This window comes from Thalassophryne amazonica, chromosome 2 (genome assembly GCF_902500255.1).
Source record: "Thalassophryne amazonica chromosome 2, fThaAma1.1, whole genome shotgun sequence".
In the NCBI taxonomy this organism is placed as follows: domain Eukaryota; kingdom Metazoa; phylum Chordata; class Actinopteri; order Batrachoidiformes; family Batrachoididae; genus Thalassophryne; species Thalassophryne amazonica.
In genome coordinates this window covers 155,209,309-155,786,024 of record NC_047104.1, presented here as the reverse complement: position 1 = coordinate 155,786,024, position 576,716 = coordinate 155,209,309, and the positions used below count along the sequence as shown (strand labels likewise).

At 42.0% G+C, this 576,716-nt stretch overlaps 3 protein-coding genes and 2 long non-coding RNA genes across 7 annotated transcripts; all 5 read right to left on the bottom strand.

Moving 5' to 3' along the window:
- Positions 1-33,989: 33,989 nt before the first annotated feature.
- LOC117501049 lies at positions 33,990-56,657 on the bottom strand. The gene is made up of 4 exons (XR_004557921.1): positions 56,435-56,657; positions 51,697-51,706; positions 50,996-51,001; positions 33,990-34,003 (listed from the first exon to the last, which is right to left on the bottom strand). It is a non-coding gene; the product is annotated as an uncharacterized LOC117501049 (long non-coding RNA).
- Positions 56,658-69,330: 12,673 nt separating this feature from the next.
- senp8 (SUMO peptidase family member, NEDD8 specific) lies at positions 69,331-75,128 on the bottom strand. Of its 3 annotated transcripts, none has more exons than XM_034159829.1 (2): positions 75,034-75,128; positions 69,331-70,314 (listed from the first exon to the last, which is right to left on the bottom strand). In XM_034159829.1, the coding sequence occupies exon 2, from the start codon at positions 70,292-70,294 to the stop codon at positions 69,629-69,631; it is 666 nt and encodes a 221-aa protein (XP_034015720.1). In that variant the 5' UTR covers positions 70,295-70,314; positions 75,034-75,128; the 3' UTR covers positions 69,331-69,628. The 3 variants fall into 3 exon arrangements, with proteins under 3 accessions (XP_034015720.1, XP_034015735.1, XP_034015728.1); XM_034159844.1 differs by lacking the exon at positions 75,034-75,128 and adding an exon at positions 72,531-72,542; XM_034159837.1 differs by lacking the exon at positions 75,034-75,128 and adding an exon at positions 70,467-70,478.
- A 30,501-nt stretch (positions 75,129-105,629) lies between these two features.
- gramd2aa (GRAM domain containing 2Aa) lies at positions 105,630-202,665 on the bottom strand. Its single transcript, XM_034159811.1, has 12 exons — positions 202,398-202,665; positions 187,830-187,898; positions 169,738-169,795; positions 155,441-155,513; positions 153,553-153,656; positions 142,866-142,964; positions 130,030-130,101; positions 125,866-125,922; positions 121,295-121,472; positions 110,126-110,219; positions 105,922-106,024; positions 105,630-105,835 (listed from the first exon to the last, which is right to left on the bottom strand). Exons 1-12 carry the CDS (start codon positions 202,595-202,597, stop codon positions 105,797-105,799), a joined length of 1,146 nt encoding a protein of 381 aa, XP_034015702.1. The 5' UTR covers positions 202,598-202,665; the 3' UTR covers positions 105,630-105,796.
- Positions 167,297-168,778, bottom strand: LOC117501016. Its single transcript, XR_004557917.1, has 3 exons — positions 168,728-168,778; positions 167,542-167,554; positions 167,297-167,375 (listed from the first exon to the last, which is right to left on the bottom strand). It is a non-coding gene; the product is annotated as an uncharacterized LOC117501016 (long non-coding RNA).
- Positions 202,666-206,842: 4,177 nt separating the features above from the next.
- Positions 206,843-543,637, bottom strand: LOC117500999 (zinc finger protein 609-like). The gene is made up of 9 exons (XM_034159801.1): positions 543,291-543,637; positions 442,832-443,715; positions 340,054-340,279; positions 284,048-284,135; positions 227,235-229,539; positions 223,656-224,022; positions 219,829-220,185; positions 207,835-207,913; positions 206,843-207,557 (listed from the first exon to the last, which is right to left on the bottom strand). The coding sequence occupies exons 2-8, from the start codon at positions 443,588-443,590 to the stop codon at positions 207,840-207,842; spliced, it is 4,176 nt and encodes a 1,391-aa protein (XP_034015692.1). The 5' UTR covers positions 443,591-443,715; positions 543,291-543,637; the 3' UTR covers positions 206,843-207,557; positions 207,835-207,839.
- Between the last annotated feature and the right edge of the window lie 33,079 nt (positions 543,638-576,716).

The window sequence follows — 576,716 nt, the reverse complement described above, 5'->3', positions numbered from 1 at the left end:
TGTGAACAACCAACAACATCTTTTGCAACATTGCGTGATGATTTACCCGCTTTTAAGAGTTTGATAATCCTCTCCTTTGTTTCAATTGACATCTCTCGTGTTGGAGCCATGATTCATGTCAGTCCACTTGGTGCAACAGCTCTCCAAGGTGTGATCACTCCTTTTCAGATGCAGACTAACAAGCAGATCTGATTTGATGCAGGTGTTAGTTTTGGGCATGAAAATTTACAGGGTGATTCCATAATTTTTTCCTCAGAATTGAGTGAGTCCATATTTTTTTCCCTCTGCTTGGTCTAAGAAAGTAACTGTTACTGACTGCCACAATTTTTTTTCCTGATTTCTTATAGTGTTTCTTAAAGCCAGAAAGTTGCCATTTGAAAGGACTTTAGTTTTGTGTCAAGTCTGTGATCTGCTTTTTTTCTACAAAATTAAACAACTGAATGAACATCCTCAGAGGCCGGTGATTCCATAATTTTTGCCAGGGTTTATATATATATATATATATGTATCACTTTTAAATTTAACAATATTAGGCCTAGATTTAGAACCTTTTTGGGTTTTTTTACACAAAGACATTTTTTAAGAGCTTCAAACCACTTGGACAAACGGACCTTCTGCGCTGTGTGAAGGCTGGAACCCACAGCCATCACCAAACTTTGGTGACACACCTCCAGGCCCTTAGTGCAGCCACCTTCAATTCTTGGTCATTACTGAGGCAGGATCGATTTTTCCTGAGCACGCACCTTATCCAAAACTGACACACATGTTCAGTTGGGGACAAATTGATGGCAAACAATAAGACAAGTAGTTGGGATGAAACCAGAAGAATCACATTTCAGTCATGGCTAGTTGGACACCAGATGATTTAGAACATGTTCACCTGATAGCCTGTTCATGTTTGTGAAAACATGTGGAATAACAAATATTGATATTTTTAAAATAACTACATACATAATCAAAAGCATGACATACTAGAGCACCACAAACCGCCAACACTAGTTTCTAAATCCACAAATGTTTGCCTTAGAAAAAAATTTGAAGGTCAAAGTCCTGTTAGAAGTGAATTTTCATAAGCTAAAATTGATCAAAAGGGCTTTTCAATGTTCAAATCAAATATCCGCTAAAACAGCAATACAGATCAGATGCAGCTCAAACTTAGTTTGTTCACTGAGAGTGTCAGTTCGCACCTCATTGTCACAAATGAGAGTGAGGCCCTTTTGACTGAGATATAATGCAAAAAGTACAAAAAGATGCACATAAAATGTTCACAAAAGCCACAATCTGGATCAGATCCAGATCAAACTTTGTCAGGTGATAGTGGGTGCCAGTCTGCACCTCACTTTCAAATATGAGAGTGATTGAGGCACATTTGTTTGAGATATAATGTAAAATATACATTAAATGGGGTTTTCAATGTTTGATCTGGATCTGATCCAGATTACAGATTTTGTGGCCATTTAAACGTGCCCAAATCAGTCTCATATTTGAAAGTGCGGTGCAGACTGGCACGCATGATCGCCTGACAAAGTTTGATCCGGATGAGACCCTGATTGTGGATTTTGTGGACATTTGAATTTAATATTAAAAGCCCATTTGGTGTACATTTTGCATTATATCTCGATCAAAAGTGCCTCAATCACACTCATTTGTGACAACGAGGTGCAAACTGACACTGAATAAATAGACTAAGTTTGATCCTCATCATGTATTTAGTGGATTTTTTTTTAACACTGAAAAGCCCTTTTTTTCTATATTTTCTATTAGATTTTAGCTTATGAAAAGCCACTTCTAACAGGACTTTGACACTAAAAATTTTTTCCAACATAAAAAAAAATAAATAAATAAAAAAACTTGTGGAATTGGTAACTAGTGTTGGTGGAGGTTCGTACTCTACGAGAAAGATTAATGTCAATGATGTACATTTAGTTCATTCAGCGTGCAAAACGATATATAAGCAGGGTAGAAGCAAAATTTAATCTTATTTATTGTCAGAGTCCCCCCTCGTCATCACTGACAGACTTCAGGGTGCACGTGCACCCTGAAGTCTCTCCAGAGTTTAAGTAGACACCCTGCTAAAGCACGTCCATACAAAATGTGGCCAATGGGCTGAAAATCAGCAGCACTTGTTCGTGCACTGCTCAGCAGCTAATTTAATAAGCTGCTGTCCGACAAACCATCACACAACAGACAATTACAAAGTTTTATAAGGTTTTTTGAAAGACACTTTGCCTTTAACAGAGCAGATGTTTGGTGTGAAACAAGAGTCCCTGAAAAGGACTTAACAGCACCAAGTGATTGTGAAAATGTTGAGAGGGTTTCAGAAAAAAAAATGGGCAGTGTAAAAATATATTCAGAGGTGCTGGGGGGGGGGGGGGGGGGGTAATGTCTGAGTTTTGTTATGTTGATTAAAGTCGAAATCGGTCGTGTAGATGTTCAACATGTGATGTCTTCTACTTAAAGCTTTGACTGTTAACTTTAATTCAAGCTGACAGCCTCAGGAGTTTTTAACATCACACTGCTGTCCACCAGGTAGATTAAAACAACAGTAATAAATTAAGGGTGTAATGGTACATGTATTTGTAGTAAACCGTTTCGGTACGGGACATTCGGTTCAGTACAGGGCTGTACACGGGTTTGTGTTGTGTGTTTACATTCAGTGTTGCCAACTTGGCAAATTTCTCGCTAAATCTGGTGACTTTCCAAACCCTCTTGACGACTTAATTTCTCAAAAGCGACTAACGACAAATCTAACTGCTTTTTCTGGCACTACTGGAGACTTTTTTGTTGTCACCGAGCAGCAGCGGGTCTCCCCCTCCTCCGCTGCCTGCAGCAGCCTGTAAAGCACTGAGCGGAGGGATATCTACAATCCTCCTCACTCGAACTCACTCAGCCTACTGACCTCGTTTGCTGCGCTGTGATTAAATAGTCCCCAGACTTTGAGAAGCCCTGGCCTTGAGAAGTTATTTTATTTTAATAAGTGATGGCCAATTTTAATGGCAAATAATAAACAAACCAAGAATCAAGTTTATTTGTGGTTCTAAACATTTTTAAGGTGGTTTTACTCACTTTTTTGCCTCTCCCACAATGTTTTTGTTTTCAAAACTTTATTTAAAAAGATTTATTAAACATTAAATGAACAGTTAATAGAAAGAGATAAAAAATAAAATAAATTGTACAAAAGTAAAAGGATTCTTTAAAATAATAATCCCTTATTAAAGTGTGACAGTTTTGGACAAGTTCATTTTTCTGGCAAAAAATATGAAGGTTGAATAAAATTGAACAGGGCTTCATGCTGGAACCGTTGTGCTGCTTTTTACTTATGGAAAGGTTTTGTTAAAAGCTGTTTACTATGAATGTATTTTTTATAATATTTCATACATTTGTCGTTTATTTGATAACATTTTATTTAACTTATTACCAGGCAGCACTTTGCAATTTTATTGTCCTGTTTGTATAATGTTTTTTTTTCTCTGTTTATTTGATAGGGACAGAACAAAAAGCATTGCTAAAATAACCAATGCCATGTTCATAGGTCATATAGCTAATAGCTAATTCGCAGACCTGGTCCCTAGAACATAAAAAGGACATTTACACAATCATAAACAACACATGATAGTAGCAATATCACAATACAATAAAACACTATAAAATATGGCTAATGTTTACAGATCTGATTTAAGTTAAGCCATTGTCATGTTACAATAAATTGTTGGTTTAACAAGCAAATTTAGGTTTTGCATTTTGTTGCCATACTGTACCGAACCGTGACCTCAGAACCGAGTTACATAGTGAACCGTGATTTTTGTGTATCGTTAAACTGAATAGTGCACTGCCAAATCACTACAAAAATAACAGTTAATAAATGATTTTTTTGTGTGAGAGAATACCAGAATCAAAGAGTTGCAGATGCACTGAAATGATCTTTGGTGTGTGCAGATTATAATCTGTGTATAATCTGTGTGTAGGATAGCATTAAAGGTATGGTGGGAGATCCAGGAGGAGCAAGATTTGGAAAATACACCATCAAAAAGTCCACATGCCTTCCTTCAGACCTCCGTTAAAGAAACAGTTCCAGCCACAAAAACACAGTCTGCTCTCAGGTACAGAGAACTGGATATCTCTGTTCATTTATTTTTGATACCCGCTTATTCCGATTAAGAGTCACGGGTGGCTGCAACCTATTCCAGCAGCCACTGGGCCAGAGGTGGGGCTACAACCTGGAGTGGCCACCAGTCCACAGCAAGAGCGAAACAAAAAGAGAGAAACACATTCACACCCATCCTGCATGTCTTCGGCATCTGGAGGGCAGCCACACAAACACAGGAATAACACGCAAACGGCACACAAAAAAGACCCAGAACCTTCTCGCTGTGAGGAAACAGCACTAACAATTACTCTACTGTGATGCCCAGAACTGGATACATTATTTTCATAAATACTAAACACCGAAACGCCGTCCCATTCAAAGCTAAAATACCAACATGATTAACTGACGTGTCCAGCTGAAATAAGGACACCATTATGTCACTTTTCAGGTCAATCTGGTCGACGGCCTTGGGACATGCTGAAGGTGGGGCGCTGCAGAGCTGGCAGCTCCAGGTCCTTCGAAGCCAAGTTGCGGTGCACCAGAGGAAATGCATTCTCACCGCCATTGAAAAGCAACACAGATGTTTACTCTGGTTTTAGATCTTTCCACATCTGCCCTTTTTTTCTGGTTGTTGCTTTCTCAAAAACTATTTTTCTTATGCAACTAGATAATAGTCCCGCTGTCTCAAGCAGCACACAGGAAATCTCACCTAATTTTGGCCACATTAAATAATCAACACCCTTTTGCTGGACTTTCTATAATGAAAAGAACTCAGACATAAAATATATATATATATATACATACATACATACATACACACACAACCATTTCAGTAACTGAATAAAAATCATGGGACTGCTGTTTGGTTACAACCAAACTCATGAGGAGCTTGTGACCCACAGGAGCTGATTATAAAAATTTTCTAACAAAAGAAATGCTGATGGTGAGTCTTTGTATTTATACATTTTTTAAGTTCATATTTTAGAAAACTGTGTCACCTAAATGAGCCAGTAAAAGTAAATAAATAAATAAATACATTTAAAAAAAGGATGCACGCGCGCATACACACAAAAAAAGCCCAAACTTGCACAGAGCTGTGCAAAGTAGCCTGCCAGCACTCAGCTCTGGTCATGTGCAAGAGTTACATGAAATTCTCTGGAATGCTCAGGGCAAGAAGAGACTCAGACAGTCCAACTAGGGATGCACCAATCCACAATTTTTCACTTCCGATCCAATCCCGATACCTGAATTTGGATATCTGCTGATACCGACACTTTTCCGATCTAATACCAGAACTCTGTTTGCTTTAATATTATTATCATAATTGCTGATTTTATATGAGGATTTTCTTAAAAAGGAGACCTGAAAGTTGGGCTACAATTTGCCAGAAGGTGTATCTAAGATGAAAACCGAGCTTTGATGTTTTGATGAAAGAATTAAGTACTTTTATAGCCTTATTTTTATAGACTTAAAGAGAAAAGATCTCTCTCTCTCACACACACACACACACACGAAAACAGCAGTTTTCGTGCTGCACAAACTTTGAACTTTTTGGAACCATGAAGCCTTTCAACTGTAAAATAAATGTATCGTCACCGATGCTCATGCACAGGATTTTAATGGCGACTTTTTCCCTTTTCAGTGTTCCGCTCCTCCTCCTCGGCTGCACGCTGAGCTGGTGTTTTACAGCTTCGGGACAGTGAAGCGGCTAACTTTTTAGCACACATTTTCAGAAACCAGTTAATTTTTCAGAAAATCCGTGCTCGACAAAGACAATTTGAACTAGACAGCCGAGCAGAAATTTTCCGCTAACTGCAGCTACAACACTGCTGAAGAGAGCTCTCTCAAACAGCCTGGCTTCAGAAAACCTCTCCTCCTCCCACTCGGCAGTAAACAAGCAGAGAGCAAACAACAGTACTTAAGAGGATTCACAGTGGCTCTTCTCCGGTATCGGAAAACGTCGCGGGTTGGATCAGTGTTTTCCGATACATGAATTATGTCGGTATTGTAACCTGATACCGATCTGGGATCGGATCGGCCCCACCCCTAAATCCAACAGGTCAATGATTTGGCGCAGCTCTGTGCAAGATGATTGGTGGAGCTTTTTACAGCCCTGCAACTTATACAGATGAACTTTTTATTAAATTTTTATCTCAAAGTATTTAATTAATTGGTTGTTTTTGGGGTGTAAAGAGGGTTTCAATTAATACAGCAAAAAATGATTGTGAAATTATCTCCTACCATACGTTTGAAGAGTGGAGTTGTGATCCTTGAACTGATGTCAGGAAACAACAGTTCAAGATATTCAACATTCTTCAGGCAGCAAGCACGAGGTTCAGCATACAATGGAGTGAAAAATAAAACCGTGTATTTTAATGGCAGCAGTGTTCACGCCAGCTCCAGCGCCGCATCACAGGCTTTAGCAAGTACGGAACTGCATGAGAGCAGATTATTATGAAGTGTGATTAATTGTGCAGCTCAAACACGCTTTTGTTCGTTTATTATCCGTTTTAAATTGTTTTACATTCTGAAAAAGTGTTATCAAAACTCCTCAGTGAGTGAGGCGGGACGAGATCAGGTCCTTAATGGAATCACCGTCCACACAGTAATTAAGAAGAGCTGAGGCCTCTGAGCAGAGGACGAGTGCAGCTGGTGGCTCTGAATGAGGTGCTGTGGCCTCCAGTTACTCTCAAACAGGTGACACAACTGACTCAAAAATACCACACTGCCTCTCCCAGAATGCAACCAGCTTCTTTTGGAAGAACAGAACACCACGTCTGTCTGTTTGCTAAATTAAGATCCTAACTTCACTAAGCACAACTTGTTGTCTGAATTGGAGTGACCTTTGAGCAGGCTGCTGAGAAGTCCTTACTAGAAAAACCCCCCAGAAAAGAGTGGGTATAAACAAATCATACTACTCCACTGATGTTGGCATGGAGAACTCCGCTTCCTGTGTCCACAACAATGACGGCAACACTGGGCGCGACAGGAAGTTCAACACAGGCAGCTTCAACATAACATCACACTCGTGCATTCTGTTCGAGCACCTATAAAACAAGGAAACGGGCCTGAAGCCAATGTGAAGCTTCTGTCAAAGTGTTTTGTTGTGAAGAAAATAATAAAAATAAAACCAACACTGTAAAATAACAGAGAAAATCTGCACATTAGTGCCATAAGTTCATGCATGATGAAAATGGAAGCACAGTCAATTCGCGTGAGGCTTATTCGAGCACCACATACAAACACTGCAGCGTTTAAATGCACGTCATTGCAGTGACGAAATGATGTGCAACTGCAGCGTGAAGCACATTTCAAAGCGACGATCACTGGATAAAGCAAAAAAAAAAAAAAGCAGACCAAACTAAGCTACAAACTAAATACCTAGTTATTGACTGATAACACTAGATATCAAAGTAAGGTGAGGTCAGAGGTCAGGTGTCTGCCAACACTTTGTAAATGCATGTATATATTCTTATATTTACTTTTTTATACCCTTGCACTATGGGAGTTGTCTTTTAATTTCGTTGTACCTTGTGTATAATGACAATAAAAAGCATTCTATGCTATTCTATTCTATTCTAAACTGTGCTGCTGACCAGCGGGTCACCTTTATCAAACAGTTTTAAAACATTTCCATGGGTCAACTACATTAGCCTAAGAGAGAAATAAGAATTAGTAATGGTCTCTGAAAATGGAAGAACTATGCATACAAATGGTCTGTAATTCTTAAGTGGTTACTTGGATATTTTTATTAAACCCCTCGAACTACAGCTCAAAGTCACAAAAACCACAACCTTCATAGTTTCATTTGAACTCCCTAGTGGTGGAGTACAGAGGCAATGGAAACCGACTGTCCACATACTTATGGACTTTGCTTTCACAGTACTTTCCAAACAAATCTGATTAACAAAGTGAGATTCTGACATTTTTTCCTTCTATTCTCCAACTCAAAATGCACAAATGAGAATTTGCATAGCTGTATTTCAATGTTTAGAGATAAATGTTGAACACAAATCTCGCTCTTATGTCTAAACCAGACCTGTTTTATTGATTTAAGAGGTGGACAAAAAAAAAAAAAAACATATCCCCTCCCTGTTTCCACATTGTTCTGTCTACATTTGGCACGCAGGACAGGAAAAGAACACAACACCGGCGTAAAACAGACGAGGCATCAACACGTTCTTTCCACAGTAAGCTGCGGTTCAAGGATTTTTTTGTAATTTAATCCACTGAATGACATTTTGACATGTTAAAAAAAGTATTTTGATTGGCTGAATATTTATAGTCAAAAGTAGAGTTAGTCAAATAGCAAAGTGATCTTGGAAAATAAGTAAATTTGCAATGTAATAGGAATCTGACCATTAACACTAATCAAGGGGTCACGTATGAGAGCACGAGCTGCTGCCACATGGTGCCGCATCCCCTACATTACAGAACCATCTTGAGCCCTGGATGACAACCATGAAGCAGGCAGTTGCTCCGTCCTCACCTTTTGAAAACCACCACATATCTGTGGGCGTGTCCTTGGCCTTCTGCAGCCACCAGGTTCTCAACATTGGTACACCTGCGTGCTGGTTCACGCCTGGAGAGATGCGCCATGTGGTTAAAATGTACTTGAACTGTTGTCACGATGCAGAATATGACGTTTGGGATGGTCCTGGACACCACTCAGCCCAGACCACCTTCCTCCATGTGCAAAAAATCTGACCACAACCCTGGACACCTAACAACTGGGAATAACAACCTGACACAGCCACAACCCATGATGCAACTCACCTAGTTACTACAATGGAAAAGGAAGTGGAAAAACACGTCATTGGATTTAAAGGGGGGTAACAAATCTCAGTGGTCTACAGTAAATGTAGAGTTAATAACCAAAAATCCATATGAATGTATGTTTTAAGTATCTGGCAGTGTATACATATATACACATATATACATATATACACATACATATATACACATATACACATATATATACACACACACACACGAGGTCTATTAGAAAAGTATCTGACCTTATTATTTTTTTCAAAAACCATATGGATTTGAATCACATGTGATTGCATCAGACATGCTTGAACCCTCGTGGGCAGTCGGTTACGTCATTCGCCTGTGGGCAGTCTTTGAGTGAGGAGTGTCCCACCCTCTCGTCGATTTTTCATTGTTTAGGAATGGCTCAGAGACTGCTGCTTTGTTTGATCAAAATTTTTTTCAAAACTGTAAGGCACAACTGAGTGGACACCATTCGATAAATTCAGCTGGTTTTCGGTAAAAAATTTTAACGGCTGATGAGAGATTTTGGTCTGGTAGTGTCGCTGTAAGGACGGCCCACGGCGCCTGACGGCGATCTGCGCTTCGAGGCAGCAGCGTCTCACCGTTTCAAGTTGAAAACTTCCACATTTCAGGCTCTGTTGATCCAGGAAGTCGTCAGAGAACAGAGAACTTTCAGAAGAAGTCGGCATGAGGAGTTTATTCGGACATTCCATTATTAACGGACATTTTGTAATGAAAGAACGTGCGGGCAGAGTCGCATGTCGGGCCGGGGTCGCGACAGGAAAAACACCTCCGTTGGAAGCCTTAACGGGCAAGTTGGAACATGCCCAAGCTGTTAAACAATTTCTCACTCACTTGTTGAAAGCCATCAAAAGCCGCCTGAATTTTACAAATGGTTTTCAACACGGAGGTGTTTTTCCTGTCGCGGCGCACACAGATTTGCCGAGTCGTCACGGAAACGACTCAGCAAATTTGCGCACACGTCTTTTATTAAAAAATGTCCTTAAACAGTGGAATGTCCGCATAAAGTCCTCATGCCGGCCTCTTCTGAATCTTCTCTGATCTCTCACGACGTCCTGGGTGAATTAAGCCTTAAATTAGGATGTTTTCAGGTCGAAACAGGCCGACGACGGCGCCTGGAAGCGCTGCACGACGTCCCGCTCCGTGGGAAGTCCTTACAGCGACAGAAACACCCCATAATCTCTCATCAGCCGTTAAACTTTTCACCGAAAACCAGCTTAATTTCTCGAATAGTGTCCACTCGGATATTCCTCACAGGTCCAGAAAAAAATGTTGATAAAGCAACGCGAGCCGTCTCGCGCAGCGTGTGAAACAAAGGAATTCAGCCGAGAGGGCAGGACCACATCTCACTCAAGGCCTGCCCACAGGGAAATGACGTCACCGACACGCATGAAAAAACTCACGCATGCGCACAAGGGTTCAAGCATGATTGGTGTAATTGCACGTCATTCAAATCCATATAGTTAAAAAAAAAAAAAAGGGTCGGTTTATTATCTAATAGACCTCATACACACACACACACACACACACACACACACACACACACACACACACACACACAAGGTTTCTTTTGCTGTAAAGTAATCCAGAAGAACTGTTGTCAAATGCATCAAGGGGTCAGAACACAGGAAACCATTTCACCTGAAGGCCGGACACTCTACTGCAGTAATTAGGGTGCATTTGGCAAGGCGTAAATACACATCTGAAGTCTAGTGTGGCACAAGCATGGTCCACAATAAAAGATGGGGCTCCAAAGCCTCATTTCCACTGAGCGGTCTGAGTCCTTACAGTACGGTACAGAATGGTTAAACACAGCTTGGCTTGCTTTTCCACTGCCAACCGTACACTTTGTTTGGTAGGTGCAGCATGGTAGACCTCGACATGCATGTCACTGAGAGCGCGTAAGCTGTCGAGCGGCCCCGCTCACAAAGAAACGGGTTTATACAGTCTACGGTGAAGGCGTATCAGTGTACGTTTTGTGCTTGAGGTTTCTTCTTCAAATCATCAGAGGGAGTTTTTCCTTACCACTGTCGCCTGTCTTCTTGCTCTAGGGGTTAGTAAGGTTAGACCTTACTTGCGTGAAGCGCCTTGAGGCAGCTTCGTTGGTGCTATATAAATGAAATAAACTGAATTCATTTGAATTGTATTGGCGTTTCATGCATACAGAGTCCACACAGTGTAATTTAACATACTTTTTTGTCTTGGTAGATCATTAATGGGATTTACTGTCATTGTGAGCAGAACGTTGAACAGATGACAGACACTGACTACGTTTACATGCAGCTTATAACCCTTTCATAACCGGGATATTAGCAATAACCCAGTTGCGCACGGCCATGTAAACACCTGCAAAACCCCAAATATGGGGTCTCGTATTTGGGTTTTTAAAAACCCGAATATGACTGCTGGGTTACTCCTTTCCTAACCCGAATATCAGGTCATATAATCGCGCATCAGAATATCCCCATAGAAAGGAACATTATTTTGTGTTCTGCGCATGTCCTATCCGCAAGGAATCTTTTGAGAAGAGTCTTTTGAGTACGGCAACTACTTGTATGCGGCGCATGCAACCCACCGGAAACCACAGAAGCAGAGGTAAACAAGTATGGCGAAATCCAGACGTGGCAGCACAGCACCACACTTTTGGAGCGAGGAGGAAACCGAATACTTCCTTAGTATCGTGAAAGACATGAATATAGTGTCTTTTATTGACGGAAATGATGCATACTTGCGTCTGGACGTTGTCCATGCGTCGCTGTTTAGAAGGGGATACTTCAAATGATACCAGTGACCATGCATACAGGAGTAACTGTCTGCTGAAGCATGTAAACAGGTTATTCCTAATGATTCAAAAACCAGAATACTGACCTTAACCCGAATATTAACGGTATGCAAACGTAGTCACTGTGATGAACACTGGTGTGACTAAATGGAGCGCTGTGACTTTCAGCTTTTAAAACAAATGAAAATTTTTTTTCTTCTTGTTGGTGGGACAAAGACACCACGAGATGTCTTTAAAATGCTGTGTTTATTCAGTCATTTCCATGAAAAGGAATTAAAGCATTTCCAGATGTCATCTTCCAAAACAAGGGTGTCTTATGTGGATAACAATTTTCGTCAGGCTGTGATGATGAATCCAGCTGAAATAAAGCAAGAAGTCAGACTGTATATTTACACAGTGTTTGAATGGTTTTAATATTTACAGTACAAGTTTAATAAACAGTACAAGTCAGAACTGTACGAACGGTCACGTGAGGACTTCACTGAAAAGAAACAAGGTCTGTAGATGTTATACTGCACCTCAGTATTCTTGTGGAAGAAAGATATATTTTGTTATTATTAGTATGCCACCTGGTAGTGTAGCTTTAGCTTTTCACTGCTAAGCCAAGCAATGAGCAGCAGTGGGTTAGCGCCACCTTTTTTGTTACCGTTCCATTATTTTGGCATCCCAAAGGAAGGGTGCCAAAAAAAAAAGTGGTATGGTATGGGTTGGTTATTTTGGTACCGTTCAGGGGAAACAAGGCTTATCCGGTTGTAAGCGGCTCATTTTATGGTTCAGTTGTGGTGAGAACACAAACTGTTCTGAACCAGTGGTTCAATTCTCTCAAGCAAACATGAATAGTTTGTCTTGCTATGAAAAGACTCTGCAGAATGAGTCACGTGGTGACGGGAGCACAGACCTCACTGCCTCACTGAAATTTTTTATTACAGACAACCACAACTCTGCATAACTCGTAAAAACCACAAAAATTCAAAGTGACGTGTGAAGTTTTGAGTGTTCTATTCACAGAGAAGAGTTTTCACCGGTCTGCAGCACAGTCCAAAATAAAAAGATGTCGTGTCAAAGCCAGCTAAGGCTCGTGATTCTGCCACTATGCATCAGAATGTTAGGTTGGGGTGTGCATAGGGGACTTTCACACCTACCTCGAGTCGTCTGGACCTTCGGACTTTTCAGTTTGGTCTGAACAGAAATGGCATGAGTGAAATCTGGCTTGCTCCAAGGTCAGGACCAAAAGACGTGGTCTTGGTTTGGATCAAAGAGAGGCACGTGTGTGTATACAGACACATCATTGTTGGGTACGGGGAGACACAGCCTACACAGATGATGTGATGAAAAGTTCTTTAGTCTGCAACACTTCAAAGTGAAACCAAGCTAACTGGAACAAACTTATACAAATATGGCCCATTGTTCAAAACCTGTTCCACATTTATAGGCTGTTGCCCTGTGAAAGGAAACAACTGTGTGGACTGGGGCAATGCAGAGGAGGTCTCCCATCAAAGGACACAGACACCTGGAACTCAACCTCAGTCAATAGGTTGGTAGTCCAAGTCCCATTCCACAGAGCCACCTGCTCTGAATACAGGGCTGGAATATTATTAAGTAAGACCTTTAATAAATGTTGAAAAAAGGACAACAGACCTCTTAGGAGCTACTGCTAAGCCAAGAGTGGTCCGACAGCACGGCAGCCAGCGGGGGGTGAGGTGTCATCCAACAGGAGAAATGTCAGATGAAAGAGAAAGAGGGAGGAGAAAAGGAGAACAGTAACAATGAGGGACGAGGCGGTATCACTGACCCGGATTACGCACACTCCATTTCCCCCTCGGAAAAGGGAGGTTGTTGGGACAAATGGACCCATTCAACCACCTCAAGCCTGGGGGGAGGAGGAGCCAGGTCACCGGCATGATTCCTCTGGACACGTTCACGGGGCAAAACAAGGACAAGACACCCCTGGCTAGGCCCTCTACAAATGTGCAGAGCCAACACATGAATGGGGACAGTGTTCAGTTTCTAAATATGAAGAGGGGTTACAATGGTCTCTGCAGCCACGCACAGGAGAAGGCAGCGCCAAAAGGACTCGGCTCATCTTTCACAGGCGAGCGGAGACGAGCTGTAATGACTGTAGCTGCTGAAACGGCAGCGTGCCAAAACGTCTTCAAGATCAACACCGACGTGCACCAAGAGAAACACCGCTACCTGTTCCAAATACCTGTGACCAGGTCAACCGTACAGAGCGACTTTTAAACGTTAGTACACATCATCTTCACGGTCCATTGACTAAGGTCGAGTTAATCACATTAAGGGTTCCTTTGAGACGCCAGCTTAATGGAAAAGCTCTGCTAATATTTAAATACGGTGAGACATCAAGCCTTTGCTCCTTTTTAAAACGTTCATGTAGGAATGACACGGTGAAAACGGGGAGTTACAAAAACCTACTGTATGCTCAAACAGTAACAAAAGAATGTTAGCAACCTCTAGGAAACCAACAATATGTTAGCGGTTCAAAAGTTTTAAATAGGTTGTAAAAAATAAATAAATCTTGAACTTTGAATTTAGTGCCTGAAGTGACAATCAAAGCTTTTTTAACAATTTTCATGAATCCTATTTTTGAGGACAACAATAAAAATTAATAAACTAAAACAAAGCATTTAAAAAAAAAAGGCATGAATTTATACCTAAATGGTTCCAGTGCTGGCGGGTAACAAAAGCAACAGAATATGCAAGAAATGGCATTAAATCAGTGTAAATTATACCATTACTGTGTATAAATATGACAGCAGCTCAATTTTACACCAGTCTAATTTTGATTCATTTGTTTTTAATCTGATGTAAAGAATCTTTAAAGTTATGGACACTTGTCCACCTTTTTACTGTGGTATGCATTTGTAACTTGATAAACCACACTGAAAACACGGAGTCTAGGTCACACCAAAGATGACACATACCACATGGAGTTGAGACCTACCCGTCCAGCTGGACTACTCTCATGTCCTCAGTAGACATAAATGGACACATCACTCATAATAACAAAGTCAACACAGTTCTTTCTCAAAGGCATCTTTGGTTTTTCTTTGTCACAGATATTCTCAGAAAAAATGTGCTTAAAGACATTTAGTGACTACGGCCTCTCAACACATGAAGTTGGACTGTAGGAAAATATGACATCGCAGCTAAATATTGTACTTTCCTTGTCATTTCATGTCACATGAGATGGATTATTCATCCCCATTTGTGTTATATTGCATTTAGAGTGCAGTTTGGTTCCATTTAGAGTGCAAATTTGGTTCCATACTTTTGGTACCATTGCACTCACACACACACACACACACACACACACTGCTCTGTCTGGAGGTTGTTAGCAAGAAGTTAGAATGAAAAGCTGGTCTAATTTCGGGACGACAAGCGAGACAACTATTTGATTGAGCTAACTGACTGTGCTAATTGTTGTAACACACACACACACACACACACACACACACACACACACACACACACAATCCACTCCGCTGTAAGTCGTCTGGATGCATGAAGAGCTGTTCAGATGAAAAGCTGACATAATTTTTGCCTGGACTGAGGAACTACACAAAGTCTTTTTTATTATGGAAGTCTGAAGTCAGTGCACAGCATCACCGGACTACACGTCACAATTTGGACTTTAGCAGCAGTGGAACGCCAAAATGTAAGTCCCTTTTCTGTTTATAAATTAATAAAATATCAAATGACAAGGATCTATTTTAGCCATTATATAAAACAAATAATTAATGTTTTTACATTCTTTCAATGGAACAAATATTTAATTCAGTGAAAGCTGGAACAAACCATCCATTTGCCTCGTTGAATGGTTTGTTCTAGCTTTCACCTCATGAAATATTCAGACAATTGAAGTCATAAACATTCATCATTTGTGTGTGTGTGTATACACACACACACACACACACAATATATATATATATATATATATATATATATATATATATATGAATTGACATTTCTGATCTCCAGTATGCTATAATTCAAATAAGTCATACTACTGAAGGCCACAGTGTGATTGCTGTATGCGTGACATGAGCAGTTTATAGCTACAGTCATTGGTCAGCTGGGCTCCTGTTTAAAATAAATAAATTATGCAGCTGCAGCAGAGACCATCTTGGTTGTGAAAGAGGCTTGTGGTTTTCAAAGTTTTTAAAGACCAAAGGCATCAAAAGTATGAGATTACTTCAAATTAGCTTAGAACAAAAAAAAAGAAAAAAAAAAAAGTGGTTGCATACTGTGCAAGTTTTCACTGGAAACCCACAGTGTACGTAAAACAGCAACAAAAGACAAGTGGTCACTATGTAAACATAGACAAGAAGTCTACTTTATGTAAATGAGGAATGTAAATGGTGTCACAAGACAACTGCCAATCCGAGTGAAGGCCGCTGGACGTATGCATGTTGGTCGCTTAAATAAAATAATTGACTATGTGGGAATATATTCTCAGACAACTGCATTTCTGCATGAATTTAATATTTTTTAAAATATATTTTGTAAACATTAATGATGAATAAACACTTGACTCTTAAAACCCTATTTTTGTAACCAGACAATAGCACCGAGATGATTTAAAAGACATCTTTTCGCTATCCAGACAATAAGAGACAAGTAGCATGAAACAAACACATCAAGCCTGATTCAGTCAAGCATGGAGATAAAGCTCACAGTGACACTGCTTCCTTGTTCTATATAACCCATCATTAAACACTATAGACAGTAACCACCAGCTGAGCACGCCCACCGAGTGACAAACAGCAAGTTCTTGTCGCCCCCATTTGTAGCTAATCTTTCTGTATTGTCTATTCAAGTTTAATAATATTAAGTGGTGCCAATCGCTACTGAAGACTGTTTCCCAAAATGTGACTTTCTTGGTCTTCCTGCAGCACATTTGCAGATCAAGAGGAAACTAGCAGATATCAAAGATTTTTAGGGTGAAGTGCAGCTCAGCTCAACTCTACTCTGGTTCCAGGTGCATTTTTTTCCACTACAAACAGAACCTCCTCAATGTGGGCGGGGTCAGCAGAGCAAACTGCAGTGACGTCGTTTTATACGCAACATAAACATAAACAATGGTGGACTCCGTGTGTTTACTGCTCTGAGTTTTTAAGAGAAAGCTGCTGGTGGCGAGAAGAAACACGCTTAAAAAGGTACAGAAGACTGAGAATTCATACAACAATATGAAGACAAGAAGATGCGAGCTGCTACAGACGAAGAGACAAAGCATGACGGTAAGCTAATAGTTAGCTTCCTAAGTAGCTCATAAATAAGTAACTGCAGGCTGTCGCTATTAAGTATTAAAATTGTGTCTAAAAAAAAAAGCATTAATTTAGATTAATTAATTACAGCACCTCTCACACTGCTCAGTTTTGTTTTGATGTCAGTGACTTGGTCTGGAAATAAAGATGCGTTTCTGAGAGCAATAAATGTGTTAGATGTCAGTACTTTAAATATCAAAGCAGCTTGCTTTGATAACTTATTGTTAAATCTCAAATGTGGGAGTTTGTGCGTTTACTGGCATTCATGCACAAAATGTTGATTTGGTTTTAATGACCATCACTGAACACGAACAGTCTTAAAACATTAAAAACGTTTGATTTGTTTTTCATCCAGATTTTAGTGTTCAATGGACAAAATTAAAATATGAAATCTAAGATAATTACAGTATTAAAGGAGTCATATTGTGCAGAAAGAATCAGCCTCCAAACTCCCACAATTCTGTTTTTATAGACATTCTATAAAATATAGCCTTTTATATATAACCCAGTAGTAAAATAAGTTTTACATTTAATGGGGTCATAAATGTAAATGGAAGTAAACACAGTAAAACTGGTTGTTTGAAATATCTGAATAAATTACTTCTGGTTTGGTATAAGTCATCCAGCAGAATTATACACCACAGTACAATAGTTTGTGGTAAAATGTTACATCTCATTAAACTCTAACCCTCGTATAGCCAGAATTCCTTGATGTAATGGTGCCATCACTAAAGTGACTAAACCTTTTGTTAATGTTAAATACCATTTGCTATAATGTCAGTTTAGACATGATTATTCCAGCATCTGTGTAAAGATTCAGCCAGTTGTAGTGTGCAGTGTCTTCTGGAGTGGAAAATCCCAAATTAAAAATTCTTAGAAATGAACCACATTGCACCAAAACATCAATGACAAAATGTTTTTTACTGTTGACTCAGCCTGAAATGACAAATTATGATATAATCACATAAGTCAAATTGTTTACTGCAACTAAAAGAAGAGCAAAAAAAAAAATCTGTGCAACACAAACTACACAAAAGTTCTATGTGTCTATAGTCCTGGGGTGGAGGCACAGGTCACAAGCCCCGGTCACGCATCGTGTGCACAAGCTCCCCCAGCACGCTAGGATATGCCTTATTAAACACAGCTTCCACCTCCATTGCTTCCTCGAGGATCAGTCGCATGTGTCGATCACACTGAACCCAGTTCAGCTTCAACCTCAACATCACTCAGGATGGACAGATTCTCCTGCAGGAACAGGCTCCTGTTTCTCTTGCCTGGACAGAATTGTAATGAAAGCCTACAAAAAAAAAAAAAAAACACCTTCAGTCTCTGTATGATCATTCCCCAGAGTTTCAGTTATCTTGGTCACTTTGCATTAAAGTCATGTTCTTTCAAAATTATCCTCCAACAAATCAGACCATTTGGAGCATCATTTTGAAAGAACAAGACTTTTGTGCAAAGCGACAAAGATAACTGAAACTTTGGGGAAGGTCTAGAAAAATTTGCTGGACCTTTGTGGGATTTATTACAATATTCATGGGTTCTGGGTGGGGTTTTTTTTTTTGTTGGGGGGGGGGGGTCACCCTGTATATATATATATATATTATATATATATATATATATATATATCATATTTGGGAAAGCTACGTGATGTGAGACATTTATTCTTCCTCCAGTGATGACACGCTGCTGTGTGGTGCTGGACGCTGATACAGATGTTGAAGCTAGTGGTCGAACCCTCCTCGCTTATGGAACTGGATTCTTCAACAAAAACAACATAAAATGGCGACGTCAAAAAAAAAAAAAAAAAAAAAACACATCACCGTAATGGCACTAAATTAGTCAAATGTACACGTTTGTTGTCTTGCTGACTTTAGGTATTTTTCTGTCAGCAGTTAGCTAGCTCGCTAGTTAGCAATCAGCTAGCTCACTTTGTCCGCATATGAGACAACTATGTTACTTTAACGTTTTAAAGTTTAGACTCAAAATCTTCATTTGTTAATGTGCGCTTCCCACCAATGGGATAAGTAACATTAAACGGTGCTTTCAAGCAGACTACAGACAAAGTCACAAAAACACTTACCATCCGTCACGTCCAACAAAGCTGTGGCCGAGTCGCGGTCATCCTGCCTCCCGTTGCTCGTCGGTCGGTGTCCGTAAACAGCGTTCCTGCGGTCAAACCAATTCCAGCCCTTACAGTCTGACCTACTCCGGTCGTTTTGGTCCTGTAATCACTTTTAAACTTTTTCAGCTGTTCTCTGTGTTGCTATAATGTCCGGTAGTTGTGAGCGGCTAAAGACTGGGAGATTTTCCTCATTTTGGATCGCTTCATCCACCTCTCTGTATTCTCTCCTCTGCCACCAAACACAGAAACGTCCGCAACTCATCCACGGAGCAGTGCGAGTAAAAAAAAAACCTCACCGTGAAACGAAAGAAAAGGACGGTCGCTGTAACACCACTGCGAGTATTTAAAAATGGTGGGTTTGATTCTCGTCTCAGACGGCGTGCTCATGACTCATCCAGTGACGACATTCTCTGACCAATCAGTGTCCGGCAGCCTGTTGATGTCACATTTTAGTCTCCGGCTCACTTGGAACCGCTCCTGAGTAGGTACCAAAAAAAAAAAGAAGCACCAGGTACCAGGTACTAACCCGAATGGAAAAGCAAAAAAAACAAAACAAAAAAAAAAAAGAGTAGAGTTGAGGCGAGCCGTGCTACTTTTGTGTAGTAGAAAACGGTTTTTAATGCGCTCCATTTGAACACAGCTATTCAAACCACTGCTTTGAAGGAAAACTGCTTAAATTAATCAACTATTCTGTAAAACAGTTGCCAGTTGCTTTTTTTTTTATAATGTTGAAGCAACATATGAACTACCACACCACAATACACACTTACAAGTAAGTATCTCATCTTTAACCCTCAAGCGACCGAGTGGGGGTCATTTATGACCCTGGCCATATATTTTGTGCACCATTTTTTTTTTTTTTTTTTTTTAAGTTGGAAAAAAGTTTCATCCCATGAATTTATCAATTTGTCCTGCATTTGCTTCTAGAATTTTGCAAGGATCAGCCGATCCGCGTGGCAACTATAACAACTATGGCCAACAGACCTAAAATAACAAGATTTACAGCTGCAGAAGCACAGAGACCGATTCTTGATGCCCAGAATGAGGATGAAAACAGCTCCACTGATGGAGACGAGTCAGTATCAGACAGTGAAGATGTCAGACCATCCTGATATAGATTCGTTATGGAATACTGTGTGATGCTATAACTATCCTACCACGTTGTAATACATATTGTACTCAGTGAAACTTTTATGATGCCTTGTTTTCATTTTTGATGCAAAGAAATAAAGGTAACGTGCATTTTACATGATGTAACAGACAAGGCAATCGTCAATCTATGTTTTGGTGACATAAATATCAAATTCCATACCTTACAACATTAAATGATGGACAACTATATTAGGAGTGTACTACATATGAAGAACCCTTAATCATTTATATAGAGATATTCTAATATAAAGTCGTGGGGGTCATATTAGTCGTGAAAATATCTCGGTCGCTTGAGGGTTAACATCCATCCATGGTCAAGGGAACCTCAATGAGCACTGTGGGAGTTCTTCACTTGTACTTTTGGAGTTATGTTAGAGTCCAGTGTTCCCCTCAGGGACAGTTCAGCGTGCAAACAAGTAGCAAAGATCAAACCACCGCCCTCTGGTTCAGCTGCTTACCAGCAGAGGCGTAAAAGGCCTGCTGATGCTGCGTTCTACTGAGAGAAGTACCAAACAGAAGCAGAAAATTAAATGTCAAGTCTTTAGGTAACAGAGGTGGTGCAGGCTTTCACCAGCTGATAATGACGGGATGTCACATCAAACATGGGGCCTGAGCCTGAAGCGTACTTTTAAGCAACATCTGTTTAGCATATTAGGAAAAAACATGACCTGTAATTACAGAGCAGTGCTTCAGAGGCTGGCCTGAGGATGGGGGCTGACTGCTGTCTTTTCAGCAAACCACAAGCTTTTTGAAATCTGAGCCTTCTGCTGCAGAGCCGCAGAGACAGAAAAACACTGCGGCAGTGATAACGCCGCTCGCACACGTCGGTCAGACGACTGCAAATGTTGGCGAAAATCTGTGAAGAGCCAATGAGCTAATAATGCTGTGCTTTGTTTCAGAAGCCTACAGTGAGACTGGACAGGCATTCAGACAACTGCGATCAAACCAGATTCCTGACAAGAAACACTCGGATACATTTTCACAGCCGTGTGTTACCAAACAGTGAGCTACTTGATATGCAGGAGTGAAGAAACGCTGCACCTTCTATCTACACTGTGTCCACTGTCCCAACAGTGTTTATTGTTCTGTTATTCAGATGATCACTGAGCATCAGAATTTTGTCCAATAACACCAAAACACTAATTTTTAGTTTTGTTGCAGGATGAAAGTACCGATTTCGCTGATCTATTTTGAAGCTACTTAAATATGCTCAGCCCTGCGTCATCAGCTCTGTGGTTCCCCAGAGGCCCCACGCTCGCCCGGCCACACCCATTCTCCAACAAATCTCTCAACATGAAGTCATGTGCCGATATAAATTCACTTCAAAAAATACATGAGAGTCTAACAAGAAAGGTTTCATTTCAACATCTCCTTAAAAGTTTCTGCTGCTGAAGCCAATTGTAGTTGAGCTGTAAATCTCTCACCAGGATGCCTCACTGGCCACATCTGACCAATTACCTCAAAGAAAAATACCACCTTCTGCAGAAAGTGAGCGTGCAACATTAAGAGCAGATCACCCGCAACACTCTGAAGAACTACATATTTTTAAATATAACGCAATGCTAAAATGCCCTCGGACGTATGAGTGTATAAACGGGAAACCGAATGTGACCAAGGTCTGTGTCCCAAAAATGTTCTCTGTGAATTTGAAGACCCTGGCAGTAATAGGACTGGACTTATGCTGAGCACAGACAGACAGACAGAAGGCCTTTGCAATACCTCAATAAAAATAAAATTTAAGAAAAAAAAAAAAACTAGACCCAAGTCCCCAAAACTTCTTTGTCCCTCAGGCCATCAGACTGTACAACTCCTCACTCAGGGGAGTAACAGGAGACAGAGGTTGCCAGTAAACCAGTATGTCTGGTATTTATATTATAAACTGTTTTTTTATATTTGCAAACTGTTTTTCTTTAATAATACTCCATCCTGGTTCGAAGGACACTGCGCTCTGCCAAACGAGGACGTCAGAACAGCCAAACTCTTCTTCTGAATCCTGCAACCTGGTTAAAAGGACTACATGCAAAAAGTTCATTCCAGCCGACATGCGAGTCTGCTTCCAGAACACAGCGGCGCAGCAGCAAACAAAAACCCGTTGGCACGCTGAGAGGGAGATTCACTGCTCAGTGGGCCCTTTGACAAGGAGTTGGTCTCCATGGACAGAATGGGGAACCTCTAATCATCTCCAGGTTTGACCGTAATCATTCAGCTGGACTGCCAAGTCAGTGCAGCGCACAGCCGACATGCCTCATGGGTAATCAGAATGAATGCAGACGGACGACTGGGACAAACAATGAGGCCACAATGAGGTCTGAGAGTTTTCCTGGGGTAGCAAACATCATTAAAATCCTACATGCTGAAATCTGGATGGTCAAAAAGTATCTGTCAAGATCCATCAACTGAAAGGCATTGAACTGTTGTTTCCATGGCTCTTGATCCACAGGTTATTTTCTTACACTGGTTATCATAAAACGACAGATCAGCACCAAAAAAGAAAAATATTTGAAGTGTGTGTGGGGGGGGGGGGGGGGGGGGGGTTCCCTCTCTGTCCAAGATGCAGCTGGATCCACGTACTGGATCAGATGATTACTGTAACAGACGTGGAACAGACTCCACTGAGTGTCTCGATGACCCCCTGCCCCCATCACCTCATAAGTAAGTAGTTTTGGTTATTCTTGTCACTTTGTCCGTGACATTTGGTCGATAAACAGGTGTATGTTGCCTGCCGTGTCCGTGTCATCCGACGACACGGATGTCTAGTTGATATTTTCCCCTGCTAGACCGATATCTAGTTAAAATACTTGTCATTAGTGATTAAAATTGTTCGACGAGAGACGATTTTTTTTATTTTGTGCCTTAAATAACTGAGCCGCTGCTCACAGGTTATAATGACCTGCGCTGTGCCGCTCACAGTCACACCATCACACAGAGATGTATACACACACACACACACAGCCACTGACTTCATGAATGAAACTCAGTCAATAAAGGATAATTGTATAAAAATATATATATATGTATTGTAATGGACTGATGAGTCATGCAGCGCTGAACGTCTCAGCTGCTGATTTATCACACCTGGAACAGATCAGATCTGTGTAACTTCAACACTAATATTTTGGAATGTGTGGGGTCAGAGTAAGTTTAATACTTTCCTGACATAATTTAATGTAAATTAATTTTACTGGCTTGATATCCAGGTAAGAACAGCATTTTAAGACGTAATTTGCGAGCTTTTTCCATGTGTGTGTGTTTACTCAGGTATCCACATTGAAAATGCATTAACATCCAGGAACTTTGTCAATATTTGCCCGGTAGGAGGCGTCATGTCGCTGTCCATGAAGGGACGTTCACATTAGTAGGCAGCGTTGGGACTGTGGACTCTAGTAACCCATTATTAACCTGTCTGGGATTTACCTATAACACCAAAACTTGATGGAGGTTCCAATTTATGACAAATTGTCTTCCAGTTGTCAGTCGGAAACCAAGTACCAAAAAGCAATGACACACATTGTGCATGGCAGAGATAACCAATGTTCTGTGAAAAAGATCTGGAAAAAGAACTCAAACTCAAGAAGATGAAAAAAAAAACAACAAAAAAAACCTGACAATACACACACACACACACAAAAAAAACTTTGATTCTCAGTGCATGAACTAACTACATCCTCCTGACATTTGATCACATCTAATTTAGCTTCTAACAGGACTTTGACCTTGAACATTTTTTCCAAAGTAAAATTTTGTGGAATTGGAAACTAATGTTGGCGGAGGTTTGCGCTCTATGACCGCGGCGCTCTAGTTATTTTTTGACAGCCACTGCGTTCACAGTATGCGGGTGCCATGCTTACAGTCGCAGTGGTGGAAACTTTTCGTCCTGTGGCTGAAAACACACGGTTACCCATCTGTCACTTACTGCCAACATGTGATTGCAGCCTAACATCTAAAGTCCCATCAACATCTGGACAAACCTGTTATGAAAAACTCCTCTGCAGACTCCAACGTACACAGTCATGTTGTTGCTTGTTTATGGCAAGAAGCTCCATCTTTCTGCATCAGCTGAGCGGCTGCTCTCAAGAGAAGTGAGTAAGCATCTTCTCATCCCTGCCGAAGCTGGTGTGTGTCGTCAGTTTTAGAAGATACGGCCTTTACATCCAATTCCAGTCAGACTCAATCCAACCACTAGGGGCAGTCCAGGACCTGGCAAACACCTGCAGATTTTATTGACGCAGCCCTGGTCAGGGCAGAGAAGCAGCAGACCCTAACGAGGAGGTTTTTGATAGTGAGAGGAAACCCACACAAACACGGGAAGAACATGGAAACATCACAGAAAGCAACTGGCATGGCTGGAATCCAATCAATCAATTTTTTTTTATATAGCGCCAAATCACAACAAACAGTTGCCCCAAGGCGCTTTATATTGTAAGGCAAGGCCATACAATAATTATGTAAAACCCCACGGTCAAAACGACCCCCTGTGAGCAAGCACTTGGCTACAGTGGGAAGGAAAAAACTCCCTTTTAACAGGAAGAAACCTCCAGCAGAACCAGGCTCAGGGAGGGGCAGTCTTCTGCTGGGACTGGTTGGGGGCTGAGTGAGAGAAACCAGGAAAAAGACATGCTGTGGAGGGGAGCAGAGATCGATCACTAATGATTAAATGCAGAGTGGTTGCATAGAGAGCAAAAAGAAGAAAGAAACAGTGCATCATGGGAACCCCCCAGCAGTCTATGTCTATAGCAGCATAACTAAGGGATGGTTCAGGGTCACCTGATCCAGCCCTAACTATAAGCTTTAGCAAAAGGAAAGTTTTAAGCCTAATCTTAAAAGTAGAGAGGGTGTCCTGTCTCCCTGATCTGAATTGGAGCTGTTCCACAGGAGAGGAGCCTGAAAGCTGAAGGCTCTGCCTCCCATTCTACTCTTACAAACCCTAGGAACTACAAGTAAGCCTGCAGTCAGAGCGAAGTGCTCTATTGGGGGATATGGTACTACGAGGTCCCTAAGATAAGATGGGACCTGATTATTCAAAACCTTATAATAAGAAGAAGAATTTTAAATTCTATTCTAGGATTAACAGGAAGCCAATGAAGAGAGGCCAATATGGGTGAGATATGCTCTCTCCTAGTCCCGTCAGTACTCTAGCTGCAGCATTTTGATTAACTGAAGGCTTTTAGGGAACTTTAGGACAACCTGATAATAATGAATTACAATAGTCCAGCCTAGAGGAAATAAATGCATGAATTAGTTTTTCAGCATCACTCGAGACAAGACCTTTCTGATTTTAGAGATATTGCATAAATGCAAAAAAGCAGTCCTACATATTTGTTTAATATGCGCTTTGAATGACATATCCTGATCAAAAATGACTCCAAGATTTCTCACAGTATTACTAGAGGTCAGGGTAATGCCATCCAGAGTAAGGATCTGGTTAGACACCATGTTTCTAAGATTTGGTGGGGCAAGTACATAACTTCAGTTTTATCTGAGTTTAAAAGCAGGAAATTAGAGGTCATCCATGTCTTTATGTCTGTAAGACAATCCTGCAGTTTAGCTATGTGTGTGTAGTGTCCTCTGGCTTCATGGATAGAGTTAAAGCTGGGTATATCTGCGTAACAATGAAAATTTAAGCAATACCGTCTAATAATACTGCCTAAGGGAAGCATGTATAAGTGAATAAAATTGGTCCTAGCCAGAACCTTGAGGAACTCCATAATTAACTTTATCTGTGAGAAGATTCCCCATTTACATGAACAAATTGTAAGTCTATTAGACAGATATGATTTAAACCCCCGCAGCGCAGTGCCTTTAATACCTTGGCATGCTCTAATCTCTGTAATAAATTTTATGGTCAACAGTATCAAAAGCAGCACTGAGGTCTAACAGAACAAGCACAGAGATGAGTCCCCTGTCCGAGGCCATAGGAAGATCATTTGTAACCTTCACTAATGCTGTTTCTGTACTATGATGAATTCTAAAACCTGACTGAAACTCTTCAAATAGACCATTCCTCTGCAGATGAATCAGTTAGCGTTTTACAACTACCCTTTCAAGAATTTTGAGAGAAAAGGAAGGTTGGAGATTGGCCTATAATTAGCTAAGATAGCTGGGTCAGTGATGGCTTTTTAAGTAATGGTTTAATTAAATAAACCATTAATTATTAAGCCATGTGCGCATGTAATTAAATAATTACTTAAATGTGTCATTAAGTATTAAATGTCATTAGTTAATTACCTTAAAAGCCTGTGTACATAGCCAACTAACAAAGATTAGATTGATCATATTTAAGATCAAAGCATTTAAATAATGGTAGGGCTTCCTTAAGCAGCCTGGTAGGAATGGGGTCTAATAAACATGTTGATGGTTTGGATGAAGTAACTAATGAAATAACTCAGATAGAACAATCGGAGAGAAAGAGTCTAACCAAATACCGGCATCACTGAAAGCAGCCAAAGATAACGCTACGTCTTTGGGATGGTTATGAGTAATTTTTTCCCTAATAGTTAAAATTTTGTTAGCAAAGAAGTCATGAAGTCATTACTAGTTAAAGTTAATGGACTACTCAGCTCAATAGAGCTCTGACTCTTTGTCAGCTTGGCTACAGTGCTGAAAAGAAACCTGGGGTTGTTCTTATTTTCTTCAATTAGTGATGAGTAGAAAGATGTCCTAGCTTTACGGAGGGCTTTTTTATAGAGCAACAGACTCTTTTTCCAGGCTAAGTGAAGATCTTCTAAATTAGTGAGACGCCATTTCCTCTCCAACTTACGGGTTATCTGCTTAAGCTACGAGTTTGTGAGTTATACCACGGAGTCAGGCACTCTGATTTAAAGCTCTCTTTTTTAGAGGAGCTACAGCATCCAAAGTTGTCTTCAATGAGGATGTAAAACTATGACGAGATACTCTATCTCACTTACAGAGTTTAGGTAGCTACTCTGCACTGTGTTGGTATATGGCATTAGAGAACCTAAAGAAGGAATCATATCCTTAAACCTAGTTACAGCGCTTTCTGAAAGACTTTCTAGTGTAATGAAACTTATCCCCACTGCTGGGTAGTCCATCAGAGTAAATGTAAACGTTATTAAGAAATGATCAGACAGAAGGGAGTTTTCAGGAATACTGTTAAGTCTTCTATTTCCATACCATAAGTCAGAACAAGATCTAAGATATGATTAAAGTGGTGGGTGGACTCATTTACTTTTTGAGCAAAGCCAATAGAGTCTAATAATAGATTAAATGCAGTGTTGAGGCTGTCATTCTCAGCATCTGTGTGGATGTTAAAATCGCCCACTATAATATCTTATCTGAGCTAAGCACTAAGTCAGACAAAGGTCGTGAAAATTCACAGAGAAACTCACAGTAACGACCAGGTGGACGATAGATAATAACAAATAAAACTGGTTTTTGGGACTTCCAATTTGGATGGACAAGACTAAGTCAAGCTTTCAAATGAATTAAAGCTCTGTCTGGGTTTTTGATTAATTAATAAGCTGAATGGAAGATTGCTGCTAATCCTCCGCCCCGGCCCGTGCTACGAGCATTCTGACAGTTAGTGTGACTCGGGGGTGTTGGACTCATTTAAACCTAACATATTAATCCTGCTGTAACCAGGTTTCTGTAAGGCAGAATAAATCATATGTTGATCAATTATTATATCATTTACCAACAGGGACTTAGAAGAGAGAGACCTAATGTTTAATAGACCCACATTTAACTGTTTTAGTCTGTGGTGCAGTTGAAGGTGCTATATTATTTTTTTCTTTTTGAATTTTTTATGCTTAAATAGATTTTTGCTGGTTATGGTAGTCTGGGAGCAGGCACCGTCTCTACGGGGATGGGGTAATGAGGGGACGGCAGGGGGAGAGAAGCTGCAGAGAGGTGTGTAAGACTACAACTCTGCTTCCTGGTCCCAACCTGGATAGTTACGGTTTGGAGGATTTAAGAAAATTGGCCAGATTTCTAGAAATGAGAGCTGCTCCATCCAAAGTGGGATGGATTGCCGTCTCTCCTAACAAGACCAGGTTTTCCCCAGAAACTTTGCCATTATCTATGAAGCCCACCTCATTTTTTGGACACCACCTCAGACAGCAGCAATTCAAGGAGAACATGCGGCTAAACATGTCACTCCCCGGTTCTGATTAGGGAGGGGCCCAGAGAAAACTACAGAGTCCGACATGTTTTTGCAAAGTTACACACCGATTAATGTTACTTTTAGTGACCTCCGATTGGCGTAAAACCGGGTGTCATTACTGCCGACGTGAATTACATCTCTTACCAAATTTACGCTTAGCCTTAGCCAGCAGCTTTCAAATTTCCTTCAATGTCGCCTGCTCTGGCCCCCGGAAGACAATTGACTATGTTGCTGGTGTCGCTAATTCACAATTTCTCAAACAGAGTCGCCAATAACCAGAGTTGATCCTCGTGCGGGGTGTCGCTCGAGTGGGGAAAACCGGTTAGAATGGAACGGGTTGGCGGTGTACACGGGGGCTTCTGTTTAGGGCTACGCTTCCTCCTCACAGTCACCCAGTCGGCCCTGCTTTCCCGGCTGCTCGGGATCTGCCAGGGGGTAACTAACGGCGGCTAAGCTACCTTGGTCCGCACCGACTACAGGGGCCTGGCTAGCTGTAGAATTTTCCACGGTGCGGAGCCGAGTCTCCAATTGCCCAGCCTGGCCTCCAAAGCTACGAATAAGCTACACTTATTACAAGTACCGTTACTGCTAAAGGAGGCCGAGGAATAACTAAACATTTCACACCCAGAGCAGAAAAGTGCGGGAGAGACAGGAGAAGCCGCCATGCTAAATTGGCTAAGAGCTAGTAGCTACGCTAAGCTAGCGGATTCCTAAAACACGCAAAGTGAATAATGTGTAAATAATTTAGAGGTGATTCAGCAGAAGGATTGCTTTAGTTAAGGCACGTAAAGATACACTGGGAAACAAATCGATCTAGATAACTAGATCAATCTAACTGCGCAGATTAAACAGCTAACAGATACAGAAAAACACCGCTGTGCTCCGGAACAGGAAGTGATACAATACCGCAGTGAGGAGCAACACTAGTAGAGGCAATCCAACCCCAGACCTTCTTCCTGTGAAGCAAACGTGCCAACCACTGATTGACCGTGCTGCCCAAATGTGTCACACGACAGCTTGGCATGAAATTGGTGCAGAATCAGTGTCACTGTTCATCACATCTGGCAATGTCTGAGCATTACAGCCCAAACATCTGTTAACCCTGAGGGATGTTTGGAATTGCTGTCCTGCTGAAAGACCCAGTTATATTCAAGCTGGAGTTTTGTGGCTGATGCCTTGATGTGTTAAGAAATTCTAGAACGTGCTCCTTCCTCATGTTGCACCAGTCTTTTATCTTGCAGTGCAACAATTTTTCAGATGTGTTTTTGCATTTCTTCTAATAATACTACTGCATTTTGTTTCTGCACAAGGATGGGAATTGATAAGATTGTAATCCATATCAAAATCATTACTGATTCCCTTATCAATGCCAGATCCATTTTTTTCCTGTGGGAAAATGTGGGAATGCACACGTTTTCAGGATCATTACAGCCGTTTAACTTGTTAGATGCAGAATTTGGCATCATGACATCAGACCTGATGTCAAACATGAATCTTTACCAGACGGAACTTTCACAAAGCATGCAGGCATTAATAAGAGGAGCTGATCATATGACTGATGATAAAATAAATAAATAAAAATTGGAATCTGCTCTTAACGGGAACCATCCCAAACATTCAATGTAAAGCTTTTACCAAATGATATATGCAGATCACAAATATAGGAGTTCCAGATGTGTTCCACACCAGACTGGAAGAGATGGAGAGAGATAATCTGCTGTCCCCCTACCCCCACATAAAAGCAAACTAACAAAAACAGGAGCAGCCAACAGAAGAAGAGAGAAAATTCCAGGCACACACAAGGACCAAAAAGTCCAATCTTAAGGCCCTGTCACACCTTGATAATTTAGCCAGCGTATGCCTCCCGTATGCAAAGCACACGCTGTCATACGTCTAATAAATTAATGCAGCTGTCACACCTTGATGATTATCCAACGTCTGCCAGCAGTCCCGTTTACACCCAGTGGTTCTGGTCGGTACTGCACCATGTGGTGCACATCTGAAACAGAGTAATTTAACATTATTTTATTTTATTTATTTTCATTTGTTAATCAGGAGGTTTATGTGGATTCATGTCCATCTGTGATGGTGAATTGGACTGAAATGAACAGGTCAGACTTTATATTTTTTCTGTGTGTGACTGAAACAGTCGATCTGCATACGGCCAATCAGTGGCCAGCATTAATGGACGGATTTAGATTTATGAGTAAATTACAAGAAACGTCTGCCAACAATCACATTACCTACAACTTATGTCCAGGATGTGTGAGTCACACGCTGGCACTCGTTGAAAATTTTTAGCATGCCCAAAATTTTTTGAGGAGCTCAGCTTATCAGGACGTACATCAGCGAGCTTCAGCGTGTTTCAATGTGCTCTTAACTTATAAAAATTTCCCCTTAATTTATTGAACTTATGCCAGTGTTTTTTAATATAGTTGGCATACGCTGGCTAAATCGTCAAGGTGTGACAGGGCCTTTACGTTTATGTTGACAGAAGACAAAAATATGAGAGCACCACCGCTCATAGAAAACCTCCGCCAACAGTAGTTACAAATTCCACAAATTTTACCTTGGAGAAAGTTTTCAAGGTCAACGTCCTGTTAGAAAGTGACTTTTCACAAGCTAAAATAGAGTGTGATCAAACATCAGGAGGATGTATCTGGTCATGGGTTTTTTTTTTTTTTTTTCCTTCAAGTTCTTCAGTTTCTGAATTCTTTTCAGAAAATTGGTTTCTCTCTGCTGTGCACAATTTGTCATTGCTTTTTGACACTTGGTTTCCGACTGATACTAGAAGACAAACAGGCATAAAATTGGAACCTCCATCTGATTTTGGTGGTGTAGGTAAATCCAGAACAGAAAAATGGAGAGTGACTGAGTCACTTTGATTGAGATATAATGCAAAATGTGCACCAAAATGGACTACGAGGTCTGTCCAAAAAGTATTGGACCTTTTTATTTTGCAAAAACCATATGGATTTGAATCACGTGTGATGCATCAGCCAAGCTGAACCTTCATGCGCATGAGTGAGTTTTATCACAGGCCTGTCGGGTTGCGTACATTTTGGTGGCTCCCTGTGAGCAGGCCTTTGTGGTCGAGCCACTGGGCCACCCCTCTCATCGGATTTTTATTGCGATAAAGTGTACCTGAACGATTTGGAAGCTTTGCCTGGCATCAATTTTTTCCAGAAGAAACTGTGAGAGTGACCTCCAGGTGGCACCTTCTACGGAAAATTCTGTTGGCTTTCAGGGACGCTTTTGTGGGATTACACAGATTAAGGAGGGCTGCCCACCCGGGTTAAAGACCGCCATAACTGCTGAGAGCGCACCGCGCTCCAAGCGCCGATCGACAGGCTGAATCAACCAGATCATTTCAACGTGAAGGCTTTGTGATCCGGGACGTCGTCTGATGCCTTGATGAAGCCTCACAGGACATGTTCTGGCATGTCCAGCTCATCCACAATTTCTTGGTTACTCACACGACTGAAAACCCACCGACATCCGTCTGAAATCCATCTCAAAGCTGTCCTGTGAAACCAACACGGAGGGTGGTTTGTCCCGCGCCATGAACGGCACGGTGGCGCATCCGTCCGCTTTCTTTCCATGAAAAAAAACTCCTTTAACAGTGGAATGTGCCGAAAAAGTGCTGACGTCCACACCTTCTTCCTTTTTTTGTTGAACTCAGACGACGTCCCTGATCAACAAAGCCTTCACGTTGGATATGATCTGGTTGATTCAGCCTGTCGATCGGCGCTTGGAGCACGGCGTGCTCTCAGCAGCTGTGGGCGGTCTTTAAACCAGCTGGAGCACTCCTTAATCTGTGTAATCCCCATAAAATCATCACTGAAAGCCAACAGAATTTCCGAAAAGGTGTCCACCTGGAGGTCTCTCACAGTTTCTGGAAAAAAATGATGCAGCAAAGCTCCAAATCGTTCAGACATTTATTCGCAATAAAAATCCGACGAGAGGGGTGGACCACTGCTCACACAAAGCCTGCTCACAGGCGAATGACGCAACCGACAGGCGTGAAAAAACTCACGCATGCGCACGAAGGTTCAAGCTTGGCTGATGCAATCACACGTGATTCAAATCCATATGGTTTTTGAAGAAAATAAAAAAGGTCAGATACTTTTTGGACAGACCTCGCATTCAATATTAATTTCAAATGTCCACCAAATCCATAATCTGGATCAGATCTGGTTCAGACTTTGTCAGGTGATACTGAGTGCCAGTCTGCACCTCACATCCAAACATGAGAGTGATTGGGGCACGTTTGATTAAGATATAATGTTAAATATACATTAAATGGGGGTTCCAACGTTCAATTAAAATGGACACAAAATCTGTAATCTGGATCAGCTCCAGATCAAATTTTGATCAAATCTTATGAATTTTCAAATATTCGTTCAACGTTAACGGATGGGGATTTTTTTTCCCATTTTTGCAAGATTTTTCCTGACTTGAAAATTGAATCAGTTCTTCCATTCAGGTTATGAATCCTCTGTATATAAAAAAAAGAAAAAACATAATGACATATGAAAAACTGTGGGTTACAGGTTGCTCGCTCACAAACAAACAAACAAAAACAAACGGGGGTGAAAATAAAATCTCCACCCAGCTTTGCCGGTGGAGGTAATAATTAGACGATCACTTAAAAAAAAAAAAAAAAAAAAGAGGAGTTACTCCAGAAGAGACTGTGTGGGGGAAAGTCAGAGTCATAGAACAGTGGATGCATAGAAACAACTGGCATCCAATTAAATTTATATGACATTCAGGGTCTATACCGGATCATGGTATTATTAAAGCACCAGTATAAAATGTTCAGTATGTGTACCAGTGTCGCTGACTGAACGGTTCCCTAAAAATCTGTCCCCCCCGATGACGCAGTTCACGGATTATCACCTCGTTTCTGCTTCAAACTGCCTCCAGTCATCATCTGTCTCAGCGACAGATATCTGAAGCTTTAGTACAACAATCATTTCCATATAAATTCAGCATTATTTCATAATAAAAGACGGAGGAAGCGATCAGAGTGCCGCGGTTAAATGAGCTGCTAGCTGATGTGTCCACTGCGCATTGGTTATTTCAAAGCATCATGGAATTTCGTTGAGTTTCGGCTTAAAACTGACTTTAGAATGATTTAAGAGGTTTTACCTTTATCATCTGATGGTTAATAATCAATCAACTCAATCAACTTTTTTCTTATATAGCGCCAAATCACAACAAACAGTTGCCCCAAGGCGCTCCATATTGTAAGGCAAGGCCATACAATAATTATGAAAAACCCCAACGGTCAAAACGACCCCCTATGAGCAAGCACCTGGCAACAGTGGGAAGGAAAAACTCCCTTTTAACAGGAAGAAACCTCCAGCAGAACCAGGCTCAGGGAGGGGCAGTCTTCTGCTGAGACTGGTTGGGGCTGAGGGAAAAAAACATGCCGTGAAGGGGGGCAGAGATCGATCACTAATGATTAAATGCAGAGTGATGCATACGGAGCAAAAAGAGAAAGAAACAGTGCATCATGGGAACCCCCCCACAATCTACGTCTAAAGCAGCATAACCAAGGGATGGTCCAGGGTCACCCGATCCAGCCCTAACTATAAGCCTTAGCGAAAAGGAAAGTTTTAAGCCTAATCTTAAAAGTAGAGAGGGTGTCTGTCTCCCTGATCTGAATTGGGAGCTGGTTCCACAGGAGAGGAGCCTGAAAGCTGAAGGCTCTGCCTCCCATTCTACTCTTACAAACCCTAGGAACTACAAGTAAGCCTGTAGTCTGAGAGCGAAGCGCTCTAATGGGGTAATATGGTACTACGAGGTCCCTAAGATAAGATGGGACCTGATTATTCAAAACCTTATAAGTAAGAATAAGAATTTTAAATTCTATTCTAGAATTAACAGGAAGCCAATGAAGAGAGGCCAACACGGGTGAGATATGCTCTCTCCTGCTAGTCCCCGTCAGTACTCTAGCTGCAGCATTCTGAACCAACTGAAGGCTTTTTATGGAGCTTTTAGGACAACCTGATAATAATGAATTACAATAGTCCAGCCTAGAGGAAATAAATGCATGAATTAGTTTTTCAGCATCACTCTGAGACAAGACCTTTCTGATTTTAGAGATATTGCGTAAATGCAAAAAGGCAGTCCTACATATTTGTTTAATATGCGCTTTGAATGACATATCCTGATCAAAAATAACTCCAAGATTTCTCACAGTATTACTAGAGATCAGGGAAATGCCATCCAGAGTAACGATCTGGTTAGACACCATGCTTCTAAGATTTGTGGGGCCAAGTACAATAACTTCAGTTTTATCTGAGTTTAAAAGCAGGAATCCCATTAATCCATTTGATTGTTTTGCATGAACAGACTCCGTCTCAGTCGTGCTGCTGTGGTCCAAAATGACGCATGCGCAGATGCAAAAGGTGGACCAATTTTTAGGGGCGGACCGTTCGGTCTGGGACACCGGTAATCCCCTTCCTTTATTTTTGATGTATCAGAGCTGGATATTGGGAGCCTTGAGTCCACTGTTTCTGCAGCAGCACAGAGTTGGAAAAAACAGTTTGTGTCATTTCTCTTTGTCACACAGTGAGGTGGAGATGCAACGAACAAGAGCAGCACAGCCACAGTGAGTTTTATAAAGATATTTAAGCTTTGTTTTCTGTCAGTCTGTGTGCATCAGCAGCACCAGCGGTGAGTGAAAATATACATTCATTTATTGATTTCTGCAGGTTTTAATAGCTGTATCCTGGGCATCCACTGTGCAAACCGCCACCCAGTCCTCCAAAAATGTGTTCACCAAACACACAAACCAAGATACATAGCCTGTTAGCCTTAGCTAGCCGAGCACCTACGAGATAGGTGGGCGTGTTTAGACTTCATTTGCCTTGCTGGTCTTTGCTGCACTCCACCTGTTTAACCATTTATGGTTGGTCCAGGAATTAGGCAAAAACTACATTTGGACCTGCCCTTTGTGACCCTCAGACTCACTCTTCAGCGTATGTGTGGGTGACCTCACAGAGGGTCTGTCCCACCCATGACCCCAAAGCAACCTCAGGGTTAACCTAAAAATAAGTAAAATTAATAAAAAAAAAATAAAAAAAAACACACTGAAAGCACACAACAGAATACAAAAGTAATCCAACAGCGTGCACATTTACAATTAATCTTATCACTGCTCGTCTTTTTGACTCTCTGTAGGTTTCCTCCCCTTTCGCCTCATTCTGTGACGCTGCAGAGACGACCGTAAACGGACAGAATTCCCCACAGATAACGGCTCTATCTTTGTGTCTCCTGCAAAGCCTCTTAAAAACACGAAAGACTAAAAGGCATCACATCCATCACCCTTTACAGTCCACGTTCCTCTAAATGGGTTTTAAGAATGCATGAAAAGAAATAAAAGCCAACAAAAAAGCACTTTGTCAAGTATCCAAACCAATGCTTTATATCAGGCTGATGAAGAGCAGTGTGTCTAACCCTAACCCAACTGTCTGACCCATTGACTGTGTTCCACTACACCAGAGCGCATGCCAAGGGATTAGCTCCGGACGGTGTCCCGTCTGCACTGTAAGGCCACTGGGGGCCAGCAGTTATTGTCACAGCTGTGTCGACACACACAGATAATTCAGGAAATCACAATCAAGTTTACAGTGCTCGTCAGCTAAAATCCTGACAGGGCCGGAAGGTTTTTTTTGGGGGGGAGGGGGTCCTTTTTTTACCACTTGGGTAAGAAAACCTTAAAGAAAATATGATAAGATTATTCAATTTTACCATGTTTATCCAGACATTTAATGAAGTGTAGAATCATGTTGCTGGTGATCACATGAACACTGCTTCTGTTATTTTGCTGTTCTGCGATGGTGTTGTCGTTGCTGTGAGTTGTGAATGACTGGTTTCTGCTTGTTCTCTGTCCGAGTTCATGCTGAGGATGACAAACTACTGGAATCTGGCATATAGGGGTATGGAATGTGCAAACTGGCGTTACTGAATATTTCAGTCTCTGGTTGCCACAGAGCAATGTTGCCAGATTGGGTGACTTAATTTTATTTTGCAGGCTGAAGGCAGTTTTTGAACAGACTGGAAATCATCAGCAGTATCTGGCAACAGAGATTTACATGATCTCTCACAGGCAGCGTCACCACAGCACAGGGTGGCTCTTAACATGACTGAGGTTAAGAGTCAGTATTTATAAGAGTCAGGCAGGTGGTGATTTATGACCCCTTCAGATTTGTCCCAAATTTTTTTTATGGGTAGATATGTTAGAAACAAACAAAAATCACATTTTTAAAATCCTTGATAGGGTCAGCTTTTTTAGGGGGTCCTGGAAATTTGGGCTAAAAAATGAGCCAAAATGGCAAAAATCACAAAATTTAGGTTTTGAAATGCTCATGTTCCCATGTGCCCTAAGTGAGCCAAATTTATTTTCATTTGTGTTAGTCTATAAGGTAGACATACTGTGTGTGCAAGAGACAAAGTGGAAGGGAAGTAAGAGCAGGAGCATCGGCGGTGGGTACAAGTTGTTGTACCATGGTGAGGACAGGAAGAGAAATGGTGTTGGGGTCATTTTAAAGGAAGAGTATTTTAAAAGTGTGTTGGAGGTTAAGCGAGTGTCTGACAGGGTGATGAGTGTGAAGTTGGAAATTGAAGGGGTGATGATGAATATCATCAGTGCATATGCCCCACAGGTAGGTTGTGAGATGATGGAGAAAGAAGATTTCTGGAGTGTGTTAGATGAGGTGGTGGAGAGTGTGCCCAAGCATGAAAGAGTGGTGATAGGAGCAGACGTCAATGGGCATGTTGGTGAAGGGAACAGAGGTGATGAGGAAGTAATGGGTAGATATGGTATCAAGGATAGGAATGGGGAAGGACAGATGGTAGTTGATCTTGTAAAAAGGAAGGAAATGGCTGTGGTGAATACCTACTTTAAGAAAAGGGAGGAGCACAGGGTAACATATGAGTGGAGGAAGGTGCACACAGGTGGAATACATTCTTTATAGGAGATGCAAGCTAAAAGAAATCACAGACTGTAAGGTGGTAGCAGGAGAGTGTGTCACTAGACAGCATAGGATGGTTGTTTGTAGGATGACTTTAGAGGTAAAGAAGAAGAAGAGAGTGAGAGCTCAACAAGGATCAGATGGTGGAGCTGAAGGAGGAAGACTGTTGTGTGAAATTTATCGAGCAGGTGAGAGAAGCACTAGTTGGAGGGAAGCAATTTTGGACAACTGGAAAAGTACTGCAGATGTGGTGAGGGAGACAGCTAGGGCAGTACTGGGTATGACATCTGGACAGTGGAAGGAAGACAAGGAGACTTGGTGGTGGAATGAAGAGGTCCAGGAAAGCATAAGGAGAAAGAGGTTAGCGAAAACGTTTTGGGATAGTCGGAGAGATGAAGAAAGTAGACAGGAGTACAAGGAGATGCGGCGTAAGGCGAGAAGAGAAGTGGCAAAAGCAAAGGAAAAGGCATACTGCGAGCTGTACAAGAAGTTGAATAGTAAGGAAGGAGAAAAGGACTTGACCGATTGGCCAGACAAAGGGACAGAGCTGGAAAGGATGTGTAGCAGGTTAGGGTGGTAAAAGATGCACATGGTAATGTGCTGACAAGTGAGGAGTGTGTGCTGAGAAGGTGGCGGGAATCTTTTGAAGAGTTGATGAATAAAGAAAATGAGCGAGAGAAAAGGCTGGATGATGTGGTGAGAGTAAATCAGGAAGTAAAAGAGATTAGCAAGGACGAAGTGAGGGCTGCTATGAAGAGGATGAAGAGTGGAAAGGCAGTTGGTCCAGATGACATTCCAATGGAGGCATGGAAATGTCTAGGACAGATGGCAGTAGAGTTTCTAACTAGATTGTTTAATAAGATCTGTGAGCAGCAATATGGTTTCATGCCGAGAAAGAGCACTACAGATGCAATGTTTGCTCTGAGAATACTGTTGGAAAAGTACAGAGAAGGACAGAAAGAGTTACATTGTGTGTTTATGGACTTAGAAAAAGCTTATGATAGGGTGCCAAGAGAAGAGTTGTGGCATTGTATGAGGAAGTCTGGCGTGGCAGAGAAGTACGTTAGGGTAGTGCAGGACATGTACAAGAATAGTGTGACAGCGGTGAGATGCGCAGTCGGAATGACAGACTCATTCAAGGTGGAGGTGGGATTACACCAAGGATCAGCTCTGAGTCCTTTCTTGTTTGCAGTGGTGATGGACAGGTTGACAGATGAGATCAGACAGGAGTCCCCATGGACTATGATGTTTGCAGATGACATTGTGATCTGTAGTGAGAGTAGAGAGCAAGTTGAGTCTAGTCTGGAGAAGTGGAGATATGCTTTGGAGAGAAGGGGAATGAAAGTCAGTAGAAGCAAGACTGAGTACATGTGTGTGAATGAGAGGGAGCCCAGTGGAATAGTGCAGTTACAAGGAGTAGAAGTGGTGAAAGTAGATGAGTTTAAATATTTGGGGTCAACTGTTCAAAGTAATGGAGAGTATGGTAGAGAGGTGAAGAAGAGAGTGCAGGCAGGGTGGAGTGGGTGGAGAAAGGTGGCAGGAGTGATTTGTGACCGAAGAATATCAGCAAGAGTGAAGGGGAAGTTTACAAAACAGTAGTGAGACCAGTAGTGTTGTATGGTTTAGAGACAGTGGCACTAACAAAAAGACAGGAGGCAGAGCTGGAAGTGGCAGAGCTGAAGATGTTGAGATTCTCTTTGGGAGTGACAAGAATGGACAAGATTAGGAATGAACATATCAGAGGGACAGCTCTGGTGGGACGGTTTGGAGACAAAGTCAGAGAGGCTAGATTGAGATGGTTTGGACATGTGCAGAGGAGGGACCCAGGGTATATAGGGAGAAGGATGCTGAGGATGGAGCCACCAGGCAGGAGGAGAAGAGGGAGACCAAAGAGGAGGTTCATGGATGTGCTGAGAGAGGACATGCAGGTGGTTGGTGTGACAGAGGAAGATACAGAGGACAGAGTGAGATGGAAACGATTGATCTGCTGTGGCGACCCCTAACGGGAACAGCCGAAAGACAAAGAAGAAGTTAGTCTATCAGGTATGGACTCTCCAAAAACATGAAAATTCTGTTAGCTGACTGAGGACACAGCCCACAGGTGGCACTGCAATTTGCTATTTTTTGTAATTGTGCACATTTTCACAGGGGTGGTGTGGCCTGCGCCCTTAGTCAGCCAAGGTCTTTTATGTATATGATGATAGATTAGGATCTCTTACTTTGATTTTTATGAAAATTTTGGTGGCTGACTTTTGGCGCACAAATATAGGGGGTGCTTTCTGACACCAAAATGAAAAATTAACACTTTTTCACAAAGTGATTTCTCCATCGGCCCCAAGTCAAAAGTGATTAAATATGGCTCATATTTTCACTCGGTATCTAGTTTCAGTGGTAAAAAGAGTTTTGTGGCTGGTTTGGTATTGCCCCTTTTTGCACAAGTTTTGTTGGACCACTTCACAAAGAGGCCTAATATGGTAAGTCCATACCCCACAGATTAAAACTTCAACCCCTGGCAAAAATTATGGAATCACCGGCCTCTGAGGATGTTCATTCAGTTTTTTAATTTTGTAGAAAAAAAGCAGATCACAGACATGACACAAACTAAAGTCATTTCAAATGGCAACTTTCTGGCTTTGAGAAACACTATAAGAAATCAAGAAAAAAGATTGTGGCAGTCAGTAACGGTTACTTTTTTAGACCAAGCAGAGGAAAAAAATATGGACTCACTCAATTCTGAGGAATAAATTATGGACTCACCCTGTAAATTTTCATCCCCAAAACTAACACCTGCATCAAATCACATCTGCTTGTTAGTCTGCATCTAAAAAGGAGCAATCACACCTTGGAGAGCTGTTGCACCAAGTGGACTGACATGAGTCATGGCTCCAACACGAGAGATGTCAGTTGAAACAAAGGAGAGGATTATCAAACTCTTAAAAGAGGGTAAATCATCACGCAATGTTGCAAAGATGTTGGTTGTTCACAGTCAGCTGTGTCTAAACTCTGGACCAAATACAAACAACATGGGAAGGTTGTTAAAGGCAAACATTACTGGTAGACCAAGGAAGACATCAAAGCGTCAAGACAGAAACTTAAAGCAATATGTCTCAAAAATCGAAATGCACAACAAAACAAATGAGGAACGAATGGGAGGAAACTGGAGTCAATGTCTGTGACCGAACTGTAAGAAACCGCCTAAAGGAAATGGGATTTACATACAGAAAAGCTAAACGAAAGCCATCATTAACACCTAAACAGAAAAAACACAGGTTACAATGGGCTAAAGAAAGCAATCGTGGACTGTGGATGACTGGATTGAAAGTCATATTCAGTGATGAATCTCGAATCTGCATTGGGCAAGGTGATGATGCTGGAACTTTTGTTTGGTGCCGTTCCAATGAGATTTATAAAGATGACTGCCTGAAGACAACATGTAAATTTCCACAGTCATTGATGATATGGGGCTGCATGTCAGGTAAAGGCACTGGGGAGATGGCTGTCATTACATCATCAATAATGCACAAGTTTACGTTGATATTTTGGACACTTTTCTGATGTTTAAGGATGATGAAATCATTTTTCAAGAAAATAATGCATCTTGCCATAAAGCAAAAACTGTGAAAACATTCCTTGCAAAAAGACACATAGGGTCAATTTCATGACATAGGGTTAATGTCAATGAGCAGAGCTGATTTGATGCAGGTGTTAGTTTTGGGGATGGAAATTTACAGGGTGATTCCATAATTTATTCCTCAGAATTGAGTGAGTCCATATTTTTTTTTCTCTGCTTGGTCTAAAAAAGTAACTGTTACTGACTGCCACAATCTTTTTTTCTTGATTTCTTATAGTGTTTCTTAAAGCCAGAAAGTTGCCATTTGAAATGACTTTAGTTTTGTGTCATGTCTGTGATCTGCTTTTTTCTACAAAATTAAACAACAGAATGAACATCCTCCGAGGCCGGTGATTCCAGAATTTTTGCCAGGGGTTGTAATTGAAATAAATTTGGCTCACTCAGGGCGCACAGAAATATGAGCATTCGAATACCTAAATTTTGTGATTTTGCCATTTTGACCCCCAAAAAACAGACCCTGTCAAGGACACAAGGTGTGATTTCTGTTCCTTTCTAACGCATATATCTAGCCATAAAAATTTGGGGGGACACATCTGAAGGGGTCATGAATCGCTATCTAAAAAGAAACCTGCTTGATTCTTATAAAAACTGGCTCTTAAAAAAAAGAGGGGGAAAGGTGAAAAAGAGCAGACACCTCCAGCCTCACAGTCCACCTCTGAAGATTTAGTTGCTACACGTAGATCAACCTCAACAGTGAGGTGGTTTGGATCCGAGAACATGGACGTTTCTCAAAAGACTAGAACATCCAAAGTATGTTGGACAGCTGTTCCTGTTAAGAACAGCTCCACAGTGAACGTGTTTCACCACCTGTGAAACGCTTTGAGACTCAGCTGCCCAAGAAAAGCCTAAATCAGGCCCATGGTGTCTGCACAGCAAACAATGAACAAACTTTATTTGAGCCAAGCAATATTTGCACTGGTAGTTGTTTTTCTATTGTTTCTACTTTAATTCTTAAGTTTTATAGAAATAAATAAGAGTTGTTCTCCTTAAACATTGTATCCTTGGCCTTGCTTGCCTCTACTGGTGGTTGGCTCTCACTGCGGTATTGTATCACTTCCTGTTCCGGAGCACAGCGGTGTTTTTCTGTATCTGTTAGCTGTTTAATCTGCGCAGTTAGATTGATCTAGTTATCTAGATTACGATTTGTTTCCCAGTGTAATCTTTACGTGCCTTAACTAAAGCACTCATTCTGCTGAATCACCTCTAAATTATTTACACATTATTCACTTTGCGTGTTTTTAGGAATCCGCTAGCTTAGCGTAGCTACTAGCTCTTAGCGGATTTAGCATGGCGGCTTCTCCTGTCTCTCCCGCACTTTTCTGCTCTGGGTGTGAAATGTTTAGTTATTCCTCGGCCTCCTTTAGCAGTAATGGTACTTGTAATAAGTGTAGCTTATTCGTAGCTTTGGAGGCCAGGCTGGGCGAATTGGAGACTCGGCTCCGCACCGTGGAAAATTCTACAGCTAGCCAGGCCCCTGTAGTCGGTGCGGACCAAGGTAGCTTAGCCGCCGTTAGTTCCCCCCTGGCAGATCCCGAGCAGCCGGGAAAGCAGGCTGACTGGGTGACTGTGAGGAGGAAGCGTAGCCCTAAACAGAAGCCCCGTGTACACCGCCAACCCGTTCACATTTCTAACCGTTTTTCCCCACTCGACGACACACCCGCCGAGGATCAAACTCTGGTTATTGGCGACTCTGTTTTGAGAAATGTGAAGTTAGCGACACCAGCAACCATAGTCAGTTGTCTTCCGGGGGCCAGAGCAGGCGACATTGAAGGAAATTTGAAACTGCTGGCTAAGGCTAAGCGTAAATTTGGTAAGATTGTAATTCACGTCGGCAGTAATGACACCCGGTTACGCCAATCGGAGGTCACTAAAATTAACATTAAATCGGTGTGTAACTTTGCAAAAACAATGTCGGACTCTGTAGTTTTCTCTGGGCCCCTCCCCAATCAGACCGGGAGTGACATGTTTAGCCGCATGTTCTCCTTGAATTGCTGGCTGTCTGAGTGGTGTCCAAAAAATGAGGTGGGCTTCATAGATAATTGGCAAAGCTTCTGGGGAAAACCTGGTCTTGTTAGGAGAGACGGCATCCATCCCACTTTGGATGGAGCAGCTCTCATTTCTAGAAATCTGGCTAATTTTCTTAAATCCTCCAAACCGTGACTATCCAGGGTTGGGACCAGGAAGCAGAGTTGTAGTCTTACACACCTCTCTGCAGCTTCTCTCCCCCTGCCATCCCCTCATTACCCCATCCCCGTAGAGACGGTGCCTGCTCCCAGACTACCAATAACCAGCAAAAATCTATTTAAGCATAAAAATTCAAAAAGAAAAATAATATAGCACCTTCTACTGCACCACAGACTAAAACAGTTAAATGTGGTCTATTAAACATTAGGTCTCTCTCTTCTAAGTCCCTGTTGGTAAATGATATAATAATTGATCAACATATTGATTTATTCTGCCTTACAGAAACCTGGTTACAGCAGGATGAATATGTTAGTTTAAATGAGTCAACACCCCCGAGTCACACTAACTGTCAGAATGCTCGTAGCACGGGCCGGGGCGGTGGATTAGCAGCAATCTTCCATTCCAGCTTATTAATTAATCAAAAACCCAGACAGAGCTTTAATTCATTTGAAAGCTTGTCTCTTAGTCTTGTCCATCCAAATTGGAAGTCCCAAAAAACTGTTTTATTTGTTATTATCTATCGTCCACCTGGTCGTTACTGTGAGTTTCTCTGTGAATTTTCAGACCTTTTGTCTGACTTAGTGCTTAGCTCAGATAAGATAATTATAGTGGGCGATTTTAACATCCACACAGATGCTGAGAATGACAGCCTCAACACTGCATTTAATCTATTATTAGACTCTATTGGCTTTGCTCAAAAGTAAATGAGTCCACCCACCACTTTAATCATATCTTAGATCTTGTTCTGACTTATGGTATGGAAATAGAAGACTTAACAGTATTCCCTGAAAACTCCCTTCTGTCTGATCATTTTTTAATAACATTTACATTTACTCTGATGGACTACCCAGCAGTAGGGAATAAGTTTCATCACACTAGAAGTCTTTCAGAAAGCGCTGTAACTAGGTTTAAGGATATGATTCCTTCTTTATGTTCTCTAATGCCATATAACAACACAGTGCAGAGTAGCTACCTAAACTCTGTAAGGGAGTTAGAGTATCTCGTCAATAGTTTTACATCCTCATTGAAGACAACTTTGGATGCTGTAGCTCCTCTGAAAAAGAGAGCTTTAAATCAGAAGTGTCTGACTCCATGGTATAACTCTCAAACTCGTAGCTTAAAGCAGATAACCCGTAAGTTGGAGAGGAAATGGCGTCTCACTAATTTAGAAGATCTTCACTTAGCCTGGAAAAAGAGTCTGTTGCTCTATAAAAAAGCCCTCCGTAAAGCTAGGACATCTTTCTACTCATCACTAATTGAAGAAAATAAGAACAACCCCAGGTTTCTTTTCAGCACTGTAGCCAGGCTGACAAAGAGTCAGAGCTCTATTGAGCTGAGTATTCCATTATCTTTAACTAGTAATGAGTTCATGACTTTCTTTTGCTAACAAAATTTTAACTATTAGAGAAAAATTACTCATAACCATCCCAAAGACGTATCGTTATCTTTGGCTGCTTTCAGTGATGCCGGTATTTGGTTACACTCTTTCTCTCCGATTGTTCTGTCTGAGTTATTTTCATTAGTTACTTCATCCAAACCATCAACATGTTTATTAGACCCCATTCCTACCAGGCTGCTCAAGGAAGCCCTACCATTATTTAATGCTTCGATCTTAAATATGATCAATCTATCTTTGTTAGTTGGCTATGTACCACAGGCTTTTAAGGTGGCAGTAATTAAACCATTACTTAAAAAGCCATCACTTGACCCAGCTATCTTAGCTAATTATAGGCCAATCTCCAACCTTCCTTTTCTCTCAAAAATTCTTGAAAGGGTAGTTGTAAAACAGCTAACTGATCATCTGCAGAGGAATGGTCTATTTGAAGAGTTTCAGTCAGGTTTTAGAATTCATCATAGTACAGAAACAGCATTAGCGAAGGTTACAAATGATCTTCTTATGGCCTCGGACAGTGGACTCATCTCTGTGCTTGTTCTGTTAGACCTCAGTGCTGCTTTTGATACTGTTGACCATAAAATTTTATTACAGAGATTAGAGCATGCCATAGGTATTAAAGGCACTGCGCTGCGGTGGTTTGAATCATATTTGTCTAATAGATTACAATTTGTTCATGTAAATGGGGAATCTTCTTCACAGACTAAAGTTAATTATGGAGTTCCACAAGGTTCTGTGCTAGGACCAATTTTATTCACTTTATATATGCTTCCCTTAGGCAGTATTATTAGACGGTATTGCTTAAATTTTCATTGTTACGCAGATGATACCCAGCTTTATCTATCCATGAAGCCAGAGGACACACACCAATTAGCTAAACTGCAGGATTGTCTTACAGACATAAAGACATGGATGACCTCTAATTTCCTGCTTTTAAACTCAGATAAAACTGAAGTTATTGTTCTTGGCCCCACAAATCTTAGAAACATGGTGTCTAACCAGATCCTTACTCTGGATGGCATTACCCTGACCTCTAGTAATACTGTGAGAAATCTTGGAGTCATTTTTGATCAGGATATGTCATTCAAAGCGCATATTAAACAAATATGTAGGACTGCTTTTTTGCATTTACGCAATATCTCTAAAATCAGAAAGGTCTTGTCTCAGAGTGATGCTGAAAAACTAATTCATGCATTTATTTCCTCTAGGCTGGACTATTGTAATTCATTATTATCAGGTTGTCCTAAAAGTTCCCTAAAAAGCCTTCAGTTAATTCAAAATGCTGCAGCTAGAGTGCTGACGGGGACTAGAAGGAGAGAGCATATCTCACCCATATTGGCCTCTCTTCATTGGCTTCCTGTTAATTCTAGAATAGAATTTAAAATTCTTCTTCTTACTTATAAGGTTTTGAATAATCAGGTCCCATCTTATCTTAGGGACCTCGTAGTACCATATCACCCCAATAGAGCGCTTCGCTCTCAGACTGCAGGCTTACTTGTAGTTCCTAGGGTTTGTAAGAGTAGAATGGGAGGCAGAGCCTTCAGCTTTCAGGCTCCTCTCCTGTGGAACCAGCTCCCAATTCAGATCAGGGAGACAGACACCCTCTCTACTTTTAAGATTAGGCTTAAAACTTTCCTTTTTGCTAAAGCTTATAGTTAGGGCTGGATCAGGTGACCCTGAACCATCCCTTAGTTATGCTGCTATAGACGTAGACTGCTGGGGGGTTCCCATGATGCACTGTTTCTTTCTCTTTTTGCTCTGTATGCACCACTCTGCATTTAATCATTAGTGATCGATCTCTGCTCCCCTCCACAGCATGTCTTTTTCCTGGTTCTCTCCCTCAGCCCCAACCAGTCCCAGCAGAAGACTGCCCCTCCCTGAGCCTGGTTCTGCTGGAGGTTTCTTCCTGTTAAAAGGGAGTTTTTCCTTCCCACTGTAGCCAAGTGCTTGCTCACAGGGGGTCGTTTGACCGTTGGGGTTTTACATCATTATTGTATGGCCTTGCCTTACAATATAAAGCGCCTTGGGGCAACTGTTTGTTGTGATTTGGCGCTATATAAAAAAAAAAATTGATTGAAATTGAATTGATCCTTTAATGTTAATTAGTACACAACAATTACCTTATTTTCCAAAGTAACCTTGTTTTTTTTAATACTAGTTTGGGAGATCCTGTGACATACGAGATCTATTAGATAATAAACCGACTTTTTTTTTTTAACTATATGGATTTGAATGACGTGCGATTACACCAATCATGCTTGAACCCTTGTGCGCATGCGTGAGTTTTTTCACGCGTGTCGGTGACGTCATTTCCCTGTGGGCAGGCCTTGAGTGAGATGTGGTCCCACCCTCTCGGCTGAATTCCTTTGTTTCACACGCTGCGCGAGACGGCACGCGTTGCTTTATCAACATTTTTTCTGGACCTGTGAGGAATATCCGAGTGGACACTATTCGAGAAATTAAGCTGGTTTTCGGTGAAAAGTTTAACGGCTGATGAGAGATTATGGGGTGTTTCTGTCGGTGTAAGGACTTCCCACGGAGCAGGACGTCGTGCAGCGCTTCCAGGCGCCGTCGTCGGCCTGTTTCGACCTGAAAACATCCTAATTTAAGGCTTAATTCACCCAGGACGTCGTGAGAGAACAGAGAAGATTCAGAACAGGCCGGCATGAGGACTTTATGCGGACATTCCACTGTTTAAGGACATTTTTTAATGAAAGACATGCGCGCAAATTCGCTGAGTCGTTTCCGTGACGACTCGGCAAATCTGTGTGCGCCGCGACAGGAGAAACACCTCCGTGTTGAAAACCATTTGTAAAATTCAGGCGGCTTTTGATGGCTTTCAACAAGTGAGTAACTGAGAAATTGTTTAACAGCTTGGGCATGTTCCAACTTGCCCGTTAAGGTTTCCAACGGAGGTGTTTTTCTTTTCGCGACCCCCCGCGGTCGGGTCCGGCCCGACATGCGACTCTGCCCGCACGTTCTTTCATTACAAAATGTCCGTTAATAAACTCCTCATGCCGACTTCTTCTGAAAGTTCTCTGACGACTTCCTGGATCAACAGAGCCTGAAATGTGGAAGTTTTCAACTTGAAACGGTGAGACGCTGCCGCCTTGAAGCGCAGATTGCCGTCAGGCGCCGTGGGCCGTCCTTACGGCGACACTACCAGACCAAAATCTCTCATCAACCGTTAAAATTTTTAATGAAAACCAGCTGAATTTATCGAATGGTGTCCACTCAGTTGTGCCTTACAGTTTTGAAAAAATTTTGATCAAACAAAGCAGCAGTCTCTGAGCCATTCCTAAACAATGAAAAAACGACGAGAGGGTGGGCGACTCCTCACTCAAAGACTGCCCACAGGCGAATGACGTAACCGACAGGCGTGAAAAAACTCTTGCATGCCCACGAGGGTTCAAGCATGTCTGATCATGGATTTTTCTGTTCGTTGGCCGTCAGTCTGGTCCTGCAGGGTCTTTCTGTGTGGGATCCTCGGGGAGCTGTGAAGACCTGAGATGTGCTGGTGACTGTTCATACTAAAGCTGTACCACATTGGAAAGCCGGAGTGTATTGAGGACTCTGCAGACAAATTATTTGTTGCAATATTTGTTGAAAAACGTTGTAATAAAGTTCTTTTTAAAATGTTTCTGTCAAAGTCTAAGTTAATAAAATAAATTAATGTTGAAAAGGTTAAAACATTAATATTTGTTGGGCATATACCATTCTTCTTTCATCCAGTGAAGCAGGCAGAGTTTTTTCTGTCATGACAGTTTTTTTTCCAACATATTTGAGTGGGGTAGCATTACAGCATTACAACAATATAACCACCAATTGTCTTGTTTGAACAAGAAATGAATAACGACGGTGTATACGACGGCGTCCGCCCCAGAGGGTTAAACTGTAAAATAAGCCTTAAACTTCCAAATGTGTCAACATCGACTGACACTGCCACTCTGGATTATTTTAATGGAGTTTTTTCCTTTAAATGAGAGCAGATTGAGATGCACAGCATCTCCGCTCTGATCTGTTTTAAGTGCTGAAAGCCGCTGACTTCTGCTTTCAGTAAACTCTGCGTTCAAGTCCGAGATATGAAGAAAATGGGAAATATATTTGACATTTTCTTTATTTGGTTGAAACTGCAAAATAAAACAAACATACGACATTATAAGATTGAAATACGATCAAATTAGTACATTTTTCAGCAACATTTCAGTTAATTTTTTGGGGAAAATCCGTGCCGGCCAGGAGAGAAAATTTTAACTCAAGTGCCGGGCAGAAATTTGCAGTACTGGGCGGTACCACCCGGCGCCACTCACCGTAGCTAGAACACTGCATCAGACTACTGCAAACACTGGACTAACGTGTTTAGTTGCTTAACTGAAACACTTGTGTCATTGCATGCTCAATATTTCTTGGTTTGGTTATTGGAAGTATGGCCAAAGCAGAGGGTCACCCGACTTAATCTAGTCTGCTTGAGGTATTTTCCTGGAATCAACAAAAGGGAGTATTTCCCTATAAAGGTGCTTGCTCAGGGGGTGGATAAAGTTAGACTATACTCTTGTAAAGCCCCTTGGAGTGATGTTGTGATTTGGTGTAGTAAATGTATGTTGACTTGAAGTTATTTCACGTTTGTCTTCCTGATCATGTGAATTTGAATCAGAGTCTGAGACTGGGCCTTATGCTCTCAGTCTCCAACTCAGACACAAATTCAAAGTCAGAATGACCATCTCTTATATATATTTTTTTTAAAAAGCATCAGAACAACACAATCTTATCAAACTGCTGACGGAATGTACTATCCTGATTTGCTGTCCATCTCTATGCTTAGTATGAAAATAAAAAGATAATTCAGGCTCTAGATAAAGGCACTACCCCCTTAGATTGGGAGCCAACATTAACAATAAGCAAGATAGCAAACTTCAACGACAGAGACAGAAGCGGGAAGAAGCAGCAGATCCTATATGTGCGCTGCTTTCCATAAGGTCAGTTATTATTTTTACTACAGTGCAAGTTTGCACAGGATTATGTTGAAATACTACTGACAGAATAGAGGTTTGAAAACATACCGTCTTTTACAGTGGATAGTGAAGATGTTTGAGATTTGGTCTTTACCTGCAATATGTGCCAAAATGAAGACAAATCTGAAAATAAAAAATATCTAAGTACACCATAACTGAATGCTACTCAAAAATCAAAATACGCTTTGCAGTCCACCTTTGGATTGTGAATTTCAAACTATGGAGATTCTCAACAAATGAGAAAATGATAAGCACTGGATTTAACCCAAAACAAACATCTGAAGGACAGGAAGTAACGGGCTGCTTCCCAATAAAGCAGTAATATTGGTTAAACCCATTTGATTTGGTGTTTTGTTTTTTGGTAAGTTAAAAAAAAAAAAACAGAATATTACACTTATTTTAGATTAACAAAATTCAAGCAGACCACCATAAAGCAGGTTCTTTTTTCCAGCTCTGCTTAGCTAGTGTTGCACCACTGAGTTAATGAGGGAAAATGCAAAATGCATTGAAGCCGAGCCTTTGAGGCTAAAACGTGCTTCCTATAATGGCCTCCTGAAGAAAAGGCAGCGCTGTTCAGTGCAACACAAGCAGGTTCAGTTTGAGCATGCCAATCATTACACCACGCTCCCATCATTCATCCAAACACATCTCCATCATCTGTGTACTCAACAAAATCCAAAGGTCCTACACTGAGCAGGTAACACCTCAGGGACCAACTACGGGGCCACTCCCATTTACTGTATATCACAGTAAGGAACCTGGTGGATGTGCACAGATCACAAGAAAACTGCTGTGATGGACTCAAAAGCACAAAACTACTTAACCGAAGAGCCGTTTAGGGAATGTTTCATTACTCAAGTGTTTCTGAGGAACAGTGACGGGAACTCTTTGATACGGCCCATTGTAACAGTTGCTGCCTTTCCCAAAAAATGCTGCAATTCTTCTTCAGAAACTGCAGCTACAAAATACAAGACAATTTCAGCATATTATGCAGAGTACCTCAGCACTTGGTAAATACTTTAACAACAGGAAAGTAGCAAAATGTAAAACGCTGGTGAGCATGTGTGACAGAATAAATGCTTTCCTCTATTTCACAATTTAGCCATCAGTATGGAAAAAAAAAAATCGCATCGGCACGCAAAAACTGTGGAAATCTCAGGTGACAACACTATGTTCATATAATTAATCACAACATTCAGTCATTTTCCGTACCCACTTACTACATGCTGGGGGGGTGAGGCACTGGAGCCTATTTTCATAACAGAAATTTGCAGCATGGAATCAGGTCTGCACATAAAATCGGATGTTTTTTTAATCAGCAGTCTGAATAAGTTCTTAAGCTGCCTCGTCTCAGTCCACCCAGCTGTAAACGGGTACCAGCACTGGCTGTGGAAGTAATCTGCCACCGGCATCGAGTACAGGGGAGCCGCAGACTCTCATCCACTTCATGCTACGGAATTCAGAAATAAGCAGTGGCATCAAAGGGCCAACATGCGGCTTAGTCCTTCACATCGAGAATTGTCAGTCTAATGCAGTGATTCTCAACCGGGGTGCCGTGATCGATCGTCAGGGGTGCCGTGGGCAATTATCAAATATCACCATTATCAGGTGTATGTGCTGTAATAGTGTGGCAGATGGTGTAATGTTCTTTTATTCCAGTAGATGGCAGCAAAGCACGCAGTAGCGCTGAGCCGTGTGCCGACAAGGAGGCGTGATCGCCATTTTAATTCCGGGCAAGTTAGTGATTTGTGTACATAGAAGTTCACTTAGTCTCGTCAAGAAACAGGTGGAATATGCCGGAAAGCTGCGCATGTTGGCAAAGTCACAAACGGAGGAACAAGGGAGACAATATTTCCTTCCATAAGTAAGTAGTTTTGGTTATTGCTGTCACTTTGTCCGTGATATTTGGATGATAAACAGCTGTATGTCTCCTGCCGTACCTGTGTCACCCGATGACACGGATCATTATTTTCACTTATGTCTAGTTGATATTTTCCACTGCTAGACCAATGTCTAGTTAAAATTCTTGTCGTTAGTGACTAAAAATTGTTCGAGAAGACTGCAGAGTTTTTTTGGTTTTTTTTTGCACCTTAAAATAATGAGATTAATGACCCGCGCTGTGCTGCCACACACAGAGATGTGCACACATACACCACTGACTTCATGAATGAAACTCGGTCAATAAAGGATAATTGTGTAAAAATATAATATATATAAATGTATTGTAATGGTTTTAGGAGCCGCGCTGCGTTGAACACAGCAGCAGCTCAGCCGAGCAGCGCAGCTTAACAGCACAGATCCGTGTAACTTTCAACACTAATATTTGAGAATGTGTGTGTGTGTGTCAGAGTAAGTTTAACGCTTTCCTGACATAATTTAATGTAATTTAATTTTACTGGCTCGATATCCAGGACAAAATGGAATTTTAACACGTATTTTGCGAGCATTTTTCTGAGTGTGTTCAGTCGCGAATCTCCATTGAAAATGCATTAACATCCGGGTACTTCGTCAATATTTTGCCCGGTTAGGAGATGTCATGTCGCTGTCCATGAAGGGATGTTTTTGTTTAGTGTGCAGCAATGGGACTGCGCTCTCTAGTTCTTATATACAGCTCCATGACTATAGTATACTATGTTACGTCATATCTGTACCGCATGTCTTGCTAACGTGCTAACGCACCGTGTAGAGACAGTCGAGTTAGTGGTGCGTGACACGTGACACATGACAGTGGTGTGCCGCAGGATTTTATAAATATAAAAAGGGTGCCGCGGCTCAAAAAAGGTTGAAAATCACTGGTCTAATGACGCAGAGCATTCACAAATCGATAAGCTTTGCAAAATTTATTATCCTTGGTGATATATATTACTCTGTACGGATGCGGCCCTGTGGTACAGCGTGGTGCCAGCACTGCAGAAATAGCAGACAGATTGTCTGCAGGGTGTCGGATGTCGACAGGAACCAGTTGCTGGAGCTGCAGCCGGGCGGGGGGGGGGGGGGGGGGGGGGGGGGGCTCTCGCTCTGCAGCAGCTGTGTCTGCTCAGGCCTCACATTCCAGCAGGACAGGCTTCACTCTCATCACCTGTACAAATCTGACGCTGGCAATGCGTTTCACGTCATTAGACTAAAGCCATTCTGTTTAACGTCCGCAGACGTACAGGATACAGAGGAATTAAGATCAAACTCCCTGAGGTCCACTGAAACAGTGACTTGAGGCGCTGTGACTTTAGAAATGTGGATTCTGTCCAGTAAGAAATCCTCCCGGACACAGCAGCTTCTTCACTCCAGTAAGACCGCCATGTACACATGAAGCAGTACTGCCTGACCACAACTAAATAATACATGGAAACACTTACTACACCCTGGCCGGCTGCACCCTCTCACTCACACACACACCTCCACAGAAGTCCTGATGAAAATCGATACAAAACACTAAACTGATATGAAGTGAGGGAAGAGTTTTCCCTGCACTGCTAACTGCATGCGGCTTTGACAGCGTGCATATGGATGAGCAGGTGCATCTGTCCCAGCCAGCTCATGCAGACAATAACTGAAAAACAAACAAATGCTGTCATCTTGTAGCTCACTAAATTAAAGCAGTACATCCTGAGGATGAAGTCATTCTAGTTTTTGGTGAATTCTGATGCAACAGATCAATAACAAAAGCAACTTTTAATATTTTAAAATTTAATATCCCATATCTGTGTCTGCCAGATGCTGGATGGTTCGTGGCTGATGAATGGGCTACATTAAATGAAGAACATGCACGTAGTTTGATGTGCACAATCTCAACTAGCAACCACAGGTAGAAAACTTTCAACCCAGTCCTTTAGATACTCCTCACACTTTTGGCAGTACCCATTTTGTTGTTTGGAGAAGCACCACTACTTGAGATTACTTTGTCTATCGGGTATCAATCAAAAGCATCTGACCAGCATGACTGATCTGTATGTAGCATTCGCACACCGATGTGTCCAGGGAGCTGTGTTGGATTCACACTTGGGCTGACATTATTTTTACATCAATCAACTGCTCATTTTATAAAATTTGTCCATAAATCTAAAGGATTAATTTTCCTCAAAAACAGTGGTTTAAGTTGCAAGTCAGTCAGTAAGTGTTTCAGGACTTAGACACAATCTCACCAGTGTCTGATGGACAGGCCAACATCATGTGACAGAGCTTCTCCTAGAATGTTATTCAATAACTGCATAAGTGCAAATGATATATTCCTTCATTAATTAGTCAAAGTGTATTTGATTTGGTTCTAACTGGTTCAGGAACAATAACTTTAAGATGGATGCAGAGGAACCCAAAACCAGAAGTGTTAAATATTCTGTTTGGAACTAACCAAGTGTGTGTGTGTGTGTGTGTGGTGGGGGGGGGGGAGACCTGGTTTAAAGTCCTGTTTAAAAAAAATGTACAAATAGTTACAAGATAGATATAGTTCAGTTTTATTCACTATGCCAGATGTTCAGTTGGTCAGATGTTTGCATACACCCAGATGAATGCCTCTTTAAACAGCATGGAAGATTCTAGGAGATTCAACAAATTGGTGGAATTACTTTTAAAAGCTTCTTAATGACTAATTGGCATAATTTGTGGTTAACTGGGGCAAGCTGAGGCTGTATTTAAAGAACTACATGAGGAACCAGAGCCTTCTTGTGTTTAGGAGCAGGGGAGGGGCAAAGAAAAAAAAAAATCAGAACAGCATAAATCAAGGTTTGGTGAGCACAAGTTTGGATCTACAAAAGTGCAGTTCCTCCTTTGGAACCATCGTTAAAAGATTAATGGTACTGCAAGCAAATGTACGTCTATACAACAATATAAGAAACGCAGGGACCCAGTCCATCAACCCTTATAATTAAAAAAAAAAAAAAAAAAAACTTTAAAATGGTTAGATTTTACAAGTTGGAGAAAACAAAAAGCCATATCCCATCGCCATTTCAGCAAAATTTCAACACTTTGGGGCAGTGACATTGTGCCATTGCTTAGGGAGAGCCCTGGACTATTGATGTTGTTTAAAAACGCAAAAGTACTTTTTATCCAATTACTCGATTAATCGCCAGAATAATCGATAGAATACTCGATTACTAAAATAATCGATAGCTGCAGCCCTATATTTAAAGACTCTCTCAAAAAAATGGATTCACTTGAATCTTGTGTGGCTATAAGACTTAAAACATGTCCATTTTATGGCCCAAAACATCATGCAGAGCAGTTACATCTCAGCAAAATTCTATTTTTTTATTCTTTATTTAGACAAAAGAGGGGATTCACAAAGACAACGGGGAAAAACTGACTGGTTCTTCTCTCATCCATCTTCATCTCTCTTCTTACAACCACCGTCTTTCCCCAAACACCAAACTGTAACCTTTCAGCTGTTACTGTGCAACATTTGAGGGCTGTGTGATGTGAATCAAATTCAGAAAAATCCAGACATGTGACATGCGTCAAATTATTTTTGAGACTGCGTGCAGCCAATGACAGGGCTTGCTACCTGCCTAATCAATGCGATTAACTAGAGATTTCTCAGGTGCAACTCGCCTCCCTTTTGGTTGACAAAACAAGGGCTTTGGCGTCTTTACAACAGTCTCAAGTTTGTTCCAGAATGGGCCCGTTGGAGTGGCCCGCCGCTAACAATGCACCTGTCTCACTTCCAAGCAGAACAATAAGAGAACAAGGTTAGGATTGATTATCGTAATATAGTTAAGAGAGTTTGGAAACACATCCTCATACTTCAGCAAAACGAGAAGTCAGCACACAGAGTGCTCAATTACAGAGAGGAATAAGTATGCAGCGGAGCTAACGCTGCTCTCACTGAACTTCGGAAGTCGGAACTCAAAATTAAATCATTTAAACCTCCATGCATTCAACACAGGCAGCACGGTGGCTTAGTGGTTAGTACTGTTGCCTCTGAGCAGGAAGGTCACAGGATCGTTTCCACCTGGGGCCTTTCTGTGTGGAGTTTGCGGGTTCCCTCCCACATCCAAAGACATGCAGGTTAGATGGACTGTAAACTTTAAGTTGTTCGTAGGTGTGATTGTGTTTGCATATATGTGGCCCTGTGACAGACTGGCGTCCTATCCAGGGTGAACCCACCTCACACCCTGACTGCTGGGATAGGTTCGCGCCCCCCGTGACCCTTACTTAGAGTAAGCAGTTGAAGATGTGTGTGTTTTCAATGCACAAAATAGCAGTAGGTAAATAAGCATTTTCAGAATCTTGGGTGCGCGGGGGGTGATGGGAAGGCATCGGAACAAACAAATGCATGTGCTTGATGGTGGACGCATAATCCACGTAATATCGCTCACTACTGCAGGCAGTAAATGGCATTTCTCATCAAACGTAAGCAGAATAAATGTTTCCCAGTACTGGCTCAAGCACTGACAGCTGCGCACATGGCTCCGTTTGTCCTGGTAGCCGCTGACCGGAAGCATGCACTGCGCATGTGTACTGATGATGCTGAGCTCCCTTATACGGCTGCCACCAGGTTTGGTGTGAAGCTTTTTACAAATCAAACACTTGTCAAGACGAACTTCATGTAACTGAAGAAACAGAAAAGCAAAAAAAAAAAATGCCTTTCCTGACATACCACGTAGGAATTCTGACCTCAGGTTGTATTTTCTCCTTCTTTTGCTCTCAAAGTGTACAACTTTCATACTTCATGCATAAAACGTAGTCCTCCCCCCCCATACTGTGCGGAGCCACCCCGTGGCTGCGGCCCTGCTCTGTAGGTTCAACAGCTTCACACACACACACACACACACACACACACACACACCTCTTACTATGACTGAAGAAAAGCACTCCGCCGGTAACACACCTGAAGCAGCGCTACCGGTCAAACAGTGTGACAGAATAAGACCCGGAGAGAAAACAAACTCACCTCCAGACGCTCCGCCGCCTCCAGCTCCTCTCTGACGGAGTCACGGCGCCGACAAACGCTCCGAGTCTCCGCTAAATTCCGCTGAGTTTCCCCACAACTCCTCCAAAGTCCAGCAGCTCCTCACCAGCCCGCGTGTTCTCATAAAACCGAAAACCCACCACAGGAGCGCTCACAGACCGAAAACTAAAAACAGGAAACTCTTCTTCTGCCGAATCACCGCGACCGGAGGACACTCAGGAGCGCGCAACGCACGTTCACGACGATGAAGGGCGGGGACAAAACACCGCGCGAGGAGGCTTCTCTCTCTTTCTCTCTATTTTTAAATTAATGTGAAATCCATTCATTTAATGTCCTCTGTAGTGGACAGAACAGTTAAACTGAAAGATACTTACGCACACACACATATGTTATTATTAATTATTATAGTAATTATTAATTAAAATTAATTAATTTAAATGGGAGAATAACTACTTAAATGTGTCATTAATTAATAAAAAATATTTAATGACGTATTTATTTATTTAATTTTGACACTCTTACTCCTCCATAAACACAAGAACCACAAAATAATTAATTAATTAATGAAATAATTATATATGTTTTTGACGATTGCTCCCGGTGTGTAGTGAGCGCCTTGTATGGCAGCACCCTGACATCGGGGGTGAATGTGAGGCATTATTGTAAAGTGCTTTGAGCGTCTGATACAGATGGAAAAGCGCTATATAAATGCAGTCCATTTACCATTTACGATGCAATAATTAAATGCTGAAACAATTATTTATGTATTTAACTCCAATTGAAATTAATTAATGGCACATTTAAGTAATTAATGACACATTTAAGTAATTATTTAATGATGTATTTATTTATTTATTTAAGTTTAGAAGAATTTAAGTTTGGCACTATTGCTCATCCAATTTAAATTGATTAATGACACATTTAATTAATTAATGACACATTTAAGTAATTATTTAATGATGCATTTATTTATTTAAGTTTGGCACTATTACTCCTCCAATTTAAAATAATTAATGACACATTTAAGTAATTATTTAATGACGTATTTATGTATTTAAGTTTGGCACTATTACTCCTCCAATTAAATTAATTAATGACACATTTAATTAATTATATGACACATTTAAGTAATTATTCTCGATTTAAAATAATTAATGACACATTTAAGTAATTATTTAATGATGCATTTATTTATTCAAGTTTGGCACTATTACTCCTCCAATTTAAAATAATTAATGACACATTTAAGTAATTATTTAATGACGTATTTATGTATTTAAGTTTGGCACTATTACTCCTCCAATTAAATTAATTAATGACACATTTAATTAATTAATGACACATTTAAGTAATTATTCTCGATTTAAAATAATTAATGACACATTTAAGTAATTATTTAATTACATATTTATTTAATTAATAACACATTTAATTAAATAATGACACATTTAAGTAATTATTTAATGACATTTAATTTTGGCACTGTTACTTCTCCAATTTAAATTAATTAATGACACATTTAATTCATTAATGACACATTTAAGTAATTATTCTCAAATTTTAATTAATTAATGACCATTTAATTAATTAATACACGTTTAAGTAATTATTTAATGACGTATTTATTTAAATAATAACACATTTAATTAATTAATGACACATTTAAGTAATTATTTAATGACGTATTATTTATTTAATTTTGGCACTATTACTCCTCCAATTTAAATTAATTAATGATACATTTAATTCATTAATGACACATTTAAGTAATTATTCTCAAATTTTAATTAACTAATGACATTTAATTACTTAATGACACATTTAAGTAATTATTTAATTAATGCGCACATGGCTTAATAATTAATGGTTTATTTAATTAAACCATTACTTAAAAAGCCATCACTTGACCCAGCTATCTTAGCTAATTATAGGCCAATCTCCAACCTTCCTTTTCTCTCAAAAATTCTTGAAAGGGTAGTTGTAAAACAGTTAACTGATCATCTGCAGAGGAATGGTCTATTTGAAGAGTTTCAGTCAGGTTTTAGAATTCATCATAGTACAGAAACAGCATTAGTGAAGGTTACAAATGATCTTCTTATGGCCTCGGACAGTGGACTCATCTCTGTGCTTGTTCTGTTGGACCTCAGTGCTGCTTTTGATACTGTTGACCATAAAATTTTATTACAGAGATTAGAGCATGTCATAGGTATTAAAGGCACTGCGCTGCGGTGGTTTGAATCATATTTATCTAATAGATTACAATTTGTTCATGTAAATGGGGAATCTTCTTCACAGACTAAGGTTAATTATGGAGTTCCACAAGGTTCTGTGCTAGGACCAATTTTATTCCCTATATACGTTTCCCTTAGGCAGTATTATTAGACAGCATTGCTTAAATTTTCATTGTTACGCAGATGATACCCAGCTTTATCTATCCATGAAGCCAGAGGACACACACCAATTAGCTAAACTGCAGGATTGTCTTACAGACATAAAGACATGGATGACCTCTAATTTCCTGCTTTTAAACTCAGATAAAACTGAAGTTATTGTACTTGGCCCCACAAATCTTAGAAACACGGTGTCTAACCAGATCCTTACTCTGGATGGCATTTCCCTGACCTCTAGTAATACTGTGAGAAATCTTGGAGTCATTTTTGATCAGGATATGTCATTCAAAGCGTATATTAAACAAATATGTAGGACTGCTTTTTTGCATTTACGCAATATCTCTAAAATCAGAAAGGTCTTGTCTCAGAGTGATGCTGAAAAACTTATTCATGCATTTATTTCCTCTAGGCTGGAAAATTGTAATTCATTATTATCAGGTTGTCCTAAAAGTTCCCTGAAAAGCCTTCAGTTAATTCAAAATGCTGCAGCTAGAGTGCCAACAGGGACTAAAAGGAGAGAGCATATCTCACCCATATTGGCCTCTCTTCATTGGCTTCCTGTTAATTCTAGAATATAATTTAAAATTCTTCTTCTTACTTATAAGGTTTTGAATAATCAGGTCCCATCTTATCTTAGGGCCCTGTCCCACTGGCGTTTAGGAGGATTTGCGGATGGAATGCGCACAAAAGTGGCCCACATCCGCCAAACAACCGCAATAACCGTGTAACATTCCTGTATGAGTCGGCCACCATCCGAACACGTCCGTGATCATCAGCAGAGGCACGCATTTCCGCGGCCAGGATTTTTGAGCGGCTCAAAAATCCTGCTGCGGATGAGATCCGCATCACTGCCTGAACACATATGCAGGACATACACAACCAACGCACTGCATATCCCCTGTCATCCGCTGATATCCGCAACCGACGGGTTGGCGCGGCTTGGTGGCGGACTGGGACAGTGTGCAAAACAGATATGACGCATGCCCAGCACAGCCACATCATGGTCGCAAATGGTATGTCGTGCATGCAGACAGAGTGGGCATGGATGAAGCGAGTGCATCACGGCCGCTGTGCCCCTCATGGGGGCGCCTCCGCAGTCGCCTTCGCTTCTGTTCCCTGTTATATCCGCCTTTCTTCGTCATGTATTCGCTGATCCACCCCGGGACATTTGTCATTTCCGCCCACCTTTGTTGCGGACGCTCAGCTTTTGTCTCCTCATTTCATGCGCAAATCCTCCTAAATGCCAGTGGGACAGGGCCCTTAGGGACCTCGTAGTACCATATCACCCCAATAGAGTGCTTCACTCTCAGACTGCAGGCTTACTTGTAGTTCCTAGGGTTTGTAAGAGTAGAATGGGAGGCAGAGCCTTCAGCTTTCAGGCTCCTCTCCTGTGGAACCAGCTCCCAATTCAGATCAGGGAGACAGACACCCTCTCTACTTTTAAGATTAGGCTTAAAACTTTCCTTTTTGCTAAAGCTTATAGTTAGGGCTGGATCAGGTGACCCTGAACCATCCCTTAGTTATGCTGCTATAGACTTAGACTGCTGGGGGGTTCCCATGATGCACTGAGTGTTTCTTTCTCTTTTTGCTCTGTATGCACCACTCTGCATTTAATCATCAGTGATTGATCTCTGCTCCCCTCCACAGCATGTCTTTTTCCTGGTTCTCTCCCTCAGCCCCAACCAGTCCCAGCAGAAGACTGCCCCTCCCTGAGCCTGGTTCTGCTGGAGGTTTCTTCCTGTTAAAAGGGAGTTTTTCCTTCCCACTGTTGCCAAGTGCTTGCTCACAGGGGGTCGTTTTGACCGTTGGGGTTTTTCCGTAATTATTGTATGGCCTTGTCTTACAATATAAAGCGCCTTGGGGCAACTGTTTGTTGTGATTTGGCGCTATATAAATAAAATTGATTTGATTTGTAAAGTGCTTTGAGCGTCTGATGCAGATGGAAAAGCGCTATATAAATGCAGTCCATTTACCATTTTATACCGTGTGTGTGTATATCTATCTATCTATCTATCTATCTATATATATATATATATATATATATATATACACACACACACACACACTGTATGTAGAATAATTAGGAAAGTTGTTATTCTGACTATTTCTATGGATATTCTCTGAGTCCAAGCTGCATAAACCTGACACTTATTGGATTCAAACATTTTCAGGTGAAATGTGTTTGTGTAATGAGGGAGGGTGTGACCTAAAGTAATTAACACTATATACATTTTGGAAAAATCTATCCAGAATGCATCATCAAAATCTGTTTGTTTTTTTTTTTGTTTGTTTGTTTGTTTTTAATAGCAGCAATATGGCGCCCCTCAGGGTGTGTGCTCTCCCCACTGCTCTTTTCTGTCTACATAAATTATTGCACCTCTATTTGTTTGTTTGCCTACACACTTAATAATGTAAATAAAGTGTTAAATTATTCAGCATTATGTCATCATATGTTATGTATTATGCTGTACTGTGCGTCTAATGGTATGAGTGGGTTAGGGGGTGATGGTGGTGGGCAGGGGGGCCGGGGGGGGGGTGTGGTATTGTCCCTACCAAAGCTGAGACCAAACCTACGCCCTTGACTGTGGAGATGATAGTAGACTTCAGGAGAAATCCGCCACTATCCCCGCCCCCACCCCCACCCTCAACAACACTGTGCCTACTGTGGACACTTTCTGGCTCCTGGGATCCACCATCTCCCAAGATCTGAAGTGGACCTCCCACATGGACACCATCAGGAAAAAGGCACAGTAGAGGATGTACTTCCTCAGACAGCTCAGGAAATTCAACCTGCCACAGGAACTGCTCATCATCTTCTACACATCCATCATCCAGTCTGTCCTCTGCATCTCCATCGGTTTGGTTTCCCTCTGCCTCCAAACATGACAGGCATAGACTTCTATGAACCCTCAGGTCTGCAGAAAGAAAAAAAAAAATCACCGGAGCCAGCCTGCCGTCCATCCAGGATTTATACCGGTTCAGGACCAGGAAGCCAGCTGGTAACATCTCTGCTGATCCCTCACACCCTGGACACACACTGTTTAAACTCGTTCCCTCTGGTCCACACTACAGAGCTCTGTACGTCAGAACAACCAGACACAGGAACAGTTTCTTTCCACAGGCCATCACACTAAAAAAACTCACTCATTCATATACCTCATGTACAATGTCAAACTGTCTGTTTCTCCTTTGCACACATTTTTTTTACTGCACATTAATTTGCAAATTTTTATTTGCACATTTTTTATTGTGAATTATTTAGTGTTTAGTGTATATTTCTGCATGCCTGTAGAGAGAGAGTACACGTCAAACCGGAGTCAAATTCCTTGTATTCTTTGAAGATACTTGACAAATACATCCTATTCTGATTCTGAAATGGTGCTATGTACATGAAATTTACTTACTTTGGCAACGGGGTTATCTGACAGAGTAAAACACCTTCAGTTTCTTCTAAATAAAGCACATCTTATTGCTTACTCCGAGTAGGGAATGAGGTCTTGCCCCAACTGAAGAAGTTCAAGTACCTCGGGGTCTTGTTCACCAGTGAGGGGACAATGGAGCGTGAGATTGGCCAGAGAACCGGTGTCACAGACATCAGTTTCAAGCAGAAACAAGTCGATAGTCTGTGACTCTTTGAAATGACGGAGGTGCAATGAACGCAGCAGCTAGCAGCTTGTGTAGCTGTGGTGATCTGATCACTTTCTCCATCTTTTATGATGAAATAATGCTGAATTTATGTGGAAATGATTGTTGTACAAAAGCTTCATATATCTGTCACTGAGACAGATGATGACTGGAGGCAGTTTGAAACAGAAACAAGGTGATAATCCGTGAACCGCAGCTAATGATGTATGTGCAGTGAAGGCAGGGCAGACTGATTTTTAGGGGGGGACCATTCGGTCAGCGACACCGGCGCAGCAGGGGCGGTATTGAATTCGCTCTGGTGTACTGTTGAGATGAAAAGGGAGAAGAACCAAAAGGTGAAGCTCTCAACCTACTGGTCAGTCTTCATTCCTATTCTCACATATGGTCATGAGGGTTGCGTCACGACTGAAAAAACTAGGTAGCAGATACAAGCGACCAAAATGGGCTTCTTTAGGTGGGTGACTGGTGTCTCTCTTAGAGATAGGGTAAGAAGCTTGGTCAGAAACTTGGTCGGAGTAGAGTCACTGCTCCTTCGTGTTGAAAGGAGCCAGCTGAGGTGGTTCAGGCATCTGGTAAGGATGCACTCTGGGCGCCTCTCTAGGGAGGTGTTCCACGTACATCCATCTGGGAGGAGACTCCGGGGAAGACTCAGGACTAGAGAGATTATATCTCCACACTGGCCTGGGAACGCCTCGCGATTCCCAGTCAGAGGTGACTATTGCGGCCCAGGGAAGGGAAGTCTGGGGTCCCCTACTGGAGCTGTTGCCCCACGACCCGATCCCGAAGAAGCGGCCAGAGATAAGTCAGAGTGAGTAAAGCACATTTCAGTCATTATATCGCAAAATCTGTCTCCATGTTTTTGTGTGTTGTGTGAAATTATCAAAAATAATACAAAACAAGTCTGCACACCATCAAGGTGATGTGGTTTAGTCTTGACTCTTTATTGATATTGTTAAGGGATGGATAATTTGTTGATCCCCAAGTGCCAAATGAACACAGACAAGAAAAGGCAAACAAGCTAGAACTGCCCCTGTGCATAAAAGTACTCCACTAATATCCACGCATCAGGGATGCCCCCTCTCACCTACTCCTTTTGCAATTTATATAGACGCTACCAACAATAGAGAACATAAAGTAGCATTGTGTGCTGATGACATCTTGATGTATATCAGATACCCAGATAAATGCCTCCCCACTCATTTGGACTTCCTTGAGATATTTGGCGCATATTCAGGTTACAAACTCAATATACAAAAGCACAAGTTTTACCATTTAACTACAATCCATCTCCAGAACCTAAACTAAGTGCAAGCACCTGGAAAGTGTGACACCACATCCGCCGCTGCTGTGGGGAAAACACACACACACACCCCAAAGAAAAACACCGCAATTTCTAATATTTAATCCCTCATATTGAGCAGACAATACAAGTATGATCCTTCTGTTCCTCTGTATAGGACCCATAGTCATAAAGTCATGAATTCAAATGAATTAAGCCTTATGGACTCTTATCATATCTGCTGGCACCCCGTGTCCAACCAGCCCTGCGTGTCCAGCGACCGGCGTGTCAAAGGACACAGTGTCATGTGGACCACAGCTGATGTGATGGACATGACAGATCATCAGCTGACTGTACACATGATCAGACGGTCCTTTTCACATGGGACAGCCTGCCGATGTGCACGCTGACTCGGTCACTCCTGCTCGTTGCAAAGGCGATATGTGTTTTTATTTATTTCCACTTGAGGACAGCATGCCCATGCAAGTGTTGTCAGATCAGATCCTTCATAGCACGGTATGTGTTGTCCAGCTGTGACTTGCGAGTCCATAGATCTCAACAGCAGCGGCTGGCATGGACACACCCACCTGTTCGGTGCAAGTCACAGCAGCAAAACGCATATCTTTCATCAATTCATAGCATTCCACAGCAATCCACATGTGCAAGGGCGTAGGTTTGGTCTCAGCTTTGGTAGGGACAATACCACCACCCCCCCGGCCCCCCTGCCCACCACCACCCCCTAACCCACTCATACCATTAGACGTACAAGTACAGCATAATACATAACATATGATGACATAATGCTGAATAATTTAACACTTTATTTACAATATTAAGTGTGTAGGCAAACAAACAAATAGTTTAAATAACAAAATTGCACCCAATATCACGAATCTATTCTATAGGCCTACACCTGAGAAAACAAGACAACAACAAAAAAAAAAATACTTGTGGAGCTAACAAAAAAAAAAAAAGTTTTTGCAACCAAGATGTATAATCTATTCTCTTCATCAATAATGCAGTTGTAGGTATCGGGCAACCTAATTTGCCAAAAAAAAAGAGAGATTTCCAATGATATATGGTGTATTACGGTAAACGTAAGCCTGTGATGTCATAACGCAGAGGAAAAACACGGAAGTTTCACACTAGTGCGCCGCTGATTCTCATTACCGTAAGTTCTCATGTAAGCCCTCACTCTGAAAAATTTCAACACTGACAGCAAGCCAAGAACCCGTGCTCTCCAACAGTGTGCTATATGTTGCATATATTACGGTAAAGTGCGTTCGGTGACTTTTGAAACGAGGGAAAAGTATGAAAAAGAGCGCAAAAGTGACAGAAAAGTACAGACAGCAAACATAAATGTAGTATTTTTGAGGAAAAGGCAGAGTGTTAGTGTCATTTGTGAAGTTGTGTGTGTGGGTGTGGTTTATTTTAAGTGTGGCGCACAGCATTGTTCGCAACCCCTCTCCCTCCCCCCGCCCTTCTTGTTTTTCTGCACCGGAGCAGTGTTGCCAGATATGAAATATGAAACTATCGTACCAAAACCTCAAAATTATCGTATTTTGGGAGAAATTATCGTACACAAACAAAACGCATACAACGTAGCTATTTTAGCGGGGTTTTTTTTTAATTTACAAAGAATTTTATGTCACATTTTTAAACAGTAATTATAGTAATGGGGAAACTATGGCACAAAAAGAACGCAAATGCACAAGCAAATGCACTACCAGACTAGAAACTTTTTTTTTCTATGAAGGGATACAAACGTGTTAATTACCAGACTAGAAAGAGTCGAATTCAACCTCGAGGTCGCTGTCGTCATCCGATGCCGTGGACACTTGTGCAGATTTTGTTGAACACAGAAAAAATGTTGACACCTCCATAAGGAACTTGAACCTTTTTTTATTTTTCTTGTATATCTCTTTGCTCTTGTGTTTTGTTCGTTTGTTATTGCATTTGTTGAAATACAGTTTAGAAAAAAAAAAAGATGTTGGTTGGGGAATCTTCCTGTCCTGCAGAGATTGGATGGAACTCATTACTTTGTATAGAGGCGGCGGGCTTTCAAATGACTGTCCCGGCAGCCCAAAGCCTGCAGCAGCCCTGTGTGTGGTGTGTCTTTGATGCCGCCTGAGTGCAACACCTGCAAAATGATTCTTGGGTGTCAGAGAGAGATGCGTGTTTGGGCAACCAACTGAAATTATCGTACATATTGGGTTTTTTCCCATTATTGATCGTACATCGTACAGTGGGCAAGACTATCGTACAATACGATAATTATCGTACATCTGGCAACACTGCACCGGAGCCACCCATCCTCTGCGCTCCGGGGCCTCCACTTTACAAATTTTTTTTTTTTTTTTTACTTTACAAATGAAGCACTGCCTGCCACGAGATGCGCTTTGTTTACGTCCATGTGAGAAGAACGTGAGCTAATGAAACTGCAACATGGGTAACCCTGTCACTCTGGCACGTCGAAAACACAAAACGTGACGACTAAAATTATAGTATCGAGTTCGCAAAAAAATAGTGAATGATTTTGTTATATAAAAAAAATGCTAAATATCGGTAGGGACTATTTTGCCATCCCAAAATATTGGTTGTGACTTGTCCCTATGGTCCATATGCAAACCTATGCCCCTGCACGTGTGGGCAGGCTCTCATGACATGCTGATCATTGTTTTATTATAATTATTTATTGTTCTTTGTTTTAATTTAACATGTTGTGTTCAACCTGTCAGTGTCAACTGCAAGAGTGAGTCTGAGCTGGACACGCCCCCGTATCTGCAGAGCCAAGCCATCACACATGAATGAGCTCAGGCTGTTGTCCTCATTGTTTGTATTTTTTAATTTACCACTTTTTCATTTAATTGAGCACCTCACTGTCGCTGTCACTCACACTCTCCCCTGACAACGTGCGTGTCATCTGACAGTGTCGGTGAGCCTTCGCTAACATGATCTGAGCAACATGCCCCCTTGGCCTCACGGTCACTCAAAGCTCCATCTTGTGACCACGTCTCGTGGCTGTCCGCTTGATGGCCACAGACGAGCGTTTTTATTTGTAACTCTGTTGCGCGGTCCACAGCGCCTACATGCCAGTCAGCTGTGAGGGCAAGCCTGTCACATGCATCAACTCACGTGGACACGTAGCTGTGCACAGCTGAAATGATCATAATGTCCTATTTTGTGCAATGGGAGGGAATGTGATACAGGACATCCAATCATGGACATGACAGGCTGTCCAGATGTCCACACTGCGCTGGACAGCGATCGCACTGCGCTCTGGCCGCTGTTGGTGCATTTTCCACCTCAGCTGTACCTCCACTGGCAGTGTTACTGGGGGGGGGGGGGGGGAACTGCACACTCGCACACCATTTCATATGTGAGGTGGGGGGGAGATACTGTGTTCATTTTAATTGTTGCTTGTGGGGGGGGGGGCACAGCACACTTGTGGGCACTTAGGAAATGTGGGGCCATTCACACATCCAGCTCGAAAGTGGTCACCTGCTCTCTACTCTCGTGCTGGCAGCGCAAATAACCCCGCCTTTTCTAAGTGGTGTTGGATATTCGTGGGTGGCACCTGAACTCCAGCCGATTGTGGCCAAGAGTGGGTTGAACGTCCACTCGTACAGCATTTGACGACTTTCGCCTGATGTTGTGAAGGCTGCCTCAATGGTGTCATTCAGCCACGTTTCGACATGACTGATGATTTCGTGCAGCTGCTCAGCCACGGCATGATATGTCCGACCTGCATACGAAATGCCATTCAAATGCTTCAAACACGATCAGATGGCAGTGTGAACTCATCTTGCCCGCCATTCGAATGGGTTCCCGGCGCAAGCAGCATGTGAATATAGAGTGCCTGTGCAGTGCCTGAATGAATGTGGTGAGTGCTGTACGAGGCGTCCAAGTGGGGCTCCAATTTCCCACGTGAGCCATTCTGCCTCAATTGTGTTATGTGTGAAGGGGCCCTGACGTGTCCTAATGACCTGTATAAGAAAAAAAATTTAAATCGTAAACATGAAAATCAAAGATATCACTAACTGGTCAACATCCCTTCTGAATTTTAATGCAAGAATCAAGACTGTTAAGATATCAATACTTCCAAGACTGTTTTATCTTTTCTTGTCATTACCAGTTAAAATCCCGACCAGCCAATTTCATGAATGGGACAAACAAATTTCACACTTTATTTTGAACGGTTAAAAAAATGAGGATTAAATATAGTACACTTCTCATTAGTAAAAATGCTGGTGGTATGTCCCTCCCTAATCTTAAGGATTATTACTATGCTATCCAAATCAGAACTGTGATTTCTTGGTGTGACAGCGGATATGAGGCTTGGTGGAAGGAAATGGAAGGAGAGTGTATGGGGATTGATCCCATTACAAGCTGTGATTGGTGAGGACCACCTGAGCCCCATCACATTATTCACCTTACACATGTGGTTTGATATTTTGAAGCAATTAAACTTACAGATCAAGTAAAGAAAAAAAAAAAAACTTTGATGGATTGCATAAAACAGAATTTAAATTTACATTAGACAGTTAACAAGCGACAGTGTTTGTGTTCTAAATCAATAAGACACCAATTAATTTAGTGTTAATCCCAAGTGAATAGACATCCTATAAAACGTCTAAAAATAGATCCTATGTAGGGAAATCCCAGAGTTACCATGTAACAGTATAATGAGTGGGATTTAAGGGACTTACTAAAGGCAGCGGATGAGAATAAATAAGTCCTTTTCATGGCGTTTTGTTTCACCTGATAGGATTGGACTTGTTCAGTGATATAAAAAAATAATCTTAAATAAGCAATTTGGGTTGACGTAAATGGATGAGAACAATTCTCACCACAGCAAAGTGGCCGAAGACGGCTGTGGGACCACGGAAAGTAAGCTCCTGTCATGAAGATGAACAAAAGAAAACATCATAAGTGGTCTTGTGGAGTGACATGTTCATATTAACGCGCCATCCAGCACTGGACGGATCAGACTACAGCCAGACTGCCCTCGTGTCCCTTGCCCCAGTCTCACCCGCCACCCATTGTTGTGTCCCTTGACAATGAGGGCTTACAAACAAACCACTGGCATGAATTCTGTGATTCTTGCATTTCCTCGTTATGATAGAAATATCATATCTTAAATTTATGATATTAGGCACTGTGAATCAATTCAGAATATTATAACTGAAAATGCAGAGTTAAACTGGATAACGGCGGATTAATTATGACATGTAATCTATGTTGACTTTCCAAACTACAGCTGCTTGAAATATTTACTAAATTATTCCAAACGCAGGATTGGATGACAGCAGACCGATTGCAGGACTCAGATTTCAAGTCTGAATTGCTCATAAATATTGTCTGCACCTACGAATAAACTCAAAATACAATAAAACAGGTAGTTTTCTGTAGACGCACATTTACAAACAAGGTTCTTGCATGAGGCCCAGTGAATGCTGCACACATGCCTGTGCATGCAACTGAATAAAGTTATGCAAAAGACATTTGTGCATAACTGTACAACTCCACCCCCCCCCCCCCCCCCTTAAAAAAAGATTAGCATACAATATGGCTAGTGGCTAGCTCCTTTTGGCCTGTTGTCACTCTGGGGTTTAAGCAAAAGCATGCAGGTCTTCAAAGAAGCCAAATTTAACCAAGCCCAGGCATTTAATGAAAAAAAAAAAATATTGACTTCAATGTGGAAACAGATCAAAATTGTGTACAGATGACAGGTTGTGTCCCTGGGACAAGTGGACAATGGGAAAACTGAGCACTGCGTATGAAACCTTTGCACCATAGTTGATCAAAGATTTAAGTACATACTTGGGGGACCGACAGCTGTTCTGCATATCAAAGTACATGCTATGGGAAAGTGAGCACACGGCAGAGATCATTCTGAGCTAGACTCTGGATCAGTCTGTACCACTCAGCCCTCTTCTGTGTGATGTAGGCTGGGGTGATGATTTGCACAGGAAGTCGTGGCGAGCCCTCCACCCTGGCCTTCTCACACAAGGCCTCAGCGATACAAATAACATACATGCCACAGTCATAGCTGTTCTGCTGAGACGGGCAGGGCTCCTCCACAAACAGCACCTTCCTTCCTGCACCCAAGAAAGGCTCCAACTTGTTAGCGATGCGTCGTGCGTGCAATGAGTTGCTTCCATGCTGAGAGTCATAGTGGCAAAATTGAGTGGAGTCCTGATGGAAGACCAAGAGGCTCCAGTGGGAACCCCCAGCAGTCTGATTGGAGTTGTCGTTGACAGCCAGGAAGACCCAGCGCCGGGAAGCTAGATCCAGCGGCTCGAGAAAAATGGCTAACTCGTCTGGACAAGAGGCACACTTGATGAACTGGGTAACCTCAGGGCTGATATAGATTATGGTCTCACCCAGCACTCTGAACCGCTCGGTTCCAAAATATTCAAAGGCAAAGCCAATGACACGGTCGTTGAGCCAGAAAGGCCCATCCAGTAAGGACACATCAGAGCGCCGCAGAAGGCTGTCCTGGTAGCTCAGCACGACAGGGTCCATTCTCCAATCACAGCGTCACTCTGAAACATGATACACACCACACGTGCTACAGTCAATTCATCATCAATTTAGTACAGCCAGTGGTTAGAGTTTCTAACATCTGATGATTTGGTTGTATATATGTTGTGCGGGGGTGGTGGCGTGTCCCAGACATACACATCCACATAGCCACCCAAACACAGCTGACTCTTATGTTCTTATATAAAAGGTTTTGTACTGTGATTATCTTGTTCATGTGTCCTTGTGTTGTTTTACAGACTGCAATTTCAACCAAAGACACACACACACACATATTATATATATATATATATATATATATATATATACAGTGGTCCCTGGTTTATCGCGGGAGTTATGTTCTAAAAATAGCCCGCGATAGGTGAATTCTGCGAAGTAGCAGCGTTATTTTTTTACAATTATTATAGATGTTTTAAGGCTGTAAAACCCCTCACTACACACATTTTCTCACTTTTCTCTCCTGTGTAAACACTCTCAAAGTTCAAACCTTAATAGAACCTGTTTTCAGGCCCAAACATTTGTTTGAGAAATAAAAATACAACGTTTTCCTATAAATAATTATGATGGCTTTTAGAATTAACAAATTTAATTTTAACGATCAACCTACGAGGTTGGACACATAAGAAATTATTAATAGTAACTGACCAGTATTCCTCTGATCGCGCCTTCATCGTGGTGCTGCTCCGCAGCGTGTTTTTCCACCTCGGGGCAGGTGTCTTTTTCCAAGTGATATGGGTAGGTGTTGGCGCTCTTTTTTTCTTCTGAGTGAGAAGATTCTTATAAACAGACACACGCAGAACACAATGCGTGTGCTTTTTTGTTCGCTGCTGGAGCGCTCTGCATCAAAACAGCGAGTGTAGTCTCTGGACCTGTTACCAGATTTTGGCTGCAACTAAGCACAGCAGACAGTTAAAAAAAAAAGAAGCAGCATGCAAAATTGCACTAAAAAAATCCGCGAAACAGCGAGACCGCGAAAGGTGAACCGCGATATAGCGAGGGACCACTGTGTGTGTGTATATATATATATATATATATATATATATATATATATATATATATATATATCTAAGTTTTAATATCACTATTTTCTTACAATACATTCATGTATTTGAACATCTAAGGTTTTGTTTTGTTTTAGGTTGTTCTCCATTGTAAAAGAATAAGAACTGTTAAAAAATAAATAAATCCTGGTTTGATTTTAATCCGCCTTTAAAACCAGTTTGGGAACCTGATCTGGATTTTATCCCCAAAATATTAAATTTTTTCACATAAAAAAATAAATGAAATGGTTGGTAAGGTTAGCCCTTACTAGTGTGAAGTGCCTTGAGGCAACTTTGTTGTGATTTGGTGCTATATAAATAAAAATAAATTGAAATTGAAACCTCCGCCAACACTAGTTTCCAATTTCACAAATTTTTACCTTTGAAAAAAATTTCAAGGTCAAACTCCTGTTAGAAGTGGCTTTTGATAGGATAAAATATAACAATATATAGATCAAAAGGGCTTTTCAATGTTAAGGTCAGCAACCCTTAATTGAAGTAAAGTGGTTGAAGCTGTTAAAATCAAATATCCTCTAAATCCACAATATGGATCGGATGCAGATCAAACTTAGTCTATTCATTGAGAGTGCCAGTTTGCACCTCATTGTCATAAATGAGAGTGACCTAGGCACTCTGGATTGAGATATAATGCAAAATGTACGTATACCCAAAGGGCTTTTCAATATTAAAGTCAAGCGTCCACAAAATCCGCAATCCGGATCAGATCCAGAGCAAACTTTGTCAGGTGATAGTAAGTGCCAGTCTGCACCTCACTTTCAAATATGAGAGTGATTGGGGCGCATTTGATTAAGATATAATGTAAAATATACATTAAATGGGGGTTTCAATGTTAAATTTAAATGGACACAAAATCTGTCATCTGGATCAGATCCGGATCAAACCTTGTCAGTCAATAAAGGATACCATCCTACATAATGCTCTCAAATATGAAATATATTTATATTACAAATTTGATACAAATATGAAAGAACCAAAAAGTCCAATCTTACTTTTATGTCGATAGGAGACAAAAATGTCAAAGATTGTGAGATTGTGGCATTATTTTTAAAGTTCTGACTGTTAACTTGATACGCACAACATGGCACTGCTGTCAGCTGTCCTCCCGATAAGTAAATTAATTAAAAAAAACTAGAGCGTCGTACTCATAGAGTGCAAACCTCAAACAACAGTAGTTTCAAATTCCACAAATTTTTACACTGGAAAAAAGGTCAAAGTCCTGTTACAAGTGACTTTTCATAAGCTAAATTAAATGTCAGGAGGACGTGTTTAGTTCATGCACTTAAATTTAATTTTTTTGTGTAAGTTTTTTGCTTTCATTTTTTCAGTTTCTTAATTCTTTTCCAGATATTTTTCACAGTACATTGGTTTTCTCTGCTGTGCACAATTTGTCACTGCTTTTTGGCACTTGGTTTCTGACTGATAACTGGAAGACAAACAGGCATAAAATTGGAACCTCCATCCAATTTTGGTGGTGTAGGTAAATCCATAACAGAAAAATGAGAGTGACTGAGGCACTTTTGAGTGAGATATAATGCAAAATGTACACCAAATGGGCTTTTCAATATTAATTTCAAATGTCCACAAAATCCACAATCCAGATCAGATCAAGATCAAACTGTGTCGGGTGATAGTGGGTGCCAGTCTGCACCTCACTGTCAAATATGAGAGTGATTGGGGCATGTTTGATTGATACAGTGTAAATATACATTAAATGAGGTTTTCAATGTTAAGTGTAAATGACCACAAAATCTGTAATCTGGATCAGATCTGGATCAAACTTTGTCCGTTGATAAAGGATACCATCCCACATAATACTATCAAATATGAAGGAAAGTCTATCTTTTTTTTGACAGAAATATGACTTTTCGAACATTCATTCAGTGTTAAAGATAGGGATTTTTCCAACCTTCCAAGATTTTTCCTGACTTTGACCTTTGACCTATGTCCTTGAAAACTGAATCAGTTCTTGCCTATCAGGATATGAATCTTCAGCAAAAATTTCATAATCAGGCCCGGATCCAGACCAGTTTGGACCGATGCGGTAAAAAAACAAAAAAATCTTGAATAATCCCGAATAGTGCCGAACGTGTCCCCGCGGTGAACACAGCTTTGGTTTTCATGTCAACCTATAGTCTGTAAATTAGACAGATTTTTCCGAGTTTCAGAGTCATATGGACATACAAATAAAGTCGGATATTCAGGGTTTGGTCTGCAGCGGCTCTGTAATCAACCATTTCTGCAGCACAGCTCCACTTTGAAGCTGTGAAACAATGCTTTGATTCAACAGCTCGTGGCTCTTTGATTCGCTGCTCTTCGGAAGCGGTAAGTCCTCTTCTTAACCCCTCTCAAAGCCATTAAAATATCATGAGTCACTTTTCTGTGTATTAAAGTCACTAACTGGGACTCTTGTTGCATTCAAGAAACGAGAATCGTCCTCCGTTCTGTTCACACAGCTCGAAACACTGCGCGGCTCTCTGTCGAAACAGAGTCCGGTCAGAATTAATAACTTCAAAATAAATTGCCGCTTTAAATAAAATGACACCTCTTTCCAAACGGTGTAATACAGAAAGAAACTACAATCGACTAAAATGTTTTTTTTTCCTCCCAAAATGAGACGCCCTGCGTTCTTTATAAATTACATCCTGAAGTGAAGCACAGCAGCTGTAAGAGCTCAGCTCAGATATATGGAAAGACATTCATGCCAATAATGTCTGAAAGAAAATGCTTTTGACAAAAACTACAGATTTTGTTTATTCCTATTTATGTCCAGATATCAAGGATCTACCATGTAGAGTTTATTATGTCCAAAGTTTAAGGATCCAGCGACCAATATATTTATTTACTTTAAGACTCAATAAAATGTTCAATTTCAATTCAATCGGCTTATAAAGTGCCACATCACAGCAAAATCTAAATATACTAAAACAAATACATCACAACTGTACACATATCACAACTGTGACGTGTACAATTGTGATGTATTTGTTTTAGTATATTTAGTCATGGACATGATGAATATTGTTACCTGCTGGACTGTTCCTAATTTTGATTGGTATCAATGGAAAATATCTTCTGTGAACTGTCTGTATCTCAATATATTATTATTAAGAATATATGCAGTCATATTTTTATTGATTTTATCAACTGCATCTGTCAGATTTTCACTCTGGATCCAGCCCTGATAATGATATATGAAAAATTGTGGGTTACAGGCTATCCACAAACAAACGGACAAAAAAAACAAGTAGGAGCGAAAACATAACCTCCAACTTCATCGGCGGAGGTAATAAACCACATAATTTTATAAAATAAATTAATTCCATAAAATACCAGCGTGGCCGCTGCATCGCTGCCACTTTGGGGAACTCAGCGTCCCGAGCAGCCCCTCTGACTGCACTCCTGGATGTACAGACCTTGGTTTGGTTCAGAACTGCTGCCACACTCAGGTCCAGTTCGGGTTCAGGGTTCATTCTGGGGGTTTGTGGGTTTTTGTTGAGATTCACAAATATAAACATACGTGACGTCACCATCGCCGCAATGCGTTCAGTCAGCAACTACCACCAGCTAACAAGCTCTGTCGTCATGAGTTTAAACAGGCGAAACCCAAACAGCCATTGTCTATAAAATAAAAATCCACACGGTTCTTGAGATAACTCTCACCTGAAACAACAACTTCACAGAAAAAGAATCCAGCGAACCACTGCGACGACCCGGTACCTCATCTCAACAGCGACCGTAAAGCGACACAAACACTGTAAACACTTTACGACAGTGGAGCAGGAGGAGCCAAATAGCGTCTCTGATTGGCTGAATACGCGTGAGGAGTTCAGTTCTGGGTAACGCCCACTGTAACTGGTAATATAAAAATATATACAGTTTATGAAAAATATGTACAGTCTATGGTAAAATATAAATTATACACTTTTGTTGTAAATATAGATGTGGATTTAAAATGGACAGCCACGCATGTAATTAAAAAAAAATCCTTCTAAATGAAAGATTTTCCTGCTGAATGTCCCTTTTTTCAGATTAATTAATGGTCATAAAGTTGTGGGGCCATGCAGTCTGATCTTTGATAATAATAATAATACATTTTATTTGGAGGCTCCTTTCAAGTCCTTGGGTCACCCAAGGTGATCCTGACCACGACCTTGAGCTCAACTTTAAAGGAGGACCATCTGAGGAACAGTTGTGTGCAAGTCTGGAGAGGTGATGGTGTAGTGGTGGGCTTGAGACCAAAGAATGTTTGGTTTAAATCCCATAGAATATAATGCAATGGTAAAATTCCCCCAGCTGTATGAGCATAAAAATAGGAAGCAGAATGTGACCTTTTTACCTCTTAAAATAGGTCAAGGTTAGCCTTCTTTAAACTTGTCCAAGGTTTGTGTCCCAAGAATGTTTCCTGTGAATTTGAAGACCCTGGCAGTAACAGAACTGGACCTGTTATGTGTCGGACGCAGCCCGGAGAACCGACCAGCGTTTGAAGGACCCAGTATAAAATAAGCAGAGCACGGTACAAAGGCTAACAGGGTTTAATAAACATAACAGTGAGGTGAAAAAATACAAACAAATAAGTGCGCGGTCTGGCGTGGTGGATTTGCAGTGTGCTCCCAGCAGCACAAAACGGTCCGGAGCCAGAACCAGTTCGGACCCAAGGACCCCGCTGACACCCCCCAGGTGGCCGCGACAAACCGAGTCTGTGAAAGAAGGAATCATTATGTGAGTCCACACTCTACACACAGAGAGACCACTCAAAGGTGTACAAACAGCAAACACTTCCTGGCTTAATTACTAATCAGCTTCCCAACCTGCAGGCATGGAACATCCAGTTCATAAAACTCCACTGCAGTGGAAGCTGATTTAAACGACCAACATACAGCTCAATATAAAAAGGTGTGAGGGACACCACATTTACTGACTGTATAAATGTTAGTCACAAAATCTAACGTACCTCAGGAAGTGTGCTGACGAGCGTGAAACCTCACCCCCTCCTCTTTCACAGACCGTGCATCAAACCTGGATGTTCTCTGCATCCACTGATGATGAGATGGCTCTTGAGACGACGATCTCACCCGTCTGGTCACAAGGTCGAGTCTCTGGCAAATACACACTGTATACTCCAGTCTTAAATGCCACCATGTTCCAATCCATATAGATGCACCACAGCTGTGAGTCCTGACGAGCCGCAGGTGATCAGGGTGAGGTCCTGATAACCTCAGCAACACAGCCACTCAGTCCCAAATGCGCACCACCTGGAAGGAAAACCAAAAGACAGAAACAAAAGACACACAAAAGCCAGCCAGGCACGCCAGCCACAACATGGACCTATGCTGAGTACGGACAGACGGACGTAAGGCCTTTGCAATACCTGCTGGCCATATTGTGGCCTCAGGTAAAAATCACTGAGGGCCCTTGGACAAGATCCTTAATCCCAAAGTTGCATGTGTGGGTGCATGTGAGGCATCATTGTAAAGCACTTTGAGTTTCTGATTCAGATAGGAAATCAGTGTATAAATGTAGTACATTTACCACTAGATCATTAGTTTTAGAACAAAATATTCTGAACAAACCCTCACATAAGCTAGAGGGAGGTGATGGTCTAGTCGTTAAGCATTGGGCTTGAGACCAGAGGGTCCTTGGTTCAAATCCCAGCCTGACCGGAAAATCATGAAGGGTCCTTGGGCAGGTCCTTAATCCCCTAGTTGTTCCCGGTGTGCAGTGAGTACCTTGTATGGCAGCACCCTGACGTCGTGCATATGAGGCATTATTGTAAAACGCTTTGAATGTCTGATGCAGATGGAAAAGCGGTATATAAATGCAGTCCATTTAAGATACAAAAACTTTATTTTTTTTTAAATCTGGCAATAACAATAAATGTACATAAATAAATCAGATTTTTTTTTCAAGTAAAGCAAAAATACTTATTTTCATTGTGATTCTTGAAATTTCTGCATTGCACATGGACAGGCATGATTATTTGTATCTTCAACTGAACTGTATTTTGTTGGTTTGCAAGTCTAATTAGATGTAGTATTACCAATAATACATAACATACCATATATATTACAACCCGGAACAAAAAAAGATGGTATGCAAACAAATGCAGCGATCTTTACATTTACTGTGACTTTATTTCATTGCAGACATGTTTTGTGTGTTCAGCTTTCTTTCATTTGTGATTATCCAGCTGTGGTTGGATGTTTACATACACTGATCATGGACATGAATGTCACGGCAGGTTTGGGCTTCAGATTATAGATACAGGCTCAAATATAGACATACATTCACTTAAATCTAAAAGTGGTGCTCAAGGTTCTCCAAGTGTTGAATGAAAAGTAATGCCTCCAAGAAGATTACTTATGACTGGATGGGAATATTTTAAAATACAAAAAATTTCCTTAGAATTTGCACTTTAAATACATACGGTACCTTCAATGTTCAGCAAACAACTGAAGGTATTTCTACCAATAAAAAACAAGTTTATTGAAGCTGACTGAAGATCTCCATCTTCTGTTTCCACAAAAAGTTCCTGACTGCTGTCTGGATTTGATTATCAGAGTCCTTGTAATTTCTTTTTAAAGTTCAGAGGGTCTCTGTGAGTTGAGTTAGTTGTTGTCCCATGTTACGAATTCAATATGGACAAGACCATCTGCATCCCAAAAACTGCTGACATAACTGTTCCAGCCAAAGGTTGTGACTTGAATTATTTATTTATTTATTTATTTATTTATTTAGTCTTTTTGTCGATATTCCATAGATGTTTTGTTTGGGTTCATAATAGTGCACCCAAGTTTTATCTGCAGTAACAATATTGTGGAGAAAACTTTCAGTTTCAGCTTTCGTTTCAGGCATGAGCATCCATCAACACATCCATGACCATAAACAGCTGAATTTCCTCAGTGAATTTCCACTGGAGCAACACCTTCTGCTGTCAAGAACTCAACCACAGCTTGTCGCTTAAAATGCAGTGATGAGCTTCATCGACAGGGTTCAGTTCCTGCTACAATAACAAACCAACCCTTTCACAGTGATGATGACTTGCCACTAACTGAGATTATGTGGAGGTCAAGCTACAGAACATATTATAACCTGTTTTGCACCAGTGCTGCCACCTGTTGACAAAACGAGGAAATTGAGGCATGACTTTTCATTCAACTCTTACTTGTAGAATGTCTTAACGTGACAAGGCAGCTCCATCTGCAACTGAGCAGCTCTGTTTAGGATCCATTCTGCTCACATTGAACAGGAAGGGGGCTAGAAAAGGTGACCTAAACCTATAGTCTCCTTCACCTTAACCTGTGTGGATTACCTGGACCAGAGGGTCACCAGCTCTGTGGTAGAAAAACAAAAACACAAGCAATGACATTTGGTACATGGAATGTACAAACCTTGATAGACAACAAAAAGCCGGGCCAACCAGAAAGAAGAACAGGTCTCATCTCTCACGAACTCCAGAAGCTTGACCTTGACATTGTCACTTTGAGTGAAACAAGAGAGGCATTAGAAGGCCAGTTACAGGAGGAACAAGGGAGCTAAACTTTCTTCTGGAAAAGGCTTCATGAGGAGAAACATCAAATCCATGGTGTGGGTTTTGCCATTAAGAACTCTGTCCTTCTAAAACTGACTGAACCCCCAGTGGGTGTCAGTAAAGGACCGATGACACTCCGTCTCCAACTTGCAAGAGAATGTCATGACACCATCATCTGTGCTTATGTCCCAACACTTGACTCAGACCATGAAGAGTGGGAAACGTTCTACTCCAAGCTGGACACCATTCTGTCTGCAATCCCAGCATCTGACAAGATCATTCTCCTCAACGACTTCAATTCCTGGGATGGGAAGGACCACCAGTTGTAGAATAGGACCTTAAACAGAGCGGGCAAGTGCTACATCAATGGCACTCTGTTTCAGCTTGAGCAGAACCCTCAAACTCCCAGGCCTCTGGTAGAGAACCTGAGCTTTAGGAACACACATACCACCACCCCTGGAAGTTAGGCTTAGAGAGGGATATATAGGGAAGGATGGGGAAGTGTGGGATGAGGTACCTCCCTATGCTCCCTCTATAGGGAGGTAATGGTCAAGTAGTTAAAGCAGTGGGCTTGTAACCAGAGGATCCTTGTAGTGCAGCAGATAACTGAAACAATCGTGCAAATGGTGATACAAGCACTAAAGTTGGTACAAATACTCCTTAGACATTGCTCTTTTGAACAAACCGACTGGCTACTTGAATTTTCAATAAGCGGCCAGGTAGGGGTCAATTGAAGAATTACATGGAATGGAATTAAATGGAATAGTTTTGATTGTGTTGAATGTTTGGTCTCCAAAGTAAAGGTCAAACAAGGTCAACGTCCACTGGATTCTTTGACATGTGACATATGTTACCCCGTAACATAACTAAGCATGACACATGGTCCAAACTATTCCTTTTTAAAACCCTATTAACTCAACTAATAATTTGCATCATGTTTTACCAAAATTGGAGCAACTTTAACTTTTGACCCCTGTACAAACTGAAAGTGACCTTTGTCACCATTTTTGCTGTTTTTACCCCATAACTCCAGAACATTCAGTCATAGATAGTCCAAACGATACCTTTTTGGAATCTTTACGATCAGACAAATAATGTGGTGTAGTTTTCAAAATGATTTGAGCATTTTTAATTTTGACCCCTGTGTAATTCTTCAATTGACCCCTACCTGGCCGCCTATTGAAAATTCAAGTGGCCAGTCGGTTTGTTCAAATGAGTAATATCTAAGGAGTATTTGTGCCAATTCTGGTGCTTGTATCACCATTTGCATGATTTTGCTCTAAATATTCTCTTAGCTGCTGCACTATTGGTTCAAATCACCTTCAGACCAGGTGGGAATCACTTGGGGAAGGTCTTTAATCCCATGTCAGGCTTAATACCTTGACATCGGTGTGTGTGTGTCTGAATGGGTAAATAAGAGACATCACTTTAAAGGACTTTGACAATGAACGTGCCATATAAATGTGGTCCATTTAGTTTTCTGATAATCTGATCTGGATAAGTGAAAAAATACTGTACATACAGTAGTGTTCAGAATAATAGTAGTGCTATGTGACTAAAAAGATTAATTCAGGTTTTGAGTATATTTCTTATTGTCAAACTGCTTTTTTAGCAATAGTGTGAATCATTAAACTAGTATTTAGTTGTATAACCACAGTTTTTCATGATATCTTCACATCTGTGTGGCATTAATTTTGTTGGTTTGGAACCAAGATTTTGCTGGTTTACTAGTGTGCTTGGGGTCATCGTCTTGTTGAAACACCCATTTCAAGGGCATGTCCTCTTCAGCATAAGGCAACATGACCTCTTCAAGTATTTTGACATATCCAAACTGATCCATGATACCTGGTATGCGATATATAGGCCCAACACCATAGTAGGAGAAACATGCCCATATCATGATGCTTGCACCACCATGCTTCACTGTCTTCACTGTGAACTGTGGCTTGAATTCAGAGTTTGGGGGTCGTCTCACAAACTGTCTGCGGTCCTTGGACCCAAAAAGAACAATTTTACTCTCATCAGTCCACAAAATATTCCTCCATTTCTCTTTAGGCCAGTTGATGTGATCTTTGGCAAATTGTAACCTCTTCTGCACGTCTTTTATTTAACAGAGGGACTTTGCGGGGGATTCTTGCAAATAAATTAGCTTCACACAGGCGTCTTCTAACTGTCACAGCACTTACAGGTAACTCCAGACTGTCTTTGATCATCCTGGAGCTGATCAATGGGTGAGCCTTTGCCATTCTGGTTATTCTTCTATCCATTTTGATGGTTGTTTTCAGTTTTCTTCCACGCGTCTCTGTTTTCTTTGTCCATTTTAAAGCATTGCAGATGAACAGCCTATAATTTTTTGCACCTGCGTATAAGTTTTCCCCTCTCCAATCAACTTTTTAATCAAACTACGCTGTTCTTCTGAACAATGTCTTGAACGTCCCATTTTCCTCAGGCTTTCAAAGAGAAAAGCAGGTTCAACAGGTGCTGGCTTCATCCTTAAATAGGGGACACCTGATTCACACCTGTTTGTTCCACAAAATTGACAAACTCACTGACTGAATGCCACACTACTATTATTGTGAACACCCCCTTTTCTACTTTTTTTACTAATAGCCCAATTTCATAGCCTTAAGAGTGTGCATATCATGAATGCTTGGTCTTGTTGGATTTGTGAGAATCTACTGGTACCTTGTTTCCCATGTAACAATAAGAAATATACTCAAAACCTGGATTAATCTTTTTAGTCACATAGCACTAGTATTATTCTGAACACTACTGTATATAGTCTCCTGGGGGGCTGGAGCCTATCCCAGCAGTCACAGAGCTCGAGGTGGGGTCCACCCTGGACAGGACCCCAGTCTATCGCAGGGCCATATGTAGACCGACAAACACATCACACACACACACGCACGGCCAATTTAGAGTAATCAATTAACACAATTAAAGTCTCCGGTCCATCTAACCTGAATGTCTTTGGAAGTGGGAGGAAGCCAGAACACCCAGAAGGAACCCACACAAACACGGGGAGAACATGCAAACTCCACACAGAAGGTCCACAGGGGGGAAGCGAACCCATGACCTTGTTGTTGTGAGGCAAAAGTGCTAACCAGTAAGCCACTGTGCTGCCCCTCGCTTATTTTTTATTCTCCTTCATTCCAGTTAAGGATCATGGGATGGCTGGAAGCTATATCTGCAGTCACAAGAAAATGTGGTTTGCATGTTCCCCTGTGACCCTTAATTTATATTCACAGGTATAGCAAATGAATGAATGAATGAATATAGTGATCCTTCTCAAAACCTGCCATGTGGTCTGTCAGTTTCAGTAGATCAAGATCAACCTGATCAACCAGTAGATCAACCTGAGCATGGACAGCCCGCTTAAAATCACACCACAGATTTTCAATAATATTCGTTGTCTTGTAGAAAGCTCCAGCCCCGGTGCAACTTCAACTTTGTCACAGATTAATGAACATTGTTCTCAAGAATCTGCTGATATTGACTGGAATCCATGTGACCCTCAACTTTAACAAGATTCCCAGTACCTGCACTGGCCACACAGCCACACAGTAAAATCACCAATGTAAAACTAACACTGACAGTGTTAAATTAACACTGCCAGTGTACATATGGTCCTACTCTGATCAGAGTATGTGTTGATGTTTGTACATACTCTGGTCAGAGTATGTACCATATGTTCACTGTCAGTGTTAACACTGGTGATTTTACTGTGCACACAGCATGATGGAACCACCTTCAAATTTTACTGTAGGTAGCAAGTGTTTTTCTTGGAATGCTGTGTTCTTTTTCAGCCATACATACCGCCCCTTGTTATGTCCAAATAACTCAATTTTAGTTTCATCACTCCACAGCACCTTATTCCAAAATGAAGCTGGCTTGTCCAAATGTGCTTTAGCATACCTCAAGTGACTGTTTGTAGCGTGTACGCAGAAAAGGCTTCCTCTGCATTACAGCATCATATAACATCTCTTTGTGCAAAGTGCACTGTATAGTTGAACAATGCAGAGGGACACTATCTGCAGCAAGATCATATTGTAGGTCTTTGAAGCAGGTCTGTGGGTTGACTATGACTGTTCTCAACATCCTTCACTTCATCTTATCTAAGATTTTTCTTGGCCTGCCACTTCGGACCTTAACTAGTACTGTGCCTGTGGTCTTCCATTTCCTCACTATGTTCTTCACAGTGGAAACTGACAGCTGAAATCTCTGAGATAGCTTTTTGTATCCTTCCCCTAAACCATGATGTTGAACAATCTTTGTTTTCAGGTCATTTGAGAGTTGTTTAGAGGCTCCCATGTTGCCACTCATTAGAAGAGATGCAATTTGCAAATGGCCACGTTAAGTACCCTTTCTCATAATTGGATTCACCTGTGTAAGGAGGTCAAGGGTCAATGAGCTTTCCAAACCAATTTTGTGTTACAATAATTAGTGCTAAATGTATTCAAATCAATAAAATGACAAGGGTGCCCAAATTTATGCAGCTGCCTAATTTTGTTTAAAGAATTATTGCACACTTTCTGTAAATACTAGAAACTTCATTTCACTTCTCAAATATCAGTGTATTTGTCTGCTATATGATATATTTAACTGAAATTTCTGATCCTGACAATCAATGATTTATAAAGAAAAATCATGAAAATTATCAGGGGTGCCCAAACCTTTACATACAACTGTAAATAATCTATTCTTGTGTGTCTCCACGTCATATCCAGCCATCTCTAGTTCACACTCTGTATAATTTCTTTTGTGGGTTCATGTTGACTGATCTGACAGAGTGGGGCTTCCCAGCTCCCGAGGCGTACTAACATTAATCTGCATATTTAAATAGAGGTTTGGAAAGGGAGGAGCCTGCATGTGCTCTCAATTCCACGTTCCACGTTCAGTGGGATGTAGAAACGGAACATGCTTGGATCCTTGCGTATGCACACTTTGATACATCTGAATATTTTTGTGCTCACACCAGTTTCTGGGTTTTTTAGCGTATGCCATGTTTCAGTAGGAAATCCAAGCAAGTCTTTATACATGAGGCCCCTGGTTCTTTTGTCGGTGAGTAACGGTTTACTGACCTAGAGTTCACGGGTGATGCCCTGATCAGTGGATACCTTGACAGCAGCACCTGAGAAGCTGAGAGTGTCTCTGGAGTGGAGATAGTCCTGGATCAAGACAAAGCTCCATGCAGGCTTTTAATGACTTCCTAGAAAGTGCTGAACTTGTAGAGACATTTATTTACATCTCGGCAATAACATTCATGTCTTGTCTCTAGGTCCTTGGCCTCTGAGTTTGGGAGACACATGGGGAGAGTTTATGGAGTCATGAGGTGTTTGGTGATGATGACGATATCTTTGCAGGAGGACGAAGGTCCAATTCTTTAGCATCTGAAGGGTCACGTCTTTTGATAACCAGTGAACTAAGACGACGACTAAAAGACTGGTCACTTCAGAGGACCCTTGGGTACTGCTTGAATGAATTTGTATCAAACAAATGGTCACTTTGGGAGACTCCAATGAGAACTGTCAGTCACATTTTCAGGGAACTTCAGCTATGACATTTTGGCCATGTGGCACATTTCATTATCAAGCACACAGGTGGCTGAGTGTTGAGGAGTCTAGTGGCTGGAGAAGGCCAATAGGATGCCCACACTTCACCTGGCTGCAGCTGATAGATGGTTACCTGGAGAGGTGGGATGGGCCGGTTGTCTGCCTGGATTATTGTCATCCAGAACCCCAGGTCCTGTAGTGTGATGAATGCTGCGGCACCAGAGCACGCTCCCAGACCTGAGTTAATAATAAAAAATAAGTTTTTAATTTTAGCTGAAGAGGACTTCAGGGCTTGTTTTAGTACAGAAGCACTCTGTGGTTGCACTTAGGCGTCGCTTTTCATCTGGCGTCCTGAGCTCAGCTCTGTCCCACAGGAACCTGGAGGAACCAGTCAGACGAGACATCGAGGACTCATACTGTGCTCATGTAACCACAAAGCTCAGGCATGATGTGCTGTGACGGCACGCAGCGTTTGTCAGACGAAACGCTGGGAAACTTTATTAAGACACATTTGTTTCTGAAAGGCAGCTTCACCATATGCAGTCCATGAACACCGCCTGGATCTTACACATTGATACTTTAGTTGTCTTCCTGTTGGAAATGTGAACTATATACTATAAAGGAACTATAATGCTCCATGTTGGAACTCTGTCCCCCTCGAAGACAAATAAAGGCGTGCTCGTCTCTCAGTGAGCAAACAGTGACCTTTGGTTTGTTCTGATTGTGTCAAGCAACTTCTGCAGTCTAAGGAATGGTCATTTATACCCATTAATTTCTGCAGTAATTACAAAAAAAAAGAGGAAAATGAGAGGAGAAAAGTTTTGAATGGAGCTATTAGAGTGTGATTGCAGTGTGTATTTCCAAGTCACTGCTTTGAAATGAATAACAGGGATGTGCAGAACATTTAAGTATCACTACTGCAATGCATTTTTAAAAGCCACCATGAGAAATCTATGTTTTTGTGGTGTCATATGTTGGACTTTTAGAAAGTATTCTTAACCTCATCCAAAGGTCAAGAATGTATGTAATTATTGTTAGACAGTTCATTCATTCATTCATTTTCTCAACACATTTACCCCAATTGAGGGTCATGGGGGGGCTGGAGCCTATCCCAGCAGTCATAGAGTGAAAGAGAGGGTACTGTTATGTGTCGACGCGAGTTGAGGAGCGGACCTGCGTCAGACAGAACCCAGCGCTAAAAATAACCAGAAAGCGGTTCCAACAACAGAAACAATTTATTTTTCACCTGTGCATAATAATGTGTACAAAACTAAAAGAACGTCCTTCTGGTGGAGTGACTGTTGGCACGCTCTTTAGCGCCCAAAAGGATAGAAGCCCGGCGCTCCTGGACCCACTACCACCAGACAAACACCCCCCAGGTGGACACGACAAACTGACTCTCTGTGAAGCAAAGAAGAGGTGAGGTAAGTCAACAGTTACAACAATATCTTTCAAAAGACACACGCTATCAGCAACACATTCAGGTCTGTATTTTTTAACTTTATGCAAATGAGCAGCTTCTCACAACAAGTGGAGGATCACTTATCCGCACGCCACAGCAGTGAGAAGCAAACTGCACAATTCTCATCACAATTCCAGTATACTGCGTAACAAAACACCAAGTTACTATCAACAATTAGTCGAACACTTAATCACCTTTAATGTGTGCTGACAGCATGTGTCCTCACCCTTCCTTGCTTCACGGGCTCGATGTGTCAAACCCAGGCGCGGTCCTCAGCGTCTCACAAACGGACATCACAAGGTCGAGTTCCCGGCAGTTCTGCTTGAATCACACATGCCTTAAATGCAGAACGCCATCTCATTATCTGCTTCAGCTGAAAGTCTTTAAGGTTGCATGTGAGCACCAGTCACAGGTGCTACACATGATGTTGATGAGGGTGAGGATTCTTCAGCCAGCACCTTCTCCACAGACAAATCAGTTCTCATGCCACCTGAAGAGCAAAGAAAAGAAAAGAACACCAAAACATCCAGCCACACCCCCCAACACACAACAGGTACACCCACCCTGGACAGGAGGCCAGTGTGTCGCAGGGCCACAGACAGACAGACACACATATTCCCAGAGTCACTGGTTCACCCACTTCACCTAAACCAGCTTGTCTTTGAAGGTGGGAGGAAGCCAGAGCACCTAGCAGGAACCCACACCTACATGCAAACTCCACACAGAAAGGACTAGGTGGGAAGCAATACCACAACCTTCTTGGTGTAAGGTTACAGTGTTAACCACTAATCCACCATGCCGCCCTATGTTAGACAGTTATGTATATAAATACCCACCTTGTACCCGGGCGATATCCGAGTGTGAGATTTCAAAGACATTCCACAGTGTAATGGCTTCAGAATAATTCAAGAAAACACTGAACTGATGTGGGTTGCCGCGGAGCCACATCACTTCCGGTGAAGTGGTCAATCCGAAGGTGAGAATTCGTACCTCTGCAACTGGCCGCCTGATGAAAACAAGCTCGGGCTGCATTAACTGTCTATTAAATCAGCTGGATTTGTTTAGTCTCTAACTTGCTTCTAACAGCCAGCTGACAGCTCTCACTGCCTGGAAGAACGGAATTCATACACCAAGGTGAGCTGAAATGAACCATTGTAGATTATATTGACTTTATTGACGAGTCTGATCCCTTTGAAAAGTGGCCAAATTACATGTATTTGTAGATGATGATCTGTAGTTTTGTCATACTCTCACGAGGTTGAGGTTCTCAGGTAACTAACGAAAGTCTCAACGAAGGACTTATTTCCAGAAGGGCCCATGGCACATGTCTCTCACTCCTTCCCAGCACTGTTGTTAAGAGCGCCAGTTGTGAGTATGGCTGCAATGAGGAAGCGAACCCGGCGTCCCAGCACAACGTGCAAGCTGTTACACCACCACCTCCCTATGAGCACCACTAGCTTACCTTATGGCAAGCTAAAAGTGGGCATGTGGTGTAATCCATAGCATTACCACTAGAGGGCAGACTACGTCCATGTATTAGTTGAGGCTCTGTGAAAACTTAAAGCGGCAGGCTCTATTGGTAAAAGAACCCAACGCAACATGGTGTCAGAAGTTGGTGTGCTGTGAGGTGAGGCAAGTCAGCTTTGCAACCGACAAGTGACTATGGAGGACCAAGCACATGCAGCGGCGGCTCCGGCAGTGGGGACAGCGGCAGCAGGAGGCCAAGCAGCCACGCCTACAGGTGCAGTCATGGTGGTGGCTAGCCCAGCAGCAACCTTCACCATCAAACCACCGAAGCCTAACGACTTTACAAAACCCCAAGAGTGGGAAAGTGGATCAGACGTTTTGAGCGTTTTAGACCAGCAAGTAACCTGAACAACTCCTCAGATGAAAACCAAGTTAATACACTGGTTTATTGCATGGGAGATGAGGCCGACGACGTGCTAAGAGGGCTAACGCTAACAGATGTGCAGCGTCAGCAATACGATGCAGTTAAAACAGCGTTTGATAGACATTTTGTCCCGAGGAAGAACGTCATTTATGAACGGGCAAAATTTAACAAGGGAGTGCAACAGCCTTCAGAACCAGTGGACTCGCTCATAACAGCACTTTATCACTGGCAGAAAACTGTGAGTACGGTGAACTTCATGATGACGTCCTGAGAGATAGACTTGTTGTGCGCCTTAAAGATTCTTCGCTGTCAGAACGAATGCAGATCTTACCCCGGAGAAGAACCATGGCTGGCAGACATAAATGTGAGAGGAAATAAAGTGACGTTCAAGTTGGATTCCTGTGCGGACGTTACAGCTGTCTCTGAACAGACATTTGAAAATCTCAAAACATGAGCGGCTGGAAAAAGCACAAAAGCCACTCTATGGACCGGGTGGAACTGCTCTTACCGTGTCGGGATCTACCACTGAGACTATCACGTATGGCGACAGGAGCACTACTGAGAAGATTTATGTTGTCAGGAACCTGCGTGTGACATTGCTGAGTAGAACAGCTTCAGTGAGACTGAAACTAATCGCTCCAGTTGACACTATGGACCAGGACACAGTGAGAAAAGTGTACCCTAAGTTGTGTGATGGACTTGGACTTGTTCAGAAACCATACACAATAAAACTGAAGCCTGATGCAAAGCCTTTTTCACTGAAAGTGCCAAGGCGCGTGCCCCCCCTCCCCCCGCTCTAAAATATGTCCCACACATAACAACATCTAAACAAACATGAATACACAAATAATTGGAGATTACATGAAAATTCAGTAAGGTATATCTTATATATTTTATTCCAATTCTAAGGTGGAACTATGCCAGTATACAATATCCAAATATCTAAAAAGGAAGAGTAAAATAGGAGAGTAGAAAAGAGTAGAGTAGAGCCACTTAGGTGCCTGGTCTTGAGAACCAGGGATGGTAGGTTAAAAAGCTTTTTTATCCCATGGGAACTCTCCCTACACACCCAAGCAGCTCAAGAAAAAGGTATATATAATATAATAAGTAATAAGACATAAGAAGGATAAGACATCACAGGAGAAGATTGTAGTATAGGTAATTAGTATGTAGACTAGTAGTAAAATCAAATATAATTAGTAGTCTAAAACCTCAGTCACAACCCATCTTAGGAGTTTTAATCCTGCAATCACCTGGTTCCTGTAGGTCCTACATCTCGCATAAGATTTATTTATTATCTTTGCAGTCTTACTACGATGGTACAGACATTGTAAGGCCTTTGTACAAGTGGCAAGATGATTGTGCATTTGTCTTGAGATAAACGGGTGGACTTGATGCTACCTGTTGTACAGACATTATACTATCAATCAATCAATTTTTTTATATAGCGCCAAATCACAACAAACAGTTGCCCCAAGGCGCTTTATATTGTAAGGCAAGGCCATACAATAATTATGTAAAACCCCAACGGTCAAAACGACCCCCTGTGAGCAAGCACTTGGCTACAGTGGGAAGGAAAAACTCCCTTTTAACAGGAAGAAACCTCCAGCAGAACCAGGCTCAGGGAGGGGCAGTCTTCTGCTGGGACTGGTTGGGGCTGAGGGAGAGAACCAGGAAAAAGACATGCTGTGGAGGGGAGCAGAGATCGATCACTAATGATTAAATGCAGAGTGGTGCATACAGAGCAAAAAGAGAAAGAAACAGTGCATCATGGGAACCCCCCAGCAGTCTACGTCTATAGCAGCATAACTAAGGGATGGTTCAGCGTCACCTGATCCAGCCCTAACTATAAGCTTTAGCAAAAAGGAAAGTTTTAAGCCTAATCTTAAAAGTAGAGAGGGTGTCTGTCTCCCTGATCTGAATTGGGAGCTGGTTCCACAGGAGAGGAGCCTGAAAGCTGAAGGCTCTGCCTCCCATTCTACTCTTACAAACCCTAGGAACTACAAGTAAGCCTGCAGTCTGAGAGCGAAGCGCTCTATTGGAGTGATATGGTACTACGAGGTCCCTAAGATAAGATGGGACCTGATTATTCAAAACCTTATAAGTAAGAAGAAGAATTTTAAATTCTATTCTAGAATTAACAGGAAGCCAATGAAGAGAGGCCAATATGGGTGAGATATGCTCTCTCCTTCTAGTCCCCGTCAGTACTCTAGCTGCAGCATTTTGAATTAACTGAAGGCTTTTTAGGGAACTTTTAGGACAACCTGATAATAATGAATTACAATAGTCCAGCCTAGAGGAAATAAATGCATGAATTAGTTTTTCAGCATCACTCTGAGACAAGACCTTTCTGATTTTAGAGATATTGCGTAAATGCAAAAAAGCAGTCCTACATATTTGTTTAATATGCGCTTTGAATGACATATCCTGATCAAAAATGACTCCAAGATTTCTCACAGTATTACTAGAGATCAGGGAAATGCCATCCAGAGTAAGGATCTGGTTAGACACCATGTTTCTAAGATTTGTGGGGCCAAGTACAATAACTTCAGTTTTATCTGAGTTTAAAAGCAGGAAATTAGAGGTCATCCATGTCTTTATGTCTGTAAGACAATCCTGCAGTTTAGCTAATTGGTGTGTGTCCTCTGGCTTCATGGATAGATAAAGCTGGGTATCATCTGCGTAACAATGAAAATTTAAGCAATATCGTCTAATAATACTGCCTAAGGGAAGCATGTATAAAGTGAATAAAATTGGTCCTAGCACAGAACCTTGTGGAACTCCATAATTAACTTTAGTCTGTGAAGAAGATTCCCCATTTACATGAACAAATTGTAATCTATTAGACAAATATGATTCAAACCACCGCAGCGCAGTGCCTTTAATACCTATGGCATGCTCTAATCTCTGTAATAAAATTTTATGGTCAACAGTATCAAAAGCAGCACTGAGGTCTAACAGAACAAGCACAGAGATGAGTCCACTGTCCGAGGCCATAAGAAGATCATTTGTAACCTTCACTAATGCTGTTTCTGTACTATGATGAATTCTAAAACCTGACTGAAACTCTTCAAATAGACCATTCCTCTGCAGATGATCAGTTAGCTGTTTTACAACTACCCTTTCAAGAATTTTTGAGAGAAAAGGAAGGTTGGAGATTGGCCTATAATTAGCTAAGATAGCTGGGTCAAGTGATGGCTTTTTAAGTAATGGTTTAATTACTGCCACCTTAAAAGCCTGTGGTACATAGCCAACTAACAAAGATAGATTGATCATATTTAACATCGAAGCATTAAATAATGGTAGGGCTTCCTTGAGCAGCCTGGTAGGAATGGGGTCTAATAAACATGTTGATGGTTTGGATGAAGTAACTAATGAAAATAACTCAGACAGAACAATCGGAGAGAAAGAGTCTAACCAAATACCGGAATCACTGAAAGCAGCCAAAGATAACGATACGTCTTTGGGATGGTTATGAGTAATTTTTTCTCTAATAGTTAAAATTTTGTTAACAAAGAAAGTTATGAAGTCATTACTAGTTAAAGTTAATGGAATACTCAGCTCAATAGAGCTCTGACTCTTTGTCAGCCTGGCTACAGTGCTGAAAAGAAACCTGGGGTTGTTCTTATTTTCTTCAATTAGTGATGAGTAGAAAGATGTCCTAGCTTTACGGAGGGCTTTTTTATAGAGCAACAGACTCTTTTTCCAGGCTAAGTGAAGATCTTCTAAATAAGTGAGACGCCATTTCCTCTCCAACGTACGGGTTATCTGCTTTAAGCTACGAGTTTGTGAGTTATACCACGGAGTCAGGCACTTCTGATTTAAAGCTCTCTTTTTTAGAGGAGCTACAGCATCCAAAGTTGTCTTCAATGAGGATGTAAAACTATTGACGAGATACTCTATCTCACTTACAGAGTTTAGGTAGCTACTCTGCACTGTGTTGGTATATGGCATTAGAGAACATAAAGAAGGAATCATATCCTTAAACCTAGTTACAGCGCTTTCTGAAAGACTTCTAGTGTAATGAAACTTATTCCCCACTGCTGGGTAGTCCATCAGAGTAAATGTAAATGTTATTAAGACATGATCAGACAGAAGGGAGTTTTCAGGGAATACTGTTAAGTCTTCTATTTCCATACCATAAGTCAGAACAAGATCTAAGATATGATTAAAGTGGTGGGTGGACTCATTTACTTTTTGAGCAAAGCCAATAGAGTCTAATAATAGATTAAATGCAGTGTTGAGGCTGTCATTCTCAGCATCTGTGTGGATGTTAAAATCGTCCACTATAATTATCTTATCTGAGCTAAGCACAGTAACGACCAGGTGGACGATAGATAATAACAAATAAAACTGGTTTTTGGGACTTCCAATTTGGATGGACAAGACTAAGAGTCAAGCTTTCAAATGAATTAAAGCTCTGTCTGGGTTTTTGATTAATTAATAAGCTGGAATGGAAGATTGCTGCTAATCCTCCCCCTCGGCCCGTGCTACGAGCATTCTGACAGTTAGTGTGACTCCGGGGTGTTGACTCATTTAAACTAACATATTCATCCTGCTGTAACCAGGTTTCTGTAAGGCAGAATAAATCAATATGTTGATCAATTATTATATCATTTACCAACAGGGACTTAGAAGAGAGAGACCTAATGTTTAATAGACCACATTTAACTGTTTTAGTCTGTGGTGCAGTTGAAGCTGCTATATTATTTTTTCTTTTTGAATTTTTATGCTTAAATAGATTTTTGCTGGTTATTGGTGGTCTGGGAGCAGGCACCGTCTCTACGGGGATGGGGTAATGAGGGGATGGCAGGGGGAGAGAAGCTGCAGAGAGGTGTGTAAGACTACAACTCTGCTTCCTGGTCCCAACCCTGGATAGTCACGGTTTGGAGGATTTAAGAAAATTGGCCAGATTTCTAGAAATGAGAGCTGCTCCATCCAAAGTGGGATGGATGCCGTCTCTCCTAACAAGACCAGACTATGATCTTGAGATTGTAGTAGGACTGTTGTAGGAACTGCCCAATTGCCTTTTATGTCTTACATTTATTGTAGCTATCTCAAGTTGCCTGTACTTACATAGTACAAAGACCATACATGCCTTACAACCTTTGTACTGCTATCCTGCAATAAGACTGACATATTGTCGACGGTATATACGAGGTCTCTTAGATAATAAACCGACCCTTTTATTATTTTTTTTAACTATATGGATTTGAATGACATGCGATTACACCAATCATGCTTGAACCCTCGTGCGCATGCGTGAGTTTTTTCACGCGTGTCGGTGACGTCATTTCCCTGTGGGCAGGCCTTGAGTGAGATGTGGTCCCGCCCTCTCGGCTGAATTCCTTTGTCTCACACGCTGCTCGAGACGGCGCGCATTGCTTTATCAAAATTTTTTCTGGACCTGTGAGGAATATCCGAGTGGACACTATTCGAGAAATTAAGCTGGTTTTCTGTGAAAAGTTTAACAGCTGATGAGAGATTATGGGGTGTTTCTGTCGGTGTAAGGACTTCCCACGGAGCGGGACGTCCTGCAGCGCTTCCAGGCGCTGTCGTTGGCCTGTTTCGAGCTGAAAACATCCTAATTTAAGGCTTAATTCACCCAGGACATCGTGAGAGAACAGAGAAGATTCAGAAGAGGCCGGCATGAGGAATTTATGCGGACATCCCACTGTTTAAGGACATTTTTTTAATGAAAGACGTACGCGCAAATTCGCTGAGTCGTTTCCGTGACGACTCGGCGAATCTGTGTGCGCCGCGACAGGAAAAACACCTCCGTGTTGAAAACCATTTGTAGAATTCAGGCGGCTTTTAATGGCTTTCAACAAGTGAGTAACTGAGAAATTGTTTAACAGCTTGGGCATGTTCCAACTTGCCCGTTAAGATTTCCAACGGAGGTGTTTTTCCTGTCGCGACCCCCCGCGGTCGGGTCCGGCCCGACATGCGACTCTGCCCGCACGTTCTTTCATTACAAAATGACCGTTAACAATGGAATGTCCGAATAAACTCCTCATGCCGACTTCTTCTGAAAGTTCTCTGTTCTCTGACGACTTACTGCGTCAACAGAGCCTGAAATGTGGAAGTTTTCAACTTGAAACGGCGAGACGCTGCCGCCTCGAAGCGCAGATCGCCATCAGGCGCCGTGGGACCGTCCTTAAAGCGACACTACCAGACCAAAATCTCTCATCAGCCGTTAAAATGTTTTACCGAAAACCAGCTGAATTTATTGAATGGTGTCCACTCAGTTGTGCCTTACAGTTTTGAAAAAATTTTATCAAACAAAGCAACAGTCTCTGAGCCATTCCTAAACAATGAAAAACATCGACGAGAGGGTGGGCGACTCCTCACTCAAAGACTGCCCACAGGCGAATGACGTAACCGACAGGCGTGAAAAAACTCTCGCATGCCCACGAGGGTTCAAGCATGTCTGATGTAATCACACGTGATTCAAATCCATATGGTTTTTGAAAAAAATAATAAGGTCGGATACTTTTCTAATAGACCTCGTATATATATATGGGAATAACATCAGATAAAAACATCAACACAAGCCTAGTTGTCATCATCAGAGGTGTCAAGTAACGAAGTACAAATACTTCGTTACTGTACTTAAGTACACTTTTTAGGTATCTATACTTTACTCCATTACTTATTTTTCTGCCTACTTCTGACTTCTACTCATTACATTTTCACACAAGTATCTGTACTTTCTATTCCTTACATTTTTAAAACAAACAGCCTCGTTACTCTTGCCTTCAGTTTAATGTTTTATATATATATATTTCACGTCATGTGCGCCTGTAATCAACTTTTCTGCAGCACGGCTTTGCTTTGAACCGTGAACCAATCCAGGCAGTGGTTCGCGACTGAAGCAATGCTTCGACCATTGCTTCGTTTATTCTTTCTTTCGCTTAATTTTCCCCCGCTAAAACCCTAAAGAGCATACTTCTGTGAGTATTATTTATCTTTTCTATGTTAAACCGACCTGTTATGGTCTTCTGAAACAGTTGATAGATGTATTTTATAACTTAAAAACGGGAGCGACGCTAACCCGTTAGCATGTCTATGGCATTTTCAATGTTAAAAGTTAGCATTAGCAGCTGTCATCACGTTCGGGTGCATTTGTTTTCAAATTGTAATATTTCTTAAATTTATTTTTGTTTATATATTAATAATCTAATGATTATTAGATATAATTTTAGAGAAAGAGGCAAAAAGAACCTGAATAGAAAAACAAAATATAAACGCAACTAACAATGAACATACATATATAAATACATACATAAATAAGTGTTTCCTGTGAACACCTAGTGACTATTACACCTCCACTTCATCCCTGTCTTATTTAATGACAATTTGTTTTGGTCAAACCATATTTTCAATGTATTAATTTCTTCAGTTATTTCCTCCAGAACTATCTGCCAAACTAGAAAACTGCTGCGTCCTAGTAAGAGCAGAATACTACTGGAATGAATTTCTTCACTAAATGGATGCTGCACTCAGTGCAGTTTATTGTCTGGAATAGTCCCAGATTGCATTTCAGAGCTTCTAGAATTGAAACATTTTCGTGCAGGTGGTGTTGGGGGGTAATTTTGGGTCTTGGGCCACATGTAGAAGGAATCAGTTTTTAAATTAAGCTTTCAATTCATATAGTGGCATCTACCTTTTTTTTTTAAAGGTTACTTTATACTTTTATACTTTAAGTAGGTTTTGGAGCACATACTTTTTCACTTTTACTTGAGTAAAGAAGTCAAGTTGATACTTCAACTTTTACCAGAGTGTTTTTAAACTGCAGTATCTATACTTCTACTTAAGTAACAAATGTGTGTACTTTGGACACCACTGGTCATCATCATCTTCATTGGCAACTATAGTTGCTGACAGTGGATCAAGCAGCCAACCCTTTATACCTGGATCATTCTCACATGATGCTCTTATGCCTCTTACAATCATTGTAGGAGGATCATACTAGCAGTACAGTTATTGTACAATGATCCTACTAGTAATGGGGATTCATTTTTAGGGTTTAATTGTACATACGTCTTACAATGGTCTTACATCTCCTACAATGGTCCTACAATGATTGTACCATGATCTTGCAATAAATTTAATCTTTACAGCTCTTAGAAAATGTTGACCATGATCAACAGTGGCCCTAAGATGATAAGACGACTCTAGGACCACTCTAGGAACAAAATTATCCTGGGATGATTGCACAATCATTGTTGTGAAAGTGTAGGTACACAGACCCACAACAGGGGGCGCAAATGAACGGACAATGGAGGAAGTCAAATCACAAAGCTTTACTGTTGTGAACACGCACAACAAACACAACAGATTACAATTATAGCAGTAAGCCGAATTCCAATGGTGTCGTGTGGGCAGGCTCGACGATAGGAGACGTCTGTCCGAGTCGAACCGGAACCATCCGATTTCCTCTGCCACCGAACCCCGGGAATACTGGAGCCGCCAAGTCCCGAACTCCCAGGTGGCCACTGCCTCCGCTCGTCGGATCCGGTACTGCTGGCAAGGAACAGAAACAGTCAGGTGTGGGTGCGGCCGCACCCAGCAACACACAGGGTGGAAACACCACCTCCACCTCTACTCAAAAACAGCACTGTAGGATTGGAATGTGAGTACTTATCCAACCACGTCCAATACGGTCTTCAGCTGACCTAAGCACAAGCAACAAAGTATTACTTCTCTGAATAACACAACTGGCTGAGTTCGTTACCTCCTTAGTAGAGCGATATCTCGGCAATGAGGTGGAGATGCCGTCCTGCTGATATACCTCCCTGGTGATTGATATCAGCTGTCTCAGGTGATGGGTGACAGCTGTCACCCTGGCTACTCCTGTGAGGCGGCAGCGCCCTCCGATGTCTGGAGCCCGCACTCCAGGCAGGGCGCCCTCTGGTGGTGGGCCAGCAGTACCTCCTCTTCAGCGGCCCACACAACAGGACCCCCCCCTCAACGGGCGCCTCCTGGCGCTCGACCAGGCTTGTCCGGGTGGCGGCGGTAGAAGTCGGCCAGGAGGGCCGGGTCCAGGATGAAGCTCTTCTTCACCCAGGAGCGTTCTTCGGGACCGTACCCTTCCCAGTCCACCAGATATTGAAAACCCCGGCCCATCCGTCGGACGTCCAGTAGCCGGCGCACAGTCCAAGCCGGCGCACAGTCCAAGCCGGCTCGCCGTCGATGATCCGGGCAGGAGGTGGTGCCGGACCCGGAGCGCAGAGGGGTGAGGTGTGATGTGGTTTGATTCTCGAGACATGGAACACTGGATGAATCCGCAGTGAGGCCGGGAGCTTAAGCCTCACTGCGGCGGGATTGATGACCTTGAGGATCTTAAACGGTCCTATGTACCGGTCCTGTAGTTTCGGGGAGGCCACTTGCAGTGGAATGTCCTTGGTGGACAACCACACTTCCTGCCCAGGACGATACGTAGGAGCCGGGGTCCGCCGCCGGTCTGCATGGGTCTTCGCCCTCATCCGGGCCCTCAACAAAGCAGAACGGGCGGCACGCCACACCCGACGGCACTTCCGCAGGTGGGCCTGGACCGAGGGCACACCGACCTCTCCCTCAACCACCGGAAACAATGGGGGCTGATACCCCAAACACACCTCAAAAGGGGAGAGGCCGGTGGCTGATGACACTTGACTGTTGTGGGCGTACTCGATCCAGGCCAGATGAGTACTCCAGGCCACCGGGTGCGCGGCTGTCACACAACGTAGCGTCTGCTCCATCTCTTGATTGGCCCGTTCTGCTTGCCCGTTGGTTTGGGGGTGATACCCGGGCGAGAGACTGACCGTGGCCCCCAGTTCCCGGCAAAAGCTCCTCCAGACGTGCGAGGAGAACTGGGGACCGCGATCGGAGACAATGTCTGATGGTATCCCATGCAGCCGGACGACGTGGTGGACCAGGAGGTCCGCTGTCTCCTGGTCCGTTGGGAGCTTCGGGAGGGCCACGAAGTGGGCCGCCTTGGAGAATCGGTCCACTATCGTGAGGATGACGGTGTTTCCCTGGGACGGCGGGAGGCCCGTGACAAAATCCAGGCCGATGTGGGACCAGGGGCGATGAGGTACGGGCAGCGGCTGTAGCAAACCCGAGGACTTTGCCCCTGGCGCAGGTGGTACAGGCCTGGATATAATCCCGGACGTCGGTCTCCAGGGACACCCACCAGAAACGCTGCCGGACGACTGCCACGGTTCTTCGCACCCCAGGATGACAGGAGAGCTTAGAACCGTGACAGAAGTCCAGGACCGCAGCCCTTGCCTCTGGTGGGACGTAGAGTCTGTTCTTCGGCCCGGTTCCGGGGTCCGGGTTTCGTGCCAGGGCCTCCCGGACGGTCTTCTCCACGTCCCAGGTGAGGGTGGCCACGATAGTGGACTCCGGGATGATGGGATCCGGGGGATCCGACGACTCCGTTCTGACTTCGTCTTCATGTACCCGGGACAAAGCATCCGATCTTTGATTTTGGTCCCGGGACAGTAGGTGATCCGGAAGTCAAAACGGCCGAAGAACAGTGACCAGCGGGCTTGCCTGGGATTCAGCCGCTTGGCGGTCCTGATATACTCCAGGTTCCGGTGGTCAGTGAAGACCGTAAATGGCACGGACGTTCCCTCCAACAGATGTCTCCACTCCTCAAGAGCCTCTTTCACCGCAAGGAGTTCTCGATTGCCGACGTCATAGTTCCGTTCGGCCGGGGTCAACCTGCGGGAAAAATAGGCACACGGGTGAAGAACCTTATCGGTCTTCCCGCTCTGGGACAGCACGGCTCCTATCCCTGAGTCCGAGGCGTCCACTTCAACCACTAACTGGCGACTAGGATCGGGCTGCACCAGAACGGGTGCAGACGAGAAGCGCCGTTTCAACTCCTTGAACGCGGCATCGCAACGATCTGACCAGGTGCAGGGAACTTTTGGCGAGGTTAGGGCTGTCAGGGGGCTAACTACCTGACTGTAGCCCTTAATGAACCTCCTGTAGAAATTAGCAAAGCCGAGGAACTGTTGCAGCTTCCTACGGCTTGTGGGTTGGGGCCAGTCTCTCACCGCCACAACCTTGGCCGGATCAGGAGCGACGGAGTTGGAGGAGATGATGAACCCCAGGAAGGACAAAGAAGTGAGGTGGAACTCACACTTCTCGCCCTTCACAAACAGTCGGTTCTCCAACAACCGCTGCAGGACCTGACGTACATGCTTCACATGGGTCTCAGGGTCCGGAGAAAAGATGAGTATATCGTCCAGGTATACGAAGACGAACCGGTGCAGGAAATCCCGCAAGACATCATTAACCAACGCTTGGAAAGTCGCGGGAGCATTTGTGAGACCGAACGGCATGACCAGGTACTCAAAGTGACCCAAGGGGGTGTTAAATGCCGTCTTCCACTCGTCTCCCTTCCAGATCCGAACCAGGTGATAAGCATTCCTAAGATCAAGCTTGGTGAATACCTTAGCTCCATGCAGGGGCGTGAACACCGAATCCAATAGGGGCAACGGGTATCGGTTGCGAACCGTGATTTCGTTCAGTCCCCTATAATCAATGCATGGACGAAGTCCGCCGTCTTTTTTACCCACAAAAAAGAAACCTGCACCCATCGGGGAGGTGGAATTCCGGATCAACCCGGCGGCTAACGAGTCCCGGATGTAGGTCTCCATTGATTCGCGCTCAGGCCGTGAGAGGTTGTACAGCCTGCTGGACGGGAACTCACTGCCCGGAACCAAATCAATGGCACAATCATAAGGACGGTGGGGGGGAAGGGTGAGCGCCAGATCCTTGCTGAACACGTTGACAAGGTCGTGGTACTCCACCGGCACCATCCCCAGATTGGGCGGGACTCTGACCTCCTCCTTAGCCTGGGAGCCGGGAGGAACCGAGGAACCTAAACACACCCGATGGCAGGTCTCGCTCCACTGAACCACTACCCGGACGGCCAATCGATCCGGGGATTGTGTTTCAACATCCAGGGAAACCCCAAAATCACTCGGGAGGTAGCAGGAGTCACAAAAAACTCGATCTCCTCCCGGTGATTTCCGGACACCACCAGAGTTACAGGTGGTGTCTTATGCGTGATTGGAGGGAGTAGGGAGCCATCTAGTGCTCGCACCTGCACAGGCGAGGTAAGCGCCGCCAGAGGGAGCCCTATCTCCCTGGCCCATCTGCTGTCCAACAGATTCCCTTCAGAGCCCGTGTCCACCAGTGCTGGGGCTTTCAGGGTTGATTCCTCATAAAGGATCGTAACTGGGAGTCGTGTGGCAATGTGGGTGTGTCCCACGTGAATGTCTCGGCCCACCCTTAGCCCAGTCTCTAGGGGCGGCCGTTGGTGTTTAACCGCTCGGGGCAGTCTCTCACTTGGTGCTCTGTCGAGCCACAATTAAAACATACTCCGCGGGCCTGCCTCCTCTGTGTATCTGGTGCCCTAAATGTTGCCCTGCTCGTGTCCATAGCTTCGTCAGCAGGGGGAGCTGTAGCCACACGGAGCGCCGGAGCCGTGGAGCGTGGGGAAGGCGGAGCGCGGTTGAAACCGGAAGGGAGAGGGACGGCGCGTGCCCGGCCACGCCCTTTGTCTCGTTCCCGACGACGTTCTTCTAACCGATTGTCTAATCGTATGACAAGATCGATAAGCCCATCTAAATCCCGCGGTTCGTCCTTAGCCACCAGGTGCTCCTTAAGAACCAATGACAGTCCGTTTACAAAGGCGGCGCGGAGGGCAGTGCTATTCCAGCCGGACCTCGCAGCCGCGATGCGGAAGTCGACTGCATAAGCAGCTGCGCTCCGACGCCCCTGTCTCATTGACAGTAGCACTGTTGAAGCGGTTTCTCCTCTATTAGGGTGATCGAACACGGTTCTGAACTCCCTCACAAACCCATCATATGTCTGAAGGAGCCGTGAGTTCTGCTCCCAGAGCGCTGTAGCCCAAGCGCGTGCCTCACCGCGAAGCAGGTTTATTACATAAGCTACCTTGCTAGCATCGGTCGCGTACATAACAGGACGCTGTGCGAAGACGAGCGAACACTGCATAAGGAAATCCGCGCACGTCTCCACACAGCCTCCGTACGGCTCTGGGGGGCTTATGTATGCTTCCGGGGAAGGTGGGAGGGGTCGTTGAATGACCAGTGGAACGTCAATGTTACGCACAGGGTCTACGGGAGGGAGAGCCGCAGCGGCGCCCGGAGGGCGCGCTTCCACCTGCGCGGCAAGAGCCTCCACCCTGCGGTTCAGGAGGACGTTCTGCTCGGTCATCAAATCTAACCGAGTCGTGAAAGCGGTGAGGATCCGCTGCAACTCACCGATTACCCCTCCTGCGGACGCCTGCACGTCCTGTTCTTCCATTGGCCGTTCAACAGCTGGTTGACGCCCCTCGGGATACATGACGATGGCCGAGATATCCTGTTGTGAAAGTGTAGGTACACGGACCCACAACAGGGGGCGCAAATGAACGGACAATGGAGGAAGTCAAATCACAGAGCTTTACTGTTGTGAACACGCACAACAAACACAACAGATTACAATTATAGCAGTAAGCCGAATTCCAATGGTGTCGTGTGGGCAGGCTCGACGATAGGAGACGTCTGTCCGAGTCGAACCGGAACCATCCGATTTCCTCTGCCACCGAACCCCGGGAATACTGGAGCCGCCAAGTCCCGAACTCCCAGGTGGCCACTGCCTCCGCTCGTCGGATCCGGTACTGCTGGCAAGGAACAGAAACAGTCAGGTGTGGGTGCGGCCGCACCCAGCAACACACAGGGTGGAAACACCACCTCCACCTCTACTCAAAAACAGCACTGTAGGATTGGAATGTGAGTACTTATCCAACCACGTCCAATACGGTCTTCAGCTGACCTAAGCACAAGCAACAAAGTATTACTTCTCTGAATAACACAACTGGCTGAGTTCGTTACCTCCTTAGTAGAGCGATAGCTCGGCAATGAGGTGGAGATGCCGTCCTGCTGATATACCTCCCTGGTGATTGATATCAGCTGTCTCAGGTGATGGGTGACAGCTGTCACCCTGGCTACTCCTGTGAGGCGGCAGCGCCCTCCGATGTCTGGAGCCCGCACTCAAGGCAGGGCGCCCTCTGGTGGTGGTGGGCCAGCAGTACCTCCTCTTCAGCGGCCCACACAACAATCATTGTAGGATTTGGCAAAAAAAAAAAAAAAGTCTTAGACCAGTCTTAGAAGCTCTTAGGATGGGTTGTGACTGAAGCTTTAGCTATGAGTGTGTGAGTGTACTGGTATCTATCTAAAGTAACTCTGTTAGCATACTATAGGAAAATAAAAAGTATAATCATTATGCTATCAAATGGAAACCTAAGAACATGAAATTCTGATACTCCGTCTGTCTGAGTCTTGTGAAGTCAACTTCTCCTGAACCGTTTGGGCAATGATGTCATCCATCCATTTTCTATACCCGCTTACTCCAATCATGGGTCACATGGAGCCTATTCCAGTCTGTTACAGGGACACATACAGACAAACAAAGACATTCACACCTACGGACAATTTAAAGTTTCCAGTCCATCTAACCTGCATGTGTCTGCATGTGGGAGGAAGCCAGAGTACCTGCCGGAGCACAGGAAGCCACGCAAACACAGGGAGAACATGCAAACTCCTCACAGAAGAGACCAGGTGGGAAGGAATGACACATGTGCAGTTCTCTCCCTCAGCCCCAACCAGTCCCAGCAGAAGACTGCCCCTCCCTGAGCCTGGTTCTGCTGGAGGTTTCTTCCTGTTAAAAGGGAGTTTTTCCTTCCCACTGTCGCCAAGTGCTTGCTCACAGGGGGTCGTTTTGACCGTTGGGGTTTTTCCGTAATTATTGTATGGCCTTGCCTTACAATATAAAGCGCATTGGGGCAACTGTTTGTTGTGATTTGGCGCTATATAAATAAAATTGATTGATTGATTGATGGCGGGGATTTTTAGGGGGGGGGGCGTTCGGTCAGCGACACTGTCATTCTGTTCCTCAGCATGTCATTCTGTTCCTTGCGTCATAGCACCTTCTTGCTATGACGCAACAGTGCTAACCACTAAATCACTGTGTCACCCAGCAATGACACTCATAAAGGAAAAAAACTCCTGTCCAACATCTTCAAAGTGAGCTTACCTGGACTTTGATGTTTAATTAATCTGTCATACTGTATGATTTATTTAGGTGCCACCCCTTTGTCCACGTTGTGACACCTGATGAAGTTGGGGATTGCCTGTTGGGGTGAAATGTGGTGGGGATCTTGTCATGCCAACCCTGCTGTATGCATCTGAGACCTGGACCACCTACCGCCACCATCTGAAGACCCTCAAGCAATTCTACCAATTGCTTGAGGGTCAGAGGTGGGCAGAAGAAATGCTACAAGGACCTCCTGAAGCACAACCTGAAGAGCTGCTCCCTCGACTGGAACACCTGGGAAGAACAAGTGAGGGGCCGAGCCAGCTGGCCACAAGAGCGTGGACGTCTTTGAAAAAATGTGACTAAACCGAAACAGAGGAGAACAAACAGCAAGATCCTGACTGTCAAAAGCTTCCCTCACCAACCACATGCAGTGTCTGTCAGAAACAGTGTGTAACAAGACTAGGCCTGTTCACTCAGCTCTGCATCCACCATCCCATCCAGGAATCGACCAAGAGATGAGCTTCCTCACTACAGAGGGATTGCCACAATGGCATGTAGGTATATATAGTCAGGTTCATAAGTTCATAAGACAATTTTTTTTATATTTTTTCTCTACACCATGACAGTGGAGTTGAAATGAAACAAGATGTGTTTGCTGTGCAGAATTTCAGCTTTAATTCAACAGGTTTAACAAAAAAAAAAATTTTCATTAGCCATTTAAGAATTACAGTAATTTTATACACAATCTCTTAATTTTCAGAGGACATTCATATTTGAAGAACATAAATATTGTTAATACTAATCATCACTTTTATAGTTTTCTTGAGACAAGTTAGGGAATGGATACATGAACATTTACAACTCATTGAATTAATTTACATCAATCATTAAGAAACATAAACAGTATGGTACTCGATGGTAAATCTGTCTGGAGGAGGCAGTTCTCAAAAACTGAGTGACTGAGAAAGATAGAGGCTAGTGAGGGAAGCCACCAAGACATCGAGGGAAAGACTTTAATTAATACAAGAAAACAGACCAAATCTGTCGAAGACATCCTATGCACATTCCTTATGGTGCTTTTATTTTGGTGTTTTTGGCCAGTGTTTGATTTCATGGCCTTTTTTCTGTTCACAGACACTCATGTTTCCAGTGCACATGCAGCCTCATTCCTCGCTGGTTGCTTCAAGCACTATTTAGTCACTTGAATGTCAGAACGTCTGGCTCCCATGTTTCCACTCTTTCATTGCCATTCTCTGTTAGTTTGCCTGTTGCTGACCCGCACTGCATTGCTGTGTTGTGAGTTTAGCCTGCCTTCATTTGGATTGTTTGCCTGATATGAAGATTGACTGTGCTCTGACCTTTTACTTCCTTTTCCTTTTATGGAATAGGCTTTCTGATAACTCCCTCATAGACATGGTCACTCCGCGGACTGCTTTTTCTGTATGTTTTGAACTGTTTGAACTCTACGTGATCAAAGTTGCACAATGAAGACAGTTTATTTTACCACAGAGATGTTCTCTGCTTTGGGGTCTCCAGTCACATTAAGATTGTGACAAAATCCACGCTCGATGCTCCCACGTGCTTTCTGGCAAACTAATGCTGAATTTTCAAATCTTTTTTTTGAAGAAATGCCTTCTCTCTACAACTCCACCATAAAGCTGAAAACTAGTGATGCAAAACACAAACATCACACCATGAAGTTTCTCTCGTCGCCGACACAGAAGCCCATAACTCGTGCTGAGTGATTATACCTGATATGTTAAATAATTCAATCTCCTTTCTTTTTTGTTCACAACGGTTTAAAAGTCACTGTCCTGTCTCTTGGGTTCATGGAACATTTTCAAAGCCCTTCAGAAAATTAAGTTCAAGTCAAGGCTGGTTTTAATCTCTCCTCAACAGTTGACATTTACAAAAATATACAGTTTCTAAATATATTAATGTCTCGCAATTCATCTTATTTACATTCACATTATTCCTTTGAAACACAGAAATCAGTTTAAAAAGCAACGCTGATGGCACAGCGTGTGTTCCGTTTGTGCTTCTGCCCACCAGGTCTTCATGAAGTCACAAGTTACAGTTCACACACACACACACACACACACGCTGTTATAAATACGCACATATGTAAATATACCTGTGAGCCAGACTAATTTATAATTAAATACAGTCCACATGATCCCTTTCCTTGAACAGATGAATAACAGCTAACAACAAGTTTTAACAAATGAAAATGTATGAATCATGTGACACACATCCAGTGAGCTCAGCCAATCACAGCTTAGCGACCTTTAAATAATGAGAAAAATAAATTACATTAAAGAAAAATCAAAGCTGGAAGCAGAAAATGTTGATCTGCACTAAAGAAAAAAATCCACCAGCTTTCATATAATACATTTCTTCTGAATTCATTAGAAATGTATGTAGTTTAAAAAACACATTCTGAACTATGAGGATGACAAAACGAAACTCAGACGTTCTTTCTTTCGTATTCACATGAGCATGAACAATCACACGAGACAGTTCCAGAAATCAAAGTTAATCTACAACGACAAACCTCTGAGGAGTGAGAAAAAGAAGACCGTCTTCCACAAACAGGACGACAGGAGCTTCAGTGAGTGAAAACCCGAAACATACAAACATCTGAAACATGTTGATCCTGCAGCCAGAAGGACATGGGTTCAATTCTTGTGGACTTCAGTTTTTCAAGCACACATTGAAACATTTAAACCACTCACCTAATTTTATCTTTCGGTGAGAACAAACGGTGACCTACGCTAAATCTTACGGTCTACTCAGAAAAGTTTGCATAGTCACAAAGTGATCAGGAGTGAGTAAGCTCCTCCCACGGGGCGGGACCGCCCTGTAACACCACCTCCATGAGAGAGCTGTCAGACCCCTGAGGGGTCAGAGCGGAGCGCAGAGGTCACCTGTCAGAAGGAACAGAGTGAGGTTAAAGGTTAAAGATCACAGGCAGCATGAGGGCACAGGGCCAGAGTGTAAGAGTGCAGCAAACCTGTGGCAGCGGCGCAGTCAGACTGGCGAGGAAGGACAGCTGCTGCTCCAGGCTGCAGACACGGAAAGCCAGGTAGCAGGAGGACAGGATGAGCATGACGATCCTGACCACAGGAGGAGACGCACAGTTACTAAACACACAGCAACAAGATGGGCAACAGTCTGAAGGTTATTACAGTCACAGAAAACACGGCAACAGTCTGAAGGTTATTACAGTCACAGACAACACGGCAACAGTCTGCAGGTTGTTACAGTCACAGAAAACACAGCAACAGTCTACAGGTTATTACAGTCACAGAAAACACGGCAACAGTCTGCAGGTTGTTACAGTCACAGAAAACACGGCAACAGTCTGCAGGTTGTTACAGTCACAGAAAACACGGCAACAGTCTGTAGGTTATTACAGTCACAGACAACACGGCAACAGTCTGCAGGTTGTTACAGTCACAGAAAACACAGCAACAGTCTACAGGTTATTACAGTCACAGAAAACACGGCAACAGTCTGCAGGTTGTTACAGTCACAGAAAACACGGCAACAGTCTACAGGTTATTACAGTCACAGAAAACACGGCAACAGTCTGCAGGTTGTTACAGTCACAGAAAACACAGCAACAGTCTACAGGTTATTACAGTCACAGAAAACACGACAACAGTCCAGGTTATTACAGTCACAGAAAACACAGTAACAGTCCAGGTTATTACAGTCACAGAAAACACGACAACAGTCTGCAGGTTGTTACAGTCACAGAAAACACGGCAACAGTCTGAAGGTTGTTACAGTCACAGAAAACACGGCAACAGTCTACAGGTTATTACAGTCAGAGAAAACACGGCAACAGTCTACAGGTTATTACAGTCAGAGAAAACATGGCAACAGTCTGCAGGTTATTACAGTCAGAGAAAACATGGCAACAGTCTGCAGATTATTACAGTCAGAGAAAACATGGCAACAGTCTACAGGTTATTACAGTCACAGAAAACACGGCAACAGTCTACAGGTTATTACAGTCAGAGAAAACACGGCAACAGTCTGCAGATTATTACAGTCAGAGAAAACATGGCAACAGTCTGCAGGTTATTACAGTCACAGAAAACATGGCAACAGTCTGTAGGTTGTTACAGTTACAGAAAACACGGCAACAGTCTGCAGGTTATTACAGTCACAGAAAACACAGCAACAGTGTGCAGGTTATTACAGTCACAGAAAACACGACAACAGTCTGCAGGTTATTACAGTCACAGAAAACACAGCAACAGTCTGCAGTTATTACAGTCACAGAAAACACAGCAACAATGTGCAGGTTATTACAGTCACTGAAAACACGACAACAGTCTGCAGGTTATTACAGTCACAGAAAACACAGCAACAGTCTGCAGTTATTACAGTCACAGAAAACACAGCAACAGTGTGCAGGTTGTCATTCCACTCAGCCTTCTGGTGCAGCCACATGCTGAGGAACAGAATGATGGTGACGCTGACCAAACGGCCCCCCTAAAAATCCCCGCCATCACTGCACATGTGTCATTTTGAAATGTCAGCAGTGATTCACGGATTATCGCCTCATTTCTGCTTCAAACTGCCTCCAGTCATCATCTATCTCAGTGACAGATATCTGAAGCTTTTGTACCACAATTATTTCCACATAAATTTAGCATTATTTCATCAGACAAGATAGCGGACTGATCAGAGCGCCACAGCAGCACATCTGAGACTGACTGTCCGAGTCTGATTCTCTACACCCAAAGTGATCAAAGGGAATAATGTGATTATTAACCATCAGATCACAAAGTAAAACCTCTTAAATCATTCTAAGTTAGTTTTACGTAGAAAAGAGGTGATAATCAGTGAATCGCTGTTGATGCTTCGAAATGATGCATGTGCAGTGAAAGTGGGGGGGGGGGGGGGGGGGTAGAGGGGATTCTTCGGTCAGCGACTCCGGCACTGTGAGGAACTTGCATGACAAAATGCTTCTGGTCAGCTTCAATGTGTCCTTATGAACACCAGGGGGCAACAAGCAACTCTCTATAACAGGACCACACTGTTCAACAAAATCCACCACAAATCTGTCTGTTTGAAGGTGATTACTGCAAATCAGGTAACATTTCACTTTGGAGGAGGTTCACAGAGTCAGTGGTTTAGGAGACCTTTATACTTTTGTTATAATAAGACTCATCTACCCTCACAACTCTGGTTCAAAGAATTAGATAGGTGGATTCCAGCCAAAGGGCAATTATTTGGGTGAAGGTCATTTTGGTGAAATGCATTTGTGTAGTGAAACAAAAGACATAGAAATAGAATAAGCTACACCACCACAGCGCTTCCATACAAAAAAGCTTGATTCAAGGAAACATGACTTTACGTTTCGGGCAAACTGTCATCTGAGGAAGGACAGTTTGCCCGAAACATAACGTCTCGTTGAATAAAGCTTTTTTGTGTGGGAGCGTTGTGGTGGTGCAGATCATTCTATTTCTATTTTTGGTCCAATTTTTCTTGATCCAGCACGCCTTTTATGTGTTTTGGATGTGCGTGTTCTCGCTGCATCACGTGAAGCAAAAGACAGCCATAAAATGTCAACCTCACACAGTTATTTACTAGAACACAACACCTGCTGGTTACAACCAAACTGACTGACACATGACTGAAATCTGAACTTATTGAAGAATGAAACATGTTTGTGATTTCAGGCGCAGCAGCAACCTTTTTAAAAAAAAAAGCACAAAGTGTGCACGTCTTTCAGACAGGCCTCGTCCGCCAGCTGCACCTGGGCAGCTGGAAAATGGCGCGTTTTGTACGATGACCCTGCAGCCTGAACACCATACGATCACTACTTTAATTCATCAAATACACACAGCAGGTTTTTCATCTTTTTGACGTGTGATAGGAAAATGACCACATTAACATGCAGACGTACATGCACGTTGCAGTGGTTTCTGCACTGTACAGAACGCTTCATGCAATTCTCTGTATATGTTGAACACTTTATTATTTTCCGTTTGGTTCAAACTGCACTCTCACTAAAATGAACCTCAGCTGTGTTTGTCCAGAAACACTCAAACACATGATTGTGATTTTGTTGCTTTTTCTAAAATATGCTGAATGTAGAGTTTGCAATTTTAATTTCAGTCAGCTTCTTAATATTCCTCTTCCACGCAATGCAGGACAGTGCTGAACTGAATGTGAAGCAAATGTGTGTTATTTATTTAACGTCGACTCTATTTTTACTGCCGTCATGACCATCAACATTTTGGGCTCTTTTCTGGCCTTTGAATAAAAGTCTCCAACATTTCTGAAGAACGAAAAAACCTCCTATAAAATTATTTTTTTAAATACTGGCAGTCTGTGGTGCCTCTATATGCCGTCACATAGCTGCATCTTCTGTCGAATACTCTGATCACTTCATTATTAAAACAGTAAAAAAACAGAAGGGTCAAGGAACATGTGACCAAAGTGAGATCATAGCACTCAATCCAGGGATTCTGTCTGAAGTACAGCCTAGAGGATTGGGTCCCGCCAGGTTCCGCTTGGTCCTGCCCAATGCAAATCTGTCGGAAGCGGACAGTTAAAAAACAAAAACACTGTGGGAACAAATGCAGCAGGATGACTCAAGCAACAAAGAAGAATAGTGTAAAGTATGCGGTGCCCACACACTGCTTTCAGCTTAAATATAATGTCTTTAATTTAACAGGAACAGTGGACATAACAGGAGCGAACAGGGACACATACAGAAAGACAGAGCGCAGCAAGTTACCGTCGCAACACTGCATGCCCATATATGGCACACACATAAAACTGTCTTTAAACTAAATGAAAACAACAAAATAGGAGGGCTATTCCAGACCAGTGCTTCAAAAGACATACGGGCCAGTGAATCGAAACAAACAATCCCTGTAAATCTCTTTATGAATGGGCTATGTGTTTTCTGCTGCAGAACAGGAGCAGACAAAAATCAATGCATCTCTGTTAATGTGCAGGCATAACTTCTCAGCATTTTGTGGGTATGGGTGGGACTGGACACGCACATTGCGGGAACGGGTGGTAATGGTCCAAAATTCAGAGAGAGCGGGTGGGAAGGGGCGAGGAAATTAGTCCCACACAAGGCTCTAGTACAGCCTCTCTAGTGGGTGGAGGCTGACCTGTCTCCAGCTTTGTGTTAAAGCAGGTGTCAGCTGGCCAGAGGAGGCGCTCTCTGTGTGTATACTCACAGCAAGGTGAAGACTTTGAGCAGCTGGTACTCCATCTGGCCCGGTTCTGGTCCTGGCTCTGATAAATGTCCTCTTTCTGTCTGCAGAGCTTGCTCTGTGATACACACGAGAACACAGACATGAAATATTAATCATTATATTCTATTTATTTTTGTCTCAACCACTTTTTCAGATCCAACAGAGGTCATTTCATCAGGGTGAAAGGTCAAAACAGATGAAACTGGTCAATTTCAGGAAAAATGTTCAATTGGATAAAACAGAAACTTTGTGTCTTTGAGTAATTTAAGGACAAACGCTGATCCCGAAGTTCAAAGATTACAGAGATCTGAGTCGTACGTACTCTGGCCGTGGGAAGAGGATTTGGATTGGGGTGCTGTCAAGAACACTTTCAAAAACACTACACATAATATTTAAGCATCAGAAAATTTAATATATTTTATTTGAATTCCCTACTCTGTGGACACAGACATCAAGCATACGGACACACGTTCAGCCTCAACAAGTCTACAGACTTTGTGTTGCAGCTGACGTTACCAGACAGAATACTTATTCAGAATTGTTTATTACTTTCAAAAACTTCATTTTAGACAAACACATATGCAAGCACAAATGAGTGAAACTACAAAATGACAAATGTAATTATATAATATACATCCATTCCTGCATGCAACACATTCCAAAAAACAAAAGTTGAACAGGGGCAATTCAGGGCTGGAAATGGAGTAAATAAATAAACAAACAAATAATGATGTCATTTCAAACAGGTGATGTCATGATTTGGTACAAAAGCAACATGCATGAAAGACAGAGGATCTTCATTTTATCAGTAAATGCATGAGAAAACTACACAGACAGTGACAGTGTTAATTTAATACTGATGATTTTTCTGTGTAGAGCACCACAAACCTCCAACACTCCAATTCCACAAATTTTTTACCTTTCAAAAAAATTTCAAGGTCAAAGTCCTGTTAGAAGTGGATTTTCATAAGCTAAAACATAATACAAAATATAGATCAAAAGGGCTTTTCAATGTTAAAAATCAAATATCCGCTAAATCCGTAATACAGATCGGATGCAGATCAAACTTAGTCTGTTCAATCAAGAGTGTCAGTTTGCCCCAAATGACAGTGACTGGAGCATTTTTTTTATTTAGATATAATGCAAAATGTACACCAAATGGGCTTTTCAACATTAAATTCAAATGTCCACCAAATCCATAATCCAGATCAGATCTGGATCACACTTTGTCAGGTGATAGTGAGTGCCAGTCTGCACTTCACTTTCAAACATGAGAGTGATTAGGGCACCAAACTTTGTCACTCCATAAAGGATTCCATTCTACATAACGCCTTCAAATATGAAATAAATTTGATCTTTTGTGACAGAGTTACGACTTATGACATAGTGTTAAAGAATAGGGTTTTTTTTTCTTCCATTTTTCAAGAATTGTCCTGACTTTGACTTTAGACCTTTGACCTTGAAAACTGAATCAGTTTTAGCCTATCAGGATGTGAATCATCTGTAAAAATTTCATAATGATATATGACAAACTGTGAATTCCAGGCTGTTGACAAACAAGAAAATTGTTGAAAACGCAGTGACCTCGTCACTATGCCCTGTGGGATTACTTTGGGAAACTTCATCACTTGTATCCTCAGTGGCAAAACATCTTTTAAGTGTTGTGAGAGAAGGAATGGCAACGTTATAGAGTGATAAATGATGATCATAGCTTTTTTTGTTTTTTAATGTGTTGTGGGCAGGAAATGCAGGAATTGATATATATACTACAAATTTAATGAAGTTGACCAGGAAAAAAGGAAGAAGAAATATCTTGTTTTCCTACAGTTGGCAATGACATAGAAGACAAAGTAAACAAATAATCAATAAATGGACGATTTCCCATTTAACCACTTCATGGGTCTGTGTTCTTTACTGCTTGACAATATAGACCCTTGATGTTGAAAATGTGCCTGAGTTAATCGTTACCTTTATGAAGCACCTCGGGGCGATTTACGCTGTGATTTAGTGGTTATGTAAATAAATAGAATTAAATTGAACCAGTTATATCCTTAGCTGAGTTTTGGCCCAAAATCTGCCACAACACAGATGTACAACTCATCCAATGTGTGTCAGAGAGCACGCGTGTGAGAATGGTGAGCGTACTAAATGATCTCAGTCGACTTTTTAAATGACTGGTGCACCCTTATAATGTCCTCTGTTTCTGATAATCTCCATTTAATCTGTGGGCAGCCAAAGCTTTTTCATACCACTGCTCACTTGATTAAAAGTCCATTTTCATCTTAGCGTGATGCTGCATAACTGAAACGTTGACGGCCAAAAGCGTTCACTTCCTGTGCCTCTAATGCATTAAAAAACCAGAGCTGCGCTCAGAGAGCACAAGTATGTCCACCAACAGAGTCCTTACTTTTGATGTCACACTGTGAAATAAGCGTTGACTGAATTGTAACTTCAAAATGGTGAAATTCAAGCAGGATCTAAATTGATGATGCATTTTTCATGTTTTGTGTGACCTTGACATTTGAACTGTGACCTTGAAAAGTGAATTCACTGTGTTCTAGGACCCAAAACGTCACTTCCACACATCAGATTTAAATACAGAATATTAATTTTTCAGGTCAGCTTTAACTTTGTCCAAACTTTTGAAGGTCAAGTTCGAAGGCCAAATTCATAATCTGACACTGACAAGATGATCAAAATTCAAGTTGTCCAGAAAACAAAAATTCTCTGAAGGGGAAAATTTCAAAAGAACAAACGGCCTTGAAGTACTTTACAGTAGCGACACCTACAGTCTATGATAGCGACCAGAGCAGCGTCATAGATCACATGGGTCTTCCCCAAAGTTGTGCAAGGGACACTGACAAGCATATGGTGACAGCCAATCAGAGTAGAGATGCAGGGTGATGTCTGCTGGCTGTTTTGTCAAATAAAATAATCCAACATGGTGGAAGACGCTCAGAAACATCTTATTTCTGTATAAATGTTGTGAAAGTGGTGCAGGCCTGGATATAGTCCCGGACGTCGGCCTCCAGGGACGCCCACCAGAAGCGCTGCCGGACAACTACCACGGTTCTTCGCACCCCCGGATGACAGGAGAACTTGGAGCCGTGACAGAAGTCCAGGACTGCAGCCCTGGCCTCTGGTGGGATGTAAAGTTTGTTCTTCGGCCCAGTTCCGGGGTCCGGGTTCCGTGCCAGGGCCTCCCGGACGGTTTTTTCTACGTCCCAGGTGAGGGTAGCCACGATAGCGGACTCCGGGATGATGGGTTCCGGTGGATCCGACAACTCCGTTTTGACTTCGGTCTTCATGCACCCAGGACAAGGCATCCGATCTCTGGTTTTTGGTCCCGGGGCGGTAGGTGATCCGGAAGTCAAAACGGCCGAAGAACAGTGACCAGCGGGCTTGCCTGGGGTTCAGCCGCTTGGCGGTCCTGATATACTCCAGGTTCCGGTGGTCAGTGAAAACCGTGAATGGCACGGACGTTCCCTCCAACAGATGTCTCCACTCTTCAAGAGCCTCTTTCACCGCAAGGAGTTCTCGATTGCCGACGTCATAGTTCCGTTCGGCCGGGGTCAACCTGCGGGAAAAATAGGCACACGGGTGAAGGACCTTATCGGTCTCTCCGCTCTGGGATAGCACGGCTCCTATCCCTGAGTCCGAGGCGTCCACTTCAACCACAAACTGGCGACTAGGATCGGGCTGCACCAGAACAGGTGCAGACGAGAAGCGCCGTTTCAACTCCTTGAACGCGGCATCGCACCGATCCGACCAGGTGAAGGGGACTTTTGGCGAGGTCAGGGCTGTCAGGGGGCTAACTACCTGACTGTAGCCCTTAATGAACCTCCTGTAGAAATTTGCAAAGCCGAGGAACTGTTGCAGCTTCCTATGGCTGGTAGGTTGGGGCCAGTCTCTCACCGCCGCAACCTTGGCCGGATCAGGAGCGACGGAGTCGGGGGAGATGATAAACCCCAGGAATGACAAAGAAGTGCGGTGAAACTCACACTTCTCGCCCTTCACAAACAGCCGGTTCTCCAACAACCGCTGCAGGACCTGACGTACATGCCGGACATGGGTCTCAGGATCCGGAGAAAACATGAGTATATCGTCTAGATATACGAAGACGAATCGGTGCAGGAAATCCCGCAAGACATCATTAACTAATGCTTGGAACGTTGCGGGGGCGTTGGTGAGGCCGAACGGCATGACCAGGTACTCAAAGTGACCTAAGGGGGTGTTAAATGCCGTCTTCCACTCGTCTCCCTTCCGGATCCGAACCAGGTGATACGCATTTCTAAGATCTAGCTTTGTGAATATTTGGGCTCCATGCAGGGGCGTGAACACTGAATCCAACAAGGGCAACGGGTATCGGTTACGAACCGTGATTTCGTTCAGCCCCCTGTAATCAATGCATGGACGAAGTCCGCCATCTTTCTTTCCCACAAAAAAGAAACCTGCACCCATCGGGGAGGTGGAATTCCGGATCAACCCGGCAGCTAACGAGTCCCGGATGTAGGTCTCCATTGATTCGCGCTCAGGTCGTGAGAGGTTTACAGCCTGCTGGATGGGAACTCAACGCCTGGAACCAAATCAATGGCACAATCGTACGGACGGTGCGGGGAAAGGGTGAGCGCCAGGTCCTTGCTGAACACATCCACAAGGTCATGGTACTCCACCGGCACCGTCCCAAGATTGGGCGGGACTCTGACCTCCTCCCTAGCCTGGGAACCGGGAGGAACCGAGGAACCTAAACATACCCGATGGCAGGTCTCGCTCCACTGAACCACTACCCCGGACGGCCAATCGATCCGGGGATTGTGTTTTAACATCCAGGGGAACCCGAGAATCACACGGGAGGTGGCAGGAGTCACAAAAAACTCGATCTCCTCCCGGTGGTTCCCTGACACCACCAGGGTTACTGGTGGTGTCTTATGTGTGATTAGAGGGAGCAGGGAGCCATCTAGTGCCCGCACCTGCACAGGTGAAGTAAGCGCCACCAGAGGGAGCCCTGCCTCCCTGGCCCATCTGCTGTCTAGCAGATTCCCTTCAGAGCCCGTGTCCACCAGTGCTGGGGCCTGAAGGGTTAAGTCCTCATAAAGGATTGTAACTGGGAGTCGTGTGGCAATATGGGTATGTCCCACATGAATGTCTTGGCCCACCCCTGGCCCAGTTTCTAGGGGCGGGCGTTGGTGTTTAACCGTTCGGGGCAGTCCCTCACTTGATGCTCTATTGAGCCACAAACAAAGCACGCTCCGCGGACCAGCCTCCTCTGTCTATCTGGTGGCCTAAATGTGGCCCTGCTCGTGTCCATAGCTTCATCAGCAGGGGGAGCTGTAACCACACGGAGCGTAGAGGCCGTGGAGCGTGGGGTGGGCGGAACTCGGTCGGAACCGGAAGGGAGAGGGACGGCGCGTGCCCGGCCACGCCCTTCGTCTCGGTCCCGACGGCGTTCTTCTAACCGATTGTCTAATCGTATAGCGAGATCAATAAGCCCGTCTAAATCCCGCGGTTCGTCCTAAGCCACCAGGTGCTCCTTCAGGACCAATGACAGTCCGTTTACGAAGGCGGCACGGAGGGCAGTGCTATTCCAGCCGGACCTCGCAGCTGCGATGCGGAAGTCGACTGCATAAGCAGCTGCGCTCCGGCGCCCCTGTCTCATTGACAGCAGCACGGCTGAAGCGGTCTCTCCTCTATTTGGGTGATCGAACACTGTTCTGAATTCCCTCACAAACCCATCATATGTCTGAAGGAGCCGTGAATTTTGCTCCCAGAGCGCTGTAGCCCAAGCGCGTGCCTCACCGCGAAGCAGATTAATCACATAAGCTATCTTACTAGCATCAGTCGCGTACATGACGGGACGTTGTGCGAAGACGAGCGAACACTGCATAAGGAAGTCCGCGCACGTCTCCACACAACCCCCGTACGGCTCTGGAGGGCTTATGTATGCTTCAGGGGAAGGTGGGAGGGGTCGTTGAACGACCTGTGGAACGTCACTGTTGCGCACAGGATCGACAGGAGGGGGAGCCGCAGCAGCGCCCTGAGGGCGCGCTTCCACCTGCACGGCGAGAGCCTCCACCCTGCGGTTAAGGAAGACGTTCTGCTCGGTCATCAGATCCAACCGAGCCGTAAAAGCGGTGAGGATATGCTGCAACTCACCAATCATTCCTCCTGCAGACGCCTGTGCGCCCTGCTCTTCCATTGGCCGTTCAACAGCCGGTTGACGCCCCTCGGGGTCCATGACGTTGGCCGAGATATCCTGTTGTGAAAGTGTAGGAACACAGACCCACAACAGGGGGCGCAAATGAACGGACAATGGAGGAAGTCAAATAACAACTCTTTACTGTTGTGAATAAGCACAACAAACATGGCGAATTACAATAATAGAAAAGAAGTCAATTCACAAAATGTGTCACGTGGGCAGGCTCGAAGATAAGAGATGTCTGTCCAAAGCAGAACTGGAACCACACGATTTCCTCCGCCACCGAACCCCGGGAATACTGGAGCCGCCAAGTCCCGAACTCCCAGGTGGCCACTGCCTACGCTTGTCGGATCTGGTACTGCTGGCGAGGAACAAAAACAGTTAGGTGTGGGTGCGTTTGCACCCAGCAACACGTATGGTGGGAAACCACCTCCACCTCTCGTCGGAAGAAAACAACACAATATCTGTTATCCAAACACACAAAGCAACAGGTATTCCTGTCAGGAAGACAATATAGTCGGCTGAGAACGTTACCTCCTCGGTAGAGCGATATCTCGGCAAAGAGGTGGAGATGTCGTCTTGCTGATATACCACTGATGATCAGATGATTGGTGACAGCTGACATAGGTGATAAGTGACAGCTGTCACCCCGGCTGCTCCTGTGAGGCGGCAGCACCCTCTGGTGCCTGGAGCCCGCACTCCAGGCAGGGTGCCCTCTGGTGGTGGTGGGCCAGCAGTACCTCTTCTTCAGCGGCCCACACAACAATAAATCAAATATGTTTCTCATATATTTTGCAAACACTAGCGAGAAATAATGAATGAAAGCACTTCTAAATCTAAAAACACTATTTTGGAACCTGATAACACCTCTGAAGTGATTCACAAGACATCTTACGGACGTTAACATGCATGCACATCATGCAAGGTCAAAGGTCATTTCTGGTCATTTCAAAATGTCATGCATGTGCATGTAATTCTATAATGTAATTTGTGCAATATTTCATTTACTTCCTTTCAAAACGATTGAAGAGAAGATAACTAATTCATATCACAGTTTTCTTCATTTAAAGTTAAAATGTGTCGATGTGCAAAATATTCGACCCTGCTGCTCTCAGGAAACTCGAACCCGTGATGTGTATCGCTCAGTGCTCACTGGCAGAGAAACAATGACAAAAAATACAAGGAGGATACTTTTTTAGTCTGCAGGCTGCCAGATCAAACCTTCAAGGCAACAAATAAAAGTATGTTTGATCACAGATTTCCGGACATCTGGAAAACTGACACGTGACGACTGTGACTGATGACAATGACTGATGGCAGAGTTGGAAAAGAACAACTTTCCTGTAATGATTGTTGCAACCTGGAGACCCCTGAGCAGAAAACAACACAGATAGGAAAGTCAAACAATCTTTACTTGCTGCTAAACAGGACTAGTAACGAGCTGCATCAGACCGTACTTCATGACATCTGCGTGGGAACAACCAGCTGTCGTTGTGGGTAGTACAGGTGTGGGTTTGGTACACAGTTAATCGGTAAAAGGCAATCGTGTCTGTAAGTGTCAGCAGCAAGAAGAGAATTCAATATCTGCAGAGGATCAGTACGCAGTAATTAAACATACTCAGCAGGACCTCCAGCAGACGGCAGGCTAAACCCGGACAAAACAGGAAGGCAACACAGTTCGATAACTGGAGATCAAAATACTGGAAATTAACATGAGAAACATGTACAGACAATGTGGCGCTGGAGTAAAAGATGTGTGACCCTTAAACGGTGTATAAATCAGTTAATCTGGACGTAAACTTGCAGGGAAAACCGTAAACCAAAGTTCCCAGGAAGTAAAGGCCAATATCATGCACTAGGAGCAGGGTCGTCAAAATAAAAGCGTGAGGGGAATAACATGGAGCACATTTCGTAAGCTAAACACCAGCAATATAACATGTAGGAGATTATATTACAAAGATTAGAAACCCGGAAATGACAAAACTCACAACAGAACATGAACCGTGACACTTTTCCAAGATACAAAAACTTTAGAATTTAGGGGAGTTCCTTTTCTTTTCTGCAGACATTTTTTACTTTCGTACTGAAATTTATACTTATTTTCATACATAAACAATTTCCTTCTGGATTAATAAAGTTCTTCTTATTCTTGAATGTAATTTGTAGCACGTAGGTGTTATTTTTGCTGAGTAGTTGTTTTCTATATACGATGTGTTTGAGCCGTCAGCACATCAAGTCATTTTTGTGCTTAATATTATCATTGCTGTGATTTTATTATTAATGACATTGGCAGCACTTAGTCGACCTCAACGTGTTCCTTCATGGCAACTGTCAACTGAAAAAAGAAAAATGAAAGTGAATTGTATAAACCTTAGTAGTGGTAACATATCTGGAGTGTTTCTAAGTCTGAAAAGATGGTTTATAGACTTTAACAAAATATTATGGCATACACTTTGGGCCTGTAAACAAGTGACTGGAGTTGATCCTGATTCAGACAATAGAAGTTGATTATATAAAGGAGGCCAAGTGGTTAATGCACTTGGTTTCAGTTCAGAAGGCTCCGGGTTCAAATCCCACCCCTGCCACATTTCTCCATGTAATGTGGAGTTGCGTCAGGAAGGGCATCCGGCGTAAAACGTGTGCCAATTCAACATGCAGATCCACCTTGGATTTGCTGTGGCGACCCCGAGTGCAAACAAGGGAGCAGCCGAAGGGACTTACTTACCTACTTGTCATTTCATGATGTTTATAGTGTGGTGAAACAGCGCCCCCTGACTGTTGGGCCTTGACAGAGGTATCCGCTGTTTATTACCAACTTATTCCACCAAATACATTATTGTTTGGCAGTTAAATCTATAAGAAGTCACTGCTTCCTGTAAAGGAGGAAACACACTGAGGTGAGTGTTGGCCATCAGGAGTCCATGACCCAAGTCAGCTCAGTGCGTTCTGTACAGGTGACAAGTTTGTACTCATTGTTGAGGTTGGCCATTAGCACTTTTGGGGAGAGACTGGCTGTCCAGCATTTTTTGAATCAGTGCACAAGAAGAAAAACAGAAGTGAAGAAATCCAGCAGACGATGAGATGAAGAGGACAGACGCCACATACAGTATAGTAAAAGTTTGACACTGTAACTGAAAGCGCGAGTGCAGTACAAAAGGTGAGCAAGCGCGACTGTGTTTACAATTTATATCTACTCAGCTTCCGGTTTCTCTTTCTGAATGATGTACACAGACTAGTGCCACCTACTGGTACAGAGGATCTACGCATGTGCAAAACGTACATACTGGATGTTCATCTGCTGTTGTGTTTCCAATGTTTTCAAATGCAGATTTTTCAGACAACAGGAGTTGAACTGCGACAAACTCATGGTTGAACGGTGTCTATTCTAGTCAACCCAAGTCTCCCTGATGCATCTGCTCAGTAAGACAAATATAAAAATATATACTTAATCTACTGACTATTAACTTCTGCTCTTTCTTTTTGTCTGAGGTATTGCTAGTGACGAGTGTTGAGACCCAGGGATACAGGACTCTGGGCAAGACTGGCCCCTTACCCTGCCAAGGACTCTGATTCATCACATCCAACTCTGTAGCTTTCGAACTCTTGGATTTGGTCTTTAGATGGACTTTGAACCATTATGTACTTTTTTTTGCAACAACTGCTTGTAACTTATAACTGTTAGATTGTCAGAAGCAGCAGGTCACTCCTCTGAGTCTGGTCTGCTTGAGGTTTCGTCCTCAAAAACACCAGGTGGAGTTGTTCCTTATCACTGTTGCCTATGTGCTTGCTCAGTGGGTAATTAAGGGTGGACCTTACCTGTGTGATGCACCTTAGGGCAGCTTTATTGTGATTTGGTGATATATATATATATATATATATATATATATATATATATATATATATATATATATTGAATTGAAGTCAGATAAATACAATGGACTCTTTTTTCCTTCCGAAACGTGGTGCGTAAGGTTTCCCCAATAAGCCTTTTCACAGTCTGGGAATGCACATGCACGACCACGTTGGTTCAAAGGTTGACAGGTGTAAAAACGTAAACAGATGCTGAGTCGGTCAAACAACTGTCCTAAACCCATAATAAACATCATTTTACAGATGCTTATAAGAAGGAGTGAAAATGCAACTGTTTTACCAAGACATTACAATATAAATATTATAAATAATTACCTTTGAGATTATCCCAAACACTTTCTCCACCCAATGAAGTGCACAAGACAAGATGCTGGGGAAAATTCCTCTGTGCTTCCTGAGCGATTAGAGATGGTTTTATCAGCCGATCTCTGAGAGCAAAGGATTAATCCGCTATGAAATAATTATATAGCGCAGTGTCCAACAGCGCACAGTGCAGCATCCAGCAGGTTGCGTTGGCCCGGTGAACTGTGCGGCAGTGCACGTGTTAAATGCACAGCAGTACCATTGAGTCACGCCGTCTTTTATCATCCAGCCAGCCGGACTCGAGTTTGGATATCGGGTCGGGAATGATTTGCCGTTGACATCTTTTCAAAGGGCAGCGTAATCTGTCACCTTACTCTGTTACGATACAAATCAGTGCGTTTTATCCCACCTGTGTTCATTATTCATTGATCCAAATCACAGACACATGTGCCTAAAAGCCTAATAAATGACACAGAACATGGAGGGAAACGGACCGGACAGTTACTTCATGATTATTTACTAGAGACTATGCATAGTTTAAGATTAATTTTGAAAAGCTGTCAAGGTTGCTGGACAACATGGGGTAGGTTCAGAAAAAGCTAATGACACAGTTGCAGCACGCTCCTTGGGCTTGGCTTTTCCATTTCACAATGGTTGGTTCAGCTAGGTTGGTTCTGTAGTCTCAGAAGGCCAGATCTTTGAAGGCTGCAGCCTTAAAAGTATGCAGCCCCTGAAATAAGGCACAACCATACTTCAGTACAGAGGAAGTGCAGTTTTTTCACCTTCCAGCAGGGGCTCTGATGTGAAGGAGGTGTCCACCGTGCTCAGCCTGCTTGCAGAGTTCCCCAAGAGATCAGGAAGCGAGGAGGACACAGACACCACTGATGGCTTCCTTCTCCACTTTAACACGGACTGGTATCCATCTACCACTGGGAACTCATCTGGAGCCGGGAACTCATCCTGCAGAGACCACGAGTAGAACGTACTGGCAAAGTAAACCACACTGTGCCATTTAGTTAGACTCTCTGCAACCATTTAAAACAAGATGCAAAAAAAAAAAACAAAAAAACATGCAAACACTGGTCGATTTGTCCACAAGGGTCACCGTAAAATGCTCCTGGATTTCAAAATGTTCACTAGAAACCCAAAGTTTCTGTGTAGGCTCTCAGTTGTCCAGGTGGTTTCCATAGTAGAGAAGCTTGAATCTTTGACTGGACTGGGTTGCTTGACGTGAGGACATTTTGCTTCAAATCACAGAAGCTTCCTCAGCTACAATTCTTGCTCTGGTAGTCTGACTTCTGTCTGACTCTTGTAGAGAAGAATAAATCAGAAGCCAACAAAAGCTGGAGTTTTTTTTAACCCATAAACCCATAAAGTTTTTTCATAAAAAAAAACTCCAAAAAATGAGGTGGGCTTCATTGATAATTGGCAAAGCTTCTGGGGAAAACCTGGTCTTGTTAGGAGAGACGGCATCCATCCCACTTTAGATGGAGCAGCTCTCATTTCTAGAAATCTGGCCAATTTTTTTGGATCCTCCAAACTGTGACTGTCTAGCGTTGGGACCAGGAGGCAGAGCTGTGGTCTTATACACCTCTCTGCAGCTTCTCTCCCCCTGCCATCCCCTCATTACCCCATCCCCGTAGAGACGGTGCCTGCTCCCAGACCACCAATAACCAGCAAAAATCTATTTAAGCATAAAAATTCAAAAAGAAAAAATAATATAGCACCTTCAATTGCACCACAGACTAAAACAGTTAAATGTGGTCTATTAAACATTAGGTCTCTCTCTTCTAAGTCCCTGTTGGTAAATGATATAATAATTGATCAACGTATTGATTTATTCTGCCTAACAGAAACCTGGTTACAGCAGGATGAATATGTTAGTTTAAATGAGTCAACACCCCCGAGTCACACTAACTGTCAGAATGCTCGTAGCACGGGCCGGGGCGGAGGATTAGCAGCAATCTTCCATTCCAGCTTATTAATTAATCAAAAATCTAGACAGAGCTTTAATTCATTTGAAAGCTTGTCTCTTAGTCTTGTCCATCCAAATTGGAAGTCCCAAAAACCAGTTTTATTTGTTATTATCTATCGTCCACCTGGTCGTTACTGTGAGTTTCTCTGTGAATTTTCAGACCTTTTGTCTGACTTAGTGCTTAGCTCAGATAAGATAATTATAGTGGGCGATTTTAACATCCACACAGATGCTGAGAATGACAGCCTCAACACTGCATTTAATCTATTATTAGACTCTATCGGCTTTGCTCAAAAAGTAAATGAGTCCACCCACCACTTTAATCATATTTTAGATCTTGTTCTGACTTATGGTATGGAAATAGAAGACTTAACAGTATTCCCTGAAAACTCCCTTCTGTCTGATCATTTTTTAATAACATTTACATTTACCCTGATGGACTACCCTGCAGTGGGGAATAAGTTTCATTACACTAGAAGTCTTTCAGAAAGCGCTGTAACTAGGTTTAAGGATATGATTCCTTCTTTATGTTCTCTAATGTCATATACCAACACAGAGCAGAGTAGCTACCTAAACTCTGTAAGGGAGTTAGAGTATCTCGTCAGTAGTTTTACATCCTCATTGAAGACAACTTTGGATGCTGTAGCTCCTCTGAAAAGAGAGCTTTAAATCAGAAGTGTCTGACTCCGTGGTATAACTCACAAACTCGTAGCTTAAAGCAGATAACCCGTAAGTTGGAGAGGAAATGGCGTCTCACTAATTTAGATCTTCACTTAGCCTGGAAAAAGAGTTTGTTGCTCTATAAAAAAGCCCTCCGTAAAGCTAGGACATCTTTCTACTCATCACTAATTGAAGAAAATAAGAACAACCCCAGGTTTCTTTTCAGCACTGTAGCCAGGCTGACAAAGAGTCAGAGCTCTATTGAGCTGAGTATTCCATTAACTTTAACTAGTAATGACTTCATGACTTTCTTTGCTAACAAAATTTTGACTATTAGAGAAAAAATTACTCATAACCATCCCAAAGATGTATCGTTATCTTTGGCTGCTTTCAGTGATGCCGGTATTTGGTTAGACTCTTTCTCTCCGATTGTTCTGTCTGAGTTATTTTCATTAGTTACTTCATCTAAACCATCAACATGTTTATCAGACCCCATTCCTGCCAGGCTGCTCAAGGAAGTCCTACCATTATTTAATGCTTCAATCTTAAATATGATCAATCTATCTTTGTTAGTTGGCTATGTACCACAGGCCTTTAAGGTGGCAGTAATTAAACCATTACTTAAAAAGCCATCACTTGACCCAGCTATCTTAGCTAATTATAGGCCAATCTCCAACCTTCCTTTTCTCTCAAAGATTCTTGAGAGGGTAGTTGTAAAACAGCTAACTGATCACCTGCAGAGGAATGGTCTATTTGAAGAGTTTCAGTCAGGTTTTAGAATTCATCATAGTACAGAAACAGCATTGGTGAAGGTTACAAATGATCTTCTTATGGCTTCGGACAGTGGACTTATCTCTGTGCTTGTTCTGTTGGACCTCAGTGCTGCTTTTGATACTGTTGACCATAAAATTTTATTACAGAGATTAGAGCATGTCATAGGTATTAAAGGCACTGCGCTGCGGTGGTTTGAATCATATTTGTCTAATAGATTACAGTTTGTTCATGTAAATGGGGAATCTTCTTCACAGACTAAAGATAATTATGGAGTTCCACAAGGTTCTGTGCTAGGACCAATTTTATTCACTTTATACATGCTTCCCTTAGGCAGTATTATTAGACGGCATTGCTTAAATTTTCATTGTTACGCAGATGATACCCAGCTTTATTTATCCATGAAGCCAGAGGATACACACCAATTAGCTAAACTGCAGGATTGTCTTACAGACATAAAGACATGGATGACCTCTAATTTCCTGCTTTTAAACTCAGATAAAACTGAAGTTATTGTACTTGGCCCCACAAATCTTAGAAGCATGGTGTCTAACCAGATCTTTACTCTGGATGGCATTTCCCTGATCTCTAGTAATACTGTGAGAAATCTTGGAGTCATTTTTGATCAGGATGTGTCATTCAAAGCGCATATTAAACAAATATGTAGGACTGCCTTTTTGCATTTACGCAATATCTCTAAAATCAGAAAGGTCTTGTCTCAGAGTGATGCTGAAAAACTAATTCATGCATTTATTTCCTCTAGGCTGGACTATTGTAATTCATTATTATCAGGTTGTCCTAAAAGTTCCCTAAAAAGCCTTCAGTTGGTTCAGAATGCTGCAGCTAGAGTACTGACGGGGACTAGCAGGAGAGAGCATATCTCACCCGTGTTGGCCTCTCTTCATTGGCTTCCTGTTAATTCTAGAATAGAATTTAAAATTCTTCTTCTTACTTATAAGGTTTTGAATAATCAGGTCCCATCTTATCTTAGGGACCTCGTAGTACCATATTACCCCATTAGAGCGCTTCGCTCTCAGACTGCGGGCTTACTTGTAGTTCCTAGGGTTTGTAAGAGTAGAATGGGAGGCAGAGCCTTCAGCTTTCAGGCTCCTCTCCTGTGGAACCAGCTCCCAATTCAGATCAGGGTGACAGATACCCTCTCTACTTTTAAGATTAGGCTTAAAACTTTCCTTTTCGCTAGGGCTTATAGTTAGGGCTGGATCGGGTGACCCTGGACCATCCCTTGGTTATGTTGCTTTAGACGTAGACTGTGGGGGGGTTCCCATGATGCACTGTTTCTTTTTGCTCCGTATGCATCACTCTGCATTTAATCATTAGTGATCGATCTCTGCCCCCCTTCTCGGCATGTCTTTTTTCTGGTTCTTTCCCTCAGCCCCAACCAGTCTCAGCAGAAGACTGCCCCTCCCTGAGCCTGGTTCTGCTGGAGGTTTCTTCCTGTTAAAAGGGAGTTTTTCCTTCCCACTGTGGCCAAGTGCTTGCTCATAGGGGGTCGTTTTGACTGTTGGGGTTTTTCATAATTATTGTATGGCCTTGCCTTACAATATGGAGCGCCTTGGGGCAACTGTTTGTTGTGATTTGGCGCTATATAAGAAAAAAGTTGATTGATTGAAGTTGATATTGAGTATGTAAGGCGGATGTCATCTGCAGCCAAAATTTTGTGCAGCTCAAAAATCCTGGAAACGGAAAAACGTGCCTCTGCGGATAATTGCGGACGTGTGCAGGTGTCGTCCAACTCATACAAGCATGTTTCACGCATAATGCTGACGTTAAGCGAATATGAGCCAATTTTGTGCACAATCCATACGCAAATCCTCCTAAACGCCAGTGGGACAGGACCCTAAGATCCAGACTTTTGTTTATTTTCTAAGTGTATCTGAAGGCAGCAAAATCAGTGAAGTGACATTGAACAGAGGTGTGTTCACTGACCTGTGATAACGTCGGTTCCTCCATGAACTGCTTCAAACTCAGACTCTTCCCATTAACCTGGAAGAAAAATGGAACATGCGATGCAACATTAGGCTCATATGTATTTGGACATTAAAGGTTATTGCTTTCATTATTACAGAGCAATTGATTAGCTATATAAAGTGATTTTCTGTGAGACTCAGGTACAAACTACAGCGCTTTGTGTGACACTGCAGTTTGAAAAGACCAATCTGACAATTAGCTGCTGCGATGATTTGTGTCTGATATCCTCATTATGTCACTGAGAGCTGTAGCGTTTTAAAACACCCACTGAACTTCAGTGAAATAAGTCATTAAGAAATGTAAAGAATATGAGTGGCTGACGCGCCAAAGGTTGCCATAGCAACAGTGACGGACGTACAACCTTTTGACTGGAGAGAGTCTGCGTGAAACACGTTTTGCCTGTTGCTTCACCCGTCACAGATTTATGGTGGTGTGACAGAGAAAAGAGAGAAAAGAAGACACATTAAATCTGGGCTCATGTCTGATGTGTGTGTGTGTGTGTGTGTGTGTGTGTGTGTGTGTGTGTGTGTGTGTGTGTGTGTGTGTGTGTGTGTGTGTGTGTGTGTGTGTGTGTGTGTGTGTGTGTGTGTGTGTGTGTGTGCGTGCGTGTGTGTGCGTGTGCAGTGCCCTCTAAAAGTATTGGAACAGTTGGTATTTCACACATTTTAATTTGTTTATGCCGTTTCAAATACAAAAAATACAGAAAATAAAAATTTCTAAAATGATCTTCCTTAGACTCAAATTTAAAGCAAATCTCTACAACTTGATGTAAACTATTTAAAAATATAAAAACCAAGATGACGGGATGCATAAGTAATCAGCCCCTTTGGTATAATACGTGTAAATAATCAGTTTAATAGCCAGTGTTCTTCAGACAAGTCAGGGGATGGATACATGAACATTTCCAAGTCACTGAATATGTCTTGAACTTTATTTACATCAGTTATGAAGAAATACAAACAGTATGACACTCTGTTGTAAATCTGTGTGGAGTAGACAGTTCTCAAAAACTGAAGGAGAGTGAGGAAAGCCACCAAGACACCCAGACAACCCAGAAGAAGTTACAGGCTTCTGTGGCTGTGATTGGAGAAATTGTGCAAAGTGTATGTTTTGCATTTTGTATCTCCAGTTATACAGCTTCATGATGGTACAGAGGAGGGTTTATTAAAGAGAAGACCTAAAAGTTCAGCTACAATTTTCCAGAAGGTACATCTGAGATGCAAGCCCAGATTGCCTGCTGAAGATCTGTCTGCTCCTGGGTTAAAGCTCCCTGAAGCAAACAGTGGAGTGATTCCCAGGGCAGCAGTGAACTCCCTATGGAGCCTCCTCTGTGAATTGACACTTTGGGTGCAGGTGGTTTCGCTAAATCCAAGGGGGCCGTTTGAATTGGCGGTATACAAATCCCACTCAGTGGGCTCTTCCAGACCTTCCCTGTCTGATTATCACCACCAGGGCTCCATCCTTCAGCGACAGGACCATCAGAATGGATTAAACAGAAGTCGCCTCCACCCCTACAGGAGAATATCATAGTGGGTGAGACTTGAGCAGGACCCATCGTCCTCACTCCTTTGTGCTGCCATGGGAACTATCCTTCTCAAGTCAAGACGACAGACAAACATTGCGAACTTGTCTGCCCGAACTCTCACGCCGCGAAAGGCTCCAGAACTCAGGGCAGTCTTCCTAGTCTCTTCCCCCCCTCAATCTCATCTTGTCCCTCCTCTCTATTCTACTACCTCCCCCCATCAACAAGTCAACTGGCGATGCTGCTGAGCGACGGGAGCAGGATTGATACTCTGGAAGCTCTCAGTTCCTGATGCACACAACTGGCGGCAGAGGACTAGATGGTTGTCTCTCTCATGACCCGAGGAGCAGCATGGAGATTCGGCAGCTACCTCTGCAACAGAGCAGTCCTCTTCAGGACCTGGGCTGCTCCACCCTGAATAGGGGAAGGCCCTAGAAAAGGTGGGCTAAACATCGCTTGTTCCTCACTCAACCTGACCGGACTACCGCATCCGGTGGGAATCCAATTCTGCGAGCGACAAACTGCAAATTTTATGAAACTGACTCTCGGAACATGGAACATACGGACAATGATGGATATGAACGACTCGACAAGACCTGAGAGGAGAACCGCTCTTATTGTTCAACAACTGAAAAGGTTCAACATTGATATAGCTGCACTGCAAGAGACTCGGTTCCCCGCTGAGGGGCAACTTCAGGAAGTTTGACTCGGATACACCTTCTTTTGGAAGGGCAAGTCAGCTGAGGACAGACACATCCATGGAGTTGGATTCGCTGTGAAGTCAAACCTTGTCAAAGAACACAACCTGACACTTGAATGCATTAGTGAGAGGATTATCATCATTCGTGTCCCTCTTCAGAACAACACCTATCTCACAGTCATCTCTGCATATGCCCCAACTCTCCCCTGAGAGGGTGATGTTAAAGCATCCTTCTATGACACTCTCTCTCGTTCCATTTCAAGCATTCCTGCTGAAGACAAGCTTGTCATTCTCTGGGATTTCAATGCCCGTGTGGGCATTGATCATGAAGGATGGTCCAATATCATTAGTAAACATGGTGTCGGCTCATTGAACAGTAACGGGAACTTGCTTCTCGGTCTCTGTACGGAGCATGACCTTCTGATCACCAATACTGTCTTCCAGCTGAAGCTCAGTCAACGTACCACATGGATGCACCCAAGATGTCATCACTGGCACTTGATTGACTACGTGCTTACCCGTGTGAGAGACCGTTGTGACGTTCATGTGACTAAAGCTCTGCCCCATGCAGATGACTGCTGGACCGATCATCGTCTGGTCATCAGCAAGCTTCTACTCCAACTGAAGCAGAAGCCCAGACGCCCGGCAAAACAAGCCCCTGCCAAGAAGCTAGCGGTGCGACGCTTGGAGGATCGGGATACGAGACTTGGTTTCCAAGATGTCCTCAGAAGAGAACTTCTCGACATCGATCTTGTTGAAGGAGACCCACTCCAGAACTGGGAAACTCTGAAAACAACTGTCGTCACTGTCGCAAAGTCAGAAATCGGTCTCCTCAAGAGAAAGCATCGGGACTGGTTTGATGAGAATAACACTGAGACCCAACAACTCATCCAGAAGAAAAACCAAGCTTATCTGAAATGGGAGAACGGCCCAGGATTGAAAGTCAAAGAGAAGGCCTTCAAGGACCTGAAATCCAGCGTCCAGAGTTTGCTACATTGCATGAAAGACAACTGAGCGTGCCCTCAAGCTCCAAACTTTTGCTGATCACAATCTACTGCATGAATTCTTCGCTGGGACTCGTGCCCTCTTCGGTCCTTGGAGAACTGTACCAACACCCATCGAAGCAGCTGACAATCTGACATTCTCAAAGACAACGAAGCCATTGGTCAAAGATGGAAAGAGAGATGGACGCTGTACAAATATCAAATTCAAAAGCTTGAGCGATTCCATCAGCAGAAGCTCAGGAGGATCCTGAACATCTCATGGGAGGAGAGGATTCCAAACACGACTGTGCTCAAAAGAGCTGACCTCCCCTCCATTGAAACAACAATCAATCGACATCAACTTCGTTGGCTTGGGCACATCCAGCACATGGACCAAACCAGACTTCCAAAGAGAGTTCTCTATTCAGAGCTGACTGCGGGACATCGAAAAAGAGGTGGTCCGAAGAAACGATTCAAAGATCAGATCAAACGCACCCTTCAAGACTTTAAGATCAATCTGGACGTGTGGGAGGATCTCGCTCTGAATCGGAGTGCCTGGAGATCTGCCTGCATGATTGGTGCCAAGACCATTGAAGGGGAGCGACGCCAACAGGCTAAATGACGCTAGAAAAAGCTCTGAATTGCTCAATGAGAAGCCGGCACTGCACCCCCTCCAACTATCCCTTGCCCTTCCTGTCCTCGTCTCTTCTACTCTGTATCTCTCTATATCACTCTCTATATCTCGGTCTATTCTCTCACACCAAATGGAAACACCCCTGATTCCTGGAACTATCCTCGATTATCGAGTGATGCCAATGACGACAAGCCCAGATTTGACCTGTTTTGGTAAAAGAAAAACAACAAAAAGAAGAAGAAGAAGAAGGGAAAAAAACAAGGCTGTGAGTTTGACCTCTGACCTGTAGGTGCGTGCAGATCCTGCGCAGGACGTCATAGACACTGTCTCTTGACAGCAGAGACACAAAGACATACTGTGAAAGTTAAAAAAAGAACAACGGTCAGTTAAACATGGTGCCTATTATCACTTAATAATACAATAAACTGATCAACAACTGACCAACTGCTTAAGTTAAGTATTTATTCTTATTACCGCCCTCCAGCTGGAAGGCCAGAAGACGGATACACAGCAATACAATACAGATTTACCACTTTGTAATGTTGCCGTTTGTGACATTAAGGATACCAAGTGATGAAGCTGTTCAGTTGTTATTGTGTCCCACTCACACACTCTAAGTCATGTGCATTCTGCATTAATGCTGCTGTCACAGAAGCGTCAGTTACCTTTGCTAAGGGGACTGACACAACCCCATACCCTGGACAGACCCTGGAATGGGATTTGTTGGTGTAACAGCCTGGATGGTCTTTTTTTCCCCTTTCTTCCAGAACACACAGCAGTCATTTCTTCTACAAAATAACTGGAATACTGAATTGACTGACTACAATACACGTTTCCACTGTGTGATGGTCCAACCCAGATGCCTCCAAGCCCAGATAAGTTGAGGCAGATTCTGTTTCAGTTTTAACAGGCATGTGACTGTAACTCCATATTGCAGTGCTTGACAAAGATTTCCTAAGTAATCTGTTGGCCATGTGACCTTATCAGCTATTGATGAATGATGGTTCTTGCCACATGAGGGGTCAGAGATCACTGGTGCTCAGCTTAGGCTTGTGCTCCTGCCCTTTACGCAGCAAAAATCCTCTAGATTCCTTGAATCATTCAATGATATAATTTACTTTAGAGGGAGAAATATGCAAATAACTTTCCTTCTTTCTTTGAAGAACACTGTTTCTAAACATTTCAATAATTTTCTCATGAATTTGTTGACAAATTGGGGATCCTCTGCCCATCTTTCAAAGACTGAGCGTTTTTAATCAACACTGTTTTTGACCAAATCATGATTTAGACACCTACTTTTTTTTTCTTAACTCACTACTATTCCTAAATTATCCCTGTCCCTCCATTTATTAGGAATATGTGGCAGGCTGGACATGCAGCAATCATTTTCTATAACCACTTACTCCAATCAAAGGTCATCGGGGGTGGAGCCTATCCCAACAGTCACAGGGCATGAGGCGGGGTACACCCTGGTCAGGATGCCACTCTGTTACAAGACCATATCTGGACAAATGAGTCATCAATTCACCTAACGTGCAGTTTTTGGAAGATGGAGGAGCCCATGGGAACACGGGGAGAACATGCAAAATCCACAAAGACAGGACCAGGTGGGACACAATCACACGACCTTCTTGCTGTGAGGAAACAGTGCTAACCACTAATCCACCGTGCCGCCCATGTGTGTATATGAACAAACAAAATGAAGTTGGCCACACAAACCATCAAATGCTGTCTGCAATGAAACAAAAGTCAAAATTAATTTAAGAATCCCTGCAGGTTTTTTAAAGTCGCATTTCCACACTGCCCAAAGTTTTCTGATTTGGGTTTGTAGAATGGCACTCTGCACATCTGTGTACCATAAAGTCAACAAAATTGATCAGATTTATACCAAATTTGAACTGGAAATACCAAGTAAGTATTTCTTCAGTAAGTTTGAATTTGAGCATTGATAATGTTTCACCAAAACCTTCTAAGGACTGTCCATTTTACTGAATAGAATATTGATTACTGGAATTGACGATCCCCTGTGGCTATAGTGTTATAGTGTTTTTAAAAATGCAAATATTGTGAAAAAAGCAGCAAATTTGCAGTACAAATGTAGCAAATTTGCCAGATTAAACATGCACATTTTCGAGATTATAAATATGCAAATCTGTGAGGAAAAAAGTAGCACATTAACTTAATAATTTGATAAATAGCCAAATTACCTGCATTTGCATTAACTGCAAGCAAAAGCATTATAGCATTATTTCTCTTATCTCTTAGACATTAAATATTGAACCCGCTGCCCATGTATTAATTCTTTTTGACTGTAAAAACGTACATGATGAAGTCATTGTCCTGTCTCATTCCATCGCTATAAGGCGCCAATAGGCTACATTTGCATGTGCATTTATGTACCTGTAGTTTTACGTGTTCTAATCTCGCGTTGTCTTTTTCTCGCAAATATACATGTTTATAATCTCGCAAATTTACATGTTTATAATCTCGTTAATTTGTGACTTTAAACTTGAAAATGTAATCTACGAGGTCTGTCCATAAAGTATCGTACCTTTTTATTTTTTTCAAAAACTATATGGATTTCATTCATATGTTTTTACATCAGACATGCTTGAACCCTCGTGCGCATGCTTGAGTTTTTCCACGCCTGTCGGTGACGTCATTCGCCTGTGAGCACGCCTTGTGGAAGGAGTGGTCCCGCCCCCTCGTCGGATTTTCATTGTCTGGAAATGGCGGAATGAAAAGGACTTTTTTTCCATCAGAATTTTTTCAGAAGCTGTTAGAGACTGGCACCTGGAAACCATTCGAAAAATTTATCTGGCTTTCAGTGAAAATTTTACAGGCTTCACAGAGAATACCCCTTTAAGGACGGTCGGTGCGCCGCGCTCCGAGCTGCGACGACGCGGCACAAACCACTGGATCATTTCTAAGCTGATGGCTCTGTGGATACGAGACCGTCGTGTGCTCTTTCTCTGGTTATCACAAGACCTGGACATCAGCCATTTTCCGGCAGATTTCACTTTTAACAAGAGATTTTGTCATGGAAAGCCGCGCGGAGGCTTCGCGCGTCACGACCGATTTGCTGATGAAGCGAGACAAAGGAACACCTCTGTTTCGGAGTGTTAGAGGACAAGTCTGTTGTGAAAGTGTAGGTACACGGACCCACAACAGGGGGCGCAATGAACGGACAATGGAGAAAAGTAAGAACAAGTTTTACTGTTGTGAAAATAGCACAACTGATACAACAATTAGCAATTTGTAAGCCGAAATCTGCTGGTGTCTTGTGGGCAGGCCCGAAGGTAGGAGACGTCCGTCCTAGTTGAACCGGAACCACCCAGATCTCCTCTGCCACCGAAACCCAGAAGTACTGGAACCGCCAAGTCCCGAATTCCCAGGTGGCCACTGCCTCCGCTCGTCGGGTCCGGTACTGCTGGCGGGAAAGAACACAAACACACAGGTTGGGATGCGACCGCACCCAGTAGATGAGAGGGGCAAAGCCGCCTCCACCTCTTGTCACACTGAAGCAGGAAAGGTGAGTACTTATCCGAACACTTGGCCTTCCGCTGTCCTGAAAAGTTTATAAAGTATCGTCACAAAGATACAGTATCTGTTGCAGAGGTGATTACCTTAAACTCAAGGTGATATCTCGGCACTGAGGTGGAGACGCTGTCCTGCTGATATACCTCCGTACTGAGTGAAGTCAGCTGTGTCCAGTAATGGGTGACAGCTGTCATCCTGGCTGCTCTCATCAGGCGGCGGCGCCCTCTGGTGCCTGGAGCCCGCACTCCAGGCAGGGCGCCCTCTGGTGGTGATGGGCCAGCAGTACCTCCTCTTCAGCGGCCCACACACAACAAAGTCAGGGACATGTCCAGCTCTCCACAGGTTCTTTTATACTCACTCGACTGGTAAGCACTGAAAGCCGAGATAGACATGTCCCAACTTGTCCTCTAACACTCCGAAACGGAGGTGTTCCTTTGTCGCGCTTCATCAGCGAATCGGTCGTGACGCGCGAAGCCTCCGCGCGGCTTTCCATGACAAAATCTCTTGTTAAAAGTGAAATCTGCCAGAAAATGGCTGATGTCCAGGTCTTGTGATAACCAGAGAAAGAGAACACGACGGTCTCGTATCCACAGAGCCATCAGCTTAGAAATGATCCAGTGGTTTGTGCCGCATCGTCGCAGCTCGGCGCACCGACCGTCCTTAAAGGGGTCCTTAAACCTGTAGTTAAAGTCCTTATTCTCTGTGAAACCCACTGAAAGCCAGATAAATTTTTCGAATGGTTTCCAGGTGCCAGTCTCTAACAGCTTCTGAAGAAATTCTGATGGAAAAAAAGTCCTTTCATTTCGCCATTTCCAGACAATGAAAATCCGATGAGGGGGCGGGACCACTCCTTCCACAAGGCGTGCTCACAGGCGAATGACGTCACCGACAGGCGTGGAAAAACCCTCGCATGCGCACGAGGGTTCAAGCATGTCTGACGTAAAAACATATGAATGAAATCCATATAGTTTTTAAAAAAAATAAAAAGGACCGTTAATTTATGGACAGACCACGTACATTTTTCCCCGTCTTTGAATGGCCCTAATATGCCGTTGTATAAAAAAGTATAAATCATCCAACTGTAAAATGTGAAAGCGTGACTGCCAATATTCTATTTATCCAAATCCCAATGTGGCAACGTGAATACATCAGTAATACAGCTGGTTTACTGTATCAGAAAGCACAAAATATGATTTTGTGAATATCGCCCAATTTATCGATCAAAGTGACCAACCCGACACGAAGCCAAATGAGCACCACGGTGTCTTTAAAAAATAATTAAATTAGCAGGGAGATGACGCTCTGTGTGTTACACCTGCAGCTCTTTGTGTTTTGGACTGTTGTTTCTCCTCGACACTGGAGCCCGACCGATATGGATTTTTTGAGGCAGATGCCGATAACGATATTTGGATGAAAAAATGCAGATAATCGATAAATCAGCTGATTTGGCGATAGCCGATAAATCAGCCGATAGTATTATTTTTTTAAATGAATAAAATGTTCTTTTTTGGAGCCTTAACAAAAAAAGGTATTAACTAAAAGCTGAAGCTTTGTCCTGATATTAACTTTATAACAGAGAAGAATTTTCAAGTTCAAAAAAATGCAAAAATGCAATTGGAACAGTTAGGCGGCTATTCAAATGGGCCAACTAGTAAGACATCACTCCTGAAAACAATCTTTGCCATATCACATGAGGTAAATCTGCCCTACGATTGTATTTTGGAAAACCATGTGACAGAGAACAAATTCCAATTGGACACTCACATTGCGCACGCCATCACACATCTTCTATGAGGAGTACCAAGATGGCCGACAGTGGATTGAAAGTCCGCGGAGTTAACGTTTCAGCAAAAAAAAAAAAAAAAAAAGTTTCTATCTCATATCATTAAAAAGTTATTTACAATTTAGTAAAGCTTGGTCCCAGCCATCGTATACGATGGTGTCGGCCCCAGAGGGTTAATGGTGAATGGCAGTAATTCCCAGAAGCCTTCCGGATGACCAGTGAATCTGAATGTTTCAACCTCTTAGCAGTAATCAAAAGTTTTTCATGCTAGAAATAAGGTCTACACAACGTGAGCTTAATAAAAAGTGTGACCAACGCAATGAAGCACATTTGACACATTACTATATAAACTGAGTTAATCAAACTGAGTTGAACTGAAATGGGAAAAATGTGAGGTGAATGTACAAACAACATCCTTATAAACTTACTTGTATGCTTTTATCAGCCGATCAGTGCAGTGTGATGGCGAACTACAGGGGCTGGTGATGAACACATTTAAGCAGGAATGTAAGCAGCTCTCAGTTGAATGGAGTCAGAGCTCCATCTACTGGACAAAGGGTGCAAGGACATTTTACATTGCCGACACAAACATTATTTCAGTAACTGTTCTGTTTATGAGAAATTATTGGCATTCTATCGGCAAAATTTCAGCCAATAGTGAGTACTTTGAAAAGGACTTATATCGGCCGATAATATCGGCCGGCCGATATATCGGTCGGGCTCTACTCGACACCTACTTAATGTTGCTTCGTGAGTTTCATGCTTTTGGTTACATCAACAAGCTTCTGGCAGACGTCTGGTTGGTTCCCATTAAAAGTTTTTGATTTCCTGATGTGGATTGTTTCTAAAGCACAGTCCAGATATTTTCAGGAGGTTTGAGGTCAGAACTGGGAAGGACATTCCAAAAACTTAATGTTCTCCTGCTTTGTTGTGCCACAATCAGCTTTGATGCTGTTGGGGTTATTGTCCTTTTGGAAAACCCAGTTCTGTGTTGTGTGGGCCGCCAGAAGAGGAGGTACTGCTGGCCCACCACCAGAGGGCGCCCTGCCTGAAGTGCGGGCTTCAGGCATGAGAGGGCGGTGCCGCCACGGACACAGCCGGGGGTGACAGCTGTCACTCATTATCTCATGCCAGCTGTCATCCATCTTCACTACATCATTCCACTCCATAAAAACCGGATGTCATCTCCACCTCGTTGCCGAGATATCATCTACCAGTGAAGGTAATATTCTCTGCTGTAATCTAAACTGTGTCTTAGTCTGAACTCTTTTTGCAGCCGCTTTCCTGTGGTGTGCCTTATCTGTGAGATTGGCGTTTGGTGTATTCAGCGACGGCTTCGCTTCACACCCCAACCAGATAAGTGGTTAGACAGGAGCTGCACGAGTGTGTGTTAGAGGTGGAGGTGGCATCTCCACCATTGTTGTTACTGGGTGTGCACGCACCCACGTCTTACTGTTTTTGCTCCTCGCTAGCAGTACCAGATCCGACATTCGGAGACGGTGGCCACCTGGGGACTCGGGACTTGGCGGCTCCAGTATTCACCAGGTTCGGTGGCAGAGGAAATCGTGTGGCTCCGGTTCTTCTCAGGACAGACGTCTTCCATCCTCGAGCCTGCCCACACGTCACCTTTGTGGATTGACTGTTTTCATAAATTCTGTATTCCTTTGTGTTTTGGTTGTGCCCTTTCACAACAGTAAAGTGTTGATATTCGACTCTTTCATTGTCCGTTCATTTACGCCCCCTGTTGTGGGTCCGTGTCACTACACTTTCCCAACATTCTGTCCAGATTTGAACCACCTATGACTGGGCAGTCAGGGTCTTGCCATCAGTTCTATTCAATTTATTTTCAATTTTCAATTTATTTAATTTATAGAGCACCAAATCACAAGAAAGTTTCCTCAAGGTGCGTCACTCTGTTAAGTGCAGAAACAAAACAGCATATTGTGTCTTGATACATTCTACAACTCTATTTTTTTTTAACCACAGATGAACTTGATTAATATATGTCACAAGGTACATGTGACCAAGCAGTGTGCGTGGTCGTGCATGTGCCGTCCCTGTACTAAGTGCAGCCTTTTAATGTCTCAACACCAAATCAGCTGGAATTTGTTCTGAAACATTTGATGAAAATGAAGCTCATTCTGATTACGGACACTGAAACAATGATCGGAGCAGGTTTTGGTTTTACTGCAGCGTAGCGTTTTGAGCTAACATAACTAATTCACAGTACTGATGAAAACTATTCCCACTCGCTCATCTTCAACCACTTCCTCCAATTAAAGGTCACAGGTCATGTTCTATATATTGTTGAATTCTAGTTTTCATTTCCTATTTTGTTGTTTATTTCTTCTAGAATTTACTCCTGTAGTTGGCATTGCGTTTCTCCCTGCAGCAGCTAGTTTTTTAGCTAGGCGCAGCAGAGGTCAGCGCAGTGATGAGCACACGGCCAGGAAGCAAACCAGACGAGTGGGGTTTTTTTAATCACAGCTATTCAGAATTTATTTATTTATTTATTTTAAACCAAATTTAGCATCCACTAACTGTCCATAACTTATTAACCAATACTTGTAGAGGGGAAGTGCCTCCACTAACCATCCAGCAGGTGGCAGTGAATCTATGTGGTATCACACAGACAAAACAAAGTTGCTTTTTTTAATGGTGGTTGGCTCTCACTGCGGTATTGTATCACTTCCTGTTCCGGAGCACAGCGGTGTTTTTCTGTATCTGTTAGCTGTTTAATCTGCGCAGTTAGATTGATCTAGTTATCTAGATTACGATTTGTTTCCCAGTGTAATCTTTACGTGCCTTAACTAAAGCACTCCTTCTGCTGAATCACCTCTAAATTATTTACACATTATTCACTTTGCGTGTTTTTAGGAATCCGCTAGCTTAGCGTAGCTACTAGCTCTTAGCCGATTTAGCATGGCGGCTTCTCCTGTCTCTCCCGCACTTTTCTGCTCTGGGTGTGAAATGTTTAGTTATTCCTCGGCCTCCTTTAGCAGTAATGGTACTTGTAATAAGTGTAGCTTATTCGTAGCTTTGGAGGCCAGGCTGGGCGAATTGGAGACTCGGCTCCGCACCGTGGAAAATTCTACAGCTAGCAAGGCCCCTGTAGTCGGTGCGGACCAAGGTAGCTTAGCCGCCGTTAGTTACCCCCTGGCAAATCCCGAGCAGCCGGGAAAGCAGGCCGACTGGGTGACTGTGAGGAGGAAGCGTAGCCCTAAACAGAAGCCCCGTGTACACCGCCAACCCGTTCACATCTCTAACCGTTTTTTCCCACTCGACGACACACCCGCCGAGGATCAAACTCTGGTTATTGGCGACTCTGTTTTGAGAAATGTGAAGTTAGCGACACCAGCAACCATAGTCAATTGTCTTCCGGGGGCCAGAGCAGGCGACATTGAAGGAAATTTGAAACTGCTGGCTAAGGCTAAGCGTAAATTTGGTAAGATTGTAATTCACGTCGGCAGTAATGACACCCGGTTACGCCAATCGGAGGTCACTAAAATTAACATTAAATCGGTGTGTAACTTTGCAAAAACAATGTCGGACTCTGTAGTTTTCTCTGGGCCCCTCCCCAATCAGACCGGGAGTGACATGTTTAGCCGCATGTTCTCCTTGAATTGCTGGCTGTCTGAGTGGTGTCCAAAAAATGAGGTGGGCTTCATAGATAATTGGCAAAGCTTCTGGGGAAAACCTGGTCTTGTTAGGAGAGACGGCATCCATCCCACTTTGGATGGAGCAGCTCTCATTTCTAGAAATCTGGCCAATTTTCTTAAATCCTCCAAACCGTGACTATCCAGGGTTGGGACCAGGAAGCAGAGTTGTAGTCTTACACACCTCTCTGCAGCTTCTCTCCCCCTGCCATCCCCTCATTACCCCATCCCCGTAGAGACGGTGCCTGCTCCCAGACTACCAATAACCAGCAAAAATCTATTTAAGCATAAAAATTCAAAAAGAAAAAATAATATAGCACCTTCAACTGCACCACAGATTAAAACAGTTAAATGTGGTCTATTAAACATTAGGTCTCTCTCTTCTAAGTCCCTGTTGGTAAATGATATAATAATTGATCAACATATTGATTTATTCTGCCTTACAGAAACCTGGTTACAGCAGGATGAATATGTTAGTTTAAATGAGTCAACACCCCCGAGTCACACTAACTGTCAGAATGCTCGTAGCACGGGCCGGGGTGGAGGATTAGCAGCAATCTTCCATTCCAGCTTATTAATTAATCCAAAACCCAGACAGAGCTTTAATTCATTTGAAAGCTTGTCTCTTAGTCTTGTCCATCCAAATTGGAAGTCCCAAAAACCAGTTTTATTTGTTATTATCTATCGTCCACCTGGTCGTTACTGTGAGTTTCTCTGTGAATTTTCAGACCTTTTGTCTGACTTAGTGCTTAGCTCAGATAAGATAATTATAGTGGGCGATTTTAACATCCACACAGATGCTGAGAATGACAGCCTCAACACTGCATTTAATCTATTATTAGACTCTATTGGCTTTGCTCAAAAAGTAAATGAGTCCACCCACCACTTTAATCATATCTTAGATCTTGTTCTGACTTATGGTATGGAAATAGAAGACTTAACAGTATTCCCTGAAAACTCCCTTCTGTCTGATCATTTCTTAATAACATTTACATTTACTCTGATGGACTACCCAGCAGTGGGGAATAAGTTTCATTACACTAGAAGTCTTTCAGAAAGCGCTGTAACTAGGTTTAAGGATATGATTCCTTCTTTATGTTCTCTAATGCCATATACCAACACAGTGCAGAGTAGCTACCTAAACTCTGTAAGGGAGATAGAGTATCTCGTCAATAGTTTTACATCCTCATTGAAGACAACTTTGGATGCTGTAGCTCCTCTGAAAAAGAGAGCTTTAAATCAGAAGTGTCTGACTCCGTGGTATAACTCACAAACTCGTAGCTTAAAGCAGATAACCCGTAAGTTGGAGAGGAAATGGCGTCTCACTAATTTAGAAGATCTTCACTTAGCCTGGAAAAAGAGTCTGTTGCTCTATAAAAAAGCCCTCCATAAAGCTAGGACATCTTTCTACTCATCACTAATTGAAGAAAATAAGAACAACCCCAGGTTTCTTTTCAGCACTGTAGCCAGGCTGACAAAGAGTCAGAGCTCTATTGAGCTGAGTATTCCATTAACTTTAACTAGTAATGACTTCATGACTTTCTTTGCTAACAAAATTTTAACTATTAGAGAAAAAATTACTCATAACCATCCCAAAGACGTATCGTTATCTTTGGCTGCTTTCAGTGATGCCGGTATTTGGTTAGACTCTTTCTCTCCGATTGTTCTGTCTGAGTTATTCTCATTAGTTACTTCATCCAAACCATCAACATGTTTATTAGACCCCATTCCTACCAGGCTGCTCAAGGAAGCCCTACCATTATTTAATGCTTCGATCTTAAATATGATCAATCTATCTTTGTTAGTTGGCTATGTACCACAGGCTTTTAAGGTGGCAGTAATTAAACCATTACTTAAAAAGCCATCACTTGACCCAGCTATCTTAGCTAATTATAGGCCAATCTCCAACCTTCCTTTTCTCTCAAAAATTCTTGAAAGGGTAGTTGTAAAACAGCTAACTGATCATCTGCAGAGGAATGGTCTATTTGAAGAGTTTCAGTCAGGTTTTAGAATTCATCATAGTACAGAAACAGCATTAGTGAAGGTTACAAATGATCTTCTTATGGCCTCGGACAGTGGACTCATCTCTGTGCTTGTTCTGTTAGACCTCAGTGCTGCTTTTGATACTGTTGACCATAAAATTTTATTACAGAGATTAGAGCATGCCATAGGTATTAAAGGCACTGCGCTGCGGTGGTTTGAATCATATTTGTCTAATAGATTACAATTTGTTCATGTAAATGGGGAATCTTCTTCACAGACTAAAGTTAATTATGGAGTTCCACAAGGTTCTGTGCTAGGACCAATTTTATTTACTTTATACATGCTTCCCTTAGGCAGTATTATTAGACGGTATTGCTTAAATTTTCATTGTTACGCAGATGATACCCAGCTTTATCTATCCATGAAGCCAGAGGACACACACCAATTAGCTAAACTGCAGGATTGTCTTACAGACATAAAGACATGGATGACCTCTAATTTCCTGCTTTTAAACTCAGATAAAACTGAAGTTATTGTACTTGGCCCCACAAATCTTAGAAACATGGTGTCTAACCAGATCCTTACTCTGGATGGCATTACCCTGACCTCTAGTAATACTGTGAGAAATCTTGGAGTCATTTTTGATCAGGATATGTCATTCAAAGCGCATATTAAACAAATATGTAGGACTGCTTTTTTGCATTTACGCAATATCTCTAAAATCAGAAAGGTCTTGTCTCAGAGTGATGCTGAAAAACTAATTCATGCATTTATTTCCTCTAGGCTGGACTATTGTAATTCATTATTATCAGGTTGTCCTAAAAGTTCCCTAAAAAGCCTTCAGTTAATTCAAAATGCTGCAGCTAGAGTACTGACGGGGACTAGAAGGAGAGAGCATATCTCACCCATATTGGCCTCTCTTCATTGGCTTCCTGTTAATTCTAGAATAGAATTTAAAATTCTTCTTCTTACTTATAAGGTTTTGAATAATCAGGTCCCATCTTATCTTAGGGACCTCATAGTACCATATCACCCCAATAGAGCGCTTCGCTCTCAGACTGCAGGCTTACTTGTGGTTCCTGGGGTTTGTAAGAGTAGAATGGGAGGCAGAGCCTTCAGCTTTCAGGCTCCTCTCCTGTGGAACCAGCTCCCAATTCAGATCAGGGAGACAGACACCCTCTCTACTTTTAAGATTAGGCTTAAAACTTTCCTTTTTGCTAAAGCTTATAGTTAGGGCTGGATCAGGTGACCCTGAACCATCCCTTAGTTATGCTGCTATAGACGTAGACTGCTGGGGGGTTCCCATGATGCACTGTTTCTTTCTCTTTTTGCTCTGTATGCACCACTCTGCATTTAATCATTAGTGATCGATCTCTGCTCCCCTCCACAGCATGTCTTTTTCTTGGTTCTCTCCCTCAGCCCCAACCAGTCCCAGCAGAAGACTGCCCCTCCCTGAGCCTGGTTCTGCTGGAGGTTTCTTCCTGTTAAAAGGGAGTTTTTCCTTCCCACTGTAGCCAAGTGCTTGCTCACAGGGGGTCGTTTTGACCGTTGGGGTTTTACATAATTATTGTATGGCCTTGCCTTACAATATAAAGCGCCTTGGGGCAACTGTTTGTTGTGATTTGGCGCTATATAAAAAAATTGATTGATTAAATTGATTGAATCATTCTGGTGCATCAAAGTTCACCAGATGCAGGAGCATAAATCCTCATTATATGGATTTGAATTTCCTGCGTTATATGATGACAGTGTATATTATCTCTGAGATACTGTGGCAGGGACGAACTAACTCACTCACTCATCTATTTTTTTCTTTCAATCAATTTCAATCAATTTTTTTATATAGCGCCAAATCACAACAAACAGTTGCCCCAAGCCAGATGTTTTTCCCAGTTGAGGGATTTGTGCTTCAGCCGGCGCTCACCTGCCCGTCCGATTGTTGACAGTTTGATATCGTTATTCCTGCACTCGGGAACACAGCAGAAGCTGTCACGCAAACCACAGTGACCAGCTGATTTCCCCCCCCCCCACCCCACGGCACAGGACTGCTGCCCTATCTTTAGCTCAGTGGGTTTTTTCCATCACACCTCTGGCGGAACACGCAGCCACGCTGCACTAATCTCAGTAAGTGAATGTCACAGAGCTGGAAGTGTTTACCTTCTGCCCAGCGTCTGTGGTGATCGCCAGGCCGTTCGGCACCAGGCCAGCTGTTTTATGCTTCTTCACCAGCCTGACAGAAATCACAGGGAACGCCACCTGTGCCAGACAGAAAAGATAAATGTTCAAACTGCAATGTTGCAGTCAGCATGTGACATGACTCACAATACCAGGATCATGACAATTCAAAACATGGGGATCACAACGCAACTCAAAACACGGAGATCACGGCACGACTCAAAACACAGAGATTACGACTCAAAACACAGAGGTCACAACGCGACTAAAACACAGGGATAAGGACGTGCCTCAAAACACAGAAATTACTACTCAAAACACAGGGATCACGACACAACTCAAAACACAGAGATCACAACGCAACTCAAAACACGGAGATCACGGCACGACTCAAAACACAGAGATTACGACTCAAAACACAGAGGTCACAACGCGACTAAAACACAGGGATAAGGACGTGCCTCAAAACATAGAAATTACTACTCAAAACACAGACATCATGACGTGACTCAAAACACAGAAATTACTACTCAAAACACAGACATCATGACGTGACTCAAAACACAGAAATTACTACTCAAAACACAGAGATCATGACGTGACTCAAAACACAGAAATTACTACTCAAAACACGGGGATCACAACACAACTCAAAACACAGAGATAACAATGCAACTCAAAACAGAGATTGCAATGCGACTCAAAACACGGAGATCATGACAAGACACAAAACACAGGGATCATGACACAACTCAAAACACAAAGATCACAACGCAACTCAAAACAGAGATCACAATGCGACTCAAAACACAAAGATCACGACAAGACACAAAACACAGGAATCATGACACGACTCAAAACACAGAAAATACAACTCAAAACACGGATCATGACGTGACTCAAAACATAGAAATTACTACTCAGAACACAGGGATCACGACAACTCAAAACACAAAGATCACAACGCAACTCAAAACAGAGATCACAATGCGACTCAAAACACGAAGATCACGACAAGACACAAAACACAGGAATCATGACACGACTCAAAACACAGAAAATACAACTCAAAACACAGGGATCATGACGTGACTCAAAACACAGAAATTACTACTCAAAACACGGGGATCACGACACGACTCAAAACACAGAAATTACTACTCAGAACACAGGGATCACGACAACTCAAAACACAGAGATCATGACGTGACTCAAAACACAGAAATTACTACTCAAAACACAGGGATCACGACACAACTCAAAACACAAAGATCACAATGCGACTCAAAACACGAAGATCACGACAAGACACAAAACACAGGAATCATGACACGACTCAAAACACAGAAAATACAACTCAAAACACAGGGATCATGACGTGACTCAAAACACAGAAATTACTACTCAAAACACGGGAATCACGACACAACTCAAAACACACAGATCACAACGCAACTCAAAACAGAGATCGCAATGCGACTCAAAACACGGAGATCATGACAAGACACAAAACACAGGGATCATGACATGACTTAAAACACAGAAATTACAACTCAAAACACAGGGATCATGACACGACTCAAAACACAGAAATTACGACTCAAAACACAGGGATCATGAAACGACTCAAAACACAGAAATTACAACTCAAAACACAGGGATCATGACGTAACTCAAAACACAGAAATTACAACTCAAAACACAGGGATCATGACGTGACTCAAAACACAGAAATTACAACTCAAAGCACAGGGATCATGACGTGACTCAAAACAGAAATTACAACTCAAAACACACGACAAGACACAAAACACAGGGATCATGACACGACTCAAAACACAGAAATTACAACTCAAAACACAGGGATCATGACACGACTCAAAACACAGAAATTACGACTCAAAACACAGGGATCATGAAACGACTCAAAACACAGAAATTACGACTCAAAACACAGAAATTACAACTCAAAACACAGGGATAATGACACGACTCAAAACACAGAAATTACAACTCAAAACACAGGGATCATGACACGACTCAAAACAGAAATTACAACTCAAAACACAGGGATCATGACGTGACTCAAAACAGAAATTACAACTCAAAACACACGACAAGACACAACACACAGGGATCATGACGCGACTCAAAACACAGAAATTATAACTCATAACACAGGGATCATGACGCGACTCAAAACACAGAAATTACAACTCAAAACACAGGGATCATGATGTGACTCAAAACAGAAATTACAACTCAAAACACAGGGATCATGACGTGACTCAAAACACAGAAATTACAACTCAAAACACAGGGATCATGACGTGACTCAAAACACAGAAATTACAACTCAAAACACAGGGATCATGACGTGACTCAAAACACAGAAATTACAACTCAAAACACAGGGATCATGACGTGACTCAAAACACAGAAATTACAACTCAAAACACAGGGATCATGACGTGACTCAAAACACAGAAATTACAACTCAAAACACAGGGATCATGACGTGACTCAAAACACAGAAATTACAACTCAAAACACAGGGATCATGACGCGACTCAAAACACAGAAATTACAACTCAAAACACAGGGATCACGACAAGACACAAAACACAGGGATCATCACGTGAAACATGGAGATCACGACATGGAATTTAATTTTCAACCCAATGTGAAGTGGATTCTAGACTTGCCCAGGCAAGGTCAGCCAGAGGTCAGCCATTTGGGTGAAGATCACGGTCACTGGGGTCAAATGTCAGACTACTATTGTCTAGTCCAATTAAATGGAGAGAAACACTGTCAATATAAACGTGTTTTGATTTCGATGAAGTTTCCAGCAGCTGTTACAGCCACAGCGGAAAGTTAGAATTCAGAGATGAAGCTCCTGATTTTTTTCCTGGTTGAAGTCGTGTGTTTATGAGCTTCATTTCCCTTCATTGCCATTTGAAAAATATTAAAAGTAAAGAGATTTTGTTTCATTCTTACTGTACCTATCGGCTGTAAGTGAGAAAACTAACAATAAAGGGGTTTTTTTGTGTATTCAAATGATACTGATTTATTCTAAGATCTGGGTATTTGTGCTTTTGTGTGATGACTTTGATTTCTACTATTTCTGACTTTAACTGTATCCATAATAAAAGTTAAGAAGGGAAATAACATATCATGAAATGAAACATTTCTCAAAAATAACGAAATACCTAAATAAAATAAAATAAGGAAGATTGTATGTTCATGTGCTGAAATCGTCATCCTGCTGGAACAACTTATTTTTTCTGATATCAGTAATGAAATCAGCTATTATTGATTGTGTACTGTTCTGACATCTGGGTGTTTGTTTTAATGATCACATGATGATCTGCTGTTTTAAAAAGCCACACAGTAATGTAGGCCTGCAAACTTGTGTGCAAAAACTGCTGCAATTATTATTATGTACGCAGAAAAACTAAAAACTGCAGTTAGAAACTCAGGTAAAATAAAATAAAAGAATAATCCTTTATTAGTCCCACAACGAGGAAATTTATGATGCTACAGCAGCAAAGGGACACTCAAAGAACAACTGTGCACAGTATGCAGAAATAAGTTAAAAACAATACACACACACACACACACACAGAAATCAAGTTCTGTGTAGAATAACAATATATACCATAGAATACACTATTTACAAGCAAGAAACAAAAGAATGCTTCAAAATATTTACGTGTGTCCAATATTATTATTATTATTGCAGAAGTTATTATTGCACATAAGAAACAGAAAATTTGACCTTCAAAATTCTCCAGGGGAAATGACATTAACATTTATCTTCTCAAATATGTTTTCTCAGTTCATTTATACAGAGCTGTGATGGATTCATTACATGGATTTGCTCCAAACAGTTTATGTGGACTGTGTGAGAAAAGAGAACCTTAATTAAGATTAGAAGCTGTTGCTATGTATAATTTTGTGACTCAGCAATCTGTGGATAAATAAAAATTGTTCATTAAAAAAGAAAAACACATAGCAATTAAAAAGCAATCCATGCCTCGTTGCAGGCTTGACCCTCTGCAACAAACTGAAGTCATTTAATCCTTTCAAGAGCCAGTAATCCTTTCTCTTGTGTCTTTCAGTTGAGACCACAGCCTGTGGGACTGATGCACTCCAGTTCCAAATGATTGGCAGTGGTGGGCACAGATAACCAAAAAATTAAGTTCGATAACAGATAATCAGATAACTGAAAAGTTATCTTTGATAAAGATAAACCGATAAACCACCCAAAAATGTATTGGAAGTTACAGATAACCGATAACCGATAAATTCCAGTATTGTCTCTGGTACACTTGCAACTACTAACAAGCTGATTTTGAGTTTTAACACCACGATCACTTTTGGAAGCATTAAAAGGGACAACAGTCCCAAACAATGAGTCAGCCCTTCTGTCTTTGAGCATCCTGCCCCCTGCTGGAAGCTCCTGTTTACTACATGGCTTCCAGCACAGACGCAAGCTGAGGAGAGCTATGAAGCTCACCTCTCTGCTCAATCACAATGATGCCATGAGGCGAAGGAGGTCTTGGAAAATAAAGCAATGCTGAGTTATGGTTTGGTTTATAAGTAAAATGAATACTGATAGAATAACTCCATTAATGGCAATTCTGTCATTTGTACATAGTTTAAATATAACATATATCTTTTAATGTTGAATAATGCACTAATTCTGAAGTTTTGTAACAAACACAGACTGATCGAAAAGGATTCTGGGTAAAATGTGCCTCCGCTAACACTGATTGGTTGAATCATTCATTCTATGTAAACCAACACGTTAATGTGAGGTGTGTCGTGTGTTGGTGTTTACAGATAAATGTGCTTTTGTAAAACATTCCATTTTTTTATTTGTAAAAAAAAAAGGCATTTTCAAAAAAAAGCCAAGTTGTAATTAGATAACAGTCTGATATAACCTGTGTCAAAAATAAATAATAGAACACTGTCATGATCTACTGGTGTCAGATGTTCAGTACTTAAGCTGGGTTTACACTGCGAGTTCTGGCCCTTTTTCAGATTATTTTTCATTCAGGAATTTTTTGGATCGCAGAGTTTCAGGTTAATCGCGCATGCTGCATCGTGTAGTATACATGGAGTAACAAGCTGCATTTAACATCTCACGAGTCACAACCACCTCCTGATCGCCGATCGTATGGGCGAATGAAAATCAAACCTGTTTGATATTCTGGTCGGCCGTCGTGAGGGTATCCTGCTGCTGAAGTGCTACAAGCATCCAACCTCTCGCACTGTGCATGTGCAAACACCACAGACCTGTCTTGTAATGTTTTTTTGTTGTTTTGTTTTTAAACTTTGAATGTCTCCCATTGAGAGTTTTTGTAAATTAAGTTTGCAAAAAAGCTTACATTTTACTTCTGGAAACATGAGTCCGACGTGTGGTTTTTGAATGTGTGTGAGAACATAAATCGTGCACTCTGAACTTTTACACCGTGCGGTTCTGTGGTACAGTTTGAACTGAAACCAAGTACAGTGATTAAAAATATCATACAGTGTCTGCCCAGCTTCAGGACGAATACTGCCATGAACACTACTGGCCAGTAGATGGGGGTAGAGACTGTGAAAACTTGCCAAAACAAAATTCCAGATAATCCGTGTCTGCTACATTTAAGATGCGTGGAATTTAACAAACACAATAACAACGTCTATAAACCCAGAGAATATATTCATGAGTTTTAGGCACTAGAGTTTAATGCATATATCTTTTAATGTTAACAAACACAAACACAATAACAACGTCTATAAACCCAGAGAATATATTCACGAGTTTTAGGCACTAGAGTTTAATGCTGTTGTCCGTGGAGCCTGAAGAAAGTGTCTGAAATGCATTGTCCTGTCGTGAATGTACTGAGATTACCCTATCCTACCCATAATGCACTGCTGGGCACAGCATGTGCTCACTGAAACCTTAAAAATGAGCACATTGTTGTGTGGGCCGCCAGAAGAGGAGGTACTGCTGACCCACCACCAGAGGGCGCCCTGCCTGAAGTGCGGGCTTCAGGCACGAGAGGGCGCTGCCGCCACGGACACAGCCGGGGGTGACAGCTGTCACTCATTATCTCTTGACAGCCGTCACCCATCTACACTACATCATCTCACTCCATAAAGACCGGACGTCGTCTCCACCTCGTTGCCGAGATATCTTCTACCTGTGAAGGTAATTCTCTGCTGTATCTAAAATTGTGTCATAAGTCTGAACTCTTTTGCAGCCGTTTTCCTGTGGTGTGCCTTATTTGCGGGATTGGCGTTTGGTGTGAACAGCGACGGCTTCGATTCACACCCAAACCAGATAAGTGGTTTAACAGGAGCTGCACGAGTGTGTGATTAGAGGTGGAGGTGACTTTCCACCTTCTGACTGTTTTTGTTACTGGGTGTGCACACACCCACATCTCACTGTTTGTGCTCCTCGCCAGCAGTACCAGATCCGACAGTCGGGGACGGTGATCACCTGGGAATTCGGGACTTGGCGGCTCCAGTATTCACCAGGTTCTGTGGCGGTGGAAATCGTGTGGTCCCGGCTCTTCTCAGGACAGACGTCTTCTATCCTCGAGCCTGCCCACACGTCACCTTGGTGTATTGACTGCTATCAGATTCTGTGATTGTCTGTATAATCGTTGTGCACATTCACAACATTAAATTGTTACCTTTTGGCTCATCTATTGACCGTTCATTTGCGCCCCCTGTTGTGGGTCCGTGTCACTACACTTTCCCCAACACACGTTACTTTAAAACTCAAACATATATTTGATATTTTCACTTTATAAAACTTCAGACGTGACAGTAATTTTAAATAACTTGTCCGAAATTAGTTTGGTTAAAATTTGAACCATAAGTTAAAAATGTATGCCTCTGGATGAGTTGGGTAATACTGCCCTCTTATCAGTATGGGGTTAAAAGAAATGAGTTTTTGTTTTTTTTTTTGGTGACCAGTTGTCCTTTGCCTGCAGGGGATAGAGCAGTTTCTCCTAGAAGCAGCTCTCTTCTGTTTGCAGAGGGTATAACTATACATCTGCTATGAAACTTTTAACAGGTAGGTGCTCAACTGATTTTAAATTTTAAAAATGTTTGTAGCTGTTTACTAAGTTAATGAGATGAAAATTTATTGGAAGATAATTAGTCTGATAATGGTTTTTAAAGTTATCTAAAAAGATAACCCGATAATGAAAACATTATCTTCGATAATTATCTGTTATGGGATTATTGGAACTGTGCCCACCACTGCTGATTGGCAACTCTGACTGGTTAATGTCATATTTGGATGACAAAATGTCCAAACAACAATGCACACAGTAAACTCAACCCTTTTGTGCACAGTGTCGGCTTTGCATAGGTATTTAAATTCTCACAAACACATTTGGTGTGTTGTGCTCTTGGTACAAACTCGTTTCAAGCTATTGTGGAGCCACTGATCAAAAAACCGGGTTTGGATCCCACGGCTTTTTCAAATTATCGACCTATCTCCAAGTTACCGCTTGTGACGAAAATTTTAGAGAAATGCGTCTTTGCACAGTTGCAGCCTTTTGTAGATACAAACGGCACATTGGATCCATTTCAATCAGGGTACAAAGCATTTCACAGCACTGAGTCTGCACTTTTAAAGGTTTTTAATGATCTCCTTTTAACAACTGATTCTGGCAGTTCAGCCATTTTAGTGCTTTTAGATCTCACTGCAGCTTTTGACACAGTTGACCACGCAATTCTTTTAGACCACCTGAGAGACTGTGTGGGTGTCAGGGGGACTGTTCTGGAGTGGTTTAGGTTGTACCTGTCGGAGAGGTCTTTCTCTGTCAGGCTGGGGGACTCCACCTCGTCATCAGCCCCTCTTCATTGTGGAGTCCCCCAGGGTTCTATCCTAGGACCCATGCTATTTGCTCTTTATCTCCTCCCACTCAGAGAGATTTTTAGAAAACATGAAGTGGCCTACCATTTTTATGCTGATGATTGTCAAATCTACATGCCTATTGCTAAAAACAGCCTTTGCCCCCTAACACCCCTACTCGACTGTCTGTGTGACGTCAGGGCTTGGCTGTCACAGAACTTTTTGAAACTTAATGAGGGAAAAACAGAGGTTATGTTGTTTGGAAGTGCCCTCGTTGACCTGGGACCTCTTAAGGATTTTGTAAGTCCCAAAGTCACCAGCCTTGGTGTCACGATAGACAGCGATTTTAAATTTGATAAACAAATCAATGGTGTTTTGAAATCATGCTTTTATCATCTTCGTCTTTTATCAAAGGTAAAACCATTTTTATCGTTTAACCTTTTTGAACAAGTTGTGCACTCTTTTACTTCAAATCGTCTGGACTACGGTAACGCACTTTATTTTGGCATTAGCCAACGGGCTCTTTCCCATTTGCAGTTAGTCCAGAATGCTGCAGCGTGACTTTTAACAGGAGCCTGGAAGTGTGAACACGACTCCAATTCGTGCATCTTTGCACTGGCTTCCTGTTAATTTTAGAATTGATTTTAAGATTTTACTGTTTGTCTTTAAAGCTTTGAATGGAATGACCCCTCAATACATCACTGACCTCTTACAAATTTACTCTCCGGCGCGTGCTCTGAGGTCTGAGGGTCATTTCCAGCTCATGGCACCCAAGACGAGACTTAAAACCAGGGGGGACAGGGCTTTCTCTGTGGCTGGCCCCAGACTTTGGAACGCTCTGCCCCTCTATGTCCGAACAGCCCCCACAGTGGAGTGTTTTAAGTCTCGTCTGAAGACCCACTTTTTTTCTCTGGTTTTTAACACTGCGTGAGTTGTGTGGTCCTCTGTTTTATTGGCTTTGTTTTATTTTGGTAGATTTTATTGGTTTTATCTTTTGTATGCTGTATGTATTTATTTATTTATCTTGCACATTTTAGAATCAGAATCAGAAGAAGTTTATTGCCATTGCCAGTGAACAGGATTCACAGACTAGGAATTTGCTTCGGTACAATGGTCAATGGTGCAACATTAAGAAGAGATAAAATGCTAAGATAAAATATAACATATGTGTCAAAATAAGATAAAATATAACATTAAAAAAAAGAAATATGAAATATGAAAGGCTGTGTGCAACAGAAAAACAGAGAAACAGAAAAAACAGTGCAGTGGGAGGAGTGCAATTAAAAACCAAAGTACATTTGTCTAAAGTGACCCGTGATAAAATGATAAAGTGACAGAGTTAAGCTTAAGGTGACTGAGTTATGAGGAATTCATGAGTCTAACGGCAGAGGGGAAGAAACTGTTCTTATGGCGGGAGGTTCTGGTCCGGATGGACCGTAGCCTCCTGCCCAAGGGGAGTGGTTTGAATAGACCGTGTGCAGGGTGAGAAGGGTCAGCTGTGATCCGACCTGCTCGGCCCAGAGTCCTGGAGACGTGCAGGTCATGGAGAGATGGAAGGCTACAGCCAATCACCTTCTCAGCAGAGGCCACAATGCGCTGCAGTCTGTGTCTGTCCCTGGCTGTGGCCCCGGCGTACCACACCGTGATGGAGGAGCAGAGGATGGACTCGATGATGGCCGTGTAGAACTGCACCATCAGCTGGACAGGCAGCTTGGCCTTCTTCAGCTGCCGCAGGAAGTACATCCTCTGCTGGGCCTTCTTGATGAGGGAGCTGATGGTTGACTCCCACTTGAGGTCCTGGGTGATGGTGGTGCCGAGGAAGCGGTGACAGTCCACAGTGGTGATGGGGCTGTTGGTGAGGGCGAGGGAGGGCGGGGGGGCTGTGGCTTTCCTGAAGTCCACGATCATCTCCACTGTTTTGTGGGCGTTGAGCTCCAAGTTGTTGCTGCTGCACCAGGTCACCAGCCGGTCCACCCCCCTCCTGTAGGCAGACTCATCCCCATCCGAAATGAGTCCGATGAGGGTGGTGTCGTCCGCAAACTTGATGACTTTTAGTTATTTTTATTGTTAATTTTCTTATTTTTTATTTATTTCTTGACTATTGGGGTTTTATCTATCGTGATTCTACTGTATGTGCATCAATTTGGAACATTTTTGTTGTTAAATGTGTTATATAAATAAAGTGGTTTGGATTGGATTTAGTGTCCACAGTTAAAATAAGGTCTTTAGTCCTTGTTGTCCCAGTTCACCCAGCTGTAAATGGGGACCAGCCTCGGGTCGGGACGTAACTATGATGGACTGGTCTTCCATCCAGGAGGAGTCTGAGGGGATCAGCCAGTTCACACTCTGGAATCTGAGGATAAACAGCTGCCTGGTGGGTCTGTATTGAAAGGTCCAGCAGGGACCCAGTAATTAGTGCCGACTGAGTTGTCAAACCAACTGTTTTATTACAAACATTAAACAGCTTTTAGCACAATTATTAGTTTGAATATTTAATGATTGTAATTACTTAAGTGGTCCCTCAGAGCGAGTGCAGAAAGTATACGATGTTTCAGAAAATAAAGGTAGGTGTAAAAAATGAAAGACAGAAGAATAAATAAGGTGAAAATCCAGGTGGTGCATGACTGAAGTGAGTTGTGTGTTTTCACTCAGAATGTGGTTTAAAGCCGCGTGAACAAGCTGCTTATTGACACTCAGGGGTCAGAACTGGTTCAGTTTGAACAGCAGCAGCTGAGTTCTTACATTAGCAGTCGATCAATCACATCAGCTGTCAGGGTTCCTGGTTAAAGCGGAAGTCCGTCCTACCTTGATGTCTTTGCCGAAGAGGTTTGCATAGAAACACAGCCAGTGTCGAGAAATGTAAAGGCGGCCTTGGAGCAGAATATCTCTGAGAAGAGCGCAGGAGTACACTGACAACACACACAAACAGTCACAAAATCACATCACCGTCCAAATGAAAAACAAAACACACCACAAAAAAGAAGCTTAAAATAACAATAAAGAACCAGCTGAGACCGACGCACAAAACAAACTTCCAGGTGCTGAAAGATCATTTTGTGCCATAATCAAGACTATGTTCAGTAAAGTGGGCGGTCCTTAGAGGGCTTTTGTGACAGCCGATCTCAAACTGGAACTCATGGCATAACTACTACTATAACTAACTATAGCTAAGTTAACTGGGATCAACCAATTTCATTTGAGTGTTACCAAATGAATCATTTTTTTTTTAAATTGGTTCAACACTTCTGTCTCTGTCTTTTATACACATGATGGACCTGTGGGTGTGTCTCACACAGAATGCCTCAGTGGGCGGGTCTCAAACAATAACTCAATGGGCGTGTCACACAGAACATTTAAGTGCCTAAATATGGACTTCTGTAATATTCATGGACCAAGGTCCCAGTGGTCATTGGGATGCAACCTCCACCTCCACAGGCTGCCGGCGCATCACAGTCACCCTCTCACTCACACCTAAGGTCAATTTATAGTCACCAATTCACCCAGCCTGCATGACTTTGAAGGTAGGTGGAAGACAGAGGAACCAAGAGGGAAGCTAGACGAACACAGGAGAAGATGCAAACTCCACACAGTAAGGACCAGGCGAGCAGCGACGCCAGGAAGTTACAGTGCAAACCACCAAGTCACCGCGGTGCCCATACGTCAACGCACTTAGACTTAAATTTGACTGATTTGTGGCCACCCGTTTGCTACGCTCACTGACTGGATAATAACCGTAAGTGATGACACAGCCTCATCACAGAGACTCGCTGTGGCTGATTGCGTGCCGACGGTGTCTATCAGGATTCTGTTGGAACCGACCTGAAGCATGTACTGCACCATACCAGGGTGCTTTTCCAAATCATGTCCAGTTAACTGAATTTACCCCATATGGACTCCAATTAAGCTGTAGAAACATCTCAAGGATGATCAGTGGAAACAGGAGGCACCTGAGCTCAACTTTGAGCTTCATGGCAAAGACTGTCAATACTTATGCACATGTGATTTCTTAGTGTTTTCATTCTTAATAAATTTGCAAAACTCTAAAAAATATATATATTTTGTCATTATGGGGTATTGTGTATAGAAGTTTGAGGGGAAAAAAACTGGAATAAGGCTGTAATATAACAAAATATGGAAAGAGTGCAGCGCTGTGAATACTTTATGGATGCGCTGTGTGTCAACAGTTACATCCTGTTTTCCAGTGCTCTCTGTAGGAAACAGTCCTGTACTAACACCAACTCTGATCCCATGTGTGTGTGTGTGGGGGGGGGGGGGGGGGGGGGGGAGGATTCCTCTCTTCCCACTGGAGGACGGGAGGTGAGCATTGCAATCTAAATACCCTCTGGCCACCCTGTGGGAAATGATGGGTACTGAGGGAAAGTTTGAACCATGTGGGTGACGATACCAAACTGGCAGACGGCTACAGACAGAGTCAGCAGTCATTATTAGTAAGATAGCAGGAGAGTTTATTCCGGTTGTCTGCCTGGGTGGTTGCCATCCGGGGCCCTGTGTGGTACTGTGGTGCGGTGGATGTGGTTTGCAGAATCAGTACATGCTCCTAGAATTTATTTGCATCCCACGAGAGATGGACATAATGACAAAACAGGGTGCACTAACAAAGCTGTACCTGCAGCACACAGTATTATGACATCACACAGTATTATGACATCACACAGTACATACGTGACGCTACCTTTCATGAGGATCTCGTCCTTGGGCACGCACGGGAACAGTTTGTGGTACTGCGAGTTGTACTTGGTGACAGTCTGTGCAGAGGGACAGGGTAGAGTCATGAGCAGCTCCGTGGCTGATCGTCCTGCCGGGACAGCACCGGTACCGCCAGCCGCTCTGGCTCCGCCCACTGGAGACACACCTGTCTGCTTCACAGGACACGAGCTCTGCACCAGGTTGAGCACGTGCGCACCACACACACATACACACTTACGCACATCCAAGGCCTGGCGCAACCCACTGCAACACACACACTGTTGCCCTGCACCAGGTTAGTGACGCCTCCCTGTGCTCCGCCCTCACCCCTGACCTCTGCTGGCTGTTTTAGAGATGTTAGAGGTCTGATTATCCTCTTTGCTTTTCCTCCCTGCAGCTCATCAAGCTGCTGTTGTCCTGGTTTTGTCTTCCTATTATTAGCTCAGACAGGAAGCAGCTATCTGGCGTAAAAAACAAGCCAACCGAACTATGCAGACTCAGAATCGAATTCCCATACCGGATCGGTCGCGGCCCGGGTTAACAACGTCCACCACCGGTGCTATTGCCCAACAGGGTGCCAGTGAAAATTGGGCTACTGCTGGACGAAGACGACGAAGAAGAGGAGGAAAACGTTGCCACGAACAGCGGGAGAAGAAGAAAACTAGAAGGGTGGAAATGAGAGTGGGGACTTTGAATGTTGGTAGTATGACTGGTAAAGGGAGAGAGCTGGCTGATATGATGGAGAGGAGAAAGGTAGACATATTGTGTGTGCAAGAGACCAAGTGGAAGGGAAGTAAGAGCAGGAGCATCGGGCATCGGCGGTGGGTTCAAGTTGTTGTACCATGGTGAGGACAGGAAGAGAAATGGTGTTGGGGTCATTTTAAAGGAAGAGTATGTTAAAAGTGTGATGGAGGTTAAGTGAGTGTCTGACAGGGTGATGAGTGTGAAGTTGGAAATTGAAGGGGTGATGATGAATATCATCAGTGCATATGCCCCACAGGTAGGTTGTGAGATGAAGGAGAAAGAAGATTTCTGGAGTGTGTTAGATGAGGTGGTGGACAGTGTGCCCAAGCATGAAAGAGTGGTGATAGGAGCAGACTTCAATGGGCATGTTGGTGAAGGGAACAGAGGTGATGAGGAAGTAATGGGTAGATATGGTATCAAGGATAGGAATGGGGAAGGACAGAGTTGATTTTGCAAAAAGGTTGGAAATGGCTGTGGTGAATACCTACTTTAAGAAAAGGGAGGAGCACAGGGTAACATATAAGAGTGGAGGAAGGTGCACACAGGTGGAGTATATTCTTTATAGGAGATGCAAACTAAAAGAAATCACAGACTGTAAGGTGGTAGCAGGAGAGAGTGTCACTAGACAGCACAGGATGGTTGTTTGTAGGATGACTTTAGAGGTAAAGAAGAAGAAGAGAGTGAGAGCTCAACAAAGGATCAGATGGTGGAAGCTGAAGGAGGAAGACTGTTGTGTGAAATTTAGCGAGCAGGTGAGAGAAGCACTAGTTGGAGGGGAAGCAATTTTGGACAACTGGAAAAGTACTGCAGATGTGGTGAGGGAGACAGCTAGGACAGTACTGGGTATGACATCTGGACAGTGGAAGGAAGACAAGGAGACTTGGTTGTTGTGAAGGTGTCGTAGCACGGACCCACAACAGGGGGCGCTAAAGAACGGACAATGAGTAAGTCAAAAAGTAACAATTTAATGTTGTGATAATACACAACTAAATTCACAGAATTTGCACAGTCAATTAACACCAGGTGACGTGTGGGCAGGCTCGAAGATAGAAGACCCCCGACGAGAGAGAAGCCGCGTCCCACACGGCTTCCACCACCAACGGCCTGAAGAACACCGGAGCCGCCAAGTCCCGAGTCCCCAGGTGGCCTCTGTCTTCGGCTGTCGACCCTGGTACTGCTGGCAGAAAGCAGAGATAAGATGTATGAGTGTGAGTCCGCACACTCAGTAATCCACAGTCCAAACACAGTTAGGAGGGAGCACCTCCACCTCCAATCACACACACTCGTGCAGCTCCTGGTCAACCACTTATCTGGGTTGGGGTGTGAGGCGAAGCCGTCGCTGTCACACCAAACGCCAATCCTCCAGATAAGGCAACACTCCAGGAAAACGGCTGCAATAGAAGTTCAGGTTATTACACACAAAGTGTCTGTCAGCAGAGAAATTACCTTTCCAATGGTAGTCGATTTCTCGGCGGGGAGGTGGAGTTGCAGTCCGGCTTATGTACTGGTGTAGATGAGTGACAGCTGGTGCGATGAGTGACAGCTGTCACTTCCTCTGGGTCTGGCGCCCTCTCGTGCTTGGAGCCCGCACTCCAAGCAGGACGCCCTCTGGTGGTGGTGGGCCAGCAGTACCTCCTCTTCAGCGGCCCACATAACATTGGTGGTGGAATGAAGAGGTCCAGGAAAGCATAAGGAGAAAGAGGTTGGCGAAAAAGATTTGGGATAGTCGGAGAGATGAAGAAAGTAGACAGGAGTACAAGGAGATGTGGCGTAAGGCGAAAAGAGAAGTGGCAAAAGCAAAGGAAAAGGCATATTGCGAGCTGTACAAGAAGTTGAATAGTAAGGAAGGAGAAAAGGACTTGTACCGATTGGCCAGACAAAGGGACAGAGCTGGAAAGGATTTGCAGCAGGTTAGGGTGGTAAAAGATGCACATGGTAATGTGCTGACAAGTGAGGAGTGTGTGCTGAGAAGGTGGAGGGAATATTTTGAAGAGTTGATGAATAAAGAAAATGAGCGAGAGAAAAGGCTGGATGATGTGGCGAGAGTAAATCAGGAAGTACAAGAGATTAGCAAGGAAGAAGTGAGGGCTGCTATGAAGAGGATGAAGAGTGGAAAGGCAGTCGGTCCAGATGACATTCCAGTGGAGGCATGGAAATGTCTAGGAGAGATGGAAGTAGAGTTTCTAACCAGATTGTTTAATAAAATCCTGGAAAGTGAGAGCATGCCTGAGGAGTGGAGACGAAGTGTGCTGGTTCCTATTTTCAATAACAAGGGTGATGTGCAGAGCTGCAGTAACTACAGAGGCATAAAGCTGATCAGCCACAGCATGAAGTTATGGGAAAGATTAGTAGAAGCTAGGCTTAGAAAACAGGTGAAGATCTGTGAGCAGCAATATGGTTTCATGCCGAGAAAGAGCACTACAGATGCAATGTTTGCTCTGAGAATACTGTTGGAAAAGTACAGAGAAGGACAGAAAGAGTTACATTGTGTGTTTGTGGACTTAGAAAAAGCTTATGATAGGGTGCCAAGAGAAGAGTTGTGATATTGTATGAGGAAGTCTGGAGTGGCAGAGAAGTATGTTAGGGTAGTGCAGGACATGTACAAGAATAGTGTGACAGCGGTGAGATGCGCAGTCGGAATGACAGACTCATTCAAGGTGGAGGTGGGATTACACCAAGGATCAGCTCTGAGTCCTTTCTTGTTTGCAGTGGTGATGGACAGGTTGACGGATGAGATCAGACGAGTCCCCATGGACTATGATGTTTGCAGATGACATTGTGATCTGTAGTGAGAGTAGAGAGCAAGTTGAGTCTAGTCTGGAGAAGTGGAGATATGCTTTGGAGAGAAGGGGAATGAAAGTCAGTAGAAGCAAGACTGAGTACATGTGTGTGAATGAGAGGGAGCCCAGTGGAATAGTGCAGTTACAAGGAGTAGAAGTGGTGAAAGTAGATGAGTTTAAATATTTGGGGTCAACTGTTCAAAGTAATGGCGAGTGTGGTAGAGAGGTGAAGAAGAGAGTGCAGGCAGGGTGGAGTGGGTGGAGAAAGGTGGCAGGAGTGATTTGTGACCGAAGAATATCAGCAAGAGTGAAGGAGAAAGTTTACAAAACAGTAGTGAGACCAGCTATGTTGTATGGTTTAGAGACAGTAGCACTAACAAAAAGACAGGAGGCAGAGCTGGAGGTGGCAGAGCTGAAGATGTTGAGATTCTCTTTGGGAGTGACAAGAATGGACAAGATTAGGAATGAACATATCAGAGGGACAGCTCAGGTGGGACGGTTTGGAGACAAAATCAGAGAGGCGAGATTGAGATGGTTTGGACATGTGCAGAGGAGGGACCCAGGGTATATAGGGAGAAGGATGCTGAGGATGGAGCCACCAGGCAGGAGGAGAAGAGGGAGACCAAAGAGGAGGTTCATGGATGTGCTGAGAGAGGACATGCAGGTGGTTGGTGTGACAGAGGAAGATACAGAGGACAGGGTGAGATGGAAATGATTGATCTGCTGTGGCGCCCCCTAACGGGAACAGCCGAAAGACAAAGAAGAAGAAGGAAGCAGCTACTCCACTCTTAAAGTGGAGCTTCAATATAAAACTGCAGCGGTCCGATCAGCACTAAGTTCACGGGGGCAGCGCTCTCAAACTGCCCGTCCACGAGCCACAGTCCCTAAAAGCTTTTATGTCCATGTTTAATCAAAGTCTTTATCTTTGAGTACTGTGATCGTTTTATTTTCTATGAAAGCTGCAAAATCAGACCAAATGCTACCAGATGACATTTAATGCTACAAATCAGATAAAATCGGAACAATATGCAAAATGATCCTTAAATTAATTTATTCTGGCGCCTGTTTCATTGCAGACCAGATAAATCAAAGATATTTCATGTTCTGTCTACTTCATTTATTCCTGCTTTTCAGACCTGGAATACATTAAATTTAAGAAAAATGGCACAGGAACAAATTAGGGAAAATAATGAGGTTTTTAAACACAGAAACAGAAGCTATTTCAAGCAGTTGATGTCAACACGTGATTGTAAAGATGATTTGGTAGAAAAGCAGTATCCATTAAAGGCTGAGTCTTTGGGGAGCAAAGATGGGCAGAAGAGCTCCAGTTTGTCAACAGACGTTCCTCATAAATGTTCCTCAATAAAAGATGGGAATTCATTTACATATTTCTCCCTGTATAGTGCATAAATAATATCATTAGAGTTCAAGGAGCCTGTGGGATGTTCAGTGTGAAGCTGAATAGCTGAAGCTGATCTCTAATCCCTCAGACGGCACTGCATCCTGAACTGTCACTCATCATGGCTCCTACATGTAACCGTATGAGCAAGGGGTGTGTGTGTGTGTGTGTGTGTGTGTTCAGTCTTGGATTTATGTCGGTGTCCTCTGGTTGGTGTCCTGTCCCCTGTCCGTCCTGATGATTTATTGGTTGTCTGTCTTTTCTGTTTGTGCTCTCCTCTGTCATTGTCTCTCATCCGTGTGTGTCCTCCAGGTGTCTGTTGGTCTGTACATTCTCTTGTCCCGAGTCCTCCTTGTCCTTGTCCTCCTGGCCCGTTAGTTCCAGCTTTGTGTTTGCTGAACTGCTTGTGTGTCATTTTCCTCCAGTTACCGCAGTGTTTATTAGTTCCATGATTGTTCTGTTCTTATGTTCCTGGGTTTTGTTTTCAGTTATTGTTCAGTTCTTATTTGAGTGTCTCTTTTCTTGTGTTACTTCATGTTAGTCTTGCCTCGGTTGTACTTTTCCATTGCATCTGCATGTTTGCATTCTCTGAGTTTCCTCTTTGCTTAATAGACCTCTGCCAGGGTCCAACAGGACTCCGTTTAGATTTCTGTTGACATTATCCTTTTATATCTTTTTATTGCTTTATGAGAGGATTATTCATTGGATCTCTTTTGTAAGCTTGATAGATTGCAGCTGCCTTTGATCATTAATCTTTTATCCTGATTGCTGATCTTTGATCTTGAAACCTCTTGGATTTGGTTATATTTTTATTGATGCCTCGCTCTCTTTCTCACTTTGGTCTTGTTTTCAAGATTAAAGACTCAGGATCAAGAGGTAGATCTGGAGTTTGATCACTTAACTAGTTAACAATCCTAATCAAAGGCATCCAAAACAAAACAACAAAACTCTTCCTTGACCAAAGGCTGAACTCTTCACCTAATTTCATTGAAATCTCTATATGTCATTGTGAGACATGAAGACAAAAAGCAAACAAAAACAACAAAAAATGAAAAGAAAATAAGTAATATAAATTAACATAATGGACTCTGTACATGTGTGCACCCTTTAAGAAGGAGAGGCCTGTAACTGTGATCACCTATTTCTGTGCGTGACATAACTAACAAGGTACACAAAAGAATACCACAAAATTTTGTCAAGAGAAGAGCCTTAAGGCCCTGTCCCACTGGGGAGAGGATTAATTGTGCATGAATTGAGTACAAAAATTGCGGGCGTTCGTTGTCGTCCGCAACAAAAATGGCCAAAAATGACAAATGTCCCAGTATGAATTACAGATATATTAATAATATATAGTGAATATACGATGAACTATCACAGTTATATAACACATGTAGTGAGGAAACTGATCCGACACAGTGAGATTATCACGGCAGTATTACGGGTGTATTATGAATGCATCGCGTACGTGTTGCGCGTGCAAGGCATCTGCATTGCGGTCATAAAATAAGCGCACTCGGGCCTTTCGGCATCACGATTCACACCAACAATACAGCCGCTGGAGCATTTGCTGGACTTTACAAGTTGATCACAGAGTTAATGTTCTTGTTGTCATGCGAGGGTTAACTGTTCATGAGTTTGGGGAGCAGGAGGGGGGAAGCCACTCGGGTGTGAGACGGTGCTTTTTTTTTTTTTTTTTTTGAGAGTGTCACAGAAAACAAACTTCAGCATGAGTTGTGGCTAAACAGCAACTCTTCCTTTTGTTGGTGTTAAATAAAAGTCCTGGATTGCAGCAGCTACGTCTTAGTGGATTTACACAGCCGGACCGGCACTGACTGGCAGGTATGTCGGTTTCTGCCACATATACAACCCCTGGCAAAAATTATGGAATCACCGGCCTCGGAGGATGTTCATTCAGTTGTTTAATTTTGTAGAAAAAAAGCAGATCACAGACATGACACAAAACTAAAGTCATTTCAAATGGCAACTTTCTGGCTTTAAGAAACACTATAAGAAATCAAGAAAAAAAGATTGTGGCAGTCAGTAACGGTTACTTTTTTAGACCAAGCAGAGGAAAAAAATATGTAATCACTCAATTCTGAGGAAAAAATTATGGAATCACCCTGTAAATTTTCATCCCCAAAACTAACACCTGCATCATATCAGATCTGCTCGTTAGTCTGCATCTAAAAAGGAGTGAACACACCTTGGAGAGCTGTTGCACCAAGTGGACTGACATGAATCATGGCTCCAACACGAGAGATGTCAATTGAAACAAAGGAGAGGATTATCAAAGTCTTAAAAGAGAGTAAATCATCACGCAATGTTGCAAAAGATGTTGGTTGTTCACAGTCAGCTGTGTCTAAACTCTGGACCAATTACAAACAACATGGGAAGGTTGTTAAAGGCAAACATACTGGTAGACCAAGGAAGACATCAAAGCGTCAAGACAGAAAACTTAAAGCAATATGTCTCAAAAATCAAAAAATGTACAACAAAACAAATGAGGAACGAATGGGAGGAAACTGGAGTCAACGTCTGTGACCGAACTGTAAGAAACCGCCTAAAGGAAATGGGATTTACATACAGAAAAGCTAAACGAAAGGCATCATTAACACCTAAACAGAAAAAAACAAGGTTACAATGGGCTAAGGAAAAGCAATCGTGGACTGTGGATGACTGGATGAAAGTCTTATTCAGTGATGAATCTCGAATCTGCATTGGGCAAGGTGATGATGCTGGAACTTTTGTTTGGTGCCTTTCCAATGAGATTTATAAAGATGACTGCCTGAAGAGAACATGTACATTTCCACAGTCATTGATGATATGGGGCTGTATGTCAGGTAAAGGCACTGGGGAGATGGCTGTCATTACATCATCAATAAATGCACAAGTTTATGTTGATATTTTGGACAATTGAAAGGATGTTTGGGGATGATGAAATCATTTTTCAAGATGATAATGCATCTTGCCATAGAGCAAAAACTGCAAAAACATTCCTTGCAAAAAGACACATAGGGTCAATGTCAACGAGCAGATCTGATTTGATGCAGGTGTTAATTTGGGGGATGCAAATTTACAGGGTGATTCCATAATTTTTTCCTCAGAATTGAGTGATTCCATATTTTTTTCCTCTGCTTGGTCTAAAAAAGTAACCGTTACTGACTGCCACAATCTTTTTTTCTTGATTTCTTATAGTGTTTCTTAAAGCCAGAAAGTTTCCATTTGAAATGACTTTAGTTTTGTGTCATGTCTGTGATCTGCTTTTTTTCTACAAAATTAAACAACTGAATGAACATCCTCTGAGGCCGGTGATTCCATAATTTTTGCCAGGGGTTGTAGTACTTTGGGTTTACGTGACGTGTTTGTTATGCATTCACAGATTGTCCGCAAAGTAGATGTAATAAAAACACTTTATTCGTGGCCAATTTGTTTGCATTCGCTACAACATATTTTAGTTTGTGATGTGGACATGATGGGCACGATATATATCTGTTTTACACACTGTCCCAGTCCGCTGCCAAGCCACAAATCCCCGTCAGTTGTGGATATCAGTGGTTAACAGCAGATATACAGCGCATAGAGTGAGTATGTATTGTGTATGAATTGAATATGTATGGAGTATGTAAGGCGGATGTTATCTGCATCCAGATTTTTGAACAGCTCAAAAATCCTGGCTGCGGACATGTGTGCCTCTGCGGATGATCACGGGCGTGTTCGGATGACGGCCGACTCATACAGGCATGTTACACGGATATTGCGGATGTTTGGCAAATATGGGCCAATTTTGTGCACAATCCATTCACAAATCCTCCTAAACGCCAGTGGGACAGGGCCCTTAGGTCAGGGATTTATTTATTCAATTTTGACCCAGATTTGATTATTTCATGCATTTCTTTTCCTTTAAGATCTTTCATGACGTCAGAAATTAGAGTTATGACATCATAAAGAGTAACACGTACACAACCCCAACAACACAGAGTCAAGCTTAAAGAAACGGGTTTAGTCATTTGGTAACATTGTCAGCTTATAATATTCAGGTGTGAACATGTTTTGGGCACACGACAATGTTCATCATCATCTGCTGGTCATCTTTTATAACTACATTTAAATAAGACAGATGCAAAAATCACATATATTAAATGTGCCTCAAACATTTGCACATTACTCAACATGAAAGAATCATATTTGTGTTCTTTCAAATACTCACTCATTCTGAAAATGAAAGAAAACAAACTTTCAAAAAGCTGCCTTAACTTTTCATTAAACGCAAAAGCTGTGACCTTCAGCCGCACAACAGCAGGTGCACAATCAGCACAACGCACACTCAGCTATGCACGCTCAGCTCTGTGCATGGTCAGCTCTGTGCACAATCAGCACAATGCACACTCAGCTGTGCACACTCAGCTCTGTGCACGGTCAGCTCTGTGCACAATCAGCACAGTGCACACTCAGCTGTGCACGGTTAGCTCCGTGCACAATCAGCACAACGCACACTCAGCTGTGTGCACTTAGCTCTGTGCACAATCAGCACAATGCACACTCAGCTGTGCACGCTCAGCTCTGTGCATGGTCAGCTCTGTGCACAATCAGCACAATGCACACTCAGCTGTGCACACTCAGCTCTGTGCACGGTCAGCTCTGCGCACAATCAGCACAGTGCACACTCAGCTCTTTGCACACTTAGCAATGCGCACACTCAGCACAGCGCATGCTCAGCTCTGCACACGTTCAGCACAGTGCATGCTCAGCACATTGTGCGCTCAGCACCGTGCACGCTCAGAACAGCGCACACTCAGCTCTTTGCACACTCAGCACAGTGCACGCTCAGAACAGCGCACGCTCAGCACAGCGCACACTCAGCTCTTTGCACACTCAGCACAGTGCACGCTCAGCACAGCGCACACTCAGCTCTTTGCACACTCAGCACAGTGCACGCTCAGAACAGCGCACGCTCAGCACAGCGCACGCTCAGCACAGTGCACGCTCAGCACATTGTGCGCTCAGCTCTGCGCGCGCTCAGCTCTGCGCACGCTCAGCTCTGCACACGCTCAGCTCTGCGCACGCTCAGCTCTGCACACGCTCAGCTCTGCACACGCTCAGCTCTGCGCGCGCTCAGCTCTGCGCGCGCTCAGCACAGCGCAGGCTCAGCACAGCGCAGGCTCAGCTCTGCGCACCCTCAGCACAGCGCACGCTCAGCTCTGTGCACGCTCAGCTCTGTGCACAATCAGCACAATGCACACTCAGCTGTGTGCACTTAGCTCTGTGCACAATCAGCACAATGCACACTCAGCTGTGTGCACTTAGCTCTGTGCACAATCAGCACAATGCACACTCAGCTGTGCACGCTCAGCTCTGTGCATGGTCAGCTCTGTGCACAATCAGCACAATGCACACTCAGCTGTGCACGCTCAGCTCTGCGCATGCTCAGCTCTGCGCACAATCAGCACAGTGCACACTCAGCTGTGCATGCTCAGCTCTGTGCACGGTCAGCTCTGTGCACAATCAGCACAATGCACACTCAGCTGTGCACACTCAGCTCTGCGCACGGTCAGCTCTGCGCACAATCAGCACAGTGCACAGTCAGCTCTTTGCACACTCAGCAATGCGCACACTCAGCACAGCACATGCTCAGCACATTGTGCGCTCAGCACAGTACACACTCCGAACAGCGCACACTCAGCTCTTTGCACACTCAGAACAGCGCACGCTCAGAACAGCGCGCGCTCAGCACAGCGCACGTTCAGCGCTGTGCACAATCAGCACAGTGCATGCTCAGCACATTGTGGGCTCAGCTCTGTGCATGCTCAGCTCTGCACAAGCTCAGCACAGCACATGCTCAACTCTGCGCACCCTCAGCACAGCACACTCTCAGCTCTGCGCACGCTTAGCACAGCGCACGCTCAGCTCTGCGCACGCTCAGCTCTGCGCACGCTCAGCTCTGCGCATAATCAGCACAGTGCACGCTCAGCTCTGCGCATAATCAGCACAGTGCACGCTCAGCTCTGCACATAATCAGCACAGTGCACACTCAGCTCTGCGCACAATCAGCACAATGCAGAATCAGCACAATGCACAGTCAGCGCTGTGCACAATCAGCACAATGCACACGCAGCTCTGTGCACGCTCACTGCTGCGCACGCTCAGCGCTACACACGCTTAGCTCTGTGCACAATCAGCACGATGCACAGTCAGCGCTGTGCACGCTAAGCTCTGTGCACAGTCAGCACAATGCCAACTCAGCACAATGCCCACTCAGCTGTGCACACTCAGCTCTGTGCACGGTCAGCTCTGTGCACAATCAGCACAGTGCACACTCAGCTGTGCACGGTTAGCTCTGTGCACAATCAGCACAACGCACACTCAGCTGTGTGCACTTAGCTCTGTGCACAATCAGCACAATGCACACTCAGCTGTGCACGCTCAGCTCTGTGCATGGTCAGCTCTGTGCACAATCAGCACAATGCACACTCAGCTGTGCACACTCAGCTCTGTGCACGGTCAGCTCTGCGCACAATCAGCACAGTGCACACTCAGCTCTTTGCACACTCAGCAATGCGCACACTCAGCACAGCGCATGCTCAGCTCTGCACACGTTCAGCACAGTGCATGCTCAGCACATTGTGCGCTCAGCACCGTGCACGCTCAGAACAGCGCACACTCAGCTCTTTGCACACTCAGCACAGTGCACGCTCAGAACAGCGCACGCTCAGCACAGCGCACACTCAGCTCTTTGCACACTCAGCACAGTGCACGCTCAGAACAGCACATGCTCAGCACAGCGCACGCTCAGCACAGCGCACGCTCAGCACAGCGCACGCTCAGCACATTGTGCGCTCAGCTCTGCGCGCGCTCAGCTCTGCGCGCGCTCAGCTCTGCGCGCGCTCAGCTCTGCGCGCGCTCAGCTCTGCGCACGCTCAGCTCTGCGCACCCTCAGCACAGCGCACGCTCAGCTCTGTGCACGCTCAGCTCTGTGCACAATCAGCACAATGCACACTCAGCTGTGTGCACTTAGCTCTGTGCACAATCAGCACAATGCACACTCAGCTGTGCACGCTCAGCTCTGCGCACGCTCAGCTCTGCGCACAATCAGCACAGTGTACACTCAGCTGTGCACGCTCAGCTCTGCGCACGGTCAGCTCTGCGCACAATCAGCACAGTGCACACTCAGCTGTGCATGCTCAGCTCTGTGCACGGTCAGCTCTGTGCACACTCAGCTGTGCACACTCAGCTCTGCGCACGGTCAGCTCTGCGCACAATCAGCACAGCACATGCTCAGCACATTGTGCGCTCAGCACAGTGCACACTCCGAACAGCGCACACTCAGCTCTTTGCACACTCAGAACAGCGCACGCTCAGAACAGCGCACGCTCAGCACAGCGCACGTTCAGCGCTGTGCACAATCAGCACAGTGCATGCTCAGCACAGTGCATGCTCAGCACATTGTGGGCTCAGCTCTGTGCATGCTCAGCTCTGCACAAGCTCAGCACAGCACATGCTCAACTCTGCGCACCCTCAGCACAGCACACTCTCAGCTCTGCGCACGCTTAGCACAGCGCACGCTCACCTCTGCGCACGCTCAGCTCTGCGCATAATCAGCACAGTGCACACTCAGCTCTACGCACAATCAGCACAATGCAGAATCAGCACAATGCACAGTCAGCGCTGTGCACAATCAGCACAATGCACATGCAGCTCGTGCACGCTCACTGCTGCGCACGCTCAGCGCTACACACGCTTAGCTCTGTGCACAATCAGCACGATGCACAGTCAGCGCTGTGCACGCTAAGCTCTGTGCACAGTCAGCACAATGCCAACTCAGCACAATGCCCACTCAGCTCTGCGCACGCTCAGCACAGTGCACGCTCAACACAGTGCACACTCAGCTCTGTGCACGCTCAACACAGTGCATGCTCAGCTCTGCGCACGCTCAACAGAGTGCACGCTCAGCACAGTGCACGCTCAGCACTGTGCATGCTCAGCACTGTGCACACTCAACTGTGTACACGCTCAGCTCTGTGCACAATCAGCATAATGCACACTCAGCTGTGCACGCTCAGCTCTGTGCACGCTCAGCTCTGCGCACAATCAGCACAGTGCACACTCAGCTGTGCACGCTCAGCTCTCTGCACGGTCAGCTCTGCGCACAATCAGCACAGTACACGCTGAACACTGTGCACACTCACAGTGCACACTCAGCTCTGTGCACGCTCAGCACTGTGCATGCTCAGCACTGTGCACACTCAACTGTGTACACGCTCAGCTCTGTGCACAATCACCACAGTGCACGCTCAGCACAATACACGCTGAACACTGTGCACACTCAACACAGTGCACACTCAGCTCTGCGCACGCTCTTTACTATGCACACTCAGGATTGAGCTCCCTCAGTCACTGTGCACACCTGATGTAAACCCATTTCACACTGGGCCTGCTTCGAGTTGTGTCATGTGGTGTCATCAAGACTCCACGTAGATGCAACCTAGTGCCGAGACGATGCAGCTCAACGCCAAAACACTTTGAGGGACGCAGAGGACAAAGCACATCGGACACAAAATTAAACGTTTAATTTTTTTCTGTGTCCTGTGCTTGACGCAGAAAGGAAGTGGTTTCAACAAAAGTCGGGGCAAAGCAACAGTACTCAACGTGACTGGAAGCCACACCCTCACAATACAACATTACCCGATGCCAATTTATGATTCCTGCTGTGTTCCATTGTTCCTGAAGTATAAATCATGCAGGATTGTTTTTATACCATGTACACAATGTAGTAAAACTACACGCTCAAAAAGCACAAAAGAAAAATGCTGATTGCAGCCTGACTGCAGTTCCTCACTCTTAAATTCTCTCACAACTGTGTTTAAATAAAGTCCATAAAAGTCCTGCTCACAGACTGATTGCCAGAGACAGGACATGTCCACAAAATACAGCATTACTCCAGACATCTCCACATTTTCTCACGGTTGGTTCATTCACGTGCGCAGATGCAGCTCACTGTCAAAGAAGATAAACTATGACAGAACTCAGAGTGCAGACCTGCTGCTCAGCACACAAGACATACAAACTAGTAGAAGAGAAATCAGAGCGGACACAGACTGGCTGCAGCTAAATCTGTCTGAAGGTTTTCCTCTGCGTTCTCACCTCCTCTCTGCCCCTCTGCTGCATGCACCTGATGCAGAATTCCTGCGTTGTCATGACGCAACATGATGCAACTCGAAGTGTGCCCGGTGTGAAAGTCCCTATACAGTAAACCTTCTGCTTTGTTCAGATGCTGTGAGGTTTGATGGCTTCTATTCACTCACAAAAATGTGGATCATCAATAAACCTGATAAACTATCAAAGTAACGATTTAGTTCAACTCACCGAGCCGCGGTAACATTTTTTCACATCTTCATATGACAGATCTTCAATCAGCTGAAACCTGGAATCAAAGAAACACAATCCACTTTATTTATGATAATCTATTCTGGAAAAAAAACAAAACAAACAAAAACAAATCAAATATAAAACAGTTAAGCCCTGGTCCCACCAAATAATGAACAGTGAATAATGAGCCATGCAGCATGTTTTTGGTACGAGACAAGGTATTCAACAATCGTGGGAGAATAGAGGCTCTGAGAGGCTCTTAAGGTCCACTGACACTGACACAGGCATGTTTTTGCTTCACAACACATCATGACCTGTGTCATGTTGTGTCATGCTGGAGAGTAAACCCGTCTTTAACTGCTGCAGACAGGATGCCAGAGGGGCGCTGGTGCATGTGTGCAAAACAGTGATTTTGGACACATTAATGGATGAACACAAAGTTAAAAGTTGGAGGAGGATCTGCAGGCAGTCTGGCTGCAGCCAGACTCTGCAGTCTGATTTCCCTTCTAGTTTTGTTTTTGTGCAGGGCTGCAGGTCTGCGCTCTGATTTCTCTTCTAATTTATCTTTCGTCCTTTGACCGTAAGCTGCTTGCGTGCGTGCGAACGAACCGTCCGTGAGTAAATGTGGAGATGTCTGGAGTTATACTTGATGTGGACATGTCCTGTCTCTGGCAATCAGTCTGTGAGCAGGACTTAATGTCCTTTTTTTGTCCTTTATTTAACACAATTATGAGAGTTTGAGGGGAGAGTGAGGAACTGCCTGCAGCCAGCCAGTTTTTTCTTTTAATTGTTCACATATGCACGCGTGAACAAATCGTCCGTGAGTAGACTGGAGACGTCCGGACTTTTTACTGGATGTGGACATGTCCTGTCTCTGGCAATCAGTCTTTGAGCAGGACTTTAATGGACTTTATTTAAACACATTTGTGAGAGAAGAGTGAGGAGCTGCAGCAGCAGTCAGGCTGCAATCAGCAGCATTTTTTATTTCTGTGCTCTTTGAGCGTCTAGTTTTACTGCACTGTGTACATGGTATAGAAACAATCCTGCGTGATTTATACTTTGGGAAAAATGGAACATAGCAGGAATCATAAATTGGCGTCAGGTAAAGTATTGTGAAGGTGTGGCTTCCAGTCACATTGAGTTCCGTCACTTTGCTCTGAATTTTTGGCGTCCGATTTGCTTCGTCCTTTGCATCCCTCGTGCTGTTCTGGCCTTGAGCTGCATCGTCTCGGCACTGGGTTGCTTCCACGTGGCATCGTCACGACGCTGCATGATGCAACTCGAAGTAGCGAATACGTGATGGCTTAAAGCGTGGATCATTCTTCAAATAATGGCTGACACACCCATGCTCATTATTCATGGCTTATTATTCGGTGGGACCGAGGCTTTACTCCAACACAAAACCCGTTCAGATAGTGTGTGTGTGTGTGTGTGTGTGTGTGTGTGTGTGTGTGTGTGTGTGTGTGTGTGTGTGTGTGTGTGTGTGTGTGTGTGTGTAACTGTAGGCCATTTGCTGAGCCAATTAACAACTTGGAAACAAGAGACTTGATGAATCAGCTGTTGTTGCAACGTGTACACTTGGAAAACACTGATCTCCAGGAGCAGGGCTGGTGACCTCTGACCTGCTCTCCAAACTTCATATAGGAGGCCCTCTAGAGGTAAGATGCTGTCTGCACACAGCTGCTGGTCTTTAAGGAATTTATTCCAAATGGGTTACAAATATGTGTTCGATTGTTTTTCTAACATTTTTCAGTTTCAGCACGTCCAAGATGTACAAACCCTTTGCTTTGTGTTGAACTTGAAGAGAGATGCTGTGCAGCATAAATACTGTGTGTGCTTCTTTCGCCACCGGCTGCTCGTTGCCTATAAATACGCTGCAGGGTTTGTCTGCTCCCAGGTGGAGAGAGGAGAGTGATTATTAAAACCACAGGAGGCTCTCTGTGGGGATGAAGCTCCTCTGCAGGTCTCCTCTCACTCTCCATCTGTCTCACACCAGAGCGGCTGTTAATCGGCACAGACAGTGACACGTCTGTTCCCGTCACGGCTTCGCAGACAAGGTCATGTGAGACACGCTGGACAGGAAGTACTACCTGAATGAAAAAGAATTTCTCACAGGATCACAATGTCCTGTGGTTTGGAAGGTTCAGGTTCCCGGGCCTGTGGGCGAGTGTGTACGTGCATGTAGTCACAGTTGTCTGTCATCTCAGCGCCCTCGGCTTTGAGGCTGAACACTGAAGCTAATTACAAGCTCAAAGAGTCCTAAATTGAATCCTAAATTAATTAATTTTGCTATCAGAGAATACACACACACACACACACACATACACACATATTATACACACACACATACATACATACATACATACACACACATTATACACACACACATACATACATACATACATACACACACATATGTACACACACATCTGTATTATAATAGCCAAGTGGCCTCTGTGTGTGTGTGTATGGCAGGGGTGGCCAAGTTCGGTCCTCAAGAGCCACATTCCTGAAACTCTTAGTTGTCTCTCTGCTCCAACACACCTAAATCCAATGAAAGACTCGTTAGCAGACGTTTAATGAGCCTTTCAATGGATTCAGGTGTGTTGGAGCAGGGAGACAACTAAGAGTGTCAGGAATGTGGCTCTCAAGGACTGAACTTGGCCACCCCTGGTGTATGGCTTCGATCACGGAGAAACTGGGGAGAGCTGACATTTGCCGCCGTTTGGTATGTTTATGTATTTTGGGTCAAGGATGAACACTGCGAAAACGGAAAGTTGATTGGACAAACATTTTTGGAGAAATTAGAGATTTTAGCTAACCAGTAAACAATGGGTGTTGTGCTGCAATGCACCATGGGAGTTTGAGGGTTTGGGGTTTTAAATGTTGTTATTGTGGTTCATGTTAGTTTAACAGTGTTGTTAGTGTTATTGATTTACGGTGTTTTTGTAGTTCAATTGGTATTCAATTTAGTTAATTGTCATGCCGCCGTTACCATGAGTGAGAAGTGTAGTGCATTTGATGTCTTCCATCACCGTCTGTTTGTGGGTCCATAAAAATAAAAGCACCTGCTTGTGACAGAAAGCAGAAAAGACAAAAAGTTCTCTGTGTGTGCGTGCGTGTATATAACTTCAATCACAGACAAACTGTGGAGAGCTGACATTTGCCATTTGGTATGCTTGTGCTTGTGTATTTTGGGCCAAGGGTTAACGCTGCAAATACAGAACATTGATAGGACTAATATTTTGGGAGAAACTACGGATATTAGCTAATGTTGCTAATTACATTTTGGACGAAATCATCTTTATATTAAAAGTGTGCCTGAGTCAGTGTGTGATTTTATTTAGTAAGCTCAATCTAAGTACATAATATAATTGTAAATACGTAAAAAATACATGGATGACAAAAAAGTGAAAATACCTATTTTCATTGTGTCCATTTAAAAATCTAATTACAAAACAGAAGTAATAATAAAATAATACTGACAATAATGATGATGATGATAATAATAATAATAATAATAATAATAATAAGAGTGTGTATATGATAAGAACCTAAACAATTTATAAATACATTAAGACAGTAAATAACAAAAAAAAAAAAATGTAATTAACAGCAAATAAGAGGGTTGAGTTCTTCTAAAAACTGTTGAGGTCTAAGGTTCTAAAAACATTCTGAAATCACACACCATTCCAACCCATTACACAAACTTTGTACAATTTATTAGCACCCTTGAAAAATGCCAGCAACCTATTTTAGAAACATTTTAGAAAAGTGGCCTTTTACTGTGGGCAGTCTAAGGCACACCTGTGCACTAATCATGGTGTCTAATCAGCATCTTGATATGGCACACCTGTGAGGTGGGATGGATTATCTCAGCAAAGGAGAAGTGCTCACTATCACAGATTTAGACTGGTTTGTGAACAATATTTGAGGGAAATGGTGATATTGTGTATGTGGAAAAAGTTTTAGATCTTTGAGTTCATCTCATACAAAATGGGAGCAAAACCACAAGTGTTGCGTTTACATTTTTGTTGAGTATATATATACATGCACATACATACATACAATGGTGGGCACAGCTAACCAAAAATTTAGCTTCGATAACAGCTAATCAGCTAACTGACAAGTTATCTTTTATAAAGCTAAACTGATAAACCACCCAAAAATTTGTCGGAAGCTACAGCTAACCAAAAAAAAAAGTGCAATACTTTAAAACTAAAAACATATAGCTGATATTTTCACCTAATAAAACTTCAGACGTGATGTTAATTTAAATAACTTGTCCAAAATTAGTTAGGTTAAAATTTTTAACCATAAGTTAAAACTGTATGCTCCCTCTTTCCGTATATATATATATATATATATATATATATATATATATATATATATATATATACACATACACACACACACACACACCTTGGCAGAATGTTTGATTTTTCTGGCCATTTCTCAGAAAATATGAATGAAAACATAAAAATGTTTTTTCCACTCATGGTTAGTGGTTGTGTGAAGCCATTTATTGTTAAACAACTGTGTTTACTCTTTTTAAATCATAATTACAACAGAAACTAACAAAATGACCCTCATCAAAAGTTTACCTATTTGTACAAACTTGCTTTTAACTAGTTTTATGTTATTGCTGCTTTTAGTTTCTGTATTTTTATTTCTGTGTTCTTAAATTCCTGTAAAGCACTTACAAATAAACTTTACTTACTTACTACTTACTTACAGACTATGGTGATTTTGGCCTGATAACATGCACACAATGAGATGAGTTTCCTCCGCAGGGTTGCTGGGCGCTCCCTTAGAGATAGGGTGAGGAGCTCGGTCACTTGGGAGGAGCTCGGAGTCGAGCCGCTGCTCCTCCACTTCAAAAGGAGCCGGCTGAGGTGGCTCGGGCATCTTTTTCGGATGCCCCCTGGACACCTTGCTGGAGAGGTGTTCCGGGCACGTCCCATCGAGAGGAGGCCCTGGGGAAGACCCAGGACACTCTGGAGGGACAACGTCTTGCAGCTGGCTTGGGAACGCCTCGGGGTTCCCCTGGAGGAGCTGGGGGAGGTGTGTGTGGATCAGGAGGTCTGGGCGGCTTTGCTCGAGCTGCTGCCCCGGACCTCGGATGAAGCGGAAGAAAATTGATGGATGGATGGATGGATGGATGGAACATGCACACAAGTTGACAAACAGGTATGAATGGCTACAAAAGGTAACCATCCTCACCTGTGGTCTGTTTGCTTGTAATCAGTGTGTGTGTATAAAAAGTCAGTGAGTTTCTGGGCTCCTGAAACGCGCTTGCATATTTCATCCAGTGCTGTGCTGACATTCCTGGTTTCTGAATCATAGGCAAAGCAAAATAATTGTCAAAGAAAAGGTCATTTGTACTGTATAAATCAAGAAAGGGATTAAAAATATATCCAAGGGACTGAGAATGACAATCAGTGGTGTTCAAACGCTAATAAGAAGTGGAAAATGAGGGATTCTGTTGGAACCAAACCACGGTCAGGTAAACCAACAAAAATGTCAGCAACAACTGCCAGCAAAAATTTTTCAGGATGCAAAGAAAAACCCACAAATAACTTCAGCTGAAATACAAGACTCTGAGAAAAAGTGGTGTGGATGTTTCAAGATGCATAATAAGGAGGCACTTGAAGAAAAATGGGCTGTATGGTCGAGTCACCAGAAGAAAGCCATTACTTTGCAAATGCCACAAGGTATCCCGCTTACAATATGCCAAACAGCACAGTGGTGAGACCAAAATGTAACTTTTTTGGCCACAACCATCAATGTTACATTTGGAGAGGAGTCAACAAAGCCTATAATGAAAGGTACACCCTTCCTTCTGTGAAGCACAGAGGTGGATTACAGATGTTTTTGGGATGTGTGAGCTACAAAGGCACAGGAAACTCGGTCAAAATTAATAGCAGGATGAATGCAGCATGTTATCAGAAAATACTGGAGGAAAATTCGCACTCATCAGCCTGGAAGCTGCGCATGAGACATGCTTGGATGTTCCAACATGACAATGATCTGAAACACAAGGCCAAGTCGACCTGTCATTGGCTACAGCAGAATAAAGTAAAGATTCTGGACTGGCCATCTCAGTCTCCTGACCTCAATATCATTGAGCCACTCTGGGGAGATCTCAAACATGCAGTTCATGGAAGACAGCCTAGGAATTCAGAGGAACAGGAGGCTTTTTGGCAAGAAGAATGAGCAGCTTTACCATCAGAAAAAAATAAAGAGCCTCACCCACAGCTCCCACAAAAGACTCCAATGGGCAACCAAGGTATTAAGAACATGGGTATGTAAACTTTTGATCAGGGTCATTTGGGTAGTTTCTGTTGTCATTATAATTTAAAAAGCCTAAACACAGTTGTTTAACAATAAATGGCTTCACACAACCACTAACCATGAGTGAAAATAAAAATTTTGAACATGGTCAAAATTTTCCTGATTGGTCACTTTGTTCTACAATGCAAATACCAGAGATCACACACATTTTCATGCTCTGATTGGGTATCTGTTTTTTGTGCCAAAAACATACACAATCAAGTGTTAGAAAATGGCAATGGGAGACGGGCCTTTACCCCGATGTTTGTGGCTCTACTCTAAGTGGACAGCGCACAGTTTAGCTGTTCGCTCATCTCAATGTTTGGCCAGAGTGAATGAATTGTGTCGCTCCAGTAGCTTTGATTCAAACTATACTTGAGGTCAAGTGACATACTGCCAAAGACACGCTGAGGAACTGATGATCCAACTGATTTACCATTTTTTGGTTTATCAAATTTTTTTAATTGCAAATATCACAGCCAAGCTCAAGGGAAAGACAAAAGGGAGGAGACCATCTGTGACTGAAGGAAAGATTCATTTAGAAGAAATGAAAAAGTAAATAATGCCTGAGATGTAAATCAGTAAAATCACTCAGTGTTCTTCATGGATGAATGAACAAAGAAACACACTTCAACAAACCAAATCCATAAGAAGAAGGAGACAGACTGCCATCAGATTACAGAGATGAAGAAATCAGCCATCACGCATGAGTGGCGTTCCCCTGACGACTTCCTGATGTCTTAAAAAGGAGAATGTAACATGAAGTGGAAGTAACAGGTAGAGGGCGCATCAGAGCTGTCAGCCAATACCTGAAAATTCTATTTAAATATCTAACCCAGCCATTCCAACAGTCGTCATCCCCTCACGTCATACCTGTCCCTTCTCCCCTCCCTCCTCTCATTCCTCTGTTGCCATCCAACAAAGCAGTGATACAGACAGAGCGTTCCTCTTGATACATACGCAGACAGAGCATTCCTCTTGATACGTACGCAGACAGAGCGTTCTTATTGATACGTACGCAGACAGAGGGTTGCTATTGATACGTACACAGACAGAGCGTTGCTACTGATACGGACGCAGACAGAGCGTTGCTACTGATACGGACGCAGACAGAGCGTTGCTATTGATACGGACGCAGACAGAGCGTTCCTCTTGATACGTACGCAGACAGAGCGTTGCTATTGATACATACGCAGACAGAGCGTTCCTCTTGATACGTAAGCAGACAGAGCATTGCTATTGATACGTACGCAGACAGAGCGTTCCTCTTGATACGTACGCAGACAGAGCGTTCCTATTGATACGTACGCAGACAGAGCGTTCCTATTGATACATACGCAGACAAAGCGTTCCTATTGATACATACACAGACAGAGCGTTCCTATTGATACAAACTCAGACAGAGTGTTCCTATTGATACATACACAGACAGAGCATTTCTCTTGATAGATACGCACGCAGACTGAGCATTCCTATTGATACATACTCAGACAGAGTGTTCCTATTGATACATACACAGACAGAGTGTTCCTATTGATACATACACAGACAGAGCGTTTTTCTTGATAGATACGCAGACAGAGCGTTCCCACTGATACATATACAGACAGAGCGTTCCTATTGATACATACGCAGACAGAGCGTTCCTCTTGATACGTAAGCAGACAGAGCATTGCTATTGATACGTACGCAGACAGAGCGTTCCTCTTGATACGTACGCAGACAGAGCGTTCCTATTGATACGTACGCAGACAGAACGTTCCTATTGATACATACGCAGACAAAGCGTTCCTATTGATACATACACAGACAGAGCGTTCCTATTGATACATACTCAGACAGAGTGTTCCTATTGATACATACACAGACAGAGCATTTCTCTTGATAGATACGCACGCAGACTGAGCATTCCTATTGATACATACTCAGACAGAGTGTTCCTATTGATACATACACAGACAGAGTGTTCCTATTGATACATACACAGACAGAGTGTTCCTATTGATACATACACAGACAGTGTTCCTATTGATACATACACAGACAGAGCGTTTTTCTTGATAGATACGCAGACAATCAATCAATCAACTTTTTTCTTGTATAGCGCCAAATCACAACAAACAGTTGCCCCAAGGCGCTCCACATTGCAAGGCAAGGCCATACAATAATTATGAAACACAGTCTACGTCTAAAGCAACATAACCAAGGGATGGTCCAGGGTCACCCGATCCAGCCCTAACTATAAGCCTTAGCGAAAAGGAAAGTTTTAAGCCTAATCTTAAAAGTAGAGAGGGTATCTGTCTCCCTGATCTGAATTGGGAGCTGGTTCCACAGGAGAGGAGCCTGAAAGCTGAAGGCTCTGCCTCCCATTCTACTCTTACAAACCCTAGGAACTACAAGTAAGCCCGCAGTCTGAGAGCGAAGCGCTCTAATGGGGTAATATGGTACTACGAGGTCCCTAAGATAAGATGGGACCTGATTATTCAAAACCTTATAAGTAAGAAGAAGAATTTTAAATTCTATTCTAGCATTAACAGGAAGCCAATGAAGGGAGGCCAACACGGGTGAGATATGCTCTCTCCTGCTAGTCCCCGTCAGTACTCTAGCTGCAGCATTCTGAACCAACTGAAGGCTTTTTAGGGAACTTTTAGGACAACCTGATAATAATGAATTACAACAGTCCAGCCTAGAGGAAATAAATGCATGAATTAGTTTTTCAGCATCACTCTGAGACAAGACCTTTCTGATTTTAGAGATATTGCGTAAATGCAAAAAGGCAGTCCTACATATTTGTTTAATATGCGCTTTGAATGACATATCCTGATCAAAAATAACTCCAAGATTTCTCACAGTATTACTAGAGATCAGGGAAATGCCATCCAGAGTAACGATCTGGTTAGACACCATGCTTCTAAGATTTGTGGGGCCAAGTACAATAACTTCAGTTTTATCTGAGTTTAAAAGCAGGAAATTAGAGGTCATCCATGTCTTTATGTCTGTAAGACAATCCTGCAGTTTAGCTAATTGGTGCGTATCCTCTGGCTTCATGGATAGATAAAGCTGGGTATCATCTGCGTAACAATGAAAATTTAAGCAATACCGTCTAATAATACTGCCCAAGGGAAGCATGTATAAAGTGAATAAAATTGGTCCTAGCACAGAACCTTGTGGAACTCCATAATTAACTTTAGTCTGTGAAGAAGATTCCCCATTTACATGAACAAACTGTAATCTATTAGACAAATATGATTCAAACCACCGCAGCGCAATGCCTTTAATACCTATGACATGCTCAAATCTCTGTAATAAAATTTTATGGTCAACAGTATCAAAAGCAGCACTGAGGTCCAACAGAACAAGCACAGAGATAAGTCCACTGTCCGAAGCCATAAGAAGATCATTTGTAACCTTCACTAATGCTGTTTCTGTACTATGATGAATTCCAAAACCCAGTATCAGTGGGAACAGAGCGTTCCCACTGATACATATACAGACAGAGCGTTCCTATTGATACATACGCAGGCAGAGCGTTTCTCTTGATATACGCAGACAGAGCATTCCCACTGATACATATACAGACAGAGCGTTCCCACTGATACATATACAGACAGAGCGTTCCTATTGATACATACGCAGACAGAGCGTTCCCATTGATACAGACAGAGCGTTCCTATTGATACATACGCAGAGCGTTTCTCTTGATACATACGCAGAGCGTTTCTCTTGATACATACGCAGAGCGTTTCTCTTGATACATACGCAGAGCGTTTCTCTTGATACATACGCAGACAGAGCGTTTCTCTTGATACATACGCAGAGCGTTTCTCTTGATACATACGCAGAGCGTTTCTCTTGATACATACGCAGAGCGTTTCTCTTGATACATACGCAGACAGAGCGTTTCTCTTGATAGAGATGCAGACAGAGCGTTGCCATTGATACATATACAGACAGAGCGATCCTATTGATACATACGCAGACAGAGCATTTCTCTTGATACATACGCAGACAGAGCGTTCCTCTGGGATAAATATTTAAATAGAATTTGAAGGTATTAGTTGACAGCTCTGGTGCGCCCCCTACCTGTTACTTCCGCTTCATGTTGCATTCTCCTTTTAAGGACATCAGGAAGTCGTCAGGGGAACGTCACTCATGCGTGATGTCTGATTTCTTCATCTCTGTAATCTGATGGCAGTCGGTCTCCTTCTTCTCAAGGGTTTGGTTTGTTGAATCACTTTGGGTTTCTTTGTTCATTCATCCACAAAGAACACTGAGTGATTTTACTGATTTACATCTCATGCATTATTTATTTTTTCATTTCTTTTAAATGAATCTTTCCTTCAGTCGATGGTCTCCTCCCTTTTCAATCAATCAATCAATCAATCAACATTTATTTATAAAGCGCTTTACAGCACCGACTGGTGTCCAAAGTGCTTAACATTAAAAACACAAATTTACAAAAATAAAACACATATAAAATAAAATTTTAAAACAACACATTAAAAAGAACATAAAAATAACAGAACATGTCACCTCCCCACTAAGTGTTAAAAGCCAGTTTAAATAAATAAGTCTTTAAGTTAGATTTAAAAAGTGCTAGGTCAGGAATAGTACGTAACTCAAGAGGTAGCTTGTTCCACAGTCTGGGGTCAGCTACCGCGAAAGCATGATCACCCCAGGGTTTATATCTTGACTTTGGAACATCTAAGTAAAGCTGGCCAGACGCCCTTAATGTCCTACTGTAGGTGCGCAAAGTTAAAATTTCAGACAAGTAGGGAGGTGCAAGGCTATAAATAGCTTTAAAAACAAACAATAAAATTTTAAAATCAATTCTAAAATGAACTGGAAGCCAGTGGAGTGAGTACAGGACGGGCGCAATATGCTCACGTCTAAAAGTGTTTGTTAGAAGACAAGCAGCAGCATTCTGCACCAACTGGAGACGTGCAAGAGATGACTGATTAATGCCCGAATAAAGTGCATTACAATAATCAAGTCTGGAGCTGATGAAAGCATGAATGGCGTCTCAAGATCACGTCTACTGAGAAAGTGCTTTATTTTAGCCAAAAGGCGAAGTTGGAAAAAAACTAGCTTTGACAACAGAGTTTATCTGTTGATGAAACCTCAAACAACTGTCAAATATCACTCCCAAATTCTTGACAGCTGGTTTTACATAGTTAGCCAAAGCACCAAAATTTGGTGTTACCACATTTGGTATGCCAGAGCGCTCAAACACCATGATCATCATTCAGGTAAAGGAAGTTTTGGGACAGCCACTGCTTTACATCAGGAATACAATTAAATAATGATGACAAAGCATCACTCCCATTAGTCCTCACAGGCAGATAGATTTGCAGATCATCTGCATAACAATGAAAGGACAGGTTGTGCTGGGTTATAATTGACCCCAATGGCAGAATGTACAAAGAAAACAGAATCGGCCCAAGGACAGAACCCTGCGGCACTCCACAGCACAGAGGAGCAGTTGATGAGGAAAGGTCCCCAATCATGACAGAAAAGCTCCTTTCAGCCAAATATGATCTAAACCACTTAAGTGCAGTACCATGAATGCCAATAAAATGTTCTAACTGGGAGACAAGTACTGTGTGATCCACAGTATCAAAGGCTGCTGTGAGGTCCAACAGAACCAGCACAGCAGGATTCCCTGCATCCACCAACAGAGTAATATCATTATGAACTTTTAAAAGTGCTGACTCAGTGCTGTGCTTTTGTCCTTCTCTTGACCTCAGCTGTGATATAAAAAAATACACTCAACAAAAATATAAACGCAACACTTTTGGTTTTGCTCCCATTTTGTATGAGATGAACTCAAAGATCTAAAACTTTTTCCACATACACAATATCACCATTTCCCTCAAATATTGTTCACAAACCAGTCTAAATCTGTGATAGTGAGCACTTCTCCTTTGCTGAGATAATCCATCCCACCTCACAGGTGTGCCATATCAAGATTAGACACCATGATTAGTGCACAGGTGTGCCTTAGACTGCCCACAATAAAAGGCCACTCTGAAAGGTGCAGTTTTGTTTTATTGGGGGGGATACCAGTCAGTATCTGGTGTGACCACCATTTGCTTCATGCAGTGCAACACATCTCCTTCGCATAGAGTTGATCAGGTTGTCAATTGTGGTCTGTGGAATGTTGGTCCACTCCTCTTCAATGGCTGTGCGAAGTTGCTGGATATTGGCAGGAACTGGTACACGCTGTCGTATACGCCGGTCCAGAGCATCCCAAACATGCTCAATGGGTGACATGTCCGGTGAGTATGCCGGCCATGTAAGAACTGGGACATTTTCAGCTTCCAAGAATTGTGTACAGGTCCTTGCAACATGGGGCCGTGCATTATCCTGCTGCAACATGAGGTGATGTTCTTGGATGTATGGCACAACAATGGGCCTCAGGATCTCGTCACGGTATCTCTGTGCATTCAAAATGCCATCAATAAAATGCACCTGTGTTCTTCGTCCATAACAGACGCCTGCCCATACCATAACCCCACCGCCACCATGGGCCACTTGATCCACAACATTGACATCAGAAAACCGCTCACCCACACGACGCCACACACGCTGTCTGCCATCTGCCCTGAACAGTGTGAACCGGGATTCATCCGTGAAGAGAACACCTCTCCAACGTGCCAAACACCAGCGAATGTGAGCATTTGCCCACTCAAGTCGGTTACGACGACGAACTGGAGTCAGGTCGAGACCCCGATGAGGACGACGAGCATGCAGATGAGCTTCCCTGAGACGGTTTCTGACAGTTTGTGCCAAATTCTCTGAAACGTCTTTGGAGACGGCTTATGGTAGAGAAATGAACATTCAATACACGAGCAACAGCTCTGGTTGACATTCCTGCTGTCAGCATGCCAACTGCACGCTCTCTCAAATCTTGCGACATCTGTGGCATTGTGCTGTGTGATAAAACTGCACCTTTCAGAGTGGCCTTTTATTGTGGGCAGTCTAAGGCACACCTGTGCACTAATCATGGTGTGTAATCAGCATCTTGATATGGCACACCTGTGAGGTGGGATGGATTATCTCAGCAAAGGAGAAGTGCTCACTATCACAGATTTAGACTGGTTTGTGAACAATATTTGAGAGAAATGGTGATATTGTGTATATGGAAAAAGTTTTAGATCTTTGAGTTCATCTCATACAAAATGGGAGCAAAACCAAAAGTGTTGCGTTTATATTTTTGTTGAGTGTATATTAACCAAAAATGGTAAGTCAGTTGGATCATCAGTTCCTCAGTATGTCACTTGACCTCAAAGTATAGTTTGAATCAAAGCTACCGGAGTGACACAGACTCATTCTCTCTGATCAAACACTGAGATGCACGATGAGAGAACAGCTAAACTGTGCGCTGTCCAGTTAGAGAAGAGCCTTTAAAGGCCTTTGCCGATTTCTGACACTTGATTGTGTACATTTTTGGCACAAAAAACAATCAGATACCCAATCGGAGCATGAAAATGTGTGTGATCTCTGATAATATTTGCATTGTAGAACATAGTGACCAATCAGGAAAATTTTGACCGTGTTCAAAACTTTTGTTTTCACTCATGGTTAGTGGTTGTGTGAAGCCATTTATTGTTAAACAACTGTGTTTAGTCTTTTTAAATCATAATGACAACAGAAACTACCCAAAAGACACTGATCAAAAGTTGAATCGGAAAGTAAAATTTCAGTGTCTAGAGATAACAATGAAAGGAAGTCTACTCTACTGAAAAAGTTGTCAAAAATCTCTTTATGAAGGGACTGAACCATGTTTCTTTATGTCCTTTAAAATACTTTGAAAGTCTCATTTATTTTTTTCTTCTGTTGAAGAAGCAACTCCACATCCAGCACATCTAATTGCTGGTATAGACTTTGTTTCTTTCCGTTACCTCAAAGCAGTGGTGGGCAAAGCTAACCAAAAAGTTAGCTTTGATAGCCGTTAATCCACTAACTGAAAAGTTAACTTTTATAAAGCTAAACTGATAAATCCCTAAAAAAAAATCTGTTTGTTAAAAGTGATTCAACACTTTTAGCAAATGTGTGGCACTTGGTGTTCACATTGCCATCTATTGGCCAGTAGATGGCAATGTTCATGGCAGTGTGCCACACATTCGCTAAAAATGATGAAGGAATTAAACAGAATTTTAAGTTGTCAAATTACCTTTTTTTAACAAATGAAAAAAATTACATGTTTACAAATACAGATTTATTTGTAAAACCCACCACATGTTTCAGATGAGATGAGAGATGAGATTTATTGTCATTGTCATTATTGTCATATTGTCATTACACGAGTGCAACAATAATGAAATTACGTTTACTCTCCAATTGCCTCAGACAAGATACAGCAATTAATCCACAGTTATTACTTGTTTACTGTAATAATGGGACACATCAGAATTAAAGACAACACATATACATTTGACATTGTTTATGTGCACTAAACATGAAGCAGTCCGTCATCTGAATTGAGAAAAAGTGGGTGAAGGCTGCAGCAGGAGCAGCCCACGCCGCCCAGCTTGGGGAGTTGAAGGCTGCAGCAGTAAAAACCAGGCTGCCTTCGAGGTGGCAGGGAGGAAGCCAGGGTGAGGGGAGTGGAGAGACATGAGGGGGTAATAGGGTTGGAGGGAGGGAGACATGCGTTGTGTGCAGATGAGTTAAGTTTCTGTCAGTTTCTGTCTGTGTGTGTGTGTAAAGTCTGATGTTGCTAGGCAACAGCAGACTGGAAGGGGGGTAGATAGATGAGAAGGGGGAGCCAAATTCCTTCACCAAGGCCGTAGATCCTTCTGGGGAAGAGCAGGGCATTTGACCTTCAGGAGCCGATAGGGCTGCCATGTTGATGTTAGGTGGAGAGATACAGAATTCCATTTACTGCACCTCTGACCGTCGAGAGTCAAAATTATGAAGAATATTCTCTGGTCCTCAGCAGCACATTCCTTTGCAATGCAGCGATATGGTCCAAGATGGTATCCATTTTGCATTTGAGTTCAAGAGTTCACGCGGTCTGAGATTACACAGCATTACCCAACTCATTAATCATGATGGACAGATGAGGGGACAGGATTCTGGAAGCAGCAGTCTTGCTAATATCAATAACTGTGTGTAACTGTAATAACTGTGTGTGATAACTTCAGTAACTGTGCGTTATACTGACCGGCCAACCACTGACGTCAGGAAACTAATGTACCCAGAATGCAATGTGGCATTTGTGTCTAAACCCAAAAACCTTCAAAATTAGTGCATTATTTTAATACTAACACATATAGCTGATATTTTCACTTTGCAAAACGAAAGACGTAATGTTAATTTCAATAACTTGTCCGCAATTAGTTTGTTTAAACTTATAATTATAAGTCAAAACTGCCTGCCTGTGCAAGCCTGGTCTGTATGGTGTGAAGACAAATTATCTTCCTTTGTTTCTGGTAGTCGGCTCTCCTCTGCCTGCAGAGGATATAGCTCTACCATTCATGGCTGTCTGTCTGCTACAAAACATGTAACAGGCAGGCACTATACTCTATGATTTCACACTTTACAAATGCTTTTAACTATTAAGCTTTATTCACTATGCCCGCAATATGTTATGACAATATGTTATGCAATATGACAATATGTTAGCGGTCTAAAAGTTATTGGAACCAAATTGGTCGGAAGCTAATTGGTCGCTGATGGTTTTCAGTGTTATCTGGAAAGCTAATCCGCTCATGAAAACGTTAGCTTTGATAATTAGCGGTTAGCAAATTAGCCAACTGTGCCCACCACTGCCTCCGAGTTAGTAACATGGTGTGAAACATGCTACACAGTTAATGAATTCATGATGTACTTTCAGTTCTAATTTAATACATCTATATATTAATAGCCAAGTGGCCTCTGTGAGTGTGTGTGTGTGTGTGTGTGTGTGCGTGCGTGCAGCTTTGATCACAGACAAACTGGGGAGAGCTGACATTTTCTGTTTGTTATGTTTATGTATTGTGTGTCAAGAATGAACACAGCAAAAACGGAACGTTGAGGTAGGACTAATATTATTGGAGAAATTAGGGATATTAGGTAACAACAGTGAACAATGGATGTTGATGTCAGTATGAATCAGTCCCTGGTAACCAGACAAACTCTGAACAAAGGAAATATCTCAACCAGTTGTAAAACATGACATCAATTAAATGTGCCAAATAATAAACACAGTTATTCACAAAACTTTCTCATTTTATTTTCCTGCACCTTCAGTTAAAATCATTGTAGAAACTTTGTATCATTTATTACCACCCTTGAAAAATGTTGGCTACCTATTTTATAAACACGACCCAATCTAGATCCCATGGATCCCTGTGGACAACCCGTTAGTCTCTGTTTAATTGGCTCCACATTGAAAATGTAAAACTCTGGCAAAGTGTCACGATTTCCAGAAGAAACAAGCAACTACAACAATCAAAAGAAGCCCCAAAGAAGAAATGTCTGTCCAAAGACCAAACCAAAGACACCTGAACTCCTCCAGTGCGGTGACCAACGTCACAGAGGAGTCGTATTATTTCACAGATTTGCAATAAAATGCTCAGAAAGGACAAACAAGGTCGAGTTCATAGCACCGTGAACCTTCCCTCAAAGTGTCACTCAAAGCAACTACACCTCTAACTATTAAGAACTTTTTGGTTTAGTTTAAAATAGTTTAAACTAATGAGTTATATACCCCCCCACCCCGCTCAGTTGTGAACGGGGAACCTAGCTATAGAGACTAAAAATGGTTTTGTTTTGTTTTTTTTATACCATGCTGTAAAAACTCTACCTCTGCTGTAAAGTTGTGCACTTTAACATGGATGTCTTTGGGGAGTGACTCACTTTTGGAGCCAGCCTCAAGTGGCCATTGAAGGAACTGCAAAATTTTCCATTTGTGTGTTGGCTTCATGTTTCCACCACATTGGCTATAATGACGTTGTCATGGCAACCAGGTGGTTCAACCACTGCTGAGCGAGTCTGCTTTTCTTCTCCTGTGGATACAGATCAGTCACGACTGGAAGACTCACCCTGTCAACTGCAACTAAATTAAATGTTCAACAAACAAAGCTACCTTATGATGTCACTGAAGATTTAATGATGTCATAATAAGAACACGTGTGTTCCCCTTTCAGATTCTGCAGAACAGAGACTTTATGTTCTGTTTATTTCTAGTTGTAATGTTCTTATTCATTATTTATTTGCGACATGTTGAGACACTTTTGTAATGCCATAAACTGTGTGTTTGTCACTGGTTGATGAGATGTTTTTGTTGTTGTTGTTGTTTTTGTTTTGTGAGGTGAATATTGGACCATGTGACTGTGAGCACAGACATCTGTCACACAGCTGCTGACAGAGGAACGTGCACAAAGCAGCAGGTGTGACACTCAGAGTTTGGTTCCGACTCCGAACAGGATCACAGCGTCCCAATCCTCCTTATGTAACACACACACACACACACACACACACACACACACACACACACACACACACACACACACACACACACACACACACACACACACACACACACACACACACACACACACACACACACACACACACACACACACCAGTACGACTGCACTAATTTAATCTGTGCTGGAACAGAAACATCCTCTGCAGACGGTCACTGTGTGTGTGTGTGTGTGTGTGTGTGCTCACGAGCCCCAACATTGTCTGACATCAAATGCAGCTGAAAAGAAGCTGTGTGAAGATGAAGGTGGTGTGAGCGTGCACCAGACTCGGGCTCGTACTTGTAGGGGTCGAGGTCGTGGGCCGACACCGGGCCTGTGTCTTCGCTCTGCTCCGTCATGCTTCTGGGCCTGAACACACAAACACATGGGTTAGCAGCACGGCTCCAAGCAGAACCTTTCCTAATGCCGGATGTAGCTTCAAAGCGACATCATTCCAAAAGGATCACGGGGGCAAACGGGTGGACACGGCCTTCAAAAATCAACACAGCAGAGATGCAACATTCAAAGGCTGATGTTGGTGCTTTATGTTCCGTTCAAAGTGTGTATCCAGAATCACAAAGTCGTAGAAACTAGGTCAGATTCTTGACCAGGCGCCAACAGGGGCGCTACACGTCTGACCTGAGTGACATCTCACTGAGCCGTTCTGCAACGCCAGCGTGACCCCAGAGGGCAGCAGAGGACAGAAAGACTCCAGTCAAACCGTGTGGTCAGGCAGCTCTCAAAAACTGAGTGACATCTCTGGAAGGAGACTGGTGAGGGAAGCCACCAAGACAACTCTGAAGGACTTCTCTGCTTCTCTGGATGTACTTTGAGAAACTGTACTTAGTCCAACTTTGTGTGCTGCATCACCAGTTCTACAGCTTCATGACAAAGTGGTATTGAGAAGATTTTCTTCCCCTGCTTGTTGTGGACACTGTGTCTGAGTATTTTATGACAAATACTCATAATTTGACCTCATCATGATTAATGTTATGTCCTGCTTTGGGCTTACATGGTTCGCAACGCACTTCCAGCCCCGCTGGGTGCTGGAGGACGGCACACAGGTGATACATATATGTGGTTGTAATTTGCCCCGGTTCTTTATGTAAAATACGGCCCTTTTCCAAGAACCAAACCCTTATACAACCCCTGGCAAAAATTATGGAATCACCGGCGTTGGAGGATCTTCATTCAGTTGTTTAATTTTGTAGAAAAAAAGCAGATCACAGACATGACAACTAAAGTCATTTCAAATGGCAACTTTCTGGCTTTAAGAAACACTATAAGAAATCAGGAAAAATAATTGTGGCAGTCAGTAACGGTTACTTTTTTAGACCAAGCAGAGGCAAAAAAAAAATATGGACTCACTCAATTCTGAGGAAAAAATTATGGAATCATGAAAAACAAAAGAACGCTCCAACACATCACTAGTATTTTGTTGCACCACCTCTGGCTTTTATAACAGCTTGCAGTCTCTGAGGCATGGACTTAATGAGTGACAAACAGTACTCTTCATCAATCTGGCTCCAATTTTCTCTGATTGCTGTTGCCATGATCAGCTTTGCAGGTTGGAGCCTTGTCATGGACCATTTTCTTCAACTTCCACCAAAGATTTTCAATTGGATTAAGATCCGGACTATTTGCAGGCCATGACATTGACCCTATGTGTCTTTTTGCAAGGAATGTTTTCACAGTTTTTGCTCTATGGCAAGATGCATTATCATCTTGAAAAATGATTTCATCATCCCCAAACATCCTTTCAATTGATGGGATAAGAAAAGTGTCCAAAATATCAACGTAAACTTGTGCATTTATTGATGATGTAATGACAGCCATCTCCCCAGTGCCTTTACCTGACATGCAGCCCCATATCATCAATGACTGTGGAAATTTACATGTTCTTTTCAGGCAGTCATCTTTATAAATCTCATTGGAACGGCACCAAACAAAAGTTCCAGCATCATCACCTTGACCAATGCAGATTCGAGATTCATCACTGAATATGACTTTCATCCAGTCATCCACAGTCCACGATTGCTTTTCCTTAGCCCATTGTAACCTTGTTTTTTTCCGTTTAGGTGTTAATGATGGCTTTCGTTTAGCTTTTCTGTAAGTAAATCCCATTTCCTTTAGGCGGTTTCTTACAGTTCGGTCACAGACGTTGACTCCAGTTTCCTCCCATTCGTTCCTCATTTGTTTTGTTGTGCATTTTCGATTTTTGAGACATATTGCTTTAAGTTTTCTGTCTTTGTAACGGTTGACAAAATGATTGCAGTTCACTTGTTTTACCAATAGATGGCACTTGTGTATTAAGAACGCATACAAGAAACTTTATTTAAATCATTTTATTTTGTACAAGTTTATATTGTTTTCCTATTATTGAAGCATAAATCGTAAGTGTATGTGAGTAATAATATTTAATTTTAGTCCATTTTGAGTGTATAAGTTTAACTACTTGAGTCTAGTTTGTCACGCGAACTACTTCCGGTTTTACGTTGTCAGTCTTCGCTAAAGTCAAACCCGAAAGTGCGTAAGTTAAGAAAGCCAATTAAAGAGTAAATGTCAAGTTTCAGTTCACCGGTTTGTTTACTAGCAGGCCAAAGTGGTATGTATATTTTATGTGTGTAATGTGCAGTTTTATGTGCACATTTGTGTATTATAAGCCAAGGCTAATGCTAAATTTTATGTTTGCTAGTTCTACGGTGGGAACTCTGAAGATGCAAAAAGGTGCAAAGACCACAGTAAACATCAGTCAAAAGAACTCTCAGGTCTCCTTTGTTTGTGGACAAACTGGCACAGTCTTGACACTTTGATGTCTTCCTTGGTCTACCAGTATGTTTGCCTTTAACAGCCTTCCCATGTTATTTGTATTTGGTCCAGAGTTTAGACACAGCTGACTGTGAACAACCAACATTTTTTGCAACATTGCGTGATGATTTACCTTCTTTTAAGAGTTCGATAATCCTCTCCTTTATTTCAGTTGATGTCTCTCGTGTTGGAGCCATGATTCATGTCAGTCCACTTGGTGCAACAGCTCTCCAAGGTGTGTTCACTCCTTTTTAGATGCAGACTAACGAGCAGATCTGATTTGATGCAGGTGTTAGTTTTGAGGATGAAAATTTACAGGGTGATTCCATAATTTATTCTTCAGAATTGAGTGATTCCATATTTTTTCCCTCTGCTTGGTCTAAAAAAGTAACCGTTACTGACTGCTACATTTTTTTTTTCCTGATTTCTTATAGTGTTTCTTAAAGCCAGAAAGTTGCCATTTGAAATGACTTTAGTTTTGTGTCATGTCTGTGATCTGCTTTTTTTCTACAAAATTAAACAACTGAATGAACATCCTCCGAGGCCGGTGATTCCATAATTATTGTCAGGGGTTGTATTTCTCATTTTGAGTTTACTGAAGGTCATGTGAAAACCAGGCCTGGTCCCTCACAGACAGCATCCATCTTGTGAAGGGACGAGGAAAATGGGTGGTGCACCACTTTTATACCATGTGGGCGTTACAGTGGGTGTGGTTTAATCAATGTGTTACTGGCTCTTACAGACAGGGGGAGCCCTCCCTTTATCTAAAATTTACACATGCAATAGTGAAGTGAAACTTAACTCTTGTTGACACTTTAAACCGAGTTCCAGACACTTTTAAACAGATAACAAAAACAAACATTGATAGCTAACATAAAAGAAGGAATTAGCACAGATATGATCTAACATGGTCTAGGGAGTCCATTCTGTAGTTCTTCTATCATCTCTGTGGGTCACAAGGATCACCGGCACAGTTTAACTAGCTAACTGGGACAGGAAACCTATCTAACTAGTTTGTGCAGGTGAACTTGTCCTCAGGTCCACTAGTCTAATCCAATCACTTTATTTATAGCACATTTAACAACAAAGACGTCCCAAAGTGCTGCACATAAAGTCAAGAAATAAATAAAAAACAGGAAGAATTAAAAAATAAATACAACATGCAAAGATGAATAAATAAATACATAAATACAGCATACAAAAGATAAAACCAATAAAATCAACCTAAATAAAAACAGCACCAATAAAACAGAGGACCAGACAACTCACACAGAATAAAAGTGGGTCTTCAGACGAGACTTAAAACACTCCACTGTGGGGGCTGTTCGGACATGGAGGGGCAGAGCGTTCCAAAGTCTGGGGCCAGCCACAGAGAAAGCCCTGTCCCCCCTGGTTTTAAGTCTCGTCTTGGGTACCATGAGCTGGAAATGACCCTCAGACCTCAGAGCATGCGCCGGAGAGTAAATTTGTAAGAGGTCAGTGATGTATTGAGGGGTCATTCCATTCAAAGCTTTAAAGACAAACAGTAAAATCTTAAAATCAATTCTGCAATTAATAGGAACCCAGTGCAAAGATGCAAGAATCGGGGTTATGTGTTCACGCTTCCAGGCTTCTGTTAAAAGTCGCATTGCAGCGTTCTGGACTAACTGCAGATGGTAAAGAGCCCGTTGGCTAATGTCGAAATAAAGTGCGTTACAGTCATCCAGACGACTTGAAGTAAAAGAGTGCACAACTTGTTCAAAAAGGTTAAAAGATAAAAATGGTTTTACCTTTGATTGAAGATGGAGATGATAAAAGCACGATTTCAAAACACCACTAATTTGTTTATCAAATTTAAAATCGCTGTCTATTGTGACACCAAGGCTGGTGACCTTGGGACGTACAAAATCCTTAAGAGGTCCCAGGTCAACGAGGTCACTTCCAAACAACATAACCTCTGTCTTGCCCTCATTAAGTTTTAAAAAGTTCTGTGACAACCAAGCCCTGACGTCACACAGACAGTCGAGTAGGGGTGTCAGGGGGCAAAGGCTGTTTTTAGCGATAGGCATGTAGATTTGACAATCATCAGCATAAAAATGGTAGGCCACGTCATGTTTTTTAAAAATCTCTCTGAGTGGGAGGAGATAAAGAGCCAATAGGATGGGTCCCAGGATAGAACCCTGGGGGACTCCACAATGAAGAAGGGCTGATGACGAGGTAGAGTCCCCCAGCCTGACGGAGAAAGACCTCTCCGACAGGTACAATCTAAACCACTCCAGAACAGTCCCCCTGACAACCACACAGTCTCTCAGGTGGTCTAAAAGAATTGCGTGGTCAACTGTGTCAAAAGCTGCAGTGAGATCTAAAAGCACTAAAATGGCTGAACTGCCAGAATCAGTTGTTAAAAGATCATTAAAAACCTTTAAAAGTGCAGACTCAGTGCTGTGAAATGCTTTGTACCCTGATTGAAATGGATCCAATGTGCCGTTTGTATCTAAAAAAGGCTGCAACTGTGCAAAGACGCATTTCTCTAAAATTTTCAACACAAGCGGTAATTAATCGATAATTTGAAAAAGCCGTAGGATCCAAACACGGTTTTTTGATCAGTGGCTCCACAATAGCTTTTTTTAAAAACATTTTTTAACAAATGAAGGCACAATTCCACAAGACAGACGACTATTAATAATTTCTCCAACAAAAGAGCCAATGGTGTCCCAGTATTAAGGACAGCATGTTGAAGTTGTTTTTATATTGATGGTAGACTATATGTTGCACTGAACTAGGTTGACTAATGTTACAAAAGTGTGGCAAAAAAACCCCCCAAACATTTAATTATGGTGAATTACTATTATTTGTTGAGCAGCAGATTTATAGACAAAAGGTCATTTAAAGGTGATTAACAGTGTATGTTAACAGAACCATAAGTTTTTGCAAACTGAACTAAGATCAGGTTGGGGTTCCCATATATACCATCAAATAGGACCACCGGAACCTATAAATGAATGAATGAATGGAAGGATTTATTCGGCACACAAAACAAAAACATCTCAGCAACAAACCTGTGTGACCGAAAGGGTTAGAGCAGAAGCAAAACTTATAAAAACTCACCCCTTATATACCATAACAATAAGAAATCTATACACACCTAAACACAATTTATATATATATATATATATATATATATATATATATATATATATATATATATATATATATACACACACACACACCCATCCATGACACCTAATTTAAAAAAGTGTGCAAAATTAGTCAATGAACTCAAATTTGCAAAATACAACCAGACAAAGGCACACAACACACAATCCCAAAAGCAATAACAAAATCAATAAGCCTAAACTACAGCAAGCAATTTTATTACTCTTGTAATGCCTTTTAAAGCCAACTAAAGTACCAAGTACTTTAATACTGTCAGGACAGCTGTTCCAGATGTTAACACCTTTAACAGAAACATAATGACTTTTTGCAGTCGTTCGGATCCTTAATTTGTCAAAAAAAAAAAAAAAAAAAAAATCCTCTCAAATTATAACTGGAGTCCTTCAGTGTAAACAGATCCTGGACACGTTGTGGCATGTTTTAACTTTATACATAATTTGTATTGTAATGTCCCAAGTCCCAGAATTTTAGAATAAACAAGAAAATAATGGATTCGTTGGCTCACAATATGATTTGTTACAGATAATTCTTAAACCTTTCTTTTGCAACAAAAATATTGGATTAGTATTAGTTTTATATGTATTTCACCAAACCTCAATAAAATAGGTCATATATGGAACGAGCAATGAACGATATAAAATAGAGTGTTGGGAAATAAAATCTTTTGTTTTATGCAAAATCGCAACGGCTTTTGACATTTTAGATTCAACAAAATTAATGTTTTCCAGCTCAGTTTATCATCAATAACAACACCAAGAAATTTAGTAGCAGTTACAATTTCAAGTTCAATATCATTTCATGATAAATTTCTGCAGAAATTCTTGGACTTGTTTCCAAATATGACACACTTAGTTTCACCAAAGTGAAGCGACGGTGAAACTTTAGATAATTAGTTTGAATCAAACCATTGTTGATTGGGGATTAGGGACCATCAAGTGTTGGGCTTGAGACCAGAGGATCCTCGGTTCAAATCCCAGCCTGACCGGAAAATCACTAGGAGGCCTTGGGCAAGGTCCTTAATTTCCTAGTTGCTCCTGGTGTGTAGTGAGTACCTTGTATGGCAGCACCCTCACATCAGGGTGAATGTGAGGCATTATTGTAAAGTGCTTTGAGCATCTGATGCAGATGGAAAAGTACTATATAAATGCAGTCCATTTACTAGTGGGAAGTTCCCCTGCACAAACTAGCTCGATAGGTTTCCTGTTAATCTGTGGTTCTTGTGACAGAGATGGCTAGATGGATATATTGCTATACAAATGCAGTCCATTTATTTACCCTTGTTTAAACTGTTTAAACTCTGTAACTCCTTCTCCATCATGTCCAAGGTCTGTCCCAAATGATCCTCACTACAAAATGCCGTCGTATCATCAGCAAACAAAATACAACTGACGGACTTGGAAACTAAAAATATGTCATTAATACATAAAAGAAACAACAGAGCCTACAACCAGTGGACCCTATAGGACCAGAGGACCTTCCCTTAGTGCAGTTACTCCTCAAATAATAACAGCTACTTGAAGCAAAGTGAGGTTCAATCTTGATCACACAGGCCAAGCCCAATGGGACGGATCAGGGAACACATTCTGACCTCCTGACCCCAGAGGTCGGCTGTGATGGTGTCCACATCAAAATGACGTTCAAAACGGATTCTCAGTTTGAAAACAGATGTCTGTGCACCGTCACAACGTCTTTCTGGTTCTGTTACGGACATTAAAGTTTTCCACAAACTTTGACCTGAGAAACCTAAACTGTACAAAATAATGTCCCGACCGTCCACATCAAAGCAACGTGCCGACCTGAGCACCAGCAGCTAATTCATTAATTGGGACATTGCTTGGTGTCTTCTGCACAGACACCTTGAATATCCAGAAAACTGACGGGACACTGGTCCTTTTAATTTTTGTGCTCGTACCTACAACATTTCCTTCCCCGTCTGCTGATCAGAACCTCCTGGTTCTGATCAGAATCCTGTGGTGTGTTTAAACATGGACGAGGTCTGTGAAGGAGTCAAACTTATTTGTGGCTACACACCTGGAACTCCGGCCGACACCTCTGTACCTAATGAAGCAGTGATGACCTCGGCCACACCTGGACTCTGGAACAGGTGGAAAATAACCCTAACAAATAAACCAACTGGAGCACCGGGCTCGTACAGCGCAAACCTCCACCAATACTAGTTGCCAATTTCACAAAATCTTACCTTGGAAATAACTTTCAATGTCCTGTTAGAAGTGACTTTTGATAAACTGAATTAGAGCTGATCAAATATCAGGAGGAGGTATTTAGTTCATGCACTTGAATTTAAGTTATTTTGTGGTGTTGTCAGGGTTTTTAACTTTTTCAGTTTCAGAATTTTCTTTCTCTCACTCTTCTTATCTGGGATCAACAGCTCCAGCAGGGGACCCCAGACTTTTCTTTCCTGTGCCACACTGACCACCTCTGACTGGGGGATCCCAAGGCGTTCCCAGGCCAGTGTGGAGATATAATCTCTCTATCTAGTCCTGGGTCTTCCCCAGGGTCTCCTCCCAGATGGACGTGCCTGGAACACCTCCCTGGGGAGGCACCCAGGAGGCATCCTTACAAGATGCCTGAACCACCTCAGCCGGCTCCTTTCAACACAAAGGAGCAGCAACTCTACTCCGAGCTCCCCATGGATGACCGAACATCTCACCCCATCTCTAAGGGAGACACCAGCCACCCCTGAGGTACTTGAATGCACCGAAGTGAACATCTTCATCTCAAGTTACTGAAACCAAATTATTGTTTTTCCAGGTTCAATATGAACAAAATAAGATCACTGAATGTGCTGAAAATCAGCCTAAAAATAATAATAATAAAAAAAATCTTTTCATAAGCTACTAACAAGTTAACTAGGTCACAAACATACGGTGCATCTGGAAAGTATTCACAGCACTTCACTATTTCAACATTTTGTCATGTTACAGCCTTATTCCAAAATGGATGAAATTCATTTTTTTTGTCAAAATTCTACACAGTACCCCATAATGATAATGTTAAAAACATTTTTTTTTTTTTTTTTAGATTTTTGCAGATTTATTAAAAACTAGACCACCACACTCATAGAGCACAATGATCACATGTTGGGAGAATGTATTTAGTTCATGGACTTGCATTGAAGTTTTTTTGTGTGGTGTTGTCAGGTTTTTTCAACATTTTCAGTTTCTGAATTCTTTTTCAGATAACTTTCACAGAACATTGGTAGTCTCTGCTATGCACAATTTGTCATTGCTTTTTGGCACTTGGTTTCCATCTGATAACGGGTAGTTCCAGTCTGGATGATAGACAAACGGCATAAAATTAGAGCCTCCATCCAATCTTGGTGGTGTAGGTAAATCCATAACAGGAAAATGAGAGTGGTTGGGGCACTTTTGATTGAGATTTAATGTAAAATGTACACCAAACGGGCTTTCAATATTAAATTTAAACATCCACAAAACCAACATTCTGGATCAGATCCAGATCAAACTTTGTCAGTTGATAGTGTCAGTCTACACCTCAGTTTAAAATATGAGAATGATTGGGACATATTTGATTAAGATATAATGTAAAATACACAATTAAATAGGGTTTCCATTGTTAAATTTAAATGGCCACAAAATCTGTAATCTGGATCAGATCCAGCTCAAACTGTCAGTCGATAAAGGATAGCATCCTATGGAATGCTCTCAACTCACATTACCATCTTAGTCATGCTTAGTTATCATGTTACAGGGTAACATATGTCACATCTCATAGAATCCAATGGATGTTGACCTTGCTTGACCTTTACTTTGGAGACAAAGTATTCACCACAGTCAAAACTATTTCATTTATTAATCCTATTAGCTCAACCAATAATTTGCATCACTTTTTACCAAAATTGAAGGAACCTTTGCTGTTTTTACCCCATAATTCCTGAATATTGAGTCACAGTCAAAACTATACCTTTTTGGACTTATTATGATCAGACAAATAATGTAGTGTAGTTTTCAATTTGATTGGAGCATCTTTAATTTTGACCTCTACCTGGCCGCCTATTGAAAATTCAAGTGGCTAGTTGTTTTTTTTCAAAAGAGTAATATCTAAGGAGTATTTGTGCCGACTTTGGTGCTTGTATCACCATTTGCAGGATTGTTTCAGTTATCTGCTGCACAAAACTCATTCCAGAAATCTCCTTTCTCCTTCATCTCACAACCTACCTGTGGGGCATATGCACTGATGATATTCATCATCACCCCTTCAATTTCCAACTTCATCACCCTGTCAGACACTCGCTTAACCTCCAACACACTCTTAACATCTCTTCCTTTAAAATGACCCCAACACCATTTCTCTTCCTGTCCTCACCGCCGATGCTCCTGCTCTTACTTCCTTTTCCACTTCGTCCCTTGCACACACAATATGTCTAGTTTTTTCCTTTCCACATTAAACCAAATTCTGTCAGCACCGGTAGCAGTCGTTGTTAACCCGGGTCTCAACTGACCAGATATGGAAATTCAATTTGTACTCTGTTCGTTTTTGGCTTGTTTTACGTCAGACCAGCACTCAGAATGTACTGGCTCCACAGCATGTTGCTGAGTTCCGTGACGTCTGCAACACGGACTATAAATTATATTGTCATGTTCAGATGTTTGTTTTTAATATCAATACACAGAATGCAAATTAAAACCATCAGGCAGAATGTTCAGGAAGTGGAAACCAGATCTTCACGGGAACTGTTGATATCATTCCATCTGTTTAAGTCTGTCACCTGTGTGAGGAAACCTGACAGGAACATACTGGGATTTGATTTGTACTGTGACACTGAAGCCACGACTCAGATCGAAACACGAGAACTCTGAAACTCAAAACACACCGCCGATGATACATCTGATCGGGATCTGCGTCAAAATTCTCACAACAAACACTTGGGGACAAAAATTCTTGTCCACCTTCAGAGACAATCACAGTTCTGGTGTCCTGATGCCACTGGATTATTTTGTTGGACATCAGCTGTGTAGTTTTGGTTTTAAGGACTCTTCATAGTCCAAAGTTGAACTTTGGACCTTCTGCTTTGACTTCCTGAAGTCACTTCCACATGGTGCAAACATCTCAAACACACACACACACACACACACACACACACACACACACACACACACACACACACACACACACACACACACACACACACACACACACACACACACACACACACACACACACACACACACACACACACACACACACACACACACACACACACACACACACACACACAGTCAGTCTCCTCTAAATGAAGATCACTCAGAGAGACACCATCACACTGTTCTGTTTGTGCCTGTGAAGTAACTTTACACACCGATTAAAATGATATTTACCTTCTGATTATTTGTCCGGGGTTTTATTTCTGAAATAACTGATTTCTTCTCAATAAATCTGAGATTTGTCTTCGTGTAAAGAAAGATGAAACCACCAATTACCATCTGCCAAAAAAGCAGCACTCAGCACTCAGGAGCCAGAAACCGTCCAGATAACTTGTACTGACTTAAAAATCAGTTTTTTAAATTTTATTTAATAGTTTTAGGTGGACTCCTTCCGAGCCAGAAGCAGCATAAAGTCCGTCCAAATAATACCGGAAAACCGACAGCTCTTCAGAATCAAAGCAGAACAGGAGGAGAGTAAAACTACAAAACAGTTCACCTTTTTCGTTTCCACACTAAATAAACACCTGCCTTGAAACAACATAGATTATCTGAAATTATTATTATTATTAAAATTATGCAACTTGCCAAGTTTCTTCCATCTTGTTCACTTTTATTTTGAAAGGAACACCGGCAATCCGACTTTCTTCTGGCTAATTTGTCGTCTCTGCGGTTCTTACCTGTTTAGTCCGCTAATAAAAGGTGTAGCTTTTCGTTGTCTTTGTCCCCAAAAACATGTTGGAGTGATTAATTATGCGCAAAGGGAGACGGAGGACGCAGAAGTTGCGGAGTGTGGCTGCGTGAGGTTTGTGTGCTGAGCTGTTTGCACACGGCCCGGATTAAACACCCAGAATAACCACGAGGGATCAACAGCTCCAAAACCCCGCCAGAACATTACAACAGCATTCATGCAGAAGACAAAATATTAGAAACACCTTTGACTTTCACAAACGCTAACTCCCACAGGATAATTTAAAACACACACACACAAAATAAAAATATATATTCAAATAGTGTTTGTCTGTACAGACTACATTAAAAAATGTAATGACACAGGGATTAAATATTTAACACGATTAGTAAAGTTTTTTAAATACTTTGTACAAAAGCCTTTGTTGGTAGTTGGAAGTTACAAGACACCTCCTGTTTGGAGAAACTTGTCACATGTGTTGATTAGATGTGATTTTGGTTCATTCTTCAACACAAACAGTCTTCAAATCTTGAACTCTGATCTTTTGTTCTTACAATAGAGTTTCTGTTGGGTTCAAGTCAGGTGATTAGCCGGACCAGTCTAGAAACTTTATTTTCATTCTCTGAAACCAGCTGAGAGTTTCCTTGTCTGTGTTTGAGATCATTTGCTGAGATGTCCACCCTTGTTTCATCTTCATCATCCTGGTAGATGGCAGCAGATTTTTTATCAAGACTGTCTCGGTACATTTTTCCGTTCATCCTTTTGTCAATTATATGAAGTTTGTCAGTGTTGTCTGCTGAAAAACAGCCTCACACACACCATGATGTTCCACCTCCAAACTTCACTGCTGCTCTGGTGTATTTGGGCTGATGTTCAGTGACATTTATGGTGTGTATTCTGACATCCAAAGAGTTGAATTTGGTCTCATGTGATCAGACTAAATTCTCTCAGTATTTCACAGGTTTGTCTAAATGTCGTGCAGCAAACTTTAAATGAGCTTCAACATACGTTTTCTTCATCGGTGGAGTCTTGCATGGTGAGCGTGGATACAGGCCGTGGTGGTTGAGTGATTACTTATTGTTTTCTTTGAAACAATTGTATCTGCTAATTCCAGGTCTTTCTGAAGTAGCTTTTGGACAACTCTTCTGATAATTCTTTTAACTTCTCTGAGGGAAATTTTGCGAGGAGCATCTGGTCGTGGCAGTTTATGTTGACATGACGTTCTTTCCTTCTTTCCACATCCAGATTATGGCCCCCACAATGCTCACTGGGAGATTCGTAACTTTAGAAATCTTCAAGCATAGTCCGTTTTGCAACCGCCGTAGTCGACCTTCATTTGGGTGTAGCTGCACGGGTGGCTTCACTGAACTCGTCCCATCTGCTCAAACTGATGTTCATCGCTGAAATCACCTGCTGCAGCAGGTGGCTGCAAAGAAAACCTGCCCCCTCTCTGCCTTTTCTGGAATACTTTGAACATAAGTGGATTAGAACATTCTAACAATATCACCAAGAACAGTGCAACATCTGCCTGCTGCATCTCCTGTCACAGCTTCAGGTTAAAAGGACTGGAAAAAACAGAAAAACATCAAATCTAGGCTCAGGTTTGTGACTTTAGGCAAACTGTAGCTGAAACTTTGCCTTTTTTTTTTTTTTTGGAAAATCCTCTTTATCCCTTCTTCATGAAACCAGTGATGCAACTGAAACAAGTTGCATTTCACACAGTTATATTTTGAATTAATTACTCCGTACCAGGTTTCAGATTGTGGTGCAGGACTGGATGTACATACAAACACTGACCACAAAAAACACAAAATATCTTGTGTTCATACTGTCTGCAATGAATTAAAAGTCAATTGACTGCATTCATAACACACCTTTCCATCTGCTTCAGACGCTCAAAGTGCTTTACAATGATGTCCAACATTCACTCTCACGCCCCGATGTCAGGCTGCTGCCATACAAGGTGCTCACTACACACCGGGAGCAATTCGGGGATTAAGTGATTTTCCAGCCAGGCTGGGATTTGAGCCGAGGATCACTGCAGTTTTTTTTTTTTGTTTTTTTTTAGATTTTCCATATCATCAACACATTTTCTGATTTGGGGTTGTACATCTGGAGTTGCATCAGGAAAAGAATCTGGCGTAAAATCTGTGCCAGTTCAACAAACTGATCCACTTTGATCTGCTCCTGTCTGGACCCGGAGGCCCGCTGGTGCTGCGGCTCGTCTCCACACTCTGTGGCGTAAAGCGGGTGAGATTCTACTGCTGTCCCTGGGACCAGACCCACACTTTTAAATGTGTTAAGCAACAAAAGTCTAAAAGCCAAACATTCACGTTTAAGAGAAACCAAATGGAGAAAAGCAGCAAAGTCAGAACCACAGAAACTCAGCGACATTTTATCTGATAAATACCAAAATAATTAGTACCTTTCTGTCCTCTGACTTATTGATGAATGTTTCAGCTTTAGTTTGCTGATCAGGACATCAGGATGAGCACCAACCTCATCGACAAACCACTGATAAATACCATTATTATTATTGTTATTGATTCATCCAAATAATCAAGTAAAATTTCCATTCAGTCTGATTCCAGCTTCTGAAATATTGAGGGTTTGCTCAGGTTTTGGAAATAAATTTTTGGGCTGCTGATCCAACAAAACAAGACGTCACCATGGACTCTGATGTTTTACATCATAAACAGAAAGTGACCAATCAGAACAATCCACAGCAGGAATAAGAACCATGTGACTACTTTTCCTCTGGTGTAAACTCCAAACATTTAGTGAGTTTTTTTTTTTTAAGTCCTGATGTTGCAGGAGGAGTTCTTTTGGGTTCTGGTCCCACAGTGACTTCATATTATTTTTATTGTTTCTAACACACTAACTATTCTGCTCATGAAAAGTGAAAATTCATCCTGTTCCTGATGAAAACCTTCCAGCGGACAGAGAGGAGCTGAACTTCTCCGTCCAGCCGTCACTTTAGAAACGGGTCAGAATGTTGCACGGATTCTTTGTGTATGGGCTGATCAGACTGACCTGGTTCTGCTGGCTGCAGTACCATGAGGGTAGCGGTCTCTGCGCGGGGCCTCGTCAGCGGGCAGCGCCTTAGGGCTGGCTGCGTAGAGTGTGCATCCCATGAACCCCGTCCTGGATGAGCCCGCTTCAGAGTTCCAGAGCGAGCGGAGCCGTGCTGGAGGCGTCCTGATGCCAGCTGCTCTCCACTCAAAACACTGCATCAGCACTTTGCCGGCTTAACCCCTCCCACCTCACACACTCTCCTCCCCCTGCCACCAGCACAGAGACCGTAATCAGATTTCACATTTGCAAAATCATCCCCGGGGTCATCACTGACGGAGCGTCATGCCGGCGGCGGCAGCGTTCTGGACCATGTAGTGAATTTAGTGACTGTTAAAACATTTCCAGGACTTTCTGCAGGAACCATCACCGGGGTGTGTGTGTGTGTGTGTGCTGTGAATTTAGTTGTGCACAGCAGCGAGTCAGCAGCAGCCCTCCAGCACCACTGTGACCGATGACATTCCTCCTCAGAGAGGAGGACGACTGCAGCATCTTTCACACAGCGCCCTCCGGTGGCCAGACGGCACACTGCAGCCTGCCTGAGATGAATCACAACACCAGAGCAGAAGACATGAAACAGATCCCACAACAGATTGTCTCATAAAAAGATTTATTTTTTTTTCCAGCCCAAATTTACAAAGGCAAGTTACAGAGTATTGTATAAAAAAGAACCATGGTAATGTACACTTTACACAAACTCCTGTAAGGGGGGGCGGGGCGGGGGGGGGGGGGGGGGTGAGTCTCTACACAGAAATAAAGAGGTTGTAAACATCGGTGCACCGGCGCCGGTGCTGCGAGGGAGTTTGCGTGACAGCAGGCGGGTGAGGAAACGACAAACGAGCACGTGTGTGTGCGTTCTCACAGAACAACGTTCAACTAGGCACCAACTGAGACGACTGCTGGCCAATAAATATACTCTTCACCATGAAACAAACACAGTCCTGCAAAAAAGACGAGAGCCAAGCACTTTGATAGCAAACATGACTTTTCTGGCTTTTTCATACACGCGATAGGATTTTCACTGGGCTTCGCTTACTACTGAGATTAACATGACGACTCTCCGCCAGAGAACAAACGTCACAACCGATTCTGAGAAGAAAACTACACGGACGCAGTCAGTCTGCTGGTACTAAAACCCGCCCACTTAAGGACAACATCACAGCTCGCCGCGCTGGCCTTATTCACGTCACCGTCAAAGATAAACGGCGCTTGAAAACCTTGTGGGACAGGAAACTGGCAACTGGTGTTCTTGCATTATGTCTGAGAATCCCCGAATCCAGAGCTGCAGTGGGATTTTAAAACAGGCCGAAGGGTTTTAGGCTCGAGATGAACAACTGCATTACGAATATGCTGATGACATGAAACGTTACAACAGGGGTGGCCAAGTTCGGTCCTCGAGAGCCACCTTCCTGACACTCTTAGTTGTCTTCCTGCTCCAACACACCTGAATCCAATGAAAGACTCGTTAGCGGGGTTTTAATGAGCCTTTCATTGGATTCAGGTGTGTTGGAGCAGGAAGACAACTAAGAGTGTCAGGAAGGTGGCTCTCGAGGACCGAACTTGGCCACCCCTGCATTACAATGTTAAGGCCGCTTTCAGTCTGCACTGAAAACTCGTGCAAACCAAAGAACAGTTCCAGCACAACTTCAGGGGAACCGCAGGGACAATTAGTTTGAGGCCTTTTTCCACCAACAGGGAACAGGATTCGTTCTGGTTCATGCACCAATTTTGAACCATTCAGAGTGTTTCAACCACAGTGAAAACGGTTCTTAACCACAGACTGTACACATACTGGACAAACCCTCTTTGACGTCACCCATAGGTTTTGGTCTTGATGATCAAAGACCAGCGTGTCCTGGTTGGGACAAGTGAAGTCTGAACATACCCCCCACCCCCCCACAGTTACCAAAAGAAGCAAAGGTAAGACTAACTGTTTGGGTATTTGGTTTTAAACCTGAGTCACACCTTAAAGATTTAGCCAGCGTATTCCGACCTTATTAAAAATGCTGGTGTACGACTAATAAATTAACAGCACATTGAATCTCACTGATATACGTCATAATACATTGAGTACGTTTAAAAATTTGGGGCATGCACAATATTTTTGCCGTATGCCAGTGTATGTCTGATACGTCCCTGTTTTTGATAAGTTACTCATAAGTCAAAATTTGTCCATTGATTGGCTGAAAAACTGAAAGCTACAGTCCTCATGCAGTTCAGACTGTTTCAAAACTATTTACACACGGCGTAAATATAAAGTCTTAATGTGACCTGTTTGTTTCAGTCTGATTAATCATCACAGCCTGATGAAAATTTATCTACGTAAAGGGTCCGGATTTTGGAAAACGACGTCTGGAAATACTTTAGTTCCTTGTCATGGCTGAAGAAACATAGCGTCCCTGTGTGTTTTATGCGTTTCTCAGCCTGAACCAGAAAACGCCATGAATGAAAGTCACAGCCTCATTCAGTCACGTCAGCGTTCATCACAGACATCAGTCGACTCTTCAGCATTCTGCACACAAATTAAAATAAATCCCATGACCCACCAAGATGAAAATAAAATTAAATAAAATTTTTCAAAATGTTAAATTACTGTGTTTGGCCTCCGTGTGGAGGGGTGAGGCTGTGCGACAGCGTACGTGTGTTTGATGACGTGTTCGTCAATACTGACGTGTTTTGCCTGCCAAAACGCGATCTGCCAGCAGTGGAAACACAAACCAAACCAGACTTAACCGTTCCGACTTGTACCATCCGACAGTACCGACCTGGAGCTGTCAGCACACGCTGGCTAAATCATCACGGTGTGACAGCTGCATTCATGTATTCGACGTATCCACAGCATATTCGGTGCATTTTTCATACGATGACATACGCTGGCTAAATCGTCAAGGTGTGACAGGGTCCTTACGGACTGGATGGTGGTTTTCATCACGGGCAGCTTGTACACACGTATTAAAAACTATGACCAGTATAATGGTACAGTAACTGCTGAACCATTGGTGGAACTAATGTCACCAAGCTACGTACTAATTTGTACTAACCGGGTGGCTGGTGCCAAAACACAAATTGAACAATACTAAAATTTTATCCAACAGAAATACTGGAGCACAGATGTCTTCGATGGTTCTTTGCCCCTCTTTTGATTATGTCCCTTATTACACTGGTTCCTGTTGGTGGAAAATGCCCTTTTTGTTGGGAAGCAAAGATGACAACCTGAAGTGCCACATGCAGAAGAAAGAAAGAAAGAAAGAAAAAAAAAAAAACATTAAAAAAACAAAATGTGAAAAGTGACTGTAAAAATCACCCATATGGACTGTGGGAAACGACAGCACTGCACAAAGACTTGAGGCGCATTTTATGTGCCTAAAACTGCCAAAAATCACATTTATAAATAATTAAAATGTTTTTTCACATCTAAAAATACAACTGAAAATGATTTGGAAAATATATTTTGTTAAAAAACAAATGTGTGTTATAGTTTGTGGAGGATCAGAACCAGCGGATTAAAAATTTTTTCATGCCTTACACTTTTGCACAGTACTGTGTAAAATAAAGCAGGGTGGCTGGGTAACCATGGTAACACACAGTCATGTCAGCCTGTGATTTCAGAAATTAAAAGTTTGTGTAACAGAAAAACAACGTGACCAAAGACGCACCTTCATCATTGTTCTTCTTCACAGGATCACAAAGACTTTGGTTTACAATCGCTTCAACAGTGCGAGAAAGAAAGCCTTCTTCCTGTCCCGACGAGTGCACGCGGCACAGATCTAAACGCGCTTCCAGACATACGTATGTCGAGCAAAATCGACAGAAATGACCCACGAATGTCACTCGCGGCCCCTGAGGTTTACGAGAACCAGGACGCTCTTTAACGTGGAGGAGGAGCATTTGTGTGGAAATGGATCCCAGTGGAAACCGCCGTGGTGACGTCCCAATATGCTTCTTGGCAGCTGATTGGCTCGATGGCGGGGTTAATAATTTAGTCCATTTCTCTGAGAGGTCATTCTCTGCGTCTGAACACGTGATGATCGTTACCGATATTTCTGAATAATGCGCTCACACCACATAACTCAGCGAAATGACGCATCACACGCAGCGGGTCCACAGCCAGGCACCGGTTGGAAAGCCCAACGCGCGTTACGGCAGTGTCACCTGAGACCAAACAACCAAACACAGGTTGAGGAAGAAGAAAGAGAACATAGTGAGATTTGGTTGAGGAACAGCATTAAATATAAATAATTACTGAAACAGGCAAACGGCGCGGCAGATCTGACTGAACAAAGCGCTGCGCCAGCATGCATGCAGTGGTGGCGTTGGGGGTTCGACTACATGGACAGACGCGGACCTTTCAGAAACACAGCAGTAACACCAGCATCAGCTCTGAACCAACAGAAAACAACAGTGTGTTTTTCTCCACTGAGGTGTGTGTGCTCCCCTCAGAAAAAAAAAACCTAAAAAAAAAAAATCCCTGAAACAAGAACTAAGAGCTCGAAGATGACGGGAATGAAGAACGACGATGTCAAATGAAAACATCAGTCTCAGATGTCTGTGAAAAAAGCAGCTGTTGCCATGTTTCCTCCCACCAAATCCAGCGTCTCACGTTCAGGACACGTTGTTTCATACAATAAGCCAAAGACGGCTTCAATCACTTCTATATGACTCACGTTTTTTTTTTTTCTTTTCTTGATCAGTCTGTAGTTTGACTCCCCTTTTCCCCATCAGTCACCCAACTCCCCAAACTGCCGTGCCAACCGTGACACAAACACGAAAAGAAGAAAACCAGGTGTTGTGGCAGTCCAGTCTGTGGTTGCATTGTGTTTGTTGACAGTGCAAAGACTAGAAAACCGGCGGGTCGGCGTTTCCTCTGCGCGCAGTGGCAGAGCCATGGCTTTGAACCTGGGTTTGAGCAGTCCTGTTGCAGTCCGCGGTTTGAGAATCTTAGTTACGAGGGGAGGACGAAAAGACAAACCTGCCGAGTCTGGAGGCAGAAGAAATAAAAATATAGATAGAAACACCATTCAACTGATGTCTGGGGGGGGGGGGGGTGTCACCCGGGAGATCTTCTCATGTGAGCCAGTCACATGAACGTGTTCAGGGCTGAGGTGCGACGGTCAGCTTTCCCTGCGGAGGACAAGAAAGGATCCATCACCACTTTATCTAAGCAGGAGGGTAAAACATGAACGAGGGATGAAACGCTCTCAAACCTCTGACCTACATTCAAACAGTGCTAATGGAACACAGCAGCCACTAGATGGCAGTGCAGGCTCGCTGCCTGTCTGTGCTGTGTGCAGCAAGTCCTCAGAGGACCTGCTGAGCCTGGCTGAGGGTTTGAGCTCCATCACAGTAACAAACACCGGAGCTTGTTTCTGTGTGACGTGTGTTCAGCGGGCTGACTTACCGTTCTCACCTCCGTGCTGGTGGGTAGAGCGAGGGGGTCGCTGCTTGCTGACTGGCAACAATAGCTGAAGACGACAAACCTGCGGGGAGCCCAAAAATGTCTGTCAGTCATCAACCAGAAATTATTTATGAATCGCTGTTTAACTGAAGGCCACACGCTGGGCGCACGTTTAAATGTTCAAACATGTTTTAAAGAAACATCTGCAGCCACACAGTCGCCCATCACTGAGTGACAGACATCAGAACAGCTGACGAGCAGGTGGTTTCCTTTAAACTGTGCAATCATCACTTTTACAGCCAGCTTTCTTGAGGTGGGTCAGGGGATGGATACATGAACATTTCAAAGTCACTGAATGTGTCTCGCACATTATTTGCATCCATCATTAAGAAATATAAACAGTGTACTAAATATACAGCACTGACCAAGCAAAAGGAGACATGTGAGGGAAGCCACCAAAACATCTACGACTACTCTGAATACGTGCTGTGGGTGTGATTGGATAAACTAAGCATCATATGACTTTTGTCTGTTGCAGCAACAGTGACACAGCAGAGCAGCACAGAGGAAGACCATCATGTAAACACACACATCCAATCTGGGCTCGAGTCTCCCACGTGCCTTTGGGCAAAGTGTAGCCGCAGTATGTGGGTCGTTCTCTGAAGATGGGCACACAAAGTGTGACATAGTTAAAAGCAACAACGACCTAATGATCCTTCTGGGTATAAAAAATGTGGACGCTGTTTAGACTTGAACCAAAATCAATTCGATGATACGGCGAGTGTTTACGTCTTCTGGACATGTGACCTAGTAAAAGGTAAAACGACGACAAAAAAAAAACAAAACATGCTGGTCTTTATGTCGCAAAACCAACGCTGGCCAAACAAAAATGAAAATAATTCCCAACATAACCAAGTGAATTTTGAACACAGAAATCTCCTAAAACATGTCTAGGAAATTGTTTTACAAACGGGTATTTCTGATGAAATGTTGGCGGGAGACTTTCATCATGTTTTTCCCCACTCAACGACACACCCGCCGAGGATCAAACTCTGGTTATTGGCGACTCTGTTTTGAGAAATGTGAAGTTAGCGACACCAGCAACCATAGTCAATTGTCTTCCGGGGGCCAGAGCAGGCGACATTGAAGGAAATTTGAAACTGCTGGCTAAGGCTAAGCGTAAATTTGGTAAGATTGTAATTCACGTCGGCAGTAATGACACCCAGTTACGCCAATTGGAGGTCACTAAAATTAACATTGGATCGGTGAGAAACTTTGCAAAAACAATGTCGGACTCTGTAGTTTTCTCTGGGCCCCTCCCCAATCGGACCGGGAGTGACACGTTTAGCTGCATGTTCTCCTTGAATTGCTGGCTGTCTGAGTGGTGTCCAAAAAATGAGGTGGGCTTCATAGATAATTGGCAAAGCTTCTGGGGAAAACCTGGTCTTGTTAGGAGAGACGGCATCCATCCCACTTTGGATGGAGCAGCTCTCATTTCTAGAAATCTGGCCAATTTTCTTAAATCCTCCAAACCGTGACTATCCAGGGTTGGGACCAGGAAGCAGAGTTGTAGTCTTACACACCTCTCTGCAGCTTCTCTCCCCCTGCCATCCCCTCATTACCCCATCCCCGTAGAGACGGTGCCTGCTCCCAGACTACCAATAACCAGCAAAAATCTATTTAAGCATAAAAATTCAAAAAGAAAAAATAATATAGCACCTTCAACTGCACCACAGACTAAAACAGTTAAATGTGGTCTATTAAACATTAGGTCTCTCTCTTCTAAGTCCCTGTTAGTAAATGATATAATAATTGATCAACATATTGATTTATTCTGCCTTACAGAAACCTGGTTACAGCAGGATGAATATGTTAGTTTAAATGAGTCAACACCCCCGAGTCACACTAACTGCCAGAACGCTCGTAGCACGGGCAGAGGCGGAGGATTAGCAGCAATCTTCCATTCCAGCTTATTAATTAATCAAAAACCCAGACAGAGCTTTAATTCATTTGAAAGCTTGACTCTTAGTCTTGTCCATCCAAATTGGAAGTCCCAAAAACCAGTTTTATTTGTTATTATCTATCGTCCACCTGGTCGTTACTGTGAGTTTCTCTGTGAATTTTCAGACCTTTTGTCTGACTTAGTGCTTAGCTCAGATAAGATAATTATAGTGGGCGATTTTAACATCCACACAGATGCTGAGAATGACAGCCTCAACACTGCATTTAATCTATTATTAGACTCAATTGGCTTTGCTCAAAATGTAAATGACCACCACTTTAATCATATCTTAGATCTTGTTCTGACTTATAGTATGGAAACTGAAGACTTAACAGTATTCCCTGAAAACTCCCTTCTGTCTGATCATTTCTTAATAACATTTACATTTACTCTGATGGACTACCCAGCAGTGGGGAATAAGTTTCATTACACTAGAAGTCTTTCAGAAAGCGCTGTAACTAGGTTTAAGGATATGATTCCTTCTTTATGTTCTCTAATGCCATATACCAACACAGTGCAGAGTAGCTACCTAAACTCTGTAAGTGAGATAGAGTATCTCGTCAATAGTTTTACATCCTCATTGAAGACAATTTTGGATGCTGTAGCTCCTCTGAAAAAGAGAGCTTTAAATCAGAAGTGCCTGACTCCGTGGTATAACTCACAAACTCGCAGCTTAACTTACAAATGATCTTCTTATGGCCTCAGACAGTGGACTCATCTCTGTGCTTGTTCTGTTAGACCTCAGTGCTGCTTTTGATACTGTTGACCATAAAATTTTATTACAGAGATTAGAGCATGCCATAGGTATTAAAGGCACTGCGCTGCAGTGGTTTGAATCATATTTATCTAATAGATTACAATTTGTTCATGTAAATGGTGAATCTTCTTCACAGACTAAGGTTAATTATGGAGTTCCACAAGGTTCTGTGCTAGGACCAATTTTATTCACTTTATACATGCTTCCCTTAGGCAGTATTATTAGACAGCATTGCTTAAATTTTCATTGTTACGCAGATGATACCCAGCTTTATCTATCCATGAAGCCAGAGGACACACACCAATTAGCTAAACTGCAGGATTGTCTTACAGACATAAAGACATGGATGACCTCTAATTTCCTGCTTTTAAACTCAGATAAAACTGAAGTTATTGTACTTGGCCCCACAAATCTTAGAAACATGGTGTCTAACCAGATCCTTACTCTGGATGGCATTACCCTGACCTCTAGTAATACTGTGAGAAATCATGGAGTCATTTTTGATCAGGATATGTCATTCAAAGCGCATATTAAACAAATATGTAGGACTGCTTTTTTGCATTTACGCAATATCTCTAAAATTAGAAAGGTCTTGTCTCAGAGTGATGCTGAAAAACTAATTCATGCATTTATTTCCTCTAGGCTGGACTATTGTAATTCATTATTATCAGGTTGTCCTAAAAGTTCCCTGAAAAGCCTTCAGTTAATTCAAAATGCTGCAGCTAGAGTATTAACGGGGACTAGAAGGAGAGAGTATATCTCACCCATATTGGCCTCTCTTCATTGGCTTCCTGTTAATTCTAGAATAGAATTTAAAATTCTTCTTCTTACTTATAAGGTTTTGAATAATCAGGTCCCATCTTATCTTAGGGACCTCATAGTACCATATCACCCCAATAGAGCGCTTCGCTCTCAGACTGCAGGCTTACTTGTCGTTCCTAGGGTTTGTAAGAGTAGAATGGGAGGCAGAGCCTTCAGCTTTCAGGCTCCTCTCCTGTGGAACCAGCTCTCAATTCAGATCAGGGAGACAGACACCCTCTCTACTTTTAAGATTAGGCTTAAAACTTTCCTTTTTGCTAAAGCTTATAGTTAGGGCTGGATCAGGTGACCCTGAACCATCCCTTAGTTATGCTGCTATAGACTTAGACTGCTGGGGGGTTCCCATGATGCACTGAGTGTTTCTTTCTCTTTTTGCTCTGTATGCACCACTCTGCATTTAATCATTAGTGATCGATCTCTGCTCCCCTCCACAGCATGTCTTTTTCCTGGTTCTCTCCCTCAGCCCCAACAAGTCCCAGCAGAAGACAGCCCCTCCCTGAGCCTGGTTCTGCTGGAGGTTTCTTCCTGTTAAAAGGGAGTTTTTCCTTCCCACTGTCGCCAAGTGCTTGCTCACAGGGGGTCGTTTTGACCGTTGGGGTTTTTACGTAATTATTGTATGGCCTTGCCGGGTGTGTCTCAGCGACGTGCTCTCGTTCCTGCACTGTTCAATGCTCACAAGGACTGGGTGTTGGGTGGGGTTGCGGAAACCAGCGACTTAGTTGCCTTTGCTAGCGAAGAAAGGTTTCCCGACCTTGCCTTCACAGATGACGCTGTGATCTTTGTGGAATCAATGAATACCCCTGAGGAGGTCATCTGACAGAAGTGTTTGACAAAGCTGACAGCAGGAGAATGAAGGTCCAAGTCTTCAGGGTCTTGGTGCTACTTACCTTACTGTATGATTGTGAGATTAAGATGCTAACCAGTGACCTACAATGATGACCGGATGTCTTTGGTACTACGTCTCTTCAGAGGATCCTGCAGTCCTACTGGAAAGACTCTGTATCAAACAAACGGTTACTTAGGGAGACTAAGATGAGGAGTATCACTTGCATTGTGAGGAAGTGTCACCTTAAACATTTTGGAAATGTGGTGCGTTTTTCTACTTATGATCCAGCACAAAGGTGCCAGAGTACTGAGGACGCAATTGGCTGGAGAAGGTTAAGGGAATGTCCAAGTTTCACCTGGCTGCGGCAGATAGATGGTTACATTAGAGATGTGGGAATAGACCGGTTGTCTGTCTGGGCTCTGCATTCTCAAACTTGTTAGCTTGTGCTAGCTGCAAAATGTGAACAGCAGAGTAGGTATATGTCCCTTATGGGCTACTGTATCAACATGGCTGCCTTCATGAAAGGTCATGAAAAAAAACATTGATTGCTTGTTGCAGGTGAATGAACAGATGGTTTTTGTTGTGAAAGTGTAGTGACACGGACCCACAACAGGGGGCGCAAATGAACGGTCAATAGATGAGCCAAAAATGAACAATTTAATGTTGTGAAGGAGCACAACGAACATACAAACAATCTCAGAATATGATTACAGTCAATCCACAAAGGTGACGTGTGGGCAGGCTCGAGGATAGAAGACGTCTGTCCTGAGAAGAGCCGGAACCACACGATTTCCGCCGCCACCGAACCTGGTGAATACTGGAGCCGCCAAGTCCCGAATTCCCAGGTGATCACCGTCCCCGACTGTCGGATCTGGTACTGCTGGCGAGAACAAAGACAGTCAAGTGTGGGTGTGTGTACACCCCGTAACAACAACGGTGGGAATGCCACCTCCACCTCTCACTCAATATGTTGCAGAGTACCACAGTGATTCCTCAGGGGAAAAGAGTGCCGTCTAGCACTCTCTCAGCTTCCATCGACAGAGGTACCGGTACTCCTGCAAACACTCACAATATACAAATTATATTGTACCACACAAACGGCTGAGGATATTACCTCCAATGAAGTACGATATCTCGGCAACGAGGTGGAGATGACGTCTGGTCTTTATGGAGTGAGATGATGTTGAGTAGATGGGTGACAGCTGTCAAGAGATAATGAGTGACAGCTGTCACCCCCGGCTGTGTCCGTGGCGGCAGCGCCCTCTCGTGCCTGAAGCCCGCACTTCAGGCAGGGCGCCCACTGGTGGTGGGCCAGCAGTACCTCCTCTTCTGGCGGCCCACACACAACAGGACCCCCCCCCAATGGGCGCCTCCTGGCGCCCGATCAGGCTTGTTCGGGTGACGGTGGTAGAAGTCGGCCAGGAGGGCCGGATCCAGGATGAAGCTCCTCTTCACCCAGGAGCGTTCTTCGGGTCCATACCCTTCCCAGTCCACCAAGTACTGGAACCCCCGGCCCATCCGACGGACGTCCAGGAGCCGGCGCACCGTCCAAGCCGGCTCCCCGTCGATGATCCGAGCAGGAGGCGGCACCGGTCCGGGAGCACAGAGGGGTGAGGTGTGGTGAGGTTTGATTCGTGACACGTGAAAAACCGGATCGATCCGCAGTGAAGCCGGGAGTTGGAGCTTCACTGCGGCAGGACTGAGGACTTTGAGGATCTTGAAGGGTCCGATATATCTGTCCTGAAGTTTCGGGGAGTCCACCTGGAGGGGGATGTCCTTGGTGGAAAGCCACACCTCCTGCCCGGGCTGGTAAGCAGGGGCCGGGGATCGCCGGCGGTCTGCATGGGTCTTCGCCCTCGTCCGGGCCTTCAACAAGGCAGAACGGGCGGAGCGCCACACCCAACGGCACTTCCGCAGGTGGGCCTGGACCGAGGGCACACCGACCTCTCCCTCCACCACGGGAAACAACGGGGGCTGATACCCCAAACACACCTCAAATGGGGAGAGGCCGGTGGCAGAGGACACCTGGCTGTTATGCGCATACTCGATCCAGGCCAGATGTTTACTCCAGGCTGTCGGGTGTGCGGACGTCACACAGCGTAGAGCTTGCTCCAACTCCTGATTGGCCCGTTCTGCCTGTCCATTGGTCTGCGGATGATACCCGGACGAGAGGCTCACAGTAGCCCCCCGTTCCCGGCAGAAGCTCCTCCAGACGTGTGAGGAGAACTGGGGACCACGATCTGAGACAATGTCGGTGGGTATCCCATGCAGACGGACGACATGGTGGACCAGGAGGTCTGCTGTCTCCTGGGCTGTTGGGAGCTTCGGGAAGGCCACGAAGTGGGCCGCCTTGGAGAATCGGTCCACTATTGTGAAGATGGTGGTGTTGCCCTGGGACGGCGGGAGGCCCGTGACGAAATCCAGGCCGATGTGGGACCAGGGGCGATGAGGCACAGGTAACGGCTGGAGAAGTCCTTGGGACCTTTTATGGTCTGCCTTGCCCCTGGCACAGGTGGTGCAGGCCTGGATGTACTCCCGGACGTCGGCCTCCATAGACGCCCACCAGAAGCGCTGCCGGACAACTGCCACGGTCCTTCGCACCCCTGGATGACAGGAGAGATTGGAACCGTGACAGAAGTCCAAGACTGCAGCTCTGGCCTCTGGTGGGACGTACAACCGGTTCTTCGGACCTGTTCCTGGGTCCGGGCTCCATGCCAGGGCCTCCCGGACGATCTTCTCCACGTCCCAGGTGAGGGTGGCCACGATAGTGGACTCAGGCAGGATGGACTCCGGTGGATCCGACAGTGCAGTTTTGACCTCCTCTTCGTGTACCCGGGACAAGGCATCCGACCTCTGGTTCTTGGTCCCGGGGCGATAGGTGATCCGGAAGTCAAAACGCCTGAAGAACAGTGACCAGCAGGCTTGCCTGGGGTTCAGCCGCTTGGCGGTCCTGATATACTCCAGGTTCCGATGGTCAGTGAAAACCGTGAATGGCACAGACGCTCCCTCCAACAGGTGTCTCCACTCCTCAAGAGCCTCTTTCACCGCAAGGAGTTCTCGATTGCCGACGTCATAGTTCCGTTCAGCCGGGGTCAACCTGCGTGAAAAGTAGGCACACGGGTGAAGAACCTTATCAGTCTCTCCGCTCTGGAATAGCACGGCTCCTATCCCTGAGTCAGAGGCGTCCACTTCGACCACGAACTGGCGGCTAGGGTCGGGCTGCACCAAACCTGGCGCAGTAGAGAACCGTCGTTTCAACTCCTTGAACGCGGCTTCGCATCGATCCGACCAGGTGAAGGGGACTTTTGGATAGGTCAGGGCTGTCAGGGGGCTAACTACCTGACTGTAGCCCTTAATGAACCTCCTACAGATATTAGCGAAGCCGAGGAACAGTTGCAGCTTCCTACGGCTTGTTGGTTGGGGCCAATCTCTCACCGCCGCAACCTTGGCCAGATCAGGGGCGACGAAGTTAGAGGAGATGATAAACCCCAGGAAGGACAAAGACGTGCGGTGAAACTCGCACTTCTCGCCCTTCACAAACAGTCGGTTCTCTAACAACCGCTGCAGGACCTGACGTACATGCTGGACATGGGTCTCAGGATCCGGAGAAAAGATGAGAATATCGTCTAGATATACGAAGACAAATTGGTGCAGGAAGTCCCGCAAGATGTCGTTAACTAAGGCTTGGAACGTCGCGGGGGCGTTGGTGAGGCCGAACGGCATGACCAGGTACTCAAAGTGACCTAACGGGGTGTTAAATGCCGTCTTCCATTCGTCTCCCTTCCGGATCCGAACCAGGTGATACGCATTTCTAAGATCCAGCTTAGTAAAGATTTTGGCTCCATGCAGGGGGGTGAACACGGAATCCAACAATGGCAACGGGTATCGGTTGCGAATCTCATTCAGCCCCCTGTAATCAATGCATGGACGGAGTCCGCCATCTTTCTTGCCCACAAAAAAGAAACCTGCCCCCATCAGGGAGGTGGAGTTCCGGATCAGCCCGGCAGCTAATGAGTCCCGGATGTAGGTCTCCATTGATTCGCGCTCAGGTCGTGAGAGGTTGTACAGCCTGCTGGACGGAAACTCAGCGCCTGGAACCAAATCAATGGCACAATCGTACGGACGGTGCGGGGGAAGGTTGAGTGCCAGATCCTTGCTGAAGACGTCAGCAAGATCGTGGTACTCAACCGGCACTGCCGTCAGATTGGGCGGGACTTTGACCTCCTCCTTAGCCTGTAAACCGGGAGGAACCGAGGATCCTAAACACACCCGATGGCAGGTTTCGCTCCACTGAACCACCACCCCAGATGGCCAATCAATCCGGGGATTGTGCTTCAACATCCAAGGGAAGCCCAAAATCACGCGGGAGGTAGAAGGAGTTACAAAAAACTCAATCTCCTCCCGATGGTTTCCAGACACCACCAGAGTTACTGGTTGTGTCTTGTGTGTGATTAAAGGGAGGAGGGTGCCATCTAGTGCCCGCACCTGCAATGGCGAAGGAAGCGCCACCAGAGGGAGCCCTACCTCCCTTGCCCATCTGCTGTCTAGCAAATTCCCTTCTGACCCCGTGTCCACCAGTGCTGGGGCTTGAAGGGTTAAATCCCCGCTCAGGATTGTAACTGGGAGTCGTGTGGCAATCTGTGTGTGTCCCACGTGAATGTTTTGACCCCCCTTAGCCCAGTCTCTGAGGGCGGTTGTTGTTGTGGCCGTTTGGGGCAGTTTTTCTGTGTGTGCTCCTTTGAGCTGCAGAGAAAACACTCCCCGCGGACCAGCCTCCTCATTTTGGCCCTGTGTGTTTCCCTAACAACGCCAGCAGGGGGAGCTGTTGCCCCATGGAGCGCTGCGGCTGTGGAGCGTGGGGAGGGCGGCCCCTTTTCGAACCCGGAAGGGAGAGGGGCGGCGCGTATCCGGCCACGTCCTTCGCCTCGCTCCCGACGGCGTTCCTCCAACCGATTGTCTAACCGTATAACGAGATCGATAAGCCCATCTAAATCCCGCGGTTCCTCCTTAGCTACCAGATGCTCCTTCAGGACCAATGACAGTCCGTTTATGAAGCGGCGCGGAGCGCAACGTTATTCCAGCCGGACCTCGCAGCCGCGATGCGGAAGTCGACTGCATATTCGGCTGCGCACCGGCGCCCCTGTCGCATTGACAGCAGCATTGTTGAAGCGGTCTCTCCTCTGTTAGGGTGATCAAACACTGTTCTGAACTCCCCCACAAACCCAGTGTATGCTGATAATAACCGTGAGTTCTGTTCCCAGAGCGCCGTAGCCCAGGCGCGTGCCTTACTCCGAAGCAGAGCAATCACATAAGCTATTTTACTAGCGTCTGACGCGTACATGACGGGACGTTGTGCGAAGACGAGCGAACACTGCATGAGAAAGTCCGCGCACGTCTCCACACAACCTCCGTATGGCTCAGGAGGGCTTATGTATGCTTCAGGGGATGGTGGGAGGGGTTGTTGAACCACCACTGAAACGTTCATATCCTGCACAGGGTTGGCAGGAGGAGGAGCTGCAGCAGCGCCCTGAGCGCTCGCCGCCACCTGCGCGGAGAGAGCCTCCACCCTGCGGTTCAGGAGGATGTTTTGCTCGGTCATTTGATCCAACCGAGCCGTAAAGGCGGTGAGAATGTGCTGCAGCTCACCAATCACGCCTCCTGCAGACGCCTGCGCTCCCTGCTCTCCCACTGGTCGTTCAACAGCCGGGTGACGCCCCTCGGAGTCCATGACGCTGGCCGAGATATCCTGTTGTGAAAGTGTAGTGACACGGACCCACAACAGGGGGCGCAAATGAACGGTCAATAGTGAAGGAGTGTTGTGAAGGAGCACAACGAACATACAGACAATCTCAGAATATGATTACAGTCAATCCACAAAGGTGACGTGTGGGCAGGCACGAGGATAGAAGACGTCTGTCCTGAGAAGAGCCGGAATCACACAATTTCCGCCGCCACCGAACCTGGTGAATACTGGAGCCGCCAAGTCCCGAATTCCCAGGTGATCACCGTCCCCGACTGTCGGATCTGGTACTGCTGGCGAGAACAAAGACAGTCAAGTGTGGGTGTGTATACACCCCGTAACAACAACGGTGGGAATGCCACCTCCACCTCTCACTCAATATGTTGCAGAGTACCGCAGTGATTCCTCAGGGGAAAAGAGTGCCGTCCAGCACTCTCTCAGCTTCCACCGACAGAGGTACCGGTACTCCTGCAAACACTCACAATATACAAATTATATTGTACCACACAAACGGCAGGGCGCCCACTGGTGGTGGGCCAGCAGTACCTCTTCTTCTGGCGGCCCACACACAACAGTTTTAAGTGCTACGCCCCATTTCTGCTAATAAACATGGTCACTTTAAGACAGTCCTTCTCAAACAATGTGACTGCGGGGAACATGCTTTTTCCCCGTACTACAAACAAGTGTTAATGCACATCAAGTGCAGTAGGTGGCAGTGGCGCTCTCATTGTCAGTGTGCTGCACAGGGAGTATTGAGGACTCTAGTATAATGGAACGCAGCTCTATGTCGTTTTTTTTTTTCACAGTACAGTGGGAGATGAGGAAAGACCGCTGTGTCTTAAAATGTTGGCAGCAAACAGCATGAAGCCAAATAAATTAAGGCATCACTTAAAAGCATTACACCTCAATCACGCAGATAAGCCACTTGAGTTTTTTTCAGCGATAACGTGCTGAATATTGCCAGCAAACATCCCGCTTTGTGAAGGCTGCTTCAGTAAACCAGGGAGCACCGTTAGCATCACAGCAGAGGAGCTGAGCAGCAGTAGACATGGTGTCTGTCACACTGGATGATGTGCAGCAAAAATAAAAACTAAAAAAAAAAAATTAAAATCACAAAAATTAAATTATTAATTAAATTAAATTAACCTAAATTAAATTAATTAAATAATATATATAGAAAAATAAAATCACAAAAATTAATCATAAAAAAAAATCAGCACAAATTGTTTTATTCATTTTTGTTTTGTCTGTTAAAGTGTTTTATATATTGTGCAAGTAAGTGTTCTGATCAATTTGAAATTATTATTTACTGATTTTATTTAATTTTGTTTCAGTATCAAATGGCAGTTGGTCAAAAAAGTTTATAGTTTTATAGTTTTTCAATTTTTTTTTTAAATTTCAAGCAAAGTGATGCAAATTTTTTTTTCTGTTACAGACTAAAAAACAATGTTAAAGTTATTCTTTGCTTTTTGTTTTCTTTAATGTTAATAAGGATATGCAGAGGTGTACTTATAACAATTTTATGGACAAATGATACTATTTGTAGTCATGGGGGAGGGGGGGGGGCGTGAAATGTTTTCTTCTTCCTGGGGGAGCCGTGTCATCGCAAATTAATTTGTGATGCAACAGACAAAATTAGCACGACAGTATTAAAGTAGTTCAAACCAGATGATCAAATTTAACCACATTAACAGATTAAGCCAGTTTCCCTGCTGCTTTAAAGGCCAATTAAAGTAACTGAGAAATAAGTTATTTGGGTCAAACCCTGGTTTAAACTGTGCAGTTCCATCATTTTAAACAACCGTATGAGTGAAACAGCAACATCTGGGGGAGGGGCTAAAGGCGGGGCTTACCTGCAGCGTAGGATAAGTCGTATTGGCCTGAGAGCAGCGGGTATGCCAGGTGGTGGTGAGAGGGCATGATGCGCTGTGAGGGTGAGGAGCGCGGCCGGTCCATGTCCCTCTCTCGTTCCCGCTCGGCTCCGGCTCCTCGGTCCTGCTCCCTGTCCCGGTCATGGGGGGGCTTGTCACCCACTGTGGGAGATTTGCTCTTGTACTGGCTGGTGTGCTGATGCAGGATATCGAGGGCTTTAGAGTCCGACGCTGATTTACTGACAGTTGGGCTAGCCCGAGACTTGTCGCTGCCTTCTTCACCTCCGGCTATTTTAGTGCCATACGGAGAAAATGGGTAGCCTCCTGTCAAGTAAGAACCTTCAGGACAAATATAAAAAAAAAAGTAATCGGCTTGAACTTCAGTACGACATGTTCATGACATAATCTCTCTCTCTCATTGTTTCATGGCTAAATTCACACAAACTCCTTTGCGTTGAATTTGAGTATTAGAACCTAACTAGTGATAAACAATCATAAAATAAATGTTTAATTTCTGACTTGGTATACGAGTATTTCTTTGTAGAAACCGTCTGTCTTTCTCAGAAACAACCACAGCAGGTGGGAGACATACATATGGGACATTACATCAGAAAAACATAGTTAGTACTTGAACTGATCTGGTACATCAAAGTTGACCAGATGAGTTTATACAAGATGATAAAATTAGCTGTTTTTGAGTTATGGTGTTAAACTGGGGGGATGGATTAATTTATCTTTTCTTTCACTTCATTTTACATGATATACTCGTAGGTCTAAGATTTTCCAAAAGCCGTGAGTGAGTGTTTGTAAGATGTTCCAACTGCCTGTGACTCGGATATACAGTAGTGTTCAGAATAATAGTAGTGCTATGTGACTAAAAAGATAAATCCAGGTTTTGAGTATATTTCTTATTGTTACATGGGAAACAAGGTACCAATAGATTCTCACAAATCCAAGAAGACCAAGCATTGATGATATGCACACTCTTAAGGCTATGAAATTGGGCTATTAGTAAAACAAAAGTAGAAAAGGGGGTGTTCACAATAATAGTAGCATCTGCTGTTGACGCTACAAACTCAAAACTATTATGTTCAAACTGCTTTTTTAGCAATCCTGTGAATCACTAAACTAGTATTTAGTTGTATAACCACAGTTTTTCATTATTTCTTCACATCTGTGAGGCATTCATTTTGTTGGTTTGGAACCAAGATTTTGCTGATTTACTAGTGTGCTTGGGGTCATTGTCTTGTTGAAACACCCATTTCAAGGGCATGTCCTCTTCAGCATAAGGCAACATGACCTCTTCAAGTATTTTGACATATCCAAACTGATCCATGATACCTGGTATGCAATATATAGGCCCAACACCATAGTAGGAGAAACATGCCCATATCATGTTGCTTGCACCACCATGCTTCACTGTCTTCACTGTGAACTGTGGCTTGAATTCAGAGTTTGGGGGTCGTCTCTCAAACTGTCTGCGGCCCTTGGACCCAAAAAGAACAATTTTACTCTCATCAGTCCACAAAATATTCTTCCATTTCTCTTTAGGCCAGTTGATGTGTTCTTTGGCAAATTGTAACCTCTTCTGCACGTCTTTTATTTAACAGAGGGACTTTGTGGGGGATTCTTGCAAATAAATTAGCTTCACACAGGCGTCTAACTGTCACAGCACTTACAGGTAACTCCAGACTGTCTTTGATCATCCTGGAGCTGATCAATGGGTGAGCCTTTGCCATTCTGGTTATTCTTCTATCCATTTTGATGGTTGTTTTCTGTTTTCTTCCACGTGTCTCTGGTTTTTTGTCCATTTTAAAGCAATGGAGATCATTGTAGATCATAGGTGTCAAACTGATTCCAGAAAGGGCCAAGAGGGTGCAGGTTTTCTTTGTAACCACCAACTCCACCAGGTGATTTCACTGATGAACATCACAGATGGGAAGAGTTCATCAGTGAAATCACCTGGTGGAGTTGGTGGTTACAAAGAAAACCTGCACCCTCTCTGCCCTTTCTGGAATCAGTTTGACACCTATGTTGTAGATGAACAGCCTATAATTTTTTGCACCTGCATATAAGTTTTCCCCTCTCCAATCAACTTTTTAATCAAACTACGCTGTTCTTCTGAACAATGTCTTGAACGTCCCATTTTCCTCAGGCTTTCAAAGACAAAAGCATGTTCAACAGGTGCTGGCTTCATCCTTAAATAAGGGACACCTGATTCACACCTGTTTGTTCCACAAAACTGACGAACTCACTGACTGAATGCCACACTACTATTATTGTGAACACCCCCTTTTCTACTTTTTTTTTTTTTTTTTTACTAATAGCCCAGTTTCATAGCCTTAAGAGTGTGCATATCATGAATGCTTGGTCTTGTTGGATTTGTGAGAATCTACTTAATCTACTGGTACCTTGTTTCCCATGTAACAATAAGAAATATACTCAAAACCTGGATTTATCTTTTTAGTCACATAGCACTACTATTATTCTGAACACTACTGTATTTTATCCACTGAAATTCAGTTTTATATATTCACACCAAAATCACAGAATGTCTCAGAGGGACAGAAAAATGTCTGTCGCTGAAATTACTCATGAGGTAAATTAGCAGAAAAAAAAACCCGATACCAAATAATTATCAACATACAAACAGCATAAGAGCTGAATGCTGTTGGTGAATCGTGGCTCATATTTCGATGTGAGAAAATTGGCGTTGGGACTGTGTGCCGTCTGGACTGCAGACCTGCATATCAGGCACCTGCAACTACAAATGAATGAACACACATTTAGCTAACGCCACCAACAAAAATATATGCTCCAATCATGTTCCAATCATCAACATTTTCAACATAAAACCCCAAACTAAAACACTAACATGAAAGTTTATGACGCCACATAGAAGCTACGTCCATGTTTCTGTTGCACTGCAGTGTGCTACATTTTAAATGTTAATGTAATTACTTGCAAAATAAACATTTCTGAAAATTACATCACTCTTCTCCTTCAGGATAAAAGTTTGTGCTTCCTGCAATAAAAACAAACAAACAATGAGGGCTCTCAGATCCTACTGGAACTTAAACAAATACGTTTGAATTGACATAATACATTCATATAAAATGAATCAACCACTACACAGAAGCAGTAGTTTCAAAAGCACTTTCAAAGCATCCTGTAATAAAAATATGTCAATCATATCTAAGTTTATCTTAACTGTATTTTCATAATATAATCATATATCAATCCACCATATTCTAACTACGCAAAACTACACAAAGAAAACGTTTAAAAGTCTTTGATTTGACTCACAAGTGTTTGCTCAAGTTCTACTTTGGGACACTGAAAGCAAATACAATTCAGTATTTATTTATTACATTACTCATTTCTTCGGGCTTAACCTTTAGTCACGGTCATCACAGAGGGTCTGATACGGACAAGGATGTTGGTTTGACGTTTAATGCCGGATGTCCTTCCTCACGGAACTTCAGATGTATGTGAGAAAAAGGCAAAGCTGGTCTCAAACCGAGGACCTTCTGTTTTGGAGGCAAACAGTCAAACTGCCGCCAGACTGCCCTCTATTATTATCATTATGTTATTTAAAATAATATCTCTGCTACAACTGTCAAACCCATTACATACTGAAAAAAAACAAAACAAAACCCTTTACGTGTAACATTCATAACCTGTACTGAAATAAGGAACAAAGTAACAAATTACTAACGTTATGAACCAAACACATTTTATGGTATTCATACTGTTAAAATTACGTATCATATACTCTGAAGACTTCACGGGTGTGTAGGGTTATATACCTGGGTAGTTCTGCATCATGACTGAGGGCATGCCCCTGTATCCGGGGTGGTTGGGGTCGTAGCTTTGTCCATAGGGGTACCCATGCATGTAGGACATGTAGCCTTGGTGCTGTGATAGTTGTGATGAGAACTGCATGTGGGCATTAGAACGAGAGTCTTTGCTCATGGCCCGGTGGTCCTCAGAAATAATCCGTGGATCAGTACTCTCTTTAGCCTCTTCCTTTGGGCCACTTTGACTGTCCTTAGGTCTATGCCTGTCATCCTTTAGCTTCCGCTCGCGTTCCCGTTCTCTGTCCCGTTCGTCTTTCCATCGAGGCGGTTGCTGCTGGTGTTCGTCTTCTGCCTGAGACTTCTGGCTCTCTGGGTACTGCACAATGTCCCGTTCAGGGGGTGGGAAAAAAACATTAGTAATAGAGAGTGGTGACATATTTAGAAAAGTAGACGTCATACTATATTACATATATACATATTTGATTTTACTACTAGTCTACATACTAATTACCTATACTACAATCTTCTCCTGTGATGTCTTATCCTTCTTATGTCTTATTACTTATTATATATACCTTTTTCTTGAGCTGTTTGGGTGGGTAGGGAGAGTTCCAATGGAATAAAAAAAGCTTTTTAACCTACCATCCCTGGTTCTCAAGACCAGGCACCTAAGTGGCTCTACTCTACTCTTTTCTACTCTCCTATTTTACTCTTCCTTTTTAGATATTTAGATATACCTTAGTATACCGGCATAGTTCCACCTTAGAATTAGAATATAATATATAAGATATACCTTACTGAATTTTCATACAGATCATACATATCTCAACAGATCACTAGAAGAGCAGACGTTAGATTGCAGATCTCATCAAAGCCCAAACCTCTTCATCTTGTGATGTAAGCACAATAGGTTTCACTTTTTTTCCCCTTTGCTACCACCTCAAACACGGTGTGTCCAACTGCTTTCTAATGTGCTCTGATACTGGAGGTAAAACAGGAAAAAATTGCTATACCAGAGAACACATCATTTCCTAATTTTCAACAAATTATGTCATTTAACATCATATCAAAGTACTGGTCTTAAATACGATACCATTAAAAAAAAATAAAATGGCAGCTTAATATTGGAATTTGGCTAAATACACATTTTATGAACCAAAGAAAGTAACTGTGCTAATTACAAAAACCTGCATGTGGGCAAACTCAAATTTCTGGGTGACCGTCTTTGATTTGTATTAGAGATGCACCAATCCACTACGGACTGGGACTATTAAATTATCATCTTGCTATAATACGGCATATTTACATGTAATAATGTTCCTTAATATGCATTGTTCCATTTCAAATAAACACACACACATATTATATATCGCCACAATTTCCACAGGAAAAACACCTCTGTTGGAAGCCTTAAGGACAAGCTGGAACATGTCCAGCTGTTAAACAATTTCTCATATACTCACTCCACTGAAAGCCATCAAAAGCCGCCTGGATTTTACAAATGGTTATTAACACAGAGGTGTTTTTCCTGTGCTGCCGCACCGCGCCGGTTGCGTCCGTCTTTCATTAAAAAAAATCTCCTTTAACAGTGGAATATTCGGATAAAATGCTGAAATCGACTTCTTCTGAAACTTCTCTGTTCTCTCACGACGTCCTGGATCAATAGAGCCTGAAATGTGGAGATTTTCAGCTTGAAACAGGCTGACGACGGCGCCTGAGAGCGCTGCACGACGTCTCGCACCGTGGGAAGTCCTTAAAGCGACAGTATCACCTCAAAATCTCTCATCAGCCGTTAAAATTTTCACTGAAAACCAGCTTAATTTTTCGAACCGTGTCCACTTCGATGTGTCTCACAGGTTTAGAAAAAATTTTGATCAAACAAAGCGCCAGTCTCTCAGCAACTTCTCAGACAAAGGAATTCCGACGAGAGGCTGGACGACTCCTCCCACAAGGAGTGCTCACAGGCGAATGACGTCACCGACAGGCGTGGAAAAACTCACGCATGCACACGAGGGTTCAAGCATGTCTGACGTAAAAACATGAATGAAATCCATATAGTTTTTGAAAAAAATAAAAATGACCTATACTTTATGGACAGACCTCGTATGTTACAGAGTAAAAACTAAGTCCTCTCTCTCTCTCTCTCTCTCTGCTTCTCTCTCTCTCTCTCTGCGCTTCTCTCTATCTCTCTCTCTCTTTGCTTCTCTCTATCTCTCTCTCTCTTTGCTTCTCTCTATCTCTCTCTCTCTTGCTTCTCTCTATCTCTCTCTCTCTTTGCTTCTCTCTATCTCTCTCTCTCTTTGCTTCTCTCTATCTCTCTCTCTCTTTGCTTCTCTCTATCTCTCTCTCTCTTTGCCTGTCTCTCCCTCTCTCTCTCTCTCTCTCTCTCTCTCTCTCTCTCTCTCTTCTTTGCTTCTCTCTCTCTCTCTCCCTCTCTTTCTTCTCTCTCTCTCTCTCCCTCTTTCTTTCTTTCTTCTCCTCTCTCTCTCCCCTCTCTCTCTCTCTCTCCTCTCTCTCTCTCTCTCTCTCTCCTCTTTCTTTCCTTCTCTCTCTCTCTCTCTCCCCTCTCTCTCTCCCTTTCTTCTCTCTCTCTCCTCTCTCTCTCTCTGCCTCTCTCTCTCTCTCTCCTTCTCTGCCTCTCTCTCTCTCTCTCTCTCTCTCTCTCTCTCTCTCTCTCTGCCTCTCTCTCTCTCTGCCTCTCTCTCTCTCTCTCTCTCTGTTTTTGTGCTGCCCAAACTTAAAACTTTTTGGGAAACACGAAGCCTTTCAACTGTAAAATAAATGTATCATCACCCACGCTCACACAAACACCAGCACTTGAGAGGATTCACAGTGGCTCTTCTCCAGTATCGGAAAATGTCGCAGGTTGATCGGTATTTTCCGATAAGTGAAAATACTGGATCGGTATTGGAACCCAATCCCTAATCCCAGTCCCATCCCTAATTTGTATATGTGACTGTCCAAGCATACATTACTGCAATTAGCATCAGTGGATTCCTTGGGCCTAAAAAATTGTGTATTTAGCCACTGGAATAAAGATCCTGGGAACTGATATATTGAAAAAATCCCATTTTAAACCGCCATTTATACATATACCAGATGTCTGCATGGCTCGTGGCAACTGATGCCATTCCAGAAGGCTATTAACCAGATTTACAAAAAAAAAAAAAAAAAAAAAAAAAAAAAAAAAAAAATCAACCCACTCTGACACCCTCTAACCATCATATACACAGACTTCATCAGTTCTGCTCTTCAGAATCATCCATCCTGCCTGTTTTCCGACAATCGTTGCCCCACTGTTAATGAAGTAAGCAAGGTGTGCTCAGGCGGCCAAGAGCCAGGAAACCACAGACTTGACTAACTAGCTGTGGTTACAGCCCGTGTACATGGAAAACAAACAGGGCAGGTGGTCTCCAGGAGCAGGGTTGGTGACCCCAGCCCTATCACTGACAGTTTTTCAAATTGTGGAGGCTGCATACTGGAGCATGTGGTTGCTGCCTAAACTCAGATTCCATGAAGTGACTTTCAAACAATCTCATGATACATTCATGTACACATATGCCAATATTGTTTTTCAATGGTATTTACCTGTCGGTACCACATAGCCTGCTCCAATCCTGCCTGACCCCTGGACTCTAGGACTTGTTTGGAGTCTTCTTTGACAAGATGACCTCCTTCTGTCAGTTTCATCTTTAGCCCTTCAGCTTGCTGTGGCTTAGGCTCCTCCCCCTTCATGTTTCCAATGGATTTGGAGGAGGGTTCAGAGGGCGACTCCCTGGATTTGCTTTGGGGCTGTGGGGTCTTTCCAAGGTCTGACTGACTTGAGGCTTTGGAGAGGCTGGGTGGCATTGGGCTCTTTTGTTTCCATTCCTCCTTCATGGAGGCTTCTCTTTCTTTTATGGCTATATCAGATTTCTTTTCAGCAACACGGTGCTGTTCAGCCAACTGCCGCTGCCGCTCCTCGTACTGTTGTCTGTAGGCTGGGTTGGTATTCATCAAGTGGTTATGGTAGGCCTGATCAGGATGGTATGCATATGGGGGTACATAGGCATACTGGTTGTAGTAAAGCGGTTGCATGTACATGTTGGAACGCTGTTGGATGACAGAGGGTTGCTGCTGTTGGCCAGGGACACTGGTGTCAGATTTGCGGTCTTCATGAGCCTCAACTTTGGCCTTTTCTTCACCTGGGTCTTGGTCATCATCCCTTTTGATTTTAATTTGACCTTCAGTTACTGGCGTGGCCGGATTGGTCCCACCAGGACTAGGGTTAACATAATTGGGTGAATAATAGGTTTCGTAGCCAGCGTAGAACGGAGAGTCTTTGTTGGGTGTTTGGGTTGTAAAAAGTGCTTTTTTGACACTTTCTCTGACTGCTTGGTCTTCCGTCCTGACTTTGACGCCTTCAACTTTCCCTTCACCATCCTCACCAGCGTCTGAGATGTCCGAATATGCCGGACTGTTGTTTTTGACTGAAGAATTGTCAGCACCATTCTGTGTCACCATGTGGAGTGGGGTGAGAGGCTGTGGCATCCCGCTACCATCTATCCGGCTGGCTACACCAATGGATGGGCTCGGAGCATTGTCAGAAAAACTGTATATCTTGTCAGCCTCAGCTTTTATGCTAGCTAAGCGACTCTGATGGGGGTCTGAGGAACCATTGAGAAGCCCTTCACCCTTACTGGCTTGATCGGTAACTTCAGCATATGCGAGCTTTCCCTCTTCCATCTTACCTCCTTTTCCAGGAGGTTTGGGGCTGTCAGCCTCTTTCCCACCATCTTTTTTCTTCTTGTCTTTCTTCTTTTTGTCTTTGGAGACACCTGAGGCTGGATCTACGATGGTGGGAAGTTTAGATTGTGTGCCTTTCATCTGGGGGCTTTTGGGGATTCCTTGCATGATAGGATTAAGACCAGACGAGGGATTTGGATTTCCAGTAGGAAAAGAATACATCTGTTGAGATACTGTAGAGCCAGGGCCTATGGGTCGTGGAGACTTGATGTTTTTCTGGGACAGTTTATCAGTCTTTGCACCACTAACAGCCTTTTTGGACTTGTCTGCTCCTCTCTTATCATCTATACCATCATTGCTGGCTTCATCGGTGAGGCATGGCCCATCTTCACACCCGTCCATTGGCATACCAACAGTTTCTGGATCGGCATCAGCAATTTTCTTTTTATTCTGCTTTGAACCAAATTTTCCAGGAGAAGGGGAAGGACTTTGAGCATCAAAGTTCCTGCCTTTAGGAGTAACTGAACGTGCTGGGGACAAACAGCCTTTCTGCGAGATAGATACTCCGTTACAGTTTCCAGGCTCAGGGTGGAGAGTTGAGTCCTCTCCATATTCACTATCTCCATCCAGGTCCAACTTTATATCATCATCATTGTGGGCACGAGCTTGGTGATACTTGAGCCCATTGATGTGCTTGTACTTCTTGTTGCAGTTAGGGTGCGGGCAGTCAATAAGAACGGGCGAGGGGCAAGTACGATCGAGGGGAGGAGGAAAAGGCTCAGTCTTAATAGAAGGTATAAGGAGACCCGTTTGCAGAACTCCTCCACCGTTGGAGTTTGTCCTCATGCGCTTGTTGCCTTTGGTGTCCTCTGAGCTGGAATTGGGCTCCATGTCTGAGGTTGGCTTGGTCTTACGTTTACCAGCTGATGAGGGACTTGCCTTGATGTCTTCGGTGTTGCTGTTGGGTGGCGTGCGGCGCTCTGATGGTGTCTGGCTGCCCCGCCTGCCTTTGCTGTTAGACGCAGCACGTGTCTTGTTGTTGTTGGTGCCTTTATTGTCCGAAGAGTTGCTGTTCTCATTGATTGGGGTGTTGCTATTTGGTCTCATTCGCTTGCCCCGACCACGGCCATTCCTCATCTCCAGATCACTTGTAGGTGATTCACAAAACCTGCAAATGATATGACAATGACATGAATTAGTGCCGTCACAACATTTGTGACGTCTTCATCTTCAATAGAATTCAGTTTAGATTCTGAAATCGTACAACGCAACCTCACGAGAAGCAGAAAAAAGTAGTTTAATGTAATAAACCACAGTTTTGAAAAATTCTTAAAATACACCTTTATCCATGAAAAAGATCATTATGGAAACATTATAAAATGCAGCTATAATATCTGTAAGGGGTGAATATTTTTTTCAATTTCAATTTATTTTCATTTATATAGCGCCAAATCACAACAGCGTTGCCTCAAGGCGCGTTACACAAGTAAGGTCTAATCTTACCAACCCCCAGAGCAACAGTGGTAAGGAAAAACTCCCTCTGAGGAAGAAACCTCAAGCAGACCAGACTCAAAGAGGTGACCCTCTGCTTGGGCCATGCTACAAACATAAATTACAGAACAATTCACAAAACAAATATACAGGAAATGCTGTTGGTGCACAGGATGGGAGGGTCTCCAGCACAAATACCACACCCATCTCTGGATGGAGCTGAACTTTAAACAGAGAGAAAAAAAAACAGAATCCAGCATCAGAAAGACAAGAAATACAGTATAATTTGTCAGCATTAAACAACAAGAAAAACAGAAGAAATACTAAGGTGATCACCGGCCACTAGCCCTAAGCTTCACTAAAAGACTCAGAATTTAGTTGAGGCCGCGGCACCCTCCATTTACTAATAAAATTAATTAAAAGAGTAAAAAGCGTTGAACTATCCTATGCCAGTATGCTAGCCACACGAAAGGGAAAATAAGTGCGTCTTAAGTCTGGACTTGAAAGTCTCCACAGAATCTGACTGTTTTATTGACGCAGGGAGATCATTCCACAGAACAGGGGCACGATAAGAGAAAGCACTGTGACCCACAGACTTCTTATTCACCCTAGAGACACAAAGTAGTCCTGCACCCTGAGAACATAAAGCCCGGGCCGGTACGTAAGGTTTAATTAGGTCAGCTAAGTAGGGAGGTGCCAGTCCATGAGCAATTTTATGGACTCGTAGCAGAACCTTAAAATCTGATCTCACTGGGACAGGAAGCCAGTGAAGGGATGCCAAAATGGGTGTAATGTGGTCAAACTTTCTGCATCATGTTATAAGTCTGGCAGCAGTATTTTAAACCAATTGGAGGCCCCCAATGCTAGACTGTGGTAAACCAGAAAACAGAACATTGCAGTAGCCCAATCTTGAAGAGATAAACGCATGGATCAGGGTCTCAGCATCAGCCATAGACAGGATGGGACGAATCTTTGCTATATTTCGCAGGTGGAAGAAAGCAGTCCTCATATTACTTCTAATGTGGAGGTCAATGGACAATGAAGGATCAAAAATTACCCCAAGGTTCCTCACTTTGTCAGTGTGATGTATGACACACGAGCCTAGGCTAAGCGTTAACTGGTCAAATTGATGCGATGTCTCACTGGAGCAAGAACCATCATTTCAGAGTTTAAAACAGGAAGTTTCTAGAGATCCAGCTTCTCACTGATGCAAGGCAATCTTCTAAGGATTTTATGTGGATGAGATTACCAGCAGTTATCAGCATGTATAACGGAGTATCATCAGCATAGCAGTGAAAGGTAATCCCAAAACGCCGCAATATGTGCCCAAGGGGTGCTATATAAAGGGAGAAAAGCAGAGGGCCTAAGACGGACCCATGTGGAACCCCAAATTTCATGTCACTAAGGTTAGAGGTAGTGTTACTCTACAAAACACAGTGAGAATGACTGGTCAAGTATGACGTTAACCATGCAAGGGCACTCCCAGTAATCCCAAAATGATTTTCCTGCCTATCAAGTGGGAATATGATGATCCACTGTATCAAATGCAGCAATGAGATCTAACAGCACCAGAACCATAGTGGTGTCCGAATCCATTGCAAGCAGAAGATCATTCATCACTTTAGTGAGAGCCGTCTCTGTGGAATGATATTTTCTAAAAGCAGACTGCAGTGGCTCAAAGAGATTATGCTCAGTAAGATAGTCTACGAGCTCCTGTGACACCACTTTTCCAGAATTTTAGAGATTGGGACAAATATCTGTGATGAAACAGGTCAAAACTGCAGGAGTCTATTTGAGGCTTAAATCCATAATATAATAATCCCAAATAAACTTCAGTCTTTCTCTTACAACATGGAATCGGTAAATGAGATATAGCTTACATCATGTTTTCATTAAAGTCCTTAAAACTGGCAGCCTTATATTAAAATGGTATCATTTCATTTGGAAAATTGGGAGTGTTCCCCACTTTCACATACAGCATTCAGTCTGCGGCTTTAATGTTCTGCTGCATTCACACGTTGACAGCAGTAAAATTCCATTTTTACATGGATGTGCTGGCAGTGACAGGCGACTCTTCGCTAAATTAACATCAAAAAAGGCCTGTTAAAGTAAAGCCATTACAGCCAAAAGGTGTCTTCCTAAACCAACAACACGTAACAGAGTCATGATACTGAGTTTTATTGCTGCATTGCTCAAAAAAAAAAAAAAAAAAAAAAGCTAGCAAATGAGTAATAGGTATAATATAAAAGGTATATGGAGTGGGAATTGTTCCAGAAGCAATATCTGAGACCATTACAAACACAATCTGTACAACCACTCAACATGGGAAGAAGAACCAAAGAAAAGTGAGAAGCAAGTCAAGAATATTATGAAAAGTGGAAAAGAACAGTAAGTTTAGTTAGCAAAATACTCTGCAAATGCAGGCCTAGCACATAAAGAATTCCCAGAAATCACAGGAAGATATGGAAAGGAAGAAATTCATTTATCTTGAAAGGTCACAGCAGACATGCTGAGGCCATGAGATAAGTTATGAAATGAGATACAAGTCAGCTTTTTCCTTAGGAGCTCAGAAGTTCCTGATAACTGCTACCGTCTTGCCTGTACCAGACTCCGGTGATGTCGTGTATATGTGGACTTCAACCAGTTGTCTACAGTCCTTGACCCTGCTGTATCATTGTGCCTTAAGATTCATCACTGGTTGTAGCCGCCTCACACACTGCTGTGAGCTGTATGCTAATGTTGGCACGCCCTCTTTGACGGTAAGGTGATATACATATTGGATGACTTTGGTTTACAAGACTCTTATTGGGTTGGTTATGATTTATTTATACAGTTTACTTTGGAGATATGAAAGCTGTTATGCTTTGCACTCAAATGACATGTTGTGTTTTCGTGTACCTTGTGTTGACACTGAAACAGGTAAAGAAAGCTTTTAGTTTTTCTGGTGGCACTGATAGGAAAGTCCTCCAATCTGAACTAAAACTGTCTGGGTTGATTTCTTTGAATGCCTTCTATTCTATATTAAGAGACTGCGAATGGAATTTTTTTTGCACAGTGCCTGTGTTTTTAAATTTTAAACTGTTTTAACTTGTATATTGTTACAGTGTCCAAGCTGATTGTTTTACCTGTAAATCGCTTGGATTTTGTTAACTTATTATGACGTGTGCTGCTGCCTTTCTTGGCCAGGTCACCTTGTAAAAGAGGTTTTGATCTCAAAAGGCTTTTTATCTGGTTAATAATAATAATAATAATAATGATGATAATATGTAACACCATGTTTCCACATAATATGACTCATAGATTAAAATGTGAAGTACCAGAAAGAAAACAGGAACATAAACTGGAAAAACGATGGAAAAAAAAAAATTAGTGGAATGGCAGTGGAAAAAAAAATTAGAAGTAAGAAGAGTGAAAATGACAAAGATCTATCAGAAAAACAGAAGAAGCTAAGAGATGACCTCAACTCCACCAGGAGAGAAGAGAGAGACAGAGAATGACAATCACAACAGATTCACAAAAATCTACAGCCATGTTCAGATTCTCAGCCCAAATTCAAATTTTAGCTCATCTAGATTGTATGTGGACTGATTTTTTTTTTTGAGAACCTGAACAACAAAAAACAAAGAAACATGAAATGTTAATTTTTTCCTGAATCTGATTCAAACGGCACCCAGAGGTGGTTTCAGTCCTGACTGCTGTGGGACTTCCACAGATGAGTTCAAAGTGCTTCAAAGTGTCTTTTGCGTCACTCACAACGTGATGCAGACAGCAGCGTCTTCAGAGCGATGACAGTGACGGGTTCAGAGTGCGAGACACCCGTGTGAGCGGAACTGTATTGAGCAGAGCGGATCTGGAAGGCTGCACAAATCTGGTAGCACCACGACTGAGCAGCTGTAAAAGCCAACACTTAAGTTTTGGGAGACAACATGTGTTCAACAGAAACGCCGTCGTCTCTGCGGTTGCATGGCGGGGTGGCCTGCCTTCTGGTGCTGGAGCAGTGAAAATCCTGCTCATCGCTCACAGAGCTGGGGCCTCATTTATAACCGCTGCACACGCACAAAACGGGACCTAAAAGATGCACGTGACAATATTAACGCATATGTTGTGATTTAGAAAAACAAACGAGATGGTAAAATGTTTGCACATGTACATCTGCCCCTGGACTCTTCCCCAACTCCCCTGCTCACAGACACTGCAGATCGTTCCTCTCATTATCGCTTATACACTTTGGTCAATTTTCAGTCAGACCCCAAAAAACTACTCATTGCTCGCTCAAAAACGTTCAACAAAAGGTGCCTTCAGTGAGGTGCTGTCAGGTTCTGTGTCAGCTAAATGAACCACTGAGGCAGAATAAATCATAAAAAAAAAATCCAACAAAAAACTGCACACACACGCACACACCCACACAGAAAAGCCCAAACTAACCTTTAAAATCCTAAAAAAAATAAACAAACAAGCAAAAAAACAAAAAACAAAAAAAAAAACCCATTACCAGAAGACAGACTGTAGAACAAAAGTCATTATCAAAGAAAAATGAGGTGTAAAGACTCAGAAGCGATGCAATAGCTGCTGCGTGCATATGTCGCACGTCTGACGTGATGCTTCCAGTGTGTTTCAGGTTTAATAATACACAGATCCATTCGGGGTGAGTCATGCTTTTGATGCTTGGAGTACGTGGGCCTGGTACCACTCTGGCAGTGGAAAGTGGAGCAAGATAAAGTAAGAGATTAAGATAATGCTCCAGTTTTTTATTCTCCCTCAAATATGGCAGTCCATCCTTGCTCCCACTCCACTCACAAGCGCCACTCGGTCATTTGTCATTACTATAGCAGGTGATGTGGATAAGATGAGAAATGAGGAATGGCACATGGACACAGAGATCGGATTTGGTCACTTGCTTTATAAAAATGTGGACAGTCACATCACTGGGGTCAGATCTGAATCAAATATATAATAAATTTGATTTTATTCCAACAAGCAGTTTCAACACTTTGTTGGAATAAAAGAAACATCAAAGGATGACTCAAGAAAGATGTTTGAAATGGTACAAGAGCTCCACAGAAGAAGAAGATAATAGGTGATGGGGAAGACGGAAAACAAAAGATGAAGAACATAAAGATAGTAACATCATTCTTCTAAGAAATGTTTAGAGAAGATGAAAAAGAAATAGAAAGCATAAGAACTTATTTCACCAAAGAAGAAATTAAACCTGCAGTTACAAGTCTCAAGAACAGGAAAAGTACCACAATAGATGATTATAATGCAGAACTGCTGAAATATGGTCTGGATGTAGTGTGTAAGGAACAGTTCAAATATTCAACCAATCAGCAGCAACACAATTATATGTAAGAGAAACGAAAGAGGATGTGATAACACCAATGCAAAAACCTACAAAGAAAGCGGGACCTCCATCAAATTTTAGACCTGTAAGATTACTATTCAAACTTAGTAACACCCCTGTTCCACGAGACACCGTCCTACTACGACCCCCCCGATCCACAAAAAATACAGAAATAGGGTGAAGCAGCTTACTGTGGCATGCCTCCTATCAGGCTGACTTATAAAGTGCAGACCTGGCAACCTGCTTGAAAATGAAGGTCAAGCTGCGCCTGGCTGCATTTTCAGCTAGAACCGCAACAATGGCTGCTTTTGTTTCTAATTTTTACTCCAATGGAACACAATCTTACAATCTTATTTACAGGATGAAAGTCAATATGGTTTTAGAGCAGGTAGGTCCACTACACTGGCTCTGCTCAATTCATCAGAAGAGATCAGTAGTCATGTGGACCAAAGGGAAATAGTAATAGGTTTATTTATTGACCTGAGAAAGGCTTTTGATACAACTGATCACAACATATTTCAAAAGATGGGACTGTACGGAATCAGAGGAGAGGCTTTGAACTGGATTAAAAATTACTTACAAAACTGGAAACAGTTTGTTAAACTTGGGCACTGCTGCTCTTCATATCTGGACATCGTTTGTGGGCTTCCTCAGGGTTCTGTTTTGGGACCAAAATTATTTATTTTGTACATTAATGATTTATGTAAAGTTTCGGACCTGTTTAAGGCAGTTCTGTTTGCAGATGATACAACCCTGTTTTGTTCAGGAGAAAATCTGCAGAAATTATTGTCCGATTTACGTACTGAAATGATAAAGTTAAAGAGATGGTTTGATATTAATAAATTAGCACTAAATTTGTCTAAAACTAAAATAAAGTTATTTGGGAATTACAATAAAGACATACAAATTCAGTTAAATATACAAGGGGTAATCATAGAGCGTGTCAAAGAAAATAAGTTCTTAGGTGTTATTATTGATGAAGTAATTAATTGGAAAGCTCATATTCAACATATTCAAAAGAAAGTGTCAAAAAGTATTGCAGGACTAAGTAAGGTAAGGCATGTACTTGATTGTAAAGCACTTCATACTCTGTATCCGCCCTTTTCAGGCTTCAAATCCCGCAAAACTTCGAAGAGGTCACTGCACTGCGAGATCTCAGTAATATTGAGAACTGCATTGAGACGCTCTGATCACGCTGCACTTTAACCGCTGCACATGGACAACACCATTAACATCGCAACATAAAACTATTTTTATATTGTGCCTAAAACTCTCATGAATATATTCTCTCGGTTTATAGACGTTGTTATTGCGTTTATTTTATGTAAACATGTGAGAATCATAGGCTGTCTCTCCGTTATTTTCAATGGGAGCTGCTGTGAGCTACAATCGCTTCCTGTTCATGTCGTTCTGGGGGAAAGTGAAGTTTGCTCTTTAACATCTTGATTATTGTTCTTTAAAACACTGTTTGACCTCTTTGTTCCAGACTAATATATATGTCTGAAATTCGGTTTGCATTTATTAAATTCCATGCAGATTAAACGTAAGACGCGGATTATTTGTTATAATTGTTTTAGCAAGTTTTCAGGGTATCATGCAGCAGTCTCTTATTAATGTGATGAAAAGCATAAAAAAATACATTTTTGTAATATAATATTCATTTACAATTGTCATCATGTGGATTCTCTATGTTGTTTTGACTGGAGCGACTCTCTGGCGCCAAAGGGATTATGGGACACATGAAAACCCTGAATTGTTCATTGGTTGCACCCTCCTTGACTTACTGTGCTGAAGGATGGGGCAGTAATTATAAAACCACATTGCAATCATTATTCATTCTTCAAAAAAAGAACATTAAGAACGATTCACAATGTAGGTTATCAAGATCACACCAATTCATTGTTTATTAATTCTAAAATATTAAAACTTCACAATATAATTACATTTAAGACTGTGCAATTAATGTATCAAGTGAAAAATAAGCAACTGCCCCCCAGAATTCAAGAATTCTTCAAGGGAGAGAGGGAAATATAATTTAAGGGGCTATATCTTTTTAAAATTGCTGGCGTTCGGACGACCAGGAAAGGTTTCTGTGTTTCTACTTGTGGCCCAAAAATATGGAATAATCTGGTGAAGGAACTCAAGCGATGTCCAAATGTCAACCAGTTTAAACGCCAACATAAGGAACTCATATTTTCCGAATATGTGAAAATTCTCTGAATTCTCGGAAAATACAATTCATGTTTGAAGGACTATATAGCTGTTAGTTATATATATATATATATATATATATATATATATATATATATACACTCCACAAAAATATAAATGCAACACTTTTGGTTTTGCTCCCATTTTGTATGAGATGAACTCAAAGATCTAAAACTTTATCCACATACACAATATCACCATTTCCCTCAACTATTGTTCACAAACCAGTCTAAATCTGTGATAGTGAGCACTTCTCCTTTGCTGAGATAATCCATCCCACCTCACAGGTGTGCCATATCAAGATGCTGATTACACACCATCATTAGTGCACAGGTGTGCCTTAGACTGCCCACAATAAAAGGCCACTCTGAAAGGTGCAGTTTTATCACACAGCACAATTCCACAGATGTCGCATTTGAGGGAGCGTGCAATTGGCATGCTGACAGCAGGAATGTCAACCAGAGCTGTTGCTCGTGTATTGAATGTTCATTTATCTACCATAAGCCGTCTCCAAAGGCGTTTCAGAGAATTTGGCAGTACATCCAACCAGCCTCACAACCGCAGACCACGTGTAACCACACCAGCCCAGGACCTCCACATCCAGCATGTTCACCTCTAAGATCGTCTGAGATCAGCCACTCAGACAGCTGCTGAAACAATCGGTTTGCATAACCAAAGAATTTCTGCACAAACTGTCAGAAACCGTCTCAGGGAAGCTCATCTGCATGCTTGTCGTCCTCATCAGGGTCTCGACCTGACTCCAGTTCGTCGTCGTAAACGACTTGAGTGGGCAAATGCTCACATTCGCTGGCGTTTGGCACGTTGGAGAGGTGTTCTCTTCACGGATGAATCCCAGTTCACAGTGTTCAGGGCAGATGGCAGACAGCGTGTGTGGCGTCGTGTGGGTGAGCGGTTTTCTGATGTCAATGTTGTGGATCGAGTGGCCCATGGTGGCGGTGGGGTTATGGTATGGGCAGGCGTCTGTTATGGACGAAGAACACAGGTGCATTTTATTGATGGCATTTTGAATGCACAGAGATACCGTGACGAGATCCTGAGGCCCATTGTTGTGCCATACATCCAAGAACATCACCTCATGTTGCAGCAGGATAATGCACGGCCCCATGTTGCAAGGATCTGTACACAATTCTTGGAAGCTGAAAATGTCCCAGTTCTTGCATGGCCGGCATACTCACCGGACATGTCACCCATTGAGCATGTTTGGGATGCTCTGGACCGGCGTATACGACAGCGTGTACCAGTTCCTGCCAATATCCAGCAACTTCACACAGCCATTGAAGAGGAGTGGACCAACATTCCACAGGCCACAATTGACAACCTGATCAACTCTATGCGAAGGAGATGTGTTGCACTGCATGAGGCAAATGGTGGTCACACCAGATACTGACTGGTATCCCCCCCCAATAAAACAAAACTGCACCTTTCAGAGTGGCCTTTTATTGTGGGCAGTCTAAGGCACACCTGTGCACTAATCATGGTGTCTGATCAGCATCTTGATATGACACACCTGTGAGGTGGGATGGATTATCTCAGCAAAGGAGAAGTGCTCACTATCACAGATTTAGACTGGTTTGTGAACAATATTTGAGGGAAATGGTGATATTGTGTATGTGGAAAAAGTTTTAGATCTTTGAGTTCATCTCATACAAAATGGGAGCAAAACCAAAAGTGTTGCATTTATATTTTTGTGGAGTGTATATACATATATATATATATATATATATAGATTATGCGATGTGTGCCTATGATGAGGAATTTGAGTGTATTGATTATTTAAGATGTCTGTGTTTTGCTGTTCTGCTCATTTTGTTTGTTTTGTTGTGATAAGTTGCTGATGTAAAAGGGGTAGGTGTATATAAGCTTCTACCTACACCCTTTCGGTCACATGGGTTGACTGGCTGAGAAATCAGTTTCATTTATTTTGTTTTGTTATATTTTGTTGCAAAGTTCTTTTCCCTGAACTGAATAAACTTGAAACTTGAAGCATCAAGCTGCACTCACTAGGACCACCCTGGTTAAAGATGTCTGAACCTGACTGAAGCTGTTTCGACTATGAACACTCGGATGTGGCTGAGTATTGGTGCCAATTTGGCAAATTGGGATGAAATTCTTGATCAGCTTGAAAATTTCATCCCCATTTCAAAACAGATGCTGATGATGGCCATAAATACTGCATATACCAAGTTTGTTCAAGATTGACAAAAGATGGATCAAGAAGTTACTGTGATGCTTCAAAATGCACCCCGATTTGCTATTTGGATGAAACAGGAAGGAACGACGCTCTGTGGAGTAGGGGCATAAGATCCTACTGATCTGCATGTGAGAAGATGCAGACAGCAAGAAAAAGTCTTTGCATCACATAATTGCAAGATCATTTTACAACTCTGAGACATGTCAAAGGCCTCCGACAGTTCAGCAGTCACAACTGTCCACGATTCTGAAGAAGTGTGAGATCATGATGAAGGACACAAAGATTCTAACAGAAGATTTGAAACAAAGTAAGAACTAGACAGACACTGGGAGACCAGCACAGGAGGGTCAGAGGAGGACTGCCGTACGAGTAGCATGTGCCACCCAACCCGCTAGTATCAACGACAAACACAACTTTTTGTTACACGTTACACAATGCCAGAAGGTTACGTGTTTAAAACACTCGACACTCAACTTCACTCATCATGTGACTGCCCCTGACACGCCACGCACGCATGGTCTGTGTGGGAGGCTGGAATGCACCAGGTTGTTCAGAAATTCCACATATATGGTTTGCCACAAAGTAACAGAAGACGTTCAGAGCCCCTGGTCCTCCCTGGGATTTTGGTGTCTGTACAGTGGCTGGACTAATCCTTGATTTACTACCATTTTTTTCAAGAGAAATTAAGCAAGTCCCTTCAACTGCGCCCTTGTTTGCACTCAGGGTCGCCAAAGCAGATCCAAAGTGGATCTGCAAATTGATATTGGCACAAGTTTTACGCCGGATGGCCTTCCCAAAGCAACTCCATATGGAGAAATGTGGCAGGGGTGGGGTTGGTCCGCACCGGGATCCTTCCGCACTGAAACCAAGTGCATGAGCACTTGGCCACTTGCATATTTTTCAAGAGAACAACATACAAATTTAAAAACAACAGGCCACATTTAATGTCATTCAAACACAATCACAGTGAGTTCAATTAGCCGAGATCATCTGCTAATCGTAACTGAAGGAAAATAGATTTATGTCTCCACCAACCCACCAAAAATGTTTGCTTCAAGTAAAAACTAAAAATGCCACGGAATAAGTCAAAATTCACTTAAAATATCCTAAAATAACATCTTAAAATTGGCTATGAAAACCTCATTTTGTGCTGTATTTTATTAGAATTAGGAAGTGTTAAATCTTTTACAAATGTGCATCTTAGGGCCCTGTCCCACTGGGGGAGAGGATTAATTGTGCAGAATTGAGTACACAATTGCGGGTGTTCGTTGTCGTCCGCAACAAAAATGGCCAAAATGACAAATGTCCCAGTATGAATTACGGATATATTAATAATATATAGCGAATATATGATGAACAATCACAGTTATATAACACATGTAGTGAGGAAACTGCTCCGACACATTAGATTATCACGGCAGTATTACGGGTGTATATGAATGCATCAAACAAGTGCTGCTGTTGTGCACGGTATCTGCATTTTGTGGTCATAAAAGAAGCGCACTCGGGCTGTCGGCATCACGATTCACACCAACAACATAGCCTCTGGAGCATTTGCTGGACTTTACAAGTTGATCACAGAGTTATTGTTCATGTTGTCATGCGAGGGTTAACTGTTCATGAGTTTGGGGAGCAGGAGGGGGGAAGCCGCTCAGGGTGTGAGACTGTTTATTTTTTTTTTTTTATTTTTTTTTTTGAGTGTCACAGAAAACAGACTTCAGCGTGAGTTGTGGCTAAACAGCAACTCTTCCTTTTGTTGGTGTTAATAAAAGTCCTGGATTGCAGCAGCTACGTCTTTGTGGATCTACACAGCCGGACCGGCACTGACTGGCAGGTATGTCGCTTTCTGCCACATATAGTACTTTGGGTTTACGTGACGTGTTTGTTATGCATTCACAGATTGTCCGCAAATCAGCTGCAAAGCAGATGTAATAAAACGCTTTATTCGTGGCCAATCTGTATGCATTCGCTACAACATATTTAGTTTGTGATGTGGACATGATGGGCACGATATATATCTGTTTTACACACTGTCCCGGTCCGCTGCCAAGCCACAAATCCCCATCAGTTGCGGATATTAGCGGTTAACGGCAGATATACAGCGCATAGAGTGAGTATGTATTGTGTATGAATTGAGTATGTATGGAGTATGTAAGGCGGATGTCATCCGCAAACAGATTTTTGAGCTACTCAAAAATCCTGGCTGCGGACATGCGTGCCTCTGCGGATGATCACGAGCGTGTTCGGATGACGGCCGACTCATACAGGCATGTTACACGGATATTGCGGATGTCTGGCGAATATGGGCCAATTTTGTGCGCAATCCATATGCAAATCCTCCTAAACGCCAGTGGGACAGGGCCCTTAAAAACTTATGCTGGGTCAAAAATGACTTGTTTTGTCTCATACAACTCAAAAACAAGATGTTTCCAAGACACACAAAATAGTTTTAAGATGTATCGCATAAAACAAGTCTTTACATCTTACTGAAAAACTTTACTTTTTTGAGAGATCGTAGAGCCTGTAGGATGTTTTAAGGAGGTTCTGGATTACCTGTAACCTGACCCACTTGCTTGATGCATGTTCCCGGTTTTTGCACGCCAACATCAATAAGATGTCTTGCAAGTCACTTCAGAAGTGTTATCAGATTTAAAAAAAAGTCATTTTTAGATTTAGAAGTGTTTATTTCAAAGCCACATGCTGTTTAGGTCTTCAGGATCCTGGATCCAAAATATGTTCCAGATCAAATTCAAAATAAAATCCCCCATTTTCTACACTTGTCATTGTCTTCTCACCAAACTTCAACAAGATCCTCTCACAACCATTTGAGTTAAATGTTTTTATCTGGATCTTCTGGCTCAGTTCCAGAATACTGTATATTCTGAATTACCCCCAAAACTGGGCAGCACGGTGGCTTATTGGTTAGCACTGTTGCCTCACAGTAAGAAGATCATGGGATTGTTTCCCACCTGTGGCCTTTCCGTGTAGGGTTTGCATGTTCTCCCCGTGTTTGTGTGGGTTCCCTCCAGGTGCTCCGGCTTCCTGTCCAGGATGTACCCTGCCCCAAGCCCTACAACTGCTCAGACAAAATCCAGTGCCCCCGTGACAATTAACTGGAGTAAGTAGAGAATGGATGAAGCTCCAAAACTGAATCACGTATTTCCCAAAACATTATTTATCTGCTCAACAAATTTAATTGAAATGTGATCATTACTTTTTGAATTGTTGTGCTAACAAGTAAATGTGTGTGAAAACATTCGCTCCTTATCAGGGGTTTAAAAATCTAACATTCTTGCCTCGTGACATCATAAAGGAAGCCCCAATATTCTAGGTGGCCTGTCATGTTAACTCCTTCAGCTTGATGGTACATTATCCCAGAAAAAATGAGAAACACAATATTTTATGCCACTGTTAAGGCAACTAAACCCTTTCAAAGAACAGCGAACTATGAATCCTTCATTATATTCAGACAGTGGAGGCGGAATGTGAGGAAAAAAACTATTGCAATGTCCAAAATAAATAAATCACATAAAACAATAATCTCAACCAGTAAATAAAAGTGGCTCTTTAGTTCTGTGAAACTGCACTTAAATAAACAAAGAGCCTATAATGAAAGTCGACATACCAGCTCGTTTACATTAATTGGCTCGTCTTTGTCATTTGGCTTTAAACCCAAAATGTTCCCACACCAGAGCTGCCGAGTGTGGCTTTGAAACCAAATACCTCTGGACTCATTCTTCCAGCTGTCATAAGGAGGAACTGGTGGAGCGTGTTTCGATTCACTGCCATGAGTGTTCTTGAGAAGGAGAAGCATTAATGAGGACCACCGGGGGGGCGGGGTGGGGGGCTGAATTTAAAAACTTTGCTTCACTAGTTGAAAGTTATGAGGCTGTTGAATTCAGGGGCAAAAGAAAGTCGAGTTGATGTTTTTCCTTTTCAGATTAAGAGGACGGAGAACTCGGGTCCACCACTCCAACACAGTAGGTGGCTGCGACGGAGCGATTAACCGCTGGCTGCCACCCACAGTAACATGGAGAGAAGTAGCAGAAGAAATTCATTCATTCATTCATCTTCAACTGCTTTTCTGGGCTCAGGTCGCGGGGCAACAACTCCAGCAGGGGACCTCAAACTTCCCTTTCCCATGCCACATCGTAGCAGAAGAAAACGAAAACAAAAAAATACCCTTCAAAACGCTCTGGCTGTGTGTGTGTGTGTGTGTGTGGGGGGGGGGGGGGGGCTGCAGATGAATCTTCACTAACACAACAACTTCACTCTGTTTACTGTCGCTTTGTGTGTGTGGAGCCGGTCGGCGGTGGTACCAGAGACATGGTCACCGTGGAGACCATTTGACAAGACAGGAAAAGATGACATTATTATGTGAACAAATGTGCATGTCAACAACACAGGAAAAATTTAGTTTGTATCCATGTCGCACAAAAAAAAAAAACCCTGATGCACTAACGTTTGTGACAAATGATAACATTTTTATGTTTTAGTTGCAGTTTATTTAGTTAGTTAGTTAGTTAGTTAGTTGTCAGCCAGATATCTCAAAATAACACAAACGAATTTGTATTAATTTTGGTGGAAAGATGGACTTTATTTATTTATTTAATATTTATTTCATTCATTTAAAAGAAAAAAAAAAACAGAATAGCAGAAATAACAAAACTTTACAACCCTTGAATGAAAAGGAGCAGATTGGAAGAATAAGTCTTATATTTTCTGCCCCTTTTTTACAATACAATCTTACAATATCAAGCATCATTAATCAACATAATTTAACAGATTATATTTCTATGACTTTGTCACATGCCACCGACTTATTTCATAATTTTAACCATTATTTATAAGATTACATCCTTAACAGATTACATTTTAAACTTCAAACATTCTAAACATTAACAGATTACATTTTTGGCTTTGTCACAGCCCACTGACTTATTTCATAGTTTCATACTTATGAAATACATAACTCAGCCACATGGGGTGTGCAGCCAGTACATTCTGAGTGCCGGTCCCAAGCCCGGATAAATGAGGAGGGTTGCGTCAGGAAGGGCATCCGGCGTAAAACAAGCCAACCCAACTATGCAGACTCAGAATCGAATTCCCATACCGGATCGGTCGTGGCCCGGGTTAACAACATCCGCCACCGGTGCTATTGCCCAACAGCGTGCTGGTGGAAATTGGGCTACTGCTGGGCGAAGACGACGAAGAAGAGGAGGAAAAAATTGCCACGAACAGTGGGAGAAGAAGAAAACTAGAAGGGTGGAAATGAGAGTGGGGATTTTGAATGTTGGTAGTATGACTGGTAAAGGGAGAGAGCTGGCTGATATGATGGAGAGGAGAAAGGTAGACATATTGTGTGTGCAAGAGACCAAGTGGAAGGGAAGTAAGAGCAGGAGCATCGGCGGTGGGTACAAGTTGTTGTACCATGGTGAGGACAGAAAGAGAAATGGTGTTAGGGTCATTTTAAGGAAGAGTATGTTAAAAGTGTGTTGGAGGTTAAGCGAGTGTCTGACAGGGTGATGTGTGTGAAGTTGGAAATTGAAGGGGTGATGATGAATATCATCAGTGCATATGCCCCACAGGTAGGTTGTGAGATGAAGGAGAAAGATTTCTGGAGTGTGTTAGATGAGGTGGTGGAGAATGTGCCCAAGCATGAAAGAGTGGTGATAGGAGCAGACTTCAATGGGCACGTTGGTGAAGGGAACAGAGGTGATGAGGAAGTAATGGGTAGATATGGTATCAAGGATAGGAATGGGGAAGGACAGATGGTAGTTGATTTTGCAAAAAGGATGGAAATGGCTGTGGTGAATACCTACTTTAAGAAAAGGGAGGAGCACAGGATAACATAAGAGTGGAGGAAGGTGCACACAGGTGGACTACATTCTTATAGGAGATGCAAGCTAAAAGAAATCACAGACTAAGGTGGTAGCAGGAGAGAGTGTCACTAGATAGCATAGGATGGTTGTTTGTAGGATGACTTTAGAGGTAAAGAAGAAGAAGAGAGTGAGAGCTCAACAAAGGACCAGATGGTGGAAGCTGAAGGAGGAAGACTGTTATGTGAAATTTAGCGAGCAGGTGAGAGAAGCACTAGTTGGAGGGGAAGCAATTTTGGACAACTGGAAAAGTACTGCAGATGTGGTGAGGGAGACAGCTAGGACAGTACTGGGTATGACATCTGGACAGTGGAAGGAAGACAAGGAGACATGGTGGTGGAATGAAGAGGTCCAGGAAAGCATAAGGAGAAAGAGGTTGGCGAAAAAGATATGGGATAGTCGGAGAGATGAAGAAAGTAGACAGGAGTACAAGGAGATGCGGCGTAAGGCGAGAAGAGGCAAAAGCAAAGGAAAAGGCATATTGCAAGCTGTACAAGAAGTTGAATAGTAAGGAAGGAGAAAAGGACTTGTACTGATTGGCCAGACAAAGGGACAGAGCTGGAAAGGATGTGCAGCAGGTTAGGGTGGTAAAAGATGCACATGGTAATGTGCTGACAAGTGAGGAGTGTGTGCTGAGAAGGTGGAGGGAATATTTTGAAGAGTTGATGAATAAAGAAAATGAGCGAGAGAGAAAAGGCTGGATGATGTGGTGAGAGTAAATCAGGAAGTAAAAGAGATTAACAAGGAAGAAGTGAGGGCTGCTATGAAGAGGATTAAGAGTGGAAAGGCAGTTGGTCCAGATGACATTCCAATGGAGGCATGGAAATGTCTAGGAGAGATGGCAGTAGAGTTTCTAACCAGATTGTTTAATAAAATCTTGGAAAGTGAGAGGATGCCTGAGGAGTGGAGACGAAGTGTGGTGGTTCCTATTTTCAAGAACAAGGGTGATGTGCAGAGCTGCAGTAACTACAGAGGCATAAAGCTGATCAGCCACAGCATGAAGTTATGGGAAAGAGTAGTAGAAGCTAGGCTTAGAAAACAGGTGAAGATCTGTGAGCAGCAATATGGTTTCATTCCAAGTAAGAGCACTACAGATGCAATGTTTGCTCTGAGAATACTGTTGGAAAAGTACAGAGAAGGACAGAAAGAGTTACATTGTGTGTTTGTGGACTTAGAAAAAGCTTATGATAGGGTGCCAAGAGAAGTGTTGTGGCATTGTATGAGGAAGTCTGGAGTGGCAGAGAAGTATGTTAGGGTAGTGCAGGACATGTACAAGAATAGTGTGACAGCGGTGAGATGCGCAGTCGGGAATGACAGACTCATTCAAGGTGGAGGTGGGATTACACCAAGGATCAGCTCTGAGTCCTTTCTTGTTTGCAGTGGTGATGGACAGGTTGACAGATGAGATCAGACAGGAGTCCCCATGGACTATGATGTTTGCAGATGACATTGTGATCTGTAGTGAGAGTAGAGAGCAAGTTGAGTCTAGTCTGGAGAAGTGGAGATATGCTTTGGAGAGAAGGGGAATGAAAGTCAGTAGAAGCAAGACTGAGTACATGTGTGTGAATGAGAGGGAGCCCAGTGGAATAGTGCAGTTACAAGGAGTAGAAGTGGTGAAAGTACATGAGTTTAAATATTTGGGGTCAACTGTTCAAAGTAATGGAGAGTGTGGTAGAGAGGTGAAGAAGAGAGTGCAGGCAGGGTGGAGTGGGTGGAGAAAGGTGGCAGGAGTGATTTGTGACCGAAGAATATTAGCAAGAGTGAAGGGGAAAGTTTACAAAACAGTAGTGAGACCAGCTATGTGTATGGTTTAGAGACAGTGGCACTAACAAAAGACAGGAGGCAGAGCTGAAGATGTTGAGATTCTCTTTGGGAGTGACAAGAATGGACAAGATTAGGAATGAACATATCAGAGGGACAGCTCAGGTGGGACGGTTTGGAGACAAAGTCAGAGAGGCTAGATTGAGATGGTTTGGACATGTGCAGAGGAGGGACCCAGGGTATATACGGAGAAGGATGCTGAGGATGGAGCCACCAGGCAGGAGGAGAAGAGGGAGACCAAAGAGGAGGTTCAATGGATGTGCTGAGAGAGGACATGCAGGTGGTTGGTGTGACAGAGGAAGATACAGAGGACAGGGTTGAGATGGAAAAGATTGATCTGCTGTGGCGACCCCTCACGGGAACAGACGAAAGACAAAGAAGATACTTATGAAATACATCTAGTTTAATATGTTTTTAAAATAATTTAAGCGACCTTGATTCTTTGATTTCTTTGTTGAGGTTGTTCCATAATTTTACACCATTCACTGCAATACTCCGTCCTTTATCTTGGTTCTGAATCTTGGTTTTTTTAAAGACTCTATGCCTTTCAAATTATAACTACTTACTCTTTTTTCAAACATATTTTGAATGTTTATTGGTAAGGTATTGTTATTCGCTTGGTACATTGTTTGTAATAATTTCAAATCAACTAAATCATGAAATTTAAGTACCCTATACTTAATGAACAAGGGACTAGATGGGTCTCTAAAACGACTGTTGCTAATCACTTTTAAAGCTCTTTCTCTGCAAAAATAAATAAAGGTTGCGTATGAAGTTGTACATGTTGATCCCCAGATTTCTACACAATAAGCCAAATATGGAACAATCAATGAATTGTACAATGTTAATAATCCATAACTATTTATGAATATTTAACTATGTAAAACAGCAATAGCTTTCGCTATTTTTCCTTTTATGTAATTTATGTGTGACTTCCATGTAAATCTTCATCAATCATAACTCCTAAAAATTTCGTTTCTTTTACCCTTTTAATGTCCATTCCATCTATTTTAATGACATCATTTTTTTTTACTCTGTCATTAAACAATATGAAATTTGTTTGTATAAGATTAAGTGACAATCTGTTTATATCAAACCAATATTTAACTTTTTCCAACTCTGTATTATATCACTTGTGCTACTTCCTGTATATCTGACCAGAGTAAAATAATGCTGTATCGGTCAGCAAATAAAATGCTACCAAGCACATTAGATACATTCACAAAATCATTGATATACAAAATAAACAGTTTGGGTCCCAAGTACTGACCCTTGTGGCACTCCACACATAATGTTACACATTCTGATTTAGTATTATTTATCTGAACAAACTGTTTTCTATTTTCTAAGTAGCTTTTACCCACTGATGTGCAATCCCTTTTATTCCCTATTGTTGTAACTTGTGAAGCAATCTTGAATGATCGATACATCAAAAGCTTTTTTCAGGTCAATTAAAAACACAAAATAATCCTTATTATCTATGCTGTTGATATTTTCTCTGTTAATTCCATAATTGCCATAGCTGTCGAATGTTTTGTTCTGAATCCCTACTGAAGCATTATTTAAATAGATGTGTTTCTCATGAATTTATCCAACCCTTGTCACAAAAACTTTTCCATAATTTTAGAAAACTGTGGACAGCAATGACACTGGCCTGTAATTTGAAACATTATGTTTGTCTCCATGTTTATATAATGGGACTACCTTGGCAAATTTCATTTCGTCTGGGAAAATTCCTGTTGACAGAGACAGATTACAAAGAAAGTTAAGTAAAACTTACATTTGTAAGTAAGGTAGTAAAGTACTTACATTGTACTTTAGGACAGAGATGAGAGAGAATTTGAGTTTTATTTAAAAAGACAGGCCTGAAAGTTCAGCTACAATTTGTCAGAAGGTACATCGAGATGGAAGACTAGATTATATGTTTTGGTGAAAGAAATCCTCCTCTGCTCCACTTCATCATGAAGCTGTATAACTGGAGATATAAAATCCAAAACTTGCACTGTCCACAATTTCTCCAATCACAGCCACAGAAGCATGTAACTTCTTCTGGGTTGTCTGGGTGTCTTGGTGGCTTTCCTCACTCTTCTCCTTCAGTTTTTGAGAACTGTCTACTCCACACAGATTTACCATAGAGTGTCAAACTGTTTGCATTTCTTCATAACTGATGTAAATAAAGTTCAAGACATTCAGTGACTTGGAAATGTTCATGTATCCATCCCCTGACTTGTCTGAAGAAAACAGCTTATTTGTAGGTATTATACCAAAGGGGCTGATATACTTAATCAACCCATCATCTTGGCTTTTATATTTTTAATTAATTTATATCACATTGTAGAGATTTACTTTCAGTTTGAGTCTAATGAAGAGAATTTTAGAAAATTTTATATTTAGAAGCCTGATTTACTTTTTGCATCTGAAATGCCGTAAACAAATTAAAATGTGTGAAATATTAATGGGCTGAATACTTTTGCAAACCACTGAAATGCTGCATTTACACACATAGGCAAGACGCATTATGAATGTCACATCTGTATCATTCTTGACACATTCCTGACATTCTTAACGCATCTGAATAGGTTTCTTAGTAGTGTGTGTTGGTGCGTGATATTCGTGGACCATGTTTTTGGCTGTAAAAAAATCTTCCACGAATGTCATGCACCACCCTCATTTCACCTCACGTCGTGGAGGTCAAACTGAGCGTGTTGATCCGTCTTGATTAGTGGTGATCCTTAATAGAGCACAACAGTGTTCTTCTCTGACGTGCGCACAATTAAACCCCGTTTCATTGCTGCAGTATGCTGAAGGACAGTGACGCCAAGTCGGCTAAAGTCTCGTTCCAATGCTCCTCAGCGCGCTCCTGCAGGTGTTCCACCTACTGTATGTGCCTGATGTTTGGGAAAATGAGCGAGACGAGAGCTGCGTGGAGCCACACATCTGGCTCTCTTAGTCTCCTCCTCCTGTCTACGCCACTCCACGGCACAGAGCCCAACTAAGCATGCAGTCACAAAGTTCTTGTGCTGCTTCTCCTGCTGGATTTTGAAGAGCAAACTGTTCAAATTGTTCAGCACCTAGCGGTTGGCCGCGCAACAACGTGGAACGTTATTCTTGACTGTGCGTAATGGTTCCTGATAATTCCCCAGCAACACGTGCCATTAATCATATCGCGTGGGTAACAGGTTGCAGCAGTTCCTGAGGACACTTGATGCCTCTGCCTAAATCATCACATTTGTGATCAGCGGCCAAGAATGTTTACTTTGTGGCATTCGTAGCTTGTCGTCGTTATGTGTAAACGCAGCATAAAAAACTGGTGATTTACTTTACACTCAATGCTGCAATTACTGTGAGTTTGGCTTTTATATTTTATTTATGCCATCTTGTAGAGATTAGTTTTCACTGGGAGTTTAAAAGGCATCATATTAGAAATTGTATATACAGAAGCCTGATTCAATTTTATTTATTATTTTAATTTGATGTCATCATTGGACTGAATGAGGTTGGTATTTTTTTTTTGGGTTGTGGTCTAATTGTTGGGTGAAACATGACATTCCTGTTTTAAATAAAGCAATGTTAAATTACATGTTACTGTCATAAAAAAAGAAAAGCGCCAGCTTTGAAGTGACTACGTGACTCAGAATCACAACACAACTTTCATTCAAATACTTGAAATACCACATGAGCCTTACTGCGGCGATAACAGCGCTGTAATTAATGTTCTCCAAAGCAGTGAAGCTTCGCGATCTGTAACAGAGTAAAAGACACGGCGAAGGAATGACTCACTGCTTCCACTGCAACTACTCTCCCTACAATTTCAGGCCCAGCAGGGGATGTGAATACATCCGTAGTCTGGCAGTAGAAGAGGAATTTAAACTCATTACAAACCCACATTTATATTCCGTCCGTTGAAAGCGTTTTGAATTATTCATGGCATGTACCTAATGTAGTCGTGCTGCAAACTGTAGAGTGTGTTAGTGCAATTTCAGCCCAACAATCCTCACTTACTGAACGATGTCACATACTGTGATACGTTAATGTGATACAGACGCTCACTGCTGATCATTAGCTGTAGTTTAATCACGGGGGGGGATCCTTTCAAATAATAGATTTCTATTTAGATACAGCGCAGAAGTGTGACATCAAAGTGGGGTTCTACGGCGGACCACAAACAGCAAGATGTGTAACACTGTCAGCTGCAGGTTTGGTGATTAAAAACGGCCATATACATTTCTACACGCTTTACTTTTTCTTGTTCCCCCTTTTTTAATATCATTATATTTAAATACTATTGGAGGAGTGGGGTACAACTAGTTATACCTAACGGCTAACGTTAGCTTATCTAGCAGGCTGTAGCAATGTTCATCGTAGCTTACAAAATAGTTGGTTGTTTTGTGTTTGATAACCCACAATTAATTCATACTTTTGTCTACATTTATCTTATATGTATTTGTTAATACAGTTACTGTAGGTTTAACTACCACTATTATACTTTATACACCATTACCGTTTTTGTTTATCATGTTAGCTTGCTTTCGGCGTATATGACAGCGTGTACCAGTTCCTGCCAATATCCAGCAACTTTGCACAGCCATTGAAGAGGAGTGGACCAACATTCCACAGGCCACAATTGACAACCTGATCAACTCTATGCGAACGAGATGTGTTGCACTGCATGAGGCAAATGGTGGTCACACCAGATACTGACTGGTATCCCCCCCCCCAATAAAAACAAAACTGCACCTTTCAGAGTGGCCTTTTATTGTGGGCAGTCTAAGGCACACCTGTGCACTAATCATGTGTCTAATCAGCATCTTGGTATGGCACACCTGTGAGGTGGGATGGATATCTCAGCAAAGGAGAAGTGCTCACTATCACAGATTTAGACTGGTTTGTGAACAATATTTGAGGGAAATGGTGATATTGTGTATGTGGAAAAAGTTTTAGATCTTTGAGTTCATCTCATACAAAATGGGAGCAAAACCAAAAAGTGTTTGCGTTTGTATTTTTGTTGAGTGTATATTTAATTTTACTACTAGTCTACATACTAAGTTACCTATACTAAATCTTCTCCTGTGATGTCTTATCCTTCTTATGTCTTATTATTATTATATATCTATACCTTTTTCTTGAGCTGCTTGGGTGTGTAGGGAGAGTTCCCATGGGATAAAAAAGCTTTTTAACCTACCATCCCTGGTTCTCAAGACCAGGCACCTAAGTGGCTCTACTCTTCTCTTTTCTACTCTCTTATTTTACTCTTCCTTTTTAGATATTTAGATATACCTTTGTATACTGGCATAGTTTCCACCTTAGAATTGGAATATAATATATAAGATATACCTTACTGAATTTTCATGTATGTATTACACAACCAGGGTATTTAGCAGAAGAACAGCAGGTATCCAGAAATCAGAGAGGCCTGAAGCTGCTGTGTCCCTCACAGGACACGTGCACAGGAGTGCAGCCTTTTCTGATAGACAATCTTATACAATGGTGAGGAAAACCTATTAGTCCAATAATTGGATTCTGCAATCGCACTTGGTAGAGCAGCTTTCCATTTCCACTCCTGCCTCCTGGGACATCAGCTGTTTGCCAACGAGCCCCATTTGTTCGGGTTACGATAAAGACAAACAAGGTCTAGGAGGGCCGTGTCGCACACGGGCAAATACATGCAAAAGATTTCACAAGGTGATGCTCCTGCAACAGATTCATGTCAGACACGTACTATAAAAAGGTTAGAAACTCAGTTCAGAGTGAATGGTTAAAATGCATCAATAATTAAAGCAATCACACCCATGATGCACTGTTTCTTTCTCTTTTTGCTCTGTATGCACCACTCTGCATTTAATCATTAGTGATCGATCTCTGCTCCCCTCCACAGCATGTCTTTTTCCTGGTTCTCTCCCTCAGCCCCAACCAGTCCAGCAGAAGACTGCCCCTCCCTGAGCCTGGTTCTGCTGGAGATTTCTTCCTGTTAAAAGGGAGTTTTTCCTTCCCACTGTAGCCAAGTGCTTGCTCACAGGGGGTCGTTTTGACCGTTGGGGTTTTACATAATTATTGTATGGCCTTGCCTTACAATATAAAGCGCCTTGGGGCAACTGTTTGTTGTGATTTGGCGCTATATAAAAAAATTGATTGATTGATTGATTGATATTCTTATCTGCCTTGACATTTAGAAGGACTCTGGGCGCTGGTAAAATCTTTATGTGCACACATGCAAACTCAGTACATGAAAGCCTAGTTCTACACGTCATGCAAAATTAGAATGTCTGAAGTAATGAGATGATGCATTATTAAATGTCACTTTCACAGGTAGAAGACGAAACAAGAATAGGATAATAACCGTCTTTACCTGGGGGGAGCCCAGTCGTGTCGTGTGCAGTCTAACAAGGTGCCCACATACGTCTTGTTTCTCCAAGTTACATTGACCAGCATGCCTACGAGCAAAGCAAAGACTTCTGTTAACTTCTGCAGCAAGAATGAAAATTACAGCAACAAAACAGTTCATTTACCAACAACAAGAACGTGAGATTCATGTTGAGCGTAACATTTCATTTCATTTATTCATACAGCGCCAAATCCAAGAATACTTTTCCCAACAGCTGCTGTATCATTGCTGTCACAGTCGTACAGTCCTGGCAGGCTAACAGGCCAACGAAAAATCCCCAATTCTGGCAATATTTTTAATAACCCCAATGGAAAATAATGCAGACAAAATAATTTAAAAGAACGTTCCTTCCACAGCGCTCTGATTAGCCTGCAGCGCTGTGACCATCAAAGGTGTGGTCTTTCATTGTTTATCTTGCCAAAACAAAGTTTTGCGAGATACGTTTGTTATTAATCACTGCATTTTCACCTTTAAGTCGCTGTGCAGCATAGTTTACATCGCAGACACTTCACATATAGCAGCCCTAGCAAGGTACCTTTCAGCACAAAATAATCAAGCTCAAGGTCAAAGGTCAAAGTCATAGCGAGGTCAAACATGTAATTCAACAAAACTGTCCTGGTTGCAATTTTTGAAATTTTGCTTCCAAATGTGGCATGGACATACTAATAGGCCTTGCCCATAAGACATTACCTGGGATAGGTAACTGACCTTGACCTTCATAGTTTTGCTTGAGGTCAAAGGTCACTTAAATAAGGTCAAACTTCAGATTACAGCAAAAAATGTCATGTAATACATCAAATTAAAGGGTGTGATGAGGAGATCCAGGTGACAGCAAAGGATTTAAGTTATGATGTCAATTGCTGATATCATCATGAAAAAAACATGCAAAATTTACATTTTTAAAGGGTTGACACAGAGTGTAAATCATCATTGCAGACTCTAGTAAGTTCACATATAGCAGTCACATGGAGATATCTTTCAGCACACAACAGGACCAAGCTCAAGGCCAAAGGTCAAGGTCACAGGAAGGTCAAACATTAAATTTAACAAAACAATTTTCCTGGTCGTAATTTTTGGAATTTTGCCTCCAAATTTCGCATGAATATCGTATATTCCCTTGCCTGTCAGTCCCTCTTCATGCTGGTTGTTCTTCGTTTTGTTCACCTTTTGGCAAGGTACCGGTCACTCTCAGGGTGACAGTTTTCATTTGTTTATTTGTTTGTGGTCGTTGTGCTGTGCTCAACACTTAAGTCCAACACTTCTCATAAAAGTAACTCACGACAAAGTAATTTTCACACGTTGCCATAACAGTCAAGGAAATATGATGTAAAATGTGATCCTGGGTGAGGTGGCACACCTTTGCACTGAATGCTCATTTAAACCTTAATGAACGTTAAACACAGCCGCAGACATGTTGAATGCAAAATTCTGTAAAAATCTTTGATTCATGGAGTTCTTCCACACAGACTTTCACTTTCACAGAGCAGATTTGGAAATTCAAATTCTCTTTATCAAGTAAGATTATTAAAGGGGTCATATAGTGCAAAAGCAGTTTTATCTACCTTTTACATTTTCATTAGTTTGACATTTAATGTTGAATATCTCCAAAGACCCACAATTCTATGAGTGTTTTCACAGACATTCTCCTGCTGTCAACATCATTTTGCCCTGATGTGACACAAATACCCCACAAATGCCACCCCCCCCCCCCCAACTCAATGGCCCAAGGTTACCATTCAATTCAAATCATAGAAAAAATATTCCAGTAATATTCCACTACACAGTATTCCGATGTGTAGTGAGCATCTTGTATGGCAGCACCCTAACATCAGGGGTGAATGTGAGGCATATTTGTTAAAGCGCTTTGAAGCGTCTGATGCAGATGGAGAAGCGCTATATAAATGCAGTTTATTTACCATTTATCATTTTCAATGAAAGGGAGGGTTTTATTTTTCTCCCTCTTGCTGTTTGTGTGTTTGGTGCATCTTTGCTTTCCCATGCTATGAACCTTATAAATTTAGTTTCTTTGGTGACATCACCGGGTCTGAATACATTTTAGGGGAAACACTGAGATGTGCAACATTATGACATAAATATGCGACAGTCTGCACCATTGGACTGAAAATTTTCTTTCATAACATGAAAATTCAGTATGGTATGTCTTCTACAATATACTCAATTCTATAAACTCTACTAGTGTATACTAAGGTATATCTAAATATCTAAAAAAAAAAAAAAATGGAGTTAGAATAGAGTAGAGCCATTTGGGTACCTGGTCTTGAGTACCAGGGATGGTAGGTTCAAAAGCTTTTTTATCCTATGGGACTCTCCCTACCCACCCAAAGCGGCTCAAAAAATTTGGCATCGTGTATATAAGTGATATTTACACAATAATGTAATAAACATACATATACAAGAAATATAGTACTTCTAAAACCTAAATATTCATACAGGAGAAGATACATATACCTAGTCTGTAGACTAGTAGTAAAATACATTATAGCTAGTAGGCTAAGCTATAAATATGGATAATTTATTATAGAAACAGAACCTACGATGTAATATGTTTTAGGTATCTATCTCAAGTTCACTCTACTAGCGTACTATAGGAAGACAAATACATATTATACGAGGTCTGTGAGAAAAGTATCCGACCTTTTTATTTATGCAAAAATATATGGATTTGATTCATATGTTTTTATGTCAGCCAAGCTTGAACCTTCATGCGCATGCATGAGTTTTTTTCACGCCTGTCGGTTGTGTCATTTGCCTCTGGGCAGGCTTTGAGTGAGCACTGGTCCACCCCTCTCGTCGTTTTTTCATTGCGAGAATGGCGGAATGATTTGGGCTTTTTTTCCATCAGAATTTTTCAGAAACTGTTCGAAACAGGCAGCTGGAAACCATTCGGAAAAATTCACATGGCTTTCTGTGAAAATTTTATGGGCTTCACAGAGATTAAGGAGTGTTACTACAGCTTTAAGGACGGCCCACAATGGCACACTGTGCGCTGCGCTCCGAGCTGCGATCGACAGGCAGAAACCACCAGATCATTTCTAAATGGATGGCTGTGTGGAGCCGGGACCGTTGTGTGCAATTTCTCTGATTATCACAAGAGCTGGACATCAGCATTTTCCGGCAGATTTCACTTTTAACAGGAGATTTTGTCATGGAAAGCCGCGCGGAAGGCTTTGCGCGTCATGATGGAGCCGCCGATGGAGCGAGACAAAGAACACCTCCATTTTGGAGTGTCAGGGGACAAGTTGGGACATGCCTAGCTCGGCTTTCAGTGGCTACCAGTCGAGTAAGTATAAGAGAAATTGTGGAGAGCTGGACCATGTCCCAACTTGTCTTCTGACACTCCAAAACGGAGGCGTTCTTTGTCTCGCTCCATCAGCGGCTCCGTCATGACGCGCAAAGCCTCCGTGCGGCTTTCCATGGACAAAATCTCTTGTTAAAAGTGAAATCTGCTGGAAACTGTCTGATGTCCAGCTCTTGTGATAACCAGAGAAATTGCACACACGGTCCCGCATCCATACAGCCATCCATTTAGAAATGATCTGGTGGTTTCTGCTGTCAAGACTTCATCAGTTCTGCTCTTCAGAATCATCCATCCTGCCTGTTTCCGACAATCGTTGCCCCACTGTTAATGAAGTAAGCAAGGTGTGCTCAGGCGGCCAAGAGCCTGGAAACCACAGACTTGACTAACTAGCTGTGGTTACAGCCCGTGTACATGGAAAACAAACAGGGCAGGTGGTCTCAGGAGCAGGGTTGGTGACCCCAGCCCTATCACTGACAGTTTTTCAAATTGTGGAGGCTGCATACTGGAGCATGTGGTTGCTGCCTAAACTCAGATTCCATGAAGTGACTTTCAAACAATCTCATGATACATTCATGTACACATATGCCAATATTGTTTTTCAATGGTATTACCTGTCGGTACCACATAGCCTGCTCCAATCCTGCCTGACCCTGGACTCTAGGACTTGTTTGGAGTCTTCTTTGACAAGATGACCTCCTTCTGTCAGTTTCATCTTTAGCCCTTCAGCTTGCTGTGGCTTAGGCTCCTCCCTTCATGTTTCCAATGGATTTGGAGGAGGGTTCAGAGGGCGACTCCCTGGATTTGCTTTGGGGCTGTGGGGTCTTTCCAAGGTCTGACTGACTTGAGGCTTTGGAGAGGCTGGGTGGCATTGGGCTCTTTGTTTCCATCCTTCATGGAGGCTTCTCTTTCTTTTATGGCTATATCAGATTTCTTTTCAGCAACACGGTGCTGTTCAGCCAACTGCCGCTGCCGCTCCTCGTACTGTTGTCTGTAGGCTGGGTTGGTATTCATCAAGTGGTTATGGTAGGCCTGATCAGGATGGTATGCATATGGGGGTACATAGGCATACTGGTTGTAGTAAAGCGGTTGCATGTACATGTTGGAACGCTGTTGGATGACAGAGGGTTGCTGCTGTTGGCCAGGGACACTGGTGTCAGATTTGCGGTCTTCATGAGCCTCAACTTTGGCCTTTTCTTCACCTGGGTCTTGGTCATCATCCCTTTGATTTTAATTTGACCTTCAGTTACTGGCGTGGCCGGATTGGTCCCACCAGGACTAGGGTTAACATAATTGGGTGAAAATAGGTTTCGTAGCCAGCGTAGAACGGAGAGTCTTTGTTGGGTGTTTGGGTTGTAAAAAGTGCTTTTTTGACACTTTCTCTGACTGCTGGTCTTCCGTCCTGACTTTGAGCCTTCAACTTTCCCTTCACCATCCTCACCAGCGTCTGAGATGTCGAATATGCCGGACTGTTGTTTTTGACTGAAGAATTGTCAGCACCATTCTGTGTCACCATGTGGAGTGGGGTGAGAGGTGTGGCATCCCGCTACCATCTATCCGGCTGGCTACACCAATGGATGGGCTCGGAGCATTGTCAGAAAAACTGTATATTGTCAGCCTCAGCTTTATGCTAGCTAAGCGACTCTGATGGGGGTCTGAGGAACCATTGAGAAGCCCTTCACCCTTATGGCTTGATCGGTAACTTCAGCATATGCGAGCTTTCCTCTTCCATCTTACCTCCTTTTCCAGGAGGTTTGGGGCTGTCAGCCTCTTTCCCACCATCTTTTTTCTTCTTGTCTTTCTTTTTGTCTTTGGAGACCTGAGGCTGGATCTACGATGGTGGGAAGTTAGATTGTGTGCCTTTCATCTGGGGGCTTTGGGGATTCCTTGCATGATAGGATTAAGACCAGACGAGGGATTTGGATTCCAGTAGGAAAAGAATACATCTGTTGAGATACTGTAGAGCCAGGGCCTATGGGTCGTGGAGACTTGATGTTTTTCTGGGACAGTTTATCAGTCTTTGCACCACTAACAGCCTTTTTGGATTGTCTGCTCCTCTCTTATCATCTATCATCATTGCTGGCTTCATCGGTGAGGCATGGCCATCTTCACACCCGTCCATTGGCATACCAACAGTTTCTGGATCGGCATCAGCAATTTTCTTTTTATTCTGCTTTGAACCAAATTTTCCAGGAGAAGGGGAAGGACTTTGAGCATCAAAGTTCCTGCCTTTAGGAGTAACTGAACGTGCTGGGGACAAACAGCCTTTCTGCGAGATAGATACTCCGTTACAGTTTCCAGGCTCAGGGTGGAGAGTTGAGTCCTCTCCATATTCACTATCTCCATCCAGGGTCCAACTTTATATCATCATCATTGTGGGCACGAGCTTGGTGATACTTGAAGCCCATTGATGTGCTTGTACTTCTTGTTGCAGTTAGGGTGCGGGCAGTCAATAGAACGGGCGAGGGGCAAGTACGATCGAGGGGAGGAGGAAAAGGCTCAGTCTTAATAGAAGGATAAGGAGACCCGTTTGCAGAACTCCTCCACCGTTGGAGTTTGTCCTCATGCGCTTGTTGCCTTTGGTGTCCTCTGAGCTTGGAATTGGGCTCCCATGTCTGAGGTTGGCTTGGTCTTACGTTTACCAGCTGATGAGGACTTGCCTTGATGTCTTCGGTGTTGCTGTGGGTGGCGTGCGGCGCTCTGATGGTGTCTGGCTGCACCGCCTGCCTTTGCTGTAGACGCAGCACGTGTCTTGTTGTTGTTGGTGCCTTTATTGTCCGAAGAGTTGCTGTTCTCATTGATTGGGGTGTTGCTATTTGGTCTCATTCGCTTGCCCCGACCACGGCCATTCCTCATCTCCAGATCACTTGTAGGTGATTCACAAAACCTGCAAATGATATGACAATGACATGAATTAGTGCCGTCACAACATTTGTGACGTCTTCATCTTCAATAGAATCAGTTTAGATTCTGAAATCGTACAACGCAACCTCACGAGAAGCAGAAAAAAGTAGTTTAATGTAATAAACCACAGTTTTGAAAAATTCTTAAAATACACCTTTATCCATGAAAAAGATCATATGGAAACATTATAAAATGCAGCTATAATATCTGTAAGGGGTGAATATTTTTTTCAATTTCAATTTATTTTCATTTATATAGCGCCAAATCACAACAGCGTTGCCTCAAGGCGCGTTACACAAGTAAGGTCTAATCTTACCAACCCCCAGAGCAACAGTGGTAAGGAAAAACTCCCTCTGAGGAAGAAACCTCAAGCAGACCAGACTCAAAGAGGTGACCCTCTGCTTGGGCCATGCTACAAACATAAATTACAGAACAATTCACAAAACAAATATACAGGAAATGCTGTTGGTGCACAGGATGGGAGGGTCTCCAGCACAAATACCACACCCATCTCTGGATGGAGCTGAACTTTAAACAGAGAGAAAAAAAAACAGAATCCAGCATCAGAAAGACAAGAAATACAGTATAATTTGTCAGCATTAAACAACAAGAAAAACAGAAGAAATACTAAGGTGATCACCGGCCACTAGCCCTAAGCTTCACTAAAGACTCAGAATTTAGTTGATGGCCGCGGCACCCTCCATTTACTAATAAAATTAATTAAAAGAGTAAAAAGCGTTGAACTATCCTATGCCAGTATGCTAGCCACACGAAAGGGAAAATAAGTGCGTCTTAAGTCTGGACTTGAAAGTCTCCACAGAATCTGACTGTTTTATTGACGCAGGGAGATCATTCCACAGAAACAGGGGCACGATAAGAGAAAGCACTGTGACCCACAGACTTCTTATTCACCCTAGAGACACAAAGTAGTCCTGCACCCTGAGAACATAAAGCCCGGGCCGGTACGTAAGGTTTAATTAGGTCAGCTAAGTAGGGAGGTGCCAGTCCATGAGCAATTTATGGACTCGTAGCAGAACCTTAAAATCTGATCTCACTGGGACAGGAAGCCAGTGAAGGGATGCCAAATGGGTGTAATGTGGTCAAACTTTCTGCATCATGTTATAAGTCTGGCAGCAGTATTTTAAACCAATTGGAGGCCCCCAATGCTAGACTGTGGTAAACCAGAAAACAGAAACATTGCAGTAGCCCAATCTTGAAGAGATAAACGCATGGATCAGGGTCTCAGCATCAGCCATAGACAGGATGGGACGAATCTTTGCTATATTTCGCAGGTGGAAGAAAGCAGTCCTCATATTACTTCTAATGTGGAGGTCAATGGACAATGAAGGATCAAAAATTACCCCAAGGTTCCTCACTTTGTCAGTGTGATGTATGACACACGAGCCTAGGCTAAGCGTTAAATGGTCAAATTGATGCGATGTCTCACTGGAGCAAGAACCATCATTTCAGAGTTTTAAAACAGGAAGTTTCTAGAGATCCAGCTTCTCACTGATGCAAGGCAATCTTCTAAGGATTTTATGTGGATGAGATTACCAGCAGTTATCAGCATGTATAACGGAGTATCATCAGCATAGCAGTGAAAGGTAATCCCAAAACGCCGCAATATGTGCCCAAGGGGTGCTATATAAAGGGAGAAAAGCAGAGGGCCTAAGACGGACCCATGTGGAACCCCAAATTTCATGTCACTAAGGTTAGAGGTAGTGTTACTCTACAAAACACAGTGAGAATGACTGGTCAAGTATGACGTTAACCATGCAAGGGCACTCCCAGTAATCCCAAAATGATTTTCCTGCCTATCAAGTGGGAATATGATGATCCACTGTATCAAATGCAGCAATGAGATCTAACAGCACCAGAACCATAGTGGTGTCCGAATCCATTGCAAGCAGAAGATCATTCATCACTTTAGTGAGAGCCGTCTCTGTGGAATGATATTTTCTAAAAGCAGACTGCAGTGGCTCAAAGAGATTATGCTCAGTAAGATAGTCTACGAGCTCCTGTGACACCACTTTTCCAGAATTTTAGAGATTGGGACAAATATCTGTGATGAAACAGGTCAAAACTGCAGGAGTCTATTTGAGGCTTAAATCCATAATATAATAATCCCAAATAAACTTCAGTCTTTCTCTTACAACATGGAATCGGTAAATGAGATATAGCTTACATCATGTTTTCATTAAAGTCCTTAAAACTGGCAGCCTTATATTAAAATGGTATCATTTCATTTGGAAAATTGGGAGTGTTCCCACTTTCACATACAGCATTCAGTCTGCGGCTTTAATGTTCTGCTGCATTCACACGTTGACAGCAGTAAAATTCCATTTTTTACATGGATGTGCTGGCAGTGACAGGCGACTCTTCGCTAAATTAACATCAAAAAAGGCCTGTTAAAGTAAAGCCATTACAGCCAAAAGGTGTCTTCCTAAACCAACAACACGTAACAGAGTCATGATACTGAGTTTTATTGCTGCATTGCTCAAAAAAAAAAAAAAAAAAAAAAAGCTAGCAAATGAGTAATAGGTATAATATAAAAGGTATTATGGAGTGGGAATTGTTCCAGAAGCAATATCTGAGACCATTACAAACACAATCTGTACAACCACTCAACATGGGAAGAAGAACCAAAAGAAAAGTGAGAAGCAAGTCAAGAATATTATGAAAAGTGGAAAAGAACAGTAAGTTTAGTTAGCAAAATACTCTGCAAATGCAGGCCTAGCACATAAAGAATTCCCAGAAATCACAGGAAGATATGGAAAGGAAGAAATTCATTTATCTTGAAAGGTCACAGCAGACATGCTGAGGCCATGAGATAAGTTATGAAATGAGATACAAGTCAGCTTTTTCCTTAGGAGCTCAGAAGTTCCTGATAACTGCTACCGTCTTGCCTGTACCAGACTCCGGTGATGTCGTGTATATGTGGACTTCAACCAGTTGTCTACAGTCCTTGACCCTGCTGTATCATTGTGCCTTAAGATTCATCACTGGTTGTAGCCGCCTCACACACTGCTGTGAGCTGTATGCTAATGTTGGCACGCCCTCTTTGACGGTAAGGTGATATACATATTGGATGACTTTGGTTTACAAGACTCTTATTGGGTTGGTTATGATTTATTTATACAGTTTACTTTGGAGATATGAAAGCTGTTATGCTTTGCACTCAAATGACATGTTGTGTTTTCGTGTACCTTGTGTTGACACTGAAACAGGTAAAGAAAGCTTTTAGTTTTTCTGGTGGCACTGATAGGAAAGTCCTCCAATCTGAACTAAAACTGTCTGGGTTGATTTCTTTGAATGCCTTCTATTCTATATTAAGAGACTGCGAATGGAATTTTTTTTGCACAGTGCCTGTGTTTTTAAATTTTAAACTGTTTTAACTTGTATATTGTTACAGTGTCCAAGCTGATTGTTTTACCTGTAAATCGCTTGGATTTTGTTAACTTATTATGACGTGTGCTGCTGCCTTTCTTGGCCAGGTCACCTTGTAAAAGAGGTTTTGATCTCAAAAGGCTTTTTATCTGGTTAATAATAATAATAATAATAATGATGATAATATGTAACACCATGTTTCCACATAATATGACTCATAGATTAAAATGTGAAGTACCAGAAAGAAAACAGGAACATAAACTGGAAAAACGATGGAAAAAAAAAAAATTAGTGGAATGGCAGTGGAAAAAAAAATTAGAAGTAAGAAGAGTGAAAATGACAAAGATCTATCAGAAAAACAGAAGAAGCTAAGAGATGACCTCAACTCCACCAGGAGAGAAGAGAGAGACAGAGAATGACAATCACAACAGATTCACAAAAATCTACAGCCATGTTCAGATTCTCAGCCCAAATTCAAATTTTAGCTCATCTAGATTGTATGTGGACTGATTTTTTTTTTGAGAACCTGAACAACAAAAAACAAAGAAACATGAAATGTTAATTTTTTCCTGAATCTGATTCAAACGGCACCCAGAGGTGGTTTCAGTCCTGACTGCTGTGGGACTTCCACAGATGAGTTCAAAGTGCTTCAAAGTGTCTTTTGCGTCACTCACAACGTGATGCAGACAGCAGCGTCTTCAGAGCGATGACAGTGACGGGTTCAGAGTGCGAGACACCGTGTGAGCGGAACTGTATTGAGCAGAGCGGATCTGGAAGGCTGCACAAATCTGGTAGCACCACGACTGAGCAGCTGTAAAAGCCAACACTTAAGTTTTGGGAGACAACATGTGTTCAACAGAAACGCCGTCGTCTCTGCGGTTGCATGGCGGGGTGGCCTGCCTTCTGGTGCTGGAGCAGTGAAAATCCTGCTCATCGCTCACAGAGCTGGGGGCCTCATTTATAACCGCTGCACACGCACAAAACGGGACCTAAAAGATGCACGTGACAATATTAACGCTATGTTGTGATTTAGAAAAACAAACGAGATGGTAAAATGTTTGCACATGTACATCTGCCCCTGGACTCTTCCCCAACTCCCCCTGCTCACAGACACTGCAGATCGTTCCTCTCATTATCGCTTATACACTTTGGTCAATTTTCAGTCAGACCCCAAAAAAACTACTCATTGCTCGCTCAAAAACGTTCAACAAAGGTGCCTTCAGTGAGGTGCTGTCAGGTTCTGTGTCAGCTAAATGAACCACTGAGGCAGAATAATCATAAAAAAAAAAATCCAAACAAAAAACTGCACCACACGCACACACCCACAACAGAAAAGCCAAACTAACCTTTAAAATCCTAAAAAAAAAAACAAACAAGCAAAAAAACAAAAAACAAAAAAAAAAAACCCATTACCAGAAGACAGACTGTAGAACAAAAGTCATTATCAAAGAAAAATGAGGTGTAAAGACTCAGAAGCGATGCAATAGCTGCTGCGTGCATATGTCGCACGTCTGACGTGATGCTTCCAGTGTGTTTCAGGTTTAATAATACACAGATCCATTCGGGGTTGAGTCATGCTTTTGATGCTTGGAGTAACGTGGGCCTGGTACCACTCTGGCAGTGGAAAGTGGAGCAAGATAAAGTAAGAGATTAAGATAATGCTCCAGTTTTTTATTCTCCCTCAAATATGGCAGTCCATCCTTGCTCCCACTCCACTCACAAGCGCCACTCGGTCATTTGTCATTACTATAGCAGGTGATGTGGATAAGATGAGAAATGAGGAATGGCACATGGACACAGAGATCGGATTTGGTCACTTGCTTTATAAAAATGTGGACAGTCACATCACTGGGGTCAGATCTGAATCAAATATATAATAAATTTGATTTTATTCCAACAAGCAGTTTCAACACTTTGTTGGAATAAAAGAAACATCAAAGGATGACTCAAGAAAGATGTTTGAAATGGTACAAGAGCTCCACAGAAGAAGAAGATAATAGGTGATGGGGAAGACGGAAAACAAAAGATGAAGAACATAAAGATAGTAACATCATTCTTCTAAGAAATGTTTAGAGAAGATGAAAAAGAAATAGAAAGCATAAGAACTTATTTCACCAAAGAAGAAATTAACCTGCAGTTACAAGTCTCAAGAACAGAAAAGTACCACAATAGATGATTATAATGCAGAACTGCTGAAATATGGTCTGGATGTAGTGTGTAAGGACAGTTCAAATATTCAACCAATCAGCAGCAACACATTATATGTAAGAGAAACGAAAGAGGATGTGATAACACCAATGCCAAAACCTACAAAGAAAGCGGGACCTCCATCAAATTTTAGACCTGTAAGATTACTATTCAAACTTAGTAACACACCCTGTTCCACGAGACAACCGTCCTACTACGACCCCCCCGATCCACAAAAAATACAGAAATAGGGTGAAGCAGCTTACTGTGGCATGCCTCCTATCAGGCTGACTTATAAAGTGCAGACCTGGCAACCTGCTTGAAAATGAAGGTCAAGCTGCGCCTGGCTGCATTTTCAGCTAGAACCGCAACAATGGCTGCTTTTGTTTCTAATTTTTACTCCAATGGAACACAATCTTACAATCTTATTTACAGGATGAAAGTCAATATGGTTTTAGAGCAGGTAGGTCCACTACACTGGCTCTGCTCAATTCATCAGAAGAGATCAGTAGTCATGTGGACCAAAGGAAATAGTAATAGGTTTATTTATTGACCTGAGAAAGGCTTTTGATACAACTGATCACAACATATTTCAAAGATGGGACTGTACGGAATCAGAGGAGAGGCTTTGAACTGGATTAAAAATTACTTACAAAACTGGAAACAGTTTGTTAAACTTGGGCACTGCTGCTCTTCATATCTGGACATCGTTTGTGGGCTTCCTCAGGGTTCTGTTTTGGGACCAAAATTATTTATTTTGTACATTAATGATTTATGTAAAGTTTCGGACCTGTTTAAGGCAGTTCTGTTTGCAGATGATACAACCCTGTTTTGTTCAGGAGAAAATCTGCAGAAATTATTGTCCGATTTACGTACTGAAATGATAAAGTTAAAGAGATGGTTTGATATTAATAAATTAGCACTAAATTTGTCTAAAACTAAAATAAAGTTATTTGGGAATTACAATAAAGACATACAAATTCAGTTAAATATACAAGGGGTAATCATAGAGCGTGTCAAAGAAAATAAGTTCTTAGGTGTTATTATTGATGAAGTAATTAATTGAAAGCTCATATTCAACATATTCCAAAAGAAAGTGTCAAAAAGTATTGCAGGACTAAGTAAGGTAAGGCATGTACTTGATTGTAAAGCACTTCATACTCTGTATCCGCCCTTTCAGGCTTCAAATCCCGCAAAACTTCGAAGAGGTCACTGCACTGCGAGATCTCAGTAATATTGAGAACTGCATTGAGACGCTCTGATCACGCTGCACTTTAACCGCTGCACATGGACAACACCATTAACATCGCAACATAAAACTATTTTTATATTGTGCCTAAAACTCTCATGAATATATTCTCTCGGTTTATAGACGTTGTTATTGCGTTTATTTTATGTAAACATGTGAGAATCATAGGCTGTCTCTCCGTTATTTTCAATGGGAGCTGCTGTGAGCTACAATCGCTTCCTGTTCATGTCGTTCTGGGGGAAAGTGAAGTTTGCTCTTTAACATCTTGATTATTGTTCTTTAAAACACTGTTTGACCTCTTTGTTCCAGACTAATATATATGTCTGAAATTCGGTTTGCATTTATTAAATTCCATGCAGATTAAACGTAAGACGCGGATTATTTGTTATAATTGTTTTAGCAAGTTTTCAGGGTATCATGCAGCAGTCTCTTATTAATGTGATGAAAAGCATAAAAAAATACATTTTGTAATATAATATTCATTTACAATTGTCATCATGTGGATTCTCTATGTTGTTTTGACTGGAGCGACTCTCTGGCGCCAAAGGGATTATGGGACACATGAAAACCCTGAATTGTTCATTGGTTGCACCCTCCTTGACTTACTGTGCTGAAGGATGGGGCAGTAATTATAAAACCACATTGCAATCATTATTCATTCTTCAAAAAAAGAACATTAAGAACGATTCACAATGTAGGTTATCAAGATCACACCAATTCATTGTTTATTAATTCTAAAATATTAAAACTTCACAATATAATTACATTTAAGACTGTGCAATTAATGTATCAAGTGAAAAATAAGCAACTGCCCCCCAGAATTCAAGAATTCTTCAAGGGAGAGAGGGAAATATAATTTAAGGGGCTTATATCTTTTTAAAATTGCTGGCGTTCGGACGACCAGGAAAGGTTTCTGTGTTTCTACTTGTGGCCCAAAAATATGGAATAATCTGGTGAAGGAACTCAAGCGATGTCCAAATGTCAACCAGTTTAAACGCCAACATAAGGAACTCATATTTTCCGAATATGTGAAAATTCTCTGAATTCTCGGAAAATACAATTCATGTTTGAAGGACTATATAGCTGTTAGTTATATATATATATATATATATATATATATATATATATACACTCCACAAAAATATAAATGCAACACTTTTGGTTTTGCTCCCATTTTGTATGAGATGAACTCAAAGATCTAAAACTTTATCCACATACACAATATCACCATTTCCCTCAACTATTGTTCACAAACCAGTCTAAATCTGTGATAGTGAGCACTTCTCCTTTGCTGAGATAATCCATCCCACCTCACAGGTGTGCCATATCAAGATGCTGATTACACACCATCATTAGTGCACAGGTGTGCCTTAGACTGCCCACAATAAAAGGCCACTCTGAAAGGTGCAGTTTTATCACACAGCACAATTCCACAGATGTCGCATTTGAGGGAGCGTGCAATTGGCATGCTGACAGCAGGAATGTCAACCAGAGCTGTTGCTCGTGTATTGAATGTTCATTTATCTACCATAAGCCGTCTCCAAAGGCGTTTCAGAGAATTTGGCAGTACATCCAACCAGCCTCACAACCGCAGACCACGTGTAACCACACCAGCCCAGGACCTCCACATCCAGCATGTTCACCTCTAAGATCGTCTGAGATCAGCCACTCAGACAGCTGCTGAAACAATCGGTTTGCATAACCAAAGAATTTCTGCACAAACTGTCAGAAACCGTCTCAGGGAAGCTCATCTGCATGCTTGTCGTCCTCATCAGGGTCTCGACCTGACTCCAGTTCGTCGTCGTAAACGACTTGAGTGGGCAAATGCTCCACATTCGCTGGCGTTTTGGCACGTTGGAGAGGTGTTCTCTTCACGGATGATCCCAGTTCACAGTGTTCAGGCAGATGGCAGACAGCGTGTGTGGCGTCGTGTGGGTGAGCGGTTTTCTGATGTCAATGTTGTGGATCGAGTGGCCCATGGTGGCGGTGGGGTTATGGTATGGGCAGGCGTCTGTTATGGACGAAGAACACAGGTGCATTTTATTGATGGCATTTTGAATGCACAGAGATACCGTGACGAGATCCTGAGGCCATTGTTGTGCCATACATCCAAGAACATCACCTCATGTTGCAGCAGGATAATGCACGGCCCCATGTTGCAAGGATCTGTACACAATTCTTGGAAGCTGAAAATGTCCCAGTTCTTGCATGGCCGGCATACTCACCGGACATGTCACCCATGAGCATGTTTGGGATGCTCTGGACCGGCGTATACAACAGCGTGTACCAGTTCCTGCAATATCCAGCAACTTCACACAGCCATTGAAGAGGAGTGGACCAACATTCCCACAGGCCACAATTGACAACCTGATCAACTCTATGCGAAGGAGATGTGTTGCACTGCATGAGGCAAATGGTGGTCACACCAGATACTGACTGGTATCCCCCCCAATAAAACAAAACCTGCACCTTTCAGAGTGGCCTTTTATTGTGGGCAGTCTAAGGCACACCGTGCACTAATCATGGTGTCTGATCAGCATCTTGATATGACACACCTGTGAGGTGGGATGGATTATCTCAGCAAAGGAGAAGTGCTCACTATCACAGATTTAGACTGGTTTGTGAACAATATTTGAGGGAAATGGTGATATTGTGTATGTGGAAAAAGTTTTAGATCTTTGAGTTCATCTCATACAAAATGGGAGCAAAACCAAAAGTGTTGCATTTATATTTTTGTGGAGTGTATATACATATATATATATATATATATATATAGATTATGCGATGTGTGCCTATGATGAGGAATTTGAGTGTATTGATTATTTAAGATGTCTGTGTTTTGCTGTTCTGCTCATTTGTTTGTTTTGTTGTGATAAGTTGCTGATGTAAAAGGGGTAGGTGTATATAAGCTTCTACCTACACCCTTTCGGTCACATGGGTTGACTGGCTGAGAAATCAGTTTCATTTATTTTGTTTTGTTATATTTTGTTGCAAAGTTCTTTTCCCTGAACTGAATAAACTTGAAACTTGAAGCATCAAGCTGCACTCACTAGGACCACCCTGGTTAAAGATGTCTGAACCTGACTGAAGCTGTTTCGACTATGAACACTCGGATGTGGCTGAGTATTGGTGCCAATTTGGCAAATTGGGATGAAATTCTTGATCAGCTTGAAAATTTCATCCCCATTTCAAAACAGATGCTGATGATGGCCATAAATACTGCATATACCAAGTTTGTTCAAGATTGACAAAAGATGGATCAAGAAGTTACTGTGATGCTTCAAAATGCACCCCGATTTGCTATTTGGGATGAAACAGGAAGGAACGACGCTCTGTGGAGTAGGGGCATAAGATCCTACTGATCTGCATGTTGAGAAGATGCAGACAGCAAGAAAAAGTCTTTGCATCACATAATTGCAAGATCATTTTACAACTCTGAGACATGTCAAAGGCCTCCGACAGTTCAGCAGTCACAACTGTCCACGATTCTGAAGAAGTGTGAGATCATGATGAAGGACACAAAGATTCTAACAGAAGATTTGAAACAAAGTAAGAACTAGACAGACACTGGGAGACCAGCACAGGAGGGTCAGAGGAGGACTGCCGTACGAGTAGCATGTGCCACCCAACCCGCTAGTATCAACGACAAACACAACTTTTTGTTACACGTTACACAATGCCAGAAGGTTACGTGTTTAAAACACTCGACACTCAACTTCACTCATCATGTGACTGCCCCTGACACGCCACGCACGCATGGTCTGTGTGGGAGGCTGGAATGCACCAGGTTGTTCAGAAATTCCACATATATGGTTTGCCACAAAGTAACAGAAGACGTTCAGAGCCCCTGGTCCTCCCTGGGATTTTGGTGTCTGTACAGTGGCTGGACTAATCCTTGATTTACTACCATTTTTTTCAAGAGAAATTAAGCAAGTCCCTTCAACTGCGCCCTTGTTTGCACTCAGGGTCGCCAAAGCAGATCCAAAGTGGATCTGCAAATTGAATTGGCACAAGTTTTACGCCGGATGGCCTTCCCAAAGCAACTCCATATGGAGAAATGTGGCAGGGGTGGGGTTGGTCCGCACCGGGATCCTTCCGCACTGAAACCAAGTGCATTGAGCACTTGGCCACTTGCATATTTTTCAAGAGAACAACATACAAATTAAAAACAAACAGGCCACATTTAATGTCATTCAAACACAATCACAGTGAGTTCAATTAGCCGAGATCATCTGCTAATCGTAACTGAAGGAAAATAGATTTATGTCTCCACCAACCCACCAAAAATGTTTGCTTTCAAGTAAAAACTAAAAATGCCACGGAATAAGTCAAAATTCACTTAAAATATCCTAAAATAACATCTTAAAATTGGCTATGAAAACCTCATTTTGTGCTGTATTTTATTAGAATTAGGAAGTGTTAAATCTTTTACAAATGTGCATCTTAGGGCCCTGTCCCACTGGGGAGAGGATTAATTGTGCATGAATTGAGTACACAAATTGCGGGTGTTCGTTGTCGTCTGCAACAAAAATGGCCAAAAATGACAAATGTCCCAGTATGAATTACGGATATATTAATAATATATAGCGAATATATGATGAACAATCACAGTTATATAACACATGTAGTGAGGAAACTGCTCCGACACTGAGATTATCACGGCAGTATTACGGGTGTATTATGAATGCATCAAACAAGTGCTGCGTGTGCACGGTATCTGCATTGTGGTCATAAAAGAAGCGCACTCGGGCTGTCGGCATCACGATTCACACCAACAACATAGCCTCTGGAGCATTTGCTGGACTTTACAAGTTGATCACAGAGTTATTGTTCATGTTGTCATGCGAGGGTTAACTGTTCATGAGTTTGGGGAGCAGGAGGGGGGAAGCCGCTCAGGGTGTGAGACTGTTTATTTTTTTTTTTTATTTTTTTTTTTGAGTGTCACAGAAAACAGACTTCAGCGTGAGTTGTGGCTAAACAGCAACTCTTCCTTTTGTTGGTGTTAATAAAAGTCCTGGATTGCAGCAGCTACGTCTTTGTGGATCTACACAGCCGGACCGGCACTGACTGGCAGGTATGTCGCTTTCTGCCACATATAGTACTTTGGGTTTACGTGACGTGTTTGTTATGCATTCACAGATTGTCCGCAAATCAGCTGCAAAGCAGATGTAATAAAAACGCTTTATTCGTGGCCAATCTGTATGCATTCGCTACAACATATTTTAGTTTGTGATGTGGACATGATGGGCACGATATATATCTGTTTTACACACTGTCCCGGTCCGCTGCCAAGCCACAAATCCCCATCAGTTGCGGATATTAGCGGTTAACGGCAGATATACAGCGCATAGAGTGAGTATGTATTGTGTATGAATTGAGTATGTATGGAGTATGTAAGGCGGATGTCATCCGCAAACAGATTTTTGAGCTACTCAAAAATCCTGGCTGCGGACATGCGTGCCTCTGCGGATGATCACGAGCGTGTTCGGATGACGGCCGACTCATACAGGCATGTTACACGGATATTGCGGATGTCTGGCGAATATGGGCCAATTTTGTGCGCAATCCATATGCAAATCCTCCTAAACGCCAGTGGGACAGGGCCCTTAAAAACTTATGCTGGGTCAAAAATGACTTGTTTTGTCTCATACAACTCAAAAACAAGATGTTTCCAAGACACACAAAATAGTTTTAAGATGTATCGCATAAAACAAGTCTTTACATCTTACTGAAAAACTTTACTTTTTTGAGAGATCGTAGAGCCTGTAGGATGTTTTAAGGAGGTTCTGGATTACCTGTAACCTGACCCACTTGCTTGATGCATGTTCCCGGTTTTTGCACGCCAACATCAATAAGATGTCTTGCAAGTCACTTCAGAAGTGTTATCAGATTTAAAAAAAAGTCATTTTTAGATTTAGAAGTGTTTATTTCAAAGCCACATGCTGTTTAGGTCTTCAGGATCCTGGATCCAAAATATGTTCCAGATCAAATTCAAAATAAAATCCCCCATTTTCTACACTTGTCATTGTCTTCTCACCAAACTTCAACAAGATCCTCTCACAACCATTTGAGTTAAATGTTTTTATCTGGATCTTCTGGCTCAGTTCCAGAATACTGTATATTCTGAATTACCCCCAAAACTGGGCAGCACGGTGGCTTATTGGTTAGCACTGTTGCCTCACAGTAAGAAGATCATGGGATTGTTTCCCACCTGTGGCCTTTCCGTGTAGGGTTTGCATGTTCTCCCCGTGTTTGTGTGGGTTCCCTCCAGGTGCTCCGGCTTCCTGTCCAGGATGTACCCTGCCCCAAGCCCTACAACTGCTCAGACAAAATCCAGTGCCCCCGTGACAATTAACTGGAGTAAGTAGAGAATGGATGAAGCTCCAAAACTGAATCACGTATTTCCCAAAACATTATTTATCTGCTCAACAAATTTAATTGAAATGTGATCATTACTTTTTGAATTGTTGTGCTAACAAGTAAATGTGTGTGAAAACATTCGCTCCTTATCAGGGGTTTAAAAATCTAACATTCTTGCCTCGTGACATCATAAAGGAAGCCCCAATATTCTAGGTGGCCTGTCATGTTAACTCCTTCAGCTTGATGGTACATTATCCCAGAAAAAATGAGAAACACAATATTTTATGCCACTGTTAAGGCAACTAAACCCTTTCAAAGAACAGCGAACTATGAATCCTTCATTATATTCAGACAGTGGAGGCGGAATGTGAGGAAAAAACTATTGCAATGTCCAAAATAAATAAATCACATAAAACAATAATCTCAACCAGTAAATAAAAGTGGCTCTTTAGTTCTGTGAAACTGCACTTAAATAAACAAAGAGCCTATAATGAAAGTCGACATACCAGCTCGTTTACATTAATTGGCTCGTCTTTGTCATTTGGCTTTAAACCCAAAATGTTCCCACACCAGAGCTGCCGAGTGTGGCTTTGAAACCAAATACCTCTGGACTCATTCTTCCAGCTGTCATAAGGAGGAACTGGTGGAGCGTGTTTCGATTCACTGCCATGAGTGTTCTTGAGAAGGAGAAGCATTAATGAGGACCACCGGGGGGGCGGGGTGGGGGGCTGAATTTAAAAACTTTGCTTCACTAGTTGAAAGTTATGAGGCTGTTGAATTCAGGGGCAAAAGAAAGTCGAGTTGATGTTTTTCCTTTTCAGATTAAGAGGACGGAGAACTCGGGTCCACACTCCAACACAGTAGGTGGCTGCGACGGAGCGATTAACCGCTGGCTGCCACCCACAGTAACATGGAGAGAAGTAGCAGAAGAAATTCATTCATTCATTCATCTTCAACTGCTTTTCTGGGCTCAGGTCGCGGGGCAACAACTCCAGCAGGGGACCTCAAACTTCCCTTTCCCATGCCACATCGTAGCAGAAGAAAACGAAAACAAAAAAATACCCTTCAAAACGCTCTGGCTGTGTGTGTGTGTGTGTGTGTGTGGGGGGGGGGGGGGGGCTGCAGATGAATCTTCACTAACACAACAACTTCACTCTGTTTACTGTCGCTTTGTGTGTGTGGAGCCGGTCGGCGGTGGTACCAGAGACATGGTCACCGTGGAGACCATTTGACAAGACAGGAAAAGATGACATTATTATGTGAACAAATGTGCATGTCAACAACACAGGAAAAATTTAGTTTGTATCCATGTCGCACAAAAAAAAAAAAACCCTGATGCACTAACGTTTGTGACAAATGATAACATTTTTATGTTTTAGTTGCAGTTTATTTAGTTAGTTAGTTAGTTAGTTAGTTGTCAGCCAGATATCTCAAAATAACACAAACGAATTTGTATTAATTTTGGTGGAAAGATGGACTTTATTTATTTATTTAATATTTATTTCATTCATTTAAAAGAAAAAAAAAACAGAATAGCAGAAATAACAAAACTTTACAAACCCTTGAATGAAAAGGAGCAGATTGGAAGAATAAGTCTTATATTTTCTGCCCCTTTTTTACAATACAATCTTACAATATCAAGCATCATTAATCAACATAATTTAACAGATTATATTTCTATGACTTTGTCACATGCCACCGACTTATTTCATAATTTTAACCATTATTTATAAGATTACATCCTTAACAGATTACATTTTAAACTTCAAACATTCTAAACATTAACAGATTACATTTTTGGCTTTGTCACAGCCCACTGACTTATTTCATAGTTTCATACTTATGAAATACATAACTCAGCCACATGGGGTGTGCAGCCAGTACATTCTGAGTGCCGGTCCCAAGCCCGGATAAATGAGGAGGGTTGCGTCAGGAAGGGCATCCGGCGTAAAACAAGCCAACCCAACTATGCAGACTCAGAATCGAATTCCCATACCGGATCGGTCGTGGCCCGGGTTAACAACATCCGCCACCGGTGCTATTGCCCAACAGCGTGCTGGTGGAAATTGGGCTACTGCTGGGCGAAGACGACGAAGAAGAGGAGGAAAAAATTGCCACGAACAGTGGGAGAAGAAGAAAACTAGAAGGGTGGAAATGAGAGTGGGGATTTTGAATGTTGGTAGTATGACTGGTAAAGGGAGAGAGCTGGCTGATATGATGGAGAGGAGAAAGGTAGACATATTGTGTGTGCAAGAGACCAAGTGGAAGGGAAGTAAGAGCAGGAGCATCGGCGGTGGGTACAAGTTGTTGTACCATGGTGAGGACAGAAAGAGAAATGGTGTTAGGGTCATTTTAAAGGAAGAGTATGTTAAAAGTGTGTTGGAGGTTAAGCGAGTGTCTGACAGGGTGATGTGTGTGAAGTTGGAAATTGAAGGGGTGATGATGAATATCATCAGTGCATATGCCCCACAGGTAGGTTGTGAGATGAAGGAGAAAGATTTCTGGAGTGTGTTAGATGAGGTGGTGGAGAATGTGCCCAAGCATGAAAGAGTGGTGATAGGAGCAGACTTCAATGGGCACGTTGGTGAAGGGAACAGAGGTGATGAGGAAGTAATGGGTAGATATGGTATCAAGGATAGGAATGGGGAAGGACAGATGGTAGTTGATTTTGCAAAAAGGATGGAAATGGCTGTGGTGAATACCTACTTTAAGAAAAGGGAGGAGCACAGGATAACATAAGAGTGGAGGAAGGTGCACACAGGTGGACTACATTCTTTATAGGAGATGCAAGCTAAAAGAAATCACAGACTAAGGTGGTAGCAGGAGAGAGTGTCACTAGATAGCATAGGATGGTTGTTTGTAGGATGACTTTAGAGGTAAAGAAGAAGAAGAGAGTGAGAGCTCAACAAAGGACCAGATGGTGGAAGCTGAAGGAGGAAGACTGTTATGTGAAATTTAGCGAGCAGGTGAGAGAAGCACTAGTTGGAGGGGAAGCAATTTTGGACAACTGGAAAAGTACTGCAGATGTGGTGAGGGAGACAGCTAGGACAGTACTGGGTATGACATCTGGACAGTGGAAGGAAGACAAGGAGACATGGTGGTGGAATGAAGAGGTCCAGGAAAGCATAAGGAGAAAGAGGTTGGCGAAAAAGATATGGGATAGTCGGAGAGATGAAGAAAGTAGACAGGAGTACAAGGAGATGCGGCGTAAGGCGAGAAGAGGCAAAAGCAAAGGAAAAGGCATATTGCAAGCTGTACAAGAAGTTGAATAGTAAGGAAGGAGAAAAGGACTTGTACTGATTGGCCAGACAAAGGGACAGAGCTGGAAAGGATGTGCAGCAGGTTAGGGTGGTAAAAGATGCACATGGTAATGTGCTGACAAGTGAGGAGTGTGTGCTGAGAAGGTGGAGGGAATATTTTGAAGAGTTGATGAATAAAGAAAATGAGCGAGAGAAAAGGCTGGATGATGTGGTGAGAGTAAATCAGGAAGTAAAAGAGATTAACAAGGAAGAAGTGAGGGCTGCTATGAAGAGGATTAAGAGTGGAAAGGCAGTTGGTCCAGATGACATTCCAATGGAGGCATGGAAATGTCTAGGAGAGATGGCAGTAGAGTTTCTAACCAGATTGTTTAATAAAATCTTGGAAAGTGAGAGGATGCCTGAGGAGTGGAGACGAAGTGTGGTGGTTCCTATTTTCAAGAACAAGGGTGATGTGCAGAGCTGCAGTAACTACAGAGGCATAAAGCTGATCAGCCACAGCATGAAGTTATGGGAAAGAGTAGTAGAAGCTAGGCTTAGAAAACAGGTGAAGATCTGTGAGCAGCAATATGGTTTCATTCCAAGTAAGAGCACTACAGATGCAATGTTTGCTCTGAGAATACTGTTGGAAAAGTACAGAGAAGGACAGAAAGAGTTACATTGTGTGTTTGTGGACTTAGAAAAAGCTTATGATAGGGTGCCAAGAGAAGTGTTGTGGCATTGTATGAGGAAGTCTGGAGTGGCAGAGAAGTATGTTAGGGTAGTGCAGGACATGTACAAGAATAGTGTGACAGCGGTGAGATGCGCAGTCGGGAATGACAGACTCATTCAAGGTGGAGGTGGGATTACACCAAGGATCAGCTCTGAGTCCTTTCTTGTTTGCAGTGGTGATGGACAGGTTGACAGATGAGATCAGACAGGAGTCCCCATGGACTATGATGTTTGCAGATGACATTGTGATCTGTAGTGAGAGTAGAGAGCAAGTTGAGTCTAGTCTGGAGAAGTGGAGATATGCTTTGGAGAGAAGGGGAATGAAAGTCAGTAGAAGCAAGACTGAGTACATGTGTGTGAATGAGAGGGAGCCCAGTGGAATAGTGCAGTTACAAGGAGTAGAAGTGGTGAAAGTACATGAGTTTAAATATTTGGGGTCAACTGTTCAAAGTAATGGAGAGTGTGGTAGAGAGGTGAAGAAGAGAGTGCAGGCAGGGTGGAGTGGGTGGAGAAAGGTGGCAGGAGTGATTTGTGACCGAAGAATATTAGCAAGAGTGAAGGGGAAAGTTTACAAAACAGTAGTGAGACCAGCTATGTTGTATGGTTTAGAGACAGTGGCACTAACAAAAAGACAGGAGGCAGAGCTGAAGATGTTGAGATTCTCTTTGGGAGTGACAAGAATGGACAAGATTAGGAATGAACATATCAGAGGGACAGCTCAGGTGGGACGGTTTGGAGACAAAGTCAGAGAGGCTAGATTGAGATGGTTTGGACATGTGCAGAGGAGGGACCCAGGGTATATACGGAGAAGGATGCTGAGGATGGAGCCACCAGGCAGGAGGAGAAGAGGGAGACCAAAGAGGAGGTTCATGGATGTGCTGAGAGAGGACATGCAGGTGGTTGGTGTGACAGAGGAAGATACAGAGGACAGGGTGAGATGGAAAAGATTGATCTGCTGTGGCGACCCCTCACGGGAACAGACGAAAGACAAAGAAGATACTTATGAAATACATCTAGTTTAATATGTTTTTAAAATAATTTAAGCGACCTTGATTCTTTGATTTCTTTGTTGAGGTTGTTCCATAATTTTACACCATTCACTGCAATACTCCGTTCCTTTATCTTGGTTCTGAATCTTGGTTTTTTAAAGACTTCTATGCCTTTCAAATTATAACTACTTACTCTTTTTTCAAACATATTTTGAATGTTTATTGGTAAGGTATTGTTATTCGCTTGGTACATTGTTTGTAATAATTTCAAATCAACTAAATCATGAAATTTAAGTACCCTATACTTAATGAACAATGGACTAGATGGGTCTCTAAAACGACTGTTGCTAATCACTTTTAAAGCTCTTTTCTGCAAAATAAATAAAGGTTGCGTATAAGTTGTACATGTTGATCCCCAGATTTCTACACAATAAGCCAAATATGGAACAATCAATGAATTGTACAATGTTAATAATCCATAACTATTTAATGAATATTTAACTATGTAAAACAGCAATAGCTTTCGCTATTTTTCCTTTTATGTAATTTATGTGTGACTTCCATGTAAAATCTTCATCAATCATAACTCCTAAAAATTTCGTTTCTTTTACCCTTTTAATGTCCATTCCATCTATTTTTAATGACATCATTTTTTTTTACTCTGTCATTAAACAATATGAAATTTGTTTTATTAAGATTAAGTGACAATCTGTTTATATCAAACCAATATTTAACTTTTTCCAACTCTGTATTTATCACTTGTGCTACTTCCTGTATATCTGATCCAGAGTAAAATAATGCTGTATCGTCAGCAAATAAAATGCTACCAAGCACATTAGATACATTCACAAAATCATTGATATACAAAATAAACAGTTTGGGTCCAAGTACTGACCCTTGTGGCACTCCACACATAATGTTACACAATTCTGATTTAGTATTATTTATCTGAACAAACTGTTTTCTATTTTCTAAGTAGCTTTTTACCCACTGATGTGCAATCCCTTTTATTCCATATTGTTGTAACTTGTGAAGCAATCTTGAATGATCGATAACATCAAAAGCTTTTTTCAGGTCAATTAAAAACACAAAATAATCCTTATTATCTATTGCTGTTGATATTTTCTCTGTTAATTCCATAATTGCCATAGCTGTCGAATGTTTTGTTCTGAATCCATACTGAGCATTATTTAAAATATGATGTTTCTCAATGAATTTATCCAACCTTGTCACAAAAACTTTTTCCATAATTTTAGAAAACTGTGGAAGCAATGACACTGGCCTGTAATTTGAAACATTATGTTTGTCTCCATTTTTATATAATGGGACTACCTTGGCAAATTTCATTTCGTCTGGGAAAATTCCTGTTGACAGAGACAGATTACAAAGAAAGTTAAGTAAAACTTACATTTGTAAGTAAGGTAGTAAAGTACTTACATTGTACTTTAGGACAGAGATGAAGAGAGAATTTTGAGTTTTATTAAAAAGAAGGCCTGAAAGTTCAGCTACAATTTGTCAGAAGGTACATCTGAGATGGAAGACTAGATTTAATGTTTTGGTGAAAGAAAATCCTCCTCTGCTCCACTTCATCATGAAGCTGTATAACTGGAGATATAAAATCCAAAACTTGCACTGTCCACAATTTCTCCAATCACAGCCACAGAAGCATGTAACTTCTTCTGGGTTGTCTGGGTGTCTTGGTGGCTTTCCTCACTCTTCTCCTTCAGTTTTTGAGAACTGTCTACTCCACACAGATTTACCATAGAGTGTCAAACTGTTTGCATTTCTTCATAACTGATGTAAATAAAGTTCAAGACATTCAGTGACTTGGAAATGTTCATGTATCCATCCCCTGACTTGTCTGAAGAAAACAGCTTATTTGTAGGTATTATACCAAAGGGGCTGATATACTTAATCAACCCATCATCTTGGCTTTTATATTTTTAATTAATTTATATCACATTGTAGAGATTTACTTTCAGTTTGAGTCTAATGAAGAGAATTTTAGAAAATTTTATATTTAGAAGCCTGATTTACTTTTTGCATCTGAAATGCCGTAAACAAATTAAAATGTGTGAAATATTAATGGGCTGAATACTTTTGCAAACCACTGAAATGCTGCATTTACACACATAGGCAAGACGCATTATGAATGTCACATCTGTATCATTCTTGACACATTCCTGACATTCTTAACGCATCTGAATAGGTTTCTTAGTAGTGTGTGTTGGTGCGTGATATTCGTGGACCATGTTTTTGGCTGTAAAAAAATCTTCCACGAATGTCATGCACCACCCTCATTTCACCTCACGTCGTGGAGGTCAAACTGAGCGTGTTGATCCGTCTTGATTAGTGGTGATCCTTAATAGAGCACAACAGTGTTCTTCTCTGACGTGCGCACAATTAAACCCCGTTTCATTGCTGCAGTATGCAGAAGGACAGTGACGCCAAGTCGGCTAAAAGTCTCGTTCCAATGCTCCTCAGCGCGCTCCTGCAGGTTTTCCACCTACTGTATGTGCCTGATGTTTGGGAAAATGAGCGAGACGAGAGCTGCGTGGAGCCACACATCTGGCTCTCTTAGTCTCCTCCTCCTGTCTACGCCACTCCACGGCACAGAGCCCAACTAAGCATGCAGTCACAAAGTTCTTGTGCTGCTTCTCCTGCTGGATTTTGAAGAGCAAACTGTTCAAATTGTTCAGCACCTAGCGGTTGGCCGCGCAACAACGTGGAACGTTATTCTTGACTGTGCGTAATGGTTCCTGATAATTCCCCAGCAACACGTGCCATTAATCATATCGCGTGGGTAACAGGTTGCAGCAGTTCCTGAGGACACTTGATGCCTCTGCCTCAAATCATCACATTTGTGATCAGCGGCCAAGAATGTTTACTTTGTGGCATTCGTAGCTTGTCGTCGTTATGTGTAAACGCAGCATAAAACTGGTGATTTACTTTACACTCAATGCTGCAATTACTGTGAGTTTGGCTTTTATATTTTATTTATGCCATCTTGTAGAGATTAGTTTTCACTGGGAGTTTAAAAGGCATCATATTAGAAATTTGTATATACAGAAGCCTGATTCAATTTTATTTATTTATTTTAATTTGATGTCATCATTGGACTGAATGAGGTTGGTATTTTTTTTTTGGGTGTGGTCTAATTGTTGGGTGAACATGACATTCCTGTTTTAAATAAAGCAATGTTAAATTACATGTTACTGTCATTAAAAAAAGAAAAGCGCCAGCTTTGAAGTGACTACGTGACTCAGAATCACAACACACTTTCATTCAAATACTTGAAATACCACATGAGCCTTACTGCGCGATAACAGCGCTGTAATTAATGTTCTCCAAAGCAGTGAAGCTTCGCGATCTGTAACAGAGTAAAAGACACGGCGAAGGAATGACTCACTGCTTCCACTGCAACTACTCTCCCTACAATTTCAGGCCCAGCAGGGGATGTGAATACATCCGTAGTCTGGCAGTAGAAGAGGAATTTAAACTCATTACAAACCCACATTTATATTCCGTCCGTTGAAAGCGTTTTGAATTATTCATGGCATGTACCTAATGTAGTCGTGCTGCAAACTGTAGAGTGTGTTAGTGCAATTTCAGCCCAACAATCCTCACTTACTGAACGATGTCACATACTGTGATACGTTAATGTGATACAGACGCTCACTGCTGATCATTAGCTGTAGTTTAATCACGGGGGGGGATCCTTTCAAATATAGATTTCTATTTAGATACAGCGCAGAAGTGTGACATCAAAGTGGGGTTCTACGGCGACCACAAACAGCAAGATGTGTAACACTGTCAGCTGCAGGTTTGGTGATTAAAACGGCCATATACATTTCTACACGCTTTACTTTTTCTTGTTCCCCCTTTTTTAATATCATTATATTTAAATAACTATTGGAGGAGTGGGGTACAACTAGTTATACCTAACGGCTAACGTTAGCTTATCTAGCAGGCTGTAGCAATGTTCATCGTAGCTTACAAAATAGTTGGTTGTTTTGTGTTTGATAACCCACATTAATTCATACTTTTGTCTACATTTATCTTATATGTATTTGTTAATACAGTTACTGTAGGTTTAACTACACTATTATACTTTATACACCAATTACCGTTTTTGTTTATCATGTTAGCTTGCTTTCGGCGTATATGACAGCGTGTACCAGTTCCTGCCAATATCCAGCAACTTTGCACAGCCATTGAAGAGGAGTGGACCAACATTCCACAGGCCACAATTGACAACCTGATCAACTCTATGCGAACGAGATGTGTTGCACTGCATGAGGCAAATGGTGGTCACACCAGATACTGACTGGTATCCCCCCCCCCAATAAAACAAAACTGCACCTTTCAGAGTGGCCTTTTATTGTGGGCAGTCTAAGGCACACCTGTGCACTAATCATGGTGTCTAATCAGCATCTTGGTATGGCACACCTGTGAGGTGGGATGGATTATCTCAGCAAAGGAGAAGTGCTCACTATCACAGATTTAGACTGGTTTGTGAACAATATTTGAGGGAAATGGTGATATTGTGTATGTGGAAAAAGTTTTAGATCTTTGAGTTCATCTCATACAAAATGGGAGCAAAACCAAAAGTGTTGCGTTTGTATTTTTGTTGAGTGTATATTTAATTTTACTACTAGTCTACATACTAAGTTACCTATACTAAAATCTTCTCCTGTGATGTCTTATCCTTCTTATGTCTTATTATTTATTATATTATATATACCTTTTTTCTTGAGCTGCTTGGGTGTGTAGGGAGAGTTCCCATGGGATAAAAAAGCTTTTTAACCTACCATCCCTGGTTCTCAAGACCAGGCACCTAAGTGGCTCTACTCTTCTCTTTTCTACTCTCTTATTTTACTCTTCCTTTTTAGATATTTAGATATACCTTTGTATACTGGCATAGTTCCACCTTAGAATTGGAATATAATATATAAGATATACCTTACTGAATTTTCATGTATGTATTACACAACCAGGGTATTTAGCAGAAGAACAGCAGGTATCCAGAAATCAGAGAGGCCTGAAGCTGCTGTGTCCCTCACAGGACACGTGCACAGGAGTGCAGCCTTTTCTGATAGACAATCTTATACAATGGTGAGGAAAACCTATTAGTCCAATAATTGGATTCTGCAATCGCACTTGGTAGAGCAGCTTTCCATTTCCACTCCTGCCTCCTGGGACATCAGCTGTTTGCCAACGAGCCCCATTTGTTCGGGTTACGATAAAGACAAACAAGGTCTAGGAGGGCCGTGTCGCACACGGGCAAATACATGCAAAAGATTTCACAAGGTGATGCTCCTGCAACAGATTCATGTCAGACACGTACTATAAAAAGGTTAGAAACTCAGTTCAGAGTGAATGGTTAAAATGCATCAATAATTAAAGCAATCACACCCATGATGCACTGTTTCTTTCTCTTTTTGCTCTGTATGCACCACTCTGCATTTAATCATTAGTGATCGATCTCTGCTCCCCTCCACAGCATGTCTTTTTCCTGGTTCTCTCCCTCAGCCCCAACCAGTCCCAGCAGAAGACTGCCCCTCCCTGAGCCTGGTTCTGCTGGAGATTTCTTCCTGTTAAAAGGGAGTTTTTCCTTCCCACTGTAGCCAAGTGCTTGCTCACAGGGGGTCGTTTTGACCGTTGGGGTTTTACATAATTATTGTATGGCCTTGCCTTACAATATAAAGCGCCTTGGGGCAACTGTTTGTTGTGATTTGGCGCTATATAAAAAAATTGATTGATTGATTGATTGATTGATATTCTTATCTGCCTTGACATTTAGAAGGACTCTGGGCGCTGGTAAAATCTTTATGTGCACACATGCAAACTCAGTACATGAAAGCCTAGTTCTACACGTCATGCAAAATTAGAATGTCTGAAGTAATGAGATGATGCATTATTAAATGTCACTTTCACAGGTAGAAGACGAAACAAGAATAGGATAATAACCGTCTTTACCTGGGGGGAGCCCAGTCGTGTCGTGTGCAGTCTAACAAGGTGCCCACATACGTCTTGTTTCTCCAAGTTACATTGACCACCAGCATGCCTACGAGCAAAGCAAAGACTTCTGTTAACTTCTGCAGCAAGAATGAAAATTACAGCAACAAAACAGTTCATTTACCAACAACAAGAACGTGAGATTCATGTTGAGCGTAACATTTCATTTCATTTATTCATACAGCGCCAAATCCAAGAATACTTTTCCCAACAGCTGCTGTATCATTGCTGTCACAGTCGTACAGTCCTGGCAGGCTAACAGGCCAACGAAAAATCCCCAATTCTGGCAATATTTTTAATAACCCCAATGGAAAATAATGCAGACAAAATAATTTAAAAGAACGTTCCTTCCACAGCGCTCTGATTAGCCTGCAGCGCTGTGACCATCAAAGGTGTGGTCTTTCATTGTTTATCTTGCCAAAACAAAGTTTTGCGAGATACGTTTGTTATTAATCACTGCATTTTCACCTTTAAGTCGCTGTGCAGCATAGTTTACATCGCAGACACTTCACATATAGCAGCCCTAGCAAGGTACCTTTCAGCACAAAAATAATCAAGCTCAAGGTCAAAGGTCAAAGTCATAGCGAGGTCAAACATGTAATTCAACAAAACTGTCCTGGTTGCAATTTTTGAAATTTTGCTTCCAAATGTGGCATGGACATACTAATAGGCCTTGCCCATAAGACATTACCTGGGATAGGTAACTGACCTTGACCTTCATAGTTTTGCTTGAGGTCAAAGGTCACTTAAATAAGGTCAAACTTCAGATTACAGCAAAAAATGTCATGTAATACATCAAATTAAAGGGTGTGATGAGGAGATCCAGGTGACAGCAAAGGATTTAAGTTATGATGTCAATTGCTGATATCATCATGAAAAAAACATGCAAAATTTACATTTTTAAAGGGTTGACACAGAGTGTAAATCATCATTGCAGACTCTAGTAAGTTCACATATAGCAGTCACATGGAGATATCTTTCAGCACACAACAGGACCAAGCTCAAGGCCAAAGGTCAAGGTCACAGGAAGGTCAAACATTAAATTTAACAAAACAATTTTCCTGGTCGTAATTTTTGGAATTTTGCCTCCAAATTTCGCATGAATATCGTATATTCCCTTGCCTGTCAGTCCCTCTTCATGCTGGTTGTTCTTCGTGATAGTCTCTTTTGTTCACCTTTTGGCAAGGTACCGGTCACTCTCAGGGTGACAGTTTTCATTTGTTTATTTGTTTGTGGTCGTTGTGCTGTGCTCAACACTTAAGTCCAACACTTCTCATAAAAGTAACTCACGACAAAGTAATTTTCACACGTTGCCATAACAGTCAAGGAAATATGATGTAAAATGTGATCCTGTTGGGTGAGGTGGCACACCTTTGCACTGAATGCTCATTTAAACCTTAATGAACGTTAAACACAGCCGCAGACATGTTGAATGCAAAATTCTGTAAAAATCTTTGATTCATGGAGTTCTTCCACACAGACTTTCACTTTCACAGAGCAGATTTGGAAATTCAAATTCTCTTTATCAAGTAAGATTATTAAAGGGGTCATATAGTGCAAAAGCAGTTTTATCTACCTTTTACATTTTCATTAGTTTGACATTTAATGTTGAATATCTCCAAAGACCCACAATTCTATGAGTGTTTTCACAGACATTCTCCTGCTGTCAACATCATTTTGCCCTGATGTGACACAAATACCCCACAAATGCCACCCCCCCCCCCCCCCCAACTCAATGGCCCAAGGTTACCATTCAATTCAAATCATAGAAAAAAATATTCCAGTAATATTCCACTACACAGTATTCCGATGTGTAGTGAGCATCTTGTATGGCAGCACCCTAACATCAGGGTGAATGTGAGGCATTATTTGTAAAGCGCTTTGAGCGTCTGATGCAGATGGAGAAGCGCTATATAAATGCAGTTTATTTACCATTTAATCATTTTCAATGAAAGTGGAGGGTTTTATTTTTCTCCCTCTTGCTGTTTTTGTGTTTGTGCATCTTTGCTTTCCCATGCTATGAACCTTATAAATTTAGTTTTCTTTGGTGAACATCACCGGGTCTGAATACATTTTAGGGGAAACACTGAGATGTGCAACATTATGACATAAATATGCGACAGTCTGCACCATTGGACTGAAAATTTTCTTTCATAACATGAAAATTCAGTATGGTATGTCTTCTACAATATACTCCAATTCTATAAAACTCTACTAGTGTATACTAAGGTATATCTAAATATCTAAAAAAAAAAAAAAATGGAGTAGAATAGAGTAGAGCCATTTGGGTACCTGGTCTTGAGTACCAGGGATGGTAGGTTCAAAAGCTTTTTTATCCTATGGGAACTCTCCCTACCCACCCAAAGCGGCTCAAAAAATTTGGCATCGTGTATATAAGTGATATTTACACAATAATGTAATAAACAACATATACAAGAAATATAGTACTTCTAAAACCTAAATATTCATACAGGAGAAGATACATATACCTAGTCTGTAGACTAGTAGTAAAATACATTATAGCTAGTAGGCTAAGCTATAAATATGGATAATTTATTATAGAAACAGAACCTACGATGTAATATGTTTTAGGTATCTATCTCAAGTTCACTCTACTAGCGTACTATAGGAAGACAAAATACATATTATACGAGGTCTGTGAGAAAAGTATCCGACCTTTTTATTTTATGCAAAAAATATATGGATTTGATTCATATGTTTTTATGTCAGCCAAGCTTGAACCTTCATGCGCATGCATGAGTTTTTTTCACGCCTGTCGGTTGTGTCATTTGCCTCTGGGCAGGCTTTGAGTGAGCACTGGTCCACCCCTCTCGTCGTTTTTTCATTGCGAGGAAATGGCGGAATGATTTGGGCTTTTTTTCCATCAGAATTTTTTCAGAAACTGTTAGAAACAGGCAGCTGGAAACCATTCGGAAAATTCACATGGCTTTCTGTGAAAATTTTATGGGCTTCACAGAGATTAAGGAGTGTTACTACAGCTTTAAGGACGGCCCACAATGGCACACTGTGCGCTGCGCTCCGAGCTGCGATCGACAGGCAGAAACCACCAGATCATTTCTAAATGGATGGCTGTGTGGAGCCGGGACCGTTGTGTGCAATTTCTCTGATTATCACAAGAGCTGGACATCAGCCATTTTCCGGCAGATTTCACTTTTAACAGGAGATTTTGTCATGGAAAGCCGCGCGGAGGCTTTGCGCGTCATGATGGAGCCGCCGATGGAGCGAGACAAAGAACACCTCCATTTTGGAGTGTCAGGGGACAAGTTGGGACATGCCTAGCTCGGCTTTCAGTGGCTTACCAGTCGAGTAAGTATAAGAGAAATTGTGGAGAGCTGGACATGTCCCAACTTGTCTTCTGACACTCCAAAACGGAGGCGTTCTTTGTCTCGCTCCATCAGCGGCTCCGTCATGACGCGCAAAGCCTCCGTGCGGCTTTCCATGACAAAATCTCTTGTTAAAAGTGAAATCTGCTGGAAACTGTCTGATGTCCAGCTCTTGTGATAACCAGAGAAATTGCACACAACGGTCCCGCATCCACACAGCCATCCATTTAGAAATGATCTGGTGGTTTCTGCCTGTCAATCGCGGCTCGGAGCGTGGCGCGCCATTGTGGGCCGTCCTTAAAGCTGTAGTAACACTCCTTAATCTCTGTGAAGCCCATAAAATTTTCACTGAAAGCCATGTGAATTTTCCGAATGGTTTTCAGCTGCCTATCTCTAACAGTTTCTGAAAAAATTCTGATGGAACAAAGCCCAAATCATCCCGCCATTTCCTCGCAATGAAAAAACGACGAGAGGGGTGGACCAGTGCTCACTCAAAGCCTGCCCACAGGCGAATGACGCAACCGACAGGCGTGAAAAAAAACTCACGCATGCGCACGAAGGTTCAAGGTTGGCTGACGTAAAAACATATGAATCAAATCCATATATTTTTTGCATAAAATAAAAAGGTCGGATACTTTTCTCACAGACCTCGTACATGCTATCTAATGGAAACCCCAAAATAGGATACTATATATTGATATCTATTAAAGAACCCATAAACTGAAGAATACTAAAAATCCACACCATATAAAATAAATAAGTAAATCATGAAAATAAACTAACTATAGCTAGATGAGCTATCGTAAAATTAGCCGTTAATAAGCCAACCGTACCCTGCTAGCCAACAAGGTAAATAAAGCTGGTAGCTAGTGTATAAAGTACAATAGTGTAGTTTAACCCTAAAATAACGCTATTGGCAAATACATAAATAAAATATAAACATAAAAATATAAAATAAATAAACAAATAAATAAGATAAAATATACAAATAAATAAATATACAAATATAAAACAGATGTAAACAAAAGTGTGTATTAATGTTAGTTTCCCAAACAGAACAGACTATATTATATACTGACATGATAGTTTAGCATTTTCACAGAAATAAATGGAAAATATATTCAATCAATCAATCAATCAATCAATTTTTTATATAGCGCCAAATCACAACAAACAGTTGCCCCAAGGTGCTTTATATTGTAAGGCAAGGCCATACAATAATTATGTAAAACCCCAACGGTCAAAACGACCCCCTGTGAGCAAGCACTTGGCTACAGTGGGAAGGAAAAACTCCCTTTTAACAGGAAGAAACCTCCAGCAGAACCAGGCTCAGGGAGGGGCAGTCTTCTGCTGGGACTGGTTGGGGCTGAGGGAGAGAACCAGGAAAAGACATGCTGTGGAGGGGAGCAGAGATCGATCACTAATGACTAAATGCAGAGTGGTGCATACAGAGCAAAAAGAGAAAGAAACAGTGCATCATGGGAACCCCCCAGCAGTCTACGTCTATAGCAGCATAACTAAGGGATGGTTCAGGGTCACCTGATCCAGCCCTAACTATAAGCTTTAGCAAAAAGGAAAGTTTTAAGCCTAATCTTAAAAGTAGAGAGGGTGTCTGTCTCCCTGATCTGAATTGGGAGCTGGTTCCACAGGAGAGAAGCCTGAAAGCTGAAGGCTCTGCCTCCCATTCTACTCTTACAAACCCTAGGAACTACAAGTAAGCCTGCAGTCTGAGAGCGAAGCGCTCTATTGGGGTGATATGGTACTACGAGGTCCCTAAGATAAGATGGGACCTGATTATTCAAAACCTTATAAGTAAGAAGAAGAATTTTAAATTCTATTCTAGAATTAACAGGAAGCCAATGAAGAGAGGCCAATATGGGTGAGATATGCTCTCTCCTTCTAGTCCCCGTCAGTACTCTAGCTGCAGCATTTTGAATTAACTGAAGGCTTTTTAGGGAACTTTTAGGACAACCTGATAATAATGAATTACAATAGTCCAGCCTAGAGGAAATAAATGCATGAATTAGTTTTTCAGCATCACTCTGAGACAAGACCTTTCTGATTTTAGAGATATTGCGTAAATGCAAAAAAGCAGTCCTACATATTTGTTTAATATGCACTTTGAATGACATATCCTGATCAAAAATGACTCCAAGATTTCTCACAGTATTACTAGAGGTCAGGGTAATGCCATCCAGAGTAAGGACCTGGTTAGACACCATGTTTCTAAGATTTGTGGGGCCAAGTACAATAACTTCAGTTTTATCTGAGTTTAAAAGCAGGAAATTAGAGGTCATCCATGTCTTTATGTCTGTAAGACAATCCTGCAGTTTAGCTAATTGGTGTGTGTCCTCTGGCTTCATGGATAGATAAAGCTGGGTATCATCTGCGTAACAATGAAAATTTAAGCAATACCGTCTAATAATACTGCCTAAGGGAAGCATGTATAAAGTGAATAAAATTGGTCCTAGCACAGAACCTTGTGGAACTCCATAATTAACTTTAGTCTGTGAAGAAGATTCCCCATTTACATGAACAAATTGTAATCTATTAGACAAATATGATTCAAACCACCGCAGCGCAGTGCCTTTAATACCTATGGCATGCTCTAATCTCTGTAATAAAATTTTATGGTCAACAGTATCAAAAGCAGCACTGAGGTCTAACAGAACAAGCACAGAGATGAGTCCACTGTCCGAGGCCATAAGAAGATCATTTGTAACCTTCACTAATGCTGTTTCTGTACTATGATGAATTCTAAAACCTGACTGAAACTCTTCAAATAGACCATTCCTCTGCAGATGATCAGTTAGCTGTTTTACAACTACCCTTTCAAGAATTTTTGAATTTTTGAGAGAAAAGGAAGGTTGGAGATTGGCCTATAATTAGCTAAGATAGCTGGGTCAAGTGATGGCTTTTTAAGTAATGGTTTAATTACTGCCACCTTAAAAGCCTGTGATATATATTGATAATAATATATCGATACACAACTGTAATCCACACTGCAGAATGGAACTGGGGTACGAGTGTTTCACCGCGATGAACCTAAACGCCCAGATTCCAAATGGTGACTCCTGCGCTGTGTAGACAGACAGACTGCAAACACTGCAACACGGCAGCAGAAGTGACTGGAGCGCAACACACTCGAGTAAGTCTCGTTTGCCACAGCAAGGTTTTGAACTGGCACAGGTTTTATGCCGGATGCCCTTCCTGACGCAACTCTGCATTACATGGAGAAATGCAGCAGGGGTGGGATTTGAACCGGGAACCTTTCGCACTGAAACCAAGCGCACTAACCACTTGGCCACCACCCCTGCAGTATGACACACTCTAAACCACTAAAACCATCACGCCGGGGTTATGAGGGAACATTCTCGAGGGAATATGCTGTGAACATCTTTTGCATTTAGAACTGATTGAAGTGCACTGAAGGAGAACTGTTTGCAGCCCTCAGCCTTGCTTTACAATTCACAAATTTGCTGCCTCGGGGAGAATGCAGTTTTACTTCAAGAGCTTCTCAAAAAACAAGCAAAAAGCTTCAGATTTTAAACAATTCAACATTAATGGTGTAGTGTGATAGACTGCAATCGAGCGTGGAGGAAAAACTCATTGAATTCAGGGTTACTGTTGCAATCTGTCACACTCAGAAGCTTCATTTGGGCCATTTGGCCGGCGTGAAGCCAGTGTGAGCTCCTCAGTCCACGCTGTGCCGAGTGCAACGCTGACCTCACATCTAAAATATAAAATTACTTACAGACTATCACACACCATGATCCTCTTTAGGACAAATTATGGTTTTGTGGTGAATAAGACATCAAGAATATCAATGTGGATGATATTAAATGCATATAAAGTACATCTATGGTATGGATGTTGATGATGCTGTGGTAAGCGGTAGAGCAGACTGTCATCAGCACCCTGCATCAGTGAACTGCCTGTCATATGTCAGAGGAACTCTCCGTGCTTTTAGATATGCCCCCAATTCGTGAGACATACATCACAAGAGCAAATTTCACTGCCTGCTCTAAACACACGCCACGAGTCTTATGTGGCAACTCGCCAGCGAAAGAGCGCACACCGGTGGTCAATAGAGGTAGAGTACAAATGGAGAGAGTGATCATCTGCAAAAACAAAGGGGTGAATAAGACAAAATATTTTCTGATTCTTATCAGAGGGCAAAAAAAAAAAGAAAAAAAAAAGAAGGGACACCCATCATTTAGCAAAGTTCCCAGAGGGCAACCATGAGCATGAATAATCACCATAAACGGGGGTGTGGTGGATCACAAAACTGACAGTTTGGGTCAGATCACATTTTTCCGTTATGGATTAAGGTTAGCAAAATAAATAAATTGAAAACAAAAAAGCAGGGGGCAAATAAAACCGCTTTCTATTTTCAAACAATGAAATCAAGGATCCATTTCACATGGTCCTGAACATAAACAAGGTAGCCTGTCTTTAAATAACTTTTTTTCTTTAAATAAAATAATTCATTGTCATATTAAATTGCAATATGAACCACTCCTCAATAAAAAAGAGCCTTTGTCAAAATCATAATAAAAAGAAGAAGAAGAAGAAGAAAAAAAAAACAAGAAGGGTAAGAAGAACTTTATTAATGTGGCACTTTCAAGAACAGAAACACCATTTGTAACAATTTGGGAGGAATACACTGAGAAATTTCCCATTGCTAATTAACCCGTCAATAAAATTTTGTCATTTATCACTCTCTTCTTCAACTGCTTATCTGGAATCAGGTCACGGGGGCAACAGCTCCAGCAGGGGACCCCAGACTTTCCTTTTCCGGGCCACATTAACCACCTCTGACTGGGGGTATCCTGAGGTGTTCCCAGGCCAGTGTGGAGATATAATCTCTCCACCTAGTCCTGGTCTTCCCCGGGGTCTCCTTCAAGATGGATGTGCCTGGAACACCTCCCTAGGGAGGCGCCCAGGAGGCATGCTTACCAGATGCCCGAACCCCCTCAGTTGGCTCATTCAATGTGATGGAGCAGCGGCTCTACTCCGAGCTCCTCGTACTTAAAAATTATATAAGATAAAACAATGTTTATATTTTTAATCGTAAACGGTAATTCTAATGCTATTTAAAATTTCTACATAAATGCTTCTGAAAGAGTACAGCGCTATAAAACGATATAAATTTTAGGCCATACCACTCAGCTTGACAAGAATATCAGGAAAAAAGAAAACCCATCAGTGCTAAGATTCTAAAGTAGATCCAACACTGGGGACGTTAAAAGCCACTTTGACACTTGCATGAATTTGATCCCCGCACTGGCACGCAATCTTGCGTGTCAATGAGTAAACTCATGGTAAACTGTGGCAAACTCATGGTAAACTGTGCGAGGCTGTGCGCACAATGACACGCAACAACACAAAGTGTTTGTGAATATGTTGAGCAATGTCCACGACTAGTTCACACAAGTGGCATGAAAGTTATCTGTGCAGCCTCACAGTTTATGACAGCTTTGCTCATTGACACACAATCTTGCGTGCCAGTGCGGCGGATCAAATTTGTGGAGGTGTCAAGCTGCCTCAACTGCAGCAAGTACACGGATGGAGAAACGCCCCAGAACGCGCGCTGCTGAAGGCTGTTTTTAATGAACATCAGGTGGGTGAACTTTTGCAGGTTTGGCCACTAAATAAAAAGGAATCAGCGCACTCTCCGCCAGTGACCTCAGCGTGCCACTCCAGCACTGCGGAGAAACTGCAGTCAGCTAACTTATCTAATGGCACAGGAATGCTGGCTGGCAACTTCCATCCCTCAGTGCTTTTTATTCGCTTAGGAAACCTCTCTCACCCCGTTTTCCCTCTCTCATCCACCCTCACCCCCATTTCCTCTTTTCGATGATATAACCATCCGCGGCTTACAGTCGCCTCCCCTCCCACACGCTGCAGCCCTCATTTTTCTTGCTCTGACATACGGCGGCGAGCATACGAGGTTTTTATAGATGTTTACAGGAACCTGCTGACACTTGGCCACAAGTCTTTTCCTCGGCTCGATGGGCTGAAAACACGGCGGTTTAGTGGAGACAAGCAGTGCCTGTGTGCTGCTGTGCAGGCTGACCGAGAGATCCTTGAGTGCAGATTGCTGTCACAATAAGAGAAGCCAGACCTTTTCTAAAACGGCTTCAGCAGCCCGCCCCTCGGGCTCGCCAAACACTCCAACACAAAATGGATCTGGCAGCTGGTCGTGGCAGGATGTAAATCAGGGGAGGGCAAATGAGGGCTGTTTTTGATTTCTGGTTTTGCTGTAGTTTTTCTCAGACTGACTCAAACTTGGTGAGATGAATATGGAGTCTTTCAACAATATTCAAACCACTGCAAAGAATTTTCATTGAGAAAACTCTTGTCTGAGCCATCAAGGTGATGTCTGAAGAGAAAAGTTTCTGTGTAGGCTCTCAGTTGTCCAGGTGGTTTCCATAGTAGAGAAGCTTGAATCTTCGACTGGACTGGGTTACTTGACGCGAGGACGTTTCGCTTCAAATCGCAGAAGCTTCCTCAGCTAAAATTCTTGCTCTGGTAGCTCTTGACCCAGCTATCTTAGCTAATTATAGGCCAATCTCCAACCTTCCTTTTCTCTCAAAAATTCTTGAAAGGGTAGTTGTAAAACAGCTAACTGATCATCTGCAGAGGAATGGTCTATTTGAAGAGTTTCAGTCAGGTTTTAGAATTCATCATAGTACAGAAACAGCATTAGTGAAGGTTACAAATGATCTTCTTATGGCCTCGGACAGTGGACTCATCTCTGTGCTTGTTCTGTTAGATCTCAGTGCTGCTTTTGATACTGTTGACCATAAAATTTTATTACAGAGATTAGAGCATGCCATAGGTATTAAAGGCACTGCGCTGCGGTGGTTTGAATCATATTTGTCTAATAGATTACAATTTGTTCATGTAAATGGGGAATCTTCTTCACAGACTAAAGTTAATTATGGAGTTCCACAAGGTTCTGTGCTAGGACCAATTTTATTCACTTTATACATGCTTCCCTTAGGCAGTATTATTAGACGGTATTGCTTAAATTTTCATTGTTACGCAGATGATACCCAGCTTTATCTATCCATGAAGCCAGAGGACACACACCAATTAGCTAAACTGCAGGATTGTCTTACAGACATAAAGACATGGATGACCTCTAATTTCCTGCTTTTAAACTCAGATAAAACTGAAGTTATTGTACTTGGCCCCACAAATCTTAGAAACATGGTGTCTAACCAGATCCTTACTCTGGATGGCATTACCCTGACCTCTAGTAATACTGTGAGAAATCTTGGAGTCATTTTGATCAGGATATGTCATTCAAAGTGCATATTAAACAAATATGTAGGACTGCTTTTTTGCATTTACGCAATATCTCTAAAATCAGAAAGGTCTTGTCTCAGAGTGATGCTGAAAAACTAATTCATGCATTTATTTCCTCTAGGCTGGACTATTGTAATTCATTATTATCAGGTTGTCCTAAAAGTTCCCTAAAAAGCCTTCAGTTAATTCAAAATGCTGCAGCTAGAGTACTGACGGGGACTAGAAGGAGAGAGCATATCTCACCCATATTGGCCTCTCTTCATTGGCTTCCTGTTAATTCTAGAATAGAATTTAAAATTCTTCTTCTTACTTATAAGGTTTTGAATAATCAGGTCCCATCTTATCTTAGGGACCTCGTAGTACCATATTACCCCAATAGAGCGCTTCGCTCTCAGACTGCAGGCTTACTTGTAGTTCCTAGGGTTTGTAAGAGTAGAATGGGAGGCAGAGCCTTCAGCTTTCAGGCTCCTCTCCTGTGGAACCAGCTCCCAATTCAGATCAGGGAGACAGACACCCTCTCTACTTTTAAGATTAGGCTTAAAACTTTCCTTTTTGCTAAAGCTTATAGTTAGGGCTGGATCAGGTGACCCTGAACCATCCCTTAGTTATGCTGCTATAGACGTAGACTGCTGGGGGGTTCCCATGATGCACTGTTTCTTTTTCTTTTTGCTCTGTATGCACCACTCTGCATTTAATCATTAGTGATCGATCTCTGCTCCCCTCCACAGCATGTCTTTTTCCTGGTTCTCTCCCTCAGCCCCAACCAGTCCCAGCAGAAGACTGCCCCTCCCTGAGCCTGGTTCTGCTGGAGGTTTCTTCCTGTTAAAAGGGAGTTTTTCCTTCCCACTGTAGCCAAGTGCTTGCTCACAGGGGGTCGTTTTGACCGTTGGGGTTTTACATAATTATTGTATGGCCTTGCCTTACAATATAAAGCGCCTTGGGGCAACTGTTTGTTGTGATTTGGCGCTATATAAAAAAAATTGATTGATTGATTGATTGGTAGTCTGACTTCTGTCTGTCCCTTGTCAAGAAGAACAAACAGAAGCCACAAAAGCTGGAGTTTTAAACCTAACCAGACCCCTCCTACCGAGAGGCAGACTGCTATTGGCTAGTGATTGAACAATTGCTTTAATTAGCACCTATTGTGCTCTAGTTAGCACCCTCCTAATGACAGGGTAGCTGTCCCTCCTAACGATGGGGCCGATGCCTCTCCTGATGGCGTGAATGACTCATTACCATGAACAAAAGACTGAAACTGCTTTGATCTGATTACCCCATTGTAAACAGGGGACAAAGCGTGTCTCAGACCCCCTCCTCTGTTAAAGCTGGGTTTCAACTGTTTAACATAGAATGCCTCCTTCATCCCTCTCTCAAACCATTTCTTCTCTCTGGCTAAGATTTTAACTTCCTTGTCCTCAAACGTGTGGTTAGTGTCTTTAAGGTGGAGATGAATTGCAGACTGAGGTCCACTGGCGCCCTCTCTGCGGTGCTGGTATAGCCTTTTGTGTAAAGGTTGCTTAGTCTCACCTAGGTAGTGTTCATTACAGTTTTTACAGTAGAAGATTCAAGCTTCTCTACTCTGAAGAGAAATCTATGTTTCTTCTACTGGATTAAAAGGATCATCGACCTGACGTGGCAGAAATCTTTGACTCAAATTAGCATTTCTGGGCAACTGGGTAATTAATGTAATAATTCATTGCTCTGAAATGAATAATCACCTGTTGCCTTTTCACCCTGCGTTAGAATTAAGCATGCGCTAGCTAATAATAACAAAGATAATAAAACAAATGACCCTATTTTCCCGAGTATAAATCTGTATTGTCAGGTCTTTAATTTAGGATTGTTGTGCATTGTTGTAGTATAACTCATCCACACGGGGGCGTGCAGTCGGTACATTCTGTGTGGCGGTCCCAAGCCTGGACAAATGAGTAGCGTTTGTATCAAAAAGGGCATCCGGTGCTAAAAAATAAATAAATAAATAAATAAATAAATAAATATATGCAGGTCAGAACAATCGCCACCAGTGCCCAACAGGGTGCCAGTGGAAACCACTGAGCAAATAAGATGCAGAGGACAGAGTGAGATGGAAACGGTTGACCTGCTGTGGCGACCCCTAAAGGAAGAAGAAGAAAGAGGAGGAGAAGGAGAAGAAAAAAATAGTCGGTATTTACTGTTTTGTCATTGCAGTGTATTTTGTATTTAAAGTCGCACTGGTGTGTAAGTCGCAGGACATTCCAAACTAGTAAAAGCTGTGTTAAAGGCATATAAATCAAAAATTTCAGATAAAAAGCATCCCATCATACACATTTTAATTCGACTTCCTTCCAGATCTACTTCTGAAAAACTAAAATCACAAAAACTGTTTTAGCGTTTGCTCAGGTTCTTCAGTACAGCAGTGAAGGTTCAAGGAGTCTTTATTATCCCCAAGGGGGCAATTTGGTTTGGTGAATGTTTTAATGACCTAAGAAGCACAAGATTGACTCGATGTCACAGAAGACAAAGGTCTGCTGAAGTTTGGATTCAACTCCAGATTCAGTTCGATTTGTTTGTTCATGAACCACCGACGACGGCTGGACAGGCGGAAGACTTAACTTGAGTTATTTATCTCAGACTGAGCCATAAAACAGACTTTTGCTGCTTCCAGTCCCTTTTCAGAATCTCCAGCATCATAGTTCTTAGTTGTTTGTTTGACGGACGGCTCGTGTACTTTAAGTAGTGTTTCCACATACACAATTTTTGACTGTGACAAACTGTGGCGGGTCCTTGGGACTGACTTGATTGGTCTCTTGGACACTCTTGATAAGTCGTGAAAGTACAATACAATACAATACGTAACCACAACAGTGTTAAGCTACTGCAAACGGGTGAGGAACTTCTACAAATACTCTTGCTGCCATCTAACAGTTTTAATTTGTCTTGCCGCCATCGTCAGGGTAATCCTGGGCATTCTGGGCTATTCTGGGTTCTGGACCAGTTGTCATCTGACTTTTAGATCACGGCACCACTGATATTCTTGTTTCCTTTTAGCTTAATCTTGAGAAATCTTGTGGACGTTTTTAATATCAAATTAACTGATTACATCATATAATCATTTCAGGCCTAATTTCTGTTTTATTAATGTTTGCTCAACCATAGCTGCTGTAACGTGTGTTTCACTACAAAGTAGTACACAGGGCTGGAAACAATTTGCTGCAGAGTCCTAACAACCACATGCTGGTGATTGAAGTCCCGCTCAAATCAACTTGTCGCATGGCAAGTATGAATATATTTCATGCTGACAGAGTCCTGATCTGATACTTGTATTGTCCCAGATACTGAACTTGCACAAAGCACACTATGGGCACATAAAATCACTGTGCATGCTTGACAATTGAACAGATCTGCCATGCACAAAGAAAAAAAAAAAAAACACCTTCAATCCATGTTGTTATATTTTTAATTGTTAAAAGCAGCCTTTCTTTAAAAGTGGTCCGTGACCCACTGGTGGCCAGTGAGGAACCCCTTGTGGTCCTCAATTATTTTGGCAAAATATCCCATTTGAGACCACTATATTCTAACTTAAACGTGTTTCTTAAATGGTTTAAAAATGACTTTGAACTCTAACAGATACTGTTGAAGTGGTTGGCTGTTAGCGGAGTTAAACGGTCCATGCGATATTTTTATTGGTTCAGTGGTCTTTGGTCTGAAAAACTCGGGGAAACACTGGTTTAAAGTTAAGCAAACAGATTTCTTTTACATGGCTTCTCAATTCCACTTAATGCAGAACTAGGACACTCAGAGTAATACTGACTGAGTGTTTTAGTTGTTAATAATAGTCAGCCAATATGTCTTTGTCAGGGCCAAAAGTGGCAGATTGTTATAATGTCAGAGACTAATAACCGATATCTGAAATGGGTATTTATCTGCAGTAAAAAAATTAAAATAAAGCCTCAAAAAGGTGTCAAAAATTAGAGTGTAACAAACTTTTAACAAAACTTTTTTGATATTGCCTTTCAGCAATTTTATAATTCACATGACCTTTCAACACACAAACATGCAGGGACCTATAAGTAGCATTAATATAAAGTTGAACAAAAACTTTGTCAGCAATAATAATTCAGGTTGTGAATCTTTCAGTATCTCATGATTCAATTCAACTCATGAGGTCATGATTCGATTAAAAAAATTATTTTTGATTCTAAATTAATTCAGTACATAGATCTGCTAATATCCGGAGCTTCTAAAATGCGGGGCAGTGCGCTAAGAATGGAGGTGTGGCAAATGATGTCATGAAATCAAAGTGTGTCCAAGAATATGTAGTTTTATATTTGAAAAAGGCAACGCAAACAAAAGCTAATCTAAGACTAAAGGTATTCATTTTCCACGACATTGTAGGGGCGCAGGACTTCTGAAATGAAACAGGCGTTGGATCCATTTATTCTTTTTGTACAATCACTTGTTGAGGTGAAACAGAATAAAACGTTTTTTAATCTATTGTAAAGAGCCACAACTTGAGCCAACTTATGATTGTATTTCATTCTTTTGTGTTATATTTTGTCATTTGATGCAATGCACTGGTCAGAAATAATGTTTAAAATGTTAAAAAACACTAATATTGGATGGACATAGTAGCTCTAATCTATGAGCAGAAGAGAGCTGCATCATACATTTTAACACAGTGAGACAGAGTGTAAATGTAAACTTTGGGTTTTCATTAACATTTTTTTTGCCAAATACATTTTATTCGCCCTTTATCCATGTACAATTTTAACAGAATTATTTTACAGAATATGTCTTACATGTTTTTCTGTATATAGAAGTCGGAAAAAAAAGGAAAAAAAAAAAAAAAAAAAAAAAAAGGACAATAAAACATCAGAACAAACGGAAAAAAAAAAGGAAAAACAGCTTCTCTTACTTTATAAAATTGTAAATGTTACTACTTATATTTTCTGCAATGGGTTTAAAAATCAATGAGGTCATCAGATAAGTCTAAATTGTTTATAAAGTTTATAAATGGTCTCCATATTTCTTCAAATAAATGTTTCGCTTTGCGTATATATGATATTCTTTCCAATGGTAGGCAAGAGAGCATTTGTTTTAGCCACTGGGAGGCGCTTGGTCCCTTGACATTTTTCCAAGTAAGAGCAATACATCTTTAGCTATTAATGAGCTTATGTCAATAAAAATGCAGTCTGTTTTAGTGAAATTGTGATTCTTCGGGTATAGAGCCAGTAAGAACATCAAGGGCTCCAAAGTGATCTTTTTCGAAATTATTTTCTCAATTTGGTCTTTTACTTTTAGCCAAAAATGTCTCACCTGGCTGCATTCCCATATACAATGTATTAATGTTCCTTTTAAACCACATTTTATACATGTGTCTGGAATGTTCTTGTTATATTTATTTAATTTAACTGGTGTAGTGTATACTCGCATTATCCATTTATATTGTAATATTTTAAGACGACTATTAATAGATATTTGTTGAGATTTTTTGCAAACTGTTTCCCAGTCTTGTTCTCTGATTTTAATGTTTAAGTCTTCATTCCAGGATACTAGTTTTCTTATTGTATTTTCATTTGAATATGATTGTAGTAACATATAAAAATCAGAGATTATGCCTTTCATTAACATTTTTGAGTTGGATTACAGCTCTCGTCGTTAGCATTGAATGAATTTTCACTGCAGCATAATTTTGTTTTGTTTTTTGGACTAGTCGCGCAACGTGTAGGACATGTAGTTTGGTCAACTTGAGATTTCTTCCTGTAAAATCAAAATCGATTTTTGAGTTTTTCCTTATTGCACACATCAATGTGCTTCTTCTTGGAGTTACATGCTTGTTGTGCCCTCTCTCTGCTCCCAGAGGTGGAGGACGAACTGGAGGGACGGGCCCCCCCGCTCCCGAAGACTGGGTCAGATTACACACAGTGCACCGTGATGGCCCACGTCACATTCAAAGGGTGTTAGGGGGTCCGCGGAGATGTCACCGACCCACCCCACCCCTTTTGAAATACGGACCAAGGAGTCTAACGTGCGCTCGTGTCAAGGGGTGGCGCGAACACACGTGGCACAATGTTAAGTGAGGGCTGGTGCGTACTGGCTGAGGTGGTATCCTGGAGGATAGACGCCGTCTTGGTGGTGTTCCTCCTACCCGGGTGCACCACCGGTCTGTCTCACCCGTGCCATCAGGGAGGTGGAGCATGAGCGTGTGCGATAGGACCTGAAAGACAGTGAACTATGGCTGGGCAGGGTGAAGCTAGAGGAAACTCCGGTGGAGGCCTGTAGCAGTTCTGACGTGCAAATCGACCATCTGACCTGGGTATCGGGGCAAAAGACTAATCAAACTATCTAGTAGCTGGTTCCCTCCAAAGTTTCCCTCATATACAGTGCTTGGATGTGACATATGTTATAATTTGGCACTATTTAAATGAACTGAAGTGGGGAAAAAAAAAAGCCGTTTTAGCTTCAGGAAACATACCTATAGCTAAATAACATACAGATAGTGCAGCCATGTCATTGGGTATCGCAGCCTTCAATACTGTACCGTTTAGTACTTTGCTACTCCCCACAGCCGGAACTGTAGAGGTACATCACAGTAAATGACACTATTTAACAAATGTGCTGCAACATGCCAACAGCTCAGTGTTCACTTCATCACATAACAACAACACACAACTTTCTCTTCTTCCTTATTCCAAATTTTTGACATTTCTTCTTGCGGGCTCCAGGAGTATCCGTATTTTGCCTTCTGACAGAGTGGCTTCCTTCTGTCCACCCACTCGTGCGTCTGCCTGGGAACTCTGTAATCCTGTCAAGAGTGTTGCTCATCTTCTAGGTCACCTCAGATCCCTGCCTCCTCACAAATTCTCTCTGAATGCTAATAATGTACTTCACTGGACTGTGCGTAAGATGTCTCAAGGACATGCAGTGAAATCTGGATGTGTCTTGTGAATAGTAGCACAAAGATGGATTTTGGTTTATTTTCTTAAGCAAGAAAACCAGGCTGGAGAAGGCTTTCAGTGGTTTCATGCAGACAGTTCACATGATGCTTTCTTTTAATGAATTTCATCATTGAGCCTATTAAAAAGCCTCTTAAGATGTTGCACAGAGCATCAATATACAGTGGAAAGTATTCACAGCTTTTCTTCTTTCTTTTTTCACATTTTTTATGTTACAAGACATGTAGGTTAGGTGAACTGAAACTCTATAAATGTTCAGGTCTCCCTTGTAAAAGAGGTCTTGATCTCAATGGGACCAACCTGTTACATAAAGATTAAATAACAAAAAAACAACAAAAAAAAAAACAGCCTTTGTTGTGAGGCTGGGCGTGCCTGGCTGTCTTTTGTTTCTGTCTTCTGTTTCTGTCTTTTGTTTTTCCTTCCAGGTGGCACGCGTTTAGGACTGAGTGGCTGTGTGGCTGAGTTATCAGGACCTCACCCTGATCACCTGAGGCTGATCATGTGCAGCTCGTCAGGACTCACAGCTGTGGTGCATCTACACGGATTGGAGCATGGTGGCATTTAAGTCTGGAGTACACAGTGTGTATTTGCCAGAGACTCGACCTTGTGACCAGACGGGTGAGATCGTCGTCTTGAGAGCCATCTCATCATTATGGATGCAGAGAACGTCCAGGTTTGATGCCATGGTCTGTGAAAGAGGAGGGGGTGAGGTCTCACGCTCGTCAGCACACTTCCTGAGGTACGTTAGGTTTTGTGACTAACATTCAGTAACAGTCAGTAAATGTGGTGTCCCTCACACCTTATTATATTGAGCTGTTATGTTAGTCGTTTAATCAGCTTCCACTGCAGTTGAGTAGGTGAACAGGGTGTTCCATGCCTGCAGGGTGGGAAGCTGATTAGTAATTAAGCCAGGAAGTGTTTGCTGTTTGTGTACACCTTTGAGCGGTCTCTCTGTGTGTGGAGTGTGGGCTCACATGATGATTTCTTCTTTCACAGACTCGGTTTGTCGCGGCCACCTGGGGGGTGTCGGCGGGCTCCTTGGGTCCGAACTGTTTCTGGCTCCGGACCGTTTGTGCAGCTGGGAGCGCACCGTATTATCACCTCACCAGATCGCGCACTCATTTGTTGTATTTATCACGCACTGTTATGTCATTCAATTTTGTTATCCTTTGTACCGTGCTCTGCTTATTTTATACTGGGTCCTTCAAACGCTGGTCGGTTCTCCGTCCTGCGTCCGACACATAACAGCCTTATTCTAAAAGGGATGAAATAAATTTTTTCCTCAACATTCTACACACACACAAAGATGATGTGAAAATGTTTTTTTTTTTTTAATAGATTTTGTTAATTTATATATATAAAAAAAAACTAAGAAATCACATGTACATAAGTATTCACATCCTTTGCCATGAAGCTCAAAATTGAGCTCAGGTGCCTCCTGTTTCCACTGATCATCCTTGAGATGTTTCAGTTGATTGGACATGATTTGGAAAGACACACACCTGTCTACATATAAGGTCTGAGAATTGACAGTCAGAGCACAAACCAAGCATGAAGTCAAAAGAATTGTCTGTAGACCGGAAACAGGATCGTCTGGAGGCATAAATCTGGGGAAGGGTGCAGAAACATGTCTGCTGCTTTGAAGGTCCCAGTGAGCACAGTGGCCTCCACCATCGGAGGGTTTGTGTGTTACACCCCTCGACTTGAAGCTAAAACTCTACACTATGAACACATCTTCTCTGTTCTGTTACAATTCTGTTGTTGTGTACAAAGGATAGTTTAAGGATATGATTCCTTCTTTATGTTCTCTAATGCCATATACCAACACAGTGCAGAGTAGCTACCTAAACTCTGTAAGTGAGATTGAGTATCTCGTCAATAGTTTTACATCCTCATTGAAGACAACTTTGGATGCTGTAGCTCCTCTGAAAAAGAGAGCTTTAAATCAGAAGTGCCTGACTCCGTGGTATAACTCACAAACTCGCAGCTTAAAGCAGATAACCCGTAAGTTGGAGAGGAATTGGCGTCTCACTAATTTAGAAGATCTTCACTTAGCCTGGAAAAAGAGTCTGTTGCTCTATAAAAAAGCCCTCCGTAAAGCTAGGACATCTTACTACTCATCACTAATTGAAGAAAATAAGAACAACCCCAGGTTTCTTTTCAGCACTGTAGCCAGGCTGACAAAGAATCAGAGCTCTATTGAGCTGAGTATTCCTTTAACTAGTAATGACTTCATGACTTTCTTTGCTAATAAAATTTTAACTATTAGTTAAAAAATTACTCATAACCATCCCAAAGACGTATCGTTATCTTTGGCTGCTTTCAGTGCTGCCGGTATTTGGTTAGACTCTTTCTCTCCGATTGTTCTGTCTGAGTTATTTTCATTAGTTACTTCATCCAAACCATCAACATGTCTATTAGACCCCATTCCTACCAGGCTGCTCAAGGAAGCCCTACCATTATTTAATGCTTCGATCTTAAATATCATCAATCTATCTTTATTAGTTGGCTATGTACCACAGGCTTTTAAGGTGGCAGTAATTAAACCATTACTTAAAAAGCCATCACTTGACCCAGCTATCTTAGCTAATTATAGGCCAATCTCCAACCTTCCTTTTCTCTCAAAAATTCTTGAAAGGGTAGTTGTAAAACAGCTAACTGATCATCTGCAGAGGAATGGTCTATTTGAAGAGTTTCAGTCAGGTTTTAGAATTCATCATAGTACAGTGAAGGTTACAAATGATCTTCTTATGGCCTCAGACAGTGGACTCATCTCTGTGCTTGTTCTGTTAGACCTCAGTGCTGCTTTTGATACTGTTGACCATAAAATTTTATTACAGAGATTAAAGCATGCCATAGGTATTAAAGGCACTGCGCTGCGGTGGTTTGAATCATATTTATCTAATAGATTACAATTTGTTCATGTAAATGGGGAATCTTCTTCACAGACTAAGGTTAATTATGGAGTTCCACAAGGTTCTGTGCTAGGACCAATTTTATTCACTTTATACATGCTTCCCTTAGGCAGTATTATTAGACAGCATTGCTTAAATTTTCATTGTTACGCAGATGATACCCAGCTTTATCTATCCATGAAGCCAGAGGACACACACCAATTATCTAAACTGCAGGATTGTCTTACAGACATAAAGACATGGATGACCTCTAATTTCCTGCTTTTAAACTCAGATAAAACTGAAGTTATTGTACTTGGCCCCACAAATCTTAGAAACATGGTGTCTAACCAGATCCTTACTCTGGATGGCATTACCCTGACCTCTAGTAATACTGTGAGAAATCTTGGAGTCATTTTTGATCAGGATATGTCATTCTATGCGCATATTAAACAAATATGTAGGACTGCTTCTTTGCATTTACGCAATATCTCTAAAATGAGAAAGGTCTTGTCTCAGAGTGATGCTGAAAAACTAATTCATGCATTTATTTCCTCTAGGCTGGACTATTGTAATTCATTATTATCAGGTTGTCCTAAAAGTTCCCTGAAAAGCCTTCAGTTAATTCAAAATGCTGCAGCTAGAGTACTAACGGGGACTAGAAGGAGAGAGCATATCTCACCCATATTGGCCTCTCTTCATTGGCTTCCTGTTAATTCTAGAATAGAATTTAAAATTCTTCTTCTTACTTATAAGGTTTTGAATAATCAGGTCCCATCTTATCTTAGGGACCTCATAGTACCATATCACCCCAATAGAGCGCTTCGCTCTCAGACTGCAGGCTTACTTGTAGTTCCTAAGGTTTGTAAGAGTAGAATGGGAGGCAGAGCCTTCAGCTTTCAGGCTCCTCTCCTGTGGAACCAGCTCCCAATTCAGATCAGGGAGACAGACACCCTCTCTACTTTTAAGATTAGGCTTAAAACTTTCCTTTTTGCTAAAGCTTATAGTTAGGGCTGGATCAGGTGACCCTGAACCATCCCTTAGTTATGCTGCTATAGACTTAGACTGCTGGGGGGTTCCCATGATGCACTGAGTGTTTCTTTCTCTTTTTGCTCTGTATGCACCACTCTGCATTTAATCATTAGTGATTGATCTCTGCTCCCCTCCACAGCATGTCTTTTTCCTGGTTCTCTCCCTCAGCCCCAACCAGTCCCAGCAGAAGAATGCCCCTCCCTGGTTCTGCTGGAGGTTTCTTCCTGTTAAAAGGGAGTTTTTCCTTCCCACTGTAGCCAAGTGCTTGCTCACAGGGGGTTGTTTTGACTGTTGGGGTTTTTACGTAATTGTTGTGTGTTGGGGGGTTTGGCTGGATGTTTTTGTGTTGTTTTCTTTTCTTTGCTCTCCAGGTGGTATGCAAACTGGTTTTTTGTCTGTGGAGAAGGTGCTGGCAGAAGAATCCTTCACCCTCATCAACATTATTGGCTGCACTTGTGGAGGATGTTCATGTGCAGGCCTAATGACTCGCAGCACCTGTGGATGATGCTCACGTGCAGACTTAAAGACTTTCAGCTGAAGCAGATAATGAGATGGCGTTCTGCATTTAAGCCATGAGTGATTCAAGCAGAACTGCCGGGAACTCGACCTTGTGACGTTCGTTTGTGAGACGCTGAGGACCGCGCCTGGGTTTGACACATCGTGCCTGTGAGGGGGGACGGGTGAGGGACACATGCTGTCAGCACACATCAGAGGTGATTGATTGTCTGAATAAGTGTTAATAGTAATTTGGTATTTTGTTACGCAGTATATTTGAACATTGATGAGAATTGTGCAGCTCGCTTCTCACGGCCGTGGCGTGCGGACTGATGATCCTCCACCTGTTGTGAGAAGCTGCTCATTTACATAAAGCTTAAATTCAGACCTGAATGTGTTGCTGATAGTGTGTGCCTTTGAAGGATATTAGTTGTAGCTGTTGACTTACCTCATCTCTTCTATCCTTCACAGAGTCAGTTTGTCGTGTCCACCTGGGGGGTGTTTGGCGGTGAATTTGAGTCCAGAAGCGCCGGGCTTTGATCCCTTTGGGCGCTGGAGAGCGCGCCGTCCTTCACTCCGCCAGACAAACCATATATTATGTTGTACACAATTATTGCACAGAAAGGGAAATAAATTTTTGTTTTTGGAACCGCTTTCTGGTTATTTAGCGCTGGGTTCAGTCAGACGCAGGTCCGCTCCTCAACCCGCGTCGGCACATAACAGTAATTATTGTATGGTCTTGCCTTACAATATAAAGCGCCTTGGGGCAACTGTTTGTTGTGATTTGGCGCTATATAAATAAAATTGATTGATTGATTGAAAGGCAAAATTAAAAAGCTGCATCACTGTCTAACTACTTATTAGGAGTGTGAATCTTTCAGTATCTCACAATTCGATTAGACTCTGACTCGTGGAGTCACAATGGTGGTGTGATGACGCCATGAAAGCAAAGTGCGTCTACAATTATGTAGTTGTATATTTGGAAAAGTCAACGTAAACAAAAGCAAATCTATGACTAAAGGTACTTGTTTTCCACGACGCTGTAGAAGCACAGGTCTCTCTGCAGTGATCTTTGTGCCCAAATGTGCTTTAAATCTCACTTAATGACTATCAATGGATTTTTATGTCATGTTAAAAAAATGTGATGTGTGACTGAAAAGTCATGGTTAACAGCCACCAGCAGAGAGCGCTCACTCAGTCATGTCGTGGATAATCCCATTTTCGAGTTCATGACTCTGAACCCAGGATCATAAAATTCAAGGCAGATGGGCATCAAGACCAAAAGATCAATGAGAGTTCAATTACAACACCTCAGCTGACAGCAACCGTCGACTCTGTCGGCCCCACGCCCACAGCTACACACACCAGGAAATGTCAGAAACAACACAACGTGCAAATATTTATTCATGTGGGTCCAAATGTTGTGTTTCAGACTCAGACTCAGGTCCAGGACGACACACAGCTCATCTAGGAGCAGGAAGACATTCTTACACATCTGCATGAGCTGCAGAACAATTCTTAATATGTCGAACATATAAGCAGGGATGAGATTGGCAAATTCGATTTTCAGAGGAAAATAAGCCAGGGTCCAGAGGCCGCAGGCCCCGGCGGGTCCAGGGGCAGCCCTGGCCAGGGGGTGAAGGGGACGAAGTCCCCCTGAAGCCAAAGCATTTTTGCTGTTTTAAAACATGTAAATTGCACTAAAATGATATTAAAAACTACTATAAATGCCAGGTGTTCATATCTATAATTCAAACTGTAAACCCTTACTAAGACCATCTACTGTACATGTGTATTTGTGACCAAAATATTTTTTCATAACTAGACTTACTTGATTTTCAGCATTCTCCACTTTCAGCATGGCACACTTGTCAACAAACATACATGTAAGGGCGGGAGAAAGGAAAGGGCAGGAGAAACGCATATATAACCTTTGCGCTGATTAGTCATAAGCTTTGTAATAACCAATGAAAACGTGCGTAAGTAATAGCTTCGACTGCGCTTGGATACCGTCTTGGTTTTTATGATTTGTTGGAGGGAAAACTACTTAATATTGGAAGTTGAAAGACTACACAGTTACCTCCCTTACACTACATGCTCATTGTGCACCTACTTCATACTGGTCACTGATCAGCACAGCGTTACTTCCGCGATGGACTGATCAAACTTGCTGCGTCAGCGATAAACAAAGACCACTCAGTGTTCTGAATAGACGACAATTTTATTAAACAAAGGTACTCCTGGCATTAATTTTTTTTTGCATCCCCCCTTAAATTTTCTCAACGGATTTGGACGTTTCACAAAATCGACCCCCGGGAGTGTCAAATCCATGGTAATCCGCAGATCCGCGGAAAAATCTCATCCCTGTAATAAGTTGGTCATACAAATTCTTTGAAGGAGCACATTTACAAGTACCGGCTAAGAGTACCCATAGGTAAGAACACCATCAGGGATATGGCAATCATTTGACCCCAACCCAAATGACGGACTTTGCTGAGGCATTTCTGGAATTTACTGAAGTGTGTAACACATTTAGTCCATATTGGCCTGAAAATCAAATTCCATGAACATGACCATTGCTAAAATTATTTCTTTAAGGGGAATTTTCAGGGTCAACCTTTATTTTTTTTGACTGCTTTCCGCTCTATTTTAAGAGACCGCAAATGGAATTCATTTGCACAGTGCCTGTGTTTTTCAATTTTAAACTGATTTAAATTACATATTGTTACTATGACCAAGCTGATTGTTTGATCTGTATATTGCTTGTATTTTATTTGTTTTTAATGTTCTCTTGGTGATGTGTATTATGACGTGTGCTGCTGCCTTTCTTGGCCAGATCACCTTTGTAAAAGACATTTGGATCTCAATGGGCTTCATATAGTTAAATAAAGGTTGCATACGTTGATATCCCAAGTTTGGTAGAAATCAGCAAAAGAACCTGAGAGAAGTAGAGAACAGACTCCAGGCCTGACGTGGATGGACCCCAATTACTAATCTTTGGCAAATTTGACCTCACCTGGGCAATACCAGAACCCACCACCATGTGTGTGCCAAGTGTGGTGCAAATCACAGAGGAAGACAACTAAATTCTGACCTTTTGACACCAATGACCTTGACAAAAAAAAAAAAAAAATCTTTTATGAACATTTCTGAGGTTGACCACCAAACAGGTTTGGTGGAAATTGGCCAAAGGAGTATAGGAATAAACAGACAAATGTTGCTCAAATTATAGTGTGTGCTGATTGTGCTTCCTTGACAACAGGCATCTCCAACCCAACTCCTCCTCCTCCTCCAACTCTACCAATTCCATCCACAAAAAATCAGTCAGGTGAGCTCAGACAAGCAAGAGCTTTGAAGTAAGAGTGTGAATAGGTTACACTGTTTGGCGGATGTGCGATAAAGTGTTAAAGTGAGCAGTGTGCTGCTCTTCAAAGCCTACGACGGCACGACTGAACTCATGGAGAACCCATGACCATCGGAACAATAAGGCAATATTTAGTGGAGAAAACAGAGATGCATACAAGACCACGGAAGTGTCCAAGTTCCTCTGTGATGGACACATGCAGGAGATCCCATTTCATCCCGGTGACAGAAAGAAATGCCACATGAAGTCTAAAGGTTTGTCCTCTATGACATAACCAAAGGTGTACAGCGGCACCATCAACTGTTTTCGATGGAATATGGAAAACGCACTAAACACTCGTGCTGCCGTTGTGAGGAAGCAACGTTGTAAACAACTTTGCCGAGGTTACAAGAAGGTCAGTAGCTTTTTATTTGTCAAAATTACAGTATTGCTGATGGTTCTGTTGTATAATTACAACAAATTACTGAGTTGCACGCATTTTACAGTTTGGGTGGGAATGGTGTGGAGAGGCACTTTAAATTTACCTCTGCACACCACCACGATCGAGTTAAAATAAAACTAATCAAATGTTTTTGTGTGTATCATGAGTACAACCATATCACATTCAAACTGAACAGAAAAACCATAAATATGGCTCATTATGATACAATTATTTCCAAAAGAAGCTGAGAGGAACAATTTAACCACCCGTCCAAAAAAACATGGAAGTGCTCAAGTTTAAGTGCTCAAAGCCGGGTTGCTATTAATCTGTTCACTGAAGAATAAAGCTCAAGCTGTCCACACTAACATATCAGTGTCAAACCCGTCTAAACAGAAAGCCCTCAGCCCATTTCCCCTCGGCACAAAGCAAATTACACGATTCCTGTGCACGAGCGTTTATTTACACACCAGGGTTTTCACGTCTTTATGCACTGGATTTGTTTCTGCAGGAGAAACAGGCTGCCGTTTAAAGATCAGACACTAAAAGGTGCTCGCTCAGACGCACTTCACGTGGGGTTTGATGGCCGGTATGTTGTTGATTTGCTGCGGTTCTCTTCCCCGTCCTCCCGTTGTGTCAGTCCTATGAGGGTCACTGAGGACGGCTGACTGAAGCCCGCTAATGAAAGGAATTGGCCTGAAATGTTACCACTAATTTCCTTTCGATGGTGTTGAACAAGTAATGCTCCCCCTCCATCAGTGCAGATCTCCACCGCGTTCTCGTACGGGATTAAGTGAACAAGAGGGTAATGGAGGAGGAAAAATTGTGCCAGGAGTACGTCGTCTGCTCCTCCTCCTCAGCGCGTTTCATTAGGTTTCAGTGGGGCCAAATGATTAGGTCCTCCGCTGATGGCACAGTGTGCTGGAAATGCGACTTCACTGGCTGACCTCTGAGACGCTACAACTGGAAAAAAAAGATCCAACTGCAACGATCAGTATGAGGTGTGATCGAGGCAACTTCTGATTGATCAAAACTGGATACGTTAAACACACCGATCACTCTGTGTTCCATCACTGGTCTGTTTCATGACCGTTGTGCCAACAAACATAACAGTCACCACGCAGCGTCAGAACACAAACATGTAGTTTGCATTTAAATGACCAAGTGTGACCTGTTAACTCTGTGTGTGTCTTACTGCTATGTGCTTGTTGTTGGGGCATAATTCATCTAATTAATTAACTTACTACACTGAAAAAAGAACCAACTCAAAAAGTTGGTTCAATTGGTAACATCTAAATGAATTAAGCTGTTTGAACTTAAACTAATAAGTTAAATCAACTCTAACCTACAACCGTAAGTTCAAACAAAATTTGTTTAGATAGTTGGACCCCTATTCTTTTTTTTCAGTGTATGAATATTATTAATCTTTTTTTATTGTAATTAAGGCTTAATTAATCAATCAAAAAGGTACTGAAATCAACAAAATGATTTCAATTAATGCCATAAATGCCCTATTTTTAGCGATGTCCCTCAACTCTTTAGCGGCAAACCCCACTACTATTGTATCATTTTTTTGGTAAGAACAATCACGTTAAACTTAACTAAATTAATAAAATACTAACTTTGAAATATTCATAACATCTCTAAAAAGTAAAGATAAGACTTTATTTGAGAAATAGCCTAACTTTAATAATCTGAAATATAACACAATGCTAAAGTACCCTGGGCCATATGAGCATATAATCAGTAAGTATGTGTCCTTTTGATCTCTTAGAATAGGTCAAGGTTAGCCACCTTTGAACTTGTCAAGGTCTGTGTCCCAAGAATGTTCTCTGTGAATTTGAAGACCCGAGAGTAACAGGACTGGAGTTATGCTGAGCACAGACAGATGTGCAGTACCAATGGCCACATTTTGGCTTCGGGTAAAAATTCATTATAAACGTCGGGCATGTTTACCTTTACTACGTGCTCATTTTATTTTTATTTTTTGGAAATAAATGTCTCCATGCATAATAGGTGGAAGAGACATATGGAAGTCTGTGTGGGACATGACTGCTGTGCACACAGGACGCACAGCGCATGAAGACGCTCACGTGCCGGCTATCACAAAAAAAAAACGATCAATCTCCTCTTTCAGACATTTAACTAACGTTCCATCCATGGAATTTCTGCAAACTGGTGAATAGTTATGATGCGTTCTGATCTATTTATTTGTACAAAACAAGTCGTCAGCAAAAATCGTTCATGTGAGAAACTAACAGCAGGTTATAAACGACCAAAGTGAACCAACACATTTTGCTCACAGACAAATGTAAACTTCTGGAGCCTCTTTTCATCCTGCTACAGATTTCTCACTGAAATAAAAGAACCGCTCATCCAGAGTGCATGTAGAGAAGAATGTGAGAGAGAAAAATAGTGTCAGCATTCATTATGCCGACAAGATAAAAGATAGCTGGGTGCTGCCAAGAACAATTAAAGTAACATTGATAAGTGAATTGGTTGAGCATTCAAGCACCGGATTATGTTTCAAGCAGTCCATTTTCAGGGTATTTCTGCACTTGTGGTGCATAAAACAAAGTCAAGGTTGTCTGTTTACATCAGTGTCAAAATGCAAAGGTTCTCAGACTGCATCCGTACTGAATTAAAATGGCTGGTTTTCGAAGTATTTGAATCCAGGCCAAAAAAGACCAACAAAAACCAGAGTTAGTGCATTTAATAGGCAAAAAAAGAGAGAGAAATCTCTGGGTAAGTTATGTGGCGGTGCTAAAATACTGACCTTTAAGCCTGAACAGGTAGTGCACCTCACCAAACCAAACCGCTCTCAGCTGAGCACCTCCTTATCATTCAGCATGTCAACAACAGTCTTCCCAAAATTTTAGTTCAAAGTCATAAATCGCACTATACAAAATTCCCTCTCTAAGAGGAAAAACACATATAAGTCACATTTTCTAACTCATGCAACAAGCAAAATGAATGTAATCATTCATTATTTATCTCTAAGGTACAAACGGCGTTACGGACCACAGCTGGTGAGCTAATTAATGCTACTAAAACAGGCTCAAAATGTGAGTAAACTGCTTCAAGCCACTCAACAGACTATCATATGTGAGGCAAACGTGCAATGCAATTAAAAGTTTGAAAACTAGGTGTATTAATTATTTATTGATAAGACAAACACTGCTTTAGCAATCAGAAGCTACGTGCTAATAGGCCGCTATTACAGTGTTTGGCACATGCGCACAGAGTCCTTCACAAGATGCTCATGTAGAACACCGCAGGGTGCAACACCTTTTAATGCGGACATGCAGAATCCATGTAAATACACTGAATCTATGGATAACACTGACAAATGTCCGTAATCTGCCCAAAGAAAGGTGGACAAAGTCCCTTAAATGTGTCCCAGATGTGACAAGCAGAACAATAAGAAAATATTTAATAGGGAACATTTTCACTGTCAGCTGTAATCCTGTTTACACGGTGCGCACATTTTTGTCATTCAATATTATAACAATAAAAACAGCTTGTGTGAAACTATGTTTCATGTCTTGATTGAAACGTGCTTCACACTAATGACAGCTGTGTGTGGGAGGAAAAACGGAAAAACAGTGGACTTTTCAGTGATCTCAGGCAGATTGCAGAACACTATAAAAATGTAACGCTCCATTCATTCATCAAAAACATTCAAATGTACTGCTCCAATCATCATGAAAAAGAAAGAAAAAAAAACAAACAAAAAAAACAACCAACTCAATATTTTTGGGGTGTTTCGAAACAGTAAAAGGCCCACTGTACGCAGGTGGACTTGACTGGACAGTGTCCGTATCAGAGGGCCGTCAGTCTGGGATCTGGAGAATGTTAAAGTTCGGTTCGAGTCTCATATTCCTGTTCAAACCTGACTCGAACCCGACACACATTTTAATGTGTCTGTAAAAACCTATTTCCATCTGAAACAAATCCCTGCAAACAGGAATAAAACCGTCCGATGTTTTTTTTTTTTTTTTAATTCTTTTAATGAGCAAAAACAGAGCAGTGTTTCTCATACTTTTTCAGACCAAGGAGCCCTTAGCCAATTAAAATGACCTCTCGTACTGTCAAACTCTCCAAACATCTGAAAACAACAGGTCTGCCTTCTGCTTTAACAGTATATTACTGTCTATGACACCAGGAACCTTCTGTGCTTGGTTTCAGTGCAGAAGGTTGCAGGTTCAAATCCCACCCCTGCGACATTTCTCCATGTAATGTGGAGTTGCATCAGGAAGGGTATCCGGCGTAAAACCTGTGCCAATTCAACATGCAGATCCACCTTGGATTTGCTGTGGTGACCCCGAGTGCAACAAGGGAGCAGCCGACAGTCATTTGAGAAACACTTTAAAGTTAGAATATGACACTGACTTAAAATCTAATAGTTTATCAATATACTCAATGGCCACTAGTGGTCGCTGAGGGACCACTCCATGAGAAAGCTTGTTACAGAGTGAGAACTCTAAACATTTGACACTAAAAATGACTGATGAGATACAGAAATATAATAAAGTCTGTCTCGATGAGAATAACGAGCTGAGAGGTCAGTTCCCTCAAACCACTGAGAAGCAAAGTAGAAGCTGATTAGTATGCTGCCCACATGGGCTTAGCGTTATCAGCAGCATGCAGCACCTTCTCCCTGCACAGGAAAAACAGCCACAGTGCTACATACAACAGCACAGTTCATGTAACAGGCTGACAACGCAGATCTGACACCTGCACCGAGTGTGTCCGCATTTATCACTGTAAAACATTGGTGGTGAGGCTTCTTTAAAGGTCATCAAGGTAAAACTGCTAACTCTCCTCTTTCACACATGGAGCTGGTACTTTTACAGAATAGTACTGACTTGGCAAACAGCAGACATTTGACAATGACATACTGGTATTTTGTGAGGTAGAATTTATATAACCCACTGTTCATGGACATTATGTATATAGTTTCTGAGATCATGGATGATGATGATGTCAGCACTTCAACTCTGAAGGTGTTCCGCAAGTCAACAGGACACTGCTGCTACTTCAGAGTTGCAGTGTTGTGGATGGTTCTGTGCAGGCTGCAAAGCTGTGTGTCGTTCGCTGGGCAATGCAGTGAGCAGCGTGGGCCACAATGCAGGGCTTCTGCAGGGTGCACTGTGGGGTGCCATACAGGGCACACTGCAGGAAATAGTGGGGTTCCATACAGGGCATGCTGCAGGAAATAGTGGGGTGCCATACAGGGCACGCTGCAGGAAATAGTGGGGTGCCATACAGGGCACGCTGCAGGAAATACTGGGGTGCCATACAAGGCACATTGCAGGAAATAGTGGGGTGCCATACAGGGCAAATTGCAGGAAATAGTGGGGTGCCATACATGGCACACTGCAGGAAATAGTGGGGTGCCATACATGGCACACTGCAGGAAATAGTGGGGTGTCATACATGGCACACTGCAGGAAATAGTGGGGTGCCATACAGGGCACACTGCAGGAAATAGTGGGGTACCATACAGCGCACAATGCAGGAAATAGTGGGGTGCCATACAAGGCACACTGCAGGAAATTGTGGAGTGCCATACAGAGCACACTGCAGAAAACAGTGGGGTGCCATACAGGGCCCACTGCAGGAAATAGTGGGGTGCAATACAGGGCCCACTACAGGAAATAGTGGGGTGCAATACAGGGCACACTACAGGAAATAGTGGGGTGCAATACAGGGCACACTACAGGAAATAGTGGGGTGCCATACAGGGCACACTGCAGGAAATAGTGGGGTGCCATACAGGGCACACTGCAGGAAATAGTGGGCTACCATACAGTTAACACTGCAGGAAATAGTGGGGTGCCATACAGGGCACACTGCAGGAAATTGTGGGGTGCCATACAGGGCACACTGTAGGAAATAGTGGGGTGCCATACAGGGCACACTGCAGGAAATAGTGGGGTGCCATACAGTTAACACTGCAGGAAATAGTGGGGTGCAATACAGGGCATATTGCAGGAAATTGTGGTGTGCCAGCAGGGCGCACAGCAGACTGCCATATGGGGCATGTCGCAGAGTGTTGTACGGAGCATGTTGCGAGGACGTGTGGGGTGTTTGCAGGGCACATTGCAGGATGTTTTGTAACATGAATGCCGATGCACAAACTGAGGGGGCCCCATGCGGAAGTGGAGCTCATTTCCGGGCAGTGTGAAGAGCATAATGTGGGACACTGTACGGATCACAGTGCAGAGTGTAATGCCCGCCACCATGTGGGGCACAATGCGGGGTCTATGTGGGGTGTAATGCAGGGTGTAGTGTAGATCATAGGGGTGCAGGAGGTGCCCAGGTCATAAACAACAGTAAACAAAGATCACTCTTGGATGTGGTCCATTTATGAAGCTAATAAATGGTAAATGGACTGCATTTATACAGCATATTTCCATCTGCATCAGATGCTCAAAGCTTTACAATAATACCTTACATTCACCCCAATGTCAGGGTGCTGCCATACAAGGTACTCACAACACACTGGGACAACTAGGGGATTAAAGACCTTGCCCAAGGGCCCTTAGTGATTTTCCGGTCAGGCTGGGATTTGAACCGAGGATCCTCTGGTCTCAAGCCCAACACTTAAAACACTAGACCATCACCTCCCCTAATACGTTCAAGCTAATAAGTTCATTAAGAAGCCAGCAGGACTGCATGCTGTTTGTTTCAAAACACAATGAGAGAAATAGTGAAACATGGTGGCATCAAATATCAGGATCACTAAGAATTCTGCAGCATTTACCAGCATGACAGAGTTATGTCATACCCCCCCCCCCCCCCCCCCCCCCCCCCCCCAATTTACCCTGAATTCACACTGAAGTGTTCCGTATTCATAATGAGGTCAGGAGTGGGCAGAAAGATGGATTAACTTTTACACATGAGTGGCTCTGTCTTTCATTCGGACATAATGCCAAAATGGAGTATTTTTAGATGTTATGATCAAGTGTGAAAGGGGCTTTTGTCACAGCCACCCCTTTGGTGTTTTTCTTTAAACGAGATTGTGCTGAGATTAACAGACATGCCTGCCAAACGTACATTACTCCTGCTCCCGCTGACGTCTATATGGCAAATCTGACAGCCTCTGCTAGCGTCAACAATCCCTCCAAAAATATGACTTACGTTGAAAACCACTTAGCAGCATGAAAAAACAAATGCAGCTGTCCACCAATAACAATGAAAACATGTTTCTTGCAAGTGTATTTGGGTGAGTCAAGGACCAGCGTATTAATACCACCTGCACGCTATGTTAGTGACAAACAGGATTAGACTCCGCCTTCACCAAGTCTGACATGTCATGTGCATCACATACATGAAAATAAATACATCAGACCAGCACAAACACTGCTCAAGTCCCACCATGCCCACTGCACACAGACAAATGGCAATGAGAATCCAGAGAGTGCACGTAGGAGAAGGTAACAACGTGCTGTGGTGGGTTCTTTCGTGTAATGGTGCGCTGTAAACAGATGTTTTTTTTTTTTTTGTGATTGATTTTTTGCTGCATCTCACTTATCAGGCTCGCTGAGAGCGATCACTCTTACTGCAGGCACAGCCGCTGCTCTCCTCTGTGGAAACGTTTCAAACGAGGCCACTGACAGGTGGTCTTCAAAAGAGCAAGGAAGCATAGCCTGAGTGCGAGCTACAGAGAGCCAGCCGAGTGCTCCTTTCACACAATATCCCACTTCACGGCTCCCTGACAAGGCTGCAGAAATAAAGAGACATCTTCAAATGTTTAAACAAGAATATCACTTTCAGACTGACTTCTTTTCTGTTCACAAGTAGCTTTTAGCTCAGGATGCAGAATTCACTGCCCCCACAATGTGCTGCACTGACCGAACCAATCCCCCCCCCCCCCACACACACACATACACACACACACACACACACAAGCAATTAATATATTTAATGGCATGAGTCCATATACTTGTGATAAATTAGAATAGGATAGTGTCACTGCTTGAGTTCTGTTTGGTTTCTGTTTTACTTTGCTCTTTTGTTCTGTTTGTATTTCATTGGTTTTGGTTTGTTTATTCTCTTGCTGGGTTTTTCTGCTTGGGTCTGTCTGTCTCTGTTTCTCTTGTCTCTCTCTCTTGGCTCTTGGTGATGGGTGTTTCTCTCTCTCTGGCCACGCCCTTGTTCTGGTGCTTTCCATGCACACCTGTTTCTGATTTGCTGATTGTCACCTGGGGTTCTATAAGGTCACTGGGTGCGTTAGCTCATCACCAGTTTGTTGTGCCTTGTGCCTTCATTCCAGCTCTGTACCTGCATTCCATAGTCCTGCCTTTTTGTCTGTACCTGACCTCCAGCCTGTTGCAACAACCACGCCTGTTTGCCTGATGATTACTGTACTGCTGCTTTTTCTGGACTGCTTACTCGTGTACCGACCTCTGTATTCCACAACCATGAAGTCTTCTAAAAACCAGAGCTGCTTGTTCGAGCCGTGCATTTGTGTCCTGCAATTCCTGACCATCCAGCCTGATAGATAGAGCCTTTATTGTCATTGTACATATATATGCATACATACATACGACATTTGCCCTCTGCATTTAACCATCCTAATTACAGTCAGACACAATCCAACCAATAGGAGCAGTGGGCAGCCACATTTTTTATTAGAACAATTACAAACTAATCTCAATTTTATAATCTTCATGAGTAAATAAAATGTCAAATGATCTGGCAACTCTAAATAAAGAATTATGAAAAGATTGATGTTTTTCATTTTATTATATTATTATGAGGAAATTAGCTTGATTTGACCCACCTCTGATAAATGGTCACAAACCTCAAGTTGTGAGGAATATGTATTTTGGTGACATCATCTCAGGTCACGCCCCTAAAATGAATGGGGGAAACTGTAATTTTTGACAGAGTAAAATCAGTGGTTTTTGTGAACTTTGAGGGTGAATATGTCAAAATAGTTAAAATGTGTATTTTGCAAGGATGTAGTCACATGACTAGTGTTGCTTATTAGATGGACCAATTTTCCAAAGATAATATTGTGAGAAGGAAAGTGAGAGTTTGTTTTTATAGTGCATCTTGTACCAAAAGCAGAAGTGAAGCCCTAACAACGGACTTGATCCTTTCTTTTTGTGTGGCCAGGAGAAAATTCTCAACAAAGCGCGTTTGCGCTCCTGAAAGCGTGGACTTGGCCGCTTCTGTGATCACGGAGACAGAAAGGTGACAACGAGTGGCCACTTTTAACAGGACAGCTGGGACGTGGACCAGCTCCCAGGCCTTCCACTTACTGGCTAAGCTAAGCGCTAGCGGGAGCCCCACTGTCAGTGAAACCGGACCCACCGACTGGAGGAGGCTGATGAAGGGACGTTTGTTTTTCTGTGGAACGCCACACACTGGAACAATGATTCTACATGGTTCTGTGTGAGAACAGAGATGGAGTGAAATCAGTGTGTAATCATTATTATTCAGTTTTATTGAGACGGTATACAATGTTGTTTTGTGTAGTGTTTTTATGAATACACAACGGGTTACAAAGAGGCAGAGATGCACATATGTTGATAGCAAAATACAAGAATGTTATTTGAAAGCCAAACTATAAGCCATATTAAAGCCATATTACATTTGGGGACAAAAACAGCCCACTGTGTGTACTGGAGTAAGTCCTGAAGTGGACTGTAGCTGAACACAGGTGCAGTGACCTTCAGGCACCTGAGGTTACATCACTTTTATGGCTAAAAACAGCTCTGACGCTGTATGCATTTTCCAGATGCTGTAAGGATAATTATTTATTTATTTATTTTATCATTTTCAACAGGACTTGCATAAGTTAAAGAGTTGGAACTCATAACTCATAATCTGGTACATAATCTTTTTAAAAGTTAGTGTTGATTGAGTGAGATATGCCCTTTAATGTTTTAAATCACTATTAAAAATAAATGAAGGAAACATATTTTACACTTCAATTTCATTTAGTGAACAAGTGTAGTGGTAAAACTAGGTCACTAATTGCAACTGAATAACATTTTAGTTGTTAAAAATATATCCCTTCTCTCAACACTGGTCTACAACTGAAATACTTTAAAAATAAATACAGCCAAACTTTGCTAATTTTGGGTCACTGGCAATAAAATTTTGAAATTGTTGATTGGCTCTAGTTTTTAAGATATTCTACTAAGGGTTAGTACATAACCATTTTGCTGATTTTTCTGAAGTGTCCCAAAGAGAGTTCAGGTTCAATATTATACACACATACATAATTCAATTTATTCATTTTACAGTTGTATGCAAAAGTTTGGGGACCCCTGATAATTTTCATGAGTTTCCTTTATAAAATCAGTGGTTGTCTGGATCAGAAAATTCAGTTAAATATATCGTATAGCAGACAAACACACTGATATTTGAGAAGTGAAATGAAGTTTATAGGATTTACAGAAAGTGTGCAACAATTATAAATGGACTGCATTTATATAAATATAAATTATTGGTTGAGCTAATAGGATTAATAAATGGAATAGAGTTGACAGTGTTGAATGTTTCCAAAGTAAAGGTCAAACAAGGTCTACGTCTATTGGATTCTATGACAGGTGACATATGTTACCCCGTAACGTGATAAGTAAGGATGATACATGGTCCAAACTATTCTTTTTTAAAACCGTGTTAACTCAACTAGTAATTTGCATCACTTTATACCAAAATTGGAGCAACTTTAAACTTTTGACCCCTGTACAAAATGACACTGACATTTGTCACCATTCTTGCTGTTTTTATCCCGTACCTCCGTAGAATTCAGTCACAGATAGTCCAAACTATACCTTTTTGGAATCTTTATGATCAGGCAAATAATGTGGAATATTTTTCAATATGATTGGAACATCTTTTAATTTTGAGCTCTGTGTAATTCTTCAAATGACCCCTACCTGACCACCGATTGAAAATTCAACTGGCCAATCGTTTTTTCAAAAGAGGATTGTCTAAGGAGCATTTCTTTGAATTTGATGCTTTTATCACCATTTGCAGGATTCCCCTCTAAATATTCTCTTATCCGCTGCACTATAATGAGTCAGAAATGTTTCACATTTTGTTCACGTATGTCTTGGAAAATGTGATTGAATAAATTACATTTTTGTAAGGTAACCTCTTTTTTTCACTGCCTAATCAGAACATCTATTTACAATGCTATTTACTGGGGTTTTTTTTTATATAGGAATGAAATTATTATTGCGCTAACTTGAGTCATTTTGGCCCGGCCCTCAATATTTTCTGTTTCTCATTTGGCCTTTTGCAAAAAATAATGTGCGTTTTGTGGGGGGGGGGGGGAGAGACAAACAGCGGACTTTGAGTTATGGGCTTTGATTCATGTTGAGAGAGAGAGGGACACAAACATGGATGGAGGGAGGTGAGACAGACAGTGCTGAATGTGATTTTTGTCAGCATGTGAGGGTCTTTGTGTATTTGATGGAGGAAAACGACAGACTACAAGTTGCAGTGACGCTTCAGATCTTCTCTTACAGTGAGAAATGCAACATGCAGGCATTTCCACTGTGTCGTCACACGATCTACACTGAAAACACAAACAAATCACCATCAAAACAACAGGAAACAAAGCATGGAATTCTTTGTTTGGACCCAGAAGAGTTACACGTCGACACAATTAATAAGCGGACAAAATGTGCACACTTATTTGGTAACTCAGGTTTAATTAATATGACAAAGATCAATAAAAAATGCCTTGAAGAGGCATTTCTGTTTGTGGACGTTTGTGTCTGTTGCCACTCATCCGCAGCGCACTGTGCCTAGCTTCCTGATGTCTTCAGCTACGGCGCGAGCCCAGGGTCACAGAAGATGAATTTTAAGTGTTTGCAGTAATTTTCTGTGAAAACTGATACCTTTTTCTTGTTTTGGTCAAAAATTTAAAGACAGAATATATATTGCATTTCACTGGTTTGCCCTCACTTGAACAAAAATGTTCCCATCTTAAACTTTGTAGCTAACTTTCACTCATTCACTTCCTTTCATGTATTTGGGTTTGGGATGCAGTGGCAGAAGAGATAAGATAAGAGAGACTTTATTGTCATTGTAATAAACAACGAAACTTTGTTGGTGACAACCACTCAGCAGCAGAAATTATTAAATATAACAAATAAAATAAATAAAAATAAAATATAAGCGCAATAAGGTGCAAGAGATGACAATAGAAATGTTATTTACAATGTAAACTGAGAAGACCAGGTAGCTGATCCACACACCTCAGCCAAGTCCTCTCACTGTACCTAGGGGATCCTGAGGTGTTCCAGAGTCAGCTGGGAAATCTAATCACTCTAGCATGTCCTGAGTATTCTCTGGGACCTCCCTGGAAGACCTCACTATATCATCTGGCTCCTTTCAATTTGAACCAACAGTGGCTCTACGCAGAGTCCCTCCAGATATCTGAGCTTCTCAACACGCTCCGGCACGATCCACAACCTTTGTATTTTGGCCATTACCCAAAGTTCATGACAATAGGTGAGGATAGGAATGTGAATGGACTGGTAAATCAAGAGTCTTGGCTTCGGGCTCAGCTTTTTCTTTACCACGACAATCCGACACAGTGTCTGTAAAACATCAGATGGAGTCCCAGTCCACCTATCGATGTCAAGCTCCAACTGAGTCCCACAAGTGAACAAGACTCCGAGATAATTAAACACCTCCAACTGGGCTAATAACTCTAATGTGGCCCAATAGGGACAATCCACCCTTTTCCAACAGAGGACTATGGTCTCACATTTGGAGGTGCTGTGCCTCATTCCAGTTGCTTCACACTCTGCCTCAAACCTGCCCAATGCACACTGGATGGAGACGACTGTCTGATGAAGCTAACAGAAGAATATAATCTCAAAAAGCAAAGAAATAATTCTGAAGTCACCAAACTGGACAGACTCCATTGCCTAACTGTGCCTTGAAACCTGTCCAAGAACATCACGAACAGGAGTGATGATATGAGGCAGCCGTGGTGGAGTCCAATACCCACCCAGAAAATGCCTGATGTCTTGCTGAGAAGACAACTCCAACTTTGGTTGTACAGAGATTGGATCAAGCGTTGTAGCTGATCCGGTACCCCATAATCCTGCAGCACACACCACAGGACACCTTGAGGGACTAGATCATATATCATTTCCAAGTCCACAAAACACATGTAGACTGGTCGGCCATTCTCCAAAGCCCGTCTAAGATCTTTGCAAGTGTAAAGAGCTGGTCCACCATTTCACGATGGAGCTCACATTGGGCACTACGGTGGCTTAGTGGTTACTGAAGTTGACCCACAACAAGAAGGTCATGGGATCGATTCCCACCTGTGGCCTTTCTGTGTGGAGTTTGCATGTTCTCCCCGTGTTTGCGCGGGTCTTCTCCGGGTGCTCCGGCTTCCTCCCACATCCAAAGACATGCAGGTTAGGTGAACTGGAAACTTTAGAATTGTCCAGGTCTCCCTTGAAAAAAGAGGTCTCGATCTCAATGGGACTAACCTGGTTAAATAAAAATAAATAATTGCTCCTCCTGAATCTGAGGTTCAACTACCAGTCTAGGAGTGTAAGTCCTTTATAACTGGAACACACACTGTAGTCCCTTTTTTAAATATGAGAACCACCACCTCAGGTTACCCAATCCAGAGGTAGTGTCTCCAACTTCCATGCAACATTGTACAGGTTTGTCAGCTAAGACAACCCAACAACATCCAGAGACTGCAGCATCTCAGAGTGAATCCTGTTTGCTCCCGGTGACTTGCCTATGAAGAGATCTCTGACTACCTCACTGATTCTACTCTGGATATTACACCAGATCTGCCAGAGTCTTCCATCCCTGCCTTGCCAACGGAGGACATGTCAGGAGGGTTAAGGAGATCCTCAAATGCTCTTTCTACTGCACCACTAACATTCATATTCAAACAAATTGTATAATTAATTGTAAGTAAATATTAATGAAAACCAGACTGAATCAGCAGGGCCTGAATTGATTTCTGAAGGAATCAACAGATGAAAGCCGGTTTGCTTTCCATAGAGTGACCATATCCCTTTATTATTTGTCTGTTAGGAAGTCGGTGGACCTGTGGGAGCGGCTGAGGGGTTGTGGCGCTGATGGCTCAGAGACACAGCTGTGTGCGTGCATGAGCGTGGAACCGGAGTTGTGTTTGGCCGATGGGGCCTTCTCCGTGTTCCCTGTAGCCAGGAGCCAAGTCCTTCTGGGCCGTGTTTCAACAGTAATAAAAGTCTCCGGCATTTCAGAGATGACATTTGGAGGTATCAGCACGCTGAGCCTGGGGGAGACGTGACCCCCTGGGTGCTGCCACTGCCTCATCTGCACAGAAGGGATTTGTGTCATTCATCAACCTTAAAATACCCCCCCGGACTGAAGAACACACTGTACCCCACCATGTAATCCATTTTCCTCCTATACAGATGTAAATGCATCACAGTGACTCACTTCGGCGCAAATGTTCATGTTTTTTGGTGCGTTTGTGATTTAAAACCTGTTAGCCGTTTTCAAATGCTGTTACATCTGTGCCCAAATTACACAAAATGACAAATTTATCATCCAGGATCTGTGTGTCGGCGACGGGAGAAGGTGTGCTTTCTGTGATGGTGTTTTGTTAGGTGTTGCTCACTTCCTCCTCATCTGTTTCTTTCTCTGGCACGCTGCATCGGGTGAGGCGCAGACAATTACTGAGAGCCTGTTGTTCATTTACTCCCACAAGCCTGAAAGGCGGAGGTGATGAAGCAGCTGTTGGTTGGCATGCTAAATCAAACACACACACACACACACACACACACACACACACACACACACACACACACACACACACACACACACACACACACACACACACACACACACACACACACACACACACACACTGTGCATGCCTAAACAGCTCTGTAGGAGCCTTGTCACGCAGAGCAGAGAAGCACTGCTCAGCCGAACTGCAAATCCAGATACTTCTGCTGTGTCTGAGGGCGCCCCTCTTTGTTGTTCTTCTCTGGAATTCTGCCCGGGTTTACTTGATTTTCCTGTTAGCGTCTCATTTGTTCAGTTGCCCCACAATGAAAGAAGTCCGCTTTCATAGGCCTCTTAGGTTTTCTTCACACTGCCAGTAAAAATCTAATTTATGTGATGTGCATATCTGACTTGAATCTAATTCCGTGTTTTAAGCGTGAACAATCCAAAATCTCCTATAATATTTTTATTTTACCTAACTCACAGTGAGCCTCATTCTCAGATGGTTTGAAACAATTCAAATCACATTTTTTGCAAATCGGCCTTGTTCTGACTGTTCGGCTCAGATTCCAAGTATGTTTCATTATGTCTGTGACTTCAGAAGCTACATAAAGTTCCCGCTCTGCCATTCACAGCCGCTCCACTTATCGCTCTGGTCAATTTTCACCCCGGTCCAATAAAATCGATAACTGCTCATTTCAAAAAAGGAAAATAAAACACTTGACATGAGGTGTCCTTACAGGGACAAACCGTTATTCAGCTGTTGACAGCCGGTGCTCAGCTAAACAAGTCAGTGGAACCCCCCCACCCCCTAAAACAGAGTGCACACTTATTCAACACTAAAGACACACTTATTTTCCCTTTCGTATGGCAAGCATACTGGCAAAGTATGTTACTATGCTTTTACTCTTTTAATTCATTTTATTAGTAAACGGAGCGTGCCGCGGCCTCAATTTTATCTAAATTCTGGGTGTTTTAGTGAAGCTTAGGGCTAGTGGCTGGTGATCACCTTAGTATTTCTTCTCTTTTTCTTGTTGTTTAATGCTGACAAATTACACTGTATTTCTTGTCTTTTTGATGCATGATTCTGTTTTTTTTTTCTTGCTCTGTTTAAGGTGCAGCTACATCCAGAGATGGGTGTGGTGTCTGTTTCTGAAACCCTCCTGCCCTGTGCACTGCCAACATTTCCTGCATATTCATTTTGTGAATTGTTTTACAAATTGTGTCTGTAGCATGGCCCAAGCAGAGGGTCACCCCTTTGAGTCTGGTCTGCTTGAGGTTTCTTCCTCAAAGTTTTTTCTTACTACTGTCACCTGTGTTCTTGCTCTGGGGGTTAGTAAGGTTAGACCTTACTTGTGTGAAGTGCCTTGAGACAACTTTGTTGTGATTTGGCGCTATATAAATGAAAATAAATTGAATATAAATTGAAATCACATGCTATCTCACACACCCACACACAAAAGCTCAAACTAACCTATAAAAATCACATAAAAAATAAGGAGGTCACAGATACAGTGTGACGTGTGTGTCCGAGGTGATCGCTATAGTCTGATGAAAGGAGCATCCGGGTCTCTTCCACGTTAAAGTTAGCCAGTTGATTGTTAAAGGTGAACGCCAACATTTTGGCTTTATGTTTACAGGCTGTATGGTTCACCTTTTCACTCAGAACAAAAATGAATTTAGTTGGTACAATACTGATTCAGAACGTGAGCACCGTTATGGGCTAAACAGGTACGTAATGTATCTGTGTGGGACTAGCCAACTACACACAGAGGAAACCCCTTCTTCCCACCACTGAACAGACAGAAATATCAAAAGTGTCTGCAAGCATGGAGAGTGTCCCTACACAGGGTTCCATGTTAATGGCCGTCCAACTGTCTGGGAGAAGTAGAAAAGCTGTTCGGACAACAGAGATCAATTTATTTTAAAGAGGTCAAATTATTCATTTTAGCTGCACACTGCATCATGATTCATCGGGAATCACAAGTGCATTACTGCATGAAGTTGAATTAAATTTCATTTTCACATGGTGGCTGACGTCATGAGCGACGCGAGCAACTGGAAGCAGAGATCCACGATGGATTTCAGCCTTCAAGTCTTGAAAACAACGTCATGTTTGACAACCCACTTGTGTCATGTAGCGCAATGCTAACCTGCTAACATTAGCATGCGGTTACTGTGTGCATTGAAACTGCTAACACAGTCTGCAACTTTTATTATGATTAGATTACGTGTTCAGCAGTTTATTTGATCACCTGAGAGAAATTTTGGTTTCCAATATGACAAGTCCCATTTTATACACGACAAGTGAAAGTGTTGTTCCACTTGCCCTACTGACAAGTGGAACAAAATGTCAGCTGTCTACTACGATTACACCTGCCTACAGATGACTGAGTGCAGCTCAATGTACAGACTGGCGCCTAAGGTAAGTGTCCAACTGCCTCATAAGTTTATTTAGCTTTACTAAGGTAAACATGCACACACTGACCACCCCGAAATTCCTCTCCATGCACAGATTGACCTTATGACACCACAAAGATCACACACACACACACACCACAGAGGGACGGGGACAGTTACATTGTATAACTGTGGATGGGGATATATCAGTATTTGTTTTGTGCTCTGAACAGCTCCCAGTTCCACGTCTGTGTTGTGGACGTTCCAGACGTCATAAACAAAACACACACACACACACACAATCGAGGGAAGCTGTCAAATGACTTTTAGTGCCGACTTCAGCCTGATGTTCTTTCTGTGTCTCTGCAGTGTTCTTGTCAAATTAATTTACATTACAACAAAAAAGAAAGAAAGAAACACTAAAGTTTTCAATTTTTTTTTTTGACATCTTTCTGCTGCTCCCATTCTTCTTCTAAATGTCTGCTGAACAACAAAAGGACTCATTTGCTTTGTATTAGCAGATAGAAACCCGTTCAAATTTCAGAAAAATTAAACAATATCATTTAGGCATAGCAAGTTTAACATCCTTCTATTACTTTTTGTTCTGGCTGTTCCCGTTAGGGGGTGCCACAGCAGATCAATGGTTTCCATCTCTCCCTGTCCTCTGTGTCTTCCTTTGTCTCACCTCCTCTTTGTCCTCCCTCTTCTCCTCCTGCCTGGTGGCTCCATCCTCAGCATCCTTCTCCCTATATACCCTGGGTCCCTCCTCTGCACATGTCCAAACCATCTCAATCTCACCTTCCTGACTATCTCCAAACCGTCCCACCTGAACCATCCCTCTGATATGTTCATTCCTAATCCTGTCTATCCTCCTCAATTCCAAGGTTTTTCATCAGCGTTCAGGCCCTGTTACACCTTGACGATTTAGCCTGCGTATTAAAAACGCTGGTATACGTCTAATAATTTAATGCAGCTGTCACACCTTGACGATTAACCAGCGAATGCCGACAGCCCCGTTTCCACAGAGTGGTTCGGGTCGGTACTGCACAGCGTGGTGCGGGTCAGAAACAGAGTAATTTAACATTTTCTCTTTTCAATTTTATTTTTTATCTTGGTGGACCATTTTCATTGTGTACAGAATGCTGATGAGTCGACTGGCTGTGGTAAACGTTGCTGTGAATGAATGGAGTGCTGTGATTCTTTAAACTTTTAAAGCATCACACAATAATGAAATGCTGTGATGATTTAAACTTTTAAAGTGCCAGTCGACCACGACTCCAACCCCGGCATCCTCTGAGAAATGCACCTGCAGCAGAAAACCACAAATGACTTGCTTTAAAACGCTACATGTCCAACCACGACAAGGAATTAAAGTATTTTCAGACGTCGTTTTCGAAAATCAGGAGCTTTATGTGGATACGTGTCCGTCAGGCTGTGATGGTGAATTGGACTGAAGCGAACAGGTAATATTTACTCCATGTGTGAATGAAACAGTCTGTTTGCATGAGAACCACAGCTTTCAGCCAAACAGTGGCCAGCATTAATGGACATATTTAGACTAATGAGTAAATTACAAGAAACGTGTACCAACAATCACATAACATACCTATAACTTATGACCCGCATGTGATGGATGTATGAGTCACACGCTGGCATGTGTTGAACATTTTCAGCATGGCCAAAATTTTTCAATGAGCTCACCTTATGAGGATGTATACCAGCGAGCTTCAATGTGTTCTTAACTTAAAACTTACCCTTAACTTATTAGACTTATGCCAGGCATTTTTTAATACGGCTGGCATACGCTGACTAAATCGTCAGGGTCTTTAGTTTAAACTGGGATTCGGTTAAGTGTCTATGTGAAGTCGTTCAGTGAAAGGTTTTATCATACTGATGCCACATTAGTTCAATGTCATACTGACATCTACTGGTCAAATAATTTGTAGCACAATACCATAATATTATTAAAAGTAATTTAATCTGGCTTCTCCAGAAAGTAATATTAAGTAAACATCATCCTGGATGAAAACCTGCTCCAGAGCGTTCTTGACCTTAGACTGGGGCAATGGTTCATCTTTCAGCAGGACAATAACCCTAAGTACACAGCCAAGATATCAAAGGAGTGGCTTCAGGACAACTCTGTGAATGTCCTTGAGTGGCCCAGCCAGAGCCCAGACCTGAATCTGACGGAACACCTCTGGAGAGATCTGAAAATGGGTGTGCACCGACGCTCCCCATGGATTATCACCTCAGTCTCAGTTTAAAACAGCAAAAACCCTGGTTACTATTACACACCAATATGAAGTCATACATTGAGGCTTTTCAGATTTCAAATCCCGCAAAATCTTGGAGAGGTCGCCACGCTGCGAGATCTCAGTAACGTTGAGAACTGCATTGAGACGCTCTGATCATGCTGCACTTTAACCGCTGCACACAGACAACACCATTAACATCACAACATAAAACTATTTTTATATTGTGCCTAAAACTCTCGTGAATATATTCTCTGGGTTTATAGACGTTGTTATTGCGTTTGTTTTATGTAAACATGTGAGAATCACAGTCTGTCTCTCCCCTATTTTTAATGGGAGCTGCTGTGAGCTACGCTCGCTTCCTGATCATGTCGTTCTGGGAGAAAGTGAAGTTTGCTCTTTAACATCTTGATTATTGTTCTTTACAACACTGTTTGTCCTCTTTGTTCCAGACTAATATATATAATATGTCTGAAATTCGGTTTGCGCTTATTAAAGTCTACGCAGATTAAACGTAACAGACACGGATTATTTGTTATAATTATTTTAGCAAGTTTTCAGGGTATCATGCAGCAGTCTCTTATTAACGTGACGAAAAGCATAAAAAATTACATTTTTGTAGTATAATATTCATCTACAACTGTCATTGTGTAGATTCTCTATGTTGTTCTGACTGCAGCGACTCTCTCGCATGCAAGGGATTATGGGATACGTGAAAACCCCGAATATCAGCTTTCTGTTGGTCAAAACACCGTTGATCTTGAGTGACCCTTAAAGGTCAAACTCATGGTCGTAACTGTTTAAAATGGTGTCTGGCCCATATGGATTAAGCCTGGTGGACGGGCTGTAGGGCAGTCAAGGATAAAGTGGTCAAATATTGGACACAATTGATCAAATGTCAAGGCCACACAGAACCACTTATTATGGTGTCACTGAATCACAAAGAGTGAATTTACATGCATTTGTGTCAAATTTGTATAGTGTGGCTGTGATACAGTGATGAGACAGAGCGCGGTGGACAGAATGTGACCGTCTTCACTTATACAAAACTGTCAATCAGAGAAACGTTGTGTGATTGTTTCACAGTGACTGCTGTAGTGACAGCTGTAAAACAGAAATAAACATGGAGACAGAGCAGCAAAGGTTTCTTCTTTCTGTGGCTGCCTGCATGAGCCCACTGTATGTTCACCGGCCGAACCCGACCAAAGTGGATTTTTTTGTTGGGCCAATACCGATACTGATATTAGGGAGTTAAATAAAAAATGTACTAATACTGATATAGTGATAAACAAAACAGTTTTCATTAAAATGCCTTAATCAAGCAGCTTCCTTTTTAATTTTTAATACATTATACAGTACAAAAATGACTGCAGCTATTTAGCATTTTTTTTTTACTTGTTCCTGCAATTTTATTCATTCAAAGAGACAATCAAAATTCCTGAAACTATCACAACTTGCACTGCAACATTTTAGAAAAGCTGCCACATCACCATAACATACCAAGACTTTGCAGCAGCTTATTACAAAAATTAGATAATAATTAGAATAAATAGGTTCACATCTGAATGTCAAAATTCATATGTAGAATGGAGACTCCATGTCATGGCCTGCCTTTGTCCTTGCCCTTCCTAACCTCTTGTGTGTAGTTTGTCTGTTTTCCCTCCAGGTGGTGCACTGCAGAGCCAAGAAACACCTGCAGCTCATCATCTCCTCGCACCTGACGCACATGAGCCGGCTACTTAAACCCCGGCTCTGACCTCAAAGCCACAGTCTCAGTGACCCTGACTCGCTGGAGTCTTCAGTGACTCTCCGTGACTTTCCATGATACTCTGTGAGCCGTCCATGAGAAATTCATGACCCTGTCTATGCTGACGCTTCCATGCGCTCTGACGTATGAGCTTCCCTCAGCTCATCTCAAGGTAACAAGGCCACCTCTAATTCCTGTATTAGAGCTCGTTCATCTTTTGGGGTTTCCAGACGCTTTCCTGCACGGCTTCCACGCTGCATGCTCCTGGCTCCCACGCCACCTTCTGCACAACATCACTTTGAAACTCATCTGCTCTCAGCCTCAGAGGGCATAGTTCTGCCAATGTTCAGCTAAGTTCCTGCATGATTGTGAGATCCCGTTCTCACGCTGCTCCTGTTTGTGACTGTGCATGACCAAGAACTGTTTTCCAAGAACTGTATGAGCTCTGATGCAGAACTACTAAGAACTTTCCAGTGCAGCTTAATTGGGACTGCATCACAACACGCGCAGCAGCTGACCTCTGAGGACAATTCATTAACTGTGAAAGTTCCTGCCTTAAGCCTACAGTGAACTGTTTTTTTGAGAGCTTCCAGTGTTACGAGTGCAATCGCTCACCTCTGTTCTCCGTCCTCCTAGTTCCTCGTTCTGGGCTCTCTGCGTCCCACCTGGCCCCAGTTCCAGCTCCATATACTCCAGGACTCCAGCTCATTCTCAGACTCCCAAGTCTGTCCCTGTGTGCACTGAGGCTCCTGAAGTTCCTCCACTATACAGTAGTGTTCAAAATAATAGTAGTACTATGTGACTAAAAAGATTATGCACACTCTTAAGGCTATGAAATTGGGCTATTAGTAATAAAAAAAAACAAAAGTAGAAAAGGGGGTGTTCACAATAATAGTAGTGTGGCATTCAGTCAGTGAGTTCGTCAATTTTGTGGAACAAACAGGTGTGAATCAGGTGTCCCCTATATAAGGATGAAGCCAGCACCTGTTGAACATGCTTTTCTCTTTGAAAGCCTGAGGAAAATGGGACGTTCAAGACATTGTTCAGAAGAACAGCGTAGTTTGATTAAAAAGTTGATTGGAGAGGGGAAAACTTATACGCAGGTGCAAAAAATTACAGGCTGTTCATCTACAATGATCTCCAACGCTTTAAAATGGACAAAAACAAAACAAAACAAAAAACAGACGCGTGGAAGAAAATGGAAAACGACCATCAAAATGGATAGAAGACTAACCAGAATGGCAAAGGCTCACCCATTGATCAGCTCCAGGATGATCAAAGACAGTCTGGAGCTACCTGTAAGTGCTGTGACAGTTAGAAGACGCCTGTGTGAAGTTAATTTATTTGCAAGAATCCCCCGCAAAGTCCCTCTGTTGAATAAAAGACGTGCAGAAGAGGTTACAATTTTCCAAAGAACACATCAACTGGCCTAAAGAGAAATGGAGGAATATTTTGTGGACTGATGAGAGTAAAATTGTTCTTTAGGGTCCAAGGGCCACAGACAGTTTGTGAGATGACCCCCAAACTCTAAATTCAAGCCACAGTTCACAGTGAAGACAGTGAAGCATGGTGATATGGCATGTTTCTCCTACTATGGTGTTGGGCCTATATATCACATACCAGGTATCACTGAAGAGGTCATGATGCCTTATGCTGAAGAGGACATGCCCTTGAAATGGGTGTTTTCAACAAGACAATGACCCCAAGCACACTAGTAAACCAGCAAAATCTTGGTTCCAAACCAACAAAATTAATGCCTCGCAGATGTGAAGCAATCATGAAAAACTGTGGTTATACAACTAAATGCTAGTTTAGTGATTCACAGGATTGCTGAAAAAGCAGTTGGAACATAATAGTTTTGAGTTTGTAGCATTAACAGCAGATGCTACTATTACTGTGAACACCCCGTTTTCTACTTTTTTTTTTTTTTTTTACTAATAGCCCAATTTCATAGCTTTACAAGTGTGCATATCATGAATGCTTGGTCTTGTTGGATTTGTGAGAATCTACTGAATCAACTGGTACCTTGTTTCCCATGTAACAATAAGAAATATACTCAAAACCTGGATTAATCTTTTTAGTCACATAGCACTACTATTATTCTGAACACTACTGTATGTGGGCCTGGTCTCGGCTCAGCAGGCTTCTTCCAGCTCAGCACCTCAGTTATTTATTATTGTAAATAAAGCTCTTTTCATTTACAACCTGTTCTGGTTCTTGCTCCCTAGCGTTTGAGTCCATCACCTGTAATGGTCTAGTCCCACCCGGAACCTCTAACCACAACACTCCAAACGACAAATGAATTTGTACCACGCGGAGTCCCAACTCCAAATTTCCAAACATTCATTCAATGTCTGACTGGCAACACTTTAGATTTAACCATTTAGTTTCTCCAGCGTGGTGTGTTACCAACACCTTAACATCACATCTCCATTTATTGCCAAATGAATAGCCATTAGCGGCTGGCAATACGTTACGGCTGGAGTCAGCGTCATGATGAACAACAAAAAGTTACTGAGAGCACAGTTCTCAGTTACCTTCAAGCCGATTTAAGTGATGCCAGCTCACATTTCCAGTGTTTAATAAACCCGTTTCAGCTCAAACTCATTGGAGACTAATAAACAACTAGTACCCCCACCCGCCCCCCGGAAAATACCATGCAAGTCTGTCCAACAGTTTATGTTGTGGTTTGCACTAAGTGATCCAGACACATTCCACTCGCCCCCTTTTCTTCTCAAAACAACTTTAAACAAGAACGCGACGTGGATTCTGGAGAGTATCAGGTCTCAACAGCTCTGACGCCCATAAAAACCTGCAGGCTGCACCTGCAGAGTCGATGCCCACCTTTAGTCCACTCTTAAATCCACTCAAATATCCCAGCATGCCTCCTGCCCACTGAGAAAAACAGGGAAAAAAAAGAAGAGAAAAACCTCATCCATCAGGGCAAACAGCAGCTTCAACAAACGGACAGCCGCTCAGGCTTTGCTTAGACTGACAGTTCATAATGGATTTAAAGCATATCTGATTAAAATCTAACTTTAATGACTCAGTGTCCACATTATGCACACAATATGCACAATTATTATGCAAGTGAGCATTCTGATCTTATTTCCAAGTATATTTTCCAACTTCAGGCTATATAACACTGAATGCTCACAGGTTTTAAACACTTTTGGGTGACATTTGTGTAATGGGGAAGGGTGTGGCCTAAAGCAATTAATGGGCCTTTCACGCTGAATGTGTCATTTGATCATTTTGGCACCTCACCTTGAGTTGGATGCGCCGGGGGGGAGGCGGTGTTTCTATGTCACTATCTGGCTTTTCGAGGGCTCAGCAAACAAACAGGACAATCGCCATCTTGGATTTGCGTCAACTGTGAGCTGGTGTAAAACTGAATTCTCTGTACATGCTTTGGACGTCACTTTGGGAAATGTTCCACATAGAGAAGTAATCCACAAGAGATCAGGGCTGAGCTCAAAAAGTCAGAGTAATAATACACTGTTAAACAGGGAAGAGGACAATTCCCAAATATCTGACTGCACTCTGGAAAGAGACTCAAATAAAATGATCTGTCTTGTGATCACAAAACGGTGTCCCGGCAGGTCCGCAGCTCAGAAGATCCATGAAAAGAGCCCCGTGCCCGTCTCGATGCAGAAGGAGAAACCACTCGCAATGTGGGCCCGGGCCTTCAGCCGGCAGGCTGTCTCAAGATGCCTTTCTTCAGGAAGTGGACATCGATTAACAGGAACCACCAGAATAAGATCACAAAAGGAAAAAAGACTGAAAGATAGAAACATATTCTTTGTTTTGAAGAAATAAGGTAGCGTGTTATTTACTGGAAGACCATGGTTGAATGTACTTTTTTTCTCTCTATTTGGAAGAAACTATTTGGGAATACAAAGATAACTCTTTCAAAAAGAAGAAAAATTAATAGTGAGTTTATTTTATAAATGCATTAAAAAAGGGGTTTAAATTAGATTTAAATTACGTTGTACGTTCACCTCACATATGACAGGGCTGTGAAATGAAAACTGTGAAATCCAAGGAAAATTTGCAGCGGTCCAGGAACCAGGGTTTAGGGCCCGCGGGGCCCCAGAAACCAAATTAATTTTGTATTTAATGAAACATTTGCAGCATCTCCTGGAAGAAAAAAAAAATCTCAAAAGAAGTGCATATTTAAATGATCCTAGATTCAACCTTTTATTTGAACTGTCAATGATAAAGTTGAAATCACAGAATATGACGTGGAAGTAGGACCTGGAATGATTTTCCTTTTAATTGTACGCCAAATTATGCATTAACTCAGAACAATTAAACTACGTGAAATTGATGAAGACTGAAAAGGCTGTTAAAGCATTTCAAAAACCACAGTTAACGCTTGTAGAATATTTTGAAAATCATGGTAAAATATCAATAACATACCTTATAGTAAAAAAGTCACATATCCTTGTGTGAATTCATTAAAAGCCATAATGTCTTTTTTTTTCCAATGAAAGAAAGTCTACATTAATTAAAATAGTCACCTAATCTTGTCTGAAATCCAGTTTGAACAGCACTATGTTTATTTTCAGAGATAAAAAAAATTCTTATCGTGTTTCTTGAGGGCACAAGAAACACGGTAAGAAGTGTTTGTTGTGCCTTTGGTTCTCAGATGGTGAGAAACACGGTTCAAACCAAGTTTTTCATTTTCCCTCTCTGACGTCGCTCCATGACACAGACATGCTGCAAAATTTTACTTTTAAAAACTTGATGGTTCTTAAAGAATACGAGGTCCACATGCTACACTTAGCTTAAGCAACAGCGTCTTTGAGCAGCAGCATCGCCGTAGCAACCAATCAGTCCCACTTATGACAACTGCCGCAACAGCCACGCTTTCAGAGAAGCATTTTCTCAGCAGACTTTCGCGGATCTGCGAACACTGACCTGTATCTGTTTTACAGATCAGTGCGATAGGCATTCTAAAAACTCAGTGACGATCACAATTACAGAGTACAACACTAGCACCCCCCACCCCACCCAATGATGAAATCCGCTGAATTCCGCGGAGTTTTCACAGCCGATATGATCGTCTGTTCAGTGACTGAAAACATTTACTCACATTTTGTGACCTTATTATTAGCTCTGCTCCTTAACACCGTGTGTACTTTATAAATAAATAATACAGTGATTAAATCCAATTTGCTTCTTCTTGCCTGAAGTGATAAATGCGACTTATACTCCGGTGTGACTTATATGCCCCCCTTAAAGAGGCATTTTTGCACCAATGTGACTTATACTCCAGAAAATACAGTAATCCAGGCTGGTAAGGAATATGTCCTTATATAATTTATAAGTGTATGTATTACAAAATGACACAAGGTGTGCTTTTGGGTGATTAGAGCCATTAGAGAAAAAAACCCAAACAAAACAACACACACACAGAAAAAAAAAAGTGCTTACACAAAAAAGTCCAAACTGAATGTGCACTGTCACGCCTACAAACGGTCACACAAAATGCAGTGTGTAATAAAATGTTTTAACATAGGCAAATAATGTGGACAGATTCAGCGGCACCTGAAACGCTTCTGTGGAAATACACACGTGTGCAATGCACGCACATTCAATGAGGCGTAGGATGTTTCAGGCATGAGGCATCATCTTGGTGTTCCTTTTTGAAGATGATTTTAAAGATTACTTTGGGCTTTTGCGTGTGCACGCGTATCTACAAAGAACCCCCCGCCCCGTTACCCGGGCTGCTCAGGGGGAGTCGAGAAAGATCACAGGGGAAGTTTTACATATCTGGCATGAGAAGTCACAGACATAACAAAACAGTCACAATCCGATCTGAGCGTGCAGGTAAAAAATGGGTTTGCAAAAATATGTCTTGAATCAAACTACCTACGAATGAGGCTTCAAACAAATTTGGAAAAATCGGATATCACATAATCTTGAAGTGTCCAGATTTGAAGCACAAACATAACACTGGTCTTGGCTCCCAGCCCCGTTTGTGTCACTAACAGAAGCGGCCTTGTGCGCCTGCCTCGCACTCGCTGTCTCCCACTCTGCTTGGAAACAGAGTCAAGGGTTGACTGGCTGGATTCTTGGTAACAGAAAAGAGCTGCAACAGAGAGAGCGGAGTGAATCAAAGCCAGCCTGAGGCTGGAGCAAAAATCAAAAGGGAAGATTTTGGGGTGGGGGGCATAGACTGTGCTTTGAGAATGTTGATGAGGTGGGAACCCTTTTCAATTTGGTTCCTGCAAGTGAACCAGAAAGCAGCACAGTGGATGTGCGGGCGATTTGTGCTCAGCGTGGCTGCAGAGTGAACATGCACCTCTGGAGAGCGGGCGTTAGAAACACAACGAGGACGTCGGACGGTCGGTTTTCAGACGCGCAAAAACACAGCAGAGATGGTGACACATCTTCAAATTAAATAAACTGAAGGGGATTTCAATCAGAGGGAGAAATGCTGCGAGCGTGTCATATTTCAGAACTCGGAAATTAACTACGTAACTACTCTGCAGTAGATGAGACCAGGGGCGTAGCACCAAATTCTGGGCCCTAGGTCCTAGCCATATTGAAGACCCCCCCCCACTGTTATGTTCTTTTTTATTAACAAACACAAAATTTCTAATGCGTAGTCAAACCAGGTCTAAATCTTGTATACCTTAGATCACACCTGGGAGTCAGAACCCTTTTTAAAGTTGGGGGAGCATCTGTTAGCATTCCCATCTGTTAAAATGCACAGGAATGCACCAAATTGCACTATTTTTCTACAAAATGGTGCAATTTGGTCCCCCAGACCCCCCAACTCAATATAGCTAGCTTTCAAGCTACCTCTATTTTCAAAGAATTTGGTTAGCGGCTGCTTTCCCTCATTTAGTTTTCTTTCCATTGTCCTTTTTTCTCATATTTTTTGAAATCCGGACTTTGATTTTTTTTTTTAGGAAAGACATTTTATTTCAGCCTAAACATTAGGGCTGCAACTAACAATTATTTTACTAATCAGTTCATCGGTAGATTATTTTTTCGATTAATCGTTTTGTTTGTTTGTTTTTTTTCTTGCATGTGAGTTTTGCCATTATTTCTTTAAGTGAGTTATTATTAAAAGGACTTTATCATGCAACATTAACTTTTGACCTTGTAACAAAGTTATGTTATATTCTGGTCAAAAACATACCTGGAGTAGTGTTTTGTTTTATTTTGCACGTACATACATCACCGACACACCACAGAGAGATTTCCATCAGGTTTAGATGCCTACAGCAACTATCTCAACCACTGACAACATATTACAGCAAGAGTCCACAAAAGTATTTTAAAGGCCTGACAAAAGTGTAATATGTGATCTTTAAAAATATATTTTCATGAAAAAAGACACAAATGTGCAGTTTACTGCATTTTATTTTTTCTTGTGTAAAAACACAGCTTAGATGTGGTTTGACCAAAACAAATTGTCATTAAACTTAATAAAACAGGGATGAAGTGGAGGTTTAAGAGTCACTATGTGTTCACAGGAAACACTTATTTCTATATTTATTTATGTTCATTGTTAGTTGGTTTAATCTTTTCTATTTTGTTTTATCAGATTCTTTTTGTCTGTTTCTCTAAAACTGTATTGTGGCATTATTAGTTATTATTACTATCGTTGTTTCTATTATTATTGATATATAAATAAAAATAAATGAATTAAATATTACAATTTGTAATACATTTGACTCTTTTCCGACAAACGCTGAGCCATGAATTACTATACAGAAAACAAATGTGCTGACAGCTGCAACAGCTTAATGCTAACTTCAACATTGAAAACGCCATAGACATGCTAACGCGTTAGCATTGATCCCGTTTTTAAGTTATAAAATAGATCTATTAACTGTTTCAGAAGACCATAACAGGTCAGATTAACATAAAAAGGTAAATATTACTCACAGACATATGCTCTTTGGGGTTTTAGTGGGGAAAAATTAAGATTAAGCGAAATAAAACACTGAATCAACAAAGCACCAGATCGAAGGTGCTTTGTTGATTCAGTGTTCACTGCGAATCATTGCTTCGATTGGTTCAAGGGTCAAAGCAAAGCCGCGCTACAGAAACGGTTGATTTATATGGAAGAAACGAAACATTTGCGGTAAAACAAAGTTATTTAACAACTAATTGATGACTAAATTAGTTGACAACTATTTTAATAATCGATTAGTTGTTTCAGCACTGCTAAACACCTCCTCTTTCTGTGAGATCCCGTTTGGGATGTGTGTGTGTGTGGCAGCGTGTGGGCCTGGACTAAACCATTGTACAACTGTGCAGGGGTGGGAGGGCCCTCAGAGATTTTTCAATATTACTGTTAGAGCAGAATTATGTTTTGCAACATTTGTACATTCATTCTAATTATATTCTTTTACAACATGAATTGTATGGACATTAAAAACATGCAACACAAAAATATATTTAATGCCAGTTTTTTGTGCCCCCCCCCACCCCCCCATGCTCTGGACCCTGGGTACATAGTACCCTTTACTCCCCCAGTCCGATGCCCCTGGATAAGACAAATGAATTCCCAACTGGCAAGAGTGGAAAACCAAGAAGCTTGTTGTTGTGGTTGGGAGCCACTATCTCTCTGCAACAACCTGCTGTGTGTGTGTGTGTGTGTGTGTGTGCGTGTGTGGCTGTTTTGCAGAATGATAACAAATCAAGGCCACCTTAGAGCATCCTACAGGCAGGCGGTTAGGCAGGGTGTGTGTGTGTGTGTGTGTGTGTGTGTGTGTATGGGGGGGTGTATTAGACATACCACCAATTCCTAAGGCAGCTGGGACGTGTACAATTACTCTATAACAGGCAAATCCTGTAGGATAATGACAGCACGAGCACCATCGTTCTGAACACAACAGAGGAGGAACCAACACCTCTTTGGCCACACTGACTCTCCAAATTACAGGAAAAAAAAATAACGAGCCATACGTCTGTAACTGATTTGGTTTAGACAAAAATCTGGGACCGGGCGTGCTGAAGCAGCTCACTAAGCAGGATCAACATGGCAGCGTGTCGCGCCGCTCCACTTACCATCCTCCGTTTCCTGCCAGACAATGCCTTCCAGATTGACACTGGTACCAGGCTCGCAGGGCCCCAAGCACTCCGGCTCGGTGGCCAGGGCCACATCTGACGTGTTCACCGCCACCGAGCGCGTACGCACCATTATCTGCTCACACGGGGAGGCGATCTCGCTGTTGCCCACTGTGGGCAGGAGGTGGAGGGGGGGAGGAGCTGGTGTGGAGACAGGAGATTCCATCTGTGAGGAAGGAGAGGGGTGGGAGAGGAGAAGAGAGCCACATGAGACACTTCAGACACACTGTATAAACACAGAGAGCAGATGTTAAACACAGATCCTGCAACAAGGGGAAGTGGACAAAGTGCTGAGCGCATGGAAGACATCCTGGTATGCCACTGGCCCTGAAAAGCAAACAAACACCTTTATCAGCACGAGGGCGATGCAGACGGTGTCGTAATGTGCTACTGTGTTTTCCTCAACCTTAAGGCCTTTTAAGACATGTTAGCTGGAACACTGCAGGCATCCTCCTGCTGCTCAGCTAATTGTATTTTCACTTTCCAACATCCATCTCCTTTATCTCCACTTTAAAAGGCATTTGCTCTCCTCCAAACAAAGGCTAGCAATTACAGATAAGGCACGAACGCAAAAAAAGTCAGCAAGATTAATTCCTTAATTCAGAAAAAGGATCTACACCAAAGTGTGTATGTCTACTGACTAAGGCTGTGCAATAAAAACAAAAATCTACAAGGATACAACCAAGTATTCCAATATTTTTTTCCAATATACTGCACTGATTTTCATACCCTTCATTGACACAATGAGCATATTTAAAATATCTTAAATTTCACTCCTGTAGATGTTGCTGTACTGCTAGTAGGTTGTCTACCTATGGGTACCTATTAGGCATGAGGAGATTAATCGATATGAGTCAGTATCTAGATACAAACGTGCGCGATATGAGTGCATCGATTCATTAAGTGTACATCGACTGAATTGACGGATGAAATCGCAATGGATCGCTCACTGCCTGCTTGTGATTTTTTTTCCCGATGCACATTGAATGCACCATGGACATGCACATTTCTACCACAACAAAAATGATGACATCAAGCCTTTTTGCTTAACGATTCTCTTATCGGTCCTTCAGTTTAGGACACCTGAGCAGCTGTTGTTTTTGAGGGTGTTTATCTGGATATGATCATTTCTCTACGTTGATTGCAGACTGCAGCGGGTCTGCTTGAAGCAACGAAGCAGCGCTTTGACCCGCTCTTTGGTTCTCTGCTTCACTTCCAGCGGCAGGTCCGCAATTTCTTCATTAACCCTCTCAAAGCAATTTAAAGACGTCAACCGTGAGTCATCTTTGAGTGAATTAAAGTCATGAACTGGGACTCTTGTCTCATTGCGGGAAAGAAATGAGAATAGTCCCCTGGTCCACACCGGAGTTTTACGCAATGGTTCTCTGGCGTGAGCACCAGCCAGTGCGTAAACTGAAGTTGCCCACAAACATAATACAAATTAAAGCACAATATTATAACAAGAACCACAAAATAAAACTAAAATGCAATTAAAAAGTGATCAAACTAAGCCTCATTGGTGTCGAAATCCAAGGAAAAAAGATGAGTTTTTAAATGAAATTTTAAAAATAACCCCTCCCTAAGACTCAGAGGGGAAAATTTCATCATGCAAATACTGCAGCACAGACATCTTAGATGATCCGTCGGGAGAATTAACCATGTAACATGCCACATTATTACAGATATGTCATAAAATGCTCAAAGCATAGACACAGCCCTCCACAGCAGCTAGCAGCCACAGGCAGCGACTCTGAGTTTGCACCCCCAATTAGACAGACAGACAGACAGACAGACAGACAGATAGATAGATAGATAGATATCCTTATGGCTTAAAATGTCCTAAACGAAGAAGTTAAAAAAAATAGTCACCCCGGTTGAGTTGTCTTGGAGGGGGGACACCATCTATGAAGACCAAAACCATTTTTGTACCAGGCTTCTCTAAAGTTGGACATTTTAACATGGACTTGAATGGGAACCTGCTTCTTTCTAAAGCCAGCCTCCAGAAGCCAGTCATGGGACCAGACCATCTTGCAGCGATTTCCTGTTTTGTGGACAAATGAATAAAGTTGCTAAATGTGTTTAATAACAAAAGCATTTTTGCCTGAAGGCACATGCAGACCTATACTGCGAGACTTAAGCCACCTTGCTCAAGTTTGATCCCCCACTGCCACGCAATCTTGTGTGCCAATGAGTAAACTCATTGTAAGTGGTGCGTAAACTGTGCGAGGTCCTGCGCGCAATGACATGCATCGACATGCAGTGTTGTGAATAGTTCACGCAAGTGGGATGAAATTTATGGGTGCCAAAAATTTTGAACATTTAAAAATTTTCTTTGCGTATTGGTACACAGCCCCGCATAGTTTACAACAGTTTACAAAAAGTCTACTCACTGGCATGCAATTTTGCCTGCCAGTGTGGGGATCAAACTCATGCCAGTGTCAAAGTGGCTACAGTTTTCCGAGTTTCGCTGAAATAATCAAATGAATGGTTACCATCAATAAAAGTAAGTCCCTTCAGCTGCTCCCTTGTTTGCACTCGGGGTCACCACAGCAAATCCGAGGTGGATCTGCATGTTGAACTGGCACAAGTTTTATGCCGGACACCCTTTATGACGCAACTCCACATTACACAGAGAATGTGACAGTGGCAGGGTTTGAACTGGGAACCTTCCACACTGAAGCCAAGTGCACAAACCACTTGGCCACCACTACAAAAAAAAAAAAAAAAAAAGAAAGCTGTAGTTTGGATCCAGACTATGTTGTCCATAGAGGCCTAAACGGGTCATTAGTCAAAGCACAGAGTTCTTGCTTTGACCTGTGTGTGTGTGTGTGTGTGTGTGTGTCTTTACAGCACCGTGCATTCACACGGTGCTGCATAAAACAAACTGACAAACAAATGACCAATTACTTACGGTCCTGTCAAAGCACAGAGCTAAATTCTGAATGACGATCAGCAAGCAGGGAGGCGTGAAGCGATGTGACTGCTCCAGAGGAAGGACAGAATTAGTCAAACAATCACTCCCCCGGCTTTCTCAGCCTGAGACCCACGACAGAAAACCATCTCACAGACTGATCACTCATCAATTCCCTCAATTAAAGAGGTAGTTGTGGTGAGGGATCAGGCTGCTGAGCATCAGTAATTGATTCCACGTGCACTGACACACGGTAACAGTGATGAAGAGGCAGCGGGTCTCTGTGGGAAACAAATGAAAAGGACAGGAAGGGTCGGAGACAAACAGCAAATCAGGGGAAGCACAAAAGATAACTGCAGGGAGAAACATGCATAGGTGGGAAAGAGAGGCGGTGGATGTGATCTGAGATCCACACTGACACCAGGCTTAGTGCTCCTTCTTCAGTGCAGCCAACATTAAAGAGCTTCACATCATGATCCCTGAACTGCACCGTCAAAGCCAAAGCCACACATTTACTGACTGGGCATGAAGTACACACTGTGCAGGAACATCTTACAACGCCAGATCCAATTAGACCAAAAAGAACAGAAAATGCACCAACAACAGACATGCCAACATTTTTTTTTTGGAATCCCACAGGTCACAGGATTCCCATTGTATTCCCATGGGATGGGAGTCAACTTTACTACAACCCCAATTCCAATGAAGTTGGGACATTGCGTAAAATGTAAATAAAAACAGAATACAATGACTTTCAAATCCTCTTCAACCTATATTCAGTTGAATACACCACAAAGACAAGATATTTAATGTTCAAACTGATAAACTTTATTGTTTTTGTGCAAATATTTGCTCATTTTGAAATGGATGCCTGCAACACGTTTCAAAAAAAGCTGGGACAGTGGTATGTTTACCACTGTGTTACATCACCTTTCCTTCTAACAACACTCAAGTGTTTGGGAACTGAGGACACTAATTACTGAAGCTTTGTCGGTGGAATTCTTTCCCATTCTTGCTTGATGTACGACTTCAGTTGTTCAACAGTCCGGCGTCTCCGTTGTTGTATTTTGCGCTTCATATTGCGCCACACATTTTCAATGGGCGACAGGTCTGGACTGCAGGCAGGCCAGTCTAGTACCCGCACTCTTTTACTACGAAGCCACGCTGTTGTAACACGTGCAGAATGTGGCTTGGCATTGTCTTGCTGAAATAATCAGGGACATCCCTGAAAAAGACGTTGCTTGGATGGCAGCATGTGTTGCTCCAAAACCTGGATGTACCTTTCAGCATTGCTGGTGCCATCACAGATGTGTAAGTTGCCCATGCCATGGGCAACTTACACACCCCCATACCATCACAGATGCTGGCTTTTGAACTTCTTGCTGGTAACAATCTGGATGGGCTTTTTCCTCTTTTGTCCGGAGGACACGATGTCCATGATTTCCAAAAACAATTTGAAATGTGGACTCCTCAGACCACAGCACACTTTTCCACTTTGTGTCTGTCCATTTCAAATGAGCTCGGGCCCAGAGAACGCGGCAGCGTTTCTGGATGTTGTTGATGTATGACTTTCCCTTTGCATGGTAGAGTTTTAACTTGCACTTGTAGATGTAGTGACGAACTGTGTTAACTGACAATGGTTTTCTGAAGTGTTCCTGAGCCCACGCTTAAACTGTTTGACTATTTTTTCATGCAGTTGTTAGGGTTACGGTTAGGGTTGCCTGCTTTCTATTGACCCATTCACCTGTGGAATGTTCCAAACAAGTGTTCTTTGAACAATCATCAACTTTCCCAGTCTTTTGTTGCCCCTGTCCCAGCTTTTTTGAAATGTGTTGCAGGCATCTATTTCAAAATGAGTAAATATTTGCACAAAAACAAAAAAGTTTATCAGTTTGAACATTAAATATCTTGTCTTTGTGGTGTATTCAATTGAATATAGGTTGAAGAGGATTTGCAAATCATTGTATTGCTTTTATTTACATTTTACACAACGTCCCAACTTCAGTGGAATTGGGGTTGTAAAAAAGAATGGGGAGAAGATCAAATCAAATTTGGTGTAATGCCTAAAAACTAAAAGAAGGGGAAAAATGGGAGCGGTACAGGAGTGGGAGTCATTCAGGATGGGAGTGGGAGTCATTTTACCAGGAGTGGAATGGGACAGGAATTTTTCTGTAGGAGTGAGATGGGAAAGGAGTGAAAATCTACTCCCGTGTCACCCTCTAATGCCGATCAGCTCCTACACTTGTCTGAGTTTGGTGCCAAACACTCCCTGCACTGCCTTGGAACCACCTGTATTATGTACTTCTGGGATTTTTTTTTTTGGGGGGGGGGGGGGGGGGGGGAGTTGTCAGCACAAGTCAGTAAAGGTCAGCTGTACTTGTAACGGATTTAAAAATGTACCGGAGTAACGGTTGTGTCTGACTCGAGGCGGCCCAGTATTGGCTCACTGCAACGTGACCCCAAAAACCAAGAGCTGAGGACGAACTGGAGATTATGTTCACCCAGAACTGTATGGAGTTGCGTCATGTCTGCCTTGGGCCGTCTGGAGTTGAACCCAGACGGGGATCAAAGCGAGACCCAAAGCAGTTTTGTGGCAAATATGGTGATAAACAACAGTAACACTCACTCATAAAGCTGACAGGATGCTGCAAGGAAGTACTGAAATCTCAGTCACACACAGAGCCCTCAACCAAAGACTGGAACAATGGCGGTGATGCATCAGTCCATAGGTTTAATGCGGTCACAATGATTTTCAAAATGACAGCATTTCTTCATTGATTTTCCTGATGATTTTGATTAACTTCACCAAAATTACCTGGTTTTCAAGTTTTCCCCAGCACCATTATTCTGAGAGATCTCCTCTACTGTCTACATCTTGTGATGCCACCATAATGCGCTAAAAATAGCACCTTTACTCGGATAATATCAAGCATTCTACAAGTGTTTGAAAACCCCTTTTCACTAGGGAGGGGAATTGTTGCGATTTTATTGATCATGACATTACTGATTTTGATAATCAGTCTGATTGTTTGTTGACTGTTTTCAATTCCTGAATCTTCTGTGTGTGTGTGTGGGGGGGGAGCTCTCGACAGATTTTCAGTGCCAATGCAATCATTTTCCTTGCTGTAAGATGCAGTTTGGCACCATGTTACATCTGATGGAACAGAAAAATATGGCGGCATTGATAATGTCTGATAATGTGAGTGTTGACACCACTGGCTGGAGAAGGCCAAGAGGGACACCCACACTTCACCAGATGAATGGCTATTGAAGAGATTTCGGGACAGACCGGCTGTCAGCTGGAATGGTTGCCATCGAGGACCCAAGGCAGTTCAATGTGTCATGGATATGGTGAACCAACGCATGCTCCCAGATTTGATTTGAGGCATATGGTTCTCAACTCAACCTGGCCCTCGATTTCCTTACCTATGATTCCAGGGAAACCTATATTCCTAGTATTGCCAGAGACACAGTGCCATTATACTCTAATTCTGTAGAGAACCCCAAAAGGACGGCTAAGACATTTAGAGCTTCTGATGCTATTTTTTTCAAATTTCCCTACTATTCTGAACAAACTGTACATGAGCGCGTAACAATTCTGAGAATTAATCCGTTTATAGCAAATAAGAGCTCAATCACTAGAGGAGCAAAATGACCAGTGCAGATGAATTAAAGATGAAACAGCACTGCATTGTGAACTGCATCAGATCAGAAACCATCATCTCTAAAGCACCAGATTATGGGGTTTTACCAAAATGCATGTGAATAGCCCATTTCCTGTGGCGCGGTGAGGAAGTGCAAATTAACGTGGCAGGGAGTGACAGAGTTGGGCCTAATGGCATCTTAATCACTGTGTGTGTGTGTGTGTGTTTCTGATGCATGATGCGGCCGAGCTGCAGCTGGCTGAGTGAATGAGAGAGGACAGGTAATCACCCAGACTGTCACAGTGCACTATTCCACAGCCTTACGGGAACACAGATGGCCTCACACTCCACCACACAACACACACACTCACCCCCCCTCCTTCACAGCCACAGCAAGAGGTGCAAACAGGAGCCTCCACTCGTTTGTGGAGACGCTAAGCAAACAGACACTTGGTCTCTAAAGCCACTTTTCCACTACAAAGCTCCAGCACTACTCGGCTCTACTCGGTTTGGTTCCAAGCGCGAGCTTTTCTACTGCAAATAGTACCTCTTCAACGTGGGCGGGATCAGCAGAGCAAACTGCGGTGATGTTGTTTTATACGCGACACAAATATAAACAATGGCGAACTCCGTGTGTTTACTGCTGTGAGTTTTTAAGAGAAAGTTGCTGGCGGCAATTAGATTAATTACAATACCTATCAGGCCTTCAGTCACACTTTGCTCCATTTTGTTTTGACGTCAGTGACTTGGTCTGTAAATAAAGATGTGTTTCTGAGCAATAAATGTGTTAATGTCAATACTTCCTTTTTTTTTTTTTTTTTTTTTTTTACCAAAGTAACTTGCTTTGATAACTTATTGTTAAATCTCAAATGTGGGAGTTTGTGCGTTTACTGACGTTCAAGCACAAAATGATTCGGTTTTAATGACCATTAATTAACGTCATCACTGAACTCGAACAGGCTTAAAACATTAAAAATGTTTGTTTTTCATCCAGATTTTAATGTTCAATGGACAAATTTAAAATATGAAATCTAATAAGATAATTATTAAAGGAGTCATATTGTGCAGAATCAGCCTCCAAACTCCCACAATTCTGTTTTTAGAGACATTCTTTATATCCTTTTATTGTCATTGTACACATAAATACAATGAAATTTGCCTGCATTTAACCCATCCAAATTACACTTAGTTCTCCCAATTTAAGACCAATTTACAGTTTAATACCTCCTTGATATGTAACAAAAATAACCCTGATTATTTTTTACCCGATTAGTAAATGTCCCAAACACACACAGATCTGAGTTTTTTAAATATACCTGCAATTAAATGATTCATTTCGATTAACTAATCACAAACCCTGTAATCACATTATTTTTTAAAAACCTGACAGCACTAATTAAAATATGTATGCTGTATGTGTGTGTTTCAGATGGCTTTCTCAGAGTCACCGCTGCAGAGGTTCATGCCACAGAATGGGACACCTTTGTCATCAACATGTTATACACCAGTTATGTTTCACTGTGAATTTTTAATACATTTTTGTACTTTTTGCTAAAATGTCACCACTTTTGTGTAACATTTTGATTTGTAAACGTTACCAAGGTTTACTGATTTAAAGGCTAACAGTTTGAAAAGCTGTTTAAGCATAATCCAGTAGTAAAATAAGCTTTACATTTAATGGGGTCATAAATGTAACAGACAGTAAAACTGGTTGTTCAAAATTCCTTGATGTAATGGTGCCTTCACTGAAGTGACTAAACCTTTTTGTTTATGTTAAATACCATTTGGTAAAATCTCAGTTTAGACATGATTATTCCAGCATCTGTGTAAAGATTCAGCCAGGTGTAGTGTGCAGTGTCTTCTGGAGCAGCAAAAACCCAAATTAAAAATTCTTAGAAATGAACCAAAATGTTTTTTTTTTACTGTTGACTCAGAATGAAATGACAAATTATGATACAGTCACATGAGTCAAACTGTTTACTGCAACAAAAAAGAGCAAATACACACACATAAAAAAAGCAACACAAACTACACAAAAGTTTCATGTGTCTGTAGTCTGGGTTTGGGGCGCAGGTCACATGCCCCGGTCACGCATCGCGTGCACAAGGTCGCCCAGCACGCCAAGATATGCCTGATTAAATGCAGCATCCACCACCGTTGCTTCAAGGATCAGCCGGATGTGTCGATCACACTGAACCCAGTTCAGCTTCAGCCTCAACGTCACTCAAGATGGTGAGATTCTCCTGCTGGAACAGGCTCCTTTATCTCTTGCCTGGACAATAATGAAGGTAGAAATGGGAAAGAAAGTAAAATATAAAGTAAAATATAAAGTAAGTAAAAATAAATAAAAATAAAACCTTTAGTCTCTGTATGATCATTCCCCAGAGTTTCAGTTATCTTGGTCACTTTGCATAAAAATTATGTTCTTTCAAAATTATCCTCCAACAAATCAGATCATTTGGAGCATCATTTTGAAAGAACAAGACTTTTATGCAAATCGATCAAGATAACTGAAACTTTGGGAAGGTCCACCTTTGTGGGATTCATGACAATATTTATGGGTTCTGGATTTTTGTTTTTTGTTTTTTTTGGTGGGGGGGGGGGGGGTGGTGTCACCCTGTATATATCGTATTTGGGAAAGTTAAGGTGATGTGAGACACGTTATTCTTACCTGTGATGACACGTTGCTGTGTGGTGCTGGACGTTGATACAGATGTTGAAGCTGGTGTTCGAACCCTTCTCGCTTATGGAACTGGATTCTTCAACAAAAACACAAAATGGCGACATGTCAAAAAAAACCACATCACCGTAATAGCACTAAATGAGTCAAATGTACACGTTTGTTGTCTTGCTGACTTGAGGTGTTTTTCTGTCTTAAGTTAATACTTTAAAGCGGAGCACGGAGTCAGCTAGCTCACTGTGTCCGCGTACATGAGACAACGTAGTTACTTTAACACAACTTTAGACTCACAAGCTTGGTTTGTTAAAGTGTGCTTCCCACAACCAATGGGATAAGGAACGTTAAACGGTGCTTTCAAGCAGACTACAGTCACAAAAACACTTACCATCCGTCGCTTCCAACAAAGCCGTGGCCCAGTCGCGGTCATCCTGCCTCCGGGTGCTCGTCAGTCGGTGTCCGTAAACAGTGTTCCTGCAGTCGAACCGTTTCCAGCCCTTGCGGTCCGACCTACCCCGGTCATTGTGGTCCTTTAATCACTTTTAAGCTTTTTCAGCTGTTCTCTGAGTTGCTGTAATGTCCGGTGAGCTGAGTGCGGCCTCATTTCGGATCGCTTCATCCACCTCTCCGTATTCTCTCCTCCGCCACCAAACATAAACGTCCGCAGCTCATCCACAGACCACGGTGTGGTTTTGTGTGAGTAAGAACAAAAAAAAAAAACTCGCCGTGAAACGAAAGAAAACAATGGTCGCTGTAACGCCGCTGTGACTATTTAAAAATGGCGGGTTTTGATTTTCCTCTCGGACGGCGCACTCATGACTCGTCCAGTGACGACGTTCTCTGACCAATCAGTGGCCGGCAGCCTGTTGACGTCACATTTTAGTATCGGTTCGGTTTGCTTGGAACCGCTCCCGAGCAGGTACTAAAAAAAAAAAAAGGACCCGGTACCAGATATTACCCTAATGGAAAAGCAAAAAAAAAAACGAGTAGAGTCGGGCCGAGTAGTGCTACTTTTGTGAAGTGGAAAAGCGCCATATGTGAGAGGAAGCTGCAAGTATGACCTGAAAAAAACTTTTCTTTAAAGCACGTGACAACCAGAATACGAGGTCTGTCCATAAAGTATCGTACCTTTTTATTTTTTTCAAAAACTATATGGATTTCATTCATATGTTTTTACGTCGGACATGCTTGAACCCTCGTGCGCATGCGTGGGTTTTTCCACGCCTGTCGGTGACGTCATTCACCTGTGAGCACACCTTGTGGAAGGAGTCGTCCCGCCCCCTCGTCGGATTTTCATTGTCTGGAAATGGCGGAATGAAAAGGACTTTTTTTCCATCAGAATTTTTTCAGAAGCTGTTAGAGACTGACACCTGGAAACCATTCGAAAAATTTATCTGGCTTTCTGTGAAAATTTTACGGGCTTCACAGAGAATAAGGACTTTAACTACAGGTTTAAGGACCCCTTTAAGGATGGTCGGTGCGCCGCGCTGCGAGCTGCGACACAAACCACTGGATCATTTCTAAGCTGATGGCTCTGTGGATACGAGACCGTCGTGTGCTCTTTCTCTGGTTATCACAAGAGCTGGACATCAGCCATTTTCCGGCAGATTTCAGATTGCGGAGGCTTCGCGCGTCACGACTGATTCGCTGATGAAGCGAGACAAAGGAACACCTCCGTTTCGGAGTGTTAGAGGACAAGTTGGGACATGTCCAGCTCTCCACAAGTTCTTTTATACTCACTCGACTGGTAAGCACTGAAAGCCGAGATAGACATGTCCCAACTTGTCCTCTAACACTCCGAAACGGAGGTGTTCCTTTGTCTCGCTTCATCAGCGAATCGGTCGTGACGCGCGAAGCCTCCGCGCGGCTTTCCATGACAAAATCTCTTGTTAAAAGTGAAATCTGCCAGAAAATGGCTGATGTCCAGCTCTTGTGATAACCAGAGAAAGAGCACACGACGGTCTCGTATCCACAGAGCCATCAGCTTAGAAATGATCCAGTGGTTTGTGCCGCATCGTCGCAGAGCGGCGCACCGACCGTCCTTAAAGAGGTCCTTAAACCTGTAGTTAAAGTCCTTATTCTCTGTGAAGCCCGTAAAATTTTCACTGAAAGCCGGATAAATTTTTCGAATGGTTTCCAGGTGCCAGTCTCTAACAGCTTCTGAAAAAATTCTGATGGAAAAAAAGCCCAAATCATTTCGCCATTTCCAGACAATGAAAATCCGACGAGGGGACGGGACCACTCCTTCCACAAGGCGTGCTCACAGGCGAATGACGTCACCGACAGGCGTGGAAAAACTCATGCATGTGCATGAGGGTTCAAGCATGTCTGACGTAAAAACATATGAATGAAATCCATATAGTTTTTAAAAAAAATGAAAAGGACCGTTATTTTATGGACAGACCACGTATGAGCTATAAATCATAATGACAACACTGAGGAACATTAAGAGCAGCTTAATAATAATAATAATAATAATAATATTTGTATAGAACTTTCAGTTCTGGTGTCAATTTAAAGTGCTTCATGTCAATAACTGTATATCATTAGTGTCATCATATAAACGTAATTAATATTAATAGCAAAAACACTAGTCATAAGCAGCCAGTAAAACTAGTAATGTTATATAAATATAGGGGCTGTCATTTAATTCAAATATTTATCCTCTTCAATTGTAAATTTAACCATTTGGTAGAGCATATTAATATCTACTATATTCTGTTGAAAAATGTGAGCATATTAAAGGTTGTCATTAGTTGCATGATATTTTTTTTCTTTATATAAAGCTTTTTTTTTTTTTTTTTTTTTTTTTTTAAACATACCAGAATGTGTGATGGCGCTTAAGAAAAATTAATAATACTTGAAAATGTTTGATTCCCCACCTCCGAAGAGTCATCAAAACACCCTGGAGTGCTGCACAGCAATTAATGTTTAAATATATGAGATCAAATTTTACAACAGTTTAAACTGTTCTCATTTTTTTTAATGCAGAACAGATCATTTTACGTGTACGTGTACGTGTGTGTGTGTGTGTGTGTGTGTGTGGGGTTAATTTCATTATCTTAAACAACTCATTTATTTTAAGCCACCTTGACTCCTGCATGAATTTGATCCCTGCACTGGCACACAATCTTGCGTGCTAATAAGCAAACTTGTCATAAACAGTTGTAATTTGTGCGCCAGTTGTGTGCATGCACGCAATGACACGCATTGTGCACAGGGCATGAAATTGGCATGAAATTTATGCATGCCACAAACTTTGAACATTTAAAACTTCTTTGTGCACTGCCACATGAAGCTGCACACAGTTTACGATGAGTTTACGTACTGGCACACAAGATTGCTTGCCGGGGGGGGCAAATTCGTGCAGGAGTCAAGGTGGCTTTACTCGGAAATCTTACCACAGTGAGCAACGAAGAAGAAAAAATACAATTCACTGATGCTATCTTGCTAATTCCCCATTTTGTGTGTTTCATTAACATGCATCCTCCCCATCCATCTTTAGACAAATTAATTTCAAAATAATTTTATGTTGAATTCAGCAAGAGTCGTAAGTAGCATGATGACCCCACGACACAACACACCACTGCTAGCCACATAAAGCTCATTGACTGAATGATCTGGAATGACGGCAGGTTTGTTTACGGTGGTAACAGGAAATCTTGAGGGTTTTAGAACTAACATTTTCAAACCACAGTATACCAAGAAGCTGGCACATACTGGTGTTTTTTTTTGTTTGTTTGTTTTTTTTTTTTTGGGGGGGGGGGGGGGGTCACCCTATTACATAATAAGCTAACAAGCTAAGATAATCTTATTTAATAATAATAACAACAACAGTGCAGCTTAACACGTCAGACTGAACAATAAAACAATTCATAAGATAATGAACAAAAAAGGCCGAACACAGTATATGAGAATGAACAATGGAGCTCGAATTGTAAATTCTGTGAATGGATAAGCGAACAAAAGGACTCGCTCTATGGCAACGGAGTGCAAACCCACACACTGAAAAGCCTGACGCTTTGAATAAAACCACAAGTGAATGAACTACACAAGAAATTACACAAGCCTCGACCCAAACACTCAGCCGGTGCCAGAATTCATAGTTTCTTCCCTTCTTGCAAGTCTTTGCAGATGGGTTTTGAAATCTCCCCAAAAACCACAATGCTGAAATGTCACGCAAACCTTTTCCTAAGTGAAACCCCATGTCAAAAGCTTGAGAAAGCCACACTGGGAAGAATAATGTTTCACTGCCAAAAGCCCTCTGAAACTTTGACTAATGTTGAGAATGTCTCACGGAGCCTTGGGGGGTGTGTGTTTCCACACAGTAACTCGGCCGTGTTAAAGGGATGCCCTCCTTACAGGACACATTAACTCCAGCTTTAACCTGTTTACTAGAGCTGGGATTAAGTAACTGTGCAGCGCTGGGGGAGAATGACAACAGTGTCACACTGACGCACCTGTCACGGCTCTACCGGGGGTTTAATAATTCACTTAAGCAAACTATGGCTTATTATGCTTTAGGTCTGTTACTTGGGTCTAAGTCAGGAATTGAAGAGCCAAAGCCTTAAGGTTTTTACAAACAACAGCCAAATATTTTGTGTAGTTACTGTATTTCACATGACACTGGTATTTATTTAATTCCAAACCATGTCACATTGTGTGACATGATGTGGCAGCTTTGCCCCTAAAGGATGCTCAGGTTTTGTGCACTTTTACTGTGCACATTCTTGTGTGTACAATTTAGTTAGCTAGTTAGTTAGTGGTTTTGTTTCAAGCAAGTGTTACAAAACTGTAACAGAAGAAGTTAAGTCCAACACTGACTTGAATCTGAACTTAAATCAGACAACACAACAATAGCAATGTTACACTGATGCTCAAAATGGAGCAGAGAGAAGTAAAACTTATTGAACCGCACCCCAAGTTACAAAATAATACACTTAAAACAAGTCGCTTCCTTATTAAGTCATTTCAGAAAACCTCATAAATAATCAGTCAGAATCTTATGCACATGTGCAAAATCACACATACATAATAACCTGTATCTTATATACAGACATTACCAAAGGTAACAATGGTTTATTTCTCCATACCAACAATGGTAAAGGAAATACCACCAGGATAAGTAAGAGTGTAACAGTGTATTGATCTGATACCAACAATGGTAAATGGAACATCGTGAGGGTAAGTAACATCTAATTTGACATAAACAACATAATACAGTCAACCTCACTATCTTTATACTGTGACCAGATATTTTGTTTATAAAGAAATTTAACCTGACAGATGCTTTGACATTACTTTAGTTCAAGTCCCAGACTGTTCCAAAACACCGCATACAGACATAGAAAACCTTCTCCTGGTCATTCTTACCTGTGGAACTATGAAGTTCCCAAATCCTCTTAAACTGTACGACTGATATCTAATGGGTCTTTCACACTGAATACGTCAGACGCGTCAAATGCATCAAAAATCGGCCTAAAAAGCATTATTTTCAATGAGATGCGTTGCTTTATAGATGCGTCACAAGCGTCGTGTCAAAAGCCGAGAGCTAAACCCACGCTTCTGACGGGAGCGCGCATTGCGCTTGTCTGCAGGCTGACACGGTCAAAGCTCAATCCAATCCAACTTTCGATGCTCTGAGCTGTGACGTACCTTTGCGTTGTCCAATAGGAACGACGCGTCGTGCCAAAACACGGAAGACGAGTGGCAGAAACCACTGATCTGTACAAAACAAACGTGTCACAGGACTGCTCATTTATGGAGCAGTTTTCTGAAGAAAAATCCTTGGAAATGTTTTTTGTTACCTCAGAATTTCTGATTACTGTTAAAAAATAAATCAATAAATGGTTCTTTAGAAACCTTTCATCTGTAAATTAAAACCACCTGTTATTTCAGATTAGATAATTTCTTGTTTAACATAAGGAACCTCGGACATTTATTTTTAGACAAAATAACATGGAAATTTGTACATTTTTTTAAAGTCTGGTAGATTATTTATATCTCATTTCAACCAGAAAAACAGACACTGTAAATAAATACAAATGTTTATTATAAATGCAACAGGAAATAATTTAACAATGACTGCAGTGTGATTGTAAAGTAGGATTTTTGTGACAAACTTCATGATTTTTTTTTTTTAATGGTCATTTCAACTTGTAATTTCACAAAACATGTAATTTCCTTTAATGGTGTTATCAGGACAGATTCATTTCTAAAATATGAATTTAAGTACAATAAGTGGAGAGCTTCTATCTGTGCAAATGTCTTTGGACTTTGATTCGTGGACATTTTTAATGATCCATTCATTTATTGTTAAAATATAAAATGAAACAGCTTTTTAAAAAATAATAAAATAGTTGCTGTTCAAAGAGCCTTTTATTTAGAAGCAGGTGATGCTCTGCTGGATTCTCTGGACCAGATGAAGGTCTCTTCTGCAGTTTTAAACTCTGGTGGTGTTGCTGAAGACAGTTTTGTCCTATTTTGAAGAGCAGAGATGTTTTCTTTCGACTGGACTTCGTGGTGTTCAGTTCATCAATGGAAGTTTGGTTGTCTGCACAGCAAATGTTCCTGATTGGGACAAATAAAAATATTTCTTTAAATATAAATAAACACTAAACAGTTTATATATAAAAAGGGAGGGGCAAAAAACACGTCAAAAAAACGATGGGAAAAAAAAACAAAACAAAAAACCGCCTGAAAAATAAGTTATTTAAAGTTGAGCTTTTGTGGTGTCTGAAAAAAGCTGTAGCTTTATTTGGTAAAAATAAAAAAGACTGAACCATTTAGAAATTAAAGTGTTCACTCAGATCAACTGTGCTAAAAGGCTACGCTAATGTTAGCCGATCAATAAGCCTTCACAGCAGTGCAGTAAACGTCACGTTTTATGTTTATATTATTCTCACCTCGATAAAGCTGCAGAACTAAACTCCGCTGGGCAAACTGGGACTTCGCATATATCCAAAAAGTGGGAGATTTCGGACTGAGTGGGTTTGCTCCATACACCCGGCTGCCTGCCTCGCTCTGCCCAGGGATGATACCTGTAGGCCGGCTTCTCCGTGCGGGTCAGCCCGCTGTTGCGGTTCGATCGATATCCCACCAAGTTGTCAGTCCTCCCTCGGTCGGCGTCACTCTGAAAAGTAGCTGAAAAAAGCTTCTCCCAGCAGGGTGATGGGAGAATCGTTTTTAAACCTGTTTTGTGGTTCAGGCGACGCAAATTCAAGATGGTGATCGCTGACTTTTTTAAGGTTATGGAAACAGCCAGAGTGTGACGTAGCAATCTCCACCCCCTTGCCGCTTCCGAAGCGAAGCGTCAGACGCATTGGAAACGCATCTAACAGTTTGGGAAGCGTTGACGGATTGGCCTGAAGTATTCAATGTGAAAGGCCCTTAAGAGAAAACATGTTCTGAATAGTGATTGGTAATAAGTGATGACATGCTTTGAACATGAATTGTATACTGTATAATTTTACAAGATCATGGAGTTTTAATCGTTTTGATTTAAGAAAAAGAGGATTTGTATGTTCAAGATACCCAGCCTTGTGAATAGTTCATGTGGCCCTTTTTTGTAGTAAGAATAGTGATTGAATTGATTGTTTATGATTATTGCCCCAAACGTCTACACAGTAGGTCAGGTATGGAAGAATGAGAGAACAATTCAATATATGTAGTACACTGTGAAATCTCCACATATAAATATGGGTTTATCACTGACAACTGAAAACAACTTTTCCATACATTCACTAAATGTGTCAACACTTGACCCAGGTGATCTAGTTACCCTGCTTCATAGTGCCGCCGCCAAGCTACAGTCCAATCTGACGATGCACAAAGAAAAACAATAGGCCAGAACAGTTATAACATTGGCCTTTTAATGCGGCGTTAGTATCAGAGTCTGTACTTCTCCAGAAACAGTCCAAATTCATTGTGAAGAACCAAACTTTACACACAGTTCTAAATGGACAGCTTGACAGGAAACAGGAAGTGATTTCCATACATTTAGAGTTTATTATGTCACATTATTATGTCACTTCTCCCTAAAAAAAAAAAATAAAAAAAATAATAATAATATTAATAAAAAAACGGTTTAGTCAGCTTCCAAATGTAGTAATTTGAAAGCTGAAGTAGACAGATTAAAAAATAATAATAAAGAACTACATTAATGTCACAAATGATAACCTGCGCTTTTTGTCTGACAGCAGTTTAATTTACTGGAATGCCAGAGTTTGTTGGGTCCACTCGCCATAACAGCTGAAACAGGCTTGTAAATTATACGGCAGACGTACTGAGCAGAGAGCTGGAAGGAAAACCAAGCAAGCCTCAGGAGGCCAGGACCCTGAAGGCTCCTATTACAGTTCAGAAGACAAAGGCAACTTACTCAGGCAAAGTGTTGTAACTGCGTTCACACAGACTGTACAACAGAATCCAAAACGGGACGTTCGAGTTGGAAACGAGACAAATGAAACCAAGTCCCCTGCTAGCTGTCTGACGTCCATGTTGACATGGACTGTGCTGTCAAAGGCTACGTTTAACACCTTAGTGCAGGTGCAGTGGCAAATGAGGCATTTATTTATTTATCCACTAAGACAGAGAGCTGGTATGATGGACGAAGTTTCATGGCAGAAAAACAGGAACAATTTGTGTGATGTGAGAGAGAAGTGACACCAAACAGCCCTGGAGCCTCAGGTTCAGGGTAGACTCTTTAGACACATTTGCATTATTTATGTTTGTGTGACTAACAACCAGACCTTTGATGACTTACTGCACTTGGCCATCAGAGGTGTATCTGTTTGTGGTGAAAGTGCTGAACTTGAGAGACACCTGGGAAGAGTGTTTGGAGTCATGAGGGCACTGAACACAGAGCAGTTTGGCAGTGCAAATCCTTTTGAAAGAGAACAGAGGTCTAAGTCTTACTGGAGGGTTGAGACTTGGACACTAATCAGTGGCCTAAGGCGACAACTGGAAGTCTCTTTGGACGATTCTTGGGTACTGCTGGAATGACTTTGGACCTCTCATGTTTGCTGTTAAAATAGGCCCCTTTGTTCCAAGCAAATGGTTCCATAGGGTGATTGAGATGAGAGGTATTACTTGCATTGTGAGGGAACTTCAGCTATGTGCCCTTTTGGCCATGTGATGCACTTCTCTGTGCATGATAGGCACACATGTACCTCAGTGCTGAATCCCAACAATTGCAAAAAGTGAAGAGGATGCCCGCCACAAACCTGACCGCGGCAGATAAATATCTACTTTTGGGTAGCCGGGACCAGGTGTCTGCCTGGGTGGTTGCCATCCAGGACAGTGTTCTGAAAAATGTGTTCCCAGACATGATGCATTTGTGAGGCCAACTCAAACACTTTCCTCTTGTAGCCTAGCTGATGTTGGAGACACCATACAAAAACAAACACTAGACGAGAAGAAGCAAGCGTCAGCAAGCTTGCCACAACAACCCAACCCAAACATGCATCAAACACTTGTTGCCTGAAAGTGGTTAAGCAGCTGGCTGTGATGAATCCCTATGGTGGTGTTAGTGACAAGTGCAAATAAAAAAGAAACGGACACCCAGACCACTTGTGATGTCACATGTTCCTCCCTGATAAGCCTGCAGTACAGATGCCATGTCCTGGGAGTACTGCCAGATACAAAATACAGGTCACACTTATGGTTTGTATTTTTCTTATGAGTGTAAAGTCACCTCTCACTCTCATCCTGGACCCTACCTAGGTGTGCATGGATAAACCAAACAGCCACCCGTTAACGTACAAACTATTAACGGCTAATGTTGAGCAGCTGCAGTTTAAAGTGATGACAGCAGACGGTGGACTGTGACTAAACAGGTTAATGAGGCTCTTCTAAAATGCCCGATTCTCTAATGAAGACTGACTTCTTGCCACAACTTGGCCCAACCACTTCTCTCTTTGAGCGACATGCTACAGCAAACAAATGATGCTAACTCCAGGAATGAAAGAGTATTTTACAGCAGACAGTGAATTGGCTTTGGAACCTGCCAGTTGAACATACTTTAGAGTGATTGTACTTTGTACAAACTTTACATTATGCTCTTTAAATTTGTACATATTAAAAATAAAGTAAAAGTACCTCCCGCACTGAAACCAGCTCACTAACCACTTTGCCACCACCCTATTTATTTATTTTTACTAATTTACCTTAGTGGGCGGAGTAAACAATGCACCTCAGCCGATTTTCCAAAGCAGCTGTCACCTGGCAGCATTTGGAGCAGCCAAGTCCTGCTCAGTATTTAGTAAAACTCAGGAACAGTCATTTTCTCACTTACTCACTTTCAACCGCTTATCCAGGATCAGGTCGCGGGGTCAACAGCTCTAGCAGGGGACCCCAGAATTCCCTTTTCCTGGCCACACTGACCACCTCTGACTGGGGGATCCCGAGGCGTTCCCAGGCCAGTGTGGAGTCCCACTCACCTGTCCACATAACCCCAAGCAGACAAACTCTTGATATCTGGAATAAATCTCCCCATGATCGAGGCATTTCCATGGGACTCACAGTAAATTTTTGGTCACTTTCCCACTTGTTTTATTTATTTATTTGTGTGTGTACCCCTCACACATACTTTTTTACACACCATTTCTTGCGTGCATGTGCCAACTGACACAAGGTGTAAAATGACATAAAAGTAAATCTTTAATTAGTCTTTTAATTACAGCATGACTCACGTTACACCAAAAATCCTTTGTTTCCTGAAAAGAAAAGAAAATACAAACAAACAAACTTATTTTATATCTAGAAAACTGAAAATGGAGGGAAACACTGTAAAAAAATATAAATCTTGCCTAATTTTCCCATTTAGCACGGAAATGCCCAACATTATCTGGGCGTTGTTGTGCACCGTCGTGGCCACTGCATGTGTCTGAGTAAAGCAGCAAACCAACACATGTTGGCGTAACACTGGGCAGAGGCACTCTTCTTGATGTCTTGGATTCATTTGTGCACGGTGTTAAAAGTGATCATTATGTTACACACCACTGGGCCTCCTGGAGCCAACGAGGAGGAAACACTACTGAACCGCACTTATCTGCCCGTAAACGGCGCATCTCAGCTGTTTCATGTACAAATAAAGACTTGTCACCATCCTCCATTTGTGCACTGTCAGTCTGAACACAGTGAAAAGTCATCAGTGCTCAGTTTGAGCTCTGTGGCATTCCCCAGCACAGACAAACATTTACATTATAGCAGGGACAATGGAGTGTGTGTGTGTGTGTGTGTGTGTGTGTGTGTGTGTGTGTGTGTGTGTGTGTGTGTGTGTGTGTGTGTGTGTGTGTGTGTGTGTGTGTGTGTGTGTCAGGTTGGGGGATGTGACATCATGATGGTGGCTCCACACTGTAATGTAGGAAAGCCATTATCACTGGGTAACAATGTGACCATACAGCTGCCTGAACCCAACAGGGATCACTGCCATGTGCCGTTGAAGCTCTCACAGCCGGCGGAGGTGGAATTTTCAGTCACTTTCTGATTGAAAACACTGAAACCCCCAGTTTATCATCTGCTGTGTCGCACCAATATGGTATTAGACCGTTCGCTGAGCCGTAACAAGGCTCTTTGTTTGTGTACACAGCTCCAGCAGGAATAACACATCGTCCATAAACTGAAGGCAACAGTCTAGCTTTGCTCAGGATGTGATGAAAATTTTATGAAATTCCAATGCAATTTCACAAAAAAAAAAAAAAAAAAAAAAATCTAATGTTGAAATGTGAAGAGGTGGAAAAGATATGTAAGCATATCAACATGCTCAGTAATTTGTCCTGTGAAATATTCCACCTTGGCATCCTTATAATCATACCTTTTAATACCATTTCCATGCACAAACATTCCATGTAAAATCTGGCCATGTTCTATCCATTTCTAAGAAATTGCCGTCACATGCCACATAAATTTGCTTCAAACTGCATTTCAGCACACATCACTGCTAAACCATAAAATAAGATGTTTTGGGCGCCTGGTTCTGCTTCAGAAGATAAATTCAATAAAATATGTACCACAAACTACTTTTTCCAGTCACGCTTTGTCTCATTATTGTGCCGTGGTTGGCGGGGTAGATGTTTACATTGCAACAACATGAAAAGAAATTGAAGCAAAAGTTTCTTTTAAAGACGTCTGAAACAGTGGTGGGAAAACTACTGCTTACTTCAACTCCAAAGGCTCCATTTTAAAATGTGTTATGAACACATTTTTCACTATGAACATGATCATTTATTATTAAAGAAACCTCTCAAATGTTTTGCTGCAAGTTAGATTAATCATTAATTAGGGTAATTTCCCAGAGCTACAGTTAGCACGAGCAGCAGGCCACCCACAGCCGGATTCCACGCAAACCAACGTACTGAAACGGTGTTTCATCTCAGCCTGCTCGTTACTTAAAATGAGCAGCTAGAGGCGGGAAATTAACCAACAATGTATCGAAACAGACAGAATCTGTCACCAACTTAAACCTGCTCATCTCCATTAACTGTCACCTGCCATGAAATTAGGGGACCATTGAAATGGAAAAAGAAGGGGTGTGTCTGTGCAGCCATCTGCCACGTTTTCAGGGCTCTGGATCTCCCGCTTACTCCTTGAATACATAGTACACACACGTACTATATTGTACACAACACATGTGACGTTCAGGCATATGAGCTTGGGCCAGATTTTCAAGGTCATCCAAGATAATGGCTGACAAAGACACCCACCCCTGACCCCAGAGTGTCACTTTATCACTTCTGCACATTACATTTTGACTGAACACAGACAGGAACTCATAGACCTGACTCCATTGACCTGACTGCATTTGACCTTAGACCTCAAAGCCAAGATCAAATATGACAATACTCTCATTCAAAGGTACTAGGGACGCTTGTGCGCATGCACCACCAACACAGCACTGCATGTGGCCGGGCACAACAAGTCACAACAACATTTTGAATCTATGTTTAGGCAGTCGAAGTAATGCCATGGCCGAGACAATTAAAAGCATCAGAGTATTTAAAAGATAGGAATGTTTTAACCACTGGCTACAGAAAGCAGGATATGTTAGATTTGATGCAGAGAGCGGATGAGCATAACCGGAGCACCCCAGGGCACGGTGCTGGCCTCTCTTCTCTTCATCCTGTACACCTCTGACTTCTGCCACAACTCTGAGCTGTGTCACATCCAGAAGCTCGCAGATGACACAGTCATTGTTGGATGCATCAGGAATAACAGAGAGGAAGAGCACAGGAGCCTAGTGAAGGACTTGGCTGCCTAGTGTCACACAAGCCATCTACAGCTCAACGCCTCAAAGACTGGTCATTAACTTTGGGAAGTCAAGACCAAGACCACAACCAGTTCTGACTGAGGGAGCTGAGGTGGAGGCTGTGGATTCCTACAAGTACCTCGGACTGTGGCTGGACAGCAAACTGGACTGGACAACCCACACCAACCACTTGTACAGGAAGAGACAGAGCAGACTGGACTTTATGAGGAGGCTGCAGTCCTTTAACATCTGCAGGAAACTCCTGTGTTCTACCAGTCTGTAGTAGCCAACATCCTCTTTTACACCGTGGTATGCTGGGGGGGCACATCCAAGGAGGACACATCCAGGCTGGACAATCTGATCAGTTGGGCTGGCTCTGTGGTTGGCATGAAGCTGGAGTCTCTGTTGTTTGGTTGCAGAGAAATGAACGCTGGACAAACTGCTGGACATTTTGGACCATGTCAGTCAGCCTCTGCACACCGTCACCAGCAACCAGAGGAGCCTCTTCAGCCACAGACGGCTCCTTCCCAAGTGCAGGACCAACAGACTGAAAAGCTCCTTTGTCCTTCAGGCCATCTGACTGAACAACTCCTCACTCAGGGGGAGGAGGAGGAACAGGAAGGCAGGGGACGGGAAGGAGAGGAGCAGTAGGAGCAAGAATAGAAGAGAATAGAATATCAGTGCACATATATACATACAACAAAACTTGTCCTCTGCATTTAACCCATCCTAATTACAGTTAGACACAATCTAACCACTAGGGGCAGTGTGCAGCCACAGTCCAGCACCAGGGAACCAACTCCAGATGTAGAGACGCTGCCTTGGTCAGGGGCAGAGAAAGGAGCAGACCCTAAATAAATAAGCATGTTTTTGATTGTGGGAGGAAACTGGAGTACCCGGAGGAAACCCACACAGACATGGGAAGACCATGCAAACAAAGTAAATAAGTAGTATTTCTAGTATTTATATCTGTACTTACGGGAAAACCAACCAATGATGTAGAACGGTTGTCCACAGTGGGGAGTCCTTTGTACTACCTGCATCATCGGCTATTCCAGATGTCCAATAGTTATACACAGGCATGTCTACAATCTAATTCTTTTGAAAGATTGATCAAATTTAAGTGTAATCTGTCATTTCTGATGCAGAAATGTTCCATAGCAACAACCCGGACATCTAAGCTCTGGATAGCTAGAAACTGCCCGGGTCTCAATTTTACATCTGGTATGGCAACAGCTAGACATGCGCACAAGCGACCTACCACAGCGTCCCTAACATCTTGAAATAAGAAAAAAGGCACCATCTCACCCCAGGATTGGTTGCTTTCACTTTTATGCACACATTTTGGTCTGCACTAATAATTACTCTTAACAGTATACGTGCACTTCAATTTCAGCAGCGATTTGTACTGTTCACTGAAGTTGCCTCTATCTGACATATTCTATAGAAACTTGTGTTTTCAGTGCCCACAATTATCTGTTCAACACCTGCATGTACACATCACATGTACATATCAACATAATAGGCGGGGGACCTCAGCCGCTTCTTCATTTAACACTTCAGGGCTTTCAACAGAAAGTGTCAGACGTCAGATGTGAACAAAAGTCCCACATCTACCCTGGTGTCCCGGGAATTAAACAAGTGAAAAAATATATGAAATTAATAATCCTGTATTAATCACAATCGAGTTTTAATAACTTCAATACTGACTTGTAGTCGTATCGTCGTAGGACTATTAAGATAATGGTTCAGGCGCTGATGACACTTCGTGCTTCTTCTCCAATATCGGGAGTTGCTGAGAAGTTCCTGGTTTTTAGTGGCGCGCAGTTCAAAGTCCGAATATTTATCTCTTCAGCAACTGCGCACCAGGAAAGGACGAATCTCAAACTGTTGTTTAATTTTAGTCTTAAATACTAAAAAAAAAAAAAAAAACATCATTCCAAGTCATTATATAAACTTTGCATAATTTGTTACCAAACCTTGAAAATGTCAGCTACCTATTTTATAAACACAATCCAATCTAGAGCCCGTGGATCCCAATGCCAATTGCTGACGTCAACGAATGTTGGTAAAGCCCCTTTCACATTGGCGTATTCGTAGAGCTGCTCATTGTGGCGTATCGTCTACGCTGAGTTGAGCAGCTCTACACCCACTTTTAGCTGCTCTACGTCGAGTTTTTGCTCCCTACGCAGCAGTATGTTGAGGGCTACGCTCGAAGGATGGAAGAAATTAAACCTGTTTAATTTTCTTCAGCGTAGACGCTGGACACAGTTTTAAGCAGGTCTGCGCAGCACTGCGTTACTGCATGCAAGTCTGTGCAACACGGTGCTTCTGTACACAACCAAAAACTGAGTGCGTGCATCCAGATGAATCAGCTGGAGAACATGATCACACAGCCCACAGCACCTGTGTGCTCAGAACAGGGAATCGAACCTCAACTCAGAAATCCAGAAACACAACAGAAACAGCAGGTCAGTCAGTCACTCTCACTCTCTCTCTCTCACTCTCTGTGTGTCTGATCAAACCTGTGACTTTAAAATAAAAGTGCGCTCGCTGCATGTCAGCACGCTCATCAAACGCCCTGACCGATCAGGTCTGATCAGGCCTGTGACTTTAAAATAAAAATGCACTCGCTGGATGTCGGTGCGCTCATCAAACACCCTGATCGATCAGGTCTGATCAGACCTGTGACTTTAAAATAAAAATGCACTCGCTGGATGTCGGTGCGCCCATCAAATGCCTTGATCGATCAGGTCTGATCAAACCTGTGACTTTAAAATACAAGCGTACTCGCTGCATGTCAGTGCGCTCATCAAAACGCCCTGATTGTGGCAGGAATGCAACTGTAAAAACCTCATGATACAGTCCACTGTTTTCCAAGTGCAGTGATGTGTTCTGCACAGCTGGCAGGAGTGAACTGGGTTTAAATAGCGGCAAGGTACACGCGACTGTGTGCACATTGAAAAGCGAACACATGCAGCTGCAAGTATGAAACAAACAGAAAAAGGCTGAGTATGCGCACATTTTGGGCGTATTTAAATGAAACAACACTGTAATATGCAGCTCTACAAATACGCCAATGTGAAAGGGGCTTAAAAGGCAGCAGTTTATTTACTTGCCACAGTAATATTGTGACAGACTTAAAAACCAAATTAAAAAACTAAGTGTTTTAAATTGTAACTCCTGACAACGGCATGATCATGATCCTGGGCCTGATCACTAGGATACAATCACACTGAGGTTAGTTCTTACCCTTAAGCTACAAATGAAAAGGAAAAAAAAAAACACTCCTCTAATTTGCTTAGTAAAAGGTACACATTAGCCCGGTGGGTAGAAAAGAAACAAAATTACTGGATTGCCACTGACGACGTGAAAGCCTGTTCTACTGTTGTGAAACAGCGCACACTAACCTAATTCTTTTACGAAACTCAAGCTGCCATTCTCTTTGAAGCTTGGTGCACTCACAGAAACTCAAAGACAAAGCAAAAGGAAGGTCTGGTCACCTTCAGCTGACAAAAGCCAGTTTCTATGCAACCGCTGTGAGCTGCTAATGGCGCTGTCAGGAACGCATAACCACACATGAATAATACAACCAGGAAAGTAATCTGCCATGCAGCCAACCAGCTATAACCTAGAATATCTGAGGAGCTCGTAACGAGGAAGCCAGGATCTCACGCAACATCATCGCTTCCCAAACGGGGGGATGGGTCTTCCCAGAGGGACACAGAGATGGAGCGTGTACAAACAGAAGTTTATTTAATCCGATTCACATGGGAGCAGTAAACAAGAAGGCTTTGATAGCACGAATATCAAGACTGACAGAAAAAAAAAACATTTTCTGCAACATGGGCAGATTTTTGATGAACAAAAGAAAACATTCATTAAGCATAAATGTCAGACAGCCAGTTTCTTGACGAAGTTCAAACAGACTTGGTTTTTGTGTCTACCATCATTTGAAAAAACTGCAATATGCATGCAAATAATCAAAAACAAGAGGGGGAAAAAGCCAATAAACATATAGACTCCATGTGTAATGATGATGGGTCACAGGTTTGAGAGCTTATGCTTTGTGCTGCCACGTCCACCAGCTCGTCCTAATAACACTGCTCCAATAAAACTCAGCTGCTTTCTGCTGTTTCCAATTTTACTAACAGCAGATTAGCACAGCACCTAATGGCTATTTCTGTTACTGATTAATGTCATGACTGCCATCCACCACCACAAGGTTTCTGCCACGTTGCAGTTAGTCGTACCACAGATCTCGATGCAGATGGATATGCATACCCGACTGAGCAGCTATAATGTGGCGTGTGTCTCTGACACGACAACTTCATATGATTCTATCATGAGATCACCACTTTCAACTACAAATGATTCTGACCTGGTTTATAAGACTTTGAACAACTCAAGTCACTACATGCAACACGGCTAACTGAGGCATACGAGGTGCATCCAAAAAGTATCCACCCTCATTTTATTCCACTGAAACAAATGAAGCACTTGAGGGAAGACGTATTATGAGCCCTCGGCGGATTTTCGTTTGCTGTAATGTGACGGAATGACTGGAGGATAAATGGAGCTGAAATGACCAAGTGATTGACAGAATATGGATCATGGTCATGGATGACTGTTGTGTCACCACACAAGAACTTGCAAAAGACGTGGGGATTAGCACAGGTTACATTTTAACAAAGGATGTGGACATGCAGAGAGTGTCAGTGAAATTTGTGCCAAAGCTGCTGACAGTGGAGGAGAAGCAAGTGCATCCGGAAGTCTCACAGCTGCTCATTCTGCTCAGCTGATTCAGGCTTTCATGGCCAAACACAACACTCCTGTGATTCCTCAGACTCCCTACTCACACATGCCCCACACACTTCTCCCAGCAGTTCTGCCACTGCCATGATGGAAGCATTTATACAAGTCCTCTTTGGAATGTGGCCAGCGGGGCCTTTGTGTTCTGAATGACGTGATCTCATGACTCAAATCAAGTCCTTTTTACTGTCGCTTTAAACAGTTAAAAAGATGAGTGAGCCATATCAGGAGAGTAGGAAGCCTGACAAATCACATTGTATTTCAATTCGATTCAATTTATTTGAAAGGGACCATGTGCAATTAAAATATAATCATTTGATGCACTGTATCAGGGTTAGCCTTAGGCTAATTTGCATCTGAAGTCCCTAGTTTGACCAGGAAAGCCTGAATCAGCTGAGCAAAATGAGCAGCTTGTGCATGGCTTCAAATTGTTCCATCGAGGGCTCATTACACATCTTCACTCTAATGCCGCGTTCACACCGCACGACACGCGACGCCACAAATTCGCGTCTCTTGCCTGCCGATGGACGCGCCACCATTGCCCGGTGTGTCGCTCTGCTTTCGCTGCAAAAATTCACCCCAATGCGTCATCAAATAGGAGGAGTTTCCATTCCGCTTGTCGTCACGTCAACATGCCGGACCTTGATCACACGGAGCAAGTTGCTGTGCTCTATTTGTTGTGGAAAGCTGACAAACGTCGCCAGCAGTGGGGTCCCTGGGTTCACAACATCCTCATGAGACGTTCCCAATTCGGGGAGTTTCATTATTTGTTGCAGTTGCTGCATCTGGATGACGGCCGCTTTCAGCGGTACGTCCACCTCTCCAGGACCCAGTTTGAGGACCTCCTGTTCCATTCGCACGCGCACATGTGAATAAAAAAAAAAAAAAAAAAAAAAAAACTTTCTGCCGCTGCAGTTCCTTGCTCTCCTCTCCAACTCTGTCATAATTGTATTATAAACCAGTCACCATTTGTTTTATTATACATCTGTGTAGTTAATAAATAAAACAATAATCACGGACGATTCGTTCACGCGCACACGTGAAAAAAAAAACTGACTGCTGCCGCTCGCACTCCCCTCAAACTGTCATAATTGTGTTATAAACTAGTCACCATTTGTTTTATTATACATCTGTGTAGTAATAAATAAAATAATCTTCACGGACGATTCGTTCGCACGCGCATGTGAAAAAAATTAACTGGCTGCTGCGGTGCTGCTGTTTGCTCTCTCCTCAAACTCTGTCATAATTGTGAAATAAAGGACAAAGAGGACATAGGTCCTGCTCACAGGCTGGCTGCCAGAGACAGGACATGTCCACATCAAGCATAAACTCCAGACATCTCCATGTCACTACATATCCAGTCCCTGATTGGTCATCGCGATGCGACAAGACGAAAAAGTTCTGATTTTTCAACTTGGGGAGGAGGACAACACAACGCGATATCACACCACAATCGCTTCATTCCGAGTCTATCGCGTCGCATTGCGTGGCTTGAACTTTTGTGGTGCCACAACGCATCCTTCCATAGGGATTACATAAACCTGTCGCCGCCGTCGCTCGTGTGTCTTCCGGTGTGAACACGGCATAAGGCTTGCTGCTCGCAGCTGATGTGCTCTGGACAAGAAAAAAAATTCACGCCTGCACAAGAAGCTTCCCTGCACCCCTCCACCAAATGAAAGTTTACACTGTTAATTTGATTCCGTGGGATAAATAAGGTCAGATACTTTTTTGATGTACCTCGTATAACTCAGTGTTATGTCTCCAAATTCTTTCAGGCGCGGTGACACTCACTGAAAAAAATTCACATCACGAGGTGTCTTGACTGGAACAATGCAAGGTGCTCAGAAATACAAAAGTGGCATGTACAAAAATTTTACTCATTGAAAACAGTTGCAAAAATATTTTAAAGAACAAAAAGTAGAACTTTGAGGCCTTGTGCTCGTTTCCTTCTCCTTCTCTCTCAGTTGAGGCCCACGTCTTACCTCTACCTCCACTTTTCTCCTCACCTATGTTTCATGCCTTTGGAGTTTTATTCTAAATGTCTGCTGAAGACCAAAATGACTCATTTGGTTTGTATTAGCAGATAGAAACCCATTCAAATTTCAGAAAAAATAAATATCATTTGGACATAGCTGGTTTAACATTCTTCTACTTCTTGTTCTGGCTGCTCCCATTAAGGGGCGCCACAGCAGATCAATCGTTTCCATCTCACCCTGTCCTCTGTATCTTCCTCAGTCTCACCAACCACCTGCATGTCCTCCCTCAGCACATCCATAAACCTCCTCTTTGGCCTCCCTGTTCTCCTCTTGCCTGGTGGCTCCGTCCTCAGCATCCTTCTCCCTATATACCCTGGGTCCCTCCTCTGCACTTGTCCAAACCATCTCAGTCTGTCCTCTCTGACTGTCTCTAAACCGTCCCACTTGAGCTGTCCCTCTGATATGTTCATTCCTAATCCTGTCCATCTTTGTCACTCCCAAAGGAAACCTCAGTATCTTCAGCTCTGCCAACTGTCTTTTTGTTGGCACCACTGTCACCAAGCTGCACAACACAGCTGGTGTCACTACCATCTTGTAACATTTCCTTTTCATTAAAATATTTAAATAAATACAGACTTTTGTTTGCATTCATTTTCTGCTGCTTATCTGGGTCTGGGTCAGGACGGCAGTGGACCAAGCAGCTTGGGTCACAGTACACTATCCTTGGCCAAGTCCTGTAGCTGTTTCTGCACTGCTGGGCACAGTATGTCCACACAAAAGCCTTCACAATTAGTGCATTACTTTAAAACTAAAACATATATCTGATATTTTCACTTTATAAAACTTCAGACGTGACATTAATTTAAATAACTTGTCCAAAATTAGTTTGGTTAAAATTTTAACCATAAGTTAAAACTGTATGCCTCTGGATGACTTGGGTGATATTGCCAGCGTATCAGTATGGGGTCAAAAGAGCAGTTTCTTTTAGAACCAGCTCTCCTCTGTTTATGGAGGACAGAACTGCACATCTACTACAAAACATTTAACAGGTAGGTAATCAACTGATTTTAGAGTTCATAAATGTTTTTACCTATTCACCTTTGTTTACCACATCTGCAAAAATATGTTACCGGCTTAAAAATCATCGGACCAAAACGTATCGGAAGATAATTAGTCCGATAATGGTTTTCAAAGTTATCTGAAAAGCTAATCCGATAATTAGCGGTTAGCGGATTAGCGAAACTGTGCCCACCACTGGTGTAAGCCCAGTTACCCAACGGAGGAATCTCATTTCCACCACTTTTATATTTGATCTTCTGGTCATTGTCCAAAGCACAAAACCACAGGTGAGAAGAGAAGTGTAAAATGACTAATAAATCAAGAGGCTCAGGTCTGTCTTCGCCTTGACAGTCTGGTAGAGTGTCTGCAGGTCCTGAGATGCAGCCCCAATCAGTCTGACAATCTAAAAAAATGACTTGAGTCTAGACAGATTTTTTTCCCCCCATTTTTAAATTTTATTTTACACTATGGTTGCTTCAGGAATACAAACCAGCTCCATGGTTTAACTTTTGTGATGCTGGTAAATGTTGCAAAAAACCAAAAAGCATTCTCTTATTATCAGCTTTGTCTTATTCATGTTCTCCACAGCTGTTCATGCCTTGAAGGGAGCCCTCATGTGATGCATATTTTACACACAGAAAGCTCTGCCTGTTGGTGATGGGACCACTGACCCACCACCAAAACCTCTACTAGTGATTATTGCACAGATGTGCACTGGCATCACAATCAAAGGCCACACTTGATTGTTGGGACTGTTTACACAGAGACTGCTACCTGCTGCTTTGGACTTGAATTAACAGTCTTTTTCAAGACTTTTTTACCTTTTTACTTTTTTTTTTTTTACTTTTTTACTGTGCTCCAACGCCTAAGGAAGACCTCTAACGGTCGAAACATCGCGACGGAGCACTTTTATCAGCTAACTTTCATCAGCGTTGGCAAGCTAACTAGCTAACTAGGCAGAGCTGTGGTCTTATACACCTCTCTGCAGCTTCTCTCCCCCTGCCATCCCCTCGTTGCCCCATCCCCGTAGAGACGGTGCCTGCTCCCAGACCACCAATAACCAGCAAAAATCTATTTAAGCATAAAAATTCAAAAAGAAAAAATAATATAGCACCTTCAATTGCACCACAGACTAAAACAGTTAAATGTGGTCTATTAAACATTAGGTCTCTCTCTTCTAAGTCCCTGTTGGTAAATGATATAATAATTGATCAACGTATTGATTTATTCTGCCTAACAGAAACCTGGTTACAGCAGGATGAATATGTTAGTTTAAATGAGTCAACACCCCCGAGTCACACTAACTGTCAGAATGTTCGTAGCATGGGCCGGGGCGGAGGATTAGCAGCAATCTTCCATTCCAGCTTATTAATTAATCAAAAACCTAGACAGAGCTTTAATTCATTTGAAAGCTTGTCTCTTAGTCTTGTCCATCCAAATTGGAAGTCCCAAAAACCAGTTTTATTTGTTATTATCTATCGTCCACCTGGTCGTTACTGTGAGTTTCTCTGTGAATTTTCAGACCTTTTGTCTGACTTAGTGCTTAGCTCAGATAAGATAATTATAGTGGGCGATTTTAATATCCACACAGATGCTGAGAATGACAGCCTCAACACTGCATTTAATCTATTATTAGACTCTATCGGCTTTGCTCAAAAAGTAAATGAGTCCACCCACCACTTTAATCATATCTTAGATCTTGTTCTGACTTATGGTATGGAAATAGAAGACTTAACAGTATTCCCTGAAAACTCCCTTCTGTCTGATCATTTTTTAATAACATTTACATTTACTCTGATGGACTACCCTGCAGTGGGGAATAAGTTTCATTACACTAGAAGTCTTTCAGAAAGCGCTGTAACTAGGTTTAAGGATATGATTCCTTCGTTATGTTCTCTAATGTCATATACCAACACAGTGCAGAGTAGCTACCTAAACTCTGTAAGGGAGATAGAGTATCTCGTCAATAGTTTTACATCCTCTTTGAAGACAACTTTGGATGCTGTAGCTCCTCTGAAAAAGAGAGCTTTAATCAGAAGTGTCTGACTCCGTGGTATAACTCACAAACTCGTAGCTTAAAGCAGATAACCCGTAAGTTGGAGAGGAAATGGCGTCTCACTAATTTAGAAGATCTTCACTTAGCCTGGAAAAAGAGTTTGTTGCTCTATAAAAAAGCCCTCCGTAAAGCTAGGACATCTTTCTACTCATCACTAATTGAAGAAAATAAGAATAACATCAGGTTTCTTTTCAGCACTGTAGCTAAGCTGACAAAGAGTCAGAGCTCTATTGAGCTGAGTATTCCATTAACTTTAACTAGTAATGACTTCATGACTTTCTTGCTAACAAAATTTTGACTATTAGAGAAAAAATTACTCATAACCATCCCAAAGATGTATCGTTATCTTTGGCTGCTTTCAGTGATGCCGGTATTTGGTTAGACTCTTTCTCTCCGGTTGTTCTGTCTGAGTTATTTTCATTGGTTGCTTCGTCCAAACCATCGGCATGTTTATTGGACCCCATTCCTGCCAGGCTGCTCAAGGAAGTCCTACCATTATTTAATGCTTCAATCTTAAATATGATTAATCTATCTTTGTTAGTTGGTTATGTACCACAGGCCTTTAAGGTGGCAGTAATTAAACTATTACTTAAAAAGCCATCACTTGACCCAGCTATCTTAGCTAATTATAGGCCAATTTCCAACCTTCCTTTTCTCTCAAAGATTCTTGAGAGGGTAGTTGTAAAACAGCTAACTGATCACCTGCAGAGGAATGGTCTATTGAAGAGTTTCAGTCAGGTTTTAGAATTCATCATAGTACAGAAACAGCATTAGTGAAGGTTACAAATGATCTTCTTATGGCTTCGGACAGTGGACTTATCTCTGTGCTTGTTCTGTTGGACCTCAGTGCTGCTTTTGATACTGTTGACCATAAAATTTTATTACAGAGATTAGAGCATGTCATAGGTATTAAGGCACTGCGCTGCGGTGGTTTGAATCATATTTGTCTAATAGATTACAGTTTGTTCATGTAAATGGGGAATCTTCTTCACGGACTAAAGTTAATTATGGAGTTCCACAAGGTTCTGTGCTAGGACCAATTTTATTCACTTTATACATGCTTCCCTTAGGCAGTATTATTAGACGGTATTGCTTAAATTTTCATTGTTACACAGATGATACCCAGCTTTATCTATCCATGAAGCCAGAGGATACACACCAATTAGCTAAACTGCAGGATTGTCTTACAGACATAAAGACATGGATGACCTCTAATTTCCTGCTTTTAAACTCAGATAAAACTGAAGTTATTGTACTTGGCCCCACAAATCTTAGAAGCATGGTGTCTAACCAGATCGTTACTCTGGATGGCATTTCCCTGATCTCTAGTAATACTGTGAGAAATCTTGGAGTCATTTTTGATCAGGATATGTCATTCAAAGCGCATATTAAACAAATATGTAGGACTGCCTTTTTGCATTTACGCAATATCTCTAAAATCAGAAAGGTCTTGTCTCAGAGTGATGCTGAAAAACTAATTCATGCATTTATTTCCTCTAGGCTGGACTATTGTAATTCATTATTATCAGGTTGTCCTAAAAGTTCCCTAAAAGCCTTCAGTTGGTTCAGAATGCTGCAGCTAGAGTACTGACGGGGACTAGCAGGAGAGAGCATATCTCACCCGTGTTGGCCTCTCTTCATTGGCTTCCTGTTAATTCTAGAATAGAATTTAAAATTCTTCTTCTTACTTATAAGGTTTTGAATAATCAGGTCCCATCTTATCTTAGGGACCTCATAGTACCATATTACCCCATTAGAGCGCTTCGCTCTCAGACTGCGGGCTTACTTGTAGTTCCTAGGGTTTGTAAGAGTAGAATGGGAGGCAGAGCCTTCAGCTTTCAGGCTCCTCTCCTGTGGAACCAGCTCCCAATTCAGATCAGGGAGACAGATACCCTCTCTACTTTTAAGATTAGGCTTAAAACTTTCCTTTTCGCTAAGGCTTATAGTTAGGGCTGGATCGGGTGACCCTGGACCATCCCTTGGTTATGCTGCTTTAGACGTAGATTGTGGGGGGGGTTCCCATGATGCACTGTTTCTTTCTCTTTTTGCTCCGTATGCATCACTCTGCATTTAATCATTAGTGATCGATCTCTGCCCCCCTTCACGGCATGTCTTTTTCCTGTTTTTTTCCCTCAGCCCCAACCAGTCTCAGCAGAGGGCTGCCCCTCCCTGAGCCTGGTTCTGCTGGAGGTTTCTTCCTGTTGAAAGGGAGTTTTTCCTTCCCGCTGTTGCCGAGTGCTTGCTCATAGGGGGTCGTTTTGACCGTTGGGGTTTTTTATGATTGTTGTGTGGCCTTGCCTTGCAGTGTGGAGCGCCTTGGGGCAACTGTTTGTTGTGATTTGGCGCTATATAAGAAAAAAGTTGATTGATTGATTGATAGTCTCCATTTAAATTACAGCACAACTCCCTGAAACAGCCTGATGGGCTCAGTGACAAAGTTGCATTTTTGCCAGGAGGCCATCTTCTGCTTTTATTAGATGTCACTTGGTATAGTAGTGTTCAGAATAATAGTAGTGCTATGTGACTAAAAAGATTAATCCAGGTTTTGAGTATATTTCTTATTGTTACATGGGAAACAAGGTACCAGTAGATTCAGTAGATTCTCACAAATCCAACAAGACCAAGCATTCATGATATGCACACTCTTAAGGCCATGAAATTGGGCTATTAGTAAAAAAAAGTATCGTATTTTCCGGACTATAAGTCGCACCGGAGTATAAGTCGCACCAGCCACTTTATCCATTATAAAGAAAAATAAACCATAAATAAGTTGCACTGGACTATAAGTCCCATGGACACACAGGTATGTTAACATGAAAAGTTCAGATGATAATATTGTGACGGCTACCGTTTTCGGATGCATATTTCACCAGTCGCAACTTGTAATCTGCAGAGTATGAATTTCTTTTTGGTGGCATTTTTTCGGGCCTTCTTCGTTGTCTTGTTAAGTTATCAGTAACATTGAAATTTTTATTTTTCTATGGTAGTCAGAAGTCGCAGGAACAGTCACACAAGCCTCGAGTGCCCTCTCCTGAGCTGCATTTTACCTACCGATATGTTTGTATTTTGCGGACCACATTGCGAGCTGAACCATACAGCACCTACCTGCACAGCTCATGACCACCCAGCGGTGTCGATCCAGCTCCTTCCAAGTGCAGACGCTAATCCTCCGCCGTCGCTCAGTGCTCCCATGCAGCTCTCAGCGTCAACTCTGCTCACACTGATATCCAAGGGTTGAAGCTGTCTTGTTAGCCGTCCCGGAATAAACACCATGTTCGTCTGCTTCAAACGCTTTTCACAATCATCGATGCCAGCTCCTTCCAAGTGCACATGCTAATCCTCCGCCGTCGCTCACCCGGTGCTCCCACGCAGCTCTCAGCGTCAAATCAAACACTCTGCTCACATTGACATCCAAGGGTTGAAGCTGTTCTGTTCGCCATGCCGGAATAACAGCAAGCACCGTGTTCGTCAGCCTCACACGCTGTGGGTGAGGTGAGGAATACGCGTCCAACGTTCTGTTCTCTGATTGGTTATCGCGACCAGCGTGACCTATAGGATGGCCGCCATACTACAGTACCCATGATGCATTGCATGTCCTTTTCCGGTGGCCATTTTAAAACACAGATCGACTCTGTCACGTAAAACTGTTTTGTTACAGTAAATTAATTGAGATCCTACCGGTATATTTTTCATTTATAAGTTGCACCGGAGTACAGGTCGCACCCCCGGCCAAAACATGTAAAAAAGTGCGACTTATAGTCCGGAAAATACGGTAGAAAAGGGGGTGTTCACAATAATAGTAGTGTGGCATTCAGTCAGTTAGTTCCTCAATTTTGTGGAACAAACAGGTGTGAATCAGGTGTCCCCTATTTAAGGATGAAGCCAGCACCTGTTGAACATGCTTTTCTCTTTGAAAGCCTGAGGAAAATGAGACGTTCAAGACATTGTTCAGAAGAACAGTGTAGTTTGATTAAAAAGTTGATTAGAGAGGGGAATACTTATACGCAGGTGCAAAACATTATAGGCTGTTCATCTACAATGATCTCCAATGCTTTAAAATGGACAAAAAACCAGAGACGCGTGGAAGAAAATGGAAAACAACCATCAAAATAGATAGAAGAATAACCAGAATGGCAAAGGCTCACCCATTGATCAGCTCCAGGATGATCAAAGTCAAAATACTTGAAGAGGTCATGTTGCCTTATGCTGAAGATGACATGCCCTTGAAATGGGTGTTTCAACAAGACAATGACCCCAAGCACACTAGTAAACAAGCAAAATCTTGGTTCCAAACCAACAAAATTAATGCCTCACAGATGTGATGAAATCGTGAAAAACTGTGGTTATACAACTAAATACTAGTTTAGTGATTCACAGGATTGCTAAAAAAGCAGTTTGAACATAATAGTTTTGAGTTTGTAGCGTCAACAGCAGATGCTACTATTATTGTGAACACCCCCTTTTCTACTTTTTTTTTACTAACAGCCCAATTTCATAGCCTTAAGAGTGTGTATATCATGAATGTTTGGTCTTGTTGGATTTGTGAGAATCTACAGAATCTACTGGTACCTTATTTACCATGTAACAATAAGAAATATACTCAAAACCTGGATTATTCTTTTTAGTCACATAGCACTACTATTATTCTGAACACTACTGTATCATCACATTATAAAGCAACATGCTTGGGCTCATTTTCTTGTAGAGATGTTAACCTTTCTGAAGACATCCATAGATTGCTATTTTTATACACACTTAAAAGAAGCAGCGAAGCCAAATACAGAGGTGTTAGAAAAAGCTGTGAAACAGTTCGACAGCTGGGAAGTAAAGTAATGCTTTCACTGAGTACACACTTTATAACAAAACAAGTTAAGTATCCATTTAGTGTGACACATTACAGGCGCACAATGCAAATCTGAGCTAGGCTTTTATCAAGGCCTGTGACTGCGCTGATGATAAAAGTGAGCCAAGTTTCGTCAGAGAGCCCACTTGAGAGAACACGAAGGGCGACATCATACGTTAGTAACAAGACGGCTCCTGCAGCTCCCGGCAACATGACAGCACACCGAGGTGATATAAAAGACAAAAGACACAAGTGACGGCGAGCTAGAAGACTGAGACAACATAAGAACAACTCATCAGTTTGCTCACTTATGAAGGAACGGCCTAGTAAAGACACACAATCAACTCCATTTAAAATGTGGAAAAAACAGCCCAGTACTTGTCAATTAGGGATGTGAATCGTACATCAACTCACGATTCAATTCTATTCCGATTCTTGGGGTGACGATTCAATTCAGAATCAATTTTCGATTTAAAGAGCTCTGAGAAATACATATATTACTTAAAAAATGTTTATGTTTAAGAAAATGCAGCTTTACAAGGTTAATCAAGTGATTCTAGATGTAAATTTACTTATCTGCTTTGCGCGTTCACAGTTGGCTGGCAGTTTAGTGAAGCACTGGTCAGTAGTCAGCAGATACCGCTGCTCCCCTCTTTTAGCTCCGGGTGATGGTGTAGCATGTGGGCTTGCGGATTTGAAGTGTTTCTGAAGTACTTGACTTTCATTTTGCAGATTCTGCACACTGCATAAGTCATGTCAAGCTCCTTCTTACGCAGCAAATAATAAAATCCAAAATGCGCCCAAACATTTGCCTTCAGCAAAGACAGTGCTGGCTGAATTAGCTCCACCATGCTAAGCTGCAGCTCACGAACGTTTGAAGCACGCCGGACCCTCCCCTCGCGGGGACGCTGTAGTACGGAAGCCGTTGCCTGACAAACAGTACACGCAGCGAGTAAGCAAGAAAATGTTTAAAAAATGCTTTTTAAAAATCGATTCTTGGACGTTTTGGATCGATTCAGAATCGTAATAAATTTGAATCACGATTCTGACGTGAATCGATTTTTTCGGCACCCCTATCGTTAATCTTTCAGTGTTGTTGATAAAGACGACAACATAAACCAGAAACCTCCTCTCCAGACTTCCTGATCTCTTTCTGGTTGGTGTCTCCATCGAGTAACTATTGCCACAAGTTGACTGTGGTGTAACGGTACATGCAGGTCAGTCTATAGTCTATAGTGAACAAGAAATTTCCCATCGATGGCATATACAGGCTTAGAAGAGGTTTTACTAGAGTACTTCATGACAAAGCAGATTTAGTTAAATAAACCACACCCACTCAACATTGGTAGGCAACTGTAACAAAAGTGCTGGTGGTGGCAGGGGGGAGATTGGTTCAAACATTTTATGTACCACCAATTTCTAAAAGACCAAAATGTTTCAAGACTGAAATCTGAGTGACCCAATTAGTTTGATGCAGCACCATTCAAACAATCTAGATCACAAAAGAGTTTGATGCCGGATCAGTACACTGTAGTAGAAACAGCGCCCCATCAGGTGGGGTCATGTGTTAGTTTTTACATACATTCATATCGTTAATTTCCAAGTCTGACTTCCAAAGAGCATTTAATTTGTGAGCTACAGAAGATTTAGTAAAATAAATCACACCCAGTCAACTTCAGCAGGCAAATGGGAAAAAACCCAAACTAAAAAAAAATCAATTTGACAACTTTTGTGTGGCTTAGTTCAATCACTGTACATTCTACACTTGTGAAGATTGGAAAAAAATGGGAGGGACAAAATAATAATAATGAAAAAGTACATAATAAGTAATAAAAGTGACGTAATCTAAGGTGCTGATTACTGGTTGCCTGAAGGTCAGTCTCTCTGTGTCCACATCATGACTTACTCCAGGACACAAAGTCAATCTGGGTTGTTTTTGTCTCCAAATCTAATATGGCTTTAATTTGGCTTTCAAATCAAGTTCTTGTATTCTGTGATGAAAATATGTACCAGGGGAGCTACAACCATGACCTTTGCACCCCCCTCCACCCACCCAGGACTAAACCAAACCAACTTTTTTAGGTTCCTTAGATTACCCCAAAACACAATCAGGTTGTTCCCAAAAATAAAAACTGGCCTCAAGCCATTTATCCAAGATGGCGTCCAAGATCGCCACCAAAATAGGGTTTTTCACTAAAACAGAGATTCAACAAATTGAGATTCAATGGGAAGACCATTGCAGGTCACAGCAAACTTATTTGTACTTAAACTAAATTCATTCATGGGCCACCAAAATGGCCGCCAATAGACCCTTATCATTGAATCTCTGTGATATTTAAGTTGTTTATATGTTGTTTAAAGGTGCTTTAGTGAAAAACCCTATTTTGGTGGCCATCTTGGATAACTAGAACCCCTAGTAATGTCCCTCTCTGCCCCTGTGTATTCAGGAAAAAAGAACACCATCATATTCGTCTCAATAAGTCTCAATATTAATGACCACATATCTTAAAAGTGGTGTCTGACTTCACTCGGTTGTGTTCATACACAGAGCCACGTAGAACTCCACCGTGTGGTGCTGTGTTTTCTCCACAGGAAAACAGTTCCTCTACAGCCTCTTTGGATCTCTATTGGTAGCTTCGCTTAGCTTAGCCATCAGTTAGCCTCCATCAGTTAGCTCAGCTTAGCCAATAATAAGGCAAACATCTGTAAGCTGGTCCACAACACGGCTCTCCTGTTACAACTGTCCGATTTGTGAGATTCCTCGGCGTCCCACATGTTGGATCTTAGCTTAGCTTAACATGACAGCATCAACCACAAACAACTAGTTCCACTCTTTCGGGAGAGGAAGCACACTTTGTTAGAGTTCAGGGTTTTGAAAAGCTCAGAATATGTAGTCCTCGGGGAATACTGATTTATGCGATGTCACATGTCGGGGGGGGGGGGGGAGTCCCCCCTCCAATCACAGCAGATGAGAAAAAAATAAATAGCTTACATTTGGAATTAGGTGTTTTTATGTAGCTGTGTAGGGCATGTAAAGGATTAGGTAACGGCAAATAACCAAATATAAATAAATAAAAGACTGAATTTTCTGCTGAAGAAATGAGATCATACACAGGCTCATTCATTTACTTTTGTTAGCGGTGTTACACTTAGCGATATTACAGTGATATTTCCTTTTCTTACCACTGTGGCCTGTGTTACTTTAGCTCTGGGGTTGGTAAGGGTACACCTTACTTGTGTGAAGCGTCCTGAAGCAACTTTGTTGTGATTTGGCGTTATAATAAATTAATTAAATGAATTACAGCGCACCCACATTAATTACTAACTTAATAATAATAATCTTCAGATTCCAGAGTTGTACTCTCTCTGTCTTTCATACACAAACAATAACTTTTTGGTGTTGCGAAGTGTTTAACCTGGTTGATTTCATGTCAATATTTGGAGTGTCAAAGTCGGATCCCGACGCGACATCCTGAACTTGGATCAAAAACCACTGTGACTCTGTCTCACATTTCTCCACACTGATTGCTGGATTAGTTATATTTATTAGCTATACTCGCGGAAGTTAAAGACTCAGAAGTTTTTTTTTTTTTTATAGTGCTGACTGGACAAAGATGTGCCCTTTAAGTATCATACAGTATGTATTGTTTTGGGAGATAAGTGTACAGTCGCAGCTCTACAAATTATGTTTAAAGACGCCAAATAGGAAATTCACTGGTCTTCAACTATCAGGATTTAAAACTTCTGAGCAGTAGTATGAAGCACGAATATGCCATTTTTGCCTCAGACCAAAGTATGACCATCGGGTATTGCGAAGCCTCCGTGCCCATCCTTTCATCCGTCTGTGCTCAACATAAGTCCAGTTCTATTAGTGCCAGGGTCTTCAAATTCATAGGGAACATTCTTGGGACACAGACCTTGGACAAGTTCAAAGATGGCTAACCTTTACCTATTTGTAGAGGTCAAAAGGTCACATTCTGTTTTGTATTTTTATGCTCATACGGCTGAGGGTATTTTAGCATTGCATTATATTTGCAGTTACTGACAGGAAGTTTGTGGAGCCACTCGATTATCGAATGTTCATTATTCCAATACTGCCCCAAATCACATTTTCCAATGCAATTCATTGTTTGTTTTTTCAAAATGGACTTAAAACGGTGCATAAATAATACTATTATAATTCAATCAAACAAATGAAGGCCCTTCCTCCCACGACACTGAGAATTAAGTCTGAGTAATTTCTCAAGGTGCCACATGACCACATCAGACCTTGAGTGATTAAAATGTCTGTACATAAAGATCATTAATATTATGCTACAGTGCACATCCTAGATTTCTTCCACTCCTTGGTCAGCACCCCCATCCAAACGCACGTCGTGGCATACTTCATATTCACCATTTGGAAAGTGGCATGCTACACAAAACACTGTCCCGAAACAAATCAATTCAGTCAACACCAGTAATATGGAACTCATTTGGATTGTCCAAACATGTGCTAACAGCTAACTAGGGCAGAAACGATTCACTAAGTAATTCAAATAATTCAATTACAAAAAATGTTCGGTAGTACCATATCATCAGGCCTGTATGTGGTGCTGAACGCTCCCCACAAAAAAACACAGAAGAAGACCATATAGCGCTAATCAATGCAGCAGGCGATGCTACAAGTTTGCAAGCCACACGCTGAGTAAAATAAAGCCTTTTAAGAGAAAGGGTCCGTGCGGATCGTCTGAAATGGACTTATTGCACATTTAAAGTGAAGCAGGTGTATTTTTTAAATAAAAACACGTTTTGCTCCACTGGGCCGTTCTCCACCTCTACAGATGAAGTGAAAGGACGTGCACTTTAAATGACTCATGTTTAATGATTTAAAAAACAAGCTTGATTCAAACTTTAGTAAGAGTTTTAATAAACATGCAGCTTTTGTGGAAACGCTGGCAATCCACAGCTGTTTTTCAAAAGGCGTGGTATTCACCAAGTATCCACAGAAAACAAAGAATTTGACTTTGGTTTGAGCTACACTCTGTACGGCATAAATATACACTAAAACACTGAATAAATCACAGTAATAAAAAGCAAATTAAATATGCCCAATAGAAGGAAAAAAGAAATGCAGATCCTGAAGATTTCACAGACTGCCTGGGTGTTATGGTTTGGCAAAGGCTCTAGAAAAGCATCGAACGTCATAGGAAAAAATTACTAACCCGCGCAAAACAGAGAGCAGGAACACCCTAAACTTAAAAATACTTGCATGATGGGCACAGCAACAATTGTGCCACTGCTTAGGGAGAGCCCTTGTCCACTACTGACTTCTTGTTTAGACAAATACAAAGATACTTGTTATCTGATTACTCGATGTAACTTGATAAACTATATCAATAGATATATTTGATTCCAAAAATATTCGATCGTTCAGCCCTACAGTAACAGTGTAAACAGCTAGTGTGCAAATATTGCGGCGGATATGACTAGCTTCATTGGATAGCATCACCACAACAACCTTTTATATAGTGTTATCATAAATCAAAGCCACTGAAGATAAAACCCCCAAAATAAAACTGCAACTGCCATTATTAAAAAAAAAAACTGACACAGACACCCAGAGATACCATGAGATGAACATATAGACACCTTAACTTAGCGGGACATATAACCATCATAACAAACAAATCTCTAAGCAAAAACCCACAAGATTATGCTGAAAAACAGTCAAACAGTCTGAAAACCCCACAAGAGTACATCAGCTCCAAACAGAGCCAGACGCTACGAGGCCAAAAAGAACAACTAACTGCAGCATCTGAGAAATAAAGTCCAGGGTTCTAGCTAGGATAAAATTTTAGCGTAGTGGTAATGTGGAGGGAGCGAAGCGACTGGGGGGGAGCTTTTGAAAATTCAAGCTAAAAATTGGCCATTCTAGGGGTACCCAAAGGGGAAAAGCCAGGTACGACAACCCAAGTCCCTTCATCATGTCCAGAAGACTGGGGAAGTTTGTTGAGTGGGCAATCTCATTCTGGGTTAGCCAGTACATGATCCTCAGTGAGGCAGTCGGAGTCCGTGGACATTTTTAAGTCAAAACTTAAAACCTATTTTTATTCTCTTTCTTATGAGTAGTTTTTATTTTGTTATGTTTATTCTTTTACTTCTGTTTTAATTAGGCATTTGATTTTTTTTATTTTTAACTTTATTTTAAATTTATGTTGAACTGTTCTGTGTGAGGCACCTGTGAGACGGCTTTTGTTGTAATTTGGCGCTTTATAAGCTGATTAAATTGAAACTGAACAACATTTTATTGAGTCTTAAAGTAAATAAATATGAAATTGGTTACTGGATCAGTTTTTGTCAAAAGCATTTCCTTTCAGACATTATTATTGGCATGAATGTATTCCCATACCTATGAGCTGAGCTCTTGCAGCTGTGCCGCAGGTCAGTTTATAAAGAATGCAGATCGTCATCTGACTGTAGTTTGTATTGTCTGTATTGCAATGTTTGTAAGAGGTGTCATTTTATTCAAAGCGGCAATTCGTTTTCAGAAGTTATTAATTCCGAGTGGACTCTGTCTCAACAGCAGAGTTGCGCAGGCGTTTGAAGCTGTGACAAAACAGAGGACGATTCCCGCTTGCTTCGACTGCAACAAGACAAGAGTCCGCAGTTAGTGACTTTAATTCCACACAAAAGTGACTCATGATATTTTAATGGCTTCAGAGGGGTTAAGAAGCGGGCTTACTGCTTCTGAAGAGCAGTGAATCAAAGCATTGCTTTGATTCATGCTTCAAACTGAGTCGCCGCTGGCAGAAACGGTGATTAGGCAGACACTGTATTGAAAATCGTAATGGTCCAAAATTATAGCGTAACGGGCCGTAACGCAAGTTTGCGCTAGCTAGAACCCTGAAGTCTGTGTGGTCGGATGAGTAAGTGCTGAAAGAGACAACTGCAGTGACACTTCACCTGGCTTAGGATTCACATAAAACCAAAATGGAAAATGTGGATTTCAAAAGACTGTTTCAAATAGCTGATAGAAAAATCAATCTATCATGTGTTCACTGGTTTTCAATACAAATCCAATATTGAATATTCTTTAGATTTCAAAGTGCACTGCTCTTTGAAGGTAGGAACCTGCATTTTATACTATATTATCAGAATATTAATGGCATAAAATGGTCTTAAATGTTCAGAATATTGTGATATTATCATTTGTCATGATATTTTCTGAGGCAATATATCATCCAGCAAAATCAGTTATTGTGACAGGCTTAATGCTGATTGGACTGAGTTGTCTGATATACTGTTACACCGCTATAGAGCCCTACTTGGTATTTAAGGTTGTTGTGGCAGCTTTTCTAAAAAGCTGCAATGTAAGTGTGGTTTTTGCTTCATTTTGTTTCTCAATAAAATTGTAGGAACACGTGAAAACAGCATGAAATCGTCTCAAATCATGCTTCTTGCTCACTGACTGAAATGTTCTCACTCCAACCAGGAAAAAACAAAAACATGTAGCTAAACTGCCGTGACAAAGCTAAGCTCCGCGCGCTGCTTGGGTATCACGACCAGTGGACTTACATGCTGTTCATTCTGTTCTGAACAGCCTGCGTACATTTTTTTTGTTTAATTGGGACTCGTAAGCATTGTAACTGGACGATGAAGGATTATGGAAAAATGACATTAACTTGACCGCTATTCTAAATATACAAAGCTAGGAGACAGACAGGAAGATGAAATGATTCTCAGACATAAACGTAACTCATCAAAGTTGAAAACAAACTGTAAATGTTTATGGCAGAACTCGTAGAAACACTCGACAGTTGTTCGAGCACTAGTTCAAGTTGACCTCGTCTCACAGCAGCTGCCCCTCATACTGTTTGACAGATGACGGGGTGAGAGTTGGAGGTGAACTCTGTGGGATGTTTGGCATCATCAAGGAACAAAATGTGGCAGGCACATTTTATCAAGCGAGCTCGTACAAATACGGTCAAATCAGGCTGCAAAGGGTTCATGCCTTTGACTGGTTGCATTCAGGAGCGGGACAAAAAAACCGCAAGGAGGACACTGGCACACGAGTTCGGAAACATTCTGGAAGTCTGATACATTTTTTATTATTATTATTTCAGAGTATACACAAGGCTGGTATGGTTATTGAAATCAGAAAAAGCTTCAAAATTACTGACTGTCCCTCTTGCACGTGTTTATAAAAATTAGAGCTTTTCAGTCTTTTCATTGATCCCAACAGCGTGCCAAATGAAGTACACTGGTTCCTTTAAAGCTCCTCAGATGGAAGCAGACCCTGGAAATTAAACATACGACACCAGAAAGTGCCTGCAAACATTTTTTTCCTCTCAACTTCATTAACAGGGAACAAAAAACCGGTTCGTGTATAAGATTTTCTGCAGTCCAAACATATGGTGTGGAGCAAAAATAAGATGTTTTGCAACACTTGATTCAGACATTTTAATTTTTAACATGGAACAAGCTGATGTTTTATTTTTATAACCTCAGTCATTAAAGAGTGTTAGAAATCAACCTGCTGAGTGCCCTACGAGAAGCACTGTCATGAATATAGACAGCGGCTATGCTGATTTTCACAGACTTTTCCCCAGTGGAATATCCGTCATATCATCAGGGATGTGTTATGGCTCCTTCACTGTTCAAAGCTTGCATGGACTGGGTGTTGGGTTTGGTTGTCACAAAACACTGACCTTGGCACTTTTGTTGGGCAAAGAAAGGCTTACCAATCTGCGACTTTGCGGATGATACTGTGATATTTGTGGATCATAGGATACCCTGACTGCAGCACTTGAGGTGCTCAGTGAGGAATCAGACTCCCTGGGTTTGAGGTTGTCCTGCATCAAGACTAAAATCAGGCTTTCAATGACTTCCCTGGAATTGACTATCAGAAGTGTTTCTGTATGTAGAGATATTCACTGATCTCTACAGCCACATTCATGTCTCTGGGTCCTCGAACATGAAGGTCCAAAAGTCTGTAGGGTATTCCGGTCTTACTGTGTGGTTTGCGAGACGTGGACGTGAACCAGCGACCTAAAATGATGTCTTGATGTTTGGTATCTTCAGAGGATAACTGGAAACTGCTGCAATCATTCTGCATTACAAAAAAATGATTCCGCGGTAGGTAGGTATATATAGATTACACACACATGTATTCACCCAAGGGATAATCAGTCCACCCCCTTTGTTGAGGAAAGTTGGTTTATTAGTCACCTAAAATTTAAGGAAATTACAAAGAACACATTTAAGGAATGACAGAAGGGAAAAAAGGACACAGGCAAATTATTTGTGATTAATTTTTTTTATTTGTGATGAAACTGGCCCTGGGCGCTCCCACGGGTGAATACGGTGTGTGTATAGAGAGAGAGATAGAAAGAGAGATAGACAGATAGATACAGACAGATAGATAGACAGAGATAGAGTACAGGGTTTTCTCTCATACGACAACTGATTGATAATTGTCTCAATATAACCAGGGCCAAAACATAAAAAGTTGTCCTTTAACATGGCCTGTTCTGAAACTGCGGCTTAAAATGTTGTCAACTGTAACAGGTTGTAACTTAATCCTGTGATGATGATGATAAATGTGTTCGATCCAGTTGATCTGTCCTTTCTGTTTCCACAGTCTCGTCTCCTTCTCCCGCTGTGACCTGAGGTCAGCGCACAGCAGCAGTATCCATTTCAATAATAAGCCACATTCTCGTCGAGGTCACCTGCTTGTGTCAGACAGGAAGTGAGGCTGCACTGTGAGCAGTAATCCACATAAACTAAGTCTATAAAGATTTCTCTCTTACTAGTCGTCTTTGCAGTCAAATCTCATCTCACAGTGAAGGTCCACTGAATGCTGATGCTTTCACAAGCAGCTCAGTCACTGACACACCCACACAATTACCAGAGATTCTCTCAGATCTGCGACACGTCAAAACGATGACTGACTGCATACCAGACCATCGGATCAGACCGACAACAATTCCTGCACACTTTCCAGGACACAGCGAGCAAAAATGCACAATTCACCAAAATCTCCAATTACCAAGCTTCCTAAAAAGAGCCTGAATTAAATAAACAACATACACCATGTAGAAACATTATCAGCCAAGTAAGAAAAGGCTTGTTTCTAGTCCTACATAATACTTCAGCAGAACAGGTTGTTATTCTGACAGAGATTTCCCCAGAGCTGCTAACCTCAAACTATTTTTAGACAGTCACTGTTACTCTGTTTCCTTTCTGTTGAGCTTCTTCTGTGGGTGTCGTGTTCTCCAAACTGAAGAAAAGAATCTGAAACCACACGGCAATAAACACAACAAAACCCTTTCTAAGAATCACATGACTGGTTTTATTTTGGGTCACTAAAAAAAAAAAATTTGCTCTACATTCCTGTGCAACAACACGGACATTATGGCTACATGAAAGTACAGTACAGAGCATTATGCAACACAAAAAGCACAGTAAAAGACCCCTGAGCAGAGAATCGCATTAATGGAAAAGGCAAACAGCTTTTACTTGCAGCCAACTCAGTGAAGCAGTTCAAGATACACAAGAACAACACCGTGATCAGAGTAGTTCTCCGGGTGGTAACTGTGGGCGAGAGCAAAGGTTCCAGCAACAGGAAGACAGTCCAAAATGTTGTTCATGAGGGAGTAAGCAAGGAGGTTAACCTGAGAAACAGGCTTTATTGTCATTAAACACAGGAAGGCAGCGTGGGGCAGCAACACGAACAACGAATGCAAGAGAGCAAGCACAGGCGTGAGACAATCTGGCACTGGAGTCAAGAGCTGTGTTAAATAGTTTGTGAGTCAGGAAGCATGAAGGTTGGTTTTGTGTGGTGGTTGGTTTTGTGTGGTGGTTGACACACAAGCTCACATTACAAGGAAACCCCTTCACAAAAAATAAACAAGTAAAAGATGCTCTGTGTGCAAAAACCTGTAATTCAGAGTTATTATGTCACACAGATCATGTAAGATCAGAACTGTCGGTTATGTTTTTTTAAAATGAATTTTTTATTTTATTTGTAATTTTTTTTTTTTTTAATTCCATGTCATTTACTTGACATCACACATACTGCAAGCTGACTACTGTGCATGCGCACATCACAATTACGTTCCTCAAAGAATATATAATGTAGCCTGAATTATTTTATTATTACTTGGTCGTCGTTAAAATATACATTTTTGTACTTGCGCTCTACTTTTTAGATGCTTTTGTTTCAATGTTTCCCAATCAGGACAAAAACTATGATAATAATTCATCCAGTCTGTAGTCTGAACGCACTATGTCTTATTTCGGCCACATAAAGCGGCAGGAGGGCATGGAGAAAAGAGTGTTAGAGGTTTACATTCCTGGAAAGAGAAGAGGAAGCCCAAAATGAAAGTGGGAGAAGACTGTAACTGATGTGTTTGCCTCTATGGAGCAAGCATGTAGGATGGCAAAGGACAGGAAACAGTTTCAAGACAATGTCAGGGACGCCACGGTCTGATTAGAGTTTGCTTTGATGATGACGTTTAGTCTGAACACGTTTATATGACCATAATCCAATAACTGGGAGTAATCAGATAACTAATAATCTAATCTGACACGTTTACATGCACTTGAGTAATGCGAGAATCAGGAAAAACCTGGTTTACATGATTTCAGTTTATTATTTGGATTTATTTGGAAGTGGAGAAAGGGCATCTCCTGAAGGAAAAGACAGTGCTCTGTTTCTCTCAGCAAGGAGGTACGTGGAGTCGATGTCCTGGCGCACAAGCAGTGAGGAAATATGACGTCATGCTTTTAGACTTTGGTAAACTCTGCTCAAGTCCAGCATATCTGTCTATAAAATGCATGGACTGCCAAGGCATTTGCTCTTTAGAATGCTGAAACAACACCCAAGGGACACTGAAGGACCCTCGTGTGTCCTGGCAAATATTTTTTGGACACACAGTAGACTCTCAGAACTTTGTGATCTGATGATGTTATGAGCCCCAACGAGACAACAGTGCATCCCGTTGTAGCTCTGGAAATGTGAGTGGGAGTTGCTTTTACACATACCCAAATGTAAAAGAGGAAAAGATGAAAATGCGAGAAGTGTGTTTTGGTCCCAATGGATATTCCGGATGATTTTCTCATGGATAGTACGACAATGAACAGCAGCCAGAGCAGCCAGCTTGATGAGGATGCACTGCCGAATGTGGAGAGCAGCGCGTGCGACAGCCGACACGACAAAAGTTAAGTGAGCCATCTTTTTATGTACATGTTACGTGTTGTGTATCTCAGTAAAAAGTGATAATGCAAATACCATGCTGTTGTCGTGCGGTATGCATTTTCTGAGTCCCTCCGTTCACACCCAGTCGCCCAAAATGACAGATAGTTGCCCTTGTCTAACTCGGGCGAATATCTGTCATTTTGGGCGACTGGGCGTGAACGTCGGGCCTCTGAAAATGCATAACACCCTCCAAAAGCATGTTATTGTATTATTATCGGATAAAGCATATTGGATTTTGCTGTTTACGTGACCACTTATTAATCAGATAGCGACTGGGTTTTTAGTGTGCATGTAATCGGGGCCACTGTCACGGGTTAAACAGCTCTATAATGTAAAGCTTCTGGAGCAAGCTAAAAACCGTCACCACTGTAGGGGTGAAAATGCTATTTGGAGTGTGTGGCAGCATGGAGAGGATCTCTGCAGCAACGCACATGTGCATGTTTACCTCAGTAAATCTAAAGAAACGTTTTAAACTTACACTTGCGTTGTTGTCTGGCAATGCTGCTCTTTACTAAGTTCATACAAGTCGACTGTGGATGAGAAACTCCTTCTGCTCAGAGGAATGTCTCCCATCCACAGATAACTTGTATGGAGTTTGATTTCTGAAACAATGCCGGACTGAAGATCATCACTTTTGTCCAGAGTGAGAAATTATAGCTAAAATTTTTTTTAAATAAATTAAACAAAAATATATATATAATTGGCGAAAAATGTGTGTGTGGGGTGACGGAGATAAGAAGCAAACACACTAGTTCTTATCATCCTGAGAACAGTCAATCATACATGTTTTGTTCAGTTTAGTTCCACGGGGATCCTACAGGTAAGGATGCTTGAAGACTTTGGGTTAGGGTTATGAGAGGTTATCTCTTAATTACAATAAATAAATTATGGATATTGCCATGTATTTTGTTATTTTTAATTGAACTGCCAGAAGAAAACATGAATAAAATCCTACTTCCCATGCCTTGCCATTTTTCAGACTTTTGAAAGACTGATTTTAACACCAATAAAGGCTGTTTTCAGATTAAAAGATTGTGTGTTTTTTTTGTTTGTTTTTTTAGATTTTTAAAGTTTTTGTGGGAACCCCGTTTCATGTTCGTACACACGATCATTCAAGTTCTGAAACACCAGAATTCCGCCCTACTACCACTGTCACATTTTAAAATCAAGTCTTGACAAACAGAAAAAGTGTTTAACAAAAGGTTTGTATTTAAGACCTCTGAAGTAAGCATCTCATGTCGAGCACTCGTGGTGAAACTTAGTATTGTGGGTCACGGCAGGTCAGGATCTGGCTTAGAAGAAATGATTGACAGTGGCAAACCTTTAGCAACACATGGAGTAGCCTTCAGAAGCCAAGAGGTTTTAGCATTTCAGACAGCCAGGCAGATGATGAAGGGGCTGTGGGGGAGTGCAGAGTGTTCTGTTCTGCAGAGAGGAAAGTGCTTAATCTGCACTCACTGCTTGGTCCCTGCTGTTCTGACTTCAACAACAGCGTGCTACTCTGATTGACCTCGACTGCTGGCTGTCTCACAGAGGTCCTATTGAACCATGTCCATCTTAATGGACAGTGATGTGCACGATTTCTGAGTGCCAGCAGATCCTGGGCAACAGCCTCAAAGCCTGTCACATGTTCACACCTTAATAAACCTTTTGGCGATAAATGCTGCAGCTGCAGCATTATATTTCAAGAGTAATTAAAGGACATGTCACACAGAAACCATAACAACTTAGATTTAAGCTGACCATCCGATGATACATCTGGGTTTACGTTGTGCACTTCCGTGACCCGTCTCAAAGTATATGTAGGGCTGGATATCACTCAAACATTTTCAATACCGGTACCAATACCGATACCTTCACTTTGATACTGGTTCCTGAACGATACTTTTTTTGATAATTTTATTTTAAAAAAATTTTGTCAACATTTTATTGAGTCTTAAGGAAAATAAATATGAAATAAATATGAAAATGTCACTGGATCCATGATCCAGTGACAGGTGCAGCTCAGGTGCTGTAGCATGAAGAAGTGCTGTTACGGAAAGGTTGCGAATGCCGTATACTTAGGGCTGGGTACCAAGCTTCGGTTCTTTTGTGGTACCAACTGAAATGTTTCGGTAGTACCAAATATCAAAACATGCCTTGTCTTTTGGTGCCGAGGTTAATCACGTGATCAAGACAATTCCCTTATCGGTCCTTCAGAGCGGCCAATATTTTTGGGGGTGTTTGTCAGCAAAATGATCATTTCTCTACATTGATTACAGACCCTGCAGCGGGTCTGTAATCAACTTTTCTGCAGCGCAGCTTTGCTTTGAACCTTGAACCAATCAAAGCAGTGATTCACAGATCGATGCAGTGCTTCGATCTGCTGCTTCATTGATTCATTGTTTTATTTCATCCATCCATCCATCCATCTTCTTCCGCTTTATCCAGAGTCGGGTCGCGGGGGCAGCAGCTCAAGTAAAGCCGCCCAGACCTCCCGATCCACACACACCTCCCCCAGAGCTGTTTTATTTCACTTTATCTTAATTTTTCCCCGCTAAAACCCTAGAGAGTATATGTCTGTGAGTAATATTTACCTTTTTTAATGTTAAACTGACCTGTTATGGTCTTCTGAAGCAGTTGATAGATGTATTTTATAACTTAAACAAGGGACCAATGTTAACACGTTAGCATGTCTATGGCGTTAAAGTTGTTAAAGTTAGCATTAAGCTGTTTGCATCTCATTTGTTTTCTGTATAATAATTAATGGCTCAGAGTCAAATTGTAATTTTTTTATTTTTTTTATTCATATATTAATAATAGCAACAACAACAATAATAGTAATAGTAACTCATAATAACTAATAATGCTACAATCCAATTTTAGAGAAAGACAAAAAGAACCTGATGAAACAAAAAACAGAAAAGCTAAAACCAACTAACAATGAACATAAATAAATAAATATAGAAATAAATAAATGTTTCCTGTGAACACCGAGTGACTCTTACACCTCCACTTCATCCCTGTTTTATTTAAGTTTAATGACAATTTGTTTCAGTCAAACCATATTTTCAATGTGTTAATTTCTTCAGTGATTTCCTCCAGAACTATCTGCCAAACTAGAAAACTGCTGCATCCTAGTAAGAGCAGAATACTACTGGAATGAATTTGAATAAGGAAAGTTGGTTTTTTTCCTCACTAAATGGATGCTGCACTCACTGCAGTTTGTCTGGAATAGGCCCAGATTGCATTTCAGAGCTTCTAGAATTCAAACGTTTTCGTGCAGGTGGTGTTGGGGGGTAATTTTGGGTTTCAGCTTTTTTCTTTTTTACCACTTTCATCCCTGAATATGTCAATCGTGAGTCACTTTTGTGCGGATTAAAGTCACTAACTGGGACTCCTGTCTTATTGGGGGAAAGAAACCAGAATCGTCCTCCGTTCTGTTCACACAGCTCCAAACGCTGCGCGGCTCTCTGCCGAGTCAAGTTAGAACGATAGAGTCCAGTCGGAATTAATAAATTCAAAGCAAAATGCCGTTTAAATCAAATGACACCTCTTTCCAAATGTTGTAATACAAACAAACTGCAATCAATCAAAATGTTTTTTCCTCCCAAAACGAGACGTCCTGTGCTGCAGCAGCCGGCTGAGTTCAGCTCAGAGGTACGGAGAGACATTCATGCCAAAATGTCTGAAAGGAAATGCATTTGACAAAAACTACAAATTTTGTTTATTTTTATTTATGTCCAGAGATCAAGGATCCAGTGACCAATTTAAAATGTTGACATAGAAAACCCATAAAGCCTACTTATAGTACACAGAAAATTCACAAGAGGTAACAATAAGGTAATCGATAAGGAATCGGATTGATAAGCAGAATCGATAATGGCATCGATGTTGATAAAATCTTATCAATACCCATCCCTAGTCCTGAGTAGCACCCACCCAGGCAGAATACCAGCCCCACGTATCTGCTGCAGCCAGGTGGTAAGTGAGCAGGCCCTTGGCCCTCCCAGTTCCTGGAGTCCTCAACACTAATCATGCAGCACGTGGCTGTTAGACCTGTACAAAATGTCAAATGTTACAAAAGCCCTTTGGGCCACATGTTGTTCTTGATCCACTAATAAAATAATGGGACATTGTGATGGGACAATGTTTAGGGGTCCCCCACAAAGCAACAATTTTCCTCAAACAAGCAAAAAGAGGAGACGACTTCTAGTAATGTTCTCCTCTGGGTGAGCAATCAACCAGCACTTTTTGCGATTATAAGCCATCACATGTAGATGTAAAAGAAAAGTAATGGCAATGGAGTCTTGTCCTGTTAGGGTGACGTTGTCTTACCAGTGGAGGGACAAGAACATGTGTCATTCTGGAGGACCTCTAAATCTTATCTGATTGAGTTCAAATTTGGTCTGTACCTATAAACCCCCAAGTGGAACAAAAACAACATGTGGTCCGAAGTCTCTCACAACCTTTATTTTTTCACTATGTAACATGAACAGCTCTATTGGCTACAGTATCAATGTTCCTCATTTGAAGCTCCCTAAAGGTGGACTCGTCACACTGTGACGGATTGAGTAAACTGATTTCAATGGATTCAACTAATTTGTTTGGTGGTAAAATCACCTAATCCATCGGTCCACATGTATGTGGGCGCATGGATAAATTCCGGCCCAAACTGAACTGGCAGTAAGGATCTAAGGATCAAAAGAGTCACATCCAAAAACTTCAAATCGTCAGGAATCTTCTGTACTGACAAAACCTTCATCACTGACCTGCAGCAGAAGAGGAAAAAAGATCCCAAACCCACTCCAGATGAAGAAATCATCACCACCCAGGAAGGACTCATGTTTCAAATAAAACTATTATAATGTGGCAAGGTAAGCTGGTTTGTTATTTTTGGTCAACTTAATTAACTTGCGGTCTGATTTTGTGGAACCCTACTCATGTGAGTTAACAGGGCTCACCTCTATATATATGTTCAATGACAATAAAGACTATATTATTATTAGTGTGCAAACAACACAATGCAACAACAACAATGCAAACAAACTGACTTTACTTGTTCAACTTTAGTTTTATATAAGCCTATGTAGGTCTACTCTTTTTAAACACTGAACTTTAAACACTAAACCTTATAGATTTATAACAATCTATAAATAAATACAATTACAGGTATAAAACAAATAAAGCTTACTGATCTCAACGTGGTGTTGTCTCGTGAGGTAGCAACTGTAGCAAGGCAGGTTCTGCACAATACCTGATGCTGCATCTTCAATTTTAAAGCCAAAATAATTCCACACAACTGACGTGCTGCCCCTCTTTGAGCTGTGTCCGCTTCTGTCGAGCCTGAAGCCATTGTACAACAGGTTAGCGCAGTGCTACTGCTAACTACACGTTGTGGCTGCTTTCTTTGCTTGGCTTGCACTCAAATCTCGTGTGTTACGAGATCACGTTTCAAATCGCATCCTTTGCGATTAGGAAATCTCATTCTATGATATCGCGATATTATCGTAAATGCGATTAATCGTTCAGCCCTAATTACTATTATATTTTTGTTTAAAGCAATCAAATTTAAACAATCCTCAAACCTAGAAATACGTCCAAAAAAAATTTCTGAGGATGACAATGCGCCTTAAAATGAACACGTAAGGGTGTCATACTGCTGACAGCAATCAGAAATGATGAAATGTCTGACAAATCCCAGAATTCACTGGGAAGAAGTCAGAGACTCTGCCTGCGTTCTGCAGAGCCACTGTGGCGTCCGGCAGCTTATTGAGCAAGTTGTAAAATGTCCCCCAAAGCTGCCTGACTGATCAGCAAATAAAATCCACTTCTGAAAAACCAAATCAACCTAAAAGCTGTTTTGAAGCCACTCAGTGGAATCATTTCGGCGTGAGCAGATTGAGTCCCAAAACGTCCCGGGGCCACTTGCTTAAAGGACGTGTGCCGGCGTGTTTAGCTGCTGGTGAGCAGCCGCGAAACAAATGACGTCTCTGTGCCCTTCAGATCATTAAAGCATCTCATAAGTCAGGCTGTGATGATGCGGAGAATTCAGGAGCACAATAAAACACACCAACAACAAGGCCTCGTGTCCGCCAACCACCGAGCAGAGGTCTGCTGCTCTCAGCCATCTCAGTTTGATGACCTTGTTAGTTTGAGTGCCTAATCTGCTAATGCCTTGATAAAAATAAACAGTCAGCACAGTCACTGTAACCCCCATCGCCGCCTGCAGCTGCCCTCCATCACCCCATCCATCCTTATTTATAACGGAGAGCTGCTGTCAAGCTGAGTGTCTCCACAGCTACCAGCTTACCAAAATATATATCACTGGTTAAAGATCGTTTAAAGAACCATGCAGATCAACACACTGCACCACATGCACGCGCTGTGACCACAGCATTATTGTTGCCCATCTTGTATACAGTATTTTCTGGTGTACAATTCTTTCTTTTTTTGATATCCTGAGGTGATGTGACTTATACTCCAGTGTGACTTAAATACAAAAAAAAAAAAAAAATCACAAGTTAATAATAATAATGACTATGCAAGAATTTCCCAGGAATCAAAGCACTAAACAAAATAAACTCTACTAATAAAATAATAAATACCAATAATAAGTAACAGACTTCAACAATGACTTCATATTTTATGTAGTTACAGCCATACCCCAAAATGGATTAGATTCATTTTTTTTTCTACACGCAACACCTCATAATGATAATGTGGGGGGAAAAAAGTTTTTTGTTTTTTCAAATTTATTAAAAATAAATAAGAAATCACAGGTACATAAGTATTCACAGCTCGTGATGCTCCGATCCACAATTTTTCACTTCCGATCCCAATACCTGAATTTGGATATCTGCCAATACTGATACTTTTCTGATCCAATACCAGAGCTCTGTTTGCTTTAATATTATTATCATTATTGTTGATTTTATATGAGGATTTTCTTAAAAAAAAGGATACCTGAAAATTGAGCTACAATTTGCCAGAAGGTGTATCTAAGATGAAAGCCTAGATTTGATGATGATTTGGTGAAAGAATTATGTACTTTTTTATATACTTTTATAGCCTTATTTTATAGACTTGAAGAGAAAAGACAGCTCACCAAACTTGTGGCATCATATTCAAAAAGACATGAGGCTGTAAAAATAAAAAAATAGAGGCTTTTTTCATGTTGCCATTATGGGGTGTTGTGCGTAGAATTTTGTGGGAAAAATGAATTTCATCTCTTTTGGAATAAGGCTGTACAATAAAATGTGGAATAAGTGAAGCACCGTGAATACTTTCCAAACAGCCTGGAAGAGACTTTGAGCGTGGCATGGTTGTTGGTGCCAGACGGACTGGTCTGACCATTTCAGAAACTGCTGATGTTCTGGGATTCTCACACACAACCATCTCTCGGGTTTACAGAGAATGGTCCAAAAAAAACAAAAAACAAAAAAACAAAATGCTTAACCACGAGACCATCACCTCCCATCAAGTTGCGTGAATGAAAATGCCTCAGTGTCAGAGGCCGGAGGAGAATGGACTGACAGTTTAATGGGTGACTGCATGATGCCATCATGTCAATTTGGACCAACATCTCTGAGGAATGTTTCCAACACCTTGTTGAATCTATGCCACAAAGAATTAAGGCAGTTCTGAAGCCAAAAGGATGTCCAACTTAGTATTAGCAAAGTGTACCTAATGTACCTAGTGCACCAATAAAGTTGCCGGTGAGTGTATATGGGTTTGTGTATATGGGCCTGCCAGGGAATCGACGGGGACTGAAGCAGTGCAACTTGATGACTTATGTAAGGGTGATATATTGAGGCCAGTAAAGTTATCATGTTCATCTTTACATAGGCAATAATAAGTCAATAAAGCAATTATTGCAACAGACCAAGCCACTACACTACTCCTCTAAAACCACCGTGGGACATTTAGGACTAGAAGGGTACAGAGGAAACAATCATCAGCACCATTCTGAATAATGGGCACTAATAAAAAAAAACACACACACGAGCAATTGCCCACTGTTTCGGTGCAGCATTAAAGTCATCACAGTGCAGCAGCAACTAAACACATCACTAATTCAGGAATTCTGTCCTGCATAGCAACTTAGAGCAGAATCATCTCCATTCTTTATACACTGAGCCGTCTGTGCACATGGAAGTACAATAATGAGAAACTCAAGCAGTCAATCAGCTGAATATAAACCACACTCCACTTGATTTATTTGCATTCCTACAAGAGGGCACAGACTCAACAAGTGCATCTCAAACATGCTGGCAGCCTGTTGCAGCATCTTGTGTTATTCTCCGTGTGCTCCTGGTGGAATTCTCTACGCACAGTTTTAGTCAACCACAAGATACGTTACAGAATATGCTTGGAATGTGGAAACTGTGTACTATCATCAACCAAACAATTCTGAAACCACAGTCACTTAAAGTCACATGCAGGAGTTTTTTTTTTTTTTTTTTAATCTCCTTTGCATTTTATCTCTTGTTTAACTGATCACAACAGCAGCAGCCTTATTTATATCTTTTAATAAACAACCGTAAACAAGTCATCAACAGTTTTCTACAAATGCTATTTACTTCATTTTAAACCTGGTTGTACTTAACATAACACTTCTGTATACATATAAATCATGCATATTTGTTTAACACCACATATTTTAGAGACATTTTATATTATAAATACACATTTATGAATAAGGACCACCCTGAATAAAAGAAGTATCACTGATGCTCAGTGGTTGAAGCAGTCATTGTTAGGAAAATTGCGATATCATTAATAGTTTGTGCACAATAAAATGGTTGCTTGTACACACACGTGTTTCCTTTATGCACGGTGCCCAATCAACGCCTTCACTGTTACCATTAGGCACACAATCATTACTATATTAAGTTATGGTATTCACTGAGATCAATGCTGCCTGTTGAGTTTACGTGCGTGTTGTTTCCAAGCAAATTTCGTTATTAGTTGCACAAAAGTCTTGAAATGACAATAATATCATTTATTACAATGATTTATGTGACAACACATCATCCAACAAAAATAACTGTGATTGGTCAAGACACCAGCACCTTTCCAAATGGGTGTAATCATAAAAAAAAAAATACTACAACAATGAAACTACTCTGAAGCCAGCAACATATGTAGGAAAAGAATGTATAAAACAGAAAATGACATTACAGGCTGCCTAAAGACACCAAACTAGGGATGGGTATTGGTAAGATGTTATCTATATCGATCTGATTCCTTATCTATTCCCTTATTGATGCCACTTGTGAATTTTCTATGTACTAAAAATAGGCTTTACAGGTTTTCTATGTCAACATTTCATTGAGTCTTAAAGTAAATAAATCGGTCACTGGATCCTTAAACTCTGGACATAATAAACTCTACATGGTGGATCCTTGATCTCTGGACCAAAATAGAAATAAAAATCTGAAGCTGTTGTCAAATGCATTTCCTTTCAGACATTATTGGCATGAATGTCTTTCCATACATCTGAGCTGAGCTCTTGCAGCTGGCTGCGCTGCACGTCAGGATTTAATTCATAAAGAATGCAGCACGTCTCATTTTGGGAGGAAAAAAGTTTACTCGATTGTAGTTTACTGTCTGTATTACAACGTTTGTAAAGAGGTGTCATTTTATTTAAAGCGGCAATTTGTTTTGAAGTTATTAATTCAGACTGGACTCTGTCTTGGCAGAGAGCCATGCAGCATTTGGAGCTGTGTCAACAGAACGGAGGACGATTCTCTTTCTTGACTGCAACAAGACGAGAGTCCCAGTTAGTGACTTTAATCCACACGAAAGTGACTCGCGACTGACATATTTTAATGGCTTTGAGAGGTTAAGAAGCGGACTTGACGCTTCTGAAGAGAAATGAAATTAAGAATCAATGAGCCAGCGGATCGAAGCATTGCTTCATTGGTTCACACTTCAAAGTGGAGTCACGCTACAGAAGCGGTTGATTACAGACCCACTGCAGGGTCTGTAATCAACAGAGAAATGATCATTTTCCCGACAAACACCCTCGCAAACAACAGCCGCTCTGAAGGACCAATAAGGGAATCGTTAAGCAAAAAGACTATTGATGTCAGTGGACTGAATCATTTCTTAACGATACCTGAAAAGAACCGGTTTTCAACGCCCAACCCTACACCAAACAAAGACAAACCTGATCTGATCACGTGATGAAGTACAACAAAGAAAAAGACAAAGAACTAATGACTGGCTTTGGCAATCAGCTGACCCCTCCCATCACATGACATCACTCAACCATTATCTTATCAGTAGGAGGAGCTCATATGGATTTGGATGTCAGTGAAAAATTATTAACATTCTCTAAACTGCCACAGGTTTGGACAAAAGTGTCTCAGTTGGGGATTTCCCACATCTGGGGGAAAAAAATGATTTTTTTTTTTTTTTTCTTTTTCTCCAAGGATTGGTATGGCCGTCTTGTGCCTGTATCAATTTCAGATCCTATGCTTGTATTGGCCGTTCCAGCTGTTATTAGACACCTTGCTGCAACACCACCACTGCAGTGCAGAGCCAAGAACCAGAGCAGAACAGCAGAAGGCTCTTTCAGATGTGTACTGCAACCATGAACTGATGTAGACATTACCCAGAAGAGCTGAAATAAGAGTGCAAATGTCTGAATTAGTTGGACTGGACCTGCCAGCTTCTAAAGACAAAGTTCACGTAACATCCAGATGAGCTCATGTCTGAATAGTGCAGGTTGCTATTGAAAGTGTTCACAGCGAACATTCAGGCGCACCAATGTTTCTCTCATACAACCGACACAATTGCAAAAACAAAACGCAAAACATAAGGTGAAAATAAAGGACTATTCACATGAAGACATCAAACGCTCTGACTGGATTCAACAGTTCTGTTGCCAAGACCAATGCCAAAACTGTCACACAAATTCAAGAAACAGCAACAGCGAATCCCACAGCCTGCTATTTATGTCATACTCTGCCTCCTGCACGTTCCGCTCTAGCATCACTCCTCCCCGAAACCAAATGGAGTACTGTGCACCCGGAAAGTATTCACAGCGCTTCACTTTTTCCACATTTTGTTATGTTACAGCCTTATTCCCAACTGGAACAAATTCATTTTTCCCCTCAAAATTCTATTCACAACACCCCATAATGACAACATGAAAAAAGGTTTGGAAAATTTATTAAACATAAAAAAATAATTAAATAAATAAATTAAAAAAAAAATCACAGGTCCATAAGTATTCACAGCCTTTGTTCAATACTTTGTTGATGCACCTTTGGCAGCAATTACAGCCTCAAGTCTTCTTGAATATGCCACAAGCTTGGTGCACCTATCTTTGGGCAGTCTGGGCCATTCCTCTTTGCAGCACCTCTCAAGCTCCATCAGGTTGGATGGGGAGCGTCGGTGCACAACCATTTTGAGATCTCTCCAGAGATATTCAATCAGATTCAGGTCTGGGCTCTGGCTGGGCCACTCAAGGACATTCACAGAGTTGTCCTGAAGCCACACCTTCGATATCTTGGCTGTGTGCTTAGGGTCATTATCCTGCTGAAAGATGAACCATCACCCCAGTCTGAGGTCAAGCGCACTCTAGAGCAGGTTTTCATCCAGGATGTCTCTGTACATTGCTGCACTCATCTTTCCCTCAATCCTGACTAGTCTCCCAGTTCCTGCTGCTGAAAAACATCCCCACAGCCTGATGCTGCCACCACCATGCTTCACTGTAGGGATGGTGCCTGGTTTCCTCCAAACATGGCCCCACAGAATTCAATGGTTGTCTCATCAATCAATCAATTCAATCAATTTTATTTATATAGCGCCAAATAACAACAAACAGTTGCCCCAAGGCGCTTTATATTGTAAGGCAAGGCCATACAATAATTACGTAAAAACCACAACGGTCAAAACGACCCCCTGTGAGCAAGCACCTGGTGACAGTGGGAAGGAAAAACTCCCTTTTAACAGAAAGAAACCTCCAGCAGAACCAGGCTCAGGGAGGGGCAGTCTTCTGCTGGGACTGGTTGGGGCTGAGGGAGAGAACCAGGAAAAAGACATGCTGTGAAGGGGAGCAGAGATCAATCACTAAAGATTAAATGCAGAGTGGTGCATACAGAGCAAAAAGAGAAAGAAACACTCGGTGCATCATGGGAACCCCCCAGCAGTCTAAGTCTATAGCAGCATAACTAAGGGATGGTTCAGGGTCACCTGATCCAGCCCTAAGTATAAGCTTTAGCAAAAAGGAAAGTTTGAAACCTAATCTTAAAATTAGAGAGGGTGTCTGTCTCCCTGATCTGAATTGGGAGCTGGTTCCACAGGAGAGGAGCCTGAAAGCTGAAGGCTCTGCCTCCCATTCTACTTTTACAAACCCTAGGAACTACAAGTAAGCCTGCAGTCTGAGAGTGAAGCGCTCTATTGGGGTGATACGGTACTATGAGGTCCCTAAGATAAGATGGGACCTGATTATTCAAAACCTTATAAGTAAGAAGAAGAATTTTAAATTCTATTCTAGAATTAACAGGAAGCCAATGAAGAGAGGCCAATATGGGTGAGATATGCTCTCTCCTTCTAGTCCCCGTTAGTACTCTAGCTGCAGCATTTTGAATTAACTGAAGGCTTTTCAGGGAACTTTTAGGACAACCTGATAATAATGAATTACAATAGTCCAGCCTAGAGGAAATAAATGCATGAATTAGTTTTTCAGCATCACTCTGAGACAAGACCTTTCTAATTTTAGAGCTATTGCGTAATGCAAAAAAGCAGTCCTACATATTTGTTTAATATGTGCTTTGAATGACATATCCTGATCAAAAATGACTCCAAGATTTCTCACAGTATTACTAGAGGTCAGGGTAATGCCATCCAGAGTAAGGATCTGGTTAGACACCATGTTTCTAAGATTTGTGGGGCCAGGTACAATAACTTCAGTTTTATTTGAGTTTAAAAGCAGGAAATTAGAGGTCATCCATGTCTTTATGTGTGTAAGACAATCCTGCAGTTTAGCTAATTGGTGTGTGTCCTCTGGCTTCATGGATAGATAAAGCTGGGTATCATCTGTGTAACAATGAAAATTTAAGCAATGCCGTCTAATAATACTGCCTAAGGGAAGCATGTATAAAGTGAATAAAATTGGTCCTAGCACAGAACCTTGTGGAACTCCATAATTAACCTTAGTCTGTGAAGAAGATTCCTCATTTACATGAACAAATTGTAATCTATTAGATAAATATGATTCAAACCACCGCAGCGCAGTGCCTTTAATACCTATGGCATGCTCTAATCTCTATAATAAAATTTTATGGTCAACAGTATCAAAAGCAGCACTGAGGTCTAACAGAACAAGCACAGAGATGAGTCCACTGTCTTAGGCCATAAGAAGATCATTTGTAACCTTCACTAATGCTGTTTCTGTACTATGATGAATTCTAAAACCTGACTGAAACTCTTCAAATAGACCATTCCTCTGCAGATGATCAGTTAGCTATTTTACAACTACCCTTTCAAGAATTTTTGAGAGAAAAGGAAGGTTGGAGATTGGCCTATAATTAGCTAAGATAGCTGGGTCAAGTGATGGCTTTTTAAGTAATGGTTTAATTACTGCCACCTTAAAAGCCTGTGGTACATAGCCAACTAATAAAGATAGATTGATCATATTTAAGATCGAAGCATTAAATAATGGTAGGGCTTCCTTGAGCAGCCTGGTAGGAATGGGGTCTAATAGACATGTTGATGGTTTGGATGAAGTAACTAATGAAAATAACTCAGACAGAACAATCTGAGAGAAAGAGTCTAACCAAATACCGGCATCACTGAAAGCAGCCAAAGATAACGATACGTCTTTGGGATGGTTATGAGTAATTTTTTTTTCTAATAGTTAAAGTTTTATTAGCAAAGAAAGTCATGAAGTCATTACTAGTTAAAGTTAATGGAATACTCAGCTCAATAGAGCTCTGACTCTGTCAGCCTGGCTACAGTGCTGAAAAGAAACCTGGTGTTCTTATTTTCTTCAATTAGTGATGAGCAGTAAGATGTCCTAGCTTCACGGAGGGCTTTTTTTTATAGAGCAACAGACTCTTTTTCCAGGCTAAGTGAAGATCTTCTAAATTAGTGAGATGCCATTTCCTCTCCAACTTACGGGTTATCTGCTTTAAGCTGCGAGTTTGTGAGTTATACCATGGAGTCAGGCACTTCTGATTTAAAGCTCTCTTTTTCAGAGGAGCTACAGCATCCAAAGCTGTCTTCAATGAGGATGTAAAACTATTGACGAGATACTCTACCTCACTTACAGAGTTTAGGTAGCTACTCTGCACTGTGTTGGTATATGGCATTAGAGAACATAAAGAAGGAATCATATCCTTAAACCTAGTTACAGCGCTTTCTGAAAGACGTCTAGTGTAATGAAACTCATCAGAGCAGAGAGTTTTGTTTCTCCTGGTCTGAGAGTCATTCAGGTGCCTTCTGTCAAACTTCAGGTGGGCTGCCATGTGCCTTTTACTAAGGAGTGGCTTCAGTCTGGCCACTCTACCATACAACCCTGATTGGTGGATTGCTGTAGAGATGGTTGTCCTTCTGGAAGGTTCTCCTCTCTCCACAGTGGAATGCTAGAGCTCTGACAGAGTGACCATCGGGTTCTTGGTCACCTCCCTGACTAAGGCCCTTTTCTACCAATCCCTCAGTTTAGACGGGCGGCTAGCTCTAGGAAGAGTCCTGATGCATCTGAACTTCTTCCATTTAAAGGCGATGCTCATTGGGACCTTCAAAGCAGCAGAAATGTTACTGTACCCTTCCCCATATTTGTGCCTCATATCATGATGCTTGCACCACCATGCTTCACTGTCTTCACTGTGAACTGTGGCTTGAATTCAGAGTTTGGGGGTCATCTCACAAACTGTCTGCGGCCCTTGAACCCCAAAAGAACAATTTTACTCTCATCAGTCCACAAACTATTCCTCCATTTCTCTTTAGGCCAGTTGATGTGTTCTTTGGCAGATTGTAACCTCTTCTGCACGTTTTTTATTTAACAGAGGGACTTTGTGCGGGATTCTTGCAAATAAATTAGTTTCACACAGGCGTCTTCTGTCACAGCACTTACAGGTAACTCCAGACTGTCTTTGATCATCCTGGAGGCTGATCAATGGGTGAGCCTTTGCCATTCTGGTTATTCTTCTATCCATTTTGATGGTTGTTTCCATTTTCTTCCACGCATCTCTGGTTTTTTGCCCATTTTAAAGCATTGGAGATCATTGTAGATGAACAGCCTATCATTTTTTGCACCTGCGTATAAGTTTTCCCGTCTCCAATCAACTTTTTAATCAAACTACGCTGTTCTTCTGAACAATGTCTTGAACGTCCCATTTTCCTCAGGTTTTCAAAGAGAAAAGCATGTTCAACAGGTGCTGGCTTCATCCTTAAATAGGGGACACCTAATTCACACCTGTTTGTTCCACAAAACTGACAAACTCACTGACTGAATGCCACACTACTATTATTGTGAACACCCCCTTTTCTACTTTTTTTTTTACTAATAGCCCAGTTTCATAGTCTTAAGAATGTGCATATCATGAATGCTTGGTCTTGTTGGATTTGTGAGAATCTACTGAATCTACTGGTACCTTGTTTCCCATGTAACAATAGGAAATATACTCAAAACCTGGATTAATCTTTTTAGTCACATAGCACTACTGTTATTCTGAACACTACTGTATGTTATTTGTATTTGACTTTTAGGTGCCGTTTTAATGGTTCTTTTGAGTTTGCTGTTGTAAAGCACATTGTAATGGTTGTGTGACAGGTGCTGCACAAACTACAGTAATTAGTTACTGTGCAGCTTTATGTAAACATTTCCAAGGTGATAACAAATACCACATTAAACAGGAAAAAGAACCACTTCCAAAGTGTTTTTACACTTCTTAGTATCATTATGGTTGGTTTCTTCAGTGAACATTATACAAATAAACGCTATGAATTAAAACAGACAGGTTTGCTGAACAAAATGGATGAGAAGCGAGCTGAGTTTAAAGCACAGCGGCACACAATATAAACAGGCTTTTGACAGAGGACTCCGTCTGCATACAACTGAGCCAACGTTTCCATTTTCAAGGACGGTGAGGTGGTCTCCAGTGAGCATATCAGCATTCACAAGAGAACTCCACTGTGGCAGGGGTGACTTTGATGCATGCGCTCCTCTTGTTTAAGGAAGGGAAACAGGGTTAGAAAAATCTAACTTTTGTGCAGTGGAGACTATAAAAGTCACTGGCATACAACCAATTTCGAGGTATCTCAGCTGAGAACAGCCCACATTTATCAGTTACAGCATTTTAAGCTTTTAATGTTGTAAATCATGTGCACACCGTCACTTTATAAAAGCCAATCATCAAAAGGCTAGAATAAGACGGCAGCACCGAGAAGACTCTATGCGCCGCACAAAACGAAACAATAAAAGGAATCGGTGCACGGTGCCAATTCAAACACTTCTGAACACTTATTTTCAATATATTGCTTTCAGAAATGTTGCCCCCCCCCCCCCCCCCAAAAAAAACCTACAACAGAGAGGAGACTGCTGCTTTATCTGTTAAAATCACAATGGTTTTTTCCAGCCCAGCGTGCATTTTAAAGCTGAGTAATTTGCAGTTGAAAGCTGGTTTTTACAGTCACACTGCTGGCAGTAGTTTTGTCATATTTATATATTCCATTTTAATAATTTACTCATCATAAACCAAGTCAAGGCCTGGTCAAAGAGCCTGTGCCAGCTGGGTAAATGTTCAAGTCTTGTAAACAGGGACTGACAACTTGATTCCAAAGTCAAGTGGTTCCATGTCATCAAGTTTGAAAGAACTTGGCAAAAAAGCAAACGTTAACTTGGAATGGAAATACAGTGTGCCCACACACCACACCACCACACACACACACACACACACACACACACACACACACACACACACACACACACACACACACACACACACACAGGACATAATTTAGAGATTCGGCGTTGACGAGGCATTAAAACATGTTGGACTGAGGCCAGTGGCAGTGAGCCACAAAATGTTTTAGCCCACTCTCTGCCTTAAAAATGAGACTCAACAAGCAGTTTGACATTGTAAATGGGCCCCCTTATGATAAAGGGTCCTGAGCTCTGTGTTCTATGGGGTCCATACTGCACAGCACACATGTGAGAACAGCATCAAGTGTGGTCATGATCAATCGCTATTTATTACCATGTATAATTTGATAATGCTGCCAGTTTGAAGAACATAAAGTCTGAAGCCTGAAGAAACCAGAGGGTTTATTATCTTCACTTTAGAAGACTTAATGAACAAAGAATAGAATGTAAATATTTAACTCTGCAAAAAATATTTTTCTGACGTCAAGCAACAGATGCTAGCCTGCCTTGAAACATATTACAATAAATATATAAAAGCTAATCAACTGAATTTACCCCAAGTGGACTCCAATTAAGCTGTAGAAACATCTCAAGGATGATCAGTGGAAACAGGAGGTACCTGTGCTCAATTTTGAGCTTCATGGCAAAGGCTGTGAATACTTACGTCCATGTGACTTATTAGGTTTTTTTTTTATTTTCAATAAATTTACAAAAAAAAAAAAAAAATCTCAAAAATGTTTTTCATATTGTCATTATGGGGTGTTGTGTGTAAAATTTTGAGGGGAAAAATGTCATCATTGGAATAAGGTTGGAACATAAAATGTGGAAAAAGTGAAATTCTGTGAATACTTTCAGGGTGCACTGTATAAATGTCATCCCCTCTACACCTTACATCCACATGCAGCCCCAAATCAGCATACCCCCACCTCTGAGTTTCACTGTCAGGACTATACATCTACTGTGGTGGTCCTGGTCAGGTTCACGCCAATCATGACAGACCACATCGCAACAAAAATATTCATCTTGGTCTCTACTCAAAGAATGTGCTCCTAATAATCAGGCTTTTTTTGAAACTCCACCCACAGAAGTTGATGTTTTACAATGTCCTTTGTAGCATCTGTACTGACAGAAACTGATTTCTTTTTATATGTCTGACTGCACTGCCAATGTCGAGCTGAACATGTGACTTGACTGATGTTTCACTTGTCATCTATGTTCCTGTATCATTTTCCACCCTTTATTCCTTTATGTATTTTACACCCAGAATCAAATTTTACAATTCCTTTGGCAATTATTTACTGCGTGTAGCCATGATGCATAAGTCCGGGGAATGTTTGCTGATCACACGTCATTTTATAACCATGTTCCTGCAAGTAGGCTAACTGGAAGTCACAGGATTTTGTTTCACAGGTGTTTACTTTTTTGCACTGAGTTTATACTCTGTAGTCTGTACTTCAATATAGAACACTTTTTTAAATAAAGACAGTGGAAGTATTTGTTTTGATTTTTTTTGTGAGAGGTAAGACTACTTGTCAACTGAGTAATTAAGCCACTAATGAGAGGTGACAGAATCTTTGAAACATCTGACATTTAATTCATATTAAACTGGATGTTTATTATAAAGGAAATTGACTTCTTCAGTAAAGGGTGGATCCACCTATGATGACACACTATGATACACACCCTGAACAGTTTTAATGATTGACCTTGACATATCTGCCTCACAGACATGTGTCATAATTATGAGGCAGTGTGTCGAAAGTTTAAGAAAATGCACCATGAATAGGACACGGGAACATGAAAATTCAGTAGGTATATCTTATATAAATATATGACAGAGGTACTGTGGTGCCCAGAGGAGCAGGGTTTATTTTTCTTTTTTAATAAATCATATTAAGGCTTTTGTTTCCACAGTAAACTTGGCAGTGATGGCACTGTTCATTTTAGGTGAACTTACACTATGCAATCTGGACTATGTCCAAGCACATTACGTCAGCAAAGTCTGGTTTGTTTGACAAGGGTGAGCACTCTGGGCAGTGACCGTGGCGGTCTGGTCAGACATGCAAAGGCATTCTACAGTATGGACCAGCTGGGACCACATCCCAGACCAAGCAGGGAAATGCTAAGACACACACACTCCAGTTTTCTGTGGAGTGACACTTAACTTCCTGTTGAAAAACAGAACATTTTACATTAAGCTTTCTAACTGACAGATTTCCAAAAGGAGTTTTTCCTGTGACACGCTCCAACTGCTGTGGCAGCATGAAGTAGCAGTGACCAAACATCAATTACATGACTGTTTGATTGAAAATTGTGACTAATATTATTATTACTCCTTGGATAATACAGTCTTAATTAGAGGTGCACTGATCGATCGGGCACCGATCATTATCAGCCGATCACGCCTTGATCGGTTTGATCGGTGATCAGCAAAATGTGCCGATCATAAAGACCGATCACAACAGTGCAGGCAGTAGCACAGGGAGCGCTTGATCCTGTTATGACACGCCCAGCCAAGAGCATGTGTAGTTTCAAAATGGCTTCGCCGGTCTGGACTTTTTTTACGGTGTCAAAAATAGACATGAAATTTGCTATTTGCAACACTTGCGACTAGGGATGGGTATGGAGAACCGGTTCCTTTCGGGTATCGTTAAGAAATGATTCGATCCACCGACATCAATAAGCTTTGTGCTTAACGATTCTGTTATTGGTCCTTCAGAGTGGTCGTTGTTTTTGGGGGTGTTTGTCAGGAAAATGATCATTTCTCTACATTGATTACAGACACTGCAGTGGGTCCATAATCAACTTTTCTGCAGCGCGGCTTTGCACTGAACCTTGAACCAATCGAAGCAGTGGTTCGCAGATTGAAGCAATGCTTCGATCTGTTGCTTCATTTATACTTTCTTCCGCTTAATTTTCCCCCGCTAAAACCCTAAAGAGCATACGTCTGTGAGTATTATTTACCTTTTCTATGTTAAACTGACCTGTTATGTTCGTCTGAAACAGTTGATAGATGTATTTTATAACTTAAAAACGGGAGCGATGCTAACGCGTTAGCATGTCTATGGCATTTTCAATGTTAAAAGTTAGCATTACGCATTTCTGTCAAGTTTGTGTTTTACAGCTTAACCACCGTGAAACAGTCACAAAGTATTTTGTTTGTCTGATTAACAGTTCTGTTTAAGCGGAGACATTAAATGTCACATTCTCTGACCATCATCCTCTTAAGCATTTTAATTGGCCGATGATGATTATGGAAAAATGTAGCGCTGTACCTAATGAACTTTTTTAATGATTTTTTTTTTCAACAAATCAATTAAGCTTTTTTAATCTATTATGACTCGATTAATATAACAATATATTTTCCCAAATTAAAATGTAAAAACTTGTAATTTATGTTTAAATGTTCAATCGTCTTCACTATGAAACAAAAATAAAACAAAAGTATGCATTAGTAAGTTCTTTCTGTCTCCCTTTTTCACTTGGGGTCACCACAACTGATCTGATACAGATCTGCATGTAGATTTTTACAGCAAGTGCCCTTCCTGACACAACACCACATTACAGAAAGCAAAACTGCACATTTTAGAATGGCCTTTTATTGTGGCCAGCCTAAGGCACACCTGTGCAATAATCATGCTGTCTAATCAGCATCTTGATCTGTCACACCTGTGAGGTGGGATCAAAGGAGAAGTGCTCACTAACACACATTTAGACAGATTTGTCAACAATATTTCAGAGAAATAGGTCCTTTTTGTATCAAAAAAATGTTGAGTTCAGCTCATGAAAAATGGGAGCAAAAACAAAAGTGTTGCCTTTATATTTTTGTTCAGTGTATGTCCAAATCCATCCAACACGCACAGACACATGTGCATGTTGGATGTGCCCTTTTTTAAAAGCCCCAAATGTGTCTGAATGCTCCAGAGGAGGCGTGTCATCTGAACGTCAATCATGTGTCCAAAAGACAAACCAACTGCACCGGAGGTTCGTGACACACCAGAGACGTGACTGTGTCAGAAAATGCATCTGGATTATGGCTGGTGATCGTAGTCGGTGGGTTCACCCCTTTAGTGATTAAAAAAAAGTGATGTCATCACTTCTGGTGTTTCTTGATGAATCACACAAAAGAATCCACTTTGAACGTGAGATGTTTCAAAACAAATTCCCAAAAACATGCAGATATTTTTCAAGTTTGTTCTGAAGAAAAATTTAAAAATCTGCTCAACTTTTTTTCACTTGCTAAAGTCGGGCCAGCATAATGACAGAGTGGCTTTCAGAGTAAAAGGTTTAACAGCGGGGTTGACATCAATCTGATGTATAAAGGTTTTACTGTGAAGCACAGTCAGGAAAATAATCTATCACAGTAGCTTCATGTATTTTATTTGCTGCCTGCAGTAACAACGTCATCTCTTGACTCCTTACTCAGAGGATAAAAAAAATATATGTATACGTTAAACCCAGCAGCCCTGATACAAACCAATGATCCAATCACAAGGAAACTGGAAAGGTGCAATTACACAAGTACAACTCAGACTGCAAACTGCACACTCGGGTCTATCTGTTCCAGACTGAATCATACATCGTGGAAGACGCACACATCTATCGACTGCTGAACGTTTAACACGGGTCTCAAAGATGGACGTGTTCTCCCTTTAATTTCTATCGACAGTATCATTCCCTTTGGAAACCCTTTTTGGGGTGAATGAGAACGAGCCGGAACTCAAAGGGATGAGGGGGAAAAGGGGGTGAGAATAATCACAAGAGACTAGCTGTCTGTGTGGATTAGAACGAGAAAGAAAATCCTTTCATCTCAGATCTGCACTTCCAAGCTTCAACCACATGCACACTCACATGCACAAACAAAAACCACAAATACACAGTTCTTACAAAAGAAATGTCAAGGTCTTTGTATTGGGAAACTTAATTTATAAGCCTGATATTTGTGTTTTCATAGAGATGTTGTTCACTTATGGTCAAAACAGACAGTCAACAGATGAGACAAAACTACTGAGCCGAACCCGTTTTCCACAGTGGACTTCTCCCATTTCTCCGACTCAGTGTGGACTTTGGGCAGACAGGCCCTTTGACATCTCAAAAAATGTAAGCAGAGGGATAAGCCCAGAGAAAGCCCTTAGTGAGGAAATTGACAGAAAAGCCTTGTCCACCAAACTCCACCACCTGACAGATAAGACGGGTAGGCCGTTATGTTTGTGCTTTCAGTTCTCTGCCTCTGTGACAGTTAAACCGAGGGCAAGTCACCATGAAAAACCACAGTTAACCCTTTAAACCCAGAGCGGCCCAGGGGCAGGTCTACAATGACTACAACACCAACTTATGACAAAAGTTGACATTTTAGTGTAAAATTTCATGGATAAGATGGCTGCTCAAACGGAGACACTGCATAGAATGATTTTAAATCTGTGCAGGGAGGTTTTTGCACAAAAATCAACAGTTTAAAATTAACAAAATATCGAAAACAAAACATAAAAAAATTTATACACACACAACATGATGCACAGAATAATCACCCAACGTGAAAGACAAGATGTAATCCAACTGATAAACGTTTATTGAACAAAAGAAAGCTTTCCTTTACTTTCCTAAAGTGTCTGACGCAGCTCTCTGCCGCTCAGATTAAAGGGGTATCAAATCAATATAAGAGAAGTCCCCAAAATTTTGACAACTGTTACATAATGTAGAGATGTTGGTTTATTTACTCCTGCAAATTTCGTTAAAAAAAGGCTGATGGTGCGGGCCACCAGGTGGCACTAAACTAACTCAAAATTGGGGAAGTCAAGTACTTTGGAACCCCCTGGTAGCCAGCGCCATCAAGGCCGCAATGTTTTTTCACTTGCATTTGATAGAGTAGGGCCTATATTTGTTGATAGCATTGAAATCTGGTCGGGGTCTTGATGGCGCAGAGGGTTATGGCCTTTTAAATACAGCCAATTTCGCAAAATGACCAGACTTTGAGCGCCCCCTATATTCAGCACCATCTATCCCCGAACCCTATGTCACTTGATAGTTAAACTAGCTTGGGGACTTGATGGTGCTGAATGTTACACCACTTGAAAGATGGGAATTTATTGAAATACCAGTTTTTGCATATGTTTGCCTTGAACTTTGATGACCCCTGGCAAGGTCACAGTTTGTTTTTCAGTCAAGAAATTTTGGGAAAGCCTAATGTAAACCTGCCTAAACTTTAAAAATATTGGCTCTTATAGTGCTTCCAGGTGGTGTAGTTGACAGAACTAAAGTTATTTGCAGCCACTGCAAAGCTGCATTTTCTTATCAGCAGAATACCTCAAAGTCTTAAATATCACCGAAACGCAGCACACACACAGCTGATGCCAGCAAATCAATCAACAAAACAAACTGCGACGTGAGGCTTTGGCAGACTACGTTAGATGTAGTGAGTGGGAGAACGACTGATGAACAAAGGCAAGAGAGGATCACAATAGCGACAGCAAAATGGATTGCTACAGACTGCAGGCCGATTAGTGTTGTGGAAGACGTCGAGCTGAGAGACATTCTAAGAAAAACAAAATGACGGCACGTATGAGATTCCCTCACGACGCACCATAAAGGACTGCAAAAACCACAACTTTACAACGTGCACCCGCTGTTGCTCTCAGTGGGGACTACTGGACATCACCGGGTAACCATAATTGATTTTTATTTAACTGCAACTGCAAAAACAAAATGCTGTTAAGTGTTTGCAGAACAAATGTTACGGCACTTTGTTCATATGGCAGAACACTTAAAATACAATTGTGCTGTATACTACTTTTGAATTCATTTGTGGATTTTGAGTATAACAAAGCTAGAGTTGGTAGTCCTGGAGAGCTAGCAAGAGAGCCAGGAAGATCTGAAAGTAGCATCTCCTCAGTGCTCCGCCCAAAGCCACGCCCCCACAAACTTGAACACGCATCTGACTGTGGGGCTCAGCGGGGCAGAGGAGAGACGACTAAAGCCCCTTTCACACTGGTGTATTCGTAGAGCTGCATACTGTGGTGTTGTGTTTCATTTAAATACGCCCAAAATGCACGCGTACTCAGCCTTTTTCCGTGTTCGTGGATCTGCTTGCAGCTGTGTGTGTGTGTGTTTGCTTTTTAATGTGCACACAGTCGCGAATTGATCTGACCTGATCAATCAGGGCGTCTGATGAGTGCACAGACATGCAGCGACGAGGCCTTTATTTTAAAGAGTCACAGCTCTTTTCAGGTTTGATCAATATTCCAGACACTGCTGCTAACTATATTTTAAATTATTTTTATAATACTGTTAAATTTAACTCCATTTGCAGTAAATTATAGATAGACAGACAGATGACAGATATATTTTACAGGTATTTACAACTGTTTCAGTTTTTTGCTGTGTACTCTGGTAGCCAAGAAACGACAATTTGTTGCCAGACTCACTGCGTGTTTTTGTGCAATGACAATAAAGAAAGACTAAGTCTAAAACAATTGCGTGTTCTTTCCTTCTTGTGTGCAGCTGTTAAAGTATGTTTATAACAGATTTAACTACTTCTTATAATCCTTCAGACGAGCTGCGTTCTGATGTGATCCGCTGATGTCACCACTCGCTCTGTTCACTTCTTTACTCCACTTGACAAGCTGCACATCGTGTTGGAGATTAGATTGCGCCACATAGCACAACCTTTGTGCGTGAAAGATTTTTTGAACATTTCAAAATTCTCTGTGTGCAATAGCACGCACCGGTGCCCCTCTGGTGTCCTGTCTGCACCAATTAAAGACGAGTTTACTCTCCAGCACGCAACAACATGACACAGGTCGTGCTACTGCGTGAGTGAAAAGCATGCTCGTGTCAGTGGGCCTTTACAGTGGTGCAGCAAAGCAACACAACAGAATAGCTTCACCAACTGTCATTTTAATCACAATGTGGCCTGTCAACAAACAAATCACAAAATGAGGCACATCCAGCCCCCTTGACCACCACACATACATATATATTAGGGGGTCACGGCACACAAAAGTCAGGGTTCAGTACACTTTTGTGTTTGGTACGAGTTCGGCACAGGAGCCTTAATTTGAGCAGCACAGTGCTGCCATCAGGAACTTCAGAAGGAACCTATTCAGGGGATCAGGGCATTAAATGCCAAAACACTACAAAATAAGGACCAGCCTAACATACGGATGTCAACTGATAAAAATATTTAAATGCAATTCATCACATGATTAGCCACAGTTAACTCTCAATGAATTGCACATTTTTAATCTTCAATCTAACAATGTTTCTAATCATTGATTATTATTTTTTTTCCAGGTTCAAATCCCACCCCTGCCACATTTCCCCATGTAATGTGGAGTTGCGTCAGGAAGGGCATCCGACATAAAACCTGTGCCAATTAAACATGCAGCTCCACCTTGAATTTGCTGTGGCAACCCCGAGTGCAAACAAGGGAGCAGCCGAAGGGACTGACTTTTATTAAGTAAATCTTTTTATGTCTCATCAATTCCATTTAGTGTAGAATTGTAGCAGTAAAACTAGGACACAGAGAAACAGTGACTGAATGATGTTTTTAGTTATTGTATGTAAAAAGATGTCTTTAAAATCTCGTCAAAAGTGAACTTTGAAGGGGGCGGGGGCACTTTAACTCCTCTCTGAGGCTCCACCCTGTACTACTGTGTGTAAACAGGAGTTAGATAGATAGCAAGTTAAACCTGTTTTTATATAAACATCTATATGAGTGGCTAGGAGGAAGGTACACACAGGCCATTCAGACTGTGTGGATTTTAATTGATGTGTAATGTTTTATAAAGACTTTCACTGAGGGAGCTCTGAGCCTGTTAGCGCTTCGTGCTTAAACTGTGCTTTAAACTCCTCCTCGGCTGCACACAGAGCTGGCGTTTCATAGCGTTTGACAGCCTCAGGACAGTGAAGCGGCTAACTTTTTAGCACACATTTTCAGCAACAATTCAGTTCATTTTTTGGAAAATCCGTGCTCGACGAACAGACAATTTGAACTCGAGAGCCGGCAGAAATTTGCCGTTAACAGCAGCTAGAACACTGCAGAAGAGAGCTCTCTCAAACAGCTCAGCTTCAGAAACCTCCCCCTCCCCTCGTCCTCCCGCTTGGCAGTAAACAACAGCAGTTAAGAGGATTCATAGTGGCTCTTCTCCGGTATCAGAAAATGTCGCAGGTTGGATCGGTGTTTTCCGATATGTGAATTACATCGGTATAGGAACCCGATACCAATCCAGGATCAGATTGATCCCATCCCTAGTTTCGACTGGTTGGCTGCTGTTTGTTTAGAGCCACGTAGGATTTCAAAGCATTAAATTGTTTTTGATGTTGCTCCTCACGTGGCCTCCACAGTGGAGCTCTTGTAGCAACAGAGCCTGAAGAAACAGAAATCCCCGAAAATGTCGTGTCCTGCAAGCTGTTTTACCACTGTAAGGAAGGCAGCGTCAACTCGGGGCCACCTCCTCCCCTGCTGGTAGAAAATTCCAGTTTGGGTGGGGGGCTGTCTGCTCCTCCCCACTGTGTGGGTTTTGTTCTGCTAATCAGAGCACATGCCTGAAGGATTCAGGAATCCAAGAGCTCTCAGCCAGCTCCTCTCATTCCACGTCCAGCCGCAGCAGCCGGTGACAAACTATGCAGTGTGCTGGGGGGTTAAAGACTATCCATTCATAACACTCCTCCACTAATCTCAGCCCATTCTCTCGCCCTCCCCCTCGTACCATGCACATGCCCTTGCGCTGAGCCCTTTTTACTGGGCCTGAGCAGACTCACAGTTTATTATTAGACGACGGTCCAACCACACAGCCAGCATGCGTTTAAAGAGGAACAAAACACAAATCAGTCTCCATCCTCTCAGTGTTATGAATGTCTTCAGAGGGAGCTTTCTATTTTCTCACTTTTTTGTTTCTTCTTGTTATTAAAACCGTGTTTCCTCTCTGCATTCCTCGCTCAGTCTCTGGCTTCTCAAACGCAGAGAGGTGAAATGAGGCACGCTGGAAATTTGCAGGCTGACAATAGAAGACAGCTGCTCTCGCTCCATAAGTCTTTCATGAGATGAATTAGTCGTACAAGCCTTTTCCATCCCTTCCCCCCACAAGGCTCTTTGGCAGCCGGCAGATTCAGACCCACAAACACACGTCGTGGAAAGCTACGGAAAGAGGAACAGCGCCAGGCAAAGACAAAGCTCCAGAGGGGCTTTGTTTGTCCAAACTGTGATTACTTTTTGGACAAGATGTTCGTGTCCCTGCAGCAAAACTAATTTTTCAGGCTGCGTTTCACAGGATGAATGTTTTCATTACACACACACACACACACACACACACATATATATGTTCCATCACCACTATGAACAACAAAGGACTTGGAGCTGATCCTTGGTGTAATCCCACCTCCACCTTGAATGAGTCTGTCATTCCTACTGTACATCTTACCGCTGTTGCACTGTACTTGTACATACCTGGCACCACCTTCACATATTTCTGTGCCACTACAGACTTCCTCATGGAATACCACAACTCTTCTTTCGGCACCCTGCCTTAAGCTTTCTCCAAATCCACAAGCACACAATCCAATTCCATCTGGCCTTCTCTATACTTCTCTCAGCCCTCTCAGAGCAAACACTGAATCTGTAGTGCTCTTTCATGGCATGAAACCATATTGTTGCTAACAGATATTCGCCTGTTTTCTAAGTCTAACTTCTATTTTCCCATAACTTCATGCTGTGGCTAAGCAGCTACATATTACTAAAAATAAAAATCTTGTGAATTGTGTTGCAAAAGGTCCATTGTGCTCAGCACCATGGGGCCAGTGACCCATTCACATTTTTTTTACTGGCTGAATCACTGGAGCATGCGTTTCACCTGGATTATTTTCATTTTTCAAATCTGCTACTTGAACGTTAAAACCTGGGTGACACACTCCATAATTGAGTTTTCCACACAGTTTCACATTTTAAACAAGTATGCTGCTCTGCACTAAAACGTATACTCTTGTTTATGTCAATTAATGTGCAAACAAGCATGCAGAGCAAAAGTCAGGACTTTAAACAGGATCAACTTTTAGATCATATTTCCATTAAAACTGACTTATGTTTATGTTTTAATGTGATTTATTCATTTAAATTGCACCTTTAAATGATGACATAATCACAAAGGCTGAGACTGCGAATCCAAATGCAATGCCATTAATTGTGCAGACCTAAACACATGGAGTCATTAAAGCTGCAACAATTACTCGATTATTGATCAACTTACATTAATCAGCAATGAGAGAGCGGTACTTTTTTTAAAATATCCAGTTTTTCTGATTTCACCTTCTGAGGTTTTCTGGTTTATTCATGTTTCTTTCATCTTATCTGGCAGCAAAACTGAGAATTTTTGGGTAAGGACAAGCCAATACATTTGAAGGCATTGTCATGGGTTCTATGTTGTACATGACTTCACACAACATACACAAAACATGTGGGAACAAATGAACAGAATGGCCCCCGTAGTTCGCCGTCACACTGTACTGGTCGGCTGACAAAAGCATACAAGTAAGTTTATAAGAATGTTGTTTGTAATAACTTTGCGATTACATTCACCCCATATTTCTCCCGTTTCAGTTCAACTCAGTTTGATTAACTTAGTTTATGTAGTAATGTGTCAAATGTGCTTCATTGCGTCGGTCACGCTTTTTATAAAGCCCATGTTGTGTAGTCTTTATTTCTAGCATGAAAAACTTTCGATTACTGCTATGAGGTTGAAACATTCAGATTCACTGGTCTTCCGGAAAGGTTCCGGGAATTACTGCAGTTCGCCATTAACCCTCAGGGGCCGACGCCATCGTATACGACGGCTGGGACCAAGCTTTACTAAATTGTAAATAACTTTTTAATGATATGAGATAGAAACTTACTTTTTTTTGTTTTGTTTTTTTTTTTGTTTTGTTTTTTTGCTGAAAAGTTAACTCCACGGACTTTCCAACCACCGTCGGCCATCTTTGTACTCCTCATAGAAGATGTGTGATGACGTGCGCAATGTGAGTGTCCAACTGGAATTGGTTCTCCGTCACATGGTTTTCCAAAATCCAATTGTACGGCAGATTTACCTCACATGATATGACAAAGATTGTTTTCAGGAGTGATATCTTGCTAGTTGGCCTGTTTGAATAGCCCCCTAACTGCTCCAATGCGAATTGCAAAATGTGTTTCGTTCCTCTCACAATTACTTGTCTGCAACTGAAAAAGTTTTTCTACCTGTAATATAACATATCTAAGTTTCAGCAACAAGAGGTACAAGATCAGATGTATTTCACAACTCTTTTTAAGGATATGTATTTGCTAATTTCACAAAGGTTTAATTCTTGATTGCATTTTTTGACTTGAAAATTCTTCTCTGTTATAAAGTTAATCAATATGAGAACAAAGCTTCAGCTTTTAGCTCATACCTTTTTTGTTAAGGGTCCAAAAAATAACATTTTATTCATTAAAAAAAAAAAGAAAAAAAAAAAGAATAACATCGGCTGATTTATTGGCTATCGGCAAATTAGCCGATTTATCGATTATCTGCATTTTTTTCATCCAAATATCGTTATCGGCATCGGCCTCAAAAAATCCATATCGGTTGGGCTCAAGTTCTTTCCCCAAAAAAGTAACTCACTCCATGTGGGGAAGCTGCTTAAACTGAAAGCTAGAGATGGGAAAGAAGGTTTCTAAAGGCCCCCTCTGACACTTGCATGATCTGCGCAACTTGCATGCACTCTGCCGTGCATGAGAGTAAACTCTTCTCAAACAAGTCGTAAACTGTGTGCAGCTTCATGCAAATGCGCAAAGAAAATTATGAAATGGTCAAAATCTCCATCACACAATTACGTGAACATTACGGAAACAAGCCAAAAACACTGTGTGACTGAGTGAGCACACCGCATCACATTAAGGGTGTCATAGCTCCTCCAAACTAAGCTGTTGTAATAAAGCAGAAACAAAACTCCATTCATACTCCCAGCATGGTATCAAGAGGCTTAACAAGAACTCTGTGGGCTTCAGAAAAATTCCAAGATGCAATTCCAAAACAAAATTCCACTGATTATAAACCTGCTGTGGGGGAAAAAGCTGTTGGTAATGTAGAAACAAGACTCAGAAAATCCAGACATCAAGCATGTAAACAGCCCCAGGTCAATATGACAACGTGGAAATAAGAACATCAGATGAAGTGCGTAAGTGCAAAGTGTCTGTCGGAAGGAAAACAGCAAACCACTGCCAGTAAAGACTTCACTGGAGAATTTGATCCCATAAATACGAAGCAACGTTTCATTTCTTTTCCATTGCAATCTCAGTGCTTTAGATGTTCTCATTATTCAAGAACACACTCGTACTAAAAGCTATCTCATAATACTGACTGTTGAGTGACAACAAATCTCAGAAGCCTTCAGGAAGCAGAGATAAACATGAACATTTGTTAGGTCAGCGTGACTTGAGCCAGGGTTTATGTCAGTGAGGACCGCGCTGTAGTTTACACAGAACATCCTTGCAGCACAGAGTTCCTGTGCAACAGGACTATAAACTTTATGGGAACAGCATCAATTACACTTCAGATCAATACCCCAATCTCTGAACAGCCTGATGCGACCGTGACCTATAGGAGGGCAGACACATCACCATTCCTTTACAAATACAAGCGTGTGAATTATAGACACAGGAAAGCTGAACTACGCTCATCATAGACATGACTTTTAAAATTATCTAATCATATACATCTGAAAATGTGGGCATAGGTTTTCAAGAAAAAAAAAATACTATAAATTCCTGAGTGATTAAAAACCATTTCTGACACTATGACACTTGAAAATCATGCATGCTTGTAGCCGTTTTCATTTACAATGACTGCATTACAGGTTATAATACATACAGTGTGATATGAGGCACTGTGAGCCTTCAGTGTTTGGTACACATGGTGCTTATTTCAGTCAGACACATCGACATCACTGACATTTAAAGTGTTTACATCAATTCTAACTTCTGGTACTTGATAAAATGTACTAACAGCTAAAAAATGCATAGTTACAATTTTGTAATATACAATGAACAGTGGTGAGTGTGAATTTGGAAAATGAAGGGGTGAGGGTGAATATCATCAGTGCATATGCCCCACAGGCAAGATTGGGTAGGATTACTTTGAAAGAATACATGTGGATTACATGTATGTATGTACATACATTTAGATTACATGTAATCTGATTACTTTTGGAATACATTTCAAAGTAATCCTACCCAACCCTGCCCACAGGTAGGTTGCGAGACAAAGGAGAAAGAAGATTTCTGGAATGAGTTAGTGGAGAGTGAACCCAAGTATGAAAGAGGAAGACTTCAATGGGCATGTTGGTGAAGGGAACAGAGGTGATGAAGTTATGGGTAGATATGGTATCAAGGACAGGAATGTGGAAGGAAAGATGGTAGTTGATTTTGTACAAAGGAAGGAAATGGCTGTGGTGAATACCTACTTTAAGAAAAGGGAGGAGCACAGGGTGACATAAGAGGGGAGGAAGGCCCACACAGGTGGACTACATTCTGTGTAGGAGATGCAAGCTAAATGAAACTGGAAACTATAAGGTGGTGGCAGGAGAGAGCGTAGTTAGACAACATAGGATGGTGGTTTGTAGGATGACTTTAGAGGTAAAGAAGAGAGTGAGAGCTCAACAAAGGATCAGACGGTGGAAGCTGAAGGAGGAAGACTCTTGTGTGAAATTCAGTGAGCAGGTGAAAAAGGCACTAGATGAAGGGGAAGCAGTTTTAGATAATCGGAAAAGTACTGCAGATATGGTGAGGGAGACAACAAGGAAGGTACTGACTGTGACATCCGGACAGTGAAAGGAAGACAAGAAGACTTGGTGTTGGAAATAAGTTGCCCAGGAAATCGTAAGGAGAAAGAGGTTGGCGAAAAAGAATTGGGATAGTCAGCAAGATAAAGAAAATAGACAGGAGTACAAGAAGATGTGCTGTAAGGTGAAAAGAGAAGTGGCAAAAGCTAAGTAAAAGGCATTTAGCAAGCTGTACAAGAAGCTGAATAGTAAGGAAAGAGAAGAGGACTTGTACCAATTGGCCAGACAAAGGGACAGAGCCGGAAAGGATGTGCAGCAGGTTAGGGTGGTACAACATGCAGTGTGCTGACAAGTGAGGAGGGTGTGTTGAGAAGGTGGAGGGAATATTTTGAGGAGCTGATGAATGAAGAAAATGAGAGAGAAAAAAGCTGGATGATGTGTAGAGAGTAAATCAGGAAGTACAAGGGATAAGTAAGAAAAAAGTGAGGGCAGTTATGAAAAGGATGAAGAGTAGAAAGACAGTTGGTCCAGATGACATTCCAGCAGACACATGGAAATGTCTTGGAGAGATGGCAGTGGAGTTTCCAACCAGATTGTTTAATAAAATCTTGGAAAGTGAGAGGATGCCTGATGAGTGAAGATGAAGTGCAGAGCTGCAGTAACTACAACAGAGGAATAAAGTTGATAAGCAACAGCATGAAGTTATGGAAAAGAGTAGTAGAAGCTAGGCCTAGAAAACAGGTAAATATCTGTGAGCAGCAATGTGGTTTCATGCTGAGAAAGAGCAGTGCAGGTGTAATATTTGCTCTGAGACTACTGACAGAGAAGTACAGAGAAGACCAGAAAGAGTTACATTGTGTGTTTGTGGATTTAGAGAAAGCGTATGATAGGGTACCAAGAGAAGAGCTGTGGCATTGTATGAGGAAGTCTGGAGTGGCAGAGAGGTATGTGAGGGTAGTGCAGGACATGTACAAGGACAGTGTGACAGTGCTGAGATGCGCAGTAGGAATGACAGACTCATTCAAGGTGGAGGTGGGATTACAACAAGGATCAGCTCTGAGTCCTTTCTTGTTTGCAGTGGTGATGGACAGGTTGACTGATGACATCAGACAGGAGTCCCCATGGATTATGATGTTTGCAGATGACATTGTGATCTGTAGTGAGAGTAGAGAACAGGTTGAGTCTAGTCTGGAGAGGTGGAGATATGCTCTGGAGAAAAGGGGAATGAAAGTCAGTTGGCTGGCAAGACTGAGTCCATGTGTGGGAATGAGAGGGAGCCCAGTGGAACAGTGCAGTTACAAGGAGTAGAAGTGCTAAAAGTAGATGAGTTTACAGGGTTCTTCCCAGAAATTTTTAGTATAGCGATGCTGTTGGGAACTATCACCATGCGCAACGCTTCCACTCGGGATTCTAGCCGACCTTGTGTCCTGAAGCCCAAAGACAAAAATGAAAAACTTTTAGTACTGTTTCTGGTCTGATTATGTGCTGAACTTTTAATTACACACACGTACACACAACCGCTTAGTCCAACTGAGGGTCGTGAGGGGCTGGAGCCTATCCCAGCAGTCATAGAGGGTGAGGCGGGGTACACCCAGGACAGGATGCCAGTCTGTCGCAGGGCCACAAACAGACAAACAAACACAGTCACACCCACACCTACGGAGAATTTAAAGATTCCAATCCACCTAACCCGCATGTCTTTGGACGTGGGAGGAAACTGGAGCACCCGGAGGAAACTGGAGCACCCGGAGGAAACCCACGCAAATACGGGGAGAACACGCAAACTCCACACAGAAAGGCCACAGGCGGGAATTGAACCCATGACCTTCTCGCTGTGAGACAACAGTGCTAACCACTAAGCCACCGTGCTGCCTGTTGATTAGTTAAATTCATCTAAAATGTTTGTGTTTCATTGACACACTATCTTACGAATGTGCAATAAACTTTTTTGAAAGAAAAAATAATGCACAGAAAAACTATTTAAAATGTGGGAGATTCCAGACTTTTTTTTTTGCATTTCTGGAAAGTGTCTTATTACTCTACATCTGTTGGAATTTCTCAGCGTGTGATGTACATTTTAGGAAAAGCAGAAACATCCTGATGGCTGACAGACAGTGAAACGAATGCTGCTTCGTCCGATAACGAAGTATGTGAGCTTTCATTTGAAAGTGAAGGTTCAGATTTACAGAGGCTGCACAGAGAGACAGGAGGCGACACACTCCACCCCAAAACTCTTACTTTTTCAGAGTCTGTCAAATTTTGGATTCTAATGTGTGGCGATTCTGCCATTTGTGTCACTAGACACTATTTCAGTCTCACCATGAGTGTGCATGCGGAATGTCTCCATGACGCTGTTTTTTGGTGGCGCGGACTTTGGAAATCACAAATCAAATCAATTTTATTTATATAGCGCCAAATCACAACAAACAGTTGCCCCAAGGCGCTTTATATTGTAAGGCAAGGCCATACAATAATTACAGAAAAACCCCAACGGTCAAAACGACCCCCTGTGAGCAAGCACTTGGCTACAGTGGGAAGGAAAAACTCCCTTTTAACAGGAAGAAACCTCCAGCAGAACCAGGCTCAGGGAGGGGCAGTCTTCTGCTGGGAATGGTTGGGGCTGAGGGAGAGAACCAGGAAAAAGACATGCTGTGGAGGGGAGCAGAGATCAATCACTAATGATTAAATGCAGAGTGGTGCATACAGAGCAAAAAGAGAAAGAAACACTCAGTGCATCATGGGAACCCCCCAGCAGTCTAAGTCTATAGCAGCATAACTAAGGGATGGTTCAGGGTCACCTGATCCAGCCCTAACTATAAGCTTTAGCAAAAAGGAAAGTTTTAAGCCTAATCTTACAAGTAGAGAACAGTTTAACTAACCTGAACAGTTTTTTTTTCCCTTCTCATTGGAGTTGGTAGGGTTTATTTTTCTTTTACTTTGAGTGTCTGTCTTGACGTGAGACTGTTCTGTAACGGAGAAGCGCACACCACACTACTAAGTTTTTGCACAGTGGAAAGCGGCTGCTCTTTTTTTCCGTGACTGCTTCAAAATGAATAGTTATCACTTAAAAAAAAAAAAAAAAAGAGTCATCATAACACGATATCACACTTATGTAAACTTTGTAACTAATCTGTGGTTCCGTTTTTAACGTTAGCAGCATTAAAGTGTGTGTTGAGATGTTTTCCTCTAAGAAACACTGTCAGAAACACTCAGTGAAATTTCAGTGTGACGTCATTTAAAACATAGAAGAATGGAAATAATGTACAGCACTATCCAGCCCCAAAATCTCAAAGTGTGTTTCGGTACCTGAAGAATTTCAAATTCTGCTCTGCTGTTTTCTTCATAAAAGCCTCTCTGTTCACTGTCACAGAGGCTGAATCATTCTTAGCCTCTGATCTGATCGATCCCACAGCAGACAGCGTTGATCGAGTCGGAGTGATTTGTGACTGAAGAATATCTGCAAGAGTGAAGGGGAAAGTCTACAAGACAGTAGTGAGACCAGCTATGTTGGACGACTTAGAGACGGTGGCACTAACAAAAAGACAGGAGGCAGAGCTGAAGGTGCTGCAATTCTCTTTGGGAGTGATGAGAATGGACAGGATTAGGAATGAACATATCAGAGGAACAGCTCAGGTAGGACGGCTTGGAGACAAAGTCAGAGAGGTGAGACTGAGATGGTCTGGACATGTGCAGAGGATATATAGGGTATATAGGGAGAAGGATGCTGAGGATGGAGCCACCAGGCAGGAGGAGAAGAGGGAGGACAGGGAGAGATGGAAACGATTGATCTGCTGTGGCGCCTCTTAATTGGAGCAGCCGCAGGACGTTTCTTTAAGCTCACAGCATTGTTCATCTTGCCAAGAAAGTGGCAAAGTGTGGCAAATAGTTTGTTTTAAATGTTTATTCCTGCTTTCATCACATTTGTACCGGATGTCTCAAAGAGAGTGTAATAAACATGGTCACATTTCACCAAGAACCTAAGTTCCTAAGTTCAGAATTCAGCATGACGAGGCTACATGAACATCACTGAAAGAGTGTCTCCTTTACTGAAGTAATATTTCCCGTTTACTGTCCCCCTACAGACGCTGTTCATCAGCATCGACTGGCATTTTCATATTGCTGCCTTAAACAATCAGCCAAACACACAAAAAACTAATTCATAAAAATTTAAACATAAATAGGCCGACAAAAACTATACACCTTCCAGCTTTACCTTTTGAAAGCAGAACTGCCCATTAGGGTTAGGTAGCTGGACAAGTTCATCCATTGCGAGCTGACATCACAATGTCGGCCATGACCATGATGCCCCCCCATACACACCCTCATTGCACTGTACCTGTTATAGCGCGGGTGTGTGTGTTCAGTGGGGATATGTAGTTTAAGGAGTTGCTCTCGAGAACACATAAATGTAGGATGACAGTGAGCCTTTATTTCTGTGTGAAGTGGCTGAGATGTGCTGTGACCTGAATGTCCCATGAGATACTCTGCTGCTCAGCACACAAACCAACCAACCAAAGAAAAATAATGTCCAATTTTCACACCGTGCACTGAAAAAAAAAAAATTAATCAGAGACATCAAGAAGAGTTTACCAGCATGGATGGAGATCCCTGGACAAAGTCAGAAGTCCCAAAGAACAGAGAGACCAGATAGACAGGAGACGGAGACAAGAAGAAGAGGAGTGTCTCTCCCTTATTTAGCAGGAGTAGGGGAAAAACTACAGAGGATCTTCAGACAGCACCAAATTCCAGTTTACTTTAAACCGGTTAACACCTTGAGACAGAAATTAGTTCACCCTAAGGACATGATCCCTAGTTACAAACAGAGCAATGTAGTGTATTCTATCAGATGTCAGGAAAACTGTAACAAACACTACATAGGTGAAACGAAGCAACCTTTACACAAAAGGCTATACCAGCACCGCAGAGAGGGCACCAGTGGACCTCAGTCTGCGGTTCACCTCCACCTTAAAGACACTAACCACACGTTTGAGGACAAGGAAGTTAAAATATTAGCCAGAGAGAAGAAATGGTTTGAGAGAGGGGTCAAGGAAGCATTCTTTGTGAAACGTTTGAAACCCAGCCTTAACCGGGGAAGGGGTCTGAGACACACTTTATCCCCTGTTTACAATGGGGTACTCAGGTCAAAGGAGTTTCAGTCTTTTGTTCATGGTAATGAGTCATTCACGTCATCAAGGGAGCCATCAGAAAGGCATCCATCCCATCATTAGAGGGACAGCTGTCCTGCCATTAGGTGTGCTAACTACAGCACAATAGTTGCTAATTAGAGCTATTGTTTAGTCACTAGCCTATAGCAGTCTGCCTCTCAGTAGGAGGGGTCTGGTTAGGTTTAAAACTCCAGCTTTTGTTGGCTTCTGTTTTATTCTTCTCTACAAGAGTCAGACAGAAGTCAGACTTCCAGAGCAAGAATTTTAGCTGAGGAAGCTTCTGCGATTTGAAGCGAAACGTCCTCGCGTCAAGCAGCCCAGTCCAGTCGAAGATTCAAGCTTCTCTACTATGGAAACCACCTGGACAACTGAGAGCCTACACAGAAACATGGATGGAGATGCGTCCATCATGACTCAAACAAGGCCTGTTCTGGCTGAATGTCTTGTGTACGATTCAGTTTATTTTGGAAGTTCAGCATGTACATAGAATGTAAAGCAAGTCACATTTATACATGAAACATTCCAAACATAACACAGAAACAGGGATGGGTATCAAAAACCGATTCCTGTTAAGAATCGATTCAAACCAACAATCACCTTTTTGCTCAACGATGCCCTTATCGGTTCTTCAGTTCATATTATGCTGAGCAGCCATTGTTTTTGAGTGTGTGCATTGAGAAAATTACCATTTCCCTGTTGGGTGAAACAGCAGGGGGCAGCATTGCTTGACCCATTGCTTCGATGCTTTTCAGAAACAGCAGGTCGTAACTTCTTCATTCATTTATTGTATACAATAATGTTCTAATTAAGATGACAACCCCAAACCTTACAGCCAATATACTATATACCCAAAAAGCCAGTGTAGTGGTGTAATTCGGTCAGCAACATACCTGGCTGCTTTTATTTCCAATAGTGTCTTAGAACGCAAAAGACTTGGTTTAGGGAATTCATTCATTGACCAAAGTGATCAAGCCAACACAAAATCAACGCACTGAATGTCACGGGACAAAAGACTTTATTTCTAAAGATTCTGTCTTCAAAACGATTACCTTCACAAAATGACCCTCCCTGTACTGTCACACTACTGCAGTTGTCACCATGTATTATATATTCTAATGCAATTGCATTTTTTCCGCAAATCTGATTGGTTAATCACGTGAGATTTCAGACCGTGTAATACAGGGTGTAGTAAGGTCGCAAAATATTTGACCATTTCACATTTCATGTATTACTCCATGCCCTGACCGTGCGCACTGCTGCGCAGATGTCAATAATGGCGATGTCAGTGCAGAGCGAGAGAAAGTCGAGTAGCAACGACGATGCTGACATGGGTGATTTTAAGCTACCATAAAAAAGTATGGATGTGGATTCTGATACAGAATTACTATTTCACATTTGATGGACTTTCACATTTGATGGATTACTCCGCGCCCTGACCGCTGCTGGAGCGACGCTGCCTCGGCAGTAAGCCTCTTTGACCGAATTACCTACAGAAAAATAAACCGTGCAAACAATGGAATTGAATTAAAATGGGAACAACCCCCTTGTGTCTGATAATTTGCAGACGTTCATGCTGGATTTTACCGGCTCCACTAATGCGTTGCCGGTAAAACTCCTTTTTACTGACTCCGCTAACGCAGCGCTGGTAAAGCTCAATTTGCGACCGTATAATCAGCATGAAAGTCTGCAAATCATCAGACACAACGGGTTATTCCCTTATTGATGACAGTAAATCTTTTGTAATCCAAAACCTGAATTTATAAACTGGTCAAGTCCATGTAGCGGTCAACACATCTTTAAAAAAAAAAAGACATCGTGTCGGGGGGTTGTTATAATGTTAAAATGCTTCCCACTGATCTGTAACTGAAGATGAAAACTGAACTTTTCACTGCCGAGTGTTGAAGTGTCCCTGGAGGTCATTTCAGTTCAGTTCGAGTCCTCTGTTCTTCATCGTATGATGCAGTTTTTAAGTTGTTCTCTTCCCCCTCAGACCTGCTAAAACGTGTCGATGGAACGTCTCACTTTGCACTGAGCACATTTACGCAATTTGCCCCTCTGGCAAAAACAGGTCAGTCAACCTTCTCTCCAGCGGTGCTTCAGAAGCACTGCCACTACATTAAAAACACACAAGTCCATCGGGTACAAGCAAAGAACAGGACAGCGGGTCACTCTGCTGAGACGGCTGCAGTGTCTGAGCCGGACATCGGCAGCGATGTAGAGCAGTGTCTGTGCACTTTCATTTTCCAAAGAAACAGTGCCAATGTAATTTTTCCATGAGAGCTGCTCCATTTATCAGGGCCAGAGGCACATGGAGGCAGCGGACGGATGCCTTACTCCTCCACATTTGTATAATGAGAGGAGGGAGAGCCAAGCGAGCTCAGAGGTGGTAAGCACTTGTACTATGGAAGTACAGATGATTTATTCAGTATCCAAAAGTGAATACTGCGGGGAGCTTCAACTTCATCGTCACAACTCTCTACCATGGACGCAGCTAACGCAAGAAACAGCCTGGACTTCAGAGCTACATTTACTTGAAGTTAACAGTTAAGTTTGAGATTCTTTTTCAACAGTGATCATCTTGTTACAGTGCATTAATTAATTCATCTGTTCACAATATGGAAAAAATACACAGTAAAACTTGCATATAATGGATTCAGGTGGACCAGCAAATTTTATCCATTACCACAAAAATCCTTGTATGTATCAAACGGACAAAATCTGCTGTAAGCATAAAATGAAAAAAAAAATCAGCGATATGTATCAAATGGAAAAAATCCATGAAATGTATCAAACAGACAAAATCCACTATAAGTATAAAACAGAAAAAAAATCTGCGATATTATCAAACGGACAAAATCCACTATAAGTATAAACAGGCTTGGGGAGTAACAGAATACATGTAACAGCGTTACATAATTAGGATACAAAAAAATGTAACTGTATTCTGCTACAGTTATAGGAAAAAAAGACGTATTCAGATTACAGGTATATTTAGTAAAAATGGGGATTACGTCGCAGGATTACAATTTTAATGCATTTTATGATATTATCCAGGGTTCTAGCTAGCGCAAACTTGCGTTACGGCCCGTTACGCTATTACTTTGGAACTACGATTTTCAATACAGCAACTCAGCCACATGGGGTGTGCAGCCAGTACATTCTGAGTGCCGGTCCCAAGCCCGGATAAATGAGGAGGGTTGCGTCAGGAAGGGCATCCGGCGTAAAACAAGCCAACCCAACTATGCAGACTCAGAATCGAATTCCCATACCGGATCGGTCGCGGCCCGGGTTAACAACGTCCGCCACCGGTGCTATTGCCCAACAGGGTGCCGGTGGAAATTGGGCTACTGCTGGGCGAAGGCGACAAAGAAGAGGAGGAAAACGTTGCCACGAACAGCGGGAGAAGAAGAAAACTAGAAGGGTGGAAATGAGAGTGGGGACTTTGAATGTTGGTAGTATGACTGGTAAAGGGAGAGAGCTGGCTGATATGATGGAGAGGAGAAAGGTAGACATATTGTGTGTGCAAGAGACCAAGTGGAAGGGAAGTAAGAGCAGGAGCATCGGCGGTGGGTACAAGTTGTTGTACCATGGTGAGGACAGGAAGAGAAATGGTGTTGGGGTCATTTTAAAGGAAGAGTATGTTAAAAGTGTGTTGGAGGTTAAGCGAGTGTCTGACAGGGTGATGAGTGTGAAGTTGGAAATTGAAGGGGTGATGATGAATATCATCAGTGCATATGCCCCACAGGTAGGTTGTGAGATGAAGGAGAAAGAAGATTTCTGGAGTGTGTTAGATGAGGTGGTGGAGAGTGTGCCCAAGCATGAAAGAGTGGTGATAGGAGCAGACTTCAATGGGCATGTTGGTGAAGGGAACAGAGGTGATGAGGAAGTAATGGGTAGATATGGTATCAAGGATAGGAATGGGGAAGGACAGATGGTAGTTGATTTTGCAAAAAGGATGGAAATGGCTGTGGTGAATACCTACTTTAAGAAAAGGGAGGAGCACAGGGTAACATATAAGAGTGGAGGAAGGTGCACACAGGTGGACTACATACTTTATAGGAGATGCAAGCTAAAAGAAATCACAGACTGTAAGGTGGTAGCAGGAGAGAGTGTCACTAGACAGCATAGGATGGTTGTTTGTAGGATGACTTTAGAGGTAAAGAAGAAGAGAGTGAGAGCTCAACAAAGGATCAGATGGTGGAAGCTGAAGGAGGAAGACTGTTGTGTGAAATTTAGCAAGCAGGTGAGAGAAGCACTAGTTGGAGGGGAAGCAGTTTTGGACTGTACTGGGAAGCAGTTTTGGACTGTACTGGGTATGACATCTGGACAGTGGAATGAAGACAAGGAGACTTGGTGGTGGAATGAAGAGGTCCAGGAAAGCATAAGGAGAAAGAGGTTGGCGAAAAAGTTTTGGGATAGTTGGAGAAAGTAGACAGGAGTACAAGGAGATGCGGCGTAAGGCGAGAAGAAAAGTGGCAAAAGCAAAGGAAAAGGCATCTTGCGAGCTGTACAAGACGTTGAATAGTAAGGAAGGAGAAAAGGACTTGTACCGATTGGTCAGACAAAGGGACAGAGCTGGAAAGGATGTGCAGCAGGTTAGGGTGGTAAAAGATGCACATGGTAATGTGCTGACAAGTGAGGAGTGTGTGCTGAGAAGGTGGAGGGAATATTTTGAAGAGTTGATGAATAAAGAAAATGAGCGAGAGAAAATGATGTGGTGAGAGTAAATCAGGAAGTAAAAGAGATTAGCAAGGAAGAAGTGAGTGCTGCAATGATAGGATGAAGTGGAAAGGCAGTTGGTCCAGATGACATTCCAATGGAGGCATGGAAATGTCTAGGAGAGATGGCAGTAGAGTTTCTAACCAGATTGTTTAATAAAATCTTGGAAAGTGAGAGGATGCCTGAAGAGTGGAGACGAAGTGTGCTGGTTCCTATTTTCAAGAACAAGGGTGATGTGCAGAGCTGCAGTAACTACAGAGGCATAAAGCTGATCAGCCACAGCCTGAAGTTATGGGAAAGAGTAGTAGAAGCTAGGCTTAGAAAACAGGTGAAGATCTGTGAGCAGCAATATGGTTTCATGCCGAGAAAGAGCACTACAGATGCAATGTTTGCTCTGAGAATACTGTTGGAAAAGTACAGAGAAGGACAGAAAGAGTTACATTGTGTGTTTGTGGACTTAGAAAAAGCATATGATAGGGTGCCAAGAGAAGAGTTGTGGTATTGTATGAGGAAGTCTGAAGTGGCAGAGAAGTATGTTAGGGTAGTGCAGGACATGTACAAGAATAGTGTGACAGCGGTGAGATGCGCAGTCGGAATGACAGACTCATTCAAGGTGGAGGTGGGATTACACCAAGGATCAGCTCTGAGTCCTTTCTTGTTTGCAGTGGTGATGGACAGGTTGACGGATGAGATCAGACAGGAGTCCCCATGGACTATGATGTTTGCAGATGACATTGTGATCTGTAGTGAGAGTAGAGAGCAAGTTGAGTCTAGTCTGGAGAAGTGGAGATATGCTTTGGAGAGAAGGGGAATGAAAGTCAGTAGAAGCAAGACTGAGTACATGTGTGTGAATGAGAGGGAGCCCAGTGGAATAGTGCAGTTACAAGGAGTAGAAGTGGTGAAAGTAGATGAGTTTAAATATTTGGGGTCAACTGTTCAAAGTAATGGAGAGTGTGGTAGAGAGGTGAAGAAGAGAGTGCAGGCAGGGTGGAGTGGGTGGAGAAAGGTGGCAGGAGTGATTTGTGACCGAAGAATATCAGCAAGAGTGAAGGGGAAAGTTTACAAAACAGTAGTGAGACCAGCTATGTTGTATGGTTTAGAGACAGTGGCACTAACAAAAAGACAGGAGGCAGAGCTGAAGATGTTGAGATTCTCTTTGGGAGTGACAAGAATGGACAAGATTAGGAATGAACATATCAGAGGGACAGCTCAGGTGGGACAGTTTGGAGACAAAGTGAGAGAGGCGAGATTGAGATTGTTTGGACATGTGCAGAGGAGGGACCCAGGGCATATAGGGAGAAGGATGCTGAGGATGGAGCCACCAGGCAGGAGGAGAAGAGGGAGACCAAAGAGGAGGTTCATGGATGTGCTGAGAGAGGACATGCAGGTGGCTGGTGTGACAGAGGAAGATACAGAGGACAGGGTGAGATGGAAACGATTGATCTGCTGTGGCGACCCCTAACGGGAACAGACAAAAGACAAAGAAGAAGAAGATTTTCAATACAGCGTCTGTAATCAACCGTTTCTGCAGCGCGACTCCAGTTTGAAGCATGAATCGAAGCAATGCTTCGATTCAATGGCTCGTGGCTCTTTGATTCGCTGGTCTTCAGATGCAGTAAGTCCGCTTCTTCATCCCTCTCAAAGCCATTAAAATATCATGAGTCACTTTTGTGTGGATTAAAGTCACTAACTGGGACTCTGGTCTTGTTGCAGTTGAGAAACGAGAATCGGCCTCCGTTTTGTCACAGCTACAAATGCTGTGCAGCTCTCTGACTGTCTCTCAGACAGAGGACGCTCGGAATTAATAACTTCAAAATGAATCTCCGCTTTAAATAAAATGACACCTCTTACAAACGCTGCAATACAGACAATAAACTACAATCGACTAAAACGTTTTTTCCTCACAAAATGAGATGTGTTGCATTCTTTATAAACCTGACCTGCAGCACAGCTGCAAGAGCTCAGCTCATAGGTACGGAAAGACGTTCATGCCAATAATAATGTCTGAAAGGAAATGCTTTTGACAAAAACTAACAGATTTTATTTCTGTTTATGTCCAGAGATCAAGAATCCACCATGTAGAGTTTATTATGTCCAGAGTTTAAGGATCCAGTAACCAATTTCATATTTATTTACTTTAAGACTCAATAAAATGTTGTTCAATTTCAATTTAATCAGCTTATAAAGCGCTAAATTACAACAAAAGCCGTCTCAAGGTGCCTCACACGGAACAGTTTAACATAAAAAATTAAAATAAATAAAAATGAAAAAATCAAATGCCTAATTAAAAACAGAAGTAAAAGAATAAAACATAACAAAATAAAAACTACTCATAAGAAAGAGAATAAAAATAGGTTTTACGTCTTGACTTAAAAATGTCCATGGACTCCGACTGCCTCACTGAGGATCATGTACTGGCGAACCCAGAATGAGATTGCCCACTCAACAAACTTCCCCAGTCTTCTGGACATGATGGAGTTGAACTGTCGTACCTGGCTTTTCCCCTTTGGGTACCCCTAGAATGGCAAATTTTTAGCTTAAATTCTCAAAAGCTGCCCCCTTCCGCACCACCCCCCCCCCATCGGTCGCTTCGCTCCCTCGACATTACCACTACGCTAAAATTTTATCCTAATTAGAACCCTGTTATCTGTATATAATATTTTTTTTTCTTTGAAACGAAAACGTCCCTTCATGGACAGCGACATGACGTCTCCTAACTGGGCAAAATATTGATGAAGTACCCGGATGTTAATGCATTTTCAATGGAGATCCGCGACTGGACACACTCAGAAAAATGCTCGCAAAATACGTGTTAAAAAAAATGCCATTTTGACCTGGATATTGAGCCAGTAAAATTAAATTACATTAAATTATGTCAGGAAAGTATTGAAGTTACTCTGACACACACACATTCCCAAATATTTGGGTTGAAAGTTACACGGATCTGCGCTGTTCAAGCTGCTGAGCTGAGGCGTCCTGCAGCTGCTGTTTAATGCAGCAAGGCTCCTAAAACCATTACAATACACTTATATATATATTATATTTTTACACAATTATCCTTTATTGACCGAGTTTCATTCATGAAATCAGTGGTGTGGGTACACAGAGGGCGACAGGGCTCTCCACACGAAATTCAGCATAAAACTATTCCTGAACTCACTGAGCAATGAAGTGAAGTGTAGTAGCTAGCGTTTCAGGTTTTAGGCACAATGAAAGTCCAGAACTGTAGTGCAGTTAGAAGTAAATGTGTATGTCTGTAATAAAAGCACATTACTCACCCCTGCTGTTCGTGACATGTGGTGTTTTCATCCAAAATGCCCAAATGACTGACCACAGAGTCACCCTCACCAACTGGGATATCATGTTCACAACAACACATCTACACACCCCAACAGATGCAGACATGACGACATGCTCACGAACTGGCACCTTCCTACTTAGCTGACCTAATTAAACCCTACGTACCGGCCCGGGCTCTGCGTTCTCAGGGTGCAGGACAACTTTGTGTCCCTAGGGTGAATAAAAAGTCTGCAGGTCACAGAGCTTTTGCTTATCGTGCCCCTGTTCTGTGGAATGATCTCCCTGCGACAATAAAACAGTCAGATTCTGTAGAGATTTTCAAGTCCAGACTTAAAGATGCACTTATTTTCCCTTTCGTATGGCTAACATACTGGCATAGTATGTTACTATGCTTTTTACTCATTAAATTCATTTTATGTTTTAAGGCTGGGTCTTTTAGTGAAGCTTAGGGCTAGTGGCCTGTGATCACCTTAGTATTTCTTCTGTTTTTCTTGTTGCTTAATGCTGACAAATTATACTGTATTTGGTGCCTTTCTGATGCCTGATTCTGTTGTCATGTGTCATGCGTCTGTCCATTTCAAATGAGCTCAGGCCCAGAGAAGGCGGCGGCGTTTCTGGATGTTGTTGATGTTTGGCTTTTGCTTTGCATGGTAGAGTTTTAACTTGCACTTGTAGATGTAGCAACGAACTGCGTTAACTGACAATTGTTTTCTGAAGTGTTCCTGAACCCACGCGGTAAGATCCTTTACACAATGATGTCGGTTTTTAATGCAGTGCTGCCTTAGGGATCAAAGGTCATGGGCATTCAATGTTGGTTTTCAACCTTGCCGTTTATGTGTAGAAAGTTCTCCAGACTCTCTAAATCTTCTGATTATACTATGGACTGCTAAATGTTGAGAAACATTGTTCTTAAACTGTTGGACTATTTTTTCACACAGTTGTTCACAAAGTGGTGATCCTCGCCCCATCTTTGCTTGTGAACTGCTGAGCCTTTTGGAGATGCTCCTTTTATACCCAATCATGACACTCACCTGTTTCCAATTAACCTGTTCATCTGTAGAATGTTCCAAACAGGTGTTTTTGAGCATTCATCAACTTTCCCAGTCTTTTGTCACCCCTGTCCCAGCTTTTTTGAAACATGTTGCAGGCATCCATCTCAAAATGAGCAAATATTTGCACAAAAACAAAAAGGTCTATCAGTCTGAATATTAAATATCTTGTCTTTGTGGTGTATTCAATTGAATATAAGTTGAAGAGGATTTGCAACTCGTATTCTGTTTTTATTTACATTTCACACAACATCCCAACTTCACTGGAATTGGGGTTGTAAATTGTATTGGTAGCATGACCCAAGCAGAGGGTCGTCCCTTTGAGTCTGGTCTGTTTCTTCCTCAAATCATCAGAGGGAGTTTTTTCTTACCACTGTCACCTGTGTGCTTGCTCTGGAGGTTGGTAAGACCTTACTTGTGTGAAGTACGTTGAGGCAGCTTTGTTGTGATTTGGCGCTATATGAATTAAATAAATTGAATTAAATGGAAAATGAATTGACAAACCTCTCAAGGCTGCAGTCATCCCTGTTGCTTGTGCATCTTTTCTAACCACACTTTTCCCTTCCAGCCAACTTTCCATGAATATGCTTTGATACAGCCCTCTGAACAGCCAGCCCTTTCAGCAATAACCTTCTGTGGATTGCCGCTGTTTATTATTATTATTATTATTTAACTTTCTCAGTAAATATCTGATATCCCTGTTTCTCTCATAGAGGAGGTAGAAAATGATTTGCTTCTTATTCTGGTTTAGTGACACACTGCTTCTCTTTTACTGTGTACAGCACAAGAATGAAGCTAAACCCCTCCATGAAAGGTCATTTTCCAAGTGATATTCTTCAGTGGGCACTGCAATCTCACGCACACACACACGGATCATGGCAGTAGGTTGCGTTGTACTTTGTGTTTGTTTCGAGGGTGTCACTGACCATCTGTGTAATTCCAGGTGATTAAGTGTAGCTATAGTTAATTTAACAGTTAGCAGCACAAAAAGGAAAACATATGTTCTCTTCTCAGCATTACTCCTGCTTTTAAAAGCACATTCTGCACTTTACCTGCCTCATCTGTCATTTTTAAAATTCCACTGTTGTGATGTTTTTCTTGCTCCCATCTGGCTTTGCTGTTCTCGCTGACCAATGTCACCTCTTAAAGCAGGGAACACCATCAAAATAAAACCACGATTTTGAAGAAAAAGATCAAAATTCTCCATCGGTTTGCCATAACACCCCTGGTGTTTAATTATTAGCTTGCTCACAAAAAATAATCCATGAAAGTAATTTTTCAATTCAAACATTAAAAAAAAAAGTTCCGTTGTATCTTCTCTGCATTTCCGCTGCTCCCAATAGGTCACCACAGCAGACCATCAATCTCCATCTCATCTTGTCCTCTGCATCTTCCTCTGTCACTTCATCCACTTGCATGTTCTCCCTCATGACATCCATAAACCTCCTCTTTGACCTCCCTCTTCTCCTCCTGCCTGGTGGCTCCATGATCAGTATCTATATCCTGGGACCTTCCTTTGCACATGTCAAAATCATCTCAATCTCACCTCTGATTTTTCTCTCCAAACCGCCCTACCTGCACCGAGCCAATTATGTTCATTCCCAATCCTGTCCGTCATCAAAACTCCCAAAGAAAATTGCATCTTTGGCTCTGCCACCTCCAGCTGTTTTTGTTATTGCCATCACCACTAAGAGATACACCACAGTTGGTCTTACTATGATATTAAACTCTTTCACTCTTGGATCCCCTTTTATTACAAATCACTCTTGATACTTTTCTCTACCCATTCCACAGTATTTATTAAAAACGGGTAAAAACTCCACTGCCATCTCTCCAAAACATTTTCCAGGCCCCCACTGGAATGTCATCTGGACCAACAGCACTTTCCACCCTCTTCATAGCTGTCCCTATGTCCTCGTCATACCACCAAATTTTCTTTCTCTCCATGTTTCTTCATTCATTCTCAAAATACTTTCTCCACATTCTCAACACATTCCTTGCTTGCCAGTACATTTCCATCTAGATCAGGGGTCACCAACATTGTTCCTGGAGGGCACCTGCCCTGCATGTTTTCTAACTCTCCCTGTTCTACTCCCAGACAATTAACTCTATCAGGTGTGCTCAGCCAATCAAAAGCTGGAAAACACCACTTTAAAAAAAAGCAGGTGTGACTTGAGTAGGTTAACATGGAAAACATACAGGGCAAGGGCTCTCCAGGAACAGGGTTGGTGACCCCTGCTTTGTGACATCATCATGAGTCAATCAAATACTGACTATTATGAGCTTCTGTTCAAATCTGTATCTCAGTGGGTCACCAACCTTGTGACCCTCCAGGAACAAGGTTGGTGACAACTGATCTAGATGGAAATGTACTGGCAAACGAGGAGTGTGTGTTGAGAATGTGGAGGAAGTATTTTGAGGAAAAATGAAGAAACATGGAAAGAAAGAAGACTTGGTGGTATGGAGAGTGTAAATCAGAAGTGCAACAAATTTGTAAGGATAACACGAGGACAGCTATGAAGAGGGTGGAAAGTGCTGTTGGTCCAGATGACATTCCAGTGGAGGCCTGGAAATGTTTAGGAGAGATGGCAGTGGAGTGGGTCAGGCAGAGTAAGAAAACATGCAGGGCAGGTGACCCCTGATCTAGATACTTTATCCTCCTTTCCAACTCCGGTTAGATCACATGATGATGGTGAAAGTTAACACAGAACTGCTGTGATTGGCAGTTTGTGTGTCACACAGCACACCCCATTCATCAAGAGATATGATTCACTCTTTACAGGCCTGTTGGGATAATAAGCAAAGTGCGCAACACATCTGTGCATGCGTGGGTCAAACGGGGTCAAAAATTCCAGCTACCAAACACACACACACTGCTACCACTGAATTTCGTATACGGTAGCATTAGCGGACTGTGAAAGTTAAGGCTGACAGGGACTGTTTCAAAGGCTTTAATCCTTAAGCGACACATACAATAATGACAGGTGCGCATTGTGCTGTTTTCAAATGCTCGAATGGAATTTACAGGCTTGAAAGGTGGCTGAAAACACACGACTGCGTGTGTGTATATCATTCTCTCAATTGCAATACCTCGGCTGAGTGAAGGCTGTTGTAAACCCTCACCTTTAGTCAGTGTAAGTAAATAAAACTGTTCACTGTGAGCGCACACTTTCTAAGACGTTCCTTGTTTTTCTGTTCATAGAGCTCAGTGCTTGGTGACTCTTTGAAGAAGTCACACGGGTCTTGCAGCTCCCCCCCTCCGCCCCCCCCCCCCCCCCCCCCCCCCCCCCCGCCCCCCCCCCCCCCCACACACACACACACAAAACTCTTTCACAGCAGCAGGAGAAACCACAGAGGCGTGCTCGGTGCTCAGTCCCTCCCCCACACTGCTCCAGTGAGCACTGCCGGGGCTTGAGGGATTAAGAATGGAACACGATGACAGACAAAAACAGTCTTCAGCACCTCCTTGTTCTGCTGTCTTTTATACAGCAAGAGCATGAAAAGGCTGCTCCGCCGCATACAATAGGCGCGGCGACAAATCAACTTCATGAACGAAGAAGATCAGTGCTGCTGAATAGTTACACAGCTCTTTATATTCTGCTTCTATGGCAATGCCAAGATGTCACTGTGTGAAAACTAAATCTGCAGAAAATGATGTGAAACATCCTCAGAGTTCACAGACATGACTTAAATGCAGGGTCAACAATGTGCATTAGGGCTGCAACTCACGATTACTTTCATCACTGATTAACTGAGAAAATAATCTACTGATTAATCAATTAGTTGTTCGGCCACAAAATGAGAAAAATGGCAAAAATGCATATCAGTGTTTTCCAGAACCCAAGATGATGCCTTCAAATGTTTTGTATTTGTCCAGAGCCCAAAGCTAGTCCAACTGTAACTGTGACGCTGTTTGCAAAACATCACCTGTGGAGGAAGTAACACGTCTCCCAGCCTTCTGCAAATATTAGTATTAATTCAACTTCAAGAGCACAACGTGAAAACTGCATCCTGCTGTGAACGTGCACTGCAGTTAATTAAAGCATTGAAGCCACTTCGGCTGTATTCACATTCGATACGATTGCTAAAGTACGACTGAGCCGCGGTCCCTCACTAGCCTGCACTCACACTGCACATTCAGGGGTCCAAGCGCGTTTACATCAACACGACAAAAATCAGCCACTCAAAACCAGCCCAGGAAAGAAACCTCAGCCCCACAAGAAAAACCACAAGTCTAAAGGCACCTTGACACCTGCATGAATTTGATCCCTGCACTGCTACGCAAGTCATCGTGCCAATGGGTCCTGCTTTGCCCCAGTTGAAGCCACGGCATATAAAATAATCCTTTCATAGCCAATTATGCATTTGCTCGCAGAACTTGGCCGATGAAACCATTCTCTCATGGCTCCCAGAATCACAGAGAAATTATCTACAGCTGCAGGTCGTCTCGTGTGTGTCATGTGGTGAACACATTTGGAATCTCGTCTCAAAGGTAATTATTTGTATATATTGTAATGGTTTTGTAAAACAGTTGCATTTTCATTCCCTCTTCTGAGTTAGATAATAGATTTGTAAAGTTATATTTATTGTAGATGTAACATCTCGCCATAATCGTTCAGAGGCCTTGCACACAATGACACGCAGTGTTATCGAACAGGCTGCACAATGCTCACGATGAGTTCACGCAAGTGGCACAAAATTAATTTGTGCCAGAAATTTTGAACATTTCAAAGTTTTCTTTGCGCACTGGCATGCAACCGTGCACAGTTCACGCACAGTTTACTCACTGGCACGTGGGGATCAAATTCATGCAAGTGTCAAGGTGCCTTAAGAAAGGAAAAGGTAGAAAGTGCTCAGTCAGCAGTTCATTTTCAATGCTGAGCAGCCCAACACTGTGGAAAACTGCTGACCTGGCAACATGGCTCCAAAACAGCAATAATGGCTGTTACGGACTTCATGGATTATTTTGAGTAATTTTTCAGCCTTAATGGCATCTCGCATGCCGAGGATGATAAATTATGAATTAGGAAACTTTGAATTAAGAAATTTTGCCACACCTGACAAAATTTTTACAGCTGCAGCAGATAATTCACTATTTTGCAGCTTTGCTCACCATCAGTGATTCACATTCATCAATAATGCAAGAATCCAGTCCCATTTAAAACACACACACACACACACACACACACACACACACACACACACACACACACACACACACACACACACACACACACACACACACACAATGAATGAATTAAACCATGTTATCCCAGTAGTAACAATAATATCGGTCCTAACTATTAAATAGAACAGTCAAGTCAGTGACCTGACATCTGAGACACATGCCATGTGTACTGGGCTGTGCCCAACTGAACCGTGCCAAAGAGCACCTCTGCAAGTGGGCCCAGACGCTGGGCACGGAATGGAGCACTCACACTAGTCACGTGAACTGGACTTTGGGTTAAAAAGTGCTTGAGCATGGTTTGGATCGCAGAGTGCGAGTGTGCCCTTAACGTCACATACAGTTCACAGACAAAAGCAAATCCCAATGTCCAACCATTCCTCTGAACACCTGAAGTGAGGATTATCAAATCCAACAGTACAGCATCGTCACACTCTACAGCAGTGATTTTCAACCTTTTTTGAGTCGCGGCACCCTTTTTATATTTACAAAATCCTGCGGCACACCACCAACCAAAATAATATTATAATGCTATTACCTCTGGTTTTGCGCAAAACCCAATTATCGCAATAGAAAATCGATACAGAAAACACCGCATTTCGAAAATCCTCAAGCATTTTGCGCTCTGATCTCAAGTAGGGCTGTCACGATTAGGAATTTCTGGAGACGATTAATTGTCAGACAAATAATTGCGATTGACGAATATATTGTCTATTTTTTTTTTTTTTCCCCCCCCTTCTTTATATTCTACTATTGTGGTATAATTACACAACTTTGGAAGAACGTTTGGCTTCTGTGAGTGGAGAAACTGGGAATGGTGCAACATTTTTATTTTTATCTTCATTTTACATACAGTCCCAACTTTTTCTGATTTGTGGTTGTTTCTGTTGCATTTCTGAAATTGTTTCTCCTCATCAGTCACGTTTTGTGCTTAAACACTGCATTAAGCTCAAGACTGAACAAATAAATACCTTTGGAAAATAGCAGCTGTTAAAGTTCAGAATTCTCACCTGCTTTTTGTGATCTCTGCGTCAGAACATTGTTTTTTTGTGGCTCAGTTCATTCATATATTCTCATTTTTTAAATATGTTTTTAAAGATATTTGACCGTTTATTTCATCTCATGATCTCATGAATTCAGCATACGACGCGCACATGGTGTGAACAGGACGGTAACAGCAGAATCACACCTTTAAGAGAAAGTTCAGAGAGAAGTAAAAGCAGCTCCACGTTTTCGTTAACATGTTCACTCGGGTTAAAATCCTCTCTCTGCTCCGCGCTCGCTGCGCACTGAACGTGTCACGCCTGCATTCAGGAATCTCCCTCACCCACCCACCCCTCCCTCGCAGTCTGCAGCCTGTTAACGCCGCGCGCGCACGCACGCACGCACGCACGCACACACACACACACACACACACACCGACAGCTCCGCATTTTAGACGGCTTTTGAAGGAGACGGCACTGTTTTAATCGGCCGTCAGCCTCCTTGTTATTGTCCCGCCTTAAGACGAGAGCGAGGCTGCAGCACGTTTGACATCAGATTCTGAGTCGTTTTATGCTTTATGGATAAAATAAATAATTCACGGTAATCGCGAATATGAAAAATAATCGCGAATATAAAAAATACCCACGGCACCCCTGACGATCGATCACGGCACCCTAGGGTGCCGCGGAACCCCGGTTGAGAATCACTGCTCTACAGAACCAAAATGGGTCCTGAAGCAAAAATGAATGTTCACACCTCTAACAGCAAGAAATTTAACGTACGGGTGACTTGATCAATTATTACACCTTTAAGTCTTCAGGACAGACTGCAAAGAAGATTGTTTTTATTCTACAAGACTACAAGTTAAAGTTACTATTTTGATACATATCAGTAAAGCTGCAAATGATCCTCAGCACCTTCTAGCGAGCCGCCTGCATGTTAATTTACACAGAGCAGTTTTCACTCCAATGTTAACAGACCAAATAGCCAGATCAAAATCCCACATAAGAGTACCAACAGCTGCACATAGTCTCAAAATGTGGAGTCAATAACCGCCTCTTTGAAACTCATGAAAACCCAGAATAGTCAGTGAAAATGTGATGCAATCCATGCTACAGCAACACACACACAAATAAATCAACGTGGCACCTGAAATGAGGAATTATTAACAAAAAAAAAACTAAATAAATCAATAAATAAATAACTTACCTTTTCATTTTTCACCTTTTTTAACATTTTGCATTCATTACTGCCATTTTCCATCTCGTCTGGTTCTGTTTTTGTGGTCAGTGCTGGTACTACCCCAACAGTTTCAAGTGCAATATTCCCCATTTGATTGGCTTCTGCCAAGTCCGACGATTGTGTGTTCTCAAAGGACATATTGCGACTACACCCCAGAGCAATTTGGGCTTGAGACACAACATCCTTCTCTGCAGCAGCTATTGCCACGACTGGTGCGCCATCACTTTTGTCCTTCTTACTTTTTCCACTCGCCCCATCTTTGTCTTTTTTACCACTCAGAACGCCTCTGGAAGCTTTGCCGCCTTTTTCCATGTTCTTCCCAGAGGTGGAATTGTTGCCGGCAGCTCCAGCACTCATTGCTGCACCGGTTGGCTCCCCTTGAGTCCGTCCTGTGGCTTCCTTTTTACCCCCATCTCCAGCTGAAGCTTTGTTATTATTGTCTTTAGAGTTCTTACTGCGCTTGTATTTGGATTTGCTTTCCTTGCCCTGAGAAGCAGACACTGGACTAACAAACCTAATATTGTCGGGCAGCGCTGCCACTGCGCTGGGTGGTGCTGCCATGCCGTCCTTGGTGCCAGACATCTCAAGTTTGTCCTTCTCTAAATCTGCGTCAAGGTCGATAATCAGATTTCCAACACCGATATCCCACTCATCCCCGCTGTCGTAAGTGTCCACCGCATTAGAGTCCACACCTTTCCCGCCTGCAGTGCCACCACTTAGGGACATTTTAGTGCCAACGGCCCAGGATTGCCTCGGTGAGGTCCGACACCCTCTTAGATGGTTGGGACTCTGGGGCAAGGGTTAGAGAATCCTCACGGTCTACTTGTTCCATTCCCATTTAACGACATTTCCTAAGAAACAAAGAGACAGGAATTATCAGTCAGAGATAAACATAACAGGACTGCAATTCACAGATGACACGACTCACTGTTTCACTGAAGAGGGAAAATGGTTCAGCCAGTAATTTAAAAAGGTAACCACTGTGCAAACCATCACATTAATACCCACTGTTGTCACAGCACTGCTGCAGAACCCTCTCTCCATAATCACTTCCCACAGTTGTCATGGCAACCGTGGGAAATGTAGCCCAGATCCTGCTTTGACAGCCAAGGTGGCCCCACTGTTCTGAACGAACGTCTCTCTCTCTCTCTCTCTCTCTCTCTCTCTCTCTCAAGCACTGCTGATAGTGTCAGTGATGGCAAATACGGAGTAAGTGGTCTCACTCACTCTCACACGGTTTACAGAGCAAGTCAGGAACACAGTGCTAATCTCATGGCCATGATGGAGATCAAAAACAGTCACGAAAAGTCCAGTGTGTGGCATGTGCAAACACAACTCAATGTAAAATAAAAACAAATAAAAAAAGAAAGTTTTTTGGAATGCCGAGTGACCGTTTAAAGGCTGGACGTTCTGACTTAAATGTCTAAGATGTGAAATCGTATCTGAAACAGCACAGACTCTTCATCCTGGGTTTTCTGTGAGAAATGAGAGTAGTGGTTGTGTTGAATATATGTCCAGGTGTGGTTAAAGGAGCAGGCAGTTATTTGGGCTTTCCTAATGGTGTCATGGAACACAGTTGATCCGTGATCTGTATGGACCCACACACAATTCAGCATGAATACAAACCACAGATAATCTCCATGTTTACACAATAATGTAAAATACAGGTTTATTGTCACACGAATTGCATTTTAAAGTCTTTGATACAAACTTGCGTGAAGCTGTGAGCAGGAAAAATACATTCCACACATGAATGGAGCATGCTAAAAATAGACAGACAATTGCTTACTCTTTGTGCTCCACTCGAGCCAGTTTGGTCTAAAGCGGATGTACATCTGAGTCCCAGCCCTCAATTTATAATAATAAGAATAATGTGTATATGATAACAAGAACCTAAACAATTTACAAATACATTAATACAATAAATTCATATTTTAAAAAAACTTTCTAATTAGCAGGTAATAAAAGGGACAAGTTCCTTTAAAAAACTGTTGAGGTCTAAGGTTCTAAAAACATTCTGGACACACATGCCATTCCAAATCATTATAGAAACTTTGCATAATTTATTACTACCCTTGAAAAATGTCAGCTACCTATTTTATAAACACGACCCAATCGAGAACCTGTGGATCCCCACGGACAACACAATAGTTGCTTATTATTACCCTATCACAAGAATGTATACACCAAAAATAAAACCAGTTTGTCATTTTAATTAATTTTTATGATTTTGATCAAGGCTATTTTTTTAAGTTCACAAGTGCTATTCAGGAGGTTTCAGCCGATAGTCGAACGTCTGATTGAAGAACAATCTGGATTCTGTCCTGGTCGTGGAACAACCGACCACCTCTTCACTGTCACAAGGATCCTGGAGGGTGCCTGGAAGTATGCCCATCCAGTCTACACGTGTTTTGTGGACTTAGAGAAGGCGTATGATCAAGTAACCCCTGGAGATACTGTGGGAGGTACTGTGGGAGTATGGAGTGAAGGGGACCCTTCTCAGGGACATCCAATCTCTGTACTCACAAAGTGAGAGCTGTGTTTGGGTGCTCGGCAGTAAGTTGGACTCATTTCACGAACAGGATATCGAGGCGTAGTCGGAGGGGAGGAGGGTTTCCAATTTGGTGAGCTCACAGTCTCATCACTGCTTTTTGCAGATGATGTAGTCCTGTTGGCTTCATCAGCCGGTGACCTCCAACACTCACTGGATCAGTTCACAGCCCAGTGTGAAGCGGCTGGGATAAGGATCAGCACCTCTAAACCTGAGGCCATGGTTCTCAGCAAGAAACCGATGGATTGCCTACTCCAAGTAGAGAACAAGGTCTTGCCCCAAGTGAAGGCGTTCCAAGTACCTCTGGGTCTTGTTCACGAGTGAGGGGACAATGGAGCGTGGGATTGGCCGGAGAATCGGTGCAGCAGTGGCGGTATTGCATTTGCTCTACCGTACTGTTGTCTCAAAAAGGAAGCTGGCCCAAAAGGCGAAGCTCTCGCTCTACTAGTAAATCTTCTTTCCTACTCTCACCTATGGTCATGAGGGCAGGGCCATGACCGAAAGAACTAGATTGCGGGTACAAGCGGCCGAAATGGGCTTCCTCAGGAGGGTGGCTGGTGTCTCCCTTAGAGATAGGGTGAGAAGTTCGGTCATCCGTGGGAAGCCTGGAGTAGAGTCGCTGCTCCTTGGCGTTGAAAGGAGCCAGTTGTGGTAGTTCGAGCATCTGGTAACGATGCCTCCTGGGCGCCTCCCTAGGGAGGTGTTCCAGGTACATCCATCTTGAAGGAGACCCTGGAGAAGACCCAGGACTAGATGGAAAGATTATATCTCCACACTGGCCTGGGAACGCCTCGGGATCCCCTGTCAGAGGTGGTCAATGTGGCCCAGGAAGTCTGGGGGTCCCTTGCTAGAGCCGTTGCCACCATGACCCGAACCTGGAAAAGCGGTTGAAGATGATGATAGTGCGATTCATACTGCAATCTGATATGACAATTAAGTATTTTATTTATAAATATGATTTAAACAATACCGTGTTTTCACTAAGGACCATTATTATTACATGGAAAACCATACAAAGCATTGGGACTTTTGCTTTTGTCCAGTGAGTGACAGATTTTACTGTATATCTTATAAACAATTACATTTCAGACGAGACTCCAAATGCATTCTCCAACATACGATGAGCACGAGACAACCTGTAGCTGTAGATCATTCCTCTGTGATTCTGGGAGCAATGACAGATGGTTTCATCACCCAATTTCTGAGAGCAAATGCGTCATCAGCTATGAAATGCTATAGTGTGGCGTCAAGCAGGACAAAGCAAGAAAAAGCAGGACGCATTGACATGGCGAATTGTGCGGCAGTGCGGGGATCAAATCTGTGTAAGTGTCAATGTGCCTTTTCTCTCAAAATGATAAATTCCCTTTAAACTTGCATCATTTCAGTAAATAACTGACATGTCTGTAGCTCTGCTCTCTCTGATGGAGATGTAGGCCAGAGCACAAAAAAAAAAAAAACTTTAGAGTCGCAGCGATGGTGACGAGATCAATGATGACTCAAACTGGCCTGAATTCTGATGATTCTTTTTGTGCTGCAGTGACCCACAAGTAACACACAATGAGGTGTGAGAGATGAGCTCTACTCTCTGATAAGCAGCCACATGGGCGCTAGTGAGAAAGACAACGAGCGCCCCATGTGTGGAGTAACCTAGGAGATGCAGAAATATAAACAGAAAATAAAAACGTGTTTTTTTGGTCCGTGCTTTTATGCCTGGAAAAAAAAAAGACACCAATTTATCCATGAAAAGGATGAATCAGACCATTTTTCAATGAAAAACTACAGATGAAAATACAGCAAGATGACTCTTGCACAGCCAATCAAAGAAGCCTGATAAGACTCGTCTCCACAGACAGACAGACAGACATGCTGTGCAAAGAGGCCAAAATTGATCTGCTTATCATTTGGCATGAAATTTGCACAATACAAAAACAGTCTAATAGTAAGTATAACCAGACTACAAACACCTCTACAAACAGTCAAACAATACGTATTAAGACTTTAAGGGGGGTGGGGGGGTCATTTTTAATGATGGCACAGAATTAGCAGTGCCAGGGCCACCTGCGCATCAGTCATGATCGTCACCACCACCAAATTCTGTGACAGTGACTTAATACAGAATGAAAGATGAAAATCAATTGTGTTGCACACATCATTTCAAGTTTAAAGTGCAGTTGTGAGATGGGGGGGGTGCTGGACTGACATGAGATGCCATGGCTGAAGCTGAGGCAGCACACTGCACTTTTGCTTTTGGAATGTACTCTGCCAGGAGGACAGGCCCACTGAAACCTTGATGGATGGAGGCTCGTCCAGCACACGAGTGCTGGATGACCCCCCCTGTCTGCAGCACCAATGACTGCATGCTCATCTCAATAATGCACTTTGTTTTTAAAGCTACTCTGGTTTTTCTGTGTGTGGTTTCTTCAGCGTTCTAAAACTTGGTATAAACCTTGTAGTTGGTAGCATGGCCCAAGCAAAGGGTCAACCCTCTGAGTTTGTTCTGCTTGAGGTTTCTTCCTCAATATCACAGGGAGTTTTTCCTTTCCAGCATTGTCAGTGTGCTCGCTCTAGGAGTTGGTATGGTTAAAGCCTGGTCACACGGCACTTAAGGAAGGGCAACGAAGCCCAAACAAAACAAGAAACCTGGACTTTTGTTGACTTTCATTGGCATTGTTTAACCTTCATGCTTCATTTCTGCAGCTGGCGCTTTGTCAGGATTTTTAAAGTGTTGAAAAATTTGAACAAATCCCATCGAAAACCTCAATTCATCCATATTTCGTTTTGCTGTCATTCCTGACGGTTTCTTATCGTTTGCTTAGTTTGTTAGCTTTAAGTTCTACTTCGTTCGACCAGCTGAATATGTTCACACAGTACAGAAGCCCATTTGTGAGCACTGCCGTGGAGGAAAGCTGCAGCTCCTCTGTGGGCAATGCTGGTGTGTGGTGTGGGGCTTCTGCCACTGCTGTCATGCCTGGCCGGCCAGGAAGAATGTGTCAGTCTCCTCCGTCAGCACACGGCAGTCTGTGATCGTGATGTTGGTCAGCGCTGCGCGCACCTGAGGACAGAGGGGCTCCTCAGGTGCACTCAGGGGCTCCTTGGAGATTGCATCAGAATTTTGGCTCTCTGTTGGGACTGTTTACACAGAGACTGCTACCTGCTGCTTTGGACTTGAATTAACAGTCTTTTTCAAGACTTTTTTACTTTTTTTTTTTAATTTTTTTCTGTGCTCCAACGCCTAAGGAAGACCTCTAACGGTCGAAACATCGCGACGGAGCACTTTTATCAGCTAACTTTCATCAGCGTTGGCAAGCTAACTAGCTTGCTAACGCTTTCGTTTTTATTTTATTTTATTTTTTTTTTTGGCACTGTTGTCGTGCGTTATCTGTGCTGCTCCACAGCGTGTTTAGTCGATTTTTATTTTATTTTAGCACCGTTGTCGTGCGTTCGCTGTTGTCGTGCGTTGCCTGTGCTGCTTCATGGCCTGTTTGGTGCCTTGATTGGGGCACTCCTTCTGCTGAATCACCTCTGGATTGTTTGCACATTGTTCACTTTGTGTGTTTTTGGGAATCCGCAAGGTTGCGTAGCTACTGGCTCTTAGCCGATTTAGCATGGCGGCTTCTCCTGTCTCTCCCGTACTTTTCTGCTCTGGGTGTGAAATGTTTAGTTATTCCTCGGCCTCCTTTAGCAGTAACGGTACTTGTAATAAGTGCAGCTTATTCGTAGCTTTGGAGGCCAGGCTGGGCAAATTGGAGACTCGGCTCCGCACCGTGGAAAATTCTACAGCTAGCCAGGCCCCTGTAGTCGGTGCGGACCAAGGTAGCTTAGCCGCCGTTAGTTACCCCCTGGCAGATCCCGGGCAGTCGGGAAAGCAGGCTGACTGGGTGACTGTGAGGAGGAAGCGCAGCCCTAAACAGAAGCCCCGTGTACACCGTCAACCCGTTCACATCTCTAACCATTTTTCCCCACTCGACGATACACCCGCCGAGGATCAAACTCTGGTTATTGGCGACTCTGTTTTGAGAAATGTGAAGTTAGCGACACCAGCAACCATTGTCAATTGTCTTCCGGGGGCCAGAGCAGGCGACATCGAAGGACATTTGAAACTGCTGGCTAAGGCTAAGCGTAAATTTGGTAAGATTGTAATTCACGTCGGCAGTAATGACACTCGGTTACGCCAATCGGAGGTCACTAAAATTAACATTAAATCGGTGTGTAACTTTGCAAAAACAATGTCGGACTCTGTAGTTTTCTCTGGGCCCCTCCCCAATCAGACCGGGTGTGACATGTTTAGCCGCATGTTCTCCCTGAATTGCTGGCTGTCTGAGTGGTGTCCAAAAAATGAGGTGGGCTTCATAGATAATTGGCAAAGCTTCTGGGGAAAACCTGGTCTTGTTAGGAGAGACGGCATCCATCCCACTTTGGATGGAGCAGCTCTCATTTCTAGAAATCTGGCCAATTTTCTTAAATCCTCCAAACCGTGACTATCCAGGGTTGGGACCAGGAAGCAGAGCTGTGGTCTTATACACCTCTCTGCAGCTTCTCTCCCCCTGCCATCCCCTCATTACCCCATCCCCGTAGAGACGGTGCCTGCTCCCAGACCACCAATAACCAGCAAAAATCTATTTAAGCATAAAAATTCAAAAAGAAAAAATAATATAGCACCTTCAATTGCACCACAGACTAAAACAGTTAAATGTGGTCTATTAAACATTAGGTCTCTCTCTTCTAAGTCCCTGTTGGTAAATGATATAATAATTGATCAAAGTATTGATTTATTCTGCCTAACAGAAACCTGGTTACAGCAGGATGAATATGTTAGTTTAAATGAGTCAACACCCCCGAGTCACACTAACTGTCAGAATGCTCGTAGCACGGGCCGTGGCGGAGGATTAGCAGCAATCTTCCATTCCAGCTTATTAATTAATCAAAAACCTAGACAGAGCTTTAATTCATTTGAAAGCTTGTCTCTTAGTCTTGTCCATCCAAATTGGAAGTCCCAAAAACCAGTTTTATTTGTTATTATCTATCGTCCACCTGGTCGTTACTGTGAGTTTCTCTGTGAATTTTCAGACCTTTTGTCTGACTTAGTGCTTAGCTCAGATAAGATAATTATAGTGGGCAATTTTAACATCCACACAGATGCTGAGAATGACAGCCTCAACACTGCATTTAATCTATTATTAGACTCTATCGGCTTTGCTCAAAAAGTAAATGAGTCCACCCACCACTTTAATCATATCTTAGATCTTGTTCTGACTTATGGTATGGAAATAGAAGACTTAACAGTATTCCCTGAAAACTCCCTTCTGTCTGATCATTTTTTAATAACATTTACATTTACTCTGATGGACTACCCTGCAGTGGGGAATAAGTTTCATTACACTAGAAGTCTTTCAGAAAGCGCTGTAACTAGGTTTAAGGATATGATTCCTTCTTTATGTTCTCTAATGTCATATACCAACACAGAGCAGAGTAGCTACCTAAACTCTGTAAGGGAGTTAGAGTATCTCGTCAATAGTTTTACATCCTCTTTGAAGACAACTTTGGATGCTGTAGCTCCTCTGAAAAAGAGAGCTTTAAATCAGAAGTGTCTGACTCCGTGGTATAACTCACAAACTCGTAGCTTAAAGCAGATAACCCGTAAGTTGGAGAGGAAATGGCGTCTCACTAATTTAGAAGATCTTCACTTAGCCTGGAAAAAGAGTTTGTTGCTCTATAAAAAAGCCCTCCGTAAAGCTAGGACATCTTTTTACTCATCACTAATTGAAGAAAATAAGAATAACCTCAGGTTTCTTTTCAGCACTGTAGCCAGGCTGACAAAGAGTCAGAGCTCTATTGAGCTGAGTATTCCATTAACTTTAACTAGTAATGACTTCATGACTTTCTTTGCTAACAAAATTTTGACTATTAGAGAAAAAATTACTCATAACCATCCCAAAGATGTATCGTTATCTTTGGCTGCTTTCAGTGATGCCGGTATTTGGTTAGACTCTTTCTCTCCGATTGTTCTGTCTGAGTTATTTTCATTAGTTACTTCATCCAAACCATCAACATGTTTATTAGACCCCATTCCTGCCAGGCTGCTCAAGGAAGTCCTACCTTTATTTAATGCTTCAATTTTAAATATGATCAATCTATCTTTGTTAGTTGGTTATGTACCACAGGCCTTTAAGGTGGCAGTAATTAAACCATTACTTAAAAAGCCATCACTTGACCCAGCTATCTTAGCTAATTATAGGCCAATCTCCAACCTTCCTTTTCTCTCAAAGATTCTTGAGAGGGTAGTTGTAAAACAGCTAACTGATCACCTGCAGAGGAATGGTCTATTTGAAGAGTTTCAGTCAGGTTTTAGAATTCATCATAGTACAGAAACAGCATTAGTGAAGGTTACAAATGATCTTCTTATGGCTTCGGACAGTGGACTTATCTCTGTGCTTGTTCTGTTGGACCTCAGTGCTGCTTTTGATACTGTTGACCATAAAATTTTATTACAGAGATTAGAGCATGTCATAGGTATTAAAGGCACTGCGCTGCGGTGGTTTGAATCATATTTGTCTAATAGATTACAGTTTGTTCATGTAAATGGGGAATCTTCTTCACAGACTAAAGTTAATTATGGAGTTCCACAAGGTTCTGTGCTAGGACCAATTTTATTCACTTTATACATGCTTCCCTTAGGCAGTATTATTAGACGGTATTGCTTAAATTTTCATTGTTACGCAGATGATACCCAGCTTTATCTATCCATGAAGCCGGAGGATACACACCAATTAGCTAAACTGCAGGATTGTCTTACAGACATAAAGACATGGATGACCTCTAATTTCCTGCTTTTAAACTCAGATAAAACTGAAGTTATTGTACTTGGCCCCACAAATCTTAGAAGCATGGTGTCTAACCAGATCGTTACTCTGGATGGCATTTCCCTGATCTCTAGTAATACTGTGAGAAATCTTGGAGTCATTTCTGATCAGGATATGTCATTCAAAGCGCATATTAAACAAATATGTAGGACTGCCTTTTTGCATTTACGCAATATCTCTAAAATCAGAAAGGTCTTGTCTCAGAGTGATGCTGAAAAAACTAATTCATGCATTTATTTCCTCTAGGCTGGACTATTGTAATTCATTATTATCAGGTTGTCCTAAAAGTTCCCTAAAAAGCCTTCAGTTGGTTCATAATGCTGCAGCTAGAGTACTGACGGGGACTAGCAGGAGAGAGCATATCTCACCCGTGTTGGCCTCTCTTCATTGGCTTCCTGTTAATTCTAGAATAGAATTTAAAATTCTTCTTCTTACTTATAAGGTTTTGAATAATCAGGTCCCATCTTATCTTAGGGACCTCGTAGTACCATATTACCCCATTAGAGCGCTTCGCTCTCAGACTGCGGGCTTACTTGTAGTTCCTAGGGTTTGTAAGAGTAGAATGGGAGGCAGAGCCTTCAGCTTTCAGGCTCCTCTCCTGTGGAACCAGCTCCCAATTCAGATCAGGGAGACAGATACCCTCTCTACTTTTAAGATTAGGCTTAAAACTTTCCTTTTTGCTAAGGCTTATAGTTAGGGCTGGATCGGGTGACCCTGGACCATCCCTTGGTTATGCTGCTTTAGACGTAGATTGTGGGGGGGTTCCCATGATGCACTGTTTCTTTCTCTTTTTGCTCCGTATGCATCACTCTGCATTTAATCATTAGTGATCGATCTCTGCCCCCCTCCACAGCATGTCTTTTTCCTGTTTTTTTCCCTCAGCCCCAACCAGTCTCAGCAGAAGACTGCCCCTCCCTGAGCCTGGTTCTGCTGGAGGTTTCTTCCTGTTAAAAGGGAGTTTTTCCTTCCCACTGTGGCCAAGTGCTTGCTCATAGGGGGTCGTTTTGACCGTTGGGGTTTTTCATAATTATTGTATGGCCTTGCCTTACAATATGGAGCGCCTTGGGGCAACTGTTTGTTGTGATTTGGCGCTATATAAAAAAAAAGTTGATTGAAGTTGATTGATTGAGGGGCTGAGAGGAAAAAAAATAAAATAAAATAATGGTCACTGCTGTATCACTGTATTACGTTACTAAGCCATATATATTGATTTATAACAGAAAACTGTCAAAAGGGGGAATAAAATAAGTGTAAAGATGACTGAATACATCAGAGCGTCCGTATGAACGCCATGCATTGACTCCCCTTGTGCGGTTATTTCCACCAGCTGCAGCTGATCCACAAAGTGAATTGTGTCTTCCAGAACAGCTCTTTATATAATCATTTGAATTATCTTCCTGTTGCCACATGTACATCAGGGCTGGATTGTCATTCCTACACTCATATTGTTATATTTAATAAAAGAAATAACACACGCACACAGGAGGTGATGGCTGCTGCTGCGTTCAAGCACCGTCAGAAATTATAGGGCAAACTCAACCTGTTTCATTGTTTGTTTTTTTTATCTGGGTGGGGGGTCAGCTTCACTGGGCTCAGGCACCTTATATAGGCCAGAATTAATCTTTTGTATGGATATAATTAATTATTTTACCAAAAATAAAATGAAAACCACACTCCTGCTACAAGCAACTACTGAGTTTGAAATAAAAAAAATTGTGCAATTTCCGACAGTACTTGAATGCAGCGGCAGCAGGAGTGCGATCAGTCTCATTGCCGTAGAGCTGCTGAGGGCCATCACGATGTAATAATATTTCGTGTTATCTATAGTGATCTCTCGGTGCGACTCGGTTTGTGCAAACCAGACGGCAGTTTACAGAAGCGTGACTTTGAGCATCAAGTGTGAAAAAGGTTTCAGCAGCAGCGGACATTCGCGGGTGGACAACTTTGATTGGTAATCAGAAACACCAGGGTTTTGAAAAAAGGCAGTGAGAGAGAGAGAGACAGCGCTCCCTCTCTCTCCTACTATCTCTCTCTCTCTCCCCCCTCCTGTCCTCTCTGTCTTGCTGTCAACACAGAAACAAGAGGCGGCAAGTTTTAAGTTTGCTTGTGACTTTAAATGTCAATATTTTCTACTTTTTTGCGGGGAGGGGGGCACAGAAGGACTCTGAACTTTGCGTTCTGATGTATCCAGCCCTGACAAGGAACGACGAACGCGACGACACACAAAAAACAGAGTACATGCACATTTCAGGCGTACAGACAATGATTAGAGTTTTGGTATTTGAGAGACTTGAGAAATATTTGGCGTGTTTGGAGTGTGTATTATTTTGGTGGAGTATTTAGCGTGTGTGATTAGTGTGGTTGTGTTTTTTTTTTTTGTTTGTTTGTTCGTTTGTTTTTTTTGGGGGGGGGGGGAATGAGGCATGTTATGAATGCTGAGCAAGCACTTCAGTTTTTTTTTTTTTTATAAATTGGAGTAAAATGGAGCGTGCAGCGCGGCGTCAGTCTGAACCAGATAGTGAAGATTCTGATGAAGGAGATGATCCCTCTGTTGTTCTGGATGAGAGAGCAACCAGAGCCGGTGGACTACCAACGTGCACACAGACTCTCCACATTGGATCAGATCCGCGCTTCTCTAGGACTCAAGACCTCAGGCGCTACAGAGCTCTTTCCAGCGGCTGAGTCCCGGAACGCAGAGCAGGATGCAGACACACACTGCTCCAGCAGTGACTTCAGGCGTGTTTAAAGCATCACAGATCAACGTTTTGCTTCGGTTTTGTTTTGTCATCTTCCTTTTGTGCTCTTGATTCGCAGGCTATTTGGTGATAGGGAAAGTCAAAGCTCATTCGTCCACCTTTCTTGACTATTTGTGACTTTCCTTTTTTACCTTCATTCAGGAATCGTCGTATGCCGTGTGACCGAGCCATTAGACTTTACTCATGTGAAGCGCCTTGAGGCAGCTTTGTTGTGATTTGGCGCTATATAAAATTGAATGAATTAAATTGAAATTTGGGGGGGTGCAACTTGTTAGTGAGAAATGCAAAAAATAAAAAAATGTAAAAATCCCAATGCTCAGTTTTCATATCCATACATGTCATTAAACTCAACATGTAATACGCAGACTTTATTTATTGTCATTTCTCAATGCCTCATACATCTGGTAAATGCTGATTGATAGACTATTTTTTTTAAAAAGATAGACAAAATAGGCATATATATTTTAATTTTGGACATTTATTATACACTTCTCTATAACGGTCTTCATAGGTTACATTATTTTTGTGACCCAGACTTTGGTAACCACATTTCTAGCACCAAAATTATTCACCCACATGAATAAATGTGTATTTTAAATAAAGACCTGAGAGAGCCCAATTTATTATTTTTTTTTCCCCTATACAGTGTTCTAGAAAAACGTGTGTCACATCTTCTGAAAGCTTCTTCTGAAAATTTTGATATGCAACATATGGGCAATATACCTCTAGCACAAAAACAACCCACTGGGTAAGACTTTCGTTTTGTTTTGTTTTTTAGTCATGCAGAAAAATGAAATAATATTTTTATATGACTCATCAACTCCACTTAGTGCAAAACTGTAGAATAACTTCTTAGTTGTTAATATTATTAATAGTAGTTGTAGTACATTAAAAAAAAAAAAAAAAAAAAAAAGACTCTCTTCAAAAGTGGACCTTTACTCTCAGGACGTTGGTTGGGGCATTCAGATCCACCTGGTTGCACCCCTGAACTGCCCCACACAGTCTTTGAGCAGGAAGAATGGACAACTTGAATATTATGTGGAAAGTGTGACCTGATTGACAGATAACGTTTTATCCGTGCTTTTGTCACATGCCATCCTCAGAAGGAGACTGTGCATACTCGGGGGGAGCAAAGCAGTAGTTTTTTTCCCCACTCACCGCAGGTTTCCGTTGCATCACCACCACGCTGTGAAACCCACCGAGATGATGTTTAAAGCGATTAGAACCACCGCACAGAACCACAGACTAACTGCTCGCCACCTCCAGCTCTGGAATATGGAAAATATGGGAACAGGAATACCAGTACGTGCACTGAACATCTTACTATAATACCATGAACGTAAGCCCGTCCTACACTTTGCTGGAGAAAGTTAGTCATTTTTTACTAACAGAAACACAGAAAGAAATGTTTGCAATCTCAACAAAGCAGGAAGAAAAACTGTTGCAAAAGGTAGAAAACACATTTTTATTCAGTCTTCAACAAAAGGAAAGATGTGGAAAAAACACATTTAGTGGAATACTGTTTTCCACTCAAAAAAATGGATGTAAAGAAAAACTTCAACCAATCAAAGATTTAACACCATTTTATATGTTGACAAGGTTTCTGGATGTGTTTAATTAATAATCATTAAGGCTTAAACAAGTCTGCTGGTTTACAAGAAACAGATTCCATGAACGTGAAGTTATGTCACCTTGTGATCATCACAGCCTGCGATGATCACAGCTGCCAATGCATCAAAATGATTCATTTCTTTAACTGTATTTATTTATTCATTCATTTATGTGTTGAAATATTTCCTGTCTGGCAGACTTTCTCACTGGTCTGATTTTTTAAGGTGTTGACGGTGCACCCCATATCATAACACACTGTCACAGCAGTGAGGAGGATGCCGACACCAGTGCACTGCGCAACACGCTTCACAACAGTTAAAGGTGGCCACCGCCAATTTTCCTGTTTTCAAGTAGTCAGGGATGCTGAAGCGTTGACCTGACACCTTGTGGATATATGTTTCAACCCTTCAGGGGTACAGGCAGGTACAAGAACACCGAAGCTACTGACACACGTAAACTTGGTGGATAACCCTGCAGAGTAAAGACCTAAAATTAGACCTAAAAATTAAGCCACCTTGACACTTGCATGAATTCTAGCTCCGCACTGCCGCGCAATTCATCGTGCCAATGCGTATCATTAGACGGTACACCTGAAAAGTCGTCCTTGTAAAGTGCTTTGAACGTAGGTTAGCCTTGTTCAGCTCCGAGTAGAAAAAATGACAGCTGACTCACCACATACGGTACTTGTGCGAATTCAGTGGAGGGTCAGTGTCAGAGGTAAAACTGTTGGACTATAATTTGATCGTGGCACTTGCTTATTGCTCACAGATGGCCTCCCAAAGGAACAACTGTCAGTGGCAGGTTTTAGAGGGCGGAGAGATGCAGCTGCTCCTGTTTGACTGGGTAAACAGTTGTGAGGTCTAATTTGTCCAACACCTCCACAAAAGAGGTTGTAACTCTATCGGCAGTTGACCTACTGTACTGCCCTGAGCTGGAACTGCAATGCAAGCCCTTTAGAAAAAGCCCCGCTGAGGAAATGTCCCAGCGAGTGTCCCGCTGAGCGAAAGGTATGCAGGCCGGGCAGCTCCCAGAGTGCTTGTCCTTTTTTCACAGATCCAGTTTCATTCTGTGATCTATCAAAGGGGCCACACCAGGGCGGCAGTGCTTCTAAGTGCAGGGGAGGATTCCTGTCCCATTTACAGTTTAACAAGTAAATCAGACCTGCATTTTTTTTTCCCCTGCATGTGAACACCATCTGTGCAGAAAATCAATAACAAACTGGGACAGCTTCAGTTCAGGCACAGTGCAGACCATCGCTTTCAAATATAGTGTGTGTGTGTGTGTGTGTGTGTGTGTGTGTGTGTGTGTGTGTGTGTGTGTGTGTGTGTGTGTGTGTGTGTGTGTGTGTGTGTGTGTGTGTGTGTGTGTGTGTGTGTGAGAGACAGAATCACAACCTTTGGTTTGTGCAGAAACTGTGGAAACTTACATGTACAGGAAAACTGTGAAGAAAAATCTTTGTATTCAGTGGTGCTTCTTCACGATTTAAAAAACTGCCAAAAAAGGTGTTAAGTCAAAATACAAAAACGCCTTTAATTCACCAAACATATTAAAAAAAGAACAATGTGAAGATTTATTTTATACAAATTTAAACTTAAACAACTTCTCTTTTATAAGAAAGTTGGTGAAATGCCCATCTAAAATTAAACTTTTTTTTTATTAAAGTTTATTTAGCACCTACCCTAAAATAAATCAATTTTGTGGCCCAAACACATCGTAAAAATGAAAATATGAGTAAGCTGCTTTTTAGCGGGAGTTTGCGCTCTTGTTCCTCTCATAAAGTGTAGCATTTCTCCCACGCAGCTGGATGTCCGCTCTAGCAGCGCCGTGCGCGCGCACGATGAATGAGTTGGAGAAAGCATTTGGAGCAGTCTAAAAGGGTAATTATTTGTTATGTTTACATTGTCACGGCTTGGTAAAACAGTTGCATGTTCTTCCCTTCTTGTCTGCAGCTGTTAAAGTATGTTTATGACAGATTTAACATCTCGTTATAATCGTTCAGACAAGCTGCACTCTGATGCGATCCACTGACGGAAACAACTCACTCTGTTAATTTCTTTACTCCACTTGACAAGCTGCATGTCATGTTGGCGAGCAGATTGCACCACGTAGCACGACATTTATGCGTGAAAGATTTTTTTGAACATTTCAAAATTCTCTTTGCACAACTGCACACGCCGGCACCCCTCTCACATTCACTCTACACCTGTTAAAGATGAGTTTATGCTCATGCACAACACAGGTCGTGCAAGTGCATGAATCAAAGTAATGCAAGTGTCAGTGCACCCAGATAAAACTGCCTTCACGTGTCAGCAGTCAGCGGTACGACAACCTGGATGTTTCATTGTTTTTAGTTAGAGGTGGATGGGAAAATTACACCTCCTGTAACAAATGGATGTTGGTTTGTCTTTAACAAGGAGAAAAAAAAGTCACCTAGTTTTAAACAGGTAGGAATAATTTGATATTTCAGAAAGGAATTAATTCATTACCTCACAAAAAGTTGTTTTTTGGGAGATAGGAGTAAAGGAACAAGCAAAAGAAACCAGAAAATATTCACATTTAAGAAGCTGAAATTGGAAATTGCAATCTTTTTTTAATTATATGCAAAATGATAACATCATTAAAAAATTGTTGTTTGTTATTTTAATAGTCTATTAGTAAGTGATTAAAATTGCTGCAGCTCTCGTGTATGTGAATCTGTTACTGGATTGATTCACGGCCAGTCACTCAGAAATAAACATGCTGGTGGACTCTTGCTTTGAAGTACTGAAACTCTGGTGCGTTTGCAGTGTAAATTGAGATATTTTCCCCCCAGACAGAGTCATTATAGCCTTTTGATTTTACACAGCTCACAGAGACAAAGGTTGTAAAATATGGTGGGGTGGTTCTGTACAAGGGCGTGGAAGCAATTGAGTAAAAGTGGTTTGATGTGGCAAGAAAAGTTGACTTAATCAGATTCATGTGGGAACACTGAACACGTCTTCTGAAGCAGACAACCTTCAGATTTCAAAGTCTTTCAAAACTGTAGTTATTAAGATTTATTCAAATCTTAATCGCAAAGTACACGATGGAGCTCTTTCTGACAGGTGAGGAAAGAACAACTGATGATATTCATCAAGGAATCACGTCAGTCAAAAGAAAAATGAGAGACTATCTGGCTCTCAGGCTCCCTGCCAACACCCCAAGAGTGGTTAGGTTGTGTGTAAAAATTGTCAATTCTGACGCAGAGTTGACCGAAGGAAAGTGACTTTTCTCAGCATCGACAGGCTGAATTGCTTTAGTTTGTTTCTCAAAAATAAAGGGGAAGGGGATGCCGTTAAAATAAAAGATGTGAGTTGCAACATCCACGTGCCCAATAAAAATGCTGCAGAAAGCATTACAGAAAAGCTCAGACCATTTATTGATTAAATAATAATAAAATAACAATAATAATTTCATGTGGGGAGGTGGAGTTATACAATTTTACCACAAGATGTCTAATATTCACATGGGGTCAAAAGAAAAAGTTAAAGAAACTACGGGGAAATGGCCACTCAAACAAGATTGTCGCATCTCCACCCTCCGCTTTCATGGACACCCCCCCCCCCCCAAAAAAAAAAAATAAATGCCACTGAATGCCGTTTCTGAACCCTTGATTCAGCAAGAAGTGACCCAATATGTACTTGTACCAGATCATAATTCAGCAAGGTGTAGCAAAGGTGTTCACTTCTTTAGCCACAGAGAGTTCAAATGTTCTATTACTTGTCATCATAATGTCACAGCCTCACATTCAATTTCAAATTAATATTATTATTATTATTATAAACTCTTTTCTCTGTGGTTATACTTTGTGGTGAAATATGCACCAAAATGCATGAAATGACATAAAAACCAGATCCCCCTAGGAAAGCATAACCTCTTGGTTGCTCCTGACTCATGCACAAATCTGAGCCCCCTTTTTTTTTTTGAAAAAATAAATTCCTGGATCTGCCCCATGCAGGTGAATAGACAAACCCATGTTTAGCTCTGGACAGGCACTCACGATGGTGGCATTACCACAACGCAATATGACCATATGGCAGTAACTGCATTTGAATTTGGTCATGTCCAACTCCGCAATTCCTGGTAATAAGCATCCTTAAGTGTTCTCATGCAACGGGTTTTAAACCTGACTGTGCACATCATATCAACACTACCTCTGGTTGCCTACAATTATTTCTCCTGCATTTACTTGAAACAGAGTTAATTAGATAGAACTCTAGACTCCCTAGTCTAGAATCTAGACTCCCCCAGGGAGTCTTCCCAAGGGAGGACTCCAGCAGTATTGTATAGCAGCACACGGGGTAAGAAGCACACAGAGTATCAGAGGTAAAAGTAAAAAACAATTTGCAAATATAAATACAAAAATAGATATATATCAGAAAAACTGCTTGCTAGTGCTTTACTGGCTACTACTGTTCTTCTCCTTCCCATCCTCAGTCTTCCTGTTACTCCCCCGAGTGAGGAGTCAAATAAGACTCATATTCAGTCTACAATACACTGCACCCTCTGCGGGATCAAAGTGGACCTTCGCTCCACCTCCTACATAAGCGATAAGTGCTGCAAATGAATTTGAATGATACTGATTCTGTAATTTAAAAACATATTTTAAAATTGGAAGGAATACTTCGAGGATCTCCTCAATCCCATCGTCACGTTTTCCAAAGAGGAAGCAGAGACTGGGGACTCAGAGGCGGACTCATCCATTACCCAGGCCGAAGTCACCGAGGTGGTCAGAAAGCTCCTCGGTGGCAAGGGTCCTGGGGTGGATGAAATTCGTCCTGAGTACCTTAAGTCTCTGGATGTTGTGGGACTGTCTTGGCTGACACGCCTCTGCAACATCGCGTGGCAGTCAGGGACAGTGCCTCTGGATTGGCAGACTGGGGTGGTGGTCCATCTGTTTAAGAAGGGGGACCGGAGGGTGTGTTCCAACTATAGGGGGATCACACTCCTCAGCCTCCCCAATAAGGTCTATTCCAGAGTACTGAAGAGGAGAATTCAACCGATAGTCGAACCTCGGATTCAGGAGGAGCAGTGTGGTTTTCGTCTTGGTCGCAGCACACCGGACCAGCTCGACATGTTCCATCGGGTGCTCGAGGGTTCATGGGAGTTTGCCCAACCAGTCCTTTGTGCTTTGTGGATCTGGAGAAGGCGTTCGACCATGTCCCTTGGGGCACCCTGTGGGGGGTGCTCCGAGAGTAGGGGGTTCTTTGTTAAGGACTATCTGGTCCCTGTACGACCGCAGCAGGAGCTTGGTTCGCATTGCCGGTAGCAAGTCAAACCTGTTTCCAGTGCACGTTGGCCTCCGCCAGGGCTGCCCGTTGTCACCGGTTCTGTTCATTATCTTTATGGACAGAATTTCTAGGGGCAGCCAGGGTGTAGAGGGGGTCTGGTTTGGGAACCACAGAATCTCATCTCTGCTGTTTGCAGATGATGTGGTTCTGTTGGCTTCGTCAAATCAGGACCTTCAGCGTGCACTGGGGTGGCTTGCAACCAAGTGTGAAGCGTCCGGGATGAAAATCAGCACCTCCAAATCCAAGGCCATGGTTCTCGACCGGAAAAAGGTGCTTTGCCCTCTTCAGGTCGGTGGAGTGTCCTTGCCTCAAGTGGAGGAGTTTAAGTATCTCGGGATCTTGTTCACGAGTGAGGGACAGATGGAGCGTGAGATCAATAGACGGATCAGTGCAGCGTCTGCAATGATGCGGTCGCTGTATCGGACCGTTGTGGTGAAGAGAGAGTTGAGTAGGGGGGCAAAGCTCTCGATTTACCGATCAATCTACGTTCCAATCCTCGCCTATGGTCATGAGATTTGGCTCATGACCGAAAGAATGAGATCGCGAGTACAAGCGGCCGAGATGAGTTTCCTACGCAGGGTGGCTTGGCGCTCCCTTAGAGACAGGGTGAGGAGCTCGGAGTCGAGCCGCGGCTCCTCCACGTCGAAAGGAGCCAGTTGAGGTGGCTCGGGCATCTTTTCCAGATGCCCCCTGGACGCCTCGCTGGAGAGGTGTTCCGGGCACGTCCCATTGGGAGGAGGCCCTGGGGAAGACCCAGGACATGCTGGAGGGACTACGTCTCTCGGCTGGCTTGGGAATGCCTTGGGGTTCCCCTGGAGGAGCTGGGGAGGTGTATGTGGATCGGGAGGTCTGGGCGGCTTTGCTTGAGCTGCTGCCCCCGCGACCCGACTCCGGATAAAGCGGAAGAAAATGGATGGATGGATGGATGGATGGATGGATTTTAAAATTGTAAAATCAAATATCATGGTACTTGAAACAAACAACTTTCCCCCACACCTAATAATAATTATAATAACCATTCACTGTGTAATATCAGGCTGCTATTTGTGATTTTAAATCATTCAATTTTTACCGCTGGAATATTAAAAGGTTCAAGGTTGTATATTTTACAACCTTAGCCATATTTTCTAAAAGTGTCACAAAAATGTACAAGACAATCAATACACCAATGAAAGAATGCTGACACAGTTAGGAATTGTGGGCATGTAAGTGGTACAATCAGATGAAATACCCATTGTTCAGGTCCTCCCTAATGTGGATGAATTTAGAAGTTAGCTTGGAGATTACAACAAGCACAAAATGATAGAGCCCTCAGAGGTGTGACTGGTGAAGTTTCAGCATGACTAGGGTGAAAAAGTCTCTCTGTGTCTCCTCAATTTCAGTGGACATGGGAAGCATATGTCAACAAAAGCAAAAGTTACAGTGAGTAAAAATTTTAAATCAAGTCCTCTCTCTATGTCTCTCTCTCAATTCAATTTCAATTGAAACATACGTTTACACTGTCAGAGCAAGTATTGGAGCAAAAAAAAAAAAGTCTTCTCCCTTTCCCTCTGTTTTAAATGGTAAATGGACTGCATTTATATAGCGCGTTTCCATCTGCATCAGATGCTCAAAGCGCTTTACAATTATGCCTCACATTCACCCCAATGTCAGGGTGCTGCCATACAAGGCGCTCACTACACACCGGGAGCAATAGGGGATTAAAGACCTTGCCCAAGGGCCCTTAGTGATTTTCCAGTCAGGCTTGGATATATGTTTTCCTGTAAGAGAATGTTTTGGAAACACAAAGCCTTTCAACTGTAAAATAAACCATAAATTTCTAAGTGTACAGTCAGCAAGGCTCCCACGAGGAACTCTAGGTAACTACTGAAGGATTTTGATGGAGGTCCCCCCCATTCAGTGTACAGAAACAAACTCTGCTCAGCTCCACTCTTGTGGACGCTCTGAGCTGCTGTTTATAGCGTTTCACAACCTCAGGAAACGAAGAGGTTGTTGGTTTTGTTTCAGCACACATTTCTAGTTTCTTTTTCAGAAAATCCGTCTTCGGCAGCACAGACAATATGAACCCAAGAGGCGAAATTTGTAGCTCCTCGTGGCTTAAAACCCTCGGCTACGTTGTGCGGAAGAAACAGTTCGGCTTCAGCTCCAGCACCTCCCCCTCACATTCAGTAGTCAACAGAGCAGAGAGCAAGAAGCGGCCGTTGAGGTTTAACAGATGTGGCTGCTCTCCGGTATCGGAAAACGCCACAGGTTGTATCGGTATTTTCCGATACTTGAATTACCTTGGTATCGGAAGCAGATACCGATACTGGATTGGATCGGCCGCACCCCTAGTTTAATGGCCAAAGTTGAAAACAAAATGGTCTTGGATACAATAACATAATTATTAAAGGGGTCACATTATGTAAAATCACTTCATCTTTTTTATTTGAATGTGTTTGATATGGTGCCACAACTACTGTCCGACAATTCCGACTGTTGTCAGATATTTTCCTAACTGAATTGGAATTTATGCCTGATACAGCTTGTTTAAGACCTCTGTGACACATGTAATAAATAACCTGCAGAGGGGCAGGTTATTTGGCCCACCCAGATGCCAATTTTACCTCAGAATATTAACTCGAGTGCCAGCCATTTTCAAAGTTCAGAACATCCCAGTGCCAGGATTTTTCAGCATTTGAGTGTTTTTTCAAGACCCATAGAAAATTGAGTTCTATGTCCATGTCAACAACAAACATACCAAAAGAAACTTCAGACTTTCCTTTATCATCAGAAAAAAAAAAAGTTTGTTTGTACCTCTTTTCATTCTTTACTAATTGTCTGTAGAACATGGGCATGTATCACTAAAAATGCAGATTTCTGACAAAAAACTGAGAAAATTGGCTTTTTGTGACAAGCAACATTTCAAGGAGAAAATGTCTTTGATTATAACTGTTTTTGCTTCAGTGACATCTCAAACATTATGAAAAGTGAACTCATTGTATAATGCACCAAAAAAAAAAAAAAAAACGTCAGGGGAGGGACTCCGTCTGTCTCTTCTCTCGGCAGCGCGTCTTTTCCCTCTGGCTCCCGCGTATCGGACCTTTTTATTTTTTTCAAAAACCTGATGGATTTGAATCACGTGTGCTTGCATGAGCCTGTCGACTGCGTCATTTGCTTGTAAGCAGCCTTTGTGTGACGTGTGTTGTGTGCTCGGCGTTTTTTCATTCCAAGGAAAAAGACGGAACGACTGGAGCAGCGCGACTGCATCACAGTTTGACAGACAGCCAGGTGGAAACCAGTCGGATTAGGAGCGGTACAACCGTAAGACGTCCGCACAATGGTGGAGAGCGAGCCGCACTCCGGTCCACACTCACACTGCTACCACCCACAGAATGGGTTCCCTTGTGATTACAACTCTAATTTTTTTACACAAGCTAGATCAGCTGATTACCCCGCACCCCCCATAAAAAAATGTAATTGACGCAATAACGCGTCTTTGGCGCTGAGCGTTACTATCTGAAAAGACGTGTTTAAGCGTCAATGGCACTCAATGAATTAAAGCCTCACTACATTCATGATGCACCATTTTTGCAAAGTTTATAGATTGCACATTTATTTATTATTTTTATACATATTTTTATACATTAAAATATTTCTGTAATTGTTTTAAGAGTGATTTTTTTATTTTGGTCATTTTTGAGAGCCTTTTTGGATGCTGTATGTGCCTTGCAATTTGAGGGGAGAGATCTTCAATAAAATTACACATGCGATTAAATGAGATTAATTTAGATTAATTCATCGCAAAGCTTGTAACTGATTACATTTTTTAATCACCTGATAGCACTAATATACGAGGGCTGTCCATAAAGTATAGGTCCTTTTTATTTTTTTCAAAAACTATATGGATTTCATTCATATGTTTTTACGTCAGACATGCTTGAACCCTCGTGCGCATGCGTGAGTTTTTCCACGCCTGTCGGTGACGTCATTCACCTGTGAGCACTCCTTGTGGGAGGAGTCGTCCAGCCCCTCGTCGGAATTCCTTTGTCTGAGAAGTTGCTGAGAGACTGGCGCTTTGTTTGATCAAAGTTTTTTCTAAACCTGTGAGACACATCGAAGTGGACATGGTTCGAAAAATTAAGCTGGTTTTCGGTAAAAATTTTAACAGCTGATGAGAGATTTTGAGGTGATACTGTTGCTTTAAGGACTTCCCACGGAGCGAGACGTCGCGCAACGCTCTCAGGCGCCGTCGTCAGCCTGTTTCAAGCTTAAAACCTCCACATTTCAGGCTCTATTGATCCAGGACGTCGTGAGAGAACAGAGAAGTTTCAGAAGAAGTTGGTTTCAGCATTTTATCCGGATATTCCACTGTTAAAGGAGGTTTTTTAAATGAAAGACGTGCGGGCGGATTGCAGCGTCGGCTCGCAGCCGCCGCGACGCTCCGCCACAGGAAAAACACCTCTGTTGGAAGCCTTAAGGACAAGTTGGAACATGTCCAGCTGTTAAACAATTTCTCATATACTCACTCCACTGAAAGCCATCAAAAGCCGCCTGGATTTTACAAATGGTTATCAACACGGAGGTCCGTCCGCACGTCTTTCATTAAAAAAATCTCCTTTAACAGTGGAATATCCGGATAAAATGCTGAAACCGACTTCTTCTGAAACTTCTCTGTTCTCTCACGACGTCCTGGATCAATAGAGCCTGAAATGTGGAGGTTTTAAGCTTGAAAACAGGCTGACGACGGCGCCTGAGAGCGTTGCGCGACGTCTCGCACCGTGGGAAGTCCTTAAAGCGACAGTATCACCTCAAAATCTCTCATCAGCCGTTAAAATTTTTACCGAAAACCAGCTTAATTTTTCGAACCGTGTCCACTTCGATGTGTCTCACAGGTTTAGGAAAAATTTTGATCAAACAAAGCGCCAGTCTCTCAGCACCTTCTCAGACAAAGGAATTCCGACGAGGGGCTGGACGACTCCTCCCCACAAGGAGTGCTCACAGACGAATGACGTCACCGACAGGCGTGGAAAACTCACGCATGCGCACGAGGGTTTCAAGCATGTCTGACGTAAAAACATATGAATGAAAATCCATATAGTTTTTGAAAAAATAAAAGGACCTATACTTTATGGACAGACCTCGTATATAAAATTTTAACTAAGTGTAAATAAATAATTATTTTAACTGTCTTACAATGCAGCCAAAGCATACATAAATTTAAACTGAAATTGAAGCATACATAAAAAGTTTACAGCAACAATTTGTTTGCAACAAACCAAATTCATGTGTCTTGCCATGCCCCCACTTTGGGGGCCACTGCACTAAACAATGGAAAAAAACACTTCTGTGAGTTCAGATCACCTAAATGACGTACTGAAAATTTTACAGTATATATTATGGCTGCACGACACTGGAAAACAAATGGACTGCATTTATATAGCGTGTTTCCATCTGCATCAGACGCTCAAAGCGTTTTACACACTAATGTCTCACATTCACCCCGATGTCAGGCTGCTGCCATACAAGGCACTCACTACACACCGGCGCAACTAGGGGATTAAAGACCTTGCCCAAGGGCCCTTAGTGATTTTCCAGTCAGGCTGGGATTTGAACCGAGGATCCTCTGGTCTCAAGTCCAACGCTTTAACCACTAGACCATCACCTCCTCAAACACTGACATTAGAGATACACCAATCCACATTTTTTCACGTTATCAGCTATGAGCCTGTTTCTGTTTTTATCTACAATGTGTGACACTGAGCGCCACAGCCTTTCTCCACACTATTTAACTTTTAATTAAATACGTACAGGTAACATACACAAATACAAACCAAAAATTTTTTTTTCCTCCCAAAGGTGGAACATCTAATATTGGAGGAGCATGGCGTGTGCGCACACACACAGAGGCAAAACATAGTAATTTTAACTTTTTTTTTTTTCCTTTGTGGATCATGGGATAATTTCCTCGCTTTCAGACTGAATCGCCCGTTGCCTGTGCTAACTAAGCAGTTAATGAATGAGGCACACAGTGACACTTCTGGCGCAAAGTGCAGATTGTGGAAGCGAGTGGAGGTTCCCAGCACAGCGCCAGAGATTCCGCAAAGTGATTACCCTGTAGCCGACCGAGCCGGTCTGTCATCGGCCTGAAACTCGCCAACCTGATGGACAATCTCTGCCGCCCAAACTATGAACCAGGCTCGGACTGATAATCTGTGATTTTGGGCATTTGCCCGGTGGGCCGCTGCGCGTTTAGACGTGCGTGGGCCGGCCTTCCCATATTTATAGAGATTATGGAAATATACAGTGTTCTCGAACCGCGCGCTGCTGTCAACACGACGAAAGTCTGATCGGTGAAGCTCAGCATTTAATCAGCGCAGCTGCAGAGCCACTTCCTGAATTTGTGTCAAAATAAAAGTTCTGTAGTGTTTCATACACGGCGTAGTCTTATTCTAGGTTTCAGTTTTGTTTCCGTTTGATCACACAGCAGTGACTTACATCGAGCACAATGATTGACATGACCAACAGCCAATGACAATGGAGAAGCATACAGGGTGGCCAATCAGATTGCAGGAAGAGCAGGCAGCCACTCCCGCCCCTGTGAATGGATTGAGTCCTCGGCGCCTGGACTTCTCTCCACTCTTCTACTGATACAAGGTTGGAATCGTTTCTTTTATCTTAATTAACTGTGCTTTACTTTTGTTAATCTTTAAATGCAATAGCTACGGACTTCAGCTCCTTAATTTGCTGCTGTGTGAATCCTAGCAGTGGTTACACATTACCTCACTCACTCACTCTGGAGACAAAAACTTTTTTCCGCTTGTGTGCATTTGCTTCCGTTTTGTCAGACCTGGCGCCAGAAAAAAAAAAAAAAAAAAAAAAAAATTAAGGGGTCGATGAGCTCCCCCCTCACAAAAAAGTGCGCACCGGAGGAGACGTGTGCTCCTGGAAAGCTCGTGTATTTACGCTGCACCGTTGTAAGAGACTGACCAAGAGGGAAGAGTGATGACAGTATTTTTTAAAATTATTATTTGAATGTATAGACGCTCGGTCAAGTGATCTCCTACATATCACAGAGCCGGTGTTCTGTCGAGATGTGGTGCGCCAACTTTCGACACTCTGAGCTGTGACATACCTTGGCATTGTCCAATAGGAACGACGCGTCGGGCCAAAACACGGAAGACTCGTGGCAGAAATCACTGATCTCTACAAAATGGATTGGACCAATCCAATTGGTGCAGAAACCACTGATCTGTACAAAACATTAACGTGTGACAGGACTGCTCATTTAGACAGCAGTTTTCTGAAGAAAAATCATTGGAAATGTTTTTTTGTTGTTGTTACCTCAAAATTTCTGATTACTGTTAAAAAAAAAAAGTTTTGAACACTTGTAATTAAAATAGGTAAATAAATCAATAAATGGTTCTTTAGAAACCTTTCATCTGTATTAAAACCGCCTGTTATTTCAGATTAGATAATTTCTTGTTTAACATAAGGAAACAGACATTTATTTTTAGACAAAATAACATGAAAACAAACACTAAATAAATACAAGTGTTTATTATAAATGCAAAAGGAAATAATTTAACAATGACTGCAGTGTGATTGTAAAGTAGGATTTCTGTGACATAAACCTCATGATGTTTTTATATATATATATATATATATATATATATATATATATATATATATATAGTCATTTAAACTTGTAATTTCGTCAAAATATGTAATTGCCTTTAATGTTATCAGGATGCCCCCTCATGGCGCCGGGTCCGTGTTTTGTACTATGATCAAGGTGAAATGACAGTGAAAGTGTGTGTTTAGGTGTGTGTTCATGGTGTTTAGGTGTATAGTATTTGTTCATTGGGGGTTCGGTATGGACGGGTGGGTGTGCGTGTTTGGGGGTGGATTCGTTGGGCCAATAGCGGGCTGGTCCAGAGGAAAAATGCCAGGGCCGAAATTTGTTCCCGGTCTGACCCTGCCATGAACTGAGTTATGACGGCGGAACTGGTGCAAAGTGCCGAAGTCATGGAGGAACTTTTTTCAGCCACACGAGGAATTAAAGTATTTTCAGATGCTGTGTTCCGAACTCAGGAGGCTTTATGTGTATGATGATGAATTCCAATTTCAATAGAGCTTTATTGACATGGAAAACATATGTTTATATTGTCAAAGCAAGTGTTACAGTAAAACATTTAAATTAAGTCCTCTCTCCCTCTGTCTCTCAATTCAATTTCAATTGAAACATATGTTTACATTGTCAAACCAAGTGTTGGAGCAAAAAAAAAAAAAAAAAAAAAAAAGGAAAAGGAAAAGTCTTCTCTCTCTCTCCCTCGCTCGCTGTCTCTCCTTTGCTCACCATTTTCCTGCTGAGTAAACACGAAGGCTTTCAACTGTAAAATAAACCGTAAATTTCTAAATGTGTCATCAGCGGCGTTTATGCGAGTAATTCTGGATTAGGATTTTAATGGAGATTTTACCCATTCAGTGGAGAGAGAGAAAGTGAATCTCTGTTGGTCTGTCCTCATCAGCTGTGCTCTGAGCTGCTGTTTCACAGCCTCAGGATGTTGAAGCAGCTGATTTTTCAGTAACAATTCAGTTCATTTTTCGGAAAATCCATGCTCATGGCACAGACCATTTGAACCCGAGAACCGTGTGGAAATTTTCCATTAAACGTGGCTTAAAACTCTCTGCTGTAGTGCACAGAAGAAACAGCTCGGCTTCAGCTCAGAAACCTCCCCCTTCCACCCTCCCATTCAGCAGGAAACAGAGCAGAGACAGACGTGGTTTCTCTAGAGAAGGGGTAGGCAACCTGTTCCAGAAAGAGCCATGAGGGTGCAGGTTTTCTTTGCAGCCACTGACTCCACCAGGTGATTTTACTGATTAATATCACTTTGAGCAGATGGAATCAGTTAATCAGTGAAATCACATGGTGGAGTCAGTGGCTGCAAAGAAAACCTGCACCCTCATGGCTCTTTCTGGAACAGGTTGCCTACCCCTGCTCTAGAGTATTGGAAAATTCTCCAGGTTGGATTGGGAAATTCCAATCTGTGAATTACGTCGGTATCGGAACCCAATACTGATCAGGGATCAGATCGGCCCCAATCCTAACTGACATTGTGATTTTATTTTATTTATTTATTGCCAATGGTGATGTATATTGCATTATATGAACATCTAGCAGGATTTTTCAGGGCACACTGAAAATGCCAGAAAACCCTGTACATATGCCAGGCCTGTATGTGGTGCTGCAATATTTCCACTGTGGAAGCATTTAGCAGAAAAAACAGAGAAGACAGCTGTAAGCAGCAAGTCAATGTAGCAGCAGAAGCTACAACCTTCCAAAGCGACACTGAGTAAAATAAACTGTTTAAGGTAAAGAGCTTTTGTGCCGATCATCTGAAATAGAGTGGTGTATTTAAAGTGAAGCAGTATGTTTCTGAATATATATATATATATATATATATATTTTTTTTTTTTTTTTTTTTTTTGGTTTAAGCACGTCACTGTGTCAACCCACTGGCTGATCAATTAGACAAACAGAAAGGACACACACCTAAGGTACCTATTGAAAAAATGCCTTTATTCAGATTTGATCAGAGTTTTGATCAAAAGGGCAAAGAACGGATTCATCAATGCTAGTTATTCAGAAAAGCTGCACTGCACAGCCGTTTTTCACAGGGTGTGTGTTCTCATTCACACGCAGCCTGTCCCCTGACAGGATTAAAACTCTGAAACTTGTAACGACGTGAAAGAATAAGTTATTACCTGGGAAATCAATGTAGCAGCAGAAGGATAGAATGTTTCAAAGTGGCAAACTGAGTAAATAAAGTCTTTTATTCTGACTCGTTTCCTTGTCTCAGATGGATTATCATCACAGCCCCTGGAAAATTTAGAGGACGCTGTTTGGAAATGACTTAATTCCTTATTGTGGAAATTGCTTGTGAATAAACAGCGGTTTTAAAAGCAGTCCCTTGGTGTTATAATATGGTGCTCTGGCTGCGCTGTTTTCAGCCACCAAGGACAAGACGAATCGCCTTTTTTCAGCTTTTTATGTGATTAATGCATGCAGCGAGGGAGAAAGTGAACGTCACACATTGGCATTACCAGGATCCTTTAGAGTAAATCCAACGTCTGTCGTCTTTTGTTGGTTGGTCATGAAAAACAAAAGCGGATTTTTACCCTCGTCACTTAGCAAGGTAAACCTGCATGTTTAGTTTAATTATGCCACAGTGCGAGTTCCTGTAATGTAACAATCACACACGTGCACATCGCGATGCTCAAACGATATATTCTGCAGCTCGAGTATACATGTTAATACATTAGTCTAGAGCCCGACCGATATGGATTTTTTTGAGGCCGATGCCAATAACGATATTTGGATGAAAAAAATGCCGATAATCGGTCAATCGGCTGATCTGCCGAAAGCTGATAAATCAGCCGATATTTTTTTTTAAAGGAATATAATGTTCTTTTTTGGACCCTTAACAAAAAAAAGGTATGAGCTAAAAGCTGAAGCTTTGTCCTCATATTGATTAACTTTACAACAGAAGAATTTAAGTTCAAAAAATGCAAAAATGCAATTGGAGCAGTTAGGGGGGCTATTCAAACGAGCCAACTAGTAAGATATCACTCCTGAAAACGATCTTTGCCATATCACGTGAGGTAAAGTAATTCCCAGAACCCTTCTGGATGACCAGTGAATCTGAATGCTTCAACCACTTGGCAGTAAATGAAAGTTTTTCATGCTAGAAATAAGGTCTACCCAACGTGGGCTTAACAAAAAGCGTGACCGACGCAATGAAGCACATTTGACACATTTACTACATAAACTGAGTTAATCAAACTGAGTTGAACTGAAACGGGAGAAATGTGAGGTGAATGTAATCACAAAGTTATTACAAACAACATCCTTATAAACGTACTTGTATGCTTTTGTCAGCCGATCAGTGCAGTGTGACAGTGAACTATGGGGGCCAGTGATGAACAAATTTAAGCAGGGGTGTAAGCAGCTCTCAGTTGAATGGAGTCAGAGCTCCATCTACTGGACAAACGGTGCAAGGACATTTTACATTGCCGACAAACATTATTTCAGTAACTGTTCCGTTTGAGAAATTATTGGCATTCTATCGGCAAAATTTCGGCCGATAGTGAGTACTTTGAAAAGGGCTTATATCGGTTGGCTCTACATCAGTCTGTGCGGCAGCTCAGCGTGTGTCTTGGAGTTGCGGCTGTAGGACTGAAACGTATGGTATTCAAAGATGTGTAAAATTTGCAGTTGCTCAGTGGAATATTAAATATCCATTGTCCAAATTCACCCAAAAATAAATAAATAACACCAACACACCATATTGAAATAAATTGTATAATCATCCAGGACTGAAGAAAACTCTAAAATTCTCCATTTAAATAGCATTTCCTGAACAGCCACTCTTGATCTGCAACAACATGGACAAGTCGTGTGAGAGCTTTAAATAAAAGTTGCGAACATTTCTGGTGTTGTGAGATTGTCTACATTTAACAGATTGGAGTTCAGGTTCCAGTTGTGCTTTGACACATCGTGACAGCGGTGACACGTTCACATCACACCAGTCTTCTCCACATGTAGCTTTGAATGGGGTGAATGTTTTTACAACGGCCCCAGTGCCGATCCTGCCAGCAAGCCCTGTTTGGAGATGAAACCCACAAAGACTCAGGGACAACATGGAACCACCACACGGAAAAGAACGAGCCTTTATGGAAGCCAACCCACCAGCTTCTTGCGGGTGAGTTGGGTTGCTTGTTTCAGGATTTTCTCACCTCACAGCAAGAAGCTGTGAGGTGAGAAAGTCCTGAAGTTATAATCAAAGTACAGTTTTACAGTGAGCCGATGGAAAGTTGGCTTGTTGTAACTACTTCCACACAGCACCGACATTCCAGGATTACATCATCGTTTAGGAAAACTACTCACTCCGTATCCATCCAAACAAAAACACGGGACAAGCAGCTTCAGAATCAAGCACATTGAAAAGGAAGGGAGCTGGAGTCTAACTGTGAATCCCAATCATTAGTATTGACAGATTTGTGAGCAGCACAATGACAATATTTAAGTGTGTTGCGTAACCGCACTGTTATCGACCTAAGTGACCGCACGAAACAAAAATAAAAACTTCCTTGTAGTACCACAACAAAACAATGAAAATTGAATGCGTTTTGTCAAGAAGCGGTTTAAAAATGTAGGCTAGATACAGATTCTGCACGATAAAGAAGAGGGGTTCAAAACAATGACCTGCTGCTGGCCTCAACACTGGACTTTGCCCAAAATAAATGCTCGAGCAAAAATATTTCAATACAGGCACAACTAATTCAGTCTCCCACGTTGTTCAGTGACATTGTAGTCGTTTCATGACTTGAACATTTTTGCGCGGGTGCATATTTGTTTGATTAGCATAGGCAGTGGCAGGATGTCTATGAGATCCCGCTGCCAGCTGATGTGCACATAAAAACCACAAGACATCAGAACAACAGAATCAAAATTTTATAAAATTGCATTTGTCGCTCAGCCGGCAAACTGTTTCTCTATGAAGTAGTACATGTTCTTGCGCATTTAAGAAAAAGTGCCACAGGACTGAATTTAACAGCATTCCCCCATAAAAAGAAAAACAAAAATAACAAGGACACAGATTTTACAGACCCGTAGCTACGCCGCCACTCTACGTATATATGTGTGGTTTATCAACAAAGTCAATACTCATCTCCTGACATGAATACAAACTTATATTCTTCGAACAACTGTCATCATGCTTCCATTCACTGAGCTCAAGTGTATCCTAAGGCAATGGTTCCCGTCACCTTGTTTGTACACGTAGCGGAGTGAGGGACAGATAGCCACAACGCACCATTTCCATTGGTAATAAAACAATAAAGCTGTCCAACAGTGGGGGAGTCACAGAGCAGTGTTAAATATGGCAACAGTAAAATGCGTTTGCAAAAGGATTAAATAATTGTGTCTTGCTAATGTCGCCTGGCTGCCACATTAATTAACTGGATGCCACAGCAGCTCTTGGTAATACTGATATCTATTGGTTAAACAATTTACAAAATTATCTGTGGGGGACTAAATGGATGCTGAGGGTCAAAAATAATTATGAGCTATAATTAGACCTTAAATTATATTTTCATTATAGGTAGGCTATGTTTTACAGAATATTAAATCTCAGTAAAATTAAATTTTTTTCTCCTTTGCCTTTTCATCACCAACACTGTCAAAATCACTCCTTGTAAAAATTCAGGAAAGCTATTATTCAGTGGCAGCAAGTTGCAATAATTAGCTGCTGCCCTCCAGGGCAAAGAGGCAATGAAACATAATGATATGGTGATGGCCTTCAGAATAAACTGCTGACCAACATGAGACTCAGAATGCACTTTGTCACATTTACAGTAAAAACTGCAGTGACACAAATCAAACATTAACAGCTGCGCAAGTTAAACCATGAGACGTTTAATGACATAATCACTTAGATAAGCATGTTAATTTAAAAATTCACTAAGAAGGCGAGAAAATGTCTTTAGCGGAGAAGGTAATGTGAGCATTCAGCCTGCGTCAAGCAAGTGCTTCGTTTGATAGACATGAAACCAAACTAACTGCAAGAAAATGTGGAAGATCAAAGTGACAAAATCAAGTTATCTGCTGGGAAATAAATACAATAAAATCACAAACTGTGAGTTGGTTAATGTTTGAAAGAAGGTGCTGATATAATTCTGCACGGCTCCTGATAGTGTCCTTGAGAAGAGACTAATGGTGTTGTAATTACTTTAACATCCAGCACGAAAGAGCTACACTCTGTTTTAAGGCTGCAACTACCAGTTATCAGGAATATATTTATTGATTTGTTTGAGTCAGGCTGTAGTTTATTAATACATGGATGCTTAGGAGAAAAAAAAAAAGACAGCAATGTGATTCATCTATAATATTCAAGACAGCAAAATTTACCCCGAATGCTATAGGCGTTTGGAAAGCTAAACACAGATTTTACAAGTGCCCTGTGGTGCATTCTGGTGCATTCTTTGGACTAAATGTGGACCTGAAACAGCTGTTAAATTTCTCTTGTGATGTCATGCAGTACGGTACAACATGTGGCTTTTGAATGCATGTTGTGCATCCTGTAGGAGCATGTACACAATATAACAACACAATAGTTTACAAATATAGCTAAATCTTCATGAAAACTCTAGTGTGTTTGTGATTGGGCTCAAAGACTAGGCAATTAAAAAACATAACTCTCAACTAAAATGTTATAAATAACTTCAGAACTGCTTTCAGACGAGGTAAAGAGATATCATCATATCATAATATCATACCATAATACTGAAGCCAATGTTTATTACAATGTACAATGTTTATTTTCCAGAGAGAGAAAAATTCTTACCGTGTTTCCTGAGAGGACACAGTTCACTTTTCCTGTTTCTTTTATCTTTCAGGTGTGTTGATGAAGCCAGCGACGATTCCATGGATTCTTGTCCTTATCAGACTTTTTCAAACAAACAATCTTTCTCGCCATCTTCTCTCTGTCCGACGTCGGTCCGTGACAGAGACATGCTGCACAAGTCTTCCTTTAAAAACTTTAGCGCTCTAAAGGTTTGCGATGTCCACATGGTACCTTTAGCTAAAGCTTCGTGCAGGAGACACAGTGTCACCGCAGCAACCAACCAGTCTCACTTTACGACAACTGTCGTAACAGCCAGGCTTTTTTTCTCCGAGGACACTGATTTTTATAAGTGTCCGCTGACTGCCGCGGTCTTATAAAACTTACACGATGTCATTAAAAAAAGAACACTTTGCGATAGACTTTTTAAAAACTCAGTGACAATCATGATTACAGAGTAAAACACTAACACCTCCCCCCCATGATGAAATCCGCAGAATTTTGCGGATCCACAGATTTTTCACAGCCCTGCATTTCTTTTAGACGGCAAGAATTTACAAAAAGACGGAAAACCGTCCAAAGACAGTGAATAAGCATCCCTGTTAATAAGAAAAATTACATGTCCTCAGTACACAAGCCTGAAATGTGCCTCCTCACAGTGGAGAAATAAATATTTTAAAATACGAGAAACTGCTCAGACCAAATGTTTAAGCACAGTACGCTGAAATAGTTCATACAACCCCTGGCAAAAATTATGGAATCACCCTGTAAATTTTCATCCCCCAAATTAACACCTGCATCAAATCAGATCTGCTCATTGACATTGACCCTATGTGTCTTTTTGCAAGGAATGTTTTTGCAGTTTTTGCTCTATGGCAAGATGCATTATCATCTTGAAAAATGATTTCATCATCCCCAAACATCCTTTCAATTGTCCAAAATATCAACAAACTTGTGCATTTATTGATGATGTAATGACAGCCATCTCCCCAGTGCCTTTACCTGACATGCAGCCCCACATCATCAATGACTGTGAAAATTTACATGTTCTCTTCAGGCAATCATCTTTATAAATCTCATTGGAAAGGCACCAAACAAAAGTTCCAGCATCATCACCTTGTCCAATGCAGATTCGAGATTCATCACTGAATATGACTTTCATCCAGTCATCCACAGTCCACAATTGCTTTTCCTTAGCCCATTGTAACCTTGTTTTTTTCTGTTTAGGTGTTAATGATGCCTTTCGTTTAGCTTTTCTGTATGTAAATCCCATTTCCTTTAGGCGGTTTCTTACAGTTCGGTCACAGACGTTGACTCCAGTTTCCTCCCATTCGTTCATTTGTTTTGTTGTACATTTTTCGATTTTTGAGACATATTGCTTTAAGTTTTCTGTCTTGACGCTTTGATGTCTTCCTTGGTCTACCAGTATGTTTGCCTTTAACAACCTTCCCATGTTTGTATTTGGCCCAGAGTTTAGACACAGCTGACTGTGAACAACCAACATCTTTTGCAACATTGCGTGATGATTTACTCTCTTTTAAGAGTTTGATAATCCTCTCCTTTGTTTCAATTGACATCTCTCGTGTTGGAGCCATGATTCATGTCAGTCCACTTGGTGCAACAGCTCTCCAAGGTGTGTTCACTCCTTTTTAGATGCAGACTAACGAGCAGATCTGATATGATGCAGGTGTTAGTTTTGGGGATGAAAATTTACAGGGTGAAGCCATAATTTTTTCCTCAGAATTGAGTGATTCCATATTTTTTTCCTCTGCTTGGCCTAAAAAAGTAACCGTTACTGACTGCCACAATCTTTTTTTCTTGATTTCTTATAGTGTTTCTTAAAGCCAGAAAGTTGCCATTTGAAATTACTTTAGTTTTGTGTCATGTCTGTGATCTGCTTTTTTTCTACAAAATTCAACAACTGAATGAACATCCTCCGAGGCCGGTGATTCCATAATTTTTGCCAGGGGTTGTACTTATTAGCTAGCCGATAGCATGAGCTGCTATGCCGACCTCACAGTGAGGCAGTATTTATCACCTCATCTTTATCACCTCCGACCGAATGATTCTCTTTTTCTCTCTGTCCGAGGCACGGCTGGTGCTGCACGGGAGTGGCAGAGGACCACGGGATGCTGGACTGACTGCGAGATGCCATGCCTGAAACTGAGGAAGCAGATGTTTTGATTTCCTGTTTTCTGTTTCTTCAGCTTTGTAGAACTTTGTAATAACCTTGTAACTGGTAGCTTGGCCCAAGCAGTTTTATTGCTTAAATATTTTCTTCATCTCTCTTAGACATGTACAGATTTTCATATAAACAGGCAAAAAAAAAAATACCTTCATCGGTGTGATTTATATTAGTTTATGCCACACATTTGCGTCTTCACAAGAAACAGTAAAGCTTGTTTGTTGAGGTTCGGCTCAATATGCTGACCAAGTGAAGCAACAAAAATTGGCCAAATATGATTGCGGGGTCATGCAGACGTCACAGGGACTGGATGAACAGGGCACCGCAGTCTCGTCTGAACCCTGCGTGATATCGCAGGATTTCACCGCTTATGGGGATCTGCGCTCCAGTGTGCAATACATACACAGCATAGCATCACATGGACAAATGGTGTACTGTTTTGTTTTCGGCTGCAATCACCGAAGCAGTCACAAAAATATGTATTTTTTTTCTGGTTCCCAGTGGAGAAGAAAAGATGAGGCAGACGGGAGATGGGAGATTTCTTGTCGGTAAGTGTTAGCCTACACAGCTAACCAGAGTAGCTCCATTCTCCCACCTGCAAAACCGCCTCGACATGTTTGTGCTCCGGGTCATAAATAAACCGCAACATATGTCCACTTTCCACCGCACTGTCACTTTTTCTTTGCATTTTCACTTTGTTTGCATGTAATTTGCCCTAAAACCCATTGAAAATGCCGTGGTTGGTCCCCTGGAAGCAGAGAAATAATGGAATATGCATTATATTTTACCCCTTTAGCACCCGCCCTCAAATGAGACTGCGGTGCACAATTTGTTTTAATCCAGCATTCCTAGAGGCACTGTTTGGAGGCAGAATGGTTCAAAGCCAGAAAATTACCCATGCAATTTATTTGAATTTGTTTCCCTTTTTGGTAAAGTTAATCAAGTAATCATTTTAATGGTCTGAACACAAAACCTAACATTTCATTACACTTACATGAATCAAAACCATACACCAAATCAAAATGTATTAAATCTCCACCATAGTAAGAGATTTTAACTCAACATATGTCAGATTTTAATTTTGTCTATGAATTTAGCCTAAAATCAGTACGAAATGACTGATCCATGATTTGTAGTTTTCAATGAAAAAATAAAGTGGAACAGGCTTAGGACCTTCAACAGTACACCCCAAACCATATACCAGCCTTTCAACACGTGTAAACCTAGAAATTACTACCACCTGACCTTAACTCATCTTTACTAGAGCTGCATGAAACCACATTTCAATATTTAAATTATAGATATAGTGGGCCTTTTTTTATTATCATTACTGAGGACTGTGCAGTATAAAACCTGAACTGAGAAAAACACTGCAATGCTGACAACAACTTTGGTTCTTTCTTAAAGCCCCTTTCACATCAGGCCTGCTTCGAGTTGCATAATGCGTCGTCATGACGATGCCAAGTTGATGCAACCTAGTAGCAAGGTGATGCAGCGCAACATCACAACACCGTGAGGAAAAAATCAACATGTTTAATTTTTCCTATGTCAATCACAGGACGCAGAAAGGAAGTAGTTTTCTTGCAAGTAGAGGCAACTTAAAATGGATATGACACCTACAAAATTAGGTAAAACTGATATAAATATCAAAATATACACACAGTATAGTAAGTTGAAAGTGGTTTTAATCATTATCACTGAGAAATAAAGTTACTACAGCTTCTCAAAAGTGTGTTTCTTGACGTCACAGCGTGTAGAGTCCCGTCTTTGTCTGTTCGATTGACAACAGGAACAGACAGACCTCAGCATGGACAGTGACGAGATCGAGAACTTTTCTGACTCTTCAAGTGTGGATTATTTCTGTGAGGATCTGAGACTGACTCAGATCCTGAGGATGTTGTAGCAATGATTAGACCCTACAGATTGGAGCAACATCTTTCGGACAAACATTCAAACCAGGAGCTTTCTGGCAGCGAAAATAATGCCAACGGTGTTTATGGCGGAGCCGAAGCAGAGGCAAGAGATGTGCCAATTCCGAAGGATTTTGAAAGGCTGCAGAATACAGAATGGTAAGGGAGGCTTTGATTTTTGTTCCTGCTGTTTATAACACTATAATTATAGCATTTTCGATTCTAGCGTCTGCTTACTGCCTTTGTTATTGTTCCGGAGCCGCGACAGTGTAGCTACTACTTGTGGACCACCATCATTACCTTCAGGTTTTTGCCGTTTTCGAGTGCCTGGCATTGCATTCATCCGTGTTTAGTTACGTTATTTTCACAAAAGAATAGGAAATAAACGGCGAACGTTTAGAAAAGGATCACCAAAAACAACAGTGAACATGCCGCTGCCGTATTTACTATGTATTGCAGTTTGGAAGGTTCTGGGTTCAAATCCCACCCCTGCCACATTTCTCCATGTAATGTGGAGTTGCGTCAGGAAGGGCATCCAGCGTAAAACCTGTGCCAAATCAACATGCAGATCCACCTTGGATTTGCTGTGGCGACCCCGAGTGCAAACAAGGGAGCAGCCGAAGGGACTTACTTGCACTGATATTTTTACAAGTTAATTGAACAATTCAAGATTATTGTGAACATATTATTTGGGGTTGACATTTTATGTGTTCCTGTGAGCGGTGCGAGAACATGGAGAGGGCAGAGGAAATTGTCTGCTGTCGGGAGCAAATGCGTGTGTGCGAGCGGCAGCCGGACATTTCATGCATCACACAACACCGTGGCTTTTGATCAGTCTGCCTGGACTTGAAAAGGCTAAAACCTTTCGCCCTTGTGTTTGTGCAATATGCTGTGACACACTGGTCAGGCATATGCAGTTTGAATTGTGCCTCGTAAGCATGTCTCTTCGCTGGCGCCATTTTCCGGGGTCCTTAGACAAACAAATGTTTTTTTGCAGGATACCTGTAGTATACAGTAACTACCAGAGGAGTGGCCGAGGTAAGTGTACGTCTCTGATTGGTTTACCGCTGGCAGCGTACGTACTCTACGCTACCAGTGTACGTACTTTACGTATTACGTAATGTTCTCCGATTGGTTTATCGCTGCCAGGGTACGTACTCTACGCTGCCAGCGTACGTACTTTACGTATTACGTCCCTGTGTCAGCAGGAAATGGTCCGATATTCCGACGGTCAAAGACAACGTTGCTCATTTTTAGAGGTTTTGGATTTGAGTGCGCACATAAGGCGCACCAGATTATAGGGTGCACGGCCGATTTTTGTGAAAATTTAAGGCTTTTAGGTGCGCCTTATGGTGCGGAAAATACGGTATATAAAAAAACAAAACCAAACCGTGCAGCTGCCTTTACTCTCTGTACTTTCTCTACCGGTGCGGTTCTGACGGCACCGTCCTGGTCACATCAAGTGCGTGTCATATACTGAATTTATGAGATCATGAGATGAAATAAACGGTCAAATATCCTTAAAAAAATTAGAATATATAAATGAACTGAGCAAAAATTACAGAAAAGCTGAACTTTAACAGCTGTTATTTTCCAAAGGTATGTATTTGTTCAATCTTGAGCTTAATGTAGTGTTCAAGCACAAAACATGACTGACGAACTTCATCACACTAAAATGAACTGGAGTCAGAATAAAAATACAAACTGCTGATTTGTTATTTTTCAAAGTTATTAAGCTGTATATATGTTTTAATTATTTCAAAGTGAGTTGCCTCTTATTGTATTCTGATTAATTTATACAAAAAATATGGGGAGTCAAATCAGCGTGCATTGTTCTGTTCAGTTTATATCAAAGTTTTCTGCACGTGTCCAGGTATTTTTTCCTTCTTTATAAGAGTTTGGTGTTTGCATTTGCTCCACAAAGTTTTAAAACACAATAAAATGTTCACACTGTTCTTTATAGCAGTTCTGTAATTTCAGAAATGCAACAGAAAAAAAACAAATCATAAAAAGTTGTGACTATATGTAAAATGAAGATAAAAATAAAAATGTTGCACTATTCCCAGTTTCTCCACTCAGAGAAGCCAAACATTCTTCCAGAGTTGTGTAATCATACTATGATAGTAGAATATAAAGAAGAGAAAAAAGACAAAAAAAAAAAAGACAATATAATCGTCAATTGCAATTATTTGCCTGACAATTAATCGTCTCCAGAAATTCCTAATCATGACAGCCCTATTCAGGATGCAAAGATAAACCCACAAATAACTTCAGCTCAAATACATTACTCTCTGAAACAAAGTGGTGTTGCTGTTTCAAGATGCACAATATGGAGGAACTTGAAGAAAAATGGGCTGCATGGTTGAGTCGCCAGAAGAAAGCCATTCCTACACAAATGCCACAAAGAATCCTCCTTACAATACATCAAACAGCACAGAGAACAAAATCATTTTGAGTGATGAGACCAAAATTTTACTTTTTTGGCCACAACCACAAACGTTACATTGAGAGAGGAGTCAACAAGGCCTATGATAAAAGGTACACCCTTCCTACTGTGAAGCACAGAAGTGGATCACAGATGTTTTGGGAATGTGTGAGCTACAAAGACACACAAAACGTGGTCAAACTTGATGGCAGGATGAATGCAGCATGTTATCAGAAAAACTGGAGGCAAATTTGCACTCATCAGCCTAACAGCTGCATGTGGAATGTACTTGGTAAATGAGTGCCGAACTCTTTTCTCAACTTGCCAGCGAGCAATGCTCACACGTTTATTCTGCAAAAGACAAATGTGGGTGTTACAACACAGAATGCCGTGTAATTATGTACAATAGCTACACAGTGACCCATTAACATATTTATCAGTAACATGTACTACAACTATAATCATATATGCCCCCCAAGTCTTTGGAATGATACGGCAAAGACTGAGATTCAAAGCACAATCACCGGTAGTCATAAAATGAGTGTATCAAACCTAAAGGAAAAAGGACAATCAAATCAATTTTATTTATATAGCGCCAAATCACAACAAACAGTTGCCCCAAGGCGCCTTATATTGTAAGGCAAGGCCATACAATAATTACGGAAAAACCCCAACGGTCAAAACGACCCCCTGTGAGCAAGCACTTGGCAACAGTGGGAAGGAAAAACTCCCTTTTAACAGGAAGAAACCTCCAGCAGAACCAGGCTGAAGGAGGGGCAGTCTTCTGCTGGGACTGGTTGGGGCTGAGGGAGAGAACCAGGAAAAAGACGTGCTGTGGAGGGGAGCAGAGATCAATCACTAATGATTAAATGCAGAGTGATGCATACAGAGCAAAAAGAGAAAGAAACACTCAGTGCATCATAGGAACACCCCAGCAGTCTTAAATCTATAGCAGCATAACTAAGGGATGGTTCAGGGTCACCTGATCCAGCCCTAAATATAAGCTTTAGCAAAAAGGAAAGTTTTAAGCCTAATCTTAAAAGTAGAGAGGGTGTCTGTCTCCCTGATCTGAATTGGGAGCTGGTTCCACAGGAGAGGAGCCTGAAAGCTGAAGGCTCTGCCTCCCATTCTACTCTTACAAACCCTAGGAACTACAAGTAAGCCTGCAGTCAGAGCGAAGCGCTCTATTGGGGTGATATGGTACTATGAGGTCCCTAAGATAAGATGGGACCTGATTATTCAAAACCTTATAAGTAAGAAGAAGAATTTTAAATTCGATTCTAGAATTAACAGGAAGCCAATGAAGAGAGGCCAATATGGGTGAGATATGCTCTCTCCTTCTAGTCCCTGTTAGCACTCTAGCTGCAGCATTTTGAATTAACTGAAGGCTTTTCAGGGAACTTTTAGGACAACCTGATAATAATGAATTACAATAGTCCAGCCTAGAGGAAATAAATGCATGAATTAGTTTTTCAGCATCACTCTGAGACAAGACCTATGATTCATGGATAATGAAGGGTCACAGGGATAGACTACCCTCTTCCCAAGCATCACAGCGGCCTCCATATAAGCTAAGGGGGAGGAGGCAGGCCATGGCGGGTACGACGCCCAGCATCAGTGGTTGGGAGTACATCCTCCTTGAGCCCTGGTGAGTTGAAGTCCTGGAGAGCTCTGAGGGCTCGGGGCATGCTTCCAGTGGACGGGACGCAATCAGTCCGTGGCGGAGAAGGGCCTGGTGACCGCGGTGTGGGCATTCCTGGTGAGCAGTCTGGGGTTGTAGTCTCCACTGTGCCTGCAGGAGGAGTATCGCAGGTGGTGGGATTGCGGGTATCGGAGATGCAGATGGCCCGTGCAGCAACACCTCGGGCGGGGCTCCGTGGGGCTTGTCAAGCCGGACCATCAACAGCAAACTAGGGGCCATCGTCAAGTGATCCCTCTGTATAACTGGGGTGTATCGCCGAAGGAACTGGCGATTACGCAGGGTGACACGTCCCAATCAGTCAATCCGAATCACATACTGATTGAACTGTCGCACTTCCATGACAATACCTGTCTTGTCCCACTTGGTTGGGTGAGGGCTGGTTTGGTTTTGGATGCGGACAGGGTCACCGACCTTTAAGGGGGGTAATGCGCGGGTGTGTTCAGAGAGGCATTCGGCATCACGCATGTAGCGGTTGCGCAGTGCTTCCTCTGGCCACAAGCGTCGAACACCATGTCGGGTGGGGTTGGTATTTGCCTGGATGGATGGGAATGAAATCCCTAATGGGCCTCCCGAAAAGGCACATGGCTGGGGAGAGATGGGTGTCTTGGTCCGGTGTATTACGATATTGCAACATAGCTCTTTGAAATTTGTCAGTGTTCAATGACCCATCAACTATATTGTCAGTTATCATGCGTTTGACAGTTGTGACACCCACCTCCGCCCGACAGTTGCTGTGAGGGAATGCCACAGAGGAGAGGCGGTGTCGGACACGCCAATCACTGAAGAAGTGTTCTGTCGAGAGTGCCATGAATTCTGGCCCACCACCAGACGACAATTCCTCCGCAATTCCATAGGTGACAAACGTGTGACGAGGGTCGTGATCAAGCCCGATGCTCCGTTGGCACTTTCCTCCACGATTGGCCAGTTGCTGTAGCGATCGACGATGACGAGGAAGTGTCTGCCCTGGTATGAGAAGTAATCAGCTGCAACACATTGGAACGGGTACGCAGGCAGTAAGGGGGGTGTGGGAGGGGCACTGGGCTGAGAGGGGGCCATGCGGTTGCAAGCAGTGCATCGTTCTCGTAGCTCTGTGATAGCAGGGGTCATACCTGGCCAGAAGAAGGACGACTCTGCCCTGGAGCACATCTGGGTGATGCCTTGATGGGCTGAGTGGAGGGCCTCAAGCACCCTATTACGCAGGGACGCCGGGATGATGACTCAGTCACGGTAGAGGGCGACACCGTCAAAACTGCTCAGATATTCCCTATATTGATATATACTTGATTAATCGCCCGAATAATCAATAGAATACTCGATTACTAAAATAATCGATAGCTGCAGCCCTACTCAGCTTAGATGCCAATAATGTCTGAAAGGAAATGCTTTTGACAAAAACTACAGATTTTGTTTATTTCCATTTATGTCCAGAGATCAAGGATCCACCATGTAGAGTTTAAGGATCCAGTGACCAATTTCACATTTACTTACTTTAAAACTCAATAAAATGTTGTGAACATAGAAAATTTGTAAAGCCTACTGTTAGTACACATTTCTCCATGTAATGTGGAGTTGCGTCAGGAAGGGCATCCGGCGTAAAACCTGTGCCAAATCAACATGCAGATCCACCTTGGATTTGCTGTGGCGACCCCGAGTGCAAACAAGGGAGCAGCCGAAGGGACTTACTTACTACTGTTAGTACACAGAAAATTCACAAGAGTTATCAATAAGGGATCGGATCGATAAGCAGAGTCGATAATGGTATCGGTATTGATAAAATCTTATCAATACCAATCCCTAGATATAATGTAAGATATACATTAAATGGAGTTTTCAATGTTAAATTTAAATGCGCACAAAATCCGTAATCTGGATCAGATCCGAATCAAACTTTGTCAGTCTTTACAGGATACCATCCTAGATAACGCCGACAAATATGAATGAAATCTGGTCTTTTTTGACAGAGTTATGAATTTTTGAAAATTCATTCAATGTTAAAGGATGGGGATTTTTCCAATCTTCCAAGATTTTTACTGACTGACGTTTGACCTTGAAAATTTCATTAGTTCTTGTCCATCAGGGTATGAATCCTCTAACAATTTCATAACAGTATAACTAAAAATTGTGGGTTACAGGTTGTTCACAAACAAACAGGAGCAAAAGCAATAACCTCCTCCCAACTTCATTGGTAGACGAGAGGTAAAGATGCACACTATAGCCATTTATGATAGAGATGTATATCGACATGTTTCTCACTACCTTTTACAAACTATAAGAGAAAAATGCCAAACATATTAGATTTATAATACAGTTGTCTAGAAGTATATTTCACCATCTTTGATTATTTTGTTCAAGCAACCAACTAAAGTATGTCACGCTGCCTTCACTTGGGTTGCTTGAAACAGACGTGTATTTTTGATCCTGCCTAGCTGGTGGCATAGCAACCACTTGCCTCTTTTCCCTGTAAAATGGCCACTCTGGTTTACATGGCAACTGGTTACATTGACGCTGTCTTTTGTAGTGAATGTGACATAGGGGAGATGGGGTCCCAGCCATGCAAGATAGCATTAGAAGCAGTGCTTGCTGGACAAACTATGTAATTACACCAGTTCCACCAGTCTAAGTGTTTTTTCTGCATTGTTTATTTGGTAAAGTAAGTTTTATTAACAAAAACAATGCAGATACTGAAATGTCTGCGAAAGGCTCATATTTGCGGATACTACTGGCCAACCATTCTATCAGTTGGACATTAATCACACCCCCTGGGAGCCACGCATGACACTACTGTAAACAGAAAATTTCAGCTGAGAAATAGGTTACAAGCCATTAAAGTAAAACTCATTCAAAATTTTAAGAGTGCAGCATTTCTTTGTGAACCAGGCCACAAAGTGTTTATGGCAATAAAATTTATTAATGCACCTAATCCCGTGAAACATTTTGCCGTTTCCTTGAAAGATGCCTCTTGCAGAATCAAATGGATGACTTGTGATCATGTAGTGTTAAGTGGAGTGGTGATAAAATGGTGGTTTACACTGAACAAAAAAACCAATTTGGAGATTGAGAATGGTGTTGGACTCTATAATCAGGCTACCAAGACACGGGCCACTAAATGGATGCATCTGTGTCTGAGCTGCTCATTGTAGTGGGGGGAGCAGAGACTGGGCAGATTGCATTGTTTTGCCAAAGGCATTGTAAGTACTTTTATGAAGTCACGATGCACATGGGTCCAATACCGTCATTAACCATCAGCCTGAGCGGACAGAGAAGCGATGTCTGTCTTCAACATCAGCAATCAAACTGTCGCTCGGTGGTTTGGGGGGAGAACAACATTAAACAGAAGGGCCGAAGGCAAACGTTACAATTCTGCACTGTGATGTGGCTCCTACATGTAGAGCCTCTGCACTCTTTTCAAAAATGTAATGCACGGTAGTACGACAGGGGATATTTTCCTTTCTGCTTAAATTTTATTTCATTATTTTGATTCCATCTTCCACATGTTTCTGATGCCTGCGGTGCTTATTGATAATGCAGACAGCTTGGATTTAACTGTTCAACTTGTTTGAGAAGCACCACCACAAAGCGAATAGAGGAAAGTGCAGACTGTGTAATAAATGCACAATGTCATGTTTGCTGTGACATCAAAGGGTTAAAGCTTCAGTGGAACTATAAATTAGTTCTTGTGCCGTACGCATCTATAGCGACAGCAGCATAAATTCACCTTTGGTGTTATCGGCAGTAAAAGTGAAATATCAGCAGTGATCCTCCAACAGCTCTATGTATCAGAGACAACAGAAGGACGTCTTCCGTTGCTTTGTACATGCAGAAAAAGAATCGTGTTTCATATGAAATCTCAGCCACACTGACTGCAAAAGGGAGATTAACAACTGACTGTGCACAGTATCACCCCTCCCAGAACTTACTGCCCCCCAAAACTTTTATCTTTTGATTAATTATAAAAAAAAATATCCTGTTATCAATCATCAAATAACATTTTTTTTGTGAAAACCAGGAGGTTAAAATGTCATCAGTTTAGAAGACAAAAATGGAGAACGGAATATTACTTCTGACATCCTAATTATACCTGAAATGTGTCTGTGGAGCCAAATTTATACCATTTTTAAACAGTTTTCCGCCCATTATATATTGTTTTCAAATATCAATTTGGTCTAGTTTTACATTAAGTGTCAGTAATATTTTTTGCTTGAGTCACTCACGAGCTGTATCCAGGTATTACTTCTCAAGCCTTTTTCACATATGTACTGCCTGCCATGATGTCTAGACATCACATGGAGCAGCGGTTTGTCACTTGTCAGAATCAGCTGGACCGGACTTATAGACTTTAAATTTACCATCTTTCAAGTACAAAGTCGGTGTAATGTCCGACTGAGCCTGTGTGCGGACATTGCAGGTTCTTGTGGAGGACTGACCGTAAAGCAGAAGCTGGCAGTTCCGCGGTGTGGTGATGTGTCGACACTCGGCAGCAGCACATGCTCTCAGACCCGACCCTGACAAATGAGCTTCCATCTTCATTCACGTTCACTGCGCTGCTCTGAACTTGTTGAACACTGATAAAGCATCAGAGGGACTGTCAGGACGCACGTGTAAGTTGTTTTTTTTTTTTTTTACTTTTACTTTTCAAGTTGACTTTTGAACTTTCGACACTCTGAGCTGTGACGTAGCTTCGCGCTGTCCAATAGGAACGATGCGTCGGGCCAAAACACGGAAGACTAGTGGCAGAAACACTGATCTGTACAAATGGTAAATGGACTGTATTTATATAGCGCTTTTCTATCTGCATCAGAACGCTCAAAGCGCTTTACAATTATGCCTCACATTCACGCCGATGTTAGGGTGCTGCCATACAAGGTGCTCATTACACACCGGCAGCAATAGGGGATTAAACCACGTGTCTGAAGAAAAATCCTTGGAACTGTTTTTTTGTTGTTGTTACCTCAAAATTTCTGATTACTGTTTAATAAAGTTTAGAACACTTGTAATTAAAATAGCTAAATCAATAAATGGTTCTTTAAAACCTTTCATCTATAATTAAAACCACCTGTTATTTCAGATTAGATAATTTCTTGTTTAACATAAGGAACCGTGGACATTTATTTTTAGACAAATAAAATAACATGGAAATTTGTACATTTTTTTAAGTCTGGTAGATTATTACTTGATTGTTCAGCTACCTCAAGGAGAAGTGCACTGTTTAAGTGATAAATAAAATAAGGTGATTAAAATGAAATTATTATATATTTAGCATTTGTTCATTGTTCATTCAGTTTTTTAAAGTATCGGATCGGGACTTGGTATCGGCAGATACTCAAAATCAGATGACTCTGAATCGGATCGGGTCAAAAAAACCTGATCGGGACATCCCTAGTTAAGCGCCACACACAGGCCCGGCATATGTACTACAACATTAAACGGAGCTTCGAGGCACAAAATTTGCCTTGAACATTTTTTGTAATTGAATTATTTGAGTTACCTGACTAATCGTTCAGCCCTAATACTTATATACACATACTACTTTTTTTTCTTCTTAAGTTAGCGGTTTCATATGATGAAATAATCAGAACATGGAAACAAATTCTGGCAAAAATCCGTCCACAAACAGAGGTTATGTAGGGCAGAGACGCCATGGAGGGCAGCATCTTGGAACTACTAATGTTACAATGTCAAAATAAAGGTTTTGTCCCTGCACTGATACTTGCACAGGGAACAAAGGCAAGACATTTCAACATGAAGGAAAGTGAAACAGCACCAGCAGAAAAGCTAACTGTCTTCATTTCTGTGTGTGGGCTTACATGCCAAGAAAAGAACCGAGTTGTTGCTCGGTTTCTTTTCTTGGCAACAAGCATTCAAACTGTACTTGAGTCTATTCAAACAACACACTCATTAGAAACTCAAACAGGACCATAAAACTACTGCCGAGCTGCAAAACAGTGTTTCAGCCAAATGAGACCTTGTGATTCCAGTGTGCAGAACTGAACAGGAGTTTGTGTCCATCGAGTATAATTTCTTGTAAGCAAACCTAATGGTCTGATGTGACTGCACAAATATTTGACGGCATAAAACCGAACATGCCAGCTGACAGAGTTATTCAACAGTTTTGACTCAATGAAAAACAGAAAATAAAATCAATTCATCATTCAGCACTTATAATTAGCTATTTGATAAACGACCTCAATCTCCCAGAACCGCCATAAACAAGCACTTTATAGGTTTTCTTCAGTAAGAAAATGTTCTGATTAGAAGCAGAAGTTGACCTTGAACTCTGGGACAGATCCAGCAATCTGACATTATTTATCACTCATCTCAACTTTCACACATTTTACAAAAACACTTTTATGCAACATTTCACTACATTTTAAGTGCTGTGTGTGAATAAACACTGTTACTAGTCAAAATGTGTAAAGAAATGTATCACTCTTATGCATGTTTACTAGAATCAGCTTTTAGCACTTGATGAAATTTGGCCGCCGTGTGATAAACCTCGCTCACACACTGTGCGTACGCCGTGTTCATCTATTACAAATTTATTTGATAAGATAACCCGAACACATTTTCACATCCTCATGGCTGATTCAGGCACCATTAAAAGTAATAAATGCATTCCAACTATGGAAAGCGATTCATTATCCTCCACTTAATGTGATCAATGGGTTTTGGTCGACAGGTTGGGAGAAGCAGCCACTTGTGCAACTACAAGTTTGGATTACTGACATTCATACAAGCACACTTAATGGACTTTATTGTAAAGTTTGAATGTTCATCTCAGAGCCTTCAAAAGGTCAGCTCCCTTTAAACATACAAGCTAAACCCTCTCTTAGCTCATCAGCTGCTCTGTTGCCATGAGAAGATGGGAGTGTTACAAAGCCAACATAATCTCCTTGTTCTGACTAATCTAATTCCTTAGAAACCTAAATAATCACAGCATTCTTTCCATATTGCTTTCCAACATCAAACATGGTAAGGAATGGATTTTTAAAAGGAGAACAGCTAAGGTAAGACAATCATAAATATTTCTTTCTTGCAGGCAAATAATGGCAAAAAAGTAGAAAAGAATCAATTTTATTTTCCTCTGGACAAGTATTTATAGCATTTCCAATTATCTACCTACTCTGTGGCAGTCCGTCACAGTCTCATTTGTCCCACCAATTTCATAATGAGCTGAATATACTTCCAACAACTTTCATAATTTAAAAGATCTCCAATGTTGTGCTTCACCAAAATGTCTCTCTGTCAGCCCACCATTGAGGGCACATGTACTGCTACATTGGGGGAGGAGGTGGAGCCGGGGGTCTCAGGTGATATACACCCCATCCCCACCCCCTCATCCAGTGGGCGCTGTAACTGCCAAGCTGAAACACCAAGTCAATTTATGCATAAAACTTTGAGATTAGTGTCTGGAAATTCATCAAATGTTAATTTTAATTACAATTTTGTGTTTCAACCATTATGAAAAGATAACTGATGTAAAATTATTATTGTGCCTAATTCCATTCTACCATGATTAGGGCTGAAACGATTAGGCAAGTAACTCAAATAATTCGATTCTAAAAATATTTGAGGCAAATTTTGTGTTTAACGTTGTAGTCTATATGCCAGGCCTGTGTGTGCTGCATCATCCCCAGAAAAAGAACAGAAGACGACTAGAGCATGCACATAAACTGTGTAAAGGCTAATCCAAAAGCTACCACTTTCCAACGTGACACAGAGTAAAATAAAGCCTTTTAAGAGAAAGCGGGTCCACGCTGATCATCTGAAATAGACTGACTGCGCATTTAAAGCGAAGCTGTGCGTTTGTCTATTTTTAAAAAACACGGTCTGTTCTACGTGGGGCGTGACTCGCCCGGCTGCTGTCTCTCTCTACCCGGTGTGAGGGGCTCTCAGCACTCCCCTCACACCGGGCAATCACAGCTCCGTCCCCGGCCACACTGACAAACCATTTCTGAAAGATCCTCTCAGCAAAAGTCCACTCTTTCTTTCTGTGTTTTGCTCACTCACATTGAGTGTTTTGCTTTTTTGGGTAACACACAACACTTCACGTACACTGTAACGTAAATAAAAAAAAATTATAAAACTGACTGCGAGGCTTGCATGTTCATCCTCCAGCTGAAATGCATCTGATGAATTGCAGAGAAAGAGGGATGTAAAAAAAAACAAAAAACACAGGGACCCAGTCCACCAACCTTTAAATAAAAAAAATTAAAAAAAAATTAAATTTTACAAGTTGGGGAAAAAGCTACATCCCATCACCATTTCAGCAAAATGTCAACACTGGCGCAGCAACACTGTGCCGTTGCTTAGGGAGAGTCCTGGACTATTGATGTTGTTTAAAAAGGCAAAAGTACTTTTTATCTGATTACTCGAATAATGACCAGAATAATCGGTAGAATACTCGATTACTAAAATAATCGATAGCTGCAACCCTAAACACGATCCCCTCATGTTGTCTTTTGTTATAAAGACACACTCACACACATTCCACTAGCACATGGCATGTCAACCAAGATGATAGAAAAACATCTTTTATGGCGCTTCTCCACTTTACAGTATCTGCTCAACTCAACTTTATGCGGCTTACAAGGTGCACCACAAAACGCCACAGAAGGTTTCCTACCTGTGACAATCAGACTCTATAATTCCTCCCCCCTCTGCAGGATGAATACATAAACAGAGTTATTCAGTTACTGAGTTATGTGCAGTATTGGCAAACATCTTGTGAAAACTAGAGAAGCTTGAATCTTCGACTGGACTGGGTTGCTTCACGTCTCACGTCAAGCAACCCAGTCCAGTCGAAGATTCAAGCTTCTCTACTATGGAAACCACCTGGACAACTGAGAGCCTACACAGAAATCTTGTGAAAATGTCTTCAGTCATTTTTGCATTAATTTGTTGTACCTATTGTATAAAAAAAACAATATTCACTGTTTGATACTTTGGCAAAATAATTTCCTTCGGGATAATAAAGTTCATCTTGTCTTTTGTTGCTTTTCCATTGGCCAAACCTGGTACCCAGTACCCGGTCCTGTTTTGGTATCACCTCTGCCACAGTTCCAAGCAACCTGAAGCGATGCCAAGAGCTGACATGAAAACACGGCAGACGACCAAACTGTCAGACTCGTCACGAACACACTGTGTCATCGCGTGAGATTGGAGACAAATGACGTCCTGAACAAAACTACTCATTTCTAAATCTTGTTAGGAAAGTACCACCATTTGTGATGCACTATAATGGAAAAAGCCAAACCATTCAGTTTCATGAGACATCATTAAGACACGTTAGGGGACAATTTAAGCTAATTCTGCTCTTTGTAAACATTTTGGTTTGAAGGAGACCGACGAGAAACAACTATATACAGTGTCAAGATTTGTTGCACAGTTGTGTGTCGGCACCATGCGGAGAAACAAGCACTTTGTTTAATCATTTGAAATTCAAATCAAAGTTGTGTATGTCAGGAGTGTAACACTGTTTACAATCATGATTATTATTCTTATACAACCTGTACTTTCTCTTCTTTCAGGAGTTGTGGTATGAAGGGGGGAAAAAAAAGACAGCAATTACATTCATCTGTGGATATTCCCAAGTGATATGCCAGGAGTGTATCGCCCTAAGCCTTGTAAGTGTTAGACGAAAACTGTCAAGAGCGTTTCTTTTTTGTAATAACTTTTATAAATCATCTCGATAAAATGTGATTATTTACCATAATTCTGGACGTCATTATTGGACACTATGTAAGTGAATGCTAAAATATGAAGAAAAAAAAAAAAAAAAAAATAATAATAATAATCATGAATAAAAATTTGGTAATACTCAACAAATCAAAACTGTAATGGGCCCCTAATGAGGGAGAAAAAAAAAAAAAAAATTACAGAAGATCCTTTACCACCTTTACTGACAAGCTGCTTATACAAGTTTTGGACAATTTAAATTTGTTTTATTTGGAATTTTTAAACAGAGCTCTGAGGTTGTTCATTTCCCATTTTAAAGACCTTGATTGTTATTTTAGTTCTTGAAGTAATTTTGTTAATAGAAGGTAAATAGTGTATTAAGCAATTTACAAATGCCACGAGTGCATTTTTATAAATGTGCACTCGTTCTCTGAAGTAGTGGTTGTTTCACTGAACCTCCTTACAGAGCCCAGATGACAGAAAGTGGCGTGTTGCCGTTTCATGCTGACGAGTAACTACAGCGACAACAAACCTCACAAATGGAACAATAAAGCCATACTTAATTGAAATCAACAATCAAAAAGAAATAAAGAAGCAAAACAAAGAAAGACATCCCAGTCCGTGCTGAATACCACGGCAACAGGCACAAGAAATTAGAGTGTAAATCAGAGAGAGAACAGAGATGGAGCAAAGATCACACAGTTCCCAGGTAGGCTTGGCCCAACTACCAGTTCCACTGGATACTGCTGTTTGAACGTACCACCGCTCCAAAACAGTCAAGAGTTCCTGTTCATCGGGGTGATCTCGGGCTGCACGCTGGCTTAGTGGGTAGCACTGCTGCCTTACAGCAAGAAGGACCTGGGGTCGCTTCCCCCCTGGACTGTTCTGTATGGAGTGTGCATGCTGTCCCAGAGTCTGCATGGTTCCCTCTGGATGCACCGGCTTCCTCCCACTTCCACAGATACACCGTTTAGGTGACTTGGTGAATCTAAATTGACAGTTACTGTGAGCAAGTTTGCAGATGTGTTTGTCTGTATGTGGTCCTGAGATAACAGACTGGAGTCCAGTCCAGAGTGTAACGTGCCTCTGCCAATGGCCGCTGGGATAACCTCCAGCTCACCCGTGACCCTTAACTGGAATAAATTCAAAGATTGAATGGTGCGATCTTAATAAACAAAACCAACATCAGTTCATGTGTTCAGTCAGCAAGCTTTGCATATCCAAAACTCAAGAATCACAGCTAAATGATTGTACGAATATATCAGGTCAGGTCCGGGGGCATACACTGGTGCCAGTGTGCCGGTGCAGCCACCACATTACGGAACCACCTTGGATACGGGATGGCAACCACTCAAGAGGAAGACAACCCGTTGATCCCCACCTCTCAAAAGTAGCTATCTATCTATCCGACACAACCAGGTGATACATAGATGTTCCCTTGAACCTCTTCCAGTCTCTGAAGTTTTCAACTATGACACACCTGTACGATTATGCCAAAAGAAGCGCCCTATGTGGCTAAAATGTCATACCTGATGTTCCCTGACAATCAGGTGACATACCTGTAAGGTGGGTTTACCCAATTTTCTTGTGTTAATGTGTAATTTGTGAGGAGGAAACTCAGAAGACTCTCAAAAACTGATAGGAAATGGACTTCATTTTGTTGTTGTATTGAAAGATGCCTTAATTAAACAGAAATTTGCTATAACCAGCTTGCAAGCTGACCACAGCGCTCTGTCTGCCTCTTCCGCCTGCTCTCCAGCTCCACACCCAGGTGGACGGGCCCTTGCCCTCAGCGTGGATCAGTAAAAGTTATGTGATTGGTTGAAAAAGGTTGTATTTGACATTTATGTGCGGTGACTGCATGCGTTGTATTATCTGAAACAGCATGTGTAAAAGTAAAACTGTTTTGTTAGTTCCAGAGAAGATATTAAGTTGTTATTATTATTTGCATAAGATATGAAGTTCCATCCATCCATTTCCTTCCACTTTATCCGGAGTCGGGTCGCAGGGGCAGCAGCTCAAGCAAAGACGCCAGGACCTCCCGATCCACACACACCTCTCCCAGCTCCTCCGGGGGAACCCCAAGGCATTCCCAAGCCAGAGAGACGTAGTCCATCCAGCATGTCCTGGTCTTCCCCGGGGCCTCCTCCCGATGGGACGTGCCCGGAACACCTCTCCAGCGATGCGTCCAGGGGGCATCCGGGAAAGATGCCCGAGCCACTTCAGCTGGCTCCTTTCGATGTGGAGGAGCAGCAACTCAACTCTGAGCTCCTCGCCTTATCTCTAAGGGAGCGCCCACCCACCCTGCGGAGGAAACTCACCTCGGCCGTTTGCACTCGTGATCTCGGTCTTTCGGTCATGAGATATGAAGTTATTTTTATTATTATTATTTTCATAAGGAGATATGAAGTTAGCAAAGTAGCAAACTCGCCAGGAGACACACTGCCCAACATACCTCATCTGCATCTCCCTAAGCATCCGTTCATTTGATAGTAAGTCATCCAATGGTTTCCACAGACCCTCTGAAGAGGAGTAAGACAGGTAATAGACTTAAAGTTCATGTCTCTAGTCAATACTGTGCATCTGGAAAGTATTGACAGCGCTGCACTTATTTCCACATTTGTTATGTTGCAGCCTTTTTCCAAAATGGATCAAATTCATTTTTTTGTTTCCTCAAAATTCCACACATACTTTGCCACGATGTAATCCTTTTGCCATATTATGCAAGTATTTAACACACATTAAATAAACCTGTAAACGAGTCTACAAATGCCAAACAGATATATTGTGAACAGATAGTACATCAAATAAGGGGCACACAGTCAACATATGGCATTTAATATGTTTATACCAGGACTTAAAATAATAAGCCCTGTGGTTCCTTCAGGCTTCAGTCATTACACTCTAACTGCCATCAGTATCATCATCTATAATTTTCAAATACACCTTGTGTGAAAAATATCAAATCAATCAATATTCGGGGGAGATCATGATAATATTTTCTGAGATATCACACAGCCTTAAAATCAATGTGTCTCAGCTCATCCAACAACGTACAGTATTTACACTGAATACTACACCTGCCTCAAAAAGGTTGACTGTAGCAGAATGACTTCCACTAAAACATGTCAGAAAGAAATTTAAAATCGGTTTAGTGATGGTACATTTTCTGTAAGGTCCAACCGCTATCAAGGAGAGCGGTTCCGGAGCTGAGGCTGTGTGTGGAGGCGAGGCCCATCAGATGTAACTGGTCACACTCCACCTCTTACACAAGCTCTGGCTCCTTCCCCCACAGCAAGGTGACGTTCCACAACCCCCAGAGCTAGCATATGCTGCAACTGATGTAGATAGCCAATGCCCTCGACTTTCACTGCCACAATAGGACCGCACCCGACCCCAGCGGCTCCCCTCCGGGTGGTGAGCCCACAGAGTGAAATGCAAGGTCCACCTTTTCAGTCTGTGGTAGGCTGTGCTCTGTGGCAATAACAGCCACCCGGCGGTCGCTGGCAGGCCCTCCATCCAGGCCTGGCTCCAGATGGAGACCCCCGACTGGAAAGGAGAGTTCGATCGATAGTCAAACCTCAGATTGAAGATGAACAATGTGGGTTTCGACCTAGCTGTAAAACAACCGACCAGCTCTTCAGTCTCACAAGGATCCTGGGGGTACCTAAGAGTATGTCCATCCAGTGTTTTGTGGACTTGGAGAAGGCATATGATCGAGACATGTTGCTCAAGTATGGAGTGAGGGGGTCCCTTCTCAGGCCCTCCAATCTCTATACTCACAAGACGAGAGCTGTGTTCAGGTGCTTGGCAATAAGTTGGACTCATTTCCGGCGGGGGTTGGCTTCCACCACGGCCCGCCTCATCACCAATCTTTTGTGATCTTCACTGACAGGACATCAAGGTGTAGTTGGGGAGAGGAGGGTCTTTAGTTTGGTGGGTCAGGGTCTAATCACTGCTTTTGCAGATGATGTGGTTCTGTTGGCTTCATCAGTCTGGGACCTCCAACACTCACTGGGTTGGTTCACAGTTGAGTGTGAAACAGCTGGGATGAGGTCAGCACCTCTAAATTGAGGCCATGGTTCGCAACAGGAAAACAATGGATCGCTTACTCCGGGTAGGGAATGAGGTTTTGCCCCAAGTGAAGGAGTTCAAGTACCTCGGGGTCTTGTTTACGATGAGGGGACAATGGAGCATGAGACTGGCCGGAAGAAACGACACAGCAGGGAAAGTGTTGCATTCACTTACTGTACTGTTGTGACTAAAAGGGAGCTGAGCCAAAAGGCAAGACTCTCAATCTACCAGACAATGTTTGTTCCTACTCTCACCTATGGTCACGAGGGTTGGGTCAAGAACTAGATTTGGATACAAGTGCCTGAAATGGGCTTCCTTAGGAGGGTGGCTGGTGTCTCCCTTAGAGATAAGGTGAGAAGCTCGGTCATTCATGAGGAGCTCGGAGTTGCTCTGCTGCTCCTCCGCGTTGAAGGAGACAGCTGAGGTGGTTTGGGCATCTGGTCAGGATGGCCTCCGGCGCCTCCCAAGGGACGTGTTCCAGGCATGTCCATCTGGGAGGAGATCCCAGGGAAGACCCAGGACTAGGTGGAGAGATTATACCTCCACACTGGCCTGGGAAGGCCTCAGGATCCCCCAGTCAGAGGTGGTTAATGTGGCCCGAGAAGTCTGGAGTCTCTGCTGGACCTGTTGCCTCAGTGACCGATCCCTGATGAGCAGCTGATGATGTATTCATGTATGAATGTACATTTTCTGTTTTCAGGAAATCATTGCAGAAAAGCTGTAATCTGCACCTCCAGGACCATCACTGCTTTAGTACATAAACGTATCACTGTTTCAAACAATGAAAGTGTCCTGCCCACATATCATGCATCCTCTATGTTAGCTTGGCCACTAGAGGGCACTGTAGACCATTTTGAAAGATTCTGACATCAAACAGTGACAGTTGAGGAAGACCTAGTAGCAAAAAAAAAAAAATAAAAAAGTTATCTACAGTGAACTTGATCAGCACAAGGACTTTTTAACCAGGACCAGAAAGATGAAATGTGCCGGAAGGACGGCTATGACAATTAATCAGACTAACCTAGACTGACTCCAAATATGAGTAAATTAAGTACTTGTTTTTTTTTTGGTGGTTTATTTCTGGCATCTTGGAAATGCAGAAATGCACTTCACCCTAAAAACAGTTCAAAGGGACTCTAATGTACTCGGAGTGGGTCTGCCATCTGGTGTTCAAGAGATGAACGTCAGTCACTGACTCAACAATGGCCCCGTTTTACGTAAACATGTTTACCATTAATTACATTTACTTCTTTTACATTTGCATGTGTTTCAGCATTCTAAAGAGCTAATTTCTTGGAAAGAAAACTGTCTTTTCTTTATAAAGTTACTTTTTCCAAGACCTGCCATTTCTCATCAATCAAGATATGATTGATTTCATTTTTCCCCCCCACGGGGCGCCCCAAAAATGACATACAAGTACATGTACCGTTTGATGAAGTAGTGCATTTCTGCATTTCCAAAATGCTGCAAGAAACCACCCAAAAATAAATAAATAAAAAAAATAAAAGTACTTAATTCTTTCACCAAAACATCACATGTAAGCTTGCATCTTAGATGTACCTTCTAGCAAATTTTGCTGAACTTTCAGGTCTTTTTATTTCTCCTCTATCAATCATCAATCAATCAATTTTTTTTATATAGCGCCAAATCACAACAAACAGTTGCCCCAAGGCGCTTTATATTGTAAGGCAAGGCCATACAATAATTATGTAAAACCCCAACGGTCAAAACGACCCCCTGTGAGCAAGCACTTGGCTACAGTGGGAAGGAAAAACTCCCTTTTAACAGGAAGAAACCTCCAGCAGAACCAGGCTCAGGGAGGGGCAGTCTTCTGCTGGGACTGGTTGGGGCTGAGGGAGAGAACCAGGAAAAAGACATGCTGTGGAGGGGAGCAGAGATCGATCACTAATGATTAAATGCAGAGTGGTGCATACAGAGCAAAAAGAGAAAGAAACAGTGCATCATGGGAACCCCCCAGCAGTCTACGTCTATAGCAGCATAACTAAGGGATGGTTCAGGGTCACCTGATCCAGCCCTAACTATAAGCTTTAGCAAAAAGGAAAGTTTTAAGCCTAATCTTAAAATTAGAGAGGGTGTCTGTCTCCCTGATCTGAATTGGGAGCTGGTTCCACAGGAGAGGAGCCTGAAAGCTGAAGGCTCTGCCTCCATTCTACTCTTACAAACCCTAGGAACTACAAGTAAGCCTGCAGTCTGAGAGCGAAGCGCTCTATTGGGGTGATATGGTACTACGAGGTCCCTAAGATAAGATGGGACCTGATTCAAAACCTTATAAGTAAGAAGAAGAATTTTAAATTCTATTCTAGAATTAACAGGAAGCCAATGAAGAGAGGCCAATATAGGTGAGATATGCTCTCTCCTTCTAGTCCCCGTCAGTACTCTAGCTGCAGCATTTTGAATTAACTGAAGGCTTTTTAGGGAACTTTTAGGACAACCTGATAATAATGAATTACAATAGTCCAGCCTAGAGGAAATAAATGCATGAATTAGTTTTTCAGCATCACTCTGAGACAAGACCTTTCTGATTTTAGAGATATTGCGTAAATGCAAAAAAGCAGTCCTACATATTTGTTTAATATGCGCTTTGAATGACATATCCTGATCAAAAATGACTCCAAGATTTCTCACAGTATTACTAGAGGTCAGGGTAATGCCATCCAGAGTAAGGATCTGGTTAGACACCATGTTTCTAAGATTTGTGGGGCCAAGTACAATAACTTCAGTTTTATCTGAGTTTAAAAGCAGGAAATTAGAGGTCATCCATGTCTTTATGTCTGTAAGACAATCCTGCAGTTTAGCTAATTGGTGTGTGTCCTCTGGCTTCATGGATAGATAAAGCTGGGTATCATCTGCGTAACAATGAAAATTTAAGCAATACCGTCTAATAATACTGCCTAAGGGAAGCATATATAAAGTGAATAAAATTGGTCCTAGCACAGAACCTTGTGGAACTCCATAATTAACTTTAGTCTGTGAAGAAGATTCCCCATTTACATGAACAAATTGTAATCTATTAGACAAATATGATTCAAACCACCGCAGCGCAGTGCCTTTAATACCTATGGCATGCTCTAATCTCTGTAATAAAATTTTATGGTCAACAGTATCAAAAGCAGCACTGAGGCCTAACAGAACAAGCACAGAGATGAGTCCACTGTCCAAGGCCATAAGAAGATCATTTGTAACCTTCACTAATGCTGTTTCTGTACTATGATGAATTCTAAAACCTGACTGAAACTCTTCAAATAGACCATTCCTCTGCAGATGATCAGTTAGCTGTTTTACAACTACCCTTTCAAGAATTTTTGAGAGAAAAGGAAGGTTGGAGATTGGCCTATAATTAGCTAAGATAGCTGGGTCAAGTGATGGCTTTTTAAGTAATGGTTTAATTACTGCCACCTTAAAAGCCTGTGGTACATAGCCAACTAACAAAGATAGATTGATCATATTTAAGATCAAAGCATTAAATAATGGTAGGGCTTCCTTGAGCAGCCTGGTAGGAATGGGGTCTAATAAACATGTTGATGGTTTGGATGAAGTAACTAATGAAAATAACTCAGACAGAACAATCGGAGAGAAAGAGTCTAACCAAATACCGGCATCACTGAAAGCAGCCAAAGATAACAATACGTCTTTGGGATGGTTATGAGTAATTTTTTCTCTAATAGTTAAAATTTTGTTAGCAAAGAAAGTCATGAAGTCATTACTAGTTAAAGTTAATGGAATACTCAGCTCAATAGAGCTCTGACTCTTTGTCAGCATGGCTACAGTGCTGAAAAGAAACCTGGGGTTGTTCTTATTTTCTTCAATTAGTGATGAGTAGAAAGATGTCCTAGCTTTACGGAGGGCTTTTTTATAGAGCAACAGACTCTTTTTCCAGGCTAAGTGAAGATCTTCTAAATTAGTGAGACGCCATTTCCTCTCCAACTTACGGGTTATCTGCTTTAAGCTACGAGTTTGTGAGTTATACCACGGAGTCAGACACTTCTGATTTAAAGCTCTCTTTTTCAGAGGAGCTACAGCATCCAAAGTTGTCTTCAATGAGGATGTAAAACTATTGACGAGATACTCTATCTCCCTTACAGAGTTTAGGTAGCTACTCTGCACTGTGTTGTTATATGGCATTAGAGAACATAAAGAAGGAATCATATCCTTAAACCTAGTTACAGCGCTTTCTGAAAGACTTCTAGTGTAATGAAACTTATTCCCTACTGCTGGGTAGTCCATCAGAGTAAATGTAAATGTTATTAAGAAATGATCAGACAGAAGGGAGTTTTCAGGAATACTGTTAAGCTTGTGTGCATTTGCTTCCGTTTTGTCAGACCTGGCGCCAGAAAAAAAAAAAAAAAAAAAAAATTAAGGGGTCGATGAGCTCCCCCTCACAAAAAGTGCGCACCGGAGGAGACGTGTGCTCCTGGAAAGCTCGTGTATTTACGCTGCACCGTTGTAAGAGACTGACCAAGAGGGAAGAGTGATGACAGTATTTTTTAAAATTATTATTTGAATGTATAGACGCTCGGTCAAGTGATCTCCTACATATCACAGAGCCGGTGTTCTGTCGAGATGTGGTGCGCCAACTTTCGACACTCTGAGCTGTGACATACCTTGGCATTGTCCAATAGGAACGACGCGTCGGGCCAAAACACGGAAGACTCGTGGCAGAAATCACTGATCTCTACAAAATGGATTGGACCAATCCAATTGGTGCAGAAACCACTGATCTGTACAAAACATTAACGTGTGACAGGACTGCTCATTTAGACAGCAGTTTTCTGAAGAAAAATCATTGGAAATGTTTTTTTGTTGTTGTTACCTCAAAATTTCTGATTACTGTTAAAAAAAAAAGTTTTGAACACTTGTAATTAAAATAGGTAAATAAATCAATAAATGGTTCTTTAGAAACCTTTCATCTGTATTAAAACCGCCTGTTATTTCAGATTAGATAATTTCTTGTTTAACATAAGGAACAGACATTTATTTTTAGACAAAATAACATGAAAACAAACACTAAATAAATACAAGTGTTTATTATAAATGCAAAAGGAAATAATTTAACAATGACTGCAGTGTGATTGTAAAGTAGGATTTCTGTGACATAAACCTCATGATGTTTTTTATATATATATATATATATATATATATATATATAATATAGTCATTTAAACTTGTAATTTCGTCAAAATATGTAATTGCCTTTAATGTTATCAGGATGCCCCCTCATGGCGCCGGGTCCGTGTTTTGTACTATGATCAAGGTGAAATGACAGTGAAAGTGTGTGTTTAGGTGTGTGTTCATGGTGTTTAGGTGTATAGTATTTGTTCATTGGGGGTTCGGTATGGACGGGTGGGTGTGCGTGTTTGGGGGTGGATTCGTTGGGCCAATAGCGGGCTGGTCCAGAGGAAAAATGCCAGGGCCGAAATTTGTTCCCGGTCTGACCCTGCCATGAACTGAGTTATGACGGCGGAACTGGTGCAAAGTGCCGAAGTCATGGAGGAACTTTTTTCAGCCACACGAGGAATTAAAGTATTTTCAGATGCTGTGTTCCGAACTCAGGAGGCTTTATGTGTATGATGATGAATTCCAATTTCAATAGAGCTTTATTGACATGGAAAACATATGTTTATATTGTCAAAGCAAGTGTTACAGTAAAACATTTAAATTAAGTCCTCTCTCCCTCTGTCTCTCAATTCAATTTCAATTGAAACATATGTTTACATTGTCAAACCAAGTGTTGGAGCAAAAAAAAAAAAAAAAAAAAAAAGGAAAAGGAAAAGTCTTCTCTCTCTCTCCCTCGCTCGCTGTCTCTCCTTTGCTCACCATTTTCCTGCTGAGTAAACACGAAGGCTTTCAACTGTAAAATAAACCGTAAATTTCTAAATGTGTCATCAGCGGCGTTTATGCGAGTAATTCTGGATTAGGATTTTAATGGAGATTTTACCCATTCAGTGGAGAGAGAGAAAGTGAATCTCTGTTGGTCTGTCCTCATCAGCTGTGCTCTGAGCTGCTGTTTCACAGCCTCAGGATGTTGAAGCAGCTGATTTTTCAGTAACAATTCAGTTCATTTTTCGGAAAATCCATGCTCATGGCACAGACCATTTGAACCCGAGAACCGTGTGGAAATTTTCCATTAAACGTGGCTTAAAACTCTCTGCTGTAGTGCACAGAAGAAACAGCTCGGCTTCAGCTCAGAAACCTCCCCCTTCCACCCTCCATTCAGCAGGAAACAGAGCAGAGACAGACGTGGTTTCTCTAGAGAAAGGGGTAGGCAACCTGTTCCAGAAAGAGCCATGAGGGTGCAGGTTTCTTTGCAGCCACTGACTCCACCAGGTGATTTCACTGATTAATATCACTTTGAGCAGATGGAATCAGTTAATCAGTGAAATCACATGGTGGAGTCAGTGGCTGCAAAGAAAACCTGCACCCTCATGGCTCTTTCTGGAACAGGTTGCCTACCCCTGCTCTAGAGTATTGGAAAATTCTCCAGGTTGGATTGGGAAATTCCAATCTGTGAATTACGTCGGTATCGGAACCCAATACTGATCAGGGATCAGATCGGCCCCAATCCTAACTGACATTGTGATTTTATTTTATTTATTTATGCCAATGGTGATGTATATTGCATTATATGAACATCTAGCAGGATTTTTCAGGCACACTGAAAATGCCAGAAAACCTGTACATATGCCAGGCCTGTATGTGGTGCTGCAATATTTCCACTGTGGAAGCATTTAGCAGAAAAACAGAGAAGACAGCTGTAAGCAGCAAGTCAATGTAGCAGCAGAAGCTACAACCTTCCAAAGCGACACTGAGTAAAATAAACTGTTTAAGGTAAAGAGCTTTTGTGCCGATCATCTGAAATAGAGTGGTGTATTTAAAGTGAAGCAGTATGTTTCTGAATATATATATATATAATATATATATTTTTTTTTTTTTTTTTTTTTTTTGGTTTAAGCACGTCACTGTGTCAACCCACTGGCTGATCATTAGACAAACAGAAAGGACACACACCTAAGGTACCTATTGAAAAATGCCTTTATTCAGATTTGATCAGAGTTTTGATCAAAAGGGCAAAGAACGGATTCATCAATGCTAGTTATTCAGAAAAGCTGCACTGCACAGCCGTTTTTCACAGGGTGTGTGTTCTCATTCACCACGCAGCCTGTCCCCTGACAGGATTAAACTCTGAAACTTGTAACGACGTGAAGAATAAGTTATTACCTGGGAAATCAATGTAGCAGCAGAAGGATAGAATGTTTCAAAGTGGCAACTGAGTAAATAAAGTCTTTTATTCTGACTCGTTTCCTTGTCTCAGATGGATTATCATCACAGCCCCTGGAAAATTTAGAGGACGCTGTTTGGAAATGACTTAATTCCTTATTGTGGAAATTGCTTGTGAATAAACAGCGGTTTAAAAGCAGTCCCTTGGTGTTATAATATGGTGCTCTGGCTGCGCTGTTTTCAGCCACCAAGGACAAGACGAATCGCCTTTTTTTCAGCTTTTTATGTGATTAATGCATGCAGCGAGGGAGGAAAGTGAACGTCACACATTGGCATTACCAGGATCCTTTAGAGTAAATCCAACGTCTGTCGTCTTTTGTTGGTTGGTCATGAAAACAAAAGCGGATTTTTACCCTCGTCACTTAGCAAGGTAAACCTGCATGTTTAGTTTAATTATGCCACAGTGCGAGTTCCTGTAATGTAACAATCACACACGTGCACATCGCGATGCTCAAACGATATATTCTGCAGCTCGAGTATACATGTTAATACATTAGTCTAGAGCCCGACCGATATGGATTTTTTTGAGGCCGATGCCAATAACGATATTTGGATGAAAAAAATGCCGATAATCGGTCAATCGGCTGATCTGCCGAAAGCTGATAAATCAGCCGATATTTTTTTTTAAAGGAATATAATGTTCTTTTTTGGACCCTTAACAAAAAAAGGTATGAGCTAAAAGCTGAAGCTTTGTCCTCATATTGATTAACTTTACAACAGAAGATTTAAGTTCAAAAAATGCAAAAATGCAATTGGAGCAGTTAGGGGGGCTATTCAAACGAGCCAACTAGTAAGATATCACTCCTGAAAACGATCTTTGCCATATCACGTGAGGTAAAGTAATTCCCAGAACCCTTCTGGATGACCAGTGAATCTGAATGCTTCAACCACTTGGCAGTAAATGAAAGTTTTTCATGCTAGAAATAAGGTCTACCCAACGTGGGCTTAACAAAAAGCGTGACCGACGCAATGAAGCACATTTGACACATTTACTACATAAACTGAGTTAATCAAACTGAGTTGACTGAAACGGGAGAAATGTGAGGTGAATGTAATCACAAAGTTATTACAAACAACATCCTTATAAACGTACTTGTATGCTTTTGTCAGCCGATCAGTGCAGTGTGACAGTGAACTATGGGGGCCAGTGATGAACAAATTTAAGCAGGGGTGTAAGCAGCTCTCAGTTGAATGGAGTCAGAGCTCCATCTACTGGACAAACGGTGCAAGGACATTTTACAATTGCCGACAAACATTATTTCAGTAACTGTTCCGTTTGAGAAATTATTGGCATTCTATCGGCAAAATTTCGGCCGATAGTGAGTACTTTGAAAAGGGCTTATATCGGTTGGCTCTACATCAGTCTGTGCGGCAGCTCAGCGTGTGTCTTGGAGTTGCGGCTGTAGGACTGAAACGTATGGTATTCAAAGATGTGTAAAATTTGCAGTTGCTCAGTGGAATATTAATATCCATTGTCCAAATTCACCCAAAAATAAATAAATAACACCAACACACCATATTGAAATAATTGTATAATCATCCAGGACTGAAGAAAACTCTAAAATTCTCCATTTAAATAGCATTTCCTGAACAGCCACTCTTGATCTGCAACAACATGGACAAGTCGTGTGAGAGCTTTAAATAAAAGTTGCGAACATTTCTGGTGTTGTGAGATTGTCTACATTTAACAGATTGGAGTTCAGGTTCCAGTTGTGCTTTGACACATCGTGACAGCGGTGACACGTTCACATCACACCAGTCTTCTCCACATGTAGCTTTGAATGGGGTGAATGTTTTTACAACGGCCCCAGTGCCGATCCTGCCAGCAAGCCCTGTTTGGAGATGAAACCCACAAAGACTCAGGGACAACATGGAACCACCACACGGAAAAGAACGAGCCTTTATGGAAGCCAACCCACCAGCTTCTTGCGGGTGAGTTGGGTTGCTTGTTTCAGGATTTTCTCACCTCACAGCAAGAAGCTGTGAGGTGAGAAGTCCTGAAGTTATAATCAAAGTACAGTTTTACAGTGAGCCGATGGAAAGTTGGCTTGTTGTAACTACTTCCACACAGCACCGACATTCCAGGATTACATCATCGTTTAGGAAAACTACTCACTCCGTATCCATCCAAACAAAAACACGGGACAAGCAGCTTCAGAATCAAGCACATTGAAAAGGAAGGGAGCTGGAGTCTAACTGTGAATCCCAATCATTAGTATTGACAGATTTGTGAGCAGCACAATGACAATATTTAAGTGTGTTGCGTAACCGCACTGTTATCGACCTAAGTGACCGCACGAAACAAAAATAAAAACTTCCTTGTAGTACCACAACAAAACAATGAAAATTGAATGCGTTTTGTCAAGAAGCGGTTTAAAAATGTAGGCTAGATACAGATTCTGCACGATAAAGAAGAGGGGTTCAAAACAATGACCTGCTGCTGGCCTCAACACTGGACTTTGCCCAAAATAAATGCTCGAGCAAAAATATTTCAATACAGGCACAACTAATTCAGTCTCCCACGTTGTTCAGTGACATTGTAGTCGTTTCATGACTTGAACATTTTTGCGCGGGTGCATATTTGTTTGATTAGCATAGGCAGTGGCAGGATGTCTATGAGATCCCGCTGCCAGCTGATGTGCACATAAAAACCACAAGACATCAGAACAACAGAATCAAAATTTTATAAAATTGCATTTGTCGCTCAGCCGGCAAACTGTTTCTCTATGAAGTAGTACATGTTCTTGCGCATTTAAGAAAAAGTGCCACAGGACTGAATTAACAGCATTCCCCCATAAAAAGAAAACAAAATAACAAGGACACAGATTTTACAGACCCGTAGCTACGCCGCCACTCTACGTATATATGTGTGGTTTATCAACAAAGTCAATACTCATCTCCTGACATGAATACAAACTTATATTCTTCGAACAACTGTCATCATGCTTCCATTCACTGAGCTCAAGTGTATCCTAAGGCAATGGTTCCCGTCACCTTGTTTGTACACGTAGCGGAGTGAGGGACAGATAGCCACAACGCACCATTTCCATTGGTAATAAAACAATAAAGCTGTCCAACAGTGGGGGAGTCACAGAGCAGTGTTAAATATGGCAACAGTAAAATGCGTTTGCAAAAGGATTAAATAATTGTGTCTTGCTAATGTCGCCTGGCTGCCACATTAATTAACTGGATGCCACAGCAGCTCTTGGTAATACTGATATCTATTGGTTAAACAATTTACAAATTATCTGTGGGGGACTAAATGGATGCTGAGGGTCAAAAATAATTATGAGCTATAATTAGACCTTAAATTATATTTTCATTATAGGTAGGCTATGTTTTACAGAATATTAAATCTCAGTAAAATTAAATTTTTTTCTCCTTTGCCTTTTCATCACCAACACTGTCAAAATCACTCCTTGTAAAAATTCAGGAAAGCTATTATTCAGTGGCAGCAAGTTGCAATAATTAGCTGCTGCCCTCCAGGGCAAAGAGGCAATGAAACATAATGATATGGTGATGGCCTTCAGAATAAACTGCTGACCAACATGAGACTCAGAATGCACTTTGTCACATTTACAGTAAAAACTGCAGTGACACAAATCAAACATTAACAGCTGCGCAAGTTAAACCATGAGACGTTTAATGACATAATCACTTAGATAAGCATGTTAATTTAAAAATTCACTAAGAAGGCGAGAAAATGTCTTTAGCGGAGAAGGTAATGTGAGCATTCAGCCTGCGTCAAGCAAGTGCTTCGTTTGATAGACATGAAACCAAACTAACTGCAAGAAAATGTGGAAGATCAAAGTGACAAAATCAAGTTATCTGCTGGAAATAAATACAATAAAATCACAAACTGTGAGTTGGTTAATGTTTGAAAGAAGGTGCTGATATAATTCTGCACGGCTCCTGATAGTGTCCTTGAGAAGAGACTATGGTGTTGTAATTACTTTAACATCCAGCACGAAAGAGCTACACTCTGTTTTAAGGCTGCAACTACCAGTTATCAGGAATATATTTATTGATTTGTTTGAGTCAGGCTGTAGTTTATTAATACATGGATGCTTAGGAGAAAAAAAAAAAGACAGCAATGTGATTCATCTATAATATTCAAGGACAGCAAAATTTACCCCGAATGCTATAGGCGTTTGGAAAGCTAAACACAGATTTTACAAGTGCCCTGTGGTGCATTCTGGTGCATTCTTTGGACTAAATGTGGACCTGAAACAGCTGTTAAATTTCTCTTGTGATGTCATGCAGTACGGTACAACATGTGGCTTTTGAATGCATGTTGTGCATCCTGTAGGAGCATGTACACAATATAACAACACAATAGTTTACAAATATAGCTAAATCTTCATGAAAACTCTAGTGTGTTTGTGATTGGGCTCAAAGACTAGGCAATTAAAAAACATAACTCTCAACTAAAATGTTATAAATAACTTCAGAACTGCTTTCAGACGAGGTAAAGAGATATCATCATATCATAATATCATACCATAATACTGAAGCCAATGTTTATTACAATGTACAATGTTTATTTTCCAGAGAGAGAAAAATTCTTACCGTGTTTCCTGAGAGGACACAGTTCACTTTTCCTGTTTCTTTTATCTTTCAGGTGTGTTGATGAAGCCAGCGACGATTCCATGGATTCTTGTCCTTATCAGACTTTTTCAAACAAACAATCTTTCTCGCCATCTTCTCTCTGTCCGACGTCGGTCCGTGACAGAGACATGCTGCACAAGTCTTCCTTTAAAAACTTTAGCGCTCTAAAGGTTTGCGATGTCCACATGGTACCTTTAGCTAAAGCTTCGTGCAGGAGACACAGTGTCACCGCAGCAACCAACCAGTCTCACTTTACGACAACTGTCGTAACAGCCAGGCTTTTTTTCTCCGAGGACACTGATTTTTATAAGTGTCCGCTGACTGCCGCGGTCTTATAAAACTTACACGATGTCATTAAAAAAAGAACACTTTGCGATAGACTTTTTAAAAACTCAGTGACAATCATGATTACAGAGTAAAACACTAACACCTCCCCCCCATGATGAAATCCGCAGAATTTTGCGGATCCACAGATTTTTCACAGCCCTGCATTTCTTTTAGACGGCAAGAATTTACAAAAAGACGGAAAACCGTCCAAAGACAGTGAATAAGCATCCCTGTTAATAAGAAAAATTACATGTCCTCAGTACACAAGCCTGAAATGTGCCTCCTCACAGTGGAGAAATAAATATTTTAAAATACGAGAAACTGCTCAGACCAAATGTTTAAGCACAGTACGCTGAAATAGTTCATACAACCCCTGGCAAAAATTATGGAATCACCCTGTAAATTTTCATCCCCCAAATTAACACCTGCATCAAATCAGATCTGCTCATTGACATTGACCCTATGTGTCTTTTTGCAAGGAATGTTTTTGCAGTTTTTGCTCTATGGCAAGATGCATTATCATCTTGAAAAATGATTTCATCATCCCCAAACATCCTTTCAATTGTCCAAAATATCAACAAACTTGTGCATTTATTGATGATGTAATGACAGCCATCTCCCCAGTGCCTTTACCTGACATGCAGCCCCACATCATCAATGACTGTGAAAATTTACATGTTCTCTTCAGGCAATCATCTTTATAAATCTCATTGGAAAGGCACCAAACAAAAGTTCCAGCATCATCACCTTGTCCAATGCAGATTCGAGATTCATCACTGAATATGACTTTCATCCAGTCATCCACAGTCCACAATTGCTTTTCCTTAGCCCATTGTAACCTTGTTTTTTTCTGTTTAGGTGTTAATGATGCCTTTCGTTTAGCTTTTCTGTATGTAAATCCCATTTCCTTTAGGCGGTTTCTTACAGTTCGGTCACAGACGTTGACTCCAGTTTCCTCCCATTCGTTCATTTGTTTTGTTGTACATTTTTCGATTTTTGAGACATATTGCTTTAAGTTTTCTGTCTTGACGCTTTGATGTCTTCCTTGGTCTACCAGTATGTTTGCCTTTAACAACCTTCCCATGTTTGTATTTGGCCCAGAGTTTAGACACAGCTGACTGTGAACAACCAACATCTTTTGCAACATTGCGTGATGATTTACTCTCTTTTAAGAGTTTGATAATCCTCTCCTTTGTTTCAATTGACATCTCTCGTGTTGGAGCCATGATTCATGTCAGTCCACTTGGTGCAACAGCTCTCCAAGGTGTGTTCACTCCTTTTTAGATGCAGACTAACGAGCAGATCTGATATGATGCAGGTGTTAGTTTTGGGGATGAAAATTTACAGGGTGAAGCCATAATTTTTTCCTCAGAATTGAGTGATTCCATATTTTTTTCCTCTGCTTGGCCTAAAAAAGTAAACCGTTACTGACTGCCACAATCTTTTTTTCTTGATTTCTTATAGTGTTTCTTAAAGCCAGAAAGTTGCCATTTGAAATTACTTTAGTTTGTGTCATGTCTGTGATCTGCTTTTTTTCTACAAAATTCAACAACTGAATGAACATCCTCGAGGCCGGTGATTCCATAATTTTTGCCAGGGGTTGTACTTATAGCTAGCGATAGCATGAGCTGCTATGCCGACCTCACAGTGAGGCAGTATTTATCACCTCATCTTTATCACCTCCGACCGAATGATTCTCTTTTTCTCTCTGTCCGAGGCACGGCTGGTGCTGCACGGGAGTGGCAGAGGACCACGGGATGCTGGACTGACTGCGAGATGCCATGCCTGAAACTGAGGAAGCAGATGTTTTGATTTCCTGTTTTCTGTTTCTTCAGCTTTGTAGAACTTTGTAATAACCTTGTAACTGGTAGCTTGGCCCAAGCAGTTTTATTGCTTAAATATTTTCTTCATCTCTCTTAGACATGTACAGATTTTCATATAAAAGGCAAAAAAAAAAATTACCTTCATCGGTGTGATTTATATTAGTTTATGCCACACATTTGCGTCTTCACAAGAAACAGTAAAGCTTGTTTGTTGAGGTTCGGCTCCAATATGCTGACCAAGTGAAGCAACAAAAATTGGCCAAATATGATTGCGGGGTCATGCAGACGTCACAGGGACTGGATGAACAGGGCACCGCAGTCTCGTCTACCCTGCGTGATATCGCAGGATTTCACCGCTTATGGGGATCTGCGCTCCAGTGTGCAATACATACACAGCATAGCATCACATGGACAAATGGTGTACTGTTTTGTTTTCCGGCTGCAATCACCGAAGCAGTCACAAAAATATGTATTTTTTTTCTGGTTCCCAGTGGAGAAGAAAAGATGAGGCAGACGGGAGATGGGAGATTTCTTGTCGGTAAGTGTTAGCCTACACAGCTACCAGAGTAGCTCCATTCTCCCACCTGCAAAACCGCCTCGACATGTTTGTGCTCCGGGTCATAAATAAACCGCAACATATGTCCACTTTCCACCGCACTGTCACTTTTTCTTTGCATTTTCACTTGTTTGCATGTAATTTGCCCTAAAACCCATTGAAAATGCGTGGTTGGTCCCCTGGAAGCAGAGAAATAATGGAATATGCATTATATTTTACCCCTTTAGCACCCGCCCTCAAATGAGACTGCGGTGCACAATTGTTTTAATCCAGCATTCCTAGAGGCACTGTTTGGAGGCAGAATGGTTCAAAGCCAGAAAATTACCCATGCATTTATTTGAATTTGTTTCCCTTTTGGTAAAGTTAATCACGTAATCATTTTAATGGTCTGAACACAAAACCTAACATTTCAGTACACTTACATGAATCAAAACCATACACCAAATCAAATGTATTAAATCTCCACCATAGTAAGAGATTTTAACTCAACATATGTCAGATTTTAATTTTGTCTATGAATTTAGCCTAAAATCAGTACGAAATGACTGATCCATGATTTGTAGTTTTCAATGAAAAAATAAAGTGGAACAGGCTTAGGACCTTCAACAGTACACCCCAAACCATATACCAGCCTTTCAACACGTGTAAACTAGAAATTACTACCACCTGACCTTAAACTCATCTTTACTAGAGCTGCATGAAACCACATTTCAATATTTAAATTATAGATATAGTGGGCCTTTTTTTATTATCATTACTGAGGACTGTGCAGTATAAAACCTGAACTGAGAAAAACACTGCAATGCTGACAACAACTTTGGTTCTTTCTTAAGCCCCTTTCACATCAGGCCTGCTTCGAGTTGCATAATGCGTCGTCATGACGATGCCAAGTTGATGCAACTAGTAGCAAGGTGATGCAGCGCAACATCACAACACCGTGAGGAAAAAATCAACATGTTAATTTTTCCTATGTCAATCACAGGACGCAGAAAGGAAGTAGTTTTCTTGCAAGTAGAGGCAACTTAAAATGGATATGACACCTACAAAATTAGGTAAACTGATATAAATATCAAAATATACACACAGTATAGTAAGTTGAAAGTGGTTTTAATCATTATCACTGAGAAATAAAGTTACTACAGCTTCTCAAAAGTGTGTTTCTTGACGTCACAGCGTGTAGAGTCCCGTCTTTGTCTGTTCGATTGACAACAGGAACAGACAGACCTCAGCATGGACAGTGACGAGATCGAGAACTTTTCTGACTCTTCAAGTGTGGATTATTTCTGTGAGGATCTGAGGACTGACTCGATCCTGAGGATGTTGTAGCAATGATTAGACCCTACAGATTGGAGCAACATCTTTCGGACAAACATTCAAACCAGGAGCTTTCTGGCAGCGAAAATAATGCCAACGGTGTTTATGGCGGAGCCGAAGCAGAGGCAAGAGATGTGCCAATTCCGAAGGATTTGAAAGGCTGCAGAATACAGAATGGTAAGGGAGGCTTTGATTTTTGTTCCTGCTGTTTATAACACTATAATTATAGCATTTTCGATTCTAGCGTCTGCTTACTGCCTTTGTTATTGTTCCGGAGCCGCGACAGTGTAGCTACTACTTGTGGACCACCATCATTACCTTCAGGTTTTTGCCGTTTTCGAGTGCCTGGCATGCATTCATTCCGTGTTTAGTTACGTTATTTTCACAAAAGAATAGGAAATAAACGGCGAACGTTTAGAAAAGGATCACCAAAAACAACAGTGAACATGCCGCTGCCGTATTACTATGTATTGCAGTTTGGAAGGTTCTGGGTTTCAAATCCCACCCCTGCCACATTTCTCCATGTAATGTGGAGTTGCGTCAGGAAGGGCATCCAGCGTAAAACCTGTGCCAAATCAACATGCAGATCCACCTTGGATTTGCTGTGGCGACCCCGAGTGCAAACAAGGAGCAGCCGAAGGACTTACTTGCACTGATATTTTTACAAGTTAATTGAACAATTCAAGATTATTGTGAACATATTATTTGGGGTTGACATTTTATGTGTTCCTGTGAGCGGTGCGAGAACATGGAGAGGGCAGAGGAAATTGTCTGCTGTCGGGAGCAAATGCGTGTGTGCGAGCGGCAGCCGGACATTTCATGCATCACACAACACCGTGGCTTTTGATCAGTCTGCCTGGACTTGAAAAAGGCTAAAACCTTTCGCCCTTGTGTTTGTGCAATATGCTGTGACACACTGGTCAGGCATAGCAGTTTGAATTGTGCCTCGTAAGCATGTCTCTTCGCTGGCGCCATTTCCGGGGTCCTTAGACAAACAAATGTTTTTTGCAGGATACCTGTAGTATACAGTAACTACCAGAGGAGTGGCCGAGGTAAGTGTACGTCTCTGATTGGTTTACCGCTGGCAGCGTACGTACTCTACGCTACCAGTGTACGTAATTTACGTATTACGTAATGTTCTCCGATTGGTTTATACGCTGCCAGGGTACGTACTCTACGCTGCCAGCGTACGTACTTTACGTATTACGTCCCCTGTGTCAGCAGGAAATGGTCCGATATTCCGACGGTCAAAGACAACGTTGCTCATTTTTAGAGGTTTTGGATTTGAGTGCGCACATAGGCGCACCAGATTATAGGGTGCACGGCCGATTTTGTGAAAATTTAAGGCTTTTAGGTGCGCCTTATGGTGCGGAAAATACGGTATATAAAAAAACAAAACCAAACCGTGGCAGCTGCCTTTACTCTCTGTACTTTCTCTACCGGTGCGGTTCTGACGGCACCGTCCTGGTCACATCAAGTGCGTGTCATATACTGAATTTATGAGATCATGAGATGAAATAAACGGTCAAATATCCTTAAAAAAATTAGAATATATAAATGAACTGAGCAAAAATTACAGAAAAGCTGAACTTTAACAGCTGTTATTTTCCAAAGGTATGTATTTGTTCAATCTTGAGCTTAATGTAGTGTTCAAGCACAAAACATGACTGACGAACTTCATCACACTAAATGAACTGGAGTCAGAATAAAAATACAAACTGCTGATTGTTATTTTTCAAAGTTATTAAGCTGTATATATGTTTTAATTATTTCAAAGTGAGTTGCCTCTTATTGTATTCTGATTAATTTATACAAAAAATATGGGGAGTCAAATCAGCGAGCATTGTTCTGTTCAGTTTATATCAAAGTTTTCTGCACGTGTCCAGGTATTTTTTCCTTCTTTATAAGAGTTTGGTGTTTGCATTTGCTCCACAAAGTTTTAAACACAATAAAATGTTCACACTGTTCTTTATAGCAGTTCTGTAATTTCAGAAATGCAACAGAAAAAAAACAAATCATAAAAAGTTGTGACTATATGTAAATGAAGATAAAAATAAAAATGTTGCACTATTCCCAGTTTCTCCACTCAGAGAAGCCAAACATTCTTCCAGAGTTGTGTAATCATACTATGATAGTAGAATATAAAGAAGAGAAAAAAGACAAAAAAAAAAAAGACAATGTAATCGTCAATTGCAATTATTTGCCTGACAATTAATCGTCTCCAGAAATTCCTAATCATGACAGCCCTATTCAGGATGCAAAGATAAACCCACAAATAACTTCAGCTCAATACATTACTCTCTGAAACAAAGTGGTGTTGCTGTTTCAAGATGCACAATATGGAGGAACTTGAAGAAAAATGGGCTGCATGGTTGAGTCGCCAGAAGAAAGCCATTCCTACACAAATGCCACAAAGAATCCTCCTTACATACATCAAACAGCACAGAGAACAAAATCATTTTGAGTGATGAGACCAAAATTTTACTTTTTGGCCACAACCACAAACGTTACATTGAGAGAGGAGTCAACAAGGCCTATGATAAAAGGTACACCCTTCCTACTGTGAAGCACAGAAGTGGATCACAGATGTTTTGGGAATGTGTGAGCTACAAAGACACACAAAACGTGGTCAAACTTGATGGCAGGATGAATGCAGCATGTTATCAGAAAAACTGGAGGCAAATTTGCACTCATCAGCCTAACAGCTGCATGTGGAATGTACTTGGTAAATGAGTGCCGAACTCTTTTCCTCAACTTGCCAGCGAGCAATGCCTCACACGTTTATTCTGCAAAAGACAAATGTGGGTGTTACAACACAGAATGCCGTGTAATTATGTACAATAGCTACACAGTGACCCATTAACATATTTATCAGTAACATGTACTACAACTATAATCATATATGCCCCCCAAGTCTTTGGAATGATACGGCAAAGACTGAGATTCAAAGCACAATCACCGGTAGTCATAAAATGAGTGTATCAAACCTAAAGGAAAAAGGACAATCAAATCAATTTTATTTATATAGCGCCAATCACAACAAACAGTTGCCCAAGGCGCCTTATATTGTAAGGCAAGGCCATACATAATTACGGAAAAACCCCAACGGTCAAAACGACCCCCTGTGAGCAAGCACTTGGCAACAGTGGGAAGGAAAAACTCCCTTTTAACAGGAAGAAACCTCCAGCAGAACCAGGCTGAAGGAGGGGCAGTCTTCTGCTGGGACTGGTTGGGGCTGAGGGAGAGAACCAGGAAAAAGACGTGCTGTGGAGGGGAGCAGAGATCAATCACTAATGATTAAATGCAGAGTGATGCATACAGAGCAAAAAGAGAAAGAACACTCAGTGCATCATAGGAACACCCCAGCAGTCTTAAATCTATAGCAGCATAACTAAGGGATGGTTCAGGGTCACCTGATCCAGCCCTAAATATAAGCTTTAGCAAAAAGGAAAGTTTTAAGCCTAATCTTAAAAGTAGAGAGGGTGTCTGTCTCCCTGATCTGAATTGGGAGCTGGTTCCACAGGAGAGGAGCCTGAAAGCTGAAGGCTCTGCCTCCCATTCTACTCTTACAACCCTAGGAACTACAAGTAAGCCTGCAGTCAGAGCGAAGCGCTCTATTGGGGTGATATGGTACTATGAGGTCCCTAAGATAAGATGGGACCTGATTATTCAAAACCTTATAAGTAAGAAGAAGAATTTTAAATTCGATTCTAGAATTAACAGGAAGCCAATGAAGAGAGGCCAATATGGGTGAGATATGCTCTCTCCTTCTAGTCCCTGTTAGCACTCTAGCTGCAGCATTTTGAATTAACTGAAGGCTTTTCAGGGAACTTTTAGGACAACCTGATAATAATGAATTACAATAGTCCAGCCTAGAGGAAATAAATGCATGAATTAGTTTTTCAGCATCACTCTGAGACAAGACCTATGATTCATGGATAATGAAGGGTCACAGGGATAGACTACCCTCTTCCCAAGCATCACAGCGGCCTCCATATAAGCTAAGGGGGAGGAGGCAGGCCATGGCGGGTACGACGCCCAGCATCAGTGGTTGGGAGTACATCCTCCTTGAGCCCTGGTGAGTTGAAGTCCTGGAGAGCTCTGAGGGCTCGGGGCATGCTTCCAGTGGACGGGACGCAATCAGTCCGTGGCGGAGAAGGGCCTGGTGACCGCGGTGTGGGCATTCCTGGTGAGCAGTCTGGGGTTGTAGTCTCCACTGTGCCTGCAGGAGGAGTATCGCAGGTGGTGGGATTGCGGGTATCGGAGATGCAGATGGCCCGTGCAGCAACACCTCGGGCGGGGCTCCGTGGGGCTTGTCAAGCCGGACCATCAACAGCAAACTAGGGGCCATCGTCAAGTGATCCCTCTGTATAACTGGGGTGTATCGCCGAAGGAACTGGCGATTACGCAGGGTGACACGTCCCAATCAGTCAATCCGAATCACATACTGATTGAACTGTCGCACTTCCATGACAATACCTGTCTTGTCCCACTTGGTTGGTGAGGGCTGGTTTGGTTTTGGATGCGGACAGGGTCACCGACCTTTAAGGGGGGTAATGCGCGGGTGTGTTCAGAGAGGCATTCGGCATCACGCATGTAGCGGTTGCGCAGTGCTTCCTCTGGCCACAAGCGTCGAACACCATGTCGGGTGGGGTTGGTATTTGCCTGGATGGATGGGAATGAAATCCCTAATGGGCCTCCCGAAAAGGCACATGGCTGGGGAGAGATGGGTGTCTTGGTCCGGTGTATTACGATATTGCAACATAGCTCTTTGAAATTTGTCAGTGTTCAATGACCCATCAACTATATTGTCAGTTATCATGCGTTTGACAGTTGTGACACCCACCTCCGCCCGACAGTTGCTGTGAGGGAATGCCACAGAGGAGAGGCGGTGTCGGACACGCCAATCACTGAAGAAGTGTTCTGTCGAGAGTGCCATGAATTCTGGCCCACCACCAGACGACAATTCCTCCGCAATTCCATAGGTGACAAACGTGTGACGAAGGGTCGTGATCAAGCCCGATGCTCCGTTGGCACTTTCCTCCACGATTGGCCAGTTGCTGTAGCGATCGACGATGACGAGGAAGTGTCTGCCCTGGTATGAGAAGTAATCAGCTGCAACACATTGGAACGGGTACGCAGGCAGTAAGGGGGTGTGGGAGGGGCACTGGGCTGAGAGGGGGCCATGCGGTTGCAAGCAGTGCATCGTTCTCGTAGCTCTGTGATAGCAGGGGTCATACCTGGCCAGAAGAAGGACGACTCTGCCCTGGAGCACATCTGGGTGATGCCTTGATGGGCTGAGTGGAGGGCCTCAAGCACCCTATTACGCAGGGACGCCGGGATGATGACTCAGTCACGGTAGAGGGCGACACCGTCAAAACTGCTCAGATATTCCCTATATTGATATATACTTGATTAATCGCCCGAATAATCAATAGAATACTCGATTACTAAAATAATCGATAGCTGCAGCCCTACTCAGCTTAGATGCCAATAATGTCTGAAAGGAAATGCTTTTGACAAAAACTACAGATTTTGTTTATTTCCATTTATGTCCAGAGATCAAGGATCCACCATGTAGAGTTTAAGGATCCAGTGACCAATTTCACATTTACTTACTTTAAAACTCAATAAAATGTTGTGAACATAGAAATTTGTAAAGCCTACTGTTAGTACACATTTCTCCATGTAATGTGGAGTTGCGTCAGGAAGGGCATCCGGCGTAAAACCTGTGCCAAATCAACATGCAGATCCACCTTGGATTTGCTGTGGCGACCCCGAGTGCAAACAAGGGAGCAGCCGAAGGGACTTACTTACTACTGTTAGTACACAGAAAATTCACAAGAGTTATCAATAAGGGATCGGATCGATAAGCAGAGTCGATAATGGTATCGGTATTGATAAAATCTTATCAATACCAATCCCTAGATATAATGTAAGATATACATTAAATGGAGTTTTCAATGTTAAATTTAAATGCGCACAAAATCCGTAATCTGGATCAGATCCGAATCAAACTTTGTCAGTCTTTACAGGATACCATCCTAGATAACGCCGACAAATATGAATGAAATCTGGTCTTTTTTGACAGAGTTATGAATTTTTGAAAATTCATTCAATGTTAAAGGATGGGGATTTTTCCAATCTTCCAAGATTTTTACTGACTGACGTTTGACCTTGAAAATTTCATTAGTTCTTGTCCATCAGGGTATGAATCCTCTAACAATTTCATAACAGTATACTAAAAATTGTGGGTTACAGGTTGTTCACAAACAAACAGGAGCAAAAGCAATAACCTCCTCCCAACTTCATTGGTAGACGAGAGGTAAAGATGCACACTATAGCCATTTATGATAGAGATGTATATCGACATGTTTCTCACTACCTTTTACAAACTATAAGAGAAAAATGCCAAACATATTAGATTTATAATACAGTTGTCTAGAAGTATATTTCACCATCTTTGATTATTTTGTTCAAGCAACCAACTAAAGTATGTCACGCTGCCTTCACTTGGGTTTGCTTAAAACAGACGTGTATTTTTGATCCTGCCTAGCTGGTGGCATAGCAACCACTTGCCTCTTTTCCCTGTAAAATGGCCACTCTGGTTTACATGGCAACTGGTTACATTGACGCTGTCTTTTGTAGTGAATGTGACATAGGGGAGATGGGGTCCCAGCCATGCAAGATAGCATTAGAAGCAGTGCTTGCTGGACAAACTATGTAATTACACCAGTTCCACCAGTCTAAGTGTTTTTTCTGCATTGTTTATTTGGTAAAGTAAGTTTTATTAACAAAAACAATGCAGATACTGAAATGTCTGCGAAAGGCTCATATTTGCGGATACTACTGGCCAACCATTCTATCAGTTGGACATTAATCAACACCCCCTGGGAGCCACGCATGACACTACGTTAAACAGAAATTTCAGCTGAGAAATAGGTTACAAGCCATTAAAGTAAAACTCATTCAAAATTTTAAGAGTGCAGCCATTTCTTTGTGAACCAGGCCACAAAGTGTTTATGGCAATAAAATTTATTAATGCACCTAATCCCGTGAAACATTTTGCCGTTTCCTTGAAAGATGCCTCTTGCAGAATCAAATGGATGACTTTGTGATCATGTAGTGTTAAGTGGAGTGGTGATAAAATGGTGGTTTACACTGAACAAAAACCAATTTGGAGATTGAGAATGGTGTTGGACTCTATAATCAGGCTACCAAAGACACGGGCCACTAAATGGATGCATCTGTGTCTGAGCTGCTCATTGTAGTGGGGGGAGCAGAGACTGGGCAGATTGCATTGTTTTGCCAAAGGCATTGTAATGTACTTTTATGAAGTCACGATGCACATGGGTCCAATACCGTCATTAACCATCAGCCTGAGCGGACAGAGAAGCGATGTCTGTCTTCAACATCAGCAATCAAACTGTCGCTCGGTGGTTTGGGGGGAGAACAACATTAAACAGAAGGGCCGAAGGCAAACGTACAATTCTGCACTGTGATGTGGCTCCTACATGTAGAGCCTCTGCACTCTTTCAAAAATGTAATGCACGGTAGTACGACAGGGGATATTTTCCTTTCTGCTTAAATTTTATTTCATTATTTTGATTCCATCTTCCACATGTTTCTGATGCCTGCGGTGCTTATTGATAATGCAGACAGCTTGGATTTAACTGTTCAACTTGTTTGAGAAGCACCACCACAAAGCGAATAGAGGAAAGTGCAGACTGTGTAATAAATGCACAATGTCATGTTTGCTGTGACATCAAAGGGTTAAAGCTTCAGTGGAACTATAAATTAGTTCTTGTGCCGTACGCATCTATAGCGACAGCAGCATAAATTCACCTTTGGTGTTATCGGCAGTAAAAGTGAAATATCAGCAGTGATCCTCCAACAGCTCTATGTATCAGAGAAAACAGAAGGACGTCTTCCGTTGCTTTGTACATGCAGAAAAAGAATCGTGTTTCATATGAAATCTCAGCCACACTGACTGCAAAAGGGAGATTAACAACTGACTGTGCACAGTATCACCCCTCCCAGAACTTACTGCCCCCCAAAACTTTTATCTTTTGATTAATTATAAAAAAAAATATCCTGTTATCAATCATCAAATAACATTTTTTTTTGTGAAAACCAGGAGGTTAAAATGTCATCAGTTTAGAAGACAAAAATGGAGAACGGAATATTACTTCTGACATCCTAATTATACCTGAAATGTGTCTGTGGAGCCAAATTTAACCATTTTTAAACAGTTTTCGCCCAATTATATATTGTTTTCAAATATCAATTTGGTCTAGTTTTTACATTAAGTGTCAGTAATATTTTTTGCTTGAGTCACTCACGAGCTGTATCCAGGTATTACTTCTCAAGCCTTTTTCACATATGTACTGCTGCCATGATGTCTAGACATCACATGGAGCAGCGGTTTGTCACTTGTCAGAATCAGCTGGACCGGACTTATAGACTTTAAATTTACCATCTTTCAAGTACAAAGTCGGTGTAATGTCCGACTGAGCCTGTGTGCGGACATTGCAGGTTCTTGTGGAGGACTGACCGTAAAGCAGAAGCTGGCAGTTCCGCGGTGTGGTGATGTGTCGACACTCGGCAGCAGCACATGCTCTCAGACCCGACCCTGACAAATGAGCTTCCATCTTCATTCACGTTCACTGCGCTGCTCTGAACTTGTTGAACACTGATAAAGCATCAGAGGGACTGTCAGGACGCACGTGTAAGTTGTTTTTTTTTTTTTTTTACTTTTACTTTTCAAGTTGACTTTTGAACTTTCGACACTCTGAGCTGTGACGTAGCTTCGCGCTGTCCAATAGGAACGATGCGTCGGGCCAAAACACGGAAGACTAGTGGCAGAAACCACTGATCTGTACAAATGGTAAATGGACTGTATTTATATAGCGCTTTTCTATCTGCATCAGACGCTCAAAGCGCTTTACAATTATGCCTCACATTCACGCCGATGTTAGGGTGCTGCCATACAAGGTGCTCATTACACACCGGCAGCAATAGGGGATTAAACCACGTGTCTGAAGAAAAATCCTTGGAACTGTTTTTTGTTGTTGTTACCTCAAAATTTCTGATTACTGTTTAATAAAGTTTAGAACACTTGTAATTAAAATAGCTAAATCAATAAATGGTTCTTTAAAACCTTTCATCTATAAATTAAAACCACCTGTTATTTCAGATTAGATAATTTCTTGTTTAACATAAGGAACCGTGGACATTTATTTTTAGACAAATAAAATAACATGGAAATTTGTACATTTTTTTAAGTCTGGTAGATTATTACTTGATTGTTCAAGCTACCTCAAGGAGAAGTGCACTGTTTAAGTGATAAATAAAATAAGGTGATTAAAATGAAATTATTATATATTTAGCATTTGTTCATTGTTCATTCAGTTTTTTAAAGTATCGGATCGGGACTTGGTATCGGCAGATACTCAAAATCAGATGACTCTGAATCGGATCGGGTCAAAAAAACCTGATCGGGACATCCCTAGTTAAAGCGCCACACACAGGCCCGGCATATGTACTACAACATTAAACGGAGCTTCGAGGCACAAAATTTGCCTTGAACATTTTTTGTAATTGAATTATTTGAGTTACCTGACTAATCGTTTCAGCCCTAATACTTATATACACATACATACTTTTTTTTCTTCTTAAGTTAGCGGTTTCATATGATGAAATAATCAGAACATGGAAACAAATTCTGGCAAAAATCCGTCCACAAACAGAGGTTATGTAGGGCAGAGACGCCATGGAGGGCAGCATCTTGGAACTACTAATGTTACAATGTCAAAATAAAGGTTTTGTCCCTGCACTGATACTTGCACAGGGAACAAAGGCACAGACATTTCAACATGAAGGAAAGTGAAACAGCACCAGCAGAAAAGCTAACTGTCTTCATTTCTTGTGTGTGGGCTTACATGCCAAGAAAAGAACCGAGTTGTTGCTCGGTTTCTTTTCTTGGCAACAAGCATTCAAACTGTACTTGAGTCTATTCAAACAACACACTCATTAGAAACTCAAACAGGACCATAAAACTACTGCCGAGCTGCAAAACAGTGTTTCAGCCAAATGAGACCTTGTGATTCCAGTGTGCAGAACTGAACAGGAGTTTGTGTCCATCGAGTATAATTTCTTGTAAGCAAACCTAATGGTCTGATGTGACTGCACAAATATTTGACGGCATAAAACCGAACATGCCAGCTGACAGAGTTATTCAACAGTTTTGACTCAATGAAAAACAGAAAATAAAAATCAATTCATCATTCAGCACTTATAATTAGCTATTTGATAAACGACCTCAATCTCCCAGAACCGCCATAAACAAGCACTTTATAGGTTTTCTTCAGTAAGAAAATGTTCTGATTAGAAGCAGAAGTTGACCTTGAACTCTGGGACAGATCCAGCAATCTGACATTATTTATCACTCATCTCAACTTTCAACACATTTTACAAAAACACTTTTATGCAACATTTCACTACATTTTAAGTGCTGTGTGGTGTGAATAAACACTGTTACTAGTCAAAATGTGTAAAGAAATGTATCACTCTTATGCATGTTTACTACAGAATCAGCTTTTAGCACTTGATGAAATTTGGCCGCCGTGTGATAAACCTCGCTCACACACTGTGCGTACGCCGTGTTCATCTATTACAAATTTATTTGATAAGATAACCCGAACACATTTTCACATCCTCATGGCTGATTCAGGCACCATTAAAAGTAATAAATGCATTCCAACTATGGAAAGCGATTCATTATCCTCCACTTAATGTGATCAATGGGTTTTGGTCGACAGGTTGGGAGAAGCAGCCACTTGTGCAACTACAAGTTTGGATTACTGACATTCATACAAGCACACTTAATGGACTTTATTGTAAAGTTTGAATGTTCATCTCAGAGCCTTCAAAAGGTCAGCTCCCTTTAAACATACAAGCTAAACCCTCTCTTAGCTCATCAGCTGCTCTGTTGCCATGAGAAGATGGGAGTGTTACAAAGCCAACATAATCTCCTTGTTCTGACTAATCTAATTCCTTAGAAACCTAAATAATCACAGCATTCTTTCCATATTGCTTTCCAACATCAAACATGGTAAGGAATGGATTTTTAAAAGGAGAACAGCTAAGGTAAGACAATCATAAATATTTCTTTCTTGCAGGCAAATAATGGCAAAAAAGTAGAAAAGAATCAATTTTATTTTCCTCTGGACAAGTATTTATAGCATTTCCAATTATCTACCTACTCTGTGGCAGTCCGTCACAGTCTCATTTGTCCCACCAATTTCATAATGAGCTGAATATACTTCCAACAACTTTCATAATTTAAAAGATCTCCAATGTTGTGCTTCACCAAAATGTCTCTCTGTCAGCCAGCCACCATTGAGGGCACATGTACTGCTACATTGGGGGAGGAGGTGGAGCCGGGGGTCTCAGGTGATATACACCCCATCCCCACCCCCTCATCCAGTGGGCGCTGTAACTGCCAAGCTGAAACACCAAGTCAATTTATGCATAAAACTTTGAGATTAGTGTCTGGAAATTCATCAAATGTTAATTTTAATTACAATTTTGTGTTTCAACCATTATGAAAAGATAACTGATGTAAAATTATTATTGTGCCTAATTCCATTCTACCATGATTAGGGCTGAAACGATTAGGCAAGTAACTCAAATAATTCGATTCTAAAAAATATTTGAGGCAAATTTTGTGTTTAACGTTGTAGTCTATATGCCAGGCCTGTGTGTGGTGCTGCATCATCCCCAGAAAAAGAACAGAAGACGACTAGAGCATGCACATAAACTGTGTAAAGGCTAATCCAAAAGCTACCACTTTCCAACGTGACACAGAGTAAAATAAAGCCTTTTAAGAGAAAGCGGGTCCACGCTGATCATCTGAAATAGACTGACTGCGCATTTAAAGCGAAGCTGTGCGTTTGTCTATTTTTAAAAAACACACGGTCTGTTCTACGTGGGGCGTGACTCGCCCGGCTGCTGTCTCTCTCTACCCGGTGTGAGGGGCTCTCAGCACTCCCCTCACACCGGGCAATCACAGCTCCGTCCCCGGCCACACTGACAAACCATTTCTGAAAGATCCTCTCAGCAAAAGTCCACTCTTTCTTTCTGTGTTTTGCTCACTCACATTGAGTGTTTTGCTTTTTTGGGTAACACACAACACTTCACGTACACTGTAACGTAAATAAAAAAAAATTATAAAACTGACTGCGAGGCTTGCATGTTCATCCTCCAGCTGAAATGCATCTGATGAATTGCAGAGAAAGAGGGATGTAAAAAAAAACAAAAAACACAGGGACCCAGTCCACCAACCTTTAAATAAAAAAAATTAAAAAAAAAGTTAAATTTTACAAGTTGGGGAAAAAGCTACATCCCATCACCATTTCAGCAAAATGTCAACACTGGCGCAGCAACACTGTGCCGTTGCTTAGGGAGAGTCCTGGACTATTGATGTTGTTTAAAAAGGCAAAAGTACTTTTTATCTGATTACTCGAATAATGACCAGAATAATCGGTAGAATACTCGATTACTAAAATAATCGATAGCTGCAACCCTAAACACGATCCCCTCATGTTGTCTTTTGTTATAAAGACACACTCACACACATTCCACTAGCACATGGCATGTCAACCAAGATGATAGAAAAACATCTTTTATGGCGCTTCTCCACTTTACAGTATCTGCTCAACTCAACTTTATGCGGCTTACAAGGTGCACCACAAAACGCCACAGAAGGTGTTTCCTACCTGTGACAATCAGACTCTATAATTCCTCCCCCCTCTGCAGGATGAATACATAAACAGAGTTATTCAGTTACTGAGTTATGTGCAGTATTGGCAAACATCTTGTGAAAACAGTAGAGAAGCTTGAATCTTCGACTGGACTGGGTTGCTTGACGTGAGACGTGAAGCAACCCAGTCCAGTCGAAGATTCAAGCTTCTCTACTATGGAAACCACCTGGACAACTGAGAGCCTACACAGAAATCTTGTGAAAATGTCTTCAGTCATTTTTGCATTAATTTGTTGTACCTATTGTATATAAAAAACAATATTCACTGTTTGATACTTTGGCAAAATAATTTCCTTCGGGATAATAAAGTTCATCTTGTCTTTTGTTGCTTTTCCATTGGCCAAACCTGGTACCCAGTACCCGGTCCTGTTTTGGTATCACCTCTGCCACAGTTCCAAGCAACCTGAAGCGATGCCAAGAGCTGACATGAAAACACGGCAGACGACCAAACTGTCAGACTCGTCACGAACACACTGTGTCATCGCGTGAGATTGGAGACAAATGACGTCCTGAACAAAACTACTCATTTCTAAATCTTGTTAGGAAAGTACCACCATTTGTGATGCACTATAATGGAAAAAGCCAAACCATTCAGTTTCATGAGACATCATTAAGACACGTTAGGGGACAATTTAAGCTAATTCTGCTCTTTGTAAACATTTTGGTTTGAAGGAGACCGACGAGAAACAACTATATACAGTGTCAAGATTTGTTGCACAGTTGTGTGTCGGCACCATGCGGAGAAACAAGCACTTTGTTTAATCATTTGAAATTCAAATCAAAGTTGTGTATGTCAGGAGTGTAACACTGTTTACAATCATGATTATTATTCTTATACAACCTGTACTTTCTTCTTTCAGGAGTTGTGGTATGAAGGGGGGAAAAAAAAGACAGCAATTACATTCATCTGTGGATATTCCCAAGTGATATGCCAGGAGTGTATCGCCCTAAGCCTTGTAAGTGTTAGACGAAAACTGTCAAGAGCGTTTCTTTTTTGTAATAACTTTTATAAATCATCTCGATAAAATGTGATTATTTACCATAATTCTGGACGTCATTATTGGACACTATGTAAGTGAATGCTAAAATATGAAGACAAAAAAAAAAAAAAAATAATAATAATAATCATGAATAAAAATTTGGTAATACTCAACAAATCAAAACTGTAATGGGCCCCTAATGAGGGAGAAAAAAAAAAAAAAAAATTACAGAAGATCCTTTACCACCTTTACTGACAAGCTGCTTATACAAGTTTTGGACAATTTAAATTTGTTTTATTTGGAATTTTTAAACAGAGCTCTGAGGTTGTTCATTTCCCATTTTAAAGACCTTGATTGTTATTTTAGTTCTTGAAGTAATTTTGTTAATAGAAGGTAAATAGTGTATTAAGCAATTTACAAATGCCACGAGTGCATTTTTATAAATGTGCACTCGTTCTCTGAAGTAGTGGTTGTTTCACTGAACCTCCTTACAGAGCCCAGATGACAGAAAGTGGCGTGTTGCCGTTTCATGCTGACGAGTAACTACAGCGACAACAAAACCTCACAAATGGAACAATAAAGCCATACTTAATTGAAATCAACAATCAAAAAGAAATAAAGAAGCAAAACAAAGAAAGACATCCCAGTCCGTGCTGAATACCACGGCAACAGGCACAAGAAATTAGAGTGTAAATCAAGAGAGAGAACAGAGATGGAGCAAAGATCACACAGTTCCCAGGTAGGCTTGGCCCAACTACCAGTTCCACTGGATACTGCTGTTTGAACGTACCACCGCTCCAAAACAGTCAAGAGTTCCTGTTCATCGGGGTGATCTCGGGCTGCACGCTGGCTTAGTGGGTAGCACTGCTGCCTTACAGCAAGAAGGACCTGGGGTCGCTTCCCCCCTGGACTGTTCTGTATGGAGTGTGCATGCTGTCCCAGAGTCTGCATGGTTCCCTCTGGATGCACCGGCTTCCTCCCACTTCCACAGATACACCGTTTAGGTGACTTGGTGAATCTAAATTGACAGTTACTGTGAGCAAGTTTGCAGATGTGTTTGTCTGTATGTGGTCCTGAGATAACAGACTGGAGTCCAGTCCAGAGTGTAACGTGCCTCTGCCAATGGCCGCTGGGATAACCTCCAGCTCACCCGTGACCCTTAACTGGAATAAATTCAAAGATTGAATGGTGCGATCTTAATAAACAAAACCAACATCAGTTCATGTGTTCAGTCAGCAAGCTTTGCATATCCAAAACTCAAGAATCACAGCTAAATGATTGTACGAATATATCAGGTCAGGTCCGGGGGCATACACTGGTGCCAGTGTGCCGGTGCAGCCACCACATTACGGAACCACCTTGGATACGGGATGGCAACCACTCAAGAGGAAGACAACCCGTTGATCCCCACCTCTCAAAAGTAGCTATCTATCTATCCGACACAACCAGGTGATACATAGATGTTCCCTTGAACCTCTTCCAGTCTCTGAAGTTTTCAACTATGACACACCTGTACGATTATGCCAAAAGAAGCGCCCTATGTGGCTAAAATGTCATACCTGATGTTCCCTGACAATCAGGTGACATACCTGTAAGGTGGGTTTACCCAATTTTCTTGTGTTAATGTGTAATTTGTGAGGAGGAAACTCAGAAGACTCTCAAAAACTGATAGGAAATGGACTTCATTTTTGTTGTTGTATTGAAAGATGCCTTAATTAAACAGAAATTTGCTATAACCAGCTTGCAAGCTGACCACACAGCGCTCTGTCTGCCTCTTCCGCCTGCTCTCCAGCTCCACACCCAGGTGGACGGGCCCTTGCCCTCAGCGTGGATCAGTAAAAGTTATGTGATTGGTTGAAAAAGGTTGTATTTGACATTTATGTGCGGTGACTGCATGCGTTGTATTATCTGAAACAGCATGTGTAAAAGTAAAACTGTTTTGTTAGTTCCAGAGAAGATATTAAGTTGTTATTATTATTTGCATAAGATATGAAGTTCCATCCATCCATTTCCTTCCACTTTATCCGGAGTCGGGTCGCAGGGGCAGCAGCTCAAGCAAAGACGCCAGGACCTCCCGATCCACACACACCTCTCCCAGCTCCTCCGGGGGAACCCCAAGGCATTCCCAAGCCAGCCGAGAGACGTAGTCCATCCAGCATGTCCTGGTCTTCCCCGGGGCCTCCTCCCGATGGGACGTGCCCGGAACACCTCTCCAGCGATGCGTCCAGGGGGCATCCGGGAAAGATGCCCGAGCCACTTCAGCTGGCTCCTTTCGATGTGGAGGAGCAGCAACTCAACTCTGAGCTCCTCGCCTTATCTCTAAGGGAGCGCCCACCCACCCTGCGGAGGAAACTCACCTCGGCCGTTTGCACTCGTGATCTCGGTCTTTCGGTCATGAGATATGAAGTTATTTTTTATTATTATTATTTTCATAAGGAGATATGAAGTTAGCAAAGTAGCAAACTCGCCAGGAGACACACTGCCCAACATACCTCATCTGCATCTCCCTAAGCATCCGTTCATTTGATAGTAAGTCATTCCAATGGTTTCCACAGACCCTCTGAAGAGGAGTAAGAACAGGTAATAGACTTAAAGTTCATGTCTCTAGTCAATACTGTGCATCTGGAAAGTATTGACAGCGCTGCACTTATTTCCACATTTTGTTATGTTGCAGCCTTTTTCCAAAATGGATCAAATTCATTTTTTTGTTTCCTCAAAATTCCACACATACTTTGCCACGATGTAATCCTTTTGCCATATTATGCAAGTATTTAACACATTATAAATAACCTGTAAACGAGTCTACAAATGCCAAACAGATATATTGTGAACAGATAGTACATCAAATAAGGGGCACACAGTCAACATATGGCATTTAATATGTTTATACCAGGACTTAAAATAATAAGCCCTGTGGTTCCTTCAGGCTTCAGTCATTACACTCTAACTGCCATCAGTATCATCATCTATAATTTTCAAATACACCTTGTGTGAAAAATATCAAATCAATCAATATTCGGGGGAGATCATGATAATATTTTCTGAGATATCACACAGCCTTAAAATCAATGTGTCTCAGCTCATCCAACAACGTACAGTATTTACACTGAATACTACACCTGCCTCAAAGAAAGGTTGACTGTAGCAGAATGACTTCCACTAAAACATGTCAGAAAGAAATTTAAAATCGGTTTAGTGATGGTACATTTTCTGTAAGGTCCAACCGCTATCAAGGAGAGCGGTTCCGGAGCTGAGGCTGTGTGTGGAGGCGAGGCCCATCAGATGTAACTGGTCACACTCCACCTCTTACACAAGCTCTGGCTCCTTCCCCCACAGCAAGGTGACGTTCCACAACCCCCAGAGCTAGCATATGCTGCAACTGATGTAGATAGCCAATGCCCTCGACTTTCACTGCCACAAATAGGACAGCGCACCCGACCCCAGCGGCTCCCCTCCGGGTGGTGAGCCCACAGAGTGGAAATGCAAGGTCCACCTTTTCAGTCTGTGGTAGGCTGTGCTCTGTGGCAATAACAGCCACCCGGCGGTCGCTGGCAGGCCCTCCATCCAGGCCTGGCTCCAGATGGAGACCCCCGACTGGAAAGGAGAGTTCGATCGATAGTCAAACCTCAGATTGAAGATGAACAATGTGGGTTTCGACCTAGCTGTAAAACAACCGACCAGCTCTTCAGTCTCACAAGGATCCTGGAGGGTACCTAAGAGTATGTCCATCCAGTGTTTTGTGGACTTGGAGAAGGCATATGATCGAGACATGTTGCTCAAGTATGGAGTGAGGGGGTCCCTTCTCAGGCCCATCCAATCTCTATACTCACAAGACGAGAGCTGTGTTCAGGTGCTTGGCAATAAGTTGGACTCATTTCCGGCGGGGGTTGGCTTCCACCACGGCCGCGCCTCATCACCAATCTTGTTTGTGATCTTCACTGACAGGACATCAAGGTGTAGTTGGGGAGAGGAGGGTCTTTAGTTTGGTGGGCTCAGGGTCTAATCACTGCTTTTTGCAGATGATGTGGTTCTGTTGGCTTCATCAGTCTGGGACCTCCAACACTCACTGGGTTGGTTCACAGTTGAGTGTGAAACAGCTGGGATGAGGATCAGCACCTCTAAATTTGAGGCCATGGTTCGCAACAGGAAAACAATGGATCGCTTACTCCGGGTAGGGAATGAGGTTTTGCCCCAAGTGAAGGAGTTCAAGTACCTCGGGGTCTTGTTTACGAGTGAGGGGACAATGGAGCATGAGACTGGCCGGAGAAACGACACAGCAGGGAAAGTGTTGCATTCACTTTACTGTACTGTTGTGACTAAAAGGGAGCTGAGCCAAAAGGCAAGACTCTCAATCTACCAGACAATGTTTGTTCCTACTCTCACCTATGGTCACGAGGGTTGGGTCAAGAACTAGATTGTGGATACAAGTGCCTGAAATGGGCTTCCTTAGGAGGGTGGCTGGTGTCTCCCTTAGAGATAAGGTGAGAAGCTCGGTCATTCATGAGGAGCTCGGAGTTGCTCTGCTGCTCCTCCGCGTTGAAGGAGACAGCTGAGGTGGTTTGGGCATCTGGTCAGGATGGCCTCCGGCGCCTCCCAAGGGACGTGTTCCAGGCATGTCCATCTGGGAGGAGATCCCAGGGAAGACCCAGGACTAGGTGGAGAGATTATACCTCCACACTGGCCTGGGAAGGTCTCAGGATCCCCCAGTCAGAGGTGGTTAATGTGGCCCGAGAAGTCTGGAGTCCTCTGCTGGACCTGTTGCCTCAGTGACCCGATCCCTGATGAGCAGCTGATGATGTATTCATGTATGAATGTACATTTTCTGTTTTCAGGAAATCATTGCAGAAAAGCTGTAATCTGCACCTCCAGGACCATCACTGCTTTAGTACATAAACGTATCACTGTTTCAAACAATGAAAGTGTCACTGCCCACATATTCATGCATCCTCTATGTTAGCTTGGCCACTAGAGGGCACTGTAGACCATTTTGAAAGATTCTGACATCAAACAGTGACAGTTGAGGAAGACCTAGTAGCAAAAAAAAATAAAATAAAAAAGTTATCTACAGTGAACTTGATCAGCACAAGGACTTTTTAACCAGGACCAGAAAGATGAAATGTGCCGGAAGGACGGCTATGACAATTAATCAGACTAACCTAGACTGACTCCAAATATGAGTAAATTAAGTACTTTGTTTTTTTTTTGGTGGTTTATTCTGGCATCTTGGAAATGCAGAAATGCACTTCACCCTAAAAACAGTTCAAAGGGACTCTAATGTACTCGGAGTGGGTCTGCCATCTGGTGTTCAAGAGATGAAACGTCAGTCACTGACTCAACAATGGCCCCGTTTTACGTAAACATGTTTACCATTAATTACATTTACTTCTTTTACATTTGCATGTGTTTCAGCATTCTAAAGAGCTAATTTCTTGGAAAGAAAACTGTCTTTTCTTTATAAAGTTACTTTTTTCCAAGACCTGCCATTTCTCATCAATCAAGATATGATTGATTTCATTTTTCCCCCCCACGGGGCGCCCCAAAAATGACATACAAGTACATGTACCGTTTTGATGAAGTAGTGCATTTCTGCATTTCCAAAATGCTGCAAGAAACCACCAAAAATAAATAAATAAAATAAATAAAAGTACTTAATTCTTTCACCAAAACATCACATGTAAGCTTGCATCTTAGATGTACCTTCTAGCAAATTTTAGCTGAACTTTCAGGTCTTTTTTTATTCTCCTCTATCAATCAATCAATCAATCAATTTTTTTTATATAGCGCCAAATCACAACAAACAGTTGCCCCAAGGCGCTTTATATTGTAAGGCAAGGCCATACAATAATTATGTAAAACCCCAACGGTCAAAACGACCCCCTGTGAGCAAGCACTTGGCTACAGTGGGAAGGAAAAACTCCCTTTTAACAGGAAGAAACCTCCAGCAGAACCAGGCTCAGGGAGGGGCAGTCTTCTGCTGGGACTGGTTGGGGCTGAGGGAGAGAACCAGGAAAAAGACATGCTGTGGAGGGGAGCAGAGATCGATCACTAATGATTAAATGCAGAGTGGTGCATACAGAGCAAAAAGAGAAAGAAACAGTGCATCATGGGAACCCCCCAGCAGTCTACGTCTATAGCAGCATAACTAAGGGATGGTTCAGGGTCACCTGATCCAGCCCTAACTATAAGCTTTAGCAAAAAGGAAAGTTTTAAGCCTAATCTTAAAATTAGAGAGGGTGTCTGTCTCCCTGATCTGAATTGGGAGCTGGTTCCACAGGAGAGGAGCCTGAAAGCTGAAGGCTCTGCCTCCCATTCTACTCTTACAAACCCTAGGAACTACAAGTAAGCCTGCAGTCTGAGAGCGAAGCGCTCTATTGGGGTGATATGGTACTACGAGGTCCCTAAGATAAGATGGGACCTGATTATTCAAAACCTTATAAGTAAGAAGAAGAATTTTAAATTCTATTCTAGAATTAACAGGAAGCCAATGAAGAGAGGCCAATATAGGTGAGATATGCTCTCTCCTTCTAGTCCCCGTCAGTACTCTAGCTGCAGCATTTTGAATTAACTGAAGGCTTTTTAGGGAACTTTTAGGACAACCTGATAATAATGAATTACAATAGTCCAGCCTAGAGGAAATAAATGCATGAATTAGTTTTTCAGCATCACTCTGAGACAAGACCTTTCTGATTTTAGAGATATTGCGTAAATGCAAAAAAGCAGTCCTACATATTTGTTTAATATGCGCTTTGAATGACATATCCTGATCAAAAATGACTCCAAGATTTCTCACAGTATTACTAGAGGTCAGGGTAATGCCATCCAGAGTAAGGATCTGGTTAGACACCATGTTTCTAAGATTTGTGGGGCCAAGTACAATAACTTCAGTTTTATCTGAGTTTAAAAGCAGGAAATTAGAGGTCATCCATGTCTTTATGTCTGTAAGACAATCCTGCAGTTTAGCTAATTGGTGTGTGTCCTCTGGCTTCATGGATAGATAAAGCTGGGTATCATCTGCGTAACAATGAAAATTTAAGCAATACCGTCTAATAATACTGCCTAAGGGAAGCATATATAAAGTGAATAAAATTGGTCCTAGCACAGAACCTTGTGGAACTCCATAATTAACTTTAGTCTGTGAAGAAGATTCCCCATTTACATGAACAAATTGTAATCTATTAGACAAATATGATTCAAACCACCGCAGCGCAGTGCCTTTAATACCTATGGCATGCTCTAATCTCTGTAATAAAATTTTATGGTCAACAGTATCAAAAGCAGCACTGAGGCCTAACAGAACAAGCACAGAGATGAGTCCACTGTCCAAGGCCATAAGAAGATCATTTGTAACCTTCACTAATGCTGTTTCTGTACTATGATGAATTCTAAAACCTGACTGAAACTCTTCAAATAGACCATTCCTCTGCAGATGATCAGTTAGCTGTTTTACAACTACCCTTTCAAGAATTTTTGAGAGAAAAGGAAGGTTGGAGATTGGCCTATAATTAGCTAAGATAGCTGGGTCAAGTGATGGCTTTTTAAGTAATGGTTTAATTACTGCCACCTTAAAAGCCTGTGGTACATAGCCAACTAACAAAGATAGATTGATCATATTTAAGATCGAAGCATTAAATAATGGTAGGGCTTCCTTGAGCAGCCTGGTAGGAATGGGGTCTAATAAACATGTTGATGGTTTGGATGAAGTAACTAATGAAAATAACTCAGACAGAACAATCGGAGAGAAAGAGTCTAACCAAATACCGGCATCACTGAAAGCAGCCAAAGATAACGATACGTCTTTGGGATGGTTATGAGTAATTTTTTCTCTAATAGTTAAAATTTTGTTAGCAAAGAAAGTCATGAAGTCATTACTAGTTAAAGTTAATGGAATACTCAGCTCAATAGAGCTCTGACTCTTTGTCAGCATGGCTACAGTGCTGAAAAGAAACCTGGGGTTGTTCTTATTTTCTTCAATTAGTGATGAGTAGAAAGATGTCCTAGCTTTACGGAGGGCTTTTTTATAGAGCAACAGACTCTTTTTCCAGGCTAAGTGAAGATCTTCTAAATTAGTGAGACGCCATTTCCTCTCCAACTTACGGGTTATCTGCTTTAAGCTACGAGTTTGTGAGTTATACCACGGAGTCAGACACTTCTGATTTAAAGCTCTCTTTTTCAGAGGAGCTACAGCATCCAAAGTTGTCTTCAATGAGGATGTAAAACTATTGACGAGATACTCTATCTCCCTTACAGAGTTTAGGTAGCTACTCTGCACTGTGTTGTTATATGGCATTAGAGAACATAAAGAAGGAATCATATCCTTAAACCTAGTTACAGCGCTTTCTGAAAGACTTCTAGTGTAATGAAACTTATTCCCTACTGCTGGGTAGTCCATCAGAGTAAATGTAAATGTTATTAAGAAATGATCAGACAGAAGGGAGTTTTCAGGGAATACTGTTAAGTCTTCTATTTCCATACCATAAGTCAGAACAAGATCTAAGATATGATTAAAGTGGTGGGTGGACTCATTTACTTTTTGAGCAAAGCCAATAGAGTCTAATAATAGATTAAATGCAGTGTTGAGGCTGTCATTCTCAGCATCTGTGTGGATGTTAAAATCGCCCACTATAATTATCTTATCTGAGCTAAGCACTAAGTCAGACAAAAGGTCTGAAAATTCACAGAGAAACTCACAGTAACGACCAGGTGGACGATAGATAATAACAAATAAAACTGGTTTTTGGGACTTCCAATTTGGATGGACAAGACTAAGAGACAAGCTTTCAAATGATTAAAGCTCTGTCTGGGTTTTTGATTAATTAATAAGCTGGAATGGAAGATTGCTGCTAATCCTCCGCCCCGGCCCGTGCTACGAGCATTCTGACAGTTAGTGTGACTCGGGGGTGTTGACTCATTTAAACTAACATATTCATCCTGCTGTAACCAGGTTTCTGTTAGGCAGAATAAATCAATATGTTGATCAATTATTATATCATTTACCAACAGGGACTTAGAAGAGAGAGACCTAATGTTTAATAGACCACATTTAACTGTTTTAGTCTGTGGTGCAGTTGAAGGTGCTATATTATTTTTTCTTTTTGAATTTTTATGATTAAATAGATTTTTGCTGGTTATTGGTAGTCTGGGAGCAAGCACCGTCTCTACGGGGATCTCTATACCACTTAATCATGAAGTTGTATAACTGGGGATACAAAGTATCCTCATATAAAATCAGCAATAATGATAACACTAAAGCAAACAGAGCTCTGGTATCAGAATAGTATTGTCTTGGCAGCTATCCAAATTCAGGTATCGGATCAGATTGGAAGTGAAAAAATGTGGGTCGATGTATCCCTAGTTGTTAACAGTGTAATTTAACTTTTTTTTTTTGGTCTTTGTGGACTTTAATGGGATTTATTTTCATTGCGAGCAGAAAGCTGAAGAGCTGACGGATGACTGTGCTGAACGGTGATTGTGAGTAAATGGAGTGCTGCAACGCTGAAAACATAATTGCAGAAGGGACTTTCAGCTTTTAAAATAAGTTATTTTTCTTCTTGTGGTGGCTTCCTCTGGCTCAGGCTGAGAAACGCACCCAGATCACCATATTATAACACCAAGGGACTTCTTTAACAACACTGCATTTATTCACAAGCAATTTCCACAATAAGAAATTTAAGTATTTCGAAACAGCATTTCCAAAACAAGGGCATCTTCTGTTGATAAAGGTTTTCCTGGGTTTGAAGACATTAATGGCATGAATGTCACACCGTACCTCTGAGCAGAGCTCAGCCAGCTGCTGCACGTCTGCACAGTTGACGTCTCATTTTGGGAGGGGGGAAAAAAAACAAACAAAAAAAAAAAACTTTTGATCAATTGCAGTTTATCGTTTGTATTACAATGTTTGGAAAGAGGTGTCACAGACTATCTTTCTAACTTGACTTGGCAGAAAGCCGTGCAGCGTTTGGAGCTGTGCGAACAGAATGGAGCACGATTCTCGTTTCTTTCTTGCAACAAAACAAGTTGCACAAAAGTCTCAGTACAAAAGTGACTCAAGACTGACATATTAATCGGCTTTCAGAGGGGTTAAGAAGCTGATTTGCTGCTTCTGACAAGCAGCGAAGCAAAGAACCAATGAAGCAATGGGTCAGAGCACTGCTTCATTGCTTCAAGCTTCAAAGCAGTGCCGCGGTGCAGAAGTGCTTGATTACTTATCTGCTGCAGGTTCTGTAATCAATGTAGAGAAATGATCATTTTCCCGACAACCACCCTCAAAAACAACGGCCGCTCTGAAGGATCAATAAGGGAATGGTTAAGCAAAAAGGCTATGGATGTCGGTGGATCGAATCATTTCTTAACGATTCTCGAAAAGAACCAGTTCTCAATACCCAACCCTACCAATTACAAGACTCCACCTCCCAATTTCAAAATAAGTCCACCCAAATAGGACTTTGCGCCATCAGCTTTGTGCATTTTCATCAGCTGTGCATCCTGGAGGATGCCAAAGCATTCACTCTGGGATATAACAATGACACTGATGACAAATAACATAATACTTTGGTGGAATTCTTTGGAGAAAAATGTGGGGGGAAAGTAAATTCATTGTGAATTCATTATGAGATGACTGCACATAAAACTTCATGGAATTTAATCAAGCTGCTGATGATGTGACATCCACAGCTGTTGAAAGGCCTTTAACTTTCCACAGCTGCACCAGGCTCACACCATCTCTGGACAGATGTGCACCTGGTGCCGTTTTTCCGTCTGAACAAGTATGAAATATCGTCCTTATGATTCCTCCCTGTGGCTAAGCAAATCTCAAAGAATTCATCTTTTACGTGAACAAATTTATTCCAGTTGTCTCTGTCAGAGATTCAGTCAACTGATGTGGCGTCCGACTGTTACAGAGTTTTGCGTTCTCTCACACGGCTCCTCTGGGTAACATCTAGAAAGTTCAGGGTCTCTGTGCACGTGTGAATAACAGAGTCATGGCAGCTCTTGGTGGAAACAGGAGAATAATAAACAGACGCTCGAGCAGGAAGTCCTAGTAAACGGTGAACTAAGTGAACTGCCCCAAAGAGCAGGAAGTCACGATAAACGAATGAGCCTAATGAGCTGAAACATGCCTCGTTCCTTCTGGAAGCAGACTCAAGAAGCACATGTCCTTGGACCCTCGGTATACCTGCAAAGCTCCACATAAAGTCATGTGACCACTAAGGGACCCTCACAGACACGGAGTAAGACCACGGGAAAAATAAAATAGGAACGTGTCATTTAACTCAACAGTTCTTAACGAGCTGACTGTCAGGCAAAAAAAAAAAAAATAACAGTTGGATGACGTGTGAAGTCTCTAAAGGTCTGGATGTGGAAAGGCGTCCGTCCACCTGCATGTCTACGTTCTGTACAGTATGCGAACTGGGACAAACTTGGAATTGTTTTGCACTCCTGAAACTGACCATTTCTGGAAGGGTGCCATGTGCTTCCAGCATCAGAACAAGGATTTAAATGTCATCTTTATCTTAAATGGGGTGAATTTTCCCAGAAATCCATAAAAACTATGGAAATTTTAACAATATCACCATTTCCAGAGAAAGGCTTTGCACACCTGCAGAATTCTTGCACAACAGAAATCTGACATAGGCCAGATTCAGTTTCGAAATATTTCACATTCCCATTCTGTGTGGACGCAATAGGTTCCATATCGGCCCTGAGGCCGACCGGTGCAGATCTCCGAATTCCATGAAGTGAAGCGGATGAGAGTCGACATGCTCCTCTGGGTGGACCATCACTCCAGCAACAGCTAAGTGCCCAGCCAGAGCTTGTACCCATTCACAGCTGCATGGTCAGAGACGATGTAGATTGAGTGCCTTGCGCAAACACATCAATATGCCTTGCACATGAGTGGGATTCAAGCCCACATCTATATATTGCCAGACCAGCTCCTTATCCACTCAGCTATCTACTCTATGCTGTGCAGAACGTCTACACTGCGTATGGTTTATACACGGAGTGTTCAAATGGCAGTAACCGTTTGAGGGACCTCATTTATTTGTCAGTGTCTTGACCTGAAACTTTCGCAAACTTCCTGTTGATTTTTGACTTGCTGGACTGCACGCCACGTCACTTTGGATCAGGATTTCATTTCACACTGTACCTCCATACAAAAAAAAAAAAGAAATATGAAAATTGCACAAACTTTGCATACACGTAGTGTCCCGGGGATGCGGAATCAACAGCATGTAAAGTCCACCAGCATAGCTTTGGTTCACAGCACCGCGCGCAGTTTACCTTCACTACAGGAGTTTGGATGCATTTATTCCACAGTGGAATGTTTCAGTCAGAGATCACAGCAGTTTATCAGACAAACTAAACATTAGTATCTGATTATTTCATAGTGGTTTAGCTGTAATACACTTCAACACAGACAGGCGGCAACAAAATTTTCTTTGTGAGGCTGGCTGGACAAATCGAGTCCATGCGCAGTACAAACCGAATGAAATGGATTCTTTGGGCAGGGAGGGGAGTGCCCACAATACCGATGCTGATATTAGGTTGTCAAAAAAAAAAAAAAATAATTCTATGATACAGACAGAGATAAAGAAACAGTTTTACCTCACTGGAAACACTTCTGGGGTTTTTTTGTGCACTATACAGAAATAATAAATAGGTGTCAACCAATATGGCTTTTTCAGGGAAGATACTAATTACTCATGTAGAAGGCTAATAACGGATATCAAACAGATATTTATCTGCAGTTAAAAAAAAAGTGTCAATTTAGAATAACACAAGCACTTAACATAAAAATTGAAACTGCAATTACGTTAGGAATAATGAGCAGAGTGTCTTTCCCGATTCAGGTTCTGTACAAAGCAAATCATTTTTTTAAGTTGCCTTTAACAGGCAAGATTTTTATTTATCAATTTTTAGTCGTAAAATTTCAGTCAGTGAGCAGAAATCGTTTATATGTAAACACGCGGCACAGAACTATACCAAACCCACGCAAACAAAAACACTGGCTTCCTGCATGCAGTTTACATTAATTTAGCTTAGCCGTTAATATTAGCCTGCTGACTGTAGAATTTAGCGGTTCATAGTGAAGTCACCCCACTGAGAACTTGCCCCAGGTGAAGTCACCCCGCTCCAGGTGAAGTCAGCCCGCTCCAGGTGAAGTCTAGTAACACAATATTTACCTCCGCCAAGGAAGTTATGTTTTCGGTCGCGTCCGTTTGTTTGTTGGTTGGTTTGTTAGCAGGATTACTCAAAAAAAATCCTCAACGGATTTCAATGAAATTTTTACCAGAGGTGTATCTCGGCCTAACTTAGAAGTCATTAAATTTTGGTAATGTTCCGGAACACGATCCAGATACAGTAATTTTTTTTAGGATTCTTTATCATTGCAGGATAGGGCCAATTTCAACATTTCTGCATCTAACGTCATGAAGACGGGTCACAACGGCTGAACAAAAATTAAGTTATGACACAACAATAATTTAGCATTTGTTTCTCCTCACTGAATAAACTTGTTATTAGCAAATAAAAAAACTTGTGTAGTTCATGCGGTTTCTCTTTATACATTTGCTGAAGATCTAAGCCTTTAACCCTCTGGGGCCGACGCCGTCGTATATGATGGCTGAGACCAAGCTTTACTAAATTATAAATAACTTTTTAATGACATGAGATAGAAACTTACTTTTTTTTTTGCTGAAAAGTTAACTCTGCAGACTTTTGAGCCACCGTCCACCATTGTTGTACTCCTCATAGAAGCGGCGTGATGACGAGAACAATGTGAGTGTCCAATCGGAATTGGTTCACTGTCAGATGGTTTTCCAAAATCCAATTGTAGGGGAGATTCACCTCATGTGACACACCAAAGATTGTTTTTAGGAGTGATGTGTTACTAGTTTATTATAGTTTGCTGTGTGTTTTGAATAAATGTATGTGGAAAATTATTTTCCACTTTACTTTTTCCTTTCTTATTTCTGATTGTAAAGCTTTATTACACTTATAAAACACAACTATAGCATATATATTTTGAAAGTACAGGTTGTCCTGAAAAAAAAGAGACATAAAACTTGATTGTGAGATACAAGGAGAGCTGTTAGCAGTAATAAATCATTCATGCCAGGCGAGTGAACTGGCCAAAAAATGCCCTCGGACCCCAGAGGTTTGACCATTGAATCTGAAACATGACGGCAGATGCATGAAACGACATGGAATAAGTCTCTTTGCCAAAGGGTATTCCATGCGACGTCAGTAACCCTATGGCCTCGGCCGGAGGTTTGCGCTCTCCAAGAGTTTCTTGTTCAATTCTGATATGTTCATGTAATAAATTATTTATACACATCAGTGGCATAATACACTGCTCTGACTCAGGTTTTGCTAGTGAGATGATATTTTAAAAAAGGTAGAGGAATGTAACCGTCAGGTAAAAAGCCCATTGATGGGAGAACCAAGGAGCACTGTCCAGTTCTATCCATCACACTGGCAGGTCTACAACTTTAAACTAATCATTCTTACCTATTTAAAAAAAAATAAGCATGGATAGCTGGAGTGGGGTGACTTCACTCGCTACTGAATTTAGCCAGTCTGCCAGGTACGAGTGCAAAACTTGATTTGATATTCCAGCCATAAACGGTACAACACCACTGATTCAAAAATAAAACTGATCACTAGATAAAATAAATGCTGAGGAAACACAAGAAAGTCAGAAGATTTACATATATTGTGGGTGTCTTCTGCTAAAAAAACAAAAAACAAAAACATGAACAGTTCCTCATCACTAACAACAGTACCATGAAGAAATGTCTGGGAAAAAAAACAAGCTAGAAACAGCTTTAGTCTGTTTATCAAGAGTCGGGCTAGCTGCTAAGATTTAGCACATAGACAGAATGTCTCTATTTGAAGGATTTATGAGGACTTTTTAAGAAGAACTCCTGAAGCCGTCTAAATGTCACATATGCAGGTTGAACAGAGAGCGCTGAGGCACCAGAAGCCCCCCGCTGCCTATGTCCCTGGAAACGGAGCCGAGTTAACCGGAGCTTTTCGGACTTTACTCGGGTAAACACCTCGTTAGCATGTGTGCTGAAACGGAAGACGATAAGGCTGCTAACACCGCAGGCTGTGCAGACAATGAGCCCACAGGCTCGGCTAGCTGTAGCCGCCGCACGCCGCGGTGTCGGACACAAGCTAACAGCTCGCGCTCAGCTAACCTTAAACAGCTAAACCACTAACCAGCCACTAACCAGTCACAAGAAGCTCCAACTCACCCACTTAGCTCGCCGCTCCTCTTCCGAACCCTGCCGTGTCCATGCTGGCGGTCCGTCCGCAAAAAGCGCTAATCATACGGCGGAATGACAATAAAAGCGGCGGAGAGAAACATGAAGCGGCACCGAGCTCCGGAGGCCAGCCGAGCGTCACACGCACCGTCCGCGCACCGAACCGCCGGCTCCACGGCGCATTTTCTCTGCCTCCGGTTCCAACACCAGCACACTCCCGTCCTGCGGTCCACGAGCAGTTAATCCCACAGCAGCAACGACCTCCTCATCCGGGTTAATTCCGTGGCGGTGCTAAGAGCCGCGGTTCTCCGTGTGAGAACTGATACAATGTAACCAGGGGCAGCCGCAAACTCAGGACGGCGGATCCGCGCGGAGCGAACTGCCCACTCAGCGCCTGGGCAAAACGCGGAGCTGGATCACCGCGCGCACTGGACTGTGCTGTGGGAGCCCACGGAGGCGCGTGCGTGCGTGTGTGTGCGCGCACAAAGTCGTGAAGATGACATACAGTGTATTATTAGTGCAGCAGATAAGTGAATATTTACTGGGGGATCCTTCAAATGGTGATGCAAGCACCAAATTTGGCACACATACTCCTTAGACATTACTCTTTTAAAAATGCAGAGTGGCCACATGAACTTTCAGTAGGCGGCCAAGAAGGGGTCAATTGAAAAATTACACAGGGGTCAAATTTTAAAAATGCTCCAATCATATTGAAAGGTATTCCATATTATTTGTCTGATCATAACGATTCCAAAAAGGTGCAGTTTGGACTATCTGTGACTGAATGTTCTGGAGTTATGGGGTAAAAACAGCAAGAACACTGAGAAAGGTCAATTTCAGTTTGTACAGGGGTCAAAAGTTAAAGTTGCTCCAATTTTGGTAAAAAAAGTGGTGCAAATTACTGGTTGAGCTAATAGGATTAATAAATGGAATAGTTTTGACTGTGTTGAGTGCTTGATTTCAAAGTAAAGGTTAAACAATGTCGGCATCCATTGGATTCTATGACGTGACATATGCTACCCTGTAACATGATAACTAAGCATGTTACATGATGCAAACTATTCCTTTTTAAAACCATATTCACTCAGCTAATAATTTGCATCACTTTTTACCAAAATTGGAGCAACTTTAACTTTTGACCCCTGTACAAACTGAAAGTGACCTTTGTCACCATTCTTGCTGTTTTTACCCCACAACTCCAGAACATTCATTCACAGATAGTCCAAACTATACTTTTTGGAATTTTTATGATCAGACAAATAATATGGAATACCTTTCAATATGATTGGAGCATCTTTTAATTTTGACCCCTGTGTAATTCTTTAATTGACCCCTTCTTGGCCGCCTATTGAAAGTTCATGTGGCCACTCTGCATTTTTAAAAGAGTAATGTCTAAGGAGTATGTGTGCCACATTTGGTGCTTGCATCACCATTTGAAGCATTTTTTCTGTTATTCGCTGCACTATATACAGTAGTCAGACATAGATATACTCAACAAAAATATAAACGCAACACTTTTGGTTTTGCTCCCATTTTGTATGAGATGAACTCAAAGATCTAAAACTTTTTCCACATACACAATATCACCATTTCCCTCAAATATTGTTCACAAACCAGTCTAAATCTGTGATAGTGAGCACTTCTCCTTTGCTGAGATAATCCATCCCACCTCACAGGTGTGCCGTACCAAAATGCTGATTAGACACCATGATTAGTGCACAGGTGTGCCTTAGACTGCCCACAATAAAAGGCCACTCTGAAAGGTGCAGTTTTGTTTTATTGGGGGGGGGATACCAGTCAGTATCTGGTGTGACCACCATTTGCCTCATGCAGTGCAACACATCTCCTTCGCATCATCCGTGAAGGGAACACCTCGCCAACGTACCAAATGGCAGCGAATGTGAGCATTTGCCCACTCAAATCGGTTACGACGACGAACTGAAGTCAGGTTGAGACCCCGATGAGGACGACGAGCATGCAGATGAGCTTCCCTGAGACGGTTTCTGACAGTTTGTGCAGAAATTCTTTGGTTATGCAAACCGATTGTTCCAGCAGCTGTCCGAGTGGCTGGTCTCAGACGATCTTGGAGGTGAACATGCTGGATGTGGAGGTCCTGGGCTGGTGTGGTTACACGTGGTCTGCGGTTGTGAGGCTGGTTGGATGTAGTGCCAAATTCTCTGAAACGCCTTTGGAGACGGCTTATGGTAGAGAAATGAACATTCAATACATGAGCAACAGCTCTGGTTGACATTCCTGCTGTCAGCATGCCAACTGCACGCTCCCTCAAATCTTGCGACATCTGTGGCATTGTGCTGTGTGATAAAACTGCATCTTTCAGAGTGGCCTTTTATTGTGGGCAGTCTAAGGCACACCTGTGCACTAATCATGGTGTGTAATCAGCATCTTGATATGGCACACCTGTGAGGTGGGATGGATTATCTCAGCAAAGGAGAAGTGCTCACTATCACAGATTTAGACTGGTTTGTGAACAATATTTGAGGGAAATGGTGATATTGTGTATGTGGAAGAAGTTTTAGATCTTTGAGTTCATCTCATACAAAATGGGAGCAAAACCAAAAGTGTTGCATTTATATTTTTGTTAGATAGATAGATAGATAGATAGATAGATAGATAGATAGATAGATAGATAGATAGATAGATAGATAGATAGATAGATAGATAGATAGATAGATAGATAGATAGATAGATAGATAGATAGATAGATAGATAGATAGATAGATAGATAGATAGATAGATAGATAGATAGATAGATAGATAGATAGATAGATAGATAGATAGATAGATAGATAGATAGATAGATAGATAGATAGATAGATAGATAGATAGATAGATAGATAGATAGATAGATAGATAGATAGATAGATAGATAGATAGATAGATAGATAGATAGATAGATAGATAGATAGATAGATAGATAGATAGATAGATAGATAGATAGATAGATAGATAGATAGATAGATAGATAGATAGATAGATAGATAGATAGATAGATAGATAGATAGATAGATAGATAGATAGATAGATAGATAGATAGATAGATAGATAGATAGATAGATAGATAGATAGATAGATAGATAGATAGATAGATAGATAGATAGATAGATAGATAGATAGATAGATAGATAGATAGATAGATTTCTCTGGACAATCATCTGCTTGGCTCATATTGGCCCAATGACACGGCTTTCGTCTAATTTTCCATGCTAAGCAAAGAAAAATATCCAAGATAAGAAGAAGAGCTCACCAGCCTGATGCACTGTGACAGACACTGTGATCTGCCAAGTAAATATACTTTACCCAACCCTAAAGCATTTTTTTAGAACTTAAATGTTATTTATGTTTTTATCAACAACAGAGCAAATCACATAACCATAAATCACAAATGGAATTCAACATACATTTCAGCACATTATGAAGACGTTCAATAAAATAAACATTTCAGCATTATATTTCACAGCATGTTAAAAGTGGATTCAGCATCACGATATATTCAGAGGAGAAAAGTCATCTTTTGAGTGACAGATCTGAGGCACTCTACATGACAGTGACACAGAGGGGAGAAAAAAATGTTAACATCTCAAATGTACTAATCAGGCCTTTACAAAAATAAGGCTTCTGCTCAGCCCTGCTGTAGACTAAAAGTACACTGGTAAACCAAACACTCCATTTTAATAAAATAATTAAGTTAATGTAACTCAAACTTTGAAAAAAGTTATAGTTACTCGTTTCCATTAATTAAACTAACTCAAAAATTAATTGTTGTCATAACAACTCAGTTCCTTTAAGTGTATTTTTAAGTGTGTTTTGGGGCATTTAAGTGTTGGTGATGTATTTCCAGTGCATTCCATTCACTCACTTTAATTGAGTTTGCAGCCACTACATTTATACCATTATGAAAAACTGCAAGTTCTGTCCATGGGCTACCATTTAGTATTTTTCATCCTGTGGTAGTCCTTTAGATTTTTGTTGTTGTTGTTGTTAGCAGATTATTACCAATAAGTAAACCAAAGAATGTATCAAAAAATTTCATCCAAAATATAATGCAAATTTATTAGGCAGAAATTTATTTGTCACTTTTTTATTGAAAAACATAAACTAGATTTGCACAAGTTTATTTAACTATAAATTGTTAAAGCTGGACTGCCAGGAAGCATATTGAAATTGAGATGATTGTTAGAATTTTGATGGGGACCAAAGTAATTTTGTTTGTTAGTGTGAATATAAAGGATTCCCAAAATATTATTCTGAATGTGATTAAAATTCGTCCGTATTGAAGCAAATTCTGAATTATTGGCACGTGCCAAAAATTCAAAAGCCAGGATGCCATCAGGGTGATATCACAGGTCACGTGGGGGGGTTTCACCGCTAGCTGCGATGCATGAAGAAGGCAAGATGGAGGAGAGAGACAGTAGAAGTGAAAGAAAGCGAAGAAGACTGGCAATATACACTGAAAGTGCAAAGAAAAGACGTCATTTGGAGTGAGAGAAAAAGAGAAGATCAATGACGGTGAGAGATCGTTGGGAGCAACTGCGACAGAAGACTGGCTATTGAACTCACGAGGATTTTGCAGCGCTGCTTTTGGACAGGTGAGTTGCCTGGTGACTGGTGTCTGACGGTGTACTGTTATGGTTATTATCTGAGTCTGTTATTATCTGAATATCGGAGTTATTAAGTGCATCTGTGCAAGCGCCAACGCACTTCCGGCTTGAATTCGTCTGCAGGTTTTGACGTTCGCTTGGGCGAAATACGCTATGGATTTCCCTCAAATTATGTATGTTACCACAAATTAAAAATTCCCAAAAAATTTTAATGGGTTCTAAATATGATATAGTTTATATATATTAAACTTCAGACTATATTTTATCTATTGAAGATTGCCGGTATTCCAGCTTTAAGTTACTAAAACTTTAACAATTACGTTTTTTAAAATTATTTTATTAAGTTGGTAAACTCAAATGGTTTAAGTTCAACTAACTCATTGAGTTTTACAGTGTCGATTAACTGATTCCATCTGCTCAAAGTGATATTAATCAGTGAAATCTCCTGGTGGAGTCAGTGACTGCAAAGAAAACCTGCACCCTCTTGGCCCTTTCTGGAACAAGTTACCCACCCCTGGTGTAGACATTTGAAGTCTTAATGAATATGTTATTTTTCCATTTGGTACAGTTCCCCTACTTTCTGAACCCAGGCGCTGTAGGAGGGTGGCTCGAGTTGCATCCATTTAATTATAATGCATTTCAAACCTGCTGTAAAAAGAACATTTAAAAGATATGATTTAGCCCTTCCCTGTAGACCTGCTGGAACTATACCTAGTAATGCCACTGTCATATCCTTTGGTATGACCTCTACAAAACTTTGGTTTAAAGCCCTGTGCTGCAGTTCCTCCAACACAGGCTTGATACTCTAGGGTCCATCTTAGAAACCACTACTAATAATTTTCTATTTAAATTCCCATCATGTATTTGAATTTGTGGTTAGATGTGCTTCTGTCCGTGCTTCTGTCCACATCTCATCGGAAATGGTTTTGGCTGTCTCTGCCTCCCATCTTTGTTTTGTCAAACTGGGCCCATGCTGACCCATTGATTAAAAATACCTTGTATAACTTTATCAATTTCTTATCCCCTTCACCTTTTCGGAATTGGATTAGGAGGTTCTCTATTGGTGTGGGGTCTAACACTCTTTCCCATTCCTTGTGTGTAGTCAGGAAAGAGCGTAACTTTAGATGTTTCTGTGAAGACTCTCAGTTGTCCGGGTGGTTTCCGTAGTAGAGAAGCTTGAATCTTCGACTGGACTGGGTTGCTTGACATGAGGACGTTTCGTGACTGGACTGGGTTGCTTGACATGAGGACGTTTCGTGACTGGACTGGGTTGCTTGACATGAGGACGTTTCGTGAAAGCGAAACGTCCTCATGTCAAGCAACCCAGTCCAGTCGAAGATTCAAGCTTCTCTACTATCGTAACTGTAGATAGTTTTCTGGAGTTGGAAATGTCTACGCAACTCTTCAAAGAACACAAGATTGTGTCAATTAACTGATGAGTAAACATAAGCCCATGATCAGTCCATTTTGCAAAACCCTTATTTAAGGTACTGGGGGATGAAGGATTTAATATGTCCTATACTTGTCAGAATTGAGAGCGCTTTTGACAACCAAAACACAACTCGTACTTTGTTCCAAATGGTAAGTGTGGTTCTAGTCTCTAAAGCATTTTTTTTTAAACTAAATCTACTGCAGTAGGGTCCTCCAGGAGGAAAAAAAACAAACCCTCAGAAATGTGAGGTGTGTTGTTTTTTTCTAAATATGATACCAGTCACTAGAATTATATTATTTAATATGTGGCAAAGGTGTAGCTTTACATAAACTAAATTAAAAATCACAATGTATTCATTCATGTTTCTACACCCACTTACTCCAGTCAGGGGTCACAGTGGGACTGCAAATACAGTATAATGTAAAATCAAATTGTAATACAGAGCATCTGGAAAGTATATGCAGCGCTTCACTTTTTACACATTTTGTTATGTGACAGCCTTATTACAAAATGGAATAAATTCATTTTTTTTCCATCCAAATTCTACTCACAACACCCCATAATGACAACATGAAAAAGTTTTTTTTTAACTTTTCACAAATTTTAAAAAAAAAAACGTACATAATTATTCACATCCTTTACTCTACACTTGCCACAAGCTTGGCGCACCTATCTTTGGTCAGTTTGGTCCATTCCTCTTTGCAGCTCAGACATGTACTGTTAACTGTGGGACCTTATATGTAGACAGGTGTGTGCCTTTACAAATCATGTCCAATCAACTGAATTTACCCCAGGTGGACTCCAGTTAAGCTGTAGAAACATCTCAAGGATGATCAGTGGAGACAAGAGGCACCTGAGCTCAATTTCATGGCAAAGGTGGTGAATAATTCAGTACATGTGATTTCTTTGTTTTGTTTTTTATATATATAAATTTGGAAAAGTCTCAAGAGAACTTTTTCACATTGTCATTATGGGGCATTGTGTGTAGACCTTTGAGGGAAAAAAAAGAATTTCATCTATTTAGGGGAAAAGGCTGTAACATAAAAAAAATGTGGAAGAAGTGAAACGCTGTGAATACGTTCTGGATGCACTGTACAGGTGAGCTCCGTAAACTCGCGCTAGTTGGGGTCCACAAAATCAGATCACAAGTTATCTCAAACCACTAGTTAATGACATTGAGAAATATATATATATATATATATATATATATATATATATATATATATATATATATATATATATATATATATATATATATATATCATATTAGCATATTATACAGTAGTCTAAATTTTTGGGGTCCACAAATCGACCAAATGGGGTTAATGGGGTTCACCTGTAATTGTAAAATCATGTTTTTTAACAATTGTTATATGTATCAAAATGGTACCCAAGTATCGTGATGCATATTGAATCTGGAAATAAGTGTATTGTTGCAGTCTTAATATCCACACAGACACATGCATGTATGTCAGGATAGAGACAATAAAGAACAGCGCACTCTGCTGGTAGACTCTAGTGTTGGAGTTTCCATGGGTCGGATTGGAATCCCTAGTATCAGAAACTTCGTAGACACGCTCAGTCCAGCCCGAACCAGTAGAATCTGTGATTCTGCCGGATCGCTTTCACAGTGAAAAAGTAACTGTAATATGATAAATATTTCTAATCTGATACGTAAATGATTCTTGAAAGAAGATCATGAAAAACTGCGATGGGCTGGAACACGTTGGCGCGTTATGTACACCATCATCAAATCTGTCAGCTCCACCGCTCAGCCGTCACCGTGTGAAGTTGTGTTCGGGAAGCAAGTGGTAGCTCAGTACACCGACATGACGAGAAGGAAGTCGGTGTTGCGGCTGGAGATCAAAAGGCTTCAAGTGACTCAGCAGCTGGGCAGGAAGTGTCGCTTCAGGTGCAGCAGAACAGCGCTGAAGAGCCAGAAGATACAAACCTTATAACCACAACAGCAGAGTTCCCACCAGAAGAAATGCTCACCGAGGTTAACACGGCTCTGCTCAGAAAACTCAAGCGTTATCCTGGAGATGCTTGGCTACGAGATCAAATGCAAGAGCCACAGATGATGTCCTCCAAAGAGAAGAAGACTGGAGGCTGGGATACCCAGAAAGACATCAGCCAGCTAACGGAGTTGGTAAAGGGAGACCGAAAGATGTGTTCCATCTGAACAAGAAGTACAGCAAGCTGCTCATAAGCAAGACCTTGGACACGGGCAAAGAAATGTTCATAGACCTGAGACACGAGTGAGGAAATGCACCCGTGAAGCAGAGGAAGAATACGCTACGGAATTCCTAAACAGGCCCACAGGCTCGGTGCTGCTGGTGCTTATCTCTGGAATCTGAAGCATCAAGTAGATGAGTCTTTGACTCCCCAGAGGCAGGACGCCAGTCTGACACAGGTTACCTCCCCAGCCAAGGCCAGTACCCATCAACAGCTGGGTGGACAAACTTTCCTGCCTGCCGCATATCGAAGAAAAACAAAAATTGACCCAGAATGCATTGCTTTGTCAACACCCAGGGTTTTATTTCTCAGTCGAATGATTTTCCAGTCCCACTGTCTACTATGCTTGACGTCCATGTTTTATTCTTATTTGCTTTATTTTACGTGTTTGGGTGATTCTTAGACTACGGGCACTTTTATGTCCCTTGATCATATTTTATGAAAAAAAGAAAAAAGGGGACATTTCACACTTTTATAGTTATCTTTACAATGAAAGTGTTTTAAGAAATTTGTCCTAGTAGTCTATGATGACGTTTTCACCTTTTTTCAGCATCATTATATGCAAATATTGCCGTTTTGTGCTTGTCCCACACCCAGACTTATGATCTTCAATGATGAAAATGAATAGTAAAAAAACGTTTTTTCTAATGTTTTAAAATATCTCTGAATAAAATATCAGTAAAATAATCAAAACATAATTGGGGACTTTCATCTGTTCCCAAACCTGAAAAAAACCTTGGCTGGGAAGCACTATCGGAGCAATGATGAGGTGATGGCTGCCGTTGAGGACTATTTTGACTCTCAAGATGAAAGCTTCTATGCCAAGGCAATCGAAGCACTCAAGCACAGCTGGAAGAAGTGTGTGGAGTTACAGGGAGACTATGTAGAAAAATAACCCTGAATTTGTTCAATTTGACAACTGCGAGTCAGCCTTAGAACTTTTCAGCCTAAATAATCAGAAAATGCAAAAACACATTAAAAATTCCCTGAAAAATCTTAATTGACAGAGTTTATTTGTACCTCTGTCAACTGACGCATGTATTTGCTGAATAAAAATAAAACAACTGTGTCTAATGAAGGACATAAATTGAATTTTCCTGGTGTAGCTCCTTCTGACACAGTCTGCAGTCTTCTAACATGCTTTTCTTTTTGATAATAAAGACTTCAGTGAGCAAGAAAACTCCACTGACAGACTGAGCACCACTGATATAAAAACACAGCACTGCTCCAACCACGCTCTGTGTGTGTGTGTGTGTGTGTGTGTGTGAGGCAGAAAGTGTCTTGTTTTGCATACCTGATCACTGCCATCATTGTAAAATCTGGGAACAACGCTGAAAAGTATTTATTTTGGATTCCTCATAACAACTCACCATGTTGCACTTTTGCCAAGTGAAAGTCCAGAAAGTCTTCACAGTGCTGCACTTTTTCCACATTTTTTATATTACAGCCTTATTTCAAAATGGATTAAATTATTTTTTTTTCCTCAAAATTCAACACACATAATGACAATGTCAAAAAAATGTTTTTGTTTTGAGATTTTTGCAAATTTATTAAAAAAATAAAAAATAATAATTAAAAAAACATAAATATTCACAGTCTTTGCCATGAAGCTCCAAATTGAGTTCAGGTGCCTCCTGTTTCCACTGATCATCCTTCAGATGTTTCTACAGTTTAACTGGAGTCCACCTGAGGTAAATTCAGTTGATTGGACATGATTTGGAAAGACACACACCTGTCTACATATAAGGTCCCACAGTTGACAGTCAGAACACAAACCAAACATGACGTCAAATGAACTGTCTGTAGACCTCAGAGATAGGACTGTCTGGAGGCACAAATCTGGGGAAGGGAACAGAAACATTTCTGCTGCTTTGAAGGTCCCAATGAGCACAGTGACCTCCATCATCTGTAAATGGAAGTTCAGATCCACCAGGACTCTTCCTAGAGCTGGCCGCCTGTCTAAACTGCTCTAAAACCAAAATAACACAGTCACAAGTCCACACAACCCTCCAGAAAGGATTTTGTGTGAATGTACCTGAAGAAGACACTTCTTCCTTCTCTCTCTCTCAACATGTGTGTAGTTCTGAAGTTCCATGTAGCTTGAACTGAGCTTCTTTGTCAGGTTCTTTCATTTCCAAAGCCACCAAGACATCTGCTGGTCATCAGGTGGCAGAAATTCATAAACTGTCCAAATGAATGAAACTGAAAATTGAATCACTTACAGGCTGCTTTGGTTTATGTCAGAATATTTTGGACTCCAAACACAGATGTATTAAACCAAAAGAAAAGATAGCAGTGCCTCCTGTGCCCCCTGTGCCTCCTGTGCCCCCTGGATACTGGTGGGCAAATAATATTAAGGATAAATAACTCTGTCTTTACTTCCTACCAGCTGTATCATCATGTTGGACGTGTTCGAACCCGCCGATGCTCCTATTACACCAAAGAAAACAAGAGCGAGGACAAAACTCGATCTGCACCCTCTGGGGTCAGCGTGACACACTGTCTCTGCAGCTCCCTCACACTCTCATTTCACTCAATTCACTCTGTGAACAAACAGCAGAGGGGGATTTCACCAAAAACAGGAAGCTGGGGGGGGGGGGGGGGGATGTGCAATGTCAGGAATCTAATTCTCACAGCAGCAAGCGCACCCTTTAATGTTTACCAGCTCGAGAGCACACGAAGGTTTTAAGTCCTCTCTCCCAGCGCTGGTTTCCCAGGCAACAGGAATATGATAATGTTGCCTTTGACATGACAGAAGGAATCATCACGCTAACAAACAGAGACAACAGGCGCAGGGAGCGCCAGGAAGGGGGGCTGAATTAATGGGCTCATTTTCACACAGCCACTCATCACCATCCTCCATCTTCCTCCGCTGCCTCCAACGTCGCCCGCTGGCAGGCAAGCTCCCGCCGTCCCCACATGGAACACACAGCCTCCACTGGAAAGCTAAATAAGAGTCAGCGGCCAGCGGGGACCGCCGAGGACACGTTAGCGATGATGACTGCTCCGCCAGGCTCAGGCTCCGAGCCGAGTGCTCTCAGCTAGCAACACGGTAAAGTCCAGCCTGAAACGAACGAGTACGGGCGCCATGTGCTCTGTGTCAGCAAGACGCCGTGTGAGCCACAGTCAGCAGCTTCATCTGTGATGACGTCTCTACGTCGCTCCTCAAACCAAACAGTCGCTCCTCAAACCAAACAGTCGCTCCTCAAACCAAACAGTCGCTCCTCAAACTAAACCGTCGCTCCTCAAACTAAACCGTCGCTCCTCAAACTAAACCGTCGCTCCTCAAACTAAACCGTCGCTCCTCAAACTAAACCGTCGCTCCTCAAACCAAACAGTTGCTCCTCAAACTAAACCGTCGCTCCTCAAACTAAACCGTCGCTCCTCAAACCAAACCGTCGCTCCTCAAACTAAACCGTCGCTCCTCAAACTAAACAGTCGCTCCTCAAACTAAACCGTCGCTCCTCAAACTAAACCGTCGCTCCTCAAACCAAACAGTCGCTCCTCAAACTAAACCGTCACTCCTCAAACCAAACAGTCGCTCCTCAAACTAAACCGTCGCTCCTCAAACCAAACAGTCGCTCCTCAAAGCAAAACGTTGCTCCACAAACCAAACCCTGATGCCTCCACATTTGCTGAAAGGACAAGTCCAATAAAACACACATTTTGACCGATCTTTGTCTTCTTTTCATTGGCTGGTTCCTGCAGGTCTGCAGGTAGAAAGGCCCACATCGTTTCCCCCACGTGCGGAACAAGGAGCCAAATCAGTCACGTCGGCTTTCGGCCACTTTCATTTGCAGAATTAGACCCCGTAAATCCCGTGGCTGCCTTGATAATATTCTATTAGATTTTATTCATGTCTTCATGCCTCCCAGCTCTGTGAGCGCTTATTTTCCCTGGAGGATTATTGGTTTCCCCAACTGGAAGACAAATTTGACATTTCCTTGGGGCGTAACAATTAACTGATACAAATCAAAAAAACTATTTTATTGTAAAAGAGGCGACAGCATCGATACACAGATCCCTCAGTCTATGTATATACACCATGACCCAGTCGATCTGTCGAGCCATCACAACCACGTGCTCGATCACATCTGTTATCAACCGTGACCTTCACACGCTGGTTTGTCACGTTATGGATGAGAAGCTCTTGGGATGTATGAGGGCTGTCCGTAAAGTATAGGTCCTTTTTATTTTTTTCAAAAACTATATGGATTTCATTCATATGTTTTTACGTCAGACATGCTTGAACCCTCGTGCGCATGCGTGAGTTTTTCCACGCCTGTCGGTGACGTCATTCGCCTGTGAGCACACCTTGTGGGAGGAGTCGTGCAGCCCCTCGTCGGAATTCCTTTGTCTGAGAAGTTGCTGAGAGACTGGCGCTTTGTTTGATCAAAATTTTTTCTAAACCTGTGAGACACATCGAAGTGGACACGGTTCGAAAAATTAAGCTGGTTTTCAGTGAAAATTTTAACTGCTGATGAGAGATTTTGAGGTGATTCTGTCGCTTTAAGGACTTTTCACGGTGCAAGACGTCGTGCAGCGCTCTCAGGCGGCGTCATCAGCCTGTTTCAAGCTTAAAACCTCCACATTTCAGGCTCTATTGATCCAGGACGTCGTGAGAGAACAGAGAAGTTTCAGAAGAAGTCGGTTTCAGCATTTTATCCGGATATTCCACTGTTAAAGGAGATTTTTTTAATGAAAGACGTGCAGGCGGATTGCAGCGTCGGCTCGCAGCCGCCGCGACGCTCCGTCACAGGAAAAACACCTCCGTGTTGATAACCATTTGTTAAAATCCAGTTGGCTTTTGATGGCTTTCAGTGGAGTGAGTATATGAGAAATTGTTTATCAGCTGGAGATGTTCCAACTTGTCCTTAAGGCTTCCAGCAGAGGTGTTTTTCCTGTGACGGAGCGTCGCGGCGGCTGCGAGCCGACGCTGCAATCCGCCTGCACATCTTTCATTAAAAAAATCTCCTTTAACAGTGGAATATCCGGATAAAATGCTGAAACCGACTTCTTCTGAAACTTCTCTGTTCTCTCACGACGTCCTGGATCAATAGAGCCTGAAATGTGGAGATTTTAAGCTTGAAACAGGCTGATGACGCTGCCTGAGAGCGCAGCGCGACGTCTCGCACCGTGAAAAGTCCTTAAAGCGACAGAATCACCTCAAAATCTCTCATCAGCTGTTAAAATTTTCACTGAAAACCAGCTTAATTTTTCGAACCATGTCCACTTCGATGTGTCTCACAGGTTTAGAAAAAATTTTGATCAAACAAAGCGCCAGTCTCTCAGCAGCTTCTCAGACAAAGGAATTCCGATGAGGGGCTGGACGACTCCTCCCACAAGGAGTGTTCACAGGCGAATGACGTCACCGACAGGCGTGGAAAAACTCACGCATGCGCACGAGGGTTCAAGCATGTCTGACGTAAAAACATATGAATGAAATCCATATAGTTTTTGAAAAAAATAAAAAGGACCTATACTTTACGGACAGACCTCGTATATCCTGTACGCTCTGGGGGTTGGTAAGGTTAGACCTGACGTGTGAAGCACCTTGAGGCAACGTTTGTTGTGATTTGGTAAAATAAATTAAATTAAATTGAAATATCCAACAAAGTGCCTACGGGGCTTTTGATCTGGAACCAACTCCAGATGTGAATAATTGTGAATTGATCCCAGCTCCAATCCAAACACGGAGGACCAGAACAGGTTCTTACAGTTTTATGATGTCTGATCATTCTCATGTTCGTGTGGCACATCTCAGCCCTCAGAGAGGTGCTCTGTACCTGAATCAGCCGGCATTTCTGGAACACAATGGGGGGAACCCCCATCCCACACACACACAAACAGAGGGAGCAACTTTTCCATATCGGTAACGCCGCGCCAGCTGACAAAACTTCAAGTTTCTGTGTAGGCTCTCAGTTGTCCAGGTGGTTTTCATAATAGAGAAGCTTGAATCTTCGACTGGACTGGGTTGCTTGACGCGAGGACGTTTCACGTCAAGTTGCAATCCTGCATGCGGAGGTCTCTGTGAAAATGGCCAAGGAGTTCAAATCCATCCCAACTATTTTCCGAACTCACTTGTTAAGGTCACGAGGGGCCTGGAGCCAATCCCGGCTTTCAAAGGAGTTAAAATGACCCTCCAAAGTCAAAGGGCCTAAAGCTGATGACATACTTCAGTTGACAGCCTGTCAGTGAAAAACTGAATCGAAATGGAAAAATGGATCACAAAGACGAGAAAAGCACCAAACCTGTCCGCGATTGTCCGCAGTGTGACCCCGTGTGTGAGGATGGGGCGGCGCCGCGCCGAACGCAGGCTATCAAAGGAAGTCATCGCACACAGGCGCTTCCCGCCCGTTTCAACAACGCGATGAACCGTGCAGCTGACATTTTTCTAAAGGAACTCAAACAGGATTCCACAGAACTTTGAAAAGGTAAAAAGATGAATGAAAAAAAAAAATCAAATGAAAGCTGAATTCAGCACCGAGTCCTGGAAGATGAACAAAGCAGAATGTGTGAACGGGCAGCATTTATTTATTTATTCACCACATGATCCAAATGGCTCTTCTGGAAAATATGAGGTTAATTACTATCAAAGAAAGACATTCATGTTCTAAATTTGTAAGGAATTATGTATTTAGGACAGTTTTAGGCTGTGACTTAATTAGTGGCACTGAATGTCACGCGATGTGAGCACAGCGGAGCTTTTTGCAGCGGTAATATGGCGACAAACATTTGGGAAGCTTCAGGTATTTACACATTTTAACTAGAGCTGAAACAACTAATCGAGTTAATCGATTAAAATCGATTATTAAAATAGTTGTCAACTAACTAACTAAGCCCTACCATTAATTAATGCTTCGATCTTAAATATGATCAATCTATCTTTATTAGTTGGCTATGTACCACAGGCTTTTAAGGTGGCAGTAATTAAACCATTACTTAAAAAGCCATCACTTGACCCAGCTATCTTAGCTAATTATAGGCCAATCTCCAACCTTCGTTTTCTCTCAAAAATTCTTGAAAGGGTAGTTGTAAAACAGCTAACTGATCATCTGCAGAGGAATGGTCTATTTGAAGAGATTCAGTCAGGTTTTAGAATTCATCATAGTACAGAAACAGCATTAGTGAAGGTTACAAATGATCTTCTTATGGCCTCGGACAGTGGACTCATCTCTGTGCTTGTTCTGTTAGACCTCAGTGCTGCTTTTGATACTGTTGACCATAAAATTGTATTACAGAGATTAGAGCATGCCATAGGTATTAAAGGCACTGCGCTGCGGTGGTTTGAATCATATTTATCTAATAGATTACAATTTGTTCATGTAAATGGGGAATCTTCTTCACACACTAAGGTTAATTATGGAGTTCCACAAGGTTCTGTGCTAGGACCAATTTTATTCACTTTATACATGCTTCCCTTAGGCAGTATTATTAGACGGCATTGCTTAAATTTTCATTGTTACGCAGATGATACCCAGCTTTATCTATCCATGAAGCCAGAGGACACACACCAATTAGCTAAACTGCAGGATTGTCTTACAGACATAAAGACATGGATGACCTCTAATTTCCTGCTTTTAAACTCAGATAAAACTGAAGTTATTGTACTTGGCCCCACAAATCTTAGAAACATGGTGTCTAACCAGATCCTTACTGTGGATGGCATTACCCTGACCTCTAGTAATACTGTGAGAAATCTCGGAGTCATTTTTAATCAGGATATGTCATTCAATGCACATATTAAACAAATATGTAGGACTGCTTTTTTGCATTTACGCAATATCTCTAAAATTAGAAAGGTCTTGTCTCAGAGTGATGCTGAAAAACTAATTCATGCATTTATTTCCTCTAGGCTGGACTATTGTAATTCATTATTATCAGGTTGTCCTAAAAGTTCCCTGAAAAGCCTTCAGTTAATTCAAAATGCTGCAGCTAGAGTACTAACGGGGACTAGAAGGAGAGAGCATATCTCACCCGTGTTGGCCTCTCTTCATTGGCTTCCTGTTAATTCTAGAATAGAATGTAAAATTCTTCTTCTTACTTATAAGGTTTTGAATAATCAGGTCCCATCTTATCTTAGGGACCTCATAGTACCATATCACCCCAATAGAGCGCTTCGCTCTCAGACTGCAGGCTTACTTGTAGTTCCTAGGGTTTGTAAGAGTAGAATGGGAGGCAGAGCCTTCAGCTTTCAGGCTCCTCTCCTGTGGAACCAGCTCCCAATTCAGATCAGGGAGACAGACACCCTCTCTACTTTTAAGATTAGGCTTAAAACTTTCCTTTTTGCTAAAGCTTATAGTTAGGGCTGGATCAGGTGACCCTGAACCATCCCTTAGTTATGCTGCTATAGACTTAGACTGCTGGGGGGTTCCCATGATGCACTGAGTGTTTCTTTCTCTTTTTGCTCTGTATGCACCACTCTGCATTTAATCATTAGTGATTGATCTCTGCTCCCCTCCACAGCATGTCTTTTTCCTGGTTCTCTCCCTCAGCCCCAACCAGTCCCAGCAGAAGACTGCCCCTCCCTGAGCCTGGTTCTGCTGGAGGTTTCTTCCTGTTAAAAGGGAGTTTTTCCTAACCACTGTCGCCAAGTGCTTGCTCACAGGGGGTCGTTTTGACCGTTGGGGTTTTTCCGTAATTATTGTATGGCCTTGCCTTACAATATAAAGCACCTTGGGGCAACTGTTTGTTGTGATTTGGCGCTATATAAATAAAATTGATTGATTGAATAATATAATCATCGATTAGTTGCTAAATAACTTTGTTTTACTGAAAATGTTTCGTTTCTTCCATATAATCAACCGAGCTTTGCTTTGAATCTTGAACCAATGAAGGAGTGCTTCGAGCTGCTGCTTCATTGGTTTAATTTGTTTTATTTCGCTTTATCTTAATTTTTCCCCACTAAAACCCTAAAGAGCATATGTCTGTGAGGAATATTTACCTTTTTCTGTTAAACTGACTCTTCTGAAACAGTTGATAGATGTATTTTATGCTAACGCTGATGCTAATGCATTAGCATGTCTATGGCATTTTCAATGTTAAAGTTAGCATTAAGCTGCTGGCATTTCAACATGTTTGTGCATTTGTTTTCTGATAATAATTAATGGCTCAGCGTTTGTTGTCGTAAAAGAGTCAAATGTATTACAAATTATAATTTTAATTTATTTTTATTTATATATTAATAATAATAGCAACAATAATAATAGTAATAACTAATAATGGTACAGTACAATTTGTCATTGTGAAATGATCACATAATTTACAAGTGATATAGAGAATGTTGCACATATGAGTCTGGCTTCAGTTTTTGATTTAGGTTTTATGGTTAACTGGTTATGCTAATTGCTCATTTGCAGCAACAAAAATACCTCTTTTTTCACTGTATATTTTATAACATTTATATGTTTCAATGTTGTTTTATGGTAACTCAGCACTTTGATAAAGCAATGCCATTTGAAATAATTATTTTTGTTCTTTATTATAAACTATTTTATTCTTTATTATTTTATATTTCAACAGCCAAGGGACATTTGACAGTTTGTTGATTTTCAAGTATTTTAAGATTCAAATAATGTTCTGTTGTTAAATAAAGTGATGGAGGGAGAGAAAAATTGTTTCCCTGGCACATTTTTTAAAAACTTCCCTGCTAATCTGATTAATCGTATCGAAACCCCATCAGATTCATCGATGATCCAAATAATCGTTTGTTGCAGCCCTAATTTTGACATCAAATGTTTATTTTGCAATGTGTGAAAAGTCCAGTGGTTCCAAAATGTTTGCATGCCGTTGTGCGTTTCTGGACAATTTTCTGATGTTTTGCCCATTATGTTGTTTAAAACCTCTTTTCAGGAGATTATTACTTCCCCCAAGGATGTAATATCATCAAGATTACGTCAACACTTGTTGTTGTTGGCAGTTTCCTCACTTGTGAGGATAGTGGGAAGGCCTTTTTTTTTATCTTATTTTATTTTCTACAAGCCCTCTCGTGGCTGAAAAGTCCGATGCGGGATGCACAAGACCTGTTACACTTGGGGCAAATGAACACTTGAGTAGGCTGGGCTTGTGCTGCTGCCCGCTCTTTCTGTCTTTGACGCTTCTAGCATGAGGCCTCACTTCTTTCTGCCTCAAACTTCAGGCTGGCGGATTTGATGCTGGAACGCCAGCTGATTCTATCTGTAGCTAGATGCTGCCGTCAAAACTACTGCATGGATTTTGACAAGATTTTCACCACAGATGTCCATTGTTCAGCACTGTTAGCTAATGTATGTAGCTTCTCTAAAAATATTAGTCCTATTAACGTTACATTTTAGCGGCATTCATCCTTGACCCAAAATACGTAAACTTACCAAACAGTAAATGTCGGCTCTCCCCAGTTTGTCCATGATCGAAGCCATACAGGGCAAGTGAAAAACACTTTCAGTAAACCGCTTTTTGTCACAACTCAAGTTACGTCTGGGAGTATGTGTGCATCCATCACACCACCAAACCACCTTGGGTCCTGATTAGCAACCATTCATGCAGACAATGATCTGCCTCTCAAAAGTAACCATCTGTGTGCCGTAGCTAAGTGCAACATGCACGTGGCCTTCCCTAGTTCTTGACGTCAGCACTCAGGCACCTGTGTGGTGGATCATTCAGAGAGAAATGACCAAAATTTTGTAGTTGATGTTCCCTCGTAGTGCTCATTTAACACAAAGTCATTCTAGCAGCACCCAAGGATCCTCTGAAGAGACCCGGTGCCTTGTCATCTTAAAGTCTGAGGACCTTTTCAGCCCCGGTGGTATTCATTTTGGCAGGGAAACAATGACTTCTTGTCACCACTGAACAGTTGCAAAGATCAAAAACATAACAGCAAAAAATATCAGAAACAAAAGGAAAGTGGCCGATACATGGCCTGATTCACAGCAGCCTCCTTAACGAGATGGTTCCGGCAAAACCATCATGCAGATCACATTAAAACTGACCTTTTCTCCAGGACACTTTGCCTTCAGAAGCACAGCTGTCTGGTGTGAAACAGGCTTTACTGAGGAGTTTCAAAGATGCCACATATCACGAGATCAGTGAGGAAGGGTGTCATGAAAATAATAAAATAGATGTCAAAATTAAATGTCAAAAATACATTTAAGGAGGGAGGGAGGAGGAGGAGGAGGAGCTGTGAGCCACTTTTGTTCTGTTGATACGAGTCAAAATCTGTCAAGTTGAAGTCAGATTCTGGTAACTGACTGTGACTGTTAACTTCAACAGGTTAGTTAAGAGTATTTATCATCGCAGTGCTGTCAGCTGACCTTTGGTTAAAAAAAAAATAAATAAATATGTTTGTAAGTCGATGAGTGCAGGTGTCAGTTGAGTAGCGGCCGCCATGCGCTCACAACCCAGCTGGTGTTAAAGAGGTGCCAGATTACATTTAATAATAATCTGAATTTTCAGTATTTTAGTATAAATAAGCATTTTCAGTTTGATTTGATGTCATAAAGTTTTGCATACAGCAATAAATAATGTATTATGAGCCCATGTGTTCAGAGCGCCCCGCGACCTGATCCCGGATAAGCGGTGGAAGGTGTGTTCATGGCGTCATTGGTATATGTGCCCAGTGATGATTATATTTACAGAAAACAAGCAAAGAATCAACATTCCCACAAACTTTATGGAGGATTTCTGTATTAATGTGACACTCTGTGTGTGTGTTAGCGTGAGAGGTACAAATAAACTGTCTTATTATTAATGTGTTGACGGTAACGGTGCCCCAAAAATACCAAAGACCCGTCTGATAATTTGATCATGTGACTGACAGCAGGGCCTCATTTACAAACTGTGCGCACAGAAACCATGTGCACAGAAACCACGTGCACAGCTTCAGCTGGCACAAAAACTTGACATTCTTCAGACCATGTGTGTGGTTTTTACAGCAAGTCCAAGTTGAGGAAAAAATAAGGCGAGTCAGTTAATGTAAAACAACAGAGCTTTTATTTCCTATTCAAACATTATTTCTGTTCTCTCTCACACACACACACACGTCTGTATTAATATGTATAATTAACCATTCACAAACTTAAATAACAGAGTATGAATTAAACTTCATCTGGCCTCTTTTTGGCTGATTTGTTGTTATTTTTAATTTGTACCTAATTCCAGAGCAGACAACAAAAAATGAAACGTGTTTTCTTCTCTCCAATGTCTCATTTTCATATTTGGTTAAATTCTGATTTTTCTGCAACATTTCCATGTTCTCCGCTGTGTGACAGAATGGATCTGTTTTTGAGAATCTGGGAAGCTAAATAGTGATTTGTAATTTTTTAATAGCCAATATTTATTTTAAATACTGTACGAGGTCTGTGATAAAAGTAACAGACCTTATTATTTTTTTCAAAAACCATATGGATTTGAATCACGTGTGATTACATCAGACATGCTTGAACCCTCGTGGGCATGCGAGAGTTTTTACACGCCTGTCGGTTACGTCATTCACCTGTGGGCAGTCTTTGTGTGAGGAGTCGCCCACCCTCTCGTCATTTTTTCATTGTTTAGGAATGGCTCAGAGACTGCTGCTTTGTTTGATCAAAATTTTTTCAAAAACTGTAAGGCACAACTGAGTGGACACCATTCGATAAATTCAGCTGGTTTTCGTTAAAAATTTTAACGGCTGATGAGAGATTTTGGTCTGTAGTGTCACTTTAAGGACGGCCCACGGCGCCTGACGGCGATCTGCGCTTCGAGGCGGCAGTGTCTCACCGGTTCAAGTTGAAAACTTCCATATTTCAGGCTCTGTTGACCCAGTAAGTCATCAGAGAACTTTCAGAAGAAGTCGGCATGAGGAGTTTATTCGGACATTCCATTAATGGACATTTTGTAATGAAAGAACGTGCGGGCAGAGTCGCATGTCGGGCCGTGGGGGGTCGCGACAGGAAAAACACCTCCGTTGGAAACCTTAACGGTCAAGTTGGAACATGCCCAAGCTGTTAAACAATTTCTCAGTTACTCACTTGTTGAAAGCCATCAAAAGCCGCCTGAATTTTACAAATGGTTTTCAACACGGAGGTGTTTTTCCTGTCGCAGCGCACACAGATTCACCGAGTCGTCACGGAAATGACTCGGCGAATTTGCCCGCACGTCTTTCATTAAAAAATGTCCTTAAACAGTGGAATGTCCGCATAAAGTCCTCATGCCGGCCTGTTCTGAATCTTCTCTGTTCTCTCACGACGTCCTGGGTGAATTAAGCCTTAAATTAGGATGTTTTCAGGTCGAAACAGGCCGACAATGGTGCCTGGAAGCGCTGCACGACGTCCCGCTCCGTGGGAAGTCCTTACACCGACAGAAACACCCCATAATCTCTCATCAGCCATTAAACTTTTCACCGAAAACCAGCTTAATTTCTCGAATAGTGTCCACTCGGATATTCCTCACAGGTCCAGAAAAAATAAAGCAACGCGTGCCGTCCGCAGCGGCTATTCAGACAAAGAGATTCCGACGGGCGGAGCACTCCTCACTCAAGGCCTGCTCACAGGCGAATGATGTCACCGACACGCGTGAAAAAACTCTCACATGCCCACGAGAGTTCAAGCATGTCTGATGTAATCACACGTGATTCAAATCCATATGGTTTTTGAAAAAAATAAAAAGGACCGCTTTTTTCATCACAGACCTCGTAAATCTTCTAATTCTGCAGCAGGAGCCTTCATCAACCAGCCTCTTTCTACTTTCCCATATTTTAATCACACCTACACCAGCTTTTAGTTGTGATTCGACCCAGGGTTTTTACAAATGAGACTCCACTTCCCTGCCATGTCTGACGCCACGGGAATATCTTTGTGTCAAATGGTTACTTGTGACACTCAGAAGAGGAGCGTTAATTGCATGATGTAGTTATGTCAACTGCAACATTTCTCTGGGCGTGAACCAACACACTGGTGCATCAGTTTTCGAGGACCCAGAGGCTGGAGAAGACCAAGGGAACGTCCACGTTTCACCCGGCTGCAACAGGCAGACGGCCAGTTTTGAGAAGTGGGGTTGGACCAGCTGTCTGCCCTGGTGGATGCCTTCCAGGAACCAATGTGGTTCCATAGTGTGGAGGAAGCAGCACATGCACAGCACCTGCACATGCTCCAAGACCTGATCTGACTCAGTGTTCCCAAAACAGACATTTCCTGGCTGAATGGTCGGGCTGCTGCTGCAGGTTTAAATGTTAAAACCTGCTCAAATCATTTAGCTTTTCTCGCTAATTAAAAATATCACTGACTGTTCGAGGTCTTGTCCACAAAAAGAAATGTGCATTTGACTGCAATGTCATAGTTTTGGGATGTTTAACCCCCCAAAATGCAGTTATCCAGTTCAGTAATTAAGACATGATTCCTGAAATCTCAAACATATCGGCTAAATGCAGCGTGCTGATTGGACAGCCGGCGCTGGAACATCACGATGACCGCTACAGTGTGAAAAACAGACGGAGTGATTTTTCCACAAACTGTATTCCAAAATAACATCAAAACGCCTGCTGACTGGTGCAATTTATTACATATTTTAAAAGAGTTTGCTGAATTTATGAAACTGTTCATCACTTCTGCATAAAACACAAACACAGAGACACTCGAGCCCTCGTGTGACTCGGCAGCAATGCCTTCGTGTCGTTCCAGGTACGCGCTCACATGGTGGGGGCTAAAGGTCACAGCCCAAATTGATCACATATCAGTGGATCTTTAAAACCGCCAGTGAACGGAAGCCATTTGTAAAGGAAAATCTATTTGAAATTGGATTTATGCACCTGCTGCTCTTTTGTGCACTCAGAATCCTGTTCATGTGATCCCAGCTGCTGTTTGATCAGAGAAGATGCAATTTTAATATTTGAACAAAATAAAACACTTACTGAACACACGAGAGCATTCAGCTTTGGCCGTCACTCGACCGTAAATTGGTCCAAACGTGTCATCAGGCAGCGTGCGCAGAAACACGCAGGGATGAGCTTTTTATTATTTTAGCCATCTGTCCTGAGGTGTTTATCAGGAAAACTGAGAAATAACCAAAGCAGATGAGCTCTGTTCAACAGCTCTACTTTTTTTTTTATTAATGTGATCGCAAAGTGTCTTTCGTGCTCCTTCGGTCTGGACCGACTGATACATGGTGCCGCGGCGTGCAGAGAACACTTCCTGCTGGCCTGAAGGAAAGCCAGGAGACGGTGTTCAGGAAATGAAGTGGATAAACAGCCTGCATGGAATTCTGCTGGCAAATCATCTTCCATATCTAATCTCTACCATCTTGTCGCTTGGTTGTGTTGTAATTCCTTCTGTCAGCCTGTAGGAGTGGGATGGGAACCTGGTGTCTCGGTCCGTCAGCGTGCACACAAAGATCCCGCTGATCTGACAACTGCAAGACTTATCCTGGTACGGATGAGGCCAGAATGTTGGACTTCATTCAGCCACATCTCACATCAATCAGGAAACACAACTGAGATCTTTCAGAGGTTAAACGACCAACAAAGCTGTTTGGTTTTTGTTTTTTGTGCATGTGATTAAATTTAACAGTCTGGCTGCTGTAAGAAGGAAATGAAATGAGTTTGGTTCCAACTCTGGGAACAGGTGGTGCCCAAATTTAGTCACCATTGTTCAATTGAGCCTGATTTGTTCCTTTACCATTTCTTGGTACTATTAATGAAAGGCGGGGCCTGACAAAAAAGCCGTGGCGATAGCGCTTGACAGCCACAGCATCAGTCCATCAGTCATCAGAAAACAAACTCAAACACCTTCAGTTTAAAAAGAGAAGGTGTCCAACAAACTCCATAACATTCTAATAAACAGATTTTGGGATTAACCCTGTTGTGTCTGATGATTTGTGGACGTTATGTACGTTCACAAATTGAGTTTTACCGGCGACGCGTCCGCTGCAATTCAGTATGGTACTCTGTATTCTTCTTCTTCTGATTCTGTTAGAGGCAGAGGATTTGTTTTACTCCTTAGAAGCAGCAAATTTACCAGATTCAACATGAAGGAACAGGAATCGGTTCCCTCATATTTGACACCCGTTTCAATCAATCAATTTTTCAATCAATTTTATTTATATAGCGCCAAATCACAACAAACAGTTGCCCCAAGGCGCTTTATATTGTAAGGCAAGGCCATACAATAATTACGGAAAAACCCCAACGGTCAAAACGACCCCCTGTAAGCAAGCACTTGGCGACAGTGGGAAGGAAAAACTCCCTTTTAACTGGAAGAAACCTCCAGCAGATCCAGGCTCAGTGAGGGGCAGTCTTCTGCTGGGACTGGTTGGGGCTGAGGGAGAGAACCAGGAAAAAGACATGCTGTGGAGGGGAGCAGAGATCAATCACTAATGATTAAATGCAGAGTGGTGCATACAGAGCAAAAAGAGAAAGAAACACTCAGTGCATCATGGGAAACCCCCAGCAGTCTAAGTCTATAGCAGCATAACTAAGGGATGGTTCAGGGTCACCTGATCCAGCCCTAACTATAAGCTTTAGCAAAAAGGAAAGTTTTAAGCCTAATCTTAAAAGTAGAGAGGGTGTCTGTCTCCCTGATCCGAATTGGGAGCTGGTTCCACAGGAGAGGAGCCTGAAAGCTGAAGGCTCTGCCTCCCATTCTACTCTTACAAACCCTAGGAACTACAAGTAAGCCTGCAGTCAGAGCGAAGCGCTCTATTGGGGTGATATGGTACTATGAGGTCCTTAAGATAAGATGGGACCTGATTATTCAAAACCTTATAAGTAAGAAGAAGAATTTTAAATTCTATTCTAGAATTAACAGGAAGCCAATGAAGAGAGGCCAATATGGGTGAGATATGCTCTCTCCTTCTAGTCCCTGTTAGTACTCTAACTGCAGCATTTTGAATTAACTGAAGGCTTTTCAGGAAACTTTTAGGACAACCTGATAATAATGAATTACAATAGTCCAGCCTAGAGGAAATAAATGCATGAATTAGTTTTTCAGCATCACTCTGAGACAAGACCTTTCTGATTTTAGAGATATTGCGTAAATGCAAAAAAGCAGTCCTACATATTTGTTTAATATGCGCTTTGAATGACATATCCTGATCAAAAATGACTCCAAGATTTCTCACAGTATTACTAGAGGTCAGGGTAATGCCATCCAGAGTAAGGATCTGGTTAGACACCATGTTTCTAAGATTTGTGGGGCCAAGTACAATAACTTCAGTTTTATCTGAGTTTAAAAGCAGGAAATTAGAGGTCATCCACTTTATGTCTGTAAGACAATCCTGCAGTTTAGCTAATTGGTGTGTGTCCTCTGGCTTCATGGATAGATAAAGCTGGGTATCATCTGCGTAACAATGAAAATTTAAGCAATGCTGTCTAATAATACTGCCTAAGGGAAGCATGTATAAAGTGAATAAAATTGGTCCTAGCACAGAACCTTGTGGAACTCCATAATAAACTTTAGTCTGTGAAGAAGACTCCCCATTTACATGAACAAATTGTAATCTATTAGATAAATATGATTCAAACCACCGCAGCGCAGTGCCTTTAATACCTATGGCATGCTCTAATCTCTGTAATAAAATTTTATGGTCAACAGTATCAAAAGCAGCACTGAGGTCTAACAGAACAAGCACAGAGATGACTCCACTGTCTGAGGCCATAAGAAGATCATTTGTAACCTTCACTAATGCTGTTTCTGTACTATGATGAATTCTAAAACCTGACTGAAACTCTTCAAATAGACCATTCCTCTGCAGATGATCAGTTAGCTGTTTTACAACTACCCTTTCAAGAATTTTTGAGAGAAAAGGAAGGTTGGAGATTGGCCTATAATTAGCTAAGATAGCTGGGTCAAGTGATGGCTTTTTAAGTAATGGTTTAATTACTGCCACCTTAAAAGCCTGTGGTACATAGCCAACTAATAAAGATAGATTGATCATATTTAAGATCGAAGCATTAAATAATGGTAGGGCTTCCTTGAGCAGCCTGGTAGGAATGGGGTCTAATAGACATGTTGATGGTTTGGATGAAGTAACTAATGAAAATAACTCAGACAGAACAATCTGAGAGAAAGAGTCTAACCAAATACCGGCATCACTGAAAGCAGCCAAAGATAACGATACGTCTTTGGGATGGTTATGAATAATTTTTTCTCTAATAGTTAAAATTTTATTAGCAAAGAAAGTCATGAAGTCATTACTAGTTAAAGTTAAAGGAATACTCGGCTCAATAGCGCTCTGAGTCTTTGTCAGCCTGGCTACAGTGCTGAAAAGAAACCTGGGGTTGTTCTTATTTTCTTCAATTAGTGATGAGTAGTAAGATGTCCTAGCTTTACGGAGGGCTTTTTTTTTATAGAGCAACAGACTCTTTTTCCAGGCTAAGTGAAGATCTTCTAAATTAGTGAGATGCCATTTCCTCTCCAACTTACGGGTTATCTGCTTTAAGCTGCGAGTTTGTGAGTTATACCACGGAGTCAGGCACTTCTGATTTAAAGCTCTCTTTTTCAGAGGAGCTACAGCATCTAAAGTTGTCTTCAATGAGGATGTAAAACTATTGACGAGATACTCTATCTCACTTACAGAGTTTAGGTAGCTACTCTGCACTGTGTTGGTATATGGCATTAGAGAACATAAAGAAGGAATCATATCCTTAAACCTAGTTACAGCGCTTTCTGAAAGACTTCTAGTGTAATGAAACTTATTCCCCACTGCTGGGTAGTCCATCAGAGTAAATGTAAATGTTATTAAGAAATGATCAGACAGAAGGGAGTTTTCAGGGAATACTGTTAAGTCTTCAATTTCCATACCATAAGTCAGAACAAGATCTAAGATATGATTAAAGTGGTGGGTGGACTCATTTACATTTTGAGCAAAGCCAATTGAGTCTAATAATAGATCACAATGTCAGAACTTAAACAGTAAAACGTCACTCTCAATGAGTAACTTAAAGTGAGTCACTCACTGACAGAGTGCCGTCTTGGCTAAAGTAATTTGAGATACTTTCTTACCAGTTTTGCCAAGTTATGGGACGCAGCGGCAGCCACGGCGTTCTTTCCAAACGGCCCACGTCTTGTCAAGTTTCCCATCTTTTTTAAAAATCCAAAATATCTCCAAATGCCTGATTTACGGGTGATTCTATGGGCACTTTTATGTCCCTTGATCATATTTTATGAAAAAAAGAAAAAAGGGGAAATTTCACACTTTTATAGTTATCTTTACAATGAAAGTGTTTTAAGAAATCTGTCCTAGTAGTCTATGATGACTTTTTCACCTTTTTTCAGCATCATTATATGCAAATATTGCCGTTTTGTGCTTGTCCCACACCCAGACTTAAGATCTTCAATGATAAAAATGAATAGTAAACAAACCTTTTTCTAATTTTTTAAAATATTTCTGAATAAAATATCAGTAAAATAATCAAAACATAATTGGGGTATTCAATGTCATACAACTGTTGTGATTTTTTTAAACAAAATGTAGTTGTCCCACACTATTGCCGTAATTTCCACCACAACAATAATGTCCCTTTAAAAAGTTTGTATGAAAGATTGTGTGGGTAGTGTCTATGGAGATAAACAGTGACATCAGAGCACTTGTATTTAGCACCAAATCACAACAAACAGTTGCCCCAAGGCGCTTTATATTGTAAGGCAATGGTGTGGTTGAAATTACATTTACAAGGCCAATAGTGCCCGTAGTTAAAGAATCACCCTTAAATGCTTTAGGTGCGTCAAAAATCCCCAACTGCTTGCTCTGCTGTCGCGGGCCTCCATTTTGAAATAGATTTGTTGTGGTAGAAATGTGCTTCCAGGCTTCCGTCCATGGTACAATCAATGTGCGTTGGAAAAAAAAAAAATCAATGCAAGTACACAGCAACCGATCCATCACGATTTCACCCGTCAATTGAATCGATGCACACTGAATGTATCGATACACTTGCATCGCGCACGTTTGTATCTAGATACCGATTCGTATCGATTAATCTCCACATTGCTAATGTGTTGCATCGATTAATAATCTCTGGTCCCCGCCCCTCTCAGGGAAATGATGAGGCGTTTAGTAGGCTGAGATCTTTGACTACTTCATCCCATTTGTGTTGCATTGTATTTAGATTGCAGCTTGGTTCCATTTCAAGTGAAAATTTTGTTCCATACGTTTGGTACCATTGCACTCTGCACACAAACACACAAAAAACAAATCCACTGTGCTGTCTGGAGGCTGTTAGCAGGGAGAAAGAACAGCTGGACTAATTTCTGATGTGTTTTTTTTTTTGCTGCACTGAGGACGTACAGAGTTGTTTGACCCGGTTGCATGTGTGCACACGCGTGGGGGACAATGACATGATGATTTGATTGAGCTACCTGACGCTGCATACACATATACACACACCAAATCCACTCCGCTGGAAGCCGTCTGGATGCATGAAGACCTGTTCACATGAAACGCTGATGTGATTTTTGGCTGGACTGAGGAACTACACAAAATCGTTTTTTTATGGAAGTTTGACATCAGTGCACAGCATCACTGGACTACACGTTACAATGGAACACCAAAATGTAAGTCCCTTTTCTGTTTATAAATTAATAAAATATCAAATGATGAAGATCTATTTTAGCCATTATAGAAAACAAATAATGAATGTTTTAACATTCTTTCAATGGAACAAATATTTAATTCTGTGAAAGCTGGAACAAACCATTCAACTTGACTTTGCCTCATTGAATGGTTTATTCCAGCTTTCACCTCATGAAATATTCATACCATTGAACTCAAACATTCATTATTTGTATACTCAACCTCTTTCTGGGGTTGCCATGGCCGAAATGATGGTTCTTGGTCTAGTGAGATATCAACATCAGTTTGACCAGCTAACACTAAACGTAGACTCAACTCAGAAGCAGAAAGTTTGACCACATGACACAGATTTTGAAGTCCCTTCATTGGCTTTCTGTCTCCGTGAGGTCTGAGGTCTACTGCACTGCTACTAACTTATAAAATTATTCATGGATGAGCACCCCCCTACCTTGCCGACCTAATTAAACCTACGTACCAGCCCATGCTCTGCATTCTCAGGGCGCAGCACTACTTTGTGTCCCTAAGGTAAAAAAAAGCCTTTTATTGCACGTCTGCCTTGTGGAATGATCTCCCTGCAAAGATTAATATGTCAGATTCTTTAGAGACATTCAAGTCCAGACTAAAGACACATCTATTCTCCCTCTCATATGGCTAGCATACCAGTGTAGTATGGAACTATGCTTTCTCTCCTTTCAATTCATATTATTAGCAATGTAACAGGTTCTCAGCCTCACTACATCTAAATTCTGGGTCTGTTAGTGAAACACAGGGCTAGCTACTGGTGACCAACTTAGCAATCTCTTTGCTTCCCTGTTATTTTACTGCTGGTGAATTAATGCCTCAGGTGCAGTTATTTCCAACTGATTCTGCTCTTTTTCTCTCTCTCTGTCTAAGGCACTGACCACACCAATGATAGATCCAGGCCAGACTCCAGGGCATGTGTGTTGCACCACTGACCATAGGTTGAAGCCTGCAGCCTAACGGTGCTGGGCATGTATTAGAGACCCAGGATGGACTCTACTTTAGTTTCAAATAAGGACTCTGTTTTTGTTGTTCTTCTGTTTCTTCTGTTTGCAAAGAAATTCTTGTACAATGTGTAAAAACCTTGTAAATGGCCAAAGGAATGGGTCACCCCTCTGAGTCTGGTCTGCTTGAGGTTTCCTCCTCAATATCATCATCAGGAGTTTTTTCTTACCACTGTTGCCTGCGTGCTTGCTAAGGGGTTGGTAAGGTTAGACCTTACTCATATGAAGCACCTTGAGGCAGTATTTTTGTGATTTGGTGCTATACAATTAAAATAAATTGAATTGATTGACCATTTTTGCCTACTTCAACACAGAAGTACTCCTGACCGGAACCAATTAAATCCAATTACTCACGTGCTGTGCATCATGACTTAACATGTCCTGATCTTTTTTTAAACATGTTTACAACTGTCCTCAATGCTCGCAACACTTCTTTTACCACAGATTACACCCATTTTCAGGCCCTGATCAGATATCTGCCTTTTTTTTTCTGGTGACAAAAATACACAATCAGGTACCAAAAACCACCAATGAGAGACCATCCTTAATACATACTGTGAGCAATCAGACCTCTGTGTGTGCTTCCTTTTACAAATGTATCACATGTCAGAAATCTCCACAAATAACATGCCTGCAGTTCAGCTCAAAATGAATTTAAACTGTTTTCCAAAGCCTAAAATTGCAGTTACTAATGTGGTTATAAAATTTTATGATTACTTACAACACACATATGAGTGAAATGGAAGTGGAACAGAGGAAGGAAACATAATTTAAACAAACCATTTTGTATAATCATTGAGAAAATGGTCTTTAAAAATTGAAAAATTCTAAAACTTAATGAAACATGGAGCGACAACACATGTCTTTCTTTCATAAATGATCAAATTCTTATGTGTAATTGTGCCAAAATACAAAGTAGGAGAGATTTGTAGCCCAGATGCAATTTTTTTTTGTTAATTTAGTGCTGCATGAAAAGAAAAAAAAAGACAAAAACAAAACAACAACATAACTTATTTTAACAACGTTCATAACCCTACCTGTGAAACAATTTATGTTTAAGTGAACTTAGTCTGATCTCATTTGCAGAACTGCCCTGATCTGGGTTAAAAACAGAAAAGGCCACCCACCGGGGCCCATCCTCATCATTGTTGATTTAGTGGGAGCTGAATTTAGCAAATTCTTAAGAATGCCCTCTGTGGAGAAACTTTACAAAAGAGCTCTTAGAAACTCAGGGTGGGAGATCACTGGGAGGTTTAGTGCAATTACATGTTTTCAAGCTGAATGGAGCTGCAGCTAATCTACAAGTCAAACACGACTAAATCTTTACTAATCAACAGTGAATTACGACTGCAGACGAAAACATAACCCAGGACGGGTGTGTGCCGGTGATTCACACAACGCTTTTCAGGCACCGAGGTGAAATATGGCCACAGGCAGGGAACAGCTCAACTAAACAAATTTAGAAGCAATGCAAGCACAGGTAAGAAATGTTGAAATGCAAACGGCACGGCGCTGGCAGAACATCAATCAAAGCCCGTCTCAATGGCGCTGAAGTCGAGATACAGGATTTAGTCCTCCAGACATCAGGAACCTTGTGTGTTCTTGTATCAAAGCATGTCGGAGCAGTCAGTTAAAAGAGAAAATAAAAGATGTCAGAGGTACGAGTCCGTGCACGTGAGACTGGAGCCACCATAAACTGTAATGACTAACATCTTTTTGGCATTCATCATTTGTTTTGCTTTCAGGCAACCGACTTAACAGATAACACTGGAAAACCTTGAATAACTGTCGATTTATTTTTTTAGCTTTACCATGAGTTCAGATGGAGCAGCATCGGATGGGTGCGTCAGAAGAGCTTTATTATTCTATAAGCAGACGGTGGATTTAGTGATGTCACTGGCGCAGGTGGAGACGGCGCACTGCTCCCGCGTCAGCGGGCTGGACACGTGGCCACAGCGCATCGGTTTTAAAAATGATCAAAAATAAAAGGATTTGATTAGGCAATCCACTGAAAACTTAAGGTGGAGTCACACTGTGACGGATTGAGTAAACTGATTAGAACAGATGTAGATCATTTGTCTGTCGGTCTCCGGTGAATTTGGGGCTCTGATGGAACGAGTGGACAACTACCGAATGCAGAAGATGATCAGATAAAGCACGGATAAATATTACATCAACCAGACGTCCACTGGAAAACTAACAAACAAGTACAGGATAAAAAGGGACACAAAAGGATATATAAGTTTTGTTTCCGTTGCTCATGCGTTTCCTCAATCAGTCAGTTTGACGTCTGTGTTAACCAGTTTAATAAATCATTTCTTGGTTCTTGTTCCTCTGATATGAAGGTTTGTTTCTGTTGGGTTTAAATTGCTGGTGTACTCAGCACCCACAACAACAGTCGAGGCCATGGAGAGATACATCAGCAGCTACCTGCGTAGATGGTTTGGTCTACCTCACAGTCTGAGCAGCTCTGCCCTCTATGGCACAGCAGCACCTCACAGCTCCCATCCAGCAGCCTCGCCAAAGAGTTCAAGGTGTCCAGGACACGGAAAGTCTTGCAGTACAGGGAATCCAGGGATCCCTGGTGGCATCGACTGGCATCCAGATGTGAACAGGCAGGAAATGGAGGGTAGAAAACCTCTGGCAGAGGCTGAGGCAGAAGGTGCTGGTGGGGTCCATAGTCACAGGAAGTGCAGGGATCGGCTATTTCTCAGCAATTAGGATGGACAAGGCCAAGGCCAAAGAATGACAACATCTCATCCAGGAGGAAAGTGTGGGCAAGTGTGGGGGAAAAACAAGCTAGTAGGATGGTGGGAATGGGGCAACAAGGAACATGCATGCACTAAATGGGAGAATGTTCTGCAATGAAAGATCACGTGGTCCAACATCTAGAAAGCAGATTTCATAACATCAGGTGTATGGTCCAGGCTGTTTATGGTGTCCTACTAAGTTCAGCCAACCTCCATGTCTGGGGCAAAACAGAGACACCATTCTGTCCCCAGTGTCTAGGATGGGGATCCCTGGAACACTTTCTCAGCAACTGCCCAAAAGCCCCAGGAGATAGGCGCCATGGCTGCGGCACCATGACCAGGTTCTTAGGGAAGTTGCTGACAGTATAGACACAGCCATTAATGCCATTAAGGGCTGCAACAAGCCAAAAACCCACAGGTTCCACAGAGCTGAAGAGAAGCCTAACATCCAACCACGAGCGAAGTCTGGCCTTCTCACTTCCGCCACTGACAGGTGACTGGAAGTGGATCTTGGTAAACAGCTGAAGGTCCCAGCCAGGATAACATCTACATGTTACACATATTCTTTGGTCACAAATCATTCCTGCCACCTTTCTCCACCTTGCCTGCACTCTTTTTCACCTCTCTACCACACTCTCCAATACTTTGCAAAGTTGACCCCAAGTATTTAACCTCATCTACTTTCACCTCTTCTACTCCTTGTAACTGCACTATTCCACTGGGCTCCCTCTTATTCACACACATGGACTCAGTCTTGCTCCTACTGACTTTCATTCTCCTGCTCTCCAGAGCATATCTCCACTTCTCCAGGCTAGACCCAACATGCTCTCTACTCTCACTAC

Bases quoted from the DNA above. Each gene is read 5' to 3' on its own strand.
- senp8 (XM_034159829.1), bottom strand. From the start codon at position 70,294: ATGGACCCTGTCGTGCTGAGCTACCAGGACAGCCTTCTGCGGCGCTCT.
- gramd2aa (XM_034159811.1), bottom strand. From the start codon at position 202,597: ATGCAGTGTTTTGAGTGGAGAGCAGCTGGCATCAGGACGCCTCCAGCA. The intron at 187,899-202,397 runs GTCAGTCTGATC...TTGTGTGTTCAG, and splicing joins ACTGCAGCCAGCAGAACCAG to GCCCAGAAGCATGACGGAGC. The intron at 106,025-110,125 runs GTGAGTATACAC...TCCTGTGGTCAG, and splicing joins CTCAAAGTCTTCACCTTGCT to GATCGTCATGCTCATCCTGT.
- LOC117500999 (XM_034159801.1), bottom strand. From the start codon at position 443,590: ATGTCCCTAAGTGGTGGCACTGCAGGCGGGAAAGGTGTGGACTCTAAT. The intron at 220,186-223,655 runs GTATATAACCCT...TTTGTCCTGAAG, and splicing joins CATGATGCAGAACTACCCAG to GTTCTTACTTGACAGGAGGC. The intron at 207,914-219,828 runs GTAAGCCCCGCC...GGCTCCCCGCAG, and splicing joins CGACTTATCCTACGCTGCAG to GTTTGTCGTCTTCAGCTATT.